Source organism: Pelecanus crispus, chromosome 2, assembly GCF_030463565.1.
Source record: "Pelecanus crispus isolate bPelCri1 chromosome 2, bPelCri1.pri, whole genome shotgun sequence".
Taxonomy (NCBI): Eukaryota; Metazoa; Chordata; class Aves; order Pelecaniformes; family Pelecanidae; genus Pelecanus; species Pelecanus crispus.
Genome location: NC_134644.1, coordinates 12099822 through 12624927, shown reverse-complemented (window position 1 = coordinate 12624927; position 525106 = coordinate 12099822). Strand labels below are relative to the sequence as shown.

The following is a 525106-nucleotide window of genomic DNA, read 5'->3' as shown; positions in this document are numbered from 1 at the left end:
CAACTAGGGACAAAAAGGGAATATTTCACATTTGACAAAATATTTTGCCTTGAACAGATAGACAGATTTTTTTTATCAGCTTCTGAAGAGAAAAATGTCTTCCTAAGCAGAGGATGACCATAGCAACTCAGGACAAAACTTCAGTCTGATCCTCATTTTCTACATATCTGAAATACTAACATTAATCTGAAATATTCAAAGTTGTAAGCGGTAACCTTCCCTGCCCATGCTGGTTTAGGTTATTACAGCTGGCAGGTCAGCACTAAAACTGCCATTATTCCTCCAGCTTCGGTCACTGTGTAGCTCAGTACCTGGCAGTATTTGTCCCATTCAGTCAAAGCGGTGTCCTGGTTCAGCCCGTCAGCAACCAGCACCGCACAGCCGCTCGCTCACCCTCCCCGCGGTGGGATGGGGGAGAGAATCGGAAGGGCAAAAGTAAGAAAACTCGTGGGTTGAGATAAGAACAGTTTAATAATTGAAATAAAATAATAATGATAATAGTAATAAAAATTGTAATGAACAATGAGAGAAAGAAACAAAACCCAGGGAAAAAAAAAATGATGCAACAGCTCACCACCCACCTACTGACGCCCAGCCAGTCCCCGAGCAGCGATCGCCGCCCCCCGGCCAACTCCCCCCAGTTTCTATACTGAGCATGACGCCATATGGTATGGAATCGCCCTTTGGCCAGTTTGGGTCAGCTGTCCTGGCTGTGCCCCCTCTGAGCTTCTCACTGGCAGGGCATGAGAAGCTGACAAGTCCTTGAGTAGTGTAAGCACTACTTAGCAACAATTAAAACATCAGTGTGTTATCAACATCATTCTCATGCTAAATCCAAAACACAGCACTATGCCTGCTACTAGGAAGAAAATTAACTCTATCCCAGCCAAAACCAGGACAGCGAGTTCAGTGCGTGCCCACTAACTTTGCACAGTACCTGTCAGTCTCCCATTGCTTCCCTGCCCACTTCAGGTTTCACCTGCAACATAAACTCCTCACTTACTGTACATCAAAGAATTTGCCTCCACATACAAAACTGAACCTTACTCATGCAGTACCTTGCGAAGCTGTGCATTTTGAACTCTGATGGTAGCTTCATCAACAAATACTTCACATTTCCAGATTTAACCTAGATTTATCTAGTTTTACATAGAACTTCACATGCTTTACTGCTACATGAAAGTCAGTAGTAAGAAAATGGAACAAAGTGGTATTTTTTATGTCTATTTAGAAATGGTTTCTACCACTGGTATTGACAAATTTCTCCTGGTATTACTTGGAACTGCAAGAAGATCAAGGTATCAGAACTTTCGCTCTCTGAGCTTCAAGTATCTTAACCACTAACACAAACCACGTACTTTTTAAACACTCTATATGACTAAAAAGGAAAACAAGACTAGAAGTTAGTTTGAATAAACTTAGTTTTAATCAGTTTTAATTCAGAAGACTCCTTATCTTCTCTGTGTTTTACCAGATTTTCTCTTTCCAGCCAGCAGATGCTTTGGCTTCAAGTCAAATATGTGTCTGTCCGACTCTCCTTTCCTGCCCAGGCGATTCATTTTCTTCTGAGCTTTCTTTGCCATGGTCTTGACCTTCTTCACCATCTATTTAAAAACAAACAAGCAAACAAACATGCAGAGTAACTTCCTCAGTAACTCAGGTAACTAGCTTTACCTTTTAAAAAACCACTCAGCTCGATGATCTTAACAAGGCCATTAGCTAACGCCTAACATAGGCCACCACCTGCGACTCTGGAACAGTATCACTGCAAGCAACTCTAATCCTCCTCAGCAAAACTCTTCTTTTTCCAGAACACTAACAATACAATCGCACTACCCCTGGAATTCCTAACTCACTGAAGGTGGAACTCCACAGTTTGTAGAACTTTTTTCACACTTGCATTTAGAGACAAAAAATTTAAAATGTAGTTTCTTAGTCTGTATTATCACAACTTATTTTTAAGAATGAACAGGCATTTTTGAAGTATAGAGAGTTCAAACAAACAGAAGATGAAGCTGCAAAGAGAAGAAAGATGAACTCTTGACAAACATAACCAGCCTAGTATGAGGTTTCCCAGAAGCTGATTTAAGTATAATCACACTGTTTTAATTGTTATAAAGGTAAATCATTTCAACAAACCTTTTCATCACGAAGACCAGAAACATCCCGTGGTGTGCGAGAGGAGCTGCGACTGCGTGCCACAGATTTAGATCTAGGGGTTTCAGACTCATCACGTTTACGTTTCCTCGTAACACTACGGGACCTTCTCACATAATGTGCCTGAAATGCCAAACATCACTTTAATCATTAAAACCAGAAACAATCAGCTCAGACATGCTCCATTTCTAATTAGACTAATATGAAAAAACAGGAAGTGGACTGCTGTGACACATCCTTATATTGGTTATTCCATAGTAACATAAAGACCTTGTCAACTGTTGGTCACTGCCTTTCTGTCCTACAGTAATATTCACATTTTGGTGAATATTAGCATATTCTTTTCACAATTATTAGCTCCGGTTTTCTGATTTTTTTCTCAGTAGATTCAAAAGTAATGGATAAAAAGACACAGACAAATTACTGGAAAGCAATACTGAAGCAATTTTGCAACAGCAAGCAAGCAATGAAGAAACCTACCCTGCTTAGTGTCCTCTTTGCAGGACAAAGCCCTAAAGAATTTCAGACCTGAAGACTCATCTTCCTACAGTGTTAAGTATTAAATTCCACCTCACTGAGATCGCTCCTAAATCGAGATGGCATGTCAGCTCTGAGAAGCACAAAAGCTTGCTTCAGACGGGTAGTGTTGACATTCCTTGTTTCCTAACTCCTTGTTTAGTGAAAGAATTTGAGGTCTCAAGATCTAGACAGCCATAATACTGCTGGATTTGCTGTACAAAACGGACTTTTTTTTTTAAAATTTCTGATAAAATGAAACGTCTCCTGAAGGCAAATCCATGTTTGAAGTACTTCAGCTGCCTTACATCTAAAGATCCCAGTTGCCCCCAAAAACTTCACTTACAACTCACAGAATTAATGAACTGTAAAAAGATAAGCCTGATCTGTCATTATTACCATTTCTGACATAGCAGTCTCATCCAACAAAGCAGACTTGAAAAATAAGAAGCATGTTTAGCCAAACCCCATTCTTGAATCCTATACAAATTCCAAGAGAGTTCTAATAGAAAGCAGTGCATGTATGTGACTCTTGATAAATGTTAGTTTATATTTTCAGCCTACCCAACATGTTTTGATCACATCATGCAAAAATCCCAGTATCAATTGCCTCATCTGCATTTCCTATTTTCTCCTTAATAGATCTCACTTCTCTCTTGTGCCAACTGTAATATGCATTTCAAATGCGCTCAAAGAAATTTAGCATGTAATAAAACTGATCTTCTTTAGATAAACATTGTGTTTAATTAGCAAAAACTTACATCATCTTTATTAGTCATGTCGAGTCCAAGATCAGTCATTTCTTTCTCTAGCACCTTCCGCTGGACCTGGAAAAACACAGTTAAGAAAACACGTTTATTTCAAAAAAGTATGGTTCTATCTCATTTTTTTGCCTTAATATACCACCATAAGCCCATTATATTCACTACATATTTATTCCTTTGGCACATCCCACAAGCAGATGATAAAAGTGTTAACTTCACATTTCATTTATTGCACCTTAATTCTCTTCACCCTTAAATCCTTTTTCACAGGACTGCAACATCCCAGCATTCCCTAAAGATTGTTCAAATAGTTTGCCTTTTTGGGGGGAAGGTGACAAAGAGAGGTATTTCAGTCAGAAACATTTCCTTCTCTCCCAAAAGGCACACATTTTGGGAAAGATAAGAAACATAGGGTGCAAAATCAGCAAGATTCATTTTCCCAAAATGCCCACTTATCAGTTCGTTATTCTGCAATCGTCTTGGACTAATCACAAGAGATTCTGACATTAGAAAGTGATATCTAGCTTCCAAAAAGAAATACATATAATCTTTTCCAGCATAGAGGGCTCCGTAACAAGTGTTACATCATTTTAAGTGTATAATTCTCCTAATTCTTTGCATTTAAAATAACAATACAAAAAATACGATGCAGCAATCCAATTAAATGAGCTGAATTGTATTCTTCACAACTTTTTCTAAAACACATATGAAATTTTACAAAAGACTCACTTGTGTGACACAAAACAAAAAGGGCTGCTATCACTCATTTGGTTTGGCCTCCACAACTAAGTAGTGACCAGAACTCCTAGGAGCACAGAAGGAAGCAAGTAGCAAGGGAGAGAGCCAAACCTGAGAAAAAGTGATCAGTTCCACTCCCCAATATTGTTACACGTTTTTGTAAAGTTATTATACAACAGCAAGATTTTACTACAGAATGTCTATACTTGCCTTTTTAGCTGTTCTAGGCATCCTCGGACCTCGAGTATCTTTCTCCTTTGACTGCAGGATTTTCAGTTTCTTCTTCTCTCGGATCTGTTGTGCCAACTGTCGGATTTCCATCATTTCTTCATCTTCACTTTCTGGTTCACTGTCATATTCTCCAGCAGCCTCTCTCAGCTCTTCCTCCTTCTCCAATTCTTCCAGTTTCTTAGATTTTGAAGAGATGAAATGAAAATCAAGATGCTCATCAAATCCTTGACTTACAATCCTCAACATTACATTTTTGCATGGCCCAGGGCCATGACAGCATGTAGACACTTCAAAGAAGGAACTATGTTTACTTGATAACAACCCCTCCAGCCACACTTAATGCAGCTGGTGATACAGATTACTGTGAAGCTATGGAGCACGCTACTATGCAGACTTACTTGATCACATCGCGTTCTAGTCTGGCTGTATTTGTGTGACTGCCCCGAAGCTGCCCACTGCGTGACTGCAGATGTACCTTACTGTGAACTGTCCTAGCTGTGCTGTTTCTGGAAACACGCTCTGAAAAAAACCCCTCTCTTTCTACACTCAGCGTGAGTCTGGAACACCAGCAATTCCGATGAACCCAACTGTAAAACCAGCAGGCTCCACTGTCTGCACTCACTACTCATTAACAACCAGCAAGAGATAAGAACAGTGCTTGTTATTAAATAAAAATGTTATAAATTGAGAATACAGTCCATTTCCTTTAACATCATACTCCAGTAGACATAAATTTGATGGGTGAATTTCATATTATTCACAATACATAAAGTTTGATAGCTATATTCCTTCTGGCTGTAGTCAGTGAAGACATGTAACTTCTGCAAACCTTGTATTTTAAGATGGAAAAGATAAGGCCACCATCATTCTAACAAGGTAAAGCAATTTTTCATTCTTCTGAAATTCTGTCTTTGATCATTCAGAAAACAGTATCTTTTCCCATGGCAAATACACACAATGTAAAAGAACTTGTTCTCATGGCATACTGTTTTTAATCTACAAATACAGTAATTTACACCAAACAAATAAAGGGATAAAGAGGCAAGAAAAGTGCAAAAACAACAATGGAAAACTCACTCTCATTATATCCGGATCAATGTAGTCAAGTATATTATGACCTTCCCATATCTCTGGTATCTTATCATATTTTTCAGATGAATTCATTAAGTCCCAGTATTCTTAAAAATATAACAAAAGTTAATAAAGAGACAAACATAATTTCAAAGAGCGTTCAATGATAGAAAACAACACTTAGATCACAATTAAAAAATAAAAGCCATATCCCTAAATAGCAAGAGTTTGACAGCATCTCTGACATATCCAAATACTTCTGATCCCCTTCCTACTGCCAAATATTGTTCAATAATTTCAAGATCCACTGCCAAGCCATAATAAGCAACAGATACCCAGCTGAATCAGAATACATGCAATCTCTCTCACATTGGTACTTTCTTAACAAAGAGAGCATCAAGAATTAATGAGAGAGCATAATATAAAATAGAAGGGAAAAACCATTTGAATCATCAGACCAGTCATTATGTATGTGACTCTAAAATGGGAAACAACCGAGTGACACTACGAAACAAGGAACAGTCACTGAAGATCACCAGTTCTGGAACAGAAGTAAAGGACAGTATGCAATAAAATGGTGGCACTGGTACTTAGTTGAAAGGAGTCAGGTTTAGGTATTCTCCCTTAAGACTGAAATAGCCAAACTTCAGTGCTTAATAATACTGATTCTTATATAATACTTACTCTGAAGATCCAAAACATAATCATCTCCCATTTCAAGTTCAAGATCTCTCTCCTGGAAAGACACACATGGCTTTATATACCATCTAATTTTAAATCTATGGGCTAATATAGCAAATCTAAAATCCAGCTGCTGATCTCCTAATTAAGAGATGCCACTTACCAATTTCCTCCTGGGTGTGTCTACTTCCATGCGTTTCTTACGTGCTACTGCTCCCTCAGGTATAAAAGGCAGCCGCTCCTGAAATTAATGTAAAATCCACCCCAATAAAAAACGGGGAAAAATCCAGTTGGAATCAGTTTTATTATAATGCCATAAATCACCATTGCAGAGTAATGTATTTCTAAAGAATTCACAATCCCAAGCTGACTCACCCACCAGCAAAGGCAGTTATAGATAAAAAGCAAGCAAATTTCACCGTATTAATCTGTTCACATGTTAAGATGAGAGAATTCTTATCTTACTTAAAAAGTACTGGGAAATACACTAAAAAGTGTAAACATGTAGCCTACCTTGTTATCTCTTTTGGTTGGCATGGCCAAGTGTAATCTATTCAATACTTCATTCACTTTATTTCCTTTCATTTTAGTATCAACACGATGTGCCAACAGTCTGTCACAGGCCTGAAAATGCACATGGCAACATTACATAAGGAATAAAGCCTTCCTGATACAACGACACAGTAGGCTTTCAATCCCAAATATCTAGTTTCACATCTCATCTTCTGTCTAATCTCTTCTCTCTCTAGCTCTCAAAGCATTGAATTCATTGAATTACTTTACATAAGAAGTATCATGGGAAGATGCGTATGATTTTTTTTTTTTTTACAATGAGCTGAGAATAAGAGAAAACAACAGGACTCAGAAAAATCTCACTTTTTTTTTTTAAATTATTATTTGTATTAGACATAATTTTCCATTTGCACCCAAGTCCACTGAGGCTCAACAGGCTATAAAGCATCACAAAGTTTACATGGACTTTAGTAAAGCCTTTGACACCATTTCCCACAGCATTCTCCTGGACAAACTGGTTGCTCATGGGTGCACTCATTTGCTGGGTAAAATGGGTGCACTCTTTGCTGGGTAAAAAACTGGCTGGGTGGCCAGGCCCAGAGAGTTGTGGTGAATGGAGTTAAATCCAGCTGGTAGCCAGTTACAAGTGGTGTTCCCCAGGGCTCTGTATTGCGACCAGTTCTGTTTAGTATCTTTTATCAATGATCTGGACAAGGGGATCGAGTGCACCCTCAGTAAGTTTGCAGATGACACCAAGTTGGGTGGGAGTGTCGATCTGTTCGAGGGTAGGATGGCCCTGCAGAGGGACCTGGACAGGCTGGATCAATGGGCCGAGGCCAACTGTATGAGGTTTAACGAGGCCAAGTGCCGGGTCACGCACTTCGGTAACAACAACCCCATGCAACGCTACAGGCTTGGGGAAGAGTGGCTGGAAAGCTGCCTGGCCGAAAAGGACCTGGGGGTGCTGGTCTACAGCCGGCTGAACATGAGCCAGCAGTGTGCCCAGGTGGTCAAGAAGGCCAACAGTATCCTGGCTTGTATCAGGGATAGTGTGGCCAGCAGGAGCAGGGAGGTGATTGTTCCCCTGTACTCGGCACTGGTGAGGCCGCACCTGGAATACTGTGTCCAGTTTTGGGACACTCACTACAGGAAAGACATTGAGGTGCTGGAGCGTGTTCAGAGAAGGGCAAGGAAGCTGGTGAAGGGTCTGGAGCACAGGCCTTATGAGGAGCGGCTGAGGGAACTGGGGTTGTTTAGCCTGGAGAAGAGGAGGCTGAGGGGAGACCTTATCGCTCTCTACAACTACCTGAAAGGAGGTTGTAGTGAGGTGGGTGTTGGTCTCTTCTCCCAGGTAGCTAGCAATAGGATGAGAGGAAATGGGCTCAAGCTGTGTCAGGGGAGGTTTAGATTGGATATTAGGAGAAATTTCTTCATGGAAAGGGTTGTCAAGCGTTGGAACAGGCTGCCCAGGGAAGAGGTTGAGTCACCATCCCTGGAGGTATTTAAAAGCCATGTAGACGTGGCACTGAGGGACATGGTTTAGTGGTGGATTTGGCAGTGCTAGGTTAACGGTTGGACTCAATGATCTTAAAGGTCTTTTCCAACCTAAATGATTCTACGATTCTATGCTTAAAGTTTATCACGATAATGCACCGTGAGACTGCATTTATACAAATGAGGCAAAATGCTAGCTGTTCATTTGGAATGAAATTGAGAGAAAAGAGACTTACCTCTGTTTTAACTTGGATTACACCTTCTTCTGTTAGAGTACTTGTCTCTATTACAGAAAATCCTTCTGCTTCAAAATTTTCAAATATTTTCTAAAACAGAAACATTAGAAACATTATCCCAAAGAATGACATTCTGCCCATTTCTTAATATACAGATACATTAAGAACAGAAATTTTAATCCAGTATCAATCAGTGCAACTTGTTACTATTTTATTAGAATGTGTTTCTACAAAGATGACAGAAACTTTACAACTACAGTTTTATTAATATGTTCCTTCTTTTATAAGCAAATAACTCCTTTCTAAAAGGCACCTATAAATGACCCATAAGGGGGAAAAAAAAAGAAAAAAAAAGAGTGAGAGAAACACAAATTCTATGTGTCCTTGAACTTGCAGATATAAAAGAACTAGTCCTGCATATACACAAGTTGCCCAGTGGGACCTTCTACTGCAACTGTTCAGCAGCAACTCTCAGTCCAGTGCTCATTGTCTCTGAATTCTTACTGAAATGGAAATTATTGAACAAGGCTATTCAGTCTTACTTCCAATGACAGTAGTAATTGAAAGTTCTCATAGTGTCAGAGATTTCTGAAACCACTACGCACTTGCTTTCTGTTTGGCATTTATGATATTCAGGCAAGTATATACATTAGACAGTACTTCAAAAAGATACAGGTCAAGACCTGGAAAGCTACCTTCCGTTACATTATTGAATAGTTAGATTAAGAAATGATCATGTAAAAGTTTTTGTCCAATATCAGTTATGTCCATCCATGACACTTGCACATAATATTTTTGTAAATGTTGGAAGAAAGAGAGAGAGGTGGGAGAAGTAGTCTAACCTGACTCTCTTCAGGAAGCTCTGCAATCCTCTTCACATCACATTTGTTTGCAACAATTATAAGTGGCTAATAAAAAGAAAAAAAGATTCATAATTCAAGTTATCATCTTATAAAACCCTGGGGTTTATTAATAATATAAACCAAACCTACCTTGTTAGCAAACAACGGCTTAATATTTCTGAAGAGCTCTACTTGCTCCTCCAGGCTATGCCCACACTGCTCAGACACATCCATCACGTAAAGCACAGCAGCACGAAGATGTGCAAGCGCAGTTATAGCCTGCATCTCGATGGTGTTCCTGTCCTCCAAAGGATGGTCCAAAATACCAGGAGTATCTACTACCTAAAGTTAACATACTTAAGTCAGGCCTGATATGCTATTTCAGGACATGTGCTTGTTTTCTGGTCAATATTGTCTTTTTTAAGACAGCAATACTCTTTCCTTCCAGTCATAAATAAGACTGTAACCTCAGCCAAATTGAGAATGTGAAAATGGGAGTAATAGGAGAAGAATGAGGTTTCAGAATAACCAACACTCCGGGTACTAACAAGTAGGGAAAGCCCTGCCCCAAAATTTGACAGAGATAAAAAGTAACCTGACTTCAGTCAATAATTCCATTTCCATTCTTCCCTCAAACTGAAAACACACCCATACATGTACATTTTTAGAATAGGTTCTGACTACTGCCCTCATTTGGCACGCTGTACCTTGCATAGCAGCTCTCAGATGTAGTGCGTCTCATCAAGAGACAAAAAGGCAACTCACATTGCAAAACAGCAAACCATATGATAACCAGTTAATTCTTTAAAGAAAATACAAAATAATAACAGTTCTCACCTGCCAACGCAGATACTTATAATCCATATGTCCCACAAAGAGAGATTTTGTGGTAAAGGCATAAGGCTGCACTTCTACATCTGCTCTTGTAACCTTAAAACAAGATTTATTCATACACATTTACTGAAAGTTTCCTGAAGTTGCAAGCAGTATATCGTAATTATAATACATTTCCTTTGCTACAAGAAAAGCTAAGAAAGGTTATTCTGGCTTCTATGCAAGAATTTATCTATCAGAAAGTATGTTAATGGGATACGTGCTATTTTGGAAAAGATAATGATTTTTAATAGTGAAATCTATCGCAATTTTCCATTTATCCCTCCAGGAATTTCATTCCACCTCTACTCATACATTTGAATTTGCCAGCGCTCACATCAGACAGTGCCATAATGATATCAAATTGTTTAAATGTTACCTTACTTTAATTAAATGATATCTCAGTAATATTTTGGAAAAAAACCATTCACATACCTTATTTATAAAGCTAGATTTTCCAACATTTGGGTAGCCACACAACAGAAGAGTTCGCGTATTGGGATCGATGGTTGGCAAACGAGACAAATGTTGTCGCACTGAAATGTTAAAAAGATTTTTTAAAATATTTGCGATAATTTAAATTTTACTGAAATAGAATAAAAATTCATATGCTGAATTGTTTATATACAAATTAATAACTGTTCTGACATTATAAATTGATTGTTTATGAAAACGTATAATAGTTTGTAAACTCCACAAGTATCTACGTACAACAAAAAAAGAAACTTAATAAATACTTAAAAAATGAAGACCACTGTCTTTCAGCTAGAATGACCCCACCAAATCAGGCAACAAAACCCAAAGGAATAATAAGCCTGAAGCAAGGAGTAATGTTTGGAAAATGTTTAGCACTATTTTTCAAGTAAATGAAAATAACGATAAATAAAAGCATGGCTGTGACTTTCAAGCATAGAAAAACATTTTACAACTGTTAGTAATACCATAAAATGTACAGAATTTTCAAAGAGAAAGCTACTTAGTTAAAAAATAAATTCTAAGCCTTTGGGGATTTTGAAACTCTGTTTCCTGTGTCTATATTCTCTATTAGACACATTCTTCTAAGTGTAAGAATAAATTTTACAACCAATTCACATGCCTTGTTTCAGCCTATTTATAACACAAACCTTGCTCCAAATATTCCAAGCTTTGTTTCTGTCTTTTGATAATCGTGCACATTCGTCCCAGAGCAGCACGTTTCAGCTGTTTGCAGCGGTAAAGAGAATCACCATACTTCATCAGTCGCACATAGTCTTTAGCAACACTGTAGAGACAAGAAGTAAGAATTTAGCCAGCAATCAACCAGGCACGTACAAAATCGAAGAAATTAATGTCCCTTACTTGTCAATCAGATTCTTGGCGATATTAATCTGTCCCAAAGCCAGCTTGTAGTGATCTTTGTCATACAGAACATTCATCAAATCTGCATAAAAAGGATGAATATCCTAAAACAAAAGCATAAAATAAAATTAAGCCTCATATTTTTCTTCTGTAAGATGACTATTTCTTGGCAACTATGTAAGTTCATTTTTTTTCCTCCAGTACAGCAACACAGATTACAACACAACCCAAAGTGCTTTCAGTAATGTCTTACATAAGAAAAATAATCTGCCTGATCATTAAATGCATAAATCTTAATTACTTTGAATTTCTTCTACACATACATCTTGGACTCATTTGGAGTTTCCATTTTATCTTTTGCTAATACTGCATATTACAACTTCGAAGGCTTTTTTTTAAAAAATAAGGAAACTGCAAGAAACCTGCAGAAGTAGCTTCTAACAGCAAATTCACACTATACCAGAAACACAGCACCAATATCAATTCCTCCCTTTTTCTGAACGCTAGATTAAATTCTGTGTAAGAGTGGGTAAGGAGGGTTTCTTCAGTGCCTAAATAAACTTTTCAGCTTTCCAAGGAAGCAGCATCTTCGGTTCACATCTTTTAAACAAAATATTTAATCTACTTATGTACTTATTTGCAGAAATTTTGTCATGCGATGATAAACAAAATACAGAAGATATTTGTGGGAATTCTGCAGCAATACTCACTGGATGTGCAAAAAAACATGGTTGCAGGTCAACAATTTAAGCATGAGCAGAAAGCTGCCCATAAAAAAGCCTCACTGGCCACACGGATCCAGTCGCACTTGTTGGGAAGTTAAGACTATGTGCGTTTTGTCAGAGTGTGTTTCCAACACTACCCTTTATGGGGCCAACAGCAATGTTGATGCTATCAAAGTAACTTCTGAAGAACTGAAGATTAGAAGCAATGTAATATATTTGGATATTTCTTACTTCCTGGAAGTACTTTTTAGGGAAGACTAACCATAAGCACAATTTACATACACACAAAGAAGAAATAAGCAACACATACTTAAAGAAACCCACACTTCCTCTTCGTTCAACAGCAACTTCTGGCAAACATATTTGATCAGCTAAAACCTTGTAAAACCTTCAATGACCATCCATGGGCACAATTTAGACTTCCTTTCTTAGTAGGAACATACTGGTTTTGCAGGACAAATTTGCTTAAAATTACTCCCAGTAAAATCTACCATGAATCAGTCAAAATCGCCTACACATTGAATCAGCAAGACGTTGCTCAGGCCAAAACAAACTCGAATAAAACCAATATGCTGTTGAAGAAGTATTCCTCATGGCACGAAAGCAAAGTTCCTTTATGATCAAATGACAAAACACTTACATCTAATTTGGGGAAATCTGTTAAGATCTGAGTGAGTCTATCATGGTAATTTTGTTGAGTGTATTTGACTTTCCGCATGTAAAAATGTCGAATCCGATGGATTTGATAATGTTTATGAATGACAGTCGGAGTCTTCCTCTGAGTCTTCGACAAGGTCAAATCTATGAAGTCCTGCAATCAAGGAAACGTTATTAATTATACAAATTGCCAAGTTCTTACAAAGCCGTACAGTTTATTTGGGCGGAGGCGCGGGCAGACCAGCTAAGCGCATCCACGCCACGCGTGCTTCGCTGCCTACCGAAGCAGGGGTTCCCACCTCCGGGCAGTAAGGAGCCGTTTGCGCCTTCGCTCTCGGTTTTCACGCCAGTTAAGGGAGGGCGGGCCTGCCGCCCGCCTCCGCCACAGCAGCGGCTCGGGAAGCGACGCCAAGGCCCGGGGCTCGGCCTGGCCGCCCCCGCCGCCCCGAGCGGCGAGGCACGGCCGCCCGCGCCCCGCGAAGCAGGCTCTCAACTCCGTCAGGCTACGAGAGGGCTGCATTTTGGACGAGCGCGCAGCGACGAGGCCAAGCACGGCGCGGGTTTGGAGAGGAGGGATTGGGGGGGGGGGCACCCCGACACCCCCGCGGGGCTGAGCGGAGCAGCCCCAGCGCCGCTCCTCAGGCCGCAGTGCCCCTCTCCGACAGGACCCCCCCGCCCCGCCATGGTACGGGCCGCCAGGCCCAGGAGCACCAGCCCAGGGCGAGCCCACGGGTCCCGCGGGAGGGGGGGGAGGCGAGGGCCGAGGCCACGCCGGCAGCGCGGGGCGGGGGGGTAGCGCTCTCCCCACGCAGCCGAGGGAGGCGTCGCCCGCGCTGAGGGGCGGAACGGGGACCGCGACGGCGACGGGGATGGGGGAGCGACGGCCGTACCTTGGCGGACGGCACCACCGTAATCTTCTTGAAGTTGTAGAGCGCCATGCCGGCCGCCGAGCCCCGCCGCACGCCGCCGGAAGAGGAAGCGCCGCCGCCCCTCTCGCGAGAGCCCCGCGCTTCCGGCCCGGCCCGGCGGGGGGGCAGGGCCCGGCTGGGGCGCGGGGGCCGGGCGGCGGCCCTCGGCCCCCGGGCGGGCTCTGGGGCTGGCGAGACCCGGTCCAGCCGCGCTTGGGACCCTCCCGGCCTGCGTGAGCTCTCGGGCCTGCAGCGGGGCCCCGCGGTGGCGGGGCCGCTGGGGCCCGGGCCGGCCTCGGGGGGCTCCGGAGGGCCCTGCCGTGGGGAGCGACTCGCTGGGTCAAGTTGGGGTCTTGCCGGTGGAAGGCCAAACCGTGAGCAGGGGTTCACGCAATGGCCTGTTGGTATGGCTTAGAGCGGTCATGTTTTCCGCCCTGTAGGACCGTGAAGGCAAAATACATCCTCACCCTGTTCGGTTATGTGATTAAAGGCTAATTTCCGCTAGCGCAAAGGAGCGGAGAACAAGGATGGGGAAGGGACCCTGGTAACCTGATGGGTGCTAAGGGGCCCCTGCCCAGGCCGTCAGCCAGCTGTCAGCTCGGTGGCCCAGAAGTGCCACCCACCGGTGGGTCAAGAGGAGCAGGGGGAACACCCTGCAGACCGTAGGGGTTACTGCCTGCAGGCTGTGGGACTGCTTATGGGATGCCGGGAAGAGCATCTTGGGATTGTACAAGATATATGGGATATTTAGAGAAAAGACTGTAGCTAGGAAAAGGGGAGGATTAAGGTGGATAAGGGAGGAAAAAGTGGGGGAAAATGGAGAGAAAAGAGGATGAAAGAGGCCAGTAGCACATCAACAGGCTGGTCAGTACGCTTGTCTGACCACGGCCTGCACACCCAGTCACCACAGCCTCTCCTGCCTGATTAAACTCCATTTCTCACCATTTTCCTGGGGTGGGGGGGGAGGGGGTGGCGCATCTGTTCTGTGCGTGTGCGTATGGAGCCAAGTGCCTGCCACAGGAAAAGGCGCAAAGGTTCACAGGAGCCATGGGTCTGGGGTGCCAGGAACTGGAGGGACTGCAGCGCGTGCACCCTGTATGTCAGTGTACGTGTATATGCACACATATGTGTGTGTATGTATGCAACTGGCAGAGCAGGGGCGCCGGGGGCCGGCTGCTGGGTAATCTGGGTGTTGAGGGTGTGTGTGGCCGGCCACGTGCACAAGCGTGTCTGTACTGCGTGTGTGGGGTACTGGGGGTGCGCACCTCATCTTCCGGCTGGGCCTGGGGCTGTGGAGCTGCAGCAGCCTCACCTCTGCCAAGGTACTGGATTCCTAACCCCAAACACACACTCTTACTTCCCTTTTTCCTTCTTTTTTTATTTTTTCCTTTCTTTTTTTAATAGTAACTTTCAGTGACTTGTCTCATGCTAAATTGTAAATCCTTTCAGATAAAGGCAAAGCCTGAGTGAATTCTGGAGCAGTTTATGATCTTGACTATACCCTGCGCTACATTCTTTTCTGTGTATCTCCAGCAAACATGAGATCCAAAGAGACCCAAGGCATGAACTTGAAGGACACCTGAATGCAGGCATGCACTGCAGTGTGCAGGTCTGTCCGTTTTCTACTTGACACTAATAGTAAGTGGGCGTGCACTGAAATACATCGGTTTTAAATAAATTACAAACTACCTCATATACTTTGGAAGGCAAGTTAGATTAAAAACAAAGAATTCCTTTGGCTTCCACACTTCTTTTTCCCCCCCTCTCTCCACACAAAGCATGACATTTTCCACTTGAGAGAATTTAGTCATGTATTGCTCTGTCATTACATATTTTTTCTGCAGTACTAGACATTTAAATGCATAACTCCTTCCGCATTTCATTTACTGCGTTGTGCTCCAAATTTTGCTGAAATGCTCTGAACAGCTGTCCGATGCAGGGGAAATTTGTAAGGTATTTGAAAAGTTAGAATTCACCTAATCAGCCAAGCCAGTAGCTAATCCTTTCCAGACATTAATTTCAGTAATGACTGTATGAGCACTATTCAATCATAAACATGTCCCTGTTTCTGTAGTCTCCCAGTGCTGCTGCAGCTGCCCTGTTACGAAGGGGCGTGCTGCTTCATAAACATTTTGATGCAACCACTTCAGGCTGCTTTCTTCAAGTGTTCTTGAGCAGCATGATTTGACTTCACACTTTATGTTGTGTTTTGCCTGCAAAAACGTTGTTTTCTAGAGCAGAAGGAGCTCTTCTCTAAGCACCTCTCCACACCTCCCCAGTTTCTGGAAAGATCCCTCCAGTAGCTGGTCTGGGACACTCAGACTGCCCAGAGCTGGGCCCAGCATCCCCAGGCCCCTCCAGGCTCTGGCACTTTAGGTACGAGCCTCCGAGGCCCGCAGCCCCGCGCCTGTTGCTGGTACTCAAAACTCTCTCACACGCAGACATGCCCCGTGCACCCCTCCATGTAACTGACCCTCCACACTCAGCTTATCCCGTAGCTGGACCCCGGGGCCCCTGGCCTCACACTGCATGTACATTTCTTGAGCAGTTTTCAACAGAACTAGTTCCTTCCAAGACAGAATTTGGGTACTGTTCTGGGTATTGTGTCCTCTGGAGGCTTATTCCAGGAGCCAGGAGAGGTAAGACACTGTCAAGTTACGGTTCTTTTGGTCCACACAGTTCCTTACCCCAACTGGCTTTCTGCACTCAGACATCCTCATTCATATTTATGAGAAACTCCAGGCATGTAACATTTATTTTCCATTTCATGTTTTAAAAACACCACTCCAGTAGACTGTAACTTATACCGCTTTGAAATTAAAAATGACACAAAATTATTCCTGTGCCTTGTACAAGAGCAACTAATGGCACCCAGCAAGACTCAGACCATGTGCGGTGCTCATCATCCAGAGAGGCGCTCGGGGAAACGGGCACAAGAATGGACATCGCTTGAGGAGCCACCCAAGCATTCCTCGGTAACAAATGCTTCTGTAAGATACATGTGGCATTTGTATTATGCCTAGATATGGCATTGGCTTAATTGCCATAGTTTCTCTAAAGTGTTAGCTGAAAATTCAAAAACTAGCCTCAGATTTGGGGTATCCAGGCTGAATCTGATTTGCGCAAGGGTTGATGGAGTTGGACATGCTTAGCAAATTGGTGTGTTGCAATTAGACAGATGAAATCATTGCTGCTTGGTCCCACAAAATGAAAAGACCTGTTCATGTAGGATTCTTCCATCTGTAAGTACATTAAAAAAAAAAGGGGGGGTGAAAGAGGCCAGTAGCACATCAGCAGTCTGGTCAGTACGCTTGTCTGACCACGGCCTGCACACCCAGTCACCACAGCCTCTCCTGCCTGATTAAACTCCATTTCTCACCATTTTCCTGGGGTGGGGGGGGCACGTCTGTTCTGTGCGTGTGCTTATGGAGCCAAGTGCCTGCCACAGGAAAAGGCGCAAAGGTTCACAGGAGCCACAGGTCTGGGGTGCCAGGAACTGGAGGGACTGTGGCGCGTGCACCCTGTATGTCAGTGTACGTGTATATGCACGCATATGTGTGTGTGTATGTATGCAACTGGCAGAGCAGGGGCGCCGGGGGCCGGCTGCTGGGTAATCTGGGTGTTGAGGGGGTGTGTGGCCGGCCACGTGCACAAGCGTGTCTGTACTGTGCGTGGGGTACTGGGGGTGCGCGCCCCATCTTCCTTCTGGCTGGTCAGGGCCAAGGGACATTGGCAGATGGCAGTTACAGAAACTACTGCTTCTTCTCTAGCAAGTCCTCCGGACTTCATTGGAGAACATTAACCTCTGAACTGCCAACCCAGTAGTATTGCATTAATTAAATACAGAAAATAAAGCTATAAACAGGCAATAGTGCTTACACATATCTGCAGTATCTGAAATATCAAGAGCATGATTTTGTTTTGAAACAGTGCCATTTCATATCAGCACACAAAAGGCAGATAAGAGAAAGTTCCAAAATTGAATTATTAAGTATCAGACTCTCTTACTAAATTATCATTACAAAGGGCATGCACAGTGATGGATCAAAGAGCTTTGGAGAGCAACAATACTGCTACAGATGAGTAATGTCTTCTAATCTGTCTTGGTAACATGGCTGAGACACGCTTAGGAACACTCAGGAATGCAATATATGCATGTTAATAGTTGTAGTTACCATGTAATCCTGGGAAAACTTTCAAGTTGTTAAAGGAAGTATAATAAAGACATACTGTGTTATGTCTTACCCAGCTGCTGCTCTTTACAGTTGTTTGAGGAAGGAGACAGCTCAATCAAGATGGAGAAGGGGGAGCATGTCCTTTTGTTACATGATTTGCTGTCGTAGCATTATGGAGAACAGCGATGGCAAGTGGAGGATTCGCTCTGTGCCTGGCAGCTGGCCCTGCTGGAGTCTGGGTCGGGGGGCCTTACGGAAGGAGCCCCTCACCCTCAGCATCAGGATAAGCAGGGACACATTTGTGCTGCCAGGGTCAGGTCAGAGTCACACAGGCGGGGAGAGGCTTTTGAAGAGCTGCCTTCTCCTGTGCCCGGTCCTCTGCAGGCATTCAGCCAAGAACATGGGCTGTGAGAATCCTCTAAAAGCCTTAAAGAGCCCCAAAAGGAGCTTCTGAAATGTCTTGTCTCATCCACCTTCCCCAAGGAGTCGACAGCCAAACTGAAGGAGTGGAGAGCCTCAGCAGATCACTTACTGACACTCACTACACCATACATTCCTGATATTAAAAAAAAAGCCTTGAGACCCATCTGACGTCTGGTGATAATTATGGTCAGGAAAGAGTTGCTTTGCTAATCTTTCCAAATATGGACAGCCAGTCTTAGGGCTGGCAGAGTTTCGTCATACTTTAAGGCACAGGTAATTCCTCTGCAAAAATAGTGCCTCATGTCAGCCCTGTCAATGCCCTGGCCCCGACAGAGTGGCATCAGTGGGTTACATTTTCAAAAGGAGCCGCATCCAGCCTTGCTTTGCTGGAAGAAGCTGCTCACCACGTGCAGCAGAACACGGTGTGCCCTGGGCAGCTCTCCAAGACACCTGAAGGGCACGGTAGGCTATTGCCTATCTCTTAGGTCCAAAAGAGCTTTTTTATGCTCTGCTTGCTCACTTTCTAATATTGAATTATCACCCTAAGTTTAAATTACTTTATATCCTAGGTTGCTGACCCATCCGTGACTCACTGTAGCTCCATGGAAAATGGAGTGTTGGCAGAGACCGCACTGAGACTGCTTGTGATCAGAGGATCTTGACAGAGAGGCCCAAGGTGTGGAATTCATTGGCACTAACAATTAAACTGCACTGACAAAAGGCTAACCACTTCTGCAAGCCTTCCCTGAATGGTGACGGGAGGAATCAGCCTAGGAAAATTCTCCATGTGAGAGAGAGAAAGGAAAAGGACAGAAACGGAAAGGGAATAAAAAAGAACAAACAGTAACAGCAGTGTTGGGAAGTGACACAGAGGAGGGCCATATTAACATTTTATTTAATTATGATTGTATTTGTCCTTGTTTAAGACTTAAAAGCCTTTAAGATCCAGAAGTGTAAATATCAGAAGATTACTGAGTGGATAACCCTTAAAGTGCAAAAGCAGGATGTCCTTTGTACTCGTAATAGATATTCATGTTCTACTTTCTTCAAACTTCACATATTTGGAAATGATTTCAAGCGTTCTTAGATTTTTGCACTTGAGAACATCTGCAGGTGCAATTTTTGCTGGCACATATAATTGCAGGCACATTTTATTGTACTTAGATGCCTATTTTGTTTTGTCTGGAAAGTGAGCAGTTTGACATCTAAATGCCCCTGCAATCAGCTATGACATAAACTCTATCTACAGATGTGTTCTTGACATAAAATTGGAAATGAAGTTGATGTCCTTTCCGAAAGTAATGCCTTCATCCTCACATTGCTAGACTGAAGATAGTAGGTTTCAGGTTTTATAATAATACTAAATCTTTGTCAGCATATAGTTAAAAGGTATTAGCAATGACATTTTAAAAATATCACCCTGATATTGCTAAACCCATTGAAATAGCCAAGTAGCTGCAAGTAGATAAACCAGTATTTGACAAAGATGGCAGTTTGGAAAGCTCTGCTACTGTGTGAGGAGTCAGCCAGGTGGTGCTTTTGAGTCACAGCATGGTCACACTGCCAAAAGCAACACTGTGCAATTCTCCTACTAGTTTCAAAGAAGATTCATGGCATTCTGCAGGATCTTTTGGTTGTAGCGTAATGCACAGTAGTAATAATTTTGCCAAGTACTGTATTTTGAGCTATTGATATTGTTCCAGTTTGCCCTAACCACTCACTCTGCATGGACCTAACTTCTGTAGGTGGCCCCAGGATCTGATGTGCTTGTAACCCCTGTGCATCTGGGTAGCAATTGCTGGAACAGTCAGTTGTGTTCTCTAGTGCAGATCCCACCAAAGGATCATCAAAGCATCTGCCAGCACCACTGGTTTTTGGCCCTGCAAGTCACTCTACCATGTCAGGCAATCAGTGGTCTGAAGACCAAGTGTAGCTGCCGTAATCAAGAACATGAAAAGGTTGGTTGCAGCCTGGTTTTTAGCTAGCCAGCGATATTCCTGCAGTTCCCTATTCTTGCAGCCACAGCGGCGAGAGAAAAGACAGAACATTTCTCCTGAGACGAAACAGAGACTTCCTCTGATGACGGGAGCTTCCCCTCCTCTGAGCACAAGGCCACCAAAAGAATCTATGTTCCACAATTTGAATTTTGTATTTTCTTTACTTTCTGCTCACTGACCTCCCTCTCCCACAGCCCTTCGTCTGCCAGTCTCTCTACCCATCACAAACCCTTTCTTTCCACATCTTTCATTCCTGGCTATACAGACCCATATATCATTCACACCAGCATTGTCCTTTTCAATCACATAAATGCTGACTGGCATTCTTTCTGAAGAACAACTGAAAATACCTGCTAATTATGTGGCTGTAGAATCACTCCTTCTTTTATGAATTAATTTCTTTTTAATTTTTTTTAACCTTTCATTGATTCTTGCTCAATGTGAAAGTCCTTGCAGTATTTTTTTGTTAGCCATTAAATCAACAAAACTCCCTGAGACATAAATGTGAATTGGGAATCAGCATTTCAGGCTTTCCTTTGCTGTCACTTTTCCTGTATTTGCATATGGCACGCAAACACACTGTACTGTGAAAAGATGGCATTTGTATCACAGTGGGATGGAGGAAAGAAAAAAAACTTCCTTACCAGTTTCTGTCTGGCTTTGTATAAGGTCACCTTGTCACCGTGCTGTTAGAGAGCCTTTCAGAAGTACCTGAATGTCTTCACAGTTTCTTAAATAATAGTGGGTAAAATCCAGGAGGGCCTTTGGTAGCAAACTATGATGGTGACTGATTGAATGTGTATGATTTGCTATATAATCTCCTATTTGCTATGAATCATTGCTACTAAGACAGTGTCAGAAACACAGGAGTTGTGGACCTAAAGGGACCTGCATATTATTCCTGTGGGAATGTATTACCACAGCGTCATCTCTGAAGGATTACTAAAACTTCCCTTCATCATATTGTCCCCAGACATACATACATATATATACACATGCATACCTGCTTGTAATACATACATATGTGCGTGTATGTATACACACTCTTGTAAGTATATATATAATATTATATATCATATATATATACACTTATATAATGACAAAACAGTCCTTGTCTTTAGAATTTACTTCACACATTTTGGGGGGAATTATCCTTTGGCACGTGGTATCCTGAACTATTACTGTTAACTGAAATTTGTGTGGTACAGGTTAGGAAGTTAAAGCTGTAAAGAAATATCAGAAAAAAAAAGAGGTTATGAACCATTGCTCTGTAATGCTTAATAATACTTAGGAACATCTACATAGCACTTTTAATTTTCACAACTTTAGAAAACCCTGATTAATTAATCTTTGCAACATTTCTGCATAGTAAGTGCTATTCTCAAATAATACCTTAATTAGCACATTTCCAAACAGCCCAAAAGGAGATACAACAGAGGGCTCCAGAGACACAGTCGTTTTAGATGAAGCTGTAATGGTCGCGCAGCAGTGCTGCTGTTTGCCCGTGATCTGACCCAGAGCACGTGCTCCCCTAGACTACACAGTGCAAACAGAAGGGTAATTAGTGTCCAATTACTCCTATTTTCAAAGTATTAACACTAATGATGGGGAAGTACTTCTGCCCTGTGCATGTGACACAGAGAAATGATCCTGAAACATTCGGTCACTGGCATTTTGTTGGAAATTAAACAACTGATGTGCAAGTTACTGATACAGAAGAACTCTTCCACTTAGTCTGTAGGTGAGTGCCGTACCACTGATCCCAGACCTGCTGCTCAGCGAGCAAGGTTACAAAGCCTGGGTTGCCATCTGCTCCCAGTTAATTTCCTGCGAGCTCTCACTCCCCACACCATTTCCAGTGGTTTTGCATTTGCCTTGTCCTCCACACCGCAGGCACAGGGTCCTTCTCTCCCTCTCACCTCCCAGCTTTGGCTGTGCGAGAGGCAGAAGGTGCTGTGGCTCCTGAGCTCCACGGGACGCTGGCGCTGAGCAGCCAGCCAGCAGGCCAGGCTCAACAGGTAGGTGTTGAGCTCGCACTGCGTTAGCAGAGCCTCCCTCCTCCTGTCACCCACTGCTTTTTGTTGCTTGTAGGAAATTAGCTTCTGTAGGAGCCCAGCCCTCTGGCAAATTCACTTTAAGCTCACCAACAGACCTCATTCATTGGAGGGTCTGGAAGAGACAGGCAGGCAGCAGTATGGTTGCAAAGACCTACTATCTTTACAAAACTAGGCTAAAAAGGGGGTTTAGGGATTCAGCTTCACTGCCTCTGTCTCAACATCCGCTTTGTTCTCCTCAGCAATAAAAGGACAATCCTACTAGCTGCTAACATTGCACGCTCAAGCCAGATATCACCCACCATGCCGGGGAAGGTGCAGCAGACGGATACTATCACGGTCAGAGTAACAGCATCTTCCAACACTCAAGGTGACAAGAAGGAACTTGGGTCCTCATCTACACTGTACGTTGAGAGCAGCCTCAAGCCCTCCTGTGAAGCCCTTGTTCTCTGACCATCCACTCCAGGTACTCTCAGGAACTGGGGCTACGATTAGGGCAAAACCAGACAGATACACAAAGGTAAATGGTGGGCTTCAGGGTGTGCAGAATGGCCTGCAGTCACTGCCAGAAGAGCTCTGACAGGACCTACAGGCACAGCCTGATGGTGATTCAGGCTGCCTCTGAGTCCTTCTGGCAATCTCAGGGTGAGCTCTGGTACCTCGGAGACATGGCTTCTGGTACACAAACAGAAAGCCATAAGCTCAAAAGGGAGCACATGGAGCAGGGTTCAGCAGCTTCCTCCCCAGAAAGCCCGGGTGTGGGGTCCTCCTCCAAAGTGCAGCGCTCAGAGCTCCCAGGGAGTCAGCCAGGCTGTAACGATGTAAGTTAACCTCTAAGTGTGAGTAACAAGATGTGCCAGACAACTAAAGTCAGTTGACATCTCCGTTAACCATAACAGTTTGCAGGCAACCCAAAGGCTAGTGGGATCATAATTAATAAGGTCAGCTCCCATGAGTGATGTGGTGACCATGGAAACTAAGGCTCACCTGAACAGCAGGCGCTTTAAGAAAGTTAAAGGCAAGGTCATATATGTGTGAAACAAAAATGTAGGTCATAGTTATAGATTGGTACTTGGAAAAGAATGATTTAGAAAATAATTGTGAAGGCCTGATGAGTCACTAAGAGCACATGAGCTCCCAGTGTGTTACAGCAGCGAAGAAGCAAAATGTCAGGTATAAACAATGTCATTTCCACTGAAAGCAACAGTACCGATTGGAGTATTGGCTCCTCACTTCTCATTTCCATTTCTTAAAAAAATGTTGGCAAGTGTAAAAGGGTTCAGAAAAAGTCTGTAATAATTACTTGAGAACTGGATAATTTCTTTCAATGAGAAATCAGAGGAACCCAGCCTCAACAAAGAGAAGATCCTATAAATACCTGTACAAAGAGACACTTGGCAGTAGAAAACTCTGAGCTAATAGGGAAAAGGCTAGAAGCTGGAAGTGTCAAAATCAGACTGAAAGTAGGGCTCATTGAGGATATGTAATTAGAGATTTCTAGTTGGGGAATTCTCTCCAAATGTAATGAGCAACGAGTAACTTTTCATGAGATATAGTTTTTCTCTGGAAGAAGCTGCAAGCCTGAGGAAATAGGTACTTGATGAAACTGTATGGTCCATGCTATGCAGGACATCAGAGCAGATTGTTGCAATGCCTTGCTGGGGCATTTCCATCTCAGGCAGAGTGTCAGCTTGCCAGATTGTCTAAACTGCACATATACTAGTTCACATCCAGTCTTACTCTGAAGAGAAATAAGTTGTCTCCTGGCCAGGGAAACTCAGACGTAGACTAGGGAGCACAAAAATCCCATCCTTGGAGTATATGTGCAGCTCAAAACAGCTCCCATTAACCTTTCCTATCTACTGTATGCCATCTAAAGCAAGCCTCACAGTGTCCCACACCTATCTCTAATCTCATATACACTATGCCATTACCTACATGCTTCACGTTCAGAGTTACACTGCAAAAAGCCACATCTGGCTGGCTCGGAAGCAGCTGTGCCTGTAGTCAACATCTGCAAGGACTATGGTTGCACCTTTGGCAAGAAGATTTGCCAACAGCAATATGAAGAAATAGCAGACATATAAAGTACAGACAGCTTTTTACAAGTGAGAAGTGCTGGTTTGCATTAAAGATGTTGGAAGCTGTATGCAGGCGTGGAAAGGTCAGAAACCAGTCCTTGGCTGCAGCCAGGAATGGCCAGCTTTTGCACCGAACTGCCTGTGGTACTTGGGTGACCGTGTTGGTACTTCATGTGGTCAGCAACCTTTTGCAGTTAGGGCTGCATGCCAGAGCTTGACAAATGACAGACATCTTCCATTTCAGACTCTTCACTCACTATAGCAGCTGAAGAGAGAAAGACAGAGAGAGAGATGGAGGACCAGGCAGGCCCTATCTCCCTCCTCCCCACCATCCTTGGAAGCAGACTTGGAGAGATCAGCTAAGAGCACATGTCCAGCTCACGGGGTACAAACCGAGCTTCAGCACACTCTTGATGAGGATAACCTTGTTACTGCAGGATGAAGTGGGAGCGAGCTGTGCTTGATGAGAATATCCTGACAGGTAGTCTGCAGCTCCTGGCAGCCAGAGAATGAGAATCAGCTGCCTCTGGTGCCCCAAGGGTACCTTCCAAAAGTACTTCACCTTGTCCTGAACTGGCCATCCCACACAGAAGGGGAACTGCTGTCTGTTCACAGGGGTGGTCTCCTGCCTTGTTTGCTTGCAAAGCAGTGGTAATGATTTAATGGCCTGCTGTTTGTTGGTCTTGCTCATTTTTAATAACTTTTCTTTGTAGTAAACTGAATTGAATGATTGTATCCTCCATCCTCGTCTTGTACCTCACAGATACCATGAAATGAGGATAGACTTGCCATAATCCATAGGATGACTTCTACCCTCTGGGATATAGGACATGAGGTCCTGTATAGGAAGTGTTAACCTTCCAGGAAGATGTTTGCTGGAAGGTGGTACTTCTTGCTCCAGCCACAGACTTGGCAGATATTTGGCAGCATCATGGAAGGGATGGATCTGACTTTCCTTGATGTTCAGAATGAGGGAGAGGTCTGTTACCCGAAGGTACTGTGCAAGAAAGGCACTGCTAATGGGCCATGCTGTCCAAGGGGCTTGGACAGGAGGATTCACTGTCCTTTACCCATCTCCTTGCAGTTACCAGAGCCCAGACATGTAATTCTGGCTGCTTCAGCATTTCTTCCTTTTCCCACTGAAGCTGGGGAGTGGGCAGGACAGGGGCTTCTCTTTCTGAGAGCCAGCATGGACAATGCACTCGGGAAAACCAGGCTCTCTCATTTACCCTGGACAAGTCCATTTATGTGTCTGTAGTCTTCCCTACCCTGCAGTAAAGCTGCTGGGCAGGAGGTGTTTCCACGTCTGCTCGTACCGAGCTCAGTTTGGTTGGGCTCTCAGGTGCTGCACAGCACAAGTAATCGTAGCTTAGAAACGAGTTACCCGGTGCTGGTGGCTGTATCAATCGTTAGATGCCTACTGGTGGTCTTTGTACGTTTGGAGACATAAATAAAATAAAGCCACCTAAGGATAAAATTGCAGGGCATAAAACCCCCTGGAGTTTGTGATGGATCAGACTGTGTTCCCAAGGTCTGAAGGGATCCAGTGTATCACATCCGTGGCAGCAGTCCCCAAGGCAGCCAGTTGCACAATCATGTCCATGAGGGATGATGGAGTCTGTTGTATAATAATACCATGTAAGACGGGCTTGGAAGAGGTGCTCTAGCAAACTGTATGCAATTTAATTTTCTTTTAAATAAAGGCACTTTAAAATTGCACAGGTGCAGAGAAAACATCTGATGTTAATTCTTTCTTTGTATCATCAAAACTGAAAAAAGAAATTAAGCTTCACTAGCAAATAACTGAAGTACAGCAAAGATTATTATATGTCAAATTACAACTTGCAGTAATCCTTCATCTCCACATTATGAATTCATAAAAGCAATTGCAGCATGTTTTTAATTATTAACTACCACATAATGGAGTAGGCAATACAATATACTAGAGTTTTTCTTTTTTCTTCCATATGGGAGATCTGAATTTAAATTCTGGATGTGGCTACAAGTTAAAGCAAATTCTCAAATTTCAGTCTCACCTTTCACTATCCACACGACAAAGGCCCAATTAAAAGGAATTCCTCCAGGAACTATTACAGCAGTGCTGATGCTATCCATTTTCAAGTGCAGAGCAACAGATCCATGTGAAAGGATCTTGCACAATGCTTGCATATTAATGTCAGCAACACCACATCGCTCATCCAGAAAAAAAAAAGGAAATCTGATGACATCATTCATCTTCCCTGTCAAGTGACCCGCAATGCCTAAATAAATGGATATTTCATCACACGCATTTGTAACTAGCAATCAGAAACAGCTGGATTGACAAGTACAATATTTTCCAGTCAACGACACCAGAGTTTAGTAGCTTTTTATTCCAAATTCTGTACGGGTTGAATGCATCCCCCACTCAATTACCTCTAAGTGAGATGGATGTTGGATGGGTATGGCTATCAGTTAAGGTGCTTTTTTATGACACTTGATTAGTCTAAAGGAACCTGGGAGTGAATAGAAATGCTGGTCTTGTGATGCTCTCTGCTCTGAGGACCTCCTGCAGCACAGGGAGGACCTATACCATCTTTGTTGCCAGCTTGTCCTGCAGAGCTCGGGTGCAGTTCGGGAGTGTGGTGCAACTGCCCGAGTGCGCACCATGAGCAAGGCACAGCCCTCCACCCGCTAAAGCCAGTCCCTTGCTCCGCACAGTGAAAGGCTGGGTGAACCGGGCATCAGATGACAGTGGTACATCTGGTCATTTCTATATTGGAAAAGACAGACATATGTATTTTCCTACTGTTTGTTTCTAGAATCATAGAATCATAGAATGCTTTGGGTTGGAAGGGACCTTGAGAGATCATCGAGCCCAACCCCCCTGCAGGTAAAATCCAGTGTGAGCGTTTTAGATTAGTGGTGCTCAGTGTCTTTTGACGTGTTACAACAGCAGAAGGGTAGAGATTGGCTCTGTCTCTACTGAAAAACAGAGAATGGAGCAAGAGTAACCCAGCGTGCTCTCACCCCCCACCTTCCACTGCAGGGATCTATCATCTGGAGGTGGAGGACTAATATCTAACAATTACTTCTCCTTTAAGCAAAGAAGAACATCCTGTATTCCTGAAAGCCCAACTGTATTCAGTCCATATCCTTTTTGTGAGCCCAGGTTTAGGAAGCTGGGCTGGGCTCTTCAGGCTCAGGACTAAAAGCCAGCAGCCAGCAGGACTGCCTCTGCACCGAGTACGAGTCTGGCTCTTCTGTCGGGAACTCGCAGGCTGAAAATGCAACTCAGTTCAAGAATGGAGAAAGAAATGCAGTCAAAGTGCATAAGTAACAGTTGATACTTAACAACACTTTAGGTCTCACGATGTTTTTACTGTGTTTTTACACTGAAAGACAAGTTTCTGGGTTATAGGCGTGTGCAGATAGGATGAGATCAGCTGTATGGACCACGGAGTTCTCTCTGAACATACAGCCTGTGCCAGAAGATTATCTTCAACAGAAACAGAACAATGACAAAACAACCTATGCTGATAACTAGATGAATCTTTAGAAATATAGTAGTGTCCTCACAGCAATCCCACAAATCCTAGAGGTTAACCACGAACATTAACTTTGCTTTTTGCTCACTAGGAAACTTTAGGAGGACATTGCTGCCCTACCCCTGTGGCCCTGACAAAACCAGCATGGTTAAAAGCACTCTTCTCAAGATTTAGGTAAAACATAACTCAAGAGAAACTCATAGAGCACTACAAGTCAAGGTGAAATCCTGGTTCTGCTGAATTCAAGGGCTAGGTCTTCTTCTAGAAGGAACTTTGTATATCTACATACATGATTAGGGACTCCTCAGTGCTCTGGTAATAATAAATAAACAAATTTACTGATTTTGGCTGATTTCAGCAGAGGAAGGATTTTACCTGACCTTCTATATACCTTCATATATTCATTAATATATCGACATGTCTTGTATATTGGCACTGAGACATCAATGCAATTTTTCTAGGAGTGTCCCTGAACAAAGAATATTTTCAGTAACAGAGCTAGTCCCTATCTGTAGACCCCATTTCTGTGAAAAAAAGCAATTAAAGTTCTATTTTAAAGTCTGACATTAAGAGATGGAAGAGGTATACGGAACAGCTACTCCATTGCCCTTGGGCACACAAGGGAAATTCTCATTGCATGTGTATTAGAGCTTTGTCGGGTCCAGCTGTAAGAGGTGCATAGAAAAGGTCTCCCATGCATGCCCAATGTTCCTCCACAGTCCTACTGATCTCACTGTAAGAAAACCTTCCTGGACATCCCCCTGTTACTTTCCTCTGCTTTGTCCTACCTCCTACATACCTTATAGTGGAAACTGTCATTCATTTCTGCCAATACACTCCTATGAGTACTGCACCAGCCAAGGGGCTACTAGACATCTCAGGAGGGTCTCTGGCCATGGGTCTGTCCCCTTCAGAGAACAGATGCCCAGGTGGCTCCAGGTGCTCCCCTTTTCTTCACTTTGTGGACACCAGGACTTGATTTAGGAAAGAAATGGAGTTTGCTGGCTGGGCTTAGCATAGCTGTGATTTATCTCTGCTATTTCTGAGGAAGGTGTCTGAGAACACTAAATTCTGTATTAAATTTCCAGAGAACTGACACATCTCAAGGGCACAAGTGTGAATCCCTCCAGTCATTTTCACTGTAGTTTATCAAGAAAGAGTTTTCCTTAATGAATTTTTGCTTGTGAACTTGTTATGCTCTGATATAGCTAGTGAATTATTACCCCTCTTAATGGTAATTCTTGAGGGCTAGGTTTTGAGATATTAAAGATTATGCCCAGGATCACTTTTTTAAAAAAGGTTGCTATGGTATTACAGCGTACTACCATATCTTTACTCCCATTTTCTTCTACATACTGTATTTTACATTACTACTCAAGCATTAAGATGTGTTGTACAGTTTTAAACCTGCCTAAAGATGCACTCTAGTACCTAGGCAAGTCATTGAGGTTTTTTTATACAAGAAATGTATTTGTTACCTAAACAGCTGAAATCTTACCCCATGCTTTAGAAGCTAGCTAGATGGGAAAGAGAAGCCCCCCTGTACTCAGACTGAGCTCTTCAGAAGACCTTCTTCCAATATGGTGTTAGCGTGCTGCAAAGAGCATCACGGTAGGACCTAAGCAGGTGTGTGATCTAAGACCTGGGGGTGTGGACTCCTCTCCCATCCGTGTGTGCTGAAATCCATGCAGTGCATTGTTGGTTCAAACCAGAAGCACATGCTATTCCTTTCAGCATGGGGAATGTCTTTTGTATAACCCTGACCACCCTTCCTCGCACTCTCAGAGACCAAGTGCAGAGACTGATACCACCAGATCTGAAGGACCCAGAGAACAGAGGGCAGGATTGGGCCATAAAGGAAAATGCCAGACAAAACAATAAAGAACATTTCCTGTCTTTTACAACTTCATATGATGGCAGTGGCTCGGCTGTGCTGACGTTCAGCCGGTGGTACAACGGGCTGGCTGGAATTCACCTCTCCAGGGTCGGAAGGTACCAGCGCTCCCCGGCTTCATCCAGCCTCCCCCCATTGGAGGGACTGGTAGGGTCTGCAGCGCCCATCGGCAGGGCAGAGGTTACTGGAGGATTTGCTTCCTTTAGAGTGCTGTCAAAATTCAAAATTTAATAGAAGAGCCTAATGCTAGGAAAAGAGAAAAAGTGTCAGTGAGTCAGTCCCCTGCTCACTCAGAGGAACGAGCTGCTGCGGAAGGCAAAGGAAAAGGGAGGCAAGGCTGGAGGAGTAGCTCCTGGGTCTGATTTTGCAAGAATAATCAGGAGTGCCAGGAATAGATCAGACATGCTAGCCTGAGATGGGCAGAAATGTTTAATTCAGTTTTATTCCTTTTGAATTTTCTGAAGCCGAGAAGCCCTGAATCTTGCTCCTTTAAAAGGTGAGGGCAGCTGATACTCAGACCCAGTGTTGCAAGGGACATTATTCTGGGGGGATTTTCAGGGCTGCAGGCTTGTCTGGAAGTGCAGCTGGAGAGCTGGCACATGGAGGAAGCCCCTTCTTCAGGTCCAGAGAAGCTGGCAGTGGCAGTGCCCAGGAAAGGTAAATGTGATGCTAAACCGACCTGAGGTGGGTTGCTGGTCTCCCAGGGGCCAGCATTTGCACTGACTAATGTCCCAACACCACCGCACTGCTGGCCCGTCAATCAGTGTAAAAGCAAATCTCTGCAGCGCACCAACATCCGAAACGTGAGCTGTGCATGAAGCCAGAGGGGTGCAAATTAACCGACAATAATTTGCTCAGCCTGAAATAATTACCTTTTATTGCACTTTTGCTCGAAGGAGGGCAGGAGCCAGAGGCAGTGGCAGGCAGGCAGACGCACGCGGAGGTGCTCTGCCACGGGTGGGCTGCAGCTGGCTCTGCGTGAGGTGGGCACTGCACCCCAGCACCGCTGCCTGCCAGATCCCGGGGCTAGGTGGGGTAGCCTGTGCCTTAAAATGGCACCGCTAGCAAACTGCCTCCACACACCCCTTTGTCTTTTTTCTCCATTACCTGCTGCGTCATTCAATGCCGCAGTTAGTAGAAACACTACACTACAGTGTCACTTCTCCTGTCAGTGAAAAGCCCATCCAGCCTGGCAGCCGGAAGCAATTTTTGTAGGAAATACAGATTGGTTGCTCTCCTGATAGAAAACATTCAAAGAAAGGAAGATATGCAGGGTGCAGGGCTTATCAGCAAAGGCTGCTATGCTTCACAGCAGCAGCCACTACTGCTGAGCTCAGAGGGGCGCAGAATATAAAGAACAGTCTTCAGAGAGGCAAGATCCTTGGTAAAAAGAGAGTTTCTTCTCTTCAACCCAGAATGAATTAGCTGGGAGGTGCTTCTCACCGAGAGGACGGACAACCAGGTTCTCCTGCCAGCCCTAAGACCTCTCCTGTCTCTCAGAGGAAACTGAGTTCACCAGGACGAGAGCTCACTATGAGGGGGAAGGAGTCCCCTAGGGAAGAGCTTGGGTTGTGGGCTTTCGCCTTCCCACCTGGGAAGTGAGAAGGGCACTCCATGTTTCCCTGAGGTGGTGGAAAGCAGAGATTAGCACAATCGGAGGTTCTTTTCTTTTAAATCAAAGACTGTTCTAACGTAAGGGAGCGAGAGGCTTGGCCAGCATTGCTCCAAGGAGGGTAAGATCTCTGCACAGACTGAGTGGTGGAGGTTGGTTTGACCTTGCCAGCTGCCCAGACTTTTTGCTAACTGCCGTGTTGATCTTTTTTTGGTGAAAGAGGGAGTTTCCCCTGACACTGCCACAACCTCTTCTCTCTACTTCTGTTTGCTCCACACCCTCCCGCTGTGACCCCCGCATGAAGGATCGGCTGACAGCTTGCCCAGCCAGATCAAACTAACAGGGAGTAGCTGCTATCGTTTTACTCAGAAAGATGCCACGCTAACTTCACAGGCTACATGGTGCAGTGCGTGCTTATGAGTATCGCTGCCGGCAGCGTGTTCCTCACCCACTGTGGACAACCTGAGTTATACACCATGCATCCTGGCACTATGCCTAAATGTCTTCACTCTAAGTCCAGTCTAATGAAGTCAATAGAGTATTTAATGTTTCCAGTTTAGTATGAAATTCAACTTACTTTGGCCTTGGCTCCTAATTTGTCTTGTGGGGTGATACTAAGGGTAGATACTGAAGCTATACTTTACTAGATGAGCACCATGGCTAAGCTCAGCTGTGGTACAAGCATGTACAGCTCCAGCAACTCACGCTGATAATCATGGCGCACATCACATCAGCAACTGCATCTCTGTGTGCCGCCGAGGAATGTCACCTTGCGCCTGCCCCGGTAGTGGGCTTCACCCTGCTCCTCTGCAGAAACGATGATCAGGAGGGAGCTATTAAAGCTCATGAGGCTGGTCAGCAGGGAAGACTGAGAAAGCGAGGCCATGAGCCTTCCTCTGCCAGGCAGCATGAAGTGAGACTTGTGCCCATCAATGATTTGTGCAGCTGGATTCCTGTGGCAGCTCTGAGTGTTGGAGCCTGCAAAATATTGCAGATGGGCAAGTCTGTCTTAGTTTACGCTCTCTTTCTTTTACTCATTGCCTAGACACAACTGTGACAGAGAGGGAAATGATGCTTCTCTGAAGGATCATTTGGTATGAGCCAAAAGTTAGGAGTGAGGAGTAATTACCCCTTGGCAGAAAGAGACACCCCTCTCTAAAACCGATCACCCTCCACTGACACTGTTAATTCACTGCCTCGATTCCTCTCAGCTGTCCTTACTCTGTAGCAGTCAGGGTTATGGCTGGAACTTCATCATGCTGAAATGTCCCCACACTTTGAGGGGTTTTATATTTAAAACTTGTTCCTGCTGTCTCAGTTTGGCACCCAGCTATGATAAATTCAGAGATGTTTCTGGGAAGGCAGCCAGTGCTGTCGAAGCCCAAGAAAAATCAATCTTCAACAAAGAAATAAATTAAATTCTGTCACTATCTATCAACATTTGCCTCTGACTCCACATAACAATTATATGAAAATGGACCGTTTGCTTTAAATATGGAGAAGAAGGGAACTACACACAGATACGTTCTGGAAAAAAAGAGATCTTTTGCAGCACAGAGCTATTGCCAACATGCCACATGATGTCCTTGTAATGGGCACTGCAGGAACAAACACAAAGTCGGTCCTAAAGAAATATAGTACTGTCACCTTCAAAGTCTTCACACCTATAGAAATAATCCTCTCAATTTTTCAGTGCTGCGTTTTATAAAAATTTCATATTGACTTTATAGCCTAGATAAGTGAAAATATAGCACATGCCACTTAACTAGGACAGCAACACCAGTGGGGCATCTCTTAGTGAGTTGGCACAGCTGCACTGCTGAATAGCATGGATTTGTGCTCCGTGAGAAGAGACTCAGCCAGGTGTCCATGAGTAAGTGCGAAATGTAAAGATACTACCTCTGACTCAGGAAGTCCCTGAGCCGCAGATTGCTGGAGGCTGGGCCAGAATATATTCAATGCAGGGAGGTAAAACTACACATTGTCTTGTTCTCACATGCTTTTGTGGAGGTTCGCTGTAAGATAGTAAAAGAGGCAGAGTACAAGGCTAGACAGAGCTTTAGTCCAACACAGGTGCCCACACTCATGTTCCTCCTAGAGATACTGCACTTGAAGAGGTGTTCACTCCTGTACCAGATCCTTAAGCCATGGGGAAGCTAAGTTTTACAGATCCACCCAACTTCTGAGGGCTTCCTACTGGCTATATACATATTACTTCTACTACTGTTCATATTTGCACGTTTAAATTACACTTCCCCATTAAAATATAAACCTAAATTATTTTGAACCTTCCTTTTTATGCATTGTGGGGTATATGTTTCATCACTCATCTGATCTCCAAACTGAGAAAAATGTGTTGTTCCTCATGAGAAGATTACCAGATAGGTTCTCCTGTGTCGCCGGCCCAGATCTGTGACCACATCTATCCATTTTTCCATCTTTTCTCTGCTTTTTCTGGGCCTTTTTCTCATTCTCAAGGGAAGAGGGGAGAGTCTTACCTTTCTTTTTTTTTTTTTTTTTTTTTGTGCTTGTTGAAAACTGATGTCCTCTGGCTTCTCTTCCTTCTGGTGATGCTGTGCTCCTCAGCACTGCCTGTCCATAGAGATGACATAGCATTGAGGGTCAAGGGTGCCTATGGATGGATGCTCTTTGAGGCTTAACAGAAAAGGGTTGGGTCTGAAGCACAAATGTTTTATGTGAGCTATATATAAGGGCTGCTTCCACAGCACCTGCGTTGGAGCTACAACAGAACCTGCAGATGTAATGGGGAGCACAGATCCATTTGTTTGACCATAAACCCAGTAACTTATCCTACTGCTGTAACAAATACAAATGATCCCCTGAGCTGTTATATGATTTCACCATCACAGCCAGATATACCTTTCATACAGTTCAATTACTAAACACTTCAGCTGTCAGGAAAGAGAGGGATGGAGAGGGAACTGGTAGAGGTCTCATATCTCGCACCTGTAACACGTTCTGGCTTGTGTGAATTTCTTCTTCTTCACAGCACATCTGACAAAACACAGCCTGAGGTAATCCTCATCCCCTCTCTGTATTCTGTAGCACCAATCAGCATTTTCAATAAGATGGCTTTCTGTAGCACCAGTCAGCACTACCTCCAAGGGTGCTCCCTGCTGTGTTACATAGTCTGGGCAAGAGTGCAGAGCCAGGTATCTCTCTCCTGTTCTTCTCAGTCCCCTCTTTATTGTATTATTATGGTTAATTGGGAAGTCTAGATATAAACATAAATTTCTCACTGTCCAAAAATAGGTCAAGAAAACCACTGGGCGTGCATAAGAGAGAGACAGCTTTAAAGCACTGACTAAAACTGATGAGGCTCCAAATTCATGTGGTTGTAATTCTTGATGCAAGCAATGGTGACAGTAATTATAACCACAGTCCTTCAAATGCAGTCAGGTCTCCAGGCTAGCCTGCCAGCACGCTCAGTCACAGGGCCTGCTTTCATGCAGGATATTTATACAAATTTTACCATGAAAATTCACAGTGTCCTCTGACATGCCCACGCTCCCCCTCCTGAGGTGAGCCTCCCCAGATGGGGGGAAGCTGGCTCCTCAGTACTGCAGAGGGAAGTTGTGCCATTAAAAAAATGAATCCTAGGTGGGCTTGCTTAGGGGACACAAACTGGCTCAAATCATAATCCAGCTGCTTTCCTTTATTATTTGACTGTATGTGTAACCGCCTCCACCAGTAAGCTTTTTAGCTGTGTTATTCCAGTTTTCCTTCTGGACCTGAATCCCAGCAGTGCATACCAGTTATGCCCCCTTAGCAAGGTGTACCCCTGCAGCCCCCCAGCCTCCTGCAGTGCTACTGAAGGCCGCTGCTATCAACAGCCAACCATTAGCAAAAAGTTAACAATGCAATGGTCAAATGTGGTGGCCATTAGTATTTGTATCAGATACAACAGGAGGCTGGGTCGTTTTGGCTGAAGGCTCCAGGCTCCACTGCAGTGTAAATAAAATGCATGGCTACTCATCCAAAGGAAGATGAGTGCTAATCGCCAATAATCACATCCATGCGTGTTGAGCTTGGTGTGATCAGCCACCAGGAGGAGCCAGTGTAATTTATGTCCAGGCTAATTAAAGCATGAGCTTTCAGGTCACATAATTAGTTTGAAGGCAGTGGAGCAGGGGGAGATGCTGTCTGGCTCCTACCTCCTTTTCCCTTGGAGCACCTTGTAGATTGGTTTTGTTTTAAGCACTCGCCAAGGGTTTCAGGTTAGAGACCTGCCATTCTCTGAGGGCAACACTTCCCAGCTTCTTAAATGAGGGTGCATCGGTTCTTGGGCACCGACTGTGGTCCAGGTGTTCAGAAGTATTTGTCACACACAGTGATGATGATGCATAGCAAGTTCAGGAGCTAGCGTTGGATGATGAATCAAGGCCACCTAAATGAAGGTGTCTCAACCTTTTCTTTTTGTAGTCAAAGAAAAAATGCATGCCTAAATCCAGGTCTTGGCTTAACCTCATTTCCTTCAAAGAAAATGAATAGAAAATTGTTGTGTATGAGAACAGGATGCTGTTATTTTAAATAATTTGAGCATTCTAGAGACGATTCTTGTCATTCTGGGGGCTACCAGAAACCACCTGAGCAGCAGAATATGAACAGCAGGGTTTTACATATTCGCAGATTCAGTTAACACAGTATTTGAGGTCCAGCCATGCCTCTGCGCCTCCTTTAAACTCTTGGTTGAAGAGGGAGAAATGCGTAACACTAACGAAGACAATTTCCCCACAGCATGTTACTTGTTGCCAGCTAGAGAGTGAGTTTTCTTGGCTGCGGGCACAGCGTTACAGCGGGGACGACTCCAGTCCACCAGCAGCGCTTCTGGTGTTTGCTTTGAGCCCTGTGCTGATGCACTGCTCCTCTGTTAGCATACATGGGACTTCCACCAAAGATCTCATTTTGGGAGAAGAATGAGATTTTTACTGGTTTAGTTGTTTTCAGATTTTGAGCTTATGCGGGAAAACAACCGCAAGTGAGAGCTCGGCACAGGCTGAACTGTAGGTTGGCTGACGGGGTGCCCATGGCTCCGGCCACGCATGTCCTCCAGCCACTGAGGAGTGGCCAGAACTTCCCCATGTTCATCCAGAGCCTTCAGCACTTTCTGAAACAACATGATTTAGGTATATGCTTTAAGGAGCAAGAGGTTGCATTTATTTTTAAATATTTCGCTCTAGGGAACTTTTTGGATATTTTTCTTTCTCAAAATATGTTTGATGACACTGTGGAGTAGCTGGAATGATTGAAATGCTGAAGAACAAGGGAACGTATGACTCCATGGAATTATTTTTAGATGCTGACTTACATTATTGTTTTAAAGACAAAGATGCCACTTGTGGTTTAAGGAGACCTAAACTTCAGACAGCTCAAGGCTGGGACATTGTACGGGAATGCTGCTGTTGGGAAGGTCTTCCATATATCTGCTATTGGCCAGCGTCAGGAAGGATACCAAAAAAGCCATTGGTGTGTATTTATATACCTTTGTGTGTCAGGAATACCACCCTATAAAGACCTTCCTTTTCCCTGTGCGGTTGGATTGCCCTCTTGACTGACTAGACCGGCCAGTCCTCTAAAGCCTATTTTTATTGTGTTCCAATTCTTCTTAATGAGAGCTCTGCATTTGGAAATCACACAGGACCTATATTCAAAACTGAAGTGACCAGCCACAGATCCCAACAGAGCTGGCTCCTGAGAAGGTAGCTGGGAAAGAGGTGGAAATTAGGCTTGAAGTGGTCATACCCTGGCTCACCATGGCTGGTGGAGGGCTTGTGGAGCAGAGGACTCTCTGACCACAAATCCATCTAAGTCCAGCATTGACTGTTATACTGTTGTCCTGGGTCTCGATCTGGGAGGAGGTGGAAAAAGTTTTGTGATTAAATGCAAAAAGAAGACGGATTTTGCAGAAATTGCACATTTACATCCTTGGCCATGAAAAGCTGGTGTGGTGCCTCAGCTCCCTGCAAGGAAGCAGGGCAGGTGGGGGGTAGTGGGGCAGCCCCAGCCCTGGGCATTGGGCACCTCCCTGGGGACGGGGCCAGGCTGAGGCCATCAGCCCTAACACCTGCAGGACCTCGTTGCTGCTGTGGCAGGGACAGCACAACAGACTCAGCTGGCATCCATCATCTTCTCATAGCTGCCAGGATTTTATTACTACGGTTGCTGCATCTCTTCTATTTCACAGTGGCAAGTAACACGTGTATGTATATGATTAGTTGTGTAAAAGTAATAAGAAGCTTTCTGAATCACAGCCGAGGAGAACTGAGTTAGCAATATCATATCCCTAAGAAATACTGCTCTGGGGATATGTAGGGAAACAGCTGGGGCCACTGCGCAGTGCAAGGCTTATCCCCAAAACACCACCTTGCAGAGTACCCAAGAGGCAGAGAAACTTGGTGCCTGGAGCTCACCACTGTCCTGGCCTGGCCAGGGACACCAGCGATGCCCACTGCGTCTCTTTAAAGGGAAGAGCAGGATTTCCTCAACTCTCAGCTGAGAGAAACCCTGTCTGCCCTGTCCTAATCATGTTGTCTTAATTATGTTGCCCTCTTGACCTTCTTCAATGCAGCAGAGGTTTTAATGAGCTAAAGTGGAGTCAAGTGAATACTAAATGAAATGTTTAGCTTGCTCAGGTTTAAAATAGGTTAGTGCTTATTATTTGAAAGCTTTGTGCAGGAGCAATCATTAAATGAAACATAGTGTGGTTTTGGTCTATTGTGCTGAGTTGAAAAAATAGGCCTGTCCCTCTGCAAACAGTAACTCATGGGTTACTTCCCAGTATTAAAGACACCCTTATGGTGCATCCAACAGTATGAGAGAGAAATCATCCTGGCTTTACAGTGAAGAAGAAAAGGAGTTTATTACACTGCATCATCTTTACAAGCACTGTGTATGGCCCTGATAGGAGTCTCCCTAGAGGAGCAGGAGGACGTACTCTGAAGCATAAAGTGATGCCGTTTGCTCCAGTGCCACGAATACTCCTGTATGAGTGTGGCTGCATTGCACGTACTAGTAATTTAGGAAGTCTGTCGCAGGCCAGCTCTGACACATATTCCTGCATTCCTTTGGGAATGCAGAGTGCTCCACCACAGCTGGCAGCTGGATGCCAGTTTTGGATCTTCCTTGCAAACCATCTGGGCGTGGTGGTGGCCCTTGGCCTTAAGCAGCCCATTGTGTGCAGCTGTAGGGGAGTCAATAGCTCGGGTTCACATGCCGTTCCAGCAGATGTTTCCATAAACTGCTTCCTCCTATGTGAATGTATCAATGTCTAAGTTCTTGTCTGGGCTTGGCCGTGCAAAGACTCAGTAGGTTTCCAGTTATTGGCCTAGCTGTGCTTTACCAAGAGCCACTCTCTGGTTCCTCTTAGACCACAACATAAAAAGAAATGGGCCCTTGCTTGAATAATATTTTATTTGTGACCCAGCAGGGTTTGGTGATGGAGTATGAGAGTGGTCTGCCTGGAGCAGGGCCTTCCTGACCCCAGCACAGAGCGAGAACTTCAGAGGGACACGGTGTGGGACTGCTGCATCTGCCCGGGATGCCTGGTCCGTCACTCTGACTCCCTCAGACTTCTCATATTTACAGTTGTTGTCATTTATCTAGGTTTGCAGATGTTAACTGTCCAATCCTGAAGGTGAACAAGACAGATGGAAAAGAGTGGAGCAAATCGAAGGTTTTTAGGAGCTAGAACAGAAGCCTGGTCTGCTTGGTCTCAATATCCACTGCCTTTGAGAAAGTGATACACAGCTTCGAGAGCTGCGCTACAGAAGTTCTGACATTCTTAAAAATAGAATAAAGATGATATAATAATTAAAATACAATCATTTTAAATTGTTCTTTTCAACAAATTAACATTCTTTTATGGCTGGAAGATAGTTATCTTAAGTAATTACCATGTTATCCTAGTGACGGACTGATGGTGACCTTTATACTGCAATTGAATTATGCAAATTGGTATTTTCATTAAACATTAAATAACTCCCTTGGGAGGGAAAAATGTTACTTACTGTTCACTGGCTATTAAAGTCTAACGATATGATTTACCACAACTTTGTTTTCTACCTCCAAGGGCTCTGAAGGAAAAGGGATTAAAGCTTGGTTTGGAATTTGAGGCTTAGACGTGTGTAGACAGGTCAAACGAAGTAAAAAAAAAAAAAGGCAAACCAAATCCCAGTTACTTCATCCCGTGTTCAGAGTGTACGTTCTCTCTGACAGAACACCAGCATGTCAATAAAAAGTCTCCAGGCCCACCCTTTCTAGTCCCCCGAGCACCTCAGAGCCAAGAGATAGCCTTCCATTAACTTAGCCTAATTCTCACCACCGATCCTTACTTCATACCAACTTACCAGCACACCCCAAACTTTAAACCATGGCTAGTTCTTTTGCTTTCAGCAGTTCACGTGGACTGTGCATGCTCTCAAAACCAGCGTTCTGCCACTCGGATTGAATCAGGCTCTGAGGCAACAAAATGCTGGTAAGTAAAGCCTGCAGGAAAATTAAATTCACCTGATGGACAGATGCAATGGGAACACTGGAGAGCACGCTTCCAGCACAGTGGGAGTGACGGAAGTTTACTGAGTTATGTCAAAAGTCATTAGGAATAAGGCCAATAATACAGGCTTTAGGAATAAGAATTACTCTGTTTATTTTTAATTATTTCTGTTGTACAAAACAGCCCTCGGTAACAGCGCAAGCTATATGGAAAGTGAAGCAGGCTTTGTCAGTGGTACAGTAGACCGGCTTGGTCCTGAAGTGTTGCCACTCCTACAGATTTCTACAGTTTAAATGTCTTTTTGGAAACTTCTGCCATTGCATTAAAAGGGCTCCCAGTAGGAATGAACTTTATTAAAGATATCCCGACATCCATACTGAGAAAAGAGTAGTCAGGCTTGTGGGAAGGACCATGAACTACGCACAAGAAGAGAGCTACAACTGCATCCTGAAAGAGCTGACTTAGTCCTCCCAGCACCAATCTTGGGATGTGTGGGACCATATTGCAGTGCTTCATGTGAAAAAACAAAACATTGGCTCCACATTATTTGGTGCTCTGTGCTGAAGATAAACCAGTAAATAGATTTCTCTGAAATGTTTCTGTTAATACAGTCATGGTCTCATCCAAAATGAGAGAATTTGGGTGCCTGTGTATATGTACAATGTATATTAACACTGGAGAGCGAATTTAATTTGCTTTTCAAAATATTAAAATAACAACAGTCTGAACAGTGGATGCCAATGCAACAGCTTTAGAAAGCATATTCAACTGTTAATCACTTTTTATTTTGAAACAGCACAGTTTCCTGGCCCATTAAACTACAGTTAGTACGTCTTTTAAATAAATCAACATGCACACATACACATTATTTTAATTACTTAACACCTCTCTAGTGGGCTGTAGGAAAATTCCACTGTTTAAAATCTTGTGACAGTTACTACAACCCACCATTACAAAAGTTTATTTTAAATGTACCAGGCTGTTAGTACAGAGTTACTGTTGTGTGCAGTCCCTTTAGAAGACTGAGCTAAGCAGATGGGAGCTGCACTCTTGCCCATTGAGTTGAACAGAGAAATACTGAAGCCTTGGTCACCAAAAGTGCATTTGTATTACAGTGGGATCCAGTCTGCTTAATTTAGGGAAGTTCTTGTAGACACTACACCTCTGAAAAATCGTTAGCCATCTAAGTTAATCTAAATTATTACTTGTTTTCCTTTTAGAGCCAAATGAGAGAAATAATTGCCTGATAGTGATTAGAGAACTGTGTTAGGAGAAGAGGAAAATTTGGTGTTCTGGTCTTTGACCCCAGGACAGGTCCCCCCAAGGTCTCCCTCAGGCTGACGGAGTGGTCCAGACACAAGACTATTACAGAAAAGGTCACCATCACCTTGACATTCAAGTGCCTTCTTTGAAGACAAAAAGTAATGGAGAAAGCACCGTTTTCATTGGGTAATCTGTTCTAATCTTATTTGCACGTGTTGTTAAAATAGTATTCATTGCTAACAAGGCTTTAACTCTTAGCTTTTCTTCTGTGTTGTTCTTGTCTCTGCTAGATTAAACAGCTCTTAGTTTCCATTGTTTTGTTCCTCTGATAATGCTTACATACTGTAATCAAGTCATCTCTCAAAGTAGAGATAAACTAAACAGATCCCTGTAAATCTCCGTATACTGAAATTGCTTGTAAGGCAGGAACAAATGATGCACCAGAAACTCATGTTTGTCTCACAAAGGACAAAATGTAAAACTGAGCTTTTCCCACATTTTCAGGTTTATTCAGAATTAAGAAGTGTTGTTTATTATCATTATTACTACTACTATTATTATTGTTGTTGTTATTAAGCATATAGACTGGTAGTTTCTTGATTGATCCTATCACCCAGAACTGCAATAGCTCTGTCCTGGTTTCGGCTGGGATAGAGTTAATTTTCTTCCTAGCAGCAGGCACAGTGCTGTGTTTTGGATTTAGTAGGAGAAGAATGTTGATAACACGCTGATGTTTTTTGTTGTTGCTAAGTACTGCTTATGCTAGTCAAGGACTTTTCAGCTTCCCATGCTCTGCCAGGTGCACAAGAAGCTGGGAGAGGGCACAGCCAGGACAGTTGATCCAAACTGCCCAAAGGGCTATTCCATACCATATGACGTCATGCTCAGTATAGAAATTGGGGGGGGTTGGCCAGGGGGCAGCGATTGCTGCTCGGGAACTGTCTGGGTATCGGTCGGCGGGTGGTGAGCAATTGCATTGTGCATCACTTGCTTTGTGTATTGTTATTATTATTATTATTATATTGTTATTATTATCATTACTATTTTACTTTATTTCAACTATTAAACTGTTCTTATCTCAACCCAGGAGTGTTTCCCACTCTTACTCCTCCGATTCTCTCCCCCATCCCATTGGGGTAGGGGGAGTGAGCGAGCAGCTGCGTGGTGCTGAGTTGCTGGCTGGGGCTAAACCATGACAAGCTCATTCCAGAATAAACATATTCTAGAAAACATTATTCAGTCTGGAAATGCTAAAAAGTAGTCTTAAAATACAAATATGCATTTTCCAAATAAATGTTAGTTCATTATGTTTTCATGTAATGAAGTTGTCCCTTAAAGAAATAAGATTGCTTTTTCCCTAAATAACCTCATTTAACTTCTGCTTTCGAGCAAAGCTATATTAATCTTTTGTTGTTATTGTGTGTCCAAACAGAAGATTCCCATCAGTGCTTGGCACTTTGTCACAATACAGAGACGGTGTAAAATTAAACTCCAAAAAACAGAAAATGAAAGGAGAATATTTGTACCAGGGCTACCGTTGTTCCCACCAGACAGGTGATATCTCTTTGTCCACCGAGGCGGCACGAAACAAGTGGCAGGGACCTGCACAGTACCCGGTGGGCTCTGCTAACAGCGGCTGAGTTTCAGGCAGTTCGTTAGCAGAGGAAACGGGCTGGCCCGTGGAACTGGCAGCTGTACCTGCGATGCTCCCTCCATTTTCAGAGTGAGTGTGTGGTGCACATCTCTATCCTTCTATTTCATGTTGTGGGAGGCTCCTTTTGGAAGTTTTGCTCCAAGGTCTGGGCAATCTATTGTTCAGATTCAAGAGAGAGACTTAATTTTAAATTTAAGGAATTTTAACTCAAATTTCTACAGTTTAAATGTCTTTCTGGAAACTTCTGACATTGCATTAAAAGAAACCTCAGTAGGAATATATTTTATTAAGGATATCCCAACATCTGTACTGAGAAAAACAAGGCTACTCGGGCTTCTGGGAGGCATCATGAATGACACGTAACAAGGGAGCTACAGCAATTGCACTTGAGTAACAATTGATTTAAGTAATTTTAACTTGAACCTACAGGTGGGCCATGGTTTTACCTGAAAGTAATGTAAAGGACTAATTAGGCCAAGCTAAAGTAAAAGCATTTGCCTTGTGTGGTAGCATCTCACGTATGACCCATGGTCTTCATCCACTCCAGGAATGGGAGCACTGCAGGCGATCAAAGGGAAGGATCATCACATGGTGAGACGAGGCTCATGGTGGGCTCACGGTCAGAGCTTCCCTGCTGCCAGCCTGATACCACCTTCCCATTCCTGTTTTCCACTCAGTCCTGTCCCCACCTCATGCTCCCCTTAAGTATGCCAATTCGACTGACATGGCTGGGTTTCCAAATACCCCTTTTTTGTGAACCACTTTCCATTTTTTAAAGGATAGGATTTCACGGGGTGTTACACCCAACAACGCCAGCAAGGTGGAGCAGGCCTGGAAGCATGTTCCTCAGCTGGGGCTGGTGATCATATGAGTGGCTGTAGTAATACAACCTGGTAGCAAAGTGCCCAAGACCTAGCCGCATGCTTGTAAAAGCTTAGGAGAAACAAATAAATATAAAAATGAAACCAGGAAAAAGTCAGAAAGGCAGTATTCCTCACATGGCCTGGTGGTGGCCTGAACCCTCCAGATGCCAGCTACTGGAAGAGGTGCTGGCTAGTGGGATTCTCCTCTTCCTCCATGGTGGCTTTATCTGGGACAGAGGTTCAGTCATCAGCATTGGATATTGCCTCTTACCAACAGTGATAGCCTCCAGGGATCCAAATGTCCAGCCATGGAGTATCTGCTACATTCTGGAACAAGGCAGGCATCCCAGCTCATGATGCCACCAACCCATTCTAGGATAGATGGACCACCTTACTGTCCCTACAGCGCATACAGTGAGATATTCACATAGGTATGACACAGAACCTATGATAGATACATGTCCTGCTGAAGTGACATCTGAAGGGCAGGTCAGGTACACTAGGTTATCCCAAAAGGTGCTGATTATATCCACCTGATTGATTAGTGAATTGTCAAACACCTAGTTTGTCTAGTCACTGGCCAGCTGCACCACTCTCCATGAATTGTGTTGACTAGGGGGCATAATTCAGTTGCCATCATATAAATACGCGGAGCCATTTGAGACACTCTGGAATAGCTGCCTTGAGTTACCGATTGTGCTTGACCTTCTCACAGACGCTTTTCAGCGCTTCAGGTCCCTTTGGTGTCTGTGCTAAAACATCAATATGGAAATGGGATACAGGCTGTGTCACTATGTGTACTGCCGCCAGGGGAACTGCTACAAGAGTGGCTTTTCCTCATAAAACCAGTAGGCCCAGTACCTCCGCCCAGCTCCAGTTTGGATGACAGTAAAAAGTACGAGGCAAACCCACACAATGTGTAAATGAGCTACCGTGAACATGACTCTGACCTGTGGCCCTGGTTAGGCAACTATATTTTTTGAACAAATGTGATCTGACAGTAGGGCTTTATCCCAGATCAACATTTGTGTAGTGGAGCGCTTGTGTATTTTTTTTGACCTGGTGCTGGGGTCCTGCAAACTAAAGGTACCAACCACAGCCTTGCAGAGAACAATTATTTAAGGTGAACAGGCCACTGAGGATATCCTGAGACCTCCTCTGCTGCAGATGAAAAAGCAAAATCCCTTCTGCTCACGCCAGGAGACATCCAGGGCTTGAATCAGTTGTCTAAGCACAAGTGTCGTGCCATTGGAGACACTACTGGGCACCTGAGATATTCACATAGGTATGACACAGAACCTATGATAGATACATGTCCTGCTGAAGTGACATCTGAAGGGCAGGTCAGGTACACTAGGTTATCCCAAAAGGTGCTGATTATATCCACCTGATTGATTAGTGAATTGTCAAACACCTAGTTTGTCTAGTCACTGGCCAGCTGCATCACTCTCCATGAATTGTGTTGACTAGGGGGCATAATTCAGTTGCCATCATATAAATACGCGGAGCCATTTGAGACACTCTGGAATAGCTGCCTTGAGTTACCGATTCAGACGAGTCTAGGTCTTCTATGGACTCCAGAAATGTTGCTCGGAAGGGACTTCCAGAGGTCATCTAGTCCAGCCTGAACATCCCAAGGCACAATTCATGGCCACTGTCTCGTTATATTATCTGATGATAGTGAAGCTAAGAGAGGAAGAACAACGATTCTCCTACAGTGCCACTTCTCCCTGGAACAACGGCATAACAGCACAGCCTCTAGCAGACAGCCTGTGAAATGCTACGTAACTCTCTAAGAACAGAGCACATATACATTATACGTTGTCTGAACTTTATGTGGTAAAACCAGATTTAGCTCAGGCATAGCAAATACAGCTATCTAAGCTACATGTAAACGCTGCTTAACTAAACTAACTTAAACCTACAGCAACCATAAACTTCACAAACTGCTGTCCTCCCTTCAGCTTTGCCAGAAAGATTAAGGATTTATTCTGTGATATTTTCTTCCCATACCTATCATTAACCCCTGGAGATCAATGGCATGAACCCCGTACACTGCTGGAAATGCCCATGTCACCTATACTGTCATAATGGATAACTGTCAGTGCTGCAGAGGCCTAAGAACATAAAAATGGCCACACAGGTCAGGCCAAGATCCATCTGGTGCAGTATTTCCTCTCTGATATGTGGCCAAAAGTGGATGCCTAGGGAAAAATTTGCAGAATATATAAAAAGAATAAGCAGTGATATTTTCTCAGAATAAACGCCCGGTCTGCCACTACCGGTGGCCGAGGAACTTCCTGAACCAGAGGAGATATTTTTTGATTTAATACTAGCACATTACTCTTTATGGACAGTTTACACTTAAACCCATGCATATCTAGATACCTCTGATCTAGGTTGGTTAGAGCTGAAAAGTGTGATCTTGCAAGTCCCTGCCCAACTACTCCAAGTAATCTCTTCATCGTTCTAGACGAATATTGAACCAGGGAGCATACACAGATGTTACGGTTCAAAACTCTAGGAAAAATGCAATCAGTGGCTCGTTCTTTGAACCCTACCTCACATCTACTCAACGTACATTCACAGATATTGAGGCCAGAATAAATCCGTAGAACATGTAATCTGATTTCCACTCTAAAAAATAACTGTATCCAATAATTGTATCCAATTATTGCACCTATTATTTGAAGCGTGGAGTCAGCTTGCAGATTAAAACCCTTTAACATAGGTTTTTACACCTGAGCTAAGTATCTAAATTTGTGCCATAGTCATTGCCAATGCAGCCAGTACGCTCCCAGTCTGGGAGCGCTCTTCAGCTCACCCTGATGTAAAGCCCTGCACCTGCTGAGCCGAGCAGCTCTCCCAGCCCCACCGGTGAGACGGATGACATTGCCGCTACCAGGAGTGAGAGCTCAGAAAGCTAGCCCGCATTTGGGTGTCTGGACCTACAAGGTGAACAACAATAAACTCCTTTTACTGATAAAAATCAGCTCCCAGAATGACGTCTGAAACTGCCTGGAAGTTCATGTGGTTTTATGACTGGGTATCACGTCAGCCTGAAGTTTCAAACTCTACAGTTATTAACTTTTGAAAGACTGCTTTCCAAAAGGGTTAATGAGTCATATCACTAGCTGATAGAAATGCCAATCAACAGGGACCAGCTGTAGAATAATTAGATGCAGAATGTGAGCATTAGGAATGCACAGAAATTACAAAACCCAAGAGGATAGTGTAAAATTGCAGCTCCTAGGGAGCTGAAATTCAAGAAACCCTTGGCCAAATTACCCCACATTTTGATCCCTTTCCACTACTTTCACGGCAGGTAGCAGTTTTCTATATAATTCAAATTAGCTTATATATTTCTAAGTATTTAGACCCTTAAATAGGCATTCAACTTTATTGTAACACACAATCACTCAGCTGAAAATTATTTGATGACTACATCTGGAAAATGCATGTATTTTAGTGGCTGATAACATCTGCAGTCACCTAGCAACATATTTGTGACAGTGACCTGGTAAATTGTTGAATGACATTTTTAACTGTTTAGCCACTGGGCTGAGTAGGTTTTTCCCATTTCAGTCAGACCTGGTATTAGATTGCATGTATGGGGAAAAAAGGAATTAGACATATAAATGCATGGAGAGTGAATATTACAATATTAGAAAAGGCATTGTGACTTTGGAAAAGTATTCCTGTGGTTCCAAGGAAATAATGCTGAGAAGTTTTTCCCACCTTCCTTTTTTCTCATTCACAGACGAAAATGATTATGGCCATGGATCTGCAATCGCCTCACCACAGAACAGCTTTCATTTGCCTTGGTAGCTTAAACTGTGTCAGGTATATTGATTATCTCACTTTCAGGCTATTATGGACAAAATAAATCCATTAAAACATAAACTTAAGTTTTGCATGCATTTTCTGTGCTTTAAAGAACAGTATTTATTGTTTGTATTTTAGCTAAATAATATTAGCACAAAGCACATTAACATGTAACATGATATATTAATAGATAACTATTAGTATATATGGATACAGTGTGTGGCTCTTTTTGCATGCCTTTATGCTGCATCATTTCAACCTTTTCATATTACATATAGAATAAACTAAATTATGTACTAATTCTGGAAACAGGCCTATGAAAAATTCACAAGTTATCATACCTTCTGAGCCTTAGCTATTGCAGGTCTGTGCCTTTCATCTGAAACACAGAGAAATGACCTCTCAGTTATATACAACATGAGTTTCATCTTTTTATGGCCTGTGAGTTTGCTTCTTCATAGCCTTGCTACAGTGAGCTCAGCAGCAGCAGAGATAAAACTTCCGTAAGCGCTTTGTTGCTCTGACCTGCTGACAAGACACAGGGTTTGGCGCACAGTTTCAGTTCAGCTCATATGCAGATGTATCACTGACACGTATGTCCACCAGCTTGCTACGTAGGGTGGGATTCAGCTCTCCCCAAAACTAGACACCAACGCCGGTCAGCCAACTCGTGCTTTGTGGTCTACTGCCTGCTTTGATTAAACCTCCATGGACTAGAGTGAGTTAAGACACCTGTGAGGTCTTTAGCAAAGGGGAAAGAATAATGAATGCTGAATCATGCATGAATAACAACATCATATCCCTCCCCTGGTCTCTTTTAGGTTTTATACAACATACAAAAGGCAAAGGTCCCTTCCAGATCAATCTCTTAGGGGATCGTTAAACCACAAGTTCCAAGTTGGCTCAATGCAGATTTCAACCCACTGCAATTTGTGCATTAACGCTCACTCCTTGTTGGAAAAGGAAGTCACCCATGAAAAATTGTGAATGAACATGTAGAGACTACAAGCCGAAAACCTACCCCCAAAATCTAGCTCACTGCATAGTGGCAGTGAATGTGAAGCAGAGGTGGGTAGCTGAGATGTTCTAGAAACCCTTGTGAGAAATTTGGACGGACCGTCCCAGAACATCTCAATGAGTATTTGGATTTAAAAAAAAAAAAATTTCTTGTGAATGGCAGGTAACTCCATTGGCTAAAAGCCTCCTCTTGCAATATAATTGATCCAGTGCCTCTATTTTTTAGACTTAGAAAGACCAGGTTTAATTTTGTTTCAGTCTTGTATTGCATGTAAAAAGGTATAAACAGGGATGAGTATACTGAATCTGTGTACAGAAGCCAGGGCCTTATTAAGGCATTCGGTGTGCATTAGATGGGAGATCGCAGCGCTCTAATAAAAAGGCAGCACACAGTTTGGATATATCCCAATTAACTGGTGTTACTCTACATTTCATCTCATACCATCTCCTATTAACCCGCATTCATGAGTGGAAAGAGCTTGTCCTGAAAGTAGACACTACTTAATACCCCTGTCATTTCTCTTTACAATCATGCTGTTGCTGTAATGCCCTTAAAACTATGTGACAATGGTTAGGCAGCTGGTGTCATCTGATCGGTGCTCATTACACTAACTATAAGTGTCTCACCAGTGACTTCTGCTTCCCTGCCATCAGCTGGGCCACGGTCTTCTTTTGCCTCTGGAAGTTCTTTGGGGAAGGAACTAACTTCTGGGAAAAAATATCCTGGCTTGCACAAGAGGACCTTGACCTTTGACTGAAATCTCTGGACACTGCGGCTTACTGTCTAAGAACACAAACAGCCTGCATACACCTCGCAAAGCCTTCTGGTAAGACAGAGCATAGAAAAGAGCTCCTTCCTATGTGTCTGAAACCACCCATGGTTAAGAACAAACCATAAAGGATCTATGAACACACAGGACTTGTGCTGCCGCTGTTTGTTGACATTTTGGCTGAATTTATCAAAAAGACAGGAAATCTTTACCCAATAAAGTTAAAATTCACCTAGAAGAGAGGCTTATTGCCCTTCTCCAAAATGAAGAAATCAATAAGTAGGATATTCCAGACAAATCCTCTTCAATTTTGGTGTTTCCTATCCGCGTATCTTGACCTTTCTATCAACAACCTCTCCCACTTCCTTCCTCCCTGCCCTGCCCCATACATCCATTCCCACCTGCAGCATCGCTTATATACTTTCAGGTGTATGTGTATATAAGCAATGGCACCTTTTGCCCATCCACTTGCTGAAACCTCTGTGAGGACTCCTTGGGATCCTCCTGCAACCAGCACAATGCAAGGGCTTCCAGCATTCCACCCGCCGTGGCAGCAGGCCTGAGCCACAGCTCTTCAGGAGTCATAACCCAGTATGATTCATAAAGGTTGTTTTGGTGTGCTGCCATCACGTCAGCGAGCCACGAGTGACGGAGCTGCCTCTGCGCTCAGAGCAGGCAGCCGCGCGCGGGCTTGCCCACGCGCTGTGCGGCAGGAGCACAACCTGGCTGCACGTCAGAAGCTTCACAGAAGTGACAGGTGACATCCCGCAGGGTCGTGACCATGAAAGGACATGGTACCAAACAACACCACAGCTATTAGGCACTAATACTACCTGTAGTGCTAGTAGTACTACCTGTAATACCAGTCATATGTCCTACTCAGCAGTGCTGAGTGTAGCCCCGCTCTGAGCCACCATGACATTATGGTTCCTCCCTCTTGCGCTCCTCTGTGGGGACACGCAAGCTGTCCTTCCCTCCAACCCTTCCTGCTTCCTTACCAGCTGCATTCCTCCCTTTCTTTAATACGCAGGAGGAATCAGAGGAGCCCAAAATGGTCCTGGGTCAGGATGACTGATGGATTCGAGTCCCCACACAAGGAAGCGGAGTGGGTCAGAAGGCGAGCGGTTCCTCCTGTCCCCCGTGACATCCTGTGCCATGGCTTCCCATGATGAAGTCTCCAAGGAATAAATTGTGTCCCAGCAAGATGAGATTACCCAATGAGTGGGGGGTTTGGTGAGGAAAGAGAGCTTCGCATCTATGCCCCCAGCCCCAAAGGCTTACTAGCATTTAGCACTGTTAGTATCCCTACAACTAAAGACACATGGCCATAGAGCTGCAACAGCAGCAGCAACCGTGCAGTGCTGCCGAGTTCAGCCGAAAAGCAGGATGAGCACAGGCGCAGTGACAATGCAACAACGTCCCAGCTCTTCAGAGCATGAATGGAGCTGGTGCATGACTGCACAAAATTCGTGTGACCCAAGTCCTCTCCTGGTTCAGTTCTGCAGAGGATTTTACACATCTGTCTAGGTGAACTGGAGCAAAACTTGAGCCAACAAACCACGGAACTGAAGATGCCCAAACTCTGAGAGGTCCAGATGAATTTGTCCAGCCCAGAAATCCCACATCCAATCTTTTGTGAATTCTGGATCTGGAGATCAAGTCAGAGCTCTACTTCATGGCTTGGTCCCATCTTTAATATACAGAGAAAAAAATATCAGCCCTTAAAGCAATTCCTTTTTGTCTTGCATGACTGCCTTTCTGATTTCAGGACTCCAGTAATGACTAAAGACATGGTTGTTACTGACTCGACCTCTCCCAGCGGAGGCATCTTCTTACCTATGTATTACTTTGGGAGGCAATTATCTTCTTCCTGCTTCTGAGGTTTGCAATTTTGGAGCTAGTGCTTTCCTTCAAGCACCCACAACCCTCCCAGGAACCTCTCCAAGTAAAAGCAAATGTTATCTCAAAGGGGTACTGAGGTTTTTATTACATCCTGACTTCACTTCTGTAATTCGTTATTTGCTGATCTGCCTACCATTTCCCTGACGCATTTGCAGCTCACATTGAACTTCACTGTTGAAACCTGGATATCCGAGCATTTTGCTTCTTTCCTGAGAGAACTTCTCTGATTTCATTCTGCTAAAGTGGTGGTTTCAGGCTGAAATTAATTTTCTAATTTTCACTTCTTCATTTCACTTCACCATTTTATTTTCCTGTTACTTCATTTGCTGTGTCTCATCTAGTACTGATGACAGCCTTCTCCTCCTCAGTCGCTTTTCATCTCTTTCTTCTTTCCGAATCAGATTTACTGGTGAATATGTTGAACACTGCCAAAGCCCCATACGGTGAGCAGGCCCCACAGTGACTGAGTGCCCTCACCTACTGGTTCAAGTTACCCAACGTAGAATCTGGTAAAGAGGGGGATTGACCAGGACTGGTTGCACCCTCTTCTTCAGTTCTTCTGATGGGTTCTTCTTGCCTTTTCCCTCCTTTCTATCTTTGTCAGTGGTGAACCTCACACCTGTACAAAAGCCAAGCACATGGCTTATTTGCCACAAGGCTGGCATGATGGACAATTTCTGTTTCAGTTGTCTCCAAAGGTATATAACAGACTGTGAAAGACATAAATGCTAAGTCCATCATATGGATTTTCCAGCAATAGCTGGAAAATCTAAGAAGCCGCATCTGGGGAGACAATACTTGCTCAAGGGTAGTCGTTTTGCTGCACACGGAGATTTGCTACAAGCTAATGAGCAAGGTTTAGAAATCCCTTTAAAAGACTGTAGATTTCTGTGTAAGCTACATGCATAAGGTCAAAGTCTGCCCCCAGTTCCACCTCCTTTGTGCAGGTCCTCTCAAACTGCAAAGGGAAAAGAGCACTTACTTTGGTTTGTCTAGGGGAATAGTCACACAACTGGTGCTGCCTGCCTCAGCCCCTCAGCCACGCTGAGAAGGTGGGTGCACTTGGTGGTGACCCTTGGCTGGGAGATCCTCCCAGTTGGTAACAAAGGCTGTTCCAAAACTTCTTCTACTCCACTCCTAGAGGTGAATGGCGATGGGAAATCAGCTATGCCCTACTTTTTCAGCATGCTGAATTCACTTCAGCGGTGCTTATGGATGATTTAGCTTCTGGAAGGCATTCAAACAGTCCAGATATGTCTGCTCTCGCACATCTCCACCTGAGACGCAGGGTAAGTCTGCTGGCATGGAGCCAGACCCACGCTACTCCTGTTGAATGACTTAGTGCACATGAGCTCGCCCACTGCGACCCAGCGGAGTGTCCCCAGCCTGTGGCACTGGCACTGGGCACACGTTCCAGAGTGCTGAGCACAGTATAAAAACATAGACAAAGGCAGCGGAAGGGAGCGGGAAATCCCAGGATGCCATTCCTTACGCAGGCATATCCACACCACTTTTCAAAGAGGCCTGAAGGGTTTCTAGCCACTGCCCAGAAATGGGGCCCAGGGTAGTCAGACCTGCCATCTACTCCAACTTGCTAAAATGCTAAATATGAGCATTTGGAAACCACAACAGTTTGCTTCTAACTCTACAGGCATCTGCTTCCCAAGCACAGATCAAAACCACCTGGGCCACTGACTGTGCCTGCCCAGCACAAACCCATCCTGCACTTTCTTTGTGCTCGGTTGTGCATTCATGCATGCGGATGCCCACACCCTCCCTCAGGACTGCACAAACCCCTACCTCTGCCTGGTTTGTTTTGCCTCCGCTTCCTGATAAATCTTGCCCGCCTGTCCCTTTCCTGCAGAATCCCAGACATCTGATTTCGTTCCTCCTGTCTGGTCCTTGTTGCCAGCACTGCCGAGTTCTGCCTTTTCCATGCTTGGTCCACAAATACAGGGGCAGCCTGTCCATGAAGACTGCCCCGAGCTCGTCTCCAGGTCACAGACCGAGGGGCACAAGCAGGGGTATCTGCAGGGACATCTCTTCTGCTGCTCCCTAGGAAAGGTGAGGACCACAGCATGCCACAAGCCTCTACCCTGGCATGCCCTGACAGCCAAGCTGAGAAACTCTGCAAGATGATCGTTCTGCACCGGGGGGTTGGCAGGATTCCTTAGCTGTATTTCCAGATTTTGTAACATTTGGATGGCTTACTGAAGACAGTGAAAGTCTGATTTCAAAAGCTGGCTGGATTCCACAGGAAAACACTTTTAAAATTAGCTCTTTTTAACCATGCTTTCACATTTCAATGGCTGCTGTATCGGTAGCAGCTGGGCTTAGCACCCAACTCCTGACTTGGTTTGAATAAACCGAATCCTTACCGATTGGCCTATTTCCAGTCTTCGCATGGAAGCAAAATACAGCAATAAATGGTAAGAAGTATATAAAGAAGCTTTTGGGGCTTCGCTTTGATGACAGCAATGAGAGAATCCATTTTTACTAATATTTTCAATTTTTAGCACTTAGGCATAACATTTAAAAAATATGTAGGTCAGATCTGGGTCTCGCTTAAAGTTAGGAACAGCTTTTCTACTAGTTTCAATGAAATTAAAGTTTGATGTATTATCAGTGGTGTATCAGTATCTTCCAATTTGCATCCAGCATTAGCATTGCTAATAATTTTGTGGTGAATGTTATGATCTATAAAAGGATTTTTATATTCAACTTACTACCAGAATATGACATTTTAAGATGTTTCTAGCTGATACATGTACAGATAAGATCTCAAAAGTGTGAAGCCTCAGCATTTTAATGCAGAATATAAATAACAACCCAAAGGTAGTATTTTCATGTTTCACTCCTTAACCCAGTTTTGGCCTATTTTGGGGTTCCATGCACAATTTTTTAAAGCCCATATTTGGCAGAACAGATGATCTTTGTTGTGAACAATTATTCCAACACCGGGAAGCCGTCGTTTATTAGTTCAGACTTCTTTAGCTGATTTTCATTTTTATTTCATGGATCCCTGATGTAAACAGCCTTGAACACATATCAGTAGCATCCTAAATTTTAGGTAGGTCCGCCATTCTCCCCCAAAACCAGGCAATTCAAGAAGCCTGACAACCTTGCCCCCGGCTTCTCTTTTTCTTTTGCTGCTAGAGGCCACTTGCACAGCAGATACCTGCACTGGTACCTACAGTACCAGGTCATCCTTGTGTGCTCTGAGCCAGGCAAGACCCTGGAGGGGTCTGACCCAGGCACGTATATTGTGGAGCAGATTACTAATCCCAACTACTAACAAAGAAAGAAGGAAGCAAACAAAAATGCAGCCTGGGAAGGAAGCCCCTAGTAATGCTGCAGCTTTTACACCTGTTTACTTACCATCTGTTGGTAAGGGTTGTGCCTACAAGTACAGACTAGCATTTAATTTGAAGGGGCCTGGAAAAGCAGAGGAGAGGGATAGTAAAGCAGCAGTGGAGAACACAGGCATCATTTTTTTGCAGTGTGATGCAACAGCGACTTGATATCTTACTGCATTCATTTATTCATTCATTCATTCATTCATTCATTCATTGTAAGGGGAATTTTTCAGCCGTCTTTTCCTTCCTGTCTGCAGCGTGAACCACAGCACCGTTCTGCAGCCATCTAATGAAAGCTATGCAGATCTCACCATGGATACCCATTTAAATACAGAAGTCACAGGACAGTTGCTATTTGTGTGCCTGAATGGAAGTCTATTGTGGGGTTTTTTTTTGCTCCAGTGAAGCAGAACAAACCCTTCTTTTTCTTTGTTTATATGAGGTGAAAAAACATACTGGTACTGACTTTCAGATAAAAACTCTTGGTAGTAGTCAGTTCCTGCTCACTTTGAGAACATCTGGGAATAGAGAGACAGTCAGTCTATCTGTCCTGCTCCTACACTTAGGCAACATACCTGTGATGTTAAATACCCTTCTCATTTCCTTTGTCTGATTACACCTTATGCTATAGTCCCTTGTGGTCAAGGACTGTTTCTTTTCTCCATTTGCCTGTATCTAGAAAAACCAGCAACTTTCAGGCACTACCCAAATACCAATTTTTTATATATATATTTTTATATATATATATTAAAAAAAAGCATAGAAATGCAATTTTTTTTAGTTGAGGTATCGAATCAAACTTCAGAAGACCTCAGCCTTGTCTCAGAGGGACTATGTCATCTTTGGCGCATAACCTCTCTCTGCACTTTGGCTTTCTGTCTGTATTTTTAATTTGTTTTGCCACAGTGTCCTTGTCAGAGACTAGGTGCTCCTTGTGTTTGTGGTGTATAAACATAAAAGCAAAAGATAGTTCTTGCTGCAGTAAGTTCACATACTCAGAAGGAAACACTTTCTGAGAAAAAATTAAAATGAAGGAGAAGGAAAAGAAAAAAAATAGAGATGCATCATGTATCTTCAGTAACATCTGAGAAGACGTATTCTCTGCACAGCTTTCTGCACAAGTCAGTGCACAATGCAAGGCCAGTGGTTCTCCACGTGAGCTAATTCTGCCCTGCCTCTCAGCACGGCTGGTTAGCCTGCCCGGTATTACACCAGCATCACCAGACTGCTTCTGGTGTCTCTACACAACGCATGCTGGCTTTATTCATCTGTTCAGAGGGGGCACGCTTACTCAGAGCAGATCTGAAGCCCGCATTCTCACATGCAACTTCAGCTGATTTTAAGACCTCTGATGTTTTAAAAGGAGGTTAAAGCACTTTCACAGTGTTAGCATCAATCAATTTTTTATATATTATCTTAAAGGACACTAAGATAAGTCTTGCCTTGGGGCATATCTTAAAGGACAGTGAGATTCACCTTGCAGATTAAGACACCTGGTAGGTATGTGAATTGGACATCCAAGTTTTCGTTACAGTCAGTGGAGTCCAGAGATCTGCCCATCTCACCCTAAAGTAGACCTCTCGGCACACAAACCAGTTGGGTAAGCTTAGATGTCTAGTGCCAGCTTCGCCTGCGGTATCCAAGACATTTACACAGAATTGCCAAATATTAAACATGACCTTTCTCCTTCCAAAGTGGCAGCTGGAAGTTGGGGCCTATTACAGGGCATCTCAAATGGTGCTAGACAAATATATGTGGGCAACTGAATCACTCAGCTGGATAGCTCTCCAGGTTTCACTGCCTATGATGGGAGTTTCTCACGCATAGACATTTAATCCATGAGATAAATGTCCCCCTGAACGTCACATAAGAGGAGGACTGTCTGACAATTTTTTTCCTTCCCAAAGGGTGGGGAGTTTGGCTCCAAGTTCCAAATCAGCTTCTCCCCAGAGCATCTTTCCTCCCAGAGAGGGCTCACCCAACTCTTCATGACTTTCCATACCTCCAAGCAATACCCAGCCTGCCTTTAGCCGATGCGCTGACATGGTTTTGTATACTGTTAGAATTAATTTAACTATAATGTAAGCCGCTGGAAAGGAACAGTGTTTATCCAGGACTCAGCACCTCTCAGGCTTTCTCATTATTTACATAGTGTTTATATTGCTCAGTGGTGCCAATCAGGGTAAGTATTTATTGCTGCAGGGTGTTTACTGCTCCATATCTGAATATAGCTTCTGCCCTGAAGAACTTACAATTTAATTATAAAACAAGATGCTGGGAGTTTAAAAGAAGAGAGAAAATTGATGAGCAAGAGAGGTAACAGTACTAGTCACAAAGTCAGGAGAAGCAAAATATTCTTTATCCAGCTCTGTTTATTTTTAAAAATTGTATGCTTTTCAATTAGGGAAAAAAGATAAAACCAAACCCTGCATGCTTCATTTCTGTTTTTCCTCTTCCTGGTTCTCAATGCAATTTATATTTCTCAGTAGAAAGACTGCACTTCAAATAATTTTAACTTTCTATTTGACCTTATTTAAGATTATTTTTCATGTTTATAACTTCCACCACTTACATACCATTGGTTCAGGTCTGTCTCTTATAAGCTTGGGGCTGGATTATCAGCAGGGATATACAAGGCCTTCCTTTCCCTGGTGGTCTATGAAGCGAGGCAGTTCACATTCATCCCTTTTGCCTCAGTTCCTCTTGGTATATTTGCCTGCCTGTGATCCAGCCTCCAGGCTGGACCATGTATCAACATGTAGGTTTCCTACTGGCCTCTCAGCAAGACTTCCTCTGAACTTCCTGGGACTATCAGTCCTGCTGTGCTGTCTTGGGACGTCACCCACCATTATCCCACACATTCCTCCCCATGAGTTCCAGCTCACCTCTCTCTGCTGCCCAACTCACTTCATAGGATCCAAGGACACGCTTCCTCAGACACAAGATCACTTTTACTACTGATTTAAAAAGATAATTTGTGTTATCTCTGCAGGATCCCTCCCATTTATTACTCAGTTTGATGAAAATTAGAAACACACGACTACAAATATTATCCATATTACAGCAGATACCAAAATGTGCTACTACTGTGCAACATACAGAAGAGGTGCTAGAAGTGCAAAAGGCATTAAAGACAGCATTAAGCTTTTTTAAAAATCACTTTGCATTGAAAGCCAGGGTTTAGATGTACGCTACATGCATATGCACAGTTCATGTCCTATCCAAATTTCACAGCCATACTCTCAGAGCTGTCCTCTCTCCAGACACAGAAGAGGCACAGAAGGTTGGAGGGAAACACTTTGCTTATGTGCCAGAAAGCTGGTTGTGAAGAAAACATCTCTTAGACGCATAGGCTACATAGCATTTGTCTCAGCTGGGTTCATCTTTTTGTTACCAGGCATTGGCCTTTGCCAGGGAGTCTGGCAATAAGGCAGAATATTTTCTGATGCATATATTTGTCCAGTAAATACTGAACCACCCGCACATTTCACAGAAGCTACCAGATATGCTCCCAGCCCTACAGACCTAACTCAGAACTGACCTAGCCATATTGAGTAGAGAAAAAAACAGTATAAATGTGTTTTTCACTATAGGGTAGTTCTCATGGTGCTTTTATCCATCTATAGTAATACCAAAAGGATGAATGATATTAAGTTTGTGTCCAAAGTCAGTGTTAGCTGACCATGCCAGTACCAACAATCATGGCTGCCTGCCACCAGGAGAGAAAAGCTATGTTATTTCCCTGACACACTGGATTTTCAATGTTGCATTTAGCTTAGTAACAGCCAGCTGGAGCTTGCTATTCGTGCTTCCTATAGTATAAACTAGTTTTGCTTTTGCTTTTAAACCAGATTTGTATTTCCTCTCTTACACTGAAAGGGAAGTTAGAACTGAGATTGCACAAAAACTCCACATAAACGATACTGTCTTTACGTGTACCTTGAAGTGCACAGTGATTTCCACACTGACCTAAGTATACCCAGTTTAGATACCTAACACGTGTCAGTAGGTTACGATGAGACATCTGCAGCAGTCACCATTTGTGGGGGTTTCCTCCACTCCTTTTACAGGTCATTCCACTCCCAAAGTCTGGCACATGTAATCCACTCAGGGGTGGCCGCAGCTCTCAGCCTGGTACACCCAGGTAGCTGTACTTTCATCTCAGTGTATATTTTCTGATTTATTGTATTTCAATTTTGGTTTATCCTGATGCACTCGGCTGAAAACTAGTGATACAGAAACCCATTCTCTCATAAGCAGATCGGACGTCCTTGTTTCATGGGCAGCAATGACTGCCAGGGCAGTCTGGGCATCAGCATCGCTTCAGCTCCAGAGTTAATCCATCGCCACCAAGTGCTTGGCCCTGCTCAACCTGTGGATGATCTAAAAACCTGCATTTCTCAGCCTGGGTGATTCCATTAACCAGGCAGGAGCTACAAATACTAATCAGACAGTGAACACTCCTTTCCGCATGCTTGGAGCCATGTACTCTGATAAAGCATGACAGAGACTTAGCAGGGAGAGTAAGGCATGGATTAAAGAAAGGACCCATCAGTATGATTGGAAAAAACCCACAAGATCCTAGGAAGTGGGAAACTTCTAGACTGGAAGAAAGATAGCAAGTTTTCAAATAAACCAGCTGCCATGAAGTGTTGCCATCACAATTTGGAAGATGCTGGCATCACAGCTGAGTCAAGGAAGCACTAGGAAGACAAGAGGAATAAACTCTAGCCCTCTGCCCCCTTAGAGATAGTTGCTTTAGCAAGAGCTCTCTTCGAGAGTCTTGAAGCAGCCAGCAGCCTGAGCAGAAGACTCTGTTGTAGATGAGGGAACAGATCAGTCAGAAATTTTTATCAGAGCAACAGCAATTTATATAGGAAAATGCTTCCTCTGAAAAAATGTCCTGAGGATCAAGGCTCTCTGGTTAGAAACACATTTGAGATGCCAAGACCACTACCTGAAGCTTAAACTGAGAAGAAAGCATTGTGAATTCTCAAATAAGATTTAACTGCACATCTTTCTGAGCATTAGAAAACAACAAGTGTAGAAACCCTCTCTCTTGAAATTAACCGGAATCTTTCTGCTGGCTGAAAACCAGAAATGAGTCCCCATGTCATGGAAAAGGGTTCTGCAACAGGGAAAAGGAGTCATAAGACTGCATTGAATAGGTGATCTCAACAATTTCTAGGATTCAGCAGCATGAAGTGATGTTTCCACAGGCCTCCGGAGAGTAACTATCTTCTCCAAGCGAGGGGGAAGAGGTGTAAAAAACTATCAGACACGACTTTACTGAATATCAACAGCTAATGGTCTTTTCTTGTGGAATCATTGTTTCTTTCTCTGAGGGCTTGCCTGCTTTGCAGAGCACAAGAGGCACGTCAAAGAACCCAATTAGAGTGTGTATATGTTATACTGTATCTGTAAATTATGGGCATAAAATATCTGAAGACAGGGCAGCGGAGGTTTCTTTAACATTGATAAATCCTAAGTAGCTATGATGTATGGCAATTTAGAAGTATTTACAAGCAAAGCTAGCCAAGTGCAAGACATAAAGCCACTGAACACAGCTCTGCCCCTCCACCCCACATCACAAGGGTAGGGATCCTCTCAAAAAGGAGCTCAGAGAAAACCAGCTCTGCTCTGTCCCTTTTTTTTCTCCTTTCCTTGGAATTATAGGGAACTTGGAGTTGGTTTATCAGAGAGCAGGCAGAGGCTAGTGGGCATCTCTGGACCAAAAAAAAAATCTATCTTGAAGTATATGTGCAACTGCAGGTAAAATTCACAGTAAAATTAATTTAATTAATTAATTAAAAGTATTCAAGAATGATCGGTAGATTTTCAGGACTGGATGTTACTGATTCCCATTGACTACTGACCCTGCTTTCATGTGATTCATATTTGTGATGCATAAGCTGCCACCATCTATTTTTATTTTTATTTATATAGCGGAGTACAGGTGATCTACAACAGAATTAGCTTTTAGACATTTCAGCATGTGAAGAATGACACTTTTTTTTGACTTACCTAATAATCACCTTGAGCTCTGCAGCTTCAGGAGCAGTAAGCCTATAATTCAAAAGGATATGTGAAAAGAAAGAAACCAAAAAGGCCTCCAGTCCTGACTGATGAATACAACTGGGGTTTTCCTGCCACATTTGCTGCTATCCTCCCTAATCACCTCTTCTAGCAAAAATACTTTTCGCATTACTAAGATAGAGGTAACCCCATAATCCAGTCATAAGGTGTAAAACTCTCAAAAGAATCCCTTTTGTTGGGTACGTTTAATTGTAAGCACTAGGGTGGAGCAGTTCTTGAAGCTGTGAAAAAAACATCAATGCCAGGAACAATCAACTTAGGGGATGCTGAAATCAAGCGTCAGGCACTGTACATCCAGTATTTTGGCAAAGGACACATGGTCTCCTTGTTCAGACTGAGCAGTTTTGGTGCATCTGAAGAGTGTAGCACAGTTGCCTGGAGCCAATTTTGCAATTCCACTGTTCTTGGCATGGTCTGGGTAGTCCCTTCCCACCTACACCAGCTGCTGGTGGTCTTAAAGGACTATGACAGCAGCTGGGAATCACTACCACTGAAGGGATGCTTTGGATACATTCCTTTCTGTCCTGAGCTGCAATGACTGTAAAAAGCAGTAGAGTCAATGAGATTACTGCAACCAATATGCCCTTGGGAACTCCTGATAAAAAGGACTGTCCAGCATGCTGACATTAAAGCATCTCTCAGACTCTAAAACTAGCCCGCAACATTTCAAAGTATTTTTTTAAACTATCAATAACAGTCACTGTTTTATGGCATTTGAAACACTAAACTGTGTCTGAATTTCTTGTATATTTACCACAGTCTCCATCAAGTGCTCTTTATAATAAACCTGAAACTTTCAGCCGCTTCACTATAGATAACCTGTCTTGTATCCAATACAAATATGAAATAGCAGTCTGCAGCAGTTTTCTTCTGTGGCATTAGGGTAAATTTACACCCTCAGCATCCCGCTGTTGTAGGTATTTGATGGGGAAGGAGAGGAAGGAGAACCCTGAAGCTGCCCAGTTGAAGCAACATCACCCAGACCATGCAAGCTACACAAGAAACCCTGCCTCTGAAGAGCGAAGGACAATGCACCTCTTGGCTTCCTCTGGCAGTACAGCCTCGCCTGTCTGCTCATGAACCAGACTGCGCTGTCATCATGCTGCAAGTATGACCTCTTAGAAATAGCGAATTCCAACCCTTAGAGATCTGTTAGAAAAATCACACAAGCCCAGCTTCATAATCCATCCATAGCGCAATTTGATGGGGAAAAAAAATCTCCTTCTGCCCTATACTAATTCAGATACTTTTGTGTAAATACAGGTGTGAGTAGGATGCACACCCAGCACAGATTTAACGATGCACCTATCATCTGAAAACATCCACTTCTGTAAAAGACAAGGTGAGGACTCCAATTTCCCTGTCCTTCAACACTATACAGTCATTTATACAATGAGAATGGAATATCTCTATAACCAATTAGCACTACAGTTTCCAAGTTCAAATAAGCATTCAAGAAAAGCGAGCACAGAATCTGCTAACTCTTCATTACTAAGTTTCACCATTTTCAGATGAGTTTCTTTATCCATTAAAGAATATATGCCCATGAGTAAGAGTTAAAGGATCTTCATTATCGCTATAGTTGAACAGATACACTTCTCATGAATTGTCTTATAAAAACTCTTCTGCATTTCTGTGTCACAGAGAGATATTTGATGCACAGTGAAAGCAGAAAACCACATTTCTCCAAGTAAATCGAAAATTTAGGAGAGCTCTGTCATTAAATTGTGTTCTATGTTAATAAAACACCATAATATATAGTGATATGACTAATGCTAGATTCAGGGAAGTGTTGCTTTAGAACCACATTTTTTGTAATTAATGTTTCACTTCCTGAGTTATATGTTTGGTCTTTTTGTACATAATACTCTGTTATGATGGGCAAGTCATATTAAAAAGTCTGTCTGATGCTAAATTGACTAATGGCCAAACAAAATGTTAATTTCAGTCGAGGTGTGCACTTTTCACATATTTCACAAACAAAGGTGCCACAAATATGTTTCTATAGAGGGTATTTGCTTATTTTTCAAGTCTTCAATATTTAAGTTATTATCTTTCAACTTCTTATCCCAGCTCACTATTATGCCTTACACAATATATGCCTTGTATAACTAGAAACATTTGATATCCATAGCTTTGCAAATCATTCATCTGGTGGCCTGAAATTTTTCATGCAGTTTTCTTCACAGATCTCCAACATAACTGAGGAATCAAAATTGCATCCAAAACAATTAAAAAAAAAAAAAAGAAAAACAGAAAATCTTTTTCTAATCTATGAGAACAAGAGCAGGAAATACAATTAAATATGCTTTAATAAATAGGTTTGAAATGGGAAGTTTGGGGAATAAAAATATATGCATATATGGGCCCCACTGAACCTTAGCATAGGGCTCAAGAGGACAGAAATACAAAATTATAATCATTTTTCAGAGCAGACACAACTTTTGCACAGGACCATTTACAAGACTGAGCTCAAACATCTTCATGCCTTAGTTTGACACCTGTTGATTGGGGATAAATACACTCCTACTTTACACAGTGGTTACAATGATATTTAAAGTATGTTGTGAAGTGCTCAGAAACAATAGTGACAGAATCAGAAAAATAAGTACAGAGGCAGAAAATTGCTAATATGCTTACTGCTAAGAAAATTTGAGTTGATGTCAGATCCCTTCAGAAAATTCTTACTGAGCCACAAAATTTATATAAATTATACAATTTCTCATTAAGGTTTAAATAGCTTTTAAAAATGGGTTCAAGCTAAAGAAACAAATATTGACACAGACGAACAATAACTAAATTGCAGACAGTGTATTGCTCAAACCTGGAACATGAGAGGTCTGGTTTCAAGTCCTGGCTCTGCTACAGACCTCCTATGTATAGACAGAGTAAGGCCTCTATGCTAGTCACTTTGATGATAGTGTAAACTCCAGGAAATAGGATGGTAATTTTCAGAGTTGTGATTATGCCCAATTAACAGTAATTATTACTGTTAAACCATCTCTTGAAAGTTTGTAATCAGCTGCTGTTAACAACGGTTTTAATATTTATGGTACCATCAGCAGCTTAGACTTTTTTACACTGTGTTAATAAAATCCAAGGTTTAACGATGGCTGGCACCTGCACCACAACCTTATTTTAAAATGGTCTCTATGTCTTAAAGAAATATGACTAACCTGCCAAAGGGACAAGGCTAGAGGGAAAAAATCTGCTAAGTGTGGTTTTGTTTGAACTAGTTCTACGGCAGCACTTTACAATGCTTGTTACCAAGCATAGCAGCTGACCCAAGAAAGTCAGAAAGTGCACATGTTCATGTTGTCAATCATATTTCTAGGTACTCAGAGCTGCTATCTATGCATTGGAATATCACTGCAGTCAAACTGAATTTTGGCACTGGATAGAATTAATAAATTTTCTCATGATAGCCTCGCCACAGTGCTATAAATGATCCTTCAACTAGAGAAGAAACACATCCAAATGATCATGTCTGGTTTTGTCAGGACTGAATACTCTGTACTCACACATCTGCTCTTAGTTGAGAAAATGAAGATTATGTCATTAAAAATCAAATAAGAAGAAAAGTTATATTGGAACATATCTCTGCCTACCTCATCTGAATCTGGATCATTCCTGCAGTTAAAGATGCATGAGTAACAGCGATCATAGATCTACGTGAGCAATAATGGACTTGATAATTAATTTTCATTTAGCTACAAAGGAAGCCTGAACATTTCACTAAACTATAGTATTCCCTGTAGAGTTGAGACTCAAATGTAGCTATTTTGGATAACCTTTTGGCAGGTCACTTAATCTCTCTTACTTTCCCCTCCCTTTGGAAGCAGTATTTAGTTTATCCTCATCTTTGTCTGCTTTGACTGTTGAGATGCTAGTCTACTTGGAATAGGGACTGTCTTTTACACAGTCACCTATTTACTTGTGACCTGTGAAAGATACTGACGTAGAAATAATATATACTTAAAATGCCACTCATTGAATCAATGCAATGCAGAATGATTACTAGATTCTATTTAAGTTGCAGTTTTATGACAGGAATAGCCCATTGTGTGCAATCATTTAGTATCTTACGTTTGAAAATATCTCTCTCTTCCTGCAAAGTGGGGTAACAGCATCAGAAATTGAAAAATATTACTTGGCTCATAAGATCTCACGAACTGCTAAGTATTGAGTGGTTTGTGGGTTTTGGCATGTGTTCCAGGTCAGCAATTCTTAAATACTGGTGATTCATAAAGCCTTATCCCATGGATCTGCAGGATAAAATATTTTGAGAATGCAACTACTAGAGTGTGTTCTAAAGGAGTGAAAAGGAAAAAAAAAACAAAAGGTAGCTCAAAACAGGAACTTCCTTACAAAGCAGAAACCTAGTCCTGTTTCAGTAGAAGTTTTTATCACATCACCTGAGTGCTTCACAAACTTTAATGAATTAATCCTCTATGCTCTTGTCAGGAAGGAAGGATTATCCTTTGTATTACACTTAGAGGAAATCATAAAGACTGCAAAGCCCAAGCATTCCAGCACATTAAGTGATTTTTAAGGGTTTGAGTTTCTGACTGCTCAATTCTAGGTTTAGCTTCCAGGAACACTGTATTTTTTGCAGTTCCTTTTTGTAAGGAGTTATCTTCTTAAGTATACTAAATATTTCATTCTTTTTTGCTCAACTAGGAATCCCGATTAAAAAAAACTTACAAAACATAATTTTAACAATACGTTACTAACATATAGTCCCTTCCACATCTGTTCAACCACAGATCAAGAAAGAACCAACCAGTTAGTCTAATCTGGCTTGATTTTTGTGGACCAACAATCTTATTGTTCACGCACATTGTTCATTCAGACATGCATTCTCTCTCCAGACTGCTGAGTTTGAGCTGTGTAAGAAATAGGAGTAGTTTTCATTACCACACAGCATCCATGGTCGATTTGTAATATTTCACTCATATTTGTGCGCACATTCCTCAGCTACCAGTGTACCAAGGAAAAACTCAAATCTCTTTGATCTCAGCAGTGTGCCATTAAAAAAATGGAAGCATTTGGTGATTAATTTCTACATCCCCCACACTGAGAAGAGAATTAGAAGTGGCCCAGGCAAGTAGAAAACTCGTATTACTTTATGGAAAAAGTGCACTAGTTTGAGTGTTACTCAACCACAATAAAACTTAACAGCAAGGAAATAAAAATCATAAACCCAATGCATATATATTGACATGTCTATCAATATATAACATTTTATAACATCGGGCTTTTAAAAAATTTAGTCTCAGAGTATTTTTCTCCTTTAATAACACAGTTAAGCTGCCTTGGGAAAAAAACCCCGAACAAAGAGAACAAAGCCTATCCATTAAAGAGAACTCCTGCCTACAGTGAAGCTGTCTCCATGTGCTGGTCTTCTGACAGGAATCAGCCGTTTCCTCTCTCTCACACACACTCCTTCAGTTACAGAAAGGGAGACGATGAGCTCTGCAATCATAGACCCTGAGTTAGCAGAAGGAATGATACAGTGCAGTCTAATTATTGGTCTGATGTGTTTGGTTTTCTGCCGAAGTGTTGCATGGGGGTATGGCTTGGGGGAGACATGAAGACTGTATGTCTAAAGGCGTAAGTATCAGGAATTTTGAGACCCGTCTAGAAAAAGGATATAATGGGGCTCATGATGTTTGAGAGCTTAAAATTAGACCTTTTTTTTTCCTTCTCTTAACAAGAACTGTAGTCTGCTGAAAAATAGTCTGGCATTAAAGAACAAAATTGTATTGACCTCCTTTATAAAATAAAAAAGAATTAGGAATAGCATTTGTTTCACTGTTTTAGACTTTTAAGTAATCAATTGTTTATATAGCAGCTGCACGGTGACCACCTAATGGATCAGTCATACTTTCTGCACTGCTTGAGGTGCCTTCTATCCTTTTAAATACCTATGCTCAAAGCTAAGTTTTATTCCTTTTCCTGATTAGGCCCTACCCTAGCCATCTTCCTTTGCTCAGGGTTTCTTCCTCACAACAATTCTGTAAAACTGAAACAACTTAGTAAGGAAAACACCACCTGTGCTCGCAGAAGCACTTGTTTGCTTAAGAATGAACGCTGAGACACGCTTCCCTCAGATGAACAGTAAAGCTTCATGTCTGATAAGACCTGACCTCATTTCAGGCACTACGATGTGCTTTATTGCCTCTACTAGCTAGGGATTTGGAACAATACAGCAACCTTGAAAACTGTTCCAAAAGGTACTTGGGTGTCATTAGAATAGGTCTTCTAAGTTAACTGCAGTATCGTCTCTACGGGAATTTCCAGCAGATACCCTGAAGGCAGGAATATGACTCTTATCAGTAAGGATTAAAAACAGGATCCAGAAGGCCCTATCTGGATTCATTTCTGAGATGCAAAGATAGGCAGCAATGCATGGTACACATAATTATTGCCAGCTGGTTGTGAAGTGATGTAGTTTTGCTGTGTTTGAGGTAGATGGCAAGCTAAGGACTGGGAGCAGTCCTGGAAGATGATTCCTTCTAGTGTTTTTTTTGAAGTCCCAAGAAACCACATCTTCCATTTGCCTAATTAACTGTAGTTAAAAACAAATTACGATCTGTACTAAATAACTAGACAAGACTTGTTCATTCTTTGGTCAAACAAAAGAATTCTTGAATCTCTTGGTATTCACCAGTTTTATATAACTGAAGATATCCTCTATTCCCGAACTTGGTAAGCTGAGGCCAAGAAGTCAGAAGAGTCCTGCTCAGAGAATGGTCTCCTGGCTTTCATAGCCCACATGAAATAGAAGGCTCGTTCATGAAATATTCTTCTTCTGAAATCCTCCTATTTATGTTTATGACCTCCTTTTGAAGCCACAACTGCTCAGCCTTACTCCACAGAAGCTCCTACATTAAGAGCCAGAATATTCCGTGGTAGGGTCTGTAAGTTTGGGTGGGCATCTGGATCCTCCCATTGCTGTGGTGACAGCAGAAGGTGACAACGCACCCTGTGTCAACGAAAGACCTGAAAGCGCTCCTGCACTTACAGCCCTCAGGAAAGGCAAGCACTGGCAAGGCACCCTGCCCGGCCTCGCCGCCGCGGGCTGCTGCCCGAAGGCCAGGCCGCTGCCCGAGGCACCGGCTGCTCGGACCAAGTCCGCCGCTTCTCAGCTTGAAAGGGAACGCCTACCCGAGCGCCTGCCGCCGTGGGCCGGCCGCGGCAGCGAAGGTCTGTCAGGGCTCGGGGGGGCGGCAGGGAGGCGGCCCGGCCCCGCCCCGCCGGCGGAGCTACGGCGAGTGCGAGGAGATAAAACGCCTCGGGTGGGCGGGCGGCGTCGGCCCGCCTCCGCGCGCTCATTCAGAGCGGGTGACGTCAGGCGCGTCACGTGCCGCCGCGCGTCACGCCGCGCGCGGGGTGCCCTCCGCCAATCCGCGGGCACTGGTGCCGGCCGAGCGCGCCGTTCCGCGGGGCGCCGCCGGCCAATCCCTTCCGCTGGCGGAGGAGGGACTTCCGCCGGGAGCCGGAAGCGGGTCTCTCATGCGAGCGGGTGGCTGAGTCTCGGCTCGGAGACGTTTCGGGCCCCGGAGCCGCCGCCGCCGCCTCCTCCTCCTCCGCGCCCCCCTCCCCGCTGTGCTGCCGCCGCCTGCTCCTCCTCCCGGCCCCCGCCCCGCTCTCCGCTCTCCTCCTCCCGGCATCCGGCGGCGGCGAGGCCCCGGCGGCGGCGGCGGCGCAGCGAGAGGCCCCGGCGCTAGCGGAAAGCCCGGCAGGAGCGAGAGGCCCCGGCGCCAGCGGAGAGGCCCCCCCGTGCCCGCCTGTCTTCTCCCTGTCGAGGCCCGGCCCGAGGGCGGCGGCGGCGGCTGGTGACAGGTGAGTGGAGGGGCCTGCCGGGGCCCGCGCCCTGCCGGCGGCGGCGGCGGCCGCTTGGGCCGCTCCCCGCCCCCCCCGCCCCCATCTCCGGTGTGAGGGGGAATGGCGGAGCCGGAGGGGGAGAGACACCCCCCCCGTGCCGCCACCCGCCACCCCCCTCGCACCGGGGAGGCGGCCGGAGCCGCCATCTTCCCACCCGAGGCGGTTCCCGGGGGAGAGGTAGGAGGGAGGAGGAGGAGGAGGGATCCCGGCTCGGGGCCTCGATGGTGGCGGGGGGTAGGGCGAGTCACCGGGGCTGGGCCGCCGGGGCCGCTCCCGCACTGCGGCCTCGCCGAGCAGCGCTCGCTGCCCCGGCCCCGAGCGGTGGCCGGGCAGCGGCCGGGCGAGCTTTGCCCCCCCCCCCCTCCCCCCCCCCCCCCCCCCGCGCCGGTTCGGCGTCGCCGAGGATCTCCGCGGGCAGCGGGTGCGAGCGCCTTTGGAGACGGCGGGGAAGGGGCGAGCGGTGCGGAGGCACGCCCGAAGCACCGGCCTTGCAGCGCTCCCGGGCTGTCCGCCCTTGGCGGGGGGAGCCGTGACCCTCTCCCGGAGAGCGCGGCGGGGGAAGCGGCAGGCGCGGGCGGTGCCAGCCCCGCGCCGGTCGCCCCAGGCAGATGCGGGGCAGCGCTGGCTTCTCATGAGAGCGGCGTCCTGGCCGGGGGAATCGATCGCGGCGGGGGTAGCGGGGCCAGCCGTGCTCGCAGGTTGCGAAGCGCTGCTTGCAAAAGCAGGCATCGCGCAAACGGTGTTTTGTCCCGGGATTTCGTGGTCGTGGAGCCTTCGCCGGCTGCATCAGCTGAGTTGTTTTCACTCTCAGTTTCAGTTTGTGCAGATGCTCAAAATTACTACGTAGCTTTGTCCACAGTTTAAACAGATGTGCGCTTGCCAAATGATGTTGTACGAGATTCCTGTGTGGCAGATAAGTATAATTATTTTTATTCTGTAGGTAAGGGAATTGAGGCAAAGTGGTTAAGACTTGCCTGTGGCCACAGAGAGAGCGCTGTTTTCAAAACCACTGTTTAAACTTGAGTCACAGTTGGGGTAAAACCATGGGAATTCTGGCTTCCTATCCTGCGTCTTGTCGCTGGCCTAGTTTTGTTGGCCTCCGTCTGAATCCGTAGTAAAATCGGAGTAGGAATCTTTCTTAAGTACTGCCTCAGGATCACTAGTGAAAGGCTTTAACCTTTCATGTGGTTTAAGTTTTGTGTCAAACTTGCCTGGTTTTTAGGGATTGGATACATTTTCAAAGGTCAAAGCATGTTGTGTTCTTTTTTTAAACTTGCTGGGATTTCACAACTCTAGGGTTTTGATTCTGATCTGGTAACTGTTTTTATCAGTTGAACTTTCACTTGTTTCATGCTGACTTGTAAGCGTTTCTTCAAGTTAATTCCTGAGATAGGAAGCTAATCAGCTTAATCACTCTAGCTATTAGAACAACATTGATATTTTCTGATTTTTTTATTATTATTTTTTGTGGGGAGTGAAAAGGAGGAGAAAACTAGGGTGAGGCCTGATAAAGCACATACAGAAAACAGTACGTATTTTGTATGTAATGTCTGTAGCAAATTTTATTCTTCTATGTGTGTTGCCATTTATATGTGTATACTATTTATATGGAAGCCAAAATTACCCTTATGTTTAATTGGTCTTACTTTTTTGGGAAAAAAAATCCTTATTGAAATGGAAAAAAACCCGTTTGCGTAAATGAATTAATAGCAAACATTTGACCTCTTAGATGTTCCTAAATAAGTGATTGTATATTTTCATGGTATATAATTGGGTCCTTAAGTGCACACAGTGTTCTGGGTTAGACAGAATTGTTTCCCCTGTAATTCTTTCTGTTTTTTCAAGTGTTTACACACAAAAGGGAATAAGGTGTCAGTGCAAGTGTGTTCTGCCTTTGTTGCTTTTTATGGCTTGCTCTAATGCAAATATACACATAGAAAGGTATGGATGACTGATATGTACGTATGTGTATTGTTTGGATATGTGGCTGGAACTTAAATCTGCTTTAGTACGGAGCAAGATGGAAGATTGGAAACTGAAGGCAGCTGTGGGGGCTTTAGGATTTTGGGGTTTTTTTGTTTCTTTTTGAGACGTGTGGTAACCATGTAGGCAACTTCTGGCTCTGATGTTTTACTTGATTAGAGTGAAACTTGCTACTTGATTTATTTTACTGAAATGCAAAATAAACATGCTTAGGTTTGTCTAATCTACATGTTCTGCGGAGATCTGTTGCTGTGTCTCTTATTAAGTCTCATATCTGGCAGTGGCTTTGGCTTTAAATCAGTTGTGAGCTTAATTGGCATGGTAATATAAACTCTTTGTTAAATATTTATTACATTACCTCAAAAAATGCACATGCTAGACACGGAAAAGGCATGTTTCTGGCCATAATGCGTGACAAATCTAAAGTGACAGCTGAAGGGTAGCAAGAAAGGAGTTATAAAGAACAAAGTAATTAGGTGTAGATGTGTTTCATCAGTTTAATTTTTTTAAACTAGGTGGCTTTTTGGCCCTTCAGCACTATTAATGTTTAATTCCACGGTGCCTGTATATGTGCATCAGACATTCACATTCTCGTGAATTAACAGGTAAGGTACACAAACAAACATGTAGAGTGCTTGACTTACCTTTTCTTGTGCCTGTGTTGGAAGGAGCAGGTTTTGTCAAGGGCAGTGGCCTTATCGATCTTCTTGAAGAAGAGCATTCTTGTCTTGGAGATGCTCTGTGAAGGAAGGTACAAAGGTGGCTGTAGAGGTGACTAGCACACACGGTGCTGAGGAGGCTGTCGCTGGCACAGAGGAAAAAGCAAAAGAGACCAGATGAAGAAAGCAAAGAAACACAGTTTCAAGTCGAGAGCATCAGGCTTTGGAAGTGTAATTTTTTGTGTGTGTGTGCATGTACACGCACATGTGAGGAACAGTTATATGATGTAAGACGTTGTAAAAGTTGTGGTTTACATAGTGTTCTGTTCCTTTAAGCGTTTACTAGCGAAAGTGACATTTTTAGACAACAAGTTTCTGTAACTCTTAGAAATAACTGTTGAAAATAGTCTTTGGCTGCATTCATTCCTGTATGTAATCAGTGATATTAAACTAACATGAGTACTGCCAGTCTCTTGTGTTTGCATTCAGAATGGGCACACGGGTATGAGTAGGGAAGGAAGGATGTTACAAAACAGAACGTTGTAAGGAAGAAAATTAACCCCTCCCCCTGCTGTTTTATAAGAGGCAATAGTATGTGGAGAGCTGTGTAGAAGATGAGAGTAAAAGCTACTCTTCTAGTAAAGGCCCCAGAAAGGTATTTGAACCATGTTGTTCCCAAAGCAAGACATATGCATGCTGAATCTAATACTATCATTTTAGTCCATGTAAAGCAAGATCTAGACAGGTGGATTTCACCGCATAAGCAAGTCATTAAATTAGGGAGGCAAAAGTGATGTAAAACTTAAACTTTGAAATAATGCTTGTTTTATGTGATACCTCAAAAAAGAGAAAACACACATGCCCACACCCTCTTCCCCCCTGAACTGGTAATACGCTTTATCAAAGGTAGTACCAGTTGAAAATGTTGTAAATACACTTGTAAGCTAGTGCTTTGGGGAAGTTCTGTTTTCTTTTCCTATATATTAACTCCTCTGTGTGAAATTCAAGGCAAGCTAGTGTATCATAACAGTCAAACACAAAACCAGAATACCTTGAGCACTTTCTCCGAATATAAAACTCGTTCATATTTCACCTGGTCAATAAAAACAATTTGGTGCTGTTCATACTGGATAATTGAAGCAGACCCATTACTATTGCAACAAGCTGTTTCTTTCTCTTTACGGATATGTTGGCTTTGGCTGGATCATGATAAAAATTTATCTAAAACCAATAAGTTTGAGGAACTTACTAGAAACAGGAGACTAGAAGTTGACTTCTGTACAACACATTCGTATAAATTAATCTAGCCAAGTTTCACAAAGTAGTACAAGAGAGAAACAAGTTCTATTAATTGGTTCATAGCTGATATTTCTTAAGTTTTTAGTGATGTGATGGAGCCAAGGATTTATAATCTGTTCTTTCATTGGTCTTTCACATTTGTGTGTTCTCTGTGTGTGTTGCTGTTACGTGCCCTTTCTAAAAGGGGGGTGTCCCCCCTTCTGTTAGGAAGCAGGTGCTACAGAGTAATACCTGCAGACAACAAAGGTACTTTGGAGTACTTAAATTAGGTGTGACTGTAATACGGCATAATTGTGCGATCAGGATAGCCATGGCAGTGTGCGTTCTGTGATGTGTGCTGCTGCAGGTATTTTGTGTCTGGCTATGTGTTTCAGGAACAGCAATTAACTCCAAAATTGGAAGTCTGACAGGGGTTACTAATATGTGGCTAGCTACTTGGCCTAGAACATTGCAGGGAATTGGGGAAATGCTGTTTTGACGCCCTGATGAATCACCAATTTCTTTGAGCCTTAATCTTTTCTAACGCTCATTTACCATGGAGGGCTGGGCTATGCATATTCTGGATCCTGTCAGTCCAGCTCCTTAATGGATAGTTGAATGATGTAATACAAAAAGAATCATTCGTTCATAAGCTGAATGGATTGCCACCTCTGCCCTTCCAGCAGCTCTGTTGTAATTTGCGTAAGGCTGTTGGCATGTAAGGAGCTGGTGTCCCCAAGAATATATCCTACAGTAAAGGTTTAGTCTGGATTGCCTTTATGGCCATCTAGAGCTCATAGATATCTTGAGGTCAGTGTACGTGTATTTAAGGTAGTAGTAGCTATATACAACTTTTAGTTCTGGACTGTTGCATGTACAGATAGGTAGAAATGTAGATACCTATAGATATCTATAGGGATCTGTCTGGCATGGTAGCTTATGATGAATTAGACCCAGAATTGCTTTATTTGTTAGGGACTCCTTCCTAAAATGCCTATATCACTTTCATTACTGAAAATAGCAAGCACTGGCAATGTAAAGACTTTGGGAATTACAACTTCAGATGCTATCAGTAGTTCACATGGGACTTGTTCAGGAATATACTGAATTTTGACTGTGGTTGTAGAACATAGAGTTATTTTATCTAAAGCTTGTGCTGGGCTTTTTGCAAGTCTAAATACTGTATCACTTAAGTTTGCTTTTAGATTTCCTGTGTTTTCTTGCACAAGTATCAGAATGGTATTTTCCCTTGCTTAGATCAGTTCTTCCTCAACTTCATACTGGCCCTTCCCTGCTAGCTTCTGGAAATAAGCAACAATGATGAATATGGATACTTTATTGATGGTATTCATAAGGCAGACTTCCATCTGTCTTGGTAATGGAGTTAGAAACTTACTTAAAAAAACCATGTAGATTTCTGTTATTCTATTAAAGTGTTTCTCTGTATTTCTCGGCAGACCTAACGTTCTGCAATCTATTTTCAAGTATTTTATAATCATAGGATGCCAGTGATCTGGCAGGGAATCTTGAGAAACAAAACATTAGTTAAATGGTAATTATGTTGAGGAAAAAATATTTAACCGTTTGATAAATCTCACTTGTCGGAAACTTAATGAAATGCTTGAGAAGCTTTACAGTGAAGTGTCTTGGCAGCTTTACGGTTTTGTTTTCGGTCAGTGTTGGTATCCATAAGCATATTTTTACAGGTTGTGATGCTGTCACAGGTTGCCCCACAACAGAGTCTGACTCTGGCTGTTGGTCAAACAAGGAACTGATGAATCAACAGGCCAATGTCCAAAGTAGCTTGCTTTTTCATGCCCTGGCGCTGCAGGTTTATGCTCAAACGTTTTGATGTATCCTACTGGTTTCTGATTCTTGTTCTTGGAATTAGAAAAATAGAGCAAAAGTGAAGAATGCATTGGAGCACGGCTACTTTAAGTGCTGAGGACCAAAGCTTATGAAATAGCTACCTATATGTGCAGAATTTGCAATCTTATCTCAGAGTTTCATTCCTATTCAATGTTATTGCTGCCCGGCAGATAGGGACAGAAAATGGTCAACATGTTGTTGTTTAAAGCAGCAAGGCAAACAATTTGGGCAAAATATCATTGCCTGCATTGGCATGTCTCCAAGATCTTGGGTTTGTGTCCCTGTTCCTGTTTAAAGCTTGTTGTCCAGTTCTTTGCAATAGATGTCTAAAAGATTTGTATTATAAAGAAGGGAGGGGGATCCTTTTTTTATGAACATGTTGCAGCTTAGTTCATAATCTATTTTGTTATGATTCTAATTTTCTGTTTCTTAATTAACGTTGTGTATTTTAACTGCCTGGATTCAAGGAATCAGTAGAATTTTTAGGAGGGTCTGTGCCCAGTTATTTTGACTTGCAAAGAAGAATTACTGTTCTTAAATCCAAGCTCAAATATTGGAACAGTCCGTCCTTTAACACTGAGTCAAAACCTGAATTACCAGTAGTTTTGATTACAGTGATACTCTAAAAAGGTGGGGTGCTCTAACTGAACAAATGTGCACCCAGTAGGTAATAGTCTTTCATACAGTGTTTTAAAAGTAAGCAAGAGTTGCTTCTTATTTCAGTGAAGCTTGTAATGGAAGATGATGGCTTTTTTCAAAAGAGGAAGGAATACTAAAATGACTGGATTATTTGGGTTAAATTCTATTTTTGGCAAAGAGGTTAATGAAATAATCATTGGCAAAAACATTAACTTCCTTTTCTTATTACAAAACCTTGAAGTTAAATGACTTTTCTTCCGCAAGTAGTTTAATTTCACTTTAGATTTGGTCCTAAACACGTTTCAAAACTTAAACTAACATATTTTAGGTAAATGAATGCCTTTCAAGTCATCCGAAAAAAAAAACCCAAAGCCTGAGGGGAGTACATCCTAGGCTGTTCGTTTTGCAGAACAACTATTTATTAAAATAGTCTTTGCATAGTCAAGGATTATTGTATACATTTGTGTTGGAAGAAGACTTGTCATTTTACCTTTTCATTTATTACTAATTATCAGCAGCTTATTTGGTTCTGTATATGCCTCTCACCTGGACTTTATGTAGGCTGTAGACCCTTTTCTCTCTCACTTTTCTGTATTCTAGGAGCACTGTAACAGCTGTCCCATCAGCCTGCATCAAATCTTTTCCAGAATTCTAGTTCTGCGTGCATTTGAACTTGAATTTGAGATCCTTGGTGTAAGATTTCTGCTTCCCTGAATTAGGTGTTTATTATGTGGTCCGACAATGTGATGATAAAGAACTTAGTAAGTTGGCTTTGAAGCTATATGTGTGTCTTAAAGAATAATTCAAAGCACTAAAAATATTAAGTGTCCTAGAAGTTCCTAAAACAGTTTTTGACCTCCTCTTGCTTAAGCACAGCACTGATTGCAGACTTGAAACATGGAATCTAAATAATAGCAATATTCTAAGATGATAAGCCTTATTAAGACCTGTTAAAGAACGTCAGACTTCTAACCTCACCCTTGGAACTGCCCTAACTATTAACCTTAGAGCTTCAAGTGATGTTTTTAGTCTTGTCTTTCATCATAAAATACTGCATCCTCTTCTGCCAACTTGGGAATTTTTCTGAAGAAGGTGCTGTCCATACAATCCTGCCCAGCAGAGCTGGGTTAGTGATTTCCTTTACCTTTGCCAACTGCACTGCCTACAGTCACAGGCGGCATTGGGAGCGTGCACTGGGCACTTGCTGGTTAGCAGTGTAGCGAGGTATGCGGGCAACTTAAAGATCGTATTGGTAAATCGGGAGGAGGAACATTCAGTAATTGAAACAAGGAAGTTCGTTGTTCCCAGCATTGCTAAACTGACACTCTTAATACACAACATTTAACTTGTTTCCTCTAAGCAAGTGCTAAAGCTGCTGGCACTTTGTCATGTGTTGTATCTTTTGAAGACTTAGTGTTTCTTTGAAGAGTTAAGAAAGGCCAAATAGGCAATCAATTGCTGCATCTTAGCTTTAAAAATTTGAAGCAGCTAGTAAAATACTGTAGTGCTTGCAGTTGTTTTGTGAAATAAACATAATTTATAAAATGACAGGTCCACTTACTGCAAGACTGGCACGCTGAGATGCTGGTGAGTCAGTTAGCCAGCGAAGTTCAGTATCTTTTCTACTTTCCACTCCAAGTCAGGAATCCGTTTTAGTCTTAGAATGGGAACTGCCTCTCATGATTATAGTGCAACAGTTTCTGTAAACTCTGCTGTTCTGTGTGAGCTGTTAGCATACTTAATTGTTGCTTCCTTCAGCAGTGGAATAGGAACAGTGCTGTGCTTAATAATCTCTGACTGCCCTTCAATAGATACTTTAAAGAAAAGCAAACCCCCAAAAACCCTTGGTTAAGAGAGAGCAAGCCAGCTACGTGGGGAGGGAAGGGAAACAAGGAAAATACATTATTATGCAAGGTATTATCCTTGCATAATAAATCCTCATGTGTGCATGAGTTCAGAGAAGATGTGATAGAATGAGACAGACTTAGTATCCGGAGTGCCAAAGTAAACTCACCTGCTGGAAATAAGATGTGTGTCAAAATGAAGAACTATAGTTTATAGGAAAAAATATCTGAGAAGTCTTTCACATGGCTTTTTCTGATAGCCATGTTAATCTTTTCATGTGGTGTCTTGCTTGGTTGGCTATGGGAAGGAGTAATACAGGCTGAAGATAATGTGGAAGTTTTTGAAAAGTTTCCCTTATTTTAAATAAATCGGGATTTAAGACTTTAAGTTAGCATCTAGTGTTCTGAAAATGCCTATTTAAAAACAGTACAGAAATTAACAATATTTTGTGAAATCCATAGTCATTAGTACTAATAGGTATCAGCTCCTGCCCTATCCGCTCCAGGGCAAGCTTTAATTTTCTTTCCAATTCAATTTACTGCTTCTAGTCAATTGTGTCTTGGTCGTCTTCTTTCTTTGTGTACAGAGGTGTTGTGCAATTTTTAACTCATGTGACCTCAGTGCAGACAAGCAGCGTGGATGGTGATAGTTGATGAATTACATGAGGTTTTACATTTGATGGGTAAACTTCGGAAACAGATTTTTGTGATGCTTTCCTAATGTTTGCATTCAGTGAAACAATTAATTTCCACATCAGTGAACAGTATTTGACATTAAATATCGGTATTACATTAAAAGCCTGGAATAGTCTCCCAGCTAATTTATAGGCATAAAGATATCTGAAGTTATTGAGAAGCTTTGACTTTGAGAGAAAAATGCAGTTAGCCTATCACAGATCACACCAAAGCGCCTAGGGTTAATATTTGTGTAGTAGGTAAACAATTTTAGCAGTTAAAATGATGTATACTAGTAAAAATACCAACACTTTTATTTGCATTACCTCAGCTGTGACTTGTCTTTGCAGATCAGAATCCCACTGCACTGGATGCTGTGCATGCACAGACTGTTGCCTCGTAGCTTAGTCAAGTGTAAGGTAAATGCAGGTGGATGGGAGCATTACAAGAAATGAATGTGACCAGTGGGTTAGTATGATATATGATGCCTGTGCTCTCATGAAAACCATCAGTTTTTTAAATACAATAACTTTAAAAAAATCTTGAGGAAGGAGGGAGCTTGTATCATGTTCTACAGTTTCTGTTAACCCATGTTATGCATAAACTTGGGGGTTTTTTATACCTGGCCATTATTTAGGCTGGCTGTTTTTAGAAGATTATATGAAAAGTTAGTCTCCCTCTACAGTTAGGCTCATTTAACAAATCTATTTTCTATTATACAGCTTGGAAGCAGAGGCAGCTGTGAAATGCTGTGCAGAGTACAGGGTCTGGAACTCCAAGCTTGTCCTTCTGTAGGTACTTTGAAGCATTGTTGCCCTGTGTTCAGGCTTAATTGGTTTTCTGGGTGTTTTTTCAATGCAAAAGAGCAGTGGTTTGTATTGACCTGTTCTTTCACTCTTTAATTCAGTACAGGCATTCTGCTGGGATTTCTCTTGTGAAAGTCTTGCAGGTACGTTACTGTCATTTTTTTTTTTTTTTTTTTTCCCTTTCTTGCAGTAGGAACTACCTGTGATGCTTTGTAGGCAAGAGTGATAGCAGCTGCAGAGTGACGTGGACTTGACGTGTTAAGTTTCACCCAGAACTGCAGTACTTGGTTTGCAGTACTCTGCTGCTGATGGTTTCCTAGAGAACAGGAAGGAAGGAAGGATTGATGCCATCAGTTGTTCAACCTGGGTCCTCTGTCCTCTACTGCTCTTCTGGTGGTCCCAGAAGTAAAGTGTGTATGCAAGCAACTACTGTGTAGTTCTTTGTTTAACTGTTTGTAGAAAAGGGTGATTGTTCAAAGGTACTCCAGTTCTGTTCTTGCTGTTGATGTTTTCTGTCCTGCAAAAATAGAGACACCAGTGCTGGGAGGTGGGGAGGAGGTCAAATGCTCATGAACCTAACTGAGGCCAAGTGATGGAGCATTTCAGTGGAAAATCATCATACTTTGAGGCACTTGCCTAATGTGCTTGAGTGGCAAATTCCTAATCTCTTTCCTGAGAAAGATGGAAGACCTTTATCTTCCAGTGTGAAGTGTCTTCTGCTTTTTGTAGGCCTTGGTGATGAATGTAGAACTTGTGACTCTACATTTAACTAGCTAAAACAACTTTTGAAAAGAGGATGGGGTGGTGGAGAATTATGATCATAGATGCTTTATATTAAGGTAGCATCCCACCTTTCATTTCGGAATTGTCAGGGTTTGGCTGAGCTGCTAACAACTTTAACTCTGCTATTTGAGGCGTTGCTCAGGTAGTGCACAAATGGAAGAGTGAAGGGTTTATTTTAATTAACAGTTTGGTACTTTTTGAAATCATCACCTGATAAAAGAATATCTTATCTGACATGATAGTTATAGTGAAATTAAACATGCATCTTTATGGATAACCTGCAGGGTGTGTGCTGTTAGTCTACTTACAGTGAGGAAAACAAGCTTGTGGCTTTGTGATGGATGTGCTACATGAAGCAACCCCTGTTAATTAATGAGTTGGGTTTCTTGATGTTACGTGCTTCAGCCTGCAGTCAGGAGAGTGCTGCTTCAGATTTGAAAACTGAGAACAAGCCGTAAGCAAACTGAAAACTGCTCATGACACAATCACACTTGTCTTCAAGGCACACGATACTCTTAGCAGGCACAAAGCTTTCTTCCCAGTGGGTTATTCCTGCCTTCGTAGGCACTCCTGGCATTCTTAAATGGTAAGATTTATTTTAGATTATATACTATTAAACGTCTGGTGCATTGCATTACTGAGGAGGATGTGATCCACAGGCTTAGTCCATTTCTTGAGTGATATTTGAGTGTGCATCAGATAGTACCTGTGTGTAAAATTTATCTTCTTGGCACACAAGAGGACTGTGGAAATTCTGTGTGAGACCCTTCAATGTAGTGAAAGATTTCCTTTTATTTTAAATATATATATTTAAAATACAATGCGTAAAAGGCTAGACACAAAAAAGATAATAGGGATTATTTGTTGGTAGGGGTCATCCTGTTATCTGCTATGTCCTATCAAGATCTTTCTTCCTGTTGAGAACAGAATAAGGCTGTAACTTTATGCCCTTCCCATTTTTCTTGCTGTTGACTGAAAGTTTTTCATATGCTTCGGTATAGAATACTTAATCATTTACCACTGTCAGGTTTCTTTGGTATTTTATCACCTTTAGTGATACAAGTTTAGTAACTTATTGCTTGGTATCTCTTGGGCAACTAATTACTGTAACGATCTGAATTTCTAGACTTGTGGAGTAATCAGTCCTGGTGTGCGGTTCCATCGTGCAGGTTTGTGTGTGAGTTGGAAAGCTCAGTAAATGATGGAGTTGCAAATTGCTTGTGAAGCCTAGTGCAGAAATGTTTCATAGATCTTTAAGTAAGAAAATGCAGTGGTCCCTTTAAATAGCAAGGTTTGCTGTTTCTCTTGAAATCTCTGCCATTCTTAGAGGAGAGACTGCATTTGAAGAGATAATTGAGAGAATTGCAGAACAGTTTTGGAGGCTATCAACCTTATAAAGAACAGGCTTTTTTTTACAAAACTTGTGAAGTCGATGCAGCAGCAGCAGCTCTAAACCATTTGAACTGGTGTTTGCTATTGCAGAATGTTAAAAATGTACAGCATTAAGGTTTAGGTGGTCTTCTGACACAGCGCGTTTCTTGCTAACACTGGGTTGCCATGTGGGTTTTAAAATGCCTTGCACCTGCCAAGTGTCCAATTGCAGGTTCACTCCCCGTGCTTATGTCCACGTTCCTCTTCAAGAACCAAAAAGTTGCATTGTTCTGGGTGCTGCCTGGGGGTGCCCGGGCATAAGCAATTTTCTTGGCAGGAAGGAAAACTGAAACAAATCAGACAGTACTTTTCTCGGGTTTTGTTTTGGTTTTTTTAAATCTAACTTTCCAGCCACCATGCTGGCATGTATACTGGATGCATGTATGTTTTGAAAACTTCATCTGGCAGACTTTGATATCTGGGTCATCCTAAGCTCCAGAGGTGAAACTTTCAACTTTTCCTCTAACTTGTGATGATTTTTAAAATAGTAGTGTATTCAATATTTAACTTCTGTAGACAAATGCTGTGACTAGATATTTATGTTATGTCAGCTTTTTAACTGCTGTTGTGTAATACAGAGTTTACAACTGACATAGGCACAGTGGTGATCGCCACCAACAAATGTACTTTTTGGGGTTGTTAGATTGTTCGTTTACAGCTATTTTGTCCACTGTGGTAATATAACCACTTCACAGTATGTTTTCTTTTAAGTAATGCCATCCTTTGAATGATAGATTGATTGTCGCATCTGCTCTGTAAAGAGAATTATTTCCTGCTCTGAAAGGAAAGATGGAAACCCCTGAGTTCTGCCACAGGCTTTCTGTATCAAAACGATACTGCTTTGTAGGGTTCATTTACAAAATGGTAACGTGCCCCATGCAGCAGGAGGATGGTTCAACTCTTACATTAACAGCTGAAATCTTTCTTTGAAAGTCTTCTAAAACAGTCATCTGATTAAAATTGCAAGCTCCAGTTTGTATTACTGCTCATAACACTAAGACGGAGGGAAGCTTGCAGTCTCTCAGGATTAGGATTTGGCAGTTTTTCTTGATGATGCTCTGTAAGCTTAACTGTCCTGTATCTGAGTTAGCAGCTTTACCTGCGCTGAGAACATGATTGACTCTTGACATATTACATATGCCTTGGGTATTTAAAACACTTGTGAAAGTATAAAAAAAAAAAAAAGGTAAACTTTGTTTAAACAGGAGTTAATGTATTAAATTAATAGCATGATTTTGGAAGAGGCATCTGTTATTTCTTGTTTCAATGATGTGATGTATTCAGCAGGTGCTAAAACTTCTCAAAGCTGAAGTCAGTGGTAGCTCTGATTTACTTCTGCAGTGTCATGATCCTTGTGGATACATGAGGGTGTGAAAGATGGTGAGAAAGTATGTTATCTCTGACAGTAGAAAGAGCGTTTCTGGCCTCCAACTGGATGTTTGTTATGAGGCTTAAGTCATGCAGTGCACCTCTGTTTTGAAAACATTTTAGGCTTTCTCATGTTACTGGAAGTGTATTTCTGTATTAGCCTTGCGAAAAGTTTATCTTAATCTGTGTTTAAAGTTTCTAAAATGTTTGCTAGGAAGAGTTCTGCACAAAGCCGAACTCAAATCTATTTTTGTTTGTGCTTGCTGGATGAGCAAGGAAAAGATCTTTTATTCTAGTGAGCTTTTTTGTTTTATGGTGTTGCTGTTTGTGGCGCGAAAGTTAGTTGTCAGCACTGGCATTTGTAAATCTCTTTTTAAGGGCTGATTACTCTGGGCTGAAAGTTGGCAGGCAAGATCTCAGCCCTAGAGCATTGTTTGGGGTTTTGCATGTTATTTTAAATAACAGATCTATCTGACTGGTTTGATTGAGAGAATGCATGCTGATACTCATACTCTTGTAACTCTAGACAGCAAAACAGACTGCATAAAAGCACGCTTTGAATATGAATTAGAAAAATTAGAGACTACTAATGAAAGCAGAGGTGGGAGGATCAGGGGCTACACTCAAGGGGAGTTTTGGGGGGGGTTGGCGCGGGCAGTAGTGGTTTTCGTTGGCTATATAACAATTGAGCAGATGTCTCTTCCGAGCTGTTTGCAAGGTTGTGGTGTGTGTGGATGCAGTGTGTATATAAATATCTTCAGACAGTTGAACATTAACTCTGCCAGTACTATAAGATACCTAAACCTGAACTAAAATGCGGTGTAAAGGTTAGCCTGATGTTGGCACCACAATAACACACACGTGTGGCTTTTGGATGAGAGCGGTCCCAGCTCTGCTTGGCTTGGCACCCAGACAAGAGCGATCATGTGGTTGTGTGCACTTATCTGTATAGTCATTCTGCGGACCGTTGCTGGTTTGTATCTGGTATCTTCTGAAACGATGGAATTCTTATAACAAGATGCATTTGAAAATAAATGAAAATTTACCAAAAAAACCCCCAACCAAACCCAAACAAAACCCACAAAACCCGCCCCACAGCTCTTTATTTGTGAAGGTGGTTGTGGATGTTGCAGAGGGAAACCAGTAGGCTGAAATGTGTGCTACTTGTGTCGCTTGGCCAGGCTGTCTCGGTCCCTCTTGAGAATATTCTTGTAACTCCTCAGATTAACCACTGCTGACCAGGTGACCACAGGGACAGATCTTACAAGTACGAGTTAAGAGTTACTGCCCACATAGTCCTTGTTCTAATGAGGAAGAACTGTATTAAGGCGGTCTTCCCCTTCCTGTTGCAATTACTAATTTAGCAGACTGAGCAGTGTATTGCAGTTTTGGGAACAGTAAGGATTTCATGGTTGAACGTTGTGCAGTTTCTAAAGAAACATGTTTTTACCTGTGTTTTAAACTTCTGGGGGATAAGTGTCCTGCCTACTTATAAACCAAGTTTGAACTGCTTTTGATAGGCTTCAGTAAAAGCCATGTAGTTTCTCTTGGATTAGGTAGTTCTGGAAATAAGTATTTGCATGTCTCGAGAGTAACTTTGTTCTTGACCTAATATATCTGAAGTTGTTGAACTTGACTAATTACTCTGTGATGACCAAATGGCAAGCCAGAAGGAAAAAAAGATTTTCTATATGCATTTGCAGAATTTAAATCATATATAATATTACAAAACTATAATTGCATACTTCTAAATCAATTCATAAATGCAGGCCATTCTGTAGACTATGTGACTAGACATAATTTGTGGAAGACATGGATTTTTTTGTGATTCTGCTTGCTATAGACTAGAAATATTATTTAAAATCTTATTTAAGAGATTGTGTGCCTCTGAACGTTTTTCTTGTTGTTTTTTTTTTTAAATAACTTGAATGAAACAAAAACTGCGTCTCTATCTATAGACAGCTCCACGTTCTGCCATAGGTATTGCTGTTTCTATCCCAAACAGGTCTGCCAACTTGCACTTTTCTCTTGAATGTCTCCTACTTATTGCAGCAGTGTGTATTTATGCAAAGATATGGTTTACCAGTCAGCAATTCAGTGTATCTTGGGCAAGTTAACTCTTCAGTGGGATGATAACTTTTATTGCTGCATTAAAATGCCACATTTAAATTACTTGCTAATTTGACTACTAAACTAGCATCAAAAGAGGATAAACTGTCTTCCAAACTATCAATCCTGATCTGTAGTTTCTAATACTAACATGTTGATTGTGGTCCCTGTAAATAAGCTTGTGTATGAAGATACATATCAATACTAATGAAAAACATGCTAAAACATCCTGTGGAGAGCCTTTAGCATTTTGTGTTTTTTATTGTTCCTCTCCCTGAGGTAACACTGCTTTTTCCACAAACTCTGTATTCTCTGACATGATAGTCATGGAAGCCTGCAGTCATATAAGTTCTATGCTTTAAGAGAGTGGTCAGTGGCAACTCTGCGGTGGAAACATTGATGGCACTAACTTTCTAGAACAGCCCTGCACATGAAGTCATTTTGAAGTATATCACAACAGATGGCATTTTGCAGCAGAGCACTTGACATCCTGGGGACTTGTAGCAGTGTGACGTACTAAGTGAAGAAAATTGTGAAGGAAACTCCTTCTGCATTTGGGGTCTTTCCGTGTGCCATTTGCAGAAAGGCAATAGCTGTTGTTAAAAGCACAGGACTTAGAAGGCAGGTGGAATATCCTCTTTAAACAGATTATAATAGTATCTCACTTGTTTCGAGAGTCATTTTGATCCTTAATGATCAAAATGCAACTTAAATACATAGGTTTAGCATTGTAGTTATTAAGAATAGCTTGTTCACAAGGTGAGTGGATTTAGTGTGGTGTGTATCACAACATATCTGTGTAACTAATGAGAATGATTATTAGTCTGAGTAATCCAAACAAAGTTACCTAGAGCTTCAATCTAGGCCTAGCCTGTGATAAGCATCTTGTGTAATCTCACCTAAAGGACTTCTGAAAAGCAGTAGAATGATATGCTGCTCTGATTGCTGATGGCTCGCCCAAGAAATTGGAAGTTGCAGCGTGCACATTGCAGTCATGTGTTATCTATCCAGTTGGCTAACAACTTGTCTACCCTCAGCTGGAATTAATGATTTAGCTGAATATTTTGTGCTTGACGGCCAGTCAGCAAATGCTTTAAAGGATGTATGTGTAGTGGAACTTTACTCTTGTTTGTTAGACTCACGTTATCTTAGCTGTTTTCCTTCCACAATCCATAGATTTACAAAGTACTGGTGCTGACACTACATACCAGAGGATGGAAGAGAGTGCAGCGTGACTGGGAATGGGTGGATCCTAGAGGGGAATGGGAATGTGTGAGATAAGCAGGCAACACAGAGGGATGCAAAGAAGTACCTTGGCATTGATTTGGGGATCAAAATGCTGAGTAGAAGACATCATTGCTGACTGAAACACATTGGTCTTTCTGTAAAGTAGACTTTAGCTTGTGAATCGGGACTAATGTGCATCCTCAAGGTTAGTGTGAACAGCAGTGGAGATTATATACAGCAGTCACAAAATGTGTAAGAAGTCTGTGCTCTTTGGAAAAATACTAATCCAAAATTTTAAAAGGCTAAAACCAATGTTTTTAAAGAATATTAACAGAAGCATTCTCCAAGAAGCTTAGACACCTTCCGCAGTGTTAATGTGTGTACAGCTTCCCATGCGTGGGTTTGAGCAACAGAGTCTAGCTATTTAATACTTGCTTTTGAAAAATTGCTTTCATTCTGAGGATGATTTTTGGTTATTTTATAAAACACAAACATCCTGGATGAATTCCAGACTTTAGACATGTAGACTGTGTATGTTCATGTGTGTGTAACACTGTATGTGAGGGGCAGTATAATTTTTTAATTTCTTTTTTGTGTGATTTTTTTGTCTGTGTAATTTCTCCCTTACTTAAATAGTTTATATTCCAAGATGAGAGGTGGGGTGTTAGGAAAAAAAACTTCTGGGAATATAACAGTGACACAGTGCATGTGTTTCTTTCAAAAACATGGGGTTTGTGCTGACTTTACATCAGTAGCATGAAGTGATAAGCAACTAATTCATCTAAATGAATGTTTCATCTTGTTGGGGATGTCAGTATATTTGTTCGACTGTATGTGCAAAGTATCTTATCATCTGCATAATCCTGTAATACAGATGCTTGAGTCAGTTCATAGGTAAATGTCAAAATTTTATTTGAAAATTTTGGAATGTATTCAGTCAGTTGTATGAAAGACTTTTGCTTTGGTCCATTTCAAAATATAGTGTAGAAGAAATTCCATGGAAGGCCATAATGCCATAGACTGAAAGAAATACTTTTTAACTACAGTCTTTTGGAGTCAAGATACCCTAGAAGGAGCTTATGCTGCTAAAGAATGCAATCATACGGTTACCTTCCATGTGCTGCAAATCTTTACTTTTTCTTGTAAGGAGGTTGTACAGAATCCCACCCTGAAGTTTGGTGTCACCAATTTGAAGGCAATAAATTTCTCTCACAGATTGTTACAGATGCAGTACTGGAATTTCTGCGTGAATAAGTAACTCAAAAAGCGTATTACATCTTGCTTATAGTCCTTTTAGAAAAGAAAAATTTTAAAAAATTACCCTGATTTTACACCCCAATATCTACTTTCTAAGACTTCATGCTTTAAACGAGCTTTTCCTGTTTTTTTAAAGACCAGGGTTTTTTTCAAGTAACGGTATTAAATAATAGCATTAAATTTCAAAGCAAAGTCGCTGTCAGACTTTCAACTCTACTCAGTTTTCTACTTGTCTAACCAAATAAAATAACATTTTAGGATGATGGAGTGGAACAACTTGTTGAGCGTTACTAATCTAGCAGAACTGTTGTAACATGCTGCTTAAAATTTGCGAAGATTAAGTGACTGTCAGAGTAGCTGTAGAAGACAAAGGTTGGTTTGTGACTAAATGCTTCTTAATAAGTTAAGTAAGTCTACCAGGTGGTATGAAGAAGTCATGGTTTGAAAACCAATCTGAATAATTCAAGTGAGGATCAAGTGGAACTTTCCCAGTGGAATTTCACTGCCCAGTGCCGTGGCAAGTGTTCATCTGTACTCCTGAGGCAGCCAGGGACTGGGAGCTGAGCGTATCTGCAAGATCGCTTTATCCTTGCCTTATGCCATAATGTTTTCTCTGAATGCATAATCCTGACCGTGTTGTGTGGAAGTTCTTTGGACCTTTGGTCTGAATCAGCATGGCATGTCTGGAATGGCTCAGGAATGGTTCTCAGGAATTTCAACAACCACTTACAGAATCTTTTGTCTCCCTATTTCCGCAGCTTACAAAGGTGACCAGTAAAGTTCTCTCTGAGCAGCCAAAAAGCAGACAGCTCATGACTTCTGATCAGGACACTAAAGTTGTGGCTGAACCGCAGGTGCAGCAAGTACAAGAAGTTAAAGACAGTTCTCATCTAGTAAGTATTATAATTACCTATTCCCCTGGTATAAGTGTTGTGTGAAACTTTTTTTTTAAAGTATGTCTTAATCAAAATTGTATCTCAGAACATTTTAGAAGACAGTTGGCTGATAGCATTGCAACATAAAATGCTAGAACAGAGCTGTTGAAGTTGGCTAATTCTCCGTACTGAGTAGGAACCTCAACTTAAATCTCCTGTGGGGCTAAAGAAAAGTTAAATAAACTGCAAGTTACAACAGTTTGCATTCATTTAAGACACAGGGCTTTTTAAGCTATGCAGGAATTGTATTGCCAATCTTGAGTTAGGTTCTAGCTCACACATTAACATGTGAGGAAAATGCAGGCAATGCACTTGGCATGTATCTGCAACTGAAAAATGTACAAACCCATACAAATAGGAAACCATATTCTGTAACAGAAATTTTGCTTAGTCAGCTCTGCCACATGGCATGTGCTGTTGCTTCTGTACTGCTGTGCAGGATCCAGTAGGTTGCTTTATGGAATGCTTTTGGCAGATCATACAGCAGATAGTACTTTGTACCTATGTTGCAGTAAATATTACATACGTCTTCAAGAAGATTGAATACCTGATTTTTGTGTAAGCTTTACTCATTATATTTTCATCTTTGAATGTTAACTGTATATTGGGAGGAATGTTTCTTCTTGGGACATCTTGAAGGGTTTGGTTTCAGTGTACGTTCTGCTAGGCACTTAGCCTGTCCTATGCTAAGCAGCAGATGCTTGCTGCTTTGACTTACCTTGCAAGCAAGCACTAAGGAGCTTTTTGAAAAACTCTGTAAACTTGTACTTCTCTTTGCTAAGCAAGCTGGTGGTTTTTTGTTTGTTGTTCCTTTCTCCTCTTTTTTTTTTTTTTTTGTTGGTATTCTGGGTTCTCTTCTGCTTTGTTTTACCTTTCTCAGATGTGAATTTTGTTTATTTGACAGTAGAGGAAAAAGTTGAACCCACTTTTGTGCCATACTTCTGAAAGTTGAGCTTTTGTGATTTCTCCCCCTGCCCCTCCACCCCCTACTGAAGGCATTAATTCCAAGAAACCAGTGTGCAAGCTTGACTAAGAGGCTCTTGCAGATTTGCTTCAAAAGCTTGGAGCTGTCAGTGCACTTTCAACAGGTGCATTAGTATTAAAGGTGGTTTGATTAGTCTTCACATTGATGCTAGTTCTTTTAATTTGGCATAGTAGAATTTCTATAAAGCTTCATGTAAACTTGGATCTAAATCTTAATTTCTATTCTGTCATACTTATTTGGAGAAAGAGAGTAATTGTTTCTTTCAATTTCAGAGAATCTATCTGCTCTTTTCCATAGTAGACGAGACTAATGTCAGTTTGGGTATCTTGGAATGTATCCATAGTGCTAGATTAAAGAGATTAAAGCTTTTCCTTTACTGAATATTTTATTCCAAAAAGCTGAGACCTGTAGCTTATTAAGCTTTTTAAAGTTATACCAGTATCATACTCTTACATGCACAGCATCAGAAGGTCATTTTGTTGTATGAGAATCATTGCCAATACATGCTGTTAAAAGTGGTGTTTTCAAGATGGTCCCTTCCATAATGGTATGCTCGCATTAATATATTTTGCCAGTGCTTCAGGACTTCACTTGCAAGTTTTGGGAACAAAGCTATAATTTGAGGAAAAACTTCATGGAGTACAGGAAGGTAGCAAACTAAAATCATTAAGACATTTTCATCTTTCCAAAAATGTGGTAGGAAGGAGAAAAACTTCTGAAGTCCTGACTTGATTTTATTTAGTGAGTACATGCTTCAGGTTAACTGCAAATCACCTGCTGTTTCTATGTGTTTTAATTGTTTTGAGATCAGAGGGATAGACTGCATGAAGGTATAGATTCATGTCTGCGGCAATCCCTGCTTCGGTGTGTATGTGATGTGGGGCCAACTGCCATGGTATCTAGTGAGATTTCTAGGAGTCTTTTTTGTTGTTGTTGTTGTTGTTATTTTTTTAATAGACTTAAAAGAAATTTGCTGAATTACATTCCCTAGCTATTTTGGCTATGCTGTTCCACTAGGATCTGGTGGTACCTAGTCCGAGTGCTTTTGTGGCCGTTCAGGAGGAAAGTTGTAGAATTTCTACTGGAAATTTTGATACACCGTATCAGTACTGATACTGTGTAGATCCTGGAAAAATAACTCCCTATATGCTAGTCCTAATTCTGAAGTGATTATGTAATGTATGTTTTGTTATATCTTTAAATATTAACCATAAATTTTCCGAATTATGACTTTAGTCAGTTTTCTTTGGCAGGAACAAAACTTAACACGTGTTGTACTGTTAGTAATGTTGCACAGACAGTCAATAGTGACTGAATTAAAACCAAAGTTTTGGTGTTGTGATGGAACTCTTCAGAAACCACTTTCCAGGGTTGCTTATGTTACCGTTACAGAGGTCACTTGTTTACTAACAGTTTTCAAAGGCTTAACCTCATGGGTGAGGAAGCCAAAGTAATTTCTTCTGCCTTGAAGTAGCTATAAAACTCTATGCTATTTAATGCCTAATGTAGATTGATGGCAAGCCTAGTATAGTTATAGTTCCAACAACAGATCCTCTTGAATTTGGCTGGTTTTAGTAGTATTTAACAGCAGAATTTCAGTAGTTTTGCAGGCAAGTCAATTGAAGGAAGTTGGCAACTTGAGGATCCTTGTAAATTTCTTGTTAATAGTAGCTTACACTTACAAGTTGGAGGTAGATAATTTAGAGAATACTAGCAAATTCTTAGCTTTGATAAATTTGCGAGTTAAATATGCTGATATTTCCGGTTTTATTTTAACCTAGAGGCAGGCTTTGTCACTTCAGGTGACATCTATCATTGGATTGTTTTGTATCCTGATTGACAATTACCCTTAGAAAACCGTTGTCAGACTGGACCCAGGAAATTCGGTGTTTCAGAAAGGTTTCACTCCCTTTTGACTCACTTCTCTCTTTCCTTTTTGATCAGTAACACTTTGCTGCTAGAAATTTGAGGTTACTTGTCTGAGGGAAGAGGCCAAGACCCAAATCCCATGGTGGAGGTAGTTTATATGACCTACCTCTGCCAGACAGAACTTCACTAACCTTTAGTGCTAAAGGCACAGTCTTTTTCTTTGCTCGTTGATCCTAAACTCTTCCCCTGCCATGCCAACATTTGAATATGTGGCCTCTCGGAGCACTTTCCAAGGACCAAAGAATTTCTTACCTTGATTGGCTGAATCAAAGACCTGATCTGGAAATTTGAAATTAGAAGGGATTCTTGTCATCAAGCGGCAACAGGTTCTGCAGATGTTGGTATGTTCCAGTGGAGGATATTACCATGGGGCCATTTACACTTGCTGTCTGATAGTGATGTGAGCATCACCCATTCTCCCTCTAGTTGAGTAATTATCAGGTGCTGCCATGGGCTTCTGTTAATGGGAATTCAAACCGATGTGGTATGCTGGTTTTTGTCAACACTTGTAGGTACTGTAAATACAAGTTCAGTCATACTGTTGGTTCTAAGCACAAGAAAAATAGCTAGCAAGTCAGAAAGCTTTAGATGGGACTCAGTTGTACTTTCTAAAATGTTTTTCACAGGAGGTAATGCAGAAGGATGTCTGAGGCTTCGAGCTGCTAGGTTATGTTGTACAAAAATCCTTTTGCAGCCCATTCAAGAAAATAAGCCTCATAGACTAAAAAAGGACTGAGGAAATGAAATATACTAGTTTAATATAGGATCCTGTGTAACAGTTTAGTGAAAATTCAGTATAGCATATAATCCTCAGATCATTTGACAATACACACTATTACATACAGTATGTGCCAATTAAGAGTTAAGTAGCAGTTTGTATAACATGTAGGTGATATTTAATAATTCAAGAGATCATGAATAACTTTAAATGAGAGATTGGAGGATAAGACCTTAAACTGAACATGTACAGTATCAGCATTGTGAAGGATCAATACTGCTCAGTGTTTGCTCTTTCTGTCACGTTACTGTAGATTTAGCCCATAAGAAAAGTCTGAATAGTTCTGCACCTGTAGATGACTTCTAATGCTAATGTTTAATTGCTTTAATGTGTAAAAGGTGTATTTAAACTCTTAACAGTCCATTTAACCTTGATATATTGGAGGGAAAGTTAAGCAATCTGACCAGCTGTTTCCAAAAGCCTGCAGTAGTGATGTTGCGATGTCTGTTGTGGCGCTGCTCTTCTCTTTCCCCTTAACTGGTGGTGGGCATGACATCAGGTATGGCCTGGGAGCGCAGGATAATCACTGTTTCTTCAGGACTAGTTACGATTGCATGACTTCATTTATCCTTTTTCTATAATGAACTTAGATGTCAGAAGGTTTTAAGGACTGGTTTACCTTGTGCTATTGTAACTTTAAAGCTAGACTGTATCTTAAAACTTAGGTCTGTAAGACTATATGTGGGGTAAACCCTTATTCCTTGACAAGGAATAGGTACATATAGAAATAGAAGTAGATGGGTAGGTATGCTGCTGTTAATAAGCATGTTGACTTCTTGCCTTCTGCGTAGGTGTGTGCAGGACATAGGACTAAAATACTTATTAAAAAAAAAAGTTCAAGTGCTGCTTCAGAGCAGTTTTGTTTCACAGGGAGGGGAAACCTATTTAGGCTTTGAGTAGATGAGAAATATACCAGAGCCAAAATATATATGTATAGGGGAAAAAACCAAAATAAAGCCCTCCCCTCAGCTGAGCTGGGCTCTGAAGTGGCAGAGCACAAATTCTGTTAGTTTTAAAGTGCTTTTCAAGTCAGGAGGCAGTGTTTAGCTTAGCCAGAAGGCTTTTAAGGCTTACCGAGTCTTGGAAGTTAAACAACCAACCTCAAGTGATATAGCATAAGTGTGGCATTTTCTGCCAAGATTTATGTTGCTGTTTTTTCTTAATGGTGATCCCACAATAAACAGTACTGAGAAATACGACTTAATGAATGTTCACTATAGGTGCTTAAAAATAGAAATTATCCCTGGAACTCTTAGATAAAACCAAAGGAACAAGTACAAAATGTGCCTTTGCACATACGGAGTAGGGTATGGGAAAACTGGAAGAAGTTTCTACTTGCCTGAACTGCTTCACCCGTTTGCTCCCCATGAGTTGATAGCAGAAGTGCTTGTTTAAGGCACTGGAAAAGAGGACTTTGCCCTGGTCCGTCTCTTAAAGGCACTTAGTGCCTCTCTAGAAAGCACGTCATTAGTAATGGTTAAATCACAGAGGAGAAAAATCTTGCCATTTGTTTACCTGATGAGGGAGTTTTCTGAATAGTTGTATTTGCAAGTAGTATTATGACTTTGTGCTGACTTTAAAAACAGTCGAATTGTTTGCTCATGGCATTTCTTCAAAAAAACTATTATAAGTAACTCCCTCCCCCTTTACTTGTACTTGGTTCCAGGGAATGCTAAAGAGAGGAGTGACTTGGCGTAGTTTTAAGTCTGGATCCAAGCATGTTGAATAACTTTGTCCCACGGGAGAATTAAAAAAAATGCAGCAGATGGCAGCAATGATGCATCAGACTTCCTATCCTTAAGAACAATGTATCTGCAGGCACTCTGAGGCTTCACCTATTGGATAAGCCGGGGAGGGCGCAGGACAGTAGTCTTCCTCTCTTCTTTGCAGTTTCAAAGCAGACTTGCTGAGGAGGGGATGTGTTCCGTAGCCACTTCAGCGATCTTTTTTATGGTCAGAGGATTAGTGGTGAATGGAACGTTTCCCCTGAAAGTTAGACAATATGGCTCTTTCACGTATACAAATCTGAGTCTGCCCATGGCATTTAAATATATGGTAACCTGTGTTTAAGAATCTAAAGCACATTATTTTTTTGTGATTCATTTGTCCTATGAACAGAATACTTGTCTGGGGAGAAGAAGCTACATTGGCAGCTATATTACAGCTTTGCACCTTTTTTTGTGTTACACTTTATAAGAGAAGTAGGATAAGAAATGACTTAAGTATTCGCATACATTGCAAAAGCTTCAGAGAAGGGAATAGAAGCATTTCATGCTGTATAAGGAAGAGAGAGATTCACCTCTAGTCTGTTTTATGCTGCTAAATGTGAACTACTACTGTTACCACAGAAGTGCTTCATAGTGACTGCAGTGCAGGCTAAAAAGAAACATTTCAATTTCTAGAGTGCTTCTGCACTTGCTCAGTACTGCTTTGTACTTGCAAGTTATTATCATAAGACTGTGAACAGTTTGGGATAGCAAGAGCTTTTTTTTTTTATATTCTCTTCTACCTGATTTTAATGCAGCTTGGCTCTGCTTACTGTGGTTCAGTGCAGCATCATTTTTTTCTCAATCTTCGGGTGACAACAGGAAACAAAAAGTGCTTACTTCTCTTTTGGTTCATTACTGTAAACACATGAGAACTTAGTTTACCAAGTAGATATGAATGAGCAAAAGAGGAACCAATGCTTAATTTATTTCTATGTTGATAGTAGTACATTTTCTGTCAGAAGTAAAGTAAGTGAAGGTGATTGAAAGGGAAAAGTGACTGTGGGCTTCTCTGGTAAAGATTCTACCACCCCACCCCCACCCTCCCTTGGAATTTTGGAAGGAAAGCAGAAATCTTGCAGTGTGGCAGTGACAGGGACCATATAGACAACACAGATAAGACTGAATCATGTCTTAAGCCTTATGTAGGCTATGTGACTTGCCATGAAAGCAGCTGTAAAATAAGTCACAATGACAATCATTTAAAAAAAAAAGTACTGATAGGGGAATATTAGAGCAGGGATCTCTGCGTTAAGCAGCCTTTACCCTGCAAGTATAGTTTGCAGTAGAAATTAAAATAGATCTCTTACTAGTTAGTTGAAAGGCAAGTGCTTTAATTAGCCTTAGTACCCCTATATACTGCTATATGAATACAATGAAGGCAAGTTGCCAGGCTAACTTAAAACTCTAGTTCAAGTACATCTTGATTAAACTTGCCATAAGGTGCACAACCAATTGAAACACAGCACTCAGTTCAATGTACAGCTGAAAGAACTCTATTTGAAATAGAGTTCAAGGGTCTGTCTTGTCTTACTTTCATCTGTGTTTTCAGTATCTCTTGAGGAGAGTGGTGCTGTAGTGGTACAGTCTGCAAGCTCTCTGAAGGGTGGGGTCCAAATTTGAAAAAATAGCAATGGATTTGAGGAGGTCTGAGTGATACAAGGTTATGTAAAGGCAAATAAGAACAACTCTGTTTAGAGCAGAAAAGATTGCTGGGTACTTTCAGCTTTTTTTACTGGGTTTTTATTTTTGAAGAAACAGAACCACTATTTTTAGCAAGTAAATGGGCTTACAGTAGTAGAAGTCTTCTGATATGTAAATACATGTGTAGAAAGATGTTCTTTGCTGTCATAAAGTCAGAAAGAAGTCTGTTTGCATACAACAAAGAAAACTTATACTGGGGACAGACTTTTGGAAGAAGTAGCATTTAGTCAAACTACCTTTTAAATCTGTCTGAGTTTTGTGAAAGAAAACACATTTTTTTTTTGGAGGTTAAGTATAATTAATCCTGCCATGGTACCATGACATGGCTAGGTGATCATGAGGCCCCTTCCAGTGATGTAAGTCACTGAGGGATTATGTATTCTTTTTTTCATGCAGATAACAAATTAAAAAAAAAAAGGCTTGGAACAGAATTAGTTTCTGATAACGTACAATGGCTGTTCAATGGAATACATGAGGTCTTATCTATCTTTAGCTTGTTTTTCCTAAAGGAGTAATCTTGGTGTAGGTTCAGCTCCGGGGGAAGGGAGGAGAAGGAGAAATTGGTCCAAAATGTGTTTGATCTAGTAGCCTCCTAGTTTAGTCTTCAAATCAGATTTAAACATGTGAAGCCAGACTGTATTTATCCTTGTATAGAAAATGGGACTTGTATTAAATATGAAGGCAAGCAGCTTTTTGGCACACATGGACGTTGTGAAAGACGTCATTTAAATATTTTAATGATTTGGATGAGGGAAACTCTCCAGGAAATTAAACAATGGAAGTTCATAAGACTTGGTAATACTTGTAAACAGACTGTAATCTCATTAGGAGAATTATTTGGCTTGAATATTACAGCGCATATGATTAAATACTAAAACATTGCTCAGCAACTGGGATTTGGACTTTGAGTGGCAATGACATATGAATCCCTGCATGGTTTAAAAGTGTGCTATTTTTGGCAGCTGGGTGTTGGCTTGTCTCCTCAGTAGCAGTAGAAAGTTAGTTTAGTGTATAGAGGAAGGTGATTTGCAATGAGAAGACTCCTCTGACGCTACTTATTAAACATGGGCTGCTGCTTCAGTAAAGAATTGAGTAACAGCACGAATGAGGAGAAAACCGTCTTGTTACAAAAATCTGTGGAAGAGGAAGCACCAGAGTCAAGGATAAGTAAAACTTTATTTTCAATTTTAGGAACTGTGGAAAGCCAGGATCTGCATACAGTGGGAAGGACAGTTAATGGGGCAGCTGTGATAGTCGGCATTGAACGTGTTTGTAGCGATGATTGCGCAGCGTCAAATTCTAAATCTGGGTTCTGGGATAGAAAAGCAAACTATCCGTCATACAAAAGCATGGAGAATACTCCCTGTGAGAGCTCTAGGGGAGCATATGACAGACCTTTTAGCTTCTTTAATTCCTTTAGTCACCTCCTGAAGGTCTCTGGTACATACGGAAATCTGCAGAAAAGTGAAGAAAAGAAAGATAGGGTTATTAAAAAAAGAGCACATAAAAAGTCTAATAGTAATGGTCAGCACATGAACAATACAGAAAATATTAGTAGTAATACTAATAATGAAAATGTAGCTGCAGAAGAGCATTGCTTGTTTGATTGTATTTCTACTTCACATGTTCCAAACATCCTAGACAAAGGCTTACAGCGTGAAATATCCTTAAATAGAAATTTTCTGGAGGATTATGCAGTTACATGTGACCCTTCAAGGCAGAATGAAACAACAGTAAATGTTGAAGACAGCAAGAGTGACAGCCTTCAAAAAGTTTCAAGTTCACATAGAGAGATGTCTCCAACATTTTCGTATCTTGATGTAGACAACAGACAAAATACAAAAGATAGGGTGTTTTACAGTATTTGTGTTGTAGATGCTGAAGATCTGAAAGGCGATGAAGAGGTGCCAGCTACTGTGCATGCAGAGACTGCAGCAGACGTAGATAACTCAGCTGTTACTGATGAAGGAATGTGCCGCACGGCACGACCTCTAGACACTGGGGAGGAATTTCCAATGCAGCAATCAGCACAAGTGGAAGCTAAGTTTAATTCACAGAAAGAACTTTTTGAGTATAAAAAAGAGGATAGGTCAAACATGCAGAAAAAGGAAATAAAGGAATATTGTAGCATAGACATCCAGTCTTCTTATGATAACTTACTGGCTAACAGGTGTCAGGTGCATACGTTAAATACTGACAATACAGTAACAGATGGCTTAAGAGCGAAAGTGTATGATGAAGTCGTGCCTGAGAATCGACGAGAGGAGGTGTATGACATAGGTAATGCTGTCAGTTGGAATGGATCACTCCAGAGAGCTTGTGATTCTGTAAAATTTGCAGATGCTGCTGAGGAGGACCAATACAGCCCTAATTCAGAAAACATGAAACATGGTGATTGTGTTTCCAGTGTATTGTTAAACACTGGAGTATCTAATTCAGGAAAAATTGAGGAAAGTCATGATTCTGAGATTGTACCATTTGGTTTAAGTAGGCATCCCTCAAGTGTTGCAAGGGAAATAAATACTAAACAGGAGGCAGAGAACATGAGGGGTAACTTTAAATTATCATTACAGTTATGTGAAATGGAGAATGGGTCTTTTCTGTTGAGTCAACATGTAGAAAAACTTGCTGAAGAAGGCTACTTCCTAAAGCCAGAAGGTGAAGTAAACTCAAGTATGGAAAAGAGAACATTTCAAAGAACATCTGGTGATAGCCAAACAATTGCACCTGACTCTAGTAAACATCACAGTGTTTTGGAAGAATTCTTGAAAGATAAAGAGAAATGCACAGGTACAGTTTTGCATAGCTGTGAAGCTTTGAATGTGACTGAAATGCATGAAAACTTGGAAGAAAGTTCTGATTTTCAAACTCAAATTAAGGGTTGCACTGAAAACAAGACATCAACTGACGTTGCAAACCATAGTGGCGTGGAGGAAGATGTCTGTGTGAGTATCATTGAGCTAAAGGACAACATGCTTGAGGAAGCTGGTAGCTTGAGCAGAACTCGATCATGGGTAAGTGATGGCACTTTAACATCTCATGAACTACATAACACAAATGCAGATGAAATGTTCCTAAAGGAAAGCAGCCTAGAATCTCAGATTTTGCAAGAGTCACCAGGGAATAAAGGTGAAGTATGTAAATACTCAAATTCAGATAAAAACCCCAGTGTCTCTTCTGTGTCTGTGGAACATGAGGATATGAATAAAATGGACATGAACTGTAGACAAGATGAGCAACAGGTTGTGTGTTCCTTCCATGCAGTGGAAAATCAATGGAATGTGGGGACTGTCTCAGCCAAAATAGCTGGGAATGTAGTAGAATCTGTAGAACAGGCAAAATTTGAAGTTCACCTAAACGAGACAATCGATAACAAGGCTGAAAATGTAAAACAGAATTTGGATGCTAACGTTGTTGATTGTGATAAAAACATTTTAAATTGCAATAAAGGCTTGACGTACGATCAGAATACTTACTCTAACTCCACTGTACCTGTAGCTTTGGATAATTGTAGGTACAAGAGTGTAAAATCGATAAATGACACTAAAAATCAGGAAGATGCCAGTAATCTCTTGCGTAAAGCCCATAACTGTTTACCTTCATTGTGTCAAAATTCATATTCTCATGTGCGTGATAAACCAGCGGAAGAGCCAGAGTTATGTCACTGTGCCAGTCCAGAGCCAGAGGTCGGGACCATGCAAGTTTTTGTTGGGCCTTTTACTGAAGCAGGATCAGAAACTCATGAAAAAAGTGTGTGTGATGTAAATGAATGTAATCTTCAGGATGATGAAGTAAAACAGTGTGTCAGCATCCACTCAAAGGAGAACCTCACTGGTTTTAGCATGTCAGCTGGGAGTCTAGAAGCTTTTACCACAGGGAATTTAAAGCCATTAGAAGCCAAGACTACCGAACTGAAAAACACCAGTTACGTAGTAAATACTCAAATGAATGACTTGACCGCAAGTTGGGAACAGATGCAGTCAGATCACAAGATTTTCTCAAACAAAGAGCTTGGAGTTTTTGTTGACCCAAAGCAGGTAGACAAATATGCTGCTACTCCTTCCTATGAAATACATAGTGCCTCTCCTGCTGCCACAGGATTCCAGCGAGGCAGTGAGCGGTGTGTATTAGATCTGATGGAAGACGTATCGAGTGACCAAGAGCACTCCTGTGAACTGGATGGACAAAATCCCCAAGTTGAAATATGGTCACATTTCATCAGTCTTCAGACTGGCAATGCTGATGGGACAAATCAGCTATTTTCTGACACTGTTACTGCTGGTAATGGTGAATATCTGATGGGCTTTTTATGGAATAATACAATTTCTAACAATACCATGAAGAATGACAGACTATGTATCGTTAGTGAAAACTTCCAGAATGAACCTGAAGATTTAACAGGTGCTTCATATGCAGTGGAAAGATACATGTATCAGCTGCTACCACCAGAAAATGTTGGTCCTTGGGGATGGCAAGATAAAGATGAATTTGTAAGTATTCTGCAGAATTGACTTGATGTTAAAGCTTACAAGCTGAAGCTAGGAATTGGAATAAGCCAAGTCAAGCTGTGGTTTCATTAGATAGTTAAATATATCACATGTTATTTTGTCTTCAAGCTGACCACTCTCTTTCCTTTGAAAAAAGAATGCTATGCAGAATGTAGTAGTTCAAAATGTTGCTGAATATTGATACATTTTTGTTTCTTTTGGGTTTTGTTTACCTTGTGTGAAAGTTTAAAGGTTGGGCAAAGTATCTCGATTGCAGATTCTCAATTCTAGATGAACTTGAGATGAACACTTCAGTATGTACAAGGGAAACTTTCTACAGACTGTTAATAGTGCTCTTTACCTTCATATAGGAAGACACGTTTGTGGATTTCCTGAAATCTTAAAATTCTTGCTTGGTAGCAATTAGGAAACCTTTTGCTCACTTCCGGAGATGGTCTTCTGAAGTGCTGTAGAAAGGCGTGGCGGCAGGAGAAGCGTGGGGAATGAGCTAGTCTGGCTCTTGGCTAGCTGGGGTAAGAGGCAAACAAAGCCAACCTGCAGCAGCTGCTGCTCCTCTTCCTTCCCCGCTGAGCAGAGCCAGCGCTTGGTTGGTTTTCCGCACCGACTGCATTACAGCAGCTGCTCTGACCTTGCCCAGCAGTTGCAGTGCTGGCAGTGGATTGCACTGGAGGCCAAGTTTGCTGTCTCCTGGGGGAACTTTTTGTATTGAAAATGGAAACTGGTGGAACTTGCCGTCATCTTTGAATCCTTACTATTCAAGCAGTGATGTCGAACACTTCCACTTTTTATAAGTCTCTTCTGTCATTCAGTAGATGTGTTTTCAGTTGAGATTCCTTAGCTATTTTTACCTTCTAGATGTGTTTTCTATGCGCTACGATAATGACTGAGTGCACATGTTTCAGAGTAATTAAAGCTTCACGGAGTTTTGAAGTGCCTGTCTTAAACTCTGTAATGTTCCTAGCATCCTTAAAATCACAAAACAAATTTTAATAAGCTTTTTTAGTATGTGTTATCATGAGTAATGCTCTTTCCCAGTATAATCATCATATTAAAATACACCAAAGATATTCTGGGTATGGAATAACTTAATATGTTTTGCTCAAACATTAGCAAAACAAGAGAGAACTGTCTCATGTTACTATGAAAAAAAGTATTGTAGATGTTGGCACTGCAGAGAGCAATCTCTCTGAAGCACAAATATAACCATTTCTATAATATAACCATATATGACTATTAAATGTGTCCATTTCCAATCCAGGTTAAAGGAGATTGGCCTAAGATGATTTAACTGGATCTCATAATTTGTTCTTTTTGTCCTGCCTAGGGGCCAACTAACCTAAGTTTTTGTTAATGCTCTGTGTTTTCTCTTGAAGTAATGACAGAAGTTGTCATGTACATCTCATTGCTTTCAATTTTCCATAATGATTCCTTAAAACTTGTACATTTTTATATAAGTAAAAAAAAAAAAGCCCTAAACCTCTGTGCTTTTGTGTTTTCTCAATTCTTTTTAATGTCATTTTGCAGAAATAGATACAATGACAATATAATCAACATTGAGTTAACCTGTATATTAGAGAACTGCCTGAAGTCTAGGGCAGGTACAGGTTGAGTTAGTCAGTGAAACATGAAGAATGAAATGTTTGTTGTCGTTTGCTCTGCTTGGCTAGCCTTTTCTGGTGATTCTTAATCAGGGAAATGAATTCTGTGCTGCACAATTCGGTGGGTTTTGTACCTGAAATGATTATGGGATGGCAGTTCAGTTAATATATTCGGTTGTGAAGAAAACATAATACAATCTTGAGTTGTACATCTGATACTGTTATTTGAAACTACATATATACGCACAGATGCATGCTGTGCATCCACAAAGTGCATAATCAAAGAAATTTCTTTTTGTAGGAGTCAACCAAGGTTTCTGAGTTAAATCCTAATGCAAAGGTGTGGGGAAATCATATGTTACACTTGGAAGCAAGTGGTGCCACTGATGGTAGCGTGAGCAAAACGTGGGAAGAAATACCTGACCAACCTCCAGATTCTTGTAAAGAAGGTATGAGTAAGAATTTCTAGCTGTTGCTCAAGCAAATGGTAAAATTCAGTGCAGCACTTTCTCAATTTTAGTTTCCTGTTAAAATGAATGCAAATATGTAAGCAACTTTACTTCAGATTTAGTTTTAACTATGATGTTACTGTGGTTAGAAGGAATGCTTTTAGAGTGTGTTTGTAACCTTTGCTGCAGGACTGGATGCCAATGGTGATGGCGACAAAAAACATCAGAATGCAGTGCTGACAGAGCTGCAGGAGCCGTCACCAGCTGTTTCGGTGTCAGACCAGACAGATATGAACCCTCTGGCTCTTGATCATTCTGAGTATGAGTCTATGCATGAAACCACCCAAACAGGTAAGAGAAAGCTGGTATTTGATTGGGCTTGGTTTAAAAACAAAACAAAAAAACCCCGAACACTTTGAGTTGAACAGTGAGCATCCATTTTAAAAAAAAGACACACAAAACAAACCCCGCCCCCCCCCCCTCAAAAAAAAACCAAACCAAAAAAACTACACCACTTTTGCTGTTCAATATATGCATTCTGTAAACAGACCCCAGAAAATCCTGTCTCCTGCTCTCGGGTTAGACGTATTTGGAAACCAGTCTCTTCCTGTTTGAGTACAGGCCTTGTGAGATACTGCACAGAATCGATCATAAGTTCTGGATATAACTGAGTATTGGTTTCTGAAATTTTATTCTGAATGCAAGTCCCTAGTGTAGGTGTTTACATTTAGATATCTACCTGTGGAAGCTGCATGTTTCTAGTTGGGTCAGATACTGAGGTGAATTCACATACCATTGGTGTCTCAAGTAGTAATGTTAATGTGTTGAAAGATCAGTCTGGTACTTAAAATGCTAAAATAAGCAACAATTTAGTCTTAACTTCTTTGCATTCTTTGTTAATTAACTTTCATGATTTTTTCAGTGCAACTGTTAGTAGCTGTAGTCTATACCAGATGGCATGTTTTAAGAAACTTCTGTAAACTACCATAGAGATTCAGCCATGCTTATATTTCACTAAAAGGGACAGAAGGTCTGCAAGATGCCTGTAGGATTACTACTTGAACTGAGATGAGGGATGGGAAAGAGAGGAAAGTGTGCTGGGTGTTTTTTGAGATTCATGAGGAGTTCATGTGCTTAGCTGATTTTATAACATGTATTTAAAATGACCAGTATAGCATCCATAATAGTTGGAAATCAAGACAACTGAAATTAGACACGGTTGTGGCATCATTCTTGCTTGTGTTGAAAACTGAGAGTTCTCTTTGACTCTTCTACTTAAGGGTACTATTGGGGAATATTAAATAGTAACTAACTGGCAAATAGAAAATTATATTAATGGTGCCTGCTCTCTAGAAGGGAACAGTTCCTCAGCTTAATATTACAACTTGTCAGCCTGTCCTTTACATGCCCCAAATAGTTAACTTCTAACAAGAGTCAAATAGTGTTGCAAAGCAGCTGAACAGCAGGTCGGATCTGTTCCACTTGATGAATAGTAACAGAGGTGGTCCCAACTCTGAAATCTGATTTTTGCTTTTTTTTAATTATTATTTTAAAAAATGCTTATAATTTTGGTCTTTGCTAGGTTTTGGGCAAGGAAGAAAGAGGAGATGGGGAAGGGAAATAGTACATGATATGTATATTTCTCAGGTGTTGACATTATCTACATCAGAATAGAACACGTGAAGGGCAAAACAGTGGGAGGAAATTAGAAGTTGCTTTAGGAAGAACAAAGGTTAAGGAGAGCTGAAGAAAAGGATGAAAGTTACTGAAGAAGGGAAGGGTATAGAGGGTAATAGTTGGTGTGCAGTACTTTTAAAAAAACTAATTTACATTTATGTAACACGTTACTAAATGTTTTTTAAATCTCTAAAAGCTACACTAAACTTGTGATCTTTAAACAGTTTTCCCACTGACACAATCAGTTTACCCTCAACTGACTGTAGTATATTGGGTCTAAACTAAAATGAACATGAAATTAGTGTTTTCCATGTGATATTTTTGAAACTTCCAGGTATAAGAAAAAAATTACTTTCTCTTTCTTAACCAAGAGATTGTTAATTGATCACACATCTGTTGTTAATTGATTGCATATCTGATGATATTTCATAACTCATTTTTGAAACTCTCTTCTGAATTAGCGTGGTGGGAATTTAGAGTGAGGCCAGAAGTACGAAGTGTCTCCATTACATTGCTTGCTTGCTGTATTAGTCAGCTGCGTTAGTCAGGGTTTAGTCAGCTGGAAATTGGTTCATTTCCTAAGGCTGGAAGAGAGATACATGAGCTAAATCAGTTCGGTATTTACTGATGTAGAGATGTGTTTGTAGCTGCTCTTCTAAAACTGCTTCAAATTTTTATATATTTGGAGAACAGAGGTTAACAAGTGAAGTCAGATACATTTTTTCTTTTCTGTCTTTGATAAAAAGTGTTCCGGTGCAATTTTGGTGGGTGGTGAACTAATACACAATGAACATTTATTGAATTTGAAAATCTGTTACTAGTTATACAGCCAGTAATAGACACGATGGCTTGATTAAAATATCTATTGTGTAATATAACAGTACTAAATTTAAACTCAAGTATTTTAATTATTAGGTGGAAACGAACAGTTGCAGCCAGAAGGTCAGGAAGATTTACGAGAATTACTGAAAAAAACACTGGAATTCTGCTTATCTAGGTACGTATATACCTAAATGTAGCAAACTGCAGGATAACTGACAAGATCCAGTACCTGGATGTATGTTAATATATTTCACAGCTGTCACTTAAAACCGAGTGGAAAGGATGAGAATTTGGGGGAAGTAACATACACATTCCAGAGTATTGTATTGATATACCTCTTAAGGCTTACATGAAACTTCTGGCCCTAAAATATAAACTAGCAAATATATTGTTTTGAAGTGAGAGTAGTTAGAAGCAATTACAGATCAGGTGAATTTTTGACTGTTACTATTTTTTTTGCAAATTGAAGGTGAGTAGCTTAAGCCATGTGGTAAACTTTGTTTAAGATTTGCATTGATACAAACTAGGATTTTTGTTTGTGCATCTGTAGATCCCTTCATATTTCAAGTTAAGGATCAATTAAAAAAGAAAAAAAAAATTAAGGGCTCTGAATCATACACATTCTCATATAGACTGATGCAAGATCATCAAAGCACTTAATTATTTTTAATTAATAATACTTAATTATTCTCAGTGCTTGTGTCTAGATAAAAACATCCTAAACACATGTCTTAATAACCTGGAACAATTTCTAATCTGTATGCTCCTGCATAACCAGTTACAGTCAGTGGTCATTTGAAGTAATAAACTCCTAACAGTATTACATGTTTGTGGGGATAATGTGCTGCCTGAACAGGAAGGCGCCAATACTGTTGTGTGAATGAAAAAAAAGACATTTTCATGTTTTCTAGGAAGTGAAATATAGTGGGTGAGTGGACTGGGGAGTTGGGGAAAATGCTGAAAACAAAATTTAGTGTAGGAATCTGCCTTCTACTATGCGATGAGTTTCTGTCTCAAGTTTATTGGCAAAAGTTATATCTCTGACATTTCCCCCCCCCCTTTTTTTTTCCCTCTCCCAACAGAGAAAATCTTGCCAGTGACATGTACCTTATTTCACAGATGGACAGTGATCAGTATGTGCCAATAATGACAGTAGCAAACCTTGATCATGTCAAGAAACTCAGTACTGATATGGATTTGATTGTTGAAGTGCTGAGATGTAAGTAAAAATCCCTCAATGCTAGAAAGCATTTTGGTTATTGCCATAGGACTATTAATCCAGATTTTCAGTCTCTCTTCCTTTTTTTGTTATGTATCACAATAAAATGCCATCCTTTGTCTGTAAAGCATTAAATAGAGCAAGCAGCTTCCAGTTTAGACCATCACAATTATGGGACTGCAGTTTTATCAAAGCTACTTCACATTTGAGGTATTGAGTAATGATCTGTGTAAATAAGAATAACGTGAGTTTAAATTTTCAGAAAATGCTACTGGACGTTACCACTAAGGTAAGAATCAAAAAAGAACATGACTCAATGTGTGCCTTAGAAGAAGCAGCTAATGAATTGGTATTTTCTAGGCTGGAAGAGTAGGAAGCATGTGGAGATTTTAAGAAACATGGCTACTCAGTTTCATATGTCTGAAAGTATCCTCAGTCATTTTCTGCTTGTTTCTTAATGTTCAAAAATATTTTAAGTTTAGCACAAAAAGCTTTGCATTGTACAGCTGTTCACAGCATCTTTCGGCGTGCAAAGCTATTATGATTGCTGGCAGCTAAAATACTTTTTTTTTGTCTTTTCTCTCTTAGCATTGCCTTTAGTCCAAGTGGATGAGAAGGGAGAAAAAGTTAGGCCGAACCAGAATCGCTGTATTGTGATTTTACGTGAAGTACCCGAATCTACCCCCATTGAAGTAAGTGTTTAATTGTTCAGTAAAGAATGCTTTTTCCCTTAGAAGTTAGATTTCTTCCAGGTTTCAATAAGCATATCACCTTTCTTACTACATTGTTAGTTAGTTTCTAATAATGTTTCTAAACCTTAGTTTATTGTGTGTGTTTGGATAATAAATATATTTGATAGAAGCATGTTGTTCATAGGAAGACTGTGGTAAAACCTGTAGCTCTGCAGAGGGCTGAAAAACTGACAATGCTGTGTTTAGAGACACCATAATTTTCTTGGACTCTGGCTTATCCATATGCACTTAGTGCTCAGCTTCTTGGATGAATAGCAGGTGAAGATGAGGGAAGGTAAGTCTTAGAATGGAAGATGCCACTACTGCACCTTGAAGCTTGTTAGGGTAAAGTACTTGAAGCTTTGCAAACATTTCCATAATGTTGAGGGTAGAGGTGTCAACAAGTCGCTAAGGATCTCTTGCTGGCTTGTGGAATGAGTGCGACAGTGGAGAACTTGATTCTTTCAAAGATATTAAATGCAACTCTGATGTAGCTGGGACTATGACTAATGGAAAGACTAGAAAAAAAATGTTTGGGCCATAGATTAAACCCTCTTGAATTTTCAAAAAGGAAGAGAAGGCACAGATTCTCGATGATGGGGAGATATTTTAATTTCCCCTCTATTTAATTTTACAAGGAAGAACAAAGATTCTCAAAGAGTTGATCTTCTTGATAGCCTTCATACAAAAATAAAAAGTACTGCAGATTAAAAATTACAATAAAGAAGTGGCCTTGGTAAACAGGAGCATGAAACAAAATGCTAAAAGGAATTGGAGGGAAGAAGTTGGGTTTGCTTATATACATAGCTTAAAAATATCAGCTGCTTCTAGCTTTCTAAATGAAACGTAACCTTTCAAAGACTGCCTAACTTTTAATACCACGGATTTCTTTGTTGTTTGGTTTTTTGCTGTCATCAGTTTGTCAAGTTGGATATATTAGCACTGGGTGGTCACTCTTAACTGCTTTGATGCTGCTGGCCCTAACTCTGGGACAGAAATAAATAATATGCAAATGGATTAAAACAAATATAAAGTCCAAGTTGTGTTTTTTCTGTAGAAACTAGCTGATTGTTTTTGAGGTAACATAAACCCTGTTTCAAATACACTAATCTGTAGGCACTTGAGTTCAAGTATATCTCCAGGTTTCCGCTGAAAGGGTGGGGTTCTCCTGTTGCATGCAGTATGCACAGGTTTTCATGTGGCTCTGTGGTTTTGGGGACGAGGAGAAAGAGACATTTTTCTGCACTTGATGCCAAATTTAAGTGTCTCTCTACAGCCCAAATAGCTTATCTCTCCTGATTTAAAGGGACCAGGCAACTTCTTCTTGTACTATGGCCTTAGATGGTGCTTGTTTGAATTCCTTCTAGCTAGTGGGGAGATTGGAGAGAGCTAACACTACTGCATGTGTTCTGAAGTTCTCAATTCTGTTTTGTAAGCCTGAAAGTGCTTTTTGTCTTTCTTACCTGAAATTCCAGAGTTCTGTGCTTTAAATTGATGTTTCCTTCTGTCCATCCTTTTTTTTTTTTCTTCCTCTCCCACCCTTTTTCTCTCGCTTCTTATCAAAACCACTTTCCTTAGGAGGTTGAAGCACTTTTCAAAGGAGATAATTTGCCTAAGTTTATCAACTGTGAGTTTGCCTATAATGACAACTGGTTCATCACATTTGAATCAGAAGCTGATGCACAGCAGGTAACACTTTTTTTTGAAGCATTTTAAAATAAAACAGTAAACAAGGGTGGGATGAGGGTGGATTGACGGGTCATAAACTGTATTACAAATGTAATTTGTAATTACAAATTACAATTTAAAAAGAAAAATACGCAAACCTCTGAAAACAGTAATGCTTCCCTTAGCTAATATCCAGTTATCAGTACTATTAAACGTAACCCTGTAAGAGTTTTATCTTGCTCATGTATCCTGGCTTCCTGGCCAAAGCTATAATTTTTTTGTACTAAGAACATTGATATTTTGGATGACATTGAAATTCTTCAGTCGTAGGAATTAAAGTCTTCTTTTAATGGTACTGAAGCATTTCTGCAATGATAACTTAAATCTTGCCCAATGCAGATTACATATGAGGGTTTTCTATAGTCTAGCATTAGCAGACACTTCAAGAATTATTGTTAGGCTTAGCCTGTCAAGACTTAAGTTCCTTTGTTTAAATTATATTTGACAAATTTTATAATTACTTTTTTAAAGGCTTACAGATACCTTAGAGAAGAAGTGAAAACTTTCCAAGGAAAACCAATTAAGGTAAATAGAGCTTTATGGGTTTTTTGGGGGCATGTGTGCGTATGTTCTGGTTTTTGTGGGACTCACTGTGTTTTCTGATATAAATTTAAGTGGTCCAATATCAGCAGCCATTTGTCCTGGAGATGAGTTTTGAAATGTAGCACATGCCATTTTACTTCTCCTTTTCCTCCTCTCTGGCAGCAGTATATCCATCCCAGCATCAGGCCAGCAGGGAAGCGTTCAGCTGTTCCTGCCTTCCTCAAAGGAGAAAGCAGCGACTGACAAGTGTCCAGTAAAAGTTTTGAGAGCTGCTAGTTTTAACCACCCTGATTTAATTTGAAAGGCTGCTGTAATAAATAATCTAATCTCCTTTGCAGGCAAGGATAAAAGCAAAGGCAATAGCTATAAACACATTTTTGCCGAAGAATGGATATAGACCTCTGGATATGAACCTCTACACACAGCAGCGTTACACAACATCCTTTTACTTACCTCCAGTATACAGTCCCCATCAGCAGTTTCCATTGTACAGCTTAATTGGCCCACAGACCTGGTCAGCCACGCACAGCTACCTTGACCCTTCATTGGTAAGTCTCTTGATTATGAAACAATTGCATTCTTTTCAAAGTTGGTATTATTTTCTTACGAAGTCTTGAGGCGTAGGAAGCATATGTATCCTGAAGAGGGGAGTTTGAAATACTGACTCTTCCTGAAAAATAGTTCTTCAAAATTCTTCCCGTGATGTACAAGATTAATTATGTCAAAATTGCATCTGGTCTCAGTCTGCTGTATAATTCTCTTCTTAACCTTTTAGTTTTGGAGGCAGTTTGTCCTGGTTTAGGCTGGGATAGAGTTAATTTTCTTCCTAGCAGCAGGCATAGTGCTGTGTTTTGGATTTAGTAGGAGAAGAATGTTGATAACATGCTGATGTTTTTAGTTGTTGCTGAGTACTGCTTATGCTAGTCAAGGACTTTTTCAGCTTCCCATGCTCTGCCAGGCGCACAAGAAACTGGGAGGGGGCACAGCCAGAATAGTTGATCCAAACTGCCCAAAGGGCTATTCCATACCATATGACGTCATGCTCAGTATAGAAACTGGGGGGGGGGGGTGGCCAGGGAGCAGCGATCGCTGCTCGGGAACTGTCTGGGTATCGGTCGGCGGGTGGTGAGCAATTGCATTGCGCATCACTTGCTTCGTGTATCATTATTATTATTATCATTATTATACTGTTACTATTAGCATTACTATTTTACTTTATTTCAATTAGTAAACTGTTCTTATCTCAGCCCAGGAGTGTTTCTCACTCTTACTCCTCCGATTCTCTCCCCCATCCCATCGGGGTAGGGGGAGTGAGCGAGCGGCTGCGTGGTGCTTAGTTGCTGGCTGGGGCTAAACCACGACACAGTTCTTTACTAAAGATTATTAATTAGCCATTACCAAAAGAAATCTTTGTAAAGACTTCTTTTAGTAATGGTTAAAAGCCTCTTTAGAAATTAGATCTTCAGAATATGTAAGTGAAGACAAGAAAAAGCAATTCTGATATGTATTGAATAAATTTAATGGAATCAGGTAAATAAGGGTAACTTAGTATCTTGATCTTCCAGCAGGAAAATAGGTTCTAGGTTAACATGCTGAATTACCCTATTTGGCATGTTCTTAAAGCAAAATATTTTCTGTGCAAAAGTAACATCTTTTTTGGCAATAAAAAATAAAAATACTTTTGCTAATAAGAAAATAGTTCACTTTTAAATTGCTTCATTTTTAAAAATGTTCGTAAACGTGCCATCAGTAAGCCTTAGAGCTAGGGTGGTAGCAATAAGTCCTTACATACTCTAATGGGACATCTGCTGCACCCCGCAGTGCTGCTTCCATCTTCTCCATTGTGGCAGTCCCATCAGAATTACCTTGGCCCCGTTTAGTCTGCCTTTGTTATCCTACAAAAACTAATATGAATATGGTTTGGGAGACTAAGGTTGTCCCGAAGTGGAATCTCTTTCTACCCTCTGTAAATGCCTCTACTTGCAGCTGAAAGAAACTAGGGTAGCAATGCTCAAAACTAGAAGCTTTTTGGAGCTTTTTTGGCAGAGGATTAAAGTGTCCTTGAACAAACTTGAGCAAACTTCCTGTGTACTGAACAGCAAGCTAATTAAAAAGTTGGTGTGCTAAACACTTCACGCACAGGGAAGGCAGGCAGAACCCTTGCAGGGGAAGGCTTCTTAAGGGGGTTGAAGAATGTGGAGGAGACAAGGTAGCATAGTGAACAATGTTATTCCAGGAGAAAGCCACCTTATCAAGCAGCAACAAATGTGATTCTTCCTCTAGATAAACTAAGGCTGACTATTGCACAGTCTTGCTGTGGGATGGTGAAGTAGCTGGATGGCACTGGTGTAGAAGATGTAGATTAATAGGCCACAGGTTCAAGCACAGCGTAGTGTGTATCTGCCTTATGTCATCCTGGAATTTTTTGTATTCCAGAAAGCTTTACTAGTCCTGGCCTTTGGCGGAAGACACAACAAGTTTGCCAGCACTAAAGATCTCATACCTTTCTTAGTAAAAACAGAAAATTAACTGGCAGAGCTTTGCTTCCTACTGGTTTACAGCATGTTGTCGTTAGCTGCATTTTTGTGTACATTAATGTAATATGATGTTTCTTGAACCTTCCATAGGAAGAGCTATATTTGACTAGAAATTACTTGTGAGGAGAACAGGGACCACGAGGAACAATGACACAGGAATAAATTTCATGAGACAGGGTTGCAGTTTGCATGTAGAGACTTATGTGCAAATATAGCAGAAGTTTCTCTCTTCTGCTTCAGCATAAACACTAACAGTGCTTTGTCTCATCTCTAATTTGAAACTAAATACACCCAGTTTGTGGGCATACAGTTTTAGTTCTGAAACTAGAATATGGCAACACATGTCAAAATTCTAAAAACTACTTCTGAAACTACTTACTTCTTCACCAAGTACTTAATATTATTTGAGGAAAGATCTAGTTTGTCCTGCTGGGGTGGGGGGAGGAAGCGTGCTTCCGATGAGCCAGATGACTTCTGTGGAGAAAGCAAATTGATGCTTTTGGTATTATTGGAAAATGAAAGTGACATTTTTTTCCCCTCAAGAAAGATTACTCATCCTTATAAATAAAGGAGGAGTCAATATTGCTAGTGTCCCTTTAAGCAATGAGTGAAACTTGTTTTCCTTTATGTTCAATGTCCTCTCATTATTCACGTTCAGTAGTTGCTTACTAGCTTTGATTGAATTTTACAGCATTCAAGTTGTAACTATTAAAGCAGAAAGCACTTCAAAGCAGTATTTTGATGAAAATTTGTTCCTAAATAGCTTTATTAAACTCCTAATGGCCTGTTTTTGGAGTCTGAGGTAGAATTTGCTGTCATGTGTGCTAGGTTAGGCTAACAGTACTTTGGCATGACAGCTTTGGTGTGAAATTTTATTTTTCATTGATTAGTGATTTGCTCTAACTTTTGCAAGAAAGGTTAGACAGGCTTAAAGATACCTTTACAGGAAATGGTCTTAATCTCAGCTGTTTCTCATCATTTAATTAAGTGTGGAAAGAGTGCTACATAGAAGTCTTACTGTTCTGCATTTTAGTTATTTTCAGGGGGAGAGACAAGCAAGTATTTGCTGTTACTAATAATAACATTTCCTAAATGAAACTAATTCATACATTTAAAAAAAAAAAAAGAAAGAAAAAAGTGTGCTAATGAGGTTGGAGAAATTACTATGAGCATACTTCAAATTTTGAGATATCGATGTCTCGTATTAACAAGGTATGCACCCACCCCAAAAAATCTTTTGCTAATGTTGCTTCTTTGGGCAACAAGACAATAATTCACATGTAGAATAAGGTGGTAAGATGTGAAAAGAATCAGAGGTCCACTTAACATCCACTTATTCTGTAGTCTTTATTTAGGTGTCATGTGGAAGATAAATAGAATGAGGAACTAAAAAGAAATTGTTTTTCTTTTTAGGGAGGGATTCGCATATAAATTATAAGAAAAACATTTACAGGCTGTGTAGGTTAGAGCCTCTTTGATAAAGAAGTATCTCTGTACTCTGAAGTCATGCATAGCATGGTGTGAAATAGAAGGAGCATTACTTACAGCCAAGAGTTTTGGCTCGGTGTTTTTCAGTCCTCTTAAATTATCGGAACTTGAATATGTGTAGTGGCTATCTTCTCTAAACACAGCATTTTGTAAGGCACTGGACAAATGCTCTATTGCTGTTTGAGCCAATCTTTTAAGTACTGCCCTGCATAGAATGACATAAAATATGGGGTTAAGAAAAAGTAGTACTCTGTTTGTTTATAATAATGAGCATGCAATATACTCCTTAGGTAACACCATTTCCAAATACGGGATTTATCAATGGGTTCACATCTCCAACCTTCAAGCCTGCTGCTTCTCCGTTGACTACACTCAGACAATATCCTCCTAGGAACAGGCAAGTTCAACCATCTTTTAAAAATATACATACTATTTTATTATGTAGCATGTGGGGTTTTAATCTGCTTATTTTAGTAACACCAGCTAACTTGAAAATACTAGTGAAATTGAACCTGGTGCAAGGTTAAGTGAGGCCAAAGGGCAGGTGCTGCTGCTGTTGTGAGTGGATGTCCTGTTTCTAAATGTAAATGGACTGTCTGAAAGCTGAGAACTTGTCTGCTCCATGATTTAGGGTATTCAGATGAAATATTCTGAATGATGGCATGTAATCATCAGGACTATTCCTACAGTATTATCAGTTTCAAGTAGTTTTTAGTAAAGGCATAGTTGAAAATAGACAGTGAAAAGGTTAATTTTTATAATTCACATGACCTGTTAAAATGAATACTATCATTCTTAAAAAATGAAATATGCAATAAAGGAGTGAAGATCTTGCTTCTTCTGAATCCTGTGTATAGACTTAGGCCTCAGAAGATCTCTCATAGTGCGTATGTTGAAATGACTTTTGAATTTGTAGGAATCCTAGCAAGTCTCATATACGACATACAATACCCAGTGCAGAAAGGGGACCTGGGCTTCTAGACAGTCCTACAATATTCAACTTTTCTGCTGATCGTTTAATCAATGGCGTCAGGAGTCCACAGACGCGGCAGCCGGGACAAAACAGGACACGGATGCAGAATGCTACTACGAGTTATACCAAGAGGGAAGTAGGAACTGGACGGATGGAACAGACCAGCCTTGACTCGTCTCCTGGATTAGGTAGAGGAAGGTGAGTGTACTCTGTAGCTGTCCTCTGAACAACTTGCTGTTGCTGCTTCTAAATGACTTCTTTTAGTAATGAGGTACGGTACTGTTCTCATTACTATTTTAAACTGAGACTGTCTCTCCTCAGAGCTAAAATCTTGGAAAGTACTTCAGAGAAAGTGCTAAGTATAGAACAAATGCAAAGTGGGCTTGCATACTTTCCTACCAAATGAAAATCATTAATGGCAACTGATGAACAATTTACAGCCATAAGATCTAATTCTCTATCCTTTCTTCATCTGTTGTAAGAAAGTTTTTGCATATTATTTGTCTGGCTTTAATGAAGCAGGTTTGTCCATTCCATTGTTCAGCAGTGTAGATTGTGCACCTGAACCTGTACTAGCAGTGCTCATTGTTAATTTTTTCAGTTGAAAGATCAGAATTTTGCTCAAAGTAGACATTTACAGCAACAAAGATGATGGATTGGTATGGAGGGAGGAAAAAAGATTACATGCAACGAAGAAAAGTATTGTTAAGCAGCTTTAAAAACAAACAAACAAAAACAAAAAAAACTACTTGGGGAGCTGAAAATCAGTGGCACCAATATTAATGTGAGAATTTAGCAGGCTTATCTTGGAATTTTTTTAAATACAGTACGGTTTTAATAAGTGCTTTATAAAAGTACTGTGCAGCTTCGTTTAATGATGGCTGTGTTTGTGTCTCCAAGTAAATCACATTTTGACTGACTTACTGACTTGTAAGATAACTTGAGTCTTTTGAGATGATCCAATATAAGACTTGGATTGTATCATTGCAAAATTAAGTGGGGATTTTGTGCAAGGGTTCTAATACTTTTCTAAATCTAATTTGCCAAACTGTGTTATAACTAGTGGATGAAAGTGTGATTAAGGACATAGGAAACAAGATTGCTCAAACTATAGACTACAAAAATGTACAGGAATAGTCAGTACTTAGTTTTATATTCCAATGTTTTTGTATTGAGTCTGTTTAGAATATTAAAAGTCAAACAGAAAACTTAAAATATATTGAAACCCAGTTAGAATGCATGGCAAATTTTAAACTGCTGCTTGGTGGGGCTTTACCTGAAGCAGTGCTGGGGGAGAAGCACTGAAAATAGTTAGCCATATTTCAAAAGTTACATAGGTATCAAAAAAAAAAAAAAGACAAGACTAAAACCTTTGGATATCGAAAGGTTTTGTCTAAGCCTTATATGTAATCAGCACTGAGATGTTTCTAGTGCAGGAATTATTTGTAACCAGTGCATTCTTATGCTGACTTGTATAAGATCTGTACTTTTATTTTAATGAGAGCTTGCTAGAAATTTTTCCCTAAAACATTTTTAATAACCTGTCTAGAATGAAGATGGATGAAATAGCAATTTGAATTCGTTTCTCCTGTTTTCACCAACTGCCTTCCATTCATTTATAGGCAAGGTTCTGATAACTGCTTTCTTTCCCTTAGGAAAAACTCATATGGCTACCGAAAGAAAAGGGAGGACAAGTTTACAGTGAGTGTTCATGGTCATATACATCATCACGTATAATAAAAGTAGGGTAACAAGGCGATAGCATGGATATTATGTGGAGTAGCAGGTGATGTAAGTTACTGCACAAGCAATTGTATGTCACAGTTGACTGAAGACAGCAGCTCATGGAGGCACCTGAGTTTACTGCATTTGGTTGTCAGAGAAGATTGTCCATTAATGCAGAAGTCAGGAAAAAGTTAAAATTACTCTTCTATAGTAGCAAAATATTTCCATCTTAGTGTTACTGTGTCAGCATGCCAGTGTTCACATTCAGGGAGAGCTAAATAGCTAAGCTAAAGTTCAAAACACTTGATACTTGGTTATCCTTCATATAGACATTGAAGAATATTTTATAGATCCATGTGTCATAATGTATAGCTAGAATGTTACTTATTAAGTAGTCAGTTCTGTTTCTTAAATGCCTCTCCAAGTACCACTTGGTAAGGGTGTGCTAACACTATTGAAATATTACAGTTTTGGTAAACTTAAATTCAAGGTGAATACCTAAATAGCCTTGATACTTGAAAAGGCTGGACTAGACATTGTGTAGAAGACAAACAATGTGATTTTTTTTTTGTAGGACTTAAGGTTTTATTTGATAAAACCAGACACTTCTCTGCAATTCATTTTTGCCACACATGGCATGTTCCTGAAGTTGAACCAGATTATTTCCTTATTCATGTTACAGGGGCAAAGTAACCCCATTACATGAGCCGTAACACTTTCTTGAAGGTCTGGATTTGTTGCATTTGTGTATTTGTGGCTCCTGCTGTTGGGTAGCCTTGAGGGACTTGGATAAAGGAGCATCAAGGTTTGGAAAGCATAAAATGACAAGTGGTTCCTTCCCTTTAGTTTCTTTTCACGTCAAACATCTCAAAGCTCAGTGAGATCACATTACATGTAGGATTCTCAATATTTCTTTCTTTTGCCCTTTCAAAGCTGCTTGAATTTTTAGATTGATGTTTTTCCTGTCAACATTTTTTTCTGTCTTTGAAAAAACAAGGAAGTGGTACAGGTTAGGCATGTGCATGAGTGGCTGGAGTGAAAGGATTACCTTGGAGACACTTACTGAGCAGAGAGGCTCTTCTGGCTCAGCTGACTTTAAAGGTTGTTTTAACTTTGAATGTAAAACTGGTAGACATGACTTCTTTGGAGAGCCACGGTTCCCTTCTCTTAGCACCAGTCTTTAACTGCACCCTGTGCAGCCAGGTTCCTTCTAGTCTGTACTGTCCAGTGCTGCAACTTGAACAGAGGCAAGAGCTGCTGCACACTCACAACTGTGTACACTGGGAAGAAGCATACTCTGAAGTGAAAGATTAAAATTTGACCTCTTTAGACTGTGGAAATAATTGAATCCAGGATCCTGTTTCTTGTTTGATGCTAGTGATTAGGTAGTGTACACAGGACATCACTACAACCAGTTGTATTTGAATGGAGTGATGACTTCTTCTGATTTTTTAAAGGAAAAATTAGAGAGAGTATGCATGCTTGCATGAGAAAGAGCATGAACCTTTTTGATCAGATTGTATCTGAGGCTATAGACATAAGCAAATTACTCAACTTGTCATAACAAGTTGACTTGAGAAATTTTATGCATTTGGCAGCTTAAAATCCACTTAAGTCCTCCCTGGTTTCACTAATTTAAGATGTTAATGCTACTTGTCTCTTAATATGTTGGGTTTTTTAGGACTCATCTGTATAACTTGAAATGCTTGTAACAAATATAAAAGCATTATCTGTTGCAGCACTTCAGTCCCCTTTAAGAAAATTAAGTGCTGTGATTTGAAGAACTGTTCTTAAAAAAAAAAAAAAAATTGTTCCTCTTGCAGTTTGAACTGGGTAAGTGTTGTCTCTCTCTGTGACTCTTTGACAGGTCATCTGACTTCTATTTTTGGAGGTTTGCAGCCTCCATTGCTGTAGCACTCTTTAAACTGTGTTCTGAGGGGTAATGCTGGGTCAGTAGCAGTCCTAGGAGTTAGAGTTGTTCTTGCCTCTGTATTTATTCTTTCCCTACTTCCTTCTCGACACACACTTCTTTTGACATAAACTTTTGACATAAACTATAGTTTGTGAAAAGACCTCGAGGGTAGTTTTGTATCTATTGCTCTTCATGAGAAGGAAGGGGAAAAACCAGTAAGTAATGCAACACCTTTCTATCCAGAAGCATTGTTCTCACATTCAGACTATCTTGGCTATATACCCATAAATATTTTCCTTTTCAAAATGGGAATCATCTCAAAGATTGCTTTGCATTTGGTATTCTGCAGCAGAGATCATCTTAGCACAGGCCTGAGCACAGTCATGAAACGGTTACTTCTTTGTTTACATGATGTAGATGAAGTTAATGGGTAACTTCAGTTACAGCATATTACAAAAGGAATTTGATTTTTTTCAGTGTAAATACAATTTAGCTTTACAAATTCTTACAAGCAGTCCTCACAAGTGATTTTTAACTGTGGTACTCAACTCCTGAGCTGCTGTCTGTAGTGCAAAATAGTTGCATTTAGCCCATTGATGTTTTTCTGCCCGGGACATTGTTTTTCTTCTTAGACTTAGTTAAGAAAATTCTCACTGTTTCAGAAATAGTTTTGACATTTCTCTTTGAATTTTTACAGAGTGACCATATACATTCATAGTAATTAGATTAAAATTGCTGTTGTCTACACTGCATGCAAGGCATGCCGTCTGGCCATTTCTTAATGTATCTGAACATGATATAAGATCCTTGTTGACTCCTGTCTTTCATTTAGAATGGTACCAACTGCACATAAATGGGCTTTCGGTTTTCACAATACAGTGATATCTAAACCAGTCTGTTTTCCTTTCTATGTTGGTGTAAGTGTCCATCCTGAAGGAAGGGTCAGCGAGAAGATTTTTCTTAATATACCAGTATCACTAAAGCTTATGCATATTAAATTTTTAAGGATGCTTATGTCATGCCATTTAAATAAGTTAAATATTTTAAGCGCAACAGTGGAAAATGAAAGCATCTATTCCTCGGTACTGGGTGGTTTTCTTGGGAGGCGGGATGGGGGAGGCCTCTCTAGGGCTTCACAGATACAAATCAAATGCAAAATACAGTTTAGAGTCCCATGTCTCTCTTTTCTATCATCCAGTGCAGTAACCTCAATACGTTATTTCTATTCTAGAGAGGCCAAACACAGTCTCCACCACCCCCAAAACCTCCATCTCCTAGCTTTGAATTGGGTTTATCTAGCTTTCCTCCACTACCCGGGGCTGCTGGCAATTTAAAGACCGAAGACCTTTTTGAAAACAGACTGTCCAGTGTGGTAATAGGAACGTCAAAAGAAAGAGTGAGTAGCCAGTGTTAATTTTGGTTGAGAAAACAAAGAATTGCATACTTCTTGTTTTCAGATTTGGTGGCTTATACATAGAAAAAACTTGTGGTTTTACATGGGTCATAAAAAATGCTTCTAAAATACAGCTGTCAAATGATGTGTCACTGCCTTCTTCACTTATACCTTAGAATTTGTTGGGTATTCTCTTTGAAATGGTATGGAAGATGAGCACCAATATAAGTAGACAATAGCAGAGATTAGAAAATATGCTCTTTGCTGTTCATAATTGCCTCAGGCTTTTTGATAGACTCAGGTGAAAAATGTGGTAAATTTCCCTCCTGTTTGAAAGTCAGACTTTTGAGTTTTATGTAAAATGCTTTAAAGCTTTTAAAGCTTTAAAACTTCTAAGCACTGAAATATATAGAAGCTGCTTACATAATCTCAGTACACTAGGCGTCATAGCTGGAACAAGAACTGTTACCAAAACCAGCTGGATCCCAGCGTTGTCTTGTCATATTGCTTGGAAAGATAAAAATATACCAGAATGACTTGGCAACCACTGCTTTCTAGATGTGGTAGAGATGCAGTTGAAAATTAATGTTCAGTAGCTGTTCATAGATTTCATTCTTACAGCTGTCTCTACCATGCCATCTGTGAGTGACAGTATGTTCTCCTCCATCAAGACTCATAACCCTGTGTGCTATGGAACAGTCTAGGCTATAGAAGTCTGTATCGGCTTTTTTTGCTAGCTCTAATTTAACTTGTGTTTTTCTAGCTGTACCACGACTGAAGAAGTTAACCCCTGGATATAGCAGTGCAAAGCAACCTGATGAAACACCAAAATCTCTCTCTCGTGCCTCGTCTCTAAAACCAGTCTATTGCAGAAGTGTTTTCTTTGGTGCCCGTGTATCAGGGGTGGGTAGGGAGGGTATTTGTTAGTAAAGGAAAGAGGAAGCGGCAGGGCAGCCTGCACCCAAAGCAGTGACTGCACAGACAAGCCATCTGTTCTGTCTCCTTCAAGCGGTAACAGGGACAGCTACCTTCCAGGGTTGCATTTAGGGGGAATGTGCAGGACGGTGCCATGATGAGAACAGTGTTTAACTTACTGTCAGCCAGTACTCCAGACTGTAGTCTGTTCTTGGCCAAGATCTATCTATTTTTAAAGTATTTTACCTCTATTATTTCTGAAGTGTTTTTTGACTATCTTATTTCAGGTTTTAAATAGAATTCCAGCACTTGCTATTGATACTGCAGCTGAAAACCCATTGCTCCTCCCATTACCAATCTAGTACTTGCTTTGCACTGTACTTGTAAAGAACTTACACTTCTCCCCTGTAGAGGAAATCTTAATGTCAGTCAGGCACTGAGGTTTTATGATAGTGCAATGCACTGTCACATTAAAAAGCTTCCTTTGATTTTGTTTTCCGGCTTGCATGAGTTAGTCTGTACCATTGTGTCGTGGTTTAGCCCCAGACAGCAACTAAGCACCACGCAGCCGCTCGCTCGCTCCCCCTGCCCCGATGGGATGGGAGAGGGAATCGGAGGAATAAGAGTGAGAAACACTCCTGGGTTGAGATAAGAACAGTTTACTAATTGAAATAAAATAAAGTAAAATAATAATAATAACAATATAATAATAGTAATAATAATATACAAAGCAAGTGATGCACAATGCAATTGCTCACCACCTGCCGACCGATACCCAGACAGTTCCCGAGCAGCGATCGCTGCTCCCCGGCCAACCCCCCCCAGTTTCTATACTGAGCATGACGCCATATGGTATGGAATAGCCCTTTGGGCAGTTTGGATCAACTATTCTGGCTGTGCCCCCTACCAGTTTCTTGTGTACCTGGCAGAGCATGGGAAGCAGCAAAGTCCTTGACTAGCATAAGCAGTACTCAGCAACAACTAAAAACATCAGCGTGTTATCAACATTCTTCTCCTACTAAATCCAAAACACAGCACTGTGCCTGCTACTAGGAAGAAAATTAACTCTATCCCAGCCGAAACCAGGACACATTGTGTGGAAGAAAGCCTGTCTGTCCTTGTTGGCATTAATAAGGATGAAGATAACAGCAACTGGCTCCAAAGAGTGATTGTGTTCTACTACAAAGGTGTTTGAGTTAACATTAGAATCTTGCCAGTGTATACAGGCTGCTTTTCACCTTGATCTCAAGATTTTTTTTCATGTCACCTGATGTAGAGTTATGAAGTGCTGAAGTAGTACACAGTGCTACTCTTGTTTTATAGATGGGCAAGTCCAGTGTACAGAGGCTGAGTGAACTTAGGCTGTATAATTTCCAACAGTTGTTATCCAAGCATCATATCTTTATGCTCTTTGCTTTGTGTTGACCTTCTAGATGTAGCTCTGGGGAATGGCAGGTGTTAATCATCCCACATTTTCTAACTAGGAAACTGCAGTGCTGTCAGATCAGGGGCTGAGTGTTTTGGCCTAGGAACAGCACTTGCATGTCTGCTTGACTTGAAGCTATTCACACTTAACCATGTACCTACAAGTTTTGATGAACTTGGGCCAGAATGCTCAGCAACTTGCAATTTCAAGCCTTTGCACACAGTATTGTAGTGAGTAAAACTACAGAAGCTGTTCTTTTATTTCTAAACATCCATCTTTTATGGTTTTACTTTTACTTTAAGTAAAACTAGGCTTAGATCTACTGCAATAATCTATGCTACCTGATTTAAAAGTGTCATCAAATACCATTTTCCTTTCTAACAGTGACCACAGAAGTCTCATGTTTTATGACCTTTTAGTGGTGGCTGGGCTGGGGGAAAGGAGTGGCTATCTTGTTCCTTCTGTGCTTATGTTCTCCCATTGCTTTTCCTTCTGCTTACCAGAATCTGTTCTGGTTCTAGAGTCAGACAGATCAGAAGCAATATGAAGAACATAGCACTTTTCAAAACAAACAAAATAGTTATAAACATCAGAAATACATTTTTCAAGATATAAGGTCTTTTTTCTCTTTTCTTATTTTGCGACAATTTAAATTCATGTGTGCATCTTGAACCTATGTGGCCTTTATCTGGAAGCACAGTATCACTTGGCACTAGCAGAATCTTTTGAGGGCTATGGAAAAAGCCTCTTTTGCTTGGCAGCAAATCACGCTGTAGCATAAGAAAGGGACTTCTAAATGATGGTCATATCCTAATTTGCAAAAACTTTTTTTTTTTAAGGTTGGGGGTTTTTTAGCACCAGCTATTGGGATGATGCAGAGTTAGAGCTTTGAAGAAGACAGTTCTTAGTGCGTAACTCTAGGAGACTTTTGTCTTAATAGACTAACTATGGTTACGTGACCAGGAGCAAAGCCTATTTTGTCACCAGCAGGTGCAAAATTCCCAGGCTGCAAGAAGTGATTTTGTCATCCAGATATGTCCCAAAAGGACCTAAGCTTCCAACTTTTGGGGAGAGCGCCACAGTGTGTGATTTATTTGTCTGTGTTTCTAAATAATTGTAAAGGAAAAAACTTACTTGTTACAATACGTATAGTGGATCCTTCTGTATCTTCCTATAGTTAATTTACCCTTATAAATCAAGTTGTAAACTGTTTCCTGATTAATTTTCAGACAAACCATATTAATTGGCTACTATGATTGTCATTCTGTGCCTTTTTTTCCTCCTTCAGAACATTAACGTGGATGCAAGTACAAACACTATTCCGTCAGGAATTCCTCGAGAGCCGTTGTTGCCAGTTTCTTCTACATTGCCCAGGACGTTTGAAAGGTCTCCTTCGCCATCCCAGTCTTCTGAGTAAGCTCTTAATTACACGGCTATAATTATTCCGCTCTGAATCACATATGCGTTTTCTCTCGTCAGAAGGCTAGGTGGAACACTGTAAATAGCTATGAAAATCTCAATCAATGAAAGAAATAGTATTTTATTGTATACTGTACTTGTAGTAAAGTCAATAAAGCTTAATTTCCTAACAATATCATAATAGTGATTCAGTCACAATAGTCATTAAGCAGACAAAAGTTTAGTGTTGTGTTTTAGTCTCTGCAAGTATTTAAAAAGTTTAATGAATACCTTTCTGTCTTATATTTACATAGCTTTGAAGCATAGAGAGTAAACCCACGATCCTATGGGCAGTACCGTTGTCCATACAATAAAGAAAGTTTTCAGTAAGACTTTATTTGGAACCTGCAAATCAAATTGAGGTGTTTCAGTAACAGGGGTAAGGTAACTGAATAACCAAATGCTATGAGAATGTCACAAATTACAGGTAGCATCAAGTTCCACAGGAATATCTTTTTTTAATATTTGATAGCATTTTTAAATGCAATGCTAGTCATAATGTGCTAGGCAAATTATAGCTATAACTTCTTATAGTCATCCTCAGATAAAGTTTTAGACCCATTATTAGATCATTCATCTATGCTGAAGTTTCACTTTTCATGAGCCTTGCTTCTTGCTGGATGCTTACAGGGACTCCAAGGTTGTGGATAAACAGCAGAGAGAGACACAGAGTACAGAAAGGCTTTCTTCTTCCGCACTCAGTACTGCATGTAAATCAGTACAAGTCAATGGGGCTGCCATAGTAAGTGACCTTACTACTTCTCTTTCTCTTAATGATCCAGTTTGCATGTAAGAGAATACTGCTTCCATTGCTACCCAGTGTGGCTTAATCATGTGAGCCCAGCATCCTTAATTTTGCGTGTTGGTGGCCTCACAATTACTTGCATGATAAAATTATGCAATTAACAGTGCAAAAGTGTTCAAGATAACTTGGCGAACGATAGCTCTTTATCTGAATTCTCTTCTTGGTAATATCCTTGAGGTAGAAGCATTAGTACATATGTTGATATTTAAACCAGATTATTCGTCGTCTTTCAGCTGTTCTAGAGTTTGCTCAAATTGGAATTATTTTGCCCTATCACAGTACCCCATTTTTCTGGCATACTGTTTTGCATTTTACCTTGTCTTGAACCTTATTGTCTGTGCACCTTCTGTAAACTTCATACTCAAGCCCTCATCTGCATGTTTTAGTGCAGCAGTCTTTTGGGACAAAGACTTTACCTTTTTTGTTCATAAAAGCAAATGATTTTTTTTTCTCAGGATGCTTTGTTTAAGTCTGCTGTCCTGTTTGCTTTTGATTTCACAGGAACTGCGAAAACCTAGTTATGCAGAAATTTGCCAGAGAACAACTAAGGATCCTCCTACTTTGCAACCCCAGAAAGAACAGAAGCCAAACACTGTAGCATGTGGGAAAGAAGAAAGAAAGCCCACAGAAACAATAGAGAAAAACAGAGAACCTCCTCCTGCAAAGTCACATCCTGGACAACCCAAAGACCAGAGGAGACAGTCCGGACGCAGATCGTCCCCTCCAGCCGTTGGCAAACGCTTAAATAAAGAACAGAATACCCCTCCAAAATCTCCTCAGTGAAACTAACACCTGGGAGGGATTTGAAAAGAGGTCTGCTTCCCACAAATTAAACCCATGTTCCCACTAGGATACCTGAGAATGAGTTGCTGGTTAGGAGCTTGCAGTGATACTAGGCATGTAACAATGCCTGCAAGTTATTTTTCTGTGAAATACTTTTTCCCCTCTTGAACAAACATTCTATTTTTCTGGATAGTTCTGGATAGTTGTTCTAAACCTTACATTTAGGTTGGTGCTTAATTGGAGGTGAAGCTTAGTGTGATTATTTTTTTTCAAGATGTAAAATATTTGTCTTTAAAAAAAAAAAATCAACTTTTTATTAAGCCTCTCTGTGGCTGTGTGAGTGCAAGCTCTGTATAGTGAGTTTTTTCTAAACTGTTAAGCAGAAATGTGCTGCTGCAATATTTTTAATAAACTGGTCTGCAAGTACATATCTAAAGTGTCCAAAAGACTGATAACGGCAGCTAGTGTGTAGAGTGCAAGGAAGTAGATGTATTTTACAAATTAGTACGTGACCTTGAAGATTTTTTTTTTTATTGGGCTGCTGTACTACGTGTCAGCAAATGAACTTGCACTTTTAGGTTAAATGAGTAGTTGTTTCTAGTGTTTTTAAAAATTTAATCTTTTTTTGATGTTTTGCACACACGAAATGAATCCTACGGAGCACCATAGCAGTCTTTCTGAAATATTTCCTATTTTGACTTACTGCAAGCAAGTAACCATCTTCTCACTCCAGAATAAAACTGATGTTATAATTTGCAAATACAAAGCACATTGTGAATAGAAAGAATTAAGTCTGTGAGCTTCTATGGTGGTGAAGCCTGTTAGTGGATATTATCAGGAGAAAGCACTGTAGCCTTCTTGTGATAACCTTAGCTTCCCTGTGCTTGTAAGGGAGTTAACTGAGTCAGCGCTGTATGTTCTGGTTACCCCTGTGCTCTGTGTAGACTTTTTTTTAAACTCTGCCCCAAGTGCTCTTTGAAAGAGTTCATATCTTAGTCAGCCTTGTGTTGACGTCTTCCTGTAACTACAAGCATTGGCATACGGATTCAAATTTTTCAAGACGTGAGATAATGGTGTTTGTTTTGTGTGGTGGAGGAAGAGATCCCTGATATTTACCTCTGGGATGAGGTTTCTCACACTTACTTTAGAAGTGATGCGCTTTCTGAAGGACAAGGATGCACTAAATTATCAAGTTTCTAATAAAGTTGAATATAAATTATTTTTGTTTTAAAATGCCTAAAGTTTTTCTTTAAGTGTTTAAACTGCAGGAAGTTCAGACAAAACTCATTCCTGCTGACTATGACAGTACAGTTTATTCCACAAAAATGTTTATTTAAACAACTGATTTTTTTAAAGAATTATTTCCATCCGATATTTAAAGACTTGAATTTTATTTAAACTTGAAAATGACTTTGCCTTAACTTTTGTACAAGACAGCTTAGAGTTAATGAGGTCTGACCCTGTGGAGGGTTAGCAAGAGTGGAGTACAGAATTACTCAGTTACAGTATGTATCTATTGTCACTGGTCTTACTGGGTAAACATACTGTAGTACAGGAACTAGCAGCAGTTTTTGTAATATACCTTAAAGATCTTAAACAGTTGATCTTTTTCAGATTGTTGAAAAACCTGTAAATGCAAATAGTCAATACTGTATTAAATATGTGCACTTGGAAGTGTGTGCTTTGCTTGTACAGTTGTAAATAATCAGAACATATAAAAAGGTACCCTAAAGAAAAAAATCTGATAAAAATTATTGATATTATAAATGTTGCTGTTGAGCTGGATGTAGATAAACTAAATGTTGTGGTTTGAATATTCCTTTAATTTGTTGTTTTTTCTTTTTCTTATTTTATTCTGGTGTGCTGAACTGACTCTGCCTCTTCACTGCAAAAGGGAAATGGAACGAAAGTCTTATTTGAAAGCCCTCAAATGTTTTCCTAAGACCCTCTGAAAACAAGCGATTTAACCAATTCAAAAGTGTTCTGCAATGTAAATAGTGAATTTCAGCAGTCAAACTGTAATTTTAAGTCACTAATAAAATCAAATTTAATTGGAAAAAAAACTTTAGACTGCTACAAAAATACACACTGAAGCTTACTTGTCTGCTTTCAAGAATATCAGTGCTTTCCTTAGTGTATGATTCATAGAACTGTAAAGTAACTATAGAAGTTGACTCCTGATAAATTTCCTATTACAAGCATCAGTTGGTAACTAGTTGACCTTTTAAATCCAGCCTGTTGTATGCTGCAGAATTGGTCAAAATAGGGCATGCTGGAATCTTGATTTTTCTTGTTTAAAAAGCGCACTTTGTGAATGCTGTGGGAGGAGATAGGACTCTGACACCGTCACCAAAACTGCTCAACTAGTTCTGTCATTGGATTTTAATAAGATTCTCCTTTCCCCAGCGGCAGTGAAAATGGTAGCTAGAGTTGCATATGGTTTAGGCCAGCTGTACGATTCATTTTGTTTGTCTGCTGCAAGTGAAAGGCTTACCAGCTGCAAACAATCACAAGTGGTTCCTTACGACGACTGTGTACAGCTAGTCATAATCCTCAACTGGTACCTAAGGTAATATATTGAGACCAGCGGGATGTGTTGTGCTGTTCTAATGTATTCTGCTGCCATTTGTGCTAGGTCAATACACTGTAATTACTCCTTACCCAGCAACAGTCTGTTGCATCGAAAGTTTAAACCTTCCTCTGATGTGGTTTTTATAGCTTTTTTTTTTTTAAAAAAAAAAAAAGAAAAAAGTGACACGCCAAATAGCTGTGTAATGTACAACTTATCCTTACTGCATTTTACTTTGGGATTTTTTTTTTTTTTCCACTCAGTGACAAAATGGAGTTTTCAGAGTAGAGTTGTGAAGTTGCATGCAGACTGTTGCTACGATACATAGAGAGATTAAAATGTGGCTTTTAAAATTAAAAACCTCCCAAAAGCAGTAGCTGAGTTAAAGGTTCAGGGATACAGTAATTAAAATTGGCATTTCACCTTGCGGGACTGTGTGGTGATGCTTTTCATTTTGAAAAAAAGTCAAAACGGTATCTGAGACTCTTCTTCCAGGAATTTAAAAAAACCAAAGGTTGCTTTTAAAACTTAACGTTGTTTCAGATCAGTCCCCCACCACGACACTGTCATTTGCCGCTTAGAGATCTGTGACCGGCGGCAAAATTTTTACGTTGCTGCATTATCCTTCGGAGAGTTCAGCAGCTGGCGTAGAAGGGCCCTTGTTTGAGCGTGGTGCAGTGTATCACGAGCAACAGCTGACTGTAATGGTGCATACCTATCTCTGTATCTCCTTCAGCTAGCTACAGTTAGGGATTTTTATGTGCTTTGTAACCTATTACACTAATAGCAGCAGACAATCCAAGATTTCTAAGGAGACCTAACAGCTGCCAATTCATGAAATAGAAGTGTAATATGGGAGCCTTCTTGAGGGTTTTTGTTTTTGTTCTTCTTCCATTAAGACTGGAATCAAGCTTACATGTAAACTATCAGTAATTTAAGTTTCCTTTTGTGTCATAAAATGTAAAACTGTCTAATTTGAAAAAAAAATATGTAGGTTATGAAAAATAAAGATTTAGGCACTGTTGAATTCCTGATTTTTTTAATTAAACCTTTCTTCAGCAGTATTTTTCATTACCTTTTGTCTTTTGCTCCCATTTTTGGAAATTGTATATTTCTAATTTTGGGGAAAAAAAGAAATCTTTGCTTTACTGTTCAGCACAGCTGTTGTAACCATCACCTAACGCTATGTAGCAGCAGCAACACCTCTAATGTAACTCTGAAAGCAGTGGTATCTGTCTCTATTAGGTAACTATGGTTAACTTTTTTAAAACAAAAAAAGCAGTTTTGTTTAGTAGAGGTTATCTTCATTAGTGGTTTCCAAAATTATTCGATAAGGTCTTGGTCTTAACCATGGATTTTAAAGTTTGGGTTAGTGCTCTGATTGCATGGCTCTTGAATCCAAAGATGTCCTGGGATTATTTTTGGCTTTGGCTGATTTTAGAGGTTATCCTGGTCATGCCTCTAGGAAAGAAGAGCTTCTGGGATATTCTCCCTGTATGTAAAAGATCTATTTTGGAAATACTTGAAACACACCCCCCGCCCTTTTGTTTTTTTTAGGTTTGTGTCTCACTCAGCTATATCTGGTCAAGTTTAACAATGGATGTAAACATGGAAATAGTAACAATTACTGTGTTTTGTAAGCATCTTGGGAGGTATTGCAGTATTATTCTTCAGGCTGGATGTTCTGTAAGCTTCTGGGCAGGTTAGGCTGCTTGCTGCTTTATCTTCCCCCTGCTGACTGCTCAACAGAGTAGGGCAACACAGGAATACCAGTGTACACAGGGCACTGCAGGTTTCTCCGTGTTAGAAAAGCTTGGTGTCAGTTAAATGTTGGGCTTTGATGGTGACATGGAGTACAAGTGGTTGAAGACCACCAATGTTCACTTCAGCGTGGAGCATCCTGTTCTGCCCTTGGAACTCAGTTTTCTATTACTTAACGTGTAAAAATGCATGGAAATTTGTTAACAATAGCACCTTGGTCCTAGTGTGGCTCTTCAGGACCACCCCAGCTTTGGCAGAAATCAGGGATTTATTTGTTCATGCGACAAAATTGGGCAGTGTCCCCTTTGTGCTAGTTTTTCCCAATACAAAGTGATGTTCGATGATGGCCACACCAATGTTCGTGTTGAACAAATTGTTTCATTTCCTCTTGGGCATGAGGAGAAAGAGCGAATATGAAAGATTACATACAATTGAGTATCCAGAGATTACTTACTGTCACAGAAACCGACTCATTGCATTTTGATCCTAAGGCTTCTTTAGAAAAAAGGGGTTTGTGGAGTTTTAAGTTTTCCAATATGCTTTTTCTTCACAAATCTCAGGAAGTTAAAACCTCCTGTTCTGTTGATTAGCATGGCTGGGCTTTTATGAGTGCAACCGCTTAAGTCAGGGAAGCAATTGATTTTCAAATTTTGCTGCTTTATAGGTGGAAGTAACGTTACCCGCTTCATCTCTGCATTTGAGAGAATGAGCTGCGTAGCAGTATAGAGCCCTGGTGCCATCTGGTTACAGTAGCTCAGTTACTGCAACATCCCCTCTCAGCATGGATATACATCTTCCATATAACTCAATGTTCAACTTAAGGTGATAAAATAGAAATTTGCTCCTGTTGAAGTGCTGCGTGGAATACTGTTACTGAACTGTTATGCCAAATCAGCACAAAAATGCTGTGAAGATGCTAGCCTACCCGAGCTCTGCCGTGACCTTCCTTTGGGGGCTCCCTCACATCGTCAGCGCGCTGGCCTGTCTGAAAAGTAACCAAGAAAGAGGCGTTTTCTGGAATAGGTCAGAAGCTTTGCCATACCATCAGCAGAATGGAGGAAGGGGTAGGAATACACACTTCGCGCCCAGAGGGGACTGGCGTGGTAATGGCCCTGGCAGGGACAGTGCCTTGCATCATCAGCCAAAGCAAACTGAGTATTTGTACAATTCGCTTATGATGAATGGAAGGTCAAAGGTCTTGGCTTAAGCACAGCCTTGCTTGTGCTTATGTGCGCTGTTATCCTAGCTCAGGTGAACGCGGCTCAACCCATTAAGCGAGCTTCGTCATTTTTGAGCCTTGTTTTCACAACAGAGAGAAGGGTCCGGTTTTCACTTTAGCCTTTTTGGTTATTATGTACGAGCTGTAAATGTGCTAAATCTTAAATCTGTCTCATGGTGATAGACTGTCAGAAGTCCTTGTGCATCGTCCTGTCACAACTGGTTTGGGAGCAGTTCGCTACTCTGCAGAAGTGAGGGCAAAATGTATGTGCTGGGGGAAGGGAGTCTAAGGTAAAATCGCCCCCTAATCTCCCTTAATTCTTACAGTTTGAAGAGCAAATTGCTTTGTGTGCTTGCGTTGCACACGTACAGCGTGGAAACCATCCTGCAGTCTGATAGCTTTACATCCCATTTACTGTAGCAGCCGGTTGTCTGCAGAGTAGTAAATCTACCATGGCTAAGGATGCGCTGAGGAAGGGAGGGATAAATGGCTGAACTGAAATGAGTTGTAAAATGTACCGAAGCTGGAAAGCTCTATGAAATCCACATGGATGGGAGTACTGGTACCTAATAAAATGTCTCCAATGTCTTCCAAAACTGGAGCCAAAGTCGTGTGTACGCTCTCCGTGCAGTGTGAGATGTCGGCCCAGGCAGAGCAAGCGCGTGAGGTTCGGCATAGGTCGAGCCTGTCTGACTGCCTCATCTCCAAGGCTGAACGCCTTTTCCAGGAGCTACAGTTCGTAGGCTGTAGCGTGCCTGAGAAACCTATGTCACCCTTGCTTTTAGTCTCCGACTTCAATTTATTTAGCTTGGGCTTGGGATGTCAGCGAGCAGCTCGTGCAGCAGAGCCGGCTCTGTGCGCTGCAGTGGCTCGCAGCTCCCGCCAGCCAGCCCTGCGCGGTGCGGGAGCGAGCTGCCGGCCTCGCCGGGGCAGGAGGGCGGCAGGACATGCTGCGTGGTGGGAACAGAGGCCTGGGGATGGGCGGTTAAATAGGCTTTCTGGGGGAGGGGGCCTCTTTCCTAAATGACACTTCTCGGGGATCCGCGGTGTCTGTGTCTAGCCTTGCCTATGCAGTCTCTTACTCCTCTGCAAGGAAGAATGTGATTTCTATCTTGTTTCCCTTTAGAAATAGGATGTGTAAGGTTTTTTTTAAGTCATTTTCCCTCTCCTGGTATATTCCTCTCCTTTTCCTTTCTAGTGATCCAGTGCTCTCGTTCTTGAGAGCTACATTGCTTGTGGAAGATGGCAGCTGTTGATCCCTGCACCTAAGAATTACACCTATTTTCAGAAATACAATAGGCTCAGCATTTTGAAACATTTCAGTTCGTTGGAGTTCTGGTTTTTTGGTCCCATTTGTTAAAGCAAATTTGGTACTCAGAGGAGGATTATCTTGATATATGTCAATTCTTTGGCTCTAGGTTCCCAAACTGTAATATACACGATAAAGTCAAAAAAGTATGCTCTATCTTTGAATATTTATAGCTGTTGCTGGGTTTATGGTGTTTGTCTGATACTAAGTTGTTGGTTTCGATGTTTGCTGGAATGTGTCCTTCCTACATACTGGCAAATGCTAGCTCCATCTTCTCTACTATGACTCATGGTGGTACTGAGGGAAGATGCCTGCCTTGAAGCTATGGCAAATAAGCACTGGAGAGACCTGTTGATTCAGACAGCAGACACTGAAGTGACTGATTTGTTAGAGTGATTTTCTCAGGGGATTTGATTGCTTAGACTGGCAATCAAATGATTCCTTGGTAGCAAATCCTGTTTCAGATAAACCTTTGTATTTTCCTTTTCATTTGAATTAGCTTTTCCCACAGAGACCTAAGCTCAGCCATGCCGGCTGCCATCCTGTGTACTGATCCATGCTTTTTCATCCTAGCCTAGAAAAATCTGAAGGCAGCCGCACAGGGTTGGTTACGTGGAAGTTAGATGCCAGGTGTAACGTACATTGAGCTTGAAAATCAAAAAAACCCAAGAGATGCTCTTTGGAACTGGTTTTTAGTTCTGACATGGAAAAGGGGATATAGGTACCACAAGTGGTTCCAGAATGGGAAGGCAGGGAAGTGCAGCGGAGCTGGATTTAGCAAGTCACACAAACAGCACACTGCATGCTTCACCGGTCGGCTGTAGCAGGTGCTGCTCTTTCAGTGGTTCTGACATCCCAGGACACAGCAGACATTAGCATTGTTTTGGTGTGAAAAGCCTCTACTTTGTTTCTGCGTCAAATGATGTCTGAAACCAGATGTACTAACCCTTTTTCCTGTAACTCCAGGCTGTAGTTTCTATTGAGGGTTGCTCTTTAACTTAAGAGGGTGAGTTGCTGCTGTTTATCTGTTGTATTGCTGGCCATGATATATCAAAGATCTGTTTTGTTGACCTGAATGTTGCAGACTTGGTGATCTCAACAGGCTGGAGAAATGGGCCAAGGGAAATCTTAATGAAGTTCAGCAAAAGGACATGTAGAGCCCTGCACCTGGTGAGGAATAAGCCCATGCACCCAGGGGGTGACCAGCTGGGAAGCAGCTTTGCAGAAAAGGACCTGGGGGGTCCAGGTGGGCAACAAGTTGGGCATGAGCCAGCAGCGTGCCCTTGCGGTAACGGCAGCCAGTGGCATCCTGGGCAGCACTAGGAAGAGCGTTGCCAGCAGGCTGAAGGAGGTGATCCTTCCCCTCTGATCAGCACTAGTGAGGCCACACCTGGGGTGCTGGGTCCAGCATTGGGCTCCCCTGTCCAAAAAAAGTCATGGACATACTGGATTGAGTCCACCGAAGGGTTGTGAAGATGATTAAGGAATTTGGAGCATCTGCCATACAAGGAGAGGCTGTGAGAGCTGGGGCTGCTCAGCCTGGATAAGAGGCAGCTCAGGGACATCTTCTCCATGTGTACAAATAGCTGAAGCAGGGAGTAAAGATGACGGAGACAGACTCTTCCCAGTGGTGCCCATTGACAGGACAAGAGACAGCAGGCACAAACTGAAACAGGGAATTCTCTTCAGGCAGAAGAAACCCCATTTTTCCTGTAAGGGTTATTGAACACTGGTGCAGGTTGCCCGGAGAGGTTGTAAGGTCTTCATCCATGGAGATACTCAAATTCTCACCAGACACAGCCCTGATCCGCCTGCTCTGCCTGCCCCTGCTTTGAGCAGGGGTTTGGACTGGATCATCTGCAGTGGTCCCTGCTAACCCCAACCAGTCTGGGATTTTGTGACCCAGCTGCTAGCTGGGAAGGGAGGTAGTCTTGTTTTGGCTTAGTTATTGATAGAAAAATTCAGATCATACTGTTCATGGAGTAATCTAATCTTCAAGTGAGAGTGACTGTTATTTCTTCACACAGAGCCCTTCAGAGACAAAAGTTTGGCTCCTTTGCTTTGGCTTATCAGCAGGTAGTTTTCAATGTGTTTGGGGGGGGAGGGTCTGCCATGTTGTGAAAGAACAGTTCATATTTGATGCATTTTATTAACTGTGTTTCAAAGCCATCAACCAGTGTATGATAAAGGTGAAATCTTCTAAAGAACGTATTATGGAATAGCTTGTTTTAAAGCATCCAAATTGACCAAATCTGAATAAGAACTTAAATTTCTACTGAAAATGGTAACATTTCCCAATAATATTTCCCCAAATTCCATCCAACTGTTCCACTTGCATGTCAAAATGGAAGCTGAATTACTTGCGTAACTAGTTCAAATTCTGACTGTTGACCATTTTACAACATTTACATGATTGTCCTTTTAGGAAAAAAGGTAACATAAAACAATGTCCTGGGTAGGTAGGGCCAAGGACTGATAGAAGACGCTTGTGTTTTATGGCAGCACATGGGACTTGCCACTGTCATTACCAAATAAATACTAAGCAGTCGGAGAGTCTTCCTAGTGTGATGTGATGCTTGCATGCCGAGGGGATCTCCCTGTGCCTTCCAAGTTCTTTGAGCATGTCCTGAGACCGGACACATTTGTCTGTGGGTCCTCAGGCCATGGGCAATCCTGGTGATTCAGCAGGATGAATCACCTTCAGGCATTTGGCAGCATTTCCAGGGACATCTAAATGTTTTCTGGCTTGATTCCATTTCTGTAAGAACTGGTGGTTTAAAAATAAATAAAAGGTCCTGTCTAGTAAACAGAAACAAAGCAAAGTGCTTTGCACCAGGAAGAGAATGGCAGGCTTAGCCAGGTGACTGTAGGTTCTTCTCACACTTTATGGAGACATGAGCACCATGACCACAAGGCGCTTCTCCAAGGCACTTCCCCATTGAGATGTATAAAAAGTTTTCTTGGTCTCTCTGCTTCTTACAATGTGTTCCCATTCCTTACCCACAGCTGCCAAGTCAGACTGAGCTCAGAGTGGTAAAAAGTCCCAAGCAAATGACACTAGAATTGCCTCGCAAGCAGCTAAATGGGAGATTGCGTTAGGCTGTTGTCTGCTAATACAGCACAAAAGAGCAAGGAATGTGTATATAATAGGCAGAAATTAAGTTATAAACTACTAGGCAGTGGTTGGGACTCAGCTTGCAGATGTACATAAATTTAATTGTCTGCTTAGTCTGTGGAGATTGGGTCAATAGGCATTGGAGCCCGGAGAGCTGTTCGTCTGCATCTTGATCAGCTGAATTTTGATCCTGCATCTTGAGCAGCTCTTCAGGCTCCACTGAAATATGAGGATGTGCAGATACGCAGCTTACATAGACACCTATATCTGGATGTCTCAACTGTGAACTCAATTCCGTACATGAATACGGCCAAGTGATGCAGTTCTTTATTAATATAAAAATACATAGCACACTTTCAGTGGCCTGAGCAACAGTTAATTGATAGTCTGCTCCCCCCCACCAGCCTGTCCCTGCTGGCCCTGCCCTCGGCAAAAATGGGTGCATTTTGTTGAATGTCTCTCCCAGCCAGAGCTGGCTCAAGTGAGATGCTTTGCTGACATTGAAGTAAGAGAATCATTCCCTGTTGAAATTTTAAAATCCAGTTTATAAAAAATAATGTATTAGTAGTAGTGCTGGCTTGCATTTCAGCTGCTATTTAATCTGGTCGAAGAGAAGCAGCAGAGAACTTGTACAACATGACTTATGATGTCTTCAGTGTTTGCGCACTTATTTCAGCTGTATGTATTATAAAAACCAAAAACTGTATCTCTTCAGCCTTAAGAGTGACTTTTGGCCAAAGATGCATCGTAGTAAACTAATGCTCCGAATGCCTTTTTGACTGCATCTGAGAATACTTTGCTAGATGGAGCAGTTGCTTTCTCAAAGTGTTGTTCTTCAAGGACTGGGAAATTAGCCCTGTCTTATAAATACACTTCTAGTGCATTAAACCATTGACAAATGCAGCACAGCCTTTCTAAACTAATTTGTCTTAAGTGGGCATCTGATGACTCAATTTATCTGAACTTCGTCATTTGGTTGTGGCTCAGATGCTCTGTTCAAAGGAAATGATCTGGATGCATCTGCTGTTTCTTGCTCTCAGCACTGGTCTAAGACTGTATGAAAGAGGGCTGAGCTAACTCAAATAAGCTCGCATTTGACAGAGACAAAGAACACACATGGGGCCAATTACTGCACATTGCCTGTTCCCTGGTGGTAACTGTGAGTGTAAGCCCAGAGGTCTGGGGACAAAGCAGTAGTCTTCCAGGAGACCGTCTTTCAAAAGAAATAGCTAATGTTGCTAAATTAACTGTCTCTCAACCACTCTACTTTTACTTAAGTCCATCCTTAAAAAAAGGGATTTGCCAGAGCTAGCAAATTGCCATGCTATTTAGATTATATTGATTCTTCAAATTACTAAAATGTGGCATTAGATACTAAATTATGAGCATCAATTCTCTTTGACCATGGCTAATGTGGTTTTTACTAAGCAAGAAACCTGCAGATAAAGATTTGTAGGATCCTTTTTATATTTTACAGTATTTAAGAGAATGTCCAATTACACAAATATTCTTGGACATAAATTGCATAGCAGCCTGGCACACCAGCCTTCTCCCACCGGTTTCCAGTGGAGATCTCTACAGGTTGCTTCTCAATGTTCTTCTCCGTGGGAGGCCCAAGTGAACCATCCGCAAGATGTCAGCTTCCACCCAGAGAGATGCTGACGCTCTTTGTCATTAGTGATACAAAAAGTCATTTTATGAAGCACTTGATGCCTGCAGTACGTTCTCAAGTGTAGATATCTAAACGAACACCATGTATCACACTTTTGTTAAAGAGACTTAGCCTGCACTGGGGAAGCTTTAGTGATATTTTAAGAAGAAAGCACCAATTCTTTGACTAAAATACTGTTTTTACAAATAAAAAGAAAATCAATGCTTTCATGCATGTTTTTAACGAGTTTGCATCTATTAGCTTCTCTTGCCCTTTATGTAGGGAGATGACGGGCTGATTAAATCACCCCCCTAACCCTACCTCGGGCTCTGGAGTAGAGGTTCAACCCGTGCTGCTGGGCTTCAGCTTTGGATATTTTCTGACACCAAGGAGGGAATTTCCAGACCTCTCCAGGCTAATGTTATTTTTGGTGATCTGGGCTATAATTAGGCTTTTGACAAGACTTGCTGGGAGATCTGACTTGAGCTAGTAAGAGCTAGCTTATTGCCAGGGCCAAATAAGAGTCTAATGGTTATGGCTGTGGAGTGAGGAGGCTTCAGTCTTCCCTGCGTCTGGCAGAGTTACTGGAAGGCAGGATTAAAATGGAGACATGTAGGACACCTAGTAGAGCTAGGATTGGACAAATATACCTGTGTTGTCCTGTACCCCGTGGCTGGGAATAGAGCATAGCGGACTTCCATCTAGGTTAAGGTTTTTTCGCTTCTTCAGTCTCCTGAGGCTAAGGAATGGTGATCAAGTTTCCAGCTTAGGTGAGCTGAAATGACGGCTTTTTGGTGGCAGGGAGCAAAGCTACATCTGTGCTTGTGGGCGTATGTCCTGGTTTCAGCTGGGATAGAGTTAATTTTCTTCCTAGTAGCAGGCATAGTGCTGTGGTTTGGATTTAGTAGGAGAAGAATGTTGATAACACGCTGATGTTTTTAGTTGTTGCTGAGTACTGCTTATGCTAGTCAAGGACTTTGCAGCTTCCCATGCTCTGCCAGGGGCACAAGAAACTGGGAGGGGGCACAGCCTGGACAGTTGATCCAAACTGGCCAAAGGGCTATTCCATACCATATGACGTCATGCTCAGTATAGAAACTGGGGGGGGTTGGCCGGGGAGCAGCGATCGCTGCTCGGGAACTGGCTGGGTATCAGTCGGCGGGTGGTGAGCAATTGCATTGTGCATCACTTGCTTTGTATATTGTTATTATTATTATTTTATTGTTACTACTATCATTACTATTTTACTTTATTTCAATTATTAAACTGTTCTTCTCTCAACCCAGGAGTGTTTCTCACTCTTACTCCTCCGATTCTCTCCCCCATCCCATCGGGGCAGGGGGAGTGAGCGAGCGGCTGCGTGGTGCTTGGTTGCTGGCTGGGGCTAAACCACGACAGCATACAGCTACCCAGGATCGGTAGCTGCAGAGAGCTCTTTGGGGTAACTGTAGTCACAGGGCCTGAAGGGCTTGTGAGCCGTGGGCTGGATGGCACGGTGGCATTCGCTCCTGCTGCAGGAGGTATCGTTAGGGCTTCTCCCAACAGCGTTTGGGCTGGCATGAACAGGAGGTTGCCATTACACTGCTTTGGGTTTATGCAAGGGATTAGCTTCGGCACAGCACCAGCTCCTGGCCATTGTAGCTCTCCCTGAGGAGACGAGTACCATTATTTGCTGCAACAAAACATTTGAGCATTTCAACATGTTTTATGGGATAGAATTATTTTCTAATTAAACTGTGCAAGCTTAACATGCTAGGTCTGTGTGTACATGTACCTGAATAACTGCTGCTCTCCTGAGACTTTACAGTCTTCCCAAATCTGGTCGTTAAGGTTTCCAAACCTTAGCTGTCTTCTCCCCGTAAAGTTACATATTTTCATAGTGCAACAAGTATTTTAATTAATGTCATTAAAACAAAAAAAGCAGGAAGGCTGGGTCTTCACTGCTTAGGGATAGTGCACTGAGTGATGGAGGACTTGCTGTGGGACTTGCTGCCTGCTTGTCTGTGGCATTTATTATGCAGCTGGTCTGATCTAGACTGGCCTTCGGTCTACAGATCTCTGCAGAAACAGCCTCTGCCCCACGCTCTCTCAAGCAGATGGTTAGGCAGATGAAGAGCAGAGATGTGCTACTTCAGCAAGCGTCTTGTTGGTGCCAGAAATTTTAAAAAGTGAGTTGGAGGAAGGAAAATGTGCAACAGAATGGGCTGAAACTTCCCGGCGAGGAGCTCTGTGCTGGAAGGACGTGCAGGATGGTGACTGGGAAGGAGAGAGGTCTGTGGATCAGTCAGTTGACTCGAACTGAAGGAAAAATACAAAAGGAGGGAAAAGTGCAACCCTGAGGTGTGAAGGGCTGGGATGGTCTCTGCCGCATAGAGCGCGTTGCTCATCTCTCGCTGGCATAGGGCGTGGGGAGTTTGCACTCCTTCCCTGTGTTAGATGAGGGTAACATCATCAGTTGAGAGTCCCTTTAAATACTGTGGCACAAAGGACACATAAACATCTCAGACAAGTGTGAATTTTGGTATGTCAGGTGGGAAAATTAAAATGACAGAAGGCAGCTGAGAAGAGGGATGGTAGCTAGGATTGCAGTGATTTTAGCAATGTCTAGCAGAGAGGAAAGGATACTGACAGGTCAGGGAAAAATCAAGGATACAGAAAGTGGTTTATCAGCTGAGACAGAGGAAAGCCCTCTGTAAGTGTTGTAGCTCTGGGATTTGTCATGAATTTGGGAGGATGATGACTTATAGCTGGTCCCAGAGCTCTGAGCGGCAGGGGAGATTATGTCTTGTGCAAGACACCTTCAGCACTTTAAACCAAAGTCCATTAATAAATACCACAGTGCTGAATGTATTCTGCTGCTTATTGGCACGAGGAGAGCAGTGACCTTTTTGCTTTCTTCCCCTCTCCCTGGGAGCCTGATAGGCTGCGATAACCCACTTAGTGGGCGCGTGGGCGGTGGGTGATGGCGTCAGAGTGACGAGATGGAAGCAGCTCATGCCATATCCTTAGTGCTACGGCAAGCTAAAAATAAATGCCATCTCACGTCAGGAGCCTCTGGCTGTGCCTCGGCTCTTCTCGGCTGTTCCTCTCCCCAGCGCGTCTGCCGGTGCTGCTCTGCAGCAGCTGATGCACTGCACTGCTTCTGAAACATCTGAGTCACCGGGGACCAGGATACAGGGAATCAGATGTTTTTGCATGGCAGGGGCCATAGAGGAGCCATGGAGCCGTCATCGGGCCCTGCTGCTGAAATTTCAGGGCACCCGCGGCAAGCAGGTGGGAAGCAGAGATCTGGCCTCGTCCCAAACTGGCACCAGTGGCAACGGACAGTAGAGTGGGTTTAATTCAGCACATCTGGCACAGGTTGGCAAAACCGTGCTGCATGAAGGGAGCATCTTTGCTGCAGAGCTGGGGCAGGCAGGCAGCTGAGCTAGCTGAGGTAGGAGGAGGTCCCAGGCAGGGCCTGCCCAAGGACAGTGCCAGAGGTGGTGGAAGCGGTGGAAGGTGGCTGCCTCCATGGGCCGTGTCGGGTCCCTGCCGTACCCACTGCTCAATGCTCTCAGCACGTGCAAACACGGGCTGCGGCAGTGCAGTCCCCGCTGTGCAGCTCTAACAGGCAGCACACTTAAACACCTCACCGCAGAGTGCCACAGCAGAGAGCATGACATGCGGATTGGGGGCATCTGGCATGTTCAGCTTGGGGCAGGAAGGCTTATCTGGAGAGGCAACACGTCAACGGGTGACTTATTTACACATAGCAACTGTAGGACGGTTTCTGCAAACACAAACATGAGAAGTGAAAGAGAGGAAAACAGAAAATAAAACCCATGAGGACACCGTCGCTGTAAGAAAAACACGTGTGCCATCGCTGTAAGAAAAGCACACGCACCATCATCTCCCCTTCTCCCTTGCATTTCAGCGATGGGCCCAGCGGGTCAGCCACCCGGAGCACTCCAGCCCCAGTGCTTATGGGTGACCACTGGGGCAGACTGGGCTGGGCTGGGAAGAGGCTGCATTTGGGCTACGGTGCTCGTGCCATCAGTGAGACTAGCAGCTGCCCAGTGGGACCCGCTGCTGCTGAGGTCGTCGTCGCCCTGCCCGTGGAGTTGTTGCTGGCTCTTTATCCATCACCTACATGGTTCCTGCTGCACCTTTTCTCCAGTCCTGAGCTGGGCCTGTTCAGCCTGGAGAAGACAAACTGAAGAGGGATCTTATGTGTGTGTATAAATACCTACTGGGGGAGTGAAGAAGACAGAGCCAGGATCTCCTCAGGGTATCCAGAGAACAGACGAGAGGCAATGGGCACAAACTGAAACACAATAAATTACACTGAAATAGAAGAAAAAGCTTTTTTTTATGGTGAGGATGGTCAAGCACTAGAGCAAGGTGCCCAGAGAGGCCGTGGGGGCTCTGCTCTTGGAGACATTCAAACCCGATTGGACTCAGCCCTGAACAACCTGCTCTGGCTGACCGTGCTCACGCAGAGGGTTGGGCTGGATGATCTCAAGAGGTCCCTCATGTTCTCAGCCAATGTGTGGTTGTGTGGTGCTGCCCCCTTATCCCTCCCCCGGCTCTTGCTGGCCATCTGACCTGCTGGCACAGCCATGCAGAGTTTTCAGCAAGCTGTTGCTGGTGTTATCTTTTTCCCCATGACGTCCCTGGGTCCTCCCCTTATGGAGCAGTGTCAGGTGAGATGGATGCCTCACCTTCACTAAAGCACAATAAAGTGGCACATTATCTTTGGACTGAGGGAGATTGAGTGGTAGGTGAGGGAGAAAGGAGTTTCTCATCTCATTTTTTAATTGCCTGTGTGACATGAAGGCAAAGCTTGTGAATTCCAGCACTGCTCTCCCTGAGCTGCTCTCTCTCAGAGTTTGTCCCTAAGAAGGTAACCAGAAGAGGCTTGGATTGTTTTTTAAATAAAATAAAAAAGGCTTTAACTGGTAGCAGGTCAGAGATTTTAACATCATTTCAGGCTGAGATGGCATTAGAATATAACAACTTGCTGAGAAGACAGACATCAGTCTCAGGTAGGAAACTACCCCTGCCTGCTGTGGCACTGGTTTGGCCAGGCGGGTTGATGATGGGTGGGAACTGGCACTGCTGGGCTGGGGTCAGCGTGGGCCGGCTGTCATGCCCGTGGACCTGGTGCAGCACTGGTGGAGTTGGGACTCCGTCTTGTGGGGCAGGGAACAGGACACTGACTTAACCCTCAGCGTCATCCAGCACGCTCTTCTGACCGTTGCTGTTCCTGGCGAAGGTGGTGGCACGTCACCCAAACCGCAGCTGAAATGTTCTTGTGCAGGTGCGAGTGTAAGGAGTGCGCACACATGTGTGTGTGTATTACTCTGTACGTGACCTGAGTGTGGCTAACCATCCTGAGAACTGTTTCCATAAAGAGGAGAAAATTATCTCAGAAAGCTCATTTTCTATGATGCTACCCTGTTTACTCACAAAGAGCATGTAATGCTTTCCTGTATCACAGGAGTAACTGCAGTGAAGGTAAGCTTCAACCTCTGACAGGCAAAGATGAACCTCAGAAGTACTCTTCCTCAGCTTTTCCATCCAAGCTTGCTTGTACAAGGTGCCTTTTCTGTGTCCTCTTCCAGTTTTTTCCCCATGTTTCACAACCTTCAGAGAAACCCCCCCCGTACCTTGCCTGTGCTGTGTTTTCCGATGAGTTCAGGTCTTGACATTTTGCTGTGGAATTATGGTAATTTCCACAACCTGATACTGTAAGAGAAGGCTGGGTCTTCCCACAACTAGCTGGAAAAAGGAGCAATGAGCATGTACTGTGCTTACAGCACAGCTTGTGGGGGCCAGTATTTGAAGGCATCACTAACTTCCCTGGAATGTCCTCATGTACCAGCCTGCAGAAGCAGCTGCCGTAAGAGGTTCCCATATTTCATAGTTTCTTCCCACAGAGTGTATGCCAGACTGTGAGTCCGTGAGAACAGCAGAACAGAAGAAAAAGGACAGAAAATGAGTGTCCTCCTGAAACTCCAATTTCAATGCTGGAGAAAAGACCTCAGCAGACCTGTGACTAAACTGGGACGTTTGTCCTGTTATCTTTTCTCTAGTAGCAACATCATAGCCAGCTCCTTGCATCTTAGCTGAAGCTGCACTGTTGTGTCCTCTCCTCTCCTGCATCCCCTCAGTTGCAGACCCCCGTGGATCGTAGTTTTGGCAAGGCCATAGCCACCCCAAAATGGCAGTGGCTTCCCTAGAGAGCGTCCCCAGCACCTTGCACTGCCTGTGTCCTGGGTGGGCAGGAGTCCTGTTTGCAAGAGGATGTGAGGAACCAACTGAACAAATAAACAGACCGAGAGAAGCAGAAATTTAAACCTGAACTTCTCACTGTGTGATGCTGAACAGCTCATCACTTTGCAGGGCTTGGAGTCAAGAGGGTAACACACTGGAAAATTCATGCCAAAGTTTTGAAACATTCTGATTAGGATACATAAGAGAAATAGATCAAAAACAAGAATAAGCATTTCAGAATTGAAACTGAGTAGTTAGGCAAAATGTACATAATCACGACTTGGTTTTTCAAAGGCAGGATGTGGCTTAAAGTTCTTGTTTTGTCAAGCAACAAAGACAAGAGGGAAGACTTGGTTCTGGCCAGTCCTTCGAATTGCTTCCTCTGTGACTGCAAGATGTGCACAGAGGAAGAAAAGGGGGAGGATGGGAAAAGACTCGGGGGACACAGCATTTTTGGGATGTTGTTGGTGCCCATGGCAGCTCCAAGGGAGCCGTCAGTGGCAGCCAGGCCCCTGGGCTGGACAGGATGGGTCAGGGTCTCACCTTGCTGGCCCAGGTGAACAGCAAGAGAGGAAGAGGAAGGCAGGAGAAAAATAGTGGGGTATTGAAGAAATGCAAGGAGGAAGAGTTCATGTGTCCCAGGGCAGTGGCCTTTCAGAGAGATGAGCGGTTGGTCAGGAACCCCCATCCGGTGTGTTGCCTCGAGCATCAGAAGGATGTTAGAGCTTCAAAACTGCAGCCTGACAGGAGCCAAGGCCGGTGTGACACTGCTCCGTGGCTTGGGGAGTGCTGCCTGGCCCCCCGTGGGCCCCTTGTCCATTTAGTGGCCAAGTCTGCTCAGGCACGTTAGTTAGTCCTCATCAGGCTTGCTTGGCATCGGTCACCTCGGGGCAATAGATTTCCAGGCTCACGCACTGGCTTACCAGGTCCTCAGCATCATCCTTGGGCTGCCTCGGTCAACCCTGTTGTTTAGACCGAGCCCGTCCTTTATCTCCCTTTTGGGTCTTCTCCTCTTGATGTTTGTACCTGGGATGTCCTGGAGCTCTCATCTACTTCTGGCAGTTGAATATGCAGGTGGCAGGTCTCATATTTTACAGACGCTGCTGAAATTATAGCAGTGTGGCTCTTCCCTTACACCTTTGGTGAGCAGAAAGATGTCAAGTACGGAAGCACACAAGAGCAAATGCCGGCACTGAGAGCGCTCCCCTGGCGCAGCTGCTTTTCCCACCACCTTTTTGGAAGAGAGCAGTCAGGGTAACAGGTCTGACTCAGCCCACTGAGGTGGTGTTCAGAGGCAGAGATTAAGAACAAGTGTGAATTAAATGAGGTTCAAAGTGTTAAACAGCAGGCACTTCCCCAGTATAAATATTTTGGCACAAAGCTTTGTCAGGGTTTTAATCTAAAGGAAGTAGCGAGACTGGAACAGACACATCTTCAGGCGGTTACGGAGATACACCTGTCCCAACCTGCAGCATGAAGCCGTGAGCACCTGCCTTGTTTGGGAGTCTCCATCGCTTTTGGCAGGCTTGTGTGCAGTTCAACAGCAGGAGCAATACCACCGTGTCCTGTCCCCAGCACGCCCTTTGCAGCAGCACGGCTGACTCCCAAGCGGCACCATAAACCCTGCCCGACGGTGGCACCCGTGACATTACATTTTCTAGCATGTTTTACCTTAACTGGTATCAAAGCGTGCAGCTACGAAGAATGTTTTCCCCCTCCTCTTCTACTTATCTAGTGCATTGTGAGAAGAAAATTGCAGTCTCCTTTCTTTACATTTAATTTTTCTATCCGGCACTAGAGGGCAGAAGGAAGGACGGTGGAGCCTTGCAACCCAGACCTCTCCCTTCTCAGCAAATATCTGATGGTGCAGAAATAAATCTGGCTTGAAAAGCTTCTCCCTTTGCCCATTATGAATGCACATCAAGAGTTTCATGCCCCAGCCTATTTAGTGCTATTAAAGTTTAATAGTTCAATGTTGCATTTCAGAGGTAATACAATGCGAAGCAACCCTACGTGCTCCTCGGCAGGCACCACGCCAAAGCGGCACCCCCGTTTGCTTTGGATGTAAAGTGGGCGTTTGTGTTTTCTGCAATTTGGGAAATGACTTTGTGTGATGGAGAACTTGCTTTCTCCCTTGTGGCAAGGCTGCCTGCCTGCCCTTAGTATCCCTTTGCTTTGAGAGCCTCGTCCCCCCAGCCCAGCACCTGTGAGAGGGTGTTTGGCAGCTCCACAGCAGGGCAGGGGGGAGGTAAGCGGGATGTACAGGGTGCGATTTGTCTGGAGGCGGTGATGGAGCCAGCTTACGAGCCAGGAAATATCGGCTCTTCACAGGCTCGAGGGATTTCTCATTAAAATCGGTGAAGATAGGGGCATTTTCATGGTGCACACAGCTGGATGCTGCATCACATGTTTCTTCTCTCTGCCAGAGAAACACTGTCTGGGAGCCACCATGGCTGTGGCACGGAGGATTAAACCCCACTGCGATGCCCCGCTTCCCAGACCGCCTTTGTCAAGAGGAGAAAAGAGTATGTGAGCCCGGGAGGCTGAGCACCACGCGCCCTGGTCAGGAGGCCCCGCGGCCGCCGGGATGTTCGTGGCCGTCTGTAGATAAGGAAGGGTTGCCGTGGGAAAGCCACGGTGGGTTTAACGCCGGTTCTGCTCTGGGGTGAGGAGAAGCAGAAACCAACTGAACCAGCTCCTTCTGCATGTCCAGCTGCCACTATTTGATGGCTGAAGTGTGAGGGGCAGATGGCAGCAGATAGCAACTCACTGGTTTTATACCCCTGTTGAACTAATTCATTTTATTTTTCTTCTAATTTTTGCAACATCTGTAAGAGACACACAGGATGTAAGTAGTTATTTAATTGACAAATAAGACTAAAAATATTCTTCCTTTTTATTTTTCATTTGGTTCATTTCTTCAGTGTATCACTTACTAGGATGAAATGATCTGACAGTTGTGGGTAGTGGAGAGAAACTAAATTTCTTAAATTCAAATGAAACTGTGCTGAAAAGGGTTTTCACAGTCTGCCACACTTTCTGAGATTATGAATTTTATTCTGTTTGCCACAGAGGAAAAGGAATCTTTCATATGCTGACAGTAAAAAGGACACCAAAAGAGCTAGTAAATAGTCCACCAGTCAGGACACTTAATTTGTGGAAGAGCTGACATTGGGTTTATTGTCTACTCATTTTGACCTCTTATGCACAGTTTTTCAAGAAAAGCACTATTTTTCCAAGCAAAATTTTGGTTTCAACTGATCAGCATTTCCTGAGTGGAGAAAACGAGTGTCGAAACTCCTGACCACATCCTACCGCAGGAGCACCGAATGCTGAGAGAAGCTGGGACCGAATCCAGCACTCCCTTGTCTCACCACCACGCACTGCAGCAGCACCTGGGAAAGAGTGATGTCCTAGGTCCCAGCTGTGCTAAAGCTCTGTACAGACCCACAACAGTGGCCTTTTCCTGGATTATCTTGCAATGTCAGTACGCTGATATTTGCATCCTGAAGCTAATTTAGCAGCTCAGCTCTGTTTATGGTCTAATGCATAGTTCCTCGTTCCTGGACTGGAAGGGCCCATGCTGCTGGCCCTCAGGAGCCACTGCAATGTCCAGCTCCTTCTCCTGGCCCCAGGTGTGTTGTACCTGAGCTCTCCTTCACGTTTGGACAGCCAACACTTCCGCAGTGAGGCCTGATTGTTGAATTAGGCTTTGCTTAACTCAAAGACTATTGTCTTTCTGAAAGAAAAACCTCAGAAAGTCGTTAACAAATGATACACACTCATACACAGATTTTCAGGTAAACAAGTAATCCATTGGCTAAAATGGATTTGTAAGGTTTGTTCAGCAAATAATGCATACCTTGATGGGAATTCAGATCATTTCTGAAATAACAGATTTAAAAAATCTGTTTGTCATGAACTGTGAATAAAGAGTAATTGAGCAAACCAGAGCATAACATATGCAAGGGGCATCCAGGCTGGGGTTTCTGTGTAACATCAGCAAACATTCAGGAGGCTGAATAAATCACTGAGTGTTTTACCCAGGATAATATTTGGAAGGTGTAAAGAACATGTGAACATAAAGAGACATGGGACAGGCATAGGCAATGATCCTCACTCAGAGGGAATGAGACTTATTCCTTCTCCAGTGGAAATAACCAATTTCAGGCAGAAGGTGTTTGCGTTCAGTCCTGTTGGCCTTAAACAGCCACTGAGCACTCTATGTTTGCTCTATTCCTTAGCAAATGTGTTAGATCTATGGGTCCCATGGACAAGAAACTTCAATTTTACCTCTGGTAGTATTTATATATAGCATAAAAAATACCAACTAACTGAAAATCACTGCAGGGAAACAGCTAACACCGTGACCGTCTCGTGAGATCACTCTATGGGACAGATGCACATCCTTCCTAAAATTTCTAGAGTCTGAGAGTCACCCGGTCCTCTTACTGTTTGTCAGAATAAACCAATGCTTGGATGGTCACAAACTGCTCCATGAAATATTTTGGTTAATAGAACATTTGCACATTTCTGTCCTATCTTTTTCCTTCTGCTGGAACCTCTTTAGGACAGAGACTTTATTTGCTTTACTCCTTCATCCTCAGCTCAGGGGACTGCTAACAAGGTGGAAGCATGAAGGAGGATGGCACAGACTGATTTATATTGCCTACGGAACTGGTAGTTCCCCAAATTGTTTTGCGGTGCACTGCAAGTGTTTCACAGGAACCATGCCAAAGGATGAGCATAGCCCTGGCTAACCAGGGCTTCCTCCAGCCCCGCGTGTTGGCCTAGGGCTCCGTCTAACCCAGCTGCGGCATCTCTAGCACATAAAAGCCATCATCGTGGTTTGTAGTACAAGAGTGCACTCAAGACACCTAGAGAAATGCAAGCTGGATAACTAGTGCAAGTTTGCTGGGGAAAGAGGAAAGAAAGGGCAGTAAAGAGGATTTCTGTGAGTTTTCTTCATGTGGGGTGTGATACTACAGCTCTGTTGTTCTGACCAATTTTTAGGAAGTGAGAGGACCAGTTCCAGTGTCATTCACAACGCCAGCTGGGGGCACAGTGACTGCTGGCCTGGCTGCAGCTACCCGTGGGCCCAGGAGGCCCCCAGCCTGTCCCACCACCCCGCTTGCACCATTGCGGCAGATCGTCGCCTCCACAGACCTGTACGCGCCGCTGCTCCACCTGCCCATTCTGCTCCCAAAGCCCACCTGTTAAAGCCTCCACCAAAAATATTCAAGTTAAAAAAGTGCTTAACTTAAATGGACTGATGAGTTAGGGATGAGCTGCAATCCCTGCCGTGCCGGCAGTCCCGGTGTTGGTATTCCCCAGAGGGCAGACGTAGCTCTCGGCAGCCTGACCCAGCCTGGCCCTGCCGCAGCTGACAGCTCAGTCATACAGGCCTGAGGAGATGCTAAGAAACCTTTCCAGGTGTTTATCACCTTCACGTGTTTCAGAGGCCGGCATGGCTGTTGCTGGAGCAGCTGGGTGCTGGTGGGCAAAATGGGCTCCTCTACATGATGTAGCTCAGCACTGTTATGTTGGGCGCTCCTTCTGTGCAAGACGGCAAGGGGAGGAAAATCTGTATCTCTGAGCAACCATCACTGTTTCTTTTTTTTTAAAGGCTAAAGATAGACTCCATATGGGCTGTGCGCAGTGCGGTTGGACCATACATACCATGAATCTTTTTTCTCAGCCTTTTTTCAGGCAGCAGTAGATGTATGGTGAGAGGTATCCCAGTGGTGCACCTACTCCTCCAACCGCTTTGACAATGAATGCATTGGATGGCTTTTCAGTCAGGTCAGGACAATAAATACACTTTTATTTTATCAACTATACCTTACAAATATGACCTGATACTGCAAATTGCTCTCAGTAGTCTAGAGAGGAGAGATGCACATAGGAAAGGAAAGCAGGAAGGGTTTGTTTCCTGCAGCACCTGGGTTGGATGCAGGGGAGGGTATCAAAGGCGGTCCTGATGCCCGGCAGACTGCGGCCGGGCTCGCTCAGACAGCCCCAGCCTCTTGCACAACGCAGCAGCGCAGCCAGCTTCTTTCCTCTTCTTCTTCTTCTCCAGGAGGAGACAGCCAAAGCTGAGGGGGTATGGGGCTCATGGGTGGGGAAGGGGACCCTAAGGTCCGATCACAGTTACCCCTACACGGGGAGATATGAGGTGATGCTGGTGCTCAGCACCACTGCCCTGCCTCTCCTGCAGCACTACGCCGCCCATGCAAGCATAGTCCCCCAGATTTGTGCTCTGGAAACTTGCAGCACACAGGATCCCTGCGTGGGAGAGGGACCACGCTGCTGCTGAGGGCTGTGATACCCAGAGGGGTGGCTTGTGTCTGGCGTATTCATTGGCCACAGCCCCTGCCTCACCCATTTTGGGGCTTGCTTACCCAAAACCACAGAGTCACTATGTGATGGAAGTGTAGGGCTTCCTCTGTGGGGAGATGAAAGTGGGGATTGCTGAATAACTCTCATCCCAGTTTGAAAAATGATGTGGTTCAGCCCCTGTTGGCAACCAAGCACCACGCAGCCGCTCGCTCACCCTCCTCCCCTGTGGGATGGGGAGAGAATCGGAAGGGCAAAAGTAAGAAAACTTGTGGGCTGAGATAAGAACAGTTTAATACTTGAAATAAAATAATAGCAATAATAATAATAGTAATAATAATAGTAATAGTAATAAAAATTGTAATGAAAAGGAGTACAACGAGAGAGAGTAACAAAACCCAGGAAAAAGACAAGTGATGCAACCGCTCACCACCCACCTACTGACGCCCAGCCAGTCCCCACGCAGCGATCGCTGCCCCCCGGCCAACTCCCCCCAGTTTCTATACTGAGCATGACGCCATATGGTATGGAATAGCCCTTTGGGCAGTTTGGGTCAACTGTCCTGGCTGTGCCCCCTCCCAGCTTCTTGTGCCCCTGGCACAGCATGGGAAGCTGAAAAGTCCTTGAGTGGTGTAAGCAGTACTTAGCAACAACTAAAACATCAGTGTGTTACCAGCATTATTCTCATACTAAATCCAAACCACAGCACTGTGCCAGCTACTAGGAATAAAATTAACTCTATCCCAGCCAAAACCAGGACAAAAGCCAAAAGAGAAAAAAATAGAGATCCCTTTCATGTGTTTTCGCTGACGTGGTTCTGTTCGCAGGGCTTGTGTCATTGGTACTGTCTAGTTACAGAAAATATACAACTCCCACCTGACTATTACTGTTTCCACTACAAGTTTTTCAACAGTCTTTGGCATCTTCAGTCTGCTGCTGAAATGATTTTTGCAGTGATAGAAAGAGGAAAACTATTCCAGGGAATCACAGACACCAGGCCAGGAGTGAGACAGCTTTGCTTCTGTTTTGACTTGTGTTACCTTGACATTTCTGTACCTTAGATATGCAGCCAGCAAGCAGACCCTCGGAAAGGTGCTCTCCAGCTTCTGAGTCCCATTAATGACCAGGAACCCAACACCGTGAAGGTTTTTGCATGTTCCAGGCACGGAAATAGGAGCAAACATTGGTGCTGAAGCAGGCAGCTTTGCCTGCAAACAGCGTTTGCAGCCTTGTTTCTCCCACCGCCGCCGTTTGGTTTCTGTTCGTTGCGCTCCCCGCTCAGCACAGAGCTGGTCTTCTGTGTGTGCGGGCACAGGGCAGGAGGGGGAAACCTGGTCCCAGGGAAAAACACAGGAAAAACGTGGAAGGCAGCAGGAAATGGCAAAATTCAAAATCCAAGCATGGACACTTCCTCCTCTCATCATGCATAGCATGACAAGGCATTTTTTAGGGGAATAACTGGTCACGGCTTACATGTACCTGGAGACACAACAGTTCCAAGACATAACTTCGCTTTTCCCTGTGTATCTGTAGTAGCTACCTGTGGTTTTAGATCTCAAAGACCCTCTTCTAATGGGAACCACTACTCAGAACAGGAGTTTCTCCGTGGCTGCAGTGTACAAGCAGGACGTTTCCCCCGTCACACATCTGATGTGCATATAAAGGTACATGTTCTGGAGACAGCCACCTGCACACAGCCATTTTCTGCTGCTCATTTTCTTTTCCCCTACCTACTGAGCTGTGAATTCCCTCATGCACCGGTGGAGCTACTGCTCATTAAAACTAATCAGCTGAGCAGATGCTGAAGGAAATAATGGGCCGGGAATAAAGAGGACGTTGGTCATACATCGCCAAAAATCTCTGCAACAGGCTTTTGCCGCTCACTGAGTTTTCATTCTATTCCAAATCAACATGCAAACCAGCTCCACTGGGAGGAGAGCAGTTCAACAAGGAAAGGGAACTTCAAATTATGAAGGACTGATTGCCAAATGATACAGAAGGAACGCATCATATAAAATATTCTGCACCCAACAAAACTTGCAACACAGTAATGGATGTAAGTGCAAGTCAATCTCATCCTACTGCCACCACAGCCATAATTGGCAAAATGAAAACTCTCTCCCTGTCCATGCCCTGAATGTGTACCTGCAATACAGGAAGCTAAGAAGGATGCTCTCACTTTCAGTAAATTGATACGGAGAGGCACCAAGCTCAGAAAATGGCCTACATTAAGTTAATATCTGAGTATACAAATAACTTAGGGCCAAAATTAGCCTTCAGTTGCATTAGTGTAAATGAAGCATAGCATCACTGGGTGGATGGGACTTTCTGGACTGTAAGTGGAGGGAGGATTTGGCCCTTAGAAGACTGTAACGGGAAGAAGGGAGAGTGAATCCCATTATCTGGCTTTGCAGGGGAATTGACGGTGGTTTCTGTATGAGCGTGCTGCTCCAGATGGCACGCCGGTGAGAGCCCTAACACGCAACAAAGGCAAGGCTCAGGAATCAGCCTGCAGTGCAGGAGCACACCGATGAGACTGGGAAAAAATACAGCAACAAAAGGTGGGGAGGTAAAGCCGTGTTTGCTAAGGTCATTTTTTCTAATGATTCGCATTAAAAGTCAACATAACGGTAGGCACATTTTTAGCATGTCAAACATACCTGCTGTTTTTCTGGCAGGGATGTGGAAGGGGGCTTCATATTTCATCTGTTTACCTTGGTGATGCTGCCTGATGCTCTCTCGCATCAGATGCCCAGACAAACACATTTTCACTCCTAAGAAAATTTTGTCCTTTTGCTTTGTAACTTTGATTTTTAATAAAAAACATGGAGTTTCTTTTGCTTGAGTAGCTTTTGAACTTTTTGAAATGTTGTATTTCTGATCAGTATTTGATTTAGTTACAGAACAGAAAGAATTTTTGGTGAGGTTTTATTTGAACATAGCAAAAATTTCTGGTGACATTTTTATCAAACTAGCTCAAACAGCTTCAGGAATTAATTTCCTCTCTCTCCCTTTTCTTGGTTCTTTGCTTGTTGCATGTTCCTGATTTTTTATTTCTCTTTGTTGACTTTTGCATATTTTTTAAAACATTTTAATAGCCAAGAACACAAATCAGAGCCGTGCAAATAGCAAGTTTTCCAGTTTAGTGGCCAAGCTGAAAAACGAAGGGTCAGTGAACTACATGCATTTGGAGCTGATCTGAAACACAGTATTTCATCGGGAGCTAATTTTTACCCCCTTTAAGAAATCAGTTCGGCATCAAATGAGAGCAAACACTTCATTTTGCAAGGTCATGAATCCATCTCTCAATTTTTTTTGTTGTCTGAAACACTTTGCTGGGCTTCATTCCCCAAAACTGCGCTCTGTGGAGGTGAATGCAAGATTGCTAGGAGGAGAGATGATAATAGCATAGGATAAGGAAGAAGACGCTTTCTTGGAAACAGATTTCCTGGGGCTGTAAATTAGGAGTGAGGCCAGACTGGAGGATTAAGGTCTGAGTGTCCTCGTGCATTTTGTGAGTTCATCCAGATTTCCATGTTGGGGATCTGTCATATTGTAATTAATGGGCCTGAAGCTCAAGTCTGAATGGGAAGCTTGTGAACAGCCCTTCCTGGAGCCGAACTTTCATAACCCTGGGGCTCAACTCTGCTTGGTCTCAGTGTCGCTAAAAGCAAATTGTTCTTTTTGTGGAGCTGCCAAGAGGAAGCCCTCAGGACTGCTGGGAGAATTGAGTCCCCAGTGCAATCGTAGAACAAAGACTTTGAATCCCCAAATAATTCCCTGAATTCCACGTGTCCTCTCTTTTCTGCTTCCTCTCTCTCTCTACACGTTCCTCTCTCTGGTTCTTCTGGTTTCCTTCTTTTGCCTACAAGCCTTGGTTTACTCCCTCAAGTTTGGCGTGAATGGAGCAGCTCCTTCCCTCTGCCGCAGCCAGCAACAGGGGGTGGCATGGGCCCCCTTTGCTTTTTATATGAGTAATAGGAGGGTCACATAAGGAACATCTGCTTCCCAAATAATTATTATTCCCAACGAGGCTCAAATGTTGAGCCTTTTTGCATATGTGCTGCAGGTCTTAGTGGCTTCCTGGTGGCTTCTGAAGCAGACCACAGTGAGGTCAGATGGCTGGCATACGGATGGCTTAAGAAGACAGGACCTGACTCTCATACCCTACAGAAGTCATGGACTGATCCCCTTTCCTTATTCATAATACCACGCCTGGGCTTTTCTTCACTACTCCATTCACTGTCATATCGCATGACTACAGCATCTCTCTTTCTCCCATCAGCAACTCTTTTTTCATTTCTAAGCCTATTTCTTTCTGTTTACTTCACTCCATCATCCCTGCTTCTCTTTACATTTTTTTTTAATGTTTTGCCACCTTTTCTCTGTTTGTATTTTCAGTAACCTTAGTTTTGGGGTGGGGGAGAAGGAATAAAAATAACAACAAAAACCCTTAGTCTTTTCATTTTTTAGATCAAAGATGACTGAGCAACCAAGGGGGAGAATTCAGGGCAGCCTTTGATGCACAGTATTGATGTTGGCTTAGCATGAAAATCTCCTTGTGCTATATTTGGGCCAATTACCAGAGGTCCACACAATTAACCTGAGACACACTAGCCCCATGTGAAGCAATGAAATTTAAGGCCTAGGGAGGTTAATTTAAATCTTAGATGTTTCTATGATAGGAGATTACTTACCCCATTCCTTTGTATTTGTTAGGAAACTTTGTGCTGAAGATTTTGATATTCTGTCGAAGTTGTGCTCTGGCGGAATGCCTCTCGCTGTGATACATGATTGCCTGCCTGCGCTGTTGGACTCTGAGAGCCGCACTGGGTTGTTTCTACACTAGAGGTGCTTTTGCTCTCACACCTTCCCATGAGAAACGCTTCACGGATTCCTGAAATGGCGTCTGAGCTTCTGCAGCACTCTTCACAGCAATGAAACACCACCTAACCTCTTCATCATCCTGGTTTTGTTGGATTTTTGCTTTTTCTTCTTAGTACAGAGTTTCTGCTGACCAAGTTTTGGTCAAGACAAGATGTCACACAGCAGAGATGGGAATCTCTGAGACCCACGTGCGGACTGACACAGCTTGGTCTCCGATGGGTGCCAGGGTTTTCTGACTCCAGCCGCTCCTCAGAAAACTCAATATTTGCTGTAGCTATGAATATAATTCTTCTGTAAATGAAAACTGCCTTTATTTCTCACCTGCCCTATAATGAAGTGGCAGTAGCCCTGGCACCCCCTGCACTACATGATCTGTATGAAAGGAAGAGCTTCTGGTTTGGACAGGAACTCCTGAATGAGCTCCAAAGCAGCAAGGGACTGCAAAGAAGGTGGAAACAGGAACAGGCTGATATTACCGGGTTGTGTTTGGGTTGCATTACTGAGAGTGCAGCCAGCAGATCGAGGGAGGTGGTTTTCACAAGCCCTCCATGCAGGACTCGTGAAACTGCACCAGTGTCCAGTCTGGGGCTCCCCAGTACAAGACAGCGGCAGACTGGAGTGGAAAGCTACCAAGGCAGTCAGGGAGACTTACCTTTTTAATTCTCAAGCCTCAGTGTGTAATTTGATTCTGTAGGACATCATGGCTCAGATCCACAAAATAATGTATCCAGCTGCCTGGGTCTCTTTGGGACCCTTGATTCAGAGCTGCTGTGAGAAATGACCCCTCCGGGGCTTGCCACCTTGGAGCTGGCTGGCGTTTCCACAAGGTCAGGTACGTGAACAGCAGAAAGATGGTTCCCCCTCCTTCATACCATCCTCTCTCGGTGCTTACTTCTTTACAGCTGGCTCTTCCCGTGCTCGGAGGCAGGACGGCCAAGCTCTTGCCCCTCCCTCACCTCGCCTTTGAGGACAGAGCTGGCCACATTCATCCACGCTCTGGCACCGGTCCAGCGCTAAGAGCCACCCGAAGTACACTAGCCAGTCTCCAGAGGAGAGGTCTGGAGTTACAGTCCAGCAAGAATGCTTGCCTTTGCAGGTGTCCTGAGACTTCTCCTGGAAGAGCACAGTCAAGGCCTGGACTGCATCGGAGCCAGATCCTATACTCATTCCCCCTCCAGGGGCCGAAGAAACTCCTTTTATTGCTTGTAGTCTGGCATGGAGCCTGCTGGCACACACAACCCTCCTCCTCTTTTGTGGGCTCTCAGGCAACTGGCAATGCTTTTATCTCCATCGGACAGGCCTACGGTCAGACCTCACTGGACAGCTGATGTGGTTTCCTACGAGGACCTTCTCAGGACCTGAAGCTTCTTCTGCAACCAGCTTTCTTCTGCTGGAGAAGGAAACATTCCTCTCAAGCCCCTGGGGCATAATCCCATATATCAGTCATGGACACACGTTTTGCAGGCTGGAGGCTCCTTATCTCTTATTCCTTTCATACACTACTAGGCTATGGTGAGAGCTTTGTCAGCACTTCTACTTTTTGTCCTTCTTTTTCCTATTTGTAGGGTCAGTTGTTTAATGGTGGTGTGATCCCACTCTAGCTTGAAGAGAGCACCCTTTGTTTTAGGTGGAATCAGATCGCTTGAGACTTCAGATTGCCATTTGCATCACCGAATTAAGCAGCAGTGATGTGCTATCCTAAGGATAACACGGTCTCAGCTCAGACTTTTGCTGCACTTATGCTAAGGAACTCATCTCAAATTGAACAGGTTTGCCTTCTGTGACAGGCGCACTCGGTGCCCCCCACGAAGACGGGGTTTTCCACACGCCGGTCACCGCCTTCTCGCACCCCATTTTCGCGCCTTTTGTGCCCCACCAGGCCGCCAGCACGCGCACCCCGGGCAGGGGCCGCCGGTGGGGCGGGGCCCCTCGGCCAACAGACAGGGCCCACAGCCAATGAGGCGCCTCTGCTCAGAGAAGCTTCTGGATCGTGACCAATTAGGACCACAGCCCAGATCCGACGCAGGGTATAAACGGGGCGCTGCCGGAGCCCCCCTTGGCGTGGTCTTCTGGGAGCGGTGGGTGTGTGTTTGGGGTCTCTCCCGTGGGTTGGGATCCCACCTGAGGAACCCTCCTGGGACTGCGCGCCCTCGCCTCCTTTTGGCGAGTGATTCCTTCTGGAAATATCCTGGCGTGCGCCCTTGCCCCTTCCTCCAGGCGAGCGACTGCATCTCGTGGGTACCCACGGGGAGTTTCCCCTGTGCGTGAGTGTGTGTGCGCTTGGGGTCACCGTTCCTCCGTGTGTTGATGGGTGGTAACGATACCCTGACTGACACCTCGAACCTGTTGTGTGTTAAATGTTACCAGTGGTGACTGATTTTGGTTTACCACTGTTTCTCATTGGTTTCTGTTCCGTGGTTTTGGCTGTTTTGTGTAATGAAGTTTGAGTTTGTCCTTTGTTTGGGTTAGTTGTAGTGTACTCTGTGAAGCCTTCTGTCTTGGTCCTCTGTAAAAAAAAAAATGCATAAAGAAAACTTATCTGTTTGCCTCAGCATATGGCAGCTTATTGTTTTTTGCTATATGTTTGACTTTGACCATAGGGACAGAGATTCATCAGCTTAGCTGCAAAGCACTATACATTCACACCAACTGGGCTTTACAAATCTGAAGTGTTTCAGAAGACTGGATGGCTCATTACTTACAGGATCATTAAAGCTGGGAGACACGTAATAAATAGCCCATTAAATCCAGCCCTGCCCCTGGCAATAGGCGATCTCTTTTTTTACTCATCACCAGACATTTCACCTTGTTGAACCAGTTGAAACCCAAGGCTGATTCACCATCGGGTTTATCAGCAACCTGCCAGCAGAACAAGTGAAGGACGAGCAAGCATCAGCCCTTCTGCCGGAGGAGCGCTGCGTCTCTGCCTTGTCTCTCGCACCACGTATGGCCCTCACTGCGCGTTGCAGCAGGCGCTGCCAGGGCTGCACGGGCAGGGTGGCAAAGCAAACCTTTCCCCCTCAGGGGCAAGAGCTCCAGGTCAGGGCTCGGGCAGCTACAGGAGCTGCCTGTAAAAGGAGCTTGGCAAATTTGTCACTTCTTATTCTGTGGCAGTTTTGCAGATAAAAAGACTTGAGTCCCCAAGGCTCACCATCTGGCACCTTTCATGAGCACTAAATTTAGTAAAGAAAGTCTTTACACGTTCAGTGCTCCCTTCCTGTATCCGACATGGCTCACCCAAAGCCCTCTTGAAAATAAAAATGCCTGAAAATAATGCTTTCTCAAAATAGTATGAACCCTAAATATTTTTTAGACTTAATAGCTTCTGACCTTTGGTCACTATTCCTTATTAATGCCAAATCTATATAGTATTAAAATCAGAATTACACCTCTTGTAATAACCTTGTCTTTGTTAATTGCTGATGCAGCAATTTGGATGTCTTAGCCAGTACAGTGAAAGTGATTTTCTTTGTGAAGAAGTTCTTTATTTCTTTTTATATTCTGCAATTTTCTTAAGCATAGTTGCTAACTTCCATTTTTCTATGCAAAATAGTCTCTTTTTCCCCATCATTCCTCACGTTCTATCAGTTTTATATAGAGAAGAAACAGGCTGCCTGAGCTTCACATCCTAAATCCTCAAAAAAATGATCGGTATGTCTGGACAGCCAATTTGAGAAGTGTTCAGAGAAACCTAATTTGAAAACTGGGGGTGGTCAGTACATTCTGATAAAAACCCTGAAAACCAGAAAACAAAAGACATGCCACTGTCAAGGTATTTCAAGGAGGGAATCTGCCACTAGTGTTTCTGAAAGCTTTTATCCACTTTCTTTGTCTTCTCCAGGCATGAAGGCTACAAAGAAAAAAATGACTGCTACTTTTAAATACTCATAATATCCAGTGTATCTGACAATGGTGTCTGGATTGTCGGAACCAGTGACGGGATGCACGATTTTTAGGACCTACCAAGAGGTGTGAGGCCGTTCATCCTGGAAGCCAGAGGAGGGTCCGTTCTGTGAGGAGGGAGGTTGCTGCCAAGGGGGGATGTGGACCCCTGCTGAGGGGGGCCCTCTGTGGTCAAGTGGACCTTCTCCCAGATAAAAACACATTTATAGTCAAGGAAAGGATTTGGACAGACTGTACTGATTTTTTGTGATAGAAAGGGACAGCACCAATTGCAGAGGTTCAGAGGAGCCTTGTGGAAACCATTTTTAATGAGCCACAAGATGTATTTTTTGAACCTGAAAGAGCTTGTTATTTCTCTGTCCACGTTTAATCTGAGTGTATTTACTCCGGTCAGAAGCCCTATTCAGCAGGTCCCTACAGCCCATTGAAGTTCCTAGGAGTTGAACACATGCTTCAATGCTTTCAAAGCCATAGTCTGTTGTCTTTTTTTTTTTTCCAGTTTCTGTGTTCCTCACACACTGGTCCATGCATGTACTAAAGCAACACAAACAAGTCAGTAGAGCTGCCTGCAGATCATAGCACTTCATCCCCTGCTTTTTTGAAACCCATGGTCTGTGCCAACTCAAATCTCGCCAAAAGTCACAAGGAAATATTATGTGATGCACTTTGCCTGTGAAAGACACACAAAACAGGTCTTCAAAGGTTTGGTGGTGCGTTAAGTCAGCAGACACTCACTCAGAATGTGTCTGGGGAAGGTCACAGGCTGGGAGAACCAGGCAGAAAGAGTGCCGCAGGAACAGAGGCGCATGCTGAGGCACGCGGGAAAGGCTTCGAGGGGCCACGTGCCCAGCTGGTGTGACCCTGTGGGAGGCTGGTGGGAGCAGTCACCTCATGTGTGACCTGGCCCCACGTCCAAATTCGGACCTTGTCAGCTGCCCTTCTCTTCTCACAAGTACTAACTACAGTCCAGGAATTGTCTTCTGGGAGGCACTATGCTCCAAGCCCTTCCCAAGCTCATCAGAGAGCAAATGAAAAACAACAGCTTCTGGAAATGCACCTTATGGGAGCAGTGTAGGTAAAATGCAGGGGCTTGTGGGAGCCTAGGTAAAAGCTGCAATATCGCAAGATGGCCCGGAACAGAAGGCTCTTGTAAATTAACATAATTTAACATAATTACACCTTTGATCTCGTCCATATTTACGAAATAGTGAATGTGGAACCCTGAAGGAATTCAAGGGAGGACTGACTTTATATGAACCCTCCCTGTAAACCGAGGTCCATCGTAAATCACTTCAGCTGCCAGTACCTCACCCGAAGGGCTGCACTTGCCCTCATTGCTCCCAGCCCCATTAATGTCAGCTCTGCAGTGAGCTCTGCCAGGCCAGTGCTGGCCAGGCTACAGGTTGAAAAATCACAGGAAAAGCAGCATAAAATGACTACTTAGACTGCACAGGTCTGGGGACAGGGGCTAAACTTTTCTTGTGTCTCAGCACCCCACAGTGCCATGATACTAGTCCCTCACTACCGTCTACCTAGGATCCCAGACACTGCTCTACTAGCTGTTCTTGCAATTATAACTATAAAGATTAGGAGAAACCCACAACATTCAGGTATTTAAAAATAAGGTCTTTTAATTTTAACCTTAATTTCCTTAGGACCTGGAAGGTTATGTGTATAACTGTGTTACTGCAGTGCAAAATGTTTGCTATCCTGATGTGTGTTTTGAGAACACCAGGGGTAGTTTTGCTACACAAATAAACAAGCAGAGGAATGAATGGAAATACTGTTCAATCAGGAGTCCCTCATTGATAAAATACCTGTCACATACCTCTGCCTAAAGCACACAGACACGCTTGTATAGCAATGTGGCAAGTGGCCCACTAATCATATTGCAAGTAAGTCCTAAAAAGGAAAATTTCTACAGTCTTCAAATCTATAGAGGAGCAGATGGATGATGGTAAACTCTAAGTGCTTTACTGGCTGCCTGCCTGCCATCCTCTGAACAAGGGCTAATAATAATATCACTTAAAAGAGCCGCTGAAAGGTTAGATTAGTTTCACTGCTGCAATTTGCAAATAATCCAATATCTGAGTTTACTACATCCTTTGCTATGACCATGGTCAACAAATTCCTGGGTGCAGTATGTTTACCCACTGATAGAAGCTTGTGCTTATCTTTCAGGAGGAAAAAAATCAATAGAGTGGATCTGGGTCCTAGTGAAGTCACTGGCAAACTCCAGGCAGTTTCACCAACCAGTTCTTATGACAACTCCACAGTCTCCTAAGTCAAGGGGCAGGGAGGAAAGCTTGCTCCACTCACCTTCTGGCTTTTTCTGCAGCTTTTTAAGCCTTTCTTGAGGGGAGTTTGGAGCCATTGGTGTTGCATGTGAATCAAGGGAAGCACAGTTTTACCTTGAACTCCTGGGCAGGCATGTGTTTAATCCTGGAGTGGTTTGCACAGCTCTGCTGTGGCCAGGGGCTACGGGGACCTGCTCTGCAGCCCTCCTCCACCTATGTGGCTTGGGGCTTCATGCTGCTGCTGGCCTGGCGTTGTGCACAGCCTGGTCAGTGCACAGCCAAGATATTGCAGCCCCTTTCATCCCCAGCAGAAAGTTCTGCTCTGAAGGAGGCAAGTGTGGTGCCAGCAGTAAACGCAATGAACTCCTCCCTCATTGGACACCAAGCTGAGACAGGCCTCAGGAACGCTACTGAAATGAAATAGCTGGTAAATAACTCCGGATATATGGGTTCCCAAATTCAGAGGTAGGATTCCCCTCTTTTTCCTCATCCTTCATTTCTTACACGATGAGGTCTGTGAATGTTTGAGGTCAGAACCATGAGCCACCACTTTGCCCTCCCTCCCTCCGAGGGTCAATAAACTCAGATTTGGATTTTACTAACTGGGTGAAACATGGAAGGCCATGTCTTTACATGAAACGGTCATCGTAGAAGCTACATCAGGGGATAAAATGATCTTGGAATGACTTAATTCCAAATACCTTCTGAAAACATCTGAACAAAAGAATAAGGAGGCTTGGCACCTAGGAAAACGGCCATGGTGCTTGCTCAAACTGACTAGTTAATATGGAAAACACTTGTTCTTGGTTTCCTGAACCCGAGATCTGAATGAGGCTAAATGGCCCATCCTGCTCATTCTGTTTATTTCTTTACTTGTTTTCCTCTCTCTGATCAGCTCTTTAGAAATGGTTATTGCTTCCATTTTAATTCTGAATAAACAGGAGCCATCCCAGTTGCACCCTCCGTATTGGTGCCCGTATTGGTGCTCCGTATTGGTGCTCAGACCATTGACTTTCTTGGTGAGAGGACCAGGTTTGGTCCATTTGCCAGGAGTTTGGTCGCCATCTAACTTCTACAATCTCCTGGGCAGGACAGGCAGGCTGTGGTGCTCTCGTCACCAGATGATGCTACCAGCAGGTTTTCAATCCTCTAGATCATCTTTTTGATACCAATATGACATCTCTGCCTGTTGCCAAACAATCCAAACACCACAGGCAGGGTAGGAATTTGCTGTACAAGGACTTTCTTACACTATTGTTTAATACCAAATGGAAACAAATCACAAAAATGTAACACTACACTGACCCACATTTTGAAGGGTCAATGAATAGTTTCTTTCCCCCTGCAACAAGAGCTGCGAGTACTTCCTAGGGAAGAGCATCAGACCGACACACCACACCGCATTCAGGTTTCCGCAGCAGACCAGGCTGATGCAGAGGGGACGCACACACCAGCACGCAGGCACCCAGTGACACCCATGCACACAAAGCAGAAGGAACCCCAGCAATCTCATGCTAACCTAGGGACTGATTATAGCAACATCCAAACGGACTGGTGCAGGACTGTGTTATTACCACTACTGTCAATACTAACCGATCTTTTTTTATCGTTTAGTACTTTCTGTTACTGAGAGGTTCTGCATTGCTGATGTTTGCAGCCAGCCTTTGAAATGTTGCAGAAGGAGTCCCTGGAGCTATGGAAATGCACTTTCTTTTTCCATAAAAATTCATCTAGATTTTGCAGAGTTATGAACTTTGAAAATGGCGATTTCTCTTCTGTCCTTCCATGTTTCCCCTAGAAAAAGTTAGTTGTGGATTTTCAAACTAACTGATCATGACTGTTCTTGTACCCCAAAGCACGTCTATGTCTACACAGCAGGGCTGGGAGCGCTGGGGAGGACCTGCTCCACAGCCACCGGTAGGATGTGCTCCTGCAGAGAGAGCATTGCTGGAGCCTCCAAGTCAGTAGAGCAAGGGTGGGTTGGAGTGTCCTTAGCTGCCATGTGAGGCCCTTACAGGTCTGATGACCAGCTCTGGCTCGATCAGATCTTATGGAAATGGAAAGAAAGGGAAACTGGGGTTCTCCAATCCTCCCCTCTCCTCCTGTCTCCTGGTGAGCCGCCCTTCATCCCGTCCGCAGTACCCTACAGGGCAGCTTTGTCCAAGCACCACCTGGTGTAGCCAGACATCGGCAGAGGTGGTAGAGATGATAGCAGTGCTGAGTAGTCAGCACGCCCTTTCTAGTAATGCTGTATAATGAATGCATACCAAAAAAGACAAGTTAGACATAAAATAATTGAGATTTTACATCTTTGTTTGAAATTACATAGAAAGTGACGTTTAGCAATACATTAAAAGAATTCTATTTAGGCTTCAAAGTCAAGCATTGGAGATGAAGGAAAGGGGTGATTAGTGTGCAAACTTAATTCTGTCCCCTGTCTGCATTATGTTACAGAATTTAATTTTTGAATCACTTGTGCCTCAGGGAGAGTCCAAAATGGAAGTTCAAGAGGCAGAATCAAGACAATTTTAATGCAATATTAATTTCCCAACTTTGCAGTACACATAGCTTTTTTTGAATATAATTTATAAGACAAAGCAAAAAACAAATCCACAGAAAAGGAAGTACAGTTATTTATGAATGGGAAACTGAGACATGGAGCAATTCAGGAACCTGTTCAGCATCACACAAAAAACCAGCAGTGGAGAGGGAATTAAACCTAGTTTCCCAGTAGCATTTTTGATCATAGGAAGCTGACCCATGGTGGAATACTTCTGTCCAACTGTTATTTAAATTAAGATGATTTTTACAAACAACTTACCTATAATGCCTGTATTTTTATAGAGCATTGGACTGTCACTTTCACTTTCTCCTGTACTTTAAAAGAAAAAAAGCCCATGTCCTAGTTCACGTGTAATGATGACTAGAGTAATATAGGAATCTCCTTTCTATATTTCCTATTCTCTGATTTATTGCCAGTCCAGGGTTTTCCTTGCATTCATTTTCTTCACTGAAAGATGAGTTGTGAAAATGGTGCCACTGGGACAAGCCTTTCCTGCAGGCCACCCTTTCCTCCACGCTGCCCTTGTGGTTGTGGGGGCCCTGTGTGATGTGAAAGGCTTTCCGCGCTTCTGGTAGTGATGCTCAGCACCATTTTCCAGGAAAAGTAATTCCCCGTTAGTTTTCCATCTTTGCACACATGCACACAGAGAAGGAGAGCCTGGCAGGCATAAGCTGGCCTTAGTGAAGACCAAGGTGCTGCAATTCAGCTACTTGCAGCCCGTACCAGGACCCCACTGGCCCTCCTGCTTGGCATGGATGGACATGACCAAGAAAACAAGTGTGTCTGGAAAGCTGTTGTGAGGTCTGGTTGTCTCAGAAATCCTGCTCAGTAGATAAAGGCTTTTGTTGCTGTGCTGGGTGTCCTCACTGAGACCTTTCTGGGGCCAGGAGCTGCTGTGAAGCTGCTCTGACCACTGAGCATGAAGCCTTGGCCTTGCTCGGGAGGAGGCTCAGTGGTGGGGTCTCAGCAGCTTCCGCAGAAATCTTGTAGCTACATCCCTCTTTGGTCCTTCTCCTGCTCGTTTCCAAAACACCCCATACAGGGGCCCCGTGGCTGGCACAGTGCCTGCAGCCTCCAGGGGAGGACAGGGTAGGAGGGCCAACAAAATGTGGCTTTTCCCTCTGCCCGTATTGGAGGGGACGTAAGAGGCAAATTGCTGTCATCGCTTTTACCCCACCCTGTGTTCCCAGCTCGCAGAGGGAGCAGAACTATGTCTCTCTGCAGCTAAGGACCTTCTCCTTCCCTTCTTCTGCTGAGTACCCAGCCCTGACCTCTTCATGTATGGCAGACCCTGGCTAACCCTGCCCCCCGAGGCACCACGTACGCGTGAACCCTTCAGTGATGGGACCCCTCCGGCACGCAGCTGGGAGCCAGGGCAGGGCAGCACCGAGCGCGCCCCCTCAAGCAACAGAAATCTCCCTGCCATTAAATCCAACCTCTTCCCGGACCGCAGCCCCGTACTTCGTTCCAGCTTTCTCTAGGAAATGGCTGCGAGCTTTGGGGATTTTGTTCCATCCCAGGATGCGGTTATGCAGTTATGTTTGTTTGCACAGATTTGTTCTGCCGTTAGCTTTGTGTGTTGTACAAACAGCAGGGAAGCACAGCTGACGGCAGACACGGAGGTTCCTGGTGCTTGGGCAGAGATACTACGCTGCGCTCACGAGGGCTGATGCTAGGAGGGTGAAGATGTATGCCTGAGCCAGCAGGGATAAATCAAAAAAATCTTCTCTCTTCAGCCTCTCTTTATCTACATATATGGCCTTCAGCTCTGCCTCCCACCAGATTACAAACATATCCCTGCAGCTCCCTGTGAAAGAGCCAGGGCTTGACTGAATCTCTCAGAATACTTCAGGTACAAGATCATCCTCCCCTTAGCCTGAACTCTGAATGAAACCATCCTGACACTTGAAAAGCACCGCTTAACCAGTGTTTTTATTTTCTGCACGCCTCAGTTCTGCCATCAGGACACCCGGTACACACAAAAGCCTTTATTTACTGCAAGGGATTTATAGCAGTCAGAAATGGGAGGGAAATGCTGCTGGATGTCTTGAGATCACTTTGCAGCGCCCACCCCACACAACTACCTTGGAAACTATGAACTGCTTTGCAGCACCTTTTGCAGAAAAAAAAAAAATCTGTCTTTCCCAGTCTTTCCAGGTCACCCCTCTCTCCCCTGAGGCTGCAGCTGTATTTCCTTTCTTTGTACAGATGAGTAACTCTGCAGAAAGCTGGTGACCCTCCTCAGTATTGTTGGGAAAATGAGGAGTGAGGAAAGCTGGGTGATAGTTTTGTGCCATGAAGATTTCTGCTCTGGCATGGGAGTTTCCTGGAGCTCAGTACACGCTCACTGAAGCAACTGGGACGCTTGCCAGCACAAGAAGATCAGCTCTTTTATTTACTCCTAGAATTGCTGCATCTCCCTTCTGCTGAGGTGCTGACCATGGCTTTTTCTCTGCAACAGGCAAGGGCTTAGAGGGCCAATGCAACACGTGGTGGGACGAGGCCCAGAACTTCGAAGTTACCAGTACTGATAACAACCTAATTCAGGCATTCATATTGCAGCTCACCCCAGGGGAGCCAGGGGCTAGTGCAAATGGTGAGGATCAGCCGTGTGCTCACACCCAGAACAAGAAGCGAGACTCACTCACCCCAGTGTGGCTCCTGTTGGGAGGGATGGCTGTACGGACCCCAACGATGTGTCAGCTGACTCAGATGTAAGGAATGTATAGGTTTCAGCTGTCTCCGTTTGACACTGCAGATGTATCATAGAATCATAGAATCATAGAATCGTTTAGGTTGGAAAAGACCTTTAAGATCATCCAGTCCAACCATTAACCTACACTACCAAGTCTACTCTAAACCAATCAAGGGTAGACTAGACTAAACCATGTCCCAAAGTGCCACGTCTACCCGTTTTTTGAACACTTCCAGGGATGGTGACTCCACCACCTCTCTAGGCAGCCTGTTCCAATGCTTGACTATTCTTTCCGTGAAGAAATTTTTCCTAATTTCCAACCTAAACCTCCCCTGGCGCAGCTTGAGCCCATTTCCTCTCGTCCTATAGCTTACTACCGGGAAGAAGAGACCAACACCCACCTCACTACAACCTCCTTTCAGGTAGTTGTAGAGAGCGATAAGGTCTCCCCTCAGCCTCCTCTTCTCCAGACTAAACAACCCCAGTTCCCTCAGCCGCTCCTCATAAGACTTGTGCTCCAGACCCTTCACCAGCTTCATTGCCCTTCTCTGGACTCGCTCCAGCACCTCAATGTTTCTTGTATTGAGGGGCCCAAAACTGGACACAGTATTCCAGGTGCCATTTAATTTTTGTGTGTTTATGCTACTCAGAAATGCAGGTTTCAATCTTGTATGGGATGTTTGACTAGAGAAAGGTGCTGTTAGACTATCATGCACATTTTCAAAGGCTGGGAAAAACATCTCACACATTATCTTTTGGGCTTCTTTCTTCATTGAGCTCCATTCAGGATTTAAGGCAACACAATAGAGAAACTTCTTCAATGCTTCCTCAGTCCTTTCCAATCCAGAAAGAGCTTTTGCTTTCACATAATGGCCCTGCAGGCCAGTGGGGTTTGTTTCGGCAGAGGACATCTGCGTTGTGAAGAGCTTGCTGGTAGTTTTTCATTGACGTACAGAGTTCTGCTCGCTGTGCTATTAATGAACACTTGCAAGGAGCCATCTCCAGGGCCTGGTTGTACTTCTCCAGGGCGGCCGGCAGCTCCTGGCGCTCCCTTAGCGCGTCACCCTCAGCACGGAGCCACCGCGCCCGGCTCTCGGCGCCGAATCACTTGTGCAGCAGGTTGCCCAGCACCACGTTGACCCGTGGCTGGGTGGCGGCGGCGGGCGATGGCAGCGAGGCAGCTGGGGTGATGGCGGTGAGGCAGCCAGGTCCAGATGTCCAGATGTCTCCATTCTAAAGCAGTAGCAAAGGGCACTGCTGAACTTCTTGTGTCTTTTATGATGCTACCTTTTCATGACCAAATGAAAGTTGGACAGTTTGGTCATAAACTCCTGGGAATGTGTGGAAATCAATGACAAATTCCAGCCAGTTTGTAACATAATTAATGAGCAGTTAATTATCTTGGATGGGAAAGCCTAGCTACAGGACTGCAGCATGGAGAGACACTGTGCACTGTAAAAATAGAAAAAAGATAAAAACTGTGATATTAAAAAGAGCTAGTTTTCAGTGAAACAGATGCTAAAATATTACAAATAACCTGACAGAGTAAGCAAAGCTACAAGCTGAAAAGGAATCATATTTGTTAAAAAGAGGCTTTGACACACCTTTCTGGACTGTTTCTTCACCAACTTTCTTTCCCCAGCAGCAGGGTGTCTGGGTTGGGCTACAGCCTCTCCAAGGATGCCTGTGACACAGACAAAATTAATTCCTACCCAATAATGAGCCCAGATAATACTTTTTGTTTGTGCAACAGTGTCCCGCACCGATTGCGGCAGGGCACCAGTGTAGCCCTAGGCTGGAAACCCATCACCAGCACTCATGCTCACCCAGGTGGCTGGTGATGCTCCAGCTCTAATACTGACCCAGGGGCATGTCTGCCTTGGTCCAGGGGCCAAATCTGACTCTTGGGCTAAGTCTTCTTGGGATTTATAATGCAGTGCTTGTGTTGGAGTTTGGAGGGCGCCCCAAGGTGTGAGGAGGACCACTGCCTTGTCCTGGCCAAGCCACCCCGTGGGCACAACCTGCAATTTTTATTTGCATAACACCCATGGCAGGGCCCTCTGTGGTTTGCATGTGTGAAATAGCTGCTGAAGCATAGCTTGGTCTTGTCATCTGTCTCCTGGGCCTGCCTCAACAGCTGGATGTGGTGACATTTCCATGTTATCTAAATTAGACCCAACCTCATCAGACCCTGACAGCTTCCAAGAAAGTGCAGCGTCATGTCTGCTCCCCAGGATCTCCTGGGCACGTGCCACTGGAGGGATTTCTTCTTACCATGGCTTACAAGATCTGGTTCTCACTGCAGTTCATCCCAGGCATGTTTACTGTTTTATTTTCTCCCTGGCTTTAAATGTCTCCTCACCTCATGGTCTGTATTTATGACTGGCTCATAGGAGTGATTGCTGGGTGTGCCATAGTACAGCTGCCTCAACCGTGAGATGCAGGCGGCTTCACTCTTCCCATTGTTTCATTGCTAAATCATTAATTCATTATACATTAAAATGTCAGACAAGATTCTGAAAGCCTTATTCACAAACGTGAGCATTTACTCATACAAATAAGCTTCCTTATATTATGGGTGTGCTTCTATGCTTATTGAATGAATAAAAGAGTATGACCTCTCAATCATGCTATTAGGAGGCAGATCTAGCTCTAATTTTGGTTTTAGCCATTTCTTATTCTCCCAACACTTGCAGAAAGTCATGTCTATAGGTGATTCTTCCTGAGACAGGCTGGAGGCATGTAGAAACACAGGCAAGGAGCTCAGAACCAAGGTACAAACCTCTCGTGCCATCTTGCCAGTACACGCTTAAGGGAAGAGGCAACCTGGTAGGTTGTTGGGCCAAAATTGTCCTTTTCGTCAGCTATGGGATAGATTTAACTGTAACCACTTACCAATTCTGGGTGCCATGCAGAGCACAATTTATGCTGCTTGACTCTAATTTGAAGAGGGGACCTAATCTTTTCTTGGGACTTTGTCAAAGTCTGAGGAAACCTAGAATAACTATAAGGTTAAAAACAGGGGGCAAAGCAATTATGGCTAACTTGTAGTCTCACAATTCTATGGAAGATCAAAGTAACCTATGTATTCTACGAAAAACTAATTCCCAGTGTAATGTTTCTTGCTATTTCTGCAAATGTTACTCTGTCCTTGATTTAAATTAGATTTTTCTGTGGGAATTACTCTTCCTGCATCTTATATTCACATGGATTTCTGTCTCCCAGATATATATATATATTTATTTTAATTCCAGCTGCATCAGTCCCATCTCCTCTTCATTTTTTGGAAGTTGCTCTTGCTTAAACAGAAGTAACTGCATCTTTGGGAAACAGTCGTAACTTGGCAGGTATTTTTTTAGGAATATGGTGGGTTTTGACCATCTGAAGAGACATTAGTTACAATGAATGAATTCTGTTGCTCTTAACTCCTTCAGGATGATTCTGGAGATTTAAGAAGCTAAGAAGCATCATCTTAGAGTAAAAAAAAAAAAAAAAAAAAATCCAAGATTTAAAATGGTACTTGATTAGTTTCAAAGATGTGATATGTTACACATAAGAGCAGGAAACTCAGCTGAATTCAGTAACGCAAGTAGACCTGCCTATCCACCTCCAGTAGTCCATAAAACATCCCTCCTTCATAGCTGGGCAGCCAATAGCTGTGACTAAGGCTGAGATTACATGCAGCAAAGCAGCGACTAAAGAAATCTGGTTTTTGGAGTACAGATGGTGGCTATGGATCCATAGTGTTGAGGACTAAGTCAGTAACACTCTGTATTTAATACTGATCTTAGTTTATGACCTCAGGTAATTTGCCAAAGGAATATTGCTTGTAGCTCTGAGCTTCTTGGTTTGATTTTAAGGTCACATGAAACGAAACTAAAATTTCTTTGAAGGATTGTTTTAGTCATTAAAAAGATGGTACTTCTTTCCATGGCACATTTTGCTAGCCATGAGATTTACATATTGTACCAGCATGTATGTCCCATTCAGATTTATTAGTGAGGGATGCTAAATAAATTTGCCCTAGGAACTAAGCTGGAAAGTGGGCAGACTTCAGCCTTAAACTCTTAAGTCTAACACTCCCTCTCTTTTCCATGTTTGAGCAACTTGAACAACTTTCTTTTAATACAGTTTGCATACACAGCACATATTCACAGCACATATTCACGTCATCATTTTAAGTACAGTTACATTTTGGCAGCAGGGTGATACAGTGAATGAGATGCGATAAAAACAAAGAGTCCTTGGTTAGGCTCTAAATAACTGATTAATGCTTAGATTTTATGTCCCCTTTTAACTTTCACTGGCTCAAAGTAACAGAATGGGTCAATTAATCCTCATAACAGGAAATAATTGCATTGCTGTTCCAATCCAGTCTGCAGAGAAAAAAACACTGTGCTATTTTCAAAGAAAGCAACTGCTATACCAAGCCAGGGTCCTGGACAGTTTATTTAGTGTTGATTCGTGACAGCCTCCAAGATCTGTGCTGCCACATCTGTGCGTTTAATGTCATGGACCTGGACATAATTGCTTGTCATGAGTGTCGCAGAGTCCATTAAAGACCTTATTCCCTCCAGGAGGGAACCAAACCTGTAGCTGTCATCTGTGTGGCAAGGGCTTTCTCTGCATAGACCTGATGTAGCACGCACATAATTTGTTCTATGGCCCATCTGATATCACGAGATATTCCTATCAGCTTAGGTAGCTGATAGATTTGTCCCGATGACTTGTTGAGGAGCATGCTCACACAGCGTGCAGCTATTTCATGATTCATTATCTGTATTGCAAGAATGGTCCTATGCGTTATGTACTGCAAACTGTTTATACTCAGCTCTAAAAGAAAAATATTATTGGATAGGAATTTAGTCTTCCTATTATGTTCACCACAATAGCATCTGAGGTCTATATCTAAATAAGGTGGCGTGAACATACTGAGTGTGGTGGTGCCTGGCTTCTAGACAGCTAGCAGACTGAAGATGTTTCCTACCCACAGGAAGGGTATGGATAGAAGAGCTGGATAACGCCTGGGTACCTAGAACAGGAGGTATCAACACTAAGGTGAGATAAAGGTGTAATGTAAAATCTTTTTCACCTTCCTCAGGTTATTGTGCCTTCTAGTCTTGTGTCCCCTCCAGGAAGAAGTGAGGACTAAACACTGTAGAAAGAAGATTATTACATATGCTTTTCTTTTCCCAAAGAGGAGGCAGTTCTTGTTATAGCCAGTAATGCAATATATGGAGCATTTGCCCAGGATATAGGAGACAGATTAAATTCCTTTCTGTTACTGTGGAAATGTCCCGCTAATTTCACATGCATTCTCAGTTGTTCTTTGATCCAGTGAATGTGCATGGAGATCAGATTCTGTGTGCTCCTTGCAAACTGTCCATGTTTTCTGGCTTTAGCATCTTCTTCCCATGTAGACTTTGCATCACGCTTTGTCTTCTCTGAAGGTATTAATAGTGTCTTTGCCATTACCTTGATGCTGGGAGCCAGCAGTAGACCCAAACATAAATCTTGTCAGAATTCATTTAGACAATGGCTTGTTTCATTTTCTGTTTTATAATTTAAATAAGCCATCTTTCATATAGGTCTGTTGCTCTGCGTGAAACTTTAGGTATGTGGGCCTGTGAATAATGCCCCAGCAGAATGTAAGTCCCTGAGGTTTGTTTCCCAGTGTCTTTCCCCGTTACAGGCAAGAGTAGATGGTCACTGAGCAGCATTAGAGAAAGATATTCCCATGACAGCTGCCTGCAGAGAGGAAAGAGGGCCTGTGGCTGATGGTTTATCGATTGCAATGCAGGCATACACTTTCCTATGAACTGACGCAGTGTCACTGTAGAGCAACATGGGAGTTTTTCTGCCAGGCTCTGATGCAGGCTCAGAAGGTAGCATGGCCGTCTACCTGCTGAACATCAAGTATCTTGCTTTAGTGAGTATGCAGTTGGAAAGCTAAAGATGCAAAGTTTAGGGGATTACTTTTGATGTATGTACATAGGAAGGCTTTTCGCAATACAAAGTAGTAAGACACAGTTGAAGGTTTATTTATTATGCATCCATGTCTGAGTTTTTGATGGGCCAGACTCACATCTCTCACATATGGCTGTGGAGTAGCTCCAGCAAAGGGCACAGGATTACTGCAGGTTAGGCTTGGGCCACCTTCCACAGATCCAGCACTTTCATAAGCATTTCACCTGTGTAAAGAGTCTTACATCCCTCTGCAGGGCTGAGCGCTTTTGATTGACATGAGAAGCAGCAGCAAACAAGGCTGCTCAGGATTTGTCTCAGTAAGAACTCTTGGTTTTGCTGTAACTTCAATTGATTGTCATATTTAAATCTACCTAATATCTCATTAGCCAGCACAGTTACCAGTGCTCATCCAGATGAGACTGAACTGGAGGAAAGCTGGTGTTTCTAACTCATCATTTGCAACTGTATGAGGGAAGATTCAGATGTCCTCTTATGAATATGACTGACAAAGTTTAATAATAAATGTCTCAAAAAAACTGAGCTGATGAGATGAACAATGCTTGTTTCCTTCAATGAAAAATCAGCCTTTCTGGTATGAGCTAATTCATAATCATCTGCCTTGAATTACAACACAACAAAAATTATTTCTTCCAGTCTTCTATGTAGAAATGGGAAAAGAAATAATGAGCACGGGATGACACAACTGCAAAGGGTGTCTTTAGTTCAACCATGTAGTCTGCTACACTAGCCACCTGTGGAATTCAATACTTTGACGACAAATGAGAACACTTACTACATTCCTCATTGTATAAATGGCTTTGCAGCCATTGGTAAATAGGGTTATGTAAAGGCCTGACTCATGGGATGCTATATTACAAAGAGCAAATTGATGGGGAAGATCCCATGAAAGGCTTCAACCTTTCTGCAGATTGAATAAAATTATCAAGGAATGCAATCCCAAGTTTTGCTAGAATATTTTCCTTTTACTACTGAATGACAGACTCCCTTAAGTCGCATGAAAGGAGAAAATAAGAAGGAAAAGAATCTGTTATCCTAAATTGATTCTTAAAGCATGAAACAGTTTAGGAAAAAAATAGGAGGAGGAAAGGAAAAATTGGGCTGCCAGGAAAACAATCTTCTCAATTTCCTAACTAGAAATTGTATGAAGAGTGATACACAATAATCTCTTAGATTGGCTCTCTAAAATTATATATCCAGTTCTCATCAAGAGTGGTTCAGAAGAAAAGACTTTATGCAAAGCTGATAGTGCTACTTGACAAATCCAAAATCTGAATGGGACACATCATTGCTTTCTGAGTACTATGAAATGAAGGAGAAAAGCTACTGTTGGTGTTCCTGCTCCTTCTATTATCCTTTATAATGAAAGAATGATATCCTGCTCAAATACACTTTAGTTCAATCACTGATGAATCAGGAGTCCCTCCCATACTCCCATCAAAGATTCTTGAACATCTGCAGAACCTGAGCTTTGATTTTTAAACAAAATCATTTCTAGTCTCTGTGTCTGAAGAGAAAAAAAACTTTCAAGTGTGAACTGAGTGCAAACTGGTGCTATTCTCTCCTACGAGCTGAGATAGTAAATCGATAGTGGTATGAAAGATGAACTCCCTCCCCATCTCCCACCTTTCATCTCAGTAGGCTGAAGACTCTGAAGATTGTCTCTGAAGGGTGATTTTAGTGTCAATGTTGTTATCAATTCATTTTTCTGACAAAGACTGTGAGGAACATTGAAATAGGACTGAGCGATCATTCTGGGTCACCACATTGACTCCCCTGCCATGGCAGTACTGCTACATACAACTCTCCCCATACATACATAGTACTCTTTTTTTTTTTTTTCAATCTAACTCTATTTTTTGGCCCCCGCTATTCTGATTAAAGGCTTTGCTGCTCCAGGGTAGCAGGTACTTTCTTCTAAAATGAAGGCCAAATCTACTCACAAGCAGTTTATACCCAGTTGATCGTGTGCCGGTATCACTCTTCAGTGTAAATTGCTCTTCTCCTTTCTTGATGTTAACCCCACGATGTATTTAACAGTAATCATACCCCTCTCAGCCTTCACTTGCCAGACTAAACAAGCGAAGCTCTGTGAGTCTCCTCGAAGCTGGCCCCAATTCCCTGATCTTGCTAGAATTGTACAGGCTATTTCCAATGAAGACTCACCAGTATACTGCATAAGTGGCAATGATACTTTCCTGGTTTTGTTGGGAAAAGCCTCCTGAGAGTCTTTCTTTTCTTAATTCTGGCAGGTCTGAGAATAAGAAACAGATGAGAATTACCCAGACTGATGAGGCTATTTAAAATATGCCTGTGGGCACCCAGCTGGTGGAGTGGCAACCCTTTTGACTGCCGAGAGAGAACTGGTGAGGCTGAGGTCCCCAGGCATCTCAGCCCACACACAATCTGGAAAGAAAAAGGGAAACAAGGAGCGCTAGCTACTATTTCTTAAGTAATTGTTTTTGTAATATATGTTTTTTTAAAGCCCAAATGCTCTTCTCATATTCCTTTTCCCTGCCCTGGTGCTTCACAATAGAAACCAGTAAGGAAACCCAGGAACTGGGCAGGGCAAGGAGGAGGCTGGGCACAAAGGGACCTGGCGCGCCTGGCAGGGGGGAGAGGGAGCTGGCAGAGAGACGTCCGTCCCAAGGACACTCCTCATCCCAGCGGTACATCCGCAGGGTGCTGCTGTCGGCCCAGTGCTGTGTGTCACCTATCTGAATGGTTGCCTTATGCCATCAATATCAGTTTCCCTGATGTCTCCACCATGATGGGAATTTTCAGAGAAGATACATTATAATAAAATGCAAATAGCATGTTGTCACTGAAAAAGCTCATAGCTGAGCGGGTAGCATAATGGTATTAATTCAAGCTTCTAAACAACATCACTGCTATTGGTATTGATGTGACACCCATAATTGATATTAATGGGTTGTATATTCAGTTTAGTTACTCCCTTCTAAAATACCACCTTGAAATTTTCCACTGCTGATAATACACAGCAGTGAGTCCCTTTCCAGAAGAGGCAATTGAAATGTGGCCAGAGAGAGAGAAGTGAAAAGCAACAGAGATGGAGACAGAGAGGCTACAGAACAGTGTCCATAATAAGAGAGGAGAGGAAAGGTAGAGGAGGAAAGGGAACTCAAATGGGCCATACTATAGGCTGGCTGTATTTATATATCATGGTCATCTCTTGCTGGGGATCTCTCAGTTACGCAGATAGAGGATAATAGCCCGCTTTTGCTATTAGCTTGGCCCAGGAGAAGAGTGCTGGCCCTCTTGCTAAGGTGAAGTTCCAATAGAAGAAAAAAGAGCCAAGCATGGTTGGTGCCCCATTTCACGCAGACCTGACCACTACCAAAGAGCTTTTGCCAGACTGCGGTGACCTCGCTGTTGGGAGCTCTCTCATGCGCTGCACTGCTTGGAGCACCGAGTCACCACCAGAGAGAGCACTTCCAGATCTTTTGGTCAGGCAACACAAAGCTTGGATTCAGGAACCGAGGTGAATACTTAGACTTGTGATCCATGCAGACCTGCTTCACGAATGAACAGTTTAAATACAACTGATGAGTAAACATGCCATCCGCTGGAGTGCACTGGTGGAGGTGCAACTCAAACTCCATTGTGGCCAAGTCCATAAAGACACCTTAGCCTGAATTCAAAAGCGCTTCAATAAATCTTCCATCCTTATGTACGAATTCTAGATTAGGCTTAAAATGCAAGTTGTGTGGTTTGATCTCTGAGAGTGAGCACTCAGGACCGCTTTTGCAATGTTTCATGTTGGTCTAGGGGCAGATGGGACTATCAGGGATCTTGGGAAAGTGAGTACTGGAAGCCAGGCTTAAGTAAAGAAATGGTTCCATTACAGTATCTTCCCCAACCTTATGGTGAAGCAAATTTCCACAGGTTTTCCACAGTTGTTTTTTTCCCCCTTTTTTCTGGCTGGATATTTATTTTCTCCACCTCTACTAGCTTGAAACTATCATTGCAAAGGTCATAGTCTTCTAGTGCCTGCTTTCCATAAGTATTGACCCTGCTGAGGATGACAAGGGAAGCCAAGGGTTTGCTGTCCTCATATACCTCCCAGAATGTGTCCGATAGAGACACAGCATTCTGGAAGATTTGCTGATCACCTGTAATCTTCAAGAATCCCATATAAAAAATAATCCATGTAACCAGAAATAAGAAGGAAAGATGCATGTTATCTGAATGTAGTTCCAGTGTCCTCAGAACTAATTGCTTGAAGTGCTTGAAAGAAATATGATGAAGTATAATAGTTGTTGAGATGTTTTCCCACTGCCCAGGACCCACAGCGCTGATTCGACTGGGCTTTGCATGTTAATTATGTACACTATTACTGATAATACTCAGAAACCTCCTGCTGTGTGGGTAGGATTAATGCAGGCTGGTACTGATGCAAATATAGCTAGCTTGCTGAAAGTGAGCTGGAAAATTGTTTTGCATGTTCACTAAGCTATACCCCGTTAGGCACATATCAAAATGTGTTCAGAACTTGATGTTATTTCTGTGCATCAAGAACATAAATTAGAATCCAGATTTCATAAAGACGGCAAGAGACATATCTACCAGAATGGGAGAGGGTATAGGCTAAGAAACACAACTGAGTTGCCCCGGTTTAATGAGTCACCACTGACCACTTGAGCCGCTGCAGCTCACCATGTACACGCCCTTGTGAAGTAAGACGCTGTGTAGAGCTGATTTGCAGGCTGGCCTGAGTGAGCATGTGCTCCATGACAGTGGCCCAGCTGATGCTCAGTAGCATCTCCAACCAGGAGTCACAGTCCATGGCAGAAAGGCAAAGGTAGGAGCAGATACCCACCTTGCTTCTCTGCAAGGTGGACACTTACCATTTTTCTGTTTTGGACTCAGTGAAAATAAGCTGCTACCAGCACCCTCAAGCTCCAGTTCTGGGAAAGAAAGGAGCGCCTGGCACTGTTCACTGAAGGGCTGCCAGCCCCTGTGCTGGTAGCTCAGTTGCATGTTTGAAACATGGATCTCCAAAGGTCTTTCAATCTTTAGTCGTGCTGAATACAGCGTCTTGCTGTGAATTTAATGGGATCCAGGAAAGCTCAGCACTCCTAGTAAACAGTCTGCTTGAATCTATTGACATTAAATATATTCAAGGGTTGTTTTTTTTTTTCCTTGTACTAATTAATTAAGATGTTGAGTCAGCATCTTAGTGTCAGGGATAGTAGACAATCTTCCAAAAGTGGTTCTGCCTCTGTCTTCCCTGACCCAGTCACCCTTTACATTAAGTGATTAGGGCATATAAACAGTAGAGACAGGAGCTAAACAGATGTTGTATCAACCTTATCTGAAAGGGTAATCCCAGTCAGGGTAAACTGATTCCACTGTTGCTAGCTTGCAAATGCAGCACTGCATATCTCAGCTGTTGTTACCTTTTCACTGGATGATACAATGATTTTTGCTCTTCTGAGAGATGCTCCTGTGAATTTGGAAATACCCCAGAGCACCAGCAACCCCAGCTGCCAAACAGTGCTCAGGTTTCAGGGCTTCCTCCCTGAGCATTACCGAGCATGGCTTGATTTTTGTACGAAAAAAGTCGTATTAAATAATACTCTACATCCACTTTTTGTAAGAGACGTGGCCAAGTATCAAGGTAATCTACGTATTAAACTCTGTATTAAGGTTTGTGATGAGCTCCATTCCATGTTCTTGTTTTAACTGTTATCTCATCTCCATTTCCTGACCCTGCACTTCCAATGCTATCTCCCAACATGAACTGCACTGGGTCTGATTTCCTTTACAGTCATTAAAGACAGGAACCGTCTTGTTACATATCTTAAAGATAGTTCTGAATTAAGAACTATATTTGATCTTTCTCTCTGAAGGAATTTCTACTCGATGTATGTACATCTTGATTAATGTGCGTACATGTCTGATGCAGGAGCAGTATCAAATATTCTTCCCTGTGGCCTTTTACAGCATGATTTGACTACAATGTGTCTTTGAATATTCAGTGTATTTAAAAAGCCTATTTAATGGTTACAGTTTTTAAACTGATCTTAAACTGATGAGATGATGATTTTTCCACAAACCAATAGCTTTTACTCATGTGTCAACCTTTTTGGCATTGAATATCATCTTTCAGCTTTTTGACTGTAAGTGACCCACAAACAGGAAAAAAAACCTTAAGCTCCTTTTGGTTTCTGTTCAATTTTTCTTTTCTAATAAGCCTGCCTTCTTGCCTTTATCCCTTTCTGCTGAATTTGGCAGAGGAGGGAAAGACACTGGAGTCCTGCAGTTTTCACGGAAACAGGTAGCGGGCAGAGGAAGGAGACCCAAATTGCCGTCTCTCCCGGGGAGAAGGGCTGCGGGTCAAGCCCAGGTGTGCTAAGGCTTAGTGCCCTGCTGTGGGGACTGGGCACCGAGGAGGAACGGGGGCTGAAACTCCCACTCCTTTACTAGGGTAGAAAGGCAGTGAAAAAGTCTCTCTCAAGCCCTCCAGCAGGGAAAGCCAGATGTAACAATTCTGATACATATTTACAATATAAAAACAACCAGTGGAAAAACATTGTACATTTTTTTGTTTTATTTTGAAACAAAAAGGATATAAATCCAAGCCGAGTGAAAATCCCAGTAGTCATCTAGTTCATCATCCCACAATACCTATAACTCCAGCTGAAAACAGTAGGTATTTACTCTGTCTTCCCAAGAAAAACTCAGGCCCTTAATATGCTACCAGTTACAGTTAGAATTATGTATGGATTGTTTTAATGGTTTATTGATATGCTAGCAAACTAAGTACCTTGTTTTATTAGTGTCATTTAAGTCTATATTAGAAAAAACATTTAGAATTTCACTCCTAATAATAATAATCTAGATTTTTGAAGAAAAGGCAAAACTGTCTGTATGTCATTTCCTGATACAGCCAGATAGCAAGACAGGATCCTAAAAGCATATGAAATTCTGAGCTGATCATAGAACTGATAGCAGAGTAATTCAAGAGTTTTTAAATGCCACTTTGTTCACAGTGGTAATTTACACTTCATGTGATATCCCTATAATAATCAATCATATCTGCATTACACAGATCATTTTTTCTGATGTATGCCTTTCCACAAATTTATCCATCATAATTGTGCCCCAGATACTACCTCTTTCCATAAATTGCACCATTTTTGAAGTAGTTTCCAATAAAAAAAAAATAAAAATTCTCCATGAGTGGATACACTGTAATGTACAAAAAAGGCTCTTTCACTGAAGAGTATCCATTACATACAGTAATGGTGATTTGTTTTGCAACATGTATTTTATGCTTCCAAGCTACATAAAAAGCACTGTTGTCCTGTGGTAATTAAAACCAAGACAAGACAGACAAGTGTTTTTACTCCCCTTTCTGTAACAGAAACGAGCCTGAAGGGGCAAAAGTTTGGTTCACCCTTTTACGTGCCTGGAAAAGTGACAGCTCAAATAATGGGGCAGGTGGTGAGCCATTCAGGTGTCACTAGCAAAGGGTGAAGAGATGCCACCAGATCGTGCCATTAGTATTATCTGGGAAGGTAAGTGGCAGTTCCTAGCAGCAGGAGCATTTGACAGCCCTTGCTTGGTGCGAGCCCACAGCTCTCCCGGTGCAGACCTCCTCACCCACCGGCAGCAGCTCCCTCAAAACCAGTCCTGAGGGACCGGCCCCCTCAGGGCTCAGGGCCACCTCCTGCTTGCCACTTGAAGGTCCCAGACTATTCAGTCATCACAGCCCAGGCTGATCCCTCATGCAGGCTGAGCAGAGGGTGCAAAAAAGCCCCTGGGGCTGGAGATGCTCCCTGCCCAAGGCTTTGTGTCAAAGAGCGGGGGCTCTTCAGAAGCGAAGTCACAAGGACCACAAGGTCCCCAACCCAGCGGCAGGGACCCCAGGGCACAAGGGGGTGAGGGAAGCAGGGATTATGAGTGGCAGCAAAGACAAAGACATCTGGCTAAAGAACTGACTGAAAAATTAAGTCAGGGTTCTGGGAGAAACAAAACTGCCCGTGAGTTGTCTCTGGTGCATTCAGAAGACACAGTCTTTGCTAAATGGAAATATTACATGAAAGAATATATCAGATTCATATAATCTGTATTTTCAACCTGCAAATGCACTCAAGCAAGATTATCGATGACTACTCTGGCTAAAGAGGCAATAATACCCTCTTCCCTTACACGTGTGAAATTGTCACATCAGGATTTTTTTCAGATGGACTCCTAGAAAGCATCGTAAAAAGAATCTAGAGTTACCTCACCTGTGCTGAATCAACATCACCGCTCGTAGTGAGGTGAAACCTTGGAAAAACTGTGAATCAAATGCTTTCCTGCAGTACAAACTGGGGTTTTTTTTAGAGGAATTACCTATAAGAAACCCAAGAACACAATTTAACTCCAGTGGGAAGAAATTTTTCTTACCAAGAACAAAAAAGTGACAAAGCATCGGGACATTTAACAAACTGTGCAAAGAATGTTGGGGAAAATGAAGAAATTACTTGAATCCTTCCCCTGGGCAGAATTTAATCTGAATAAATTATTTCAAGACTGCATGACACTAATAAGTCTTCTCTATTACAGACAGTCACACCAATTAAACCGGTGTAATCATTCTTATTTTGGATTAAGGGTACTTTTACTTCATCTTACTTTTGATTTGTTCCTAACTGATGCAAGCTAACTGATATAACTAAAGCTTAATTTGAAATAAAAGTGGTTTAGATAGGTTTTAACTAAAACTGCTTAGAAATAGTCTGTAAGTTACCCCCATGTGACCTGGAGACCTCACATCAAAATAAAGGTGTTCATATACTGACTTGCACCAAAAATATCCAAAGGTTTGAATTTGAGCCCATCTAGTTATTTCCCTTCTTGTTACCACCCAGAAAAAACTGTGGTTGTGTTACTCTCAGCAGTTCAGCACTACGTACATCTGATAACCATTTCAAGTCAAGGCAAGAGTCCTCCTGAAATGATGCAGGAGAGTTTTTTAAAGGTTGGTAAATAGATCAGTTAAAAGTCAGACCAAGAAACAGTAAAAACAGCAAGAAAAGAGAGTGAAGCAAGATCAAAGCGTGTGGCTGAATGAATACTGGTTCTTGGGATGCAGTGTTGCCCTGCTTGGAGAATACTAAGCTCTCCTGCTTTCTCCAAAAGCCAAGGTTTAAATCTCAGAAAGTGAAATGCTTTCCCTCTTAATTGTGCTGAAAGGGCATTTTTGTAAAATGTCAAGGACATTCTTCTTGAGAACAGAAGGAAATACCGGAAGCATTTTAATGCATAGAACTGTCTTAGTTTTTAAAAATTCTCAAATCAAATCAAATCGAATCGAATTGAATTGAGTAGAATAGAACAGAATAGACTATTTCAGTTGGAAGGGACCTACAATGATCGTCTAGTCCAGCGGAGCAATTCAGGGCTGAGCACGTCAAAGCATGGTATTAAGGGTTTCATCCAAATGTCTCTTAAACACTGACAGGCTTGGGGCATCGACCGCCTCTCTAGGAAGCCTGTTCCAGTGTTTGACCACCCTCTCGGTAAAGAAAGGCTTTCTAAAGAAGAATTGCTTTCTTATATTGCTAAAGAAATGTTTATCGTTAGATAAACACGGTATCTGTGGCATTCATGGCATTTCCTACAGAAATGCCCGAGTACTACTAAATAACTGGTCCTCACAACACCTGATGAGGTAAGTAAATATTACCCTGTTTCTGTGTGGATAGGTGTTACCCCGTTCTCTGGATGACGATGACCCAGAGAAATTAACGTGATTTCACTGTCAGCTCCAATGCCCCTGGAAGCCAACAGAACTTAGATGGGTGCCTGTACTTAAAAGCATTAAGAAAATGAAGAAAAAAGTAACTTGGGAACTGAAGTTCCCAGCTGTCAATCCTGACCTCAATTTCCCAGACTATTTAAAAGACAAATGTAAAAGCTTGTCACTGGAAGTTAAACAGTATAGGAATGATTAATCTGAGCCTCTAACGTGGGGTTGTAGGCCAGTGATGTTGTGTTTGTGGACTTTCAGTCTTTTCTGGTAAGAATAGCTCCCGGGGCCAGAGAGGAGAAGGGGCAGGAAGCACTGTCTACTGTTATTAAAATGGTCAGTGATCTCGTGCCTTTAAGGAGGCTTGGACGAATAAATAGTCAAACATTAACCTTTTTAGCTCAGACAGGAAAGAAAAACATCCGCGCACAATGAAAAGCAGTAATGCGGTGAGCCATCCTCTGGTGCTGCCCAGCTGTTTGGTACCCCTCCGCTGCCAGATGTGACTGCTCACACATCAGGGAGCACCAGTTTCTCATTTGAAGGATACACTTTAATTCATTAATGTGCTGCGTAAGCGAGGTGAAGACTAAATTGATGACTGAAGCATTTGCAGAAAGCACACAGAAATCAAAACAACTGCTGGTTAATCTTGTTTCCAGCACTGAATTCAACCTCTGTCTAATCATTAAAAAAAAATAAAAAAAAATTACAGGAAATCACAAATAAGAAGTTTCTCTCCTGTGCTGCCTTGAGGTAGTGCTAAATCACCCACCTGAAATAAAAATTGGGGAGGTGGCTTCATGTCGGAGTCAATACCTGCAAAAGCACGGTCGCATACCACCCGTGGTTGTGCACTCATAAACCTAGTAAGGAAATGGCATGCGAAGAAGAAAACTTCTGGGCCCTTTCATTAATGGCTGTGTAAAGAGCAAACACTTGCCATTTAAGCCCTGGTAGAATTTTTTTGCAAAGGGTCAGTAAGAATAGTTTTTGAAGGGTAAAGTTTTAAAAGACAGTAGCAAGCCAGCTCTTTTAGGAAAAGCATTTCTACAGAGAAACTTTTAGTACAGTTCTCTGCGAATTTTCTCCTGGACTCAGCAAGGCCTAAAGGACTTCAGCCCATAGAGAAGCTGGTACTGCAAACCTGAATAGAGAGAAATGCTAGAAGACATCCTTCAGAGCTTCACGGTAACAGTGGAAGGAAGAAATACCTCCTCCTGAGACAAAAATAAGGATGGGAGTTTCAGGACAGGATCAAATCAGAAGATTTTCTCAAAAAGGCTACCAGCTTCCCTATGGAGACAGCTCAGCGGTGAAGAGCCTGGCCAGAATGAGGCAGGGATCCCAGGACAACTGAGAGGAACATCGTGAGTGTTGACTTCCTAGAGAGCATCCTCGAGTCTGCAAGGCATTTGCTGAAGGCTGACCAAAACGTGTACTTGCTTTTTGGAACAAGGGTCTGGATCCTGTTGAGTCGGTACCAGACAGTGATAAAGACCTAAGGCTGAGTCTAAGTGTTATTTCTATTTAGTGGAGTTACATTCTTACATGGATTGTGACACTAAAAGTGACGGTGATGGCAATATTTTCTCAAAAGTCAAGTTACTGCCTCAGAAAAGAAAGGGCTTTCTAGCTTCCAGAAAGATAGAAGAAATGACTTTATGCAGTTAAATAGTGATCAGTAATTGTCATACGTTTACTGCCATTCGTGCAAAATTGCTAATGGTATATGCCAGATGTAAGATAGCATGCAGCTGGAGCAGATTGTAAAGATAATTATAAGACAGCTTCTCAGAACAAAATTCAAGCATTTTTTTGGTTGCTAAGCAAGAAAAAAATTGAAAATGTAAAGGTGGTGCCACAGACATTGGAAGTGTGTTCCAGAGTATTTCCACTATTGTTCAGATGGGTCTTTTGGATGTGGCAGCAAGGAACTATTTTTGCTTCCAAGAGTCACTGATAATGCAAATTCTACACCGTGGTGACATAAATGCTCCAAGTCTCACCAGTAGTAAACCAGCTCCCATGTCAGCTGGGAAAACAATTAAAAGAAGGTTGAGAAGAGTGTATTTTTTCTGTGACCATTGATACTTCACAATTATTCAAATGTTTTGGATATATATCTGTTACTCTGCATTAACAAAGAGTAACATACCGTCTCCTGGATTATCTTTAAGAAAGCATGAAACTCTGCTAGGACTATCTCAAAACATAAAATCATTCAAAAGTGCAATGTTTTGAATGTTTACAGTGCATCATCATTGCAGATGGTAATCTTAATCCTAACTTTGGGTGAAAACAATCAAGCTGAAATGGATTTAACCTATCTCAGATAGTGCAAATTGGGTAGAATGCTCAATAGTTACAATATCCTTTTGTTTGTAATAATAATAAAAAAAAAAATTAGTCAACTGTTTTCCTCATTTCCCAAAGATTTTCACATTTGTAAAGGACATTTCATGTTGTCTGCTGTGAGTCCACGAAAATATTAAGGCATGTCCAAAAAGGAGTTTATCCATGTTGTAGTAGAAAGAATCTTAAGATGTTTTCCAGGTATTAAAAGTCATTTTTGTACATTAATTGAGCATTGACCTTTTGCAATTTTAATGTTCTTTAGGAAAGGTGAAGACGGAGATCACAGAGAGGCATATTAAGTGACAGAATATTACTTATATTGCTTTTACAATGTGCCAACAGTTTCGTATGTCCTCATCTTAAAACAACAATCTGATTTTGTGTTGCTTAAAAAAATGATATAATACATTAACTGGAGGGCGAGCTATTAAAAATTATTAGTACCTTTTCCATACAGGTATGTTTTATTTTTTTAAAAAAAAAAAAGGAAAACAGAAAAATGGAAAAGAATTTACTCCAGGAAATTTGCTCTCAAATAGTCAATTTCACATTTTAATTTCAGTAGATTGAAAAATTGGCTAAATCTAGTTTAAGAAATTTCATTGAAGAAAAACTGCTGACTTTTCAGAAAACTGTAAGCAACACTGAAGTTTCAAACCTCGGTGAAAGGGTGGACAACTATTATTCCAGTAAGATGCATGGTGCAGTGAGAGATCGGCTGTGCGTGCGCATGTGTTGGGAACTTGTAGTAGAATATTGGGACATTTCCCATCTTCAGATGCCAGTCCTCAATTTCTCTGAACTTGTGAAATGTGCTATTGACTCCTACCTCAAATGCAGCAGTGGAGAGGTTCTTTTTTTGTGTGTAAACGGGCTTTGCCAGACTGCGGGAGCCTAATAAACACTTCTTATGCGAGACTAACTTTCAAACCAAAGTTAATTTAAACTGTGCCAGTAAAGCTTTTTATTAGATTTTTGCTTTTAATAAAAGGAAAGATGTATGAAAATTATTCAAATGCACAAAACGCCATTGTAAAAAAATACTTTTAAATTTATAGTAATCAAATTGTTCCTCTAAGAACAATGGAAATGCAAAGTGGAGAGAGAAATATCTAATATATTAAGGGAAATTATATTTCCCAAGGTTTCCTTTTCCTTCCTCTTCCTGTGTGGTACCTCACTTCTAGCCAAGAAAGTTCCCTTTTATGCATCTTAGCTCAAATCCAGTTTCATCAGCGTGTGAACTAATATGCCAAACTATGTGCAGAAGGAGCTCAGACGTGAATTTCTGTTCCCTGCTGCCAGCTGTGTTACAAGGCCAGTAAGCTCTGGCACAGGGACAGGCAGGAAAGGAACTTCTCAGTTCCCCCATCCCTAGAGCTCATCTACAGCGATGCTAAGGAAGAAAATGACTGAAGGTCTTAGTTCCTCAGCTGTCCAGGATTTGCTCACACACTTTTCTGTAGACCGAGGTAGGTCAGTCTGCCAACAGTCTTCATTTGTCTTCCCTCGGATTCACTTTCATAAACCGTAGTGAATTAAGAGAGGGATGTCTACATTATTTTAAGCTATTAAAGCAGAGAAACAGATGCTGAGATACGCAGCGATTTGCATCTGTCACATACCCACTTTAATTAAAGGGATTTAAGTGTCTGCACAGCTTGGAGAAATGGGCCTCGGTGCTTGCCTGGGTAGCAGAACAGAGAATGAAAATCATATGTGAGAAGTGCTGAGCAGCCCATCCTTCCCCTTCCCATTCTCCTTCCCCTTCCCATTCTCCTTCCCCTTCCCATTCTCCTTCCCCTTCCCCTTCCCCTTCCCCTTCCCCTTCCCTTTCCCCTTCCCCTTCCCCTTCCCCTTCCCTTTCCCCTTCCCCTTCCCCAGGAGAGGAATTAGAACATGAGATTGGCTTTAATTTTTAAATGTTAAAAGAAATTAGAACCCAACTTGGAAATAATTACAGAACCATTTGCATGCCATTCTGAGGTAACTTGATTAATGCATCTAATCAATTATTTTTCGCTATTTGCGCTATGGCAGCAGGTAGCCATCCAGCCACATTTGTGGTAGACGCTGTAAAAGAATAATACATTTCACGACCTGTATATGAGACACAAGCAGACAGCTGCAAATAGAGGGAGTGGGAGCAGAGAGGTGAAGGGGAAAACATAAATTGAGTTCAACAGGAAAAAAAAGAGCAGTGCCAGATGAGGATGTTCATACCATCCCACAGTAGGATTCTTTCCTGCAGCATATTTGTGATTGCTTTGCTCTGGTTTTAATGTTTCAAATTATGGGGGTGCCATCATTTCCTTTGAGAACCTCTTCTGCAGTCTAATGCCGCTCATCCCTTGGAAGCTTTCCCTGATAGGTGTTTTGGCTTCCTTTCTTATTTCCATCCAATTATTCAAAGTTGTATCCTCTTCTCCCCTCTTTTTTCCTCCCTTCAACTTCCTCAGTGCTTCCACCTTCCAGATAATCGTGGGCAGTTATCTGGGCCAGCCCTTGCTGTTGCTTAGCAAGCTTAGCAAGCGCTCTTGTAATCTCTCCTTATAACGCAGTCCCTCCAGGCAGCTGATTATTTTTGTTGTTTTTCTGTGAATGCCTCCTGCTTTTGACTTCTCTTTGCTGCACTGGTCAAATCTTGACTCCCCACTCCCACAGACAGAAGAGAAGCTAACCCGTTCATTCGCAGATGCAGTCCTCTTGCTTTTTCTATGGTGTCCACAAGGCACACACTTCATTTTAGGTGCTTTAGGTCAAGGTAACAGTGTCTACACAAAAGCTTTTTCTTTTTTCTAAGTGCCTTTAGTGCCTTGCCCCCTTCCTGAAGTTTTGGTGCTGGGAACGTTATTCTAGTATAGACCTGGCTTCGAGCTAAATCTTTGCAAAATTGGATACATCCTTTGCTGTGAGAGAGCTAGGAAAGAGAATTTTTATCTAGTCAAGGTCAATTCTACGTGGTCCTTCAGAGGTTTCACTCAGCTACCGACACCGTAAGGTGATCTGTACGGAGCATAGTCTCCAGTAGGATTTGACCACTACAGTAAGTACTATTAGGTAAAAATACGCTTTTTTAATTTTCTTCCATGAAGATACACATGTTCAAATGGGTCATTGCATGTAAATAATCCAAATCATTTTCATGAAAGAATTTGTGTACGAAGTCACTCATAAGCTCTGTTGACCAGGGCCGCTGTTGGAAAGGCACCATTGACTCATTTCTTCTCTTGAAAGCAGATGAAACCGTACGCCATGTAACTATCACCATGCCTGTTGAAAAGCATGTCTTGGTAGAAAAGCATTCTACAAATCCTGACCATGCTAATTAATCACTGTATCCACAATACAAAGAGTATCCTGCTTTTCTTGGAGTCAGGAACACTTCTACCTCTCATTCCAGGGGATGATTAGGACACAGCCTCTTATATAGAAATCTGAGAAGATCCATGAATTAAGACCAGCTAGGTCAAATCTCCTGACTTGCTTCTTTTTTGCTGGAATTGCAGCATTTCATCAAAATCATTGTGCAAATTTTTATGCTTGAGATTTCATTCCTGGAGCCTGGGCCCCGATACTTTGCATAAGTAAGAAATCTCTTTTCTTGAGATCAGCCCTGGGGGAACAAATGGGCTTTCCAAGGGATGCTGCCATGGCCCCGCGCGCATCCCCGTGCGGGGGCTTGGCTGATGGAGCCCCAGGTCAGCCTTCCCACAGCGCTCGCCCCTGTCTGCACCCAGCCCCAGGTGCTGGGATGGCCCTGCCTGCCCGGGGGGTCCCTGCAGCCCCCCCAACTCCCTCCACAGGAGCCACCACCCAGCACATCAACCTGGCAGAGAGTTTGCCGAATTCAGCCATTTCCATTTCTGCCGGCTGAGTTCCAACCCCGTGATTGCTCTTCCTTTAAAAGCACCTGACGCCTGAAATGCAGGGCTTGTTGTGGAAGCGCCAAGAAAATTTCAGGCGCAGTGATGTGAGTGTTCAAATATTTCTCTTTAGGTCCCTTTATGTAACTTCAGAAAAGGAAAAATTTGGAAAGAGGGGTGAACACCACCACATTCTGTAATGATCAGATAACAAGTAAAATAATCACCGCCTATCAGGACTGGGGACGACAAGGTGCAACTGGGAGATAGGCATTAGCGAAGGAAGCTGGGTCATCGCAAAGCCTTCCCCTGCCTCCCTCATACTTGAAAAAGCTGCTCCTGCAGAAGGCTGATACTTTCAGCCTATTTCATCCCACATAACACAACAAAAAAACGAACCTCGGATTCTCAGGTAGGAACCCTGGAGCATATTTGGATTTAATTGCTTTTCATTGTTTAGGTCTTGATGTAATAATGAACAAGAAAGACCTGGATAATTTTTTGAATGTCTGTATTCGAAACACGCAGTGCTCAACAAAAGGTAAAAATCTTAGCCTTGTGTTGCACAGCGCGGGGGGAGAGGCGTCTGTATAGCCCCAAACGGCGTGCGTGTCGCCATGCTGCTGAAGGTAATGGCCCTGCCGAAGACAGGCTCACCGCAGGGCGCTCGCCTTGCAGTGCGTTAAAGAGTAGCCCAGCAGCGGTTACTAGAAATCCGCATATACGACAGTAAAACAAACAGCAGCACCATCAAATTAAGGGACTTTGTGTGTTCCAGCCTTGTTTACGGCAGGCAACCTCGCCGAAGCATCCCAACCAGTTCTGCCACTGGTCTGGCTGAAGTGGTGCTGGCATCGGCCACGGTCTGGGTGTGAGCAGCTCTCCCGCGTCTGGGGCTGGTAACCAGCGAAAGCAGGAGGAACCGCCGGCCCTACACACGCTGCAGGAATCGCGCCGGTGTTGACGCCAGTTCAGCACAGCTGGTAAGATGATGTCATTTGTTTTTGTTCCACAACGTATTAAAAAATTACATTGTTTAGTGCAGTTGCAGCCTAAGCTTTACCTTTTGAAGAAACTCCTACATCCTTGCTTTTCTTCCGCTGACTGAAACGGTAAGCCTGTAAGTCAAGGTTGGCCTGGGGACAATTACGCCTTTTTTCTTCTGCTAATGTCGTGTCCCACTAAGACCTGTTCTACCGTTGGGACTCCCAAGGATTTTTTAAATGATAGGTACTGATGTATCTTGCTCCTTCCTTCTTGTGAGAGGTTTAAAAAAAAACCCCACCAAAACCCAACCCAACCCAAACAAAGGAAGGAAGGATGTACAGGGAGAAAAAGGAAGATGTTCCTTGTGAAATGTATTTGTTGATCTGAAAGGGAATTCTATTAAATGTTTTCAAAACAGTTCCTTCTTACGTTGGAGCTTATGTTATTACATTTTGGTGTAATTAAGAGTCCTGGTGGGCCAGCCCTTTTCACCACGTTCTCCAGATACGGGCTCGGCGTCAGTTGGTGCACGCTGGTGCTGAGCACGGACGCACCACAGCGTCAACTCCGGGTTTTTAAATTGCGTTGAGGTCGTGCTACTCTTTCATGGACGTGCGCACCCAGGGTCCGGTGATAGGCGTAGCAGAATTGCCACGGCTTGTCTGGAATGGAATAAACCAGAATCATTTAGGTTGGAAAGGACCCTTAAGATCACGGAGTCCAGCGGTGAACCTAACACCGCCGAGCCCCGCACTGGCTGGATGCGGAGGCTATAGGTGAAAATGGGGGTGCGCTGGCAGCTGTTCAGCAGGCGGGGGAGGACAGGGGGTGCCGGGTGTCGGAGCGCTCCTCGCCTTCCCGGTGGTGTGCCCGCCTGCCTTGGGCACGCCGCTCCTTCGCGCCCCTCCTCGCTCAGGGGCGGAGCGGAGAGCTTCCCGGGGCGCTGGGGGCACAGCCCTCCGCCAGCCCCGCCGGCAGCCCGCCGTGCCCGCGCGAGGCGCGGGGGCGAGGTCGCTGCCGTCGCACCCCGGAGGGCGGGGCGGGGCGGGGCGGGGCAACCCGCAGCTCCCCCGCGGCTGGGCGGGGAGCCCGGGGGGCGGCGGGGCCCGGGGGTGCGGGGAGCCCGGGGGGCGGCGGGGCCCGGGGGTGCGGGGAGCCGGGGGGCGGCGGGGCCCGGGGGTGCGGGGAGCCCGGGGGGCGGCGGGGCCCGGGGGTGCGGGGAGCCGGGGGGCGGCGGGGCCCGGGGGTGCGGGGAGCCCGGGGGGCGGCGGGGCCCGGGGGTGCGGGGAGCCGGGGGGCGGCGGGGCCCGGGGCGGGGCGGGGCGGGGCGGGGCGGCCCCGCGTAGCGGCGCCGGGGCTGGGGCGCCCCCTGGGGGCCGTCGGCGGGGGCGCGGGGCGGCGCGGTCACGTGGCTGTGACAGCGGCGCCGTGCCTGGCCAGCGGCAGTCGCGGCAGCGGCACCGCAGCGCCGGGCGCCGCCGCCAGCCCCAGCCGGGCGGGGAGGAGCGGGCCGGGGCCGGGGCCGGGGCCGGGGCCGGGGCCGGGGCCGTGCCGTGGCGAGGCGAGGCGAGGCGGGAGCCGCCGCCGCGGTGCCGGGCGGCGGGGGGTGGGGGGTGGGCCGGGCCGGGCGCGGCGGGGAGCCGATGCGGAGCGATCGCGGGCGGGCGGCGGCGGCGGGAGCTGCCATGGCGGGGCCCCGCTGAAGGAGGCGGCGAAGGAGGAGGAGGAGGAGAGGGGAGGAGAGGAGAGGAGAGGCGAAACCTCCGCATTCCCTCCCTCCGCGCCCCGTCCCCCCGCGCGGACCGCCCGCCCGCCTCCCCCTGCATGCCCGGCTGAGACCGCGGGGAGGACTCAGGCACCCGCCGCGGCCCCGCCGCCTTCCCGCTCCCCGCTCAGCCGCGGACAAAGGGGGAGCGCGGGGCAGCCGGAGCGGGGGAGAGCCCGTCCCCGCCGCGCGAGCATGGCGGACCGCAGCCTGGAGAGCGTGTCCCTGCCGCTGGAGGTGCGGGCCCGGCTGGCCGAGCTGGAGCTGGAGCTCTCCGAAGGTAAAGGGGCGGCGGGGCGGGCCCGGCCCTGGCGCGGGCGGCTCGGATCGGGGCGGGCGGCGGTTGGCGCGGGCGCGCGGCGGCGGTGCCCCCCCCCCCCTCCCCCCCTCACGGCAGGCGGCTGCCGCCGGGCCCCGGCCCGGCCCCGCGGGCTCCCTGAGGGCGGGCAGCGGCGCGGACCCTCCGTTCGGCCTGCGGCTCCCCCCGGCGCGGCGGGGGCGGGAGCGGGGCTGTAGCGCGGGCGGCGGAAAAAACGCGTGGAGGCCGGCCCGGGGGTCCTGCCCTGCCCTGCCCTGCCCTGCCCTGCCCTGCCCTGCCCTGCCCTGCCCTGCCGCGGCGCGGCTCGGCTCGGCTCGGCGGGCACCGGCCGCGGTACCTGCGCGCAGCCGGCCCCGCTCCGGCCCTGGCCGGCGCCGCGCCGCCAAGCCCGCGCAGCGTGCGACCCGGCTGCACCGAGGGACCCCGCCATAAGGCCCTTCTGGCAGCGCGAGTCAGGTCGCTTAGAGGAAACGATTTTTTTTAATTGCGGGATTTTTTTTTTTTAAAAATTTTTTTTTTTTTTTTCCCCTACTGTGTGTAATTGAAAGCTCGTGGTGATTTTCTTGGCGTGGTTGATTTTGATGCCGCGCCGGTCCCCGGGCTGGGAAGGCTCCGGTGCAGCCCGCAGCTCGCTGCTGCTGCTGCCGTGGCCGGGAGGGCGAGCGGCAGCCCGGCCCGCCCCGCTCCCCCCGCGCCGCCCCGGGGGTGCCAGCCCCGGCGGGGGACGGGGGCGGGCAGCGGTCGGTGCCTGCCGGGGCCCCTCGCCGGCGGGGATGGAGCGCCCGCAGTGCCCGCAGCCCTGGGGGCGATTTCACTGTGTCAGACGTGATCTCTTCCTCCCCGAGTATTTGTATGGACTGATGCTAGGGCTGGCTCTTCCCTGAAATGCAGATCTGCTATTAGCTGCCCCCCTTCTTTTTTTCCAACAAACCCCCCCACATATCAGGCGTCGTTCGCCACCGAGGGGCTACGGCACTTAAGAGAAGGGGCGCATGACCCAGCGTGTCCCAAATGGGTTATCGGAAGGGGCCGATACCTGGAGCCGTCTGCCTGTCTGTCTTTTTGTAACGGTTTGTAAGGGCTCCAAGCCAGAAAGTAAAATGCGCTCGAGCCGGTTTCATCAGCGGGGAGGAGCTGATGTTGACATTGTATTTTCCTTTTAACGCTTTGAGGGTGAAGAGGAGAAAGAGCTGCTGGGACCACTCGTGGCTCTCCTTTCCGTGCCTCCCCCTCCCCAAGGGTGCCCTGAAAACCCGAAATGAGAGGAGTTAAATACAGTAGTGCCTTTCTGTGATGCACTGCCCATCGATTGGCCCTTATCTGCGGTAGTAAGGGTGGCAGGAAGGACTGTTTATATCACGGTATACGTAACGTTCTCGCTTGATGCAGAAAATGCTTCTTGGTGTGTATCGCATCATTGTCTACGCACCAACGAGATACTAATTAAAGCAGCTGTTAGTAAATGCTTGCGGAAGACCAAAATCAAGCTGGCATAGACCTTCAGTAAGAAATACGCTAATTCAGTGTACTGAAGTTGTAATACAGTTTTACGGTGCAGTTTCTGTTGCTGTAAGCATAATCCAAGGCGGCTCTGAGGAAGTGGGACGTGGTTTGCAATTGGACATCTGCATCTGCACTGCCGTAACTTCCCTGCAGCTAGAGCTGGAATGAATTTAGCCCACTGACAATAATCTCTCCTCCTGTGCCACTGACGTTACACCCGGTATACGGGGTGGTGCGCGTCTTCTGACTGTGGCGGCCTAAACGAAGATCGGTTGGAGTTGGGAGGCAGGGGAAGAAAGGGTCAGTGTCCCGGTTTCAGTGTCTTCCCCAAAGCCACTCTTGATGCGCTCTTAGTCAAGTGCATGACGGTGCTCAGTGCCTGAGAAAATGAAATAATTCGTTGCTTAAAGCTCCTAGCTTTAGGCATCCGTGTTGCAGCTCCTGTTCCCAGAACTAATCCCCACATATAGTGGGATCAGTAATCTGCATGGTTTGATTGTGCTGTAGAAGGCTGGTCACACTCTGGCCACGCTAACTCTGAGTTAAATGGTTTTCAAGGCAACTTTGTGCACCTTTGAATGCCCAGCACCTTGCAGGTGTGCTTAACTTGAGCGTTATGAGCCAGGCCACTGGCTTCAGCAGAGTACATTCGCTGCGATACCCTTATGCGTGTACATAAATACTCGGAGGACTGAGGTTTTAACACGTGTTACGCTCATGATGTGTTAGGGTGTCTCTGCTGCCTTCATGAAGCAGGAAACTGGTGAAGGCAAATCGGCAGGCGGCTGCATGCTTAAACGTGTGTTTGGGTCTCACTGATAACCTTGGGAGCTGAGTGACTGCCGTAAATTGTGCCCCTTTCTAAAGTGCCTTCCTGAGTCAGACGTGCTAGGAAAATGTTTTTCAAACACTGGATGCCTGAAGCGGTTGCTGTTGTCTTTGTGAGCAAGAGTTTTTCAGTTCTGGTGCCACTGAACGCTGTGGGTTGTGGATTGCTGCCGCTTGTACCCAAGCGACCCGGTTCTTCGGTGCCAAAACCTGTTACGGGCAGCGCAGCCTTAGGAACAGCTTCTGAAAGAAAGCTGCTGCTTTGTGAAGAAGAGAGGGGAGCACTGGCAGGATTATTGCAAGGTCATTTCTTGGCTGTGAGCTAAAGCCGTCTCCTTCCTAGCTCTTGGAAGTGTCTGGTGTGTTAGCGCGGGTCCTACCCACGCCACGCATGTCGAAACCTGACATAACATAGCTGGTGTCCGGGTGACCAGACTGCTAGTTACTGTGTCACTGGCACAGCTGGCACTGTGCAGATGTTGTAATTACAGTCTTCGCTGGTAGTCATCATACATTTAAATTTGGCCATGGTAGCTCTCCCCCCTCTTGCAGCCAAATTCTGAGTTCCTCGTTCAGCCGTGCACTAGGCATAACCTCACTCTTGGCAGGGGTGCTGGCAGGAGAACCTCAGGAAGCGGCTGCTGGACAGGTAGCATGTACTTTTTAGACGACAGGGCAAAGTGCCTTTTTTTTGTGCGAGCGTTGAGGCAGTTGTGCACTGCTCGTGCGGCGAGAGGGAGGAGCAGTTCGTCAGGAGGGTGTTTACTTGGTGTTCTGCTAAGGTCTGTGGCAATCCGAACGCGTTGGTTATTGTGGGCAAGCCGCATGCCTTCTACCTGCCCTGTGTTGTGGTCTGAATGGGCTTTTTTGTTTTAAACATAGCTATTTAAAAGGTACTATGGATGCAAATTAGGATAACCATGTCAGATTTCGTTAGCTTCATTATTGTGATTGAGAAGGTGAAGATCAGTCAGTCAGAAGCGCTCAGCAGTGTCCTCAGCGCCTGGGTGCTGGCAGCCTGCCCCGCGCGGGCAGCGAGCGACGGAGGTGGCCTGGCACTCTGGTGAGTGCCGAGAATGACTTCCACGTCCATGGGTTGGCACGCAATGTTATGTTCAGCTTAAAGGCGTTGATGGCGCGCTTCTTGACGGTGTTTTCACTTCATTTTGGGAGGGGGAGAATGTTTCTGTGTTTCTCGGACCATAGGGGTGTGGCAGCAGTTTAGATTTTACGAGTATTAGAAGGTGTGGAATCATCCTTATCCCACCAGGTGTTCTGAAGACATTTGTTTTGCTGTGTCTGAGCGAATGTGCCTGATGCTGGCATGTTACATATGTGGCCTTTGACACGCTGTAGTAGTTTCCACTGAGCATACTAAAGCTTGCATTGCTCCAAACTGTAGCCCTTCTAGGCTGATGCAATCAACATGTCACTCTGCAGTAGTTGTTCTTTAGGGCTGCTTAGAATTTTATGAGGCTTTAGTTTTCTAGCGATGTATAAAATTGTACTGGGTGGAAATGGATGAATCATCTTGTTTTTTAGAATAGCTTGGGGGTTGTTAACTGAAGAACTGATTTAATAAAACCAGGAGTCCTGAAATGTGCCGTCTTATTAAAAAAACCCCGTAATTCTACAACCCCTCCATTCTTAAAAACACTTAAGAATTTAAAGAAAAAAGCCCCCTGAATACTTTTCTCATTTTCCCCTCAATTTAAGGGTGTACAAGGTTATATTGCCCTTCCAATTACTTCCTGAACCAAAATTAATTGGGAAAAGATGCTCTGTAGTTCTTCCAGTTTTTTTTATTCAAGTGTCAGATAACATAGCAGAAACACTTAAAGAACCACAGACGCCACATGGAAAATGTGAAAACCATCCTGTTGAGAAACTACTCTCCCGATATTCCATACTATACTTCCAGTCTTCTTCCATTTTAAATGTATGAGGCATAGCAGATTTTTTTTTGAAAGTCTGAACTTTTCTCCAAAGAGCACTTTCAAAGAACTGTCAGCAGATCTTTAATGACTGGTTACTTATTCCCAAAGGCACTGGACATGCACTCAGCTAATTAATTTGGTCCTCAGCTTTTGTTGTAGCGACCGGCTGGATTATATTTGGCAATATTGTTTGGGTTGATTGGGTTATTGTCTGGCCAGGTTTATTTTATTTGTTATTATTTTTTTATTATAAATCATATATATTATAAAATATTTTTGTTATTATTTTATTAGGTATAAGTTCTGTCTTTCGTTGTCTGCATGTAGTCACTGGGTTGGGGCCAGAGAACTGTGGTTAGCTCCTCTAGTTATTATTTCTCCATAACATTTGCCAGCTGACTCTTCACCCGTGGAGAGGTTTCAAAGTGTGAAAATTACAATAACTACCACACCTCTGTGATTTGGGACACAAAGTCATCCTTTTAATTCACTCCTTGAGAGATAGCGCTCTGCTTAGCAAGTGGGTATCACCTGTACAATGACAAAGTGTTAATACTTTCTGAGTTTAGGTGAGAAATGAACCAAGACATTCAATACTCACATTTGCTTCTTGTTGTGTTTTGAGCCGTTAGGGTGCAGTTGGCTCATGTTTTCAGTTCTTTTTCTGGCAAAGGGAGGACTAATTTACTCAAAGTACATAAAGCTGAAATTTTCACGTAAGTTACCTACAAGATCCAAGGCTTTAAGAAAATATACCAAATACCATGGGAATTATGATAAAATCAAGAGTGCTGGCAAGAGAAGCTTTTCCTTCTTTGTAAGACGAAGCTCTTCTCATCGGCTCTTTTGTTTCTTGGATGGTGCTCAAGCTGGAGAGGGACAGTAACTCAGTTATTTGAAAACCAGGTTAAATTCACTCATTAGTTAATAACCATTTGCATTTTAAGGCACTGGAATTTGAAGTCTTTTTTTTAAATACCTACCTACTTCACTTTCCTGTGATATTTGGACTTAAGGGCTTTTACTGGGTGGTGGTGTGTCGAAAGGATTCTCTGCCACTCATTCGGTTGAAGCGCATTGCAATGCCTCATAAAATAGACTATGCAAATCTCCAGGAAGTTCCCAGAACAGCTGTCCCGAAGGCATGCTGTAAATACACCTCCATTGCCAGCTGACGCTGAGCAGCACTGATGCCCAAGGGTTACACTTACTAGATCGTTCAGATGATCTTTACTGTATTACACAACAGACATCCTCGAAAAACTTTTCCCAAGGATGTGTGAAAATTGCCAATGGGGCGTCAGTTTTATAGGCGAATCGGGCAGTAAACAAGGTATTTGTAAGGAGAACGCGCGTTGTAAGGCGCTGCCCCTTGCAGCTTCAGGGCATCTCGGCGCGATTCTGCTGCGCGGGGCAGGGAGCGGAAGGCAGCGCCGCTTCCCCTGCCAGACCAACAGCGCGGCGTGCACCTATGGCTGCGAGTCGGCGCGCTGCTGTTCGCTGGAAGGGGATTGACCTGCCTTTGTTGTGCCATTATAAGGGCAATGCTGTCATTCTGATTCGAGTAGTCGCTATTCCAGCAACCCAAATATCCCTTGGTATCGAAGGAATTCAGATTTAGCATACGTCTTTCCTTTGTGTTTAATTTTTCTCGGGGAAAAATATTTTCGTGCTGTCTAAAAGGCAGATACAATAAACTAATTATTGATGCAGAATTTGGATTGGGAGCAGCAGAAAGATCAATGTTTCTCTGAAGGGACGTCAATAGACTCCTTTAGGTTTTCATAGCTCAGAATGGATGTTTGTGGTGTGGTACAGAGAATCCTAAATGTACCATAGCTCTTCTATACTTAAAAATGCATTGACTGCATTTTAATTTTTTAAGAGGCTATTTGTATAACGCGTCAAGCAGGACATATAATTTTTTAAAAATAACTGCTTTAATTCCCCGGCAACTGTCAGACAAGATGACTCACTGCAGTATAAAAATTCACCACAGCCCATCACAGATTTGACACAAACTCTTAATCTGTGTAAAATTATGCATGTATATTCCCCTATCTTCCCGGTGGGTGAGCTTCGTTTTTCCCAACTCCTGACGATCCCATTCTGCCTTCTCTCCTCCCCCGCCTCCTTTTCTTCCTTTTCTTCTTGAGAACCTCCTTGCAGTCGGTGGCTCCATCCGCCGGGTCTGGATGCAGCAGTCTTTTCCTGGCCTGTTGAGAGCCTTTCCTGACGGATAGCAATGGTCCCTGATTCCCTCCTCGACTGTGGTGGTGTGGGGGGCATTTCCAAAACATGATTGCTCTCTGCAGGGTTATTTCTGGTCTTTCCTTGTCTTACTAGGGTAAATATACACTGAAAAACTGGAACGGGTTTCATTTAACTCTGCTTGGTGGAATGCATCAGGGAATTGCTCATTTTAGGCCTGTGTAAATCAATCAGGTTTTTTTTCAGTAATCTTAGCTAGGGCTTCTAATTGCTAGCCAGTATTATTTATTGCTAAGATTTAGTATATCTTTAAAACATGTATAAAACGTATTAGAGACATCATGATCTTCTGCAATAAAAAAGCAAATACAGGAATACTCAAAGCAATTCAGCTTGCGACAGATGTTGGGAAGACCATGGCCGTGGCTTCGGCTGGTGCCTCTGGCTGCAGAAGAGGAGATTCCCGCCCCAAAGCCTTGTGGAGTCTACCAGAGCAGCCTGTGCGTGGCTTTCGGGATGGACGAAGGCATGCCATGGTGTTTCTTGTAGTCCCTTTTCTGAGAACAGAGTCGGTTGATGGTTCTTGGCAGTTTGATAGGCATAGTCTATTTGACACATAACTTGCAGTGCTTACAGCAGTGTTAAGTGCCGGGGTGTGGATAATTGTCACATTATTTTACAGCAGATGTTAACATTGAAAAGTATGTGATGTCTGGTCTCAATGACCTCTTTTTTAAAGAGTATCATGTTAAATGGTTGGATGACTAGCGAAAGAATTCTTACAAAGTATCTTGATAACTTGGAAGGGAAGGAGGTGTTTCCTATGACTTTTGAAGGGGCTCTTTGATTTCCAAAGACTGAACTGGACCATTAATAGGCCATCTTTTAGGATGCTTGAGGCGGTGTTTGCTTTTATGTGTACAGCTGGGTCTACAGAATGGTAGCAGTTGAGGGAAGAAGGGGTTCTTCAAATGTAGTCTGCTTATTATGGAAATAAAAATGGGCATTAGGACCTGTGTTTGGTCGTCTTGCTCTCTGGATCCGGAAATCGTACCTCCACACTAACCAGGACATCTGCAATTTCTTCGTTCGAATCTTGGCTTGATCTGTGTGTAAGATTAAAATATGAAAAAAAAGATCTTGTAAGCCTGGTCTGGTAGGAGCTGTTCAGAAGCCAGGAAAATATTTCTTAACGAACTTTGTGACAAATACTGAAGTGTAAGTAATGGAGCCTGCTGTTTCTCTGGTAGGCTGATGGTTGAAAGTCTGCCTAGACTAGCAAAAGTTTAGAGACTTTTGGTTGTCTTAGAGACCTAAACGAAGTGTGCTGACACTCTTTTTCCTACTGCGTGGATGTCCATGTGTCCATAAACAGCCTGGCAAAATAAAGAGGCCCTAGCAACAACCTCTCCACAGAAATCAGGCCTGGACTATCCCTTCTGTGTGGCCCCTCCAGACAGAGTTACACGGTATCAGCAGGATGATTATAGGGCTATTGCATCTATTACCACTTAATGAGAAAATAGACCAAATTGGTCTTTGGGATTCTAGTATCTCATTATGGAACAGTTCTGAAATTGTACAGAAAGTTTCCTTCTGAAATCCACGTGCTCTATAACAACAGTCTCACACAGCTACATGCCTTGAGGTTATAGCAAATAATGAAACTTCACTTTTTTTTTTTTTTGAGGGCATACTCTTAGTCATATTAACTCATATTTTTCACTGTTATAATTGCAAGGAGAACGAGCAAAATCTAGAGTTTTGCGTGCCATGCCTGTCTTATCCTTGTTGAAAGAAATGTTATTCAAATAACAGGATAATATTTTTGATGAATACGTGAACAAATAAAATGAAGGCATTGTGGTGACACGTGAACAGTTCGACTTTGGTAAAGAATCTTAAAATGGAAATTGTGTTTCAAATGCTAGACTTCTTTGACAGATGCCTGAGGACAAACAAACAACAGTTATCTAGTGAAACAAGCAAAATGCAAAAACATCCCTATTCTTTCCTGAATGATGACAATGACAAACCCCTCTGCTGAATTCGCTGGAAGAGCCCAGTTTCATTGGCCATGTTTTTAGTCTAAAAACAATGAATACATTGTTTAGAAGATGGTGAAAGTTTTTCTAAGTGTTGTGAAGTGAGGGGTTAACTTTTTTTAGGAAAAAAAGAAAAAATACTGTTGGACTGTGGAGTGATATTTACTTCTAAGAGGGAAAATAACAGATTGGCAATACTTTTAATTGGCTCTACTTTTAATCAGCTCCATGTTGTAATGGAGAAGGTTGGTTTGTTGTGTTGAGCAACAAGAATGGGACTAACGGGAATTAAATTTAATGGTGGGGTTTTTTATGATGGTGAAAGAAAAGTCTTGCATTTTATTTTTATGAATTTCTAAAATTCATAAAGCATTTGACACATTCCAGTTGCAAGGTTTTATCTGTGTCTCTTACAAACTCTTACTTTAGTCATATGAGTATCCATACTACAGAGTTGGGAGAACTTGACAAAACAGTTCAGAAGGGGTCTTGAAGAGTGACTGAGAGTAAAGACATGGAGACTGGGGATTAAAGCAGTCCTAATAGCACTGTTAACCAGGAGAAAGTTGGGGAGTTTATTTTGATTATTCGACAAACCTTGTGTTGGGGAAGGAGGAATACTTTCTCATAGTGCAAAGTTAGTGCAATGTTAGCAGTCAAAAACATGAGAAGATCCAACTCCTAGGAATGGAAATTAGACAAATTCAGATTGGAGATAAGACAGGAAATACTAATAAGGCTAGATAAACACTGAAACGCTTGCATAGAAAAGAAGACTCAACAACTTTCTGAAAAAAATCTACCCAGTAGTAGACTTGGTAGAAGGCTCCTTTCTAAGAAATACTGAGTGTAAGAAGTTTGTGTATGTAGGTAGATATGTAAACCACTGAATCCACCCTTGACCAGAAATATACTGGTTTAAGTATGACAAGTACTTTTGCAGTGGTATTTTATAAATGTTTTAGTCCAGCATTGTGATATATATTTTCCTGGTGACATCAAAAAACGCTGCAACAGTTGAGAATTTCAGGTTTAGTACGTTTTCAGTGGTTCACTAGTGATGACTTGACATTTACTTGCAGTAGTAATTTGTTTTAAATCAATATTGAACACGGTAAGGATGTGCATACATTACAGTTTGAGAAGATATCAAATGCAGCCGCTCTGATAATACTTGCTTAAATACTCACTACTCATATATTTACCTGTAGCTCAGGGGACTTCTGTATAAGCATGAAGTGGCAGAACAATAACATTTTTAAAAGCTCCCTTAAAATTTGTTATATGTAGCTTGATCATTGGCTTTTACATAAAGGTATTGTCCTTTTTAATCATTTGGATAAAGAATAAGAAAGCACTCACTTCCTCCGAAGATTAATCCTTCCTGCATCCTGTTCCCTGATACTTCAGGGAGGTGAGCTCTGTGCTCGACAACGAAATGAGTTGCAGTAAGACAGCTAGTGTATTATTTTCCTGCTTTAGTTGTAGATGTCCTTTTATCTTTCATACAGTAGATCTATATCGTGGTGTATATTTTTACCTACAGATCTGTGAATGTTGTTTCTTTCCTTCCCCTTTAGCGTTTCTTGAATTTTTTATTATTGTTTGTAATTACATATGTGATTTTAATGCACCTTGAATCCATGCTTGTTCAGCCTACTAAGTTGCAGCTAATGAGAAGCCCTTTCCTACTTAGAAGCCAAACCCAGTTCTCATTGGAAGGTTTCATCAGGACGGCTGCTTTTTGCTCTGATGTCTTTAAGAAAGACATTGAGGTGCTGGAGCGTGTTCAGAGAAGGGCAAGGAAGCTGGTGAAGGGTCTGGAGCACAGGCCTTATGAGGAGCGGCTGAGGGAACTGGGGTTGTTTAGCCTGGAGAAGAGGAGGCTGAGGGGAGACCTTATCGCTCTCTACAACTGCCTGAAAGGAGGTTGTAGTGAGGTGGGTGTTGGTCTCTTCTCCCAAGTAGCTAGCGATAGGACGAGAGGAAATGGGCTTAAGCTGTGCCACGGGAGGTTTAGGTTGGAAATTAGGCAAAATTTCTTTACAGAAAGGGTAGTCAAGCATTGGAACAGGCTGCCCAGAGAGGTGGTGGAGTCACCATCCCTGGAAGTGTTCAAAAAACGGGTAGATGTGGCACTTTGGGACATGGCTTAGTCTAGTCTACCCTTAATTGGTTTAGTGGTGGACTTGGTAGTGTAGGTTAATGGTTGGACTGGATGATCTTAAAGGTCTTTTCCAACCTAAACGATTCTATGATTCTATGATTCTTTGCTTTTGCCTCGCTGGCCAGTTGTGGTAACTTGGATTTGTTCTCTGCGTTGTGGGTGATAGGTGAAGGGTATAGGAGCAGTAAAAGTGTCTCTGTGCCTTTACGCTGCCATTGGAAGGTCTGTGAAAACTGTTTTGTTTATTGGGAGTTTCACAAAGCTGGTATCTTTGACCTCCAGAGGACACCGCTTTTGGACCACGGTGAACCGTAGAGAGAACGTATTCCTTTGTCTGCAGTGGGAGAAGGAAGATCTTCCCTTTCGCTTGGCCCAGACACTGTTTTTCTTTTTGAGCACAATGATGCCTCGGCTGGTGTTGTCTGCTGATGGTACTTCTGAGGAAGGCCAGGGCTCCTGGCAAGTCCGATATTCCTTCTTCAGCTTTGAAGGTCAGCCTCCTATCTGTTTTTTGTTCCACAAAGGATGCTGTGCGGCCGAGCGAGGTGACTGCGGTCACCTTGTGGAAGAGCGAAGAAGCTGTGGGGGGGATGTCTTGAGCCAGAAACAGGCACAGTGGTACTGCATTTCATCTTTGACTGCCGGACCTGTTTGAGACGTTTGGTAACTTCTGGTCACCCAGTCTGTAACGGCTTTGCCCCCATATAGCGTACTGTGGAACAACAGGTACAGGAAGCCTGGGCGCGTTCTCGGCAGTGCCAGTTTCTCTGGCCTTCTGGGAGGAATCGGGGCTGGTTCACGCACCGGCTCTTTGTAGCGGTCAGGAAACACGCTGGGCTCTTCCCTGTCCCGGACATCATGCAAAGACCACAGCATCTGAGAAGCTTAAAGAATTTCAGTCTGAAGTCCTTGTGTTGTATAATGCTGTTCGTCGTTCCTAGGTGGTGGTCTGGCTTTGGCTGACCCACAGAATGCTTTTCTGTGTATTTTGATAGGAAGATATCACCTGCAGTGTTAGGTCTGGTACAAATCATTCAAAATGCCAAATTGCATATGTATGTTGCTTCAGATGCACTGTTCATGACTGTAATTGGTTACTTCTGGTAAATAATAAGTGTAGTTTCAGATTTAACTTCTTTTATGAGCCATTCTGTTTCAGGATATGCTAGAAATAACTCCAGGCCTTACATGCCAACTTGTTCCTCTGTACTTTTTTTAGGACTGAAGCAAATTGAGTATCTGGGACTATGCTGGACTGAAACTGGGAAGAAAGAAGCCAACTCTTCTTTAGAGTTGGCTTTTTTTAACATGAACAGCTTTGTGATCTGAATTTTATGCAGTTTTTTTACTTCTGTCATAAATCTGCTCAGGTGCCTGAAGAAGTCTCCCCTGATATCTCCCTAGATACAAGGTTGTTTTGCTAGTGGGGACCTTTTGAAAAGTAATAGTTTGAAAATGGTAGCTGATAGATGCTACCTAAATGTCTTATTTAAGTAATAATAAAACATGATATGTACAGTTTTTAATCACAGATTGCTCACATGGTATGTTAGGGTTAGGAGAGAGAGAATAAAGCATCTAAGTAACCGTATCCTTTGGAAATACAGTGGCATCTGTTTTTCTCCGGGCTCCTTTTGAACATATTGCATGACTGTTGTCATGGACTGGGTCACCCCCCTCACTGGTTTCTGCATTCCACCCCAGAGCCCAGCGAGGACGACAAAGCAGTCACACCTCCCAGAGCTGGGCTCCTATCAGTGTACAGTACGAAATACAATACAATTACAATAGGAATTACAGTCAAGGGGATGATTGAAGTCTCCCCAAAATAGAAGTATGGGAGTACTCTCAATGTAAAAGCTGAAGCTTAATTTCCAAGGGCTTAAATAGGGACGGGGTATAAGTTTTGCCAAAATATATTCTTGTATTTATGTTTTCACTCAGAATGAAGTCCAGTACACCTAAAAATAAATGGCAAAAACTATGTTGGCATCAGGACTGCAGTACTGGTGTACTTCCACTTAAAGCTATGTCTGTGAATAGTCAGAAACAGTCTGTGATATTTAAGGATCTATGCCAGGGTGTATGGTAGAAACACATACTCTTCTCTTTGTGTCTAGTGACTGCTGCTACTAAGAGAACATTTTGCATTTCAGACAGAGCCGTTGCATATACGGAACAGCAGGCCAGGAGGTACTCCCAGTGGAAAGGTACGGACCCCATTCAGGCCTGGGAAGCCAGTCCGTATTTAGAGAAGTTGTTACCAATTTGCTGGAAACAACTAGCGATCACCAAAGCTCTGTAGCATTCTGGTCCTTTGTGAAAGGTAACTCATGATCGGTATCACCTCTTCTTATGTGACAGAGAAAGAGAAAGCTGGCGTATGTTCCTTTTGCTTCCGTTTTTTCCTTCTTCTCACCTCTCTCTCTGTTTTTTCCCTATTGTTTCATTGTAAGCTCTGACCTTTGGGGCTTCTCTCCAAAGGCATCTGGCCGTGGTATGGCAGGTCAGCGTCAGTCCGCCATCCTGCCCCATGTGTTTCCGTTCCTTGGTCATCTGTCTTTCCACCAGTCCTCTGAAACAGCAGACTTGCGTGCAGGATCACAATGTAGATAATTTGTGTGATGCCTCCTTTTACAGTAGCTTCTTTTTTTCGCATGTGAAAGAGTGTTCATGAGACACGTCAGGACCAATGTGCTGAAAACTGAAATCTTTTATTCTTAAGTTGTTTCAAAACAAATTCTTGTTTTGGAGTAACTAACTTGTTAACTACTGAAACTCAAAGACTGTAGAGACACTAGCTGAGGTATGTGTGTTTTGCTAATCATGCTTGATGTTTGCTTTTTGGGTTATTGCTTTTTATTTCTACTTTATCATGTTGGCTTAGAGCTGGATTAGGATATTCTCCATGCTGCGTGAGGCATTTGTGGAGAAACGTGCATCTTAAATTTCTTGAAATCTGATCTGGAGATATGTCATGGCATTTATCTTCCATCTAAAAAAGCATTTGTCTTAATGATACCCCCATTCAGTGTGTTCTTTGTTGTTTTTCTCTTTTAAATTTGCATGAAAGCCACACTAAACAAAAATACAGCTTATAGGGCCTAAATTATGAAGGAACTACTTGCAAAGAGCCGGCAATGCTGTCTACATGATGAAAGCCATTTACATTGTTCAGGGATAAAGCATGGATTAGAAACTGCATCTTCAAATCATCTTTGCATATTTATGAGTACACCTGTTATGTGAGCAGCGGAAAGTGCTGAGATTCATCCTGCCCTGTGCCACGGTTAGCAGGGTGAAGCAAACCAGGATCGTTCGTCAGTTTAAGTCTTTTAAATCCAAAGTGGAGCCTTATCTGCCTAATAGCCTAATACTAGAGAAAGACAGTGTTTGTGTTCAGCAGGGCTGTATCCATGTGGCTGTCGGTGGCTGAATTACTGTGCTCAGTTCTATATAAAGATTCCTGCTCCCACCCTGCCCCTCCCCAGCGCTGTCATTTAGCACAATGTGCAGCATGCAGTATGGCTGTAAAACGTCCCTGAAGTACTCAAGTATGTCTCCTTTCATGCTGGTATATGGAAAAGAAGAAACAAATAAAGGGCCGCCTTCTTGGCTTTTATTAACTTCTAGCTCTGTTGGGTTCAGCGCCAGCTGGGGCCGAGTCGTGTTACTTGGACGTGTTTTCAGGCATGGCCTATATTGAGGGGAAGAGTTGGGGGGTTGTATGATCGCTGTGTCCTTCACCTCTTCTCTGCTCAGCGTGTTATGCTCAGTTTAGACTTTGGTGTTAATTTGACTACCCACAAAATACTCCTGGGGAGCCCAGCTTGCAACAACAGTACTGAGGTTGCTGCATGGCGGGGGATGAAGCTGGCTTTTGAAAGTCCTGTCTAATGTCCCTGCTGCCATGCTACTCTTTGCAGGTGTCATGATTCCAGCGATGCCTGGGTATACAAACAAAAAAAACAAACCCAAAAGAAACAAGAAGAGGAAGAAAATCTTGTGGAGTTTTTTTTTTTTACCTTTTCTTTTCTTTTTCTTCCCCTGAGGAAATTTCTTTTTGTAGCTTTTTAAAGTTGGATCAATTCAGTGATTTGCTACAGAGTGCAGCTTCGTAAATAACTGCACCCTCTTGAGAACAGGGATCTGAACAGCGTGGATGGAGGAAAAGATGGATGCGTTGGGAAGGGATGTGTATATGGAAACATTTTAAGCCAGTTTTGCTGCTGAATAAAGTATTTTATATAACTACATTGTTTGAATATAAGGAAAAATTTTTTTACTGTGAGGCCCTGTCGCAGGTTGCCCAGGGAGGTTGTGGACTCTCTGTACTTGGAGATACTCAAGAGCTGTCTGGACGTGGTTCTGGGCAACCTGTTCTAGGTGGCCCTGCTTGAGAAGGGGGGCTGGACAAGATGTCCTCTAGAGGCGCCTTCCACCCTCAACTGTTCTGTGATACACCCTTAAATTTCCACCCTTTCACTGATATGGAACTTTGCGCTTCCCAGTACATTTCTCCTGGATTTCACACTGTATTTGGTTCTTGGAATGATGTGCTCAGCCTCTCCTGCAGTATGGTCATACCTGCTATCGGTGGCTCCCCAGCCGAGATCTTCTGTAACACCAAGTTTTTAAATTTCGGATGTAATTATGCCACGTGCACATTCATGATAGTCAACAAAAATATGCAACATGAGAGGTGAAGCGCAATGCATTAAAAAGATATTTGATTTTGAAACCATTTCACTTAAAATGTTACTGGGTTTTGTATGCAAAACTTGATAATGGCAGTAAATTTACATCTTATGTAAATGATCTAGAATTCAAGCGCGGGTAAGGTTGCTTGTGATGATTTTAATACTGTCATTATGATCATCACTCAGGTATATGACTGTCAATTAAACAATTCCTGTTTTTTTTCCTGTATGATAGAAGTATATGCCTGTTTATATCTGTGAAAAAGCAATTCCTTTGGTTCTGTCAGGAGCAGGGAAGTGAATGGAACTGAATGGCTTTGAAAATCAGTTTGTTCGATTACTTCTTAACATCAATTTTAGATATGAAACTATCTTGAATGTTGATGAGATGTTTTATTATTTTTATTGAAACCTATTTTGAGAGTTGCATGCAGCTGTAATCAGGCACTTAAATATCGCATATTTTTTCAAAGTTGCATGTCAGTAATACAATAATGAATCTTCCTGACTGAGCTAGAAAGCAGTCACCAGATACCTTGGCATGTTACCCACAGTAAGATCTTCCTATGAAAGCTGGCTCGTGGCTGTGGTCCTCGGTTGAATGTTTGGCCTCATGCTGTTAATTCTTTCCTAGCTACCAGGCTTTCTCTTCCTCCCTACACAAAGGGAAGTCCAAAGAGCTGGACTGTATTTTTTTGGCTATGAACACAGCTTTTAAATATGGAAGAACTTCCATATCCACATCGTTTCCTGACTATTCAGTGAGCAGCTGGACATAGCTTTTGCAAGAGAAAGTTATGTAGAGTATGGTCCCAATACAGCAAAGCATTTTAAGTATGTGCTTCAGTCTCATTGATACTGCCAGTTTAAGTTAAACCAAATTGCCACACATGGAGTGAGCATATCTGGCTCCTGCGTGGAAAACCCAAATCTTTGGCATTGTCACTGCTTGCATAAAAAAGAGAGTCAGTATTAATCAAGGGATCAACAGTCTTTCTTTCAGGTTACTGTGTGAAAGGTTAGGGATCTTAAAAGCCTTATTTTTTTTAAATGATGCTCCACTATGTATTTAACAGTGTCAAGTCATTAGATGAAGAACAACAGAACTGCCCTTATCTAGTTCTCGTTTTGCGTGCTTTCTCTGTGCTTTATTGAATTTGTAGATTTTGGCTGATGGCATTCTTCATTTCTGTGGTGTGAGGTCGGAGGTCCTCAAACTTAGCTTGCTCCTGTACCACAGCCTCAGAAACTGAATTATATCACCCACATTCTGTCTGAAGAAGTGTCTTTGGTTGCCTTCAGGGTAAAGACAGTGATTGCAGGTGTCAGGATGGCAATGTTGGATTCCAAGACCTGAAATCAGGCTGACGCAAGTCAGTGAAAATCCTGCGCTGCAGGGTACAGCGGTAACCCCAGTTCTCAGATGGGCAGGAGAGGGAAGGGTGAAGTCTTGTGATATTTGAAAATCTGCTTTAAAATCAGACTAACCAGATAACAAGGAGGGAATCTACTTTTATTTCCATGAGATAGTGCATGTCAGCAGAAGAATATAATAAATGTTTTGGTGAAGGATGTGTTCAGTATGCTTACGGTGAGTTGTCCGAAGCCACGTGTGGTGGAGGGGCCTCCTGTCTGCAGCCACACGAGTGCAATCACCTTAAAAGCCCAGGGCAGGTCCTCGTGTTCAATATACCCGGCGCTTTTGAGTAACAGCGAGGAAATGAGGGATTACAGCAATTGCCTTTCCTCCTAAATACAAGGAGATCTAGGCACCCATTTTCTGGAAAACATTTTGAGTCTGTTTCTCTTTACCATTTGCTGCAAGGCAGGAAGAGGGAAGAAGCAAGGAAGAAAGGGCAAGGCTGGAGCCATTCTTCTTTTTTTCTAGTATTGCCTTAACAAAAGTGGTTCATAGGCCAATTACTGGCATCACCAGCCAAAGACAAAAATGCCTATCTCCTGTTTTCCAGGGCTGAGTTTGCAGCTCAGGCATACAGAAAGTCTAGATCCACCTGGATAGTTTTCCAAAGATTGTATTTAAGCCATTCTTTTATAGGAAAAAGAGGCAGTTGAGGGATGGGTGAGAAGATTTTTTTTTTTTCTTTCCTTTTCTGGATTTTCAAAATATCAAAAAAGAGTGGGAGAGGCCAAGTGATAGGTATCTCGTCCCTTTGACACTGTATGGCAAAGGCATAAATTGTATCAGTTTTAGGAATTTTATAGTGTATTATTGTGATCAAGACATGAAATAAAAGAATCTGTTCAGGGTCATAGAATACGATTATGACTTGTTTTACATTTTCATTTTCATCTTCCTTTTACCATCCATCATGGTGTTTTCCTCAGTGTACCTGTAGTCTACTGAGCTTGGTCTGAAGGATCGCTGTTTTCTCACCAAGTTTGTTTAACAGGTAGTGGCTACAAGGAGCTTGGGCCTTGTGTAATATCTCGCATTTATGATGGTTTAGTCCTCTGTTACTGCGTCTTATAAGATCTGAATAAAGAAAGAAACTTTTGGATTGTTTGTACAGTAAAAGAAATGGTCTACAAAGCCTAGTACCCACTGCGAGAGGGTGAGGAGGGTTAGAAGTTACTCTGTCACTGTGATGGAGTAACTAAAATTTAGGCATAAAAATGTATTTGGACAAGGACTGTGTATTCCATTAAAGGCTAAATGTGACAACATTAGAGAACGTAAGAATTCAGCTGTGGAAACATCTCTTGAGGCAATGTTTTTTTTTCAATTATATTTAAGGAAGTAGCTTTTTAAATTGTAAAAATCAGTACACGGACCTCATTATTTTTACATGCTTTGTGTGTGCGTGTAGGCATATTGAAAGATGTAAAGGAATACACATGCAGAGAAGATGGGGAAGGAACCTCTCACACTGACTCCTCAAATGAACAAATCTTCCCACTTAAGGGAATGTTATGGGAAGCAGCAGCTCCCTTTGGGATAGGCATGTGCAAGTTGCCCCTGTTCTGAGTCATGGATTTTCCCTCAGCTTTGTGGCTCAGATGCAAGCCCCTTCCCCACCATGCTCCCGATTCCTTAAATAACAGCTGAGGTCAAGAAGGACAAGGGATAGATCACTGTCACTTGGAGGCCTTCGAAATCACGCCAGGGTACGTGGGGTTACTTCGTGCTCAGTCTCAACTGTCTGGTACAAGAAGATAATTTTAATCCTATTTTATTTATTGCTTCTCAGTAGTGTTGGCTTTTATACTGGCTCACACCCTCTCTAATGAGTCACCAATGCTTTTGTTGTGAAACGGACTTAACAAATATCTTTATTCCAGTTAGTTTTGTGATGTCTATGTTTCTACTTGGTCACATGAAATGAATTACACGCTGCTGTTGCTTGCAACGATGTCTTTTGGCTTGGAACAATTAACCGTAATAACCCTTGGTACCTCAAAATACGCAGTGAATGAAGTAAAACTCTATTGTATATATCTTGAGGCTTACTTTAACACATTGCGCCTTTCCAATTGCAGTATCTGGTGATCTCTGCAGGAGCGTTTTGTTACAAAATGCTCTGGCACCCGCTGAACCAAATTTAAAACTGGAGCAAATTCAGACTCGTATAATTGGTTGGGAAAATAATGAGAGAGGGAAGATCAATTTGGCAGATGGGGACACAGACATAGAGAAAGTCTTTGGATGGAAGCAAAAGAACTTTGAAACCCAAAGCTGGTTCAAAGACTTCTCAGCAGCATTAGGCAGAATTGAACCGTAGGAGAGGCGAATGCTGCTTCTGATGAAGAGCCCTTCCTGTGCCCTTGCAGTGGTAGCTGAACGTGCATGCTCAAACCTCCCTGCCAGCGACAGAAGCAGTGTTTGCTTCTCAGAGCCTTAGCATAGGCAGAAGAGGCAGCAAAGCTGCAGTGGTTTCACCATCTGAAGTAGTGGCTGCACCACCAGCAGCTTAATTTGCCGATGTCCAGGACCAGTTCTCCTGAAATGTCCCTAGGCGAACGTGTGCCCTTACAGTTACATCTCCAACCAACATGTCAGTAAGTGCTCCAGCATATAAATAATGACATATCAGTAGCTCAAGACATTGACATCAAGCAGTGATCTTTTTTTTTTCTTTTTTTTTTTTTTTCCCCTGTTGTATTTCAGGGATTTGTAAGTTGATAGCTGTTTTGTTTGAGTTTTTCTTTCAGGTCAGAAGAAACTTGTATGCCAGCTGATCACCCAAACACACACACAGATGTCACAAAAAGGTTCTCCCAGTAATTCCTACCACGGGTGTAATATCCTGTGGGTGAACTACAGCTCTTGTTAGATGACCATCCTGTGCTGGGGGAAAAATTGTACTTTGTTTCCAGCTTGAAGTTCTCCAGCGGTGATTCATCCTCAGGTCTTAGAAAAGGCTCTTATGTTTAGGGAACTAATACTGTATATGGCTTCTTAAAAAACTATTAGCTTTGGACGTGAAGTTACGTATTATTGACAAACCTGAAGTTGATATAACTTAGTATATTGAAGTTGGACTCCATTACACTTTAAGAAATGGAATTGCTACTGTGGGAGCACTGTGCTACCACTTAAAGCCAAGAGCAAGTATTTACATCTTTCTTTACAGTTTATTATAAAAGGCTGTGGGGCATTTTATTGTGGACTGTCGTGTGAAAAACTGACTGGACTGGAAGTTGCTGTATGGCATTCACATAGAAGAAATTTATATTGGAATAGTGTTGTGAAGTTGTGCAACTATAGGTTATATTATTTGCTTATGGAAGTGTGTAGGTACAAACATAGTTGCATGGGACATACTGTTTTTATTATGGGCTTAAGTCACTTTGAAACCAATTAGAACTGAAAAACATGGTTAAAAGTGGGCATGTACTTAGGGCTTGCATGGTTAAGGACTCCGCTGTCTAGGGATGGATTATGGAACTGGAGCTAGAAGAAGAAAGCACCCACAAGGGCACGTAAAAAGAAAGGATACCTGGAAAATCCTAAAGAGCTCAACTGGTGACATAAGGGATTCAGTACGAGGAAGACCAAGACTACATGAGGCATCTCAGCCATTTTGGGAGACTATACTGTATCCAGCATTTTTAGTGCCAATAGTACTGAACACAAAACCTGCTTCTGCAACTATTTTTAAGCCTCATGATCTTTCCAGTATTGACGTGGTATTGAGTTCTTCAGCCTCAAAGACTTTCACATCTGGAATAATTTTATTCATATTTTTTTAATCATCTAAACAATGTTTGATTATAATACTGTAATACTATATACTGCAAGAGAAGTCCTAAAGGAGGAATAAGCCTGAAGGTCCTTTAAATTTTTTCTTTTACTGGACTAAACGCTTCCACTTTTAAAGCTGGATAAGTAGTATTCTGAATGTAGCTGTAACTTTTTAAAAATGTTTTTTTAATAGGCAGGAACTGCAGTCTTGGAAACATGGTTCTTCTTATTCCCTCTTGGCCTTTTTATTTCTGGCGCAGACAATGAAGGAAAAACAGTAATAGTGTCCAGTGGACAACAGGAAAAATACAGTGTTGGAACATTTTAGCAGTGAAGTAACAAGCATCTGTTCTTCAGCATCACGGCTTAGTTTACCCTCAGACACGTTCTGCTGTTCAGGTGGGAATGCCTCCGCGTGGCCTGGCCCCTGGCTGCTGCTCCGTCCCTTTGCTTGTGAGTGAGGCTGAGGCAGCTGAGGGCGTGTTCTGGTACCCAGCTGCGCCACTGCCCAGTTCTGTACGTTCACTCGTATCACAATTAATATACTGGACTGTGAATTGAAGGACCCGGCGGCACACGTTCGCTTCTGCCACGTTTGCTGTGGCTTTCGCGGCTGCATTCAGAGGGAAATGGTGACAGCTGAAGCCCAGCAAGAATGAGAGCATGTCTCTGCAATTAACTTTACCAAAAAAGATGCAGCAGGACTGGAAATGTTTAGGTTGTTGTTCCAAGAGACTTATTTGACTCTCCCACTCTGTTCTTCACGGGTTTTAAAGCCCGCCTCTAGTTTAAATATAATTCTGGGGGTTATTTTTCATGCTGGGTATACTACTGGAAAAAAATATGGTTGATTTTTCAGAGTTAATCATGGTAGTTTATCACAAGATTTTCACATGGCTCAAAAACATTTAGTGTTCTTGTAGCTTTTAGATTTTTTTCTGTTAATAAAAACCCCTCATCTGAGTTTGGAGCATACTGAAGAGGACGGTGAAGGATAGGCCAGACCTCTGGAGGCAGCCAGTTTAGGTAGAACCTCAGAGCGCCCTGTTGTCTACTTTTAAATGAAATGTCCAGTCATTCAGCTGTGAAAGGTTAGTGTCTGAAAATCAGGCAACAGTTTACCCTAACAGCATTTGGTTTCTGTTCCAGAGCTCAGGTTTGCATGAGCTTCGTAAGTGCAATATATATCTGAATAAGAATTCCTTAGACCGCTTTCTCCACAATTTCTCGTAGTTAAGATTTGATATGTAAAATAGGAGTTCAATCATTCTGTTGTCTTTCCTTCATAGAATATATGTGGGTTTTTTTAGTGTGTGTTGTAAAAGTAGCACCTGAAACCCTAAGCCTTCCTCTGTCAATACTGGCATTGAAACTCGTCCAGGGCCAGGGATGGTTCTCGGGTCCTGTGACTGAGTGGCCCAGCCTGGCTCACGGGTAGGTGTCTAAACCTTTTTGCAGCATATGGTCGTATCCAGACTGCCTGTGGTGAACAGTCTGTGATACGTGCTATTCCCTGAATTCTGTCTGGGCACTGTGTGGGACAGTGCTGGCTGTCATGGGCCAAAACTGTGTCGGTGAGAGCACTACCTACCAAACAGAAGTGTGGGTCAGTGCTTGACCCCGCGCCCTGGCCCGTATATTTCCTGGGTATCTCAGCCATGAATGAAAACCTTTGGTTTTAAGAAGATAACATGACAACAGCCTCAAAACTGAAGCTCTTCCCAAAGAAAAGAAAGTCAATGGAAGAATGCAAGCCAGCCTGAATACTGTCCCACAGCAGCCCCATGCGGGGCTTTTGCCGTTGCATTTGCCTTGCTTCTTTCCCCAAGGGGTAAGCAGAGTGCTCACATTTCCTAGAACTTATCTATTTAACAGAAGGATAAGACAGTGATAAAATAACCTTGCCTTGAGATGTCGAGGTTTTGGGTGTCGGCATTCACAGCTTTTGTGGAAAGAGAAAGAGGGAATGTCACACACTGGATTACTGCAGTCTGTGCTGAGTACTGCGTGGTGCCGGTTCCGAGTTCATGAGCCCGTAGTTGGTGACTTGGCATGAAGGTGGCCGCTTGGCTTCCTTACGAGGAGAGGTCATTAGTGAGAGGCAGGAAGAAGAAAATAGAACTGGCAGAAAAATAGTTTCCAAATTGAAAGCATTTGCTTTTAATCAGAGATGCTAATAATTTCAAAGTTTTGACATCCTGTATTTTGGTCAAATTTTTTTTTTTTTTTTTCTCTCTCCTCCTTCCATTTTTTTTCCATGAGCTGATGTCATCACTGGATCCACCATGCAGTTTCAGAACTATTGCTTTAGATTGCATCATAGTGTTAAAACTTTCCAATTTTAACCCAGAATGTCTGTCTTAGAACATTAAGCAGATGACCCGTTTTAACCAAATCATGTCAATTTTAAGCAATGTAAACTGTAGAACAAGCTGGATCAAGCTGTTTGTAACTTAAGTGGGTACTTCTTTTGGAAACTGCAATTTAATGCTGGTATTTAGTGTATTTCCAAAGGCTTGGGAATATGGGGGGGAAGGGTGGGGTATGGGAAAGTATTGATTAAAAAATGCTGTCTCCTCATCTTGATTTGTATTTCCCATTTTCCCCCCTTGTCACACCTCTGAAAATAAATAAAATAAGTCCCTTCAGTCCATATTCTTGCATGTTATTGATGCATTTTTCAGTTTGATTAGAGTTTTGAATATATTGTTAAAACACAAGGGTAGCTTATAGTCAATATTAAGAGGCAGCCAAATGCTTGTGGGTAGTTTGAAATTGTCATGTTAAAAAAAAATTCACAAAAAGCTTAAGACAATTCAGCTGTTGCAATATTGCTTGCAAAATAGAAAGCAAACTGGGGATTATTATAGTATGAAATAATGAGACAATGCACAACTGAATGCATGCTTGGACTCAGAAAAAAAGTAGTAGTTGTAACTACAGATCCTTGGGCTTAATTTTGAAAACAAATAAATGCAGCGTATCTGAAGAAAAGACTGTTCTGCATCCGTTTGTGCTGGTTTTTACACCCATCTAATTGTCGTGCTAATTTCAGAGAGTGGCAACAGAAATTCTGTCATAGTGTCTCAGTGTTTTGAAGTCTAATCCTCTTTTGGTTTAGACTTTTCTCGAGTAGGGAAGGAAGCGGAGCACAAAAACGTAATTTGGGAAGTTATTTAAAGTGCTGTTCTAGATAGGGGCAGTCTTAATACTGAGGCATAATACTTCCACCCTAGGCTACCGAAGTACCTCACTGGTAGAGATGCACAAACATTCTTTCAAATACACAGGTGTTTCTGTTCTGTGCTGTTTTTTTGGTTGTGTGTGGTTTTTGTTTTGTTTTGTTTGGTTTTGTTTTTAATTTATTTTATGAGTCTTCTGTCCAGGTTCCTCAGCTGGATATCAGGCTGCTTGAATACTTATCTCTGAGAGGGTGCAGTTATGCTCAGAGGGAAGGGATTGACTCAGATATGTGACTAACAGTGTAGGTTTGCCATGAAGAAGGTGTAAAGTCTTACTTGCAACAGTTTTAAATTAATCATAACCAGACTTACCAGTAAATGACAATAACAACTGTCATAGAAAGGTGCAGCAATTTCAGATTTGAGAAATTATTTATTATAGTCTTTTAATCTAAGAAGTAATGATGTTAACATTTGTGGATATTTAAAATATTTCTCTTGCCTCGTAACACTGATACATTCTTCTGACTTAGTTTGTGTCCCATCTTACATTAAAAGAGTGAGGTTGACTGCCGCTTTGCTTCAGAATAACTGGACTTCAGCTATTGATGGCAAAGAGAATTTGTAATATCTGAAACCACTCTGGGGCTGGCATTTTTATTTTTGCTGTATTTTCAGTAAGACCAAAAAAGGAAGCGGCAAAGACAGCCTTTGAAGCCAAGATAGCCAGTCTCCTGCAAGAGAGGGTATTAGTATTACCACGCACCATTTCTTCTGTCCCTCGACTGTGACATGATTCAAGAGAATGCTCCATTATGAGCTTACATTCACCCATAATAAGGGCAGTATTTCAGCATGTTTAAAAGTTGTCCTGTATATCGTTGCTTTTTCTTAATCAAAACATTCCCGTCACACAAACACAGGTTGGACTCCTTTCGCTGTAGGGCAGAGTTTGTTGGGGGCCAGGGTGTTTTGAGGAGCGTGAGTAACAGCAAAGAATTGTTCAGTATTGTTATTGACTTGCTTGTGTTTAGGTTCATAAATCTTTTCTGTTTGTCTTAGCAAAAGAAAAAAATGGAAAAACATGCCTGGTTTCCATTCTTATCCCAGATTTATATGCATTTGCTGTATTAATCTAGCTCCATTTGCTCATGTCGGATCTCCACATACAAGACTGTTTTTGGCTCTCCCGTCTTCTGAATGGGTGCCACTTAGTGCAACAATGTGCCTAATGGAGTCTAATTCTGTGATCTGCAGTTTTGGGGTTTTATTATTATTAATGTGTGGTTTCGGATATTCTGGATATTTGTTTTTATGAATTGTTACAGTTTGCTTTGTAAAATGGTAAATAAAGTTAATAATTAACCACGTTCTGCCAAGAATTCCTGTGTTTTTTGGTTTTGGTTGAGTGATAAACTAAGCAGCCCGTAAGTGTATCCTGAATTTTCTTTTAATGCTCCCAGCCCTAGATGGGTGGGGTTGCCTCTCATGCATTTTGGTGGTATCATGCCACATCTGTGAATATCCTTGTGCCACATCTGTTTGCATGAACTGGCAAAAATTTATTCCAGGTATACAAAAATGATGCAACATTATAAAATATCTTTGAAGCAGTGGCACAACAGTGCGTACCCTGATATTTGTTTAGCATTTCTCACTAATTCTTAGCGCATCTGTGTGTGCATATCAACCTGGAATAAAAATTGTAGGCCTGGCTGTGATGCTGGAAATGCGAGTTAGTTAATTGGCCTTAAGGTCCATAGAAACAGTATGGTCAGATGACATAATCCCAAATCTCATTGTTAAATCACTTACATCTTGCAGAGGAATGTTCCTACCACATGTTAATTTTCAGTGGACAGTGTTTCTTTTTGTGTATGAAATAGTGCATTGTGTTGCAGAAAACAGTGCCATACAGTATCAGGCCAGAAATACAGATGGAAAAAAATTCTTACCAACATTCATGTTTTCCGCACTTGTTCTGGGCAACGTTATCTTCTGTTGGGTTACTATATAAAGATCTGGTGCGACAAGATTTCATATCATCTCCTTCCTATTTCAGTTCATCTCCAAAATCTTAACAGTGTTATATATACCTTTGTCCTGGTTTCAGCTGGGACAGAGTTAATTTTCTTCCTAGTAGCAGGCACAGTGCTGTGGTTTGGATTTAGTAGGAGAATGTTGATAACACGCTGATGGTTTAGTTGTTGCTCAGTACTGCTGATGCTCGTCAAGGACTTTTCAGCTTCCCATGCTCTGCCAGGCACACAAGAAACTGGGAGGGGGCACAGCCAGAACAGTTGATCCAAACTGCCCAAAGGGCTACTCCATACCATATGGTGTCATGCTCAGCATAGAAACTGGGGGGGGTTGGCCGGGGAGCAGCGATCGCTGCTCGGGAACTGTCTGGGTATCGGTCGGCGGGTGGTGAGCAATTGCATTGTGCATCACTTGCTTTGTGTATTGCTATTACTGTTATTATTCTCTTGTTATTATTACTACTACTATTTTACTTTATTTCAATTATTAAACTGTTCTTCTCTCACCCCAGGAGTGTTTCTCACTCCTACTTTTCCGATTCTCTCCCCCATCCCATTGGGGCAGGGGGAGTGAGCGAGCAGCTGCGTGGTGCTTGGTTGCTGGCTGGAGTTAAACCACGACAACCTTCTACCTTAGTTGTTACTATTTTCTCTTCCAATATAGATTGCTGCTTTTCCGCAAAGTAAATTTAGCTGTGTCCTAGCTCCACTGACAGCCACAAGATTAAATGCTTGTGTTCTAACTGGTGGTGTTTTGATGCAGAAGGTATCAAAGATATTCTTGAATTCTTTGGAAGAGCATTCTGCCTGTGCCCTGAGCACTGATGTGAGAATTTGCCATACCTGCTGCATCTGCTTGCTCATGTTTTAACTGCAAGTTTTAAAGGAACCATCCTTAAAGATTTGGGATTAGCTGGCATTTATTGGAGATTCCTTTAAATCTTTATTAGTCAAAGATGAGTGACTTGTAGAAAGCGTGAATCTGCCTGTTTATCAAAAGAAGTCATGTTACTAAAATTTTTAACAGCACACACGTCCGTTTTATCGGTTTCATCTCAAAAAAAAGCAACCTAGAAACTTAATGTGCTTTGAACATATTTGGACATAGTGCAGACTCTGCAAACAGTGAATGTAACAGGTCCCTAATGGTTTTGGAGTCACCTGGCTGAGACCGGTCAGAAGAGTGATACCCTGCGTGCATGACCACACCCATGAGCATGAAGAGAAACATTGCTGAAGGCATGAGGATGTCCTGACATTAACTAGATGATTTGTTATGGATTTCACTTGACTCTGCTTGTGAAAGCTGCTGCTGTAGAAGCACACCTTGGCCATCCATGGAGGGCAGTTAGGTATAGAGAAGTTGGAACACCTACACTCTTCCATCTTGCATGGAATATTGGAAGGGTCTTCAGAAATGGTTGACTGGGAGAACAAGGGTTTGAGATGGAATATTTACAACAGATACTACAAAAAAACCCACCCCTTTTGTTAAGTTAGTGTTCCGTGCATCCTTTTCCCCAAAAGACAAATCTTTAATTTTCATTTTCTTGTTAGGTAAAACTGCTTTTACCTAGGAGAGAAATACCAGGAAATACTGAGGAGCCGTTACTGGAAAGTTCTGACTCTTGCTATGTTTCTCAGAGAATATTTCAAGTACACTCTTATTTTTCCTAGACATATATTCTGTTGCTGACAGATTTTTTTTTTTTTGAGTATGTGTTTTAACTGGTTTCAAAGGTGCTTTATGTGACAGTGCTGCAAATAATTTCACCTCATCCTCAAAAGAAAGCCAGGCAGTTTCTTGCAGAAGGTGTGGGGGACTCATGTTTGACATTGCTCATTAGCAGCAATGAGCCGTTATTCTTGATCTTGCACAGTGCCTGATGGAGTTGTCTGCATCCTGAATAACCCCTGCAGTAACTTGTAGTCTAGAGATGAAAAAATCCCTTCATAGTGCAAAGGTAAACTGGCCTGCATTGCTGGGAAATTGCTGACAGCGTGAAATGCTATATTTGTGTCACCCAGGCTAAAGATTTGAGGCTTTTTATAAGGTTGCAATCAGCTTTATATGTCTTATTGATTTTGTATGCCTTCTATATCTCCGTTGGCTTAAAATGTTTTGTAAAAAATCTGTTTGACCTCAGATGTTATATCTAGCTCACATTTGTGGATTTTGCTAGAAGAACAGAGAAGTCTGGGGACATTATCATTTTATTTTTAAATTATGTTGTATTTATATTTTTAATCCAGGTGTGTCGGACACTAACAAAGTAATATTGTAGAAAAATGGTATGTAGATTTGTAGAAATGTGGCATATGTTATAGCAGTGATGTGCTTCTTATGCAAACTACTTCTAAGTAGGTTGAACGTGAATGTCTGTTTTCAGTCTTACTGCAAAAATATTATGGTCTGATGACTTGGGAAATGGAGACTTAAAGGTGATTGTGTCCAATATTGTAAATAGCTTGTATCAACAGGAAGCTTAAGAAGAGGCTGGTTTTGTCCATTGTGAAACAAAGTTAGAGGTACACTAGTCATATTCCTAGGTATTACCTCTGGATATGTGTGGAGATGGTGTGGATGCTGTTTTCTCATTCTTTGGGTGATAGCTCAGTGTGAAGCTTTCAAAACTGGTGAAACAGAGACTGAACTATTTTTCTTTCATTATTCTGGTTGGGAGCATCCTTGCTTTTGGTGAGTGCAAGGCTCAGGCACTAATAGGGTGGAATTATGTAAATATCCTGTCTCCCTTCCAGACAAGATGTATAGACCGTATTTTTCCCCAGCTGAAACTTCTGGGTGAATATTAGCCCAGACAAAGTGAAGGCAAAGCTTCTATCCATTCCTGTGGAGCCAGGGTTTAATCCCAGTGGTTTGTTGGGTAACAGCAGAGAGGAATTATAACAGACTAGACTAGACTAGACTATTTCAGTGGAGGGAACCTACGACGATCATCTAGTCCAAATGCCTGACCACTCCAGGGCTGACCAAGTCAAAGCATGGTATTAAGGGCATCATCCAAATGCCTCTTAAACACTGACAGGCTTGGGGCATCAACCACCTCTCTAGGAAGCCTGTTCCAGTGTTTGACCACCCTCTTGGTAAAGAAAGCCTTCCTCATGTCCCGTCTAAACCTCCCCTGGCGCAGCTTTGAACCGCTCCCACGTATTCTGTCACTGGATACCAGGGAGAAGAGATCAGCAACTCAGCTGATGGAACCTTGTCAGATTTACTGCAGCTTGCACAGACGTTTCTCGCTAGCTGCCCGGGAGCCGTGCAGGGTACCGTATGCACCATAATGTATGCAGCAGAAGCGTGGTTCAAATGCAAAAGCATTTTCTCAAGCTAGAGTATGAGTATTACTAAATCTCAAATGAGTAGTCTAGAAAAGTGAATGTTCATTTAACAAAGTGTCAAAATTTTTTGACACTCGGACACTCAGAGCAAATTGTTACTTGTTTTACTATCAATTTTTTTATCAACTAAAAATAGTAGTCAAAATCACAGAAGTCAATCAATGTGAGAATATCACTGAATGGATTATTATTCTAGAGATGTTTTTCTTGCTGCCTTATCACATGGACAGAATTATAATGCATTTGTTTTTGAAGATGAATACATTAACACCATTGGTATCTTTCTGCTTGCTCATTCTGTATTTGTATTCCAGGGTTTGGACTGCAGGGGAGACTTAAGGAAGTATCATTACAAGCATTTTGTAGATCTCGGTCTCTAAACATCGGTTACAGTAAATGTCTGCTACTGTGGTTGAAGACCAAGGCTTGCAAATCTGTTTTCCTGTTTTTTCTTTACTTAAAATTGCTAGATCTATAAAAATCTGCCTGTCCCTGGATTGGCTGCCTGGTTGCTGGGGTGGCCTTTTCTGTGAGAGAGGACTGGAACTGTATCAGTGGGTAACTTGTGCCTTCGCTGAGTAGTTTAACAACTCCTAACAAGTGGCTAGGCAGACTGACTGATGTGAATAAAATGATACTGAAAGGTACAATAAAAGCACTTGTAATATGCAATAAAAATAAGTAAGCAATGTGTGTTTGATACAACTGATGATGTTATTCATGTTAAAAATTTCTTGCAAAGATGATTTTCGAAAGTGCTAAATACATATATATGGAAGAAAAAAAGGCGAAGCAGAAGTCCACAGTAGAAGTTCCAGCTGTTACTTTTTGTTATGACATGCTTTTTGGCCAGATGGAGGTTTGTGATCTTACTGTTTGCTAAGTAATATGTAGCTCTTCTTTTTTATGTTAAGTATGACTACTTTTTTAATACTGTGGGTTTTTAGCAGTGATCTTTGAAGTGGTGGTGGGTATAACGTGTATGTGCCGCATAAATACTTATGGTCGATTAATTATGAGTGCAGAATCTTTTGTAGAGAGAAAGGAAACGTTAAGTAAAATAAAAGGTAAAATTGTAATTAACATGCCATAAGCTTGCATCTGTTACACTGTCTATGCAAGGAAGTACGCTGCTTCAGAATAGTGTTGCAGCCTGATAGTATTTTCTATCTGTAATTGCAAAAGCAAATGGAAATGCTGTGTTGCATATCACAGTATTTCATGTACTGTGTATCATAAAAGTATGTGAACAATACAACACAATACTGTGCAATGTAATTATAAACAATATAAAATGAGTCATATTAAGATGATAGGAGCAGAGCTTTAATAAAAGAGCAGACTTGTAAAATAGGCTGTACTTGAGATTAAAACTGTATCCATAGTCAAAATGGGAAAGGGAAACTAATACTATTTCATTGTGCAAGGCTTTATTTGACACTAAAGTTTTCACAGGAAGCTCAAGATATGTTTATAGGGTAGTTTATAGCTTGCACTGGTTTTAAAAACAGCAGGGGAGAAAAGAGTTAATGTCTTGAACAGTTATTTATGGCCTTTTTTATTTGTTAGTTTCTCACATCCAGGAAACAAAGCTTTAAACAAAGAAAAGCTGTTGAAGAAGTACTCCAGATCCTTGCTAGTAAGAAGCGCCTTGCTGTTGCTACCTAACAAATTAACTAGTTCTACCATCAGAGCATTCTCACTCTCTTCTCTTTGCTTCATTACCATCATTGAACTTGACAAAGACCAACTCATCATTGCTACAGGAAGGTGCGGAGAGCAGCTACGATCAGGGTGCCCGTGTGCAAGCGTCGCGCAAGTACGTAACCCCTGCTCCAATGGGCTCCGGAGCAAACGAGCGGACAGCAGATGGGTGCTGCGGTGGGTAATGGAAACCAAAATCACACACCGATTTCCTTACTGACCGTGGTGCCCTGGAAGCGCGTGTTGGTTGCCAGTGTCCCTGCTGATCCAGCATCGCAGCTCAGAGGCTCTCTTCCGGGAATCATGCATTTGCAATGCACAGCCCACCCGGTTCCTTCCATCGTAGCCCTTTTCACAGGCTTCGGCTGGTGCTGGTAGCGAGCTATCCCCCCTCCTCTTGCCACATTCCTCTTACTTTCATCTGGCAGCCTGCACAGAAGCACCATGGATTAGGTCTTGGGAAGGCTCTTACTAGCAACAGACCCAGGCCACAGCTGTGAAGAGCGAAAGAACTGCTTAGAAATCTCGAGGGCATCACTTGGTAAGAACGCAGATGCTGTTTCGTGCTTACTGCTGGGCTTTATCCTTAAGGGTTCTTCCTCCCAACTTGTGCCAGTAAGGGTACTTTGTACCTGGTTTTCCTCACTGACCTCCCACCCTGCAGTTAGATGCCTGCATGTCTTTCACATAAGCTATTCTGCTTTCAGTCGATGTAAGTCGGAGACCTCCCCCAGGAGATCTAGCAGTACTCTGCACAAGGGTAGTAGGTTGAAAGTGTGGGCAAACTACTTCCATGTCTGTAAGTGATCGCTCATTGGAGGGAGGATTCTGCAGTATCTCTTCTGAGTATCTGTTTTTCAGCTGAAAGAGCTTAAATATAATTTTGTTAAGAAAATTGTTCAACTCTTTCGCAAATAGTTTTTATTGATACAGCTATTTTTCTTTCAAGAAAGCCCTTATTTCCATATTAACTAGATCAAAGAATGCCCTTTCTAACTCTTGGATGCTGCAGAAATGCTGAAATTCTGATAGCAAATAGTCAGTCTTGTGGTCATCTTTCCATTTAAAAAAGTGATAATATCTGAAAATGATTCCAAACTTCAATGGAGTTTTTGCATTCTGGGATAGACTGTGGTTGTCTTACGGTATGCTCCAACTTCAGCTCATTTGTTTCCACTCCTCTTTTTAATGTTTCCCAAAATGAGCTTAGTTAGAAGAGATCATGAAAATGCCACTCTTGGATATGTTTAAGCCATAGAAATACATACTAAGATACTGAAGAAACTTGCTAAATGTTCAGACCAATTCTAAGATACTGCCAGGACCAATGAAGGACTTACCATGAAATCCTTTTCAGTCCTACTTCCTGCTCTCCGAATACATTTAATTCTGGAAGCTGCAAGTCTGTGACTGTGAGACCTTATCCTGTTTCCAAAGTCACGCGTAAATCTGTTGATTCTCATGGTATACTCTTTGAAATTGTATCTTGTCCTGTGTAGAAGATCTGTTTGTTTTTCAAAGATACGCATTCTGCACAAGGACAGTTTTACCCAGTATTCTGGCAAAGTAAAAAGCCTGTTTTGAAGTGCATGGAAATAGTACACATTAATGTGAAGGAACCATTTAGATACACAGTTTTTCACATAGCCTGGCTTTTTTTTCCCTAATCAAAGCCTGAATTCTTAAAGGAAGACTTCAGGTTACATCATAATGACACCTTCGGTGCTTCATCAGATAGCAGCAGGTGAAGTGTCTGCCATCCAAATTCTAACAAGCACCATCACCTGTATTACTGTTATGATTGTGACAAGAAATTACTGTAGTGATCACACTGTGGGAAAATGCTGTGACAGTGTCTTTTTTGCATTTCTGCAGTGACGACATTTATTTAGTTAATGTTAAAAATACAGTATCCTAGCTGGGAAGTGACAGCATGACATTCTGGAGACTGTGCTCAGGTATTCTGAGGTCCTATAATGTAATTTTGTGGGTTGCTATCAAAATAGGCAAGCGTCCTGAAAATACTGTATACTTGCATGTGTGGCTTCGTAGTGGGATGTACTCTTACAAAGCGGCAATGAGCCTTTTTTATATTCTGTTGATGTAGCTTGCAAACAGTGGCTTGCTGTTTAGAAACCCGTGATATTGTAATTTCAAGTCTGCAAAGGGAATTTAATCTTTTGAAAGACTAGAAGTTTTTTTGAACCTTTAATGGATTTTGTTACAGAAGGAAGAAAACCATAGGTTGTGCCTGAAATGCGTTGCTGAAAAATTGTATCTCTTGAAAACTTTTCCTTTGAATTAGGTATTTGGGATACCACCTTAGCTCACTGCTCTCCAGAGACATCAATAGAAAGGCCCCCTGAGGCTCTGCACAGCAACTAAATTTTCATTTCCATTTGTTCTCCTTCAGAGTGTCCTTGGGGCTTCGGAAACTTACAGGATGAGGGGAGAGAGATGCATCTGATACAAAGCGATAATTCGCATGACATTTAGGGATGTAGTTCTGCAAGACTCTAGCAGAGAAAATCTGCCCAAATTGGATTCATGCTATCTCATCATCCTTATTGAGTGGTATAGATTAAAATCTAGGACAATATTTGGTTAACACATTTCAAATTTAAACTCAGGTAAGCTGTAAAAAAAAAGAAATTGAATCTAAATCCACCAAAGGGAAAAGGTTAAACTTTGGAGAAAATTTAAGTATTTCTGTGTGTTAGAGCACATGGAGAATGTCACATTATTTATTAAGTGCAGTGCATTTGGTTTCTGTGATGTCTTATCCTAGCAACACATTTTCATGTTTTGTTATTTTCCGTTCTGCCTTCCTTTTGCTGCAGAAGGTACAGAATACAGCATGGCAGCTGAGGTCTCTGGGTGATACTATTGTAGGAGGATTAGATAATTTTAATGACAACATATGTAGCTAGGATGGTACCTTCCACTTTGATGGTGAGAGTGCAACGACGTTAGGTATATTGAATCCTAAGATACTGCAATTTATCCCATAGAATAAATGTAATTCCAATTTATGTAAAGTATCGGCAGAATTTTCATATATATAGTGAGTTCGGGACAAGGTTTCCCGTGATCTGATGTTGCCAGACATCACTGACTTTTGGGAGACATAAGATTTACACAGCTTCTATGGAGGTGAACTTTGAAAGTGGAATTAAGAGTTGTATGGTGTGAGGTATGAATTTGTCTAAGTGTTTGATATTGTGTGCTGAAGTGCATGAAATTAGATGGCAGTACCCTTTCTGTTCTTAGTCATTCCGAGCGAGGATTGCAGAAATACATACTTCTTCAACAGACAAAAGAGAGGTCAAATGCTCGGTGTTATATAGCCTGGATGACTAGTTGCTGGGGCCTGAAGCCATGCTGTGTAATTGGAGTCCTTTGTAGTCCCTTCTTTCTGCTTTTCTTCTCCCCCAGACTGCCGGTGGGCGATGAGTAGGCTCAAACAGGACCCAGCATTCATGAGCTTAATCCGAAGCCTTTGGAAGTGTTTCTGAACCTTTCCACTGATTTCGATGGCACTTGAACCGGGGCCTGTGTTATTACCTGAAATCTGAATGCAAGCCCACTGCCTTGAGGGTAAGGTTTAATTTAAACTAATAATTTAAGTCACCTTACAGGACAGGGATCTACTCCGTTCAGCGTGTTGAATCAGTACATCATGCATTTTCTGTAGGAATAACTGCTGCCACACTATGATTCATGGCCCATGCAATGCTTAGCATCGCAGTTTTGTCATTAAGCAGCGTGAACGAGGTTATAAAAGCAGCCTCCATAGGCTGCAGCGAGATGTTTGGAACCACCTATTTAGAGCCTATGCGCTTCCCCCCTCTGGAAGGGGCCTTGCTGGGGTCAGACCCCATTTCAGTTAAGTTAGGTGTGTGAATAAGTAAGAGTTGTAATGGTTGCAAAGGTTTGTACACCTTTGAAATGCCTCGGGGCAGGCTGAGGCTTTTTTGACACCTTTTGACACCAGAATCTCTCGATTTCTTGCTTGCTTACTCTTCAGCTGTAAATTCTGGTGTCAGACACGTTGGGCCAGCGTGAGTGTTAGGGCAGCGGTGCGACTGAGGTCGGGTTTAACCTGGTGGCGTTCCTGCTCCCTCTGTTTTGAATGGAATTCGAGGTTTTCTATTTAACTTCATCAGGAAAAAGCGAATAAAACGAGCTTTTTAAATATCCACCCAGGCCTGTTTGGTCCTGTTGCCTGTACGTTGTGGCACAGCAGTAATCCGTAGCGGCTTTGCATTTAGGGTGTGGGTGTGAAGCAGTGAAGTTTTAGCTGAGGTCCTGGTCATCCCATCTCACTAAGGGGGCTCTGGGCTTTGCTGTTAACATCTGGGATCTCTCCGAACTCTGCCCAAATTCGAACACGTGCAGCAGCATCCCAAGGCAAAATTCCAACTCTGATGTTAGTATTGAGACTTTTTTCTTCTCTCTTGTCCTCAAAAGTAATACTGTAGAGCCTTATGCTATGCAGCAAGGAAGGTTTGTTGACAGATTAACCTGTACTACTAGATTTCTAGTTCCTTTATTTTCTGTAAATATATAATAACATACCAGTTAGTTTGAGGTCCAAGTAATATCATTAAATCAATATAGCTCAAAATTATTGAGTCAGACTGTATAATGGCTTAGTAAGTTGGGAATTTTTCACTAGTTCATTTTTTAATAGGAATTAAAAAAAAAAAAAAAAGACCACCTTCTTCTCATCCTTCATCAGTTTATATATGCCCAGAGATAAATGATGATTTGGATATATGCTAGTATGAATAACATGAGAGTATGCCTATCCAGATTCCATCTAAGTATATTTTCTGTTCCATCCCGTTAATGAACAAAACATATGAGTTAAAAAGCTTTAAAATACAGTATTTGAGCCACAGCGTTCTGACAGAAGTTCCTGGAGCAGAGACTTGAGCTGGGGTGCCCTGCACATGTCACTGCTGGGAAAGTGCTGAGCGAAACGTCCTTAGGCCATGGAGGATAAGGCGCTCCTGATAAGAGCTCCTGGCGCTGCCAGGTGCGGGGTGATGGTCCCGGCAAGAGTACTGGGAGGGTGGGAGCAAGGAGAGACCGGCTTGTGGCTGCAGTTCTGTGGTAGGCTTGCTTTCTGCAGTGATTCCTGCTGTTCCCTTTTCCCGAGCGCTCACTGTTGTGCATCCCTGCCTCTCTATGCCAGGGAACTGATCTGGCTTGAAAACTTTGCAGAAGTGTTTTGTAGCTGGATCAGTTCTTGATCCAGTTAGCGGCATGGCTCTGTGATGGGAGTGTCAACGCAGTAAAGGGGACAGGGTGAGCCACAGGAGTGGCTGAGGTGCAAAGTCCTTTTGAACTGTGGCTAACCACGAGTGCAAAAACACAAGCTACTAGTGAAATAGGGGACACGTTAACAGCAAGAGGAGGAAGAAGGGAAGAGAAGTGGAAGCCTACGATGAATGCAAGGCAGAAGTGAAAAGGGAGGTTAGCACCTGGGGGAGGTAAATGGGATCATAGGCTCAGACTGCGAGGTTAATATAGATGGTCAGTTGACAAGTGGCTAGCACAATACTGTGCTCCGGCTTCCATCACGTTCAGACTATGTGCTTGTCTGTGTTCTACGTCTGGCTGGAGTGGAAGTGTGAGGAACAGAGAGACGTCTATTGTATATGTGAAAGTATCCGCAGGAGGTGCAAGGCCTTTTCGCTTCACTTTGAGGAGACTTTGCTTTACTCCTTGAATTGAGAAATAAAAACCAGAGCACACAAGTAGTAGAGAAACTGGATGTTGGTTGCTGGGTTTGGCCTTCAGTGGAATACCTGTACATTGATCTGATCTGTAGCTTCCAACATGCGAAGATATTCTAAGGTAAATATTGTCTCTTGCTGAACATTGTTCCACTTCTCTTTGAGGTCACAGTCTTTTAAAAGACTGTTTTATTTTATGTTATCTTATTTATTTTATTTCACGTTACTGAACAAATATGCTTATCAACATCATTTGCAATCTCCGGCTCTGTATTCTCTTGGATTTTTTATAATACCTTATTGCTCTATGGAAGAACACAAGCTGTAATTTAGAGTATGTATTATTTAATATTCCAGGTTTCTTACCAATCAAAGATGATTGAGTTGGCAAGGTAGACTAGCTAACTCCTGAAACACATTTAGCAGTTGCTTAGCAAGATCAGTATCACGTAGCCCAAGTGCTGATTTCTCCATCCCTTGCTGTTACTGTCCTTTTGTTTCTCTGGAGATGTGTTTCAGTGGGTGTGGAGAGATCTGAACTCATGCACATGCACTTTGTATTGCATTCCTGCCTTAATTTAGAACCTCTTGGAGACCAGCTGCAGCTTTATTTAAAAAGAGGAGAGGGTGGGTGGTTAGCTATGGAAGTATCCTGCAGGGTAGGAACAGTCAGTTACAGTTGTGAATGGAGGTGCTTGTTATCTTGTCTTGAAACTGTGGGGTGTATATCTTATTTTTTTCAAGTTCAAGCACTCTTTTGGTTTTTTGAAAACTAAAGCTACCATTTGTGCAAAATCACAGTAAACAAGAAACCTAAAATGAGATAAGATAGAGATGGATGCCAGTCACAAGATTTATTAGAATTTTACAACTGTCTATTAAATTGAATAGCCTGTTCAGTAGAAGTAGAAATAGTTATTAAAATGTTACGTACAATGTTTGGCTATTGATTCTATTAGAACTGCCCTGCCAATGTTTAATATGAAGAAACTGTTTCTGTCATGTACTTAGTACAAAGAAAGGGAATTTGTAGGATGTATCAGCTGAGCAATTTTTTCCTGAAGATGGTGTCAGGCGGTTTAATGAGGTTGTGCTGGGGACGTGCCCATCCTTTGAACACAGCCTTTTAGTCAAAACATGATAAGCATGTAAGGGCAGAACGGAGAGGTCACTATATTTGCCAGTTTGTGTCTAAACAAACTTTTTGGTTTCGGTAAAGCTGAGCACAGAGCCTGGAGCCCATGATTTCCCCTGGTGCTTCTACCCTCTGAATTCTCTCACTGGCCGCTAGCATTTTATGAAACCACCCTGATTTCTTTAGAACTGTTCATTGTTGTTTGTATCCATTTATTTTTTTTTTTACCTTCTCCAGTGTTATTTCCTGCTGTGTGACTAACCAGTTAAAATGAAATAGTGCAGAAATCCTTCTCCCAGCAAGAAGAAAAGAGAGTTGGATTTTAGTACTGAATTTTAAGTTTTATTTCCACTGAGTTAGAGTTGATTTTATTGGGCTGAGCTCTAGGTGGTTTAAACCTTTTCATAGGTGCAGTCTCCTGTGAGGACGGGGCGCCTCTCCCTCCCTGGCAGAGCTCTCTGCAGGGGCTGCCGGCTGAGCCAGCCGGGGGCCGGAGCCCGTCCCTGCCCTCCCCGCTTGCGAGGCTCTGCGGTTGTCAACCTCCTGCCGCCCTCCCGTCTAAAACAGGCTGGTGTTGCTGAAGACTGCCCTCGTGCCAAGCGTATCTTCAGGCAGAGATCAAAATTACAGGCCTACATATTTCTGCAGCTAAGGCTGCAAGCTGGTAATTAAAAGTGATTTTCCTTTCTTAAGTAATGGGCTTACTTTGCACCTGTCCTCATCCTCAGGCTTGTGGCTTGGGAGAGGGTTCTTCTAAGAGCAAGCGAAGGCAAAGGATTCAGACTTCTGCAAATGCGATAGATAGTTGGGATACATTTGAGGAAGCTGATTAGCTATAGTATGAAGTGACAACTTGGTTAAAATTACAGGATTTCAGCTACACTGTCAGGTTCCATACCGTGCTTTGGCTGTAAGCTGCAGCAGTCAGTGCCTTAACCAGTAACTTGAAACGCTTAATTCATGCGCTTAAAAACATCAGTGTAATATGTCTGACATTTAGTATTTAAACCGGGTGCTTCAGAATTGGTGTTCTTATAAGCATGGCGTAACTAAAGATCTGTTTGTTGTATTTGAAGTAAGAAGATGCCATGAAATGTAATTTTGAAGCTGCCGCTTCCTATAAAAATTGATTGGCGTTTTGCTGTAGTCAGACTTGAAGGGCCGGATTGTGGCTACTATGTAAAAGGAGGTGGGGGCAGAAGATTACTCCTCCCTGGATGCCCTACAAAGAGCCAGACCCATTCAGACTGTAATTATGCATTTTCGTTAAAACAAACTGGGATTTCAGTCAATAAGAAACTCTAATCAGCTCCTGTAGCTAGATACCTTATCTTCCATTTTCTCCACTTTTCTCTTGACTGCCCCAAATCCATTTTAAATTCTCCTATCTTCCCTTCCATTCCTTTTTAGATAACTTTGGTTTAAATGGTAACTTAGTCATTTGATCTATTTAATCTTAAATTAGGTCTTTTTGGCTACTCTTGTCAGGTTTTCTTTTTTCTTGATGACTTACTCGTCCTTAATTAGAACCTCGTTTCATTTGTAAGGGCTGGTGAATAGACAGGTGCTTTTTGCTAGGATTTTGTGATTTTTTTGCTAATACTTTAAGAAAAGACCTAGAACAATATTTGCATTCATATAACAATTTCCATCATAATTCCCAGGCTGCAAGCCTATTGCTTTGCTGAATTGCAGCCACCTCGGAGGACTGTAGCAGCCAAGGACAACGAGGCAGGAATCTGTTTTTTTTCCAGAAAGCCCCAAGCTATCTTCTTTGTCCAAGGCAGGCAGACAGGGTATCGATATTTAAGGTCTCATCTGAAAGATGCAAATGAACAGACTGCCATGAGTTAAAGGTCATTAAAGCCACATATTGAGATAATCAGACAATTCAGTTCTTGCTTTATTGCAGTCTGTTTTCTAATCTGAGGGATATGTTTTTACGGTGTTAAATTTTCTGTATGCTCACCAATGCACGGAAGAGGTAGCTGCATGAAAGCCTGTGTGTGCCAGCAGAAAAGAAATGCGTTTGTAAGCATGAATGATTGGCATGCCATCATTTGTAGGGTGCATGTGTGAAGCTGTGTATGGACAAATGGGGAACATGCGAAAATCTGCTCTCAGATATTTTGTTCCTCATGAAATATGGAGCAGAGCTGAGCCTGTAGAGTCTTCAGTCACTTGGAAATGTCCAGGGAGAGGCTTCGTTATACCAAAATTGTAATACCGACTTGTCTTTCTTATGCCCAAGCAAGCGGGTCATTTTCAGTGACTGGTGGTAACGAGTGTAATTATCTCCTTGAGAGGTGGGATGGTAACAACCAGCTTTTCCAACAGTGGGGCTGTATAGAACGGTTCCTATAACGTGCATGTTTCTGTGTCTGTTGTAGTTTTAAACTACTGCTTTTCATGGGACTGGGGAACATTTTCATAGGTAGTGTAGGATGGACTGGTTTTGATTTTCATCTCTGGAAAATTTGGCCATTTTTTTCTAGACGTCTCTTTGAGTCTTTGGTGGTGACTTTTGCATCCTACCGCACCGTACAGATGTCATGGGCTGTGAACACCTCTTGCATGGGAAAGGGCTTTCGGAGCAGCAGCTCCAGTCCAAGCCCTCCCCTGCAACCCAGGTTTGGTGCCAGTGCTCGGCCACGCACTGTTCCCTCTGCAACGGCAGCTGTCCCAGCTGCATCCGAGGTGGAGGTAGCAAGCTGCACTTGGCATTTTCCAACACGGTCAACAACTGCTGCCAGGATGAATCCTTAGCAGTCCTCTATTGCACTCCGATTTTTGAAGCTCCTGTTATTTCTTTCATTACAGATGAGGTGGTCCAAATGCTGCTCTGTGCTTCATTTGTATTTACCTCGTGAATGAAGTCCCTTTTGCTTTGTCGGAATTTCTTTAATGAATGGCTGCTTATAAGAAAACTGAACCTTAGGTCTGCAAGGAATTAACCCAGAAGCAAGAGTAGCAGCAATAATTGATGCCGCTGTTAATGGCTTAGCCTGATGTGGGTTGCACTTCAGTACTCCCTCTTCCAGGGCTGAGGAAATGAAGGTGAAGTGAGTTAGAACAGTATAATTTCAGTCTTGTGAATTATGAAAGATAATGCGATAGCCGCACACAAAGGATTAATTTTTGCTTGGTAAGTTTAATTAATAACTTGCAGGAAGTCAGTTTCTGCCTTCAATCAAATGGATGAAGGACAGAAGATCAATTTTCCATCCACATCCAGTTTCTGACAGGTTTAGGACTGCAGGAGTCTTTTTTCCCCTTGCAACATTTGGAGGCAGCTTCTTCTAAATGTGTGTTTGAGCCATGGTGGGGCAACAGGTGGAACTGACGTTGTCAAATCTTATCTCTATTCATTAATCTCAAATAGTATTATGCCAAAGTGTCTATATAAAAGCAGTTATCATAACCTGTCTTTCTAAATCAGTATGCCATGGCTAATGTTTTGGCCTCCTTCCCTCTGATGCTGTCACGCTCTGGTGCATCCTACGTTTTTGCCTTGTAAGACTTCATCACAGAAGAAAACACTTGAGGGTATTTTGTTTTCTTTTTATCCCTCCCCCTCTCCCCCCAAATAATGGATTAATTCTATTTGACTGGGTTAATTGGTGTTAGCTAGGACATAAATCTGTCCTGGCAAAGGGGTTGAATTGCAAACTGAAATGACCTGTATTACCAAGAGAACTTAACCTTCAGATAACATGATGCAAGAAACTTTGTGTATTGTTGTAACAGGTCTCCTTAACAAGGAGGGATTTTCCGTGCACAGTAAGTTAGCCTAGGCTGTAGGAAAGCTCAGGTTGAGTTTCTGTTGCAGACAGCTCTGACACCGAGTTCCCTGTGTGCAGAATGGGAAGGAGGGTACGGCTCTGGCCCTCAGCGGCGTTCCCAGGCGTTTGCAGTAATGGTGTGACTTGTCCCTTGATAAGAGAGGAAGATCTTGCTATATGAGGATCTTGGATAGGACATGGTTCAGTTGCTCACTGAGTGCATGGGAATATCTTATCTTAATCATGAAGCTTAATTTTCCTCCTAACTCTTCAATAGTCTCAGCTTTGATGTCTCTTTATACTGTAAGGAGAAATTACTGCTCTCTCTATGATCCCTTTTCTTATTTTCAGACTGAACCTGAGTTACTAGTTTACTCTTTAGCATTTCCTACAGAGATAACTGATAATATTTAATATTGACTTATTATCTGACAGAATGAAAGCTCTGGGAGTTGTATTTTAATGCTTAAAAGTATTATTACTGGTGAAGCCTTCTTCAGGTTTGAGCTCCATTTTCCCACCTTGGTGCTTTCTTGAAAGAGCAAAGGACATCAAGTGATTTCCTTTCCTACGAGGCTGTTCTTTACAATTAAGATGAATGAGACTGGCACTATTTGAGTTAATTTGAAGCTTGCCATAAGAATCCTCTGCCTTGTGTTTAGGAAATGTATTGCAATTCCCGATTGCCTCATCTTTGTGGCCTTGGGTTTGTGTGTGGTGTTACTGTGGATTATTAATGAAACTTAACTCCTTCAGCAAAATTTATATGTAAGCTTAAGTTACAGAGACTAGTGCCTTGAAGCTACCACCCTATAGCTAGTTTGGTTATCTCTGATGACTGTGAAAGCATACTCGGTCTGTTTAAGCACAGTACCTTTTGTGAATAAATCAAGAAATCAATCAATAAATAAAGGGTAGAGTCTAGGCTGAATTTAATTTTTGTTTATGGTAAAAAAACCGCAGGATGCATTTTTAATTCAAAGATGGTAAAACTACTCTCTTCTCATACTTTTCCCATTGCTTTTTATACTGTTTTACAACTTCTTAATTTAGTTAACAGCTTTGCTGTTTGCAGTCAAGCAAACAAATGACCCTGGTGTGTGATTACAAAGAGTATAACTTGAGTTTGAACATAACAAAAATCTGGTAACCTGTAGAGTATCTCCTGCAAAATACCATTTTGTCCAGTTAAGAATTAAGCGCTTGATTTACCTGGCCCAGTTCCCATAGCATTGTTACCCATGTGTGCCCTTGTAGTGCTCTCTGTTGTACGGAAATGCTGGTGCCTTTGCTTCGCTGGTGGACATAGCCGTACGAACGAGTCAAGAGAGAAACCTCTGGAGGTCTGTGGGCATGACTGCACGTCATTTGCAGGTGTTTGACCCCTGTAGCTGAGAGCAGAACCAGAGCTATCTACATTCACATGCAACTGGCTCATGCGTGAGACAAACTTGCCTTTACATGTGACCTAAAAAGAAATGCAGAAATCCTATATGCTGATTACTTGGGCTTTATCTTACCCCACAGACAGTGTTCTTTATTGATTAAATAATAAATAGTGTTTGTTACAGGTTAAACAAAACAGCGTACCTGAAATTCCAGCTCCTCTGTAGAGCTGGCTTCTGCAGTCATGGGGATACAAAGATGCCTTACTCCTACTGGATCCACATCTTACATCCCTTCTTGAGATGTCTGCAGCTCTTACTTCCAAGAGGTGTTTGGTCTTGCTCTCTGGAGGCGTACAATAGAAGTAGCAAGTGGTGATCCTCCATACCTTTTGCATTCACTTTCCTCCACTCCCCAGAGCTGGCACTGCAGGGTGGCACTGCCTTGATAGTTTTGGAGTTCTGGTCTGTGGCTTGATGTACTCCCAATCCACCCTAGTGTATACGGGAGTAAAACACTGTGTGATGGCCTGTACAGACAGGGCAGGGATGCTAGAACAAAGAGGGAAGAGAACAGGCTTGCAGAGCAGTTCACCTCCTTTTATTATCTTCTTCATAGTGGTGAATTAGCTTACTATGCAGTTCTAGTTTTCTGTCTCCAAAAATATCTTATTTGAAACATAAGATTAGACCTTGAATTCACTTGTCTTCACATAAGTTAACTACAAAGTTTTAGAATTCCACAGATATTTTACTTTTTATGCAGAACAGGAGGAGAAGGCAGAACACACAGTCTTTTTCCAGACACATACAGTGCTGTTAGTATGTATATAGAATTTCAGTGTCTGCAGCTCAATGTTGCTGTCCGTACTAATGTTGTATTTGAAGATTCAAACTGTTCTCTTCTCACCTGAGAATAAATGTTAAACCAGGAGAAGTATGTCAAGTCTTAATGCCATCTGGATAGTACTCTTCAGAACTGGCATGATCCTGGTAATTCCCAGGAACACCAATGTGGGTTCAGCCTCTGGCAGTCTGAGTGTCACTGGAGAAAATGGAAATACTCCATGCCAAATCTGTGTGTGTAGCTAATAATAAGGGTGATATGGCTGTTTCACCAGGCTGCAACTCTGAAATAGTTCCCTTTCCTTTCCTGTAAATAGGAGACTGTAATAATAACTTGGGTCTGTAACCTTTTTTTTTTTCCCCCTCACATCACCAAGGAACTGTTGCATACGTTGTTACATACCACTTCCATGGGTACAAATGCTATCAAAGGATGGATGTTCAATGACTCTACCCAAATCATTCAGAAATGAACAGAGGGTTTCCTTATAGGACGAGTTAGTAGTTAGGAAAAACTGCAAGTCCATTATTTACCAGCAGGAGTTGAACCCATTACCAATGACATGCAGATTCCTAGTTACAGACTTTCTAAAATGATAATACAATTCTGTAATAATTCCAAATAAAACTTCCAGGGATTATTCTGCAAAAGGCCTGTAGACCAATGAGGTGTGAAAATTCCTTCAGTTTGTTACCTTAATTAGTCATTAAGTACATGATACAATTTTTTTTCTTGATTTTTTTTTTTTCTTGATTTTTTTTTTTCCTATGGAAAATGTGCATGGCTTCTATTTAAAAATAACTTCAGAATGACAAAATGCCCCGTGTCTTAGGAACTCTAAGCAGATCAAAACAGATAGGCAGAATGAGCTCTTGGATTTCTCCTGCTGTACCTTACCAAAGCTACCATTTCTTTCTGAAAATGGCATCCTCGTTGAATATAGAGCATAAACAGGAATCACGTATTTCATAAAAAGATTACGTTCCTGCAAAGGTACTTGGATAGAGAGTCTTCATAAACATGTTCTTAATTCTTGCTTGAGCCGTAGACTCCCTTCAGTAGCAGGGCTTGTTTTGTTTGTGGTATTTTTTTCCATTTGCTAGCTCAGTATAATATTGCAAGTAGAAATTCCACTAATGACTACTCTTCTCAGATACTGTGGTGGTGAAGGTTTGGTAACTAGTTCATGGGTAAAGTATTTATGATGCTTTCTGAAGTTAGTAGCAGAATGCTCTGAGATGTTTGTTCAGGATCATGGTGCAGTAAGAAACTCCTTATGGAAATTTTAAATTGAAGCTTTGCCTGTCAGAGTGGGAAGATTCTTGTCCATACTTTGTAGGTGCTTATATATTCACATCCAGATGTTCTAAGTGAAGGCAAAGTGATTGAAGTACAATGTGGGCAATGTCAGCTGTGTATTTCTTTGTCAAGTTGCTAGGATCTGTATCATGATGTGTGCTACTCTCATAAACCTTTCCAGTTAGCAGAAATCAAAAGCCTGAAAAAGCACAGTTTCTGAATCATATAATCCAAGTGGTTGGATTGGGTGGAACCAAGGTGATTCAGTTGTTGCTTTGCCTCTTCTGTGGATGCAGTAACATAGTTACTCTAAATCAGACATCAGTCACAAACATTTAAGTATTTCTACTTTCTGCCCTTAGAAAAGTGTAAGTAGTAGTCCAGAAAAAGTCTTTAAATTGACAGCAGCTATGCTCTCTGCTTGGTAGCCCAGGAGGAATCCCAGATCACCACTTTGTAGCAGAAACACCCTGACAGAAGCACGGTCATCTCCACTGTTGGAAGGACTGCTGTGGTTCAGGTACATAACCGTGTGCACTCGGAAGAGCCACTTCTTCCGGTGTAAATGGGACACTCAAACCAGGCTGATAAAGGATGGGAGCTCCTTGGGGCTTCTTTGAGAGGACATTGATTGATGTTGTGTATTACTTCTTCCATAAAAAGCACTAAGGTGACAACGTTTCCTTCTCCTCCTCATTTCATTAGCTTTAGGAGCCATAGCTGGTAGCAAATCTGAAAGCAAACAGGAAGAGCAAATCTGGCAGTGATTTTGTTATAAAGTAAAATTGATTTCTGTGGAGAATTGGTTATATTGTATTTTTTCACCTTTTTTATGGACCTGATTAATTGTGTTCTACACTTTAAGTCATATTTTCCCTGTTTCATCTTTTCTTTCTTTTCAAAAATAAAAATGCTGTATTTTTGTCTCCTTACACCTACACTTCAAATACATTTTGGCAGGATGTATGAATTTGAAATGTGAAGCGAAGTTTTCTGAACTGTGTGGCTAGCTAATAGCAATGCAAATTGGTTACCTAACGAGAAAAAGACATCAGAAGATTTTTTTGTTGAAGGGTCTACTGAAGGAATAGCATCATCCTAAATCTCAGCACTGTCTGCCTAAATTCAGCTTACAGCATGTCTGTTCTATGCAGTAGCTTGGATTATTTGAGCTCAAGAGATGGGGGAAAATGTTTTGAGTTTCTGTTTCTCCTCTCCTGTTTGTCTTCTTTACGTACTTGACACCACATTAGGTTTAATTTTACGAATGGCTTGGAAAGGCAGGCCTCATTGATTTGCTGTGGTGATTGAGCTCATAAAACATTAGGCCCTTCTGGAAATCTTCCCTGCTGGTGGGGCAGCTGTAGCAGCCCCCTGCCCGGTTAGCCGGCGCTCTGCCTCCCCGGGGACGCTTACTGCGGCTGGGGGCTCCGCTTGCGTTTTGCTGGTGAGATGCTGCCTTGATTCGTGCCCTCCAAGGCATGGCAGGGGACCAGGCTGCAGCGTCGGCAGCTTGCTCTGCTGGATTCTGCTCTCCAAATGCTGCTGTGCCGCTTCTCTGCTTTCTCCCGAAATGCCCAAAAGACAGCTGAAGGAATCAGTACGATGCTAATTACGTAGGCTCACGTCTTGGTATTGCTCTCAGCTGAGAAGACTTTTCGGCTGCTCTTTCAGGGCCGGTTTTAAGGTGATTATTAATATAACATGGGATTTTTTCCTGTGTTAAGAGGCCATGCTATATTGGGGTGAAGTAGTTTCATCCCAACTATGAGTTTCTTAATGGAAGATCACTTGTCTCGGGGGATGACAAACTATACTACCGCCAAGATACTGCCTCCTCACCTCCACGTCTTCAGTGCAAGTTCTGGGGACGCCCAGCGCGGGGTTGGAGTCGCAGGCTGTCCTTCGCCCTGCTTCATCTGAGACGTGGCAAGGAGAAGAAATGTGACAGGGCTCCTCCCCCCCGCCATGGAAAGCAAGCATCTTCCCAAGTTTGTGGAAATCCAGCACCTTTCCACCTTAGGCGCATGCTAGGAGAAAAAGACACTCTGTAGACTTAATTACATTCATTTTTTAGCTTCTGCCTTACTAGTGTAAGCTTGGTGCTTTCCTCTTAAAAGTGATATTGATTTACCTGTCCCTTAGCAAGTCATCTTGTGTTCCCCGCTCCAGAGGGAGGAGAGACAAGTTCTAATTGTGTATCTTTAATCTACCAATCTAGGAATATATCTCCATTTGTTCCTTAAATACAAACAAATAGTTATTTATGCATTTCTCTAAAGCTGGTAGCTTCAAGGTATTTCCATCCACTGGCTAAGACAAAACCTGCAGTGCACTTGTGATAAGCTGTGATGGACAGTCCGAGATGTAAGCCCCTCCAAAATATAAACTTCAAGTATTAAATATTTCATCTTGTGTTTACCATGAAAAACTTACTTGCAAAAGCTCAGGTTGAGATGCTTGTAGGCATTTCTAATAGCTCTTCATGTCAGCACTAACATATGCATACATGCTAAATATAGAATGCAAATTACCTGTTCTGTGCTGCAGTCATTTTTCTAGGTATTGTATTCATAGAGCTTCATTTATTGTAGTTTCTAGGCAATCAAGTGCAGCAAAATAAGAGCTAGGACTTGGAAGAAAAGTGGCTTTCAATGCTACTTTTTGACACATTTGTATTTGCTTGTTATTTTATGTCTGCATCAAATTAGATGCAAACCTACCCTTTTTATTTTGGTGCGTTTGCATTTCTGGTTCTTGCTGGATCTTATTAAAAGGGAACGGCTGTTTAACAGCAGAGCAGGTTTTAATGCATGACTCAAATGAAGTGTGTGAGCCCAGAGAAGCCAGTTGCTTCTAAGAAATGCAAATCCCATGTAAAATGGGAAGGCATAGAAATGCACCATTGGAAATGTGTTATTTTAAAATTAAAATGTGATTAGAGACAGTGTGAAACTGTGCTAACGGTGACAGCTGTAGGTGAGTTCTAGGGAACACAGTCACCGCGGCTTGGAGGGCTGCATGTTCTGAACTGCCGTGCTCCTTGCTGAGGGCTCATGGCTGCAACGCCCCTGGCTTTTGTAGCCAAGTGACAAAGCGGTCAGACTTCCAACGCTGCTTCCACTCATCCTGCTTCGTTTCCTGCATAAGCCAATCTTCCTTCATAGGCCAGTCGTAACCATTTGGTTTACTGTGGTTCCAGACGGAGACTGGAATTTCTTATGGATGTCCTTAGCCTGCGCATCCGTTGTGGCAAGTGGCCAGGCGGAGTTCCTGAGGTGTAAGGCTTAACCGAGGTTGCCATTTTCTGAGTCCTGACCTGCTTTTCTCTGACCCTGCGGCATCCGAGCCCCATGCTTTTAGCAAACTGGAAGAAAACCCACTGGTATCAGCGTGGCTGGACTAGCCATGTTTGGGACCTTTGGGACTGTCCCCCTTTGGGACAGAAGATATGCGTAGCAAGGTGAACAAAAGTGAGCTCATTAATAAGTAAAGAGAAATACCCATTTATATCAAGGGTTTGAATTACCTCCCTGGTTTGCTTGCTTTTGTTTTTCAGATAGAGATGAAAAATGTTGCAGTTGGGAATAAGCCAGCTACTTGATTCATAATAGTGTCAAGCAGTCATAAGTTTGATTCCACACATGATAGACTGAACGCATTTCACTGAGCGAGTTTCTGATGAAAACATGCACTTCTCTTGTGTTTAATGTCCTTGAAGTAACCTCTATGCTTTAAGGATGAAGTTAGTTTATACTCTTTTTTTTTTTTTTTTTTCCTGATGTGAATAAAGTAGAACCTAACTAATGTTAGTGGTTCCTTATTGCTATAATCATTAACTTCTCTTCAGCACAATCTAATAAAATAAACACATACCTGTTTGTAAGATGTAAACAAGGTTCATTTCTTAGTCCGCAATAAAGACGTCATTCATGATGGGATTTTTTATATTTTTTTGTTTTGCATAATTATCCAAGCCTAATAACCTTTTCATTTAGTTAAAATAAATCACTGAAGTAGGGATATTGTTGCAGTGGTCTAAAATGTGTTTAGTATATATGAAAATTAAATATCAAAGTTATGAAATGTCTTTAAAGAACAGAAGCCTAATTTGTTTTTCTTCTTACTATTTTCCTCCGACATAAATTATTCTTTTGGTTGCAGGCTGAAAATGTTTGTACTTAACAGCACCAAAATGAAAAACTGTAAAAATTGTGTGCCTTTGTTTCTGACTCCTTTTTCCACTTTAGCAATTTATAATGGCAGCGGGTATTTTACTGAATGGAAAAAGTGTTTTGAAAGAGATAATGACTTAGTTCCACGTGAAGATTCACACTTTGTTTCTAATGCTAAGTATTATGGGTTTCATTTTTTGTGATGAATAGATTTGTTTCTGCAAAGTAACCGAAGCTTAATCTGATGATAGCATTTGTCCAAAGCCCGGTTGTTGCCTGTGGAAGAGGATTCTTTTTAGATCAAACTTTTGTTATCCACTGTGGTTGTTTCTCTTAAGTTTCCTTTTCTTGTGTACTTCAAATACTGTGTTTATGGAAAAATCAGCTAGTCCCTGTGCCTATCCACTGTACTAGAAGCGGGTGACAGACGGGAGGAGGTTACATGGGAGCGCCAGGACGCAGCACTCTGGTTCTATACAGCTCCAGCAGACCGTCAGCCTTGCTTATAAACGATGTTAAACCCCAGTATCTTTAAAACAGGCAGAAAAGCTCTTGCATACCCACTGAATTGCTGGAAGAGTACAGTGTGAGGTAATTTGCTTTAAAGATCTCTTGAAATAATTTCAGTGTATTCACTGTTGGTTGCTCTTTCTAAACCAATCCTATTACCATGATGCAAATTTGACACGTGGGCAAGGCTCAAATTAGGTTCAGGATTGAATTTTTGCCTCTCTCACTGCATAGTTTAGGTGTTCAGGCTGTGCTTTAGTAATCAAGGTTTTATGAAAGTGAGAATTACTTATTCATTGTTTTCTTTAAGGGTGTTAATTTTTACTACCTGATCAGTCCTAAGCTTGCCACATCACCCCTTAATATTAATTTTCTTTTTAGATGGATCCAGGCAAGTCACCATTTTAGACTCACAAATAGCTCTGTATTAACTTCTTTAATAAATCTACTGTATTGTCTTCTGTGTAATATAGTGGTATTGATCACTAGAAAGATTAAGTAGATCTTTATGTTTTCAGACACTTTCAAAAATTATTTGTACAAGTTAAGGGGATTTAAACTGTAGGACAGTTTGTCATCTAAAATGGCAAAAAATCATTTAGAGTTAAGGATGTAGCATCACTGGATGTGTTTTATGAGATTCTTTTAATCAGTAGCTGCACTGGTAACTTTCTGTGAGTCAGCAGTGATTCTGTATCATGACAGGTTTTAGCCCTTTTAAAAAGAAAAAAAAATTGTTGTCAATCTGCATTATCCTTCTTGCTTTAAAAAAGCAGTGATTCATATTATCCACTCCTAAGATCTCTCTTAGGATTTGCTGCGACTATAGGAGAAGTTCAGCTGAGAGAGTCCTACAGACAAAAACTGCTGAAGCCTGCTACTTTAATCATTATTCCAAGTCCAAGTTACAGGCTTAAGCCTATTATTAGCTTGCATACAAAAAAATTAAATATATAACTTGAAAACTAACTCCTACAAATTACCCATTATCCCTTTCTTTAAAAACTGTGAGCACTTCTGTATTCGGGCCAGTTTCCATGCTTGCTCTTAGTCACTGTCATGGGGCTCTGTGTTAATTTGACTGGAGCTGGCAGATGCAGGGTGTGCTGCTTGACGTGCTAGCCAGAACCCCATCCGAGGTTAGTTTGCAAAGAAATAATAAAGGATTTGTTTTCAGAGAAGCAGACTTTGGGTTTGAGTGTTTTCCTTTCTTCACATTCATCCAGTGGCCAGCTGCACAAGTGTCTCTCCAGTTTTAGGGCTGTACTTCTGTTTGGATATCCAGGTTTAAACCTGAGTCTGCAAGCTAAAATGCCTGACTGTGATTTCAAAACCCACTAATAAATAGGAATAATTTTTTTCTTTGCTTTTCCTTTCTTAAATACAGCCTATTCTGTCAGTAGTTTGTGTGTGGTATGGGGCGGCTGTGTTTTCAGAAAGTGCCTATCTGACAGAATTGAACGGAGCCTGGGGACAAAGCGAGTTACTTTTCTCTGTCCAAGGAAAGTGAAGGAATACTTTCAAGTGGTTTTTTCTTTTGTTTTCCTACATAGTGGTATAAAGGCTTTCTTTTACAACCCATGGATTGAATTCAGGGCTTCTCAAGAACATGTCTGACTCCAGCCTTTCACATTTTTGAACGCAGATCCAAAAAAGAAGGGAGAAGGGAGTGAGGGATGCTTCCTCCTGCAAGTTGCTCCAAACCCGAGAGGCGGATGCTCAGAATCCAGCAGGCTGATGTGAGACTCCAGGTCACGAGGCTCTGCCATTTCATGCTGGGACAGGTCACGGTGAAAGGGACCGTGACTCAGTGGCACTGTCTCTTTCCATGTAAAGCTCTCCTAGGAGAGGCACTTTTGGGGTCATGGCAATTCTCTCAGCACAGGCTGGCTGGCTGTGTCTGACATGCTGGGTGACGGAGCGAGGTTGAGATCCCAGAGCTACGTCATTCATCTGCATGGAGAGCCTGAGGTAGGGACTGCTGGATGAGCTTCATGGTCACACAGCAGAGACTAGCTGAAAAACAAGTGTTAAAAATGCAGCGAATAGTGGAGTGTATCAGGGAAGCTTGAAAAGGTTCCATTGTGGGGCAGAAAGTTAGGTACCCGTGTTTTGGAGAAAGGAAAGATATAAACCAGTACAGTGGTACTGGAAGTAGCTGCCTGGTGCGTGATTGAACTGGCCAGAGGTAGGAGAAGAGTGGAGAGAGGTCAAGGGGATGGCAAGCCTTTAGCAAAGGTTGAAAGATATAAAATGTGATGGTAACACTTCCTCGCTTGGAAGGAGAAGATTGAGTCCAGAGATTCGCACTGGCTGTTTCTGGATCACTGAAAACATCGAATGGGTTTTAAGTGTATGATGTGTGCTGATGCCACCTGCTTTAAGAGGGATTTTCTGTGTTCCTTACTTAGGCAACGTTGCCATTTATTTCAAGTGAAGTGCTGACTGTAATGGCTGAGAAAGCCATCGAAAATTTGGGCCTAACAGAGCAAATAATTGCATAAGGAACAAGCCTGTAATCATTCCAAATAAGAACCGGAACATTTGAACTTGAAAAGACAGATTACTGTGTGCAAAAATCTCTCCTTGCTTGATGATCATTGACATTACCATTGGATTATAAAGACTGCAACATTTCCCTCTGATAATTTTTTGTGCCCTTCTGTGCTGCAGAAGTAGTGGATAGAGTCAAGTAATGCAAAGAGCAAGAACTGACCAGCAAAAGCCCCTTTCCAACATGTATTCCTAATGGAAAATAATGGTTTCCAGAACCAGTCTTGGATGATTTCTCGAGATCTGTTCCAGGCTTTCTGTGGATTTGAATCAAATTAAGAAGAAATTTCATTCCAGGTATCACCATCAAGATTTTAAAGGGAGAGTCACATTGAGTTTAATCAAGTGAATGAACTAGGCTTTTATTTCTTCCCCGATTAAAAGGCTCTGAGCGTGTGATTTTGGTTTTGGCCTTTTTTTAGCAGGAAAGGTAGAGCAGAAGGAAAACTGAAATATGAAAGCATGGCTGATGCCGATATTCTAGTGTCCATTCCAGGTTTCGCTAAGCAGCAGCTGCATGCTCTCTCTCTGTAGCAGGCGTCATAGCGAGACACTGCCTTTGGAAACAGCAAAATAAGTCAGATGCAGACCTGCCGAACTTTGAATGTATTTAGTTGGAAAGCAGTATTGAGGTGAGAAAGGATAAACAGTAGTGCAGAGACTGCAGAGATCTTGCCTCTTTGTAGTGAATAATTAGAGCGCCATAGTGAGAAGCCGTCGGCTGGTCTGTTGTGCAGCGCTCACCATCTAGTGCAGCGTGCTGGTTGCTTTCCCGTGCAGTGCCCAACGTGGTGTTCTTAGTCCTGGCCTTTGTGTAGGGAAGTAGTATCTGTTGAAGCAATTTTGTAAAAAGGCTCTGTTAAAATGGTTGAGAATTACAGTGAATTTTTTATAATCCATTTACACTTGATTTATAACTTTATTAAGCAAAAAGTAACCCAACACATCATGTCCTCACGGGCTTTGTCATCAAAGCCCAAATAAAACTGTTACATTTTAAAGCGCTTGAGACTTTTTTTCCCCAGTTACATTAGTTACTGGCCCTAATAGGAAAAGCGAAAGCTGAAATCAAGACATTCAGGCATTTTGTTGAGGAGGAATCATACTCTATTTTATGTTGCAAAGTGAACTGGCAATGGATTATACTGTATTTGGGGAGGAACTGGGACTGGAATATGGCTTTAGACTGAGTCAGTGGAGTCTTGGGTCATCTTGTAATGGCTGTCATCAACTATAGCACTTTTGTCCCAATTTAATTTTACAGAAAACCAGATTGTGGATAAAAGGCTGGAATCTTTCAGTTTGACCTTCTTTTTTTGATCTTTATCTTCAATAGAGTCATAGAAAAACTGAAAGCAAAACTGCGACTTAGAGCAAACCTTGATAATGAGATCTGGTTACTTACTGTCATTTGTGTGCCTTCAGTGGTGAGGTGAAATTTAGTTGAATAGTGAGTTCCCTTACATGGAGGCCTTTCATTCTGTCTACTGTATCCAATGCCACAGCATGGATCATGGGTTGACATTTTTAATAGTTTGTAAAGAAATGATTATGATTTTTGGTATTATGCTAATTTGTGTTCACTTGCTTTTAAAGGCTCAGTTCACAGGTAAGCAAAGTAGAGTCACACTCTCTAGGTATTTTTGTTATTACCTTGTTTTGTTTAATGCAAAGAAGCTCCAGCGTATCTGACTTTCACAGTTTTTGTGTAAAAATCTTTTTTTTTTAATGTACTGTTTACTCTGGGTACAAGTTAGAAAATGTGTTTTGGACATTTCCAAACTAGAGTTATTCTTTCCACGCGAGCTGAAGACTGGCAGATCTTATTCACAAAACCCCGTGCCATTAAAGGATCACGTTCAATATTGCTCACTCATATGACTTTCATGTCATCAATTGTTTTGCAGCCTCAAGGCCATTTTGTACATGGTTGGACAGTTGAGCATTTAAAATGATTTTGGGAAGGGCCAAGAGCTAGGAGTCATTGAATTTCTTGCTATTGTGTTTGAAATGTTATAAGCAGCAGTTGTGTTCTGTGCATCTAAGAAATGTGGGTAGGTCAGCTAACGCAGCCGGGGCTGATGGGCGGTTTGCAGTTCATCTGTGACAAGACCTCATTAGCAGCTCGTAGCTCAGCCGTTGGGTGAGCCTGGCGGCAGATGTGCCATCTGCTTGCGTACAGACTTGGATCCTGCCAGACCTTCGTTCCAAGGCATCCCTTAGATCCGTCGGAGCATCCAAGTCCTGAGAACACGCTCATAGAGGTGTCACTTGTGATCAGCGAGAGCATCGCACAGGGATCCCTGAGGTGTGTATAACCTCAACAAAAAAGCAGCAAAATCTGCACTGAAATTGCATTGTGAGTTCTGTGAAGTTATTCCAAGAAAACATATATACTGAACAGAGTGGAAATAACACTCAGGTGAAATCAGCAAAGAGACGCTTCAATTATAGCAAGTAAAGTAACTGGTGGAGATTATGGATATCAACTCTCATGCCTGGGGGCTAAGACTAGTTGTATATCAATGAGTAGTATGGAGAAATTTCTATAAGAGCAGATTATTGCATAGTGGTTTCCTGAATCTTCACTGCAGTGTTTGTTTGTAAGTCCCTGTTGTCAGGGATAGGACATTGAAAGAAATAGCTGACTGGTCTGATCTGATATTCCAGATCTATTTTAAAAAAAAAAAAAAAAGGGGCTGAGCAGAAAGATACTGCAGTGTAAATTGTGATAGCAGAAAATTGCTTTTAATGAAAAAGTTATTTAGGGCTCATACAGAAAGAACGTGTAATGAAGTATTTTATTGCAGATAAGAAAATGCATAAAGCAAAAAAAAGCATTGTTTAACTGTGTGGAAGATTGAAGTTGAGCAATTTGAGATTTTAATGAGTCAGGAATATGGAGTACAAATACACTGATATTTCAGCTTAGAAATATTTTGCTGCTTTCCTTTTATGGCTGAGATGCTGTAGCGTATGTGAATTCTAAAAATACCGCTCTCGAGTCCCCTTGTCAGAATAGATTTCTTTCCCTTTAAAACTGCACGTTACAAACCAGTTTTTTCAATATCCAAGAACGTATTTTCAATATCCAAAACTACGTTCATGTGTAGCTATGCACGTTAAGCTATGCAACTGAACTTATGTAAAAAACCACAAAAAACAGGTTTGCAGAGTGAAATCCGTACTCAAGGCATTGCTCAGCTCTGGTCACCTGCTTTGCCAGTTCGTGAGGGCTTCTGCCCCGCGAGGTGACGCCGCGCTCTGAGCAGTGGTTAGCTGCGTAACGCTAGGAGAGAAGTTGGCATATTTAGAACTAGTGATATTTTAGGGTGGGCTTTTTGCTTTATTTATGGTTGTTTCATGTGTGGAAACTTTGAAAACTTCCGTGGTGTTGCTGATGGTGGTGGCTTGGGGGGTGTGTGTGGAAGGTTGGTTGTCCCCCACCCTCCCAGTGGGTGCAGAACTGCGACCCTGCGTGTAAATCCTTGATTTTCCTGACCAGTGGCTGAGGCCCTGTGCGCACCGGAGAGGTCAGTGACATATTGTGGGTTTACAGGAGTGAGTTTTTATGCCAGTGAGTTCCGACCAGAGAGAGAATATTTCCACCCAGTTGTTCTCCAACAATGAATTTCTTACAAAAAAATCACAGGCATGATTTTGTCCCTCCCTGTGTATGTGTAAGGAAAATCTACCTGTATATATGAAAAGAAAAGATGTATTTATAAGGAAAAAAATCCCTCTCTGCTCATGGAAGGTTCTTAGGTGAGAGACTGTAACCCCCCTTTTTTGTTTCAGGTCCAGTTATTTCTTTCTCTTCCTTTTTAAATTGAGTAATACGCGTTGTTGCTCCTAATTCTGTACAACAATACAGGTCCTCTTTCAATCCTGTTCAGAACAATAAGATATCCAATTTGCTGCTAAATGGCTTGACACACTGTTTAGTTCTCCACGAGCTCCGAGCGAGCGTGAGATCTTCCAACATGGTATTCGTCTGTCAGCTGCAATTTTATAGATACTCTTTACCGCTGTAAGTATGTAAGGACATCAGATGGCAAAGAGAAAGTGTGTGTTGGTATTGTCTTTTGGAAAGAATAGTAATTCAATGTTTACAAAACTCGCATGTCAGTGAGACAGAGTTATTAATGTTTTATTTTTGCTACGAGAGACTTGAAATTGTTTCAGTTCCAGAATAGAAGAATTGCATAATAAAATCCTGACACTAAATTAGGAAAGGATTATGCTGAAGAGAAAGCCCCATTCATTACTGGGAAATCCTATCATAGACAGAGGGAGAGGATCTTTACCGTTGGCTGAACGGACTGGAGATTTTGCGCATGATGTATTGCACCGTTGTATGACAGATGCTCATTGTTTAATGACTTTTATACTTCGGCAAAATTCGTACGGCTTACTTTGCTAACAAAGACTAATTATTGGAGTTAGTATGCCGTCAGCAATGCGTGTTATAGGCTTACTGGATTTGAGAGCTTCTTTAACATTCTTAACAAAGCCAAGGCCTTTTATTGAAATAGGTTTATTTTCCTTTTTTCCACCTTGAAAATAATAAGCAAAAAAATCTCAAAATGCATCAGAAAGAGGGAAATTGGCAAACTCATCCTTTGAAAAGAAATCAGATTGTTTACCACTTGTACAGATATTGTCTAGCGCTGTGCCTGACGAGCATAATTGGTCTTTGAAACAATATATACAAATTAATTGACATTTTTGTCTGGCATTCATCTAAGATGTAAATATGGGCTGTGATTGCGATTCAGATTAGTCTGAAATTTAATATCTGGTTATAATCAGAATCGCTAAAGATGTCTGGCTAATTTAATTGACATAATTGTTATAACATCTCTAATTTTATGTTGAAGTCTGAGGTAATGACTGCTGAGTCACCTCTGCTTTGGGAGGCTTTATAAAATAAAAATGAGGGATCCGTAGGACTGGGCTGAAAACCTGTAGAAGAAGAGTTTGTATCAGTTTTTCTTTCTCCTTTGGTAGGTTGCTGGAGGGGAATGAATGAAATCCGGAGGTGTGCAGCAGTATACCAGCCCTATCATTCTCTAGTAAAGATCGGCATGAAAAAGCAAATGTCTCATTTATTGGACTGAATCATTGTTACTTATTTACAGGACCAAAATAGTTTCCTTCATATAAAAAGCCTTCAGCAACTTCTCCTTGGATAGGAGGATTTATTTATGAAGTCTCTCTGGAATAATGTAGGATGATTCACTGTTTCTGCTACTTGCCAAAAGTGACTCCAGCAGATTAGTAGAATTTAAGCTATTGAAGTATGGGGTAACTTGGAAAAGTAAGCCAGGCACCTAACTCTGCTCCAAGTGTCACGGGACAATTAAAAATCCACCTGAAGCCGCGGGCACGCTGGTGGTGGGGCATGCTCGCCGGCTGCTGACATCCCTGTGCCGCCACAGCCGGGCCCAACTGCTTGCTCCGGGAGTGACTTTCCAGTGCGGAAATGAGGACACCGACATTCCCCGGCCTTCTGGCTGATGCAAAAGCTTAAAAATTTTCTTAAGTTGGCCGGACTAGAGCCGAACATCAGCTTATGAGCTAAAATTATCTCGATTACTTGACCACGGAGATCAGTCTCCTGACTTTGACTTCACCCTGTGTCTCCAGCTGAAGACAAATGGGTGATTGTGTGTGGAAGACGAGATACCAGACTGACTGCTTAATGCAGTACGTGCGGACAGACGGACGCTGTTCGTACTCCGGGGGAGGGGGCAGCGGGGAAGCTGGGGGAGCCATAGGAAGAGGGAGGCTGTGGGCGGTCACGCAGCCGGGTGGCTCTGGGCACCGCAGGCTGTGCCTGGCGGGCGGCTGAGGGGCGCAGGCCAGGACGGTGCTCGGGAGGCGGACATCTATCTGACTAAAGCCAGGGGGTTTATTGCTTTCAGTTCTCTGAACGTATCGTATTTTTCCCCTTGAAAAGTAAAGCTTCAGTACAGAGGTAATGATTGCCAAGATTTACTTGATCTGTGCTCTGTGCAAAAGAAAAATGCATGTGTCGTGATCTGTCTGGGTTCCATTTTCAGAAGGTTTCTCATTTCTAATAGACTACCTGAGTTTGGGTTTCTATGTGCTGTTCTCGAAATTCAGATGGTCTCCATCAACATAATGGCTGTCTAACAAACTATCCATCCTGCTGCTCTTGGATTTTCAGTAAGCTTTTCAAGTGTCTGAGAAGATCAAGCTCTTCCTCCTAGAACAGAAATTATCTTTCTGTAGCCAGGCTTTTCTTTCCCTAATTTGGCAAATGTCAGCAGATGGTGCCAAATGTGAGAAGGTGCGTCCGCTCCCTTGTCAAAGATGAAGGTTTTTGCAAACAGGAGGCTGTATCCAGGCTACCCTGCAACAGTGGTTTGGATCACCTGCGGCCATGTCGGGGGGGACGATGACAGCGTTTGTGGGCAGACCTTCATGGTTTTGTAGGTACCACACAGGGGTACGATACCATCTATTATTCGAATATTGCTTTAGAATGGGAAGAGTGGATTCATATTCCCCAGGGGACAGCAGGGTGGTCTGCTGATGTCTCCATCTGCTCTTGTCCCTCCCTGGAGTGAGATGAACTTCAGAAGAACCTTGTAGCGTCTGGGAGCAGTGTTTGCACAGAGGTGTCCATCATTGCTCTGACATCAGATATCTAATAATAACTTCCTAGCAAGTCATCTGCTCTCTTCTGCTTCACCCACTCTTAGTCACTATACCAATTTCTGCAGGCTACAAGTAGTAGGCTATTTATTAAAAGCGGTAGCTAGTGAAAAATGGTTTTCTTAATCAAGTTTCTCCTGCCAAGAACGTAAAATCAGTGAGACCAATTTTAGGTGTCTTGAATCCTGTCCAAGTCAGCTTACTCTGCAACTCATGTTACCTCAGCTGCTTCCATACCTTCCGTTCACATTCCAGTTGCGGACGGCTGGAGCGCTATTTGAAAATTTGTGGTTATTAAAAATACTGCCTTACAATTCTTTGTAAGGGAGTAAAAGTATCTGGCTAGTGTCCTTCCTGTGTGCCATCCAAATCTAGCACTGCATTGCATGATAGAGAGTTCATTTACTCTGAAGGAGAGGATCAAGGTTATCTGAGAATAAATCTCCCACTTCTGTATGCTTCTCACCTAAGTGTTACCCATGGGGTCATGCCTGGAAATGCCAAGGGGAAGCACGAGACTGTTGAAACTCTGGCTGTTGGCAAAGGGGTTTGTATTTTCTCTGACCTTGTTGGCTTAACACTCCAGTAGCTATGCTTATGCCAGTTTTCTACAGTTTTCTAGGTAAGATCTCTTGTCCTCAAGTCCTTGCAGGGATGTGACATTTCACTTCTTTTTTGATAATCAGTCACTGATTGACAAGCTCTTTGCATGTGGGAGCTATTCTGACGGTGGGGGAGCAGCAAAGCCAAGCACCCACTCCTTCCCGCACAGGCAGAGACCCCTCCTTCTTGCTGGAGAGGATGGAGAACTGGGAATGCCCCAGAGAGTTGCCTTGAATGGGATGCTGCAGAAGTTTGGGTTTGTGGCAAAAAATACCTTTCTTATTTAGTTTGTCTAGTTTATAGGTCAATATTCAGTGAACAAAAAAGAATTTTATAGATTGGAAGTTTTTCAGTGGAAAATTATTTCTGAATAAAAAAGCTTATGCTAGCATCACTCATTGCTTAGAACTTCCAACAACTTTTGGCACCAGATGACAAGTTAGAGTGGAGGCTCTCTAACGGTACAGCGGAGTGCACCGGAGCCTCCGCCAAATTATCATTTTACTGCATCTTAGTGACATAGGTTTGTCAGTGTGCTAGTTTATGGAAATGTTCCTTTTTAATTTTTGCGCCATCTTTTTTCTGTATTCAGTTTTCTGTTTTTAGTATGAATTCATGTTTTTATGGTGCATAATTTGGAAGAGGGAGCACAAATTAAAAATTCTAAATTTTAGAGTTTTTCCTCTAGTTTGAGTTATGTCCTGTGTTTCTGGGTCAACTTCTTAGTTCCCTGTGTTCCAAAACTGAAGAGTAAGCTTGCCGCTTTCATGAGAGTCATCGTTTTATTGGTCTTTCTGGAGGTAAATGACATTTTAAAAATAATTGTATTATCAAACTTTTCTTGTTTCTGGAATATGCTTCTTTTTGTCAGGGCATTTTTTACCTCAGTGCCCAGTTTTACTTTTTGCTTTTTCCTTTCAACTTCCCATTTTTTGTTCATTCCTACTATCTATTGCTAAAGTATTTTGTCCACAAATTAAAGGTAGGAGGTATCATTAAGCAGTCTTAGGAAGATCCCATTTTTGAGTTTTCAAACAGTCTTATACTACTGGAAAAACAGAGATACGGGGCTGAAATTGGTGAAGAGGATGGTTGGAATTCAGGGTTGGGAATAGCTTTTTGCCACCTGCCTTCTTTCAGCCACATTTTGTACCTCCTGAGGTTCATTGGTACAGAACGGGTGTATTTGACTGCTGAGCTGGCTGGTTAAGGGAATACGGTTTTAAAAAACTATCTGCACTGAAACAGCTGCAAAACATCTTTCCCAGGCCAGCTTCAAGAAAGAGTAATAGATCTCTTTGACAACATTGATACTTCACTACCAGTTGCCATTCATCATTCGAATTAAAGCAAAAAAAAGGTGCAGGGAAGCACCGTGACACAAACGGGACTTGGTTAAGCATCCATGCTCCGAGAGGGGGTCTCTGTAAGCTCAAAAGGGTGCTGCGCTTGTGGTTGTGGGAGTGTGCTTTGATAAAGGACCGTGATGGAGAATCTGGGTCTTCTGTTGTGAGTGTCTGGAGGGTACTGAGTGGGTTTATATTTTATTTATTTAATTGCTTTTGTGAAAGTGCTGGTGTATTTTTGTATTGTGTGGTATTGTAGGACTACATATAAATAGTTTATGGGAGGAGTAAAATATCATATAGCAGTAATTTTTCTGTGTTGAATAGTCTGTCTTCTGGGGATGCTAAAAGTTGTTGCTGGTGTTTGGTTTTTTACCTTAATATATTGCCTGGAGTTTTAAATATCTTACGAGACCTGCTGTACGCTTTCTGCCTGAACAGGAGTTTGCTGCTCCCTTCCTCCTCTGCAACCGCACTGCTCGGCAGCTGGTCAGCCTCACTAGTACTTGCTGGTGAGCGAGATAGCCATACAGGCTCATAAGATGTCTGAGACAGGCACCTAAGATCACTGTCTTTTTGGCCCAGGATCAGGCAGTGAAGCTATATTTCTTAAATTCGTTTAGGTTTTCTGAATTTTGGCTTCTGCCCGTGAAATAGAGGAAGGTGGGGCTGTGTTAGGAAGAGCGTGCCCACGGCACCCTGAAGAGCGTCACAAGCAGGTCGAGGGAGCGGGGAGTGCCGGCTCCAGCACTGGGCTCCCCAGTACAAAAAGGACACGGGCACGTGTAATGGACCATGAATATGATTAAGTAATTTGGAGCAGCTGTCATATAAGGAAGGGCTGAGAGAGCTGGGGCTCAGGGGGATCTTACCAGTGTGTATAAACACCTGATGGGGGGAGCGAAGAAGCCGGAGCCAGGCTCTTCTCAGGGTATCCCATGACACGACAAGAGGCAAGCGGCACAAACTGAAATACAGGAAATTCTGCTAGAACACAATAAACAAGGCTGAGGGGTCTCCATCCTTGGAGCTATTCAAAACCCAACCAGTCGTGGCCCTGAGTAACCCACTGTAGGTGACCCTGCTTTGGGTGGGAGTTTGGACTAGGTGATCTCTAGAGGTCCCTGCTGACCTCAACTACTTCGTGATTCTACGAATTGGTAAGAAGAGCTGATGTGGAGGGTACTACACACTGGCACACATGAATGTAGCATTCACTTAGATACAGTCCAAGCAAAATGGTTGCGAGGATGTTAGTAAGTCAGTTGGCAGCTTAGGTTGATGCAGCCTATTTGCATGAATTCCCCTAAAATACTTCGAGGGATGTCCATGCAAGTTTGATAAAGTCAGGTTAAGTAGGTGTGGGGAAAATTCTTTCCTGTGTTTCAGGATGTGAATCGTCTTTCACTGCCCAAAATTAGGAAGACTTTCCACCCATAGAAGTATTTTTGAATGTATATCCATTATGGGGTTTTGTACTTAAACAAACAGGTTGAATGAAGAGCCTTGTGAAAGACCAAATAGGCCTTTCTAACCCCTTGGGTTGCCCACACATTGCCACACAGGCTAACGCTATCTATTAAGAACTTGGGGGGAAAAAATCATGGCCCAGGACTGTTTAAAATGAAATTGGTTTTCAGTCCTTTGAGATGCACACTCCTTCTTGTTATTTTCAGTCATCAGAACAGCTATATTGGATCAGAGAAGCCCAGCATGTTCCTGGCCAGGACCAGTATTAGGACGGCGTAAGCACAGGGCAGCTCTTTCCCTGGTGAATCCCCTGAACGTCCTGCCAGTCGGAGACTTTCTGAGCTTTGCTATTAGCTTGGTCATCTTGTTCAATTGTCAGCGATGAACTTACTTCCCCTGAATTTTTTCCATGAAACCATTTATACTTTTGGCCTCTGCAGCACAGAGTTACACAATTTAATGATTTTGTTTGTGTGGAAAAGTCCTTCCTTTTGTTTTAGTTTGATTTTTTTTTTAAACTTGCTGAGTGATAATTTCTGAGTCCTCATGAGATTTCTGTGTTTACAAGCGAGGGAATAACAATTCTGAAATTTAGATAAAATATGAAACTGCTAGAGAAAATATTCTCAATCAGATGGACCTTTGGCTTCATCCAGTATGAGAGTTCATTTGTTCCTGTAAATGATTAGGTGAAATTCCTGTAAAGTCCTGTAAGTAGTTCTTAAAGAAAGTGATGCTTCAGACAGCTGGGCAGCTCCAGTCTTTGCGTTGACTTCACATCCCTCTGAGAGTACTTTCATGTTCCTTTGGTTTTTGCCTTTAACTAATCTTCAGCATTCAAATGAAGTAGCTCAGTCGGCAACAGTATCTAGGAATATGGAAAAATCAGCACTTACCCAGGAGAGCTATACGGTTTAAGAATCTCAGTACATGTATTGGAGGTACCCAAGCTTCATTTGAACAAGAGAAAATTATGTTCCCGCTTCTCTGTGTATTGTTTCTCTTTAGCGTTCTGCAGTGACTTTGAGATGTGAAGAGGTAGAGTGAGAAATTAATGCAGTTACAAAATATCTGAACGGTTATAAAATCAGGATATGTACTCTTAGCTATTTCTGTTCTGACTCCAGAATGACTAACTAAAATGAGAACAAGAAATTAGGAAACGGCATTTAAGAGCAGATTCATCCAAAAAGGGGAGTTGAATTTTTTACAGTTTGTTTTCTTTTCTCTGGGATGTATTTTAGCAGAGAATATGCATTCACCCTCCCCACGCTTTTAACAGTCATTTTATTACTGTACTTTTTACCGTGGTCTTACAGATTTAAGAAGAAAATTGCTGTATGAAAACTGATGAGACCTTCTAAGTGTCACACTCAGAACGTGCTTTAATAACCAGATACCAGGTGGAGTTCGGCAGCAATGACAGCAGGAAGGGAATTCGTCTGGGTCCTACTGCAACCTGTTTTCAAGCAGATGATTTTGTTTCTTATTAAAAAATTCCCAGGCTTATTTGGAGAAGGATGTTTTGGTGGTAAGAGTTTGAAAAAGTTGAAAATCTGTTCACGATCTTGACAAAACAAAGAAACTTCACATTTGATGGAACATCTCTGTTATACCAAAAGAGTCTTGGTTTCTGGTTTATCTGATCACAAACAAATATAACTGTCCTAGTTTTTGTTTTTGACTCAGGGATGGAAAAACTGATCAAAGTCTGGGAAAGGAAACATAACTCTCCTTTTCCTGCCTCTTATCATCCTCCCACCCCCAGCCCCCCAAATACGATTTTGTCAGGATTAACTGAGTCTATTGATTTGTGTAGTACTTGCGTTTACCTTACTGTAGAACAGTAGGAGAAAGAAATAAGCAGTATTTGAACTGTAGCTGATATCTTCTCAAATTCAGTTATACCTTGTAATTTTGTTCAGCTAGCCAGTTTTTTAATGAAGACTACATGTGAAGTTATTTACAGCTGTGATACAGATGGATGTTTAAAATAGCATTCTCCTACGTTGAAAGATTTGAGTTGGTGCTGGATTTCATATGGCTCAGCTGTTGCAATGTACACATTTTTAGTGATGTGTACATTGTAATAGGCACAATTTCCCTGTGGTCACTGGATCTTATTTTTTTTATTATTCAACGCTGCTGCTGCTTTCTCCTAAGGAATAACCAATGTTTATGCTGCAACTTTTTCTTGTATAATTAATTATAGGGTTTTTGTATTGACTCCAGAGAGTCTAAATGGCACAACGGAAGACTAAAAGGAAAAACATGCTTCATAAGGTGGTTGCCAGAGATGGAATTACACTATTATTATTAGGGTAAAAATAGTGTAAGAAATGTTGATCATGTCAATGTATGAACAAGCAGGAGAACCTTATTTTGTGAGATAGCTTTGGTTACCACTTCCATATAGTACAGAAATATGGCATCTAGAAAATGAACTGTTATGTTTTCAAGATTGTTTTGAAGCATGGGATTAAGCAGCAAGATTAATTCTGTATAGGATCAGTTCACAAGGTTAACATGAGCCAACTGGGTTTTCTAAAACAGATTTATTTATCCGTAACATGCAATTGCAGGCTTGTGTATTTTCACAGACTCTTTACATTTAGAATTTTAACTTCTACGTGCACTGCTTTTCCACGCAGCTTGCCACCAAGACTTTAAAACGTGTCACAAGAAAGATTTGAACTAAATATAGCATGTCCTCTCCTTTTGAAAGTGAAGGCACAGGAACATAAATGTGTAAAAGATTTCTGTGATGTGGAGCTGGAGGATTACTGAATGGCTGCTTTCTCCCACTCCTCTCTCCCTTTCGGAGCTGTCTTGGTGCCTCTTCAGCTTGTGCGCTGTGAGTCACGCTGATGTCATTCCCCGCACTGGCAAAGCAAAACTCGGCAGATCCGTGACTCTTTCTATTTTGGGATTTACAGATTTGGGGTTTGGTAGCATTGTAAACATCTGAATATAGGAGTAACAGTTTTACTGCCCCCCCTCCCCATGACTTCATATGTCATACATGTGATCGCTTTCCCACTCAATAACACCTGAACGATACCATTTTCTCAAAGTTTTACCTCTTTCTCTTCCTACCCTTATTAACGCTTTTCATTAGAGGTGTTAAAACTTTATCAGTTAAATATTGTCAATACAACAGAGCAGTCCGAAGCCTGGAGGCTGCTGTTTTAGGCTCCTGCGTGGTGTGAGAACGCCAACCCCTGCTGTGTTTCGCCCTGCAAGGATCATTCCTTTATTGAAGTGGTGATGGTCCTAATGCAACTAAAGACTTCTGTTTTAAATAGCTTTTCTGTGGAGGTTCATCGGGTTGTGCTGCTTTTTGAAAGTAAAAATGGACATACTACAAGATATGTTGAAAGTGGGAATGAAAGTTGCTGCAGCCTAAAATTACTCATCATGATGAAAATGAATTTTGATTATAGGAAAGTCAAGCTGTCTCTTTGGTGGTGTGCAAGGTTTAATGACTGACACATCATCTACCAAACACCTTCATTTCCAGGTCTGCTGGAAAAACTGGCATATTGCAGCTGGACTGGATGATCGTCGTAGGTCCCTTCCAACTGAACTATTCTATTCTGTTCTGTCCTGTTCTTCCTCTTCTGTAGCTATGATCAAAGATACTGCTAACTAGTTTTTACATTGAACTAACTTCTCTTTTTAAACTAGCACTGGGTTGCCATAGTTTAATTATTTATCTTTTCCCAAGTGCTAGGAATGTAGTCCATACATGCAAGCAAATCCTGTGTAGCATTCTCATAGGAGGAATGTCTCTTCTTTTCCATCTTGGATTTTGATGAAGTGCTGAGTGTCTGTCAAGCTCACTTTCGCTTAATGTCTAAAATTCTTCGAGCCCTGTGCTTTACTCTGTAAGCCTGACTTCAGCAGGACCCCTCAGGGGTTAGTTTACTCACAACACACAATGAAGTAGGTTGCGACTACACCTGAATGTTAATAGCAGCTGTAATAAAACAAATGTTCTTTCTGCTTTTCATTACCCTTGTACATATTGCGTTCCCACTAGAAAATTATGTTCTAATTTTTTCTGAGTGGCATTTCACACTTAATAAAGACCTTTTAAATAGGTTGGGGATGTAAATAATTGTGTTTTACTAGTGGCATGTATGTTGTATTGAAAATATTGCTGCCCTATTACTTTTTGATCCTATAATAGATGTTGTGAGACGGAAATCAGAAGCTGCAACCAAAGGTAATGTAACTAAATAGTTCTTGCATTTTAAGGTCATAATTTATGGAGGCATAAACAATTTAGTCTTTCAAATATTACTTGTTACCACTCACTGGAAATGGAAAAATTTATTGAAGATAACATGCCTAAAATGGTCTAAAAGCATTCAGCGTGCACTGCAAAAGAAAAGGAGTTAGTTAACCAGAAGACTTCAACACGGTCTAAAAAGCAGTAGAGGTATTTATACAGCATTTAAATCTTCATAACCTCTGAATTTTGGATGCTGTTCAGTGTGTGACATTCATTTTCATTCAGTGAAGGTAAAATTCAATGTGGAAAATCTTATTGCAGTAATCTTTTAATAAGAACTTAACTACAGACAGAACCCATCAGTATTTAATGCGCTTTGTAGGTTGAAAGAATGAGACTGAGTTGAAAAGAAAGAGTCAATAACTCAGATAGATAGCAAAGTGCTCCCTGATTGCCACTTGCTTTTTGGTATTAGTTACACTTCTGAAATTATGTTGTCTTTTAAAATTTAGATTAATGACAGGAAAACAAGGAAAGATAAATGGTGATGATTTTAAATAGACCTTGCGTATTGCTCTTCAGGCACGGTAATACTGCGGCAGACTGATGGGCAAACTTGGTCTTGTGTTTTTGGCACTGTCTTGTGTATGATGCATCGCCATGGCCAAAACAGAGCCACACAATCTTTTCCATGGAGAAATGCAAAAGTGCGGCCATTCTTTCCTTCTTTATGTACATACAGGACCACATGTTTACTTGGGATTATGCAAGTGTAGCTGGCTGTAATGAGAATTGGATTCTCTGTGTTTTGCAAAGCAGAATAATTGGTGCGGTGAGATGTAATGGTGACAAAAGTCTCCTTGTTATCCACAGTAAATGAAATGGATTTTCTTGTTAAGAACTTAAATGTCAGCATTAGAACTAAAATATTTACTATGCGATTAAGAAGTTTCTCAACAAAACTTTTGTTTTTCTCAGTAAAGAGAACTTCACAGTGGATTAATAGCACTGAAACTAAGGCTGTGGAAAATAGTTTTAATACCAAAATAATTGTTTAAATAGAGTCTTAATTACAGTGATTAGTGTAGTTCTTATTGAGTGATAATATATTCCAACTCAAAATCTTATCTGGGTATTACGTTTTACTGTGTAACTATGCACTGAAGAGTTATTTTATTTAAAACCAAAACAAGAACAGTTTCTAGTAAGAAAGTAAAAGACAAGTTTGAGTCAAATGCATCTAGCGTTTTTGTTCTGTATAAGTTACCTTGAGAATGGGATGCCCGGATGTGTTCACAGGGGTGCTTGTCTGGTGGTCCAGAATTGAAAGAAAAATGTATTTCCCCTTATTTCAGTTTATAACTCCTGCTCACTCAGTGTTTTCTGGGGAGCGTTTACTGGTCTGCTTTCCTCAAGACAGGTGGTTCTCCAGAATAGGGGGCTTTTAGGTGCTCCTTAACGGGTCCTTTTTTTTTTTTTTTTTTTGCATATTGCATGGCAGTGGATCAGGGTTTGAGCAAGTCTTTCCTTACATGTGTTGTGTATCTGCTGTTAATAAATGCTGTGGTAGCAGTGCTAGAGGCTGAGGTGTCCCTTCAGTCGGAAGTGCCAGTGTGTTCCCAAATGGGGTGGTTTGTAACGCTCCATCTTTTCTATGCCAGTTTTTAAACACTTCTTGAATTCCTTGGCTAGTCACTCCTGACTTCTGTTTTCTTTCTCTAATTACATTTGTTAACAGAGTGGGTCCATGTAATAAGCCTTAAGAATATGTTCACCATAGGGTTTAAACAACAGCGTTTGGAAGGCAAACGTTGCCTTTTTTTCCTGCGACACGCTGGAATAATTTTGTGCATCTGAAACAAGTCTTGGGACTAAAAGCAATTGTGTCTGGCACCAGTTAGGTTCAAGGATGTGGCCAGCAGGCTGCAATGGTAGCCAGTTTTGGCAGAAGTAAAAAATTCAACAGGAATTTTTTAGTGTGATCTGATTTATGTTCTGACTATTGCATGTGAACAGCTAAGCCATGAGCCTGCTTAAATTTAAACATGAGAGTATTCCCACTGGCTGAAATGAGACTGCCCATGCTTAAGTTAAATGTAGGCGTCAGAGTTTGCAGGGCTGGAATACAACAGAAAATGCCCTCCTGCATTTACTGTGTATGCTTAAAAGGGGGTATGGTCTCTCAAAAATGTAACCAGTGCGCTAACAGCTGCAGTATATTTAATTTTAGAATGAATCTTGATCAAGTAATACTGTATATTTAATTAAGTTGATTGCAACAATTTATGACACGAACTATAACCATTGCATACATCAGATTAAATGCTGCATTTTTAGAACGGGGCATTTGATAATTATTTGGAGTCCTTTGTTGTAAATATTCATGAAGTTTCTGGTTATATATATATATTTAATTTAGAAGTTTGTATATTTTAATCTCCTGTCTTTTACTTTATGCTGGGCATAAACTAAATGTTTTGGTCTCTATGCATCAGGAGGTATGCTTGTCCTCCTTTGGTTTCACACTATTTAAACGAAGAGAATTGGCTTATTGTATTATGTTAAACTCTAGAAAGAATTCAAAATTTAGTAGTAACATTTTGGATGCATTCTCAGGGAAATGGTTTCAAAAGAAAGCTTGGAAAACCCTGTGTCCTGGTTTCAGCTGGGGTAGAGTTAATTTTCTTCCTAGTAGCAGGTATAGTGCTGTGTTTTGGATTTAGTGGGAGAAGAATGCTGATAACACACTGATGGTTTAGTTGTTGCTGAGCAATGCTTACACTAGTCAAGGACTTTTCAGCTTCCCTTGCTCTGCCAGGTGCACAAGAAACTGGGAGGGGGCACAGCCAGAATAGTTGATCCAAACTGCCCAAAGGGCTATTCCATACCATATGGCGTCATGCTCAGTATAGAAACTGGGGGGGGTTGGCTGGGGAGCAGCGATCGCTGCTCGGGAACTGTCTGGGTATCGGTTGGTGGGTGGTGAGCAATTGCATTGTGCATCACTTGCTTTTTGTATTATTATTATCATTACTGTATTGTTATTATCATCATTACTATTTTACTTCAATTATTAAACTGTTCTTCTCTCAACCCAGGAGTGTTTTTCACTCTTAGTCCTCCGATTCTCTCCCCCATCCCATCGTGGCAGGGGGAGTGAGCGAGCGGCTGCGTGGTGCTTGGTTGCTGGCTGGGGCTAAACCACGACAACCTTCTACCTTAGTTGTTACTATTTTCCCTTCCTGATTCAGTAAAGCTCGAATATGAAAGAAGCAGGAGATCTGGGAAGTGATTGATCTTGGCAATGCTTTTTCTAAGAACTGCGTTTTGCAAAACCTAATTAGTGACCTGGAAAATAGGTGGTAATTAAGAAAGGCCAGAATGGTCAGAGCTCCTCAAGCAGAGGCATGAAAATTTGTATTACAGCAATTGAGTCAAACCGAATAGAAAGGTGGCTAGGGTGGCTGCTCCTTTTCCTGATTAATGTCTGAAGGAAGCAGATGAGGCAGCATGGCTCGCAACTTCACATGCAGTTTTAGGTTAAGTTTCCATAGCTTGGAAAAGAATGTTTCGGCTAAAGGCAGTCAGAAAGCTTTCAAATGAAGAACAAGTCAGAAAATATACCCTGAGATCAGAGCTGCTTTATCCTGATAGGTAATTTTAGTAGTAGGACCTAGATATGTCTTTCTCTTTTCTCATGGATGTTGTAGTTGTGAGATGAAGAAATGCTTAATACCATAAATGGTGGTAAAAGCTCTTCAGAGAATCGTTTACCTTCTCTGATACACAGTTTGCTTGTAGTTGTATTTTATTTAAATACACCGTGGAATTGTCATTATGTGTGTTTTTATTAAAACCTATTTTAATAAGAACTGTATTTGAGGAGTCCAAATAACCTCATTTTCATGTAAGACAGATGATAGCTTATGTCCCAATGTATTTTTTCAGACCTGCCAACCACGCAAAAAGAAGTATCTCAAAAACCTAATATACGGTTGCCAGTGTGTATGTGTGGGGATAACAATGCATACTGTGCCAGTGTATTAACGTATATAGTTCAAATGCTGTTTATTGTTAACTTGCTGGTTAGCATTTATATAGCATTAGTGATGGGACAGTCGATTTGTGTATTGACACAGAGGGTACGGTCTTGGGCCAGACTTCACAGCTGAGAAGCTAGTCTGGTCTCTGTGACATTAGTAGTTGAGATGTTACAGATTTTTACAGATAAGAGCTGTCTGGATCCATGTAATGGAACCTGAAATATGTTGTATAAAGAGTAATTTTTACCTCTTTGATCACTGCGGCAATTAAATCCCTGATTTTACATTGATGTATAGTTAACTCTGCCATTTTTACCATCTGTATTATGTCCATAGTTGCAAGGGGCCCTTATGTTTCAGCTAGCTTGTTTGACTGCATCCTTGTCATGAAAAATTATGTTTTTTTAAATTTAAAGGTGGCTGAGCAGTAGGCCTTGATGCAAGTGACCCAGACTCTTCTCCCTTGCGTTGGACCACCCAACAAGCTTGCTTGCTTTGCCTTGCTTTGCCTACCCTACCCTACCCTACGCTACCCTACCCTACGCTACCCTACCCTACGCTACCCTACCCTACGCTACCCTACGCTACCCTACCCCTGGCAGGTGGTTTCAGGACTTTATACCCACTCAGGAGAGGGTGGCCTCAGCTCCATCAGCTCCTCTTTACGTCAAGCCGATGGCCTGCAAGAGCAGAGGAGGTTTCGGTTCCTCACGCACTGTTTGCATCCCAGTCATCAGTCCTGGCTCCCCTGAGGACGAGTGAAATGTCGTGCAGCCGGTGTCCTTGTACAGGGTGAGCCCTCGGGCTCCACGGTGGGACGCACTTCCTCAGCCTGCCATTCCTAATGCCGATTCTTTGTTATGGGTTTGGCCTGGCATTCACATCCTGTTGTTTATAAAGGTTTACTAAACACTTGAAATTTATTTACTATGTGGTAAGACACATTTTTCTTCTTGCCTGGCTTTCACTGCATAGATTAGTGTTTCGCCAGGGGTATTACAACACTTCATTATTTAAGTGGAGCTGTTACTTTTATATAATGTATTCAAGCCAGTGCAAGACCCATTGTTTTAATGCTATCAAGTCCCGGTGTGCGGTGATGAATGTGTTCCTAGCCAACAGAAGAAATCTTCCAATTTCCTGAAGTTTTATGTGCAATCTGGGAATTTAACATAAAAAATATGTTGGCTTCCTTTGACCTCGGTCAGGACTTCTGGAGCAGAGTGGTATTTTTTATCACCACTGTCAATAGTTTCCTTGAGGAGACTTTCAGGTTGACTGGCTACTGCGCTGGCATCCTCTTTCCTTCCCGCCCCAGTCTTTTTGGTACATCTTTTACGGTTTTATCTAGGCTGTTTCCTCTGTTGAAGTATAATGCCATAGCATCTAGTCTTGCGGAGCTATCTTGGTCATTCTTCTAGTCTGGAGGTAATATATGGTGTAGATTCTTTCTTAATTAATTAAGTGTGTAGTTCAAGCCACTGCTGTTGTGTGTTGTGGAAAGTAAGAGTAAGAGGCAATAGCTTTTGCAGGAGTTTACAATATAAATAGACATGAGAAATGAAAGCTGGTACATGAGATGCATTATTATTTCCCCTAGGTATGAACAGGTAGGGTAAAAAATAAAATCATATATCTAGTTTGAGCCACCTTGGTGACATGTGAGGTGAGACAGAAGGAGACATTTAGAGCTCTGCCATAAAATGAGTTGTTGTAATTAATCTCTCCTGAAGGGGCCATATAAATCTGCAATGCTGATATGTATTTAGGTTTATTACAGTCAGTATCAGGCCCAGTTACTACAGTTTATTATACAAATGTGTAAAAAGAAATGATTTTTACCTAGAAGACTTTACGTTCCGGCTTCAGAGAAAGTCCCGGTGAGCAGACATTGCAAGAGGGGAAGCAGGGAAAGGAGGTGTGTGTATCTCAGTGTTGACAGATCTCATGGCTACACAAGAGTCACTTTCAAACCATGGGAAGCACTTGGCATCTTGCAGGATAAGGCCTCTTCAGGTCATCATGCAAAGAATATACTCCTTATTCCACCAGGTGATAAATGTCTTTTGAGTGCACTCTAGCTCCACTGCTGTTGATAAGAAATGCAGATGCTCAGCATCTTTCAAGTATTAATTTAGAAAGAATGAAATGGAGTATTATGCCTATGGTTTTTGTTGAACTGTTTAGTTTATCTAACCTGTGTGCATCCTTTCATCTGTTTCTTAAAAGTAAATTATGTGTAAATATGCCATATACTGACTATCCTGTTGGCTGTTGTGACATTACAGAAGCATAACTGAGTAAGCTTCTGGAGGGAATATTCTCCATATAGATATGTCCAGAAGCACAGCCTGATAAGAATAGCTAGTGCTTCTATATGAACCTATCTGTTTAAAAGCAAACTGCATCAATTATGTAATCATTTTGCATTTAGACTTGAAAGTCAGTAAAAGCTCATGGTAACACTGTATGAAGAACTGATAAGAAAAGCAAAATACATGTATTAATACTGCTGGTGAAACGAACCCAGTGTTTAGGATTCTGCTATCCCCAGTGTGGTGGGTTGACCCTGGCTGGATGCCAGGTGCCCACCAAAGCCGCTCTATCACTCCCTTCCTCAACTGGACAGGGGAGAGAAAATATAACGAAAAGCTCATGGATCGAGATAAGGACAGGGAGATCGCTCAGCAATTACCATCACGGGCAAAACAGACTCAGCTTGGGGAAAATCAGTTTAATTTACTACCAATCAAAACTGAGTAGGGTAATGAGAAATAAAACTGAATCTTAAAACAGTTTCCCCTCACCTCTCCCTTCTTCCTGGGCCCAACTTCACTCCCAATTTTCTCTACCTCCTCCCCCCAAGCAGTGCAGGGGGATGGGGAATGGGGTTGCGGTCAGTTCCTCACACCTTGTGTCTGCCGCTCCTTCCTCCTCAGAGGAGGACTCCTCACACTCTTCCCCTGCTCCAGCGTGGGGCCCCTCCCACAGCAGACAGTCCTCCATGAACTTCTCCAACGTGGGTCCTTCCCCTGGGCTGCAGTTCTTCATGAACTGCTCCAGCGTGGGTCCCTCCCACGGGATGCAGCCCCTCAGGAGCAGCCTGCTCCAGCGTGGGTCCCCCACGGGGTCACAAGCCCTGCCAGCAAACCTGCTCCAGCCTGGGCTCCTCTCTCTCTCCATGGGTCCACAGGTCCTGCCAGGAGCCTGCCCCAGCACGGGCTTCCCACGGGGTCACAGCCTCCTTCGGGCACATCCCCCTGCTCCGGCGTGGGCTCCTCCCCGGGTGCAGGTGGGTATCTGCTCCCCCGTGGGCCTCCATGGGTGCAGGGGCACAGCTGCCTCACCAGGGGCTGCACCAGGGCTGCAGGGGAATCTCTGCTCCGGCGCCTGGAGCACCTCCTGCCCTCCTTCTGCACTGACCTTGGGGTCTGCAGAGTCGTTCCTCTCTCTCACATACTCTCACTCCTTACTCCAGCTTTTCATTATATTTTCTCTCCCCTGTCCTGCTGAGGAGGGGAGTGATAGAGCAGCTTTGGTGGCACCTAGGGTGCAGCCAGGGTCTACCCACCACACCCAGGTTGGTCCCATTAATCAGTATCATGCCAAACTTGGTCTGAGTTCATCACTGTATCCTGTATTTATTTCACTGGCTCTGTGTCTCCGGTCTCTTGGTCATGTGTGTTCCTGCCTGCTGTACTAGTGCTGTGTGCCAGGTTTAATCCTGCATGGTTTTGCCTAGGGCCAGTGGTGCATCTTTAGTTCAGAATGAGATGAGAGTACTTAGCTATAGCACTCTTATCAACAAAACAAAAGAAGGGTGCCTTTTTTTAGGATATGTAGAAAAAACCCAAATCTAACCAGGAGACTTCATTGCGTAGGTTCTGATGAGTCTCTGAGCAAATAGTAGGCAAGCTGCTTTAACTTTGGAGGTAACCTGCTTGCCTGTCTTGCTGAAGGCAGCCTGCCTGTGTGCTGCTGTGCTATAGGATCACCCAAACCACACAGGTGAAGGCACCGTAGTGTGGTTTGTCACGAGCTGGGATTTGCATGCATTCCTGCTACTCGGCCAGAAATTTTCACTCGAAGACATTAGAGCTTGGATTCCTTGTAGAATTTAATTTTAAAAAATGATATTTGAAACAAAATGTTTCTGTTTTGGCATTTTTCTTCTGTAGAACATTTTGAAATATTCTTTTAATATAGAACACAAAAGAGACTTCCCACAGGACAAAGGCCTACAGTTCCTAGCTGGTAGTGATAGCTCAGCCCCGACTTAGCAGTAGGGCTGAAAGAGTACATTTAGTTCTTACTCGTCAGCCAGCAGGATGGTCAGCCGTGATGGGTCCTGGCAACTGAATGGAGAATATTCGTTTATTTTGGCTAATGGCTGCACAGAGGTCTTGAGGTAGTCTGTGAAAGCTAATGAAGCTGTGAATCATCTTGTATGTTAGCAGTTTAGGTGTCTACCTCTGATCAGATCATACTAGGAGCCGTATGTCATCAAGGGAGAAGTACAGTATTTTCTTGGACACAATTAATCTGATCCCTTTTTTAGACATCTGAGGGTCAAGTGAATTGTAGCCCAGGAGTGCCTGTCTCTATCCATTGTCTAGGAGTGGAAACCAGATTAATGAGATGGATTCATTTGACAAAACTGAGACATCCTAACCAGAGAATCTCATTATTGGTTTTAATAAGGTTTCTGATCAGGCCCCAGATGGGTTGACTCGGTGACTCTTTCTGTTGCCAAACAATGGAAAAATGGGACACGAATTCTGACTAGACCTTTTATGTATTCTAGAAATCTAAGTAACTTGATAAGTGGATTTTAGTTAATGTTATTTTAAGTACTGTCTGTATAACCAGCAAAGTAGAGAAGAAGGATTTTTTTTTTTTTAAATATATGTCTTTTCATGCAAGAAAGAATGGATCCCTTTGTTAACAGCTGGAGTAAGATTTGTTTGTTACAGTCAGAATAAGTCCTTTTACTTCAGACTTCAGGGGCCTTTCAATTCCAAAAGCTGCTTTACAGATTTTACAGCTATCCAACTTCAGACTGATAGTCTGTGGATAGATGCATCCCAGGGACGGTTAGGATGCAGGGATGCATCATAGCCGATTCTCTTACAAGACTTGTTTACTAGAAGGGAAAATAACAAAAACCAGAGTATTTGTTCATGGCTGGCCTGCATCTGGGATCATTGCCAGGTATATTCTTCTGTTCCTGGTTCCTAACATGTCCAGAAAAGAAAAGCAGCAGCATATTCCCAGTTCCAAACTTGCCGGGAGCTGTTTTGGTCAGCATACAGCTAGAAGGGCCCATTCACCTGGGGGGTCACCCCAGGTGCGCCAGGTCGGGGTGCTCCCGGGGTTGGCAGCGCGGGTGCTGTGGACAGGGACTGCTCCGCCGGCCACCGCCTCCTCGCCCGCAGCGGGGACACCTGGGGAACCCTTCCTCTCAACCCAGAGGGGCTTCAGTCTGATGTCCATTCCAGTCCCACATCCACGGCTCTTTGAGCGCTTACCAACGTTAAGAGGGCAGTCTTGGCTTTAGCATGATTAAAGTTCATTTCGCAGCCCTTTCAGCTTGTGCGGTTGTGTTTTGTTGTGGGAACAGAAGGTTCTTACAAGGTATTTACATACTTATATACTGGTCAGAGCATCCTTGCCTGGACCTCAGTACAGGTGTCCTGAAACTCAGAAGGCCTGCTCTGGAACTGTTTTGTGTGTTGCCCAGAAATGTATGAAGTTTTTAATGCTTTTATAAGTACATCAGCAATAAAAGGAGAGCCAAGGAGAATCTCCATTCTTTTCTGGATGTGGGGGGGAACATTGTCACCGAGGACAAGGAAGAGGCTGAAGTACTTAACGCCTTCTTTGCCTCTGTGTTTAACAGCCAGACTGGTCATCCCCAGGATAGGGATGGGGACCAGAATGGAGACCTCATAGTCCAGGAGGAAGCAGTTAATGACCTGCTACGCCACCTGGACACTCACAAGTCTATGGGGCCAGATGGGGTCCACCCGAGAGTACTGAGGGAGCTGGCGGAGGAGCTCGCCAAGCCACTCTCCATCATCTATCAGCAGTCCTGGTTAACAGGGGAGGTCCCTGATGACTGGAGGCTTGCCAATGCGACACCCATCTACAAGAAGGGCCGGAAGGAGGACCCGGGGATCTACAGGCCTGTCAGCCTGACCTTGGTGCCGGGGAAGATTATGGAGAGGTTCATCTTGAGCAAACTCCACAGGCAAGTACAGGTCAACCAGGGGATCAGGCCCAGCCAGCATGGGTTCACGAAAGGCAGGTCCTGCTTGACCAACCTGATCTCCTTCTATGACCTGGTGACCCGCCTGGTAGATGATGGAAAGGCTGTGGATGTCATCCACCTGGACTTTAGCAAAGCTTTTGACACCGTCTCACATAATATCCTCCTCGGGAAGCTGGCAGCTCACGGCTTGGACAGGCATACTCTTCGCTGGGTAAAGAACTGGTTGGGTGGCCGAGCCCAGAGAGTTGTGGTAAATGGTGTTAAGTCCAGTTGGCAGCCGGTCACGAGCGGTGTTCCCCAGGGCTCTGTTTTAGGGCCAGTCTTGTTCAATATCTTTATCAATGATCTGGATGAGGGGATAGAGTGTGCCCTCAGTAAGTTTGCAGACGACACCAAATTGGGTGGGAATGTCGATCTGCTGGAGGGTAGGATGGCCCTGCAGAGGGACCTGGACAGGCTGGATCGATGGGCCGTGGCCAACTGTATGAGGTTCAACAAGGCCAAGTGCAGGGTCCTGCACTTCGGTCACAACAACCCCATGCAATGCTACAGGCTTGGGGAGGAGTGGCTGAAAAGGATCTGGGGGTGTTGGTAGATAGCCAGCTGAACATGAGCCAGCAGTGTGCCCAGGTGGCCAAGAAGGCCAGCAGCATCCTGGCTTGTATCAGGAATAGTGTGGCCAGCAGGAGCAGGGAGGTGATTGTCCCCCTGTACTCGGCGCTGGTGAGGCCGCACCTGGAATACTGTGTCCAGTTTTGGGCCCCTCAATACAAGAAAGACATTGAGGTGCTGGAGCGTGTTCAGAGACGGGCAACAAGGCTGGTGAGGGGTCTGGAGCACAGGCCTTATGAGGAGCGGCTGAGGGAACTGGGGTTGTTTAGCCTGGAGAAGAGGAGGCTGAGGGGAGACCTTATCGCTCTCTACAACTACCTGAAAGGAGGTTGTAGTGAGGTGGGTGTTGGTCTCTTCTTCCCGGTAGTTAGCGATAGGACAAGAGGAAATGGGCTTAAGCTGCGCCAGGGGAGGTTTAGGCTGGAAATTAGGAAGAATTTCTTTACGGAAAGGGTAGTCAAGCATTGGAACAGGCTGCCTAGAGAGGTGGTGGAGTCCCCATCCCTGGAAGTGTTCAAAAAACGGGTAGATGTGGCACTTTGGGACATGGCTTAGTCTAGTCTACCCTTGACTGGTTTAGGTGGGCTTGGTAGTGTAGGTTAATGGTTGGACTGGATGATAAAGGTCTTTTCCAACCTAGACGATTCTGTGATTGTATTCTATGATTCTATGACTTAAACATCCCTCCCTATACAGGGGCGAGGTCTGACATATGGCTAGAGTTCATTGCTGTGTACAAGTGAATTGGCCTGCCCCTCCACTTTCTGAGGCCACACTTATCCCTCAGAAAAAAAGGAATTGCTGGATGTAGCCACAATGCTACTTTATTCTACCACGTGGACTACACTGTCTGTACCATCACAGCTTTCAGCTGTAGTCAGACATACCATAGGTCATGAGATCTCAACACAGAAGATACTGAAAGGAGTAACGGAGTGCCACTCACCAAATGAACAGCTCTCCTGCTGGACACCAAGGTTGTTTTCATCATGGCGCAAACAATATTCTCGGTCTGCTTCAGGATTGGGCACTGGATGTTTGTAAAGCAGCAATATAATGAAAGCCCACCGACCTTTGTCCAGCATGCTGCCCTGCTCTTAGGTGCTGATTTCAATGAGTAATTTGGGAGAGCAACCCTGTAATCAATATTCTATTAATACAGCAGAAACTTTATCCCTGTCATCCTAAAGGGTACCGTTGGCCTGTCACTGCAGGGGCGATGCGTGGGACGGGGGCTGGAAGGGAAAAAGATGGCTGCTGGCCCTACAGTAGCTGCACTTCCCACAGATCCTGTTTGCGTCTCCTGAGAGCTGGCATCTGTCGCTGCTTTTCGGAGACCCCCGCTGTCACAGCAGTGTGTGGTGGGGAGCTGAGGGAGGGTCACAGGCATTTCACCTTCCAAGCCCGCTTAGGGGGATAGGAGGAGACCCAGAGAACGTGGAAGACCTTGATGCTGCTGCTGCCACTGAAAGAAAAGGTACTGTTTTGGCTGAGGATGTTCCTGAACACTGCTGCAGCATCTGCACTGCCTACAGTATCTTGAAATACCAGTTACTCATTGGGTAAGTCATACTGGTACTTTGGTGTCATATTTTCTCAAATCTACAAAAGGCATCCTGGCTTCTTGGCATTCAGAATGAAATCTGCCTCGGTTCTCTTCATTTAAACTACATGGCAGGCACCAGCCCACTGCTTAATTTACATTTTGATGTGATATTTAAAGAAAAAAATATTTTTCCCTGGATGGAGAGAAGTTATCTGTTAACACAGAGCTAAATTATTTTTATTTTATTACAAAAATATTTTTATTGACTTCATTGGGACAATTTTGTATCAATGAGGCACACAGTGTTTGGCTTGTAAGCAGCTGAATTTCACATGCTATGCGATTTAAACAAAAATGCAGATTCTTAGATCCATTTGTCCATTTGAGCTCTAGAGTATGCTAATATAGCTAGTGTTGCGTCTTGTATTGATTCTAGTCCCTTTAGATTTTGATGAGCATTTGCATCTTTGGCATTTCAGCTTTGGAAAGCTAAATGCATTTACTTATTGGCAAACAAAATCACTTAGGGGTTATTGGTTTATTTGTTTATCAAGATGTTTTTAAGTCAGTCTTTCAACCATTCACAATTGTTCTCTGAGCTGGCATCCCTTGAACACAAGAAATCACTGAAGGCCATCTCTATCTCTTCCTGCCTTGAAAGGGACTGTTGTAAAGTAACTAGATCCTTTTTTAGGAGCTTCTGGCCCATCTCCTAAGAAATGAGATGGGAAGGACTGGAACAGGGGAAATCAAAAAGACCAGATTATAATTGGTACTTTATGAGCGCTTGTGAGGTTTGTGTAAACTCTATAGTCCCAGTGGGCTGGGCATGGTTAGGTGGAAAAGAAGTAGAAGAATATATTTTGGATGAAGAAATGTTACATAATTCCCTGCAAAGAAAGGGTTGGAATCAGAGATGCTGCGGCACAGTGGATTGTTTATGCCTGGATTGTAGTGGTTGTACACAGTTTAGGCTTTGGACTTGAGCTTGCATTTGTCTTGTATGTTTGCACTTTCCAACCATGCTGTTGAAATACTAGTAAAAATCCTGGGTTCAGAATGCCTTTTAGGTTCCAAATTACACTAAAATTTGCCTTGGATTTGCCCTAGATGAATCAAACAAAGCTATTGAAACCAGAGAGGCTTACGGGGTTGCCTTAACGGAGAGTACAGAAATGAAATCATCATGACAGCAGAATTTCTCAAGTTAATGCTAATTTTGACCAGTTGAAAAAAACATACTGCATTAAACTTAATTATGTAAATTATTTACATAATTGAAAACATGTTAAGGGACTGGTTGAGGGAAGGGTGTATGGGGAGTTACAATGTGCCAATCCGCAGCTTTTAGTGGTCAAAATCATTAATTTTAGGCTTTGTGCTGATACTGTTTCATTTTGAAGATACTTCCAAGGTCTCGCCTGTGGGTCAGGAAGGGAGAGAAAAGGGATTCCGTGATTGTGTAATACGTTCTCCCACTGGTAACTCTTTTTATCCCTTCAGATGCCTGTGGGAATTCGTTCAAGTGACTAGTAACTGGTTAATAGCACCCCTAAAATTTTGGTGAGGAAGACTTAGATCCTATTGGGTAATAAGTTAGGATTCTAGGATGTACATATCTAGGATTCATGAACATGTTATGATGGAGGAAGAAGGAGATTTATTATGGAGATATATTGGCACGTTTGGCATTTGTTGCTTTGGCACAGAGTAAACATAGGCATGATTTCACCTTACCTTTCCTTGGAGGTACCTGTTGCCCTCCACCTTGGATGCGCTTCAGCAGCAGGAATGGATGAAGGCAGCGCGTGGGTTCTTCATGCCTTATCTTCAAAATAGAGACTGCGTTGTGTGTCTGGCTTGGCAGTCAGTGGGAGACCTGAAACTGGTGGTATTTTCTGAGCTGGCAAAGGCTGGGAACGTGGCACTGAGCTCAGCTGCTGGAGGAGAGAAACATCTTTCTTCAGTAGCAATGCCTCTGCCTAATGATCCAAATTAGATTTTTTGGCCTCAGAGGGAGTTGTGTTTACTCAATCAGAACATGGGCCATACAACTGGGTCTCTCAGTCGCAGTAAAAGGGGGAAGGCGTGCGGAAAGTGTTCTCAGATTTTCCCCGCTCGGCCCAGTGCAGGGGCAGGTGATGGGAATGCAGAGCCCAGTAAGCTTTTCACACAAGTTCTCCAAGCTTTGTCTGGTAGAGTGTAATGGTAAGCAGCCTCTCATGAAGAAAATTTTTGTTGTTGATGTTGGAACGTACTTTTATTGCAGCACACCAGTGCAACTCATTAGTAGGAATGCTGGTTTAGCCTGTTCTGACTCTTTAAAAAGAGCTAATAGAAACTATCCCTGAAAGAAGCTTGTGTGTTTAGACTGGTCATTTCAGTGGTAAAGCTCACCTCTTATTTCTGTGATAAAATAAATATATGAAGTAAATGCAAAGTATGAAGGCGGCCAGAAGAGGGGCTTGTAACAGGGCCAGCAGCGTTTCTCTCAGAGTTAAGTTCTGAAGAGTACTCATACGTGAATGTTTGCTATTTCATGCTGCTTCGCTCTTTTTGTTTAGATAGAGAGGGACTTGTATCCCTGGGACAGGAGTACGTAGTGATTCTGGCTTGCTGTCGCAGAACTCTCGAAGCAGCAGTAAACTTGTGGTTTCTGCACCTGTCTCTGTGGATTAGTGCCCAGAACCTGTAATTAATGTGAGTCCTTGTGTGTCTAATCTGCCTTGAAAAATTAGACTTTCACCCCAGAATGCACTTGGTGCGGTGTTGAAAACAGCCCGTGCAGGCTACGGCACTTGAAGGGCGAGATGAGCGCACGATGTGAGATGGCGGCACCGACTCCACACTGTTTTGTAGAGCGGTACTGGCTCCCTGGTTGGCTTCTTGGCCTGTTTTTGCCAGCTTGTACTGCCCTGTCAAACAGCGCTGGTTGTATGTCCACTGGGAAATCCCAGGTACGTGTATTTGCTCTGCGCTGGGTCCCCATCTCCAGCCATCCCACGTGTCCTTGTGGTGACAGCGTGAGGCAGAAACAATGAAAGAAGTGTGTTTTGGCAGTTGTCCTGAAGTCCTTCCTAGAAAGAATGTGAAATCGCTTGTCAAAGAGACAGATGGGATTTGCAGGCAGCTGGGCGCAGGTAGCGCGTGGGCTCTCCCTGAGCGTGGACGCCGGGTGCCAGCCATGGCCTGGAGCTGGGGGAGCTCCAGAAGGCGGGAGCTGCGCTGGGGGTGCTGTCGCCTGCTGGCTCCGGCGAGGCGCCTTGACGTGCCCTCGGCTTTGAAGCTGGTGCGTCCTCTGAGGCCTCTGAAGGCACACGTGTGGCAACGTCGCTCTGAATTGCAGTAGGCAGCTTTGGCAGCCTGTTCTTGCAGGTGGCTTTGGCCCACCGAGCGTCCGCGTTCCTCGCTTGGCTCACGCGACAGGTGATGAATATGGATATGGACAAGGAAGGGATAAGGGATATGGAAGATGCTGAAGAGCTAGAGCCTGATTTCCCACTGCGAACTATTGTTGTCCTTGATTACACTGTATAATGGGTACGAATTTATGAATACCGTGAACTTATTCAGCAAGAGATTACCAAATTAAGAAATAATAGGAAGTATGATGCACACAAACCAGGACAAATTGCCAGGACAGATGATTTAAAAAATACCAGGTTTCAATCTTGTATTTTTAGTTTCAGCACAAGAAATGTTTTTGAGAGCTAAGCAGCACTAGCTATGCAATGCCTGAACAACAGCTTTGTCTCTGCGTAGCGGACACTAAAGGCCAGCTGAGCACTGTTGATTGTGATTTTATGCTCTCTGGGAAGAGCTGAATTGTGAGCCTGCCAGCCCCTGTAGACTACGTTGGTAGGATTTGTTTTCCAGAACCAATTTCTGGAAACAATAGTCAGGAAAAAAATGTGGCAAGTCATATGTGCTCTTCATAGTTTTGTAATAAAGGGGCTCTGTTTTAACAGGATTTGTGGAGTCTTTTTAGGAGAATTAAAGGTCACCATGGCCTCCTGGTAATGAGGTATTGCTCTTGGTTTCTTTTCAGCTGGGATTTCACCATGCAAGTTAATTATTGTATTTGGTGAGGACGAAATAGTGCACACAAGTACCAACTACCTTGAGCTTGTTACGTTCATATTTTATTTTAACCAGGGATTGTTTCAATGCTTGGGTGACTCTGATTGCCAAACACATTTATTCCTTGCCCAAAGTGGCTGATGAGACTATGTTTATGAAATGACTGAAGTGGAACTACTGCAAAATAATATAGCAGGTGATTCTCCTGATTTTTCCCAACGTAGTTTTCTCAGTCTCTGTGCTATAATGTAGACTTCAAAAGTGGCATGAATTTGGGTTTTCTCTGTATCACCAGGAGCTGCGAAGTGGAGCTTATGTAACAGACAGAGGCAGAATAATTAAACCAGCAGTACAACTGCTGAGATACACAGGCTTGCTGTCGTTTGTGATATATGTAGCTAATTATTTTGCTTTTAGTGGTGAAATTAATATAATCTGTCTGCAGTGTTGATCTAGACAAATGCAGTTGTAGAACTAATGTTTTGTTCAACTCAAACCTTACTATTAGCTGACCTTGTGCATATTGTTGAGGAGGAAAAACAGCTTCCCTGGTCTAAGATATAATGGATTCATACTACAAGTTTGGGTTGGTCACTGATTCTGCTCAAGCAGGAGATAGACATTTGGGCTGCTAAATAACCTTCTTCCCCAGCCTGCACACACATGAGCAATATATTAGATTGCAGAAATGGTATTGTCGCTGTTGAACTTAGCTGTTCACTGTTGAAGTTAGCTGAGTGTTAAGGTCGTTGGCATGCACCTAATGTCATTCTTGTTTTAATTTTCTAATCCAGGGCGACACACACACGTATGGGCCCCATAGCAGTGAGAGAAAACACGCTCTTGTGTGTTGCACATTTCTGCTTTGGAGGAGGGCTTCAGCATTGCTTTGCAGTAGCTTGGGTGTTGTGCTCTCCTCTGCGGCTCCCGGGTTGTCATGGGGATATGTTTTCAGCTGGTGAGCTGAAGCAGAAGGGGGTTGCACTTGGAATCAGTGAATCAGATCTTGCAAATACTTCAACAATATCGCATAAAGGTTTGGGGGCTTCGTAATTTTAGGAGAACTCTTAAGCATTGTTTTGTTATCAGGCACGTTGTCTAATGTGAGACCTCAGGATGGTATTTCCCTTCTGGAGGTTGACTACCTGTAAAAATATTGCCTCTTCTAGCTCACATTTTTCCATTTCTATAGTACTGATCATATCTTATTTAAGCATGCTTTTGTTTGCATGATCAAGATAGTCTTCTGCCTTTCCCTGCTACTCATTCCAACTCAGAAGCTGCTGGCTGCTATAGATGAAGCTACTCAGCTGTGTAGGGACAAAAGACGTAATTCTGAATGGGTTCAAAGTGTATCAGCATCAATCCATCAAAAAGGAAATCTCAAATCCATGAAACCATTGTAGAAGCTGGCCCCCAGTTCTTGGCTAATTTCCTTCCTTCAGTCCCACTGAAATAATTTCTTTGGTGTTTCTTGAATATTCAGCCAAACTGGAAATAAATCTCAGTGCTAAAAGGAAAAGAAAAAAAAGTACTACCCTTTCTACAGATCAGTACTATTTTACTGAACAGAAATCTTGCTTTCATTTGTTTTGTTAGAAAGAGGCACAGGTTTTACATTTTCCACAAATAAGGCCAGAAGATATTTTCTTATATGTTATGTGTATATTGTAATACCCACTTTAATTACAAATGAAATTGAGAAGAAAAGGATTTATAAATGAAACAGTATAATTTTTATTTACTAGAATCTTTTATCTTAAATAATGTAAGCCTTTTTGATGCCTTTGGAAGCATCAGCCAATCCATTTACAAAATAACTCTTCATTACTGTCTTTGTCAAGTCATCTTTTCCTTTCAGAGAATCTTACTTGATTTCACCTCACTTCCTGTGGCCACTAAGCTGATTGCATCTTGCTAACAATATGCCATGTTATTACTGTACCATAAACCAAATTCCTTAAGTCTTGTTATAATAATGATATTCAGCTTCCCAGGATTGTCAGGATTTATTTTTTTGTTTTGAAGATAGATATTTGGTAATACAGCAAGCTCACTGTTAGTGACATCTAAGAACGACACCTGAAAAATGCAGGTAGGTAGTTCGTCTGTGTATGCTAATGAAGTGTTAGAACAACACCACACATAAATGATTGGTATACCCAAATCCCTCTTGGTATCTAAGGCAGAAAAAATATTTCATACTAACCTCTGGACCAATCCCTTGAACATGGTAAGAACCACCTTAATAAAATATTAAAATCTTAAACTCGGGTTTGACTTCTCCAGAGCAGCATTGAACTAAAAAATGTGTCTATTACATCTCAGCTTTGTAGCTGCATTTCAAATCCCCGTAGGGAAATGAAAAGTGAGAGGTGTTGAGCATGCTGTGGAGGTTAATAGTTTGCCCCAAACTGCATGGGAGGTGAGGAGCAGAACCCTGGAGTCGCCTGTGCTAGACCTTTCCCCGTCTTTCTGGTTGTGAGTGCATGATTAAGTATTATTTTAAAACAAGTTTCTTTTCAAAACAAACACAGCTGGAATGGTTCTTTATGGCTCTTTGCTGTGTTTGTAAAATTTGTATTTCTGGCTGTTTGAATGTTACAGGAAAATGGCCAAAATTCCTTTACTTGTTTTCTGGCAGTGTCTTTATACAGCTTAGGAACTTGTGTGTTTTCCTGTCACTGCAGAAACCATTAAATACCGGGTTTGGAATAATTCAGTTTACCTTCTTTCTGGAGTAGATATAGGTTTCATAGAGTAGGATTAGAAAGCTGGAGGGTAGACATCATAACCGAAGGTCATATTTGGTCTGTCACTGTTTTCTGAAAACAGATCCGTTCTGGGCCAAACCATCTGATTGCATGGATGCATTGGTTGCTCTTGGTGCTTTCTTTTGCAGAGGTTTTTATTTCCTTGACAAAGTAAATTTTTTGCTTGTGTGATACATATAGACTGTTCTGTGACTCTGAGATGAACAGGTTTGATAGGCACATTTAAAATACAATTTCATTGAATAAATGGCTATAATTTATATGTATTAGGAAAAAGATGAAGTCACTACCGTAGCAACAAAAGTGCCAGAATGCAGCAGACACTTTAGCATGTAGTTGCCTGTAGGAGTAGGGGTACCATCAGTAATGTAAAATTTTGCTGGACTGTTGATCAGCGTCTTATGTACTGGTGAGAGTAGCTTCCTCTAAGATTGGGCACAAAATGTAAGTAGCTTGGAGAAATGTATCACACATTTTTTTCTCATTCCACACAATAATAATTTCATTGATTTCAGTAACTGTAACTTTGCATAAGGCTGACATGGAATCATGATTTCCTCTTTTGCTGTGTTTCCTCTAATTGCTCATATTTAACCAAAAATTAGATACTTACAAAATGGTGATTCAGTGCAGGGAGGAAGTGTGGTGGAGGTAGTGCTGATATTTGTAGAAAAATGCTTTGAAATCTGTAAATTTTGTAAAGTATTTGATTAAAACACAGCCTTTTATATGTCGATGGAAAGAGACTTTTTCTCCGCTTTCTCGGCAAACTAAGCAGTGATTGGAAGGAACTGAGAAAACTGTTCTTTACTATGAGTTTTCCCCCTTTTCTCTCTTGTCTTGTTTTCTAGCCAATTGAAACAAGGTTTTATCAGTGCATGGTACCAATTGGAAACTTCTGAAGCTTTTTATATGTCTTGCAAATGTCCTCCCACATCTCTTTCTTCCCCCGCAAGCATACAGGAGAAAGGGAAAAAAGTGAGCAACACATTTAGGTAGAGGATGATTAAAGAACCATGTTTCTGAATAAAAGCAACATTTCTTTCACAGCAACTGACTTTAGTATCATTCTCTGTAATACTATTAAAAGTATAAAATAATGTGCTCCTCATTTAAGCTAGAAGAACCCCACCACCAGACTGGTTAACAGATCAAGGCAGTCAGCTGATGAGCCACATATGGTAGAAACTGCTGCATATGAATTGTTAATGATCTTCACTGAGGAAAATAACCTTCTTCCTCTTGGTATGGAGCCCAACTGGAGTGTGGAAAAATCCATTAAATGTATGAAGATTACACTGAGTCAGACTTTATATCCTCTTTCAATAGGCTGTTGTGTGAAACAGTGATTTAGAAATACTTTCTGGGTTTTATTATATTCCCTGGCATCATCTGACCTTGATATGCCACTAGTTGAAATGCCATACCAAAGGCTAGATGTTCATCTGTTTTGAGGCAAAACCCAAAGACTGGATTGTCTCAAGATGGGCATTTGCACTTCAGCATTTCACTTACTGTTGCCAGTGCTGAGCGAAGGATGGGTGTTCGATCCCTCTCAGTCAAATGCTGCTCCACCTGAAGGCATTAACCAGAAGGGTTTGGGCATACACGTCACCATTCAGGATGGGTCATGGAGAGCAGTCTGGAAGTTCTGTCTTGTAGGCAAGCAAATCATGGTGGTTTAACGACACTGTTGAGGTTTAAATGAGATTTTTGGGGGAGGGAATTAGAACTACTCTTAGAGTTGAGGCGTGGAGCATCCCCCCATCTCTGTTGGTGACATCGGTGGCTTTGCAGGGGGAGGTGGATGTGACCAGCAAACCCTGTGGGTCCCTGCAGAGCTCCTAGGAGCAGTATCTGGGGTCCTGTGGCTTGGGCAAGTTTTGCTGCTGTGAGCCTTTGCCTGGCTGCTTGCCCTGGTCCCTGACTGTATGGAGATAAAAGAAGTAAAGGGGAAAGTTAATGGTGAGGGGTCTTGTTTCTGTTTTCATCTGGCTTTGGAGACTGTTTCCACCTGTGCTGTTGAACGTGTCTTCTGTACTGGTGGGAAACTGTGGGTGTGGAAAGACTTCCCTGTGCTCCGAGAAAAATGAATTGTACCATGGAGTTACTATTGCTAACTTTCTTTCTGCTGGCTTTGGGTATATTCTGCTACTGTTGCTATAGTACAGAAATTGCAGTGTGCTTGGCTGAAGGCCTAAAAGCAAGGGCTGTCTTCATTTAAGAATAAAATGTGGTATAACAAGAGCAACCTGCTGTTTCCTTGTCAGTGCCACTGACTTTACTGTGCCTGAATACGCAGGATAAATGCGAGAGTTTCTTTTAGCATCCTGGCGAGCTGGGAGTGCGGGACCCCAGGCCGGCAGGCAGGAGGACGGGCAGCTGGCAGAGACGCCTGACCCCGATCGTCTCCGTTCCGTGTCGGCAGCTCGTAATCCATTATACTTAACACAGTGTTCCAAGTACTGTAAATCTTTTCAGTGAAATTAAATGACAATAAGTATTTCAGAGAGATTTTAATTCATCACCTTTGAAGAATATTTCAGTTAAATCTGCCCTTCTGTAATTTTTGGTTGAGTTTATAGCAAAACTTTTCTGGGCGAGGGAGGGAAGACTGGCGCAAAGGGGCCGTCGTTGCCAGTTTTCATGCCAACTCATTATCAGATACTAGAGATTTGTGGATACCGTTTGAAGAGAAAAATATCAGTGCAAGTTTATCAATTTAAGAAACTAAGAAGTGGAATGCATGAAAACGGAATGTATTACTTCTAGAGCTGTATTATCAGCCCCATTTAGGGCTCCGTTTTGCAGCCCTTTCTTACATAACGCCGCTGGGTAAATTCAGCTCTGCAGAGTTTGGCCTTCAGTAAATATTTTTAAATCTATTTATAATCTGTTAAAATGACAGCATAAAATTGTTACAACAGAAATGCTTTCTCTCTGTAGCTTCAAGTATCATCTACTTTTTGTCACCAGAGCCATTCTTAGCATGACTTTTACTTCTCTTAGGGTTGCAAAGCTAATGCGGCGTTAGCAACGGGGCTGATGGTGCTGTGTAAACCAGGGAGATCGCAGCCTTGGTGCTTTGATGGAGGTTTCAGCCTTGGCAGTCAAATTAAATGATAGTTTTATTTTTATCACTGAGGAGCAATAGACATATCCCTACAATGTCATTTTAAAGTTAATTTTCAGAGGCGATCTGCACTCCCATTAAAACATACTGTTATCTGGCAGTAATTGTTTTCCTTGCATGGCTTCTTTTTAGAAGGCCTAAGGGCTATTTATGATAAAACTGTCGAATTTTGTATCCTCCGTTTTCCAGATCGCTCTCGGCCAGGATGTAATATTAAGTCCAGCCTGTGGGCGCTACATAGTTGTGCAGCCTCAGGTGAAAAACCGTGGAGGAACCGTGACTCGGAGGTGGCAAGTAGGATTCATCTGCCTTCACTCGCATGTCCAACTTTGAGATACCTCTGTCGGAACCGGTCGTTCGGGCTCTGTTTGTAGTCACTGGAGGGAAGTAGGTGCCAGCCAAGGGTGACTCTCGCCATGGGGCAGGGGGTTGCACCGGGAGGGGACCTGGCCCCTCCGCGGCCGGCCCCGTTGCGGCGGGGTGCACAGCTCTGGTGTGGATGGCCAGCAGTAGCCAAGGCAAGTGTGTTTCTGACCTTGCAGACATTCCCAGACTCACATTTCCCCCCACTCATTGCATTTGCGTAGAGGGTTGCAGAAGATCCTGGCAGCTGCACGTTGTCCGAGGCCACCTTTGGGGCTGGAGTCCGGCTCACTCGTTGCCTCTGCCCGCCTGTTTGCAGTGGAAGCTGGAGCCTGCCTTGATCCTTAATCTCCACTCCCTATGGCTGTAGCTTGGATTTGAGAAGGTTAGAGAGGGAAATGTGCATGCATGTAGCTGGTGGGATTATAGACCACTTTAAGACTGTATTAGAGCTATGAAAATCTAACTTTTGAGTGAACGGTACTGCCTTCAGAAGAGGGACCGTGTATTTTATCCTTGATGCTTTCATATATTGCACAGCACTCGTAAGATAGAAGTAGCTACTGAAAACAGCGGATGTTACAAATTTTTATCTCTCTCTCTGTTATGTGGCAATACAGGTATGCGCAGATATGCTTCCAAGTATTTAACCTCCATAACAGAGTGCCTTGAGTTGTTCTGCCCAGTTGGAAATTGTTTACTGTTATCTTTATATCCATCATCAAAACTTTAGCGGCTCTTCATGATACTTTTAAATGTTTTGTTTCTAATTCTGAATTCTGATATGATTGCAGTTTATCATGCACCTTCGTTGTCTACGTAATGCTAACAACAAGGGGTTTTTGAACAGTCAGTTGCAATTTTATGGCTAGTTCAGATTAAATTCCAATCTGTTGCTCACAACTAGTTTTTATTTGTTCTTTTTAGTTGCAGTATTGAGTTTTTTATAATAACTTGTATTTCAGAGAGTTTCTGCTGTCTCCAAGGCTTTAATAGAACATCACGAGTTGTAACAGTAAATCCTTGATTCTGCAAAGAATGATTAGTGCAGAGGAATTACTCCAAGGGGGCTGTACAAGCGGTTTGCTTTACTTTGTTATTTTTCCCCTACTTGGGGATTAATCTTTGCAGTGTATTAGAAGTATCTCAAAGAAGTTGTTCGTAATGTTTATTAAGTCGTTTCTCCAAATTAGTTATTTTTTGTAATTATTATTTGAACCATTAACACTAAACTTGAGATGAGAGACTGCGTAGAAGTGCTGCAACTAATAAAATTGCTCAATAACTTGCACATTAAGTAGCTTAATTAGAAGTCTGAATGCTGTTGTGCTCCAACGTGGTCCCATTAAGGACACTTTTGATGCCGACGCCACCCGAAGCGCGAGCAGGCTTTCTGATAGTTACAGCCCCGAAATGTGGCGATCTCGAGCAGTGTGAAGTTCTGCATTGCCCTGCAGCAGGCCTGTTAGTTTAAGGCCAGTTGTACGAAGCCGACTTGCTACCCCATTTTATGTAAATAAAGCTAATTAACAAAGACACGTGACTCTCTCGGGTATAATGGTGTGAATGCAATTTTCTTCATTTCCGGGCGAGCACGTCCTGTTGTTACTCTGAGGAAAGCTTTTGCGCCGTGGTGCTGTGGTGTCGAGAGGAGGCAGGAAAATCCTGCCCTCCGATCCAAATAAAACTCGGAGCAGCCCTGGCATTGAGGCTTGGAGCTGCACAGCCTTTGCAATAATAGAAGTTTTACAGGAATGTTTTTCACTAGGCACTTTTCCGTGCAAAAGGAAATGCTGCGTTGCAGCATCGGTGCGGTTCCCTGGTGTCGCGTGTCTTGGGCTGAAGAGGAGAGAGGATTTTGATTCGGGGTTTTCTCTTGTGGCTCATTCCTCGCCGCCTTCTGGGTGTTTGTGCTTCAGTATCCCATCGTTTCCCTCCAGGCTGTTCATTCCTGCCTAGTTTCGGTGGATACTGACCCTGTGCCAGGGTGCTTCTGGATTAAAGACACCCCATTTCTGCTGGGCTCTCTTGTGCTCACGTGCTCCAGAGGCTCCCGTGGGCGAACGGCCACCGGAATCTCGCCAGTCCCACTGGAGCCGGTGCGGGAGCGGGGAGCCACCCGGTGCCACTGTGCTCGGGATTGCCCAACGCCTGCATCTGCCGCGGGCAGCTCAGGTGGGCTCTCGGGTTCTCGGCGGCGCCCTGGCTGCTCCAAGTCAGGATCGCCCTCCATGCAGCGTGCAAATATTGCTACACTGAATATGTTTAATTAGCAGCTGCGCTTTATTATGAAGTTGACTGGTGCCTTACCTCACAAAAGGACATATGAGGTACCATATTGTTAATTGTTACAGCGACAAAACATAGGAAACACAGCAGCGTGTGTAATATTGCTCATGCGTGTTCTTTGCATCCTATTTTAATAGTTATTGCTGTTGGAAATAGACATCTATTTGAAAGATTAATTTTTTTCAGGCTACAAAAAGTGATGTACTGAATGGCTTTTTGTTTAAATGTAATTACTGGTGTTTGAGAAGAAGCCTAAAAATAGGCAGCCGTGTTGGAGCCATGGCTAAATAATACCTTGAAACGTACTTCACGTGTGTAATCTTCTGGTACTAGCAATGTCATCTCAAGTCAAAGCTGCACTAATTAACCATTGCAGTATCTTAGTGAGCCAAGTTTGTACTTAACGACTTTCTGTAAAATTGAATTGTTCTGGTTCCAGGCTTTACCAGTAATCACGCCTGGGATCATTAAATGGGGGCTGTGGATGAACCTCGGTGAACTCCACAGCGTGGCTGTGGGATGTTTTTGGGTTTTGCGTGGGCTTCTTTTGCTCTCTAATTATTCTTTACAAGTGAAATTAAGAGAGATCTGTAATTAAAATGTTCTATTTTTGAGCTTTTGTCGTCTTGAGTTGGCGGGCAGCGCCGATGCATCTCCTTTGGTGACAGTATGGCATGCAAAAGCAGGGTAGCTAAGGAGGCTGTGAGGGAGAGGGCTGGGAGAAGTCATTTTCTGTGGCGGAAAAAAAGAGCGATTTCTATATTGTGTGCAGAAGCAATGTAATGGATCTAAGTTAGCATTTGGGTTTTGTTTTTCTAATTTTGGGGACTAAACACACCCCCCGCCCCACCCCCAGCCCTACTGCTCATCTGGACTGTCAGGGCAGGTTCTGCAACTGCACACGCCGGCCGTCTCGTTTCTTTATTTAGCTGCTGTAGAAATTAAGTGGAGCGAGTGCTCGCTCGTTGTTTTCCTCCGTGCCAATTCAGCCCGGTGAGATTAAGCGGGGGATCGGCTGGGCAGAGATTTCCGTCGGCGGGGCTCTGGATTGCCGGTTATTTGATGACCCACATACATCGGGCCCCTGTTGTGACATGTGATTTTTCAGCTCTTCGGTGGAAACGGATGGTGCACAAAGCCCCCTTTGAGATGTGGATAGATGAAAGAAGATGAAACAGCTGGTTTGGTTTTATCCCATTCAGGTCAGATTTTTTGTAGTCAATGTGCAGCATTAGTAATAATAAAACCAGCTGTTGTATACCAGAAAACTTGCTATAAAAGGGACATAATTACTGAGGGGGCCGGTACTGTCATTTGACCTATCGTCACTTCAAAGCAGAGATCTTAGTTTTAAGATCAGGAATGATGAATGGCCATGGCGTTACTATTAAAGTATTTGCATTGATTATTTTTGTGTTTGAAAGGGGGAGGCAGAGATCATCCTTGATCGTGGGGTGTCATACAGACATACTTGAATGCATACATAAAAAAGCACCTAATGTCACAGAGATAAATTGTCGATAATTAACTTCTAGCCCTTGAGGTGTTAGCAGGAAAAGGAGAAGCCTCGAGCAGTCAAGAATCGGCAAACCCAGGAAGGTGTGAAGTCCACAGTGGAGCGAGACAGACAGACCTGGCGCCTAGGAGGAGGAGGGGTTGGCTACGGAACAAAATGACAACCCCAGGCCAGTGCAGTGGCCAGACCCTGCCTTCCTTCCAGCTCCAGCTAGTACCCTTCTGCAACGAGTAGCAAAAATATGATGGGTCACTGCTGCCACTTGCACCAAGGGTAATTTTTTTATGTAAAGCACAATAAATTCAGCAGTTGAGGACAGTTACTTATAATGCACAGAGGAATCTGGATTCATGTGAGCCAATTAGTGGAAATCAGTGGGATTTTGTCCAGAGATGGTGATTTCAGGAATGATTTCTACAGCAATTTCTTGGAAGTGAAGACTGATGCAAATGAGGGTTTGATGGTATATATTTTTTAAACCAATATGAGATATATTTAGCCTAATCCTGGCCTGAGTTATGTCTGTGCAAGGTTACCAAACTGACTCTTTTCTTCCGGGTTACAAATAGATGGCCTTCTGCAGTAAGCTATTTAGGATAAGTCCTTCAAGTGAAGCCTGGGAATTTTATGTTAAGAGTCACAAAAATTGTTATATCACTGACTCTGTGTATAAGCTTCATAACCATCTGATTCCTTCAAATATGTCTAACTTCCAGTTCTTTGACTTCAATAAATTTCTGTTATAGTCTGTGCAGTTTTATTTGGGAATTCAGTAAGTATCTAAGAATTCAGGAAGAGATGACAGTCATACCTGACCTTGCTCACAAATAAATATTGAGATTACCTACAAAGTTTTCTGAGCTAGTTGCCTACATGCATACACTGAGGCATCCTACAGATAAACTTCAGCTTCCTCAAATGCTGTTCTGCCACGGAAGAGAAAGGAAAAAGAAACAACTTCAGGGAAGCTCACCAAAACTCCCAGCTGAGGAATTAACTTCATTAGATATTGACACTCACTTTTTTTTTTTGGCCTGTGAAGAACTGAATATGAACAGTAACGTCGTAGTATTTTCTAACGCCTAAAATTTTGGAGTAATTTAATTTTGTGTAGCCAAGCATGGAGACAAAGGTCTACTTTTACTTGAGACAGGAAGTCGTAAGGGCAGCCAGAAATCCGGAGTGCTTTTGAGATCCATCTCTGCTTTCATGTTATTTTAGGGCATCTTGAACTCAGGTTCACATTGTCTGTAATCCCCACCTGCCTTGTGCTAGGTGATGGCAGAGCTCCTCTAAGAAAGGTGTTGAGCTGCTTTTCTTGTCTGATGTTAGTCAAGTGGAATTAAAAACGATATGATCTTTAAAAAAAGATTATAATCTGTTATCACCTAAACAACACCGGAGAGGTATTTGATATAGATTTTAAACTTAATTTAAAATGACACTTGGCCTTGCCTGAGTTTGGTTCGTATTTTTGATCACAGGGTGAGCAGTAATTGCAGGAGATTTTAAAAGCTTTTTAAAATGAAGCATGCAAAAGAGATATTAAAACTATTTGTTGTATGACTTGTCTTTAATGCATATGATGATTGATATAAAACACAAACTGAATGTTATTATTTGTAACTTACATTTGTTACCTGACTCATATGTTAACTCCGTCGATGTTTTGTGGCTATCGTGAGTCTTCTGTGCTTAATTGTGCGGCAGCGCTAATGAAACCCAGGGGGTTTCTTCCGGAGCAGCTTGGGGGCACGCGGCTCGGAGGGAGAGGGACGGCTGAGCTGACGCAGGGAGGGATGCACACAGCACCAGAGAAGAAGAGTGTTTTCTGCCTAAGTGTGGGAATAGGCTGTTCCCGTATTGATGAAGCAAACTTGAGACTGTTAATAATCTGTAAATTATGTGAAGCAAGGTATTAGCTGAGAGTATGGCAGTCTTCTAGGTAGCTTCAGTGCCGGCTGATGTTTCATGTCATTGGTTTCCTACATCTGCTAATAGACATTTCAAGTTAAAACTCTTTATTTGTAGATGGGTAATATGAGCTGCGTAGCTACATAATAGTCACAAGGGTGTGTGTGTGGAAGGTATATGTGTGTTTATGGACATAAATATTTACAATAGCAATACCAACTCAATTTCAAGTAAAACGGAGAAAGTTCACTGGCATCTTAGTATTGACTATGAAATTATTGTGGAAAGACTATATTTGTCGTATATGACCTATCAACTGAAATGTAAACCAGCCAGCTTATTACGTACCAAGGGAGGAAAGAGGGAAAGCCAAGTACATTTAAGTTTCCTAGGCTCTGGGAGTGAAGAAGGAAAATCTTTCACCAGCCGGGGAAAGGCTGCATTGCAAAATTAGCTGCAAATAGGTCCTAGCCATGGTTGGGAGTAAAAGAATAGATTTTAACCTACATTGATTTGCTACTCTGAAAATTAAGAGTGATATTCTCCACCTTTTTTCCTTGGGCTTTCCTCCATTTATATTTTTTTAAATTTCTGTCTCCCTTAATCCTTGCAGAGTATAAATTGTCTTCTAATACCAGAACAATGAAAAAATAAACTTTTTTTTTTTTAAATCATATTATTTCTTTCTCCTGCAGAAGCACTAATGTATATCCCATTTGGTGACTGAACGTTTTAATCACTGCATAGCACTAAAGAGTTGGTCTAACCTCTAGAGGGGTTTAAACAAAGTGGTTTAAATACAGGTTTTTTTAGGAAGGGAAGAAAACAACAGCGGTAACATAGAGTAAGATTAAGAAACCAGGAGGCTGTTCTCATCAACTTTAGTATTAAAAATTCAGAATTTTTAACATTTTCTACTCCATGGGAATTGTTTTCAGCTGGATAGGTTTCTGAAAATGTTTTCAGGGAAATATCTATCCAAAAACTCCAAGTGGGTAGACTGCAGTAGAAGAGTAATCTGTAAACATGTATTGGTAATGCTGTGGGATCAGTGGCTGTTAGAAAGTGTAACTACTTTCATTAGTAAAAATTCCTCAAAAATTGCACATTTTTGTTTTAGTCAGCCATATGACTTCAGTTTAATTGTTTACTAATGGGATCATTAGCAAAGCACACAAGCAAAACTTTTTCATCTGGTCATTTATTCTATTGCACATCTGAATCTTTGTGTATTTGCAGCTGAGTGGTGATTTGAAGTCTGTTGGTTTGATGGAGAAGGCAATGTACTCATCCAGAGGTCAGGCTGCAGGCTTTGAATGTCTTGGAAACTTGGAAAACTGTACATTAACTTCTTAGGAGGATGCGCACAATGGCCATCTGATCCAATGAAAGCAAAGAGCTACATAAGCGTTCCCCTAAAGAAAAAGAAAATAATAGTAGTATTCTGTGTGTGGTTAGATCTGACCACATTTGCCGGACACCTCTACATTTGACAAAAGGATCCTTCCTTACATTTCTACTTTGTTTTTCTGCTATCCATTGATTCTTTTTATTTATGTTGGAAAGTTGCATGGGTAACACCAGTAAGACTGGTTTCTAAGCATCAGCCAGATTCTTGGTTTTCTTGGACCGCCAGCATACGGTAAAACACTGAGCCACACCTTAGCAACAGTTACCTACATCCCTCTGTGGCTTAATTACAAGAGGGAAGCAGGAAGACTCGTATTCTTGGGTACCCAATGTGCGCTGCAGATTCCTGCTGACGTCTGCGTTGTCTGGGGCGATCACGTTACCCTGACAACCAAGAACATCCCTGTTTTCAGGGCTGGTCCCTGCATCTCTTCGGTTTTTACAAACATAACTATTTTTGTTAGATGTGCACCAATTTCGTCCTGCACGCTCTGCAAGCTGGACATCTACAGACTGCCCCAGCAGAACAACAAAGAGATCTCCATCCAGGAAGATGGATGACAGCCTGCCTCACCACATGTGTATCACATTTGCCTGCCAGATCCTGGCTCCTTTGTACTTTCCTCTAAAGCCGTTTCTTATATTATAGCCTTCCTTCAGTTCTGCAGAACGTAGTGATCCCAATTAAAGCCAGTTCCTGTGTTCCCTCTTCCTTGTTAAATCTTTCATAATTTATTAATTTTGGTCAGTCTAATGGTGTCACACAGCTGGAGCAATGAGCAAAGTCACCTGTTTATTCTCTTAGAGCAGTCAAAAATAATGGCAACTAGAACCAGTGGGGGAAATAATTTAGCATTTCAAGTCCTTAAGGAAATCACAAGCCTTTGTAACTGTAATAAGCGTGTAAATTTTCTACAGAAACTATTTATTTGAAAACGTCCCTGCAGACATCGGTCCGGATTTGATTTCTTACGGAGTCTGTTTCTACTAGTGCAGAGTAAGAAGTTTAATTATCTGATAAAGCATTTCTTTCATATAACAGATCACTTTAGATTCACAGAACTGTATACTGCAGACCAGTGTCTAGAGAGCTGTGCATTCAGTTTCTTAGTTTAACAGTTATTGGTTTTTTGTCAAAATAGAGCATTTTAGCCAATGTGCTTTCCTGGTGGCTCTTTTCTAGAAATTGAACATAAGGTTGTGAAAAAAACCCAAAACACTTTTGGGGAAATTCTGTAGGTTAAAGGAATGCTTAATATGTGACAAAAATCTGAATATTGGTTCTTTGAAAATGGCATTCCTTATTCAAGGCCATTTAATGACTTCTAGATGAAATATGCATCATCTATGAACAATTTTCCCTGTCTCCAGACGCCAAAGTGCCAACCCTATAAATTGAATGTCAGGCCGTGTTTTTCATGGCTCACACATTCCAACCAGGAATAGCAGCTCTGCAACTGGAGTTTAACTAACAGGTCTAATGATATATGAGCCAGAAACAGTCTAGTTGCTGCTTTCAGTTTGTGTTGGATTTTGCATTGCAAAGAGCAGCAAATGAGTAGAAAAGTAATTTTAATCCCTAAAGCAACCAGAGCTAATATGGATGTCACATGCAGAGCATGTCTATTAAGAAAGGGCGTTTTTTCTCATAGCTGCTTTTCTGAACATCAGCGCACTGTTAAGACCATGAGACTGGTTTTCCTGTGGCTAGGAGCAAACCTTTACAAATAAAGTGAGACTTTGCTAACTATGAATTTAAGAAATAGTTCTTTTATTTTCCCCAGAATATATTAAAATAATTCCTTCTTTTGTTTTCTTAGATGGAACTGCTTGTCAAAAGATGTTTAGATGTCAGCAATCATCTCACACCTTACATGGATATAAAATGTTACTGGAGCTATCACTATTTGCCTTTGCAGTTCTGTATTTTATCTCATACACAATGTGGTGATTCCTCCTTTTGAGAAGCTGGGCTTTAGCAACTGCTTAGTGTACAGCTGTATTGCTGAGCTCCTTAGGCAGGTATAGTGCAACAGACATGGAATTTCTAGTAGTAATAGAAAAAGTGGTTTTTGTTGAGGTTTAAAGTCCTTAGGTCAAAACCAATTCACCTGGGATTGCAGAAAGGGACTTGATTCTTATTGTTCTTAGGAAATAGTGTTTTGATTGACCTAGAGAGATGGTCCAGTCCATTCCTTTGTCTCGGCTGGGATCAGCTGCCTATATATCTTTTGGCTGATTTATAAGGACTTTACCTGGACACTAAACAGGGCACAGATGAAGCTTTCTAGACCTCTGTTGTTCCTCGTTGAGTAACTCCAGACTGTCTTAATAGGTGCTGAGTTAACATACAGTGCCCAGAGCTGATTGCCAGGTTTCATGTGAGGTCTTGCAAAGCTGAACAACGTGGAAGGATTATTTGGGTACTTTGCAGGCTAAATACCTGTTTGTATTTCTAAAATGTGGTGATTATCTGTTGTGCAGTTGCATGAAATTAGTAATACGTGTCCTGCAGAAAACCAGTTGTTGCCTATTCTGTGGTTTTTTGTGTGTGATTGCTTCTTTTCATACCGAACCACTGAGAAAACAAGTAACAGAACAAGCTAAGAATGGATAAAATACCACAAAATTTAGGATGCAGGCGACCCCTTATGTCCATTAAACTTCCCGTTTGCTGAAAGCAGATTAGTAGAGATCTCTTTCAGAATCAGATTTTTTCAGCAGAAAGACCCTACAGTTTTCCTGTGGGGTCAGGAATATTCTTTTTTTTTCATATATCCATGAAAACTTATGAAAAAAAGTGGAATATAATTCTGAATTTGAATTTATGTTTGTGAATATTCCTCATGTTTTCTGCTGTTAGTCATTCTTCTCCTCCTTTCCTCTCCTTCATTTTGTATGTGAAACATGTAAGTAATTTTTTTCTTGTATGACAGAGGCACTCAAGCCCTAGTAAATTCATTGGGCTTTGCACAGGGCTGTTTGTTCTTCCTGACATGAACAGGAAATGCACTTGTGTGTCTTAGGAGATCAGATCTCTGTCTTTTTTTTATGACAGCTCTCCATCATGTTTTATTCATCATAAATAAATGAATCATTTTAAGACTATTACTGTTAGTTATAATTATTTTACTGTTTACTTGTGCATTTCCATAGACAGCGTGCTCAAGAACATGGGAAAGATTTCTTTCCTTTTCAGTAGAAAGAAAGTAGAAATCTGCTGCCTTTTTTTTTTTTTTATCCAGTATGACATATCACACCAGAGCTAGTGGGCAGAAATTAAATACAGCTCAGCCTCAGAACCCCATCTACATTCTTGAATTTGCTAGTGTATAATTGTAAGTTAGTTTCCCAGCTCTACGGGTTTTGTGGCTTAATGGTTTTAAATCTAGAACCAAAGGGGAAAAAAATCCTTCATATTTTCTCTTTTTTTTTTCAGAGCTGTCTGAAGTCTGTTGTGATTTGGGTCTTACTTAAGATGGCTTACAAGTCCTGCTAGTGAGTGCTGGAGTTAGTAGACTCTTGCTTTCTAGCAGGAATGGAGACCAAGATACAAGACCAGTTGTCCATGAATGGCACTTTCATTTCAATACAGGCATTGGAGAGTCAAGGCTTCTTTCTTGATTTTCATGACCCCCGCTTACCGTAAAATGAGTTACATCAGCGATTCAGAAATTACTGCTTTCTTTTCTTGGGAGCTGGTGTGTTGTGGTGATGGTGGGTGACCTGGGAAAAAGAGAAAAGGAGAGTGATAGCTTTCAAATCTCCAGTGACACCAAGGGTTTAATTTGAGATCTCTAAGTACAGTCCTTGTGCTAAAGGCTAGGAAATTAAGGAAGTTCTTTTTCCCCCCAGCCTTAAAAGCATTAAGTTTTACTTTGATAATTAACTCTCCCTGCAGTTCTCTGTAAGGAAACAATCGAGCTATTATTGGCAAGATTAGCTGAAAAATGCAAACATGTGGGAGTTTGGTTCCCAGTTCTGTTCCGTTTTCTTTGTTCCTATGACTGTACCTTCGTGAGTCGCAGGCTTTGGCGTCTGTTGGTAGGTAGGCACAGCTCAGGCAACAGCTTTGGTGGTACTTGCTTTGAATTGCTGTACAGTGAACTGCACAATAATAATCCTAAAGGAAAATGCTGTGATGATTTCATTGTGTATTTTGGGTGATTTCTGAAGTATTACGTTTGCTACTTTATTTAGGACAGGCTATGGCAAACCTCGCAGCTGGAGACTTGAGCTGTGGTAGGTGGTGTAGGAAATCAGCAGGAGCCTCACCGAGGAAGACTTGGTGCTAGAGATTTCTGAGTGAGGTAGGTTCCTCAGAGGGAATATCACAGCTCTTTGCTGACAGCAGTTAGGTTTTCCTATCACTATAGTTGTACCGTGGTGATTTACTTGGGCCGCCCTTGGTGTACGGTTCTGTACTGTGTTGGGTCTTCTTCAGTCTTAGCCCTACAGGAGCATCTCTTGTGGGGGCTGGAGAATGCTCTCCAAAAAGCCTGATTCTTTGCTATAGGAATACGTCTGCTGTAGCTGTCGCTAAAGCCAGCAGCACAGTAGCTTTGTGAGCGTTGCTTTGCATGCAGTATTTCTTTTTAACTTCAAAGATACATCTCCTCATAATGTCTGATAAAAATACCAAATTGAAGGTACCCAGCAGTGAGAGTTCATACTCGTGTAGCAGTTTTCATGTCCACACTCTGCAGAGAAGTGTCTGGTGCTCCTCTCTGGTTTCCGTAACACAACGAAACCAGTTGCTGCTGTTACGGTGAAGCTGGCCATGATTTTGTTAGAAATCTTGATCTTTATCTTCCCCCTTACATTTTTCTTTGTTTATTGAGAAACGCTGGCTGCCCAACCTGTGCCAGCTGTCGCTGGATCCCAAGGGAGTATCCAGCAGCTGTCAATAGCTGGAACAACTTGGTCTTGGGCCAGCCCTTTCCTTGATGGTGCCCGGCTCTTGCACGCCCTGTGCACGGCGGCGCGAGGCTGCGGCTGCTGGGGAAGACGCCGCCGTAAGTCCATGAACTGGTGGGCTGTGCCCTCGCTGTTTGCTGTCCGGACAGGGCTGAAGACCCACCACGGCTGAGGATTTTCCTATTTCACATGGTGTAAGTTTGTTGGCACCTGTGAAGCCATTCCCCTGGGATCCAGTGTATCCTTTTGTGTTTTTTTTTTCCCTGCCAAATTATACTTAAAATACATAAGTACTGATGTGGGTAGTGGCGAACAGAGCATGTATATGCATATGTCAGACATGTTTTCTTACTATTTTTGGCAGTATGTTTTCTCTGCCTGAAATAACAAATTTTGCATAGCTCTGTCTCCATTGCTACCACTCCAGCTTCTTTCCTTTTCTGTTCATAGGTTTTTAGATTTTAAAGGTGGAAAGCAACCTTAGATCCTCTAGTCTGTTCTCCTGTATCACACAGGTCATAGAATTTAATCCAATTATTTCTAACTTCATTAAAATGTAACTATTCAAAATGCCTCTGGTCCTGTTTGAAGTATTCTAGACAATCTTTCTGCTTCCCTTTTTCTTGCTTTCTTCTCTCTCACATTCAGCAAGTTTATCTTCTGGCTAAAATTTTTGCTTCTTTATGTCACATCTTTTTTTTCTCGTTGCGATTTCTCATTTAATATTAATTTCTCTCTGGTTTTGTGTGCGCTCTCCAATGGGATTGTTTGTGGATCAGGAGAAAGGTTTTAGCATTGTTGCCTAAAATAAACTCCCAACTGCTAATGCTGCTGCTCCCAGTAGTTAACGGCTGCTTGGCTGAAATACATTACTATGGCTGTGCTTGGTTACCTAATTGTGCTTGAAGTATACTAAGGAATTAATATTTAGGGCATGTAAATGCTACCTTGAAATCCCAGGTAGAAAAAAATTGACCTAAATGGGCAGTCCACGCTTCCAAGCCCTGTTATAAGACTGATTGCAAACAGACTGCTGAGTTAGTCATTCTGAGCTCCCAGAAAAACAAACAAACAAACAAACAAACAAAAAACCAGCTTCCAAGTGGTGCTGGGGTTGTGGATGTGAATGGTGCCTCCGGTCGTGTCCCCAAACGCGGTGCACAGTGGTTCCGTAGGGTAGCAGTGCGCAGGCACAATTTCTGAAGTTGCTTGATGCGCATATGCCATGTGGTTACTGCAGTAATTCAATGTCCGGTGTTTTCGGTACGTGGTACCTCCGTCTGCTTCTGAGGGTAATGGGAACCCTGCCCTGGAATAAGACTTCTGCCCTTTCCTATAAGCACAGCACTGACAGAAATTGATGGGCTCTGCTCCTACTCCCCTGGGTGCGTTCAGGTGCTCGTCACCACTGTCAGAAACACCAAATGGTGACTAAAGTGTATTTCCCATTCTGTGCTTTGTATAAGATGACCCAGCACTCGGGAACGTTCATTCGTAGTTGGGCTCTGTATGGAAGAACTGGGGACCATTATGACTAGTGTACTGGTGAAGGCAGGCACAGGGAGGGGAGCCAGGGACTGGGCCAGCCGGCAGCGGAGCGCAGCCTCCGGAGAGCCAGCTCAGTAGCAGCCTTACATTTGGCGTTAAGTTTTACGAGGACTTTGCACTGAACAGAGTCCATAGGACTCAACACGTAAGTCTGGCTGTAGATGAATGCAGTCTGTTGTTGGCTGGGCGCGTTAGACCCTCATGATGTATATCATGTGAAAGTATAGATTATAACTGATAGAAGGATGCAGCCCAGAGCCAGTCTGAATGTTGCTGAGGTTCAGCAGCTCCTGGTACAAAAGCGTTTGGGAAGGAACACATGTCTTGGTCTTCATTCTCCAAGAAAGGAGACTTTAGGCATGTGAATAATCTTGTCTGGACTGAAATGTTAGTAATTTTGGCTGAGGTTTTATTTCAATGCCGCATTTTGTACAGGGAGATTGTACAAATAGTTGGTTGTTACCAGGGAGTATAATAAATACTACTGAACAGCTGCTGGAAACTTTGGGCTTTTTTGGTGGTTTTTCTTTTTCTTCTTCTTTCTTTATTTTTTTTAATTTAAAAAAAAAAAAAACAAACAAACCCCATGCGCTATCAATTTGGGTCTGGATTGGAACCAGTGACCAAGTGGTGAAATGTGCTGTATCTGATTAACCGCTCCCCTGCGTCATTCAGTCACCTGTGAAAATGTCTTTCAGTGTGGCAGATGTTTACAGGTTAGAAAATAGAAAACATTTGACTTCGGTTATTTTCATAGTTGCTGAGTTCTGCTAGGAGTGGGAGTAGAAGGGATACCCATGAAATGAATCCAGGTGGATATTAGGGGCACTGACTTTTTATTCTAATATTACTCTGGTGGGAACAAAAAAAATATGTTAGTGCTTGTTACTCTGTGTGTAATGATATAATGTTCTGTGGGGTTTTTTTAAAGAGTGATTTTCTTTTGCCAGTTGGTTGATTCTCCATTTGCAGCACAGGATATTGGTGACTAGAGTAGTCAAAGCTGAAGATTTTGCCTCTTGTAAATTTGTTGGGTAGGCTTAAAAATAGCTATATACTAAGTCAGTCAAACCTTTGCTAAAATGTTTTTAAAAGTACATTTTTCCAGTGTAACCAACCATTGCGTATCCTGTTATTTCACTTAAAGGGTATCAAAAAGATGAATTCCCATATTGCTCCGTAGTCCTGATCCTCAGCTTCAGACCTGGAGGTAAATCTCACGAATTTGCTCACACCGGGTGCTGTCGCAAGCGGCTGTCACCCTTTGGAATGACTGACCGGCGTCCTCAGTTTGCAGCTGGGGCTTCACTCTCTAAGAAAATGTGAATCTCCAGATCCAGAACTAAGTTTAGTCTGAGTGACCGTAATGTGGCTTAGAGCACATGTAGGGCAGGCTTTTTTCACAGGAACTTGGGAGACATAAATAGTGCCATTTCAATGAGGTTGTCACGGGTCAATGCAGTTTTTGAATATAGTTAAATTCCACACCAAGCTGTCAAGAAGAGTTAACTGTGAAGTTTTGGCACATTTTCTCAACACCTAGCCAGCCTGGTAAATTGTGAGATTGTATTTGTTTCCATGAAAACCAAAACAAAATGATTTTCACATTAAAACTTTTGAAAACATGACTCAAGTTTTTAGCTAACTGTTCAAAACCACAAGAGAAATAATACAATTGGATTTTTTTTTTTTTTAAACCTTCATGATATGGTAACCTAAACTTAAGATTCTGGGGGTTAACTTGTCATTTCTAGATTCTCAAAATGGCAAACCCCTCGGACCAATAATTTTAATTTTACTCTTTCTATGTGTACCTCAAGTGAGCTCATTCAAGAACAAGGATGTTTCTAGGGTGGACGGAAAGATATTTGAACTTGGTTCTTTCAATATCTGAATACAACTCAATACCAATGAAATATCTTAATATTTTAGTAAGATTATCTTTGTTTAGTTTATGGTGCATCTTCAGAGAGAAGTTTATTGTATGAAAGGCAGTAAGAGGATGTCTCAGATTCCTCAGTTCTTTCATACCAAAGAGTCATCTGGGAGCTTGCCTTAAAATAGTTTATTCTTTGTGAATCAGTCATGGCTCTGTTTCAAATACTCAAACATTTACATTTCAGGATTTTTAAATTTTGGACTTTTTAATCCAAACCTTACTTCCTAAAGCCTGCTCTGCAGAGGCTTTAAGTCTAATAGAAAATTGCGTTTTAGCTATCATTTATCACTCCAAAGCCTTTGGGGAAAAAATGTCACACCACTTCCTTGCCAAGTACAGTAGCTTCAGTGAAGAGGAAACACTCCCTTGGGATGGTTATGAAATATATTTATTACTCTTGAAAGTGAGCTTTTAAATATTTCAGGGAGTTGCTGACAGGAATAAGTGTGTTTCTTAGATACCTTGCCATCACCTGGAAAATACGGCACTCTCCGAGGCCTTCCCAACTTACAGTGTCTTGTGGGATCCCCTGCAGCAGAGGACTGGATTTTTTTGGATCTGCAGTTTTTGATCATACATGACAGAAGAGTTGGTGGCTGCTTGTCTCCTCCTTCTCATGGGTTGCCTCCAGCCTTATGTGATAATTATTGACGATCACTGAAATCTGCTGTACCAGCTTCCCGTTGATACATCAGCGAGAGAGAGAACAGGAAAGCGTACTTTGCCACACATAGCTGGTACGCGTCTCAGTACTGGGGTTATAAATAAAATAATAGGACTTGATGTATAGCATCAGGCTTGTCTTTGCTTTAAGTGATGGGCATTCAGCGTCCCGTCCTGCCCGGTCAGGTAGGCACTGCTTGTCATGGCAGCGCTGCTGGGAGTGTTTCCATGATGAAGCATCTTCCAGCTCCCTGTTTTCAGGGTGGATTTAAATTAATTGTTTATGCCTGTGCATTCATGATGTGTCTGTTCCCTTACAAAACTGAACTCCAGCTTTAGTCTCAGGCAGGCAGTTTGCAGTTTCCTTTTGTTTTAACTAAGCCTGGGGTGCAGCCCAAGCAGGGAGACTGAGCAGTTTCTGCTGTAACAGAAAAAAATGGTAATTTCTTCTGGTCTTGTGCTAAACGGTCTCTGTTCCGGCAACAGCTCAGGCCCCTGTGTCAGATAGATACCGTGCTCTCTGCTGGACCTTTGCGGTCTGAGCCATATCTCAATGGAGGACAAGAAAAATGAGACTCAAGCAGCTACATTTGTTTAACCCAAGGCATCACAGACAGTGTGGCGCAAACGTAGAAGACACACTATCTTGTTTCTATCTTTGCGCTAGGTATTTGTTTTCTGTGTCTAATAGGCATAGCACGCAGTGGCTAGCGACAAGACCTTTTGGAGTTGAGTCTGTCTTCTGAGGATCTGCATGTTAGTAGTAGACAGGAGAATTTCAGGTGCCTCAGCCAGCGTGCATTGCTGCTCACCTTCCCATACGGAATTTCATCCGCCATCGTCCCTGCCACTTGCATCTCCCCAAGCACTGAGGCTGGTAAGAAGTACCGCACGATCATTTGCAACTCCGTTTGTGCATTTCCTTTTCTAGAAAGAGCTCTGTGAAACTCAGCTGAAAAGCTTCTATCAGAGAAAATCAATACTTCCAAGTGACTTCTGAGCGTATAATCAACCTATGTAATATTGTGACTGCATTAATGATACCTGCTTCTTTCAATTATTTGTGATAATGATTAGTTTCTTTGATTTTTTTTTTGTGTTTCCTAGAATAACTCTCAACCTGATTGAGATCTCTGATGGTTATTGCATTGCAAATAACCTTAAAATACTGGGTAGACCTGATCTAATAGAGGGCATCGAAGAATAGGCACAAGGCTGCGTCTCTGCTGTGGGAGTTTTCAAAGGATCTGTGGTTCCTCCAGACTGTTAAAGTGATTATACTGTGTCACACTTATGAATGGGGTGCAAAGGCTTCTGCGGGGGGGAAGGGGTTTGCTTCCTTAATGAGTGTGTTTTCAAAGAAAAATTACATTTCCTTGTCACATGAAAGAAAGTAATGTGTACACAAATGCTAGCCATTATTTGGGAAATGGCTCGAGCTCAAAAATTCTGGCTGGAAACCATTAGGAAGAAAAACGTTCTCCACCATCAATTAATGCATTGTTTTTCTTTTCCTTTCATGTTGCTAAGCAGGCCAAGAGATAAGGGGCCAGCTGTAATCCATCTTGTCAGATGAGTTAAGTCACTTCGTGTTATACCGGTCATCTGGAAGATGAAAACTCCATTTCACTCTGAATTTGGTTTTTAGATCATATTTTTCAAATTATCTTTGCTTTTACTTCATGTTCTTGTCTTCTACTTGTATTGATTGAGCGTGCTGATCCAAAAATATATGACATAGTGCTGCCTTTTACACTGCATAGTGTTGAAGAAAAGGTGTTAATACATGTTTGGCGTGATACTTAAAACCAGCAAAGTAGATTCCGGTAATTAATTGCCCTCTCTGTCTTGAGAGCTGCATCCTCGCCTCTGACTCCAATTACAGAGGGTGGGTTTCAGTAGGAGATACCCAGCTCTCCTTGACACCAGCTAGATCAGGCAGCGCCAGCACTGCGGCGCAGGAGGAGGGAAGCCCGTGTGGGATGCCCGCAGCCAAGAAAGGCTGTTGGCAGCCGAGCTCTGCTGAAGTACACCGGGACAGCGTGAGACACCGGTACCCTCGGCTCGGGTGTGCACCCTGTTGTTTCCGCCACCTCCAGCAGAAGGGCTAAACGAAGGCTTTGGGAAACGATGGCAAGACTTGGCAGTAATACCTTCATCTTCTGCATCTCATCTGTCATAAACTAGAATACCCCGGTGCTTGTCCTGTGGCCTGAGTCTGCACAGTTACACCACTTGCAGTATTTGAGCTAGCCAGCTGAAATGCCCGTCTTTTCCTGACTGTCTGTGGTACACCCACTGCTCAGCTAGTCCGGTCCAAAGGGAGAAAAACACAGGCTGAATGTGGATTTTACACCTTCGCCTACTGTGTCTGAGGTCCCAGTGTATGTGGCTTCCCCATCTGTCCTTCACTCCAGCTGCTAAGGAAAATGATGACAGAAATTAGTGTTAAAACCAGACTTACTGGAAGCTTCTCTGAAGTTAGCTTTTGTAGACACCTCTGACCGCAGGAGATGGATGAGAGACCTTGGAGCACACAGGTTTGAGTCCTGCGAGCTCTACCACGTGAAGCATTGGCTGGTGAGGAGTGTAATGCCCTCAGATCACTTGTCTTCTTCTCTTAATGTTTGTATTTTGTTGTAAAGGTATGTCTGAGCTTTCCTATGTCCAGCAAAGTGTTTTGGGATGTAGAAAGGCACAGAAATGAGCTTCATTTGTCATTTTAAACAGTTATAACCTAGGCATTTTGGAATGCCTTTGCTGAAACCCAGGGTCCCCCTGCTCAGTGCAGCTGTAGAAGGCAGCTGTACTTACAGCCTGTGTTCTGCGTTTATCATAAAGTCCCTTTTCAATGACGGTTTACTTTTATATCACTCAGACTTGTATACTAACTAACGGAAATAGGACACATTTCCCAGAGTTGAACTTCACCAGGTTTTTAATGCTACCAAGTTGATTACAGATATTTTTCCCTGGACCACAGGAGATCACTTGCCAATGCTACAGTGCGTTGTCTCTGCTGGAAACACTGACGGTGATTTGTGTCCATAGTCAGGGGAGAAGCTATCTTGTGGGGACCATGCACCGTCGGAGCCGGTTCTGCTCTCCAACGGTTGTACATTAGACTGTTAAGGACACCTACATGTAAACCAGCTGGAGATCCTAGGCTGGCACACCCTGCGTGATGCTGGTGGTCTGCCGTTGGGATTTGTCGGTGCACGAAAACGCTGCGGCTGCTCTGGCAGTGGGGCCAGCTGGCACGGAGCAGCCCAGCCAGCACTGCTGAAGCTATTAACGCTCCAAAACAGGTTGGTCCCATCCCAACGGATGGGTGGGCAGAGCTCACTCCGGAGCTGGGCCAGAGATGGGCTTGGGAGAGCGCTGCTTGGTTTGGGGCCAGGCGCTGCCAGGGACCATCGCCCGCCGTGAGAGTGCGGACAGTCAGGTTCCTTCTCCCAGGAACGTTCCCTGGCACTGCTTAATGTGCTGGGGTAGATGGAGCCTGCGATCCTCGAAGAGTGATTCCATTAATATAAATCTTACGTAGGAGGACAGCTCTCATTTATGAAATAGGTTCGGTCTTGTGTGGGAAGCTGAGGAGAGGAGGAAGATGAGAAGAGGGATTTAACCCCTTGATTGCTGACGAGCTTTCTTTATTCAAAGAGAAGATTGAATATGCTAAGTAACACCAGGGAAAAGTTTGCATAGGTCATTCATCGGCTGGGACACACAGTTACTGTTCTGCTGCCTCTGAAGCAGATGTTCACTAGTTTGTTTGGTTCTCTGTAGTCTGGGAAGAAATGCACTTTGTCTTTCTGCCTGACCATATTTTTTCAACTGAAATTTCAAATGTGAATTTTAAAATAATGCTTCCTTTTCTGTCAAAGATGCTCTTAATTGTTATTTGGTTTTACTTTATTATCCCACAGACATAGGGTAGATAAAGGACACAGCCTGTTGCAGTTTCGGTGTTTAGACAAAGATGCCTCCGTGTTTCTCCAACGCTGAAATTGTCATATACATCTCTGAAAACGAAAAAAACATTAAGGCTGTTTATGTGATTCCTGAGTAACTGAAAAAGATAGAGACAAGCTCTACCCTCCCTCTCTGCCCAGCAACTTGGGAGTAGATTTGTATTCCTTTTGCTTTATTTGAGCTTCATAGTATCAGTTTTTAAGAATAAGTTAAATAAAAAGCCTGTTCTGTTTGCTTTTAGACACACGGTCAGAGTGTCTAAGAGCAAACTCAGAATCAAGAGCAGACTTAATAGTCTTGGATCCCATCTGCAAAGTATTTTAGCTATTGCTGTGTTTCATTCCAGTCTAAACAATTACATAATTTTATTAATATCTATGGCCTTGCTTGGCAATCCTGGCAATATAATATAATGGGAGTAAATTGTTTATTATTGGGTTTTGAAGTGGTGAGCTTTTTCTCTCATATATATATATATATATGAGTCATTTGTTGAATGCCTTCATTCCTCTTTTTATCCCTCTTTATTGAGTGTATAAATTATATGTAAGGTTGTAGAATCCTTTTCTTGTGGTGAACCCATTTCAGTACGTTTCTTTCTTTGACTTCTGTCTTCTTCAGTTGTCTGAAACGAGAGCCCACAGTGGGCTTGTATTTCTATCACGCAAACTCCACGGATGAGATGCAGGCAAGAGGGAGTCTTCCTTAGCAGAAAGTCACTCTATACAGAAGCTGGCTAACTTCTTAGCAGATGCAGTTAATGATGCTATTCACTTCAATTCTGTTTCAGAATAAATATAGTGTGGTTTAATTTGTGGCTGGCAGGTTTCTTCTTTTGTAAATCACATCTTCTGAGGCTATTTACATGAGATTTGCTTTGTTCTTTTTTTCCTTCTCGTCATCTTTTTTTGGCTATAATCTAGAGCAAAAAAAAAAATCTCCATCAAATAGCTAGTACCTCCCACACCAGCTTCCAAAGGCTAAATCAAAGAACAGAAAAATGGAAAGCTTGTGGAGCTGAAAACCATCAGCACCAGATGAGCCGTGGATGTTCAGTTTCCTGCCTTGGAGGATACTTCCTTTGCATTCTGCAGTGTGGATTTCTTGTACTAATTTTCTGTGTTTCCTAAAGATTTGTAATATGTGACTGTGGGTCTAGGAAGAGAAATTCATAATACATCCAAACAACATTATAAAGCTGGCAATGTAAACTGGATTTCTTGGTTTAGTTTCTTTTTTTTAACTAGAAAAGGAAAAAAAATTCAAACATGTATGTTGAATTCAGAAAACATTATATATCTAGTAGAGATATTGTAGTTGAATTTCTTTTCATATGATGGAGAGAAGAGTGTGCCAGATTTTTTTATGTTTCACAGAAAATGTCGTTACATCAATGTTATGCATTTAATCTCAAATTTCTGCCAGATATGTGCCAAAATATTTTAACAAAGCAACTTAATAAACATACCCTTCCAATATTAAAAAGTGAAAGCAACCTTTGATGCTCTTGTGTGAATGTACCGTCATATTTAGTGCTATTAACCGATTTATGCTCCAAGAAAACTGCACTTGTTTTGTTCAGTCTACAAGTGTGAAGGTTATAAATAATTCTTACCAATTCATGAAATTTGCCATTTTGGGGGCAAGTTACAGAGCCTGAGCAGTATAAGATATAATCAGAGTTGTCGTGAGAGAGAATTTCTTTTCTTGTGCAATATGTGTCATTCAGAAGATTTCCAGATTTTGTAGACCTTGCAAATTAATGTGCAAATGTTTTAATTGGGAGCATGCAAACCCGCCGGTCTGTTGGGCATCGCAAGATCACAGATTCTGAACAGGTTGATTTTTGTGATTGATTAGCCATTTTTGAAGCGAGTTGAAAAATAAGCGTGCAAGTTAGAAATGTCAGCAAAGCAGTCCTCTGAAACTCAGAAGAATAAAAGGAATTGTGTTTGCAGAATTAGCTCTTTTGTAATCTTGAAACCATTGGATTGGCCTTGAAATGTTTTTTTCTGAGAAGATGAACTCGTTTTGTTTATGTCTTGTCTGTACTATTAAAAATTAGTTTTAGGCATTAGTGTAGGGCAAATTTCTGTGGAGAGATTTCTGTCAAGAAAGGGAAATCATTGTGGTTAATATGTGGTACGTGCTGGCACAGGCTGACTTGTTATGAGCAGCCAATGTATTTGAAAGGTTTTCCGTTAGCGTGTGATGCTGCTTTAATGCTGTCGTTAGGCCTCACGGTAATGACTTTCACAGGTAATAGCAATAACATTTTTTGTGATCCAGTTTCTTTCATGAATGCATTATGAAATAGTTTGAAAGTTCCAGTAGTATGGCATTTTTGGCATCATTTTGAAGTGGTATATTAGGTACATTATTCATAGCAAAAATGCCTGTAAAACCTGTACACATATCTGTTGAGCAGAGTGGGATTCTCTTGAAAATCCTGACTACAAACCTGAAATAAAATAGAAAACTTCACTAGAGAGAAACGGCAATATAATTATTTTCTGCTGTTCACAGAGGTGCTAAATGGCAGCTGTTAGAGTTACTTCAAGGTGTAATGTAAAAAAAAAGAAGGAATTGTTTGAAAAAAAAAAGGTAAAGTTGGATGAGGTCAGAAAAGAAGCAATTTCTTGTTAATGATTTGCACTGGAAGGAACCAAGAGGTGAAAAAGTCATTTTTCTCAAATCAGCTTTCAATGGAGAGATAACGGCAATCGATAAGCACACGATATAACAAGCACTGTCAAGATGATGGGAGGGTCGGTCCGGCCGCGTGGGAACGGGATGCTGCTGGGGACCGTGCTTCGCTGTGGGATGCTGAGGCAGGGCAGGGAGGCACCGCCGGCTGCCAAGTGCAAAATCCTCCAGAGAGGGAGGCCTAAGGAACGTGATAAAAATATTGCAGTTGAATCTTTCAATGTTGTTCATTTAAAGATAACTCCCCCACGATGGCTGGAGTTTGAACGTGGCCCTCCAGGCTGACCTCCTGCTCTGCTGCTCTATGCCTGCAGCAAGTCCTCTATATTGGTCCTGAGGCAGTGGGGTGTAACAGGGTTTGGTTAATAGTTTGTACTGATGGTGCCTAGATGCTGTGCAGTAGGACAACTCCATGCCTGTAGTAGTTGTGCAATACTTTTTTTTCTGAATTCAGATCTTTTCAGATAGGCAATTACCTTTCCTTCAGATTCATGTGTGCTGCTTGGGGCAGGGGCGCGGGTTGGAGGGGAGGCTGATTTTTTTATTTTTTATTTTTCTCTCTCCCAGAATGACAGAAGAAATACAGAATGATTTTATTTTTACAGAAAAGGGTATTCAGTTACACTCCTAAAGCCTAAGGGAAAAGAGAAAATCAAATGTTTTGGGAACTGGCAATTCTCATTTCAACAACAGCTTCCTTTGTCTTGTTTTTGTGGATGTTGTTTGGGTTTTCTTTTTTTTTCATGGAGCATAGTTCACTTTCCTCCTTTGTATACAGATTTCTCTGGTAATTGCGAGAGCCTGTCTGTTTGAATTTATCACGTTTTTGGCAAACAGTGTTCATCTGCAGACACTGTTTCTGTAAAGAAGCGCGTACGTGAAGCATGAGGAGGGAACTAAGGCTCTTTTGCTTCTGAGCAAGCTCCTGAGCCCAGACCCAGACGCTGCATGGAGCAGGACAGGCACCTCCATCTGCTCGGGGACACTGCTCCCCGCGGCCACTACGTGCTGTGTTACTGGCTTGGTTGTATCTCCTCTTTGATATAAATGATAGCACATACTAATGGCGGACACTCGGTAGTCCAGCTATCAAACCCCATTACCCTACGAGCATCCTCCTCCGCCAGACCATTCCCTTCTCTTCACCCCAGCCTTTGTTCATGAGGCTAAAAACACTGTTTATAACAGAAGCTGCACCCCCCCCCCCCCAAAAAAAAAAAAATCTGTTATAAGGGGAAAATAGTGATTGCTCAGGCTAGCAAGAAAAACCCGTGCAGAGGTGTGCCTGGGTAGCTCTGTCACCCCTCTGGCTGCCAGGCATCACCAGGGAGGGGGAGAGGCTCCCTGCGCTCCCCGGGTTCCCAATCACAGCTCCGCTCTCCAGCCCGGTGCCGAGCACCCAGATTGCTGTGCCAAGTCTGGGCAGACTTCTGCTTGCAAGGCACCCCAGGACGCAGGATGTGTAAAGGGCAGGGACGCCTCTGCTGTAGCTCATTTCATCTTTCTCCTGCTTTAATTTCAATTCAGTTTCAATTTTGGAATTAAATAGGAAGAAAAAAAAAAAGAAATCGCCATCGGTTTTCCAGTAGCTTTCTGTCACAGCAAGAGAAATGAGCAAAATCACAAGTATAGTAGCTTGGTGCTCTGCCTGCCTAACCCTTTGCTCTGCTCTGGTTGTGAAATAAATAGCCCAGCAGGTAAGGGGGAGGTTCAGGATAGTTTGATTTATTTTTCTTTTTGAAAAGCTGTTTTCCTCCGTGTCTTATTACGATCTGCTGTGTCAAATTACTCTTGATCTGCTTAGAAAAAGAGTTGGAGCTATACTTAGAAAAAAAAAACATTCAAGTTACTTTTCAACATTTTAATGTTATTTATGTATTTCATGCAAAATTCTGCTGTCTCAGGATGTTGGTTGTATTGTTCTCGCCAATTCGAATACATGGCTAGACGACAGGAATCACTAAAAAAGCAGAAGACCAAAGATATATCCTGAAGTTTTGTAAGCAGATTACATTTCGCTTTTTAAATGCATGTTACTGCAGCCATTGGGTTAATTTTCTTCATGTGCAGGTTTGCAAACTCTGTTTTTTTTTCCAGGGAGATGCTGTTCAGTGAAGCTGAGTGAGGGTGCCAGTTAAGTAAAACCAGTCTGTTGACAACTGCTAATGGGTGGAAACAACTCTGGCAGCAGTTACTAAGGTTGGAGTTGTCTGAGGCTTGTCTTACTCTGATAACCATTTAGAAACAAATTATAACTTTTTTTTAAGGTCCTTAGCAGCTCTTATTTCTAACAGTTCAGAAAGCAGAGTGAATTAGGCTTAGAAAACGTAAACACGGGTCATCCCCAGCTGCGTTGTGTTGTGTGTAGTTGAAACCTAGTTGATTTGAAGCCAAACTAAGTGGTTGTCAAATTATAATGAGATGTCCAAAGTGTCATTTTGGTTAAAGAAATTGGTTTTGGTTAATGTTGTGTGCTTCCTGAGACACAGAAGGAAAATCAGAGGCTTTTTAGTGTTTTTAATAATTTTTAAGGGCGTTGTGTTAGGTAGAGATAGGGGTAATAAAACTAATGGAAATACCATTGGAAGCTGTAGCAGAGCTTCCTTTAATTTTGTCTGCCCCAGAATTTCCATCAGTAACAGCTTCCAGTACGAAAACTGCTTCCAGAACTGTTCAAGCTAGTTCTGAAATAAAGAGCAAGGAAGAATTTATTTTTTCCTATTAAAACCATGCTTTTCTGACATACCAGTAACCCATAACAGGGTTTTACCTTTTATTTTCTTCTTTTCCTGTGAAAGTATACCTCAATTTTTGCCGAGTTTTTAAACCTCTGAAGAGGTACCTTTCTGGGAGGGAGTATGCAGGTGGCTGCTCAAAGCAAGTATTGGGAGTGTTTGGATAAAGTAGGAGATGGGGGTAGGAAGGACAGATGGAACCTGCCCCGGGGAAAAGGACTTGGACGGAACGCAAGCCTGTGCCTGCTACCAGGTTTGCAGCCACGCCAGGCGGTCTCGACTTTACCTTGACTTATGGGAAGCTGCGGATGAACATGCAGAGTTAAACCTGGGAAAAATCTCAGTATGAAGTGTCCTGGCCTCTTTCCTTCAGCTCTTTGTAAGACACGGCCTCGCGGAGTTGCTTTTCTGGCCCCCAAATTGAGCCAAGGGGAACCGGCACCCCGACAGGCTCCGGTCTCCCTTCCTCCACTCGGCAGAAGTCACCTTCGTGCCTGGATTATGAAAATGCATTTTCAGTGTAACTCTTAGAGGGAGGAAATGCCAGGCAAGTTTGGGACAGTACCATTAGCTGGAATATTAATCAGCTCACATCAGGAAAGCATTCATGAGAACGGTGCTATTTTTTAGGGAAATACCACAAAGCAGCTGCACACCTTCTAATGCAAATACTTGTATTGAGTCTTTTTAAAAGCTGCCTGCATTAGGGTTTCAGTGCAGGAAAGATTTCCATATCATATGAGCACAAGCAAGGAATTTGGGGGTAAAGTATCTATTCTCTAACATTTAATGTGGGGGCCCATAGAAACAGTACACCTTTTGATGTGAACTCTTGACTTTTCTAGTTGGCCTCTTACACGTAAAATGCTTTGTATCTAATTAAAAAAAAATCTCCCATGAAGAACATCAGTAACATCTGATTACTTATATACTACATTTTCCTCAATTAGAGCCTGTCAGAGCTGCAAGGTCACACGGACATTTTCCCGCTTAGAAATCCCTGCAAACTATTTAACCTTGATCTTCACTTTGCAGCGCTCCCGCGAGCGTGTGACTTGTGATGGAATAACTTAGCATGCTGAATCCGTAGTCATCGCTGCAACTGGCAAAGAGGGGATGTGGTTATTTATAAAGCCTTAGGCCATCACACAGTTTTAATAGACATTCGTGTCCATTCAGATACTAAAAATACTAATGTCGGCTGCAATATAATCTGATTTTTGGATAATGATAAGAAAAGCTGCCTTTTAGAAATACCTTTAATTATTTAAGAGATCTAATTCTGTTTTCTACATAGGTACAAACTCTAATTAGTTTCCTCTTACTATGCATTTTTTGGCACTTGCCTTTTTCTGGAATGATGAAAGATCATCAGAATAAAATTTTGCCATTGTGAGGAGGAAAAAGTGCAAATTTTGAGCATATTTTTCTAAGTCGCTTTCTATGCACAGGAGCGTGAAACAGCCATATGAGGCATCCGCTTCATTGCTGATCTTTTAGTGTCTGCAACATTAGGCTTGAATTATACTGCATTGTATCACTTTTTGTTTGTTTGTATGCTTTATGAAGGGGTTTAAATGGTGCTTAAATGAGAGTATATTTTGTAAACTTCTGCCTTCCTAGAATCTCGGCTCCTTTAGCTTTATTCTCTCCATTTTATTGGATGTGTCTATGTTTAGTTATTCCATATAAAAGAAATCTGTTAGCTGTATAAAATTTGTGTGCCACAGTGCACTGTAGCCGAGCTTCTTTTCCTCTGAACATAGGAGACAAGCGCTGAAGGAAGCAGGAGCGATGCAGTGAACTTCAGACAGGTGCTGCCTAGGAAACCTGAACCACTGAAACAGTGTTGGAAGGCAGGAGACACATGCCTGCGTGCCTTTGCAGTCATCAAGGGAGAGACATTCTGATAGTTGCTAAGGGGAAAAAAGAGGGGAACAGGACTCACAGTGACAGTAGTGCTCCAGTAGTGTAGAGCAGCGTGGCATGCTGCTCTTCGGGTAATTATTTTTTTATTGTTTTATACGCTGTTCCTTTGATAAGTAGTTTTTTTCAGATGTCACTGAGCATCTGCAGCCCTCCTTCACCTACTTCACCTCCTTCACCTCCTTCACTACTACCTGAAAGGAGGTTGTAGTGAGGTGGGGGTTGGTCTCTTCTCCCATGTAGTTAGCGATAGGACGAGAGGAAATGGGCTCAAGCTGCGCCAGGGGAGGTTTAGGTTGGATATCAGGAAAAATTTCTTCATGGAAAGGGTAGTCAAGCATTGGAACAGGCTGCCCAGAGAGGTGGTGGAGTCCCCATCCCTGGAAGTGTTCAAAAAACGGGTAGATGTGGCGCTTGGGGACATGGTTTAGTCTAGTCTGCCCTTGATTGGTTTAGAGTAGACTTGGTAGTGTTATGTTAATGGTTGGACTGGATGATCTTAAAGGCCTTTTCCAACCTAAACAATTCTATGATTCTATTCTATGATTCAGGTGGAGGGTTGTGTCTGTGTGTGGAGACAATAATTGTTAAAAATCAGACCTTTGGAATTTAGATGGGAAGGGGAAAACAGAGCAACTGGGTGTTCCTTAACCTCATAGTCCATATATTCAGTGAATTGCCATTTTGTAATTGAAGATTTTAACCTAGTTTCAGCCACTCTTTTGGAGAGGCCAGGATGCCAGGGCGCCTTTGGACTTGCAGGTGAAGCCCTACTTTTACTGCCTTTTTCCTATATGACTGAGGACGCCATCATTTCTGGAAACAGCAGTTGACTGAATATCCAGATGACTTTTTCTGTGATTTTGTAAGTGACTACTTCTACCATATGGTGGAAACATTTCTTAAAAGAAGGACAGAGTTGGTGGAGTAAAAAGAAATGCTCCAGCATCCCCATCCAAAATACTGACTTGGCAGAGCATGACAGAAATAGGATGTTGTTCAAATTCTTCTTTCTTTCCAAGAAGCTATTAATTTTGAGCATCGTAGACGGAGAGCCTCACCTGGTGTTTCACATCTTTCTGGGCTTCCTTCTCTGCTGCTCATTCCTACTCCAACTCTTCCAAAGGAAGACCGCGGAAGAGGCTGAAGCTGAACAGTGTATCTCTGTCACTGCTGAATCATCCTCACTTTATCCCCAGCAAATCTGACATAGGCTAAACCTGAACTGAATGAATCTGACCGGAGGACTTCAGCATAAAAGAGTAAAACATACGTTCAGCGAAGAGCTCTCTAGAGCCTATTACTAGTCAAAAACATTTTTTTCTTGCATTACGGTATTTTCCAGTCAATTCACCCATTATGCAGCTTTTTATGTGTGCATAATGGGAAACAATTAACCATCTGTGAAAATCCCAGTAGCCCTTTGGTAACTGAAATTTCAGATACGTCTCATGGCAAACCTAAGCCATGGGTCTGTTGAGAAAGGCTGAACTTTGCCACCCTCTTCATAATGGGCTGTGGTGTAACAGAAATATTTGCTGCAGCTTTCCAGTTCTGGAGAATGCCCTGCTGGCACACTGTTCCTTTTGCTTAGGATGGAATTAGCCTTATTAATACAATGATATTATGAAGCAAGGATTCCTTGTCGTAGCTCTTGTGGCCTACTGATGCATTTAGAACTTCATTTTGCTCCTCTGATTTGTAGAGGGCTAATATAATTTCTGTGCATCTCTCCATATGTATGTGCGTGATAAGGTCCTTTGGAACAGTTGCAGGCCACTACCCCAGCTTCATCTTCCCCTCTCTAAACAAGCCCAGCTCCCGCCATTTGCTGATCAGGTGCCTCAGGCCCTGATTATCTTCCGGACCCTCTTCCCGTCTTCCTCGTGTCTCTTCAACTGGGAGAGGCCTGAAAATGGTCACGGTGTGGCCCAAATGGGGTGTCAGTGGTGATCGTCCCGTGATCTGCTGGCCGTGCTCCTTCTGATGTAGCCCAAAGCGTGCTTTGCTTTATTCACACCGAGACCATGCTGGTGGCCTTGCTTTTGCCAGGGTCTGTTCCAAACTTGCTGTGCCGTTGGGTTGCTTCTGTGTCTTCTCCAGTTGCAAAATGTGTTTGCATGACTGCAGTACTACTTGGGGTGCTGAGAGCTCTAGATCTACTATAATCTAAACTCGTGATCATAAAAATGCTGTCTGTTTGTAGAACAACAAACCTTTCTTGTGGAATATTTCTATAAAACTACATGAATATAAGTGATGGTTAGCGAATTCATCTATTTAAAAAGACAGTATCTTAAATCATATATAAAAATCACCAACATGGTCAAATACTCCTAATGTTAAATCATTATTTTAACTCCTGATCTGGCTCAAACTGGGTTTTTTTTTTTTTCATTTCTACCATATAACATTGATATTGTAAGTGAGTCTGTGCTTCAGGAAACTACATAACTGTGGCGTATAGAAGTCTTTTTGCTAATGCAGGTTTTTGGCAGGGTGAGCAGTACCCTTTCAGGATAAAACTTCTTTCTTTTGAGGTTTTCAATTCTGGTGAGTGGAAAGATTTAAAACCTTTGGGAATTAAGCATATCTTTGTTTTATAGCTAGCAGGGCATGAAAATGACAAGCTGAGGGAAGGAGAAGGAGCAGTTTCTAAAATGAACCATTGGCAAAATCTCCCTGAAAGAAGATTTTATTAGAGTTGTAATTTCTCTGTCATTATCAGGTGTTACTTTGAACACTAGTGATATCAAGTAGTAATAAAGAGAAGTAAAAAGAAAATTTAAAGAATTTGAAAACATTTACAGTACAGTGAACTATTTGGCCTAATTTGCACACTGGTAGTAGCCACTGTTAAGGAACACAGAGCTTTACAGTAGCTTTGGAGAAGAGTTGCAAAACATTAAACTTAAAAAAAAAAAAATCCCTTTGATCCTTTCTACGCGTGTTTATGAACTAGACACTAGCAACCTCCAGAAGTACCAACCTGAGCTTCTGCTGTCACAAAGTAAGGGCAACTCCTACAGCTTGCTTACAATAATTTTTAATAGGTTTAAAAATGAGCATGCAGTAATTGTCTCATTTTATTTCTTTGAAAACAACTAGGGTCTGTCTAGGTGTTCCTAATTGATATTAAAGATTGTGTGTCTGGGACAGAAAGGGAGTATTTTCATTCCATGATTTCAGATCATTAGGAGGTTGGAGGGAAGAGCTGACCTGGTATCTTTTCAGTGACAGAAAATTTCTGCAGGGGTGCAAAGTAACAGTTTAAACTGATAACAATTTTCTTTACTGAAAAGTGGTTACTAGCCCAGGAACAAAATCTTCCTCAGCCTTCGGTGGCTATCTCTTCAGGAACGTGTGTTTGCAAGAAGGAAGAGGTTTCCTCCAGCAGCTGGCATTTGATTTGTTTGGGAGGTTGGGATGGCAGGTAATTTAGGTATCTGGTGTCTACACGAACCCTGAAATACTTCCTGGTGCTGTGACCTGTGTGAATGTGGTACTTGTGTGTTGGCACCCTGTATCTCAATATTCTCTTGTCTTCGGTGATGTGTCACAAGGATCAGCTGGGTGCGTTACAGAAATACGTCTGTCCAGGTTTTGTTAACATGAGGAATTGCTGAGCTGTTTCCATACCGTGTACCCTGTGGGCCTTCATTTACTCAGTAGTTCATCTCCCCAGGTCTTATTCTAGAGTTTTAAACCCTTGGCCAGGTCCTGCCAGGTTCTATTTAGAAAAAAGGAGGAAGTTTGCAGTACCTGGGTTGTTTTCACCATTAACCCTAAGCCCAAACACAAACCAGGAATGCTAAGTGGTCATGGAGGACTTCCACAGAGGTGGCCAGGAATATTGAATGGCCATAACACGCAGCTCGATGTACGTGCAGATCAGCTAGCAGCAACAGAGGAAGAAGAAAAACTCAGAAACCAGACCTTTTCTAGAGCAGGAAGGCAGTGATAAAAGCAGCCCCCTCGCCCTACCAGACAAGATGTCCTCAATCCTCGGTGACATGAGGATGGCTGTGCCCCTCCACTGGTTCTCGTCCGCCCCGGCGCTGAGGCTGGATGTTTGCCCGCTGCAGTCAGCACGGAGCGGGGACTGCGCCTGTGTGCCGTGAGCACGGCAACAGAGGGCTAGGCGATGACTCTGGTTTTTCCGTACCAAAGCCTTCCTTGCAAACCAAAGCTGGGTGCGGGAGTAGAATGGGAGGAGTGAAGATCTGGTAGAAGTCCTCTGGCAGCCAGCCAGCGGCCCGGCTGGAGACCTCCTTTTGTTTCTTCCTCTTTCACGGGAGGTACCATTGAAAGGGCCTGCCTTAAAACTCTGCTAGTTCACCTGTGTTCCGCAATTGTCGAAGTGTCACGCTACGAATGCGTGATTTAATAAGTGACGGGAATTTTAAGCAGATTATACAGACAGTTGAAAAACACAAAAAGGCCCAAAGCCTCAAAATAGCTGTTTTCAATTTTCACTGCTTGAATAGAGTTTCAGAAGGATTTAACCTTTGTTCTTTGATCATGGCACAAAAGAATATATACATGCAAACGAGGAGGCTGAGGTAATGATTATATGCAAAGATGCTGCTAAGTATATAATTAAAAACTGCCCTGTGAGACACCCCCAAATTTTATATCCTAATTTTATTTTATACTGCCATTTAGGAGAGGGATGAATTCACCTCTCCCACGCGCTCTTTGCACCTGTTTCGTATAATGGGCAGATTCAAAATCCATCTTTGCAGGAAGTCTTCTCCATATTATTCAGATAATATTATGCAGTATTTGTTAACCTAAATTTTGCCCCCCTCAGATACTTCAGTCTAGACTAATTGGCTGCAGTACTTAGCATTTAAATTATCAAGCAATGGGGTCTGTGAAAATTGATCTCCCAACGTTTGATACTAATTCTTTGTTTTCTGCTCCTTCACTGAGAAAATTGCAGCAATTGTTCTGCAAAGCTTGAAGCAAAGGAAATAAACATACACTTACGGCCGTGCTTACAAACATCAGGAAAAGATTTTTATATTAGGGCACTGTTATTTTATATGATGGGATGCTGAAACCAGGAATTCTCTAAGCTTAGAATTACAAAATATCAGAAAATTGTAATGCACATCACATAAAGCTATATGCCAATGAAATATGTAAAGATGAAAATATTGATGAACCAAGGCAATTTTACAGTAGTCCTTGTAGTTTCTGTCCTCTAACCAATATTTCTGTTTTCCTACTCATAACTTCTGCATTTCTTTTTCCCTAACTGAACTTGCTGTCTCTTTACATTTATACGTCCTGCAGAGTAGGGCCTTGATACCAGCTGAGATGTCTGCAGCAATGCAAAGACTAATAATAGAATTTCAGAATATAATACCAGAAACTCCACAGACGTTGCTGCAAGGAAATGCAACAGCCAGGTTTTTCTACTGACAAAGGTGGGAAATTTACTTTTGCTGGGATTTTCGTTGTCCTAATCCACAAGTTGCTGCATTCTTTTGAAATAACTTCCCATGTAAAACGTATTTTTCCTATAGAATCTGACCAACAGAAAGCACTTATGGGTGCTTGAGATACTGCAGACATCCATCGCTGTTCTTCCCAGGCAGGAGCATTTCTCAGAGCTGTTAGCAATAGCTCTTGTAGTGCTTGTGTTCCTGGCTTCTCGATCTCGTATACCCATTTTCAGGAAAGGGAGGCAGGGTTGAGGAGTGCCAGATACACTTACTGATCAGCAGTGCCTAAGATTATGTCTAGATACCAGAATGCTTCTGTGACCCTTGCTGTAGTTGCATAGGTTCCAACAATGAATGCATCTTAACAAAATGGCTATTTGCACTGATAAACTCAGACAGAGAAATAAAAAACTTGCCTTCTGTAATTATGGCATTTAGCAGATACTCTACTGACTGTAGTCAGAGCAGATTTCCAGGTGAGATTAGGTCTGAGCCGTGAGCTTTGTATTTGGGAAGGGGATTCCTCCGAACATTTTGGAAGCTTTACCAGAAAAGCAAAGGGGCCAGCCGCTGAGCCAGGAGTCGCAGAAGAGGAGGATGGGCTGTTGTGCTGTCTTCAGTTACCTGCTAGGTAACTCAAATTATTGCTCTTCATGTTGAAGTATCACCAAGGAGCCATGCTTCTGCGCTAGGTACTATATGTTACAAAACCCAGTTTTATTTCTAGCCCTTTATGACTAAATGTCCCCCTTTGTCAGTTCAATGCTTCTAGTGTTTTGTGCTGTAACTTATATCCTTGCATTTCATTAATGCTGCTGGCAATTAATCTAAGTGGAAGAGCTGCGGTCCATCGTTGCTGCATCTCAGATGTCTGGTCAAAATGCTTTCATGCTCCTTGTTTGCTTTATTCTCATCCAGCACAGGATCACTGTGCCTGCAGTACACCGTTGGCATCGGGCTGCCCCATAATAACAAATGATTTGTCGCTGGATCACTTGAAATAACAGGCCGTCCTCTCGCACCGCGCTGGATTTTCAGGAACACGGTCCCTGTGAGGAGCCAGCTCTGTGTTGTCCCCGTAGCTTTCGCAGGGCATGGGGGAGGCTGAGGGAGGGCTGCAGGGACCGGCCAGGCGCAGGGCACGGAGGCAGGAGCCAAAGCGGGGCATCTCGGCGCTGGTCCCCGAAGGCGCTGGGTGCCCCGTCGTGTACACAGCGCGTGGCTGGGGCTTTGTGGGCTCTGGAGGAAGCGGCCAGCTGCAGGACAAGCTTTAGTTTGTGAATACAGAAAATAGAAGGCGAAGGAGCGGGGGTTTTTCATGCACTGGGTAGCTGTAATTACGGATTTGGATTCCTGGCAGCATTGAATGCACTGGAGGAGCCAGGGCCAGATGGGCAGTCCTCTGATGTCTACCAGGAATTATTTCAATGCATTTTCCCAATACCAATCACCAATTTGTGCAACTCTTTTTTTCTTTTTTTTTTTTCCCCTAAATAGGAGCAAATAAATATCAAACTCATTTGCCTCACACAGCATCTCTTCATTCCTTTTAAAACAGTGGCACATGAACAGAAATTGGAATGACTCCTTAATTTATCTGTGACGACCGCTGTTTATTTCTTGGGGGAAGATGGGGCGTCTTCCTTTGTAAACATTTCAGCTATCTCCCTAGAGCTACTGCTTTTCTGGCCCACATCTCTGTAGCATGTGAGCATCTTGCAAATGATAATGTAATTACTGTTGTAATGCAGCTCAGGTAACAGGTAATGGAAAAATGCCACAGCCGGAGAGCTAAATCCAAAGGAGAGGTGATGTGATTTCTTGAGGTTGTACAGGATGTTCATGCAAAGAAAGGGTTTTGAACTAGCTTTGATAATTTTGTACCAGCCTTTTCTGGATCAGTTTCAAGAAGGCTTAATCCTGTCTATTCTCAAGGAAAGCTTTGCCATCCATTTCAGGATGCCCTAGGAATGGCCTTAATTTAATTCACTTTTATTTATTACATCTAAGGTTTGGACACATGCTATGGAAGCTAAGCTAGGGTGTAGACCACGAATATGTGAATGAACTGCCTGAGAACATGCTCTGCCCTATGAGAAATGCGAGTTTTCTTGTTCCGCCTGCGTTCTGGTTTCTGCCACACCATGCAATGTACCCAAGTGTTGCTGAACTCATGAATTCAGTGCAACAAATCCTGTGCAGTCACAGGACATGTACGTGCAGTCACTCTTACACAGAAATACAGTTTTAATCACATTTTTAAACTAGAGCAGAAAAAGTAATTTTTAGAGTATGTTATTTGTGGTTTTTATGGAAGGTGTTTTTGCTTTTTTGTCATTACTGAAGACCATTTGTGTTTTTTTACACAGCATTGACTGATGTTTTGGCAAAGTTTTCAGTGAGCCACAGCAAATTAATTATTTCTTCTTCTTGAGTATTATGTATTGATGCTCAATGCCATTGAACAGTTACTGTAGATCAGTGGGTATCAGGGGGACTGAGTATATATGTGAGCACGAGGTAGGTAATGGAGGATCTTCCTTGATCAAGGCTGCTTCTGTATTTAACTGTCACGTTGACAACCTTCCTGATCTTGCTTGGAGTGCAATCCTTGCAGCAAATGACCAGTGACTTCAGTAGGTGGGGTTTGACCCTGTGCCTTTCCCTTTTTGGTTTATTCCCTGTGCTCCAGTGGTTATGTGAGAACCTCACCTCTCTCCCCGCTGCCCCCTTTTAAGTAAATCAATAATCCTCAAGGTGTGGCGAAAATTTTGAAAATAGGACTTAAGTGTATGCTAGAAGTTAAGAAGCAAGGGAGGAGGAACTTGAGCATGTTATATATCAGTCTCATAATTTGGAGGTTGAAGCCAAGATTATTTTTTAATGCTGGCAGTAGCAGTATTGCAGGACATAAAGTAATTGCTTTCTTATTACTGATGTTAGGGAAATTTTAAAAATTAAGTTTCTCAATAAAAAATGTGTAAATCCTCATTCAGCTTTCCCTATACTGACTATGCTTCTGATCCTGGAGGGGTGGCCGAGACAAATAGAGCGGTGCCATTATGTGAATGACCTGTTTGTGGCTGAAAGAATTGGCAACAGTGTTATGAAACAATTTGCATGAAGAATTGCTGTGAACATCTAATTAACAGAATTCAGGCCATTTTGGTGTTCAGAAATATTATGGGAACAAAGTATTTTCATCGTTTTCCCTTCCTGCCTGCCACTTGTAGTTGTTTATACATGCTTTTATACACAGTTTAAATCCTGGGAATAACTCAGGAATAATTCATTACACCTGTTCCGTAGGATGGTTAATCTTTATGATGCAGAGAGACTGGCTATATGGTTGATCACGTAAATAACATGTTATTTCTCTTTTCTTGGTCAGATGATTGTTCTGCAACACCTTACGGTCCATGATTGGAGAAACCATAGCCATCAGCTCAGCTTTTGCTTTGCACAAACATTTGAATAGAATACTTTTCAGTACAAAGAGATTGAAGAAGTAAATATAAGTGTTGCAGAAATCAAAACAAAAATTCCTAGATTCTGTAAAAGATTTTCCTTAATACTGTCTTGAGTGATCAGTAACAAACTCACTTTTTTCTGAACGTTCCAGAACCATCTTTTTTCCTGATGTGGGTCTGTAGGCTGGAATATCATTAATTGATGCAGTGAAGCTGATCAGTTTAAAACATCAGACTCCATCTAGCCTTCTGTGGCACTCCTCTTCCAGTCTTGTTCGAGACTGGGCACAATATTCTAGAAATGTTGTCAGAAATGTCAGAGAGAGGGAAAGAATAATTTCCATTAAGCCTGATGGCTACACTTGCTAATACAGCCCGTGTGCAGTCATCCTTCTTTGCCCCAGGGGCATATAGCTGACTCGTGTTTCCCACTTTGGTTCACCAGAACCCTCAGGTCTTGTTCAGCAAAGCTGCTTCCTTGCCAGTCACTCCCAACTCCATATATTTGCATAGGGTTATTCCATACGGGATGCAGGACTTCACGCTTGTCATTACTGAACTTCAGGAGGCTCCTATCAGACCATTCCTCCAGCCTCTTGAGGTCCCTCTGAATAACAGCCCTACCCTCCAGCATATTGACCACCTACTTGGTGCCATCCACAAACTTGCTGAGGGCGTACTCTGTCCCACTGTTCAGGTTATTCATGAAGACATTCAACAGTATTGGCCCCAATGTCAGTCCCTGAGAGACACCGCTAGAAACTGGCCACTAGTTGGACTTTGTACCACTGGTCACCGTCCTCTGAGTCAAGGATACAGTCAATTTTCCACCCCCCATGCCCACTTTTCTGGTCCCTGTCTCACCGTTTTGGCCATGTGACTTAAAGAAAAGGTCTGTGTCTCAAGTAAGGGACCCTTAATCCTCTGCCGTTGTCCTCCCACCCCCAAAACCTCCTCCAAACAGTAAGAAAAAGTCGTAGTTCAAATTCAAGAGAAAGATAACTCTAGAGAAATAATTCCTTTTGTAGTCATGTTACATGCTTGATGATGGGTGCTCCAACTATGGCATGGTCACCATACTGTCTGGTTGAGAGTCAAGTCCAGGATCTTCATCAGAGGCCCCCACTCTGCAGCTCAGGTATGTGGACACGCTCACCCTAGTTTCATCTCCCTCTTCTTGGGTGAATACTAATTTACGTGTCATCTAGCAAATGGAGATTATTTTGGCAGTCATTAATCAGTAGACCTGATTTGTCACTAACGTGATCTCTTTGAGTTTATGTGTCCATCCCGTTGATTACGGGAACAGGGCTCCTGTTGCCATCGCTCCTTCGCTTTAGCAGCTGTTGCCAGAGCTGAGGCTCATCACTAATCTCCTTTGCTGAAATGAATGGGCAGGACTGTGCCTAAAAGTAGGTGTGATTGCTCAACACCAGGCGGGGGAAAGCTTTGAGACCAACACCCACGTGGACCCATTTAACGCTATGTGCTAGAATGATGATCATATGAATATTTTGCGCAGGGTATGTGAATTACAAGTACTGAGCAAGAGATTCTGGCTGAAGAGAGTTTAGGAAGAAACAAGTAATGTGATTGTTTTCTTTCAGTCTATTTAAAAAGTATTGCCCATGATTAGCTTTATCTGCTTACATTTTATATCTTCTGGTCACTTTGACTCCCCTTCCCCACTTTCTTTCCATTATTCTTGACATTACTTCTGCCATCAGGTTGTACTCCTCCTGTTAGGAACAGGGGGTGTGTTTTTAAATACAGATTATTCTGTTAATGTATGGGTGAAAGGGTTGCAGCTGTTCGCTGTTTAGGTATTCGAACCATGGAGATAGTCCAAGGGCAGGTATCTACATTTCTTGTTAATAGTCTACTCAAAACCTAATTTAGGATAACATGAAAACTTTGGTTGAATCATAATGGACTGCAGATCAGGGCTTGCTGGAGCTGTTTCAGTCAATTCTAGCAAAATGAAAATGCTGTTGCAGTGTATGATATCAAATAGTTCTTGCTTACTATGGTAACTTGGTAACTATGTGGCGGAGCTCAAGTTTATAATAGAGCAAAAGCTGTCTGGAATGTTAACGGTCAGAAATAGATACCTCTGGACACTTGGACATGCCTGTAATTACCCAAATTGTGTTTCATGCTTCAAGAAGGTAACTCCCTGGGTGTGTCACTTCGGGATTTAACTGAAAGGTTCAAGGAGAGACATCTGATATTTTTTCTTTTTTTTTATATAAAGTGCAGTGTGTCAAATTTAAGCATTAAATGTTGAAATAGTGACATTTCTGTAAAAAATACATTCAGATTGTCAACCTACAGCAAAGAATTTGCAGGAAAATTAAAGTTGGGTAGGCATGAAGAGCTTTTAGATTCACAATCCATTTGGAAAGTGCTTTTTTTGAAAGAAAAGGAAAAAATGAGGGGAAAAAAAAGTGTATTTTTAAAGACAACATATTTGAATACAGTGGAATATAGACGAATATAGACCAGGCTGGAAATTAGACCAATGTGGCTGCTTTTCCCTCAGATGGAGCAGGAGCACTGGTCCAGGCTGCTGACATGGAGTTTCCCGGTAGGAGTACACAAGCGGTGCCCCAAACACATGATTTCAGGAGAAATAAGCTGTGTTTGGGAAGACTGTCATAAATAGTTTTCATTAGTAGCTACACGTTTGGGTCACCTTTATATGTACTGAAAAGCACAAGTATGTTAAGTATTTAATAAATACATTTTAGAAGTTGGAGAGATGGGTTTGGACATGTTGCATTTCAACACAAACAAAACAAAGCTCCCAAAGAATCCTGTGCATGCTTTGTCCTTAAATCTAAGCACTGTTCTCTTTGAGTTGAATAATTACAGTTTCCTTGGTGATCTTCACGTGTCAAGCACTAAAGATTGAACTTTTTGTTAATTCTTTTTTATTAGAAAGAATATATTCGTAACAAGAATCAACAGTGCCTGCCAAAGGCATGTTATTAAATAATGGGTGGCCCAAGTGTAGGCTTCTGAGTTAGGGTATCCAGAGTTTTTTGCTTAAATAGGCTCTTACTGTACTTACTATATTTACTTACAGATATTAGAAGTTACTAGAAATTCTGTGTTCCCCTAAAAACAAGGAAATTTCCACATACTGGTCTGTGAGATTGTGACTGATTTTCAAAGTTAGGAATCTGCAGATATTTGTGTATACCTAAAAAATGAAAATGGGCGAGCTAAAAATTCGTATATGTGTATGTAATTTCTAAAACCCGTATCTTTTGTGTATTAAGAATTTTTACTCTTTATAGAATTGCTACTTATGAAGTCTGATTTTTTTCTATTTACCTGCAAGTAGACTCAAGTCCTCAGCTATTCATGTGTGACTCTTTCCTCTTTAAACCCCAGGAACACTATAGTAATCCTATTAAAAACCCTTAGTGCTGCGTGTGTGTCCCAGTGCAACTGGAGGGATATTCTGTGCAGGTAGTACTGTTCTTGACATAAGATGGAGAGGAACAAGTTGAATTTGAGTCCAGGCGGAGGCCTAGATTCTGGCTGTTGGGTGAAAATATATTTTATTTTGCAAAGGAAGCAACCATAATACGGTAGCATCTGAAATCTTCAAGTACAAATCCAATAATGTTAATCTTATAAAGTACTTTTTTAGCGCAGATACGCCTTTACTTTCACTGTGCTGTTTGTCCTTATCCTTCGCAAAATAATGTGGCCAGAAACGGAGTTAATCAAGCTGTTGGCAGTGACATGTACACGAAGAGTACACAAAAAGGAAGAAAGGTACATGAAAACGGAAGGTGGGACAGAAATAAATTTGTCTCCCAGACATGACAAGACTTGCTCTCTGGACTGAAGGGCTTGCAGTCTAAATTTAGGCAATGAGAAGCAGCAGTGGAGAGAAGAGGGAAAGAGGGGGCACCGGTGCAGAAGTCACACAGTGTGTTCATCCACGTAAGCGTATGCTCGCACCTCGGTGGGGTACGGAGGTGTAGACTCTGAAGATAAGTTGCAATCGTGATGCTTTTACGGAATATTTTCCCTTAAATACAAGGAATTTGGAGTGAGATTTAGAGCCAGAGCAAGGGAAAGGGGGGTGGAAGGCCCAAGGGTCGAGGTGGTAGCGCAGATGGGCGAAAGGCGGGGTGGTTGTCAGTGCTGTGTGCAGGGAAGCTGAGGCTCCCGGCCAGCGGCCAGCGGCAGCCGTGGCTGGCGGGCCGGGGAGCAGGCAGAGCTGGGGCTCCGGCTTGCCCTGCGGCTGCTCCTCATGGCAGAGGCTGGAGACACGGGCAGCCAGGCGGGCCCTGTGCTTGCCTTGCGCTCTGCCCGCGGGATTTCTTATTTTCACCATCCTCATGACTGGGAAGACCACCTGAAACACGGGATAGATTGAAATATGGGACCTTCTTGTATGGACGCTCATCACATCAAAGCAGAGCGTCAGAAGGAGAAATCCGAGCTGGTCTGATTTTGTCATCACACGCAATACTGGGAAACACGCCAAAATGGGCCATAAATATGGGCACACTCGTGTTCCAATATGCTAAAAGCAGAAGGACTTTTAATGGACTTGAGGAATTCTAATACCAAAGAAATTCGATCCCGTAAATTTAGTCTGAAGGCAACTCTGTCGTGTTGTGGCTCTGCCCTGGGTGGGGAGGGGGAAGATGCAGAGACCTCCGGCGTTTCTTCCCCCCCGCTTCCTTCCGCTGCCACGTTGGATGTCTAGATGCCGAATCCCAAAGTAAACACCCCCCCCAGCTGATCTTTCAACCACATCAGAGCCCAGACACCGGCTATTCCCCACTTCTTTCCTTTAGACAGAGCTTGTGGGGAGGTTTCTGCTGGGAACTGGGACTGGGAGAGCAGTGCAAAAGATGCTGATCGTAGTTGAATTTTTGTGAAGCTCATGCTAAGAGGTAACATGTAATTAAGTCACCATTGTCTTGCATCAACTATGTCAGTCGTTAATGGAAACATAGTTAAGTATAACAGGATTTCTTTTGTTAAGTATTCTGTGTATTTCTGTGGCCTTGCAAAAACAATAAAAACTGCTGGACGTTTTCCCCATCCTGTGCAGTAAGGCTCTCTTAGTTATCTGCCCTCAGATCATCTGTATCACAGGACTTGTTTCACTTTTTTTGTTCTGTCAGCCAAACATAATCCAGCTTTTAACACTGTCTTGCAGTCGGAATAGCTCCTCTCTCCTATTTCCTGTCTCTTTACCAAGCCATCACATGGCAGCAACTCCGTCATTAATTACCAGAGGTGGAGCAGCAAGTTTACTTTATTTAATATCTTCTTTGAAGCTCACCCAAGAGGAATGGAGTGAAGGCCGGGGCAGCTCCGCGGGTGGCACTGGCTGCCCCGAGGTCCAGAGCCAGCTCCCTGCCCGCAGCCAGCGACGCCGGTCGCGTGCTTGCGTAGCTCTTGGCTGCAGAAGGGAGGCTGGCGGCTCCCGCCTCGCCAGCAGATCCCTTTGGAAACGTCCCCTGTGAGAATACCTTCCTAGCAGCCAAACGAGGAGCTCCTGGCAGAAGGACAGTCTGCGTGTGGCACAGGCAGGTGTGGTGCTTTGCCCGCCGTGCTGTAGGTAAAGGTCTTCTGTAATCACCTCTTAATTATATTGCATTTACCTCCCAACCTGTTTTCTTGGAGCCTCCAGCCAGAATTTGATGTTCACTTTCCTATATCCATCTGATAAATGGTGACATAGATTTTTTTGTTAGAGACATTGGCTGATTTCCTTCAGTCATCTCCTGCTGCAATTACAGATTTCTTAACGATGAGAAATGCTTGACTGAGACGTGGTTGGCAATCTGATACTTGGTTGTAGTTATGAACTAGCAAGATTATGCTTCCTTAACATTTGTGATCTTTAAAAGAATAATCTCCTCCCAGTTGTCTTCTCAAAGAGAAAAAAAGGTGAAATAGTGGCAGGATTGAGGAAAGGTTGTTTGAAAAGCATTGCCCTGGGGAATCTGGAGGAGCTCTGTACTGAGAGCTGCTTTTCTTCTTCCATCTCCAGTGGTGGCATTCAGAAGTACATAATTTAGGACATTAATATTTTCCTTAGATATATATTTCATAAAATGGTGGAGGCCCTAGCTACATTCTTAAATTTCTGCTATAGTTTTCAAGATCAGTATGCACCACCTCATATAATTTGAGACCTTACAAGTTCCCACAATACCATGATAGTATGTCTAGATGAAGTGTGTAGATAGACGCACAAGCAAACATAGTAGTAGATTAATTGCTCTGGGTTTTCTTTAAAATATCATCCACGATTCCTTAAAGCTGCTGTGCATTTACCACAGCTCTTGCCACAAGTGCTCTCCAGCTGCGCTGATGGAGCACCGGTTCCTGCTGCCAGAAGGGAAGCGGTGTCTCGCTGCGGTCCCTGGGCAAAGCCCCCTCTCTCTGCGTGCAGCTCTCACAGGCTTTGGCCAGCAAAGCTGCCTGAAGAAGATTGCAGGTCACTTTGCCAGTATTAACCCGTGCACTTTTCACACCTCCGGCAGCATGGATAATCCATGGTGCAATGAATTTGCTTCTCCAAGTCATATTTTTAAGGAAGCTGAGCCCAAAAAAATGAATATACCTCCATGGCTTGGGACTGTGGCAGGCAGAAAATCATTCTGCTGTTAATATTTAGTTGTCATAATGGACAATGTTCAGCTCCTTTCATCATTGGAAAACCAGCTGTGTTCAATTTTTCCCAAGTCATCTGTCCTCCAACTGATAGTGCGGTTCAGGAATGCCACCTGGAAGCCTGTCTTTGCGAAACGTGGTTCCTCTGTGGAGCTTGCAAAAAACCGACAACTTGCATTGTGGGGCTTTTTCATTTTTTTGTGGACATCTAATTATTTTGATAGATCTGAATTAGAAAGGGCAATATATATAAAAAGATATATATATTATGTATATGAAACATATATATTCACTGTCCCTGTTAAGTAGGAACTGAATATTGCAGTTCTGTAGAAGCAGTGGAATAAGAAATGGATCTACTTGTTTACTAGTTCAACTGTTTGTTAATTTACTGTTTTGCCTGGAATAAAATAGATTTCCAGTTTTAGAAACAGATAGAAAAGGTGGTCCTCACCTTCCTGTGCTGGTACTGCTGACGCCTGGTCAATCTGTATTTAGCTGTAAAAGCGTTTTGTTTCTTATCAGAATAGTATCTGCAGTGACACATCTCAGTTCAGAATATTAAACTTCTCCAGGCTAGGTGTGCGGAACGAGTTACTGGTCTGAAAAATGCTTCAAAGCAGCAAAACGGTGCGGAAGCGCTGTGGCTCTTGCTAGCAAGGAGCTGCTGGAGGAGCTGCCGACGGCCTCGGGAGGCGCGTTTCCCCGTCAGTGCAATCAAGAAGCTGGAACTGGGCGGATGGGAGCTGCGCTGCTCAGCGCTAGGCTTCGCTTGTCGACATGGTTGCGTTCCCGGTGGAGAATGAGCGGGGTAAAGTGTTTCTTCAGTGGTACTGTGATGCAGGAATATGAAAAGATACCTCATCTAAAGCGTGGTGCAAAAGAAGGGGGAACTTCAGACCACTTACCCTCATCCAGCCTTGATTAACTTAAGAGACTTACGGATTTATTCATAAGCACGCTAAAGAAAACTAAAATCAAATACAGCATTGTGAAAGTGTGAACAGAGTATAATCGTACAGAAAAACCCCACATACAAAATGTAATACATTTGTGTATGTTAAAAAAAAAAGAAAAATGTTCAGTGCACAATTAAGAATAAATACTGTGCCACAGAAATATTTGTTTTAACCAGATGGTCTTAAGTAATTCAGTCAGAGCTGTGGTTACAGTACATTAGTTTTGTTTCCATAGTAACACTAGTTTGGCAGACTGAGTTATTTAGATCTGCACTGCAGTGTTGATAACAGTCTAATCCTTATATACAAGCTTTTATTGAAATTGAAAATGATAGTTAGGCAATCATGCACACTTAGAAGTGTGCAGACATCACGAGAAGTCAAATTTCCCAAAGCAAGAATTGGGCAGAGAAGCGTGTATTTGCTTGACCAGGCAATGACTCCAAAACCAGCTGTAAAACTATTCATCAGATTTTGATTTGTATCAGTAAATAATACTCATTTAACCTGCCACTTTGGAAGTTGCTGTCGTTATAGGATGTGAGAACAACAGCAGACGTAGTTGTGTATGTGCAATCCACATGTACAAATGGTGTTTAATGTTGGTACTAAACTTTTATTAAATATAGTGTAAATATAAATACAGAAATACAAATTTAAATATAGACATAGAATATGGGGAAGCAGCACTGGGCTGCACTGTGTGCTAGTGAGTGTGCTCTTGAGTGGTAGGGGATGAAGCTTAGCTCCAACTTTTCTGTTCCTGTGAAACTTTAAAAGAAGTTAAAGGGAAAATAAGCATAAGCAGTACAGAAAACATGTTTATCAGCTAATCTTAAGTTATGAGACGCGTACTGAGTTGTGTTAAAGAGCTGACTTATGCAGTGACTTCCAAGATTTCTCAGCAAAATGAGTCTAATTTAGATACAGTAAATCATGTTATTAGCTGTGGTAAGTTGTACGCTTACAGAACGTGCCCCAAATAATTAAGAGTGATGGTGATTTATGAAAATTAGACTCAAACAGTTTTGCCAGATGGCAACAGCCAGAATTGTAATACGTTGTTTATTGGAGAGATGCGGACAAATACGGCAGCACCTCGGGACACAGATTGGATGTCCAGGTCCATCCGCAGCTGGAAATCCCAGTTTATAGCACAACAGAACTAACTTTGTATCTTTTCTAAGCTAATTAAAGTTTGGACTCTTTCAGACATTTCTGAAAGTATTATTTCTTTGAAATGTGGATAGCAAGTAAGATGATGGCTTTTCTGTACGCTGCCACCAAGAGAGACCTTGGCGATGGGTGCTCTAAACCAGCAATTTTCCTTCTGCCCCTCGGCACGCCAGCAGTACCCTAATTACAGAGGGCCTTGAGGCGTTCTGAAGCAGGAAAGGATTCAGGATTGGTTTAGCAAGTTTTGACAAAGGCCAATAATCTAATTAAAACCAAATGTGCTTTCTTTTTCAGCTACAAGTGAACAAATCAAATATAATTATATTTTGCCTCTTAACCGATAATTAAAAAAAAGAAAAATATTATCTGAAGATAATCTTAATGTATCTGAAGCAGATAAACAGCAAAATTCATATTTTTGCAATAGTGTGTTGAGCACTTCTACAGAAAGAGAGAACATATTTTACTGTATCAAATTATGGGCCTTTGTACTTTTTCCAGCGTCACTGGCTTGCTTTTCAGTCAAATTATAAAGTGTCCGGTTATTTTTAAAGTTCTTTTAGCAAAAACAGGCTTGTAAGGGGAACAGTTTAATACTCGATGCGTCATTTCCCTCTGCCACAGCAGAGACGCCGGTCGCAGTCCTCATTTAATGTTTGAGAGCCCTGGGCCGCGCATCGTGTGCCCTGCGGAGGGGGAGTCATGCAGGCTGGGTGAGCGGTCCTTGGAAGCGCCTCTAACGCTGAGATTCTGGGCAGGCAAAAGACTTGCCTGAGGAAGGTTAAGGAATGCTTATTTCTGCTGTGTCAAATCTGTTGTACGCAGAACAGTGTTTTTTCCACCTATTTTGATTGTTTTCCGTAAAATTAGTATCATTTTATAAACATTAGCCTAGTGGTTGACTCTTCGCTTTGCATTTTGAAAGCTTCTCCCTGGAGTTTGTGTTGCAAAATTGTGTAGCTGTGGATATATCCATGAACAGCATCCTATAATAGAAAAATATCTGAAGTAATTTTAAACGAAAATGAAGTAAAGAGGTAATAAAGAAAAGCACCCATACCATTTTTAATACACCACACTTTGCCTGAGTGTTGCAGCATATACAGAAAATATCATGACACTTTGGAGTTATCTTGAATACGTAAGGAGTGATTAGTTTAAGCCATCAACATCAGTTGCAAAATGACGCACATAGAATATTTTTATTTCCATTAGAAGAAGTCAGTGACTGAAGTAGGTTAGGGGAAATTATTCTGTACTGTTTTTCAGGGGCTTTTTCCTTTGCCTTTGATGTAACATTCAGTAGTGTTTACAGAAATAGCTAGGCTCGCAAATAATTTATGTCCCATTGAGCTTTTAGGTGACCCTGAATTCAGAAAAGATGTTTGTGGTCAGTTTTTCTACTCCCCATCTGGTTCCATTGTTGGGGTGTTTTTTGCTAAAACTTTGCTTACCAGTGGAAAAGAAGAAATTTGGGTTTCATTTTTGAGTAGGAAGTGTAAGCTAAGGAATGCATTTCCAGTGCAATAACTATTAGTAATAGATTTTAGTTGAGAGCTGCTTCAGGGGGTATGTTGGCGGTGCAGGATCGGGCTCTGCTGACCGTCTGCCCTGCCTGCCGGGCGCTGGAGGTGTTCTGTGACGCATGGCGCTGACGTGGCTACCCCATCTGCAGGTAGAGTTGCCTGACGTCTGGCCAGCTCAGGGCAGCAGACTCAGCCAGCCCGCCTCCGTCTTCAAAAGATCTCGGTAGAAGTGCGCTAAGTGTTTGCAAATCTGAGCTCTTAAGCGGTGTTCATATTTATTCCAGGCAAAAAGCAATCATGAGTTGTAAAAGAAATGTCTATGCAAGGAGTGCTGGGACAAGGTGTGACTATATTTTATTGGTGTAGTGTGTGATAGTATTACAGCAAAATGCAATTTTAATAAACAATTCTAAATACAATTTTTCACTTAAATAGGATTTCTCATTGAAAAAAACCTTTTTTTCTAGTAAAATTTATTAAATTAAAATACATTGTAACAAAACCAAAACCAGTTTCTTATAAAGTGAGCACTCACTTGACTAGTCTACTTTCTCCTGAATTGCAAAATCCTATTATAAACTTCTATTAATATGCTCTAAGTTAGAAAAACAGAAAAAAAATCTTTTATGGGGTTTGGAAAGCACATAAAAAGACCTGAATATAGGTACACATAACCAGGTAGGGTGCAGCTCTAACACAGCCGGCTCACCAGCCCGCTCTGGTCCAATTTCACCCCTATTCCAGTAGCAATGAACTGTTGCTAGCACCTTTAAATCCTGTTGTTTAGATTCAGTGTGTTTTGATGAAATACATTTTAATCAGGGAAATGAAGACACTGCAATTTTTGATTTGTTGCCCCTTCAGGAAGGAAAGGGCTGGGTCCTACAGGAGGTTGAACTCAAAGCATGTGGGTTTTGTGGTTGATGGCGTTTCATTCCTCATCCAGTGCTAGCAGCAATCATGAGCTCTAATTTAGACTGTGCTTATCTCCCCCTCCAGCAGGCATCTGTGTCTCTGAACTTGCAGGAATAAATTTACACAGGCACAAACACTGCCTTGTAGGAGTTTAGACCGTGCCAAGGTAAAAAGCAGAACTTTAAACCAAGCCACTTTTTAGGCAAGATGGCTTTACAAGAGCTAAGCCACCCAAAGAGACCACCACGTGGTATTTGACAAAAGTATTAACTTTTAACACCTTTAAATGTACTGACTTGTCCTGTCTAACCACGTGGGGTGTAACAGTGCCACGCACTACATACCGTCCATAGCAGCGTGCAAGAACATTTTCCTGGTGCCTTGATATCTGCTATCAGTTTGGCTGGCAGATACACTCAGACGCGGTTGACAGCAACTATCTGAAACAGTGAGAACTGGTAAATGCAGCAAAATTGTTCATAACATTTTGGCATTTTAAAACATCTTCCTGCAGTATTTTTAGGAACAGAGGAATGAGTTATGATAGTTGTTTGGACCTTCCTCGGTGCTCAGGAATACCTATGAGCTGAGCAACATGGTGGTTTAATTAAATAATGAGATGGGATGTGGAACCAATACCTCGAAGCACTTGAGCACGACTAATTTTAAGCATGTGAATATTGTGCTCGTACTTGGCTGTTGTCAGCTGAGTTGGAATGGCAGACTGTCAAACTGATAAACCGTAGCTACTGGGGTCAGCTGAGGGCTTAAAGTTAAGCATGAGCTTAAGCATCTTTCTCTGCTGGTGCCAGTGGTGGAGCGGGAATACTGTCCTGGAGCATTATGGCCTCTATCTTGCAGGTCATGCATGCTTTTTTAAAGCACTACAGATTTAACTCTCTTCACTTGGCCTTCTGCTTCTTCGTCTCTTATTATTTTTCCAGTATTGTTGCTTTAAAATAAACTGCAGCCGGTTTCCTGTTAGCTGAATGTAGACATACACCATTTTGCTGCAGATATATTAGAATACTCATAAAATCTGTCTCATTTTTATTTCCCAATCTCTTTTCACCTGCAGTCTGTGTAGAGCATTCTTTGTCTGCTTTTAGCTTTTTATCAGTAGATAGCGTTAAGTTGCTTCCAGAAGGAAAAGATGCGCTAGCGAGTAAGTAGGTCATGGGAACAGCCAAGTGATGGCGTTTCTGCAAAGAAGGGAAGAGGCGAGTTAAGACTGGCAGTGGAAAGCTGCTCTGAAGAAAGACAGGTATCTCCTGGGACGGGGGGGTGCTGCCCGCGGCGTTTGCCTCCGCAGGGTGCTGCGTTGCCAGTCAATGCTCGCTGGGATGACCTCCTCGGTTAGTTTACTACAGATGTCCGGTTTAGAGGTTTATTCCCATAGATTGCCTTTTCTGAAGATTATACCTTTTTCTACATTTACACGTACAAAACCTTTTAATGCGCGGGAGCGGAGGAAGAATTGTCTGTGAGGATGAGTCTCCCCCCACCCAAGAGAACCTCAGTCACTTCTACGAATTAGTTGTGAGAGTGGGAGAGCTCACTTGAACGCACAAGGTGTAACTGCTGGAGGTTTCTGGGAGATGGAAATGTAGTAATTGCTGCAATACTACTTCGGCTGATTTTCTTTTCTTTCAGAACTCAGGTTACAGCTTAGAGCTTTGTTCTCAAAGCCGTTGGCCAAGCATTGTGTTCTTGATACGTGTTATATTTGGAGTAATGTCAGTTTTATAAGAATTGTTTAAAATCTTTCTGATAAATGTGTACATGGTGATTGTCAAAAATGTGTGAACTCAAGTTATTATGATGCTAGGCAAATTCTTCCCTTCGTTTTTCTTAAGATTTTCTTCCTTGTTACCCTACTTAGAAAAAGGTTCACTTTGTTCCTAAAAAAAACCAACCCACAACCAAGACTAATGATGTTACCTTGGTGATTCAAGAATGGAAGAATGGAATGGTACTTAGACTAAGGCTGTATACTTTAAAAAGCATGGAACAGCATTGCAAAATTTGTAAGCGAGTTGTTTTTTGGGAAGCTTTTGTACTTTATTTCTATGCTCTATACCGGTTACAACCATCATCCGTATCTGTGGGATGGGGGAATTCTGAACTGCTGACACTATCTGCAGAAAAGAGCTGTGCAGTTGGCTTAGTTCATACATTTTTTAAACAGAGGCTACAGATGGAAGAATCAAATGTTGTAGGCCAGATGTGGCTGAATATGTATGTATGACTAAATGTACTTAAACGGTCAACAGGTTACTTTTATGGACATAGATTTCAGTATATTGTGTAATTAGGCAACAGTGTTTAGACCATTCCCGCTATCAGAAAGTTTTCTTTAACTTAGCCAAGAGTTAAATTGCTCTGCCGCAGAAGAAGTGCAAAAAGTTGTATGAAAATTTAAAAACTCCTTGACTGGAAGTCGGTGGTGTGCAGAATTTGTGCCAAAGCTTTCTGCGCTGGGCTGAGATGCCTGCAGGATCGGTGACCCAGAGAGGGCCAGCCGTGGGGATCTGAAAAACGTACCACATTTTGGCTGTATTTTAGGAATCAGCTCACCTGATGTTATGACAAATAGTAATCCATAAAGAGCCTGTGGGGAAGAGAAATGGTCTTTTTTCAATGTTATCCCATTTTTTCCTCTTGTTTCACATTTAAATTTTAAATACATTTAACATTTCAATAGTTCGTGTCAGAGATTTTAAATAATTACTACAGTGAGCTAAAAATGAATTTTTAACCTCTTTTCTTCGGAAGCGAAGAACATGAACATGTAAATTTACAGATATTTTCCTGGCCCAGTGCCGAAACATCTCTTTTGTTATCGTGAAGGAAAATAGAGAGGTTTGATTAAAACCTTGCTCAGTAATTAAATGTCTGTAGTTTTTCTCCTGTAGACATTGTTCCATTTTGGTGCTACTTGTTGTAAGGCTCCATGGAATTTTAATAAATCACTCAAATGAACCCCCAGACAGTTTTCAGGATTTTTATACTACATTAGCAATTACAGAAATACACTGCAAAAATAATAAATGCCTGTTAATTGCAAGCATTTAATTGTGTAGATTATTAATTTAGCATGAAGAGCAAATGACGGGCTATATTCTGCTGTTTGTTGCAGAAGTCTTGTACATATTTTTAAGTTCTGTAAGTAATTTCATTTGGAGTAATGAATGATGCATCTGGTGCTTGGGATCTTAAACTGAACACTTGCTGAACAAATTTATTAATACACAGCCCTGCTCAGTGCTACCTACTCAACGTTGCTACTGAAAACCCTAAGTCTGAGAAACCTACAGTAGGGAAAGCTCGCTCTTGAGTTTAATGACATTTTAAGCTGCGTGATGTGTAAAGGTTGTAGAATAACTTGTATTTAATGGGGCATTCAGGAAGCGTGGGGGATTAAGGCTGCTTTTGTGCAGAGGGAACTGGAAAAAAATGTGAATACTAGGAGGGGAAAGGCCGTAGAGGAGCGCGTGATTGCTTTGGGGTTGAAGTTGCCTCTTCTGAGCTAAAATTAACTAGACTTTTTTCAAGTTTTGCTTACACTTGGATACCCCGTTAAATATCTATAGGATGTTTTTTGATGGTGAAAAAGCCACGGCCGGTATCATCATGTTTCCTATATTCAGAGCTTGCAAGCGGCAGTGCTTCAGGGTCAGTTTTTCATTTGCTCCAAAGAAAAAACGTTACTGCTGGACAGAGAATTTTCTGGGAAGGGCTTTGGAGACGATGCTCCGTGGCACCTGGATCAGGGGTGAGAGCGCTGACGCTTTCTTTCTTGGGGCCTTCCACTCTTTCCAATTTTAACTTACAAGAGAGAATTCTTTTTTAATCCTTCTTCTCGTTCGCCCCAGGCAGCGCCCCAGAAGTTGCCACCTTCTCCCGCAGCTTCCTTTCTGCCATTGCGTGGTGCTGGGTGTTGTTTCTGGGACCCCTCTCTCCTGCTTCTGTCTTTCCTGGCACAAAATCTCTCTTTTCTTAATTTTCTCTTCTCTTTTGTACTTTTTCCCCTGCTCACGTTAAGCTGCTAAAGGACTGCATAATTTTTATAGGTTTACATGCAGTACGTAGCATCCTCCACCCATTTTGCTGCAAACACAACCCTGGTCATGAGCCTCTAGCCTCAAGTGGAGAAGAAACCCTTTACTTCTCAGTTCTCATTTAAGGAAACAACTGAGAACTGAATTATTTAAAGCAGAAACCAAGCCCTGGCATGCAACCTATGGCTTGTGAAGGAAACTGGAAAACTCTGTTTGCGCAGGCAGCAGCAAATGGAGTTGCTGGGCCAAGGGAGCTCTTCCAAGGGTGACAGCAGAGCGCAGCACGGCAAGCGCATGGAAATAAAGCGTCAGCCAAGTGAGCAGCTACAGAAAATTGATTAATCTGTGAAAGTATACAAATCTCCTCTCTACGTTGACTTCTGTGGTGTTTTGCCAAAATACGTGACTGTGATTATGATATATTTTACCAAAGTCTGTGTAATTGCCGAGGATGTCAAGGTTTGGTCAGCTGGTGTAGTTAGATATAACCAGCTGTTCTTCAGGATACAAGTGTTTCCGCGTGGACATCTCTGTAATTTAATAAAGCAGAGACAAGTGCTTGCTAAATCAAGGTGGTAGCTTCTTTTATTTTGGGCAGAATTGCTTGTATGCTGACATTGAAGCATGAGTGGTTTCAGTTCTGTTTGCAACACTTCTGTCTTAATGTGCATTAATATGTTAAAACCCTGCAGTTAGAGGTTTAGTATTAAAAAAATATATATTTGTTGGTTTTTCTATCAGTTTTTTTTAACTCACATAGAAAACACTAAGGTTGGGACGTGTTTTGTGGGGTGATGTAACAGCTCGTACCAGACCAAAATACTTGCAAAGAACCAAGAAGTTCCTTGGACCCACAAATCTTCTGTGAAGCAAGTATACTTTTGATGATCTCTGCCTCTAAATGCCACTGCTCTTTGACATTCTTTCTTCCTTCCTTTTTGATGGTACCGGTAAGAAAACAGGGCTGTGCTGCCTTTTGAATTTCCCTTTCATCTAAGCGTGCTGTCTTCTACGTCATCCGGGAGTTCTTTGTGTGGCTGGGGCATGCATGACAGGAGGACTTCTCCCTTAATTAGGGACAGGCAGTGGGCGTGAAGGCTCCATTCGTAGCTTCAAGATTGTCATACACGTCTCCAAACAAATCAGCTAGTCACCTATATTTTATATAAAAATAGATATTTAAGGCTTGGGGGGTTTATGGTGTTTATTATCCCACTGCGAAGGATTGTACTTGACGTAGCACGAGCATCCTCGGCCGTAGACGGCGCTGGGTGGCTGGAGAGTCTTTGGTGCTGGTCAGCAAAGCTGCGGGAGGGGAGGAGGAGCTCTGCCGAGTTGGAAATGGCAAAAGGATTTTCATTTTTGCAGCCTAGACAGTGTATGGTTGCTGTCTGAGAAAGCTCCTGTGGCTGCCTTGCGTGGCTGCTCTGCTATTTATGGACAGCCAAACTGCAAGGGTGAGCTGCAGCTCTAATTTTGCAGAATACTGCCAATCCTTTGCAACGTTAAGATTTTTTTTTTTTTTTCCCCAGGGCTCAGCCCTTAGCTATGCATTTTGTGCTTTTTTCCCCATGTGATTCGTATCTCACACGTCACGCTGGTGACTGCAGTGGTGTCAGCGTAGCCCTGGTGAAGCCAGAGCGGGACCAGCCTGTTGAAGCAGAGGAGGAATGTAAAACTCCTGGTAATAAAAATAGCCTGTTTTATATTTTACATGTAAACTGAACTTTGCTGTTGGTATGGGACTTTGCCAGGTATGCATACCGTCTGCTTCGTGACCTCTGTAGGACTAATGCAAATAGCAGTTGACTTCAGATAATTTGATGTTATTTAGCTCATTAATTTATGTCAATCAAAAGACAGGAGGACTTTTCTGCCAGCAATAAATTAGTTTCTGGTATTGATTTACTGGTAGTGACATGGAAGAATGAGGAATGACATTTAGTATGGCTATGTCAAAAACTATTATCTTAATATCACTGCAGTCAAATTTTAGTAACAGCTGCCATGTACTTCCATGAACAGGGAGTACGTCCCAAAGTGTAGAAAAAAATATGTGGTGTTACAGGGTAATAACAGGTGGGAAATGCTTTTTTTACACTCCAGCAGCACCCCTTCTCTCTGGATCAGTTGAAATTGCTATGTACTACTCAGAAGAGGTTATTTTTCTGCTTCCAGGAGAGTTGTTGGGTCCTAGACATGCCTTCGAGCCATCTGGCCAGGTCTCATTGCATTTGAAGAATGCTGCTGGGCACGTTTAACTACGTCCCCACGGCGGGCTGCTCTGGCAGGGGTGCTCCTGGGGGGCTCGGAGGATGGATGCTCCCCTGCTGCAGGATGCAGCTTTTCCTCAGAAGTGTGTAGCTGGCTTCAGTTTACATACATCTTTTTCTGCCTTGTAATCTTTTTATCAGAGGTTATTTTTCTTTTCTTATGTATATCTGGCTGTCTTTTTGGAGATGGTGAATTTTCAGCACATTTTCAAATGGTTTGTTTCATGGCATTTTGAAGAAATATGCCTGCAGTGTATTCTGTAAAACATTTTATGCATATTTAAAAAAAAAATCCGTGAAGGTCTTGTCTGCCAGAGATTATACAATGAGATCTTTGAGTTTGTGTGATGTGTCTTGTTTGTGGAATGAAGGTCCTTTGCTGTGATGCTCAGCCTTTGCAGCCGAGAGGTCTGCACAAGGCCCATTAATTTTCCATCAGTGCAGCGTTAGTAGGTCCCATGAGTCCGGTTATTGATGGTGGATGTTTACCATTGCCAGTATCGGGTGGAACAATCTCTCACTTCACAATATTTTTGACTGTTTCTTCTCTTTTGATGATACTTAATGCTTCCTTTTATTTTGCTTAATCTGTTAATCCTTCAGCCTTCTTACATTTCAGAAAATACACTGTTTGTTACATACAAAGCTTTTTAAAAAAAAGAAAAGAAAAAAATGCACAAACCAAAAAAATCTGTCTGACCTGAAGTCACCTAAATAAAGAAAAATAGAGAGTTTTGTGTTGCTTTGCATGTATGCCTGACTTTTGCATAGACATCTGTAGAGAAGTCGTCCCCTGAAATTAAAGTCTGTTAGATTGTTCAGTATATTCATTTTAGTTCCACAGAAGCAAGTGATGTGTTCGTACAAGTTGTATGACTTTACTTCTAACTCTGTATCCCTAGAAATTTAAAATAGATGCTGCACTATGAGTGATCTGATTGTGTTACTTACTTTCTTATCTTTTCTATGGCCGTTTACATAAATTGTGTGATTAAAGCGTTAGCTTTTCAAGAGGAAATGAATGCTAATTGTATGTAATAAACCTTCTTAATGAAATGTTCTACCCTGGTACATAAAATGAAGACAGTCAGTGTTGGGTATCTGTAGTTGAATATAGTCTACTTTTAGTAATACATTTTAATATTTTTGTAATTTCTTTAGAGGTGTATTTATTCTGCCACTGCAGTTTATCGGAAGTCTGACTAGCGGACATAAACAGACACATTTACATTTGTGCGTTGGGAGACATTAGGCTGAGTGAGTGCACATGGGGTGGGGGCGGTTAAGGTTTCCCGAGGAAGAGGGGATCTGCTGCCAGTATAGTTTTTTCCAAGGTCATGAGGACACTTGCCAGATCATACTAGGTTTGGGAAGAAAATATGACATCTTCTTTAGGACTTGGTTGCTTTCTGAGAAGGAAAATGAGATTTGTAGACAGTTTATCAGAATCAAAAGAAATCAGATGGTGGTTCTACATGGAGTGTAGCTGCATGAATCAAAAAATCCCAACTATTAGCAGATGACACATGCCCCAAAACGAGGCTTTTTCACTATACCTCCTGTCCTTGGCTTCATCTCTTCTCTGTTGGCAAATATTCTTGTGCTGCGATTGGTAAGTTCAAATGGGATTTATTTCATTTAACTTTAGCTGCTAAGTTCAGTCCTAGTCAGTGGATGTGGACTGAATCATCCCTGGAGATTCCTGTTTTATAAACCTATTTTAGGACCCAGTGAATCACCAGCTGAAAGTGCCTGTCTCTTATTGCTGATTCTAGAGGAAGCATCAATCATTACTGCAGAACAAATGTCAAGCATATATATGGCTCAAATTAAGTATCATGAATCCGATCTCAGGACCAAATTAACAAAAACTCCGCACCTTCACTTCTGAAGCGCATCAGAGGGGAAATTTCGAGTTACTTGAAAAGTGAAGTCTGTAAGATCCCATCTACCCACGTCGGTGTCGGAGAGGCGGTGGGTGTGAAGCCTCCACCAGCCCAAAGGACCTCCCGCCCCTCCTTCCAGCAGTGGAGCTCTGCCCTTCTCCCTTTGAATACACATCTCACCAGGCATTTATACTCATTCTTTAATGTGTTCATGGCCCACATAACCAGAAACTGGCAAATAATGTGGCATTGCGGCTTGCTGGTGATCTGTGTTGCTTTCGTGTTTACAGGCAACCTTTGCCTTCCAGAGTTTCAGAAAGGAACTTCCTTAGTTCACTTCCGTGTAATGACTTGCTTTTTTCCCAAGGTATTTATTTTGGTGAGATGTTAATTTTTATGGTACCGTGTCACGTAATTTTTGATATTGTATAGAACTGAAAGGGCCACTTGAAATGAGTTGCTATGACTGTTAGCTAACACAGATTTTTCCACTTTTTTGTTAGATGGCTATTTAAACGCCTTTAATAGTTTTGTAAGCACTACGTTTTTTTCTTCTTCCCTGTTGGCTGCTTTTCATTTCCAACACAGGTATTTTCTTCTTCTGTAAGACACCAAAGAGGTAAGAGCCCGCAGTGGATTGCCACCGGGAGCTTGCAAAGAGAGGATTATCCTGGCAAACTTCAAAGTTCAAACTCTTCCAGTTACTACCGGTGGGCAAATGCCTTCTCTTTGGTCCCTGCTGCCATGTTGCATTAAATAAACACTGATAGGTGACAGCATCTCCTTCAAATCTTTCTGCTGTCCAGACAATGCATCATGATTTGAGGCCCTAAGCATATAAACCCCAATTTTACTCTCTGATGACGAACTCTAAAGCCATTAAATGAAATCTGTATAAAGAAAACAAGTCAACAGCCCTTTCACCTGAACCCAAATTAATTTCTTTTATGTACCAGATTATCTTGACTAAAAAAATATAATCTGAAAAAATGACCAAAGCTTATTAAAATTGCATCTCTGATGCACCTAGCGTGCCTCCCACCTGAGAAATGCAGTTATTTGACTGTGCTTTGGGTTTCTGTCTCTCCCACAGCAGATTTCTTTACGGTATAAATAACGTGTGAGAGAGAAAAACAGTGGCACATTAGGACATATTATTCAAGGAAATGACGTGGCAAAGCAACATTTGGGTTGAATTAAAATTATTAGTTGTATTTTCTAAGTACCTGGTGGCTTCCTCTGGCGGGGCTCTGGCAGTCAGCAGGCAGGGCTGGGGGGTGGCTGCCGCCGGCACCCGGCGCTGGGGAGCGAAGCCCAGCGATGCCGACGATGTGAAGAGCCCGGCGCCGTGGTTTGAGGCAGCATGCGCCTGCCTAAGTGGGTGCAGAAGCTACTCAAGAAAAGCGAAAATCTCTCTGAGGTGGGAATGAAGTCTTTGGAGGTGCATAAAATACCTTGATTCACAGTCTTAGAAGTAAAATATGCGATGTCTTTTCATGGTGGACTGTGAATGATTTTGGTAACAGATCTGTAAAGAGTCTGAGCCACATTTTAAATTTTGTTATTCTGGAATAAACCCAGGGTGTCAAAATGCATCGATCGGGGGGGTTGGGCTAGATGACCTCTAAAGGTCCCTTCCAACCCAAAGCATTCTATGATTCTATGATTTTTGTGGCTGTGCTGCAACCGGCGGTGGTGTGAGTAAGGGCCACTAGAGTGGTGGCCGGGAGCAGTCCCTTGACGTACCAGTTCTGCCTGGAAATTCTCTGTCCGTGTGTGGCAGCGGAGAGGTTAAATCCCTTCAGCCGGCTACCAGCGATCTGCTGGCAAGGAAATGAGTTTTTCAAAGTTTTGCATAACGGGACCGTTGAACAAGTATGTTTTGAAGCTGATGAGGCAGAAAAGCTTTCTGCTTTAGCATTTCTGTCCTTTCAAAGATGAAATGAAAGCAGGGTGAAGCCTGGAAGGTTAAATGCCTGCACGGTGAAGTGAAACATTCACATTTCAATTGAAATCCGAATGTTTCTGCTCTTAATTCCAGTGATTGTGATGTTTATTGTATCAACATCTGGCTTTTGTCTGTGTGTCCACAATACTGAAGTAAGTTTATAATTTGTTTTCACTGCTTAATGCTTTCACCCTCCAACTGATAACTTCTTTTTCCTCACCCTCTTGGGGTCATAAGATATTGCCGGGTTACTCTTTTTGCTGGACTTTCTTTGTGCACGAGAGAAGCTTACGTATTACTATTTTTTTTTAATCAGACCTCACAAATAATTGAACTATAGATCAGCAGACGGCTGTCTTTAAATGCAGAGACCCACAAGAACATGGTTGGGTTGAACTAAAGAAATCCAGCAGATAAAATACAGCACTGGCCAGGGCCTGGCTGCTTCTGGGGCACGGTTTCTCTTCCCTCTGCAGGCATATGCATCCATCCTCCCTTCAGAGAATATAGAATCGATACATTGAAGAGGCCGTACAGCCAGCCTGCCTTGCGAACCACAGGCTTTGTGAGCAGCCTGTCTCCTCCAGCAGGTTTGCAGGGCCACTGGCCCAAGTGGGAGGATTTTTCCTGGATTTCATCCGTCGTTTTCCAGGCTATCCCATCCGCAGTGCGGCTGGAGCCCAGGCTATCTCCTCCTTATGCTTTGGTCTGTTCCTCTCGATTAGTTTAGCACTTAAAGAAAGAAACTCACTGGAAAGAAGGGTCTTACTTGAACGTCCAACATAAAAAAAGATACTGGGATGTGTGGGCTGTTTGTCCCGTGTCTGCCTCTGTGCCTGCCCCGTAGCCAGCTGGCCAGCTGGCACTTGTTTCATCAGGTTATCCCAACCATGGTGGCTCCTAATTCATCTTGCTTTCTAATTACATAGGGACAAAGCAAAATGTGACAGGAGTATATCTTTGAACAAGTTTTGCTTGGAATTGTGACATTTTGCAGCAGATGGGTTAGAAGGGATAGGCAGAGATACCGACGCCAGCACTTACTGAAAAATATGAAAGGGTTAAATCAATGTGGAAAACCTAAATGAGATAGGATTACAAAAAAGACTAAGAAAAATACTGTTATTGACCGTATGATGGCTATAATAGAGAATAATATCAATAGAAAATGCATAATGGAAAGAAATTGTTTTCAAAAGGATAAAGATAAATGACAGAGTAAACAATATTAGCTTCTTCGGGAAAAAATACCGAGCTGTCCCAGCAGATAAAGCCACCCTACAGGAAACGGTGATGGAAAGAATAAGAGGGATGGGTGCTGGCATTTCAGAGCCCGCTATCTAAAGGCTACAGTGTGACAGGGAGGCCTGTCTGATGACTACTGGGGGCTTATGCCACTGGAAATGGTATTTTGTGTCTCAGACACACGTCTGATAATCTAGCGCTGTGAAAATGTAGCAGCGCGTCCATTGTTTTATGATCAGAAGAGCCCAGGCACCATTCTGCATCAGGAACGATGAAGCGGGGCTTAGCTGAAATATTTAGTTTGCCCGTACCTCTTTTGCCGAGCTGTGAAAGCTGTTTCTGTAGCTTTAGTTATCGATGTCGCCTTCCGCTGTTCGGGTCCGGTAATGGCTTTCATGGGGGGATAATCAAATACAAATACAAAGGGCTGCGCTTTTTGCATAAGTACGTGCACTATAGAGGGAAACGCGGGCATACAGAGGGGCGGAGAGCCCAGGGAGAGCTCTTATTGATTTCCTCTCACAAACTGCTGAACGCGGCATGCAGGACTGAGCCCCTGGAGAAATCCGTCCTGCTACATATATATCAGTGGCTTTGACATCCCAGCGTGGGGTAGACAAAATCAGGGAGCGCTTGGAAAGGGCAAAGAGTTCGCTCCTCCTCCCCTCCCACACGCAGGCGCTCCCGCTCCCCTCCGTCCTGTTACACTGCGGCAATGAGAGGAAAAATGTAGAAAAAGCTTGCAAACGGGTTTGTGCTTTTCAAAATGAGGTATGCTGGGGGAGAAAAATGTGTTTAAATTGGAGCGTGAAGCTTTGAGTCGAGGCTGGTGGCGGGAGGGCTGGGGGTGCGCTCGAGCAGCGGGGCGATGGGCGACGCCTCCCACGGGCTCTGCCTCCTCCTCCCGCAGCCGCGGGCTCCGGCCCGGCTCCCAGAGCCTCCCTCCATCGCCTGGGAGGAGAGGTCCGGTGCCCAGGTGGGCATCCCCGTTGCAGAGGGTCTGGCCCCTCGTTGGAGTGTATTCGCGCCAGCCGAAGGGCGAGGGAGAAGCCGCAAATCTCCAGCTGAACTCCTTTGCGGGCCTCCCTTCCCATGGCGGCTTGCGAGGGAAGGCTGCCCGATGGCTCGCTTCTGGTTTTAACCGTGGAGATCTCTGCTTGGGAGTTGTCTGCTCTGGCGCTCCAAGGCCGTCATGGCATCCTGTGTGCTGCTGGGGAGCATGCCTGTGATTTTCCATCCGCACCGGGGTTGCTTCCAGGGAGCAGCGTTGTAAGGGCCGGGGGCCAGCTCGGCTTGCCCCCGCGCAGGGAATCGCGGCGGCCTCCCGCCCCTGCGCCGGGCAGAACGCTTCCCTGCCGAAATGCCACGCTGAATAAAATCCAAAAAAAAAACCAAAAAAAAAAGGTTGGGCTTTTTTTGCCAGATAAACATTTCTTAGGCTTTGTGTTTTCAACTAAAAAGGAAGGGATTTGGTTTTGTTTTTCCCAGCTGGCAGATCACTCCCTGACCAGCTGTGCGCCTCACACTGGATCGAGTAGCGACAGAGTCTTGCCGAACTGGGCCAAGCCAAAGGCGGCTGGCTCTGGAGCGCTGCTCGGTGCGACTTTGAAGCAAAAGGGTAAACGTAAAGGTTTCTTCACTGACACCCATAGTATATTTAAAGAGTTTCCTGAGCATGTGTGCTGCATTTAAAGCTATTTGAAAACGTGAGAGGCTACAATTTTAAATATCAGTGCACCAGTCAAATGTGGAGCTATGTGAACATTTATTTAATTTTCGAATTTGTTTGGCAGTTGGATGATGGAAGCAATCTTTGATGTATAATCAGCCCGTACTTTTGCAAACATGCAAAGATTCTTTGCTTTGGCTGTGGAGAGTTGTCGGAGCGTCTGGATCTGCACCTAGTTATCACTACCAGCTTTCAGCGAGGAACGTGTGGTGCTTCTCTGCACAATTAATGTCTCAGTTCCATAAAACATGCTTCCATAAAACCTGAAGAAGGTGCTTTTCCTTGCTTTCGAACCTCATGAATGAGAGGTAGCCTTTTAATTATGCATACTCTTTTTTTTTTTTTATTCACCCTAATGCCTTTAGTAATAAGATCTACTTTTTAATAGCTTAAAGACTGTTTCCATGGATTTTCTCCTGTTGTGTAAGCCCTGTCTCTTCTGTGAGGGAAAACAGCTACCATCCTCTGCCAGTGCTGTTGCAGCAAGGACAGGGCAAAAACGGGCACAGGTGCTCGAACAGCACAGGGAAATGGGTCTGAAGAGTCCCTTGACCCACGTGGTCACCTGGCTTCCTTCCTAAGAGGACATTTCCTCTAAAAAAACCCCAAGTATTAAGAATGGTTTCTTTATGTTTGACTATGTGAGGTGTAAGAGAAGACATGGTAGTGTTAGAGAGGTATTGAGGGGAAAGGTCTGCTTTGACTTGTGTTTCTCATTGCTGAACTCCTGTAGGATTGTTTGGAGTTATGTTTGACGGGGACATTTCTGAACAGGCCAAAAAGGTTAAGAAGCATAGAGGAGAGTGAGGGATGGAGGAGGAGTGGAGTAAATATTTTGTAGACTCTCCTCATTAAACATCTCTGGTATACATAGGTCGGGCTGTGGGATACTGTACACGATTGCCCGTGTTGTTCTTTCAGCCCTCGTATGCCTATGTTTTTTCCTTTCTAATAAAATGAAAGACTTCATATAATTACATTGTAATTTCTTATCGTTCGTTTATTTTTAAACGGACAGAAGATTTGGAGCACAAATGTCTTAGTGGTTAGTGGGAAGAGAAACATTCAATTTCACAAGCTGTGCTCAGTAGTGGGAAGAATAAAGTCAATATTCATGTTACTGTAAATATATGTTAATCTGTAAATATATTATGTTCAATAATACACTTGCTTGCCATATGCACAGACCTAGGCAGACATAAACTGAGCAATGCTATGCAACACCCAACATAAATGTAGTAAACATGCACACAAAAAAGTGGTCTGAAAAGAGGGGTAGAAATTTGAGAGAAGTGTTATATATGCAAATAAAACAGCATTGTCCTGCTGTAATGAAGTATTGTCATATAGAGTGAAGAAATATAGTGCTACCACTTTCCCAAGAACCTTCTTTCTTAACCAGTCTAAAGACATATATGCAGCTGCCAACTTGATGAAATAAAGATTTGTGTTGCTTTTATATTGTTACTCTAAGGAAAAGCTTTTTATTGCAGTACGGGGAAGGGAGGGCAATAAGTTTTGAGCCACCGTTTTAATAACTTTATTTTTCAGTATAGAAAGCTGTGGATAAATTTTACAGTGTTGCTACCTAAAAAAGCAGACTTCTGCTTTTGAGTGTCACTGGTAAAGCAGTAGGGTGAGAGGAACAAAGAAGATCAAAGAGAAGTAGGAGAGTTTATTTCAAAGGCATCCCTAAAAATAGTGGGGTTTTAAAATTTTATTAGCAATGACCTGAATTAAGCTTAACTAATTTGGGTCCCGATCTTGAAAATAATTTCATGCATGCTTAACCTCAATCGTGTTTGTTGTCGACTAATTACCTCTGTTTAGAAACTATTAAACAAGCGTAGAATGTTTGCAAAATGAGCACAATAGAAAAATTGATAAAAACCCACAGATATGCTAATGTGAAAAATCACACAGATACACGAAGTATCAATGTTATTTCACCTTTTAGCAGTTGGAAATTCAAGAGACATTAATTCCATGTCTTTTCAGCCACTGTTGAATTTGATGAAACCTTCTCTGCACCTGAAGGAATGAATTAAAAAAACCCCAAGCAACCCAACTGTAAGTTGATGGAAGAATACTGAACTTAAATGAGTGTTGCAGTAAAATATGGAGACCAAGCAGAGTTTTGGCTCAAGGCCAAAAGTTTTCTGGTTTGGCATGAGTCTTACAGGTGCTTGGCTTCTCACTGCTATTTGAACAGATACGACATTGAAGTCATTAAAGTAGTTCAAGTACCACACACCAAAAGAGTAAGTAGCAGCATGGCAACTAACTGAGATAAAGAATTCACTGCAATGCCCAATAAATAAATCAAAGCACTGGGATGTAAAATCAAAAGCAGAAATCTTAAGCTGTGTCTTCTAAAACAATATTTAGTTCAATCAGGCTTACACAGATGAAGTTTTAAAATCGCAAAGATAGGTAACCCAGGTTGAAGACAGGACCAAAGGCTGCAGATCTCTTCCATGCATCATCTCCTTGATAATGGAGAACAAATTCTTTTGGGGATGGGATTGACAGTGGACTATATGTACATGCCTTAAAGCAAAACAATAACTGAAGAACAGAGGCACTGTACATTTTGCCTTTGAATAATTGACCTCTGTGGAAGTCATGCATGTTGAACTGCAGATGCGAGCGCGTAATGGATGTCAAGGTCACTGTTCGGTGGCACTGCTGGCACTGCCACGCGACTGCGACAAACGCCCAGGTTTGTGTTCTCTCTAAACTTGTTTCCTGCAAGTTAATTTGTTTTCTGTCAGTTTGTTTGGTGGGTGAGAGCTGTACTGAAAGGACCTTTCATCTGGAAGTGAGTTGGAAGTACCGTTTTAGGGAGGCTGTGAGTGATGCAGGCTGCGTCACGTGTCGGGACTTCTGTCATGGTAGTTCCCGAGGGCTCCTGAGCAGAGCCAGCTGGAGGGGTGCGCGGCCTTTGCAGGGATGTTTGGAAATGAATCATTTCCACTGCATGGATGCTCATCTACTCTGTTTCGCTCTGGAATTGAATGAACGCAAATTTAAATTCTCCCAAATTTGCAGCTTTTGTTTGATATCAGTACAGAAACCAGACATAGCACAGATTGAATAAATCAGGTTCAGGTTTGTCAGAAAAGGACTGTAAACCTTTGGTTAGCCTCACCTCAATTTTGAGTCCATCAGAATCAATCCAAATTAAGTCAGAGAGATTTTGGATATTGTTGATAAGGACTCCCATGAATTTAATTCTCCTGAATTAATGTCTGCTGTACGCAGGAGCTGAATTAGAGCCATCGCCTGTCGCTGCGTTGCCCCTTCTTTGATGGACTTGCCCCTTAGGTCACTGGGCTTTCCCTGCCTCTGGTACCTGTCAAATGGGGAAAGCAAAGGCAACACACCCAGAAGAAATAAAAGCAAATGTAAGATGTGCAAATATAATACATCAGGTATACAAATGCCAGTCTTGGAGCGTTCTCACTAGTGAAAAGCACAGGGGAAAGCCAAAGAGCAGAAGAACGATTAGAGAAATGCTGTCGTGATTCCCCAGTTCCTATCTTAGCTCCTGGAGAAGGTGGGACTCTTCTAACACAACTGGGTGTTGCTGGACTTCGGGTTATGGGGTTTATATACCCACACAATTCTCATTTTCCATTGGACATTTCTGACCGTTTGTGATTTTTTTCTGAGGAGGTTTTTGGAAAGGAAGATGCTGAGGGTTCTTCCTACTCTTCTTCTCACCTAGGCTCTAAACAATACCGCAGGGAGCAGCTCCAGTCCTCGTTTGCTTCAGTATGCGACGACTCTGTACGTTTTTATTCCATGGTGCAACTCCCCAACGCTGCAGCCGGCAGGCACTGGCGCTGGCCAAATCCCAGCGGTGACATCAGGCACTCACAGTGGGGCTGGGAGCTGGTGCCCTCCTTGTTTTCCCCATGCCCTCAGCACAGGCAGCTGAGCCGGAGACTCTGCAAGTTGACCGGGCTTCTGTTTGGGAAAGGTTGTGCTAACAATGGGCACACTGGGGCTCGCTCTCATGTGACAGGGAGGGAGAAACCTGTGCTGGGTCACAGGGAGCCGTCGGTTTTTGGGCGATGAAGGCAGCATTGTTCCTAGCAGCAGCTGTCGTTTCTCTGGTCTGTGGTTCAAGGTTTCCCCCATGCTTGATGGAGGGAGCTGTGCGTGCCTGCCAGGGCTGTTGCATCCCCCAGTTATCGTGCCCTCAGGTAAATATAGGCTGAGAAAGGATCATCCTTCCCAGTTGCAGAAAGCTGCAAATTACACCTCGCCGTTGCTAAAGAGGTCCATTGTGTTCCAAGCTGGCAAATCACCCAGCTCAAATAAGCTTTAATTTCTCATAGGACCCTATCGTTACCCCATGGTAAAAGCTACTGTGGGAAATTTCCATGCAAACGACTGTAAATTCTTGCCCGCTCTTTTCTGGCGCTGCCTGCGTGGTGAAGACGGCGGGAGCAGGGACTGTCCTGCTGGAGCCGGCTGGCCATCTCCTGCCATGTAGCGCTTGGTGCCTGGGCTCCGTTGGTGCTCCCTGGCCCAGCGGCAGGATTATTTGTGTACGTCTGTGTGTTGCTGGTCGTCTTCCCCCGGTTTGAAGGGTTGGAACATGAGGGCTGCATTCAAGCGTGGTAAGGAAGGATTTTTGTGTATGTGTTTGGTACCCTGAACAAGGCACGAGGCAGGTGAGGGTGCTGGATAGTGCTAGAAGGATCAAAACCGGGTGCCTCGTCCCTAATGCCTGGTGAAAGTGAGCCCTGTTGCGTGCTGTCATCCCACCCGTCCCTGCCACCGTGCCGCAGCTTGCCAGCCGGCACCATCAGCAGCCCCGTGCTGGCGCTCATGCCCCGACCCCGGCCTCGCCGCGCTGCAAATGCCACCGGAGACTGCTGGTCTGCGGCCCCTGCTGAAGCTGCTGGAGGTGTCACAGGCAGACTGCACTAAACGTCTCGTTTAATTTCAATTCCCAGCAGAGCAACCACATGTGCATGCACAAGCATACAGCAAAGGCACACGCTGATGTTTGCGAAAGCCTTGGTGTCAGGCTGTGGCGCGGGCTTTTGCGAGCCCCCGGTTGTCGCTGTGGGGTGGGGTGGGTACCCAGACCTGCTCCCCGCGCAGCGCTTGGTGGGGAACGGTGAAATTGCAGTTTTGAACAATCATTGAAGCAATTTTAGAGCTTTAGGTGTGTAAACACATGCACACCACACAAACTTATTTTTTAATTTCAGTGTGTGCTAGTTGATTTTTTCCCCCTGCAAAATTCCTAGGCTTCATTTTGAGTCCGTGGTCCTCTCTCTGCAGAAGGAGCTGGCAGGTGGGCAGTTCTTCACCGTGTAAAACTGCATCATGCATTCCCATTTTAACATTTTATTGCAGTGAACCACTTGTAAGAAGGGTTAGTGACTATCCGAAATACTTCTGCACCCTTTTTCTGTGTTAGATAAGGGGTTATTTTTAATGCACTGCAATAAAAAAGCAAAAATTGTGTAGGCAAAATAATGTTTCTGAGACAACTCTGAAACCATAAGCTTCTATTTTAATCTTGCACAGAAATGGGGGAGGTCAAACAATTTCTGAAGTGTCATTTAACTTCACATTTCTGAAACCATTGACTGGAAAGAAGTTTATCTAAACCATTTATTTTAATTGCTTACTTATCCAAATGTCTTTTTATAATAACTCCCCAGAGAGATAGGGCATCCCTTTCCATGGTTTCACCTTTTGTTTCTTGGTAGATGTTAGTCGTGAGACATTTTGGAAATGCTTTACTGTTTTGTTTCTGAAGTGTAGGCTGGAAGTCATGCTTCAGTGTCTGATAAATGCATGCTCTCCGTTTTAAACCTTCTAGACAAATATTTTGGTAATGGTTTATAGCTTTCTTTTGCTTGCTTAAAAACTTTAATGTTCCTGACTGTAACCTTGTTACTGCTCTCCGGCATATTTTTGTTAAAATCTTACATCCAGTGCAGCCTGGAAAATCACTCGACTTTCTTAAAAAGAAAAGCCAGGATGGGGCTTTTAGGTTTCTGTCTTTTCAAAAGCACACTCTCTTGAACTTGGCAGTAGTTGTAGTTTTCGTTCTACATTAGTTGCTTGTATTTTATGTTTTCAAGTAAAATGTAAAAGGGGTTGGCCAACTATATCAAACAAATCTATATATTATAGAAATACTCCAAATCCTGTGGATTTTAAGTTTGTGAGGTGCACCATTTTTAAGTTCTGTAATGCAGAAAAAAGTTCTCCTGATCCAACACCATCTATCCTACATGCAGGAAGGAGACGTAATTTTTTTAAGTGCTGTAATACCAGTGAAACCAGCACTGTTTCATTTCTAACTCCTTTTAGTTCTAATATTTCCAGTCTCAGATAACTCTGAGCACACATCCATGCTTCTTAAACATGCTCACTCCAAACTATACCATGTAATGCAGTCAGGTTATTTTCAACTATTTCCTTTTTTTGAATAGTTCTGCCCTCAGTAACTCTCACAGTATTAATGTGGGCCCTGGCACAGGCAGCTGGACGCAAAGATACTTGAACTTGTGCTTCATATGCAAGAATAGAGTACGTTTGCATGTGGGTGTGAAGGCTCGTGGATCTCCAGAAAATTAAAAAGCCATGTCAGTGGATTGTATAAAGCAACAAGGGAAGGATTTCCTTTCCTTGTCAGAGCTTTATTCTAAATCAGCAGTTCCCAAGAAGCCCCTTCTGTACACATTGCAGGGCTCCATATGCCTGCTTAACATAATTACGCCTTCCTCAGTGTTGCCTGCTCAAAAACCAATGTAAGTTCTTACCGGTTTGCTAGGTTTTTTTTGTTTAAGCAGAAATTGTACAGCAGAAAAAGGTTTTCTCAGCCCTCTCTTGTTTTTGGAAAGAGCGAGGAAGTTTGCTCATGGGAAGCCTTTGTCAGACGTGGAGCTTCCTTTACCAGTGATCCTGTGCGGGAGCGTTTCGGAGGTAGCATGGGATTTATCCTGAGACGTTTCGTAACTCAGCAGCGAGGGAGAGAGGGACTTCCAGACTGGCTACCCACTGTATTTAACCACTTCTTTTTTTCTTCGTCTTTTTCTTCCAACCTTCTGCCCAGTTCCTTGGGTGGTGTTCCTACAGAGTGGTCATGCTCCCTGTCCACAGGCGTGCTTTCAGAGCCGCTGCCGTGGAGGCTCCAGAGACGTCCTCCGCAGACTTCAAAGGGCCTTTTAGAAGCCTCTTGTAATTTAAGCACTTGGACCATTTTCCAACAGCCTTGAAATCCTTTATAATTGACTCAGCTGATTTTTTTTTTTTTTTTTTTTTTTTTTTAGTGGGAGGGGAGAAGGGCATGGATAGAGTAAATACGTAGCAGTAATAAAACCTGCAGATGATCCAGCTTCCATTACTGTCCCATCAGTCTTATTTGTGCACTCAGCAGAGGTTGTGAAAGTGAATAAAGACAGTCACTACATTGAAGTCTTTGAGTGTCCTCACAGCGTTGGTCATGCATGGAAAACGCAACCACCTCCATTTCAAGCTGATGAAGTCTTCACATCAGCCCGTGTTTTTTATATATATGCAAATACCTACAGTCAAGCTAATTATATATGAGTTGCACATTCAACATCCTTTGTGGGGTGACCTGTCACAGCCACCACACTGATACTGGCTGAAGCTGTCATGTGCTTTAGCGACTGATAAAAGTCACATGGGAAATGTTGTTTTTTAATTGAAAACTCCTTTCTCAGAATTAGTACTGCAGTTCAAAAGATTTCTCGTGATTACTGGTGCGTGTGTCTCACCTTCACAAGTCTTTGTTTCATGGATTAAATCAGCTTCCTTCTGTTGACAATTGCATAGGAAATATTTTTTTCCTGGAATATCTATTTTTAAATCGGAAACTCAAAATAAGTAGGTCATACGCAGCTTACTGTTAGAATGCTTATATATATATTTAAAAATACACTAAATTATTTAGTTATGAGGTAAGATGAAGCACAAGATGCCAAGGGAAAAAAATCTCATTACCTGCAGTGTCAACCAAGGAAGCTTTGAATTGCTTGTCTTTTAAATTAGTACCCTGCAGCTTCAAGAATATGTTCATATATAAAGTGAACATACTTGCTAGTTTAGATTGCAAATACAATGTGTGATTAATATGTACTTTAATTTATATTCTCCTTCATTTGCCAAAACTACCCATGCTAGCGCTTTACATGCATAAACACAAATCATATAGATGTAGCATGAATTCCTGTGCCTAATTCATATGATTTGTCTTCTCGCTTAATGAAACGGTTGTGCCTAGAATGACACGAATAACCACGTGTCTCTACTTCTTGGAAGACTGAAAGCTTGAATTACATCATCTCCACGGGAAGGGGAGAAATTATTCCCTCGTGGAGACACCCTGGAGAAAACAGACTGCTGTTTGTTCCTGCTCCTTCTTAAACAGAGTCCTGGCAGTTTGACGTCGGTGTCCGTGTAGCCACGCGACTCCTCCTTTTCCCCACTGGCCTCGCACACACTGATAAGGAGAGATGATGGAGGAGGCCCCGGGTGACAGCCTTCCCAAGCGCTCCAGGCAGTACCCGAGGTCCACTTCAGCTGGTATCTGCTAGGGGCTGCAGCCGTCTTGATGAGACTCCCTGGTCGATGGCAGTTGATCTTTATCCATTTTGAGGAGAAGACGAGCCAGTGCAAACAGCAGCTTCTGCACTGTGCCATGGCTGAAAGCAGGTTCAGTAGAGGAGAGGAGCCAGGAGATCTGACAACTCCACTGCAACAGCTGTACTGCATTGCTGAAATCGTTCATCTCATCAGTAGCCTGTCTCTGCTCCATCACCCACCAGATATGGATGATTAGGGGAAAAATATAGCACAAGTCAGGTATAACATGATTCTGCCCCTCACAGAACCTCCTAGTTTCTGCAAATAAGAGGCATAAGTCATTTTGTGTCCGGTCCAACATATGTCTGGACCTCCTTTTTCTATAGATGTGAGTATCGCTTTTTGTAACTAATCTTACTGTTGTCCTTTACAACATGCTGGAGCAAGCAGTTCCATATGGGAGTTATGTACTATGTCGAAAAGCACTTATTTTCTTAAAATTTCTTTTAAATCTGCTTCTTGACAGTTTCCTTGGGGCACCCGTATTTTCTATTTTGCTAAATGGGAAACTGCTGTATCACCATGTATCTGCTGTACGTGATTTTATAGAAATCTGTCATATTTCCTGGGGGAACTTGCCTTCATACACTTTCAGTTTACAGAAATGTTTCCACAGGTCTGTCCATCCTCGCTGTTGTTGCCTCCTTGGTATGTCCTCTCAGAGGTGAGGTAACTGCCACTAAGTACACTGCGGGATGGGGCTCATCACAAATTTATATGATGATGTAGGTATGAGGTTTTCCGTTCTCTCCTAATGTGTCCTAGTATCTGTTTGGTTTTAGCTTCTGGTTGCTTCTCATTATATTTCATAGGCTTAATCCCAACAATTCACACATTTTTCTCTTCTTGAATTTCAGTAGGTGTTTACCACAGCTCAGTATTTCATGTTACTCTCTATGGAGGAGGCGTTTGAATGCAACCTCTTGGGACAGGTCCTTTATTCCTTTCTTCAGAGAAGATGTGAATCTCTGTTATTAATGGATTTGCTCTTCATCCTATAGCTTTTCCCCAACAAAAACATGAGTGAGCTAGTAATGGTATGCAACCAACCTTGCCAGGACTACAGAAGAGCATTGTCAGATATTCATCAAAAAGACCATGTAGGTCAGAAGGAAAATCAGTGGGGCCCAAGCAATAATCAGCCTCTGTACTTCAACAAGATGTACAATCTCAGTCCAGCCAAATTCAACATGCGTTTTCTAAGCTGTCTTTTTTGCTCATGTGCAACAAGCTGTTTGCATAGCCCGGTGACCTATGAAAGCAAGAAGGAGGGAACGCAGGATCCGTTGAATCATCAGAAAGGAAGAAAACACCATGTTCTTAGGAATCTTCTACTTTTCTTTAAAGGATAATTTAATAGGATGGGTAACACAGTAGCTGGAGATCTACATTCAGTTCTCTAACTGCCATGGACTGCCTACATGACTTTTGGCAAGTCATACTTATTTTATTTCCTTACGTACTAAAATAAGTATAACAAGAGGATATGGTGCTATGATGTTGTTAATAATCACCCACTACTTCAGATGGAAACATTTGAAATGGAATATTGCCACTGCCATATACAGAAGAGCAATGAAAATCATCTTGCACTCTGGCCTTGAACTGAAGGAGACAAGGGCTACTGCATATCAAACACCTCATCTAAATGATAGATGGGTAGATGGATGTGTTGAGCCTGTAATTTCCATGGCTTTTGCAATATGTGGGTGGTATGTGCTTTGAGAAACAATTTAATCAAAACTCCATCCCTGTACCACTTAGCAGGACCTTTGTATGCGTGCAAATTAAAAAAAAAAAGGTGAAATACTTTCTGTATTAGTTGCTTTAGGAAGGCAAAGTATCAAGGTACTGTTGCTTCTGTAAAGTTGTCCTTCTGTAGTATTGCTTTCTGAAATGAATATTTGTAATTACTTGTAGTGTAGTTCCCTCATTTAAAGAATGTTTTTTTTCCCCCCTCCCTGAATTTCCCTGTTCTTTCTCTGAAACAACTAAAGGAAGATTTATGTAAAACGGTGATTTGCCATCAGCTTGCCTATGGTTGGGTGCCAAAGAGGTGGGAGTTTGGGGATAACTCATCTTCCTTGTTTTTCTTCTTTTGAGATAAAATTGCAATGAGTAACATGTCAAAGTCTTCTGCACCTATGACCAAGAGTTTCTTACGTGGGTTTGTGAAGTATGTGGAAATGTCTTTTTACTATCTAGAGTTTAATTTACTTTATTTCACGTTTAGTAAGTGCATCCATGTTTTTGCATCCATCTTAAATGCTAAGTGTAACGTGGTCAAAAGAATTCTGTTGTTAGTAACATTGGGAGGGGAAGTTCAAGCAGTTCCCTTGTGTCATGCCGTGGTAAAATTTGGACTATAAATCTCAGTATTCACTCTGGAACTGGAACTAGAATGCAGTAGTAGTTTCTATTTTTTAGAAAGAATAACATATAAATTGTATAGAGAGATTTACATGGGAAAACTCATTCACATCACAAAATTGTCACATTTTTCAAGCACATTAGCATTTATTTCTGTGAGAGCAAATTACAGATGCAAGTAACTACACAACAGTACACAGAAAGCTGAGCTTTCAGAGGCTTTTTTGAGTCTGTGCTGGGATTGCTGCTCGCAAGAAACAGAGGCTGTAGCTGAAAGAAGAGGAAATGTAATACTAAGTTAGGTTTGTATAAAAGAACACAGCCAGCCTCCTTGTTGTCCAATGTAACATTGTTATTGAAGCTTTGTAACCTTTTGAATTTTCATGAAGAGGAAAAGTGTTGTTTGCTGAGGTTCACAGATCTGCAATCCATCTCCATCGCTCTCCTGAACTCTCTACACATGCAGCTCATTTTTCTCAGCCAGAACCAAAGACTTCATCCCGTAAGAAGGGAGCAGCAGCAGAGTTCTGCTCTTAAGGTCTTTCAGATTGGCTGGCTCAGCAGCACTTAGAGTACAGTGGGAGTAGACTGAGGGTTGTCTGCCTGTAGCTGAAAGAGAACAGGTTGAGGTTAAAAGGAGGAGTGGTAGGTGCTTTAAATGCCATTTGGGTCCCAAAGTTACATCTAGGTTCCTCTCTTCCTCCTTTTCTCGCTGTCCTAGAACATGAGGTAGTTTTGCTCTGTTTTTAAGTTTACTATGGCTCCGTATTTTAGACTTCTTCTCTGTCTGACAACTGTAACAGGAACTTTCCATTACCATTTCACTTATTTCCATTTATTATAAATAATATATTAATTTATTATTATTAGTCATATCTTTATTTTTAATATATAATAAATATATAGTGGAATATATATTTATATTCCATTATTATATTACTTTCCACTCTTATCAGATAGCCAATGCAGCCCATAGCTTTGCAGGAGGCTGCAGCCCAAGTTTTACCAGATTCTGTTAGCCCTGCGTTGGTGGGGTACCCAGGTAAGTAAGTAGCCTGCTCACCTGAGGGTCTTCCGAGGATTTACCATAGTTAGCAGATTTGCTGGAAACTGTGCAAACACACTGCGTGGGAACAATACCTAGTGAATCCATCTCTGAAGATCCACGAGCGGATCAGCCATGCCCTGCGGTCATTGCATGAGGAGAGAGAATTGCCAAGGTTCCTGCTTTAGGAGGAGAGATGAAGGGGAGAAAAGGTCGCGAGGCAGTCAGGTCACCGAGGTTCAGCTTCGTGTGGAAACCTCGCGGTTGAAAGCAGTGCCTGCCTGCAGGCTTGGATGTGGAAGTTCGGCTCCTGTGTAATCCCTAGTGGTAACATCACTGCGACCCAGGGGAGGCTCCAGCAGGGACCTGGCAAATTCTGAGATAAAAGCAAGCAGTGCCGTCTTCTGTACGATGAAGAGATAAGGTCAAGAGAGGGCTCTGTAAAGTTGTGGGTGCGCTCTGCTGTAGTCCTGAAGAACGTACGTTGAATTGACTCTTACAGGGAAGAATACTTCATAAAGCAACAAGGAAGGTATCAAACAGAAAGTTTTGGAGGAAAGAAGGTGGTGGCGAGGCTTGGGACAGACCTATGGTAGCCTTGTGGTCAAGAAAGTTACTGAGTTGAATTTCAGGGATGCATGTTGGGTTTTTATGTATTTTAACTAAGGTCTGTGTCCCACCCTATAATCTTCACGTGTAGTGTTAAATACTTCGGCCATATCAGGGCAGTGATTTCCCTTGGGAAATGAAGGATACCTTGCTATATCTCCTTCTAATCATGCATAGCAGGCATCCTTCTTATCTCACCTCTTTATATACTCTGAGGGTGGAAAGAGAGCGAGCGCTACTGCAGTACATCTAGTATTCCCTACATATACAGGCAGAAGTGAACTATGGCCTTGGTGTACCTGGAAGAAACATGGGCTTGTCGTTCATTCCGTTGAGTCCATGGCGAAGGTCATTCATCTGTCACATGGAAAAAAAAATGTGATTGCTCTCCAGTGACTTCACTGATATGGTAAAAATGAATTCAATCACCTTTTTGATTAGGTGACCAAAAGACAAATAAGCTGAGCTGCTTTTTTCTGTAATTTCTTCATACATATGTATGCAGAGTGTAGCTTCTGAAATAAGCCATTATGCAGTGCCTGACTTTGCAAAAACCTGTGATTTTTAAAGGGGCTGTTTGACATACAGCTTGCAGAGGTTAAAGAGTAAAAATGTATACACAGCCTGATTTATAACACTCAGGACAAGTTTTTTTTTCATAGTGGAGGTACAAATGTGCTGTTTGTTATTATGCATTCTTTATATTACAGTGGTACTTAGAAGCTGCAGAGAAAAGCGCTCTCCCAGGCTTTCTGTGATCCAATATGGCTCTGACAGTGCACCTGGAACTACGGAGTAGGTCAGCACTGAAACATGATGGTTTCTCGGTCTGAAGAAGTCAGAGTCTCAGTTTTGTAAATTAATATAATTTAACAGAAAGACATTTCAATGTTTGTTCCTAGGAGCTGTTAGCTTTACAGAAGCTCTTTTGGAAGGCGGGAACTTAACCTAATAAAAACATTGGAGTCGGTATATATTTTTTTAAAATTTAGACTTGTATCCTTGTTGTTCATGCTCCTTGCCTTAGTCAGCTATTGCCAGCAGTGGCCCACTGGTAGGTAAAGATACCTACAGAGCCACTCCTGAATTTGCCCAAATTTTTCAGGGCATCAGCCACTCTTACCTGGATGTGCCTGCAGTGTACGCGACCCTCGTTGCAGCTTTGGTATCCTCTCAGATTTTGAGCCCTTCAGCATTTACGAGTCCAAAGAGTTAGTGATTTTATGTTGTAGCATAATTTTGTGCAAAAGGAGTCTCAGAAACCTTTACATAAGAGAAATACTTAAATACCAGTGCAAATGCAAGTTGAAAATGAAGGACTTCAGAGATTTCAGGAATTTATCCCTCCAGTTTACTGAGATGGGTACTAATTTCACATTGGTGCTCATTTATATAACATTTGCATTTGAGTTTTTTACAGTAATCCTGTATTTGTGCAGAACTCTTGTGTAGGAATAGCCATGTGTAAAGAAACCAGCAAATACTTTGCGTGTAGAGGCTTAGCTGCATTGCTTTTTAGATTTAAGTGGAAACTGTTCTGGGATTGTTTCTTCCAGCTTCTTAAATAAGAAATAAATTGATAGCCACTGGGGAGAAGACGTGCTGTTGGTCTGTTTTGGGCTGCTGCATTGCTCTCTCTGGTTTCAGCTCTTGAGTCTCTCTAGTTTTAGTCCCCCATATTACATACATTTTACATAGATATATGTGTGTGTGTGTGTGTGTATTGCATTTCAGAGAAATAAAGAAAAGGAAACTGTATGAGCTTATCAGATCTAAAGTCACAGAGTATTAAGATATTTAGAAATATTTATACATTAGCCACTACATTAACCACTTTTTGAAAATAAATTGTAGGGAAGGGGTTAGTAAGAGTGTGGCGCATGAGATGTTATTTTTGTTGTTGAAAGACTTGGAACAGAATACTAACAAGAAACAAGGAGAGAAGGGGTTCTTTCTTTTATAGCTAAAGTCTTCTTTCTCACTCTGAGGAAGCAAAAATATGTCTTTGTCTTTGCAATCTTGTCAACCCTCTTACTCTTCTGTTTTTAATATTTTCAAACAAGATAGGCTTAGACTGAAGTGGATGTTCAAACCACTCTGCTTCAATCCAGAGAGCGTTTTGGGGTAGCATAATGTTTGACTGAAAAGAACCGAAGAAGTTGTGCCGTCCTAAAGAAAATGTGGTTTTTACATGAGAGCCCTTCAAAGGCAGAACTAGGCAGCCAAGGAAAACAGAGGGGGAAGTATAAAGCAGAAAAAAACAACCAACCAACAGAAAAACTCAGTCCTAATGACAACATAATGATTGATGGTACTAAAATTGCAAGCATCATAAAGGCAGCTTTTATTCATATAGAAGTATATGTAACATAGAATTAAATAATATATATAACATTATAAATTTTGAAGGAGAAGTTTGGTTTTTACTCTGATGTATGAAATACTCCAAACATGCTCTGTGTGGGATCTGAGTGTCAGGATGAATAATTTTTATTTTTCTTTTAAACCTCTGGCCTTGGACCGCCTGAGTCTTAACCTTACTGTAAAATCGGATCTGTCAGGTTTTCTCAGTTAAATGTTACTAATCTCTGCCTTTGGGAGCTGATAATATGTTGTATAAAGCTCACTGTGGGATAAAGGTTTGTATTTAGGGTTTTTTAGATGGAAGCAGTCAGGTCAGAAGAGAGACATGAACATGGGTGTCAGTAGCTGGGCTAGGTGGGCGGCGCTGTGCGGGGCTGGTGGCTGGGACCTGCAGACTGGGAGCACTGGGAAGCCCCGGGCTGGAGCATCGTGCCGAGCGCTTCTCCCTGCGCTACCTACCGCCTCGCCTTACCTGCGGGGGAACCGGCCCGTCGCTGTGATAGCGGGGTGACAATGGTGAACGGCATGGAAAAAAACTGTATCTAAAGCCTGTTGAAAAACTGGAATTAATTACCTTGCAAAGAGCCAAATGAGGAGGAACTAACAAAAGTGTGTCAAATAATGAATGCTGCAGAGAAGGTATGTCATGAATTGTTCATGGCAGAGGGCAGGGGGATATTTAATTAACTTAAATGTTGGCAAATTCACACTGAGTGTAATTACATTGTGGAATTAATTCTTCATAGAAAGTTATTGAGGCCAAGACTTCAGCCAAGACTTGAGCAAGATTCAAAACGGGATTCCAGTTTTACTTGGGCAGCAAAAGATGCTCTGAGCTGTAGCAGTGAATGCCAGAAGGTTTTTGCAATGTCGTGCTCTCAGGTTTCGGTGAGTCTCTAATAGTTTTCGATCAAATGAAACTGTGAGGAGAAGCAGGATAGATTATTTACATTTTCCACTGCAAAATTTTTACCTTACTCTGTCCTCTAAGCAGCAACCACCTTAAGGGCTGAAGGACATGGAAGAGCATTGGAAGGGATCCAGTGTGACCATTCCTCTGTTTCTGACACTGGACGGAATCCAGTGTGATCATTCCTGTGTTTCTTACACTCCTCCAGCCGTAAAAATTAGTAACTACCTCTGCAGAGGTCCAAAGAATGACGTTATTAGAGAAGTGGCAAAAGCCATTATTTCTTCTGGAATACACAGAGATGCTGTATCTTCCCATCTTACATGTACAGGTTTTCAGATACCTGTCACTATTTTAATTATATAAATAGGATGAGAATCACCTTTTAGTTAATGAAAGCATCTGATTCTAGTTGTGCTGTCCATGTTTGAATTACAAAAATGAAGATTGTAGTGAGAACTGAGATGTTCCGGTGGGGAGACAGGCTTTGCAGTGCTGCTGTGATCAGAAGTCACACAGCAGTGGTGACATCAGGTGAAAACCATGAGGCATTCCTATGGGTGCCAGGCAGTGAAACTTCCCAGACTGTGTGCAGAAGGGAGCAGTTGCGAGGTCTGGTGTCAGCCTGGGCCCTGGAAAGCCTTAGCTGGACAGCAGCTGATCCGCGAGGATGTTAGGATGAGCAATATCTGAGACTGCGGATGATTAATAAAGGTAAATTAAAAAAAGATGATAAGCCTTGCAAGCATTAAACGGCAAAGAGGTGATTGAAGACCTTTGCAATGCAGCTCTAGGGCCATCAGTTGTGAGTGTGGCCAGCCAGGGCTCAAGTGGTGCGTGGCCACCCGGATGCGGCCACCCATGACTGAAACAGAGCCGAGCCGCTGATTATTTGCAAGGCAGAAAAGAATGAACATCACTGAAAATGAGATTCCGGCACAGCCTTGCAGTATCAGAGCCCACTGGAAAGAAGCAGGAAGGAATGAGTTACCAAGTCTGGATAAGAAATAAGCAGAAGAAAAAAAAAGCATGGCTTGTGCCTGGTATTTCAGGATTATCAAGTTATTTCTTAAGCATTACCTGGGCCACCAGCTGATGTGAGCGGGTGCGTGCCTGTGCTGATGCGGACTTACAGTCAGGTCGGTTTGAATGATGGATCTGCCTGTGTAGGGCAGCAAGCAAAGGTACAACTTCAGCTCGTACTTCATCCATGACTTTGTCAGGTTTGAGTGGACAATTGCCCACCCAGTCTGGGCACTCGGGTCAGGAGTATTTGGCTGCCGAATTGGTGCTTGAAGACACCACTGCAGGACTGAGGATCTTGGATTTCAGTGTACAAGTTTGAAGGCTGATAGCTGCTGTGTGCGTCGGTCACGTGCATTTCTGTCCAAAACAATCTACGTGTATATGCTATCTGAATTATGCTGAAAAGTCAGGGCTTTGTGTATATTTATAAGAGGTTGTAAATCCTACCTTAATTCTAACCTTCTTAATTTCTTTCAAATGGCTGCCTTCCCAGGCTCTGCTAGTCCTATTTCCCAGCTAGGACTTAATAACAGAGTATTAAATGAAGTCTCTTGTTGCTTTTTTGCATGTTAAGTAATCTTTATTGGCACTTTTAAAGTATAGCTGTATTGTAACTGTAAAAACAAATGGACTGATGGCTTTTGTAAGGTATGTTATTGGTGTTGCTTCGGTCCTCAGGCTGGCATGTTTGCCAATGTACCTACAGAGTCACAAAATGAAGTGAGCCACAATGGGAACTCCTGCAAACCAGTGAATTAAGAAACATTTGTGATAATAATTAGCTACCTGTGAGCTTGTGACAATTGAAGAACAAGAGCAGAATTGTATCTGGTTTGATGTATTGATACAAACATGCATTCATGGGCTTTCTGAAAAACTTCTGCTTCCAAACTACCAGCCCTTCCCGTGAAAGCCAGACTCAATTGCTGAACTTTATCTTCTTGGGAAATGACCTTTGCTAACGCCTGCCTGTTAGAAAGGCATTGCTAGTTTTGGCTTCTAGTACAGGTGAAAATGAACACTACTCAGTAAAAGTTTGCTTGCTTTTATTTTATAAAGTATAGCTAGGATTTAATTCTAGCTTCTTTTTTAAAAGAACTCTATATTGCGTGAAAGAATGTAACAAAGATGTGAAAGCAGTGGCTTCTTCTGGGTTTGAAATATTGTATTATTTTTGAAATCTGAGGGGAAAAAGCTGCAGAAATCACAGAATAACCTCATTAACATATGAAATAAATAATGAACGGAGGAAGAAAAGAATATGTTTGCACATCTAGCTTACCGCAGCAAATTTCTATACCTTGATCAAGAGTAGTTGTAAGCTGAAAATGGAGAAAAATAAGAAGGATGAGAGTATGGAGATCTGGTTTTCCAACTCCATAGGTGCCTCGGACCTAGCAGGGACTTGCTGAATTCCAAGAGCCGTGTTTCACAGGCACTGGAGGGTAATGCCTCCTATGAGAACAGCTGCCGTGTGCTAGCATCAGTATGAGCTGTCACATTAGGTCTACAATCAAGTCACAGAGCTTTAGGAGCTTTTGGAGGTGCTACAGCAGGGAAAAAATGGAATTGTCAAATACTGTGAAAGCTGTGGAGAACAGAGACATCGATTGTGTCTTGAGGTAATTGAAAGTATGCAACTGTTTTTCCTTTTCAGTTGTTTTGCAGGCTTAAGAGAGTTAGGATCTGAGTCAGCCTTTGGGTAATAGAAGTCCTTGAGTCAAAGGATGCATATTTTCAGTGCTTCATAAACGCTTTGCCCACATAACAGGAGAACAGCGAGCTGGTTTGGGGCTTTTCTGTTCTTTTAGTAACACGCTTGGAATCGGGTTGAGTAACCAGATGATGTTCATTCATCCTGCTGTTTGAGGTCCTTCTGGAACAAAGGGGGGAAATGACATGAGTACATTTTAGGTTATTTTTTTTAAGAGTGGAATTTCAGTACTTCGGTTCATGCAGAAATTATGCTAGCAACAGTTTTCAAATGTGGTTTTTTACATAGAAAAGATGAAGTGATCTGGTACCTCATTAACATGTATTGCAGTTCATGTATTGTGGATGCCTTTAAATAGCTGTTTGCGTTATCGTATCTGGCTGTTGGATCAAATAAGCTGTCAACAAAATGTATTTTAAAATATCAGCCTAAATTGCATTTGCAGGCTGTAAAATAAGGATTAATTTTTTTGATTTCCTGAGACCAGGGACAGATTTCATTTACTCTGCATTACCAGGACAGGCATATTCTAATATTTATAATTGGAGATAGATTGTGCAGTTTGGGAAGCCTTTATCTTTTTAGAAACAGTTTGGAAAGTGGTTATTATATATTAATAACAATGGAAGAAAAACTCAGTTTAATTTGCTGAAGTAGGCAACTGGGTAATATAGGGAATACTAAAAGCAAAAATACTGGTGGGGGAAAGTCCAGTGGCAAGAATCTGTAATTCTCAAACAATAAGTGGCATTACGAGATTTGTGAGTAGTGACTAGTAATGATGTTTAGGAATGGGAAGGGAAGGTGGTCTGAGCCACATGTCTAATTTTAATGGAATGGGATACTTCAGGTGCATTTTGAAGGAAATTTAGTGAAAGACAGGAAGGTAAATGGAAAACTTGATAAAATACAACCGGAGTTATCTTTGATAAGCTAGGTTGTACAAGACTGGCCTGATCTCTCGCTTTGTTAAGGTTATTTTTTAAAAAAAAGTTATTTTATTCTTTTTGGAAGCTTGAAAAAAGAACCAGAGTTACCAGTGACTGGAATGGAGGTAACAGGGTGCGGGTTAGGTTGTTGGGAGAATTGCTTATCAGAACTTGTAGATGTCTGGAGGCTTCCTCGAGCATCACATAGCATGGTTCGCATTAATTACGCTTGGGTGCTCTGAGCTTATGATAGGGTTGCGTCGCAACTGGAAATACGAAAGCAGATGATCGGTATATCAGTCATTCATGGGCAATAGGCATTTATTATTCTTGAATGCTGATGAAGGAGTTTGTGATTGAGGGGTCTGAGTTGAGAGTAGTAGGAAGTAGCTTATTAACTGGACTTAGTAAATTAAGCACTATCATTTCAACAGAAAAAATGTGAATATTGTCATGGAAGACACATGTTCCCTTCATAAACGATTATTTTTTTCTAATTCTTCAAAATCATGTGTCATGTAACAAAACATGGTGTACTAAAATGGTAGACCATTTATTCAGCTCAGTGATCTCCCATGTGATGCATTTTTAAAGACATTATGGTCACTCAGCATAGTCATTATGGTAATTCAAGTCCCTGTTCACAACTACTTACAACTCCTCAATATTCTTCCACAACCATTAGCGGTCTTCTGATTGTTTGAAAAGGAGTATTCCTGCTTCAGTTTCCCTGGTGGTAGTTAAGAAATCTGGGCTTTTCTGCGTTTGCATCCAGCTGTCAAAGTATGTGGAAATTTGCATTTGCATGAAGGGTTTTTTTTTGCCCAGAAGAGGTTCTATTTTTACAAAAACTGTGGGAAGAGATTTGGACGTTTTGCCATTCTAATTCTATAGTACAAATGCTCTAAATACCTGTTTTTTAAATCAATGTAATGTCTTTAACCCACATTAGGGTAAAATAAAATTATTTTAGATAGCGCTGAAACACTTCTATTACTGACTAGCATAACTAATCTCAAACACAAAAGCTTTATGGTAAACCCAAGTCAAAAGGGAGGAAGTTGCAATGTATCAGGTAAAAGCAGTTCTTTTATTTTTTTTCCAGCATATGAAAATAGGAGTTCCAGATTTCTGTTCTGAATTGAAATTTGGGAAGAGCTCTGCAGTCAGACTGTGGTGCATCGGAAGAGTGGAAGCAAAATTATGGATGACGGAGTTAGAAATCTGTTGCTTTTTAGAAGATTTGCATTCTGTTCTAAGAAGATTAACCCATTTGGACTTTTTTGGTTAGAATTAGTAATAGCCAAAGTAGTGAAAAAATAAATAGTTAAAAATACAAGGTCAGAAGCAGGAGAGTTATCCTCATAGGCTGCTTCCTAGAGAAATAGCAAAATAAGAAATTTCCCTATTAATCAATTTTATCATTTTAATTAGATATTGCAGGTTTTTCCTTTTGGAAGGCCTGGGTATATTTTTCTGCCCAGAGGAGGAAATATGCTTACAGACTGGTTCAGATAATATATTTTCTATTTTGTTTTATGCATCTATTATATGTTCCTCCTTCAGGATTCCTCCACCTCCTCCTCTCAGGTTTTCTTTCAAGACATTTTCAGGACTGGGAAAATTGGGACACAAATTTGTGCAGTACCCAGCGCAGCGCAGCATTTATGGAAATGTCTGATTTGCTCTGAACTGTAAATTCTAAATAATGATAAGTGGAATTACTGCTGTAATTATCTTCCTTTAGGGAACATTTCTAACTTGAAATACAAAGCCTGTCTATTAAGTAACATTTATCAGGAATGTTTCCTTAGGCATACTTTGCAGAATTGTATTTTATTTTTATCTTGAGCAAGATCTGACTCTGCACGGTTTGTGTTAGAGACAGGGAGAATAACTAGAAGAGGCAAATGCCTCATAGGCAACAGGAAAGCGAGTGGAGAGATGAAAAATGAGCTTCCAGCAGCTGCAAAAAGGATATACTCTTCAAGGGTGCCCTATAAGCCTTATAAAGCAATAAAGGAAGGAAAACAACATTATGAAGGGTCCTAACAGCCATAAAATTCCAAAAATGGCAAGGATTGCTTTCATTATATAAAGTGTTCGTTAAAGCTTTAAATAATGAAATAAACTCTTGACTCTGAGAATGGAATCCTTCACTGTTCAACCAGCCTCTGTTTACTTTACAATAATCCAGGCCATAAAAGTAGTGCCGCACAAACGCTCCATTCTGGGGGAGCTCCGGGATGCCCGAGGACCACACATTCTCCGGCTTGCGAGGAGCGGGGTCTCCGGCAGCACGCCCGGCTCCTGGCGCGCCGCCACGCCGCCGGCAGCCACCGCCGGTACTCAGCGCGGCCGAACGGTGCAAAGTCTGAGTCAGAAAATCCCCAGGACTGTTTGCGTTGGCTTCACTTAGGTGTTTTGGGGTTCTTTTGGGGGGCGGGTTTTTTTTGCTTTCTTCCTTCTTTTGAAGCCCAGGCGTATTTTGGGTCTTGGAAAAATGTGCTGAAGACTTTGGGAAGAGAAAGTAAGTGGGGAAGCTCATTAAGGGGTCTTCTAGGATTCAAGGTGGAGATACTCAAAAATGTCTTCCATGTAAAATGCTTTACTACCCACTTCTTTTAAAATGTAGAATCTGAATTCAAACTAAGGACTTAGCAGATTATACAGCAGATACTTAATTTGTCTATCAAAAGAATAGGAAGAAAGTATTTATTTTGAACAGGGATACTTTTAAAATTCAAAAGACCTTGTATCTGTTATTTTAGCAGTGCTAATATAATTTATCTGTTAATAGCATAATCTGTTTAAATATTTTTTCCTGAATTAGAAGCCACTTTAGAAAACATTGTAAGCTGTAAAGTACACATGGAGCACTCTTCCTTAGCTGTCATTGAAATTCAGCCATTTTCTGCTTTGCTTGCAACATAGAAGAACAAAATGTATCCTTGGGGAAAAAAAAGAATTCAGCTCTATGTGGGTAAAATTATCATTGAAACCTTTAAGCTACAGCATACTCCCCTTAAAGGCACTTGAGCAGTACTGTAATTTATGATACTGTTTGCAGTGAAAGCGTGGGATCACATTAATTTTTCTGCCCAGTGCCATAGTTTACCATTTGTTTCTTCATCTTAGCTCTGAGTAGGTTTCTAAGCTGCTGATGAGGTTAAACATCTTTTTTAAAAGACATTGGAAATGAAAACAGCTCCTGATATATATTTTTGTGTTCGTGTACGTGTTACATGAGATATATTTGTGCAGTTTTGGTATCTCTGTTCTTGCACCATCCAAAATGAAATCCTTTGTCTCTTGGCATATTTTTGGGAGACCAGACAGGGAGACTGTCTGCATCATGAGTGGGAGAAGTAAATGAGTCACAGTTCTCTTTATGAGCAGCTTTGTTTCATTCAAATCCCTCTTGCCAAGATGCTGACACTGAATTTGAGTCATCAGCAATAAACAAGTCGTACAGAAAATTGAATCTTTAGAGGGCAGAAAATCATGGGCAAAGGAAAGGCACTCACCGGCGAGCTCTCTGTTAGTCTGTGTTTGAGAAGAGTTATTGATTGCATTATTTCCCCGTGGTGGATTTTTCCATAAGTGCCTTTAATTCAAAGTCTCAGTCTGAAATTTCATTTCGAAACGTGCATGTGTAGTGAAAACCGGCAGCATCAGTCAGGCTTCGAGATCGCTGCAAATGAAATTGAGTTTTCACCGCACTGAACAAGGTGACTGTAGTCCCTGGTTTTATCATTAGCTGTTTGCCTGTGCTGTGTCGTAAAAGACTGAGATCAGTAAGAAGTACTGGCATCTTCCAGGAAGAAGGAAGGAGTTGGTGAAACTTATCTGGTGTTGGGGTTGGTTTAGGGTTTTTTCCCCTGTATAATGCAATTACCTTTTGCTTGAATAAACTTACTTCATTTATCCATGGTAGCAGTCCGTCAGGACTGGACTTGTTTGTGTTCAGGAAGTGATAATAGATCAGCCAGTATATATTTCAATAGAAAAGGAAACTTTTATACTCTATTGACTGTAAGCAGTTTACTTTCATGAGAGTAGCACAGCACTTTATTTGTCTGTGGTACCAGTGTTTCTAACCACTCGCAGCTTTTAAAGTTTAAATACTTCACGGAAGGGTGGTAATGTACAGATATTTTTCATGTGGAAGTAGTTTCACATTTAATAACCCTCCCACTAACAAAACACTAAAAAGTCAGTATTTTGCTGATTACCTAAAATGTGCCTTTTTATTATTTTCATTTTAAGGTGCAATTCCATAATCAGTCTAGGACATGACATATAAATGGATGGAGCTGACTCATGGAGGGGCCAGGAAGGGGGATAGGATAATGGGAACGACTTCAGCATTTACAGGCATTTCTTCCTCCTCAAAATGGCTTGTACAATGTGGAGTATCCCAAGCGGCTCTCTGTTACCTAGGGTTCCGTCCTCCCTTGTGATGGGCGTGTGCGCTGTGCTTAAGTCACTCTGACCCGCTCCCCCCGGCTGTGCCCCGTCGTCTTTGTAAAGAGGCAGAAATCCAACACTGTTGAAGGAAACAGAAAAATACGGTAAATTTTCAAAGAAAATGGAGGGTATAATGCAAGCAGTAGGAGTTGTGGTGAGCATAGTCAAATGAACTTGACACTACAGTGCGGCTTTGCTAAATACAGCTACAAAATACTTTTTGTCTGTGAGCACCGATGTAGGAGAGCATTGACATCCACAACTCACGGAGCTGCAGAAGCAGGGGCGCAAATCACAAATAAAGAGATGGGAGTAGGATTATGGAGTGCCAGAGCCCTGGTCCTGTACTCACTCAACCGGGCAACCTTCCTCCTTGGAGGGTTGGGTGGGCTTTCATTCGTGCTGTCCCTTTCATTGCAAAAGTGGCATTTTCCCTCTTGTGCCTGAGGAGACTCTGGAAGAGTAGCAATAAGAAATGAACTTGTTTTGTGGCAAGAGAATCAGTGTACTGCATGCCTGTTGTTCAGCAGCCCTTGACAGTCAATTTTAAATACGGATGGGGAAAAACATCGGTAAAATTTGCTTGCTCTTGGTGAGTTCAGATCTCTCAGGCTTGTGCTTTGCTCTCCCCTGCTGACCCTCGGACACAGTCCCCTCCAGGGTATACATCTGTGGCCCTCCCATGGTGGAAACCTGTCAAATCACCAGTGGAGGTGAGGAGGGAAAGAGCAATGTCTCCAGCGGAAAAAAAACTGGAGAATGCTGATACAAATAGGAGGCTGAAAACCTTGAGTGCAGTGAAGTGAATGCAGCCTGGGAGGAAGGGAGTGAGGAGGAGGAGGAGGAGGGCCTGGGGACCAGCTGTGGGATGAAGCTGAGAAGTAGCGGAGCAGGGCAGAGTGCTCGGGAGCAGAGCCAGGGCCAGGGAATGGCGCAAGAGCCGAGGAAGGAGACAGGCAGGCAGAGCAGAGGGCTGCGGGGAGCTGCTGGACGGAGCTGCCACCTTTCAGCTGCCCAACGCTGTGTGATGGTGTCTTGTCCCAGGGAGACCCATCCCCACAGCTCCCTGCACCCACAAGCTCCTTCTGCTCCTGCACGTCCTCGGTGCTGGAGTCTTTTCAGTGTCCCTCCATCCATGGCCTGGCCGTTTTCCTATAATCCACTGCCAGCCTTGTCCCCTGCTTATACCGGCTTGCCTCCCAGAGCTGTTCTGTGCAGCTTTGCAACGCGGCTCAGAAATGCCATACGGAAGTAGGCAAAGGTGTCATGACAAGAAAGCTAGAGAGTGATGCAACGAGAAGGTCTAAATGTGCAGGGGCTTTGAAGAGTTTGTGCATGTAGTAAATAGAAAAACCAACACGTACTGTCTGCTCAAAAGACATTGTGGGTGAGACCCGGTTCCCTCCTGTCTTTTGAGTTGGGCTTTAAATGCATGCAGCAAAGTCCTGAGGTCTGCTGGCTTTTCAAGAGGAGAAGGGTTAATTAAAAAGGGAAACATAGCATAAATCCTGTATCCTCATGGCAAGGAAGTTTAATTCATGTAATCCTGTTGATATTCTCCAAATGCCAAACCTAAATTCACTACTGTGGAAGAGCATGAGTTAGGTGGACCTAACTGAAAAGGGGTCTGTTCCTCATATGAGGAACCTTACCCTCAGTAAGTTTGCAGACAACACCAAGTTGGGTGGGAGTGTCGATCTGCTGGAGGGTAGGATGGCCCTGCAGAGGGACCTGGACAGGCTGGGCTGATGGGCCGAGGCCAACTGTAGGAGGTTCAACAAGGCCAAGTGCCGGGTCCTGCACTTCGGTCACAACAACCCCATGCAACGCTACAGGCTTGGGGAAGAGTGGCTGGAAAGCTGCCTGGCCGAAAAGGACCTGGGGGTGTTGGTAGACAGCCGGCTGAACATGAGCCAGCAGTGTGCCCAGGTGGCCAAGAAGGCCAACAGCATCCTGGCTTGTATCAGGAATGCTGTGGCCAGCAGGAGCAGGGAGGTGATTGTGCCCCTGTACTCGGCGCTGGTGAGGCTGCACCTGGAATACTGTGTCCAGTTTTGGGCCCCTCACTACAAGAAAGACATTGAGGTGCTGGAGCGTGTCCAGAGAAGGGCAACGAAGTTGGAGAAGGGTCTGGAGCACAGGCCTTATGAGGAGCGGCTGAGGGAACTGGGGTTGTTTAGCCTGGAGAAGAGGAGGCTGAGGGGAGACCTTATCGCTCTCTACAGCTACCTGAAAGGAGGTTGTAGTGAGGTGGGTGTTGGTCTCTCCTCCCATGTAGTTAGTGATAGGACGAGAGGAAATGGGCTCAAGCTGCGCCAAGGGAGGTTTAGGTTGGAAATTAGGAAAAATTTCTTCACGGAAAGGGTGGTCGAGCATTGGAACAGGCTGCCCAGAGAGGTGGTGGAGTCCCCATCCCTGGAAGTGTTCAAAAAACGGGTAGATGTGGCACTTGGGGACATGGTTTAGTTTAGTCTACCCTTGATTGGTTTAGTGTGGACTTGGTAGTGTAGGTTAATGGTTGGACTGGATGATTTAAAGGTCTTTTCCAACCTAAACGATTCTATGATTCTATGATACTTGTAAAATTATTGCATTAATTTGCAAAGGCATGATGGACATAGACCAAAGGTCTTAAAATTATGTTTAAAAAACTGAGGGAATGGTAACTGAGGATAAGAGCAGAGTTTAAGCTCACTTAATTTTTGGTTTAGTATATATTAGGAGCTTACACAATGAGTTCAACATAGCTTTGAAATGCAACAGGCTTGCGTATGTTGTAATAATATTTTAATGGCGATTCAGTTATTGTTCATATTCTGAAGTCAGTCTACCTGAAAAAATACAAATTGATACAAATACCATTAATCCTGATAAATAAAGCATTTTTGTGTACTTCCCTAGACTATATGATACAGTTAACTTCCTTCCACCTCAGAATGGTAATACTGATAGTCCAATGAAAATTTCTGTGATTTTTTATTTTGCTTTTACATGTTTTTTAGATTTGGTTGCCAGGGCAATGATGGACATGATTATAAAAAGATTAGTGATAATTCTAAATGATTTTGCTGTTTGCTTCTGGAAGTTGAAATATTTTCATCTTAAATTGTCTCAAAAAAATAATTTTATCTGCGATTTTTTTCTGGAGACAGTGGGCTGGGGAAGGAGTCACCATTGTTTCTTGTCCAAATAATTCCTTTATGTGGTGAACTTCAAAAGAGTGAGTCTGGATGCTGAGTTGAATGAAAACTTATTATTGACAGGAGATAATACTTGGTAGTTATCTTTCCCACTTTGGTGTCAAAGAAATCGCTTGTCCTCTGCATTTCTTTGGTATTGGTAAGACTTTTGGTATTGATAAGCACAGTACATTAATGGCAATTTGTTTAGCAAAACTTTAAAAGAAAAATGAGTTCATATTTTATAACTTTCAAATAGAAATAAATACATTTTTTTCATTAAAACATTTTAATGAAGTGGTATCTATAGTTACTGTCTGGTTTATGAGAAGCTGATGATTACAATGGAGAGGGGGCCTGTTTCACCAGTTTGAACACACGCCAGAAGTATTCAAAATGGGAAGAAGTGTGCCTGGAGAGTCAGTGGGTTTGAATTTAAAAGGCTTAGGTCCTCTTGCCAAGTCTGCCACTTCTTCCGTAGGTAAATATGGGAGCGTTATCATTTGAAGTGCTTCGCTCTCACTTTCCTCATTTAAAAACACAGATATTTTAGTTGACTTATTTTGTAAAGCAGTTTGAGATACGGTAGCAAAGAGGATAGGTGTTATTTTAAGCACTGTTTTTTAACCAGGGGTGAGAGGTTGGCTCAGGACACTGGCAGAGAGGCTTGGAGAATTTTGTCTCCTTATTGCTTATTGGAACCATTCCCAAGAAAAGGTCTTTCATTGAGGAACAACACCTGAGGGTGTTTTCATGTAGTTATTGATTTCAGACCAACCCACAGGAAGCTTTATCTATACATCGGTGCTAATTTAGCATCCATTTACCAGAGTGGCTGGGATTGAAATGAGTGTGTAGTTCTCTTGGCAAATGGTCTCCTTAGGTGAAGGTTGAACATAGGGATGACAGAGCACGAACAGACATGTGTTGCTGTATCTAGGTGGACGTTACTGCTGAAGCTCCACTTCTTTTTGTGTTTTCTGCCCTCCTAGCCATCAACCTTTTACAAACATACAAGTCCAGTGTCGCAGCTGAACTTGAACTGCATGATGGCGTCTCACAATAGCAGATACGCTTATTGAAGGGGCAGGGAGTATGGTGTTATTTCAAAAATCTTATAATTGTAAACTCTATCACTCTTTTCAGCATCCAAAGTAGCTTGTATTGAATTTAATACATACGTATATGTGTGTGGATCTCTGCTCATGCATTTGGAAAGAAGAATCTATATATTTGAATTATATTTGAACAAGTATTTTAACCATTAAAGGTAGATCTAGAGCTCCAGAGCCAAGACTGTATTGCAACTTGAGTGCCAAACCTCTCCTGAACTCTTTAATAAGACTAAAAGTATATGTTTTATTCTGCATATCTAATTAGCCATCACTTTCTTTTAGGAAACTTTTACAGAAAAATATTTTTTATCCTTACATTAAAAAAAACTTACCTGAGGAAACTGCAGACACAGTGAAGGGTCATATTCATTGCATTTAAGAAATTCAAACATTTGTCTCCAAAAATTTTTTTTGAGATTTAATTGGAAAGTCAGACAAAGAGTCTTTATGCTACTGTTTTTAGTGGATCTGTGGTAGATTTGGTTTGATTTGGTTCCTCTCAATACTGCTTAGAAATCAGCTAAAACATTGATGTTGCAGAAATGATATAGCAGCAATTTCAAGTCTTTTGTGCCTTACATGCTTGATTAGAAAAATCCCATTAATGACAGAAAATGCTAATCAGCGATGTGTTTTGCCAGCCACCACAGGCCCACGAACTCTATATAATCCATTGTTTATTAACCTAATGAAGGTCATTGTAGCTTTTGAAAGCTTGTGTGACAGCATCTCAAAATGGTTTTAAAACTGTGCCGCTGGACGCTGGTGCTGGAATAAATTAAGGCTGGGTATTTACTTGTCAGGACAGCTCTGGCGTAAATCAGTTTTTTCTGGGTGGAATGATCATACTGTGCTTTTGATTTGTTCATTATGATTGTCAAGACACACAAACAGTGCAGTGGTGGATAAGCTGATGGTGCTGCCATTAAGCAGCTAGACACTGTCTTTATCCACGCCTTATTGATTTTCCTTTTCTTTTCTTGGCAGGTGACATCACACAGAAGGGATATGAAAAGAAGAGATCAAAATTAATTGGGGCCTACCTGCCACAGCCTCCCGGTACGTGTATCTGTGCTTGCAATGTATGAAGATGTCAAGCATACTGATAGTTGCCACAGTAAAAATCTGCATCTCTGAAGAAATATATGTGGCAGAAACAAAGCTATTGTTATGCAGAAAAAGCTTATTCCATCCATTTTATGTATATTTTTATATCTATGTCCGCTTTGATGTGCGTGTACATTTTTTACATATGTTGCTGTGGGTTTGGCAGTCATGTCTGGAAAATCAAATCAGCGTAGGCTCATTAGGGAGGCATTGTTTGTTAGAAGTAATGCAAAAATACAGAGGAAAATGTGATGTCCTAACTCATTGAGACCTCAGCCAAGTAAAGCTTTCTGAACAGAGGTATACACAAGAGTGGAAGAGAACCTTGGAGCTTGTACCTTCCTCCATTTCTCAGTTTCCTGTCCAAAGCCCCCTTCTGAAGACACTAGAGAGACCAGCAACATCCCTAGAGTTCAGCTTGTCCTATAATGCGTGGGCAACCAATCCTTTACAGATACCTGGCAGTTGCATGTACTTGCCCAAAAGGTGTAAAAATATCTTCAAACTAAATTTAATAATGAATTGCTTCATTGAAATGATTTCAGGTATGTATATATATATATAAGAACTCTTCAGAGTTCTTTCACTCTTTTGAGGCACTGGATCGTGAAGTTGAATATGTAGTTGTAGGTATTGGTATAGGCCTCCATTTTGTCTTGGCCTTAGAGGAACGTGCCCCACACACTTGTGGCATCTCACTCACCTTATGGAGGCTCCACTTGGGCTTGGCTGTCCTCTAAGCCCTGTTTTTGTTGCGGGCCTGGAAACTAGTTTCCTCCTCCTACAAAATCCTGCCTTTATGGTGGAGTTGATGGTTTTCTATTTAAACTGCTTGTGTGTGGAGGCACTGCCTTGTTCTTTCTTCTTCAGTTGTATATGTATTAGCTAGGTCCATAGCAGAATGGTATTTTTGTGCCTTTGGATTTCACTTGATCTGCTCCACTGGTGGGAACTCCGCAGAAGAGATCAGTGTTACAGACACCTCCAATTTCTGAAGTGATACACCCTGATTTGAGGGTGTCTGTGACATTTCCTAACCACTGGGAGCCGTTAGAGAATGAAACAAATCAAATCAACAGAATTACAGTACCAGAGGTGCAGTTACTAAATTTCTGGGTATTTATTGGTCGGACCAGACTATCAGACATAGAGTAGTCTTCACAGTATGTTCTCATGAGACCTACTTCAGTTTGCTGAGTTATGGAGAGACTGTTCCCTCACAGTAATCCTCAACACAGTGGTGCACTTGTATTTGTTCATACAATTAGTTGTGCCTTTTTTTTCTTCATACAAGAAAATACAGCTCTTTCTCCAGAAAGCTCATAGTCTTCTGGTCAAGCTGTATCTGTGGCTGAAACTGCTGGGGATTTGTCATGCATGTAATGATGAAAGAGAGAAGGTGGAGAACCCTCTGAGGTTTATCTTTCAAGGTGTCTGTTGTGATATTGAAGTTTTCCAGTGTAAGAAGCAGCAGAGGGATCTCTGTAAGCCAGTCCTATAGTGGGGTCCATTCAATAATTGGAAGAGGTCATGATTGAAGATGTAGCTGATATAGGGCTGTTTTAAAGATGGGAAAAAATGGAGTGAATGTTTTCTGGTCTACCACTTCCCAGAAAATCCTGCACTGGGAATATGGGATACGGGTGAGTGAAGGTAGATTATAATAGAATGAAGAGGAAAAGCATTGAAATATTGCCCGCTGTTTTCTTGTGTATACATCAAGCTCAATCATTTAGCTGATGGCTAAATGAATTATTATAGTGGAAGATGCTACTTCTACTGCATTAAAGTATTTTCCTCCAGAAACTGATATTATTTGTGCTTGGGTCTTTGCTGTCTTTGTACTTTTTGTTTGTTTTGTTGTGTTACCTTTTGGACAAAACTTGAAACACTTGAATTTGATATTCTTCTAAGACTACTCATCTGAATGGCTTGAGGTCCTTGCTCACTAGGAAGGGGGAGGTGAATCCTTTCCAAGAAGAAATAGGATAACAAAACAGATGCTGCCTTTTGTAAGCCTCTGTTAACATCTGAACAATCGCATACATGACCAAATTAGTCTTTCTTTTTGTTGTTGTTGTTGTAATCTGTTTTGATGGGGAACTGCAAGAATTTATAAGCTTTGGTGGTCTTGGATCTTGCTATTAAAAGGAAATAGATGTTTTAGAGGTATTTTAAAACAGTATGGAAATGGACATGACTCTTTCACTGGGATTGGAGGCATTGGGGAAGGGCAGGGATTTGCATTCTGTGACGGCGTTCGACAAACTAAAGGAAATCCAAAGGCAGTTCCCCTCTGTTGGGACATCCTCTCACTGCACCTTTGCTAACATTACTAACGCCCATGTTGGCAGAGTGGAACATTGACCCGCATTGGCTCCGTGAGTGTCCTGTGGTGTCTGTGCGTGCGTGTGCGTGTGTGCTCTACTGCATGGGGGCAGCAGCTCCATTCGTTGCTGTAACAAATGTAAAAAAACTAAACGTGAATTAATTAGTTTTTTTCAACTTGTTACAGCAGCGAATGGAGCTGCCGCGGTACGGTGTAGACTGCAACACAGTGAAGGAGCTGCCAGAAGAATGCTCCGCACTGCCAACATTGGTGTCTGTGACATCCGGGAAGCGGCCGCTAGAGAGAGAGCAGCCAGCACGGCAGGAAACCGGCCTCTCTTTTATTTTCGTTTTGGTGAGCACAATGAATGTATCTTTTCCAGTCCATATCTGTCTGTAACTGTGCCTCATCTGGAAGCCTCTGGCAGACACCTACACCAATATGATAGACTAGGAGCTGCCAGTGACAAGGCAGGACAACCAAAGGACAACATCCGGAAGGCCGTTACCGACTTTTATCTGCCTAAGAGTGAAGTGATGGGAAGGGAGAAGGAACACTCCTTCTTAGTAACATTTGAACGTGTTGACTCTCTAGCTTTCATACCATGGATACTTTGGAGGAGGTTTCATACAATAAGCTGGCGAAACACAGGAAGGCATGTGTTTCTAATTCCCTTTTTGGCACTGCCTTTTTATAGAGCTCTGGACAGGTCCAAGCCCACCAGAATCCGGAGGAAGCTGTAAAAATCGAAGCACCCCAATTCTGTGCTATTTTCAAGTAGAGATCTCTGCCTGAGCTCCACTCACATCCAAACCATTCAGAAGCAGACTGACTCTTAGAAACAGGCATCAGGCTGGTAGAGCAGGCTGGGGGAAGAACCTCCTGCAGGACTACATGTCTGCAGTTTGGACAGGCAAGGCATGACCCAGCCATGCCTGCACAGCTGTGCCCTTCAGCAGATACCCGTCCTGCCTTCTGGGGGTGGCCTGTGGCTGGTGGCAGGCAGTCTGCTCCTACTCCCTGGGTTTATAGCAAGGCTGCAGAGGATTCACAGCCCCTCAAGACACCAGATTTTCTCTTGCCAGCCATGTGGGCACAGGGAGAACGTCGCACTCTTCCCTGTGTGCTTGTTCACACTCCCACAAGGCAGTCCAGACGGGGTGTAAAAGGTGGCTAGAGAGAAGATTGGACTTGCAGTTCTGTCAGGAAAAGACATACCTGTAAAAAGATGATCCCTTTGAGACACCTTTCCCTGCTCATTTTTAAACCATATAAATATGTTAATTTGCCATAATACTATAGAGGACGTCCATATCAGATTCTGACTGTGGTGTTTGTATTTCTCCTCTTAACGTGGCGCTGCTCTAAGTCAGGTTCCCTCAGTCGGACATGATTAACTTCCTCTGCCCAAGATTTTTGCAAAATGGGAATAATTAAATTGAATGATTAAAATGATTAAAGTAGAAGGGTTGGCTATATACATGTATAAACACACACACATATATATATCTCGAGGTCTTTTGTTGTGCTTATTGAGATTTTAGAAAGGGAGAGCTGTTGCTTTTCAGGAATGGGTATAATCCTAATCTGAAAGGGGAAGCTGGGCAGCCACATGGTTGATACTGTACCAGGTGATGTGGGAGTTCACTCTTAGGCTCCCTATTTTTGACAGGACAGTCCAAGAAAGTATATTGTCACATATGCTGTACAGCAAACGTGCAGTGAGTCTGACACACGGGGAATGTGCTGGATCTGCTGCACATCTGCAAGTTGACTCCACAGTGCATGCACAATAGGTCTGACACATCCAGATGCTGCACAGACTGCACATATGCAAAGGACATTTGGACTGTTCCAGCCGGGCTGCCGAACATCCAGAAATCTGGAACGGATATGCTGCGTTTGGCAGTGTTAATGGGAGAAGGGATAGGGGGAGCCCCCTTTTTTTTTCCCATTAAATCCCCACCTGCTTTAACTTAGGGAGACAAAAGTACAGCTTTGTTTCCTCAAAACGCTTTCTCAGGATGTCAGTTTGTAGCTGGAGACGTTCTGTGCACAGAGTAGTTTTTCTTTTCTTAGCCTGCCCATATGTCAGACATCTAAAAATAATACTGAATCCAGACCTTTATATCTGCACGTATATCCCAACCTCTCTCGTGCTTTGACCTTTCTCTTACTGCCTCTGTAGAGGAGCCCTGACAGCCAAGAGCTGAAAGAATAACCACTTAAACAGGCATTTATTTCAGAATATCTTTCTGAAGATCATCTTGATTAGATCAGTCAGTTCTGGGTAAGACAACATGTGGACAGCTGCGTGCACGCTATTAAATGAAAAACCCTCCTTAGAAGAAAAATAACTAACTTACCTGCATCCCCCATAAGCTGTGTTTTTGCCCAATTTGCTTCCAGTCTTTTGCCAGGAAATTTGATTATTCATTCACAGAACAGAGACGCTGTTGTTATCAATTAAGCTTTGCTTCTAACAGCTTAGACATGGGTGGTTCATTCTCTCTTAATCAAGTGCTGTGTCTACACTAGATTTCTTTCTGTAATTTCCCATCATTGGTACCACCAGTGTAGCTCTATTTGTAGCGTAACCATGTAGACCAGTCACCAGTGCTTTATTTATTATGGCTAATAAACCTGTGAGATGCGGTGTTTAAAAGGCACCTGCTGCTCCTTTCACAGGCCTAGAGACAGATCGCTGCCTCTCCCGCTGCTGGAGCCCCAACAGCACCAGCACGAGGAGATTTCAAGCTACGCAGTGCAGAGAAGATAACGCATTTGCACAGAGGATCCCTTTACCTTATGAAGAAACAATTTTCTGTAGAATTACAGGAACCAATTTCCATAGCCTCTGTTATTAGCATGACACATATTTATATATATCTGTAATGTGTGCATGCATTTGCTTTCAACTATTCCTGCTACTAGCCCTTTGGGCACTAGAAGTAAACTCGGCGATTACAATTTCATTTTCTCTTTCACAGACATTATTTGGATTGCAACATTATTTGGGTTGCAAAGATTGCAAGGAAATGTTTAAACAAAGCTTGATTCTGGAATTGGAAAAAAAACCCTCATGTATTCACTTTATTAATAACAATGAGTACTCCTATCACATCTGCCTTCCTAACTCTTAAAGATTGTATCAAGGGATAAGCATGATGGGGCATTTCAAAGCATATGTGTGTGTTGAGAACATGGATCTCATTGAAAGGCATATGCATTGCACAACTCATGGACACATTTCTGAAAACAGTGTGACAGATCTTTCACAGATGAGAAACTATGGCACATAGATGAATGCTTAGTAAACCTTTTTTTTAAAACAGATTTGGTTTGAATTGGATGCCTTGTAGAGCCTGGTTTGGTTAAAATGGAAGGTTCTGAAAGCATCTGAGAACTACCCCTTGATGCCATCACTTAAAGCGTGATGGTTACTGCTTCACTTTTGCCATGCTGACTGAGAGCCCACTTATCTTTTTATGCATTCTTTGTTTTATGATGGCACCTCTGTTTCCTATCCTGCAGTAAGACCTCAAAATATTAAAACTTGTTCGAACACAGAGCAAAAAATACCTTCCTTCAAAAACTTTACACCCTAATAGTAAGGCCAAAAAATGAGTGTAAGGGAAGAAATGAGTACATGATGAAATCAGTTAGTAATGCGGGTAGTGGTTTCAGCACTCAGCATGATGGTTTTTTTGGGGAGCGTATTTATAGTGCACATCAGAGTTGGGTTGTTTTTCAAAGAATTTGAAGAATTTCAATGAAATATCTGTTGATGTTCACGGAGACCATCTGTGAAACATAAGAGCATAGGAGGAAACATGAAGATGTTTGTCTAAAAATATGACAAATGGGTGAGAAAAGATGGCTCAATCAGAGGCCAGCAGTTGGGGTTAGAAAGGGGAGATACCACTGAGGACCTTGAAACAAAGCTTGCCTGCGCTGGAGCAGAGGAGATGCAGCCAGTGGAGGCATGTGAAGAGCTGGGTGCTGCTGTCAAAATCAGAAACTGCTGGAATTCACAGTACTGCCCAAATTTGTCTGCAGCAAATTTCTGAAGGATGGATGTTAAACTGCTGGCAGTGTAAGTTGACCAGCACATTGGTGAATGTGTTTGCTATGTGGATAGGTAATCCTTTTCTCCATATTCTCCTAAGATCCTTCAGATGGTACACTGAAGCTGTGAGACTATCTAGAGAAAAATGGAAATCCAACATCACATGTGAATTGGCACTGTAATGTGATGTCCACCATCGCTAAGATAATGGGGAGAAAAAAGAAGCCCACAATAGCCATACTAAGCTTGAACTGAAAGCTAAACCTTGCAAGGAAATGCTGGAAGGCAAGGTCGAGATTGTAATAAGGAAAGAAGAAGATCGATTTGAAGTATGTGCATTGTTTGAAACCAGAACCAAGCACAGGAATGAGTGTGAAAGCTCACCTGTGAAGGAAAGACTGTTAATTAAACATATCTAATCAGAAATCCGCTTTCTCCATATTTATCTAGCAGAAAGTGGCTCCACTTTCCTGGATGTCTTTGGTTGGGAGTAACTCGTTTTAAATCTCCTTTGGCTTATCCGGTGAATTCATTACTTAGACGTACATTTGATGGGAAGAGTGAAATGCCACGCTAAGTAACACGTTCCATGGGGGTGGTGTGAGATTTAACCTGTTCACAAAATGCATGGTGTGTTCATCACCTGGCTTTGCTTTTAAAGCTGAGCCACCAGCCAGTGCATGGAAGCTCAGGAAGTGCTTTGAGCTGAATGTAAATACTGTTTCTTAAAACTGCACTGCAAACGCTGCTTGCCTGCCTTCCCACGAGCCCTGGAGTTGCTGGGTTTATCCTACAGCTCTCTCTCCTGGGGTCACACACTGTAAGTTAGTTTTAGAACAGTAAACGTAGCTTGTGTCTAAGAATGCCTTCTATTTCTTGTCAATTAGACATTTCAGCTTTTAAATATTTTTAGATTCAAAAATTTGACACAGACGTAGGAATAAGAGATACATCAAAGCAGCTTGTCAGCTGTCATGAAGGAAACCATTGCCCTCTGTTGGAGAGGGCAATGCAGCTATTGCCACATTACCAGCACGTAGCACTGCAATTTAGCTACAAAAAGAAGTGATAAATACAGGAGGAACAAAGAGGTGAAGGTAAAAAAAAAGGGAGGAAGGAGATGAAGCCTGCTTCCAGCTGACAGTTTTGTACCTTCCATGCACTTAAAAAGAAAACTATCCAGCTTGCAGTGATATTGCTTAAATAGCTTTACTGAGGCTCTTGCATTTTTAGTTAAATACAGTCAAGGCAGGATCCAGCTTGCAGATTAGGATTTGTAGTTTGATATAGCTGTGAGTTGTCTGGCTATGAACCTGGTATTTAAGCTTCCATTCTTATGTGAAGAGACACAGTTAATTCAGTTGATGAAACCCAGAGAGTTTTTCAGCTTATTCCAAAGCAGATGCCTTCACTGACCACCTGCGTAGCTCTCAAGGCTTCACTGGGCTCACAGAGTTGCCTGAAGATGGGTGTCTAATACTGTTCAGGATTTGCTGTGGTATCAGAGACATCTGCACAGACCGAGCACATATAAAACAGGGCTTAGAGGGGACGCATGCCATTCTAGTCAAGCCAGGTATCATAGTCCACAACATCTGAAAAGACATTGGACGCTTCTGTTTAGACTCCTGAGTCCTGGCCTGGGTCTCTGGTTTTTGTAATGGGTAGACACCTAAATATAGGCATCTTAATCTGCAAGCTGAATCCCCCATTAGCAGCATTAGATAAACTAACTAATGCTTGTATTAAGAACGTGGCTGTTTGCTCCAGTGCACCTGGTAATGCTTATGTGTAATGTGATGAGCTTAAAGCACTGATTCTCAGCCTTTTATATAAAATAACTGTGTTCCAGGCATATATATTTTGCTAAAATTCTTCATGACTTATAACAAGTCAGTCATTAGTGCTAATTATGCTTACCTTTAAAGCCCTGCTTTAGCCATAAGACCAGGGTGGACTATGGCGTTATTAAGAATGGTGCCAGTTTGATAGTGATGTGATTGTGTCTGCGCACAGGGCACTGACGTGACACTGTCCTTTCTTTTATGAAAGCCGTTCATTGCTCTGCCGCCTCCTTAAATTTAGGAATCGATCCAAGTATGAATTCTCAAAGCCCATTACGCCACCACTTCCACCGATTCACAAATGAAGCTGCACTTGAATAAGCATTAGCACTTAACTCATGGACCCTGTGTGCTGGCTATGAAAGCTATCAATTTTGGGGGTTTAGTTATGTTCAGAAGTAGAAGTGAAAAAAAAAAAAAAGATGCTTGTTACTGCACTATATTGCTAGAGCCTTCATGGAGGTGAACAATTCTGCTGTTAACACGGCTTCGCTATTTATGGCAACACTTCACTGATTTCATGGTATTCATTATTCTGCATGGCTCTTACTCCTACCCATCACTCAGGAATGGCAGCGTGTAGGTTCTCGCTATTGTGTACTCTGTCTCACACCGTCGCTGGCGCTGTGCGAGGGAGCGGGTGCACGGGAAGAGAAGGTGTGACTCCAGGTGGTGCTGGCTAATTCCTGCTCCAGCCCCTTCCGTAAGGAGCTGTCATCAGGTTTCTCACTGTCTCTCCAAAGTGAGGCGATGCTTTCTGTTTTCTCACGTTAAAGAAACTTAGTACGAAGAGAGGTCTCCCCGCGGATGGCTGGTGGAGAGCTTCTCTGTATTTTAGTGCAGAATTAACTTCCTCATGTAAATCCGTGCTATCGGCGAGCCAAGTTCACACGTTCTGCTGTGTACTTGGGTAGAGGTTTATTCGCTGTTTTTATATTTATGAAAAAGCGGGAAGTAAAGCCATCAAATGATCCCCAGACATCATAAAAGCAGAAGATATTTTGATATTCTCGTTCAGTTTGCTATGGCCTGAAATGACTACTAGTGTAGGATGTTGGGGCTGTCTCATTCCTAACTGGAAGAAGAAGCTCCAGATTACCCATTGTGTCAGAACAGACTTACTTAAAAGAACACACACACATGTACAAAGTAGGGGGGAGGCAAACTAGTTAAAGTGTCTCAATTTTAAGATTAGATGAGAGATTTCTGTATCTGTAGTAAGAACAAGTAACAGTGGGATCGCCATAGTGAACCGGAGGCGGGAGGAGCCCTCTGCAGTGTCAGGGAGTGCCCTGGGCGGCAGCTGGGCATCCTGCTGTCTTCTGCAACACCAGGGTCAGTGTTTGAGGTTACCTTACATGTACTGTCATTTTACACCTTGAAAAAGAGCTTTGTGCACTGTCCACAGCTGCAGAAGAAGAAACTGAGACACCTGAGGTGTCTCGTAGCCAAATGGCCAGGAGAAGGAAACCACAGGCTTGAATGCATTTTGGCCAATGGCTCTCAGGTCTACCTGAAAGCTCTCCCTCCTACAGCAGCTGCGCACCTCTTTGTAACTGATGCTTTTCCTCACAATTTAATTTCCCCTCAGCGTTTCAAAAGCCTATTGCATGTGGTTTCATTGTTGGAAGGATGCATTTAATCCTCTTTTCCATGATGTTGTACTTCAGCAGAAACACCGAAATGATTTTTGTTTGTTCTCCATACACCATTGCCCTGCAGAAGTCATTTGCCGTGGGAAGTTATGGCACTGCTTTCTTCACAAAACCTCTGTGACACAGCAGCAATTTTAGGTGCACATTTTTGTGTGTTTTTTAGGATTTTTGTAAATATATGTGATTTCCAGAAAGTATCTCATTCCTGAAAACATGGGTAGGGACTGAGATGAATAATGGTCATTACCATCTCCTACAGACACAGACTGAAACATAATTTTTGAAAATTTTTGATCAAAATTAATTTTATTGTTAACTTTATATTGCTTTCCTCAGGGTGACCCAATAAAGAAAGAAAAAAATCTAAATATACAATTCAGATGAAAATATTTCTTCTGATTATTTCAATAATTCGGAAGTTAGGTTCACCTGCCTTAAAGAATATAAAGGCTTGTGGGCAAGTGAAATTGCACAGTACTATAGTGTGGAGAAAGAGCATTTAAATGAACAGATTTTATTTTATTTAAGAGTATGAATTACTAATCACAATCTAAGTAGAAGAAGATTTATGGATTCACTCTGTCTTTTATGCGCCTATGAGATTGTACTCCAAGTATGGTTTTTAGCCAACCAGCCACTTCTCCACAAAATCAAAGCAGACTTGACATTGCTGATATTCCAAAGGTTTAAGACAGAAGCTGTATTTTGAGTTCACTTTGTTTTCACAAAGAAATAAGCATACAATGCCAACTTTTTTTAAAAGATGCTTTTTAAAAAAAGTCCATTGAAACATAATTGAGACTGATTGAATTTAACATAGCATTTTCAGTTGGTCTGTATTCTACAAAAAATTCTTGTTTCCAAAAAAGTAAACACTTACCCCTCTCCAATAAGCACGCATTGAATAGTTCAGAAACAGTAGATGAGTTTTTACATTGTGGTTTAATTGAAAAATATGAACATATTTCCAAGCATTCTTTTGAATCCAATTTCAATTTATTAGTCATCCATTTGAATACTTAATTATTAATCATTTAATTAAGTAATTTTAACTGATCTTTCTTATTGTGAACTCTTAAGTGCAAGAGGCCAGTTTTACTTCTGTCCCTACAGTTACATATAGTGTGTAACTGCTTTTTAAAGGCAAAAAATAATAGGAGAGAATTAATTTCATTTCTTTAGGTATTCCTGGTTTTTAGCCCCTGTGTATCACAGTGCCTAACGCTCTGTGCTTTATTAGCTCTAAGCTGAATGCATCTCTTACTGGGCCTGTCTGCTCAGGTTCTTCTCTGGAAGAGAGCGGGGTAGCATATTATGCCACTGTTATAGGTGCAGGTTTGCTTTCTTTTCCTATTGTTTGTTTGAATTTTCCTGCTTAAGTAGTTCACTTCACCCTTCTCTGGAAGTTGTCAAGGAACATTAGTTTCTAGAAGTGTTTATATACAATGCTGCTGTTATACCACTACTGTTGTTGAAGGATCCTTCGAGAAAATACCTATTTTTTAAAAAAAGCAAATTCACTGTGGGAAAGGGATGACTACAAGGTTTAAATCTTAAATACTGGATGTTTAGGCCCAGCATACTGAGATGCTGCAGGTATATGCTTTAAGGTTGAGTTATTTTATTGTTTTGCTGGAACAGATTACTATTTTCAGCCTGGTTTGGTGCAGTTATTGTTTACTTTCTGGCCCTTGGTAGCTGAAAATGCCTATAGATATTAATATAGTTCCCTTCCCGCAGGGTATCTAGTTTCCGCAGGCTTGTATTGTGTTGTCACCAGCCGATATCATCCAACCACATGAGGCTTTAGATAATACACGCTGTCTAAGTCTTCTTAGGAACTGGTTTTAACCAATTTGCAGGAAAGCTTCAAGATCTATTGCAATGGTGTCTGCCTTTTGTTAGCACATTGAAATATTTCCTGAATACTACTTTATGAAAGGTCGCCTGTTTGGGAAAAAAAAAACACCACCAAGCTTACTGTCTGCATGCTCTTCTTATGCAGTCTATGATCCTGGAAAAAGGTTGTCTTAGAGAGAACCAGGAAAATAACCCTACCAGAAAAGCTGACCAGAGGCAAGTAGTGTGTAACCAATGGACTTGATGACATGGTTTAGCCACTGAATGTTCATTTTCTACTTCTAGTGTAGGCTGAACTCCTCCTCACTATTAACTTCTGGAATTCAACCGGAATGAGCTTTTTTTTTTATTTTATTTTTTTATTTATTAATGCAGGGGTGGACCAGGCATTACCACAAGAACGTCGAACTCCTGTCACTCCGTCCTCTTCGTCTCGATACCACCGTCGCAGGTCCTCAGGGTCACGGGATGAGCGCTATAGATCGGGTAAGTAGAACTGAAGACCACAGAACTGGAATGAAAATTTGAAATGGCTGTTTCTGTTCTTTGCTTGTTTAAAAAGAATTTTGTTGTAAACTCTTGTAGTAGTTGTACATGGGAAATATTTGTTGTACGAATACAGAGACACTGTCCAAGCTTGCAGGGGTGAAGTTACAAAGCCAATGTACATCTGGAATTGCATCTGGTAATGAATGTGAAGGGCAACAAGAAGGGCTTCTACAGGCACATTGGCAGCAAAAGGAAGACTAGGGAAAATGTGGGCCCACTGCTGAATGGGGCAGGAGACTGGATGGGCATGGAAAGGGCCAAGATACTTGATACTTAATATCTTCTTTGCCTTGGTCTTTAGTGGTGAGTCTTGCCTTCAGGAGTCCAAGGCCCCTGAAATCAGTGGGAAGGTCTTGAGTAATGAAAATCTACCCTGCTTGAAGGAGGATGAGGACAGGGAACACTTGAACAAACTGAACATGTACAAGTCCATGGGACATGATGGGATGCATCATTGGCTGACATCATTGTGAGGCCACTCTCCATTCTTTGAAAGGTTGTGGCAGTCAGGGGAGGTTCCTGAGGACTAGAAGAACACAAGATTTATTCCTGTCTTCAAGAATGGCAAGAAGTAGGATCTGGGAAACTGCAGGCCAGTCAGTCTCACCTCAATCTCTGAGAAGGTGGTGGAGCAAATAATCCTGGAAACTGTTTTTAAATATATGAAGGACAAGGAGGTGATTGGGAGTAATCAGCATGGGTTTATGAAGTCCCTTTATTATTATTATATTATTGGCTGACCAACCAGATGACTGCCTTGGAGGTTGAGGGAAGAGCAATGAATGTTGTATGCCTTGACTTTATGAAGGCTTTTGACAGTGTCTCTCATAGCAACCTCATTGACAAACTGGTGAGATATGGATTAGATAAGTGGACAGTGGAAATTGACTGAAGTGTTGAGCTCAGAGGCTTTTATGATCAGCAGCACAAAATCCAGCTGGACACCAGTATCTAGTGGTGTACTCTAGGAGTAAATACTGGTTCCAGTACTGCTTAATAGCTTCATTAGTGACCTTGCTGGTGAAACAGAGTGCACCCTTCACACATTTGCAGATACAAAATTGAGAGCAGTGGTTGATACACTAGATGGGTGTACAGCCATTCAGAGGGATCTGGAAAGGGTGGAGGAGTGGGCAAGTGAAGTTTGACAAAGGGAAATGCAAACTCCTGTGTCTGGGGAGGAATAACCCCATGCACTCGGACAGGCTGGGGGCCCACTGGCTGGAAAGCAGCTTGGCAGCAAAGTCCTGATGGTCAACAAGGTAAACATGAGCTGGCAGGCACTCTTATGGGAAAGAAGGCCAACAGCCTCCTGGGCTGCACTCTGAGGAATGCTGCCAGCAGGTCAGGGGAGGTGATCCTTCCCCTCTACTCAGCACTGGTGAGGCACATCTGGAGTGCTGGGTCAAGTGCTGGGCTCCCCAGTACAACAGAGATACGGACATGCTGGAGTGAGTCCAACAAGGGACTGCAAAGATGATTAAGGAATGGAGCCTCTGATATGTGAGGAGAGGCTGAGAGAGCTGGGGTTGTGTAGCCTGGAGAAGAGAAGGCTCAGGGGGATCTCATCCATGTGTGTAAGTACCTAATGGTGGAAGTAAAGAAGGTGGAGCCAGACTTCTGAATGGTGCTCAGTGACAGGACAAAAGACAGTAGGCACAAACTGAAATATGAAAAATTCCATTTAAGCATAAGAAAAAGCTTTTTTACTCTAAGAGTGGCTAAGCACTGGCACAAGTTGCCCAGAGGGGTTGTGGCGTCTCCATCCTTGGAGCTATTCAAAACCCCACTGGACATGGCCCCAAGCCATCTGCTGTAGGTGACCCTGCTTTGAGCAGTGGATGATCTCCAGAGGCTCCTACTGATCTCCACCAGTCTATGGTTCTGTGGCACAGCTGGATTTTATTGTACTGATTGTAGTTTGGAGAATACCATAAGAAAAATACTTAACCTGAAGTATAGCAAGTTGGGAACATCATTATGCCCTTAGCAGAAGCATTGGTAAAATTAATTTCAGAGCTGAACAAAGGGCTAAAATCTCATTTCCAGATGAATGGGATCCAAGTCTCTTCACAATACTGCTCCAGATATAACACAAAGTGAAGGAAGTGGTTGTTATATAACTGAACAAAAAGTGAGCTCTGAAACTTCTCTGCTCTTGCCTTTGAAGGCATAAACTGCATGCACTACACCTTAACTGGCTGAAGGGTAGGTGTGCTCAGCTGTTGTTTCAACTGCTACAGGCACTGCTGCCGTATAAGCGCCCTTCTCAGATGAAAGCCAGAGGCCACGGGCTCTTTGCTGCTGCTGCCTCTCTTGCAGCTGAGGAATAAGGGAGCTGTAGACAGCGGCACCCATCAACCGTTGTGGCAGAGAGACACTTGCGAGCTGGGAGTCAGGAGCCAGGGACTGATGGTCGTGGAGAGCACGGAGGAGCCAACTCTGGAAGTTCTGGATTGTGTCTGAGAGATGCATCTTGCTGGACAGTCAGACACATTGTGCTGACACAACTGGAAAGTTATAGAGAATTCCTTATTAAACCTTTTGTAACATACCTCTGGTTCATTCCATTAGTCAAAGAGCTTGCCAGTCCCGTTTAAAGGAAAATGAAATGATGAATGTTGGCAGAGAAAGTTCACATATGTCCAGACAATTCTGATAAATTTGAAAAACTCCCTTCTCCCCTCAGAAACCTTGGGTTCATGCTGTAGATGCTGACAGTTTTTCATTGAATAATGGTTGTGGGATCTGCATAGTAATTCTTTGATATATAAGCTCCTAGAAGCTTCTCCCACATTACACTAAAAATTGTCTGATTTTTTCCCAGTGTTTTTAAACAGGTAAAAATACTGTTCCTGAAATTGTCTAGTTTGTGTGTGTGCAACCTATGATCCTCAAACCTCCAAGCTGTGACTCTCCAGAGCAGTTCTGTGAAAAACGTGTATTTGACTGTGCACTGAAAGTTGTCTGCTTGAGCTATGCTTGCCATTTGTAAACGAAGATGTTAAGTCAGTTTGGGGATGCGTGAAAGGAGACATCAATGCTCAGCTTCCCTGTGTGCCTGTCCTGATACCCCAGGAGTGCTCTGAGTTGGCGTTGCTGCTGCTTGGTTTCAGTCGGTGCCTGCTGCCTTAGAAGGCATTTGTTCAGTGAAATGGTATGTAAGGTCCTGCCTTAGGAATGGGGCGAAGTGTTCTAGTGATATATATGTAAAATAAAGACACAAACTGTGTTGCTGAGAGGAAGAGTAAGGAATTGAGTGCAAAGGGTTGCTTGTTACTAGTGCAGCAGTCTCATCTTAGGAGAGTCGGGACTGTGGTGTAAATTCGTATCTCTTGCTGCTCTGAAAATATCCTTGGTGCTAAAACCGGAAAGCTTGACAGTATTTTGGGGGCTTATGGCAGGGCTTTGAATTCTTACCTTGACTGCTGCATAGCATGACTCCTCAGCAAGTCACCGAGCTCTCCAACAAACTGGTTTGAACAGCTACTGCATTTTCACTCACTCAGAAGACTGTATGTAGCAAACGTCAGTGAAGGTAAATGTAAACTTCCATGTCAATTTTGAAAAGTTATCAGATCATCTTCTTCAGATGTAGTTTCAGAGGAGCTTTGCTAAGATACAGTGCGATGTTCCTACCCTGAATGACGTTCTCCCTTTCTATACGTCACCCCTGTGAGATCAGAAGTCTATTTCTTTCTTGGTCCCATGACTCATACTCTATTACTGCAGGTTACAAACTTGCAAGTCAGATTTCTTTCTGCTTATCTTGTTTTCAGATTCAGATTTGCTTCAGGTAGAAGCCTTTGTTTCACTTGTTGTTTTGCTGTGCTTAATAATTCAGCATCTCTGCTCTGATCATACTGTGATTATTAGATCCTAGCTGTTACCCAGTTTCAGTGCTTGTTATCATATTTGGCACATCTTCTTGGAAAAGGCCCAAAACAAAATGAATTCGCAGTCTTTAACCAATAAGTAATTCACTTCTAGGAAAACATTTCCCTTCCTTAGTTTTTTTTGCACAATTTATTTCAATTAACATCTGCAAACAAATCCTTTACTCCAACTCTGATCAAAGTCCTTTTCTGTCTCTTCTTGGTAAGGTTTTCCTAATTGGAAGTCTAACATCTGAAAGTCATCCAACTCTCCTTCCGTGCCTCTGCTTTTTACATAAATTTAGATGTCAGCAAAGATTGTTTAATGAACTCTCTTTGGAGACTCAAAACCATTGCTGCCACTAATATCACCTTCAACTTAGGCTCTTTTATTATGGAAAATGTCAGACTGTGACATTTTAAATCCCTACCTATTTTCTCACTTCAGTCTTTTTTATTATTATTATTTCATTAATGTTGTAACAGAATTTTTCAGCACTATAATTTTGAGAACCTGGTTTCTATGATTTTTATATTCTAAATAAAATTGAGTTTATGGAAGCTATTTTTTTTTCCTAAATGTTCCTCGTACATTTTGTGTTTTAAGATAATTTTATTTTAGAAGTCAGCCTACATTAGGAATTTAGTCTAATTCTTTAAAACCAAAAAGGTTTAAAATTTCCTGGCTGCTTCTTTTTGTACAGGAAGGGATCCTGAAATCATTGTGTTTCAAAATGTCAGCTTCTTTGATCATTATTTTTGGATGTCTAAAGAAATAGATAATGCTATAAATGTAGTAACTGCATCAGTGCAGGGTTAAGCTATGTTATTTACTTTATACAAATGTGGCAGCTAGTTTAGCTGATACTAATTCAGAAGCATTTTTGATTTCTTTACTACTGTATATAAAAAGTCTCTTAATATTTACTCACTTAGAAACAGTATTTGGAAAGGTTTGCCGCATGTAGATCACGGCAATGTTTTTCTCTTAACAGCTGCCATTCCTTCGCCAGTGCCTGTTGTCTGGGGGCTCAAGATGACACTGAAGCCAAATGTTGCTATAGGCTGGATCAGTAACTTTTGCCAAGTTTGCCAAGAGGCTTTTCTGGCCAGTGGCTTTTCAGGCAAGAAAACCCAGTCAAAGGAAAAGCGGCTTGCACTTCACTTCTGCCTCTGCATGCAGAATAGGTGTCAGCATCTGGCTTGATCTGGCTCAAGTGATGGCTGCAAAATCAGGCACAGCCTTGAGTACGAAGTTAATAATGGTCATGTAGATGTAGCTGCAGTTGGACATACAGCTTTGTTTCTTTAGTACAGTTTAGAAACTAGGTTTCTCAAGTACTTTTGGAAGCTGCAAATCCATGGATTTGGTTTGGTGTGTTCAGATAAGGAGATAGGAATTACGTGGTGGAGTAAACGAGTACGTAATCTGAATGGTTTAGCTTTCACAGTCTTGTCATGCTGTCTAAATGAACTAACTCAGTTGAATACTGAGATTTTTTGAGGATGTTGGTCCTACATGTCTTCCATACAGTCACTAGGGACCTGTTTGCTCCTTGATTAGCACTGGCTGTGTTCTGCTCCTGCTGACATTGAAATCCCTCATAGAAGGACCTGAAGCTTCTGCCACCGTTACTTAAAATACCATCATATAGGCTGTCTTGCTTTTGGAAGAACGGTTTGGTGATTTGGTGCTTAAAATAGTGATCTGTAACCTCTGCGCAGTGTGGCCCTGAAGTAATACTGTTGCTAGGGTTTGGCCCCTTGCCTGTGGCTGGCTGTTGTGGTGGCCCGGAGCAGAGCTGGGCTCTGCTGCCACGCAAAGGCTGCAGCGCAGTACGGCACCATCTGCTCCCGTGGCACTTCCTGAGGAAATACCCCATGGGTAAACTGGGCAGATCCTCGCCATCAGAAATCATCTTCATCGCAGTGACTCTCCCTCAGATCTGCATTTCTCAGCCAGTCATGGCCTGCGGGGTTCAGAGAAAAGCTCTCCTTCAGAGACCTTCCACACCTCTTTTAACTCCTCTCCAGAGAACAAGTATATTATCCTCCCTCAGCTGAGTGTTCAACACATGGAGAAATGGAAGGTCATGCCCTTACCGACTTCATTTTTCCAAAGGGGCGCCCCTGTGGCCTTTAGATGATGCCAGAACAAAGAGCTTCAGTTCTCCATCCCAATGCTGAAACCCAGAGCACCTTCTCGTGTGCCAGAACCTGGCTTTTACTGTTTCCACAGCTCCTGTCTGTCAGTAAAAAAGAAAATAAGGATGACGTAAGTACACAAAAAGTATGGACCAGTAAAAAATAAAAACTAAAAAAATTGATATTTAGTGATAGGGGATGTGGTGTAATATGTTCAAATGCGCATGCATGTGTTAGGAATGAGATCGTGGCTCTTGGCTCTGTGATTTCTGCTGTAGAATTCTCCTCTGATGAGATGAGGATATGACAGATGGGTTGGGCCAAGTTTATTAAGTCCCTTGTTTCTCATGAGGTCTCTAAGAGGCACTGAAGATGACCAGTGTTCTGTACTGCCTGGAGCAAGTGTAATGCCTAAGAAAAATGAGACCAGTGAGTTCTAAAAACTGAGTTTTCCAGATGTCAGAAATGATGTGGGAAGTAGCAGCATCAGTGAAATTGCACTGCCTCTATCTCTAAGGGTTCGCGGTGTCCTAGAGGAAAGACCAGCAGATGAGAGCACATGTGCTACATTAACTATGTGGATAGATTTTGAAAGGCACAGCAGTGGATGATCATAGAGCTGGGAGCTGAGAAATGGAGTATTTTGAGAAATACCATATGTGGAATCAGCATCTCTCAGCTGGTACCTTGGAGGAAGGGTACTGCTGGTGAGGTGGCTGTGGTACCAGACTCCCGGGAGGGAGTACCTCCCTTCTCCCACGCACTCTTGCTGGGTTTTTTTTTTTCCCATACATTTAAGTTCTGAACATGAGGAAGAAGAAATCAGTCTGGTACACCATTCTTGGAAGGCTGCCAACCCCTGCCCCAGAGATTCCACCACTGCAGAGAACAGCTCATTTTCCAAGCGCACTCAGCACTTCTTTTAAAAGACATCTTAATATAGGAGATTTTTGGAGATACTGCCAAAACAAATGCATCCTAACTACAACTCTCCCGGCTCAAATTCCTGAGCCACCTTTCCCACACTGTGGTTCAATAGGGAAAAGACTGAATAGTTTATAATGAGCATGAAATCATTGAACTTCAAACCAAATCATCCCAGGCTAGGTTTGAGGGACATTTGAAATAAGGGAGCTAACAATGAAAGAACATTCACTGTAGACCCAAATCCTAGAGGAGAAGTTGGCACCAGACCCTAGGTAGCTGGGCTGCTCTGCTCTAGCAGTTTCGGTATATGCCTTACCATGTATTTGTTCTCATTTACCATGAGGTAAGTGTGTGTATTAACCGTAGCAAAGGTTGCTGACATTTTGCATGTTTGCAGCTTACCTCATAGTGATTTTAAAATATATGGGTAGCTTATATTTTGCATTTTTGAAAGGACATTGAAGATCTCATTCTGCAGTCTTGCCAGAACTGACAAAAAAGAATTACATTATGAGAATATAAGAGTTGTAGTGCATGGTAGAGGAAAGAACAGAATGGGAAGATTTGAGGAATCATTTTTAATGACGCCTTATCATCTAACATTATTCCAGAGAACAAGGAGAAAGAAAAATGTGATGAATGTGATGTGTATCAAGACGGGACTTCATATACATATATATTAAGGTGGCTTGTCATAAAACAAAGAATTTATTAACCCTTCAGGTGAGTGAGGGATACTTGGAAACGTTAATCTGAATTAGTTAACCTGGATGTAGACAGACTTATTCAGAAATTAATTAATCTCCTATTTGATTTAGCTTACTTACAAACTTAGTTTCAAGCTACAACTCAATCAGGACAAAAAAGCGTTTGAAGAAGAACTTTTGCAAAGATGTAATTTATATGACCACATCCTTGCTTTTGACCCAGCAGAAAAATTTGTAAGGATAATTGCAGAACTCTTGAGGAAAATTACTCAAGGATCTCCAGAGAGAAACAAATAGAAAGTTGATTTACTTCAGATCGCATAATAAGGGGGCCTGAGATGAAGTCACTATGTGAAGCTGACTTCCAAATTGCATTACAAATGAGATAATAAATAAATGGAGGGATGGAAATTATTAGTGGGAGGCCTGCATGTTGGTTTTTTATTTCATGTACGAGTAGAGTTAATATAGTTTTAAATCTTAGAGTTTAGAGAAAAACATTTTAAAATCAACTTTATATAATAGCTGAAGAATCCAAAGTAAAGCAAAAACTATGCCTTTCAGCAAAACTAGCAGTGGAGTCATAAAGAGTTCAGCCCAGTGTTTTGGTGTCCTCTGTTTCCATCACATAACCCCTGTGTTTCACAGGCTGCCCATACAGCTTTCCCAACCGCATGTTCAGCTTTTACCTTCCCTCCACCCAGAACTATGGATTATCGCCACTGCCATCCAAAGTGGGAGATGACAGCCATGCTTTTCTTCTTCAGAATTAAGCTTTCTGACCGCACGAGAACATACAAAGCTTCTAGCTCCTTCATGCGTGCACCAGGAGGTGGATGGCAGATGCCCGGGAGGTACTCGGCAGCGGCTGCATGATGGCGCAGCACAGCCCTTTGCGGAGTGCGTGGAGCCCGGTTTCCGGCGCCGGTGGCGTTTGCTGGCTGCAGCATCCCAGAAGAGCCAGGCCTTTTTTGCAGGCACGTTCATGGGAGTGCAGATGTTTTCTAAACTGCTGACTTTTCATTGTCACAAATTGTGCAGGTCAACAAAATTTAGCCCTGAATTCATGAAAAGTCAGCAGAACTTTCCCCTGCATATCCATGTATCCCCAGTTCCCAGTAAAACCAAAGGCCCAGTACATACAGTTTAAACATTGCAAAGACTGATACTTACACACTTAAATTGTTTTTTGAAATGTAAGCAGCAGTTTATTTCTGTTAGTAACCTCCACGGCCCTCGTATAAATGAGTGTCTTAGAGCAGATGTGCTTGCATTCAGTCGGGTATTCATTGTGTTTGTTGTGAATGCCATATTTCAGAATTAATAGCACACCTGCTTGCAGCTGGAGAGAAATTAGGTGTCACGCTGTTTGGGCTCTGTGCTTTCCTATCTTAATACCCAGAGAGATTGTGAAAGTATTCTGAGACTGCTTCATTATAGCATCACCCACAGCAACGATGCGTTATTATATGGACTCACTTACTTTCACATTCCCAGGGGTGAGATGATTTTCCAAAGACTGATCTGTGTTGGATGAACACAGCAATTTTTATGAAATCACTTGCCCTGTATCTGCCTGAAAATAAGTCTGTGCTGTCAGCCCAGGACAATCAAAAGACAAAGCCTAACTGTAATCTGTTCTGATGATACCACATTTACCATGTCTCACCCTATTTAGTACATCCTGATTGCGTTTCCAATAGATGTAGCTACCAAATTATCTCTACTCAGAGTATTTACAGGCCACGTCTTAGGAAATGAATTCTCAGTATATCCTTCGTTTCCATGGTAGCTACAACAAAGGTCTGATTAAACCCATAAGAGACTTTCATGCTTTCAACTACTAGTTTCCTGTAAGGCAGCAATTGCCAACCTTTCCTCTGTATAATTACTTAGCATACTATTGCTATACTTAGCATTGCCTTATCTAGAATTTTCAGCCAAAATTTACCTTTGATAGTGCTGTTTTCCCGTAGTATCAGTTGCCTCCCTGTAATAACTCAGAAGCTGTAGGATTCTCCTGTTGCACTGTGTGTTGATGCAGCAATAACTGCCCTTGCTCCTATTGCCTCCTGCAAGCCGCCTCTCTGCCTTTTCTTCCAGCTGTTTTCCTTGATGCCACCCCAGATGCTGGCTTCCCTGAGACAGGGACTTATTTGTGGTTTTACTTATTTGATAAATGTCTGACTTCAGGGCTGATCCTCTAGTGCAATATAAATAAGGCATAAATATGTATTATATGTACATAAATAACCTCTTATTAAAAATCATTTGGCATGCTCAACTCATTAGTGCAGAGCACCAACCTTCTTGATCTTAATAATCTGCCATTCTGCGAGCGAGTCAGTTGTGTTTGTGCACCATCCTGTAAAAAGCAAGGATGCTAAACCTTCTCGGAGTCCTTGGGCCCATCCTACTCCCAGTCGTATCATCATGTTACCAGGAATTGGCTACTAAAGCAAAGGAAGAAGGATTGTTTCCAAAGGCGAAATCAAAAAAAGACAAAAGTAGCTCAGGGGAGAGGAATTACATAATAAAAGGAACAAGCAGATGAAATGGATGAATTCAGATCATATCTAGGTATGTCTCCCAGCAGTTTTATTCTTCCAGGGTTAAGTCCCCTGAAGGGAGGGATGGAAGTACCACTACTTCAGAATTGGAAAACCAGGCTGCAGAAGGTGGTAGGGACTCTGTTAGATAATTCTGCATCTGTATAGCAAAAATTAGGCAACAGCCTGTTTTTCCATATTTGTGTTTCTTAAACAGCTGGTGATTAGGTATCAAGGCTTTCTAATTACAGGGAAACCGATGACTTGAGCAAAAACAACAGAAGTAATATATTTTTTCTGAAACATAGGTAGAAACAGACTTCTGCTGCCTTGATTCTAGCAACGCATGACTCCTATCTACAGTAAGTCTAATTTCTTGTCTTAAAAAAAAACAGGGCTACATGATAAATTAGATGCAAGAGAACTACTTGACACACAACTGCAAGACCCGATTTAAGTACAAAAGACGACACTGTTTTTCTTTTGTGTGCTGAGGCATTTTATGCAAGGGGTGCAAGGAGCAGTTTTACAATGTGGAAATTTTTAATGTAGCTGATGCTTACCATGGGAGGAGTGCCCTGTTTCGTGATCCATGCAGAACTAACACCCAGATCCCTGATCCGTGAGGAGGTATCACTTTGCTTACAATATGTTGAATGTTTGACATGCCTATGGAGCAAATGCAGCTAATACTGAATAAAGGAAGCCACTGAGGCACGTTAAACTCATATACGAAAAAAATTTTAACAGCCCCTCCATACCGAGGAAGAATGCAACTGTAATTTGTGGAATAGGTTGTTTTTTTTTTAAAAAAGAGCTGAACGGAAAGGAGCAAACTCGTTCTCCCACTAAAAGCTGCAAAAGTCTGTGGGAGGACTAGGAATATGCAGCATATTTCAAACATCTCAGTTGCAGTTCAGAGCTTTCAAGGACACTGTATCTGGCCCAAGCAAGGAATGGGGCATCCCTGTTCATGGGCTGTAAGGGGAAGGGCGAGTCAGGATTATGCTCCATGCCAAATGAGGATGCACACTCAGAAGAATGCTCTTCTAGCAGCTGTAAAGAAATGCGAGATACCGCAGCAGGGCTCCGTATGTGGACCAGGAACTGGCTGCCCTTGTTCATCACACAACCATTGCTTTCTTGCTTCAGGAAAGGAAGGCTGGTTTGCTTGTGGAGCTCATCTAAGCCTGGAAGGATCGTACATACTGCCTTCCCCAAAGTAAATAGCTGGGAGAGGGCAGCTTGTCACAGAGGGAAGTCACCACTTGTTCTAACTATGCATACGTTTGTGCAAGGAGGAGAGAAAGTATGTTCTACAGAAAATACTTCAGTAAAAGTTCAGAAGAGACTTGTCTTACCCCAGAGCTAATACAAACCAGACTAAAACTCCTGGCCAGGGTCTCCTTCTATGTGCCAACCTAACTCCTGACTAAATAAAAAATTGCCTTCCCAAACAAAAAAGATATTATGTGCCACGTCATCAAAAAGGGAATAAACAGTTGAAGAACACCGTGAAAAATGGGTCAACAGTATGAGTAATCTGTAATTAACAGTGTTTGCTTCTATTTTTCTGGGCATTATTATTTAACCTTTAAATGTGTGTATCCGGTCACACTGCCCACCTATCAGCAGTTAATACAGTTATCTCCCTCACATCTTCTCTCACCAAATTCTCCCTCTTGAGAATAGGTTGCTCCCTCCCACATCGCCATGCATTTAAAATGAACAGTCTCCAAGCACAGGCTCATCCCTGCGGCTGGGCTCTGTGCCGACCACCAACTCTCCAGTCTCCCACTGGTTTGTTGTGCTGGGGGGATCCCATCGGAGCAGTGTGCCAGCGCAGGTAGGATGTCACTTTGTTCCACAGAAGCAGAGAGGTGGGCTCGTTCCCTTTTCTGTGGACAATCAAACGCACTGATGTGTTGAATATGAAGCCATTAGATCACTCTGAGGAGTAAAGCTGGGAAAGACCGTGGAGAACAGTGTCCATATCAAGCTGGTGCTGTGTAGTGATGTGTGTTAGTGGGTAGGTTTTTTTCCTAAGCCTTTTCAGTTAAACAAAGAGCACAACAGAGAGATAAAACAGATGAAAAGAGTGACTGCGCTAAGCAGAGCACCTCCTGGGAAAGCCGGGCAATTTGTCCTGCTGATGGAACGAGGAATTTACCTCTATTTGCAATAGATGAGAGTTTCTGATTATGGAGCGCAGTGGCCAAAGCCATGGGACATCGCTTTGGGAGTCTGAGCTTATGGGCCTTCATTCTCTATACCAGTTTTAATTTCTCTGCCCTTTGTTTTGAGGCCTCATCTCTTGTTTAATAGATTGTTAGCTCATTGAAGGGAAGCTTTCTCTCTGCCATGTGCTTGTTTTTACAGTTCCACTTCCTTTGTATTTCACTTACTTGCTTCCAGAAGTACGCTTGCCCTCTCTATCCTGTGACAGAAAGTGAAGGGAGGGAATAAACAAATAAAAATGATTGAATGCAACAGAGAAAAGACTGGGGATGGAGCTGTTTTGTCTGAAGTTTGCTAAGTATTATCAGGCAGCCTGTAAGAAATGCATGTCAGGTTGAATACTGAACACCAGGCTGATTGCAACAGCATAAGTTAAGCAATTAGCTTTCCCAAGCGTGTTGCTTTACTCTTCCTATTTATTGATTCCTTGACTACAAACTCACAAATTGGATTCAACATACATTTGGCCAACCTGGAACCGTGGAGGACGACAGCAGATAAGGAACTGCGTGCATTGGCTCCTACTTCTGTAGATAGAGGTGGTGGTATTTCACTCTATGCTCTGGATTTTCTGTTGAGACTTTCTTGTGGAAAAGCCAGGTGGGAAGAGTATAAAGATTTCGTTACCTATAGGAGTGCTTTGAAGGGTCAGGACCTGGAGTCGTTTTATCAGCTGTAACAGTGTAGTTAGAATGTCACAGACTTCTACATGAAAGAACATTTTGCCTAAAAGCATTTTCTTTCCACTTAGACCTGCGACTTTTTCAGAAGGCTTGAGTGCAACTACATCAAGGTATATCCGTCTTTGAAACTCTATCAGAAGTTTATAGTAGCTGAGAACTTGTAGCATGCCACATTATGAGGAAAGAGAGGAGAGGTGGGGTTTTTGTTGATTTTTTTTTTTTTTTTATGAAAGCTCCTAACTGTGTGGTGTTTCTGGACAAATTCTACATACTTGAACAATTTTTTTCACGAAAATTTAACAAGAAATCTGTGCTTTAAAGCAGTGCTCAATCACAGTATGATGAATTCAGTTAGCCTGAGTGTGCCAGGGTAGATTGAGAAGACAGTTCAGACACTTTTGTCAGACCTGCAAGACAAGCAGCATCACCCTGCCAGAGACGGTTTGAAATTCTGATGTGATGTTCTCTGCTGATGCTCTGTGTGATACATGGAGAATACAAACTGCTTTGTGCTGATGGGATTCAGGGGGATAAGCAGTTTCCTGTCCTGAGGGAACTTGGATATGTCTTCTTACCCTGATTACACTTTGTTCCAGTGTGTATCACAAATGTGGTTTCCTTCCTTTAGTGAACAAGGAGCTTCCAATTACTATTGTATAAATTCCTATTACAAGTCTCCTTGTATTTTTTCAGTAGCTGCTTGGGACAGATTGTGGGCAAGAAGTGGGAGAGAATGGGTCATATGCAATATGATGGACACCATAGCCCATCTTTCACCAAGATAAAGGCAAAGAGCTACCACACTCTTGCTCAAATTGATGAGAAGCAAATAAAGGTTACCCTTTGGTGAGGGATGTACGTTTCAGTTTAGGTTTAAATCCATGCTTCATAAAACTATGAAAAGAGATTATTTTAGTTGCATTTTGGTTAATCTTCCTTGTGATAAATCAGCAAAATTGGCTTGTAGATCAGAAAAGCAAAGCTAAAACTTGGAGAAGAGTAAAGCATGTGTATGAAAAGTGCATACCTGAAGCTGTTATTTGGTTGGAACAAACCTACTTACTGTTTCTGTCTTGCTGTGGTTACAGGATAGGTGTTGTAACCCACGAGTTTTTCTCAAGTGTAATTCTTAAGTATCAGTCTGGCTTTTGCTCACCCCTCTGATTTCTAAATACTTTGGGTCTTAGTCTCTAGGTATGAATGGCTTGAATGCTGTTCATTTGCTTAGCAAGGCCAACTCCATACAAGACTGTCAAAATAGGTTGAAGAGCATCTTCAGAACCCATCAATAGGCTTTCATTCAAAAAGAAGACCATATAAACTATATAGGCTATTATTAATTCTTTACCTAATCCTTAGCCTTTCTTTATATGCTTAGAGACACTTCGTTTAGCCAAGAGTTTTATTCCTGGGAGAGAATGTTGTGTAAACATTTTTCATCCAAGCTTGACTGTTTCTGCTGGCTTTTTTTCCTCTCCCCTAAAAGCCTGTAAGCTCTTCCTGATAGTCCCTGGACCATCTCTAGACTGTCTGTCCTCAGCCTTTTCTGGACATGTGTCCTGGTTTTTTTGGTAGCCTCCATACTCTGAGTAATACCTTCAGAATAGTTGACCTTGCAGGCTGGGCTGGGAGCAGGTGTCCATGTTCCTTCTCCCCAGGCAGCTTCCCTCTTGTTTATTCAGTTTCTTCTCTTTTCCATTGTTTTTGCTTTCCTGCATTTTTTTGGGTGGTTTTTTTGTTTTTTTAAGTAATCTATAGTTTGGTTTATTCCACAGTAAACCATTGCAAATAAACATATCAGGCATGTGCTTTATTAAGAAAACAATTCAATTCCTGGACTCCTGTGGACTCATTTGAAAATCAAAACCCTGCAGAGTGTTTTTTTAATGAAGCTGATGAGTTTACCATCTTACATCAAAAAAGCATCAAAAAAGAAATCAAAGTATTCGCAAGTTATGATTCAGTGTCCAGCTGTCACTAAGCATTTTAATAATGATTTTCTGTCAGCTGTCCTCCTTTAAAAAACCTTTGAAGAATTTGAGTTACACCTCATCTGCCTCCTAATACTTACAGTAAAAAAATCCTAAATACAATAACATACAAATAATTCTTCCTGCCTTGATCAGCAAAATTTGCTATCTTCCAAAAATTGTGGTAGAGTTTTGGGTTTTTTTTTAAAAGGGAAAGCTCATTTTTTACTGCTTGATATCCAATTGCTGTCCTTTGAAGGAAAACCAAGAATTTTCCCTGTTTGTTGGATAAGAAACACAAACTATTAGTGAGCATGTTCAGTCCTGTATATGTTATTGGCATTGGTGCAGAGCAAGCAGGTAGGAATTTATCTTGGGGACATGCTGTTAGGTAAAGACTTACATTGTTTATTTTCTTAGCCTGATACTTTTCGCATAAACTTTTCATCAGGTTTTAATTAGAAGACCTTAAACCTTCTACTTTAAAATAATGACTTGACAGGATAGAAATTGTTTTCTGGTTTGATGTTAGCATTGCAATCTTCTTCCATTTTGGTCCATCAGCCGCATGGCTCTTTTATCCTTTGAGTATGCTTTTCCAGCTTCTGTTTGCTTTTCTTGCTTTCCTTTCACTGATGTGCTCATCCTTTTCAGGATTTAAAACAAAAGCAAAAAACAACTCACAGAAGCAGCTGATAGCATTATTTTTCTTAGACTTACTCTTCCCTGCAGTCTTCTACTGAGAGGTGCTTAAACCCTGGCAGAAAATAGGGAACACTATTATTAAAAATGAGACATAGCGGCTTATCAGCAGAGTGTATCATCTAATGCTTCTAGTCATCCTTCCCAGTTGTTACTTAAAACAAGTTACTTATACTGCTGTGATCCAACCAACAGCTCTTTCAGTACAGATACATACACTCTACTCTTTCCTGTTGCTTGTCTTGAGGAACATTGCCTGTTCAGAGCTGCCACCACATCGACACAGGAGTAGGAAACAGGCTGTGCGCTGCCAAACCAGCCTACAAGGGTGGTCTTCAAACAGATTCAGCAGCAGCAGAAGTGGGATCACTCTGGATTAAACCCGCTTCATTATGCTCCTGCTTCACCAGTGGGAACAGCTGAATAGTGCACACAACCTGCTGCGTTTTCTCCAGCTGACTAATGGCGACTGGTTAAAAGGCAACGTCTAAAGCGCTTCCGGTTGTGTGTCAGATGGTCAGCGTGTGGCAACTTCTTTAACCATAAGTGGCTTTTGTTGGCTGCCATGTGTTTTGCCTACAGTCTTCTCATGTGCATCCTGTCCCAAAACCATAGAAATACGCAGACAAACAGTGCAAGGCAATAAACTAAAGGCAGACTTATTTCAATGTATAGTTATGTCAGTAATTACAAGATTTGCACAAAACAAAGTAATTAATCAAAACATGTCGCTAGTGTCTTTTAGACATGATAAAGGGCCTTTTTCAGACTTGGGGAGGCAGACAGCTATATATGTACATGAAAGGTAGAGAATGGGAATGTCCCTATGGAGAAGGGATCTGTTGCATGCTTTGGAGCAGGCTGGTGTGAGCTCTGTGTAGCACATGCCTGCAAAGCACAAGGCCAGCTCTCAAAAAAAGCACAAGGCCTTGTGCTTTTTCTTCTCATTCCACCTAAGCCCAACCCTACATAATACTTACTTTCCTGTGAATAAAGCCAAGTGAAGGAGGTAGGAGGCGGATTTGGGAATGGGGGACCTGCTGCCATTTCTGTTGTGACATTTCACGTACCTCTTACCTTTTAAGCAAATGTTCCTGCTCACTTTGTGTGACTTCTGTGTAAATTGGAAACCTCATTCATTTAAAAAATGGGTAATGTTAATATACCATGCTTTCACTGAAAACAGTCATGGTTGCTGAACAGCTCTTGGTGAAACAGTGGTTTGCCTTGGGGAAGCGGAGTTCCTATTCTTCAAATACTGCAACACTGTTCTGAGAGTACCATACAGCTCAAAGAGCTTCTTTGTTGGTACAGCACTTTTCACTATAGCTGCTTTTTCTACAGTGAGAACTCACGCAGTCCGCCTGAGATCCCATGCGTTCCTGGCCTTTCATCATTCGCTAGGCATTGTCAGCCTAGCTGGCATACAAACGGACCTGCATGCGGGTGCAGTGAATGCACAAACAAACAGCTCGTTTCTGTCTGAATGCTAGCTCGAAATCTCTCTTTCCTTCCAGATGTCCACACAGAAGCAGTTCAGGCAGCTCTTGCTAAACATAAAGAAAGGAAAATGGCAGTCCCCATGCCCTCAAAACGACGTTCATTGGTGGTCCAAACATCGATGGATGCCTACACACCTCCAGGTAAGCATCTCTGTGTATTTTATGAGAATTTTAAAAATGGTTCTTTGTGCTGCTATGAACTAATAGTCTGCCTGCATAGATAGTAATGGAAATGTCATTTGAAGCACACAACGCATAATGTTGAGGTATGTTTGCAGAGGAGAAGGTGAACTGAATGGTTGGAAAGTCAGCTGGGGCAGTTCGCATGATTGCTTTGCCCTTGGTGGTGCCTCAACTTGCATTGGTCCTTTTGGTCTTATGAGGACCTAACCATGGCCAACTTGTCATCTTTTCTGTGGCTCTAAGTTTCTTTCGAGTTTCTAGTTTATTCCCTAGCACTATAATGGAACATTGTCTTTACAATTAGTTGTGCCATTCCTTTTCAAATTCATCTACTCTTTTACCTACTAGACTGTGAAAATACCCCACATCTCATGCATTCTCATACTCGCTGAATCCAGCTGGGGCTCCATTTCTCACTCAGGGGTGGGCTTTCTGCAACTGGAAAAGTTTTTCACAGGCGTTGTGGAGTAAGCTTGGGAAAATATTTTGGGTATTCTATACTGCTAATACATGGTTGGAGATCTTCAGAAGATTCTCAAGCCACATTGTAAAGGAAGACTCTTTTATTATCCTTATTTTTGTACAATAATACACAAGCCATGGCCTTAGAGCAGGGAAGCTTTCTCGGTGCGCAGTTAGCAATTGACTTCGTTTCAGGGCTTTCAGTATTAGGCTTTTCTTACTATGTTTGCCTACCTTCATGAGTTTTTCTTAATGGCAGTTATCTTTAGATTTGTAATATGAACATACCTTATTTCTATTAAGAAAACCCAAAAGCACTGCAAGTTAACAGGCTGTTTTTAATCACTAGATACTTCTTCTGGTTCAGAAGATGAAGGGTCCGTACAGGGAGACTCCCAGGGAACTCCCACCTCAAGTCAGGGGAGTATAAACATGGAACATTGGATCAGTCAAGCGATCCACGGCTCTACCACGTCGACCACTTCCTCGTCCTCAACACAAAGCGGAGGCAGTGGTGCTGCACACAGACTAGCTGATGTTATGGCTCAAACGCATATAGGTTAGTATATGGACTTTTTGAGTATGTCCAGTTTAACATGAATTTTGTCTCTTGCATTCAGCTGATACTGCTATATGAAGTCTTATAAAAGTCTTTCCTGTGCTTTTTCTTCTTTCCTTTTTTCTGTTTACATATATTATATGGAGAGATAGTCCTATGTTCTTACTTTGTGAGAAAATAAAAAAAAAGTGGCAATTTAGTTTTGGAGGTAAACTTATGTTGTGGCAAACAGGGTATAGCCGTTGGCTCCCAAATACCTTAAAATGTGCAGTTGTATGACTTCCATTACTTAGCACTACTGTAGGATCCATCAATAAGAAAAATCAGTGCATGCAGCATTAGGGATTGCTTGCACATGAGTTTTCCCTACTGCTGCACCACTTCAATTACATAGTTTGATTTTTGATCATTCTGTTGACAGTAGGTCCTCTTAAACGTAACTTTTTCTGCCCTTAATTGAATCTAGAATACTTGGGCTGGGATATCTAGCTATTATAGTCCTTGGGATAGTCTATTATATACCTTTGGAGAAGAGATCTGTTGTTATTATTAATAGCCTGTTTATATCATTTGGAAAGATCCTAGGAAGTCAAAGTCAAGCCCTTTCCATTAGGGCTAAGTTTCACAGATGTTGATTATTTCTGAATATTGTGCCATTGACATTAGTCTTCACTAAAATGAGGCAGCTATTTGGTCAGGCATATGGAAAGCAAGGCTTGTTTTTCCTTCATTCTCCAGTATGCTGTTTGTCATATGAGGCATCTGCTTTGGGTGCATTCTTGCTGGGGCTGTGTATTTTGGGTTGTCTCACTGAAAATCTGTTGGAATCTATACTGGAACAGATAAAGCAACTTTGCTATTGTTCTACTACACATATGAAATGCAGTTTTGTGTGACTGTTCCTCAACTGATCATTCCTTTTCAAGAATATGTAATGAGATACATGAGAGCATCTTAAGTGTTCCTGATTTTTAAGTGCTGGAACAGCAGTCTGTATCCCTTTTTTTTTTGCTCTGAGTATAGCTTGATGTAGCACCTGTATTTTCAGATAAGTAATACTCTCACCATGGTCTGGAATTGCTGAATTGCAGTCAGGGGAAGAATTTCTATTGTATTCTTAAATTCATGCTAAATGAATAGCTTAGAACCTTGTTTTAGAAACACATACACTTCTGAACACATTAATCATTGCATTTGGTTATTTTCTGTGACTTCATCTTGAAATGCTAGAGGAAATTATAGCATAGAGAATTAAATTTATCCAAACTCTAAAAGGTTGCATTACTCACACACCAAGTCTTAATATGTCTTTAAATATAGCTTCTTTATAATGTGACATTTCAGTAATTTTAAATCTGGCACAGTAAGTCTTCTTTTATAATCACTGAGTTTGCGGTAAATAATACAGCATTTATAGAGCTAAATTAAGATGGCAGTGTTCTGCAGAAGAGGAACAATACTGCTTTTTTTACTTGTTTTATTTTGCCTTGTTGTTGTTGACTGGAAAGATCTCTCCTTTGAAGGAAGCAGTTAAGCTTACCTCAGTGTATACACATTTTTTTTTTCATTCTGACAATAAGACACCTTAAATTGCATCTCTAGTTGGACAGTAGTTGTGATGTAGTAATATAAAGGTCATTTAGATACAAAATATGAGTAATATCTGCTAACAGATTGAGATTGTGATCTTAAGGTTACTATCAGTCATTGTTGCTAAGATCACTGGAAATGCAAGAGAAGCTGCACAGATGATAACTGTAAGCTGTATTGCTTCATGGGTGAGCTGCTTTCTGTAAGAATTTGAAATTAAATGGCTCTTTCGTTTCTTTTCAATCTGAGGAGGTGGATTTTGCATTTAAATGTATTCTAAGAGGTAATAGATTTGAAGTATTCCCACAGATAGCCTTGCTCTTTCAGAGACAGTGTGCCAGTGATTGTGGATGAATAATCCTGTTTGGTAGGAGAGAAGGTGAGAGAGAAGAATAATCCTGTTCTCTGAAGCTCCTCAGCTACTGGAGACAATTCGTTCTTGATCAGAAAGAACATACATTCCCATGGCTTGATGTTTGTTTGGTCCAGGGAGTTGTTCTCCAGAGACAGATCAGCCTGCAAGAGAGAAATCATCTGTAAATATGTAAGGACATACTGCCATACTCTGAAGATGGCAATTTTGATAAATACAAATCTAAGGGGCAACAGGAAAGACCTTTAATGATAACCAAAAAAAGCGCTCCATTCTGATATCCACTAGGATTTGACCTCCAGAGTGCATCACAGAATCAAAGGGAGATTTTTCAAGTTTAAGTGCTGTAATGCAGTCCTGAGAAGGGATTTGATAAAAACCTTTGGCTATAATATAATGAGTTCAGCTTTGTGGATCATTTAGATAATTTGCATAAGCTATTATATGCTTTTATTGTTATACTGTTCACTTAATTTGGTGGCTGCTGCTGCTCTATTATGGCCAAAGTTCTAGTTTAGGATAGATATCCTTTAAATATTTATTCTTGGCTTTAAGACACTCAGGTGTCTGTACTAAACTACAGGGATAATCTCTAGTTCATCACAGGTATCACAGTTGTGTGGGGTAATTCTTGGACTTGGAATTCTTGAACCAGTGAAATCGGTAAAAAATAATATTCTGACCCATCTTTGGGTCAGTACTGTAAATACTTCTAAGGTCTTTAAGCTTTCATTTGTCTGTATTATATTTTTTGGATCTATATGTATATAAAAATCAAGGAGAGAAAGCACATCCCAAAGCTCTGAAGGTTCATGTAATGAAAATCACACAGTGCTTACCTATGATCGTAAATTTATATAAAGAGTTAAACATCTGACTACAAAATTTTGACCCTGTAGGTGCATTTAATGTTTGTTTCATAAGCTTCAAATATGTTTCTGTTTAAAAATCAAAGGTTTCTATCCAAATTAAAGGCTACATGGATTTCTAATAAAGTAAATATAAAAACATGTGCCATAAGGCATGACTGATAGTTCTCTGACAACCTTAGAATTCTTACGTGTTCTAAGGGGGAATATTATCTTATAATACAGTAGACTAGTTTTAAATACTCTCTGTCCCCTGGACATCAATATGGGAAAAACCCAGCTGATGGAAGAAGCCACAGCTCTGCCTATGGATTTCCCTTCCCTGACAACCAGAAGAGCCAGCTTGTTTGAGAGAAAATGCTGTATCTTCTTCAAGTGTAGTATTGCAGGGATGCTTTTGAGTTCCCAGAGACGTTTCAAATACACGGTGCTTATGTGTGCTTCCAAACTTCCACCGGAAAGTATTCCTCCACGTCTTTGCTTCTCAAACATGGGGTGCTCTGTCAATGCACGCACTCTATCCCTACGTGAATGTGCTCTGCCTTGTTGGTTCTTTCTGATTTTCATGAAATGGAATAAGTTATATCACTCCAGTGGCAGAAATTAAGAGAGCCTTAATTGGAAACAGCTCTTCTGTCTGTGATCTTCTAATGCAAGAATATTGGAAGAGATGGGAAGAGGAGGTCACGCAAATATGTATGTTTGATGGAGGAAATGCTTTGAAGTCATGCAGCTGTCACAGTTTCTACTTTTTAGTCAACAGATGTGTCAGGATCATTATTCTTAACTAAACCTCAAACAGTGCTTCAAGTTACCTGACATAAGACCAAACAGTTCTATTGGACACAGGTTGTGTCCAGAGTCTAAGCCTGGATTGACGGTTCCGTACAAAAAGGGCACATTTCACATATCATAACAATTATCTTTTTCTTTAGAAGTCATTCAGACCAAATTTTTGTCTGTATGACTTTCATTTCTCCAAGCCTGACTCTGAGAAGGGAACCAACTGAGGATTTGTAAATCTAATGGATGAAACCTACAGCTGTAGATACTGCCATGATAAGACATCTGTTAAGCAGATACTATAAAGGAACATGGCAAGACAAACCTTAATGTTCCTCTTCTGCTAGATAAGGATTTTTGTTAATGGAAATGTAAATAGCAGATGGGAAGCCAGGGTGCTAAACCCCACTCTTTGGCCAGCCAGTGGTGGCCACCTTGGGAAGAAAGTTTCTTCTAGGTAATTTCAAGTGCCAGTGCTGCTTGTTCAAAAGGAAACCTTTTTACAAAAGAGCAAGAAGCTTCTTTCTCATGTTATTTCACCCTACTTGGCACCATGTGTTACAAAGAAGTATTTGGTTTCAAGTGTATGGATCTGAAGGGAGAGCATCTCTTCTTTGTGGTGCTTTAGATCATGTATCTTGTTTCCCATGCATTAAAAAAAAAAAATTGATCTCAGTGCTAAAACCTGAAAGGAGGTACTGTAACGCCAATTCAGTTTGCCTTGTAAAGTCTGAAAGATGGAAATACTTCACTGGAAAGATATAAACAATTATAGCTAACTTTAAAAATACTTTCTCATGTTACTAATAGCTGAATAAGTACAACTATTTTCTTAGTCATGATCTCCTCTCCTATTAGCATAGCAAAACTGCATTATAAGTAAAAGATAAAAAGATAAACGTCAGCATTTTTTAATTGACTTAGTTACTGGGTAATTCAATCGTGATCTATAAAAAGCTCTTGCCACTTAGCAAGAAAGGGCAAAAATTGTGCTGAGTCTAAAATAGCTGATAATGACAAGACATATAAAATGAAGACATTATTCAAAGAATTACCAGCGTAAGCTTCATTGTCCAAGCTGTTACACTTCAGTTGGTCACTTACCGCATAATATAAGGCGTTTGTTTCAGTAAAATTCTAACAATGAATGTGATCAGGCTCAACTGGACATGGGTAGGATGCAAGATGTTTTTCAGTTGCACAATAAAAGCCATCTCATGTTTTCCTCAACCAGATACTGTGGTTGAGTGATAAGGTTGAGTCGTTATGATGTTCATGAATATAAACATTAAATAACAACTACAGACATTAATATCATGTCTTAATTTTTCATGATTGTCCATCAAATGCTACTTTCAAATGAGAAGTATGCAAAATAGGCATCTAACATAGCATCCTGTTACTGTATGTGTAGCCATAAAAATTAGTTATGTGTTGATGGTGCATGAATTTGGAATTGAATGCACAAGAATTACAATGATCCAAAGTTCAAGACTCATGAAAATGCTTTCTAATTACATTTGAGGCGAAATTTACTGTAGAAGTTGGTGTTACAGTAGAGTTACAGCACCATAATGCTTATAGGACAGATTAAATAAAAAGCACATCTTGAAAATACTATTGAACAAGATGAAATTTTTGCGGAATTTTTGCATTTTTAAAGACTCTTACCCTATTGGAAAATGGAGCACATTCCTCTTCACTTCAGCAGCAGCAGAATGAAGACCTGCCGTCTTTTGTATCTCAGAGGCTGCTGGGGATCATTTATGTCAATCGAGAGAGAAGTTGTTATTTACTTGTGGTATTTATCTCCATCTACTCTAATGGTGATAAAAACCTGGAAAAAAATTATGAGACAACCTATAAAAATAGTACAAATACGTAGGTAATACAGACTCAGACTTGAAAACATGGGAAAACAAACTGTGGTAGCATGCTGAGTTACCAGGCTATGAAAGAGAAAGATTAGCTCTGCGGAATTGTTTAGCAGTGCTGGCATGAGTCAGACCAAATTGTGTTTGCCTTCTGGAAGACAAGTCTTTGTTATGCAGAAGAATTGAAATAGTTCTGTCTAAAAATAGTAGACAAGCAAGTGTCCATGCAGAATGCAAAGTTCATGTTTCTTTACATTTTATTTCTTTCCCCTGGATTCCAACCCTGCTATGATTGATTTTTTTCCTAATATACGAACAAATTCCTTTCTTAACTAAAATTGGCCTATTCAAAATACAGAGGTTATAAAAGGGATATGCATTGGCACTTGCAAGTGATTGACAACATGCTGTATTCTTTTTATTTGGAAAAAACGTTGCAATAATCTGTCAGAAGTATATTTGTCTGGGTCTTTTCTTTTGGAGGCTGCTCACAAGCTTTAACTTAGTATAAAATTAAAAGTCAGTGGAGAACCTACAACCTAATTGTATCTTTTTTTAGCCTATTGCTTATATGATTGCAGATATACAGGCCCTGTTTTAATCAGTGGAAACTTTATTAAAATCATGCTGCACATTACAGTTGTATACATTCATTTTGTGCATTAACTTTAACACATGTTCAGATGTTGGGGGGAAAAAAATCAAATAGTATCCTTTCCTCTCCCCTTTGCTTTTCTGCCCTTCAACACTAGAAGTACACAGTTAAACCTTCTAACTTATTTTTCACAGAAAATCATTCTGCTCCTCCAGATGTTACCACTTACACCTCAGAACACTCAATACAAGTAGAAAGACCACAAGGATCAACAGCACGGGTGGCACCAAAGTATGGAAATGCTGAACTTATGGAGACTGGTGATGGTATGTCACAAAGCAAAACTGGGGTTTTTTTCGAGTATCGTAACCTTTTTAGTGGTTATTGTATACATCTGCTCTTTGTTTCTTCTGGGAACTTTTCACTTATAAACACATACAAAGTTGCAGCATCTTTACAGTCCTCAAATAAACTGGTATAAATGAAGCCGACGTAGAGAAATATTTCTTAATCAGCAGAGCTGATTCCCTGTAGAAACTGTTTGGCAAAAGGAATCAGAGAATCTCTTTAGATCTGCTTTTATCATGCTGCCTGGTTACAGCTAGTCTGTTTTTTAAATGGCAAAGAAAGTGACATGCTAGTGTGGCTACATCTTGAAAAGTGACATGTCTGAAGTTTTATTTTCTGAGTATATTTTTTTTTGAAAAACAGTTATTTGTAAACCCTTTCTTATTTACTGCTCCTCTTTTCTAAAACTTATTAAACAATATTTCAGCAAGGCGAGGAATTGTTGACCAAGTGTATCGCATCTAAGCTTAGCAGCTTCAGCTCTAAAAACCACTTGGTAAAAGTTTTGGAGCCAACCTTATAGAAGGGTAGGAAGTTAGAATTCCTGCAATGCGGTGACAGAAATCTATTAGTTCAGGAACAGATGACATGAACGTTGCAGAGGCTTTGCACTCGACTAGGGAAAAGGAAGGGGGAGGTGATTGATGGGATTGTGTTATAAAAGTGCCCCTTGCCCCACGCTCCTGTTCAGAATTGTGTTTTTCAAAGTGCTGTGTGGGCAAGCATGCTCCCTTTGGAGATTGCTGGCTGGTGGGATTGGCTGTAGGGATGTTCAAAGAATACAGGGTCATGCTGAAGTAATACGAAGACGTGAACCATGTCTAAGATGGGTACTGGACAGATGTCCACTACAGTGTAAAGAGCAACCCAGAATAAATGATGGGGCAGAGCCTGTGACCCACACTCCTTGCTGAGCTGCAGTCTAGTCAGGCAATGTTGGTATGACCAGTGATCATGGGGAGAGCCAATGCCTGTCTTCTCACTGACCATTGGCAATGCCACCTAGAAGAGTTCTCTAAGGTCACTGACATTTGCTGTAGGGAGGGTTTTTCACTGTGCTTCTCTCCCTCAGTCTATGTGCTCTTTCCCCTCTAATTTTGCAAGCTCACTCTGACATTGTTGTATTGTTTGTATTTGAACTAGGCATCATTGTTCCTTTTTGCTGAAATGATCTTAATGTCTTAATGTTGAATACTTGAGTCACGATATGGCATGAAACTGTAGTTGTGGTGGCCTTGCAGTCCTAGACTTTTTCTTACCCCACTTAACGTCTGGTGGCGTTCAGCGTAGCGTTCGACTGATGTCTCCATTGATCCCTGTCCTGCAGGAGTACCAGTGAGCAGCAGAGTGTCAGCAAAGATTCAGCAGCTGGTCAATACACTAAAACGGCCCAAACGACCACCATTACGAGAGTTCTTTGTAGATGACTTTGAGGAATTGTTAGAAGGTAAAATGACTGTTTTTCAAAAGGTTTGGGGATCTCTTATTAAAACTCTGTAAATTGTTTGTCTTGCACATTGACTTTCTAGAAAGCTAAGTGAGCCCTCCCTGTGCTGGCAAGTACCAAAAAGCATCGGTATTCAGTGGAATCTGCTTGTAGTGAGCTTGGACGTAGTGCCATAGAGTCAAAAGCCTCTCTTGTTTGCTCAGCTCCTGGTTCTGCTTGCAAAGAAATGACAGAAGGGAGTGGAGGGAAGCTTTGCTTTGAGAACATTCAGCTGTGGGTTACAGCCATTGCTTTTGAACACCAATATGAGAAAAACTGTCTGTGAGGGAGCATGTTGTATGTTTTACACATCCTTTGTGTAACAGAGAAGCATCAAAAACATGAACTAAATGTAAGATAGAAACAAGGTTAAAGTCAATAAAGGGAATTTTTTTTTAAGGAGGCCAGTGCTTTGAGAATTAAGATTTGCCAGGATGTGGTGATTTAAATAGTCTTCGTAGTAGTTTATAAGCAAGCACTGTAACAGAACATGACTTAATCAATCTGTTACTGATGACTTGTTGAAGTATATTTTTAAAGTAGTTCTGCAGTTCGTCTCATTACTGCATTTTTGCAAGGAAAAATTATTCTCCATCTCTCTTTAGGAATAAAGAAAGGTTGATTATTTCAAAGATAAATACATGCATGCTGCCTCAGCAGTTTCTTTCCCTGCTTGTAGAGCTAGTGTAAGGATAAGCACATGCATTTCTGAGATGTTTCAGTTGCTTCATCTCTGTTAAAGTTAAAAGTTAATTGTTCTGTTACATTTCTCTGTTGCTTCTCAATACCTTCTAACATGTTATTATTTTCAGGATATTTTGCAAAGGTAACTTATTCTCTTGGTTACACAGGTGTACACAAGGTATAGAATTTACATGGTAACTGTATATCTTTTCATAATCATAAGTTCAACAGCCAGATCCAAACCAGCCAAAGCCAGAAGGAGCTCAGATGTTGGCTATGCGTGGGGAACAATTAGGTGTGGTTACAAATTGGCCGCCTTCTCTGGAAGCAGCTTTGCAGCGATGGGGGACCATCTCACCGAAAGCTCCTTGCCTAACCACTATGGATACTAATGGAAAACCACTGTATATTCTCACTTACGGTGAGCACTCTTCAAACTCCTTGCGCTTTTATATATTGTATACCGTGTCTATGTGTATGCTCAATGCATAAATGTACAGTGAAAAAAGCCCTCCAAAGATGCAACTGTTCCATTTCTGTATAGGGTAAGACAATTCTGAAGCTGTTGGTGTCCGAGTATAGATTACTGAGATGTTACAGCATGATTTATTTCACTAAGAGGAGGAGAGCTGAGTAGATACATCCATGGAATCACAGATTATAAATTAAAACCACCTTTTAAATAGAAATACATCCTAGGGCAGATTTTCCTGAAGATTAACATCTAAATCCATTGCCCTTGGATATTGCCCAGGCTTTGTTCTGCAAAAGCAGAAACTGGTATACAAAAATTCACCAGCTTCCTGAAGATGTTAAAAAAGGGTTTTTTTCCAGTGTTCTACTGACATTGTAGTAAGTGTGATTTGAATTATTCCTCCTGATATGTAGTTGTACAGCTAGCAAATGTACCCCCTTGAAATAGATTTGCCAGGATATGCTTCAGGGTGATCTTTGGTATGTTGATATAGTTCAATGTGTACTGCTTGACAATCTACTGCAACCAAGAAAGGCCAAATAAAAATAAACATAAGGCTATCTCTGACAAATAACTCCCATATAGCTTCTAATTTTGAGATGTTCAGGGGACATTTGGGAGATATTCAAAGGAATTATTATGAATAACCGTCAAACTTTGAAAGCAAGTTGGAACATTTCCGTATGCTATTGATATGGATATAAAAAATTATTTTGCTTTTTTTATTTCTACCTTCTCAGGGACCTAGAGTTCTGTGCAGAGAATGTTTTTACATGCTGTGATATAGAGGTCTGTCTGCTTTGTTCAGTGCTGAATGCTCCTTTCCATTCGGGAGTCAGACTGAGTGATGGTCCCTGGCCGAAAAGATGTCTGCTGCAAGTTTGGCATTGCAAATGTAGTTAAAGGCTTTTAAAGCATAACAGAACCTTTGAAACTGAAGGTCATGCATGAAACATTTTCCCTTCAGATACCTTAGAGTTAAGAAGTTACTTAAATTAGGGGGCAAACATATGATTCACCATTGATCAATGTTTTTCTTCCTTAAGGACATTTACTTGGAACTAGAGAAGAATTTTAAAGTTTGCAATTACATGTTTGCAGAAGAGCAATTCATATCATCTACTGAATTCCCTAAATACATTAGACAGGAACGGAAATTAAGATATTAGTGAGAATCAGACCATTTTTCTGAATATGGGATTCTGTCCAGAGAGTCTGAGCATATGTCCTGCTTCACCTGAAGGGCTGTGGGCTGAGCAAATCAGCCTGAGGAACTCATCCACGTGGCTCATGGAGCCAGCCACCTAGCCTGCTTCTCTGTCCTAAGCTAACTCTTTCCAAAACCCTCTTCTAAATTGTCCAAATCCTGGCAAAAATGGGACTAAAACTCATGTTTGACTTACTTTCGTTTGGCAGCAGTCTAGGATATGGTTTTTGCTGTTGCCTTTCAGTAGTTTCCCGAGGTCAGGAAAAAATCAATTCTTTTTTTTTCCCTTTTTTCCCTTCTTTTTATAGATAAAAGAAATTACAAACCAGAATATTTCATAAGATTGTCGTGGTTTAGCCCCAGCCAGCAACTAAGCACCACGCAGCCGCTCGCTCACTCCCCCTACCCCGACGGGATGGGGGAGAGAATCGGAGGAGTAAGAGTGAGAAACACTCCTGGGTTGAGATAAGAACAGTTTAATAATTGAAGTAAAGTAAAATAGTAATGCTAATAGTAACAGTATAATAATGGTAATAATAATAATGATACACGAAGCAAGTGATGCACAATGCAATTGCTCACCACCCGCCGACCGATACCCAGCCAGTTCCCGAGCAGCGATCGCTGCTCCCCGGCCAACCCCCCCCAGTTTCTATACTGAGCATGACGCCATATGGTATGGAATAGCCCTTTGGCCAGTTTGGATCAACTCTTCTGGCTGTGCCCCCTCCCAGTTTCTTGTGCACCTGGCAGAGCATGGGAAGCTGAAAAATCCTTGACTAGCATAAGCAGTACTTAGTAACAACTAAAAACGTCAGCGTGTTATCAACATTCTTCTCCTACTAAATCCAAAACACAGCACTGTGCCTGCTACTAGGAAGAAAATTAACTCTATCCCAGCTGAAACCAGGACACCTGAGATGGCTGAAACTTAACAACAGACCAAAAATAGCCAACCCCAAGCCATGCTGCACATGGCCCCCCATGTCCTCTTGCTGTGAGAATCTCCCAGGCCAGGAATTGCACAATTATCAGGAGGAGAGAGAGGGAATCAAGGCTCCTCTAACCAAGTAGCTACATAACCAAACTGTCCTTATCTCTGAAATAAGTCAGTGCTTGTAGAGGTATGGATAGTCATGGTTCAAGTCCCTAGACAGATATCAATCTTATGATTGTTTAATACTTTAAACCTTTATTTCTTTAATAAAAAGACAGAAAATTACTTCAAAACATCTGTATTACTATCTGTGATTAAGACTGGAGTATCAAGCACTGTAATAGCAGCGTTACCTCTATTATAAGTATGTCTGCAGTCTTTTATTCTCTGCAACAGAACATTTTTGTTCTTTTTCTTTGGATTTTTTCTCCCAAAAGACAACAACTTCATTTGCTGCTCAGGATGGGTCTAAAGAATTTATGAAGAAAGGGTTAACAGAGCAGTAGAACTGCGACTGTTATTTTGCAAAGCAGAAAAAGTGCCCCTTTACCTGCATAGCATTAGGAAGTTTGCCATTTATACCAGATTTAATAAATACTCTTGTTTCTATTTAATATAAGAAATGTCATACTGTGATACTGAGAAAATGAGTATTTGCCAAAATTATTTGCAGTTAAACTTTGGCAGTCTTGCAATTGCTGTGCACGGAGATTGGTAAGCGACCACTGGTTTGGCTTTGTTGAGTTAGTGCTGTGTGGTTCTGAAAAACGTCCTGAAGATGATAAGGAAATCGATTGTGGTTTGTTTTCTCTCTGAGTTTTCTCCCTGATACAGCTTTTCTCTTATAACCGTCTTTACATTCAACACAAATGTCCTTTTACAGATTTGCGAAGGAAGAGGAAGGGGATTTACTTCAGTGTTATGTGGAAAACATCTAATTTTTGTTAACTGATCCCTTTTTGTGTATTTTTTAAGACCTGGTGGTTTCCTTTACCCTCATAATGTGTTGCTTAACCAGATGGGACTGTCTGTTAACTCACTCTAAATTTTAGTTGGTAAAAGATACTGCCCTCTGAATAGACTGTTAAAAAAAGAACAAGCCTGAATACAAGTGAAATGTAAAATATGCGGTTGCTGGTGTGGATTTGCTACTGCTCAACTAAATCAAAATTCCAGCAGCAAAAGAAAGGGGACTTGTCCCACACAGGTGTTAACAGTGTTTGTCACAGTTGCCAGAAAGTGAGATGCTGTTTTCCGTCCCGTCCTACTGAGAGTATCTGCAAACACAATGTCTGCTGGATACGGCTCGGCTTCAGAGGCTTAGCGGTACTTGCTGATACTTGCTGGGCAGTGGGAACACTCACCTTCGTTAGCGAGTGTGTGAAGAGCCTTAAAGGTGACTTGGCCTCCCTGCATAAACACGCTGCTAGGTCGTGCAAGTCTGGCAGGAGCATTCTGGGCAAGCGACAGAAGTGGCTAAGGAAGATATAATCATCTTTAGAAGAAGATTTGTTTCAATACATGCTTAAGCAATTATATATCAGGCAATGGTAGATGCAGAGAAAAGCTTAATTTCTTACTATCTTGTGGAGTTATACAAGAACTTGGAAAGCAGCACCGCAATTAGCAGCTTGATGGGAGGTAGGAACAAGGTTATAATTTGCAGCAGTGGCAAGGTGTGCGTTAACACGATGTTGTTGGGTTTCTGCTTTCCAAAATCGATTTGGGAAACTCTTCCATGGACACCTACTGGTCTGCTTTGTTTGGGAAATAGTTTTGTGACCTGAAAACTGAGGGGTAATTCAGGTACTTAAACATCTAGTGCCCTGCGTTACCGCGGTGTGTGTGTGGCTGGCAGCCACGGCACAGGGTCTGCAGAGCCTGGGCCCCTTCTGGAGGGGCCCCTCCTGCCTGAAACACCACTGGACACTCAAATCTCTCGCTCCTGACTTATCTCTGTAGATGACTTACCAATCCTTCACTTTTAAAAGCAAGAAAGTGGCTGCTCAGGTATGGCTGGTGAGCAGATCAGAGCCTGGCAGGGAGAAATCCTGTCGCTGGCGAGGCAGGTCGGAGTGTTGTTGGAACGGGCCCTGCTGCAGCGGGGGCGTGGGCAGGAAGGTGAGGAAGAGGAGGGCTCACGGGGTCTGGTCTTTACCTGGGGAAGCGGCGGGGAGGCAGCGGCGGTGCTGCAGGTTCCTGCAGCCAGCGGCGTGCGCTCTGCCAGACTGCAGGCCGGGCCAGGGCAGCTGTCTGCTGCGGCGGCATGGCTGGAGGAAAGGAGCTCTGGCTGAGGCACGGGCTGGTCATACAGTCATAGAATCACAGAATCGTTTAGGTTGGAAAAGACCTTTAAGATCATCCAGTCCAACCATTCACCTACACTACCGAGTCTACTCTAAACCAATCAAGGGTAGACTAGACTAAAATCAAGGGTAGACCAATGGTCCACTCGCTACTAAATGAAACTGTTGCTTGAGTTTCCTGCATCTGCCCTCCTGCCTTCAAGCCGACTTCAAGAACTTCAAGCAGATTAATGGCAGCGCGTTTATGTGAGGAGGACCGGTGCTTCACTGCGCTCCAGCTGAGGACAACAGGGCCTGTCCTCAGCGGCCCCAAACAGCCAGATTCCCGCTGTAGGCCGTGTAAGGAAGGCGGGTTACCCCGCACAAGGGTCAGCCCGGCGGCGCTGAGCCCTGCCTCGGAGCAAAAGCCTCGCCAAGGCCTCCCTCTCCCGCTGCCCAGATGCGGCACTGCACGGAGATCGCGGCAAGGTCGCAGCATCCGGATTTGTGGGAGAGGTTGTAGCAATCAGCTTTTTCCCAGCCATGTCTAATCTCTCAAGTTTGCAAAGGAAGAATTAGACTGAATTGCAACCTAGGCAGAGCCAAGGAAGGAAATAATTCAAAGATTTCCTTCTTTATAACATCCTCCGTTACTGAGAGCTTTTATCCTGCGGTCGCGGAGTCCTTTGTATTTCTCGGTGACGCTGGGGGGGCCCAACAGCCAAGGTGGCAAAACAAACGCACGGCTCAGTCCACCTCTGGTCAGAAGCTTGTGCCCTGTCCAGCAGCACAGATCTGGCCCGGATGATTCACACGTTCCTGGCTCCAGCTTCTGCATTACCGCTCCCTTTGTAGCCCTTTATTTATTTAGTTTTTGGAACGCAGCTGTATACCCTGGAAGAAACATTTCGGTTGAACATTCCCGTTGAACACGATCCAGGTCAAGATGTGCGTGGCCTTTGCTCTGCCTGCTTGCAGGGTGCCTTGGGGGCTCTGCCCGCTCCTCTGCCTGCGCTTGAGCAGAGGCAGCAGCGGCCAAGGTCAGGCAGAGCCTGCAAGGGTTAGAGCGAAGCTATGGAGCTTTTAAGGGCTGCAGGAGAGACCGTATATTCCAGCTCCTTCCCAGCTGAATGCAAACTAGCTTCTTTTTCCACTTTTCCACAGTTTCATACCCATATGCACATGCAGTTAGCTCAGCTAATTAACATAGTTTGGTATTGCACCAGTAAATAGAACAGGAAACGGCTGTGGTGACAGAAAATTCAAGTATTTTCTGACCGTTAGAAAATATTACGGGCATTTTTTGTGCGGTTTGAAGTGTATTTAAACAGAAAGGTGAGGAATTAGGGAGGCAGCCTTATATGCTCTATGTTTCAGAAGCTGAAATAAAATTTTGGCAATAAAAGAGCATCATGACAAAATGTATTTACAGACTTAATTGTTTAAAACTTTACTAGAAAGTACTCCTTTAGATTTTCTCAGTCTTTGAGAAAAATTAATTTCTGCATTTACTCAGATCAGTTACGTGGCGATGGTTGTACTATGTACCCAGGTACTTCTGAAAGAAGGCATCTAAATACTTTAATATGAATAGCCCTTAGCTTTTGAAGAAAATATTGTAAGATGGCACATGCAATAGATGAAAAATTAGTGTGAATATGCCACAAATGCAAATTTAAGACTTGTAACAGATTTAATCTCCATCTCTCAGACGGAACTTTTCACAGCAGCCCCTTATATCTCATAAAAGGGATTAAATACTCAATGTTCATTTCAGGCTTGAAAGTGTTTTGTGTAAAGATGGTTCTTTCTTGCAATTCAGAACTTTTGCTAGGCTTTTGATTTCCATTCTCCACTTTTCTGTATCATTACTAATTGCTCTAAGTTTGTTGCCACTGAAACTTTAATGTTAGAAACCTTTAAGAAAAATAATAGTTGCTTTCTTAAGGCATCCTTGTTTTTATCCTACCCGCTTGTCAAGTTTAAGTGTTGACTGTAGCAGCAGGGATGCTTTTAAAGACTTTCTTTCCATCAAATGCAGGTAGTTCTGCCGTAGTGCTGTGAGGGTTAATCCTGCAGATGTACTCCTGTATCCGTGCTGAGTTTCTAGTGGAAGAGAATTGAGTCATGTTTATTTCTGAGCATCGAGGCGATTCAGCATGCAAATACTGGAGTAATTTTAAATAAATTAAAAACTTTGCAAAACATAGTTTGATGATACAATATTACTGTTTTCATAAGAAGTAATTGCATTTAGTACTTTCTCAGTAACAAGCAGCAGTGATCCTTCCAATTTTCCTTAAGAGGAAAAAAAGAAAATCTGGCCTTCTCATCATATGTTATATTTACATCAGATTTGCACTTAAAAATAATTTAATAATATTGCATTTTATAACCAGGATGTGGAGGAACTTATTATAACAACTGCTTGGCTTAGTTATAAATAGCAATACTGCCTGTTTGGGAGCCTGAACTGCTGAACCCCATAGGTAATCTGTTGTCAGAACCTATTATCGTTTAAGTTATTGGTGGGCATGAATTAAAGATTTGTTACTGTCAGACTGAATACTGCTTAAAGACAGTACCTAGGGGCCAGCCAAGAACAAGGTCTGTTACGCTAGGTATTGTTCAAATGGAAGTAATAAGGTCTCTAACCAAAGGCAATCCGAGAGAGCTTGCATAGCGAGAAGATGCCGATCTCTTGAAGGATTAATGAAAGGCATGTAACGTGTCCAACAAGGTCTTGATGAGAGACTTTTTTCTTTAAAGAATATTGGGGTAAGGTCTCAATAAGGATTAGCTAAGTGCAGAGATGGAGAAATGAAGCAAGGGAGAAGAGAGATGGTTAAAAGGAAGGGTACCTGGGGCAAGGGAAATGAAACTGAGGGAAGGGAGGATATGGGAGGGAGTGAGAAGAAAAAGCCAAGTTAAATGGAAGAAGGCCCAGAATTAAAAGTGAAATGCAGCATACGGATGTGCTAGAGATCAGAGGGTCCCTGCTGCTTCAGTGTGCCCCTTTGGCTGCGGGGTGTTTTCTGTTTGTTGGGTTTTTTCCGTGTCTCTGCTTCTTGGGACTCCTTTCCATTTTCCTTTGGTGGCCTGGGGCGAGGGAAGTGCCATCATGAAACCTGAGTAACACCCTCGGAGGTCAGCCCAGGCTGAAACGCGGCTTGTCCGGCTTGCTACAGCTAAGGGTCTTACAATGATCTGTCTGGACTTGATGACTTTCCAGCCACAAAGTAAGAAAACTACTTCTGCTATGAAGAAAACTATTCTTACTTTTTATTTTCTTCTTAAAAATGCTGCTGTCTTGAAGAAAAGAAATTAAAAGAAAGCTTCTGATGAGTATTTAAATATTTCCACTAGTCCTGGTAGTGTTGTCATATTTAGTTGGAAAACTAATAACGTTCCTACTATTTTTTTTCACTGCTTAGGTATTCTTTCCCTTTAATAATGTTGTAAAACATAAAAATAATTTTAAAATTAATTTCACAAATTTTGTGTTAATAGGAAAGCTTTGGACCAGAAGTATGAAGGTTGCTTACAATATATTACATAAATTAGGCACAAAACAAGAACCAATGGTACGACCTGGAGACAGGGTGAGTATCTCAATGATTTTTAATTACTAATAATTGAGATCCCACGTTGACAAAGAGAGAATGAGATATTTGGGGTACTCAGAGGAAATTAATGAAGTGAAATGTTGGGGGGGTGAGATCTGCCTTTTACTCAGAAAATGACTGATCATTCAGACAGATGTTTTGAATTGCATAATAAATAACCTGACCTGGTACTCACTGAATGGTAACTTGAAGTTGTGGCAACATCAACAATAAACATTTCCATGGAAAGTGATTTTTGGACATAGAACAACAGTCTGTTTAGCAAAAGCTTGCTTATGGAGCCTGGAGGTGTCATGTGGGTAAAAAATCTTACTTACTAATGACTTTGTAGTTGTTGAGATGGTAGAAGCAAGAGAAGCATTGTGGAGGACAAAGACAAGCAAAGTAAGGACATTTTGGCAGCCAGTTAAATAAATAGTTACACTGACTGGTAACGTGGAGAATATTTCCATTCCTGGTCCTTGACTCTGATGCAGCTACTGCTAGAGGCTGAATCCCGGTGAGTGGATAAAGTCCACAGAGAGCAAGGGTTACAGAGGTAACGGCTGAAGTTGTTAAATGAAGACAAGAACATTCTATAGTTTTGCTACTGACGTACTTAGAAACCTACCACTTCCTCTGTCAAGGCTGGCCAACCTTGCTACCCTTTTTCTCTGCCAGAGCGTGTATAGAAATTTCCACAGGTCCCATTCCAGGTTGGCTTTAAGCCGTGGGATGGAGATTCCAGAACAAATTTGTCAGAAATGCAAATTCTACTCCTGCCTTGGGGCTTAGAGTTGTGAAGGTGGGATTAAGTCTTCCTCCCCCAGGGTCTGAGAGCAGTTCTCAAACTGTTGGTTCACTTGGTCCTCTTGTGCTACTTCTGAGAAAGATGTCCGTTTGCATTACACATTTTTTAGGGCTTAAAAAATGAGAGCATGCAATAATGCTTCCCAAAAGAAAAAAAGAAGGGGAAAAAAAAAAAAAAGAAACCTGACAGTCCTTCCTATGTTTCTTTTTGAAATATATCACAAAGAATTTAACTAAAGGATCTCTACATCCTTAATTTAAATTGCTTCCTACAATGGCATTCAGCCAGAAGTAGGATCTGAAGAATCTCTTTTACCTGATATAGAAGTGTGTCTCTAAGCAACAGCAGAAGAAACAAGTTGTTCAAGTGTACACATCAAAACAATCCATCCAGGAGGCTCCAAAAGGAATAAAGTTCGCATCTGGGCAGTGCGCATCTCTCCGTATCTGTTGTGTGCTAACTGCCCATCTTTGTATTCATTTACTGCAGCAGCCACTGGCATCTCCTAACATTAAGAAAGGATTTGTGCTTAATTCAGGCTGAAAGCTGGAAGTTTAGCTAGTGCAGGACACATAAAAACCAGATTGCAGCTCTTCTAAAATAAGCCCACCTAGACTACAGTGAAACAGATGTTTATAGTTGAGTGCTGAAAGCGTATGCCTTGCCTAGCATCCCTGTGTAACAGAAACATGATTGTTTGAAGCAACTTCATGCTGAAGATGAGGTGTTACTGGACTTCTGATGTTCTAGGCTGTTATTCTGGCTGTTATCCCCCTGTTGTAATAACATAAAAGCTTTCTGACCTCTTTGAGGATGGCTTTTTATTCTAAGTAATATATTTTGTGTGACAACAGTTAAAGATAGTTTTTAAATACTAAATGAAATACAGACATACATTTCTGGTCTTCTCTAAATGAGAGTGTAATTGTTTCCTTATGTTAATATTACATAAAATTCAGAAAGACCTTTTTCCCTTTAAAAGCATCTTCTATCAATACAATCTCTGTTTTTCATGACTACCATTACATCACTCCTTAGGTTCTTTGAGCCAAAAAATAGGTGAATGTGCCTGCATTTGATTCCCTGTTTCTGGTATTATTATAGTACAAGACGGACTGCATTTGCCTTCTATAGTAACTTCAGAAATTTAACCTTGTGTCACCCCAGGCAGCTGCCTGGAAATTAAACTTGCCCTCTGAAATATCTACTAGATAACCACATTCTCATCTGGTAATATACACTCTGTGTTTTGTTTTCCTTCAGCCTTATCCCATTGTGCTTTTACACACGTTATTTATTTATTTGGTACAGGCCTGTTAGTGATTAATGTTTTTTGACGGGGAGGTTAATACCTCATTCCCACTGGACTTCAGTGAGATTTTTTCACCTCTGTCAGCTCCTTTGCAAAGATTCGCAGCCAAACCTTTGCTACATGTGTGTAAACAGGGACCAACACAAAACCCAACAATCCTCAAAGCATCTTTTGGGATCTTTCAACATCTTTCAGATGTTTGCTGGGCTCGGCAAACTCTACCGTCCCCTCAGTGCACCTAGCACAATCCCTTCCTTTCCATTTCCCCTGAGGCTATTTGTGGTACTTGAATGGAGAATACATACAGTAAGATCTGCACAGCCATCTCCAGCAGTTGGATTGTTTCATGTGCAAGCATATAGATAAAGTAGCAATGTATGTTCTCTGAAGTTTCTCTAAACAGTTCCGAAGTTACAGGCTTCAGCTTAAAACCAGAGATATTTTGGACTCACTTGACAAGGTTGGTTAGATTTCTTCTAGTTTGAAGAAATCAAGTTCATCTATGGGAGGCGACTATCTTTGAAGCCATATGAAATCACTGGAAACACTTTCATCTCCAGTAACTGAACCTCGGAGTGTATATGAAAACATGATGCTTTTAGTTCAAGAGATTGAAACACAGAACTCCTATGGATGTTAAAACTCAAGAGTTATCAAGTAGTTTCAGCAAATTGTAAGATGCTGTAATAATACACTCTGATCCTGTGTGGAAGCCCAAAGGAATTAAGTTCGAAGTCATTTGCCATGCCTTTTGCATGCCACTTCAGTTGACCGTGCAAGATAGTTACCAGCTGCATTACAGCTGTTTAAGACATGAGCTGAGAACGTGCGTCTGACTGAACCAAAACAAAAAGGTAGACAGGATCTAGCCACTGAAGTCATTCAGCAGTAAGTGAGAGCAGTAGTCTCCCCTTCCCGAGCAATTCCCTTGCGCTTGCAAGGAGAGTCGTGGACTCTGTAAGTTGCTGGACCCTCAGTGAGACCGTGCACTCTCGTCTCTCCTTCTTTGCTGCGGAGGATCTAAGACATTGTCTGCAGTGCCTACAGAAGTAAGCTGCACAGTTCAGCATATGGGGGGAGGAAGGGCACCCAGTGAGCATACAGGTGATTTGCTATGATATTTTATCTTTTCTTGACTTTCTTTTATCTAAATAGTTCTCTACCCTTAGTCCTAAAGCTGTGAAGTTTAACAAATCCGGGCCCACCTAGGTTGGCACGCTATATGGCCAGCTCTGGATGTGACGTTTGCTTCTCTAGATATCAGCCACCTGTGTTCTCTAAGCACACAGAAACTTCTACACTTGGACAACAGTCCAATCCTAAAATGAAATTGTTATATGAGGCAAAACATAGCAAGACAAAACATAATGTGTTAGTGATTGACATAATGGCATCGTAAGTCTGGTTGACCTGAATCAGTCACAGATCCACCTTGTTTTCAGTAACTTCAAGCAAATTATTAAATTAGAATGGAAAATTCTATTAATTCCATTTATGTGTTTATTTAACATCTGTAAAGCAGTCAGTAAATTGAGAACTAGATGAAAGGTATTGTCAATGTAGGAAGCAATGCAGCATGAAAATACTTAACTCCATTGTAAGTGAAAATGTTCAGAAAAAGAATATCGGAATAAATTCCTTCTGATTCTTCATTCATCTTTCATTAAGTATTTGAATAGTTATCATAGAAATGTTTTTTGTCTCTCCAAAAGGAAACATGGAAACTCCAATTACCATTACCTGAAACCTGGGATAAAACGTTTTTAACATATATCTTTTTGTTTCAGGTAACTCTCGTATTTCCGAACAATGATCCTGCTGCTTTCATGGTAGCATTTTATGGCTGCCTGCTTGCAGAAGTTGTCCCCGTCCCTATTGAAGTGCCACTTACAAGAAAGGTAGGGAACTGAATTTCTTCTCTATACTGCATTTTAAAACTTATGTTGAAACAAATCACAACTGAACATAGCTTTTGAGTATATTTTTGAGGTCAACTAGCTCTGAACCTGAGGATACAAAGATAGTGCTGTGTGGTGAGTTATATATAGTTCCTTCTTTTCTGTGATGGAAAATCTGAAGATGCGCTTGCAATTTCAGCAAATGCAGGTCCGTCTGGAAAAGGAGAGGAAAATTTTCCAGGAGAACAGCTCTGCCAGTCCTAGATGGATTATCTTTGTAGCCTCTCAAAGCATTCTGGTGTTGGCTACTGACAAACAATCACTGGCAACAACTGCTGATTCCCCACCTGTCCCTGCAACCCAAGCTATGTTATAAAGCCTCTAGTGCTGTGTATGCTGCTTCAAAGCAGTTACGGAAATGTGTTCTCCTGTGTCTGTGTGTGCATATGTATCCCGAAGCTTCTGTCACCGCGGTCGTCTCTGCCAAGGGTGGCACTTGAACAAATTAAGTTTGGGAATTCTTGCTGTAGAACATACATTCATAGAGAAAACTGACCATTGCTAATCAAAAGCCTTTCTTGCCCAGTGTTGGTTCAGAGATTCAACCATGCATCCTAGGGAAGTGTTAGTAGACAGATAACAGCAGTTCCAGCCATAAAGAATGCCTGGGAGCAATGAGGGGAGGGGGCTCAGAGGTGTAGGTGAGCCACAGCTGGGAAGCTTACACTGATGCTGCTGAACTTGCATTTTTTTCTGAGGATGTATGCCTTGAAGGCTGTAAATACAGCAAAATGTATTTATTCATTAAAAGTTCTTTTTGTCATATCCCCTTAATTTTACCATGGCTGGCCGCAATGCCTGTTGTAAGGTTCTCCCAAATATCCCCTTATATAATCCCCTTTTTATTAGCTAGCACTAATAATGCCTTACTTTAATTATTTGGTCTGTGATTGTCCACACAAAATGTGTTCTTTAATCCTTACAAGCTTTCTTTTTTAAATGGAATTCTTTTGGAAAACGTTGACTTGAAGCCATGAGGTGTTTCCAAGGAGAGGGCTGGGGAAATGTATTGCTTTGCTCACATTCTCAAATTTTCAATTGTCAAGGGCTTTTCTTTGAAATGCTCTGGTGTCACAGCACCCTGGAGCAGAAGCTCAAATCTCTGTTTCATGGGCAGGTACCCTGACTTTCCAATGAAAAGCCTTGAAAACAAGTTTCTAAGCCCTCATTAAGGTTTTGCAGTTTGCACATCTCACACAGCAATTTAACAGCTAAAAATATCTGGAGATTCCTTCCTAACTGAACATGTTTGAACCTTCCTCATCTCTGAGAAGCTGAGTTGATCTTGTCATTTCTCCGTTATGTTCATACATGCCCTGGCCAACATCTGTGGTGGGCTCTTGCCATGGTGAAACCAGAAGAAGAAGGGAGAGAAGGGGTGGTAGCTGGAGGAAGGGACGGTTTGATGAACTGGTGAAGGAGTAGAGAGAGATGGGGGAAAGTGAGTGGATCAGACAACAAAAGGCCATGATCCAGCTGAGCAGATGTGAGAGTTGCTGAGCGGAAGGAAGGACACTGGGAACTGAGGGAAGGAGGAGACAGGAGGTGCCCCAGCTTAACTGGCTAAGACTGGAGGAAAGGTATAGGTGAGCTAAAAGGGCCATGCAAGGAGAAAGAATGGGACCTTGACTACTCTACCTGCTTTGGGGAGTAGAGTTGTGCTATTTTATTTGTAAAATGTTGTATTTGAGAGCACTGAGAGGTGGACATGACTGTAGAATGAGGATAACGATTTTAATAGAAATACAGCACATTTGCATTGGGCCATCACCATGCTTTCATATGTGAGTGCAGTACCTTAAGATAGTTTGAGGCAGTTGCATAACGTGGTGCATGATTTTGATATAAAACAGAGATTTTAAATGCATCAACAAAAAAAGGCAAATGGACCATGTGCATTTTAAGATCATACATAGTACTCACATGGGTAAGTAAGTCTGCTTTCATTCTACAAAAAAAAGAAGCAACATGGATTTGAGGGATAAAAAAATCTAATATGTCTTTCCCTGTTACTATTTTCTGAGGTTTAATGACATTTTAAAGTACATGGATAAGTGTAAATTTGATTTATTTTGGAACATCTGATACCACATCCATCCAGTAAACTATAAAATCCAGCTGTCCAAGTAAATACTCTGTGTCAAATTAGTAACTTACCCTAATTTGGCTGAACCTCTTGGGTGTTTTGTTTTTTCTTTAAATATGTGAGTATATATGGATATATAAATATACACTTACGCATGCACATATATATGTTAATATAAAGGAATAGCTACAGACTTAGGCTGTTTAACTATTGCCAAGATCATTCCATAATGTTTAAATATCAAATTAATAAAACTATAACAGAGATGTCAGTGGTACAGTTTAAAAAGCAACATGATCTATGATCTATAAATAAAACCATGCAATCTCACGGCATATACTATTGCAAATATTTTTGCATTTGTTTATATGCAATGGGAACTGGAGTGGAAACAATGAAATGAAAATAGTGTTCTGAGTTGTCCCAGAAGGAATACCTCTGCTTGGTCAAATGGCAGCGGATTGCTTCTGGCATCCGTGGGAAGATGTCATTCGTGTCATCACACAATGGCTTAGACTGTTCTTTTATGCTTTCCCATTATTTGTTCTCTTTTCTACATGCTTCAGTACATTCTGGCAGTGGACATTTTTTGGTTTGCTTTTTGGAAGACAGAGATGTGAACTAACAAATAGATGGACAATTATATTATAGGCTAATACCGACTTACAGAATAATAAGCTGATACAGGATGAGCTATTTCAGGGAGTTATATTGTAAGCACATTTTTAATATTAAAAATTTGCATTAGCAGCTTTAATACTGTTCTGCATTTTCATAAAGAAGAGTTTTTCACAGCTCTGTGCAAGTTTTTTGTGCCTGGCAGTTTAAAATTGAGCAGTAATGTTTGCAGCCAGATAGCCTTTTGGCTTACACATTACTCTGCAGACATCTATACCCACACAGAAGTAAAGGCTTTTGCTTTACCAGCCCATAGGTTTTGTGTGCATTCCCTATTCTTCATAGCATGGCTGTTATTTTCTTAAGATTTTGGCAAGACTTCTTTCCAGTTCATTATTAGGTGAGAGTCCATCTCTCCTTGCTCTTTCCTTCTGTATCCCACCTTTGTGTTGACAGAATACCTAGAATTAGTTGTACTTCCCCCAGGGACTTCAGGAGACCTGTCTGACATGGCGTCTGGGATGGATTGCCTGAATACCCAGCAACCATGCAGCATTCTCCAGTTCAGTTTTATTCCCAGAATGCTTCCTGGTGTTCAGCAAAGACCTGGAAATTGGCATTCACGTCAGCATGGTTTTGGCTCTTTAGACTTGGGAAATCAGTTCTCAAATTAAAAACTGAAATCCCAGGCTTTTTTTTTTAAGTACATCAGAACTAAGTCTTTATTCTAGAAGCAGCAGTCAGGGGTTCCACGGTCACTGTAGCGATAGAACAAACAGCATGTTTTATTTCTTCTTCTTTCCCTGCATTAATACCACTGAAATGCCTATATCATGAACACTCCCCAAAATTTCTATAACTAATCCTCATCCCTTGGATTATGGGCTATGTTCTTTCAGAATAGTGTCCCTCTTTCCAGATATTTTATGTTTCCCAAACATTAGCAAATAGTATGTTCTATACAACATCTCTTCCTTCAGAGCTGCCACTTTCGTTAATCTTGTCTGAAGCTGGAGTATTACAAATTGTTTCATTGTATGTGTGATATGATGTGAATTGCAAACTATATATTATAGAATATGCCATCAAAGTAGACGATACGGGATTTTCAACATGTCAAGTTCTAGTTCAAATAGCAATTTATTATTTCCCTTACGAAAAGATTTAAAAATATGTTTTTGATTTCTTTTTCTTTAGATTTTTTAGGTCAATGTTTTTTTTCCATTTGATGGGCACCATGAAAATTATGCTCTGGTACAGTCAGGGGAGCTAATCAGTTTTAATCTTAAAATAACATTTTTGTCCTCCAAGCACATTCATAGTTATGCTCAATCACATGCTGTGAACATATGAACAAAGTGATCCCACATAGATCTTTATGGCCTCCTTATCATAGACGGTGAGTATTTGTAGCAGGATATGGCATGAAAGCATGTAAAAATCTATTTCTCAGTCAAAACACTATTTCCTAGCCTGTTAGATTTAAATGCTCTGTGTGCTTCCAGCAGGCATTTCTGCGCTCTTCCAGATGCCGGCTCTGACAGTGTGATTGGGAGAATGTGCCTGTGTATTGTCATAGGAAATCTGGAGATACCCACTCCAGAACACTTGTTTTTCTTTAAAGGATGCTTCATACAGGGTAAAAACTGTTTTTCAGGAGCTCTTTTTGTTAAATCCTGGCAGGTTAGATTATTAAAGCTTTAACAGTAGCCAGAGAGATGTATCTCTTTAAAGACAGTGCAATTGTCCCGGTCTTGTCTTCCATTTAAAGGCAGAGTTGTATTCCAAAGGAAATACACCTTGATGTCTTTCCTAGTGTTTCAGGGCCTGAGATAAAATGAGCTTTGTTTCATCTCAGCTTCAGTCATCGTTGGGCTGTAGTGTGCCGGAAACACTGGCGCTCTACATACTTTTGAACATCTTTTGACAATGCATCTCTTTCTCCACCAAATTTAAAATATGCATAAAATGTTATCTCTTTTCTTTTCAGTGACATAGTCTTCCAGTCCCTCCAAAGAATACAAGTTCCCTCAGCCCCAGATGAGCCCCTGGTGCACACCACCGGCCCTGTGCCCATCCTTCCCTCTTCATACACTTCGGTAGCTGGGCACCGAGCAGAGGTCTTTGCTCAGTTGGCCGCCGTGAATCTCAGATCCTTTAAAGTCTATATTTTCTTTTTATGTTTTCAAGTTTAGGAAATGGTAGTTTCCTAGAGAGCATATCACATTTCATGCAGTGTCCCCTGCCAAAAATAACCCTTGTCTTGCTTTCATTAAGATTTTTGGATATTAAGACTGCTCATGGTTGCAGATTTGATGTGCAAATTACAGCCAGATACCGAAGCTCTGTCTGAGGAGACAGCTGATTTCTTAATCTCAAAGCTGGTTATGAAGATTGCATCTGATTTGTATTTAATTCTTATTAAGGTCTCTGATATTTATGTTTTAAAAATAGAGTTTCCTTGATGCCTTTCCACTTTTGGTTCAGAACTGGTGATGCTTGGCCTTTACATCTGATGGCTGCCCTATTTGTTCTTTCCCAGCAAATTTTTGTTAGGGTAAGAGCAAATGGAGCTCAAATAAGCATTGTAACAGAAAACAAGATTAGCTCAGTCTGTGATGCTTTGCCACATAATTCTCATTTTGAAAGTAGTCTGGGATTTGCAAGTGGACAGGAGTAACCTTTATCAGGCCAACCTTTGCACAGGCTGTCTCTTCCTTCCTTCCTTATTAGATAAGGACATGCACTCTCACTCACAGAGAAAGGATCATAATTGTTTTCCTTCACACAGATACTCTCACAAAGCATTATAGAAATGACATTAACAGCATGCTGAAATGCAACCACACGTGGGATTTTTTTATCCTGACAATGAATTATCACTCTCTGCAGCAGGAAGAAGACAATTTGCCTCCAGGTACTGGTGAAAACCTTTAGGGAACCTTTAATAAAAGTCTTTAGAGAACCTTGAATGGCTACGTACAGCAGAGAGGATTTCCATCTCGCTTCATCTGAAAGATTGATCTCTCTAGGTGTGTGCAGACAGAGTCTAAAGCTATGCAGACCTCATTTTTCGTACCTCAGCAAGTGCTGTGCCTTCAAGAAACTTAAAATGGTAGTTCCAAAGTCAGCAATTGGTCTCAAACCTCATGCTACAATACATCAGCTCTTATCTTTTGCCTTCCACCTGCATTACGTGTCATTTCAAACTGTGAATTGTGGAGGATTTGACAATGAACATCCCCGGCATGTTCTCTCCCCATCTGCGGTTGGGACTGCGTTGGTTGAATTGTTTCACCTGGTCTCCACTGGCTCCCTGAGGTTTTTTCTACCCTCACAGAATTCAGCAAAATAAAGTGTTTGTGGCAAGTTGGGGGTTGCCAAAGTAGCAGATTAACATAAATTACCAAAATAGCAAGTAACACTGCTGTGTCCTGAGGATCTATTCCCTTTATGGGCAGGAGAGTGATTTTATTTAAGGGGGGAGGAGGATTTTCTTTTTTCAGCAGCAGATGATTTGATTTCTTTTTTTCTACTTACAAAGCAGTTTTCAGCATTGCAGACATTCCTTTTACATTACTCAAAAGGGATGCCAATAGCTTGTCTCTGAAATCTGAAATAATCAATGCATTTAAAGTCAGTAGTCTTTTTCCTGGCCCACATGGAAGCTTTGACTGCTTCACACAAATGACTGCATTTTCAACGCAAACTTCATTTTTTTGAACTTACAAGTTGTACCCAAGGTCCTCACTGCTCTGGGCCTGTGATGCTGAGGTATGAGGAACAGCAAAGACTACCGTGTTTATGTGCTTGAGTGTGTAAGTAAGGCTGTGGTGTGTCTGTGGGAGGTATAAGGCTCTCAGCTTGAGATGGTTTCAGATCTTCCACCTCCTGGCTGTCAGTCCAGTAGCTCAACACCACTTGAGTTGTTAGAAACAATAGCTTCTGTGGGGCAGCAGGTATCACAGGGGCACCTGCGGGGGGCAAGGGATGTCGACCCCTTCTTCATGTCTCTGCTCTGCAGTACTTTTTCTTTCTAAGTCAGGATGAGGCCACCAGAAGCAGGCAGGAGGTGGTAGTAACTAGTTAGGACGTATGAGACTGAGACTGAAAGTGGGAAAGGACTTTTCCAACCTAAATGATTCTATGATTCTATGATGGACACAGATTAGCAGAGTGCCAGAAAGCTAAGTTGTGTTTGTGCTGTAAGATCCTCAACTGGAGCTCCTATGGTTGTTGAGAACACTGTCTATTGCAGTACCTCTATTTCAGCATCTTGATTTGCTTTTTTCTTGCAGGGCAGGATTTAGTGTGGACACCAAGGGCATGGCATAGGATTTGAAAGTCTGTAAAACACACTGGATATTGTCCATACATGGTGAAATTCTTCCAGTCTCCTGTGGTAGTGTTGCATCACATAATTGTCTAGCCATGTTGTCCTTTAAAATGAAAGAATTAACTGTATGGAAAAGAATGGGGTGAAGATTTTAATGCTATTTGAGATGGGGATGTCCTGCTGTAAACCAGTCTGTTATTAGAAACTGTGACATGTGAGTAGATTGTATTAAGTAATCTATACATGATTCTCTCTGCGTATGTGTGAACTACTACAAATGAATGAATAATATTTATGTGGACATGCTCTAAACTGGTTGATATGGCACTAAGTGGAAGCATAGTCATTCTTTCTTGTGTTATCTAAAAAACTCAAACTGTTAATACAAGTTTCCTTTTCCTGTTGTTTTGTTTTGCTTTAAGAAGACTTGAGAGATCGTTTCTTAACTGATGCATCCCCCAGGGCCATGATATGCTGATGCTCAAAGGTCCACACTTTCTACTGGTTTACATGTGTTAGATTTCTTAATGGAATTTATTAAGTTAGTTTCTGCTTATAAAGTCCTGCATTAAATGGAATCTGATTGCTTGAGAATCAGCATTTTCTTGGTACGGTGGTGAAACAGTTTGCTAGCAGTCTTTTATAGGGTGTACAGTTACAACATTTTATTTTTAATTTAAAATTGAGTGATGCAGTTCCTGCATTCAATTATGAAATTTCTATGCATTTTTTTTTAATTGGTAGTTAGAAATTCATACATATACATGCATTGGTAACCATTTTTTGGATCGAATTTAGTGGGAAATTTGGGGTAATGGTAGTATGGATCTATTTTAAGAAACTGGTGACCTCCCTTTATACATGATAGAGTAGCAGGTCTCAGAGGCTATGTCTTGCCCAAGGAGTGGTGTTCTCTATGGAGCACTCCAGCCGTCATCTTCCTGCTGTTCCTTCTGAGGGACCTCCAAGGAGAGCCATCTCTCCTGCACTGTTTCAGGCACCCACATTTCGTTTTGTTGAGCAGACTCCCGGAGTGGAGACACCAGGTCTCATCCTAATGTGGAACCAGGTTCCAATCTAGCTAAGCACTTGTCCTAGGGGCTTGACAACATGCATACGGACCAGCTAACGCAAGAGTCAGTGAGGACAGTAATGCTTGACAAAGCCCTTTTTGTCCTTTTTTTACCTGGTGCAGGTACGGTGGGGTTGACAACATGCTCCCCAAAATGTTTTTCATGGGTACACCAGTATTGTTCTCTGTTGTTCAAAGGGTACTCTCCTTGTCTGTTTTTTTATTGGAAAGGATGATACACAATTTTAAAAAGCCTTCCTGAAAAAGTACCATGTCAATTTTGCCTGGTTTTATATGCATTCTGGTTATAGTAAGCAAAAGCAAATGCAGTAATTCTGGATGGAAGGAGTTACACAGCATAGTTTTGACAGATCAGTTTTTTGTTCCACATTGTTTGCTCAGCTATAAAAGTTCTGATAATCTGTGCCATATACATATTTTGAGGTAGTATGGAAAACAAGTAAGCTTTTGTTTTTCCTCTGATCTCATTGCTTCCCCATTTTAGATGGCTTTATTTGACTACATAAAAATTGCATTAAAAATGACCCAGATAAGGCTTTGGGGCTTTCTTTCCATCATACAGTTTTGCTTGGAATAAATCGATAGATTAAGGCAACTGTTCTGTATTTCTGGTGGCTTCCATGGTTAAGTGTGCTTTATGCTTGATTTGAAAGATGTTTTAATTTGATTGTTTAAGACTCTGTAGGCTATTTTCTGTAGAATCATTCTGTGAAGAAAGGGTTAATACTTCTATATGCATTTACATCTAGGGCTTTGGTCTGTTGAAGAGCCTAGTGGATAGATGTAAAGTTCATGAAAGAATCATGACAAGACACTATACATAAAGCAGACATAATGCTGCAGAAGCACAGCATCTCTTAAAGAACAGCTATGGCCTAGACTTAAAAATCATTACATGACTTTTTAGCCTCGCTGCCTGTATCCCCTTGATGAAAGTAAAATGTAATGTGCTTTCTCTAATGGGCACTTGACTGTCTGTAGTGCTCCTGAAATGTGTCTGTAACTACTCAATGAAATGGTTATTGACAAATCAGGTTAGATCAGCATAAATAGTGATACTGTCACCACTGTATGTCCATCATAACATCTTAAGGGTTGAAAGCTTTCTCCAGGTGAAAGCATCTATAACCTGTATTATTTCCTAGAATCATCACAGAATCACAGAATGGTTGAGGTTGGCGGAGACCTCTGAAGGTCATCTGGTCCAGCTCCCCTGCTCAAGCAGGGCCACCTAGAGCAGGTTGCCCAGGACTATGTCCAGGTAGCTTTTGAATATCTCCAAGGATGGAGACTCCACAACCTCTCTGGGCAACCTGTGCCAGTCACCCTCACAGCAAAAAAGTGTTTCCTGATGTTCAGAGGGAACCTCCTCTGTTTCGGTTTCTACCCATTGCCTGTGGTGCTGTCGCTGGGCTCCACTGGAAAGAGCCTGGCTCGGTCTTCTTTACGCCTTCCCTTCAGATGTTCGTACACATTGATGAGATCCTCCCTAAGCCTTCTCTTCTCGAGGCTGAGCAGCCCCAGCTCTCTCAGTCTTTCCTTATAGGAGAGATGCTCTAGTCCCTTAATTATCATAGTGGCCCTTCGCTGGACTCTCTCCAGTAGTTCCATGTGTTGTATGTGGAAGCCCAGAACTGGACCCAGCACTTGATATGTGCCTCACTAGTGCTGAGTAGAGGGGAAGGATCACCTCCCTCAACCTGCTGGCAATACTTTGCCTAACACAGCCCAGGATATCATTTGCCTTCTTTGTGCAAGGGCACATTGCTAGCTCACATTCAACTTGGTGTCCTCCAGGACCCCCAGGTCCTTTACTACAAAGCTGCTTTCCAGAAGGTCAGCCCCCAGCCCGTGCTGGAGCAGGGGGTTGTTCCTCCCCAGGTGCAGGACTTGGCATTGGCCTTTGTTGAACTTTGTGAGCCCATTTCTCCACGGGTCCCTCTGGATGGCACAACCTTCTGGCCTATCAGCCACTCCTCCCAGCCACTCATCATTTCTGAAGAGATGTGAGACCAGGCAACATCTGATGGCTTCAGCTCTCTTTATGATTTATGTTGGTACAGACAAGAGGATATCTAGGTTGTGGAATTCCTTTGTCAATGTACAAAAGAGTTTTGCTAATCAGCTAAGTTGCTTAAAGGAAAGAGATTCTTTTCCTCTCAAGATAATGTCCCAAAGACCAATAACATTTGCAGCCTGTAATCTTTTCTAATCAATTCTGTGTATTGCTTTTATTTTGTCATCTCTTAGGATGCAGGAAGTCAACAAATAGGCTTTTTGCTTGGAAGCTGTGGAGTTACTGTGGCCTTGACTAGCGATGCATGCCATAAAGGACTGCCTAAAAGCCCCACAGGGGAGATACCACAGTTTAAAGGTAAGCTAACCCTTGCTTATCATGTATATCATGGGTCATTTACTACAATAACAGTCATTGCACTTGTTTAGTTGTAGTGGGTGAGGATCAGGCCCATGATGACACACTTGCCACAGGAGCAGCCGTGGCTGCTGGGATGCGATTGCCCCGTCTGTGTGTCACTGGCTGGTAGGGATCGCTGCTCCCACCTCATGGCAGCCGACCAGTACAAGTGCTCCTCATCTGGTTCTCCACTTGCTCAGCCAGGTTGCTGAGGTCGTCTGTGGCCAGGAGCGAAATTAAACCAACAGACTTAGGACTGTAGTAGATGAGAAGCATTTGTACAGTTCAGTCCTATAGCTAAGTGGTAGGGACAGTAACCTCTGACAGGAGAGTGGTAATAACCTATTTGGGTCAATAACAGCCTCAACTGGCCAGCCATTTCTTCAGGGATTGTCTGAGAAGGCCGCAACAGCCATGTTAAGAAAGCAGTTCTGGAAAATCTTCTTTGGTATGCTATGCTGAGGTTTTGAAGAAGCGATGTTTAGGTAATGGTGACACAGGCATTTGGGGAAAAAAAATCTAGCAGAGAAGAGTTTTGTCCTGTCTTATCCAGCAGAAACTTGGCAAAAGCTGACTTTTCTTTGTACCTCAGGCTGGCCAAAGCTGCTGTGGTTTGTCACAGAGTCTAAACACCTCTCCAAGCCGCCTCGTGACTGGTTCCCACACATCAAGGATGCAAACAATGACACAGCTTACATTGAGGTGAGTTAATGAAGATGCATCTTCTCCTCGAATCATTGCATATGGCACTTCTGGATTAGGTAAACATCATTATTCATTCACTGGTCATACAAGCAAAGAACATCCTCGTTTAGCCTGCTAATAAGTAATATTTTCTAATAAATTATACTGGATATTGATTTCAGAAAAGGTAATGAAATGTTAAATTGCATTTTGGGGGTTTCTAGCATTAATGTTTCTATGTCGTCTATGTGGCTGCCACAATATTGGATTAAACTTACCTTGACCAGTCTTGGTCTCATTCACAGTGTGGGCTTGCCCACTAGCCTTGAGATGTATAGACAGCAAGTTTCACAGTGAAGCTTCAGTTCTCATATCACAACCTTTAGACCCTTTGAAAGAGAAGGAACTTCTTGTTCAAATGCTTGCCTGTGACGGCTTTGTGAGTCACACTCCCCCCACAAGACTAGCATCAGGAGGGGAAAATTAACGATGCTGTTAAGTTTAATTTTTCTCTTCTTTTTTTTTTCCCCATTCTCTTTTCTCACTTCTGCATAGACTCAAATGCCTTGAATTCAGTGATGTTAGGATTGAATTTAAATGATTATTCAAAGGAATAAGTTCAAGTGAATGGAGCAAAGGTATTTCCTATCTTTATGCAGTCAGAACATTGGGCTAGAGAAGCAGAGATGCCTCCATTTTCAATCTCACTGATTATCTTCATCATGGAGAAAGATAAATGTTTAATTTACTTTAATTGCCAATGATAGTTTTCAGACTCTTGCATAAAGTTGCAAAAATTACTACAATCATAAGCAATGATCTCCCACCTCTTTTTATGCTGCTTTCTCATGACTCTTTCATATTCTTCTGATCAAAGAGCTTGTGTCTTTCAGACTGTATATGTATAGATTATTAGAACAACACCCAGCAAGGATTCTGTGGTCAGCTCTTATCCCATGGCTTATAAGACCGAAGGGAGAAGCTCAGGTTTATTGCTTGGCCTATAAAATCTAACGTGTGAACACTGAGCAGACTGAACTAGGTTATTCTCTGCTAAATCTAGCCTGTCCTTTAGTCATTAATATGATCAGAATTGTTAGAATTATTTTTCCATAATGGCTGTATTCAAACAGCAGATGTATTTCTGATATCAAGCCCGGGAAGCTTCAGTCAAAAAGAGAAAGGCTATCTGAAAAAAGTGTCTTTTAACAAAAAAAAGCCTCCCAAACTCCTCAATACTGTTGCCTTCTTAAAATAGAGTCATTAGATGTGTCCATCATTCACCTACACAGGAAACACTTTAAACATAACTATTTAAATGATGGAAATAGGGCAACTATTGCACATTGATTTACCCCGCTTATTTCTTTTTAGTACAAAACATGTAAAGATGGAAGCGTGCTTGGGGTGACTGTGACAAGGATTGCACTGCTGACACACTGCCAAGCTCTGACCCAGGCATGTGGATACACAGAAGGTATGGAGTACGCTTCCCTTGCTTCATCCTTGAAATCAAGTGTGAACTGTAGTTTGTTTCTCATTAGGCTCCTGTCTTATCTTTTACATACATCTGTGTCAAAGGCTTCTAGATTTAAAAAACTGATTTTTTTTTTCATCGGTTTTAGAAAATATGTACACATGTAAAATATCTTTGTGAGAGGGACAAATAATGTCCTAGCCAATACAAATCCTGCAGTGGAGACTTCCTATGAAAGTTAAGCTTTGAGGTCATCAGTCATGTTATACTGAAGCTTCCTTCCTTTGAGTGGGTTTGCTTGGGTAAATGCCATGTTCTAAAAAATAAACTCTGTTCTGTTTTTGTTGGACAGCTGAAACAATTGTGAATGTATTAGATTTCAAGAAGGATGTTGGTTTATGGCATGGGATTCTTACAGTAAGTATGTTTTTTTTATTTTGTGTGAATATTTGAAAATAAACTAAACTAATATGCTTATTACTATCACAAACTGGGATGTCCTACAGTTTCTTCTAAAAGAATTTTTTCTGCTTTGAAAGCAAAAAATATGTGACTTAAACGCATGATCTTCTGCTAGTGCACTTACCCGTAATGAGCACGGTAAAGATGCAAATGTGTTTTTATGCATGATGTCAAGTACTCTGGCCCCGTTCTTACCATGTTATTCTGATGTTACTGATGGGTGATTTTGAGATCAGACTTTACAGCAGAAACAAATTAAACTAGTACTTGCCTCTGTAAGGATATGACCCAGTGGCATAGCTATATTGCCACTGACTAGCTTCTCTATCAAAACTCCCACCAACAGATGCTTTTGCTAACATTAAAGCATTTTTGATACTTCAGATTGCATGAATTGTCTACTTGCTGTTTGAATGTCTTCCTCGATTGACATGGGAGACAACTGACATACTTTTAAGGATTGCTTCTAAAGGTTCTGCTGCAGTCAAAGACTGACAAAATACTTAATATGCACTGATCATTTTAAGAACTGATATCAAGTTGTGAAGGGTCACTGTTTGGGGGTCCTGGGATGTACAAGCCCTACATTCTATGATTCCCAGGGATCTGATATACTTTTTCCATGCAGTGTTATACTGTTCTTAATATCAAAAAGCAGTAATAACAGCTCTGAAGCCAAAACAATCTATTAGGCTTAACACCCATAAGTATCTCATGTTAAAAAAACCCATCTTTATCACTGAAGTTGAAAGCAAGCATCTAACAGAGCTTTTCTATGCCTTCTTTTGCTATTAATCTTGGTATAAACTTCATTTTTTTCATGGCCTGCCTGTAACTGCTTTTCCTGTACCTGCACTTGTGCCAGACTGAAAGAAGCACTATCTTTTGCAGCTCTACAAGTGTTTAGATCACTAATCCACTGGGACACTTAATCTTTTTTAAGCCTAGGTTTTCCAAAACAAATAGTGTATTTAACCTGCGCTACTATGAGCAGAGACGTGTTGCCCTCAGAATATGTTTCTAAATGGTAACAGAAGTAAAGCAGCAGCTCATTTACAGGCTGTTTGTTTAGTAGTAACGCTGAGAAATCACTAAAGCAATTGACGGCGTTAGACTGGGGGATCGGTTTTGGGTCTGTCATTGGTTTCACTCAGCTGCTTTTTCTAAACTTCCTGCAACTTTTCATGACCTTGTTGAAAATACTGGAATTAGTCCACCTGGAGAAGGACTAACAACTCCTTCATTTATTTTCTGTTAAAATAAATTGATCTCTGCTTAATCTGTGACTCCAATCTCTCCATCTACTGTCTTTTAAATAATTTGTGCCCCACTACCATTAGTAGTTTTTCAGTCTTCAAAAAGATGGATTTCCTTAGACAGATATGTTGCTGTTACTTGTCCTTCTGAGTAAAGAATCTTCATATATACTGAAGTTTAGTGGGCTTAGGGATAATATTAACCTACGTAGCAAACATGTAGACGTTGTTCATTCAATTTTTTTTTTATTTTTTTCTATTTAAAGTGAATCGCTTAGAGTATAAATAGAAAGAAAATCTGTTTCATTTTTTTCAGTACTGCTTCAAAGTTATGAACTGATTAGTCTAAATCCTTAATCCTTAATTAAAGCATTAGAAAGTGGGGGTCTGTTTCATCTTAATGTAGATAGCTAGATAGGAAAAGATAAATGCCAGCACTGACAATAAAACAAGCATAGAGTGATTTGCATAGATGCCCCTGCCCATTACACAATATAAATAATTACCACAATTGTTGTATAAAACCCATTTATCTTATTTGATTTCAGAGTGTCATGAACATGATGCATGTCATAAGTATTCCATACTCCTTAATGAAAGTGAATCCACTGTCATGGATACAGAAAGTCTGTCAATACAAAGGTAAGGAACAAGAATATACAAAAGTATGCTTGATAGTCAAAATCAAAAGTAAAAATTGATAATACAGCTCTATAGCTTTTATATGGTGCATTAGTAATCTTCCCATTCTTATTGCAGCAAAAGTTGCCTGTGTAAAATCCAGAGACATGCACTGGGCATTGGTGGCACATCGAGATCAGAGGGACATCAACCTTTCCTCACTGCGTATGCTAATAGTGGCTGACGGTGCAAACCCATGTAAGCTATGCTTCTGCAGTCCAATAAATAGGAAGTGTTTTCTGTCTTGCATTTAAAGTTTCAATCTTCAGTCATCTTAGCTAAAATATTTACAAAGTACAGGGTTTGTCTACTGCAAACCATATGATATTTATGGAAACAGTAATTAATTTTGGATTTTTTTTAAAATATTTTTTTCTTTAGCTAATCCTGAAGCAAACTTGATATTCCACATAATGTAAGTTGCAGTAAATCCAGTTTTGTTTATCATGACAGTCACGTATAAAGACTGAAATAAATAACCTTAAGCTATAGAAAGGATCAGAACATTTCTTCTGAATGATGGCGTTCAGATGCAGAAGTAACTGAGAATTTTAGGGGAATACTTACACTACTCTAGAGAACCACATCTGCATCACTTCATGACAATTAATTGCATGAACTGTTTCTCTATATTATTTAAGATATCAGTGTATAGGTGTTCTGCTTGTTTGTAGTAGTTTTCTTTGAGTTTCTGAATTAAATCTTTAATTTGCTTCATCCTAAAGAAGAAAACTGTAATGTCTTTTCTATGTAAGCATAGTGAAAGGACTTTATGCTCAAAAAATTGTCTTTATTCTCTGTGGGCATACAAAACTGTATATACATATATATATAGTTGTAGCAGCTATGACTTCTTTCCCAGTGGACATGGGTCCTTTTTAAATTTTTTCTCCTGAAAAGCCTATATATTCAATAGTAAGTTTGCAGTTTGAATAGCATCACTTCAGAAATCAGATTATTTTTCTCCTCTGATGTTTTTTTTTTCTTTATCCCAGGGTCTATTTCTTCCTGTGATGCATTTCTCAATGTCTTCCAAAGTAAAGGTCTAAGACAGGAGGTCATTTGTCCCTGTGCTAGTTCACCGGAAGCTCTCACTGTGGCTATTCGAAGGTACTGTGTTACACCAGTGGAAATAGACCCACTGCAGAATATATGTGGCAATTTGAAAAGAAATGAAAAATTTATTCAATTATGAATCTGCATAATTAACTTCTGAATGACAATTTTAGTTTTCATTTTGTTTATGTCCGAAGAATAAATACAAGAAGATTCTATAGAGTAATAATTTAACTTCAGAGTGCTTTGTAATATAGTTCCCATTTCTGTAATTTTATCTTGGGACATGGTTTAGTGGACATGGTGGTGTTGGGTTGATGGTTGGACTGATGATCTTGGAGATCCTTTCCAAACTTAATGATTCCTAGTTTTTACTTTCATTAAAAAATAATCCAGCCACTAAGCCAGGAAAGATGAAATTGCTACTCTACCCTTAACTGGTTTAGTGGCAGACTTGGTAGTGTTAGGTTAATGGTTGGACTCGATCTTAAAGGTCTTTTCCAACCTAAACGATTCTATGATTCTATGATCTCATTTTAAATGAAATAGACTGAAATGCAAAAGCTAATTCTGTAAAAAGTGGAAAAATGCCACCATAAGCATAAAATTAATTAAAATGTTGGAATTTAAGTGGAATTGCTATCGAGGAAAATCGTGTTTTGAAGTAGCCTGTTTAAAGAGAACTATGACATTCTGCAGGTTGTTTTTGGCTGATTGGTGCTTTTTAACCATTCATAGACTCTCAGTAATCATCTGGAAATGCCCTTTGAGTCTCGGGGATTTGTACCGAGAAATAAAATGGATAAATTCTAATAAAACTACTAAGCCTTATGTATATGAATGTCAGTATGCAGCAGTCACCTGTCATGAGTGTTGTAACACACAATAAATGGCATAACTGTTGTCTGTTTTGGCAGTTTTCCAAAAGTTGTACCTTGAACAGTAGACACTTTGGTTTTAAGTTCAGATTTCTACAGGCTTTTATAATTGCTTCACATGTTAAAACATGCAGTATAGAAGAGTAAAGCACTGTAATAGCATTAAGTAAAATACTTCCTGCCACAAAGTTTAAAATACACTGTCCAAGTGAAATTTAACTAGATTTTCAATTGGCTTTCCAACAAAACATCACAGGAAGAAAGCCATGAGGCCAACAGTGTGGTTGACTTTCGGCCACCTCAGTATTAGCTTAAAACATCTGAAAGCTATCCATCAGGGACTTACCCTGTCCAGGCTAGTTGTCTATTTGTGAACTACAGGGTCTCAGAAAGCCCTTCATTCAGCTCCACAGCCTGTTCTCAGCTTTATACCAAGGAGTACATTGTTTTTCCCTTGTGATGGGTTTCCCTGCCATAGGCTGGGCAGACCTTTGCTTCCTTGGAATGAGCTTTTGCTTGTAAGTGCAGAGAGGAGGTGGATGGGCAGCAGATGTCGCTTGTGCTGAGCACTGATTAGCGGGAGAGGGTTTTCATTTCCTGTGCTAGCCCTGGAAAATCTGCCCCAGATCACAGGTTATGAAGTGGGAGAACTCACTGTATCTCAACGTGTGATGGCTGGTGTGCCCTTTCTAGACTTAAACTCTCTATGCTTGTAGCCATCTGAAGCACTAGAGATTCATTTTCAAATTAACTAGCTTTGAGAGCTTACATAAAAAAAAAAAAATTATTAGCACATAAAATAGTAGATAATTCCAAAAAAAAAAAAAAGGCATTTTTATCTTCAATGCCTCACCGTATAATTACAGAGCAGTTCTTACTACAGTGAATGTTACTGAACACGTATCTCCTTTTTTTGAAGTCTCTTTAATGGTAGGATAATACCAGCTGAACTTGGGAGCTTTAGTATTTTTCATTTTATTCAAGCCATCTCCACCGACGGTAAAGTCGTTATCATACAAGTTCCAAAGAGTTACAGCTGAAGTATGCATTAAAATGACTCCCTGCAGAGCACAGATCCAGAGAGCTCCGTGTTAATGCTCCGACTCTTTCAAAATCTATGGTGTATTTTTACTGATCTTCCTACAAGAAAGAGTAGCAAAACCAGTTCTCAGTTGAAATACCCGTATAGTTTAGAAAAAGACAGTCAGGAATAGATTAATAGGTACTTTAGCCTCAGAGCTGAATCATGAAGCCTAATATTTAAAGGAATGTGTCATGCAAATAATTCTGTATTGTAGTCCCCTTTGGTTTATTGCATATTAGTTTGAACCCACTTGCTTAAGGGAGTGCAAAAGTTTAAGAACAGGTCTTTTTCCATTTAAATGACTGGCAAAAAACAGTGGTAAAATAGATTGTATCCGTAAATGGTAATGTTCTCAAAATGCTCTACAGCTACTCAGTATGAACAAATCAGCTTTGAAGTAGATGTACATTGTCCCTCTTTCATGGTGAAGGAAACTAAAGGGATAGGTTTGTCCGGTGAAGCTAAATTTACTTAGTATCTGAAGTAGATGGAATTATACCTTTGTTTAGTTGCTCCTACCTTAATCAAAGGATTTGTCTTTGTCTAGCAAGCAGTCTTACAGAATTCCAAATCCAGTATTAGAAATATTGAATGTGTAAAGAAAGTTAAAAATGTGAACTTTAAAATGCATTATAAATACATTGGAATGGTGTTATTTATATCTTGTCTTTCCAAGTGATTTCTCTCCTCCTGCTTGGCAGACATACTTGTTTTAGGGTTGTTCCCATGTGGATATCATGTATAGGACAAAATAAGATACCATATATTGCAGGATTGTTGCTGACAAGATTCCTTCTAAGAGAATGTATAGATGCTGTCAGGTGCTTAGCTCCCCACCTCACTCCTCCATCCTGGTCCTCTGACCATACTCCCATTCGGTGTCAGATAGCTGCCTGTAAGAGGAGACTTGTGCATGGTTAACTGGTGTCCCATTCAAGGATCTACCTCAGACTGCCAGGATACCAGAAGTGCTCTGAAACAGCAGCTCTGAAATGCCTGTCCTGTGGACCCCAGATCCTCGGCACCAACTCTTTCCTTCCACGCCTGCTTCCATTGCATGGTGCTTCTTGCTAACCCGTTATCTCAACCCAGGCCACAGCAAGTGTAGCTCTATTGACAAGTCCCCCACCATGATCCGAGCAGGCTTGTGCCTCCAGTTCCCTTCCCTGGCACCCCCGCCCTGTACACAGCCGGGGGGCTGTGCATGTTTTGCCCTCTCAAAGCTGCACCTGCTCTTTTTTTTAGCAGTCTTTGGATCTGATAAGTAATGCAAGAAAATTTATATGATGAAAGTCTAGATGGCCTCTACTCCTAGAAGATTGTGAGAAGGTGCGTGTGCCCGCAGGAGACCTTTCTTCTCATGAGCAGTAAAATGTGTGTTTTGGGGAGCAAGGGTGAGAGGATGTTGATCAATAATGTCACTGAAAGTTCCTTTTACATGATGGGAACGTTATTTATCACAGCTTCTTGTTTACTAGCACCATTTGTTATGCTCTAACGTGTTTTCAAGCGTGCCCACATCCTTCTTTGTTGACAATGTCACTTGAGAAATATGCCTCGTAAAACCTATTAATTGAAATTTATAGTGCCGATCACTGCAAGGCTTATGTGAGCATGATTGGCTAAGGCCCATCTAGTATTTCAAGCACAGTAGAGGAGAAATGTCATATAAAAGGACATTAGCTGTTAAAAAATAGTTGTGTTAGGATGGACTATTTAGGGAAAATGCAGAATCTTGAACTAAATATTGGCTGTTTTATCCATCTTGAAAATAGCCGGAGTCCAGCTGCTCTACATGGGTACATTACCCACACTTGCATTTCAAAATGCAGGACAGTATAAGAATCTTTCCAGACATGAAAAGCCCTGACATGTTCCCTTGACTTAATAATTTGCATACATCAACATTCGTTTGCTCAGGCCACACTCTACATACGTACAGTTGTATCCACTGATACAGCAGGTGGTTTTATATTGAAACAAGTTGACAGACAGCTTGTGCTGATGCTGTGGAATCGCACAGCGTGTCGGCACTGAATCTCAGCAAACTGAGACGTTACAAAGAGGCTGCATCCACACCATTTTGACCATGACTGATGAAGGTGTAATTTGTTTTAATTTTCACGGGGTAAATTAGAATAGGAAAAATTCAATTATATGCACTAAAATAAAGATGGTAAAGTCCTTGCAGCTTCCACAGATACTTGTCAGTGAATCTATTACAACCTAATTTCTTCTGTTTAGTAATTTTAAATGCTTAAGTATTGGGAGTCAGAAGTCATATCTGTGATTTAAACACAGCATAGTTGTATTCTAATCTTGGCTCTGATACCAGTGTGCTAAAGTTAGGCTTTTAGTCTGGCAAGTGAGTTTGTTTCCTAGGTTGCCCCTAAGTAGGTAACACAGAGAAAGTTTATCAAGTTATTTACTGATCAGTTCCAAATATTTAGAGTGCAGTTTCCTTCCACATCTTCTGCACTGCCTTTCAGTATTTTTAAAACAAGACAAAAGGCTTTTGCTTGGGTACTCAAACAATCTTTATAAATCTATCTGAAAATTAAATACAAGCTGTTTTGGGTAAATTTTAGGTGTTATTTTCATCTCTGCAGCCCCATATATGTGGGTGGCTACTGAACGGGAGAGTTGACAGACATAATTACTCAGAAATGACTGCAAAACAAGATTCTGTCGGGTCTAGTAGAGGAAAAAGAAGGTGAAATTTTAAACTCTCAAATAGAGGAGCATTTGCAGTAGTAGTCCATTAAAAATAAGTAAACACTTACATCTCCCTCATGGTGCACTGATGTTATAACGCATCGTTGCAGGCCAACAGATGACAGCAATCAGCCACCGGGCAGAGGAGTTCTGTCCATGCACGGTCTCACTTATGGAGTGATTCGAGTGGACTCCGAAGAAAAGCTTTCTGTTCTGACTGTCCAGGATGTTGGTTTAGTGATGCCAGGAGGTAAGGAACTTTCTTTGAAATCTACTATGATTCATCAGTTTAAGTAATTAGCTGTAAAAAGTCATAGGCAGGCATACTTTGCTGCTAGACAACAAGCTTAGGGATTAGAACATGTGTACTTGAAAACATTTTAGTCCAAAAGCATTACCTTGTAAAACTTCATAGTTTGGAAATCCCAAGATTTCTTCTCTCTGTTTACCTCCGTGACTGTCTTTACTTGCATTAGCGGTGTGCTTTAAACAACCTGTCACCACATCAGAACACCCATTCCTTAACTGTGAGATACTGGTACAGAAAACAAACAAGTTGGATTCTGATGTCTGGAGGCTATAAATATCCATCAGACTGACCCAGATGATGTTGGTTAGTGAAAGTTTTCATAACCTATGCTAAGGATCAACAAAATTGCTATCTGAAGCCTTGCAGAATGTTTCTCCAAAGATCTTGTGCTGTCACCCAGTTATTAGAAAGAGGAGGTATGACTGAAACAGTTCGTGTTGATAAATTCAAACTGAAGCCAGTGCTTCTAAAGATGAAGATAAGATTTTTCATAAGAGCTAGATTGTAAATGAGATGTTAATAGAGACTAGAAAAGGATAATACTGTAGTTTTTCATAAGAGGATGTCTGTTATGCACCAAAGCAATAAAACATAATGATGCATCTTATAAAATTTCAGTTGAACAACTTAAAATAAAGGGAGATAAGATTGGTTGTTGTCTACTAGTTATCATATAAGATATTATTATGGATGTGCCATCTTGCACTTCATACTATATTCTGATCATTTTGATAGAAGTACACACTTCTGTTTATCCTCAGAGTGAGAGAAAGGTCATTCAAGATTCTTTACACTTGTATTTGTATTTTATATTTATTGTATAATTGAATCCTGGGCTGCATCAAAAGCAGCGTGGCCAGCAGGTCGAGGGAGGTGATTCTGCCCCTCTGCTCTGCTCTGGTGAGACCCCACCTGCAGCACTGCGTCCAGCTCTGGGGCCCTCAGCACAAAAAGGACATGGACCTGTTGGAGTGGGTCCAGAGGAGGGCCACCAAAATGATCCAAGGGCTGGAGCACCTCTGCTACGAGGACAACCTGAGAGAGTTGGGGTTGTTCAGCCTGGAGAAGAGAAGGCTGTGGGGAGACCTTACTGTGGCCTTTCAGTACTTAAAGGGGGCCTATAGGAAGGATGAGGGCAATCTTTTTAGCAAGGCCTGTTCTGACAGGACAAGGAATAATGGATTTAAACTAAAGAAGAATAGATTTAGACTAGACATAAGGAAGAAATTTTTTACAATGAGGGTGGTGAAGCACTGGAACAGGTTGCCCAGAGAGGTGGTAGAGGCCCCATCCCTGGCAACATTCCAGGTCAGGTTGGACGGGGCTCTGAGCACCCTGATCTGGTTAAAGCTGTCCCTGCTCACTGCAGGGGGTTGGGCTAGATGACCTCTAAAGGTCCCTTCCAACCCAAAGCATTCTATGATTCTATGATTCTATGATTCTATTTAAAAGACAGGCTGATTCATTTTTGGTCTCCCTTGTTCATCATACCCTCTTTCCAACTGCAAAATCTACACACGCTGGACTCTACTCCAAGGATTGTAGCTAAAGCAGCATACTTGATTCTTATTCACATGGCTCATACATAAAATAGTGCTTTCTCCTCAGACCAATGCCGCCTCCTCTTGCTGTCTCTGCAGCCCTGTAAGACTGGTGAGAGGGAGTCTGAGCTCTGATAAATTCTTAGTAAAACAACCAGACTAGTCTCCTAGAATATCTTGATCATTCATATGGTGTTACTTGCTACTTTGTGAGAGGTAGATTTCCTGGTTGCCTGCCTCCCTGGCAGTATAATTATTTTCAAGAACTCCATTAGGTTATTTCATTTTGCACTGGCTGCAGCAAATCTGGTCTTCAGTATGCAAAACTGGGAACACAATCGAATTTCACAGCAATATCACAGATCAACTGAAATTTTAGAGAGCAAGCCAAATTAGGTTTTGTTATCAATGTAAACACTGAGTTTACATAAAGATCTTTGCATTCTTCGTGTAAGTATTATTTATAATATAAATAACAGTGGATAATGTTGAACACAATGTTTGAGAAACTGATTGTTAGACATTAGAGTCTACATATAATTTATTTGTTTATGCTGACTCCACCACGGTGTCTTTCCCACAGCATTTATATTATTTTGCAGTTCGTTTTATAATATTTTTCAAAGTCCTTTACTCTCCCTCTAGCTATAATGTGTTCAGTGAAGCCAGATGGAATTCCTCAGCTCTGTAAAACAGATGAAATAGGAGAACTTTGTGTATGTGCTATTGCAACGGGTACATCATATTATGGGCTCTCGGGCATGACCAAAAATACTTTTGAGGTAAGCTGTCAAAAAAATGCTATATAAAATACTTCCTTATAACTTTTTCTATTTCAGGATAATTTTACACATAAAATATTGATAGTAATAATATCAGAATAGCAGTAATAATCAATGCTTGTGGCTTGGGACCTTAGGTACTCTAGCCAGATAATCTGCACTGAAGCCCATTTCATTAAGTGCAATAGCAGATCTTTATGTGGATTTATTTTTGGCTCTGAAGAGCTTTTACTTTAATTTTGAAAGAAGATACCAGGGGCTGAAACAATCAGAAGGAAATCAGGAAGAAAGACAAAGTTCAAAAGGTAATACTGTACAAGTCTATGAGCTAGCTACGTGCAGAATTTGATTGTTGCAAACAGTAGGAAGGCTGCTGGATATCTTTAAAAAGCATTTTCCAACATTTCCACAACGCAGCCAGCATTAAAAGCTTGCATTTATACAGAATCCTGACAGATATAGTCTTCAAGTGGTATCTGAGTGGCAAAGATACCTTTTCCTAATTAGTCCCCACCTGCTTTTGTTTGAATTGCCTTAGGTGAAAGCCTTTTTGCTTTGTGGAATCTGTTTTGCAGTAGGTTTCAGCTCCAGTGCAGACAGCTGTATTGATAGCTTTGTTGTACCTGCTTACTTGTTATCATTAACTTCTGCTGAAGCCGGTATGAAAGGCTGAACAAATCAGAGAAATACTGAAAAAATTTGAGCTGAGATTTTTTGTTGTTCTTATCATTTTCTCTTTTAACAGTTGAGAAAAAAGTTAAGAAAAATACATTTACATTTCCCTTAACAAATGCTCTGATATTACCATTTTTAATAGACCAAACATGACTAATATCTCCTGCAAAATGCAGATCTGAGTGTTGTAAACACTATACATTAAATAATTAATGGAGACTAGTGGATAGGATTCTCCATCCTCCTATTGAAGCCAGGAATCCTACTATGCTATTGTGATCTGAAATTTGTTGATAGCTGATTACTGTGCTACAAGTACAATTGGCAATACTCAGTGTAAGTGGTAATCCTGGATTTGACCTATTTTAGGGTAGAAAGGTGCTTACGTTCATTTTGTAGTACTTGCTGTAATTGTAAAATCATTCATAATTCATAACTGGGTCTGCAGTTTAACAGCATATTTAGACTGATTTAGGCTTATTCCTAATGGTAAGCAAATAAATTGCCATTGAGTGAACAGGACCACTCATTTTTAAAGTTAAGCATGTTCTTAGGAGCCCTCTCCAAGTGGGCCTCTTTTCTGTTTTACAGTGTAATTCATGTTGCAGGTATTAGAGAGTCAAAAGAGTTTTGTGTTCCTGAAATGAATTATGGCTGAGGATGTACAAGCATTAAGTCTGTTCAGTAAGAGTCACCCATGGGTATCTGGCAGCAGAATTTGACCTTTCTTTTTAGATGAGCCTTGAAGGATGCTATATAGCCATGGTCTTCCACTTGCCATTGTATTAGATAACTTGCCTTTAGACTATTTGAGTTTAAGGAAGCGATGGTAGGAGAGTGTGGTTGTGTCAGAATGCAGCTCAAAGTAGCTCACGTGCCAGAAGGATAACGCTGTGCTAGTTAGGATAGGAGAAGCAGTAGAAATCTGTCCTGTGGAAGTCATGTAAGTGTCTGGTGTTCAAACATTTAGAGACGCTCTGTGTAGGGCTGTATTTTCACTTTTAGACATGCTACAGAAGGCATTCTCATTGGTATTGTGAGGCCTTAATTGACCTTAGATAAAAATGTGGTCAGCTGCCAGAGTCATTAATGTACAGTACCTTAAAATAGCTTCACTTCTAGCTTGCCTGTTTCTCTATACTGTGCTGAAAATGAGCATGAGGTACTGAAAAGAACCTCTGCTGTAATGTTTATGATTTAATTTCTCAGGTAACCTATACATAACACCTCAGGTTAGCTGCACTCCACACAGTGGAGTACCACACAGTACTGTTGATGTTGATTTATATGTTTTTTTAAGGTCATAAGTGATTTACAGAGCCATGGTTAGGGAAAATGTGCGTGGTAAACTGAGTGGGATTGAACTTGCTGGAACTCAGGTATTGAAAATTACACAGCCTAGTCTAGGAGTTTCCTGACAGTCCCTTTATGTTCGGTGAAGAGTAAAGAGCATCACCAGCAACCTATTTACTTCATTCCAAAAGAGCCATCTGAGAGACCATGCCTGAAATATTTTGCAGCATGATCTCTGTGTATAGAATTGAAGACCTGTATTTCTCTGTCTTACAGGTGTTTCCTATGACTAGTTCTGGTGGCCCTATCACTGAATATCCTTTCATAAGGACTGGACTACTAGGCTTTATAGGACCAGGTGGACTTGTCTTTGTTATTGGCAAAATGGATGGTTTGATGGTTGTCAGTGGAAGAAGACATAATGCTGATGACATTGTAGCAACAGCACTGGCTGTGGAACCAATGAAATTTGTCTACAGGGGAAGGTTTGATCCTTTCTTTTCTTATATTATGTAGAAATCCTTGTTTTGCTTAGACCAGGTGTAAGTGACTCAAAATGCTTTCAGAAGGCAGTGCCTAATCTGCATTGTGCTTTCTGAAAGTTGCTGATATCAGCAAAATAGCAATGATACGAAATTTCTTTGTGGTTTCCCTACATAGCTGCATTATATGGCTAGAACCAGGAGATAGCAGAGGGAAACCTAAGACAGTGTTGAGGCAGATACCAAGGTTCGAAACTGTGATTACTGAAATTTTCTGTTGAACAGTTGGTTAATTCTGAAGGTGTTGACTCAACAGAATCCTAGCTCTCTGAGTTGAACATTTCCAATGTGCCTAACACTGAAGTTCTTGAACACGGCAGCAGTTCCTTGTGTGACCTTCCTAAGGTGCTGAAACTGAGCAGGAGACATCTAAAACTTCTGAAGAGCCTAATGCAGTAACATGCGCTCACACATGATCACATGGCAGACCTCTCACAAAACGATGGTGCAATTACTTTCTTCTAAGAAGGGGCCAAACAAGGTGCTTATGCTGGCTGTTATACAACAGTTTAACAACCACCTTGGTGTGACCCAAATGTAGTGCTTTTCTTATCCCAAGAAGGTTCACTTCTCCAATCCTGCTGTGACATTATGCCTGTATTTACACGATTTTAGAACAAACCCCCCCTATTTCACCTCCAGAAGTTATCCAAAACTGTTCTTGTTGCTTTTTCCCTGTAAATAAAATACTAATTGATGCACCAGTTCTCTGGGTAATAAATAACAAAATCATAGTTATGGAGGGCTGACTTGGAAGACAGGTTTTTCCATCTGTCCTGGCACTAAATACTCTTCTCACCTTCTCTTCTACAGAATAGCAGTGTTTTCAGTGAGCGTGCTGCACGATGAAAGAATAGTTATTGTTGCTGAGCAAAGGCCAGATTCCACAGAGGAAGACAGTTTTCAATGGATGAGTAGAGTTCTCCAGGTAATGCTCTTTATGTACGTTTGGAAGCTATTTTTTCCTGCTTTATATTCTTTTTATTGATCTTTCAGACCCCCAAGGTAACTGACATTTGTCTCTGAATAATTGTAAGTCCGCCTTCAGTTGCACTTACACATAATGAGCACAAAATTAAGATTCTTCTGAGTGACAGTTCCTATTTGGGCCACATATATCCAAAGACTGAGTCTTTTCCTAATCAAAATGCTGTAAGAAAACAGGGATGAATTGAACTAAGTAATAGCAAGGAGAGAGTAGCATATGGTTCAGAAGGATATAGTCATTCATTACTTCAAAGGGGTAATGAATGAATGTATTATATACTCATACTGTCAAAAGCTACCAAAGTCTCTTACTAAACAGTTATTGGCACTGGTATGGAGTTGACCTCATCAGAAGTAGATATACGTATCTGAGCTAGATCTCCAGATATTTTTTTCAATGAATGGGAGAGAATTGTGTGTTTCTAGTGTACCATGGTGATAGCTAAAATAAACTGAACGAAACACAGCCTAAGAATGCCGATTTCTCCCCACTGAAACGAAGTGATTGATTAGCTCAGATGTAGGTATCTACAGTGAGGTTATCTGCATAAAGGACACTATTGCAACGAATCCCATTCCAGCTGTCTGGTGGATCATGCAAGGCACATACTGCTGTGTTGAAACCCACCTTGGTGGTGTTGTGGACACTCTGAACAGAAGACAGAGGTACTGAATACTAAAAAATTCTGATCTTCTCCTTACATATAGCAGTCCAAGATAAGGCAATATCATGACCAAAACTCAAAGTTTTTTCAACTTAAATGTCCACACACAAAAAATTAGATACTTTAGATAGCAGTCATCTTCCATCTCCTCCATCTCCATGGTTAAGCCAATTCTTACTCAAAAGCAATAGATTTAATGGCCATGTAGTCAAATAAAGTCCGTTGCTACCTTGCGAAACGGTCTCAGCTCTGTCTACAGCTGGTCACCTGTTACTTCCACTTCCCTTGCTTACCTTCCTTTCTGTCCTTCCTCAAGGACTCTTCTCAGGCAAATACATTGCAAGCATCTGTTTTGCTTTACCCAAGAGCCAAAGAAAAAGATCCCATACAATTCAGAGAAGATGTTTTTATTCATTATTGCTTTGTACTGAATAAGAAAGGGAATCTGTCTACCATATCCTTGAAGAGACTGAACAAATAAGCTTTCATCCATCGCAAGACAGGTTTGTCTGCTCTCTTGATTTAGAAGATAACTACATTTCATACAGCTAGAGGCATCTCATATTCACGGTAGATCTAAATTATTACCAAGAAAAGCTAGAACCTCTAGCTTATCCATGACACAGAAAGCCCTTGAAGCACCTAGTAGCACCTAGGGCAACCTATTTTAGAAGGAGAGGCTTTTGGATTGCCCATGCTTTGGTAATCTTTATCAAGTAACAAGCTCCTAAAGAAAAGGTTGAAATTCTGGACTTAACATTTCTCCAGTTTTGTCAGCTGAGCATTTTTGTAACTTTTACAGAAATCATGTCTTACATCATCATAGCCAGTAGAATTCAGTACTGAACACTGTGGGAGTCCAGTGTCAAGTTGGTCCTGCCAAAAGTCAGTCCTATTATTCTGAGTACAATCAAGTCACAGCAGTGTCTGGGAGTGGTAGGCCATATATCAAAGTACGCCTATCTGTGGCTGCTTTTATCACCCGTGTCTGAAGTCTGCAACTCTGGCATGTGTCACTACGTGAACAAGAAGTTTCTGGTTCCACTTCAGCTGAAAGCGGAAATGGAAGACAGAAGCCAGGAATATGCAGGATGCGTTGTGTCTCCTTCCCAATCAGATTTTTAATGACAAATGTCAGGAAGTGGTGGCCAGTTGCACCTGAGTCATCTGCTAGTGATGAGCAACGTAACGATACCACACTTGTATCATGACTCTCAATGACATCCATGATAACAAACTACCAAATTGCTACTCATTTCTGATGATATTTGTGAGACTTGTCTGACATCCTGCGTGTGCTGCCCTGTGCTAGCCCTGCCCTACACTGCCTGCTTCTGCTGTGCCTTGCTGTGTCTCTGCATCTCTTCCCTAGAGTTGAGCTGCATGGATTTGCAGGACTTGTTTCCAGTGGGTCGCACCTTGTTCTGGCTCTCCCTGGCCCTTCCTCCTCCTCATCAGAGGGCTGAAGGATGGTAGAGCTGCTGTACGTATGCGACTATGTTGGACTGCATCTATGGGTTGTAGCAGAGGCGTGGTTGGGAGGGAGTGGTCAGGCTGGGTAGAGAGTGTCTTGAGAGTAGTGGAGAAGTATAGTTGAAGTGACAGTGACAGTCGCTTCAGACAGTGACTGAAGAAGTGACAGTGTGAGTGAAGATCCCAGGTCACCCAGCAGTTCAGTCAGATGGATCCTAGATACTCATTCATCTCCCAGACTGCTGCAAACTGATCTGACCCTTGAGGCAGAGTTGGCGTTCCTGTGCCTGGCAGACTGGATGTTAGCTTTACCAGTGCCAGCGCACTGGCAGGACTTGACAGGACTAGGCAAAGCTAGGAGATCTACTGCAGAACTGGAGACTGTCCGCCTGGAGAATTTTGTCAGAATGGGATGTTTTCTTAGCTTGAACAACGTAGCAATCTGGACTCTGCAAATCCTGGTATCTCTAATCCATTTTCTCAGTGAAACAGAGGGATAAAGATTTCAGATACTCTGTTTACTTCTGGCTGGACAGAGTAATTTCAAAAACCAAGCCATCCCATCAAGCAGCATTAAAGGCCAGCAGATTTGAAATTGACTGGTACTCTTCTCTTACAAAATTTTACGGCTCAGTTTATTAGGACTGATCCTTGTCAAACATTCATTCCCTGCTTTAGTGCCAAATTCCAAAGTGTGAAAGGTGACAGTCTTGAATGATCCGTCGGGCATTTATCAGGCATTGTGCTGCAGAGGTAGCTATCAAAGGAGACAGTTCGGAACTCACTGGGGAATCATTATACTTTACACCCCTCATCCCGCCCCAGCTGAGTATTGCTTTCCACTGTCGTATGTTTGAATAAGAGTGGTTACTTGCCCCATAACAGTTTTCCTTCAAGCTGATGTCAGGTGAAGATCCCATGATTTATCACTGCTATTCAGAACTTACGAATAACATTGTGACTAGGAGGTTATGATGGTTTCTGCCAGAAACATGAGACATTGTGTGTTGGCTGTCATATGTATCTCGCTAGTGCTGATCTTTCAGGTAAGGTGTATGCAGACCAGCAGCGAGGTCTTCCAATACTACTGTGAGATCTACCACTACTAAAACAGCAATGTTTGTGAAATGAGTAACTACTTTATTATTCTTTCTTATGAAATTTTGCAATCAAATAAATAAAAAAATGAAGCAAACAGAAACCAAAAGCAAAGTATTACTTAGAGTCTCTGTAGAAGTACTCAGTAATTTATTGGTCTACACTTAAGTACATAACTGTAAATGATTATTTGATTCTCAGAATATAGATTGTATCTTCAAGGCAACAGATGTATGCATTCGCTTTTCTCACAGTGAAAAATTCAAATGCAAGTTAATTAAATTATATTTTTGAACATTTAACTCCTCATTAGAGATGCTGTCTGTAAGTTGTTTCTCAGTCTGCTTGCGTGTCTGAAGTTGTTTTTCTAACTCACTTGCTGTAATTTTTGTTACCAACGTAAGGAAAATAATAACCAGTTAAAATATGTATGGAATTAAAATCTAAGTGTATGGATATTCATGTTTAACTAAATAAATTACATAGCTACTGTATGTTACAGATTTTTCAACAGTGATGCAGTTTACTCCACTTGTTAGATAATGAACGTGGTTATTATAAGATTCAAAGATGCTTATTTTTCAGGTTTTCATTCAACAAATTTTTCTTCAAGTGGATAGTTTAATAGTTTTCCCTTATATTGTACCAATTCCCATTCCTGCCTGTGGATCTTTTACACAGTAATCAGGGAGTGAAACAGTTATTATCTTAGAAAAATAAAAAAATACTAGGCTACATACATCAGTAGGTATATGGTGATACACGTGCAACTTCTGAAATTTGTCTTTGCTCTGCAAGATGGACTGGATGTTAAGTTGATAAAAATCCTTTGAACTTTAATTCTGAGAAGTGCTACAGTTAAAATCAGTTTCACGTGAGTTCCCAGCCCACCTTAGTAATAAATCTCCAGGATACGTGCTACTAACATGTGCCTAAGGGATGCCTAGGTAGCATTTCTTAATAGATTTCTGTGTATTTATCAGCAGGTTTTTGTTTGCTTTTTTATCTTCTGGAATGAGTGTAGTAACATCAGTGTTACACTTCCGTCCACCTGTTCCCACTGAAAAGAACCTCCTTATCACTGACATTGCCGAAGTGTCTTTCCATTGCCTGTTAATTATTAGGGTTGTTTTATGCAGTAACTCAGAACAACATGTGCTTATTAGAATGATGAAAAAATAGCCTTTCATTAAAATCAACTTCCTGCTTTTTTTTAGGCTATTGACAGTATTCATCAAGTGGGAGTCTACTGCTTAGCTCTCGTACCAGCAAACACGCTTCCCAAGACGCCGTTAGGAGGAATACACCTGTCAGAAACCAAACAGCTCTTCTTGGAAGGATCACTGCATCCTTGTAATGTGCTGATGTGTCCCCACACATGTGTAACAAACCTGCCTAAACCAAGGCAAAAACAACCAGGTAAGATGAGTGAAGGCAAAGGGACCATGACGTAATGGTGTGTGTTCATGGTACTGCATGGAGCAAAATCAAGTAACTATTAATGCAGGTGAGAATCAGCTCTGTCAGCTGTTCCTGTGAAATATTCCAGGTGTGTTAAGGGCGTCATTGGTTTTGGCAGAAGCTAGAAGTAGCTTCACAAAGAGTATAAGGAAAATGCTCCAAAAACCTGAATTCAGTAGAGATGAAGACATTTTTATCACTCCATGAGGCACTGCTGAGACCACACCTGGAGTTCTTTGTAAATTCCTGGCAAGTTATGTTTAAAGAGGATGGACTGAGACTGAAACAGAGAAAGATAAAATCTTGGCTTATTTGAAGGCTGAGTTTGTAAAGTAGAAATAGAGAGGAAGAGGACTGTTGACACTAAATAACAGTGTTGGAGGAAGAGCAAATACTTAAAAACTGGTCATGAATAAATTAAACCCAAGAATGAGGATAAAGGTTTTTACCTGAGTAGGGAGGTTCTAGATTATTCTTACAGCGGGTATATTTGAGGGAAAATCCTAACTAGTTTTAAGATGGTTCTTCAGAAGTTCTGCCACACTTTATGAAGAATATTGGATGAAATGGTACAGCAAGGCACTGACTCAAACAACTGAGAAAGCCCTTGTAGCCTGCTGTAGTCCAGTCACTGGTTACTCATGCCCAATGAACGAGAACCTTTTTAGCAAATTTTTTACTTTGAATCCAATTGCAGATCCTAGTACTCAGATTCATTTCAAGGATTTCTGGATCTGTAGCCTCAGGTTTAAGACCTGAATTCATCTACATTAGACTAAGTATTGGTTACTTTCCACTTTGAAAACCAGCTTGGAAATATGAAGCATTTTTACCTGCTGGATCTTGAATATGGAGACTATCCATCATGAATTCAGTGCAAGTTTGCCAAAACCATCAGCTTGTTTCCTTATTTAAAACCCTTGGACAAATGTTTCAGAAATCAAAACTGTAATCTCAGTTTGCAGATACTGGGACTGCCAGAGGCTAACAGTGACTTCCAATAACTCAGCAAAAGTAATGAAGCCTTTAACTGCAGTGCTCACTTTGGTATTTCCTTGTTGCTGCTTTGCAAAGTAATCACTGAATTAGGGTCAGTGCAATGGAGAAACTTACAGATACATTATGTATACATTATATGTCACTATCATAAAAACAATGCCAGGAACTTGGAAACCAAACTGATAGCATCACATTCTCCCATTTTGGGTAGTTGTGACATACCCAGAGGTTATATTGCTTTCATCTTTTTAAAGCAGAGTAGTCTGTAGATGTTTATTGTACATTATCTGGTTACCTAGACATCTCATATTTTGACACATACTAGATACCATTACTGAGACGAAGCTTGGACATCATAGACCAGAGGTAAAGCCAGGTATCAATTGCAGTTAGTCAGTAATCCATGCTGGAGAAGCAGAAAACAAATGGTAACGTGAGCATAGGTGGTATTTGAGAGACAGGTATTTTCCCCTAATGGCAGCAACAAAACATCAGTGAAATCCACCTCATGGAGAAGTGTCAGCCTTGACATCTTCCTCTCTTCTAAAGTTAAATTATATTTCTTCAGTCTCTACCTTGTGCTAAAGGGCTTGCATATATTTTATCATATGCACCATCTGCCTTCCTAATCCTTGTCACTTCATGTCTATAGCATTACAGAATTGCTAATACAGATGCAACTTAGCCCAGGGAACAGAAGAGAGAAATAGGAACGTTGTCCCTGAAGCCTGGATACATCTCATCTGGTTTTGGGCACTTGAATGGACATGCCTATATTAGGAGCTGAATTTTCCAAAGATTCCCCATATCAAGGCAGACAGGATGTGTCTCTGGCTATAGAGAGCCCATGCTAAATGGGCTCCTCAGTTAAGTATGTTTAGAGAGGATAAATCCAGGCCTGCGTATCTTCCAGCTACTTCTGGTCCATCAGCCAAAGTTTGCATCAACAGAGATGTGCTTAAGGTTTGGCATTGTGGATAACAATGAGGAAAATATCATGTAACGAAAAAGAAATAAAAAGAATTTTCATGCACAAGTGAAGGATTTTTACTGCACTTAGCACATTTCTGATTTATTCTAGAAATTGGCCCTGCCTCTGTGATGGTGGGGAACTTGGTCTCTGGAAAAAGAATTGCACAGGCCAGTGGTAGAGACTTGGGGCAAATAGAAGATAATGACCAAGCCAGAAAGGTAAGCTAAACTTTTCTGATACGGCTTACATTTAGCTAGATAGGATCAGGACACTTAGCAGTACATAGATAGTATTATTATTATTGCAGAATTTGTTGATTGCTTTTTCTAATTCATGCTAAAATATTGCAGAACGCCCTTTACAGTTAAATATAAAGTAGACAGGAGGGGGGATCACTGCATTTCATCTGTATGGATTTTTTTTACAACTGTACATGGGACAACAGAACAAACATGGTGGAAAGTATTAATGGGGCTTCTAACCAGAAATCACCCTCTATTATATCTTTTTTACCAGTTCAAGTGGAGTCCAGGGAATTTTGTTTGCATATATGGTCCTGACCTTATTTGTTGTTATTTTGATCCTGTAAAATTAACTTGAAATTCGGCTCTTTTGGGGGCTTATGTGAGTAATTAAATTAGTAAGGTCTAAATGTGAGTAATTAAATTAGTAAGTTCTAAGCTGTATAATATTTATATATTTATAGTAAGAAAAAGAGAGGCAGCTAAAGAATTAAAATTGTGCTTAAATTCAGAGAGATCAGTAAGAACTTGTTTATTGCTTTGAAAGTATATGTAGTAATATCTCATAAGCCCAGCGGTGGTTTCACTTCAGAGAGGCCACTGCTACCATGCAAAAGCACCTTGTTATAAATATGTGTGGTGACAAGAGAATTAATTCATGTTTAGTGCTTCTGGGTATTAATGTAAAATGTAGCATGTAAATAAGAAAGACATAGCTAAACTAGCAAAAATAATTATCAGGTTTTTAAACCTGAAAAGTTATTTAGTGTCATGACTATCACTTTGCTTTATTTCAGTTCCTCTTCCTCTCAGAAGTGTTGCAGTGGAGAGCTCAGACCACTCCTGACCATGTGCTTTACACTCTACTCAACTGCAGGGTAAGAAGCTCAGACCGTTACTCTGACAGGCTGCGGCATGGAAAATGGCACACTGGTATTTCAGCTGCACCTGCTCATGCTATGGCTGAACGCGACCTTTCTGTTCCTTTTCCTATTAATACTCAGCTGTTATATTTAATGTTCACTGAGGCAGAGAGAAAAAGAGAATAGTCATTGCCAGTTGTCAAAATATAGGTTGCTCTGGTATCAGACAACATGCCTTACACATTTCTCATTTCTTTTTCCACCGCATATATGTTGTGGGTGAGCTGACACTGCAAATCTGTTTCAATACTGTTCATTCCTATACCGACGAGTAGTATTTAATACTGCTCGCCATCCTGATTTCCAATTTGAAAAGCACAGGCTTGGCAAAATCAAAGCATTTTGCCTAAATAAAAAACGATTGTTGGTTCTGAGACTGGACCATGTTGGGGAGGTGTAAGAATGGGGAAAGGAGGTGAAGAGAAGAAGATGTATGTCCAGAATCCAACGAGGTCTGCAGAGGATCACTAATAAATCTCTCTGCACAGCCTGCATGAGCTGCCAGCCTGGCACAGCATTTCATTGCTTATCAAAAATGAATTAATGCATGTCACATGGTACAGAACTTGGCTCTACTAAGAATGGGTGATTACAGATTACAAGATTACACTTCTTGACTGTAGACGACAAACCAATGATTCCCAAGACCACTGCAGAGAAAGTCTGGTTTCAAACCATCCCACCACAGTACATCTAGACACATCTGTCAAAACTGGGAAACATACGTAGTGTGTGAGGGGCTCCAGGAGCGGAGGCGCCTGGAATAGTGCTATTCCCCTGGGCCACCTGGAGTAGTTGGTGTTGTCTCAGCCCATGTGGTCCCTACACAACTCTGATGGGTTCTTAAACCTCCAGTAATTTGTGAACCTCTGTGAAATGACCGCTTACTGTATTTACAGGATATGATTCCCCAGCCCATATTACAGTGCTGGTACCAAAGTTCAGGTTGAGGCTACCAGTAAGTCATTAAATGACCTTTTTTAAGTTCAGATTAATAGCTAATATGTGAACATGTGCAACTTGACAGATAATAGTGAAGCAGTAATGTAGTTGTCTATGTCAAAGCAGAAAACTTGAGAGGCAATGCTGTTTATAGAGTCAATATTACACCATTACAATAGTGCATTGTTTGGTCCTGTAAGTTAGGAGCAAAGATGCTGTGAGAAAGAGACAGTGATATCCACACAGGCTGTTGCTTTTGATCTTTAAATAAAGCCAGACTTCCCATGCTGGCAGAAGGGTTCAAAGGGTGGGAGGGAAGGACACAATGTGGAAAACAAGGATTAACAAAATAGTTTATCGTTCCATAGAAGTGAAAAATAGTTGAATTTGAAATTCAGTTTCTCTGGTCCTTTAATACTCTCAGTGTGGAGTATCTTATCATATTAAATTTGTTTGAGAGACCTAATGCTTTATGGAGAGATTTAATGTTTTATGGAAAGGAGTGACAGGTTTGGTGGGTTTTAGCCTAGGCAAGTTTTATTGCCCATCTTGAATTTTAGTTCTGGTTTGTAACTTTTCCCTTTTTATCTTCCTTGCACGTTGTCTGTACACTTTGTTCTAAAACATCCAAACATCTTGCAGTGGATGACTAATAGAAGTCCACTGAGATTAGTGTTTTCGTGTAACCCAGGCTTGTTGAGAATTTGGAATATTTCAAAATTAGCACAGTGCATTGTTTTTAGTGTGTGTCATGAAGGATTGCAACACCTTTACATTGTAAGACACCTCATATAAAAGATCCGAAGGGAATAGTTGCTTGGTGCTTGCCAATGATTCTTGTCCAACAACAGGATTCTCTTTTCCTGCACTTCATATAAACACTGCCTTTCCGCTGGTTCACATGCAGCAAGTGCCAGAAGTCTTAAATGTAAACAAGTTTTGCACAAATTTACATGAATTGCAGCAATTCCGTTTCTGTGTCAGTGGGGCCTGTGCCTCTGATGTATGTGGAGATATGAAAGGTCCTTCTTCCTATGACTATGCAAACAAGCAATTTCTTGAAAGAAGGAATGAAGAGTTGAAGCACATTCCTACTGGCAGGTCTACAGTGACGAGGACACCCAGACCTCAGGTCACTTTGGCCATGTTTGGGGCTGGACAGATGGAAGCCATCTCTAGTCCAACATCCTTATAGTTGCATAAGTGTTTAGAGGAAGTTTTCTTAGTGAAATGATCTCTGCATTGTTCAGAAGACTGATTAAAATTGCCTGAAGTGCATTTCAGTAAGTGTGGTTGCTGAAGATTGTGAAGAGGAATGCTAAGCCCTGACTTTGCCCTTTTTATTTTCAGTTAGGTTTGTCCTTTGTTGGCAGTGTTTGAGTTTGTGTATAGTTTGTTACAAAGTTTGTAAATGCCAAGTGATGCCTGGTAACATGCCACTACTTCCAGTGCTAGACCTTTATCAAACTGCTCTCTCCTCTCTGAAGCTTGTGGTCAATAAATACTGCGGTGGTCTGTGGGATGGTGATGGTGGATAGAAACCAGCAATCAAGCCAAATGCTTATTATTTCTTGCCTTGTTAAAACAGAGTGTAAAGAATATTTATTTAAAACACAAGACCCTATTGCGTTCTCTCTTAGTAAGGACAGTGATACAATATTTTTGATTGCATTGCATTCCATTCCATTTTTGATACATTGTTCTTTTTAACTGTATGTATTTTCTTACCTTTTTTTTCCCCAGTTTCTTCAGCTTCTCTGTTTTTAAGTGAACTTAGTGCTTGTGATAGGTGCCAGGTATATCATAGCAGTACTGGAGACTGAAATCCTCTTTTTCCACAGAACGGGTACACAAGCAGAGAGGTGCAGCCCTCCCTGTACTGCCCTGTTGCTTTATCTCAGCCCAGACCTGTCGAGACCAGGTCTAGGCACAGGCAGTCTGTCCTGAACGTTCACTTTTAGATTTCCTCTTCTGAGGTGTCAACTGTGGTAGTGAATTTTGTGATACAGATGTATTCGTTTCTCTAAAAGTGTATTTGTGTGTGTGCATATATACACGCATACATATTTTTAGGCAACGCAAGAGCCACAACTCTCACCCAATTTAAAACACTGTAGCACTATTTGAATTGCCAAACTGTAGCATATTGTCACTTTCCCTTTTTTTTATGCTGACCAGGGTTACTCAAATTCAACAAATGCTGTTCTTTTCTATTTCATTTATATGCATGTGCTTCGCTTTTGTTGCAGACTAATTCTTTTCCCCATCACAAAGTATTGTTTTCTCCTGTGTCTTTTATCTCTTGTATTTTAAAGTATTTCTGTTGTGCCATTTGGCTTCCTTCCAGTGTGCAGACAACAAAGTGCAATTTCCAGTATTGCTCTCCACAGATTCTGCAGATTGCTGCAGAGACCATAAAGGCACTTTCCTAGCTGTAGCAGGAAAGCTGCCTGTATAGCAAGGGAAGGAATACAAGTTACAAGGGCAGGATACTAGCATGGTGCTGTACTCCTTTGGTTAGAGAGGAAAAACTGTTGAGGGCAGGAGGTACAGAGAGGGGAACGAAGAACATTCCTCTGCCTGAGAAACATCTTTTTTCTTTCCAGCTACAGTTTGGCATAAGGCTGAAGGTTTCCATGTTTAAGTTGACTGCATGACATATTGTGGCTGCACCTCATCCAGTAGCTTCTAAGGTGCAGAGGAAAACAGAGTTTCAGCACATTGCATTATCTTCTGTGACATTTATCTGTCTTCCTGTGCAGGGAACAATAGCCAACTCACTAACATGTGTCCAGCTACATAAACGAGCTGAGAAGATAGCTGTCATGTTGATGGAAAGAGGACATTTACAAGATGGAGACCATGTGGCTTTGGTTTACCCACCAGGTAAAGAACTGCCATGTTTGGTACCTTTGTAATCCCAAAAGTTTATCAAGAACCTTTAGAATGGTGCTGCATTGGTGGTGTTACCAACCTCTAAATGATGTTAATTGGCAAAACACAAAATATTTGCCTTATGTACATTTCTTTGAACTTAGTTGAACATATTTAAAAGAATTTCTCTTTGCATATGCACATAGATATTATTTCTTTGGGTTCAGATTAAGATTAATCTGTGGTTTTAAAACCTGTCTCTTATAAACAGTCAAATTTAGTTACTGCTTTTCTTTTAATTTGCTGGAAATATACTGTTTTATGAGCACACAGTTCTGCTAAAATATTCCATCTGCTGTGTGTTCCTAGATTCACCTGTTGAATTCCTTTTGAAAGTGCTGTGTTTCATGAGGGCAAAGCAGCAATACCTAGGAAGTAATCCATGTTTTTTAGAGTAGAAATATGATGAATAAATAGCAGATGATTAAGAAATACCAAATTAGAATCAGTATTTTCTCTATACATCTTAAACCTAGACAGCTCTCTGTGGCTTGGATTTTCATCCTTTGACATAAGGGCTTTTAAGCATGTGTTACCCGGTACTATGTTTGACATTTGCTTGAAATTATTTCTGATCTAGTGCTGCTCTTTTATCTTTAACAGTTCATGTGTGTTGGTGAAATAAAAAGATTGATTTAAGGTCTGTATTGTGATATTTGGTTTGTAAGGGCTGCAAGGTACTAGTTAAATCTTTATAGGAGTAATTTCTCAACAGTTAATATGAGAAAACCTTTTCCACAATAGAAGACTAGTCTTTTAAACTTAAGTTTTTATTTTCTGTATATCATTTCCCAAGATTAAAGCATTTTATTGAAGGAACAATAACCTATCAGTACTCAAGATCCTTTTCCACTGAAAGAATAAAACAACATCCACTGTCATCTTATCATGGCCTGTGTACAGCACCAGGGAGCTATTAAGCAACAGTATTCACGGGAACTTTGTGCTGTTGTCTGTTCAGCCTCCTTAGACAGCCTGAAGCTTGCTGTCCAAAATCTGTCATCTGCAGTCAATGTTTATATACAACACCACCTATTTTTATGTTAGAAGCAGGATTTCAAAATCATGACTCCCTTTTTTACTGTAAAATTTCAGGTAGATAAGTCAAAGCTACATATCTGAGGTTAAAAATCATAGAAACATAGAATCGTTTAGGTTGGAAAAGACCTTTAAGATCATCCAGTCCAACCATTAACCTAACACTACCAAGTCCACCACTAAACCAATTAAGGGTAGAGTAGTAATTTCATCTTTCTTGGCTTGGTGGCTGGATTATTTTTTAATGAATGTAAAAACTAGGAATCATTAAGGTTGGAAAGGATCTCTAAGATCATCAGTCCAACCATCAACCCAACACCACTATGCCCACTAAACCATGTCCCAAAGTGCCATGTCTACCAGTTTTTTGAACACTTCCAGGGATGGGGACTCCACCACCTCTCTGGGCAGCCTGTTCCAATGCTTGACTACCCTTTCCGTGAAGAAATTTTTCCTAATATCCAATCTAAACCTCCCTTGGCGCAGCTTGAGCCCATTTCCTCTCGTCCTATCGCTAACTACTTGGGAGGAGAGACCAACACCCACCTCACTACAACCTCCTTTCAGGTAGTTGTAGAGAGCGATAAGGTCTCCCCTCAGCCTCCTCCTCTCTAGGCTAAACAATCCCAGTTCCCTCAGCCGCTCCTCATAAGGCCTGTGCTCCAGACCCTTCTCCAGCTTCCTTGCCCTTCTCTGAACACGCTCCAGCACCTCAATGTCTTTCTTGTATTGAGGAGCCCAAAACTGAACACAGTATTCCAGGTGCGGCCTCACCAGCGCAAGTATAGGGGGACAATCACTTCCCTGCTCCTGCTGGCCACAGTATGCCTGGTACAAGCCAGGATACTGTTGGCCTTCTTGGCCACCTGGGCACACTGCTGGCTCATGTTCAGCCGGCTGTCAACCAACACCCCCAGGTCCTTTTCAGCCAGGCAGCTTTCCAGCCACTCTTCCCCAAGCCTGTAGCGCTGCATGGGGTTGTTGTGACACAAGTGCAGGACCTGGCACTTGGTCTTGTTGAACATCATACAGCTGGCCTCGGCCCATCGGTCCAGCCTGTCCAGGTCCCTCTGCAGGGCCATCCTACCCTCCAGCAGATCGACACTCCCACCCAACTTGGTGTCATCTGCAAACTTACTGAGGGTGCACTCAATCCCTTCATCCAGGTAGTTGATAAAGATATTAAACAAGGCTGGCCCCAAAACTGAGCCCTGGGGAACACCGCTTGTGACCGGCTGACAACTGGATTTAACTCCATTCACCACTACTCTCTGGGCTCAGCCACCCAGCCAGTTTTTTACCCAGCGAAGAGTATGCCCATCCAAGCCATGAGCCGCCAGCTTCCTTAGGAGAATGGTGTGGGAGACGGTGTCAAAGGCTTTGCTGAATTCCAGGTAGATGACATCCACAGCCTTTCCCTCATCCACCAGGCGGGTCACCAGGTCATAAAAGGAGATCAGGCTGGTCAAGCAGGACCTGCCTTTCATGAACCCATGCTGGCTGGGCCCAATCCCTTGGTTGACCTGCACATGCCTGTTGAGCGCACTCAAGATGAACCACTCCATAATCTTCCCCAGCACCAAGGTCAGGCTGACAGGCCTGTAGTTCCCGGGATCCTCCTTCCGGCCCTTCTTGTAGATGGGCATCACATTGGCAAGCTCCAGTCATCAGGGACCTCCCCTGTTAACCAGGACTGCTGATAGATGATGGAAAGTGGCTTGGAAAGCTCCTCTGCCAGCTCCCTCAGTACTCTTGGGTGGATCTCATCCGGCCCCGTAGACTTGTGAGCATCGAGGTTGTGTAGCAGGTCATTAACTGCTTCCTCCTGGACTATGGGGGCTCCATTCTGCTCCCCGTCCCTGTCTTCCAGCTCAGGGGGCTGAATGTCCTGGGGATAACTGGTCTGGCTATTAAAGACAGAGGCAAAGAAGGCATTAAGTACTTCAGCCTTTTCATCATCCTTGGTGACAATGTTCCCCCCCTGCATCCAGCAAAGGATGGAGAGAAAAAAAATGGCGTGAGAAAGACAGTATTGAATGAAACCTCCAGATGTTCCTTCTGGAGCTGATAAGAACAGGCATCATCCTACTTTATCCTTTTGCTGGGGCAACCCTCTTCTTGCAGACTCTCATTTGTCTATAAATGTGAATTTAGGAACATAATTAATCTGTAGAAATCAGTCTTTTTAACAGGTTACTTCCTGATCATGAAAGTGGAGTTCACCTAAATGATGGTATCTGGCTGCAGCGTTGCATGTCGCCTTTGTTTTTTCATGCTCAGAAGAACAGTACAATTGAAAGGAATCAGTGAAGCTGAACAAATACTGACAAGGGACTGAAAAAGAAGTCTGTTAAAGGGCTTAGTCGCTCATTTAACCTTCTGAGTTGAGTTCCAAGTAATATTTATGCTGACATAGGTGTCTGTGATTAAATTATTTGATTTTCAGGGGAGGATTTTTGTTTTGTTCTTCATGCAGGAATAGACCTGATTGCCGCATTTTATGGATGCCTGTATGCAGGCTGTGTGCCAATAACAGTTCGACCTCCACATCCCCAGAACATAGCTACTACGTTACCTACAGTGAAGATGATTGTGGAGGTGAGCAGACACCTGAAAGTGTACAAACAGATTAAATGGGCAGTGGATGTGCGTAGTCTTTAGGAGCGGTAACTTCAGTGAGTGGTGGTGTAGGTTGAAGAGTTGTATTCCTTCCAAAGATTCAGGACTTCACTGTGTTGCAAGGGTCAACACTGCTTGACAGCACACAACCTTTTGACTTCCGCTGTCACATTTTGCCACAGTTATGCTACTCCTTTCAGGAAATATATTTGAAGTGTTTTCTTGTATTTAGCTGTATGCCAAGAATGGCAGGATGCCTCACCTGGCAACGCTACACTGACTATTGAGAAAAATACCAATGGAAAGCTTAGCTTGACCTGTTGGTGATTTGTGCTCAGCTCTGTACATCTAATTTTTTTGCAGTCTGAAGCAAATTCAAAGTTCTGTTGTGAAGATGTTGGTCAGTATTCTGTTTCTTCCAGAGAAGTGTTACTTAGACTTTTTCATTCAATACTTTCTTTTGGTATTTTGGCTTTATCTTTAGTCTTTGTTGAGGGAACTAAAATGGTTGCAAAGAGATAGCCTTTTACATCTGGCAGTTTCTAATCTGTTCAATGGAATTCTGAGTATCTGAAAAAACAAGTTGAAACAAATGTGATTTTAACATTTCTAATGAATGTTGATATTTTCTTTATGGCATCAGATGCCACAAAGTTTCAGTAGAGGTATGAGAAATTGTCCTATTGTCTTCAGGGTTCTCGTTATTTAATATTTTGGCACTCACAGTTTTTAAACATCAGTTGTTAAAATTATAGAAGTTATATAAAATGTGTAATTTTGTTTTTCCTTTGATGTTTAATAGCCAAGCTAGATCTGTTTGGTTTACTGATTCAAAACTAGGACAGGTCTAAGCTGACTTGTAATTGTCATCCCTTCAATAGACTAACTTTAAATAAAACGTTGACATTTATTAGCCATATTAATGCCAGTAGGACTTAAAACCATCTCAGCTCTGTTTCACACAAGATTTTATTTCATTTTGGAGAGGGATGACCTTGTAGAAATTAAAATATTTAGGCTGTTCCTTCATTGCCAATGCAATCTTATAAATTTCCTGTTGTGATGGGGTCAGAGCCCGCTGACATGCTATATGTTTACACAGCACCTTTTGAAGTCAGTAAGAACAACTTCTGAGCAAAATTGGCCTACATAATTGTGTTTTGGTGATGAACTTGTAGTAGCAAAATATAACTGAACATTATTGAGCCCCATCTTGAGCAGCTGCTAACATGGAGGTCAGATGTCTTTCTCCTTCCCACTGTCCCTACATGTTTACCTCCAACTTGCTATTCTCCAGGCATGGACATTCTGTATTTTAATAAAAGTCCTGATCTTCCAGATAATATCATTCCTGAGTGGGCTGGTAACCACCAACTCTTGACATTCCTTTTGTTTTATGGCTCCACTATGTCCCAAATCAAGATTTTCACAGATTAAGATTAGCTATGTAAGAATTACCTTGCCTTGCCATGGCAGTGGCATGATTGGATTGAGGGATGCTGCAATGGTTTCATTTGTCTTCACTTTTAGCTTGAAATATTTAGATTGCCCATACAGGGAAATCACGGGGTTAGAAGTAAGTAGAGCTTGGGTCAGTGCTTGTATGCTCCTAATTTCCTCATGTACTCTATAAAGTTGACGTATAAAGTTGACCTCCATGAGATTACTGTGAACAGAAGCTGATCTTTTCTGCTCAGTGGTAAAATTTACTGTACATATGGTTACTGATTTCCTTAGGTTAAACACTGGAAATTCAGTGTGCAATGAAATGTCTCAGATTCCTTAAACAAAAAATACTCTCAGCAGTATTTGCACAGATTCTCAAAGTTTGAGGAAAAGAAAAATGATGCTGCCTTTTCAGTTTTTCCTCTGTACTGTCTTCAGTGATTAACAGTGTTCATATTTACATTTGTCTGAATATTTCCTTAAATACAATATTTTTTATAATCAGTAGGAAATATTCTTGTAGTTTCTACTTATGTATTTTTAAAAATAGCAAATCTAAAAGGAGAATACCTTCAGCATGTGTCATCTAAAATTCAGTGCAGATGGTATTTGCAGTAAACTCACCATTTCATTTCTTAGTGCCACCTGCACAATTTTTGGTCTAGAGCTATTTTGCTGATATTTGAAGAGTTCCCAGTGGTTTATCACACTGGCACAGGAATCAGGAATGTATGGCTAACAAAAAATTGACTTAAGATAGTAAAATTACTCATTTAAATGTCAGGCTAGGTTATGGTTTATGTGAAAATATTGTTTATAAACCAAGATATATTACCATCACATAGGAAATGTTTTGGTCACAGTCTTCTGTACGGGCATTCTGGGTTGATAACTGATACAATGTGTTGAAAAAGTCACATTCTCACTTAAGGTGCCTTTAGTTTCATTGCAACATTCTTCTCAAAGTGCGATTTTCATGTAATTTGTAAAACTCACATGACTTTGTCTGCTTTGTGAGCTGCATTTTTTGTGCATCTTTCCACCTCCTAATTGGAAAACACAAGACTAATATACCTGTGTCCTGTTCTGGCAGAAAATAAATCATGGTCTTGCTCATTTTCATGGGAGAATTAATCAGTATCCCATTGCATTATTATTTATTTCTTAAATTCCTAGGTGAGCCGCTCTGCCTGCTTAATGACTACACAATTAATATGTAAATTGTTACGGTCGCGAGAGGCGGCAGCAGCAGTGGATGTCAGAACATGGCCTCCGGTACTAGATACAGGTGAGTACTAAGGCTAGGGGACCTCTGTGTCTTCTTTTATCATTGTATTTGTCAAGCACTCAAGAGGTCTGTCTGTCATGGGAGTAAGATACACGCATTCTCTTTCTCTATTTTCACTAGACGATTTGCCAAAGAAGCGGCCTGCACAGATCTACAAACCTTCTAACCCTGAAACGCTTGCTTACCTTGACTTCAGTGTCTCCACAACTGGCATGCTAGCAGGGGTAAAGGTAGGGACTTCTTGTTAAAGCTGGCATTCCTGCTGTCACGCCTGGCTGGCAGGTGGTACATTGCTCCTGATTTGTAACTCCTCTTGATTTTTATTAATAGAAATTGAATTGCTTCCTCCCTTGCAGTCATTACTTGTTTCCATTAACATGAAATTAGTTCTTCTGTACTCACTATGGTACTGTGCGTGGTGAATTTAGCCTCACTCCTCAGACTAAAAGTTTAATTCCGATATCCCTGCGGATAGCCCAATAGCTTGTCTGCCTGAAGCATTCTTCAACTGAAGCATATATTCTTTCCTTTTTATGAAGGAAATGAGACCTGGCCATCCCTTTTCTACTTGTTCCAGTGCCCATTCACTGTTTGCTCTTTTTTGCAACTCAACTGCTGGCCACTGGTTTTCAGTATTCTCTTCTTCATGCTTTTAAGGGAACTGCCAATGTCTGTGGTATATTCACCCAGTACAGTACGGGAGTAATCAGCAAAAAAATTCATTGATGGATTTGTTTGATAAACATCAGCATCTTGAGCTCTTTACATCTCTATTCTGGCATTTTCTCCAACAGTCTGGCCACAGTTTATGAAAGCTGTCTTTTCTAGCTAACATACATATTATTCCAGTGCTGGTTTCACTAACACGCAGGCAGAAGTAAAAATCACTCTCTTACTCTTACCTGTTACTTCCTTACTCCTATCTGTTGCATATCCAAGGATTATGATAACTTCAGCAATTTTTGATGACATATCACACTTAGGAGCCTGTATTGAATTCCTTATACTCTTTGGCATCACGCGTCTTATTTTCAGAAGCTGTCAGCATACTTTCTAAACAAAGAAAGCATCATTTTCCCAGTTTTCAGATGGAGAATTTGAAGCACAGAGCAGTGGAGTGACCAGCCCAAGGCTGAGTGACGGTTAAATGGCTGAGCTGGCTGAAGGTCACATATCGGACACTCCTGGAAGAGTCATTTCGTCTAACCTTAAATAGCTACAATGCCTACAGACATGGACTAGTCATTGGGCTCCTCAACAATCAATAGAGAGAAGCAGGGACTTTTAGAGTGTAATTTATCTGACTTATCTGAAACATCTATTTTTGAATGGGGTGAATGTCACATAAGTCTTCATTTCTTCTAAAGGGAGCCTTAAATGATTGTTTCAGATGCAGTCATCCATATTAAATCAAGTCTGAATTCCACCTTACCAGACTTGGAAAAATGACTACTAACTGTGCGAAGTCAGTATTTGGAAAGCTTCGAAGATAGTCAAAGGCAGGGCAAGTCAGAGAACCTCTTCTTAATGTGGCTAAAGGGAAATCTAGATAAATCTCTCAAGGAATTCTTGATTAGCTTCTGATATCTGGATCACAAAGCCTCCAGATCACTGACTCAGCAAGGTTATGTAAACAGTTACCATCTACTAGATCATCACCAGTGATTAATTAATTATAAAAGGATCATAAGAGGCCACAAGGCTTATATTCATAATGCAGTGGTGCTAAATTAAAAAAATGGCTAAACAACTTGTGTGGCTTCTGAAAAGTTGATAAATGTTTTGTAATCACTTTGAAGTAGTAGATTCCACTTACGTTTACTCTAAACTTTTTCACTAGCTTGCACCCAGTATGGTGCCAAAATTCACAGAATAACACCAGTTGTGGCCCTACAGCGTTCATTTTAGTCCTGTGTGAAAAAGTGGTCTTGTTTTAGCTAGAGTGGAATTAATCTCTGCAAACTGCGGATGATCACCATGTGGACACCTGTTTTGAGCTGGTCTTTTTGCATCACTTGGAACATGTTGAGCCTCACTTATGGCTCTCATTGGCAATGGAGAAAAAGCCACTTCTGGAGGTTTATTCCCCTGTTTACCTTAAGATCAAATACATATTACCTTCCAAGTGCCTGTTCCTCTCCACTGGCTCTAACAGTATATAAGGCAGCTAGCTCAGTATGTGGCAGGGATCAAAGGTTAGATGAGTTAAATCCTATCCAGGCTATCTTTCTAACACAGGTATCTTTCTTGTTATTAACAGAGAGGACAAAGATTAAAAGATTCCCACTCTAGTTAGACCCTCTAAGCCAGGATGGGTGAGTGTGGGAAACATCCTAACACTAGGAAAAAAGTCTGAATAATTTCCTTTTGATCAGGTTTTTTGTTTCTACTTTCTGCTTGTTTTATATCTGAGCTTTCTTAGCAAGGGTTTTAAGAGCCTGTTTCTCAGTTAGGAGCTGGATAATGTGAAGACATTTTACAGAACCTTTACTAAGTTTATTTGGGATCTTTATCACCAAATGATTAGGTCCTTAGTACCATTTTGTGTGCAAAATCCTCTTCAATTTTAAAAGTACGTTGGCATTTTTTATTTATTGTATTAAGAAATATGTACTTAGAAGTATGTTACTGATGGTCAACAAAACACTTCAGATTACATTCGGATCCTGCAGTCAGTCATTCCTTTGTTCTTCCAGAAAGTTCAGCTTGTTATCGTTAGCTTTGCATACACCTTGGAGCACATCTTTAAACCACTCACGGCTTTCTCCCTAAATCAATTCAAACGTACCATCCATTCTGTCTCCCCTCCCCTGTCACAGTTATTTGGATGCCCTCTTGAAGGAAAATTATGTTTTCTTAGATATAAATTACATGTGTGTTTACACTAAGCAGGAAGTCAATATTTATTTGTTTTCTTTATCCTGTAACTGATTTAAGCAGTTGGCGCAGTTTGGGAATGAGCCTTCCGAATGACATAGTTGATCATTTTAATTACTTTGCTGTTGTCTTTCAGATGTCTCATGCAGCCACTAGTGCCTTTTGTCGTTCTATTAAGCTGCAGTGTGAGCTTTATCCCTCCAGAGAAGTCGCTATCTGCTTGGACCCCTACTGTGGACTTGGGTTTGTCCTCTGGTGCCTCTGCAGGTGAGGTTTCTCCTCAACATTTTAAAATACAGTTTGCATTTTATTATAACACAACAAACCGGATGATGTGAGTGATAAAAGGATGGGAAGAACAGACAATACCTCTGGGAATGACATAGGCAATTGGAATTTCTGGAAGCTGTATGGAGAGTGCTGTACGGAGAGCATGCTTTGTTTGAGCTGGGCATGGCCGTAGGTATTTAGACGTATGAGTGCAGAGCATCAACACGGCTGCTCATTGACCTCCTGCTGTTTTACTGCTGTCTCTGCAGGGTCTGGCTAGTTTTATTTGATGAAGGCAGCTCTCTGCCAATATTACCTTAAGGAAGTGGTTTCCTCGTGTCCTCTTTTTCATTCTCTAATCTGAAAGCACAAGTAGATATCAGGGACTTCCTCATTTGTGGGACTTATGGATGTGATTTTTGCAGAGACATGGAAGTGTGTTTTCTTGCAGAAGGATACTTCTATGGCTGTAGCAAAGCTATCAGAAAAAAACATTTCTAGTGAAATGTGAATCAGCTTTTTTTGTTAATAAGAAATTTAGAAATTTAACAATTCTGTCAATCTCTATACTCCAGGGAAGTTGCAGTTCAGCACTGAAAGCAGTTCCATCGATTTTTTTCTTTCTTTTTTTTTTGTTTGTTAGCTGGGTCGATGCAGAGGCAAAGGGGAAGAGTATGGGAGTGTTAATGGAGCACATTTTTATGACAACATCTTAGAGTCACAGTAGTCCGACATCTTTGCTCCCTGCACAGAAAGTTCTTTGGTGTTAGCAGTACTGCTATTTTTAGTTAATAAAATGAAGATAACCCAGGGCAATAAAAATACTCTGGATAAACTTCTTACCAATTTACTAAATACCTGAAGGAAGCATTATTTGATAACAACTGCAACAATTTGTTTTCAGCAAGTAATGTTTATTTAAAAGTAGGCTATTGGCCTGTTTTGTTGCCCTTTTAAAATATTTGTTATTAAATATTAAATGGGCCAAAGATTAGTGGTATTATCTTACTCATTCTTGATCAGTCTTTCTTGATTTAAACTATACTTGCCCTAATATTATTTCAGATTTTACACAGGGATTAGAGATTTCTTTGTTTTGAAAAATAATTTTTTTTCACATCTTATTACTTATTATTACTTCTATGCAACATCATGATAGAGCTGTAAAATACAGATAAATGTTGACCTGCCAAAAACCCAAGTAATTTGTGGTGCACATGACTCTCCTGAATACAGAAATTTTTGTTTCTTCCAGAACTATGTCTGCAACAAATAAGCATTTGCTGCCCTTAGGTCCTTCCCAATACTGATAGTATTCAGCCTTTTAGGAGTAGCGGATTGTTTGTGACTGGCAAGTGAATAAGGCAGCAAGCCTTTGGGAGAAGGCAATGAAGGTCTGTTCTTATAGAAGGAATAGAAAATTTTATACCATTTTCAAAGAAGAGAAGGGAAATGAGGGAGTTGAAGGAACTGAGATCAGGCCAGCAACACTCTAATCTTATAAACCATCGTGTCAATCTTTTCTTTGCCACTGATCTCCTGTTCCTATAAAACCAGAAAAATTGCAGGCTGCTCAAATTGCGACTGTCATTTAGAGAAAGCTGACATCAGATACAGCTTCATTAATCCCACTTACAAACTTAATTTCCATTTCATTACTATTTTAGAAATTAGTATTATTTCATGTGATAGCAAAAAATACATCCGGGAGGTTATTAGACTCTTACTCTTCATAACTTAAAACTTTGCAACTTTGCATTTTACTCTTTGTAGTTTAGCATACGCATATCCTCCCCAACATTTTACAGCCCAGATATCTACCTCAGAGGATTCTACTGTAAAGTTATGATTGTCTGTCACCACTCCCATTAACTAAATTAATACTTCTAATGGCATATGGAAATTAAGTTAGTTCTTCAATTTTTGATCAGCTAGGGGGTTTTGAGAGTCAAACAGGAACTCTTCATTTTAGGAGCCCAGCAGGAAGAGAAAGCAACCTCCTGTGCTGGGTGCGGTTAAAATGACAAGTACATTTTAATCCCTTTATTAACTAGATGAAAGGAGGCATTGACTAAGGAATGAAAGAAAAACTAACCTTTTATCCCCATTGTAGGTGCTTAGATGTTGTGCTGGCCTGCTCCACTGTGGTGCCCCAGAATGCCCCATTCTGTGAGGTCAAAGCTACTTAGGAAAGCTGCTGGAGCATGGAGCCAGCCCTTTGGTAAGTTTGGTATATATTGCATAGTTTTGCAAAGTTTTTATTTTTAAAAAATTTATTATTTTATGGCCTAATGGGTATAAAATAATAAAGAAAAGAAACCTTGCAAAGCAGAGCAATACATTTAAAAAAAAAAAAGGGGGATTTACTGCGTTCCCTCTAAACTGGCTGCATGCTCCAGCAGGGTTTCCTTGGAACCTTTGTCATTGAACAGCACGGCCTGGGTGTGGCAGCAGTCATCAGCCCCATGTGAGTTCACAAACCCCAAACTTCCTAATTTTAACAGGTTCTTACCAATGACTCAATAAAAGAATACATTATTTTTGCGTTTTTCTCTTTAATGATCTCATTCATCCATTCTGAGAGGGTGATCCTAGTATTCTGACTTGTGTTGCATTACATTTTAAAATGTATTACATTCTTTGAAAGAAAAAAAAAATGTGTCCTCCAGTGTAAAAAAAAATCAATACTAAATCCCATTGTTCAAAAATGCTTCCTGAAATTAAGATGTCCCTATCTTAGTGCTGCTCACTGTGGGGCAGAATAGAGCATTCTACAGTTTGTTAGTGAGGATTTGCTTAATTGATAGTTGCTGAGCGATGCAATAGAATAAGAATTTTCCCTCCATTTTAGCCCAGCTAAGCCAACCCATATTGCAGTTCTGCTTTTACTACTGGAAGATAGAATTGTCCTTCCTGAAATTAAAATTAAGTACATTAATAATTTTATATAAAATATATACATATTCTCAGAAACTGAGGTTGTAATAGTGCAAGTCAGTAAGACTCGAACTGAACCAGAGGAACTGAATTTTCTGGTCCACAGTGGCCACATAATAAATAGCGTGAATGCTATAAAATGGTCCTGGGAAGATTTTCCAGGTAAGGTGCAGTGAAGTGGCGTTCTCCTGTCCTACTCCTGCTGTCTCTGTTCCATAGCCACAAGCTGAAGTCCCCAGTGGTGCCGCTGGGTAGCTTCTGCAGCAAGAGACTGCAAGGTTTCTTATTAACCAAACAGGTGGAACTGTGCAAGAAGTAAGCAAGGAATGGCAGCATTAACATGAGAACTGCATTTTAGAAAACTTTAGTGTGCTAGGACGCATTAATTGTTGTTAGGTTTTTTAGGCTAACTTGAAGATACCTGGCAGGCATGAGCATTTCACCTAATTTCCAGCCCATTTATAGCAAATTAAAGGCAAGACTGCATAAAGAACCCTAAATGCCACATCACAAAAGGATAATTCTGACATGGGAAGTGAACGATATGAACATAGCCATCTCTCATGTGTTTTGCAAAGTGCATTACTGGGCCAGGAGGAATGTAAAGGTGCGTCTGCCCACACGCTGCCATGCGCCCATTTCCCATGGAGTCTTTAGCCAGTGGCAATTTGTGGAAGAGGCAATTTGTATTTCTTCCACATCACAACAGGTCTCTTAAACCTGCCTCAAGTCTAGAAGGTTCAAGGGCAGCTGAAAGCCCTGACTTACCGTGATATGCGAGTTCTGCAATGTGTTGACAGACTAACTCCACCAGCTCTGCAGACCTGCCCTCACAGCGGGGAGTAACGGGCAGGAGAGGTGGTGCTTAAGGCACCGAGTGGTGCTCAAGTCTGAGCAATGGCTTGTAAATACAAACTGTGTTGTAATCAACTGAGCTGGACATCTTTAGCCTCTGCCTGCCTTAGGATGTCTCTAATGCCAGTGCCAACAGAAATCACGCTGCCGTCTATATCATCCAATTAACCTTAGGCTGTGGTTTCTGCATGTAGGGCAAGATGGCAGGCTCTCTTTTTCCTTCAGTGCAAAAAGGAAACAGTGGCCAAATTTTTAGAACTTGCTCGCCTGCTTTGAAGTATTTAGGTGTCGTGGTTTAGCCCCAGCCAGCAACTAAGCACCACGCAGCCGCTCGCTCACTCCCCCTGCCCCGATGGGATGGGGGAGAGAATCGGAGGAGTAAGAGTGAGAAACACTCCTGGGTTGAGATAAGGACAGTTTAATAATTGAAATAAAGTAAAATAGTAATGATAATAATAACAATACAATAATGATAATAATAATATACAAAGCAAGTGATGCACAATGCAATTGCTCACCACCCACCGACCGATACCCAGACAGTTCCCGAGCAGCGGTCGCTGCTCCCCGGCCAACCCCCCCCAGTTTCTATACTGAGCATGACGCCATATGGTATGCAATAGCCCTTTGGGCAGTTTGGATCAACTATTCTGGCTGTGCCTCCTCCCAGTTTCTTGTTCCCCTGGCAGAGCATGGGAAGCTGAAAAGTCCTTGACTAGCATAAGCAGTACTTAGCAACAACTGAGACATCAGCGTGTTATCAGCATTCTTCTCCTACTAAATCCAAAACACAGCACTATACCAGCTACTACAAAGAAAACTAACTATCCCAGCCGAAACCAGGACATTGGGTAAAGGGACTTTGTGTTGGAATGGCACTGAGCGCACCAGGTTCTGTCAAGAGACGGTATGATTTCCACTGCTGGTGCTGCTGGGTCATGTGTTTGTGCTCAGGAGCCGTCAGCAACATGCTTCCCAGTGACAAGTAACACGACAGTTCAGAAGTGCCCAGTAGCAGCCCAGAGCTGCGTTAGAAAGCATCCCTTGCGAGACTCAGAGATTGCTGAGACACTTCCCTGAAAGGAGGAGGTTAAAGCTTTTGGAGGACGTGCCAATAAAAAGAAGTTTGAGTCACCTCTGGCTCTCATTCTGGGCAGACAGCATGGTCCCAGCAGGCAGTGCAGGCACTACGGGAACAAAATACTGGATTTCAGTGGTAACCAAAGGCTTATGGGCATCTGGTTGGGGTACCAGCACCAATTACTGATGTAGAAGCCTGTCAAGGTGTATGGGTAAGGTCCTTTCCTTTCTGGGAAAATTTGTGTACCCTACACAATGATGCCTTTTGCTGTACATTAGTTAAACTTCTTTGTGAGATATCTCTGTCTTTCCAGTACTGATTGCTTATCTGCTTACCATGTACAGTCATGCTCTTAGTGCCCTGTATACCAGCTGGGCATGTTTGGACTCTGCAGATGGTGTGAAGTCCTTTACTTGTTCTCCAAAAGCCCCTTTTTTGTGCATATAGTGGGTCTCCAGGAGAACTGAAGATTTTATTTTGGCCCAAGTCCTATGAAGCCTCAGTCATATATATGCCCAAACACTCTCCTCTGTGGCCTGTACCTTCCTTCCTACAAGCTGTGGTCCAGATGATTGTGAAGGCTTTTGCTCAGCAAGCAGACTGTTTTCACAGACTTTGAATTATGTGCATGGCAACTCAGTTATTTCAGGCCCTACCAAATGCCCAATTCCCACACCTGTCCCTCATCACCAAATGACAAATATCATCTGTAGAAATGCAGAAAAAAATGCATATACTTGTAAGACTCAGCAGTACCTGCCTGCCTCCTGCAGTTAAGTGGGAAAGCAGCGTATGTCACCCGAGAAGGACGCCAAAAGTAAGGGCAGCAGCGGGTCAGTAGCCTGCCAGAATGCAATTCCAAATTGCAGTTGCCATTTGTAAGCATTTATTGCCCTGCTGAAATTTCTGGAACTATAATAAAACCTCAGACTTTACTATTAATTTGCCTCAGCACAACGTGGGGTAAATCTTTGATTCAGTGGAACAGTTAATTGCCAAGATGTCCTTCCAGGCATCTCCGTATGCTGCCAAAACAGCCTGCCAGGTAGTGGAACCGGTGTTGTGATCAGATGGCGCCGTCATACCAAAATACATCCTGGTGCGTTTAACTGGAGTATTCCTGTCCTTGGGCAGCCCTTGCTCAGTGCAGGCAGACAAGGCTTTTCACCTACTGCCAAAATCCAAGGCTTTGTCCACCACGTGAATACTTTTTTTCCCCCAGATTGCTTCCCTAAAGGAAGACACCATTTTCAAAAGGTGATCTCCCACCTCAGCTACCACTGCGTTTCACTCTGCATCTGCATCCTCAAAGTCGTCGTGACAAGATGATGCGGGGGTGCTCTATAGTCACTCTCCCTTTTTGCCTTCTTTTTTTGCCTACTCCCTTTGCATTTTCTAAAAATGGTGGAGACTGATAAAAAGATGTCCAGGTCTGTCAGATAGTCTCTGCAGTTCTGCACTGTGTCTACTCCTGTTATAAGACTCACATCAGGAGATGGTTACGTTTGTGACAACAGATTTCTACAGCAGTGGAAGAAACATTCTTGCTTCAGTTTCTTCCCAGTATTTATATAACTAAATTCTTGCGCCTACTCCAATATAGCGTATATTGTTGCAATTTCAGAATGGTAATTTTAGCTTCCACAATTTATATTTAACTCCCCAACTTTTCCTAATAACCCGTCTGATCCCCCTCATCCCACAGCATTCACCATGATTCTGTTGCTTCCAGTATGAGAATAGCAAAGCCGACAGTGTAACCATCTCTTGACTACTGTCATGTTTCAAGAAGGTGAGATGGAACTGTCTATTTGTTCAGTGCCACAGTTTCAGGATCAGCTCTACCATATCTAGCATGTACCATACCTAGATGTACCTGCCATACATCTCTACCGTACCTAGAATTACACAGAGGCAGCCCTGACAGAACTTCCTACAGGTTTGGGACCATATCTAGCTTTATCCAGCATCTCTAAAGCAGCCTTCCACAACTGCAGACTCTTCAAGTGCATGGTCCTCTGCTTAGTTGTTGGCATCCATACTAAGCAAACGCCCTCTAACATACCACCGTGATTTGAAACCACCGGAGTCGTAGAAGTGTTTCAACCAGCTATACAAAGGAGTATCTTTTTTTTCTCAGCTTCCCTCCACCAAAACACTGATGACATACAGCTTCTCAGGGGTTAACGTGGAGATACAAAGTCTGCAAATTTGCAAAGATATGTGGCTACCAGGAACATTTTGTTGCTTGGAGTGATTCACAAAACCTACATAATGTTTGTGAGATTGATTCAGGGGGGTGAGCCAAGTTATGACTGACATTGCGGTGGCCAGGTGCTGCATAAACCACTTCAGCTGGGGAACTGGCACATTCGCCCCAGAAATATGTCTTTGTAGTTCTTCTCCTAGCTCCACCAACTGCTCTAGCAAATCAGATGATACACATGGGTTATTAAACCACAGCTCAGCAGGCAAAGCCTGTGTTGGTCATCAAGTTTCCAGGCACGCTATCATCTTTCTGTAGGTTTATGTACAGGAGCAGCACATGTCTGAGGTTCTGCACCACAGAAAGTTTCCTTCCTGCTAGATATTTCCTGCTGCTCTGCAGTTTAATTCTGAACTCCTCAGCATTTCTGAGGGATTAGAAAACTCAGAAAAGGTCCTAGCAACATCTTAATTTATTTCTGCCTAATCAGAGTGATTTTTTCAGTCAAAGCCTGATCATAAGAGTGTTTGTTTCCCTCAAACTGGAGAAGCTGGGGTTATTTTCCATCCAAATCCTCATGCTTTGCTGCATGGCTGTTGGTGGGAAGTTAAGAGCAAACACAACTATCTTTCTTACTTGTCCAGCATAAGTCGATCAAGAGAGGGAGACAGTTCACCCCCACTCATTAGAGTTGCTGAGGGGGGAAAGATTTGTCTTTGGCGTAAATTTGTATTCCCAAATTCCACCGTTTTGGACTTTTTCCTGGTACAGTGCACTTGGAATCAATATTCTGTTTTTCTCATGAAAGCAATGCGGCTTTTTCGTCCCTTATTACTGTGGAGTTTGTGTGGGCACTTTTCAGTGCAGGGATAAAGTTTGTTCTTTTGATTTTGTTTTTATCTTGGAATGTTCTGCCCAGTTGAATAAGTGGCATTTAAGGGCTCTTAATGTAGTTCTGAGTAATAATTCTCCTACATTTGACCCCCTGGCAGCTTGTTTATTATTGTGCAGATTGTTTTTTCTCCTAATAGTGGTTGCATCAACTAGAGGAGTTCAGAGACAGGGGGAAGGGTTTGATGCTGAATCTCTGTATACCGTGTTTGTACAGATTGGAGCCCATCCCAGGTTATTATTTGAGTGGTTACAGCTTCCTGTTGGTAAGAATTATTTGTTTACCAGACAGATCACACACCTTGATTGTTTGTGAGGCCCTAACCTTAAATTTGCGAAGAACTAAGACCTTTTGGTCTTCTCTGAAAAAATAGAATTGGCTGAGAAAGAAAGAGTGAAGTGTAATATTTATAGTCAAAACTGTTACTACTCCCTAGCTGGGTTTGATCTGTTGCTTGAGCTCAGGGCATACTCCTTTCAGGCTTGGGTGACTTTGCCAACATCTCTTTTCACATGTTTATGAAGCACATGCTGAAGGTTCAGTCATGCTTTATTCTGATTCCATAAAGCAACATAAAAGCATAATGCTTCATTTGACCGTCCTGCGGTCGTTATGTCAACTGTATCTGAGAACACATCGCTCTGTGGCAAGTCGCTGGTCATGAATCATCAAGAGTGGCATAAATGTGGACAAGCATTCAAAGGTAAAATTTTTACTGTGTGATAAATGAAATTATTTGAACTGTAGTTCATACATATTCATTCCATGACATCCTCTGGCTCATACTTGAGCAGAGACCTAAACTATTTGGATTATTAACTGCCATTGTGGCTGGACTTGTACACCTTTTATGCCTTTATCATACCAAGTAAAGACATCCAGGTCACACAAACCTTGTTCTAAGTTGCACACCTTTTGAAAGCACTCTCATCTGGGTTTGGGAGGAGTGGGGACACTCACTCACCAAGGAGGGAAGCTGTGTGAGCAGCCCATCTTCAAAAACTGCAACGAATTGTGTCATCTTCTTAATGTTAAATGTTACAGAGATGCTCATATTCCTGACAATAAAGTTCCATTTCGTGTCTTGCCTCAGGCACTTGGATTTGAAAACGTCAGCTTTACTTTACCAAGCTGGCATTTCAAGTTTTCAAGTCACAAATGAATTTCTCTCATGTGCATCATAAATCTCTGGGGCTTTATGGTCCTTTCTCAGAACTTCTGTGATTTGGGGGTTTTATGCTATGACCGTTCTGATTTGAAATATCTACAAATCATGAATTAAGATGTGAGGGGGACTGTAAAATTGATGGTAAATCTGCCTGTCTGAGATGAGTGAACAACATAGGACCCACGGGAAATAAAGACATCAAATTGGGATTTTTTTTTTCCCTCAGGGAGAATCTTTGGTACCAGAGAAATTAGCTCTGACATAATTCTGTCCTTCAGGGACCCTGATAAGTGTCTTTTCTCAATATGTATGCTCACTGGGTATCCAATAATCAAGAGATGTAGTATATTTGGGTTCTAAAAGTTCATAAAACTTTCACAGAAGAAAACTAAAGGCACAAGGATTGTTAAATTGGGGGCAGATTTACTCCCTTGAAGATGATTGTGAACCTCTTGCTTCCCCCAGCAGGAGAGAGGTTGTTTCCATAGTAAGCAATCAAGTACTCTTTTAATCAAGGTATCTTAAAATGGTAATTACTCAATCTTAATTATTTATCAGCAACACATAATTTTTGTTGATATTATAATACTGTTTATTAGCACCATTAATAACCGAGCTATTTTGCTCTCTTTGGTACAGTTCTAACAGCAAAGTCCACGGGCATTTTGAGTAAATTAGTATTTTAGGAGCATGTTCTGCCTGCATTCCTCTGAAGGTATAGCAAAAAACAGAGTTAAACTTCATGTTAAACTACGGGACCTGTAGAGCACTGTAAGACATTACATGTTTCATTCAGTGCTGTGATAAACTTTATATTCTAGTGCCCCATAGCTTGTAAACATCTGTGGACACAGGCATTTAGCATGCCTTAATAAATCTTGTGTCTTTACAGCGTTTATTCAGGACACCAGTCTATTTTGATTCCTCCCTCAGAACTGGAGACCAATCCCGCTCTGTGGCTTCTTGCCGTGAGTCAGTACAAAGTGAGAGACACTTTTTGTTCCTATTCGGTCATGGAGCTTTGTACTAAGGGACTCGGGTCGCAAACAGAGTCGCTGAAGGTGAGTAACTCTGTGGTCCTGCACAACCTGCCGTCTGCACGGTGGTGTTTGAGAGCCTTCCCTGCGCTGAACGCTGTGCTAAATGTCTGCAGCGAGGAGAAAACCATCAGAAGGCAAGGGCAGCTTCCACAGAACCCATGTTACTCCTTGCCAAACGCTATATATAAATCTCAGTCATTCTCTTTCAGACCACAAGGCTTTTAAACATCAAGGAAAGGCTTTTATTTACCTAAGCTTTCTGATCTGTATTGCAGCCTGTGTTGATAGGCAAGTGTTGGAAAACGGAGGTGTAAATGTCCAAGAGGCCCAAGGAGCGTTATATTGTATATTATGTTTTATGCATGCCCTGATTATATGAAGTACTAGTTTGGTTTTGACCCCTGTAGATAAATAATCATGTACATAAGAGTACCGTATTGTTTTAACTGGATCAACCTCATTGTATGGAGAGGAGGGGAGGTGTGTATCTTCTTTTTTTCCCCCAGATTTAAAAGTCAGGTAGCCAGTTACATTTCTGAAAACATCTAATATTTCCAGTATGCTACTGAAATAAATTAGATCTTGAGATGCTGATATTTATGATGTCTCCAGCCCTTACCATCCTTGCTTAATAATTTCCTAATCAGTTTTTCCAAGGCTAGACACTGCTTCCTGTTTGCTATTATTCACTGGCTTTCTGAATTAATATTGGGAAATAGCATTCCCTCCCTTCAGAACTAGCATACCCATCTCTTCCTATATGCTGATGTTGAGATGACAAGCAAGTATGCCTGCTCTTCTACAGCTATTAGACTGTCTTCTGGCCATCCGGCCTCCAGGAAAGATGGAAATTATACTGGCACCTTAGCTTTTATTCTGCTATTCCTCCAGAATCATAGTACCTACATAACACACTTAAGTACTACTACCTGTTTTTCATTAAATCTGCCCATTTGTGGCCTTTGTTACATTTTAATTTCTTTTTAGGCAAGGGGACTGGACCTTTCACGTGTACGGACATGTGTAGTAGTGGCTGAAGAACGACCTCGGATAGCTCTTACTCAGTCATTTTCAAAATTATTTAAAGACCTTGGTCTCCATCCACGGGCTGTCAGCACATCGCTTGGCTGTAGAGTTAACCTGGCAATATGTTTACAGGTAAGATTTTTCACTCCTTAAGCTCAAATTTGTTTTAAGAAAATGGTTTTCAGTAAGAAGCATTCCTTGTATTTCCTTTGGCTGCTTGGTTATAGACATATTAAAAAAATGCATGTGGTACTTAATGTTCCTGCATATAAAGGTAGTAAATTTCTGTTACTTTGTCAACTATTCACCCCTCTCATGTTGCAATCATAGCATTTATTCTGCCCATGAATACAGTAATTCAGAAAAGTGCATGGTAGTGACAGAATGTACTCCAAAAATAATATTTATTCATGTAATGTAAAATCCAGTTTCCTAGTGCTTTCTTTAGTATGTTACAAAATTGATTCCTTCTGTTTATAAAATAATTCCAACCATTGCTTAATTAACTAGATAGGTATTTTCTGCACACATTTTACTGCTTACAGTGGAAAATTATTTTGCTACATCTCTTTCATTCTGTTTTGATCCACTAATCAGAAGAAAGTACCCAGGGATAATATAGGATTTAACTTGCATTCTCCAGGAATCTTTATTGAGTCATGATTTCAAGGACAGACGGAGCACTGTAGCTATCTGGTCTGAATTTCTGAATAGCCTCTAGGTTTTCACCCAGCGATAACTACACCAAGCAAGTAGTTTTAGGCTGATCTACAGTGTGTTATTTTATCTTTCAGGACTTCGAGTGATGAAAGTCAACTTGCCTTTTTATAAGGTGTTCAATTTTCAATTAATTTTGCCTTATTTCTAGCTTAAATTTATCTGGCATTAGATTCAGCCATTTTTTATTTTATTACATTTTTCTAATCTAGACTAAAGAATCACATTTCTATCATGACTCTAATACACATCTTAGTCTTTGATAAATCGATAAAGAATCTTAAGACGTGCTTTCCTGATCTGTGTCTCATTTTTATGATTCCTGATCTCTTTCTGTCCTTCCAAATCTGGTATCAGAACTTCACATATTCCTGTAATAATGCCACAGGTGTCCTACTCAGATGTAATATGATTTCTGACTTAATAATAATTTTAAATAATACAAGAATCATCTTCTGCATCGGCAGCTGCATTGGCTGGGAAGTTCCATATCCATTTGGTCACCTACTATGTCTCTAACATCTTCAAAGTCACTGTCTCCCTGCTATAACTTGCCTGTACTCTATATGGTGCATCCCACATTTCAAATCTGGCAGTTACCCCTAGTTTACATTAGAGGATTTCTCATACAGGTAACATGCATAATTGCTCAGGTGTGGAAGTCGTAACAGATCTTCTCAGTGACCCTATAAATAAGGGATTTGCTATTCTTTTCCTGATTGTGAATGTAAGGATTTTTTTATTTTATCCAAAAAATGTGACCAATACAGGTGATGGGTTTGGCACAGACCAATATGTCTGTGTGTTATGCCTGCATTAGTCTCTTGCCCTTTTCAACATCACTAAAGAATCCTGGCTTTCATCAGACCTTGGCTAAAAGTGACCTTGTAGTTCAGCATGTCACCAGAATATGAGTACAGGAGATATGCCACAGCACCAGTACTGCTTGCTTTCTCTCTGATTACCAGCAGAGTATCCCTTCAGCCCAGGGTGACATCATTATTATTATTATTATCATCATCATCATCATCATCATCATCATCATCATCAAACATATGACAAGGCAAAGCTGAGCAGGGTTAAAAGTCATTCTGTGCCCCAGAGGTAGAGTTCTTTAGTTTGACTTTCTGTAATTGCTGCCATAAATATTCTTCTGGAATAAAAGTTTAAGAAAATCTCCTGTAGTCTCAAAAGCAGCGCTTGAATCCTTCAAAACGGTTTTACCCTAATAAAACTTAATAAATAGCCTTGAGAGAAAAATATATCTTGTAGGTTAGAAACGTCTATGAACTCAAGCAGCACCTTCCCCCATATTTCTGTCATGGATTTGATACAAAAAGTACTGAGGTTTTGAAACCTCTTCTACTGAATGTTTCTTTGCAAGAAGAAAGGCCTCTTCATTTCTTTCTCCATATCTAGAGTCCTGGGTGATGACAAGGCAGAGAGGACAGCTCAGAAACCATCTAGGAAATCTTTAGGCACTCCCAGCTGAGGCAGCACAATGTGGACGGCACCCGTTAGGCCAGTTAGCAGGTGCAGGTTGGTATGCTTTCCTAGTGAGCAACCCAACCAAGCTTAAACACTTGGCTGCGAGGGGCACAGCAGGCAGCAAGTAGAAAGGGACAACAGAGGCGAAAGAGATGAGCTAGTTATGTGGTAGCAATAGTTTTCTAATTTGATGCTGTATCTTTAGCCATTTTGAAGTGCCCATGGGATTCTTTTACAGATGAGGGGAAGGAGGGAAGTGATGGCACACCTTCATGGCCGACTGCTCTGACTTTCCTGACAGATCAGGATGGGGCCCATCAGCTCCTCCCTGCAGCTCTAGTGGAGCTACTTCTGAAAAACAACTGAACTGCTCTGGCTTCTGGTCCATGGAGGGACCAGACATGAAGGATGCTGTAGAAAACAAGGATAGAATAGCTGCGGAAGTTTGCTTGCTGCTAATGAAAATCTCCATTTCAGGCTTGCAGTAATCTCTGAACTGTTCGTGGCGGCTGTTTCACTTATATGTCATTTATAAAACCAGGGAATGACACTAAGCAGCAGTAAGCCAGGTTCGATGCCCAGGTATGCCTTGTGGAAGTAATATTGTACTGGGTCTGCCTGGGATGGAGTTAACTTTTTTCATAGCAGCCCATATGGAGCTGTGTTTTGGATTTGTGACTGAAACAGTGTTGATAGCAAAGTGTGGTTTAGCTATTGCTGAACAGTGCTGCACAGCATCAAGGCTTTCCCCGTTTCTCACTCTGCCCACCACCCCACCACCCCACTGCCCCCAGCGAGTAGGCTGGGGGAGAGCAAGAGGCTGGGAAAGGACACAGGCGGGACAGCTGACCCCAAATGACCTGGGATATCCCATAGCATAAACTGTCACACGAAGCATTAAAAAAGGGGGGGTTGGGTCTTCCAAAGTAGCCATTGCTCAGAGACTGGCTGGGCATCGTTCTGCTTGTGGGAAGCGGTGAGTGATTGCTTTTGCATCACTTGGGTTTTTTTTTCTCTTTTCTTCACTTATTAAACTGTCTTCATCTCAACCCACTGTGTTTCTTGCATTTGCTTTTTGTATTCTCTCCCTTGTCCCACCGGGAGGGGAGCGAGCAAGGGGCTGAGTGGGTGCTTAGCTGCTGTCTGGGTCATCCCACTACAAACATGCAGGAAAGCTAGAGAAACTGCAAGTCCTAATCAGCATGGAGTTAGTCTGGATTTTTGCCTAACTATGTATATCTGCCTTTTGATTGTGTTAACTTCTTAGCTGAAGTTTGCTTCTTAGATGGTCCTTTACAGAAATTCTTGAAAGAGTTATTGAATCAAACTGTAAAAGTCGATAACTCTCTAAAGGAATATTATTAATGATACTAACTATGAATTTAAGAACAGCACAGAATGAGAGCCTTGAGTGAGGTGATTTAAGAGCCTGGCTGATCATATAGCTTAGTGTCAGGCTTCATTGAGTTCTACTAAGATGTTGCATCTCAGTCCATAGGACAAGCTAAAAGCCACAAAAAGTCTAGTGTGGAATGAAGAAAAGCCATTTGAGAACAGGCTATATTTAGTAATGTTACCATTCCAAGTGGAATGGTTTTTGAAGCATTTAAACCAAGGGTAGCTTGGCAAGTTTTAAAGGGGTTTGAAAAATTACTAAAGATGTTACTTACAAGCATCACCACAAAACATGCCATTTTGATAGAGAATATAAAGATACAGGATTGCATCCTTTGAAGCATCTGGTAGTAGACATTGCCAAAGACTGGATACTGAATTAGACTGAAGGCTCTTTCCAAACTGTCTGGAAGTTTATGGCTAGTGATATTGCAGAATAGCTTGTGGGCTATTCTGTTTTCTGGGCTGAGGAACAGAATGAATTTTAATCCTTGGTCAATTATGTTCCTGAAATTAACATTGTCTCCAATATGTTCCAGAAATGGGTTATGATTTCTGGATTCTTCACGCTGCATGTAAATACTTCTAAAGATGTTTGAGTCAATAGCATCTGCCTTTGCTTTTTTTCTTCCAAGTTGTGTCATCCATGAGATCAGCACGTGGTTCCTGGAACAACATCTTTCATAGGGATAACAGTGATCCAGCCTATTCTATGGTCTTTCTAAAATATGTATCTACTAATCACCTTTCTAAACAATCTCAATATTCAGCTGTTGACCCTTACCAGCAAAAAGCCTATCCAGGCTTTCTTCTCAATGGGCTGCCTCTAATGCAGCTTGGATGTGATCTTCAGTACCTTCTTCACTTCATTTCCAGTTTTTTGGAAAAATTTAATACTGAAGTGTTTCAAGGGGAAGGTATCCTGATTTTTCCAAAAAGCTTTTACTATTGTTGCCCCCTCCAAAAAGAAGAGGGGGGTGTGTGTATGTACATGTATGTGAGTGTCTATGTGTGTGTGTATAAAAACTTCATAAACTTATTAAAGATTACTCTAAAAAGGAAATCATTGTGATAATCCCTTTGGTACAAAAGAGCCTTAGTCTGCCAAATGAATCTTAATTTCAGGATTAGGATCACTGACAGACTAATGCATTGTCATTTGTATTCATTTCGTCTCAAATTTAGAGCAAATTTACTATGTTTCTTTTGGTGTAATCATTTCAGACTAGATTTTGAGAGGTATGCTTCTGAAAATAAATAATTCTCTCCATCTTTAGGCACTTAAATACCATTAATATCTGACCTTTTATGGCCATATAGGCACAGATAATGGTCCAGGGATTTCTGAGATGAAAAGATTGCATCCAGCATATTTTAATTCTCATTAACTAGCATCTTAACATTCTCAAGAGAGAGAAAAATAGATATGAAAAGTAGCCGGTTTCTTACAACAGCACAGATGGTTCTCTAGGATTTTAGCTAATTTCCATTTAAACACTTGAAATAAATATTTTTGTTTTATTCAACCTGCTACTCAATTTCAGTTGAGGAAAAACTTCTAGAAGTTGTTCATTTTCCTTAGTTAGCCCTGAAAATGTACTAACACAATCTTCCCAAGCTAGGGCAGGAGAGCAGGATTCACCTTGCTTCTTTTACATCACCTTTAAGTTAGACAACAAGGTTAAGTGAGTTATCCAGTATCCATCTATAGTCAGTAAAACTAAAGAAATACTTTCAGAGAGAGCTTCATTCAGTCTATCTCAGGTGCCTATCTTGGGAAGGGATTCATCACCATCAGGAGATACTTCCTACCTTATACCGCACACTTTCTTCTTTGAGGGCTGAGGTTATATGAAATTAATCCTTCCTTCACTGTCTAGCGAAGGGAACTTTGTTAGTAAATTTAGGGCTTAAAGCTAGTGTTTCTTTCTACTTAGTGATAGATCACACTTTTTGAGGATCTTCCATATCAAAAGTAATAAAGGATAGCTCTGCAAAGAGTGCAGCCGGAGACCATGCATGTATGATTCGCAGTTAGCAATGTAGTACGGCTCTGGGTGAGTTCCCTCAGATTCCGTGTTTTCCCACCTTCACTATGAGTCATGCCATGAAGTCCTTTTCACAGCTCCAGCTGCTGTGCTTGCGTACGTGAGATTGTTAAGTGTACATCAGAAATTCCATATCTGAGCATCACTGGAGCAGAAGTAGACTCAGAGTAAACATTGAGGCCACCTCCTTAGACAGCACAGCAAAACAAAACCCAAACCAACAATTATTTTTACGTTCTTAGGACTTCTGATTGCCTAGTTCCTGGTTTTTAACTCTGGGGAGGGAAGCAGGGGAGAGCGTGCAGCTTGGCCTTTGACTTCACTGGAAATTAGGTACAGGGTGAGTGCTGGCACATGGTCATCCTTACTGCAGACTTGCTGGGGTAGTCATTCATGCAGTTTTGACTTGCAATGTTTTCCCAGAGAATAAAAGCCTGGCACGTTGCAGAGGTTTTGCATGGACCAGGGATGGTTCACTGGTGGCAGCCTATGCGTGGGCAGGAGATTTATTTAGTACAAGGGACGTGACTTATGATGTACCCGTCTTCAGACAGAAAATTATGTTTGGCCCATTTTATTTCCTTGAACGCTACCTAGTATGTCCTTAGTAAGTGTCAGATACCACAGAAGTCATGTTGGTTTTTTCCTCTTACCAGCATTACAGATGCTCGCTATCTCTGTCTCGCAAAATAAACGTGCGCAGACAAATCGAGTCAGTCGCCCTGCTCTCGGCTAAGGCCCTGCTTCTTTTGAAACACTTTCAGAGTACCTCGGCTGCAGCTGCCCGCAGAAGGACGATGCTGAGACTTCAGCTGCTGTTTCTCAAGCCCTTCCTTAGTTAAAAGCCGTACGAGGCTCTGGTACTCTCAAAGTCCTCTCGGGACCTGCAGGAGAGTCACGAACTATGAATTATATAACTGGTAGATTTCAGCAATTCTGCTTTCTTGCAGTGACACTGCAGTGTTCAACCTGGATTATTAGTAATATTTCTATTTTGGGGAAGCAATGTAATAAGCAGAGCCATCCTATTTTTTTAAATGCTTCATCTTCCCCTGCATCCAAAATAAACCTATTTTAAGATTCTCCTGTGGCAGTTTCCTGTAGTCTTTAACTTTGCTGGAATTCAGAAGTTTGGTGAGAGGGATGTGGAATGCCAGTGCTCCCGGAGCTGTTTATTTTCAAAAGTTGTAGGGCGAGTCCCACCGCAGCCATCTGGTGTTAGATGCTCCATGTGACAGTAGCGGCTCAAGACTAGTTACCGCTGCGTTTTGTCTCTTTGCTGTGTTATCGATTGAGGTGGAGAACTGATGGGGTTTTATCAGCTTTTAATTTTACTGTTCCTTATATGTATTGCACTGTTTATCATAGCAAAAAGACTAAGAATGAATTGTTGAACTATGAAGTTACTCCATTTAGTTATGGTCTTCTAGTAATTAGGTTGTGCACGAAGCCTTGATTTTATTTCACTTTAGGAGCAGGTTAATCTGTATGAAACAAGGTGTAAGTATCTTTCTCCGTTGTCTACTAATTTTTTTTCCAAAAAGAAAGCTTACTTTTGATTTCCAGAGGACATCGCTTACAAACTTCTTTCAGTAGTGAAATGGCAGACCTGGAGCCCCTGTCTCAATGGATGTGCATTAAAATAGCAGGGCCATAATGTTTACTGACTTCTTCACCAAAAACAACAAAAAAAATCAGTGTGCTAGATACATATTTTCCACTAACAACGTTGTCTGTAGTGTCCTAAAACCATTTAAGTCTGTTTGTCCAAGGTTAGCAGTCTATAGCTGTCTCTTCTGTTGCTCTACTAAAATGTTGACACCTCATTTTTTACTTTTTTTAACCTTTAATGGTATAATGGTTAATTTGTAAGATTCCTGTATTTGACATTGTTTTTCTTTTTATTTTACTCCCTGCTTTTTGCATTCTCCTCTTTTTTTTTCTCCCACCCTTCATTCCCATTTTTTTATTATTATTTTCGTCTTGTGTTACCTTCTTTCCTTCTCTCCCTCATCCCTGCTATTCCTGCTGCTATAGCCTCACAGGCTGGGGAAGCTGGCCGAGCAGGTAGGGGATTTTCATGTTCCCTCAATACCCACCTATCAGCTTCCAACAGTGGGACAGACTAGAAATTGAGTCTGGAGATTTGGGGATTTTCAGATCCTTTTATGAAATTATAAACAAGTCCAGTATAGCTTTATCTGGATGCAGGTTTCATCAAATATTAGCTGTCTGTTGTAACTATTTCATTCACACTGAAAATAAAAAATGCCATAGTGATTGTCTTTGGTTTTCAAACTTGACTGTTTCCATTGTTTTATAAATCAATTCAGGTTTAGTTTTATTTTTAAAGATGACCAATTTTTCCTTGGTTTTGGTTTTTTTTTTTTTTTTAACATTGCATATATTTCAAATAAGTTCTCCACTCAGCACTAGTCTGTTACACTGCTGAGTTTACTAGTAGACTGAGAATCGTGTCGTTAATAGCTAGAGAGGATATTGTATCTTGTATTGTGTATAACAAGCTAAAGAGGCTAACATGCATGTGCAGCTCTATTACTCTTTTTCTCCTCTGGTGGTGGGTCACTATCAGTATCTGTACAGTAAGTATCAATTGGTAGTGGTAACTCTTTCCCCCTTTAGATACAAAAAATATCTGTTTGTGGAACTCCGTTGCAATTTTTAGTGCTCAACAAATTGAGGAACTACCAGCCAGCATTGCAGCAAAGCAAAATTTAGCCCTGGACATTCCTAGTGTGAAGAATTATACTCTATAATATATCCCAAATGGGGCAGAAATCATTGGGAGTTTATGCTGTCTGCTGTTTTAAGTAGTAAACATCTAAATAACTGATAAAGGAGTTCCTGCACCTGTACATTGCCAGGGCTAGGTGAATTTATCTGCTGGGAGAAAAAAATTTCCAAAGTTCTAGTGTTCCAAATTGAAGTTGTGCTTTTCTTTTAGCTTTCTGCTTAGCAGTGATGTGAGGTATGCAGCAGAGAAAAGAGCCCTAGACTATAGCATTGACAATTCACGTGATCTTCAGTGGTGATGAGTTTGAATTTGGGATAAGGGAAGATCGTAGCAGGTTACAAAACTGCAGCAAAGCTGTGGGTGGAAGGGCCTAAAAGACTGTATCATCTCTGTATGAAGGGAAACTAAAATTAGTCTACTGCTTTTCAAGTAACTAAATATTGTGACATAAAGCAAGGATTTAAATTATATAGTGGAAGACTGAAAAGAAACAGAATAATTGCTTACAGACCTTCAGTCCACATTGGTTCATGTCATGCGTGCTACCTTTACTATCTTTAGCTTCAAGTATATTCTCTGTTGCATGTATGGAAGACTCTTAGTAAACCATGCTTCACATTCCTGACCATGTGCTTCTGCCATTAAACTGTGTCTCCTCAGCAATTTCCGCGTTCCTTTATATGGCAAAACGTGTTTAACATTTTTTGTATGTATCCATGTGCTGAATACTTGGCCTTTTGTAGCAAATAAAACCTCTGTTGACACGTTTGGTTAAGTAGTATGGCCGCTTGACGTTTTTCCAAACCCCAAGGTAACAAGTACCGACGGTAGGTATGTTTTCCAGTGCTCTTTCTGATTCTGTAAAGCTGAGCTTTGTTTGATGAATAGCTTAAATATAACTTGTCATTTGATTAGCATAATTAGCAGTGAAATGAACGTTCAGTTATTTGGGGGATAAAACTCTTTTCTCCTTCCAGCCTTCAGGTTCTGATTAGCTGATGTTGTTGTTCACAGGGAACATCTGGACCAGATCCCACCACAGTGTATGTTGATATGAGGGCACTGAGGCATGACAGGTCAGAACCACCTTTTTCTTTTTCTCTACACACAATTAACAGAGTTTCTAGAAAGAGAGCTACTTCAGCCCACCTCCTGGTCCCTGAAAACCTTTGTTATCCTCATAAATAATTTGTGCTGATTCCAACCAGCGAGCAGACGTAGACATTTTTATTAGTTGGTTAATTAATTTTAGCATTGATAAAGCTGAAGCATCTGACATAGCCATTGCAAAGACTAACAAAATTCCCTGCTTTTATTGTGTTCCGGGTTTCGTGACACTTGTTTCAGGTGGTGTAGCCTAGCCGGTCCCTAAGAAATGGAGTCCCGCTGGGCCTCTTACCTTCACGGAAGTGTTTCTCCTGGGTTGGCAACTCTTAGCCAGTGGGGAGACCAGGGTGGGATTTTGCTGTAATTCTTAATGCTGCAGGACTATGAGGGAATGCATATTGACTTTAGCCATTGTGAGCAACCACATTCTGTAACTGTGTGCATTTTCGAGTTCTGTCTGTAATGTCAGATACATATACAAAAAGTGAGAACTAAAATTTACCACTAGTGGTATTAAGGAGATGTCTGAAATCTTCTAGTTGGAGGGTAACTTGTAATCTTATGTGTCATTTTAGAAAATACCCATGCACATATATTTCATTTTCCAATACTCTGGTCAAAAGGCTAGCAGGTAGTCTCTTCACAAAATTTTAACAAAGCAAAAAGTTTTCTATTAACTCTGGAAAAGATGAACATTTAATTGACAGTGTACACTGGCCCTGGTACCTTTAAAAAATCATTATCCAAATAGGGCTTTTTTTTTTTTTTTTTTTTCTTTCATCCTTCTTAAAAGCTTAACAGAGAATTTGTTCCCCTTAGGTGAACACCAACTTTGGCTATATCAAAGTGACTGGCTCAGCTTGCAGGGTACAGACCTCCGGGCACTGCAGGCCCAAATTATCCTCTGGATAGTGAAGTCAGATACACATACAGATATTTTCTTGTAGCACATGGAGTTTGGCAGGTGGAAGAAAGGAACTGCAAGATACTTGACTCTCTCACCATTTCTTTATATCTTTTGCACAGTGTTACCAACAATAATGCTCATGTTTGATCCATCCTTTGGGATACTACTGTCTGCATGACCAAGCCATAGGAAACTTGGTCTTCCTGGCCCAGCAACTGCAGTAGTGTGTAGGCACAGTCCATGCTCATACCCAACCCAGAGAAAAAAAAGACCTTTTTCTTAAAAAGGTGATATCATTATGTGAGCTTACCCTCTCTGCATTGCACTTTGGAAGGAGATTTACTTGAGAAGTTGAATGATTTATGTTGCAAAAAAGAAATGAGAAGTGGGGCATTTCTTTATCTAAGAGCAGAGCAAACACTGTGACCAGGACAGAGCTCATCCACCCTAAAGTGGTCTCCTAGGCTCCTTCTGTGGTCACTGGAGAGGCACGCACGCCACCACTGTATCGCAGCTACCTCAGACATGCACCAGCATGGGATGAATTGGCCCATAAGGTACCTTTCTTTCTGTATTCTTGAGGAAGGAAGCTTATATGACTAACTTTGGAAATCAAACGTTTATTTTTTAATAGACACAGTAAGCTGAGACTTATTTATGCATAGTGTTTGCTCTAATCTCAGAGCTCTGAAATGGTTGAAGTTAAGTTGAACACAATGTAGATAGATACAGGTAAGCATCATTCAAGTGCAGGAGAAAGAGCTAATGAATCATTAAAAATAAAGTTGTAGCTATAGAATGGAAAGAAAAAAAGCAAATATAGATTAATTCCTTATTTGGAATTATTTTTTCTGAGAGGAGAAAGAAATTTATAGAATATTCATTGGAAGGGAAGGATATAGAAACAAATATATATAGAAAGAGAACATAACATTCACAGTTAATAAAAATTATAAACAATAAAAATACATTTGTATATATTTATATAGAGAAAATAAGATTTACTGTTCATAAAAGCTGCATAAACCATGGGTATTCTATTTCCCTGCCTTAGCATGTCATTGAGAAGTAGGCATCATTATCAAGATCAGACTTTGCAGTGTATTAATTTATATTTAGTGACTAGTTCTACAGAACACAAAAGATATCTTTAGAGTTGGCTTCTCAGACTGTGGTAATATAGATTTTAATTTGATGGATTAAAGCTGTGCCTCATTTACGCAGTCCTGTGGAATTTAGAATTAGATTCATGGGTCATAAATCAGGGGAGAAAACAACTTTATTTCACATAGTCTCTTCACACTTGCTGTTTCTAACCATTTTAGTGGAACTGAATGTCACTATTGCTTAACAGTAACTGAAAGATTGCTGTACATAGCTGTGAGACTGTACAGTAACAACCCACCAAGTCTTTGCAGATCAGCCAGTCTGCCAACAATATGAAAAATTTGCACTGTACATTTAATGTGAGAAATTTTTTTCATATTTTATATTTTAGAATATATTTTGCAGAATTTGAAAAAGACTGAACATCATCTTTTTTTCTTGGCATGATAACACTTTCTAGTTGCTGCAAAAAGCAGCTGTAGTTCATCTCTGAGATTATTGAAATCCTGTTCACATCTATAAATATTAGTGATCAGTTTGAATACAACTATTTCAAGCTCATCTGGTAATTATGTGTTTGCACACTTAACAGCTTAGGAAAATGTCATTGTTTGATAGGAGTTTAGATCAAAATACCTGTGGTGTGTACAATTTGGGTAGAGATCTAGGGGTGGTTGGTCAACCAAACTAGACATTTCCTCGCAGCTCTCAGTGGATTTGGATGGTTTGCTTCTTAGGTCAGTTTGGAGGTTCTCAAACACCTTTTTCTGTGTGCCTCTGTGAGTGTTTGAGCCACCAGCCCACAGGTTTAGCTGCTGGGAGTTTGCAAGTCTGAGCATAGTTGCCAGCTGAGGAAAATGGCTGGGACTGAGCTCACCTGGAGATTCAGGAAACTTGTGCTAAGAGGTGCAACCACTCGGTCAGCAGCCAGCATCAGTTATGATACTGGACAAAGCTTTGATTGCCTAGCTGTGAGCATCTAGTGCAGGTTTAGATGCTACAGCTACTCCAGGAGGCTCTCCTATAGAGCTTGTGTTGTATTTGCTACCGCTAATGAGATGTTCCAGGCACCCTGTGCTGTCTCAAATGGCATTAGACGCCTCTTTTTGGAAAGTGAGTAACATCCTAATAGCAAAAGTATACAGCTCTGGCTTGCTCTTGGTGACAATACCTCAGTATTGTTGCACTCTGCATCTCACTGATTTTCTGAAAATCAGAGGGTCCTCAGGATGGCCACAAATGAGCAAAAACAGGCAAGTCCCACCCGGGCTGTTTAATAAAAAAACAGGAGAAGACTCCTGAGTTAGCACCAAGAGTCTGATATGCCCCTGCACTGCAGTGCAATGCAGTTTAGAGAGGTTAACTCAGAATCCAAAAGGCAAAATAGGTGGATTAATGCTTCACCGCACATGAGCTGGCATCGCGGCAGGCTGCGCCGGCACAGCACGGCTGGTCCCAGTTGCTGACTCACTGTGCAACTCGGGTCATGTAAATGTGCCCGCGTGCATCTGCAAGGAGGGCAAATGCAACAAAACCCCAGGTGTGAGCACCCTGTTGGGTCGTTGGCTGCATTTCTCTGCCGCTGCCTCTGGGAAAACGAATTTATCCCCCCTGAAAAAAAGAAAAGAAAAAAAAAAGAATAAATATATTCATATTCTTGTCCCGCTATCTGATCTGCTGGTTTTCAAATCACTCCATCATCATTTTAGACCAGTTAAGTTCTCCTCAGAAAGCTTTTCAGGTGGTTAAGCACAAGATACCTAAATATGATAAAAGCTGAGAAGTGCTTGGAAGATAAAAAAAAGAGAGAGAGAGAGACACCCTTTTCTCATCATACCAAAACAGCATATACTTGAAAGATGTTGGCTTTTATAACACTGGCATGCTTTTGTAGCAGTAAAGATGTAAATTTAAAGCCCAAGCATCCCTTTTATCCAGGATGTTCTAAAACAGTATGTACATGTGTATATAAAATTAAAAATGTCGAACAAAAAATACATTTCTCATATTAGCAGAAATATTTCACAGCCTCCTCAACCTTAACAGCAGATTAGTTCTTGGTAGAAAAATTGTTTATTGGCAAAACAAGCCACTTCATCAAACTGAGAAGAGACCTCGTATATTCCAAAATAAATCTTCCTTTCACATAGACAGGGCAAAAGTATTTTTTTAACTGTTCTTTAGGACATCAGGCTGGATTTTCAAATGTTTCAATATATTTGCAAATATTCTAAAACATTTCTTTTTTGGAATCATTCAAAACTGTTCTCAAAATGTTACTGTTTTAACCTACTAGTTTAAGTTTTGAAATTACCTTAAATTTGAAACTAAGCTGGTATGAATAACAAATGAAATGTCATGAAAAATGTTGAAATATTTTTACTTTGAATTTTTGCTCAAATTTTTAACATAGGATTTTTTTTCTGCATTTCCATATCTTTCATATTTAAAATGTTGTATAGAGGATTTCCTCAGGAGTTTTAAGTAGTGAGCTGAAGGATCCATCTGGTGATGGCTGAGGGAGATCACTGATCTTCTCCTAAAGTTGAAACTTCCTGCAAATCCTGTAAACATCCCCTTGCATCCTGATATTCTCTTCTATAGCAAAACGTTATCCATAAAGAAAAAAAGATTATGAAAATCACTGTCCTGCCCTAAGTGGGACAAGGAAAGATCTACTTTGATATCGGAGTGTATTTTAAAAGGACAAAAAAGTATAAACAAATTCAGTGCAATCTTTGTCTACCTCAGAAGCAGTTAAAAATGTCAGCAGTTGTCTTGTTCAGTAGCAGGTAGTGACAACTTAGGAGCTCTGATGGAATGGAGGCGTAGACTTCTAGGGGAAGGGAGCCACTAATCAAGTCATATATGTATTGATGAAGATTTTCATATCATTTTGGATGCATTTGTGGTAGACGGTTTCCCCTTATTTTGACTACAAATTGTATTTAAACTGATTATTGAGCTACGTCCACATTTTGTACCAAACTGGGCAAGAATGAAGACTTTGAACCAATCTTAGTAAACACTGTTCTCAGTTTTATTTGATACCATGCCTAGTTTCGTATGTGAAGGGATCCTTACCCCTCATATCCTTCTGATCTGCCTTTAAATTCCAGTATTCACTTCGGTGAAATAATAGGCACATTAAATGATTATTTAAATTATTTAATTTCATCTAGTTAAGTCTCTAAATTTTTCAGTAGGGTTAGGGAAATGGAGAAATTAATTTATTAAACCCTTTTGTGGTTTACTAGATTTCCTTTTGAGCTACTTGTAATGGTGAGCTGCTTGAATAGTTTCTTGGTCACAGACATGGCGAGGCAGCTGGCGCCAAAGAGGGAGCCAAACCCAGATGCGGGATATTGCCAAATAGACTAGAAGCACCAAGATCTGTTTGGGTTCAAGTTACTCATTTTTCAGTCTGGCTATCATTCAATGTGTGGCTTGTGGTATCCATAGGCTCTCACTGAAATACTACCACTCCATCATTAGAACAATTATTTTAATCTGATTACCCTCCGTAAAAGCAGTTTGTGGAGCTATACAAATAGGTGTCTTCTTATGTGGTCACTGACATCTTCTTGGAGTGATACAAATTAGTGTCTCTTAAAAAGAAGTGACCCTTGTATATACTTATGTCATTAGCAGACTTGATTTCTTAGGAAGTCATTTGTATGTTGTGTGAAATCTTATTTTACGTTTCAGAGTTCAAGGGTATTCAGAGATCTCTGAACTTCCATCAGACTTGCTCAGACATAGTCTCCTTGACAAAGGTGATTTCAGAGGATGGAAATTCTGAATCTCATTCCACAAGAAAAGAAGGGAACACTTGTAGCGTTTCAAAGATACGTGAGAACAGTTACTTGGGATTTATTTTTATAGATTGCTTATATGCTGAGCCCAGTCTCAAATGCAGGCTCTTTCAAAAGGAATCAGTTAAGGCTTTGGCTTCATTTTAATATATTCCAGCATTTCAGACTTCATGCAGGAAAAGAAAAATAGCCTTTTATTCTGGCTGTCAATTGTTTATCCTTTTCCTCCATATTTTACTGAAACTTTCATGTTGTGTATACATTGTTTTGGGTAATACCAAGCAACAAAGCCATGGGAGCTTTTTTCCTAATTCTCAAACACTTCTATTCCATCTACCTTGAAAAATACTCTTATTATAGGGTTACCAGACAAAAGAACTACTTAGCTAAATTATTATCTAAGCTATAGACGCAGCAGTGCTCTGTAGCACAGTCACGGCATGGAGGGTAACCATTTTATAGTCACGTAGTGGGGAAAAGAGACTCAGGGGGAGATACGTCAGAGGGAAACATGCTAATGGCAAGTGACAGTAAAATAGTTACCTTTTGTGAAACTTTAATTGATTAATCATACTTGAAAGCCATTTGCCAATGGTAGCAAAAGAGAAACTTTGAAGAGCGCTCCCTGATGCGCTGGGGAGCAGCGCTTTTTCCAGCTCTTGTGATGGGTTACAGCATACAGAGCCCAGTCGCAGGTTACAGAAAACCCCAGTCCTCAATTATTCACTCTGTGTGGGGTCCAAAGGGGTAGTTAAAATCTATTATTGCCCCCTTTGACACCCAGCCACCTTTTCCCTTGCAGGGAGATTCAGTTGGTAAAGTGTATAGGTATTTTGGGGTTTGAAGTGCTATATACCTGGTGAACTGTTCAAAACATAGACCTCACAAGTCATTGGCCTCAGAAAGCCACCAGTGCTTTATACACAATAAGCTCATTTACAAATTGAACTGTCAAGTACTACCTCCAGCAGTGCCATTCTGGTTGTCCCAAGCTTCGAGGATCTTCCTATATGGGTAGCTCCAATTCCAACTTTCACACATCACCCATGGTTTTTGATTGGGTTTTTTTTTTTTTTTTGATTGGCTGTTGCTTTAGCTGTTTGGGGTTTTTTCCGTTATCACAAAAACAGGTTTTTCATGGAAAAATGAAAAGACTTTCACCCCTGTGAAGTCAGTAGAAGAGGTAACTCAGTTGAGGGGAGGAGGGGTTGAGGTCTCTAAAATAAAACCTAAGTACCTCAAAGTTTTAAGTACGATAAGTGACGATGCAGTTTCATTTTGAGGAGTCTTTATAGAAACGTCTGGCTTTTAGGCATTTTGCCCATGAACTTGCAGAATCTCATTATTGAGTTTAAGCTGTCTGTCATGGTACTGGCAAAACCCTCTCCATTCTTCATGGTTTTGCTCAGGAGATGGTACAGCCTTGGCCTTTTAGCAGCATTGTGTTTTGTTGCTGCCATGCAAACACTGCTGTCTCAAAAATCCCCTTGGCGCTGTTTCTGACATATGGGAAACGAATCTCCCAGAAAGAAAAGTTAATTTGGGCTGATAAGCATCGTATCAACACTTCCAATTCTGACTTAGAGGAGAAGTCCCAGTCTGTCCAGAGTGGAGGAAAGGTTCTCTCTTGCTGTTCCTGCCTGCATCAGGGGATGAACCAAGAGGCTTGTTCAGCCTCTGTGTGCTGGTTAGTCAGTGATAAGGAATAAAGCTGACAACCTGGGAAACTGAAGAGGAGCAAACATCGTCTGAGGGATTGCACTGTTTATATATGAGGATCCAGTGTTACAACAAAATTTGTAAATGTACCTATTTTAAGAGTTTTGAAAGATGCTTCATGTTTCCAGGCGTAAAGCAACTTCTGTTGCAGGGCAGGAGAAAGGGACAAACATTCAATAACTTTCAGATGGGAAGTCACCCATCTTGTCCCAGTCAGTCCGAGCCGTGAGACTAAACCGGGGGTATGGGAGCCCTACAAAGCAATTTCTGTGCTTTCTAAGGCAAGATTACTAGCTCCTGAAGTATTCCTCCCTTGACACAAGTCTATTTCTTCCTTGATAAGTCATCTTCAAGGGATCAGAATATTATGATTTTAGTGGAACAGGACAATAAGAGTTGGCTTTAAATGTGGTTTTTGAAAGAGGATGTGGTTTAGCATACTTTAACTACAAATCAAGAAATTCCAGTTATAGTTCCCTGGAGGGCTTAGGGGAAGGAGAATACTGTCATGTTTACCAAGAAATGAACACAAAGGGAAAACAAAAAGCCGTAGCTTTCCAAGAAAGCACGTGTACTACAGTTGAACATTTGTGTAATTGTTTGCAAGTGCCATTTGCATGTGATTCTTCAAACATGAGTAAAAGAACTAGATGGAAAATGGTTCCATTTTTGTTTGGTTTTACAAACCAGTTTTGAATTTCCCAATAATATTCCAGCTTATTAAAATACACCAGCATTTTTATTCCTGAAGAATGTCTGGTGCTATTAAAAAAAAGAAAAGGGATTTCCCATTTCAGAGTATACTGAGCTTCTTTGGTGTTACAGGCCCTTCTCTTTCAATCATGCTCTTACAGAAGCTGGGAATTAATAAAGCAAGCTGGCCGCTCACATTTCTGAGGAAGATTTATTTAAAAGTCTTCCCTTTTCTACCCCTACAAGCCGTAACTTCTTTTTTTCTCTCTCCTAGAGTTTGCCATGAGTCTAACCATACAGTTACAGGAATGTCTTAAAGAAATGGAATTTTCATTCTTCCATTTTCTTTACAGATAAAATGTATTATGTATTTGATTTTTACAGATAGTGTATTCTGAAGCATAATTTGCTTGGTTTTCCTCATTTTGGTATATACTACTAATGGGGCACTAAACCGTGATTCTCTAAAAATGCCAAGTGATCAACATAGAGTACATTTACTGTTTCAGTAGTGGAGGAAAAACTGCTGCTTTCCCATACTGCTACCTTAGACTGCATTTCACAATAAAGGCATCTGCTTTGGAAGGAAAAATACTTAATGAATACATGTAAAATTTGGAGTGATGCTTTGTAGCTTCTGCAGACCTAGCCACAGATTGTGGTGTGCTATAAGAGAGGGAGCTTCCTAAGTGCTTTCCATCCCTCTTGCCTTTCCCCTCTTCTCTTGCCAGCCCTCGCAGGAGGACAGGCCCTTTGCTGTCCCACACGCTGACAGTTTTTTGCGATAGCTCATTCAGCGGAGGGTGCTGTGCTGGCGGTTACCCCTGGGAAAGGGGCTCTGTCACTTTTGGGACCCACTCCAGCTTTGCTAGCCTTAAGCACCCGTTTGGCTCCTGTCGTCAGTGGAGTTTCTGGCTGCAAGACTACTGAATGGTTAGGGTGGGGAAGGAGAGCTCTGAAAAACAGTAAAAGCATCCTGTATTTATATAAGGATCCATCACTAACTTGGTTAGAGATGTAATATCCTCTTAAATGGCTCTCTTCCATAGCTCTTAGTATGTTCCTTCAAGCCTCACATATCCTTCTTAATATTGCATATACTAGAACTGTCTGTTTGCAGAAGATGAGCTTACTTATGTGAAGAGTCTTGCGAAGCTCAGCCAGGGTTCCCAATAAATCTCCTGTGAAAAGGACAGTCCCTTTTCAGTGCCTTCAGGTGTACAAGGCACTGCTGCTCCTGGCGCCGCTGACCTTTTCTTCAGAGTGGTAATCTGCAGTTTTAATTCAACTGAAAAAATAGCTCCGCGTGTTGAAGTTTTCCATGCACAGGAAATGTCCCTGGTGGTTGCTAAGGAGAGGGAACTTTCTGCAAGTTCTTCCCAAAAAATGCAGGGCGAGTCAGATGGTGATGTGGATTTTGAAGGTTGTAGCAAGATAAGGGGGCAGGTGAAAGAGAATGACTTGATTTCAGAAATTCCACCTTTGATTACACTGTGTGAATGTAGAATATGAATATTGCATCAGGGAAGCTAAAATTATTTACATCATTTGTTAACAACAAATAAGCTAATTTGTTTAGTTGAGGACGTTTTCAGATCCCAAGATTGTTATAATGAAAGTTTTCCCTATGTGCGGAGTCTCTTTTTCTCAACCAGAACCGGGAAGATAAAGGGTTACAAAATAGAAAAAGCATATTGCATTAAACAGAATCATCAGATCACAATTGTGATTATGAAAAGTGCTGCAAAAACAATTAGTGATAAACACCGTGTCCTGGGAGGTTTGTAATCTAAATAAGAAGATAACAGCTGAAGGCAGCATTATGCCTGTTTTTGCAAATATGAACCTGAAGCACAGAGAAAAGCGATGCTGTGCCTGATGGGGCACAGAAGGTGAGAGGTAGGGCCAGGAGGGAGACCAAATTCTCCAGAGTCCCGGTCCATTGCATTCACTTGAAATAGTTGTGTATTGTGCTTTACACAATGTGCAAAGTTAATTTAAACAAATTTAATATAGTTCACGTATAACGAAAGCTGAACGTTTTAAAGTACTCCAAGGTTGAAAATTGACATAAACATGGCTTAGGTTTTTTACATATGCCCATAGTCTTATATGATAAAATTGCTATTACTTTTTTAATCGCTGGAGCTTTGAATATCCCCTTCCTGAACCAGAGTTCCTGCCTCATTTTGATCCTTTTGCAACTTTCTGAACTGTCTTAAATCCTTGTGTAACCTTTTCTGCTTCTTTGTTCAGCCATCTGAAGGATTGGGAGCTGTTTGCTTTTGTCCTCAGGGAATCTGGGACATGAAGTGTAATTTAGGTTTATAGTGAAGAAAAGTCTTTACATTAAAGGAAGTGATTTAGTGTTAGTTCTTTAACTGAACTTGTTGATTATCGAATTAACAGGATTAAAATATGTCCTAGACATATAGAAGATTTAATGGTTGTTCATTTTGTTGGCTGAAGTTTGCCTCAATCCAAAACTCCCTTTTTCTGTCTCAGTTGTATTTATCCATTATCTGAATCTGTCATGTGGTGGGAGGAAAACTGCTCTGAGGAAACCAAGACGATGCAGGGGAACTCTTCTTCATTATCTAGATTTTCCCTTCAGCCTAAGTGTTCAGCTATGCCATTTTCCTATTTTTCTGATCTGGCTGTTTGAACTGGGTATGTCATTTTGGAAGGCAGAACTTATGTTCTTTGATCTGTATTTCCATTTTTGGTAGAATGAGTTCATTCACTTGTAAATTCTGGAAAAGTTTATGTAGAAATATTTTAGTATTTCAGTAAAGAGAAGATGCACTGAAAGTCTTGAGTGTCAAAGAGCCCTGACCCCAGTCCAGAATCCCACTGTTACCTACAGTGCCCATCTTTACTCTAACTGTAGAAAATCAGAACAGGCTGCATCAGCCCTTTCCCACCATCAGTCTTATCCAGGCACCATCTCAACATTAGACGGCAATATATATCTGAAAGGTGCTGATGATGGCACTAGTTCATGGCAATAGTTCCTAGCCAATTGAGTCAGAACTGGGAAATCACTGTGCTGTGGATATAGCTACATTAAGGCATATGTGCTCTCTGGCATTAAATGCCTTACAATTAGATTTTGGTTAAAATTTCTAATGAATTAGGTGGTTGCCTTTTTTTCACCAGAAAAGGCTGTTGTGTTGAAATCAGAAGAGTCAGTTTTGACAGATCTTCTTCAGCTTAAGGAAAAAGGTAGAATTCTCAATGTGGTCAAAACACCCTACTTCAACTTTTGAATGTTTGCTCATGACGGTGGTTAAGCATTTTCAGTTTGGAGAGTTAACTTACATTTCAAAACAAAACAGAAAAACTGAAACAGTAAACATAAACAACCTCTTTTTCTGACCTGCAACTTTTTTTTTTTCAGATTCCATTTACAGCTTCTTTCCATATTTCACTTTTTTGTTCCAGTTTAATACACAAAAATTTTCAAAACATGAATTTCTTGCAGGATAAGAAAATAGCCATTTTTTCCCCACGAGCTCAACTTCTAATGTAAGATGACAATCAGCAGGAAAACTTAAGAAATAGGTCTGCAATGAAACCAAAGAGACCATTGGCTGTTTCTTTCTGCCACAGAAAGGCTGTGGGCAAGGAGGGGACTTATATGCAGTGTATTTTCAATATATATTAGGTTATATGTGCGTCACATCCTATCTGGTTTCTTCTAGGTTTTGTTCTTGAAGGTTTTCAAGAGTGGCAGAATCGCAAAACAGCTACTGAAAGAAATTAATGTGCAAAATAGCTAGCATTAAAGAAACCAGAAAGCTGGACTTCCAAGCTGGCATGACTGCAAGGCGTCATGGTGTGAGAACAGACCTCTCAAGACAGGAGAAAGGGTCGGTAGTGTAGACAGGGAAATAAGAGCTTGAGATGATGGAAGGTGCAGCGCTCAGTGCCCAAGCCGGGCTAACAGCAGAAGATGCTGGCACGCTGGCAAGGAGGAGGAGGGCAGCTACCATGGCTCAGCTTGTGGCAATGGCTATATAGGAAAGAAAAACATTCACAATGTGGGGTTTCGCTAAGTGTTAGGGTAAAAGGCAAACTCTTTAACTGAGTTATATTTAAAAAGAAAGGGGACAGTGGGAAAAACTCCTTTGAATTGGATGTGGAGAGCTAGTTAGAAATAACAAGAGGAAGCTAAGAACGGTTTGTGCCAATCATCACAGAGTAAGAAGGTTCCTGACTATGAAGTATGTTCAGCTGAGAAAGAAACTCCAAAGGGAAGTGGAAGGAGCCCCGTCATTTGAAATACTCTAACAGGAGTAGACAAAGCACTCCAAAGTGCGCTGCAGGGAGCAGTCTTTTTTTGGCAGGGAGCAAGACTTGGATGACCTCATAGCTTCTTTCTATCTCTATTAGAATCACAGAATCCAAAGTCTTTTTCAGAGCAACAGCACAGCCGGCTTTGAAGGTTTGCCCAGTTTTGGCATCGTCACATTGGTTAGTGCCACTCTGTATCCTCCAGCACCTACAGATTCCCAAAGCAATAGTTAATAGCTCTGCTGACAAACTCTCCGATTAGTGTGAAATACTAGCAAGCTGTGGAATATATTTTGATGAGTTTTCATCACCAAATGGACCAGATCTAAAAAGGAGCATAAATAAAATTTGCAGTTTTCATGTAAGATAGTTAGGCAGAAAGACATTGTTTGCTGTATTTTGATATCCCCTTTGCTGCACAGTGATTACAGTGGCCAGTTAGTTATAGCTTGCCAGTTTTCTTTCTGAAGTCAGATTTCAGTCCTACTTTTCTATAGTAAGTGTTTGATTTAACAGAGATGAAATCTGTCCAATGTATTAAATTGTAACAAGAAAAGAAGTTTAGCACATACTGGTGTTGCAGCTGCATTCCCTATTAAAACCCAGTAGCCAGACTTTGAAACACAGGCAGCTTTCTCAACTGTACAGCTCCAGTTAAAGATTTTTTTAAGTAAAAGACTAATTCTTAGGAACCAGTGAAAAAAATTCTAAAAATTATACTCTCCTATATACTATACTATGTAAATACCACAGATCCATTGCATATCATCATTGCTTATAGCTTCGTAACAGTGCAATGATTCTTAAACATCTTCTGCCTCTCCCTTCCAATGAGACATTTTGGTGGGAGAGAAACTCTGTGTCTGCCCTACATCGGGTCACTCATTTATGTTTTCCCTCTCAGCTTGGCTGCAAACCACCAGAAGGTGCAAAAGTAGCTTTCGTGCCCAAGGGCAGCATTTTTCTCCCATCCACTTGATTTTCAGGCTCTTTGCCCAGGCTGGCTCTACTGCCGTGTTCTCCTCTGCCCTTCCCAGCACGACTCAAAGGCAGCAGAAAGCAGTGGGAAGGCTCTGTGCTCACTTTGCAGAGATTGTTTTCACTCCCAACAAAGAATGGCTGGAGCACTGCAGAGAAACAGGACTTGCTCTTTCTAGACCTCTGCTGTCTGGGGGCACTTTATGATTATTTGTGAATTCGGAGAAGGTTTACTAACATTGTCCTGAGAAGGCCGTAAGGAGCCGTGGTTCTTTGCTAGCATCACCTGGGTAAATCAGAGGAGTTGTTTTTCAATGCTCTGATGCGCCCTGTGCTCTGCCTTTTTACCTTGCCTGCCAGACCAGCCTTGATAGTGATGCTGCTCACTCGAGAGGGAAAGGAAAGAAGTTTTCAATTGTGTCTGCTGTCTGTGTTTGTCAGTGGAAAAATGGAAATCTCTTGGGGAAGAGTGGGAACAATTGAATTATTTTATGCTGAGGCACAGTAAAACTCATTTTCAAAATTATTGCCTAGTGTCCATAATTTATTCACAGTACTAGTCCCAGTAGAGTTAATAAGACTGTTACTCACTTAAAATTAAGTATGCACATAAGAGTCAGTAACATCAGAATCCAATGTTTTACTTCTGTTTTTTTTGAAATCTCTTTGTGACAAAATATCTTTTATTATTTCAGAGTTGTTAGAGGTTTAATAGCATGTTCCCTAGTGAATTGTGAGCTTAAGCAGAAACTTTTTGAAAAGGAGTCCAAGTTTCTGAGCGCTAGCAGGGCCCTCGCAGAAAACCTCCAGGAAATGTCATTTCTATGTTTAGTGCGCTGCCATGATAACTCTGTAGGGATGTGAGGCGGAAAGCACAGAGTGGGAGAGGTTTGACAGAATTGGAAACTGAGAAATTGCACCTTCTGGATTGTCATGTGCTAAAAAATCAGACGAGGTTAAAGGAAAAAGGTAGAGAAGGGAACTAGAAGAATATGCTAGTGATAATAAGAACAAGGTGGGAACCACAGATGCTGAAAGCGAAGAGGAAAGAGGTGGTCAGATTTATGAATGTTGATTCATATCCAGTAGTCACTTCATTGACTATTGAATGTACAGCTTTATTATATGTGATTTCTGCTAGGCCTGGGGTTCAGCAGCACTTCACTGAGGCATGTCTTAATAACGGGAAGGGAGCAGAGGCCAGCAGTATCTCTGGGCAGCTGGACAGTTCTGACATACACTTTTCCTGCCCCAGAGGTTTTTTGCTACTGTTGCCCAAATAGAATTCTTTTTAAACCAGTCTTAAATTCAAATAAAGTACTTCCTGACCTTCGTTACACTATCATTCTTAGCAGTGCTTATGGATAAGGTTTTTTAAATTGTCTCTTTTTTAAGATTTTCTCTATTTGACAAATGTTGGTAAATAATAAATAAGATAACTCTGTCTGTTAAAGGAGATACCAAGTGGTTGAGATGATGACTAGTTCTTTTAAGAAGAGTTACCTGTCTGCAAAAGCCTATCTAAAGATTGGAGATGTCAGTTGTTTGGAAGAACTCAGTTAAAGGCATTGTCTGTTTCTACACTACTAGGGCTTTTACAGAACAAAAATGTATATAAAAAGGCAGAAATATAGGCATTATTAACAACTGTTTTTTGCAATATTTGATTTTGTTTCCCTATGCACAGAGTTATTTTTAAAGCCTTTGCTGCATACTCCTAAATACCTGTGATTTGGCTTGCCATTTGAACAGCAACGCAAGCGTGACTTACGTACACATACCCTTTATAGAGTAGCATTAATTTAGCCTGGCATGTACACCTTATAGTGAAGCTCCTGTGGCCTGGGTTTCTGCTGCCCCTGTGTCCTGGTTGAACAGATGGGTGTTGTAGCTTCACTGCTGTTGCTGTGAATCCAGCGGTGGCCCTACTGCTCTTCAGCTGGTGGGAGGCTTGACAGAGCGTGTTGCAGAAAACATGGGCGCATGTGCACACCTGTAACACCACAGAGGCTTAAGAGAGCACTACAGTGTAAAACAAGGATAGTATAACATTAAAGGTGACGCACAGAAGTGGTAATTAGCGCTTCAGGCTCTGGGTGTTTTGTGGCCGTTGAACAAATGTTGGAAGGTGGTTCCTGTTACGCACCTTGCAGGAGAGCAGGTCAAGCTGCAGCTGCCTAACCGTGCCTGCTGCAGGCAGTGCCCCTCGTAGGGCACTTTACATCCTTTTCCTCTCAATATGACTTGGAAAAGCAGTCTAAAATTGCTGGGTGTTTGGGTTGTATCTCTTACTGCGAGGAACTGTTCACACTGATGTGCAATGCCTCAGGGCTTAGCCCTGCCCCGTCCATCAAGGTTGAGAGACTTCCCAGAACGGCAGGTAAAACGCTGTTCACTACTCCTGCCTTGACCTCGACAGTCCCAGCTTTTATAGAAGACTTTTGAAGCAAAGGAACTGGCGGGGGGGGGAGGAGATATTTTTCCATCTCCTTTATTTTTAGGGGCTGAACTTGTGAAAGCTTTGTTCTCCTCCAAAGGGACCTCTAGCTGAGGTCTCTCTGTGTCTCATCCCTCCTTTCCCAAACTGAGCACTGCAGTACTCTGTCTATAAAAAGACCTCAAAACAGTCCGGAAAAGATCTATCAGGACTGCTCCTAACAGACTGCAGTTTTATGATCAGTTTAACCAGATCCAGTTCTCCACCCATCTACTTCTAGCTATGTTTTCCTCACTTCTGATGTTTCATCTTTACGTTTTACAGTGTTGATTTTTAGGCATCTTGTGTTGTTTCTTTTCTTTCTAATCACAGAGCTGAGGGGAGGAAAGAGGTAAGAACAGCTCTTTTGACGGAAGTCCAGATTTATCTTCGTTAAGTAGATTATGAAAAATGTACAGGAGTGGGAAGTTTAAGGTTTTCGTGGGCTGTTAGAAGTTTTAAGTTATCTCACTTAGGATACAGGAATGCCTAGATGTTACCAAATTTTCTTCACCGTCTACTGGCTGAGATCATCAACTATTTTAGGAGTTTAAAGTCTCTTTCATTCTAACCTGCTGAGTACTTTTCTACTGTTAAATGAGGAATTTCCTTCCAGACCATCGTACTGCTGGAGAGCTGCCATTTCTGTTCCTCTAGTGGGAAAATAAGTTATCTAAGAAAGGAAGAGAGAGGACCAGAAAGCCACGCTCAGAGAAAGGGCTTGACCTCAGCAGTAATAACATTTTTCATTAAATGATTTTTTAAATATTAAAAAGTTTATCAACCACCATCCATTGAAAATAATTAAAAGATTGCAAATGCAGATTTGAAGCTGAGACCAGGTTACGAGTTATTTCAATATGACTTTGATTTTAACTGTTAGCTACTCCTGGAATGTGGTTGCTCACTCAGCTCACATGCTTTTGTGTCTGTGCCCTGGCATTTATGATGTTCATGTGGGAAATCAGTATTTTAGATCTCTCTTGTTGCGAATAAATTTGTGCATGGAATTCCATTTCCAGAAGTCTATCAAAAACAAATAAAAGGCACCAACTACATTTGAAGAATTTAATATTTAAGAAAATGTTCACACACATCTTTTTTTCATTATTTTCCCAGCCATAAGTCTTGACTCAGATTAAATATTGGGCCCAATTATGTTCTACAGGATATAAGCTTCATCTGTTCCAAAAATAACTTTAATTTCTGTGACCATTAACCATTCCTTTTAGAAATAAACATTAATGAAAAGCAAATAAACGCAACTGTGTATTATGCATATTATTTTTACATGTATTTTACAGAGTTCGTTTAGTCGAAAGAGGATCTCCACATAGTTTGCCCCTCATGGAGTCAGGAAAAGTAAGTACTGAAAGAGGATTTAAACATGCCTTTTATGGTAAATATTTTCAGTAAATTTCCATTTCTGCTCATTTTTATGTGAATGTAGTGTTGAGGAAAGCTTTATCAGCTATGCAGACTGAAGACCTCTCTTTACTGTTGAGGTTACAGCATGATGGCAGTAACTGATGCATTACTGCTCTCTCAGAAGCTGTACCTCCCTCTTTTATGCAAAAAGCATTTCCTTCTTTTATGCAAAAAGAAGGTATTTCATCCTCCACATCTCACTCTTGAAACATCCAACAGTGTGCCGCTCGTGAAGGCAGTTTCATCGCTGTAGACCCACCTCCACTGAGAACGGGTCTGGGATTGCCAATGCTGTACTCACAGGCTGCTGCTACCTTCAGAGGGACCGTCCCTGGTGGGTGGCATCGCTGTGGGACAGGGCGAGGACACAGGACCGGTGCACAGAGATAGGGGTGCGGCTCTCAGCTCTGGCCCTGGCTGCGGTGTCTGGCCATGCACTGGTGACCAAGGTCTACTGCTGAGCGTGCTCTGCCTTTGGGCGAAAGGGGAGGTGCCCTCGCTGCTGCACTGAGCCACCGAGGCACCCCTGCTCACTGACTGCCCTTGATGCTGCGGATGCTCATCTAAAGCTTTCTAACCATAGCTTTGCAAACGCTCATGGTCAGAGGATGCTCCCTTTGCTATTGTAGGGTTTAACATCTGCCCACCTCTCTACTGGTTGAATGTTCCTTACGTGAAGTCATTGCATGGTGCCTCTGGCTTGCTTTTTGTTTCAGGACAAAGTTTCATGTGGCTAGCATTTTTTTTTTTCTTCTATTCTAGAATATACTCTCACAGTGACTTGGGTCATTTGTTAGGATTTTTGTCTTGTAGGTGAACATTTGATTTCTGAGGAGGTTTTTAATGATGGAACAGCTTTCACAAAGAGAAGAGGGTTTGTAGCATTTCCCAGATATCTCAGAATTTATACATCTATGGACTATTTTAAATTGCTATGTTTTAAGTCAACTTTAACTTTTTAAGGTTTTCTTCTAGTTTCTAATGAAGCTTTTTGGGGACAGAGAGTCAGCATATGATTGCATAAGCCGGTATCTGCTTTCTTACTGCCTCATGTTTTCTTTCAATAGATCCTCCCAGGAGTACGTATCATTATTGCTAATCCAGAAACAAAGGGACCCTTAGGAGATTCTCATCTTGGTGAGGTGAGTCATGAAAACTTAACCTTTGTATGCTCTGAACTAAATTGCAGAGATGAAGCTATCATCGTGTATGCCAATGGTTTCCTATAATATGTCTTATCAAATGCCCAGTTAAGAAAATTGTGAATTCTGCAGAGCTTTATAGTATATAAAGTGTGTAGCATGATATTTGTATCATTATTAAAATTGTTAGTAACGTACTTGATAACTACTAATAATAGCTCAAGTTAGTTAAAAAATTTTTTAAATCTGCTTTTTCTAACTGTTTTCTACATGGTGCTTCACTAATTCTGATGGAAACTTACATGAAAAAATAAGTTTATTGATTAGTCTAATTTCAGCTAGATGGTTTTCTAGTGCTATTGTCTTTGTAATCATTGTGCTTCAACGCACTGAAGTACTCTCATTAGCTGAGTTGAGCAAGGCTATATGTTTTTCCAATTTATTTTGTGTTTCTAGAGAGAGGAAAAAAATGTTATTTTCAATGAGCAATTAAAGAGCTAATTAACAAAATGAAGAATTTGCTTAGTCATAATTAAAACTACAATCTAATTTGTGAGATTCATCTGGAAGATTTCATTACTATGAAATCGTAAAAATTTCCATGATGCCTTGAGTTAGATGATATGAATCCTTCTCCATAGGTGAAGGTCCCTGGCCTCACCCTTTAAAATAATCTGTCTGTCCGGTGTTCATGGAGGATGCCCTGCTGGAGGAAACACACTGAACCAGGAGGGGGGACTATGGAAAAAGCAGTGGTCTGTAGGCTCTTCTGAAAATCGCCATAACCAAGCTAGCTCAGAGCTAGCTGAGCCGTTCCAGGAGGCTGTGAGGTCTTTGGCTGACCTGGGGCCAGAGGGCTGCAAGGCAGGTGGCCCTGCAGCCGCCAGTCTAGCGTCCCTCTCCCCCCGGCACGGCTCAGATCCGCACTCCGACTTCAGCAAGGTTCGATTTGGGTCTCTGCGCCTAAAACTGGGTCAGTTCCGGGTTCAGAAACAGTGTGTCGTGGTTTAGCCCCAGCCAGCAACCAAGCACCACGCAGCCGCTCGCTCACTCCCCCTACCCCAATGGGATGGGGGAGAGAATCGGAGGAGTAAGAGTGGGAAAAAAACACTCCTGGGTTGAGATAAGAACAGTTTAATAATTGAAAAAAGGTAAAATGACAATAATATAATAATGATAATAACAATAATAATATACAAAGCAAGTGATGCCCAATGCAATTGCTCACCACCCGCTGACCGATACCCAGCCAGTTCCCGAGCAGCGATCGCTGCTCCCCGGCCAACCCCCCCAGTTTCTATACTGAGCATGACGCCATATGGTATGGAATAGCCCTTTGGCCAGTTTGGATCAACTGTTCTGGCTGTGCCCCCTCCCAGTTTCTTGTTCCCCTGGCAGAGCATGGGAAGCTGAAAAGTCCTTGACTAGCATAAGCCATACTGAGCAACAACCAAAACATCGGTGTTTTATCAACATTCTTCTCCTACTAAATCCAAACCACAGCACTGTGCCTGCTACTAGGAAGAAAATTAACTCTATCCCAGCCAAAACCAGGACACAGTGTTAAAAGGCATTGTAGTATTATCTAGCTATGACTAAAAATATTTGCATCAAGAATTTTCAATAATGCTTCATTCTGGAAAACTACTTTAATTAATACCAGTATAATTGCTTTTAACTTAGATATGGGTTCACAGCACTCACAATGCCAGTGGGTATTTTACCATCTATGGAGATGAATCTTTGCAATCAGATCATTTTAACTCAAGACTCAGCTTTGGAGACACACAGACTATTTGGGCTCGAACTGGCTATCTGGGGTTCCTGAGAAGAACAGAACTCACAGATGCAAATGGAGGTAAGAGGTTTCTCGTCATCTAGGTGTGTGCACATAATCTGGATTATTTTGAGGCTGATACCGTGTCTCTTGGCCTGCGCTATCCGACACATTCAATCTGTGAAACCTGTAGAACTGCAAAAAAGCCTTAGTTAAGACAATCAGAAAATAAAACAGCGGGCAAGATTAACCTGCTGAAGCAGTTGCTTTTCCTTTGCTGTACCTCAGGTGCTATAAATCCCCTCCACCAGTGACTTTTTGGCACTGTTAATGTGCCAAGTGCTTCAGCTTGAAATATATGAAATGCGGCTTAAAATGCCATCATTTGCTCTCGCAGTTATATCCGCAAGAATGCATTCGTGCAGATAGAAAAAGCCTTGTTGTGAGTCTGCGCTCTGTCCCTCCTGTGATGACCAATTTCTTTGATAATTTCTCTGTTATAAACTTATTTACAGAAGCTGTCCATTTCTCAAATTTCCCTGTCTTTAAACCTGCGGGGATGGTTACTGAAATGTAATACAAGCAGTAGCCTGCAGGAGAAGCTATGGGGTGTTCGGGTTTCTGTCGGGAAGGTACAGACAGGATTTCATTACTTGTTTTTATGACATTCCTTATGTCGTGTACACAAGTAAGCAAACCAGCACTGCCAAGCACACAAAGTCTCTGCTTGGGAAAACGTTTCTTTCCTGTGATTTTTGCAGAGCGCAGTGCCACGAGCAGCAGCTGGCTGTGGGGGCAGTCGAGGCTGTTGGCAAATACGGTTTCTAGCAACGCTGCAAGCACCTCCAGGAGGGACCCCAGGGCCCCAGTGTCAGTGCAATCAGAATAGCCACTCTTCAGCCAATGAGTGAATTCATCAAATGTGAAAGCGTTTTAGTAATCACTGTGGATTGCGACTGCTGCCCGTGTCCTTATGTTGGCATCTTCCTGAAGAGATTTACTTTTGGTTGCGCAGGCTTCTTTCGTTTCATAATGATAGCCCAGCCTTGAGAAAATTCAGGATTCTCTGAGGGTATTGCAACTTAAGCATCCACATGACTTAAATCTTCTCCTGGCAAAGAGTTGCTAAGTCTCCATTCTCCTCCCACTTTTAGCTCTCCGTGCAGAAAGGTCTCTGGCCTTTTTTGCTGGTAGAGGCTATATTGCCATTACATTACCACCGTGCAACTATCTAAATAATGTAAAAAGAGCCAGTTATCTGCTTTTAAGTCTGTTACGAATATTATTTCTTTATGGATGACATGCAGTTGTTTATTATCAGCCTAATCTCTTTTTAAAAGTGTCATTTCAGCCTCATTTATTTCTTTAGTCACTAAAAATGTGTGCTATAAGAGCATTATGCTGCAGAGCTTGCCAGTTGTCTGAATGACCAATTTGCTATCTGGCACGTAGCACGTATTTCTAGTTTATTAATAAATGCCTTTGTTATACACCTTAAGCGTCAGTACCGACCGTCTCAAAGCTACTGGAAGAACATCATCCACACTGTTTGGGCCAAATCCATCCTTCCTCCTTCAAAAGAGAGAGAGAGAAACAAGGAGCCTATTGTCTATTTAGGGTGCCTTAAAAAAGAATGAGTCTGTTCTGCATCAACCTGAGAGAAAAACAGGAATTTACGCCACTGTCTTTGGATAAAGACTTCTACCTTTCTCTTCTTCAAACGGGAATAGTGTTTCTGCCTTCCTTCTGCTTTTTGCTCTGCATTGCACTTCAGTAATGGAAAATTCTCATTAGTTCGGAAATCACTTCGGGGTTTCAGAAATTTGAGGATAACTTATAAATGTTATACTTATTTTACTTATTTATTAATGTGAACATTTTTGTAATTTAATGTACTGGAGAATAGAATCATTAATTTTTTTTTTCCTTACAACCAGAACGCCATGATGCACTTTATGTTGTGGGTGCATTAGATGAAGCCATGGAGTTACGAGGGATGAGATACCATCCGATCGATATTGAAACCTCTGTAATTAGAGCACACAAGAGCATCACAGAATGGTAAGGATTATATAACACCAGGGCCCTTATATAAAGCTGAAATATCTATAATGTCTGGGTTTTTTCCTTGGATATTGCAATTGATCCAGGAAATGGCCTGTCAGGATGGTCACAGGATTTATAACGCAGCCGTAAATATGTCCTTAGGATGAAACTTCCCACAAACAGATTTAATCAGGAAGGACTGTTTTCTGCTAAGGTTATTCAATATGTTTCTTTTTTTTGTGTGGTTTTAAGTACAAGTGAAGGATTAAACTTTTAATTTGAGAGAGCCAAGCAGCTCTTCGGTAGGTCAGTAGCTGATTCTTGAAGTTTGAGATTTATATTCTAACCAGGAAAAGCAAACTGGTATGAGTTCAAGCTTTAGGAGTGTTGTTATTAGAAGGAGTAAGCAAGCAAACATTTCAGATAAATGAACACACTAATAAACTTTATTAGTGAACACACTGTTACTTTTGAATTGGTTATTAATAAATCAAGCAGTGATCAAATCAAGGTCACAATGGAAATTGAAGCAGTAAATCAATGAGTTAATAATGATGTTGTCTTAATCAATGTATCACATCATCAAATGCACACAGTAGGTAATCATTTCTTGAGGCCGACGTGAGAACAAATTGCTTTTCATTATTCTTGCATCAGAAGAGACTGAGTTAGGTAGTTGTTTTGTTTTGATATAACCTCAGCTCAGCTCTTCTCCTTTCAACCAAAACGAACCTTTCGCAACAGCCCGAGCAATTTAGCGAGTATAAGACGTGATTCTCCATTTTTCTTTTCAATCCTGGCTGCAAAGGTGTGGCCTGGAGCAGTAAACTTAATAATGAAGCACAGCAACCAGACTGGTTTCTTTAGTCAAAACAACTTGCTTTTTTCCTAAATACCTGTTAAAATTAAGGCAGTTAATTGCTTGGCTGACTATAACTGAGGTTTTACCTTATTGCCTCCTCCCTAGAGCATCATCACTGCTGGTATGGTCTTCTGCCAGCTAGCCATTACGCAGGGTGGCGGATTCTGTGTCCTCATGTAGACCGCTGTGAACACTTGAAGGATGCTGTGATCAAGCTATTCAGGGACAGCTCTATTATAAGATGGCCACAGATTCATAAATCGATGTGTTCAGCAGTACCTGTTTGTCAGAGATTTGTGTGTCCTCAAAGTGTAAGCTCATGGGCAGTGAATGAAGTAGCCGTATCACACTGCAGAAATGGTCATCATGGGTTTCAGTGGCCAAAAATGCTTAAATTATGTTCCTTTTTTCAAGACCACTGAGAGCACTTTGAGGATCCTTTTCCTTCCATTATCACAGAAATCCTGAGTGTGATAGTGGCAATTAAAAAAGGGTTGGGGTAAGCTGGGAGGACCAAAGAAAAAGGCCACTGAATTTCTGTAAGTAGGTAGAAGTACCCGCAAATAATTCTCAGCACCTTAACTCTTCCCAGTAGTTGGGTGATAATGTACAAGGCACGTGAGCGAGATTTCAGAAAACACGCTGTACTATTACTACCCTTTGCCCAAAGGCCAAAATTGAAAGCCTTCAGGGTTGTTTTTCCCTCAAAGAAGAGAGATTGCCGATGAGCTAGATGTTTCTCTGATGTGGTCCCTGCAGAAAATGGGCACACAGTAGTTCAGAGTGACAGCACCTGAGTTGTTCAGAGTTCCCAACCTCCTCGTAACCAGTGCTCTGCCTAATAGCTGTCTCAAGCCACCATCATGGAGTTTTCATTCATAGGCCTAGTCCTGACGGTCCTTGACTTTTCTCACTTAACTTCCCTTTCAGCTTCTCTTAGAGATCCTCCTCTTGTCTTTGTGAAACACCCGTTGACAAAATAGTAGCCAGTTAAATCCTTCTTTTTATATATAACTTTCTTTGGATGGGGGCATGAGCCTCTGTTCTTGTTGGAGGCCACTGTTGTTCGGTTACAATGACCCATTAAGGATTTAACTGCATCAATACCTATTGCAAACAAAAGGTACTGGGTATGTCCAGTCGATAGAGTGTAAAAATAGCCTCAGCTTCCAAGAAACACATGCTCATTTTGTAACATTTAACACTATTGAGGAAAGTGTTGTCTTGTTGACTGACATGTGATCCTGCTGTGCAACTTCTGTCATTGCAGATCAGATCTAAAAGGTCATTTAAAATTATTCTTGTTTCTTAAGAAATTTTAGCACAAAATCAACAACCTCTGACTCTGCACCTCCTGTGTCTCAATACGTAACAAGCAAAAGGGTGGCACAGTCTGTTTTTATTGTGATGTATGTGACTACACCAGGCATTTTTGAAAGTGCAAAATATCTTGAGAAATAATGTATGTGTATGTGTTTTAATTAAAGCACATTGTTGACTCATTTAAACTTCAAACCCGTGAAAGAGGAACAGCATGTAGCTTCCTGGAATTTGCTAAGAAGTGGTTTTCTCTCTCTGCATAATGACAAGTCGGTAAAGCTACACAAGACATTTGGAGACGAAAACCATTATAAGCCTCTTTCTCTGGAAGTGTTTCAACAACTTCCTTGCTTTTCCTGAAGCATTTGGTGGGATGGAAGCAGCAGGAGGGGCCGTTCCCAGCTCAGTGCATTGGCTGTGTTGCATCTATTGAGTGTGACTCCATAATTTCTTGTGAAAGCACGGCCTTCCTGGGTCCCTAGTTTTTTGTTGGGTTTTTGGGGTTTGTTTTTTTTTAATTCATCAGGGCTAGAAAGTTAATGTATTCATAAGTGATACATGCCGGCCAATATATCTTCATCTCAGCTGGTGAGAAGATAGAGGGCAATATTTCCTTTTACTTAGAGTGGTCACCAGCGAGTTAGAATCATGACATATGAAATGAGTTTTAAATTAAATTGAAATCCTCTTAGGAGTGTCAGTGGCTCTAGGACTTAATAGAAGCTTCATCAAAATTTTGGGAATCAGTCTTCTGAACTGAGACAAACTCACGTCTCCTAAGCCATGTTTTAGGGACCTGCTCCTGAATCTTGCCATTAATTGCTTTTCCAAGTAACAAGCTAACAGTAGGTTTAAGGCATGGTTTCAAGTGCTAACATGTTTTAATAAAACCTCCCCAGGCTTTTTTGTTAAAATATATATAATTTAATTTAGATGTTTCTACAACAATCCATAAAAATTCTAGGATCTCTCTGGAGATGGTCACCTGTGCAGACTGATACTTCACTTTGTTAATATTCAGCATCAATCAAAACTTACTAGAATGTCTGTGAAAACATAATTACAAATTAAAATTCATTTCATAGCAGTAGTAAGTCAAAAGGAGCCTGCACAGCCTTGCTTTGGCTGCCCATTAGTTTTCCAGATCAATAAGCACATAAGAATTCAATCAAATAGTACTTTGGCAGGATCTGAAAATGAAGGGTTTTTTAATAGTAAGTACTTTTCTCCTAAAATCCATTCTTGTAAGCGTCAACATAGAGCACATTTTCATGGCTGACTTTTGGGCAAAGTAAGATATGTTTCCAAAGTACAGGGATTTTCAGAATTGTCTTGGTAGACTAAAACAGTGCACTTCTGTCTCAATCAAGCGTTGACCTTAGGGTAAGTAGCTCTTTTTGAAGTTGGCTTATATACATAATATATTCTAACTTTCGGATGCTTATGCTTGAGACAGTTCTGGGAAATTATCCCCTGATTTTATAAGGTAAAGGAGGGCAAAGTACAGGGATTGATGTATGAGTTACATGTGTAGAATATTATTATTTATGCTATGGAATAAGTTAGAGGAAGAAAAAAACATTGTCTGTGTCTTAAACACCTGCAGGGAAGAATGAGATTCCTCTTTGTGGAGCCTCAGTCCTGCTGACCTCCTGTGAGACTGCAGAGGCTTTGGAGACATTGGAGACGTGGGGAGGAGGGTGGAGGGAATCGTACACCAGACTTTCATACCCTCCCAGCCTCCATATTTGGAAGGATAAATTCATTATCCTTATCCAGAAAAGATGCTCAGGAGCAGAAACCAAAATTTGCCTGCTTTGTCTGAAGGGTTTAACCAAAATTTTGGGGTCTTACGAAGTTCTTTTAGTAAAGAGGAGATATTGGTGATAATGGTGTTCCCTTGAGCATCTCACCTGTTAATAAGGAATGTAAAAACTCCTGTCCCGTTAAACCCAACAGAAATAAAACGCAGCCAAAATGAAACAGATGGAGACACTGCTTATTTCTGTATAAACCAACTGGTCCAGAAGAATCGCAGCTCTTTTGTGCTGAGCTTTGACCTGCCTGGACAGCAGCCAGCCCAGCCCAGAAGGCACGTAGCCATGTTAGCCTAGCACCATGCAAGTGAGGAAGCCGGGGACCTCTGTGCAGCCTGCAGTATGCCAGGGCTCCACACCCCTTTGCTAGGCAGAGTTCATCCCGAAGATCCTTCAGCTTGGACTATGTTCCTGCTGTTCCTTTTGGCGCCTCCTGTTTTAACCTCCTTTGCTCTTCTGGGCTGCTCTTCAAAAGAACCCAGAGAAGGCACCTCCACCCACACGTTGCTCATGCTTGCCTTCATGAACGCAGCAGTGCTGGCTTCAGAGGGAACCGCACGTTGTCTTGCTACCTCCTGACAGGAGGGGCAAGGATTAGACTCGAGTTTCTGTAAAGTTTAGCCCAACACTTACTATTGCAGCAATATTTAAAGTGAGAGCTAGTGGGGCTGTTCTTCTGCCCCTGCCTGCAGATCTGTTCTCCCTTGCTACTTACGCTTTGTGCTGAGCATACAGAAGGAGCCCTAGGAGTTGAAACAAAAGGTAACCAAGGTGGAATGAAAAGGGTAAAAAATGAAATGGGTAAGAAAACTCCACCACTAATATTATTTTTTCTATCGTTCCAGTGCGGTGTTTACCTGGACAAATTTATTGGTTGTTGTAGTTGAGCTGGATGGATCGGAGCAAGAAGCTTTGGACCTGGTTCCTTTGGTCACCAACGTGGTCCTGGAGGAACACTATCTGATTGTAGGGGTGGTGGTGGTTGTGGACATTGGTGTAATTCCTATCAACTCCCGTGGAGAGAAACAACGTATGCACCTACGAGATGGATTTTTGGCAGACCAGCTAGATCCCATCTATGTGGCCTACAACATGTAGTCTTGTACCTTAAAGCTTCCATGGACTTTACTATAGATGTATAAAATTTTTTGGTGTCCACTAAAAAAGTGTGCAGATAAGATGCTGACACTCATCAGAATGGAACTGTTTCTATTACGACTTTTCAAAGCAGTCACGATTGGCAGGAAATAAAATGTGAAAAGTTTTCTTTTACCACTAAATTTTAGAAAAGAAGGACTATGGGGTAAGGCCCTTCAGTGTGATGGAAAAGCCCATTTTAAACTTTTTTTTTTGCTTATTGGACAATACTGCTTTTTGAGTAAATGTGGCTTTGTATTTTACATTAAGTAAGCTGAAGTAGATTTTTTTTTTATTCTGCCCTCCAAATGGATTCTTTTAAAACAATTTGCATACTAATACAAATAATTGTTTTCTTCATTTGTTTTAATATGTCATAAAAAGCTGATGAATACAGATCTGTTACTAACTTAAGCCATTTTAGATCCCACATCTTAGGAAACTATGTAGTGGTACGAGGAGAATACCCAAAGTAGCACCTTTCAATTAGAAATCTTGCAGCTTTCTTTCGAGATGCTGAAAGCCCGAAGGCCAAAGAGCCTTTGCTGTTAGCGTTAGAATGGAAGAAATTTATAAATAAGGTGTATTTCGGCAATGAACTTGCAAATATCTTTGTACTAAACTAAAAAGATAAAATAAGTTAACTACTTCTTCTGTAATTATGTACAAAACGTTTAATTTATTTTGATCTCTTTAGAAGTATAAAAGAGAAAAAACATTCAAGAATATTAAACTCTTGAAATGTTTGCTAATATAAAAACAAAGTGTTGTATTATCTTGAGTGGATAGTATCACATCAAATATATATATATGAAATATAAATTCACTAATGACAAAAGATTTTAAAGTTTAAAATGCAGTACTTGTCACTTGCATGGTGTCTCCCACTGTAGATAATCAAATGTTACTCACAAATTTTTTGGAAAAAAAAGCGCAATCCTGGATTGCTAAGTATCCCTGTCGAAAAGAATCCTCTAGATACCAGCAAGTGGAATTATTGCTGCCTTTAAGGCAGTGAATGAATTTAAGACTAAAAATGCACTACAATAATTCTCTTTTCTTTGCCATGGAGGCAACAATAAATATTCGTGCTGGCATGTGCATACACTTGTTAGACTTAGAAAAGGCAGGTTGAGGAATAGCACTGTTGTCTAGCTGCAGAACTTTGTTGCACAATTTTTTTCATTGTTTTAGTTGGTGTTTTTATTGCTATAAGGAAAAGTTTTGGGGTTATTTGCACAGAGTTATCAATTTGCCTCTCAGCTAGAACACGTAGCTCGGTGGCCAATGCATCCAGTTTACACTTAGAGGAAACGATTGTTTCGACGGTCTTTAATTTATTCCTTAACAGAGAGGAGCATACAGTCACTACAACAGATCTGGCACAAATCGTGCATCTGCTAACTAGTCCCTAAACACATTAAAACATCAGAGGAACTGATCTGCCTGTTTAAAGAACGGAGGAGTCCCGTGGTCTCCGATCTGAGGCCATCATGGGAGAAGAGTAGGAGAACATGCATCACAGCTGCCTTCATTTTACTACCTTTGGATAAAAGAGAGGTTTGATTCCCCAGTTCTGTTGTCTTCCCTGTGCCCCGTGCCCCTTTTTTAAAAACCTTCCCCTTCCTTCACGTGGTTGTAACTGAATTGACCTGTTTGTGATCAAGAGTGGGATTTACCAGCTGCAGTCCAAGAATGCTTTTCTTATTGTCCCAAATGACGTTCATGTGCTGGCTCTCATTACCGGATATGCATGACTAAGATTGTTGCAGGGCAAATGTAATCATGTTTATATCACGTATAAGGGAGTCTCGATGCTGGGTGTTTAAAATCTTTTTAAACGGTAGGGACATTTTAGTCTGCATGTACAGTACAGAGCATCTTGCCATGTCAGACGCGTTTTCTTTCAGGCCATCCTTTCCGCCTCCACTGTCCTGTGAATAGCCCTATTCATGCTCTGCAGACCAATCCTATATTTTGTCAAATTCATTTTCTGCTCCCGAAAAAGAATAAAATCTGTTCTTAATGGCAAGTTGTTGTAAGGTTTCAGACAAGATACTGATTGATTACAAACATAATTGCAGTGTGTGAACTAACTTGTGAAGTCCTGCTATCGCTGATCTCAGTACTGCAAAACAAATCTCGCTGTCGTTCAAAGCATCACTTTAACCTTCACGAAGTCAACTTTGCATTTGTAGAGAATAAAAGAACTGCAATGCAGTTGTGAAACGCAGTTAGTAACAGCTCTCTTCTGCAACCTGTCATCCGTGGTTGTTAAATCCTGAGTTAAGAGAAACGATAAACTGAGTTTCTGGTTTTGTTGTGCAAGCAAAAGGAAGGAGACATTTAAGCACCATCAGACTGAGCAATAAAGAAGGATTGTTCTGTATTAGAAATTGTACTGTAGATAAACCATTCATGAGAATGTATAAAATGTTTGTCTTGTGACCTTGTGCTTTTGGAGTCAGACAAAACCATGTAATCAACTTGATGCACATGCACAAAAAAAGAGGGTACACAATGAACATTTAAACACAAAACTAATCAAACAGGAGCAGATTCCTCATGGTGCTTGTTTATTATATATATTTAATCCTGCTTGACACTTTACCCAAGGGAAGACTGTCCCTTTTATCAGTTGAATGTTAGCAGCGTTATTTCATAGAGTGTGGTGACTGGTTAGAGAAATTCATGTAACTCAGCCAATCACAGTTTCAAACAAAAATTTTTATGTGCAAAGGACAGCAACCTTCTTGTATGTTAAACCACCAGTACGCTTTGTACATCTGTGATAACGCCTGTTTTATATTCAAATGAACAAATAAAAGCTTTTATTTTTGTTGCTCTGAAAATATCGGTTTCTTAATTAGTCATCTAAAATGGAGCTTCCGAGAGCTGCGGACGCTCAGTGGAGGAACATGGAGAGCTATACTGTAATTTTATTTTGTTTACCTCTCTTGTTGCATAATTTATTAGTACAAATCATTATACTTTTAACAATGTTTAAATACCGGTGTGGGCATTTATTGCTGAAAGACTTTCATATGGCAACAAATGTTTTTTGTGAAATGTTTTTTTAATTCTTTTTAATATATTCAAATATACTGTTCACATTTTTGCTGAAAGTGTAAAGATTATTGTAAGCTTGGTAACATTTTGTGAGAAGCAATAACAAGCATTAGTACTGTAAAACTCCTCAAATTTGTCACTTATCACTTTTGTTGCAAGGTCTTGCTACCGGCATATCTCTAATCAGTCGCTTAAGTTATTGATCCAGGTGTTACAACTCTGCTGGAGCTTTCTGCCAGCGGAAATATGTGGGCAACTGCTTGGTCACACATGTGGGGCTAGAACCTCCCTATCAGTTCAGAAACCTTGGATGACCAGATAAAACCCCTAGGAAATGTGATCTGCCTGTTTCCAGTGGCCTTTTCCAAAAATACCCTGATAGCAGAGCCGGCTCCCAGCCACTGAGTAGCAGCGTCTCGAGAGAAGAGGTTGGGCCCTAGCTCTGGTTTTCCAAGTGTGATTTCAAAGGGTGAAATTCTGAGTCGTCGTTTCTTTGGTAGCCCATCTGAGAAGTTCAAGGCACAAAATCCCGTCTCCAACGGCTCAAATCTCAGGTTGTGAAGGTTAGAGGACCCACAATTTTCCGGAGCAGAGAGTGCAACCCAAAAGTTGTGGGAGGGAGAGGGCAAGTTAGGGGTGGCAGGAGGAGGAAGATGACAAGAGCAAGTAGTTCCTGGTTCAATTTTACAAATCGTTTTATAAAAAAAGAAGGGTTTTGACGCTGCTGCTGATGAGGATTTTTAAAAGGTCAAAAATCTTTCAAGTACACATTTTAAAAAACATTTTGGCAAACAGTGGCTATAGTGCTGAAAAGCTGGTGGGGGATCTCAACAAAAAAAAATTTTGTAGTAGGGTTAGAAGAATAATTTTATGCACAATAAGAAGAGTATAATTCATTCATTATCAGGTTGACACTAACAAGGTAAGAACTGGGAAAAAGCTTGATAAAAGACCTTGCAGCTTTTTTGTGTGTTTTTCAACACAAAAATTTGCTTCATGCAGCATTATCATATAAGGAGGGGAGGGAGGGACATGCACAGAGATCAACAAGAAATTCTCACCAGTCGCCTCATGGATGAAATCACAGGAGAGCAGGGTTTGGGGGAACTTCTAACTTTCTCCAACGCAGCTTTTTGCAGTCAGCCTGGGCGGTCTCAGCCCCCTCTCTGCAACCTTGGGGATACAAATCCCTGCTGTGGCTTCTGCGCGGGGCATGCAGGTGGTTTGGGGGGCCTGGGCTGGGCGCCGGCGTGGGCCGCGGCTGCCCGGGCACTGCGGGGAGAGGTAAAGCCCAGAAAGATCCTTCCAGTGGGGATGGACCCCACTGTCCCCAGGGTAAGAGCCAACCCTGATTTTGAATTTTTTTTCTTTGTTTTAATAGAAGAACTTTTTGCTTAAAACTGGCTGAGATTTGAAGAGGGGGAAAAAAATTTTAACCAGAGTCTACATTCTGAAAGTAGAAATGAATAATTTCATTTGAGGATAGGATTTAAAAGTTCAACCTGAGCTATTTTTTGGTATCTGGAGTGCTTCACTTGGCAGCCCATCTTCCCAAAAGCTCTCGCTCACCTTACCATGATTTAGATAAACAGGCTTTCCTTTCCAGGGTTTTTCTGTTCTCTTTGGAGGGGTGTCGCCTTAAAGCTGGTCCAAAAACCCTCTCAAGGCTTGCTTCATCTGTGCTGTACCTCACTGAGGGCAACATCTTTGAAACAGTGGCTCTCCCTTTCTTACCCAGCAAACCAGCATCAGCCCATTCTATATATTTTTGACATCCATCCTGATGCTGGAAAATGCGTGATATTTAAGATCAACCATAAACTGATGACCCTGAGCAGGTCACACTGTATCACACCAGTCATAATCAGTACCAGGAGCACTCCCGTAGTTCTGTCTGGTCTTCATGGACAAGATTTCTGCAATGCCAAAGCCCTACTGTCTTCTATATGATCCACCCAGCGGGAAAAAAACAAAGTCTTTGCCCCAGGCATCCCACAATACAACTAATAATATTTTTAAAAAATGATTGCAAAATTTTATACATCTATGGCCCTAAAGGCACGAAGTTGCTCTTGCTTTAATGTCATGCTTTGGTAGATTAACCATCATAGGCTTCAGGCAAGGGAGTGTCCTGTGGAGGGGACGAAGCTGGCGGAAGCACCACGACAGGGAAGGGCTTCCAAATGTGAGTGGCAGCATGTGGGAAAGGTTTGGGGCTGCCAGGGAGAGGCACTGAGAGAAGAGTGGTACTGAGCCGTCACTGCTGAAGGGGACACCAGTGGAGGAAGCCATAAATGAAGGGCAGGTTTAGGAAGGGCATTTGATGTAAAAGGGAGGTGAGGCCAGAAAAGAGAAGGTTGTGCATGTGGAGGTGAGGGTCAAGCAGTTGAGACTATCTAACCCAGTGGCATCAGGCACCTAATTTTAGGGGCCTGCATTTTAATTTTCTCACCTAGGTGAGCCCATTTCAAATCAGGGAGCTCCAGGTGCTGGGACACGCAGCCCTGCTGCTCTTAGCCCCACATTCAGTCTGGAGGCTTGGATGAGCTACCTACCACCCGCTGAACTCAGCCGAGGGGCTCTGCGGTAGGGCCCAAGAGAGGAAATGGGTGGCGGTAGGAGGACAGACATGGTGCAAGACAAGGACAGAGGTTATCCCAACCCGAAAGGTTCAGGAAACTGAAAAAAAAAAGTCTGTATTAGGGAAAAGGCAGGACCGAAGCAGGGAAATGCTGAGAGAAGCCTAGGGTAAGAAAAGCAGCTGCATGCAAGGAGAAAAAAATGTTTCCATGAAGCAAGGTCGGGAGGGGAGTATGGCATGGCCAGTATTCGTGGAGCAGAGGAAGATGAGAATTTGAGGCAACAACTGCCTGAAGGAAACTAGTGGCCGAGGAGATACAAAGGAATTAAACTTTCCATTGCAGACACACGTGCTTGTTAACATTTCTAGGATGCCTCTCACCAACATTTGGTTTCGGATACTTTCCTGAACTCCACAGGAGGATTTTTTTATGCGTGCCCCCGTCTCTCCGCACCACACATGGCTGTGCAGGGGGGCGAGGGCACCCACTCGTGCGCCTCTGCGGGCTCTCGCAGCCGCGCGCGTGGCCTGCGTGGCCATGCTGCAGCCGCGGCGGCTGGGCCCAGCTCTGCCGCCAGCGCCGGCGCAGTGACGGAGACGCGCGGCCCGAAGATGCCTCTGTGTTGCAGGGGCAGGCGCTGGGCATCTGCGGTCGTGGAAATGCACAGCCCGCCCTGCCCGTCCAGGGGGTAGGGCCAGCAAAAACTGAATGGGAATGTTTAAGTTCTTCCCTTCCCTCCTCTTACCGCTCTCTGGTTAGTAAAGAGAAAGAAAAAAGCAAACGAAGTGTGGTCTTAGCTATAATTATTTTTTTATTCAAAGGATGGAAGTATTTTTTCATCTCGGGGCAAAGCCTTTTAACAGAACAAGAGGCTTTTAACAGCTGTTTTAAGCCACAATAAAATGACTATTAGAGATCACTCGATTTTGAAAATTTTCTAACAAAACCCAGATTTTCTGAAATGAAGACTTTTGCTAAAATGCTCCCATTTCCAGTGGCTCACATAACAGGGCCGTAGCCTCACTGCAAAAGCAGCGCGACTGCATTTTTGCTGTGCATGCAGACACGTGCCCTCTCACTGCCTGTGCTTCCAGCGGCACCATTTGTGTCTCCAGCACAACAAAGGCAGCGCATCTGCAGCAGAGAGACAGTCAGGATGTGATGTGTCAGTCCGAGACGTGACAAAGCGCAAGTGTCGGAGAAAGCAACCAGAAATGCAGGTTACAATTGGTCTCGTTGGCAGTTTGACTTAATTTTAGGTAAAATGTATTTGTTCTATTTATCCAGTTTTGATTTGGAAATGCTGAACCACAGGCAGGATGGTAATTAGAGGACATGTTGAGAGCGCTTGCTCCGTGCAGACCTGCACTTCAAGTCGTCCTCTTTAAAAGAAAAGAAAACACAAACAAAAAAATCCCTGAGCCCACACTTGACTTTGCTTTTGAATACGGATTGACTCTATCTCAAAGGGAAAGCATTTTCATTAGGGTCCTTAAGAAGCGGCAGGAGTTAGGCAGCTTCCTCGCCGTGCCCGTACGGTTCCCCTTAGGCCGTACAGAAGCATCTCCTCTGAAGTGCCGCATGACCAGTCCTGCTCGGCTGATGCAGGGCTGCTACCCCGCACCCCAGTTCACGGGGGAAGGCCGGGCTGGAGGAGCACCCCAATCCCTGTGTGCCCCACGGGGGATGAGTGAGGCGAGGAACCCAGCTTTGCAGCACCAATGGAGTCACACATGAGCTTTGAGGGCTTAAGGATGTGATCGTGCGATGAACCTGAGTTCAGTAAAAGGTAAGAAATTTGGCTGAAATTCCCTTCAGGGCAGTGTTTGCTCCACAGAAAGCCTTTGGAGAACTTCCCCTGCTCTTTTTGAGTGCCTTTGCCCAGGAGCATTCCTGTTCTGAACACACAATCAAGCCAACCAAACCATGGATTAAAAGGTTGCTAAGAAAAATAAAAAAGTAGAGGATAAAATAAAGTCAAAGCAAAAAAAATCCCTCCCTTGTCCCCAATCCCATGATTACTCCTTTGGATCCAGTTCTGCACGTCTTTTATCTGGCCAGCCCTAGTGAAGTCATGTTAATAGAGATTATGGAGTGGGGCGGTGTAGAAGATGCTCAGGAATGTCCTGATGGGTGTCTTGAAGCCCACAGCCGAGCTACGCGTCCTGCGCAAGCAGAGCCCCCAGTGACTGCCGTAGTGTCGTAAAGTGACTTCATTGAAAAAGAT

The 525106-nt window shown here is 41.9% G+C and overlaps 3 protein-coding genes across 7 annotated transcripts; 2 read left to right on the top strand and 1 right to left on the bottom strand.

Annotated features, from left to right (window-relative positions):
• Window positions 1-1413: 1413 nt before the first annotated feature.
• GTPBP4 (GTP binding protein 4) lies at window positions 1414-13788 on the bottom strand. The gene is made up of 17 exons (XM_075705155.1): window positions 13727-13788; window positions 12820-12990; window positions 11455-11558; window positions 11241-11377; window positions 10552-10652; window positions 10081-10173; window positions 9394-9585; window positions 9244-9309; window positions 8402-8491; window positions 6672-6782; window positions 6322-6399; window positions 6162-6213; window positions 5484-5584; window positions 4386-4583; window positions 3435-3500; window positions 2140-2280; window positions 1414-1604 (listed from the first exon to the last, which is right to left on the bottom strand). Exons 1-17 carry the CDS (start codon window positions 13772-13774, stop codon window positions 1452-1454), a joined length of 1902 nt encoding a protein of 633 aa, XP_075561270.1. The 5' UTR covers window positions 13775-13788; the 3' UTR covers window positions 1414-1451.
• A 73556-nt stretch (window positions 13789-87344) lies between these two features.
• Window positions 87345-126933, top strand: LARP4B (La ribonucleoprotein 4B). 4 transcript variants are annotated; one of them, XM_075704970.1, is made up of 18 exons: window positions 87345-87476; window positions 97254-99170; window positions 101088-101235; window positions 101425-101586; window positions 103828-103909; window positions 104817-104953; window positions 105542-105645; window positions 107263-107373; window positions 107884-107937; window positions 108294-108503; window positions 112271-112377; window positions 112897-113151; window positions 114609-114654; window positions 117822-117986; window positions 121613-121737; window positions 122413-122524; window positions 123089-123400; window positions 125265-126933. In XM_075704970.1, the coding sequence occupies exons 1-17, from the start codon at window positions 87396-87398 to the stop codon at window positions 123368-123370; spliced, it is 4098 nt and encodes a 1365-aa protein (XP_075561085.1). In that variant the 5' UTR covers window positions 87345-87395; the 3' UTR covers window positions 123371-123400; window positions 125265-126933. The 4 variants fall into 4 exon arrangements, with proteins under 4 accessions (XP_075561085.1, XP_075561086.1, XP_075561083.1 ...); XM_075704971.1 differs by having other exon boundaries at window positions 97254-97694; window positions 123089-126933; XM_075704968.1 differs by having other exon boundaries at window positions 123089-126933.
• A 61919-nt stretch (window positions 126934-188852) lies between these two features.
• On the top strand, window positions 188853-517189 carry DIP2C (disco interacting protein 2 homolog C). 2 transcript variants are annotated; one of them, XM_075728268.1, is made up of 39 exons: window positions 188853-188937; window positions 368654-368725; window positions 371289-371456; window positions 380906-381016; window positions 398393-398518; window positions 399372-399581; window positions 405860-405991; window positions 407341-407460; window positions 408407-408604; window positions 416598-416689; window positions 420603-420713; window positions 431157-431280; window positions 431915-432024; window positions 433381-433483; window positions 433836-433900; window positions 435750-435843; window positions 435961-436080; window positions 436878-436992; window positions 441726-441865; window positions 444112-444248; window positions 446493-446701; window positions 447572-447686; window positions 452199-452400; window positions 454523-454632; window positions 455454-455534; window positions 459284-459407; window positions 462970-463091; window positions 465735-465846; window positions 465967-466076; window positions 468860-468990; window positions 479025-479193; window positions 480160-480330; window positions 487884-487913; window positions 489616-489677; window positions 507004-507061; window positions 508195-508269; window positions 509953-510127; window positions 511984-512107; window positions 516937-517189. In XM_075728268.1, exons 1-39 carry the CDS (start codon window positions 188853-188855, stop codon window positions 517187-517189), a joined length of 4866 nt encoding a protein of 1621 aa, XP_075584383.1. The 2 variants fall into 2 exon arrangements, with proteins under 2 accessions (XP_075584383.1, XP_075584384.1); XM_075728269.1 differs by lacking the exons at window positions 371289-371456; window positions 487884-487913.
• The last annotated feature ends 7917 nt before the right edge of the window (window positions 517190-525106 follow it).

Bases quoted from the DNA above. Each gene is read 5' to 3' on its own strand.
- LARP4B (XM_075704970.1), top strand. From the start codon at position 87,396: ATGACTTCTGATCAGGACACTAAAGTTGTGGCTGAACCGCAGGTGCAG. The intron at 101,587-103,827 runs GTAAGAGAAAGC...TTTAATTATTAG, and splicing joins GCATGAAACCACCCAAACAG to GTGGAAACGAACAGTTGCAG. The intron at 122,525-123,088 runs GTAAGTGACCTT...TTGATTTCACAG, and splicing joins AAGTCAATGGGGCTGCCATA to GAACTGCGAAAACCTAGTTA.
- GTPBP4 (XM_075705155.1), bottom strand. From the start codon at position 13,774: ATGGCGCTCTACAACTTCAAGAAGATTACGGTGGTGCCGTCCGCCAAG. The intron at 9,310-9,393 runs GTAGGTTTGGTT...TCTTTTTATTAG, and splicing joins AGCCGTTGTTTGCTAACAAG to CCACTTATAATTGTTGCAAA. The intron at 2,281-3,434 runs GTAAGTTTTTGC...TTGGCATTTCAG, and splicing joins ACATGACTAATAAAGATGAT to GCACATTATGTGAGAAGGTC.
- DIP2C (XM_075728268.1), top strand. From the start codon at position 188,853: ATGGCGGACCGCAGCCTGGAGAGCGTGTCCCTGCCGCTGGAGGTGCGG. The intron at 398,519-399,371 runs GTAAGCATCTCT...TTTAATCACTAG, and splicing joins GGATGCCTACACACCTCCAG to ATACTTCTTCTGGTTCAGAA. The intron at 454,633-455,453 runs GTAAGCTAAACT...GCTTTATTTCAG, and splicing joins ATAATGACCAAGCCAGAAAG to TTCCTCTTCCTCTCAGAAGT.